The sequence below is a fragment of the Euwallacea similis genome, chromosome 13 (genome assembly GCF_039881205.1).
Source record: "Euwallacea similis isolate ESF13 chromosome 13, ESF131.1, whole genome shotgun sequence".
NCBI lineage: Eukaryota > Metazoa > Arthropoda > Insecta > Coleoptera > Curculionidae > Euwallacea > Euwallacea similis.
Genome location: NC_089621.1, coordinates 1,896,394 through 2,438,964, shown reverse-complemented (window position 1 = coordinate 2,438,964; position 542,571 = coordinate 1,896,394). Strand labels below are relative to the sequence as shown.

Sequence of the window (542,571 nt, the reverse complement as noted above, 5' to 3'; positions counted from 1 at the left end):
TTGTTTTACGTTTTTGAAATTATATATTTATGGTTTTGTGCATGCTCAGATCCAAAGGGCAATGAAACCAAAAACTACTGAGGCATATAAAAAGCAAGACGAGGGCTGTCCGTTCTAGCTACACGACCATACATAATGGAGAAATATTCAAAAAGTTTCGTTCCGGATAAGACTCCGGGACCGGAGTCTCATATTTCCGGGTTTCCGCAATCCGACGTTGCCCGAAAGCGGGTTGAGAGAAACTTGGGGGAGGAAATGCACATAGAACAGAGATGATTTAATATGGAATCATTATTATGGAAACCAAGATGGGCTTGATAAAAAAAAAGTCATGCGATGTTACACGTGTATGAAGGCAACAAAGGGACATCGGCACGTGCCTTTAATTGATATTCCTCGATACGAAGTGACTAAAGTCAATTAGCGTATAGAATTACTTGAAAGACCAGGAAATCGTCCAGAAAGGGTTGCGGCGCTTTGTTTAGAGGGAGGCGAGCTGAAAGAGCATTACTACAAAAACTTTTTTTAATACTGGGTTGCTCATTAGCGCGTTAAAATGCGATAGCTCGGTAAAAATGAGTTTTAGAAGGAAATGTTTCATATCAAAGTTTTTGGTCATTAAAACGTGCGTTTTTTAAAACCATTTTCAAATGTATAGGGCCCTTTATAAAAGTGAGGTAGTACCAAATTATGTTTTTTTTTTAAATAGAACTTTCTATTTTTTTTCCATTTTCAGATTTATCGTCAAATTGTAAGGTCAGTTTAAGTAATGGGTCTTATGTCCAAAAATTTACCATTTCCGAGTTATTCGGGAAAATTTCAAAATTTACAATTTTTGTTAATATTATCTTTTTAATTAATAAGTAAATAGATATTTTCTGTCAAGGCTGCAATTGTGTTCTGATCGAAATGGAGGACAATTTGAGAATTTCTTGTGAATACTCATTTGCATAAAAATAAAATAATTTCCCGTAATTTTACGCATTTTTAGATTCTAAACACGATACCGTCCAGAAAATTGAGGCATTCCGTTTGAAACAGATAAGTTATTGAGGTTTGAAGTCATCCAACTTCGGAGGCCTATTTCGAGGGTTATGGAAAACTTCTTTTCTAAATAAAATACTTCAAAACGTAGCTTATTAGGTCCTCTTGGAGTCCTATAAGAAGGATTCCGAAATTCGCAGCGGCTATGATACAGCACCGATTTGTGATGTGGGATGTGAGATGTGTGGTGAGACCTTGCAGTTTTCAAAAACTCGCGAACGGTAAATTTTTAACATAAAACCCTTTACACAAATTAACCTTCAAATTTGACGATAAATCTGAAAATGTAAAAAAATTGGGGGTTCCATTTAAAAAAATATAATTTGGTCCTACCACGCTTTTATGACGGACCTTGTACATTTAAAAATAATTTTAAAACTTGCACTTCTTAATAACGAACTTTGATACGAAACATTTCCTTCTAAAACTCATATTTAGTGACATGTCGCATTTTACCTCACTAATGAGTAACCCTGTACAATAAATGCGCGGTAAAGAGTGGGGCTGGAGCAGGTCGCTGCCGCAGCGCTGAAGCTAGAAATCTTCCTAGGCAGCTATCCATGCGTACCCCTAATTAATAGTTTCAGGAAATTGTTCTGCTTTCTAGGATCCCCCTTTAATTTCACAAAAATTGTAGTTGGGTAACTCTATTCTGCGCTTTCCTACTAGGCGTCTGCAAATCAACATATGCTAAAACAAGTGTAAAAACATCCACATTACCAACTGATTTTCCTCCATTGTCCAATCCCAATTTGCCTGCCCAAGATTGAAAAGAAGCGTTCTTGAGTGGAATCAGTCTCTCCTAGATTTGATTTGCCTTTATCATGTCTGCGACTTAGTTATTGGTTCAAAACATTCACATTACTAACCGACATTCCTCTATAATCCAACCCCAATTGGCTTCGCCGAGACTGAGACGGAGCGTCCTCGGTTTCCGGTCAGGTTCAATAATGGACAATAAGAAATAAAGTTTTAAAATAACGCACCAACGCAGGTAAATATCGGACGATTCGTTCGATTTAGAGATAATGCATGATCAGCTCAAAATTGCTCACCGCAAGAAACGAGCTGGGCGTTGCGACGCACTTTACTACGACGTCGGCCCAAATTTCCGGTTTCCGGTTGAACACCCGCCGGAACAAGACTTTACACTCCACGGGCATATAAAGCATTATCAGGGCATCTTCTCATTCACCACTCATTCTCTGTATTATTGAGTCACCCTATTATAAGCTTCAATTAAAAGAAAGTCATAAATTAGGGGAATTTTGAAGTAATAAGGCGGGAAACTGGTTCATTTGAAAGGTTTCCTCTAGGTTCTTACTGGCGCCATCTATGATTGGTTTGTATCTTTTGTGTCTATTGACTTGATTCACAAGGGAACATTTGGGGCAATATGAACTATTAAGGAGTGTCTACTTTCGGGACGTTGTCACTTGTCCATTGACTTATTGTCCTCGACGGCAATTGACAGTTACGTTAATTTCAGATTTTTTTGATTATCGAATATCGTATTTCTTGGGTGATTGCTTTTTTTCAATAATTAATGCTCGTTCTACTGCATTTTAAAAGTTTGCCACACATCTAAACGCAGTTTATCGCACTCAATTATCATACCCGTTTATTCCAGTAAAAAATCCTGTAGGAGACCCTTCTGTGGCGTCACGGGTCTTGTTTACGTCGGAGTGTTTTGTTCAGTTTTACGTCCCGGATGTGAAACCAGTGATTATATTTCCTGATTAGAACATTCGCATAAATATTTGTTCAAATTAGTCAAACCGCTTTCCAGAAAATTAATATGCTCTCGATTGCCCAATAAATTCCACAGTTTTGAATGGAAAATGGTAATTGATATCAGGCTAAAACTGTAGAAAATGAATGATACGTCTGGGGAAATGGGCCCCCTCCTGGGAGCTCCTAAAGCAAATATCGTTAAAGAGGGTTGGCTTTATAAGAGAGGGGAACATATTAAAAACTGGAGGCCGAGGTGAGAATTTAAGTACCTCAAAAAAAAAAAATTAAAACTCAATTTTAGATATTTTGTGTTGTTTGATAATGGGGCCCTAACGGGGTTTAAAGTTAAACCGGACGATTACTACAGTGAGCCACTTAACAATTTCACAGTCAAAGGGTGTCAGATCATGTCTACAGATAGACCCAAACCTTTTACTTTTATTATACGGGGGCTTCAGTGGACTACTGTCATTGAACGCATGTTTCATGTGGAAACTGCAGAAGACAGGTAGGAAATATGTTTCTTTAAATGAGGGACAAAAATGGCAATCATCTATCTAGACATATACCTGTTGTAAGAGACCCAAAAGTATCAAAAGTCAAAAAGCATGTAGGTTGAATCCATAGTATTGGAGCTACAACCTTTTTTGGCACATATTTTTAACTGGTTAAAACCGAATAGGCTAAAAAGATTGTGAAAAAGAAAGTATAACAAGATTTATGATAGCTTTTTTGATTTATATTATACAGGGTTTCTTATTTACTATACAGGGAAGTCAATGATAATTCAATTAATCTAACTAATTTTAATCTAATATAATCTTCTAAGATCTTTCTCATTTTTTTTTCAGAGAAAAATGGGTTCAAGTCATAAAATCAGTGTCTGAAAAATTGGCAAATGACTGTGAAGATGTAGAAATGAATGTGGCTAATGCAGAGACCAATCCTGAAATGATGGTCGATTTGTGGGAAAAATGTTCTCTTCAAGGTATGTAGAGTCAAAGCACTCTTGATAAAAATTCAATGTTCACTTTAAGGAACCTCCATATCGAAATCAACTGGTAAACGGAAAGTTACCCTTGAATGTTTTGAATTCTTGAAAGTGCTTGGAAAGGGGACGTTTGGAAAAGTAATTTTGTGCAGGGAAAAAGCCACCAGCAAATTATATGCCATTAAAATTTTGAAAAAGGAGGTTATAATAAAAAAAGATGAGGTGGCCCATACAGAGACGGAAAATCGTGTGCTGAAAACCACAAATCATCCGTTTTTAACTGTGAGTTAATTGTGTCAAACAAGCTATTAAAATTACGAGTTAATTGTGTCAAACAAGCTATTAAAATTACGGGTATATAAAAGAAATTCCTGGTTAAAAAGGTTTTGAAATAAATTTTCTTTATTGTATACATGTCATAGCTGTTTAAGTCGATCAGAAATTTTTTGGTACATCCTTTTCATATGTAATAACTAATATTTATATTATAGTCATTGAAATACTCTTTCCAAACAAACGACCGATTGTGTTTTGTCATGGAATATGTCAATGGAGGTGAACTGTTTTTCCATTTATCCCGAGAGAAAGTGTTTTCTGAGGACAGGACTCGTTTCTATGGGGCAGAAATAATTTCTGCTTTAGCCTACTTGCACTCGCAGGGCATAATCTACAGGTTTTCTATTCATAGTGTTGCAAATTTTTTCAAAGTTTAACTCTCATTTTTGCAGAGATTTAAAACTAGAAAATCTGCTACTGGACAAAGATGGACACATCAAAATTACCGATTTTGGACTGTGTAAAGAAGATATTACTTATGGGAGAACAACTAAGACATTTTGTGGTTAGTTTTCGATCCAATTTTGTCTCAATTTGTGCTTACAATTCTCAACAGGTACGCCTGAGTATCTTGCCCCAGAAGTGTTGGAAGACAATGATTATGGTCGGGCGGTAGATTGGTGGGGAATCGGTGTAGTTATGTACGAAATGGTAACTTTTCTTGATTGTTTTTTTTGGGGAGGGGTTTTAGTACGATTGTTTTTAGATGTGTGGTCGATTGCCCTTTTACAATAGAGATCATGACATACTTTTCACTTTGATTCTAATGTCAGAAGTAAAGTTTCCTAGAACGTTAAGCGCAGAAGCTAAAAGCTTGCTGACAGGATTACTAATTAAAAACCCCAATTTGCGGTAATACCTTATTGACATTGGCATTTGAACCAGAATATGATGTCTACTTTCATATTACAGCTTAGGAGGAGGCCCAGACGATGCCAAGCAAATCATGTCCCACCCGTTTTTTGCTTGTATAAATTGGCGAGACTTGGAATTAAAAAAGGTAGGTATTATATTTGTGATCAGTTCATTTTGGGACTAATATTTGTTTCTGAAAAAATTAGATTCCCCCTCCATTTAAACCTCACGTGACATCAGACACAGACACTCGATATTTTGACCAGGAATTCACAGGAGAAAGCGTGCAGCTAACGCCGCCGGAGAGCTCTTCTGCGCTGGGTTCCATTCAAGAGGAGCCACAGTATTTTCCACAATTCAGTTTTCAGGATTTGTCTTCAACTTTAGGCAGTTCAGTACATTGTGCCGGCAGTATGGCCAGTGTTGGTAACATGCAGTGATTATTTTCGTGTTCATTTTGAGTGGAGAAATGCCGAGGTTATTGTAATAGTTCACGGCATGTAATATGCCTATAATAGGTAGTAATAAGCGCTAATGTTTTTTCTGATTATGGTTGAATCAATCAGTCACATTTCGGTTATGGAAATAATAGTACTGAGGGTTATTAAATTGCGATTTAAAAAGTAACAACAGGCGGTGAAAGAAAGTTATCAAAAATTCTAAAAGACTGCGTACAAAACTACTAAAGTGAATTTCCAGCTTGTGGAATGCATTAAAATCTTTGGCCATTCATAAATGAACGATTTGCCTTTATCTATGAAATTCCTTTGTTTTACACGCTCTATTCAACTCGCAATTTTGCTTTTTCAAGAATTATTCTTGATTATTACGGCCTCATCATTAACAACTCGCTCAGTTTTCTGACGAGACGCATTTCTTCTAAATGACGTTTAGACCTCAGTACAGTTTAAACTTGAGCCTAGATAAAGCATGCTAATGTGAGTTGATGTGTATAATAGTGATACATTTGTTATTTTTAAGGTGGTAATATTTAATAAAAAAAAACATTTAGGGTATATTTATGTTTATTATCATTGTGACCTACAATAGTACGTTGAACTTTAATGTTTTTTTCTAGCTTCAATTTAAACTTCATTATTCGTGCATACGAAAAGGTTAACGTTCGCTTCGGAAATTGGCGTCGAATTCAAAGGTCTCAAAGATTTAAACTGACCTTAGGAATATTATTACAAACAGTTAAAATATCCAAACTTAATAGGTTTCTTCTTTATTGCCACACTTCTTGTACTATATTGTACTTGTTGTACTGGATCAAGCTCCATCTCAAATTTGACATAATTTAAAACATTCTCTGTTGCAATGTGCCCAAATTTTGGACAATTATGTCGCCCTAGGTTTTGTGATAGGACAGCCTGAAAATATTACCCAGAATGTATAAAGAGTGCTTTATTTTGTTATCCATTAGCTATGAATTTCCCTAAATTTGAACTGGTAAATTCACATGAACTTAAAGCATTTATGTCTGACACTGAAATCCATGAGACCATGACAATTATCCACTGCAATATTTGCTCAAAAATCAAACTTATGATTTCTTGTTACTATATTGAACAATCATTGGTTTACCGTCCACTAAAACACCATTTAAAATATCCAAACCTTCGTGTGCTTGAGATTCCTCTATAAGAGATGCATTTAAAAAAATTTTAAATTGAAGAAGTAAAACTCACCTTGAAATTCAATAAAAGCTTGACCCCTCAAGGCATTTATTGCATATGTTCCTTCTAAATTTGTGCCTTTTAGGAATTTCTCTAATACTTCCTTGTTAACTTTTTTTGACAGATTTTTTATGAACAATGTCTTGCTTTGACTACCACTATCATAATTAGAAAACTTTGGAATATTTTGAATTTCCTCTGCTGATAATTTAGTCTTTTTTTCAATATCTTCTAGGGCCACAATTTTCCCATCTTTAATTGTATACTGTTTTTGTCTCTCACACCCATAAGTTTTCTTTAAAATTATTTTCTTAGCAGATGTAGGCTGCTCTAATACATCCCACAAAGTCTTCCTGTTTAATTTTTCTGTAGACTCTCTAACAGTAATTAAGGTTGCTTTTTCAGTATTTAAAGCTTCAATATCTTGCCCTAACAGCCGAGCCTTCTTTTTAATTTTTTTTAAATTGCTTTTAGAGCAGCTCTCTATAGTGCTCATAAAGTTTTTCTCTAACTCAGGTAATATATCTAAAGGTGATTCCTCTTCTTGTGTTTGTTTAGGCTTGTTAAATTCAGCTTTAAGTTTTTTTGCAGTATTCAATATTCTATTTAGTTGTTTTTCCAAAATATCTCTATTCACATCTTTATATTTTAACCAAAAATTCCGGTTGGAAAATGTGGAATAGTCCTTGTAAATTTCAAGGTCCCTCTCACTAAGGCCAAAACTCCTGAGTTTATTGTCTTCATTGAATTGTTCTGTGACCAGTGTGAAGTCTTCCAGGCTAGTTTTACCCCTTACACATTCTCCAATATCTTTTACACACTCATGGTTAGTGGAGAATGATTTTGGTTTATTTAGGTGTCTGGAGAATTGCTTGTTATTAATAATCTCCAAATAGGTGAATAATTAAACTTACTCAGTAAGAGTTGTGTTGGTTAATCTTTGTTTTTTTGCCAGTTCTTTAACCAATAGATCTTTGTCACAGAAAGCCTTCTTTGGAGGAGGTTCTCCTTCTTGAAGATGTGTCCGCTTCCTGGACTTAGTACTAAAGATATTGTACATTATCCGAAATAATAATTAATTGGAGATATATCTAAATTTTGTTGCAAAAATGCAAATTGTAGCTATTTTGAAGAGAAAATTTTATTCGTGAAAGTTGTTTATATTTAGATCCAAATTTAAGGTTAAGTTTTAAAAGTCAGCTTTCCTTAACGTCACCCTTAACACCAGCCCCCAAGAGAAACGTCACCCAAAATGCTTCTAACAATAATCCTGGAAATAAGGTAGTACTAGTAAATTTGAGATAATGAATTCCTTTAATTGGTTATACGAGAAATACTGCAAATTTCGGGTGGATTGTCTATATTTCTGTCGAAACGGTTATAACTATATAACCACACCGCTAGCAGGTTGATTATGATCTATATTGCTGTACTATGATTCGTTTTTCTGTGGCGTAGGATGCTGGTAGTGTGGAATTTTGGATCAAACCACATCACGATTAAAAAATTATACTATTTTTTAAAAATATTAATATCACTACTTCCAATGACACAAATTTCGGTTCAAATCTTTATTTCACATTAAAACAATAATAAAATTGCACCCCAGTGGAACTTTCCCTCCGAGAAACAGATTAATCTATATCATGTAAATAAACACCTTAAAATAGGTAATGTAGAAAAAAGAAAGACACCCTTATGAGGAAACAATAGTGCGGTGTTGGGGAATTGAAAACCTCTTAAATTGCGTCGATATCGACGTCTTCTACACCGTCTTCATCGGGTTTTGACGCCTTGGGAGTAACGACGGCCGCCGGTTTTAAAGGCGTTACTTGAGCGCGATCGTTGTACTCGATCTCGACCTAAAAATTACTTTTTGTAAAAACAGCAGATTAGATGCAAAGAGCTCTTCTTACATCATCATCAGACTCCTCAGATTCGGAAGATTCTTCATCGGCTTCCTTCAACCATTTAATAAATGGCGCTGCTTTATCATGAATTTCTTGACTCATCTCCTTGGAAACATACTTCTTCGATATCTAAGGAAAATTGTGTTTAATCTCATCATCACAATTTACAAAAACGTTACCTTCTCCGCCCATTCCAGAATAGAGGCTTCCTGCAAAATATCTAGGTCGTAGAGCAATTTCAACAGCGCAGGGACTCTGGGTAGTAACACATCTTTATGGAGTACTACCACTTGTTCCAGACCCCCAATTAGGTAACGCTGAGCCTTTTTGTCGTTCAAAGTAAAACGCAAAAGCAGCAGGCGGTACTTCTTGGCCTGCGGAAGAGCGTTTTGATCGAAGAGCAGCTCCATCAAAACCAAGGGTGCTTTCGTTTTGATCTCCAAACGTTCAGCTTCCGCCAACAATTCCTTCTGGTCATCTGTTTTTTCCAAGACGCCTATCTCGAGTTTCCTCTTTACTAACGCATAAAAGATATCCATGCGCTCCTTCTCGGTCTTTTCCAAGTCATCACTGATGGTCATGTTTTTGGCGCCATCGGTGAGATCTTGCATACGAGCACGTACAGCTTCTTCTGACACATCCACAGTCCAACCTTCGTCATTCCCTTCTTCAGCAGCTCCTGTGTTGTTCTCCTGAGAGGTTTCCATTAAGGAATTATCGACGCTATCATCAACGTTTTCTTGACCACCCTCGCCATTGGTCTTTTTGCTGCGTTTATTACGCTTCCCCTCTGTGAGTGAGGAGCCTTGAGTGGCAGGATTGAGATTAGGGGGGTTTTTCAAGATGAACGTCATTAGCTTATGGTTGCTGATCAGGACGCCATGGTAGCCGCAAGCCTTACACCCCTATTGTAATCCCAATAGTAAGAAAAATCTCGTGAGGTCCTTATTACCGTACCTGGGTCACTTGGTTCTTCTTGGTGCTGACAATAAGGTCAGTCTCAGGGTTCTCACACTCAGGACAAAGTACAAATTTACGGATGAAACCATCGAGCAAGTCTTGCAGCTTCACTGCGTCGTGAGACCCGTTGACGATAAAACGCTCATTCTGTTTAGTAAAAGAAAGTTATAATTGGTAAAAGGGAGTAAATGCTAATACTAACTTTGAAATCAAACAATGTTTGGGCACCCAATTCGCAGCCGAAATATTTGGTAGGGTAGGTTGGAGGTCTCCCCAGAGCTTTAGCAACTTCGGCCATGTTGACGATTACGGTCTTAATCCCATTGCCTTTGCCTTCCACCTATATAACCCCTTTAATCTGTCTCAACATAACTCAGATACCAATCAACATACCTTTGCCTGCAACCTCGGCATTTTGTAGCGGTAGAACACATCGCTGACGCTGCGATTAACGTTCAAACTCATCTTTAGATGTTTCTTGGCTGAATTAAAAGGAAGAGTTTATTGAAAATGATAACTGGAACGGGGCAGGAAGGGTGGGTTTAATTGCCTGTCCTGATTTAATGATGGGGGCTGGAGGTTGGATAATCGTGGACACAAAAACAAAACGTGATGGTCGGTGATATTGTGTGAACCAACGTAAAGAAGTCACGTTTCTCTGAAAGGCTGAAGTTTCCGGTGCCTATTGGAAGAAAATTTTGTAGTCCTGAAAGGGTGAAACAAAATTCATAAACGATTTTGTCAAAAACTTTAGGATTTAAAATACCTATAAGAGGGGAGCTTTCGACGCTGCGAAGTCATACACCTCGCTGGCTCGGGCCCTGAACTCCCAACTATATTTTTGGTTAATGATGTCTCTGCAAAAAAGAATGATTGTTTATTAGAAGACGTTCAGTGACACTCTTTGACCTAGAACAACAAAACAAACATGAAATTACATTAAGGAGTGATAATGGACAGATTGCTTGTCTGTGTATACGGTTTGAGTACGTGGAAATATAATGGCGACCTTTAACTATTTTCAATAACTTCTTATTGGTATTTATTGGTCTTTTCACGAGATTTTTATAACTAATCATTTACCGGTCTAAGTATATGTCCACAGTAATACAATTTCTGGTGGGAAACGATGGAATATTCGGTATGCTCATCGACACTGACAACCTGACTAATTAAGTGACAGTCAGCAACGGTAGATGACTGCGATGTTAAAAGGACTTAAGGACTTTTCAAGACTTTCATACCAAAATCATGATTTATTGTTACATAAAAAAATATAGTCCCGATTTTGTGACTCCCTTCCTCAAGAACAGCATTACATTGCTTTTAGCCATTGGTCAACTTACTGTTTGAAGGGTGTTCTTCTTTCTCACTTTATTCCATGATAAGAAGTAGGTGGATGTTCGTTAGGGGAGGCGACACAAATTAACGCATAAATGAGGCATTGTAGAGTATTGTGAGCAATTTTTTATGGTAGATAGAAAAGAGCTATGGCAACACTTCAATTGCATAATAAGGACGAATTTTAGGTAGCATTCGCGGAAAAAACATTAAAATTTTGAAACCAGGCATAAATGCTCTTTAGAGCAATCAAATCGTGTACCATATTTCCTAATTGCGGACAAAGACTTAGTGGCAGCCTTTAAACACCTGCTCAAAGAAAAGTGCAAACAGATTGATAATATTTCAGAAATGCAAAAGAAATGGAGGACAATGGGAGAGAACTCCGCGATCAAACGTCACCTACCATATACAAAATATAGGGCTGCGCCTTCTGTGGGTAAGAACGGGGGGCGCATCGGGCGCCCCACTTCTGCCGTTCGCTGGGGGTCTGCAATGGTGGCTCCTTGACCAGGGGGTTCTTTTGCACATAGGATAAACTCGCCGCACTCGGAAACGGAAAATAATGGCAAATCTCGATAGGGAAAGACCGCGTCGAGGGCGCAGGCCCGGAACATTGATCGCTGACGATCTGGAAATTTTGGACAGAGTCTCGTCTACTGTCGCGCATTGGGGGTGGAAAATATGCGTGGGGAAAATTACGAGTTTGTGTGAGCACCACTGCGTTAGAGGTGGCCATAAATATTAGATGTACACTCAGTTAAGGCAGCGCTGTTGTTGTCACCTTTGACCTTCCTTATTGTTTTGCAAGTTTTGAGAGAAAGTCGAAACTTGCAGGATACTCTCACTTTTTGACTGCAGAAAGTTTACATAATTCTCAGTCAGCACTTTTTTATAAAAATCATCTTTTAAATGAAATCACTTGGAACAGAGAAATGAGGTCTTTTTGGCTGAAATTTCATTTTGAAAATCAAATGAATAAGGAGCCTTTAGGAAAACACTATTTAATACTACTATTATATACAAGGTGACAAAAAGTTTGTGCCAAACTTAAGCAGGTTATAGGGGACATTGCGGCGACCCTCCTTAAATATGGCACAAACTTTTTATCACCCTGTATATAAATCTTTTTTCCTACAAATGTGTTACTGTAAAGATTTTAAATAATCAATTATTGACCCCTCCTTAATATTATACTACATACTCTGAGTGAAGCGAATCTTTGGATGGTCAAATGCACAGGAGGGGCATGTGGGTAAGATGAGTTTATGATTAAATTAAGGGATTTAATAATAAAAAAGGTACTGCCAGATTTTAGTTTTTGTCTCTTTGTAACTTTAATTTTTTTTGTCAAATTTTCATATATATATGGGAATACTAAGATTTAGAAAGGCTAATCCTCATCAGGTTTCCTAAATCCTCTCAAACCCATCAGAAGCTGTTTGCTTTATGGTGTGCAATCAAGTTAAAAAAATGTAGTAATAAATCCAACATATTGGAAAAGTTTGTTGATAAGGTATTTTTTAATATGAATGACTGTGCTTATATACATATAAAATAACAAGGTATTGTGAATAATAACTTACCGTTGTATCGTTCTAAAGTCATATAAAACGATAGCGCCCAAGTGGACGAACTCCTTTTGGTGAGCAAAGTTTGAATTGTGTATTCTGGGCCCCCAAGTCCAGAAACTGAGATCTCTGCAAGGAAAATTACAGTTCTAAAGTTTCCCTGTCACTGTGTTGCTATGTGGCACATAAGTAATGAGTTTTACTGCTAATGATAAGGCTAAAATACAATTATGTGCTAAAAACTGTATCTAGTACAATGCAAAACGTTCAGGATATACTCAATATCTAATAAGGATATGAGTGTGGCTAGAACTGACTATTTCTGGACTTACGCACATAATTTTACTTTTCATTAAGCTGAACGAACATATTGCGGTACTATACAACGTTCGAAAACGACGAAATTGCCGACTTCCTTACGTTGATTATGTAAAATATAATCTGAACAAACACGGCATGCACAAACCACACCATTAGGTTCAACTTGATGCAATATCACGTTCCATTTCGTACTTACCACCCCGTCGCTTACGTATAGCGACAAATACGAACGAAACCGGGTTCACCAATTATTGAATCTGAACAATATGGAATATATCGCTATAAAACTCGATTTTAGTTAATAAAAAAACACAAAATTATCTAAAATGAGATATTAACTTCCAAACGATCCACGTTCACAATCGCCATATGCACCATAGCAATAGCAACAGCACAATAGCAACCTAAAGCAGCGAAGAAGAAAGGCAACAACGCGCCGTCCTGGTCTTCTTAACGCATAAATAATAAGCTCGCTCTTCTTAACATATAAATAAATAAAGTACGATAAGAAATCTTAATGTTTTTAATGTGAATTCTCGTATTTACATAAGTTTTAAAGTAATATACAGGGTGTCTCCTAAACATAACTTTCTGGTATGCCATGCGTTTTTTTATTATCTTTACGAATACTTTATTTTATGTTTTTGGAGCAAACGCTTTGCTCCAATTCTTTTCGGCATTTTCTCATGTAACATTTTGTTTATCTAAATTTCTTAATTCGAGTCCGAATTTTAATTCACAACCGCCATTTTGTATTTGTTGTGCTTTTGGAACAAGTTGTCATGAACGTAGCGACGTTGACTGATCAAAAAATTTCATTGGCCAATTGCATTAGATGCAGTTTTCGTTCTTACTCTTCTATCTTCCTATAGAATTTGGCCCTCGACCCTAATTTCGTAAGACCATGTGAGAGTGAGAACGAAATTTTTTGATGAGTCAACGTCGCCAATTGAATTGTTTAATCAATTCACGTCCCCAAAGATGTAATTATCATTCTCACATGTTCCCATAGAATCAATGCCAAGGAGCTTAATTCTACAGTAACATGCGAGAGCAAGAATGGGTCCAATGACATTTCTTTCAAATTTCAGGGGAATCAGGGGCCCCGAGTCCTGACAATGAGAAAAAGCGTGTAAAACATTGTACCATGGTTGCCATAGCTTTGACTCGTTGCAATATAACTCTTTAAATTCGTGTTAATCCATTACAATGAAAATAAAAATGTATAAGATTTAAAGAATTCAATAATATGTTATGCAAAAATAACCAATTCTATGATAAACTGAATTAAGAAGTTAAATTAATTAAATAAATTTTTCCAGATTCATCACAGCGGCGTCGCTGCAAGAAATTTCTAAATCGCGTATGCGTGTAACTGCTCTACCGGTTGGGCCTGCGCACTTTTTTAGGAATTTGTTGATTTTATTTTAGCCCGTCGTTTGTGTTATAAACTTTTTAAGGCCGAAGTGCCGTATTCCCTGAATTCCTTTCTAGTGAAGTGATCTCCAAAGGGTCACAGGTCGGATTTGTTGCCTAAAAGAGTATTCGCGCCGTCCGGGTGCCATGGAGAGCGATAAAAGCTCGGACATGGAGAAGGAGTTAACCTCAACCAGCAGTTCGGTAATGGACAATCTCCAGTTAAAAAGCGACGATGAAAAAGCCGGGGATAAAAGCGATTCAAACGATACGCTGCCCACCTCGTCTACGGACGCGAACACATCCAGCAAATGCACCAATTTAGGTAAGAATTGTGGTTAAATGAGTGCCCATTTTTTCATTAATAGCTTGGCGTCAGGTCCTTTGAACTTGAATGACCCTATACAGTAAACAAGAAATCACCCTGAGTATCTTTAAAGAACATTGCAATTGGTACCCTTAACTTTCAAGTGCTACCTTGCAAAATATTCCATTCAAACTTAGTGATCTTTCTGATGCTAGCAAAATAATGGTGGAGGTGCCAAAAACAGTAATTACAGTCTTTAAAGTCCTAGTTAATGCCTCTAACTGGAGGTTGCTGGTTCTCATAAATGAGAATAATGAATAACTTACAACATAATATATATTCCAACTTGTAGCATTTTTTTTTGCAAATACTGGTGCAAAAATAATTAGTTTTGATTCATATTAATTGAATGTCAATTAAATAGTAAGCAGGAAATAAATAGATGCAGGATTTCTGGAATGTTATTTCTTTCTTACATGCAATAAACCATCTGATGCATATGGATGACGTGTTATGGAATGTTATGGATCAACTAAGGTGCAATTACTAAAACTGTTGTAAACAGTAGGTAAATCATCAAAGATATTAATTGAATTTTAAAGAGATGAATGTCAGACTATTCATGTCCAAAAAGTCAAGAAAGAACTACCAAATACCAAAAATAGCTTATCAAATGCTAAATACAATAGACATATGTGAGACATATTAATATTTAGAAAAAACCTGGGAAAATGATTATACCTCTGTTTCATCAGAGATCTATAGTGTACCAGTTTGATTCTATTTTTTTGTGTATTTATTTTTGTAGATAGAACAATATTTTTATATTTTTATTAAGCATCAGGGATTAAATGCTAGACAAAGATACTCATTATTATATTTACATACCCATTATTATTAGCTATCCACTATCTAAACCACTATTTTTTATCAATGGACTAATAAAAAAATGTTTGTACTATATATAAATTAAGATGACTAATTCAAAATCCTGAGGTAAACATAGATGAACTAAAAAAGCCTTTTGGGCTCATAAAATATTCTAAACCTCTCCATATAAGAACTATGAGGAATAAATTATAACAAGGTCTGTGCCGAGAGATAGAGCATGGGATATAAGAAGGAGAAATACTACCCTAAAATAATGTTTTTTTATATTGTTATTTATAGTAGTTAATATTCTGATGAAAATCAAGTTAAATGTTTAGTTTTTTTGTCCTTGAAAGTTATACAGACCTTTAAGTACTGTGGGTAAAGATCTTTTGAAATATCAGCTATTAAATTTTCATAGTGGTAGATAACAATTGAAGATAAATAAACTTCAAACTGCAAGCAACTTGATTTTTAGTCTCAGAAGACTCAATCAGTAGCACTTCATGTGACATGGATCCCTCAAAGTTAAATACCAGTATAACTGAGACATCAGACAAGAGCTCATCCACTTTTGACACAGATGCTGAGCTTTTAGGAATGTCTATGATGGCAGGATCACATGAGAAGATTGAAGAAAATGTTGATGACTTAGTTAATGACCTTGAGACTTTATTGGGAGAATCTACAGATTCATTTAATGTCCCTGTTAAATCTCCTGTTACAAATGAGCCAAAGACTGAGGGTAAGAATACTGTAAAATAATAGACTTTTTTTATAATTTTCTTTAGTTTCTTCAGCCATTGAAAATGTGATACCCACTGAAAACATTGAGAGTGAAGTGTCAAGTAATACAGTTAATGTAACAGAAAAATCTGTGGTTTTAGTGATAAAGGATACTGATAGTGAAGTTAAAGAAGATTCAGTGCATTCAGTGAATGCTGAGGTTACAGGTGAATCTGAAACTATAGTAGAAAATTCTAGAGCTGATTTTTCAAAATCTGAAGATGCAATTCTACCTACTGAACCTCAGGCTGGTAGTTCCAGTCCCCAAAATAAACTAGAAATATCAGCATTAGAAGACAATTCTCAGAAGGAGAAAGAAAGTCAAGAGGCACCTCAAGACTCTGCTGAACCTGTAGTAGAACAACCTGTTGAGTCAATTGAGGTTAAAACTGTACCTGCAGAATTAACTTCAAATATTCAACTTGATGTGAATACTCTCCAGGGAAATGAAGATGAAGCCAGTGACAAAGATGATCATACAACAGTTGAGCTTGCAAAAGAAATTTCAGCAGATGAAGCAGCTGAAGAGGAAATTGAAGAAGCAACTGCAAAAACTAATGTTTTGTCGCCTGAAGAATTGAGTGAGGATTTTCAGAAACAAAATGATCTTGATAAGCATATCGAGGAAGAGGCATTTCAGTTTGAAATTCCTAATTCCATTGACAGTTGTGTCAAACCTGAAATTCGAGAGGTGATCACATCTTTGGAAGAAGAGCAAAGTGAAGCTTTAGAAAGTGCAAATGAACCTATCACAGATTTGTCTTTTAAAGATGACACTCTTCTAAAAACTGCAGCTCAGGAGGAAATTCAAATTGAAACAGGTGGTTCTAAATCAGGAATTGAATCTAATGTAACAGCAGACATACAAGAAACATTTGAAGAAAGTCACACTTCTATGGAAGATATTATTCCAGAAGAATCTCTGTCAGTAATTGAAGAACCCAAAGAAGAACCCCAATCTGAAAACACAGCAGTTTCAGAAATGGAAATCACTGAGATACCTCAACAAGTAACAATTTTGGAATTAAAAAACCCTGAATTGGTTGAAGAAACCCCAACTTCAGAAGTGGAAATTACTGAATTGCCTGAAACTGCACTTGTAGGTAGAGAAGAAATTGAGGTCACTCCAGTAGTGGTGGAGCCTGAAGTTGAAAAACAAAAGGAACTTGTAGAACAAGCTCCAGAGGATGGTATTAAGGAAATTACAGAAAGTGAGATTACCAAAGAACATTTAGAAGAAATTAAAGTGGTGCCAGTAATAGAAACTGTAGAACTGGTAAATGAAGATGCTGAAATCCCTACTCTTATAAGTGAGAATTTGGTGATGGTAGATGAAGACGTTGCGGTTAAAGGTACAGAAGTTAATGTAAGTCAAACTAATAATATTGAGGATAAAATCACTGAAAGTCTTCCAAATGAATCACCCTCTGATATTGTCCAATCAGAACCTGTACAGTCAACTGAGGCATTGCCTAAAGAAATTGATGATGCTATTGAAAATCAAGCAGCAGAAGGCTTAGAAATATCATCAGAACCTAGGAAAGACAGTCCTCTAGAAATGATTGTTCGAAGGAAAACAGTAGAGCAAGACCTAGAGAAAGTGGTGTGTTTAAGTGAAGAGTCATCAGACTCAGATTCTTCTGAAGCAGTAACTGTATCTATAGTACCATCACAATCTGAAGAACATCGAGACATAATTAATATACCTGAAGAAATTAGCGAACTTCCCGACTCGGCACAAGCAGAAGATCAAAATATACCAGCAGTTATAATGGATGAAATACTCCCCATTCCACCATCAGAGCCTCCTTCAAATTTAGAAACAATGTTGGCAGTAGCATCATTACAAAATGAGACTGCACCTGTGTCGGAAGGCAGGCGCCTAAGTGAGAAGGAAATTCGAGATATGGAAGCCTTAAGAATGGCAGTAGCAAGCATAACTGACAGTTCTCAGAGCAATTATGATGATGGTTTTATGGAAGTATCCATGGAAGAGACTTCAAGTGCGGTTGTTGAGGATGTTACTGAGACAAGTGAAAATGTGCAGGTCCCTGATAATTTACCTTCTGAAGTTGAAAGCGTTCCTGTCCTAGAAAATGAAGTTGCGGCTCAAGAAATGACACTAGAGGAAAGTGACGAAAAGTCACATATTGAGAGTACTGCGAATGTGTCTGACGCCTTCGATAGTGAAAATGTCGGAGTGCCCAGCGAGGAAATTAAAGAAATCGTACCTGAAGATGGTGGAATGGCAGTTCCTGAGGTTGCACCTATATTAGAGCTCTCTGCATTTGAACCATTAAATAAAGATCAAGAAAGTGATAAAGGTTCCATAGAAATATTAGACAAAATTCCTGAAATAGTACAGGTACAAGGTCTGGTACAAAGTGCTGAAGAGGTTGAAAACAAGACATTTGAGGAAACGTTGAATAAATCTGAGCAAGAAATTGTGAAACCTGTAGCAGAACAAATAAATATGGATACAAAAGTTGTGAGTGATGTTCGAGAGACTGTAGAAACATATGAATTTAAAGCTACAAATGAAGTCATTTCTGTTGAGGATCAAACTTGTGAAAAAGAGAAAATGAAGCCTGAATTACAGAAGAGCGACGACGTGATTGTAGCGGTTGAAAATGTTGGAAATCCTGAACCAATACAGCCAGAAAGAAATTGTGTGTCGCCAGTAGAGGAAATTCAAGTAGCTGAAGAAAAACCATTGCGAGGCAGAACAAGGTAAACATTTGAATCTTAATTTTGTAATTTTAAATAATATGATTTTTAGAAGGGGAAATAATAAAGTCAGTGAACCTCTGACTATAAATGTTGAAGAGACTGAGAGGAGAGAGAGGATATATAGCCCAAAATTACCAATAAAAGCATTGAAAAATCCTGATGAAGATATAGGTAGTAATACTGGTTCTGAGGCTGAGGTAAGTTTGAATTTTCTCTAGTAAATAAGTTACAGAACCTAGTTTTTGTTCATTACAGCTCAACAAAGGTAGCTTAAAAATGACAATTACAAAACAAGCTGACAAAATGCATTCCATCCTGAAAGTATATAACCCTGATGAGGAATCTGAACAATTGGATATACCAGAGGAGCCAATTCGAAAACTGATAATCAAACCGAAAATGCAACAAATTGAGCAACAGCACAGCCCTAAAATTGGAACCCGCAGCTCCAAAACTTACTCTCCTACAAGTCCCAGATGTAGCAGTCCTAGAGTGACAATAAAACCTGTTACAAAACCTGTTGAAACAAAGGCAGAGACTCTTGGTTCATTAAAAATCACTTTCAAGCCTGTAGTAAAACCGGAGGAAAGTGTGAAGAAGCATAGCCCAAAGGTAAGTTATTTGTTTATGCGTAAAATTGAGCTTTGATTGATTAATTTTGTATGTTTTATAGTTATCTAGAGATGCTGAGAAGAATCACAATCCTAAAATTATTATTAAACCGATTCCAAAGCCTATAGAAATGGAGAGGGAAGAATCGGTCACCCCGAAAGTCACCATTAAACCGATAAAACGACATCCTGAAGAGGCGGAAGAATCTGAACAAGAGAAATCTAGTCCCAAAATTACTATTAAGCCTGTTGTGAGTTTCTTTATATGCAAATTTATTTCTTTTACCATAATGTTTACTTAGGTCAAACCTCCGGAAAATGACGCTGAGCCAACAGCACCAAAACTGAAAATTAAACCTTTGAAGAAACATGAAGAGGACCTAGCAATGCAGTTAGAAAGAGAGCAAAACAGTACCAAGATACATATAAAGCCGGTTGTTAAACCTACTGATCCGGAGCAGGAGAATTTAGAGGAAGTGAAGGAAAGAATTGTGCTAAAAATAAACAAAGGTTGTCATTGAGGAAAAACCTTTAAAAGGTGTTTCAATGCTTTGATTGTAGGAAGCCTTCCTTCTCCAATTAAAGAGTCAAAGAAGAGAGAGTATCCAGAGGAGGAGAAGGTGGAAAAAGTGGCTATAAAGCTGAAATTTTCCACCACTGGAGGCCAAACTCATATAGTGCAAGAAGGGGAGGAGAGTAATAAAAGACAGAGGAAGGATAGCGGCCACTTTAGTGGAGCAGGTGAGTGATTTGTATGTTTTTTAGACTACTAAAACTGTTATGCAGTCAAAAAAGACATGGAGGAGGCGTCTTTGAAGAGGCCACTTGAGGACAAAATTCCGGAAAAAAACAAGAGGTTACGAAATGCTGCCAGTCCAGACAAAATCAACGCAGACTTGAATAAGCCCGATAGTGTTGAAATAAACGTGAAGTAAGCAAAAATAAATTTGAAATTTAGAAGGAAATTAAACAAACTCTCTTATGTTTTGCAGATCTCATCAAGAACCTCCTCAGGCTATCTCCAAGATTGTAGATCTAGCCTCGGAAACAACCCATATCGTCTCTTCTCCAGTGTTAACAGTAGGCGTAGCCACACCAGTTAGTACTATCCCCAAGAGACGGGGACGCCCGCCAAAAGGGAAAACTCCCAATAAGCTTACCCCCTTACCGCCCTCACCACAAACTACCCCTTCAAGGGTGGAACTAACTCCCACAGTCCCAGAAGCTACACCTGCAACATCGGCCAGTGGACGACCGAAGAGAAGTTGCAGAGGTAATTTTATGATTTTAAGAATTTCTTTATAAGAATATTTCATTTTTCTATTTGTTTCAGGCTTAAATGTGATGGCAACGCTGGGTATCAAGCCCAGGAAGCCAAGGGCTCGTGGTAGAGGTAGCAGAGTGAATATGGGCGACCGGGGACCACCGCCAATGCATGTACCTCCACCTGAGGAACTCGCAGATATTCATGTTGAAGAGATCGTCAGACCCGAAAAGGTGAGTGTTTGTTTATTAATTCGTTGTTGTTACGTTAATTCGGGAGCGGTAGAGAGGTTCCTTGGGGTCTGGTGTTTGATGGTTACAGAAATTTGGGACAAAGATTTCATGTGGTTTGGGATTTTAAGGGCAACGTAACATGTTTTATGTTCGAATGGATGATAAAGAAACTTTTGTGATATTATTTTGCGACCATTTCGTTATAATTCTAGTATAATATATCAGATTAATTTATAATTCTAGTAAAATAGAGCCAGTAACATATGTGTTTACTGTGGAGCTGACAAATCAACACGTGATAGGCATTTCAAATTTAAAAAGAGTTAAATTATTAGAAAATTACCATGAAATTTGGCAAAAATGTTGTATGTAATGCGTACATAATTTTTATTCGATTCAACTATTTAGGGAGTCGCTCGCAAGTTCGCTCTATCTATCTCGCTAGAGTTTCGTTTTATGTGTGAATTTGCCGTATAACCGTGTAAAGGGCATATCATTCATTTGTACAAGACACAACAAAGGTCCCAATACTGAGCCCTAGGAAATTCCCCATATTTAAATTTTTTACTTAGTGGCTCAGAGTGAGAAATTGATGGGGAGATCTGCCCATTTTAAAATCAACAACTTGCTGGATACATTCCCCCCCAATTCCCTTGTAGGTAATTCCTCATCTGGATAATCCATTTTATACATGACTCTCTATGGTACGGTGGCAAAATCAAACTTTGATAGATCTGATTTAATTTTTATCAAAGGAAGGATTGTGTACAAGTGACCTTGATTAATCTAGGAGGACAGGGTGTGTTTTGTTCGCATTATTATGGATTTTTAGCACTCTTTCTGAGACATAAAAATGAAATCAGGCGCCGAGAGACCTGATTTGTTTTTGAGAAGAAAGTGCATTTTATTCAGAGTTGTCTTCAGAGTCTTGATTATTTTTTCAGAGAAATGAAGAAAGCATCAAGTTTCAAAGGATAGGAGAAAAAGGGTATGTTTTTTACATACATTTTGTTCTAGACTTTTATCACTTTTTCTGAGAAAGGAGCGACGTTCATACCACTTATTGTTTGGAAGGAAAAAATAAATTTAGTGTCTGTGAAAAAATTGGGGAAAACATTGGGAGGTTTAGCAAATCGATGCTTCGGTTCACATCTCGTCCAAACTATTCTTTTAAAATCTTTAAGTAAAACACCATACCCCTGCCTCGGCAACTCACCAATGAATTTGGCGACTTATCGGGTGTTTTTTATTTTCTCCGCAGGCCAAAAAGAAAAAAAGAAAAAGTAGCAAGAGATCGAAATAGTCGTGAATTTGACGCGATTTATTTTCCATCATTTTGGTACTTCCTTCCCAACCGAGAACTTTTTGTTGATGTTTTATAGTGATTTACGCTAAAAGAGTATAACTGTTATTTTATATTCGGTTAGTTTTTCTAAATAATGCTGTTCAAAGTAAGTTTATGAGGTTTCTGTTATCCTCGATTTCTTACGATTTGTGAATATATATTTAATCCGAGAGGCATAACAGAAGACCGGTATTGACTTAGATTTTTTATGTATTACTCTTAGGTTCTTAAGTTGTATATGAGATGTTCAAGGGAAAAGTGGTGGAAGTGAATTTTTGGACATTTTGGAGTTTCGAGTGGATAAAATTGATCGAGAGCAATAAAGTGTAATTCTCAAAAGAATATAGTAAAATTGTACATGTTGTAGTTTTGCTTAACATTGTTCCCTCATAAAAGCCAACATGCTGACAACCTTTACCACTTTTCCTCCGAACGGTCATTATAATGTTGGAATGCGTGTGTTGTCGGCTAAGGTTTACACAGTATCTGTTTTTTTTATTATAAATTGTCATTTTTTATTGTCACAGATTGTTTGGTTTTAGCCTGCCAAATTGTTAAAAATGTGAAAAGTACTGGAAAAAAATTATGAGAAACACTTTCTAAGAATCTCATTTTAGCTTTTTAACCCCCCGTAGTTTGTATTATATATGTATATGGACATTCCGCGAGTTTAAAGCAAACATTTACATAACATTTTACAAAATATTTTAAAGACAACCAGAAACTTGAGTTTTAATATTTGTAGGCACTGATGAACCAAATGTATTCTACATTTCGTTTCAAAACAGACGCACGACGAGATTTTTCATTCTGTGTTGCAAATTCGTATTTTTCTACTTCTAATAAATGTTCTTAATGCAGAAGACGAATTTTTATTGGGAATCTCCGTTTTGTAATATCGACGCAGCAGAGAACTTGAAACGTTCGGCGCAACACATTCGGAATATACATGCATACACTCATTCCATATCTAAGCTAAAAATAACGACTAATAATTCACCTGCCTGTGCCTTCAGAAAGAATATTTTCGTTCTATTTTGGCCGGTTCTCTGTGAGTAGAAGTTTCGATATCATGGGTACATAAAACTCCTCTTTACCAGTTCTCGCTAAGGCAAAGTAGTAAGCAACGTGGTTCTTGCATCGGCCCTAAATGGACCCAGCTATTGCGTGATGTACCCAAATATATTTACTCAAATTAAATAAACTGATCGCAGGAATTATTAGTAATAGTCGTCAGGCAGTTGAAAATAATATGAATTTGAAGCGTGCACCGCACCGACAAGCCACACATTTGAGCAACATTTCCTGATAATCATAAAAAATACATATTCAGTTTGATACCATTTCGGTCGTCTCTGTTCGTTCGATGTAGCTTTCGCATTAATTCTTTAAACTTCTCTAAGCACGAGCGTACGCTTTGAATCAGTAACCTTGTACCGTATGTAAGTATTGTTTGTACAACGTTTTCGTGGGATTTAATTGTCAGACTAACGTAAATTTAAATATGTATCTGATTAAACGTATCGACGAGATTAAACTAAATTGTTTTCTGCGTTGAAATGTTTATCACTGCAGTAATTGTTGCGTCATCAATTGGCGACTTAGTCATGTTTGTCGCTGTATGTAAACACCTCGCATTTTGAACTCTAAATATATTCACGACGAATTACAAAAATTGGTACTGACGATATGTAAGTAAGAGACATAGCATAGATGCAGAATCTATGCTATGCTCAAAATTAAGCTCCAAGAACAGCTCTAAAGAGTTGGCCACAAATATGAGCGGACCATCTCCTTGCAACTTCAAGACCTCTGTATTCGCTCCCGCGCAGTAAATCGTTGTTAGCAATAATCCACTCATGTTTGTGAACAGCTCTTTAACTAATAAAACTCATTTCTGTTGTAGGAGGACAAGGGGAAGACTAAGCAACCACTGAAAACCGATGAGGATGTCGTGCAGCAGCTGTCGCCTCACGTAGAAAAATTACCGGTAAGTAAGATTATTTGAAGGATAAAAAGGGGATCGATGAGGGTTGGATTGCTCTCAGGAGGACGCTTCAGCGCCGCAGCAGAAGTTGGCAGAAGAAGAAGCGATAAAACTTGCACCGCAAATTGCTGCCAAGGACGAGTCGTCTGCAGAGCTTACGAAGAGAACTCCTCCCAGGAAACTTGAGGTCACGACGAGGAGGCAAAAGGCGCAACTGCAGAAAGAGGTAGAGCGGATCGTTGAGAAATCCCCGGAAAAGTTTGCCGAAGAGGTGAAAAAACCGGCCCAAATTAAGAGTAACCCCAAACGGGCCAGTCAAGCCAGCGACAATGAGCCTGCGTCCCCTGCGTCAAGCACCGCTTCCAGTGTTACTATCGTTGAAGTAACTGGGCCTAGTCCGAAGAAAACTAGTCCTGGAAAAAAAGTCCTTGAAAAGGCTGATGAAAGTGGTGTTGAGGCCAAGAAGTCTAAGGTAAAATTTTCAGTGAGTAAAGCGGGAGTAGAAGAAGTTTTGTTGTAGGTAGAGAAAACTGATAGCTTGCAAACCCAACCAAAAGAAACTGATTCTGCGTCAAAATTGTCCTCAAGCAAAACCGTAGATCCCGAAATAATAATAATCGACGACGACGATAAAGAATCTGACGAAGAGGAAGAGGAAGAGGAGGAAGAGGAGGAGTCGGACGGAGACAGCGAATCGGAAAAAAGGAGAGAATACGTCTTGCAGAGGAAACAAGAGGCAATTAAAAAGTGCCGTGCAAAACGCATGGAAAAGCTGGCGCGAGCGGCTGAAGTAAAGAAAAGACGACAAGAACAGGCGGCTCAGCAGAGGGAAGCGAGAAAAGCTGCAGAGGAAGCTGAGAAGGCCGCTTCAGAGAAATCTAGAGCTACAAGGAGGTTCGCAATGTGCCATTATTTTTATCCATTTCAAAATTTTAATTTAGGTATGGACGATATGGAGTACCGAAACCTCAGATATCTCTAATCGATGCGCCGGTGCAAGAATTAGAGGGCACAGTAAAAGGCTTGACAGGGCTGTTTAGTCCCGGAAAAGTGGAAGTAAATATTAGCCAGCCAATTGTAGTAGAAGATGATAATTCCGAGAAAGATAAATCAGAGGTAAGTGTTGATAAAATTTTAGGTTTCGCGGATATTAGGTGTGAATTGCAGCAGCTCACGCCGGTAAAATCATCTGGTCAGTCGTCGGAATCAATGGTGGTGGATCCACTAGAAGAAACGGCGGTGAAATCGGTGGGAAGCGAGGATGTGGTGATGCTAGACGAGGACACGAGGATGAGTGCTGATTTCCGAAGTAAGTAAGAATCGGAAGATGTAGTTCCGATTTCTTGAGTCTAATATATTTGTTTAATCCAAAACCCCATATTTCTGCGGTTTTTATTCCATTTTAAAAATACCTCTACAGTTTAGAAATTTGGGCCTTGCAGGTTCAAGATCTCACACGCCTGCCAAACAAACAATACCTGCCCCAGACATCCTAGTAGAAGACTCACAGGGTAGCATAGGCACAGAGGGAGGCAAATCCCGCACCAAAACCCCCAAAATGGAGGTTTTCCAAGACCTCGAATCACTATTTACCGCGGACCAACTGGCCGAGTACTCGTGGAACGGTCAGGGTCCCTTCATGCTCCAAGAACAGGTCACCCACTTTCTGGGCATCAAATCGTTCAAGAGAAAATACCCCAATGTAACAAGACGCACGGTGGACATGCAGGAACGCGATTTTCTAAAGGAAAACAACCAGGTGACGGAGCGTCAGTGCGACTTGGGCTTGACCGCAGTCCTGGCTCAGGATATCTTAGATATAATGTATACAGACTTTCAAGATAAGTACGAAGAATACTGCAGGGCGCAAAGGGAGCGCCAGGCTCGCGAAATGGCGAGCAAACAGCGAGCTTTGAATCAAGTTTCTCAAAAACCCGGCTTTGATAAGATGGACCTTATGGAGCAGGCGGTACAATCAGTGTCCTCTTGGAATCAACAGTTCAATAAAGTGAGTTTACGTCAGTTTTTGTAGTTTTCAAAGCTTATATTGCTCACTTTCCAGACAAGAAAAGAACAAAGAAGAGCCTACATGGACCTACAAACCTTCACTATTCACTACCCACGTATGAAAAGAAAAATCTTGGCTACACCCAAAACAGGCCATTACCCTGTGACTCTTGTTCCTGGTCAGTTCATCGATCACTACAGAGAATTTACGCCAACCGAACTGAATAATCTGCCATTGAATACCATGTGTTACGACGAAATTAAAATCCCCAGTTTTTATGCCGAGTTCAACGAATCCAGCAGTGGATCGGATTCAGATTCAGACTCAGGTTCAAGCGAATCCAGTACCGGAACCGAGTGCGACGACTCGAATTGCAAGGAATGCACTTCAAAGGGATTAAAAAACGGAGTTCGGGATACGGATTCGGATGTGATGATTATTGAAAATGACGCGAGTAGTAGCGATTCAGTGGTTTTGGTGAGCGTTAGTGAGGGGCCGGTGAAAGCATAAAATTAAGAGATCATTTTGTTGTGGGTGAAAAAGATATTGTACCGTTGAGTGTAGTTTTCAAGGCTTTTAAACCTGGCTTTCTGGTATGAGAAACAAATCCAAGTCATCAGTTTTGAGCCGTTGAAATAGCGGGTTCTACTAAAGTGCTTGTGACGCAAAGGTTGTTGGATTCTTTTTAATAAGAACACGTGTTGAATCTAATATTTAAACACAAAACAATGCAACATTAAAAAAGTATTGTAAATCACCCTATATGAATCGATGGAATCTACTCAATTCTGAAATTTTTATACAAAATATTTATTATTTAAATACATTGTTGGTGTAAACTAAAATATTACTGAAGACAAAATCATAATATTTAGCAACAAGGCGTAATTCATTTGTTGTTGAACATAACCCGCAAACCTAAAAGAAATGGACAAAACTATAAAGTAATGCTGCGTCCACTTTTTCTATGAGGTTAATAATTGCGCCAGAAATGTTTTTAAATTTATTAACGTTAACGTAACTCCTGTACATGTTATTCCAGTTGCCTTGAAGTATCCCATTAACACAAAAGTAACTCTTAAATTATTATATTTCAATTTAAAAAATCACAAGTCTAATGGGAATATCCTACTACTTCTTCAAAACATCAATAAAAGTGTCCTTCGGTACTGAAATGTTGGCAATCATCCTCATTTTCTTCTTCCCAGCAGCCTGTTGGGCCAAAAGCTTCTTCCTCCTTGTTACATCTCCTCCGTACTAAATAAGACCAATCAACACTATAACATCCCTTCAGTGTCAGTACAACTTACCAGCCACTGAGTGACATCCTTCCTAAACGCCTTAATGTCCTGCCGGGCTAGAATTTTCCCCCCAATAGCGGCCTGAACGGCTATATTAATCATTTGCCTAGGAATCATTTCCTTCAGTTTAAGCACTAGTTGTTTCCCTAGTGTCTGAGCTTTGGACAAATGCACAATAGTACTTAATTCCTCCACTGCGCTTCCATTGAGCAAAATGTTCATCTTATAATTAAACCTATTACGGCTGTTCTGTGATAAAATTAATGGAACAAACCTTCACTAAAGGACTGCTTTGGTATCCGTTATCTTCATAATCAAAGCTAGCATAGCCAGAGCTGATGGACTTTAGTACGTCGTGGAAATCAATGATGATTTCCGCGAGCGGCAGCTCATATTGCAGCATTATACGATCATTGTCGATATTAGTAGCGTTTTTCTGCACTCCCCTGCGATCCAGACACAACGTCATTATTGCTCCCAAATATTGAACAGGCGATATTATAGTACCTAACAACATCATAGAAAAACAACAAGAAAATACTTATGTATTACTCACCCAATATCATGGGTTCGAAGCAATCCTCAATCAGCTGCGTATCCGGCCACAACGCGGGATTATTAACTGACACAACATCTTTCCCATCTTTTTTAGTTTGTTTGGTTTCTTTTAGCTTTACCTTATAAATGACTGAAGGGGCTGTTAAGATGGCTTCAGCACCATGTTCTTGTTGCAACCTTTGGGAAAACACCTCCAGGTGGAGGAGCCCTAGAAAGCCCAAACGCCACCCTTGACCTAAAGCTGGACTAAATCTCTTTCAATTAATTTCAAAGAGGTTATTTGAACATTAGTTTTCACCTTGAATCAATGGATACAGTGACTGCAGAGTCATTCAAAGTGAGTTTGTCTATGGCGTTTCTTAGGTTAACATGTTGAGATTGATCTATTGGATAAACTCCTGCAAATACCATTGGTTGCATTGGTTTAAAACCAGGCAGAGGATCAATATTTTGCCCAGATATATGAATAGTGTCACCTATATGCGCTTCAACGCTTGAACGCATGTTGCAACCAACAAGTCCTATTTGGCCTGCTACTCTAAATAACAATTATTTAGTATAGATGATGTAGGAAGTAACAAAATCGACCTACAGTCTGTCAACTTCCACCTCTTGAGGCCTTAACAAAGAGAGCGTTTTTACTTCATATTCCTTCTTTGTGTGGCATGACTGAATGTTATCTCCCACCTTTAAACAACCATCTTTAACAAAAATCAGAGACAAAACCCCTCGGTATTTGTCAAAAGAGCTATCAAAGAGCAGAGCTCTAAAAGGTCCATTTCTATCTACTTTTGGGGAGGGTAAACGGGTCACTATAGCCTCCAAGACTGAATCTATTCCCTTGCCCAATTTCGCTGATATCTGAGTATTTATGATACAATATAAAAATCTGGACAAGTTTATGCTATACAGACCCTCAATATTTCTGTTGGGTCCATGTCAAACAAGGTTTCCAATTGTTTTGAGACTCTTTCTGGGTCAGCATTTTTGAGGTCTATTTTGTTTAATACAGGAATTGTAACTAAATCATTACCAAAGGCCAAATAAAAATTTGCTACAGTTTGTGCTTGGACTCCATCATTAGAGTCTACAAGAAGAATGACTCCTTGGCATGCTGAGAGAGACCGTGATACCTGGATAACAGAGTTGAAAGTTAATTATACCAAATAAAAATTAGACACCATTTTAATCATTCAGCAACTATGAGAAAATTTGTAATCCTCTTCCGATCAATCACAAGGTCTTTATCTTACACTCTTCTGTTTTAAATGAAAAGTCTACACAAAGCTTTCTCCATTAATAAAGTTGTCCAATTTACTACAAATAAATTCAGTTATATTTTGTCCATTTAGAACACACCTCATTTGAAAAGTCAACATGTCCAGGAGTATCAATTAAATTCAATAAATACTGATCACCCTCATGTTTAAACAGCAGTGATGCTGTTTGAGCTTTAACTGTAATACCCCTTTCTCGTTCTACTTGGAGCTTATCAAGTATCTGGTTTTGTCCACTGTTGGGTTTAACAGCTCCAGTGATCTCTAAAAGCCTATCAGCTAAGGTGCTCTTACCATGATCTACATGAGCAATTATACTAAAATTTCTTATTCTTTCTACTGGTATGCTTGTAAAATCCACTTCTGTTTTTGCTTCGCTGTACAATCTACTTGGAAATGTAGGCAAGGGTCTATAAAATGATTTTTAGGACTAGAAATTAGGGTGTAATGTCGAGTACCTTCTTCCGAGTTTTAGTTTTCTGTGGTGATTTCTAGAGACAATTATAGTGAACAGGCGATTAAACATTGTGGGAATGGGCACTTATATATGTGAAAATTGATTGGAGTATGGGTTTCATGCAGGAAATCGTATTTATTGTTTAATTCCTGATTTTTTAAAGTTTGAAATAATTTTTTTTTTCTAAAAATCCTAGAACATCCTAACTCCACTTTTTCTAACTGCCGATTTTTGACTTTTGCCATCTGTCAAGCAGTGTAATAAGCACACTTTTCCTTCTTCCTCTGATTGCCCAGGATTGAAAGTGATAGAGATGTACTGATATGTTGGAGTGTCTCGTATAGCTCTAACTTCAGCCATTTTGAATCCATTCCAGATCAAACATCTACAAACCGATTAACTGCAAAATCGACTTAGAAAGGATCCATTCTCAAAGAAAACGATATTTGTATTGGTTTACTTTTGGGAAAGCAACATCGAGTTTAACGATATCTACAAAACAACTTTTGGTTTTAAGAAATATTTTTAATAAAGTAAGCGATCTTCACATAACATCGATCTATGTTGTCAATTTCTAGTTGTTCCTCCTAACCTCAATTCTTAATGTTATAAAATTTGTTTACAAAACTGTTCAAGAAATTCCCAAACTATGGATGATAACGAATCTGATTCAGGTAGTAATCGCGAAAGTGAAGAAGAAGATAATTCTGATTTTGATCATGATACCCCTTACTCATCAGACCAAAGCCCCACTAAACCACTAAATGTAAGCGTTAATGACAAACCTACAATCCCCAGTCTTATGGAGCACCTAAACTTTCTTATAGACATCCCCAGGAGCTACAAAACTACGCTCTTGGCTCAACAAGACTTTAAAAGTTTTAATGACTGATGGTCGCACTCTTATAGGTGTGTTTCTGTGTACTGATCGAGATGCCAATGTAATACTTGGGTCCTGTTCTGAATACTTACCAGCAGATACTCCTAGTTCAAATGAGGATCCTCGCATGCTGGGACTGGTAATGATTCCTGGGAAACATATTGTGACTGTGCACATTGATATGGGCAATTTTCCTAATGATGGGCACATTAATAATAGTACTGGGGAGGTTGTAAACTATGTTTAAAAGCTGTATTATACTTTTTTATTTATGTTTATTGATTCTTAAGGTAAGTCCTGAATAAAGCAGTTGAGTAAGTATGTTTTTCTCAATGTCAATAGACTGTCACAATTTTGTGATAAATACGCCTTGGTTCAAACACAGCAGATTTAGGCTTTATTTTAGATGGAATTCTGAAAGAACAAGAAGTGTTACTTGATAATATGTTATATTTTGTTAGACTCTATAACATAATCTACTTACTACTAGATTGAGGCATATTTTAGGTCAAGTCCCCATTTAACTTAGCAATAGAGTAAAATTCTAATATTGAGCTAAATTATGCCATGAAAATTGCCTAAGTTTTTAGTTTTTCATTTTCTAAAGGTTCATACCCATGTTTCTCAATCTGCTCCTTATAAATCAAATAGTTCCTCTTCCGATCAAAATGCTTTACCCATTGAGCAGAACAACTCTTTTCATACAACCGCCTAAATTCTTTACACTGAGCTTCTTCCCCTTTCCCATCAAGACACTCCCAATATTTGTCTCTAGCACCCCAGCACTGCGCCCTTTCTTCTTTAGTAGGAAAAGACATTATTAATAACAATAGCAAAGTTTGCAATAATACACATCCGCAGAATTTGATGGAATCAATGTGAGAAACACTTAAAATAACTCGAGATCTTGTATTTCCTGTGATCAACTAAAAATAAACATAATAAATTGTCTTTTAATCCAATGAAATAAAAATAATTTTGTCATTGGATAGGACAGAGGATATAAATACCTACTGATACTCCTTGTTTCTATGTAAATGTGCAAATTAGTTGCTGAGTTACATAGATTACTGCTGTGATTTTTATTTCTAAAATCACTTATGGACAATTTGAAAGTTTCTTCTAATCATTTAATATGCCCCTGAGGTAGACTCTTAATAAAATTTCTGGCAAAATTGGAAAATTGAATTTGAAAATATTCCAATGGGGTGTCATAACCTCAATCGTCCGCGGTTTGGTAGATCGATATTGTAATAAGGTGTTGAAGCTAATAATAATTTTACATTCCATTGCTATATTTCTAGGACTACGCAATTTTCCTTTTTTATCTTATCTATGTATTCGATACTCAGTATCGAATTTCCGGCATTTTAAGTAACATTATGGATTCTTGAACAGATTTCTATCATTTTAAGACAGAAAATGCACATATATAGATTGATAAAAGTCAAAATTAGAAAGCACAAGCGCATACGATTAATAGTTGACTTAGTACTTATATGGTTTATAGTATGGCGTAAGTATACTTTTATTCATTGTTTAAGTTTAAACTTTAATAGAAACAAAATGCTTCATATTCATTATTAATAATAATTTTGGAGGTTATTTATTTGTACCCTTGTATTTTCTACATTGTCTACATAGCTTTCCAAATTGACCAATGGTATGCTTTTTTAAAAACGATTTGTATCGATTATTCCATAACGGTTGATCCGTAACAGTTTCGTCGGGTTCTACCCTGATAATAGTCAGCCAATTCGATTGGTTGAAAATTCGTTGATATCGATCAGTTCGATCTTGATCATTGTTTTCGAAAGCCTTTATATTCTTGATATTGATGATATAGCTATGATGCCAAGTTTCTAATTTAAAAAGTGGAGTGAAGTTTTTAAACGTCAAATAATTCCCCTAACCTTAGATTTTATTTGAAAAATTTTCTGTATCTGGATTCAGATATTTTGCAGCTTAGTAGTTAATTAATGTAGAATTAAGTGTGTTATGGATCGAAATCCCAGTTTTAACCATAAAATGAAATCAAAGAAACTCGGATTTTACCTTCTCCTTTTTCTAGGTATAATAGTTTTGTGGAAACTCTCTGTTATTGAATCAGGTAAATACCACCCCATTATCATTTGCAACCATCTTTGCAATATCTCTTTCAACTCAGGTATCGATAAATTGCAAATATTCAAAGAAGCCCTAGATCTGCATAAAGACAAGCTACATTTAACAGAACAACAAGTCCTTTTACTTCAACAGTTAGAGGCTGACAAACACAAGCAGCTGCCGATTATCTACTGTATCACTCCCACTTATTGGAGGTATGTACAGAAAGCCGAATTGACTCGCATATCGCAAACCCTAAAGCTGGTTCCCAATATCCATTGGATCATCATTGAAGATGCTACTGAAAAAAGTGATTTGGTTCGGAATTTGATATCAGAATCCAAGGTTATTACCACCCACTTGGTAGCCCAGACTGCCCTCTTTGAGAAACTTAAAGATAAGGTGAGATGAAGTATAAATGGAAGTAAAAGAAATGTTGTATGGTGTTGATTTTAGAACCCAAAAGTGAGGAGACACAGAGGGGTGGAGCAAAGGAATACAGCATTAAAGTGGCTCAGAGATAATTTGGTTTTGGGGAAAGATAAGGGAGTGGTATATTTTATGGATGATGATAATACCTACAGTATAAAAGTGTTTGAGGAAGTAAGTTTAGATGGCAGGAAGATGAAGTCTGGGGGTGTTAATAATGGTTTTGCAGATTGCAAAAGTTAAGAGAGTAGGAGTATGGCCAGTAGGGCTTGTTGGGGGTTTAAATGCAGAAGTCCCTCTTGTAGATCAAAATACAGGTGAGTACTCATTAAATTTTTTTAAAGTCATTTGCTATTTTTCATTAAAGCCAGACTGAGGATTCATTAATATATTCATTCATTACATGACTGATATTTCAACCTCCTCTTGAGTGTTTTTTAATGATCACCACACAATTCGAAGATTTTGAGAGACAAATTTTTGATGATTTTTCACTATCCAAACAGTACGTGTATAATCATTTTCTGGTTGGAATATTCTTAATAACATGCAATTGGCGACCTTGTGCTACTCTTCAATCTAATGTGACCTTTAAAATAAAAAGCACATGTTGTGTTTCATATAATTGAATAATCGCAATCAAGGTGTTTTTCTCAGGGAAAATAACAGGTTATAAAAGTGGTTGGCTTCCCAACCGACCGTTCGCCATCGATATGGCAGGTTTTGCCATCAATTTGGATCTCATCTTGGCAAAGAAAGATGCCAATTTCTCCTATCAAATGGCCAAAGGTATGCAAGAAAGCGAGTTTCTATCGTATTTTACAACTAAGGACGAACTGGAACCACTGGCTGATTTATGTACCAAGGTATATGTATGGCACACTAGAACTGAGACACCAAAAATTTCGGGTACAATTCCTAATATTGAAGTTTAAAGTATACATCAGACAATTGATGGTGTGTGATTGCAAAGTACTTATTAGCCAATAATGCAATGAGAGGCCGGTTTGGTATGTTTACCTATTTCAATAAGTACAATAGATGACTATAGTGAACCCCAGACAATATTAAACGTGTTTGTCCTCTAGTTTACTAAACAGTATTAGTGTCTCAGTGCCTGCGCTTCAGAGGCGAAGTAGAAAGTCAATTTTAACACGATTCAATTTTCGGACAAACATTTTCGACAAAACTCTTTAGATCTGATATTGATCTTTTAGCTAAATCATAAATAAACATATCAGAGTCGATTTGTGTCTGGAAAAATCTTTCATATTACATTAGATTATGTAATGTTGATTGTTCCTTGGAGTTTACCGCAGATTCATTTAGCGGTAGGTAAATATTTAGTTCATAATGCTACAAAATTTGTATTTTAAGGGCCATTTTATGTAATTCAGGTTGTTGCACTAAATTATGAAGTTACGTAGGCCAGGGTACTCAAATTAGCTGGCTTGTAGGCTGTGCCCAATCTTGAATATTCTTACTCAATAAAAATTATAGATTTAGTGACTTTTTATACTGTGATATTACATCTGATTAGGGGCATATTTTCTCACATTATGGTCTACAGGGTGTCCCACACTCGATAGAACATTAGATGTTTTTCGAGAGCCGTTGGGGGGGGCGCTGTGAAGGATTGCTGTTTCAATGGTAAAGTGTATAGTATTGAATTCATCAAATTCTCCTCGTAATTCTAAGAATATTTACACAACAGTGCAGGACTAAATTTTTACCCCGGGTCTCTCAACGATTCTCGGAAAAACATGTAACGTTTCATCCTATAACTTTCCTTTTTGTGACATTTTAGGCAAGCCATACCTTTTATTATATCTACACTAACTACCTTTATTAGCTAAGAGCATCTATTGGATAAGATCTAATTTGCTGAGGCGTTTGTTGTTTATTAGTGTTTAAACAAGTTGTATTTTTAACAGGTTAAATAGTTTTAAAGGTGAAACTTTTATATTGAGTGTTGGTTTATGAAAAATACAATTTTTACAGATCACACTTTTGTATATTAATTATTCCCATCTTAGTCTACGGATTTTTCAATGAAACGAGCAGATACAAAACTTATCACAATTTATTACATTCTCAACATATTAAGAAGCTACATCTAACAACCTGTTCAAAGAAGTGGGTATCCACGTGGACCCATTTTGACTAAAAAATATAACATTCCTGTCTATGTAGCACTGAACCCCATTAGTGCCTATTCGATAGACTTGTTTTGCTTCATGGTATTTATTAGGAATGGGCACAAAAAGTATTCCACGCTCTTCGCATCGCTTTGTTACCAGATCTTTGAAACCTTGAGGAATTGCAGCTGCTGCACGTACGACTTCTGCGAAATTCTGTAAAAGAAATTCTCATGTTTTAACGTAAAAATTCCCAAATGTTTACACGAATCTTACCTCAATCTTCGGAGGAGGTGGAGGAAGTGTTGAAGTACCTTCGGAATTTGATAAGTAAGAAATAGACTCTTTGGCTCCAGGTTGTTGAATGATTCCCGCAGCTCTGCTCATCATTTCTAAAGCCTTGTGGAAGCTATCTGAAATCAGATTTTTTATTTTAAAAAATTTAACTACTGCAAAAAAATACCTTTGATTGTTGGTTGACTTAATAAATCATCAGAAAGCATCCTTTTCCAGCCGGAATACCACTCGGTCACCTGATTATAGTTTGGGTTATGGTTGAGCCACATGGCCAGAGTTTGCAACCATCGCGGAAAGAAACATTTTTCTAATATAAGCGTCATATTCGGCATAGAGAGCATGTCTTTCCAATCCATCACCCAATGCCAAGGATCTGAAATTAAGATTGGAATTTCAAAAGAAACATTTCCGAAATTAAAACTTACCAAGTAACTGTTGGTGGGGATTAATAACCATCGTTTGCATGCAATGCTGCAGCTTTGGAACAATGTGCTTAACAAGAAAAGCCAGGAAAGTACCCTGAGACAAAGCTCTCTGCCACGGTTCTAACATTAGTTTAGCTGACCTATCTGAAGGGTGCCAGCCGCTCAAAGCCGAACCCAATATATCTTGGATTATTGGGTAGATTCTTTCGTGTAGATGTTCATCTAAAATTGCAAAAAAAAAAATGCTATTAATTCACTTAATACTTACTTACCAAGTAATGGGATCCAAGGATGGATCCATAAGTGTATGGGAATGATGTCTGTAAGAGGATTCCAGCTTTTGACTTCTTCCAACATGCGTGGCATTATCATCTGGTCGAAGGTATTATTCAATATCCATAAAGGAAGTATTGGTTTCCAGGCTTCAATAAGACTGATCATCGGGTCACAGTCACGCGGACTCCAAGACCTAGATACAACAGGAGAAATGCATATGTTAATATAAGATATTTTTCCGTCCACAAGGCATCTATTAATATATTGACTTGAGATCAGACTGTTATAGATAACATTTATCTAGAAAAAATTGAACAAAATCCTAAATTTTTGTACACAAATCACGTAACTTACCTAATGCAAGTTCTCATAACAGGCACCCAAGTGTGCCATATGAGACTATCGTATGGCTGAATTCCAACTTTATTACCTTCTATTGTCCCAATTCGGTGTTTTGGCTCTTCCAAAATCGCTTTCCAATGGCTGTAGAAGTCTACGTAGTAGGTCGGCTGTTGCAGTGGGTTCCAACTGGCTAAAGCAGATGTCAAAAGGGGGCCCACTAGACCTGGGGCCAGTTCGCCTAGTTCATATCGCAAGTACTCTTCTGGGAAATCTTTCTGTTGGGGAGATAATTTATTGATTTATATTTTTGACGTGGTTCAAAAGGGAGTTTGAGTGACAGTGACTGAAAAACACTTTTTACCAAAAGTCCTCTGAAGATTTCGCCTATCTGGCCTAAGGAATAATCCTGAACTGGATCCATTAATTTGTCAACAATGGTTACTATGTATTTGAGATTATCAACCATTTTCTCTTCTTGCACAATGGTTTCTTTTACATTGATTTCTTCTTGTTTTAAAGCAATCATCCGGTCTTGGACTTGTCTGGTGTCATGATCGGTCCTTATAATATCCTTTAAAATAATAATTGTAATGAAAGTTACTTTAAAGATGCTCCTATAAACATAACATACTTGCTCACACATAGCCACCAAGAGGTCTAATTTGTGTTGAATTTCTGGCAGGATAAAATTTTTGCACTTTTTATGAATTACATCTTCAAAATGTTCAACACCAGGAGGGCCTTTTAGCCCACTTAGTGCATGATATCCACTTAAAACCCTTTGTTGAGGTCCTGTCATATCAATAACTTTAACTTTTGTCAGCTCACTAAAACAAGAATAATTTTTTATGGATTTTGATAAACCTTTTAATTGATGCTCTATGTAAAATTATACAAAATAAAACTACCTGGATAGGCCTAAATTTCTAAAACTTCCAGGTCTTTTCCCTTGCTCTATCACATCATCCACACTTCTATAATAGTAACGAGTTTTTTTAGCAGACACATCCGTTCTTTTCCATTTTGATGGTCCTTTTAATTCTTTTTGATCCTCATTTTTAACCTTAATTTCCTCCTTAAACCATAACATAAATTTCATCACTAGGTATATTACTTATAACTGAATACTTACTTTGGGCTTTGCTAGGGAGGCAGCCTTTTCAGGGCCATAAGCCCCAATAGCACCCCTTCCCTTCCTTAAATGTGCTTCAACTGGGGTGGAAATACCTTGCAAATCTTTGCCTAGACCTCTGCCTGGCTCATATCCCATTTGAAGAAGCAACTTGGCACCAATTCCTTTGGTGTGTTTTTCCCAGTTTCCCATTCCTTGGTTTATTAATGCAGGATCAACTTTGTTTTTGGTCCTAAATCCTGCAATTTCTCCTGTGGTTTCTGTTACTGTGGATTGTTGGGAGACGTTTTTATTTTTATTTCGTGACGCACCAAAGCCTGGAAAATGTTTTGTCTTGGACAATATTCAATGTACTGAAAAATGGGTTTCCAGGAAAACTAATAAAGAAGCTTTTCATTGAAACTGTTTTTGTTTCATAGATGTGTTGACAGCATTAGGGCATTTTTACCTAATCTTGGGGCCATTTCTTCATCAGAGTCGGAGCTGTCCCTGGACTTAAAAGATGTTCCAGGTTGATCTTCATCAGATGCCTCTTTCTCTGCCTTCAATTCTCCATCTGGCTTCACCTTCTTCCCTGCTTGTTGCACTCCTCCAGTAACAAACCCAATAGGAGCAGAATAGTTTTTTGGAGGTGCTTTGCCTGCTTTAAATGCCTTCTGCTTTTTTTCATCTTCCTCATCACTGTCATCAGCCCATATGCCTGTGAAATGATCATCAAAATGTTTTTTTGAGTAGAGTTATTTTCTTTAGATGGAATTTCAAGTTTTTCCTATGATATTCAGTGATCTATGAGTTTGCTTTAGTGATTGTGCTTAGTATAGCCCTGAATGTTAAAATGACTGGAATTAGAAGGGAATTTAAAGGGCTTACCATAGATTTGTTGGTGTTTGCTTAAACCGTGTTTGGGTCTGTTGATGTTGAACTCATTTTCTAGGTCGAAATCTGTGATTTCAAATTTTTCCATTTCGTCCTCCATGTCTGTTTTAAGTTTTTGTCCGTCACTAACGTTTAAATGTGAAATTGGAGCTTAACTTATTTAAAAGAGGGAATAGAAAAAGCATAGACAATTTTCTGATTTTTGAGGAACTTCGTCGCCAGGGCTGCCAAATTGCTTGGAGAAAAAATCGTAAAACAAGTGGCGAAAAATCTTGAGATTTCAGTAAATCTACAATAAAATGATTAACTGAGTTGATGCTCCTCAATAATGATTATTTTAATTTAATTAAAACCGCCGCAAAGCATTTTAATTTCCACTTGGGCTCAGTTGTTTATACATCCACCTTAATCTCTATCTCTTGCCGTTACGCTGAAAATTTTGACAGATAAACAATAGATCAAATGTCAAAAATGAGACTTAAACTCCCGACCGGCTTCAAAACTGGAGAGTACAACTGGTCCTTAGAAAATTGTAGTTCTAGTTAGGCCCTATGTTGAGTTATAGGGAATATCTGGGGCTTTAGGGCCTTAAGGTATTTTTTGTCGTAAAATTGTGAGTAATTGTATGCGACCATGAAAACAGTCCAGAACCTATATGTCGCTCCTTTTAGTTTTTATTGAAGAGGGCGGTGTTAGTTAAGACTTCACGAACTCCGTAACAATTTGCGCGCATCTTATCACTCGACTTCGATCTCATTCTGTCGCTGTTTACCGATTTGGTCTCGGCATGTTACCGAGAGAAAAAGAGTTAATCTGTCACAAGCTAATAAGTCATTATCGATTAGATTTCGAGGCAGGACATTGGGGTATATAGCATTCTTTTACTCTAAAATTCGTTCCGAAGAAACCGAAAAAACCGGAATTATTTTAACTTTTGTTAATGAAGTTGTATTTCATTACATTAACTCAAGAAATGCATGAGAATCTTCACGGAATTCCGAAATTCGGATTGAAATCGGGAGATCTGGCAGCGCTGTAAGGCGCCATTTTTATTTTTGTTTTCTGGGTATTATCAATCAATCTTAATGTTAAAGAATATTCTAAAACTCAGTTATGTTTCATCTCTTTTTACTGTAATTGATATATATACATAAAAAAAGAGACAGCCTAATCTTGAATCATTCAGAGCATTGGGAGTGATTAGAACAGGTTCGTTTTTGTCATTGTACCCGATTCCTAATTTGAGGTTAGAGCCCAAAGCAGTCATTATTCTATTTTCAATTTCGTTCCGAGATTCTAGTTCTTAAAATTGTTGATAATAACGAAACGAAATAATGTTGCCAAGAAGTTCTTCCACAGTGAAGAAGTTGTTCGTTATATATTTCTCAAAAAGCAGAAATGGCAAATCTGGTGAGCGTCAAAAAAATCCATTTTGTAAACGTCCAAATACAATAAATTTGTGATCACTTTCTTGCAGAAATTACTTTTCGTCACCTTTGCCATTTAAGCAAGTTTCCCCATCAAAACATATTTCATCACCTCAAAACGGCCCTACCTAAAGTCCATCATAGATGCCGATTTAGTTCAAAAGACACGAAATCCTCAACCCCGGCCTTAACTCCCAAATCTGCAGTTGATGAACCATCAAAAGAAATTGTAGATAAACCCACGCCTATCTTAAAAGTCATAGCCCCCAATATAAAAGATCAGGATGTCCAAGCTTTGGCCTCAAGTGTTGCTGCAAATTTGTCTGACAAGAATGTGAAAGAGCAGAGCTTAGATGACATAAAACCTTCTGAGAAGACTAATATTACTACAAAACTGAAAGAGAAACTAATTGGTACTGTGGTAGCAGATAAAAAGGATGACTTGAAGGAACAGGCAAAAGCTCAGCCTAAAAAGAGGAAAAAAGTAGACTTAACAGCACAATCATTGGAGAGGAATTTTATTACTCCTGTTCGAGCCATGGCAGACTTTTTGCTGAAGCCCTCAGATCTGGAGTCCCTACCTAAAACAAAAAGAAGGTCTCCTTATGAAGCTGAGCCACCTATTACTGTGTATTGGAGAAGGGATGTTGAGGCTAAGGCATTGGAAGTTTGGGGCTCAAAAGAAAATTTACTGAAGGAGTTAATTAAGAGGGATATTGAGAAGAAGAAATATCAGCAGAGTAAGACATTACATACCACCAAAAAACAAAATCATCTTAATGGTAAAAATTTTAGACATTTTTACTGTAAAAAGAAGACTAAGAGATTATAGAAGAGAATTAGGGAAATCTGCAGATATAATTGAAGATGAATCAGGCCTAATGGGGAGGTCTGGAAGGGTTGTATTGACAGCTGTTGCAATGTAGGTGTAGCTCCATTATAAATTAGGGGTTTCTGATAAGGGGATGGCCTTTTAGCAATGGTACCAATTGTCTATTTAAACTTTTTGCTTGGCTGTACACAGGATCTCATAGCATGTTTTCTGAATGTATACATTCCTTAGCAGACACTATAAATCAGTTAATTTTGGCTTATGGAATTCATAAATCAATTCAGGTAACCATTCTCATTGACAGAGCACTTAAATAACTTGTTAAGATACAAATTGAATATAGATTGCAGACTCCTATCATCCCTATGGATACTCCAATATGAAGTATGTGGCTTCTCTGATTTCAGGAGTGGGTATATTTTGTGTCGGAACTGGTCTCTCTTTTTATCATGGGATTTCAGGGTTATTACATCCCCAACCAATGGAGGATTTCTTTTGGGTACAAACCCCTCAAATAAAATCCAAAAATTCTTTAAAGAGATGTTTTTAGGCATATTTTATACTAGGTGGATCTCTGGTGTCTGAGGGGGCCACTTGGTTGGTGGCTTTCAATTCTATAAGAAAGGGTGCTAGGGAAGTTAATATGTCAGTCAAGGACTATAGTAAGTGCTTTTTGAAGTTAAAAAAATGTATATGAAAATATGAAATTTGCAGTATTTCGTGGGCAAGACCCTAGTGTTAATGTAGTGCTCTTAGAAGACTTTGCAGCAGTTGTAGGAGTAATTGTAGCAGCAGGTTGTATGGGAATTTCTTCAGCTACAAACAGTCCAGTTCCTGACGCCTTGGGTTCTCTTTTAGTAGGGTGCATTTTAGGGTCTGTGGCTTCATTTATAATTTATACTAATGTCGCCGCACTGGTAGGCAGGTAAGTAAATTAGTTTTTGCGAAATCCACAATATCTTTTAAATACGATATTTTAACATAAAGATCTATCCCAGAGGAAAATCTGGAAAAGATCAATGCAGAGTTGGAAAAAGATGTGATGATTCGGGCCATACATGATGTAAAAGGTATTGATATGGGGAATTATTTGGTGAGATATAAGGCAGAGCTTGATTTTGATGGTAGAGAACTGGCTAGGTCATACCTAGATAAGCAGGATTTAAATGAGTTATTAGAGGTTTGTATTGTCTTTTGTAATTTAATTTTAGGTCATATTGTGTTGATATGATTTAGGAAGCAAGGAAACTTGAGAATATTGACCAGTTAGAGGAATTTATGTTGAAACATGGGGAAAATATTGTTGATTTAATGGGAGGGGAAATTGATAGAATTGAAATGAAATTAAGGGTAAGTTAAGGAGTTTGCAAGTTTTTGAAGTTAAAAATGAATGGTATTTCAGAAAAAACATCCTGAAATTCGACACTGTGATTTGGAAATACTGTAATTATATTAACAGTTTAATATATTAACTAAGTTGTAGGTATAGTCACATTTAACCACCAATTTAAGGGTTAAATTCAGTATTTCGCTTTTATTTATTTTCTTGTTAAGATTTTGAAGACAGCAGATTGTTTTTATTTAAGCAGTGCATATAGTTTACCTTAATGAAGTTATTTTTTTATACATAAAGCTTATTAAATTTACATAGATGTTTTATTTGCAAAAAACATAACTTAATCCTAATTTGTAAGGTACTTTTTGCCATACAATTGAGCCTTTTTCTCAAACACAGCACTCTTAATTGGAGTATTCTCTTCATAAAAAGGATTCATGGAATGCTTAATATAAGCCTCATAAATTTCATTGAAAAAGTTCTTAATACCATCGTCATTTTTGTTATCATGCACTATTACGAATCTAATCAGGCTGGCGGTAACAAAGGCAGAAACAAACCACTGATTAAACTTATCTACAGACTTCAAGTACATGTTTTGTGTTTTCCATTTGTGTTCATCTATGAGGTCCAAGGCTGAGTGGGCAATAAATTGGTTTAAATGTCGATGGTCTTCTTTCTGAAATCGGGCCTGATAATTAGCATTTGAAACTAAATCTAAATACTGGCAAGTTTATCCAGACGATGTGTTGCATGAAAATCAAGAGTTAGTAAATTGTCTGGCTTAATTTTACTGTTTTTCTGGAAATTATCTTTTTAACAAATTTGCTTAAACTTGATTTGTGGAAGTAAAATAAGTATGGATAGTTGGTCATTAGAAATTGGTACCTTGGGGTCCTTGGCGTTGGTGAACTCTATTTCAAATAGGGGCTTGTCTTTGTGTCCTATTATAACAAAGTAGTATGTGCCAATCATACTGAATTCTAAAACTTATAAATTTGCTTTTGTTTCCTTTCTATCTCAGTTATTATGAATTTTTTCTACATAACTTGAAAAATATTGTATTTTATTATAAGCTATTTAAAATCATGAAATCAACAAACAGTAATCACCTGATTGTCACTGTCAATCGTCTTATGTATTTTTTTTACTGCGATATAATCGAATATCTTTATCTCTTTTTAATATGACTTAAGCAAAAAGGATAAACTATTTTCCTTGATATTTTTAATACTGATATATTTAGCAACATTGCACTAATCAGCTGACGTTGAAGCAGCATTTAAATTTTAAAGGTAGCTTGTGTCGTGTTTAAGCATTTAATTTATTTAACACATTAAAACAGAACTTCTAAACGTGCTTTAATGGTCGATAAATGCGATTTACAGTTTCTGTACCAAAAGTGTCATAAACCATATTTCATTAACTCGTTAATTGAAGAGATACAAACATGTGAAGAGGACCTACAAAAAGCGCAAGAATCATTCACTGGGTTATTCTTTAATACCACTGCTTCTATCAACTCATTGGCTTTACAATTAAGGAAGCTCAAGAAGTCTATAAATACACCAGATCCCAGTGAGGTTGAATGGTTGGTCCCTTTCAAGGAAAACTCCGAAATACAACAGCTTCAAACCAAATTTTCTGAAAGTCTTCACAAAAGCAAACATTCAATAAAGAGATCTCTTTTAAAATGCAGTAATCTGGTTGCTCAACATACTTTAATGAATATGCCATACTGTGAGTTGAAATACTATAACAAGCAACTTAGAGATCTTTATACCGAGGAGGGTGATGAATCCTGTGCATTGGAGAAATTGACTTATTCTGAGGCTTTACTAGATTTGCAAGAATTGTCTGCTATGGAGGATAATGTGGAGACTCAAATAAAAAGCTTTATAAATTCTAATAGTTATGGGGATATTGTTGAAAGGGTTTTTAGTAGTGAAGTGGAAACTATTGAGGATTTTTGTGGAGACTATAAAGATGTTTTGAGGTCTTGTGATATAAATAATACCAAAACTAGTTGTTAAATTTTTTTTGGTTATTACATAGTAGTATATATAGTTACATATAGTACATAAGTAATATATTCCTCGTTTTTTCTTATTTAAGTGTAGCACTTTATATTAGTTAATAAATAGAATTAAGATAAACTTTGGATAACTGATGCGATGTGACAACGTTACAAATTGCAGGAATTTGTCTAATAAAAATAAATGCACGTCATCCGCTCTCATTGTCCTTCTCTAAATGTATGATATAAAGAAAGATAGCTAGAGCGGTGCTATGAAAAAAAAAATTAAAGAATTAAAACTGAGACGCCATTTCTCAAAAGATAAGATGTTTTATTTCAACACAAAGCTTCTTTAAAGGTGCAGTAAGTCCCGTATACTTAAGTAACTAAAAGCCTCAATAATACGGTAGGAAAGTTTCGCTTGTTTAGAACCAATCCAATCCCAATTTGAAGAAAACCGCGCAGATTCCATTAGTCAACCTCGCCCCCACCCCTACCCTTTCCTTCATTTTTGTCAAGAGCACCAAACACGAGGATGGCATCAATTTTGAGATCTTCGAAATTCGTAAGATATATCGCCGGTTTTGCAAGAAATGTGGTCGTGAACACTCCCAGAGAGCTCGACGGGAATCTCGTCAACTCCGCCAATGCACAATGTTACTGTGGAGCTATTCCCAGGTACTCAAATGGCATTACTTTGTAGTATAGGTTATAAACAGCTCTGTAAAAAGCCTTTATTACGCAATAAACCGGGAATATCATAAGAATCTCTTGGTTATACTAGGACCTTAGCCACTCAGACCAACACTCAACATGACCAGAGCCTTGAACGAAGATTCAAATCCTTAGATCAGGATGTGAGAAAATCTGGGCGAATATCTCGGAGGGATATTGAAGATGTCTTGGAGGAGATAAGGAATGCTCGATCTGCTACAAGTTCACAGTCACTTTTAGGTACTTCTATTACATTTTAAAAATCCATGTAGCTTAAGTATTGAATTTCAGTCATTCGATGTTGTGGAACCTTAGTTCCTGATGAACTACCAGAAGTGAGGACTAAACTAGTACAAGAAATATGGAACACTCTAATCAAACTGAACCTTCCAATGGATGTTTCTCATTACAATGCCCTTTTAAGAGTTTATTTAGAAAACGAGCATCCCTTCTCTCCTACTGAATTTCTCAAAGAAATGGAGAGTAGGGGAATAGAGCCTAACAGAGTCACTTACCAGAGATTAATATCCAGGTATTGTCAGGATGGAGATATCGAAGGGGCCACTAAAATCTTGGAGTACATGAGAGAGAAGCAGATGCCAGTTAATGAGAATGTATTCAATGCACTTATTTTTGGGCATTCACAAGCAGGGTAAGTAAAATTTTTCTGCTACTCTACTAAAAGCTCTCATTAGGGACATGTCAATAAAAAAAACCTCAGTTTGTAAAAGTCATTCCAACAAGCAAAACCTATAAGACAAATCTAGACAGCATAATTTTTACTTAAATGTCTGATAAACTCTGATAAGCAGAACTAACATTTGGAAAACTAGATCAATGTAAATATAGTAATAACAACTGTGATGAGTCCACCAAGTGATTTTTGGACTTCTTGTACAGAGACGTTTCTTAGAAACAGAAAAATATATCAGCACCATTGATGTCTGCTTGTGAGAGCTTTCACTATATTCACCTCTTAAAATATATTATTAATTAGGGATATGAATTCAGCCCATGGAATCTTGACTGTTATGGCCCAAGCAGGTTTGGAGCCTAGTGCAGATACTTACACCACACTACTATGTGGCTATGCCCGAAGTGGGGATATGGAGAAAATTAAAATTTTAATTAATGAATGTGAACAAAAGGAGATCTATCTATTGGACAAGGATTATTTAGACATTGTGTACTCCTTAGCAACTAATGGGCATGAGCAGTATGTTCCTGAAATTTTGTCTAAAGTGAAGAGAACTATTGGATACAATCAAGACGCCATAAATTTCATTTTGCGATTGATAAATAAAGGAAAAGACGAGACTGCATTTGCAATACTTCATACCATGCTGAGGTCCACAAGACCTGATGGTAGTATCATGCCTGTAGGGAATTTCTTCATTCGCCAGTTAGTCAAAATTGACAGAGATGTAAACACTGTGGTATCTTACACTAAGAGACTAGAAGAGCATGGCATGTATGAAAAGGGGATACTTTTAGCCACAGAAATAAGTTTAGAGCTTGGTAGGGAAGAGCTGGCATATGCATTGATGGAGCACCTCAAGCAGCAGGGCTATGAAATTAAACAACACTTTTTTTGGCCCTTGATTATTGCCAATGCCTCAGACAAATCAGGAAAAGGTATAGTCAATGTTTTGCAGAGAATGCAAAGCTTTGATCTTATACCGAGTCAGGAAACTTTAAGGGATTGGGTGTTGCCCAATCTGAATGGCAACAGTAGCGAAGTGCTTTCAATACTCAGGGATGCAAATGTGTCTCTGGGAGCTTCAGCTTGTGGGTTAGTCACTAATTTATTATTGAAAAACGAGATTTCTGAGGCGGCTACTATAGCTTCCAGTGTAAACGCTTATTATGTGCCCGAACTCATAAAGAGACCCTTAACCAATGCGCTTTACGCCACAAAAGACGTGAACTCTTACATTACCATTCTTCGACAAGTGTATGAAAGTTTGAAGAAGAAAACTCCTCACTTAGATAACCAGGATTCCGTTGATGGGCCTTCTGTCATAGGGGCATTTTTAGTTGATATATGTCTAGCTCGTCGCAATTACGTCGAATTAATCCCTAAAGTTTTGGAGCAACTTGTGGAGCAAGGCCTGAGCATCAACACAACTAACGCAGAAATCTTAGAAAATAAGCTGGGAGAACAAATGACTGATCATATATCTGATATGTTAGGCAGGTTAACTTCAGGAGAATTAACACCCGCACCATTGTCAAAGAGGCCCACTTATACTCCCTATTATCAAATGAACGTGGATCAACTGGAGAAGTTGGTGCAAAATTTGGGGTCCAAAGGAGTGGAGACTTTGGGGTACAAAAGGCGTTTGTTAACTTTGTATCACAGGTAAGTTTGAATCTGTGATTTAGATTTCTTGATCATGATTTCACAAGTGTCAAAAGAAGGTGATGCAAGTCATTCTTTCATATTTTCTTGTGTATACACTTTTGTGTTTTGTTGGAAATCAATAACACAACAACATTATTATGTAACTTTCCTAGGGAAACAAACTTGGAGAAAATGGTGGAACTCTTGGAGCAAATAAAACAAATTCCAAACTTTGTAGTAACGTCCGGTATTCACGCAATCCTTATGGACACTTATGCAGCTCACGACCAATTGGATAAGGCATTGGAACACCTAAATATGATTAAAGAGATTGAAAAGGACCAATTTCAAATTGATGAAAGTAAAATTGTTAGATTGGCCGGTTTGTTTGTCAAAAATGGAAAGATTGAGGAAGCAATTAAGTTCTTGGAAGGTCAGTTGAGTCCCTTCGTTGAATATTTGGTAATAACTTTTTTATGTGTTTTTTCAGAAACTCCTAGAGAGAAAAGCACTAGAGGCTACAGTTATACTTCCTTAGTGTGGCGAGTATTAAACTCACTTGCTGAGAAAGGACAAGCGGAAGATTTGGACCAGTTATTCGATACTTTGATTAAGAATGAATATGCTGATGTTACAACGGTTACTTTAGGACCTTTGATTAAAGTTCACCTCAAAAACAATGATTTGGACGCTGCATTGAAGAAATTTGAATGGTAAGGCAATTGTGATTAATTTTGCGTATATTCTGTTTCTTCTGTTCTATCCTGATTGTTTTCGGTATAATTATAATTTTTAAGTCTGTCTGAGTATCAGAATGATTTTTTAAAAATTAGTCTAAAACTCCCTTCAGGTGTGTGGAACAATACCAAGCAACCCCATGGAAAAACGAGTTGGTCTGTAAACTAATCGAAATTGAAGACGCCGACAAACTCCAAAAACTCACCGATCTCAGTACTTTGGTACATGGAGAAATAAATAGCCTTTACGACTTGGTTTTCGCCTTCGTGGAATGTGGCAGAATTAGACAAGCACGCAAAATCCTTGAAACTCCTGGTCTTCAGAGCAGACCTCAGCGAATCAACAACGCTTGTGAAAGATTTCAACAAGAAGGATTGGTCAAGCCATTGGAAGGATTGAAAGATGCAACTAGGGACCTGAATCATATCGATCGAAGTGATATTTATTATCAGCTGCTGCTCAGTTATATCAAGCAAGATGACCCAGAAAAGAGCTTGGGATTGTGGACTCAAATGCAGGAAGAAGATTTGGCCCCCACCGATCAATTCTTGTTGAAACTCGGCAGTTTCTTACAGGAGAAAGGTGAGTGTAGACAAGCATTTTCGGAACTTCCCTAAAACTGCTTTGTAGGTCACCAAGTCCCTTTCGCGATACCTCAACCTAAACTGAAGATAAAACAGCGGCCTACTCCTAAAGAATCAGTACCGCAAGCTACTCTATCTCTGCCACGTCCCAGACAGACCGTTTTTAGGCAAAAATTAGCTGAAAATAATCTGAATGATTGCCTGCAGATCTTTAATAATAATCAGGACAGAGTTTCTGTGGCTGAAGCATCACAGTTCATTGAGAAGCTTATACATCAGGACATGCTAGATGACGCTGTTGGGGTCACTTTGGGATTAATCAATAAGGGCTCCTTCCCTATCCAGAAGATTTTCAGGTTAAATTTTGTTGTTGTCTTTTTTTGGGAATTTTAGAAGGAAAAGTTCTTTAGGTTTTTACTAAATAAGGTTGCAGCGGCTGGTAGAGTGGACGATTTAAACGAAATTGGAAGCAAACTTAATACTGAAGTTAAGCGAATGGTGTCCTTTGATAACAGGTTATGCCACGCTAATATCGTTGCTGGCAAAGTGGAAGATTATCTGAACAAACTGGAGCAAGATATTGATAACGCATCCAGTGATAATTTGGAAAATATCAGCAGCCAGTTCCCAAGAGGGGGCGCCTATGGAATATTGGAGAAATATCCGGAATATTCCGATAAATGTAAGTGAGAAATTGATTATTGAAACGTTACAAATTTTTTCCTCATTGATGTCTTATTCAGTTGAGGAAATCGCCATAAAATACGCCGCCAAGGGAATAGTGGGCCCACTAAACGTTCTATGGACTAAGTATTTCATTGACAACGTTCCTGAAAAAACCTCACATTTGTGGCAAACTTACTTAAAAGACGCGCCCAGAATCATGTTCCAAAAAATAATTCACACAGCTAGAGAAACCCAAGATCAAGAACTCATAAAGCGACTTACGGACCATTTGAAAATCAGCAATGTCACGCCGGGAGCCGTTGGCAACGCCTACAGTTGCTATTTGGACGTTTTAGTGGCCAAAAACATGACAGATGAGGTTGTCGAGGTGTTTGAGAGGGCTTTGACTCAAGTACCTGTAGATAACATCAACAGAACGGCAGTGCTGCGGGTCAAGGAAGTCTATGAAAAGATAGGAAAGCCTTTTGAACATCCCATTCCTAGTAAAAACAAGAGTACTGTGCAAGAAAATGAGGAATTTTAGGGTTAAAGCACGTGATTGTGAATTTTTCTAGTTTAAGACATATGTTAATAAAGTATTGTTTTGTTTTTTTACAACCTTTTTGTTTTTTATTCGATATTAATCCTTGCAGTAATGTAACTAGTAGAAGATAATAGATAATTATTAAAAAAAGCATCGCAATAGACAGTCAGCTATAAACATTGACTAAGTCATTTACTATTTGCCATCAACTAGACATCTGATTAATTATTGAAAAGCTGATGAATTTATCCAAGACACATCTCCAATATTTTAAATTCTACTTAAGGTTAATTCACCAGATTGTCAAGAATAATTTATTAAGAAGTTGAAAAAGCCGGTGTTAAGGATCTTAACTTGACTTAAATATAATATTTAGTGCTGGCTTGTATGGATTAGATAAATATCATATAATATAATATTTTTCGTGATTTTAACTAAAGTCCTAGCAAAATAAAAAAGGCTTAATTTAAATATTAAATTCAGTTAGCTTTTCAAAATCACAAAAAACATCATTTTTGGAAAGGTCCATGAACTTATCTCATGTAGGAAAAGAGAATTCACCTTCTCCACCTTCACTTCTTCACTTCACCACTCAAAATAAATACTTTTACCATTAGACGCTAAACCTGCCGAAAATGCGTATGTTTCAAGAAAACACCCATTGCATTAACTTCTAATTTATTCTATTTTATTTAAATAGAGGAACCACCTGTAAGTTTTACGATTTTCTAAGTTCTTTTACTACATTTTAATACAAAACTGATACTAAAGAAACAATACATTTCATTTATTAAAAAATGTATAAAAAGATTTTAAATCTGCACAAAATTCCTTCACCATATTGTCGTGGATCGCATCTTCTTTAAGAATTGTTAAACTATTTGCGACATTCACGGGCAAATTACAATTGTTTAAAAGTATCTAGATGCGTAGTTCACCTGTCTATGCGCAATAATTGTAGTCTGTATCTTTGAGTACCTACCGACGCTCATAAATTGCGGTGGTACCGACGCGCCGTCGACCTTTCGGCTACTTTTACTTATGGCGCGCTGCCTGTGTTGATCGCTATATTGACGATTAGTCGAGTTTGTTGTACTTTATGTATGTATGTGTCTTATCGTGTCAGTGGGTTCTTCATCTGCTGTCGTGAAACCGTCAATCGGTGCGAATGATATCGCGGAATTTTTCACCCTCGTTTCGTAACCGCGTTTTCATTCACCTTCGAACAGCAAAAGAAAAAGTAAAAGGTTAGTTGGGGTTGTATTTTAAAAAAAAATCTGGAGCGATATGCAGCAAAAAGAATTATAACGAGGAAATTTTTTTAATGGAATTTCAGGCGCTTATGTGCTCTTAAGTCGTGAAAGGTAAATGAGCTTTATTAACACACCAAGAAAATTTACGGCTTTTCCTTAAAGAATGTTAAAGTGACTGGTTCATCTGGTGCGTTTATGGTGATAACATGAAAAAGCGCTTTTCTGATATTTATGGGAGTAATTGTGCACTTATTCATAGTTTTTCTTCTGAGAACAATTTCGTTGATGCGAAATTCTTATTAATTATCACATCTCCCTCTAAATTTAGCGTATTGAAATATTTCTCACAATTCCTACAAATGAAATAAGCAGTACAATTATTTGCTGAAAGAATTCTCAACCTTGTAGGTCCGAAATATGGCATTGGAAAAAAAGGAGAAATACCCATCTACCTTCACTATCGACAACTTTAGTTCTACGTAAGTCTACAGCTCTGCCCGTTGTTTTTCGGTAATTCAGGTTTTTGTTAATTTTCAGAGCGACCTTAGCTAACAACGACCAAATAAAAGTCTCCATCGGACATGGCCTTCAGGAAAAAGGAGAAGAGCCAGTTTACGACCCCTACGAGCACCGAAGTCTTGAACACCCCAACAGGTAACTAATGGCCACCAAACAAATTAAATTTAGACTACGGTTAACAAGACGTCTCTAACTTATCTCTGTTTAGATATAATAATCCTGAATTTTTCTTTGCAGTTTTTCAGGTGCTCTAATCCACCTCCTGAAAAGCTCCCTGGGCACGGGGATTCTTGCCATTCCCAGGGCGTTCAAGAGCGCTGGATTACTGGTGGGACTTCTCGGGACCGTTATCATAGGAATTTTGTGCACGCACACCATTCATATTCTGGTAAGTATTTTTTAAATAAAACTGGAATTTACATAAGTGCCAAACATAGTTTACGAGCTTGCGGTCATTATGGGAATCCTCGTTATTATTACCTGGTAAAATGCCTAGATGGCCTTCAACCTTCACTTAAACCGCAATAAAGGTTACGCAAGCTTATGTGCTATTATCCGGGACTGCGTATGTTCTACGTTAAAATGGAAAATGGGTAATGGACACTGGAAAATGGATAATGGAAAATGGATCATGGAAGTAAATATTGAAATTGAACACAGTGCTCAGTGCTGTTCGAACGATTATTCAATTATTCTAATTTATTTATTATTTGTCTTGGAAGAAGAATATTTTATGCAGAATGCCCCCTCCCATTACACGTTTAAATAATCGAGACTGAAAAATCTCTTTTCTCGCCCGGTTCCTTCTTAATCAATATACTTTCATTGATCCATTTCACGCATTATACGAAAATCTTTACATACCTGATATGAATTATGTACTAATGATTATTGGCGTCAAATGCAGCCAATCAATTTCTCCTACAGGCACGTTTTCGGCTTATCTAAGCAGCATGCACATGCAAAAAAGGACAGTTATCTCAGGCGTGTTCTCATTTTTCATTGTTTGAAAAACGATTTGTTCAAATTCCGGTAAGATTCAATTTGTATGTTTCAATGGCATCATAAAGATTAATAATTTTAGTCTCATTGTCCTCGGAGCAATAAAAGAAAACGTGTTTACCTTTGTCTGTTATTATAATGTTACCAAGGCTTCTTGTGTTGACCAATATATGGATACACAAGAAATGGAACATTAGTTTTTGTCTTGTAAGTATCTGCCCGAAAGTCACGAGTCAGTGCTTAACGTGGGTGGATTTTAGTGTTTAGCAAACTCGAAATTTGACGAGGGTATAATCAAAGCAAGAAGACTGCATTGTTGCATCACCAAATAGCATTGAGTCTGTTCTGAAATTCACCTTAATGTTACCTTGGACGAGTTTTTTGCAAATGCATCTGACATATGTTGAATCGGGACCCGAAGAATGACTCTCATTACTTTAATTAGGCACTGGATTTTCCTTAATGCGCGTTCTTTGAATTTAGGTGCGAGCGTCCCATAAGGTATGCGCAAGGTCCAAAATCCCCAGTTTAGGGTTTGCGGACACCGCTGAGGAGGTTTTCAAGCAAGGGCCTAAGCCCTTGAGGAGTTGGTCAAGATTTGCCAAGTAAGTGAAATACTCGTTGAATTCAGAATTTTGAATAATGAGAAATGATAAAACTCTACTTTTTCTATTGATCAGCCTGTAGGTCATTGACTTCTGTGAACGCACCAATCAAAAGAAACAATCCTTTAAAACAGTTGTTGAGCTATTTGAACCTTCACCAGCTCATGCAAAGCTTTTGTTTCTTGCCGCAACGCCTGGTATGCGAAAACTCCACTTTTCATAGAACACCGTGTATATCATGCGACGTCATAATTTTAAAAATACTTCAATTTATGCAAACGCTAATAATCGTCGCAGTTTTCTTGAAAAACACTAATTTTTTTAAACTCGCATTGCACAGTTCCTGCCTTACTTATAACGTAACTTAACTGATGCTGATAATTGCCGGGTAAGTACTTGAATTTAGGCGTTGTGGAACCTTACAATAATTGCAGTGAAAGGCACACAGAGTGACGCAAAAGGTTTCAAAGCTAATGCAATGTTTCCTTATAGCCATGTAAACACTTTGGCAACAAAATTGCTCATTGTTTGAAGCAGGCTTCTAAGAGCGAAAACGACGGCATTTCTATAGCAATTTCACAATGGAAGTTGCAGTTAATTATAATTCCTGCAAAGCTTCATTGCAAAATATCGTCCTGATGATGGCGATTTCCATTAAAATGTTCCTCTTTCAGAGATATTTTTTGTGCTCCAGTAAGGGAAAGGTGCCACATGTGGGCATTATACAGGTATTATACAGGCGTATCAAACGAGGTCTTTTTTGAGTTGCAATCGCCTGTTTATTAGGAATTTAGGCTTGCCAAATAACGTATTAAAGTTTATGTAAGACTTATTAAAAATTGATTGTGTATCAGCCTTGAACAGGTCTCTGAATGAAGTCCATTACCTTCACCGGATCCGACAGTGATGTCAACATTTAGCAATTTGTTCTCATTAGCTACCTGTATAGTACGTATTTCAAATACAAATCTGCGTTTTCAATAAGCAGATAATCTATCGCTGATTACTTGTTTTGTATCTATATCTGATACACACGTTCAGCTTTGTCTAGCACCAATTGCTTCTCAGAATCATCTATGCTGTCCTGCAACCCACAATAATCACGGCCTTCTACGGTGATTTCCAGTATCGACCTTCGGATATTGTATTGTTTTTTCGATCTAACACTTTTTGAATAAATACTGAATAAATATTGAATAAATTTGAAATTCTTAACTAACAACTCTAATAAATATAAACAAACACCATTATAAACATAACTGCAAGGATATAACAGGTTGTGTGCCATTGATGTTCAGAACACGTATTTAATGTCCGAAATTAATTCCCCGAGCCATTTTCTAGTTGAATTTTAATCAGTTTAACCGCTAAACAAATGGACAACTGAAATGCGTGATATGGACCTTGAATGACCACTATTGGTTAGTTTGATAGGCCTGACCTCATCGTAAGGTTCCGGATTTTAGAGCTGCCTATTTATTATACGAATGGAAATATCACCGAGAATTAAAGGCAAAGAACCTTGCGTTTTGTCATTGGTATTTTACAAGAACCTTGCAGCAACAACAGCAATTCGCTATCTTGATTGGTAGTCTTTGGATCAAATCTTTTTATTGAATTTCTTAAGTTAAGTAATAAAGATTAATTATGTTTATTAGTTTCGCTTGACTTAACGAGGATTTGATGGAATAATGCGTGTTATAATGCGGAGTTTTAACGTAATTTTAATTACACGCATTACAACTGGGGCGTTGTTATGAAATATGTTATGGAAAATTAAAACTGCAGTAGTAATTAAGCGAGTAATTATTTAAATAATTCGCCGCAAACGTCTAGCGATCTATATTCAATTATATACTGATGGGGCGCACATAATAGAAAATGTCCCTTTTCCAAGGCTTAAAGGCAATTTTGTCAAAAACTGCGTCAAAAGCACTGAGACGTTGTTTTATGTATTAATCAATTTAATTTGAAAATCACCAGAGATGGAAACAGATATTTCTATAAAAAATAAACCTCAATGCATCACATAATATACAGGATGTTTAGCTGTAGGAAAGGTAATTAGTAATTATCTCTTGCGATTGACAGGTCCTTAATATCCAATAATATACAGGGTGTACCTTGGCAAAAACCGAGACATTAAAACTTGGCAAACACTCTTTTCAAACATTTTTGGAGAATGTCTCCATGAAGGTTCAAATAACTTGAAAACTATATTAAGAGATCGTCTCGTTTGATTGATACAGTGACAAAATTCAATAATATATTATGTGATTAAATGAAAAGAATCGAGTTTCCAGGATTTAAAGAAAATCATGATGAAATTCCCTTAAAAAGAATTGAAAAGATCATTTTATTGGTCCTTGAATTATTCGGAACCAAAAGAGATGAGTGGCTGTAGGTATTTCTATAGGTAAATTAACCTTGATGAGTTGCATGTTCAAAAAGTGGCGTAACTTACAGGGTATTGTACAGAAAAAAGTAGAGTTTTAGCATCTGTAATTTCCAGGATTTATAGCGAATCACGTTAAAACATATGGGTGCCTACACTTCACCAATTTTCCTTGATCAAAGAATATTCGTTTCATTTAATTTCAGAAACTTCGTAGAAATAGCTCTGATACTGACCTACTACTGTGGAAATGCGGTTTACATCGTTTTCATCACAGTTTCAATGACAAAGGTAATTAATACTAAAATTAATTTCAATAATAATTAGAATCGCAACCTTTAGATACTTTTCGCAATATGCATCAAACTTGAGCAATAATTCCATGGAATTTTCAGCTTTTCTCCTACTATTTCCCCGAAACGGCCTCATGGGATCAATATTTCAAGCTTATGATCCTGGTGCCGTTGATTTTGTGTTGTCAAGTAAGGGAACTGAAGCATTTGGTCCCATTTTCCTTCCTCGCCAATACTATGATGGTCATAGCTTTCGGAATCACGCTCTATTACATATTTTCAGGGATTACTGAAGTAAAGTTCGCCGATAGGAAAATATTTGCGGGATTTGAAGGTAAAATACCAATCAATGGGTTCAGTTTCTCATCTTGGGTTTTCACAGGAATTCCCTCCTTCTTTAGCACGGTGCTCTTCGCAATGGAGGGCATTGGTACCATAATGCCAGTGGAGAATTCCATGGCGGAGCGCAGATTCCTGGGCTGTTCAGGGGTTTTAAATTCCGCAATGACTGCTGTGGTGTGTCTATATACAGCTATCGGGTTTTTTGGCTATTATCGATATGGGGACGCTACTGATGCTACCATTACGAAGAATTTGCCTTCAGATGAGATGTAAGTCATACAACAACGTGCGCTAAATTGCTATGCGACATAGATAATATTTTGGCTTCGCAACAACACTCCAAAGCAACAATTATTAGGTTTTTTCGCATAATAGCTGTCTGTGGCACATTCCTTAACGCCAAGTTTCATCAAAATCTAGACTGCTGCTTGTACTTTCTTTGTTTAAACCACAGAGAAAGAGAAACAATGGAGATTTTTTTGCAGTGTTGACTTTAGTTTGAACACAAACATATTACTTAACTGCGTCTTGTAGACCGGAGATCGCTTGTAAACCAATATTTCAATGCTGGAAAGATCATAAATAAAACATGTTGTAACGCTATAGAAGTGGTTTTTTCACTTTTGATTAGTTAGAGCTTTGTAAATTAGTTTTTAAAAGTTAAATCCTTGTAGTCAGATCTTTTCACCATATTGCCAAGAAAAGCGTATTTGTGGTATTTGCCTTTACAGATTTGCTCTGCGGCTGGGTTAAAACTTATTTATGTTCCTTATATAAGCAGGTAATTGTTAAAAGATTTGCCTTTTCATGCTCTTTCAAGTAGTGTAAAGCAGTAGTTTCTACCGTTTTCGAGATATTGTTGTTTCAGTGAAAGGAGTGGTTTCATGTGCGTTCCGGCTAACGAATAAATGAGAAGTTTTTAAGCGAATTCATAATGATTTAGTACTATTATTTGACGATAAAATATTCTTATGTGTTAATTTAAAGAAGTGACTTATAAAGGTGAAAATACAAGAATTTTTTTGCAATCAGTGTCTTTATCGGCTAAGGGGCTAGGTACTTTGATAAACTTTTCGATTAATCAATTTTTGAAATTGTTTATTAGCGAGCAGGCATTATAGAAAAAGGTCTTTATAGAATGTTGTGAAACGACTTATAGAGATGGGGGTGGCAATTTTAATTATTTTACATTTACGTAATATTCACCATATTGTTAAGATTTATTTATAAATAAATTTAATTAGCATATATTTTCAGACCTGCTCAGGTGGTCCAGGCCAGCATATCAATCGCAGTCTTTTTCACTTTCATGCTCCAGTTCTACGTCCCTCTGGAAATCACTTGGAATAGAATCAAACACCGAATTCCAGAGAACCGGCACAACATCTCCCAAATACTGCTCCGAACCGGCCTGGTAATATTCGTGACAGGTAATGATCAATTTGCTCCTTATCACTTGATAAATTTTCATAATAACCTTGATCATCAGGTATCGCCGCTGCTGGTGGCGAGCACCTTGGAGGTTTAATCGACCTGGTAGGAGCAATCTTCTTCTCCACTTTAGGCCTCTTCGTACCAGCTTTAATTGAGATAATCGTGGATTGGGACGAGGGTTGGGGAAAGTACAACTGGAAGCTCATAAAAGACGTTTTGATCATGATCCTGGCTTTATTCGGCCTAGTTTCGGGCAGCTACTATGCGGTATTAGAGATGAAGTGATATTAAAATTGCTAAGTTGTTTCAATGCTGTGATATTTTTTACATGTTAAAATAGATTGTATTGTTTATGACAAAAGGATTTTGCCATGTTAAGATTTTTTCCTAGAGAGGTGTTTGTAGCGCCATGCAAGTAAGATGATTATTGTTTTAGAACTAATATAGAGATTAACTAATAAAGCTTAAGTATTTTATGTTAATTTCCGTGCGTTTCTGGAGATTTGTTATATTTCAAGTGCAATACAGAGCAAGTAAAGCGAAAAATTTTAACTGAGAATATAAGGAAGTTTCAATTTTAATGAGAAATTTGGGGAAATATGATTTGCAATATTTTGGTTCCACTTCAGATAAGCCTAGTGCTAAGTGGACGGAGATATCTAGGAAATTTCTAGTGTGTCTTGATTTTAATCATCAATTATAATCGTTTGCGTCAACATGCATTTACTAATCCTCATTGATTCTTCAATTTATGGAAACCGCAAAACCCACAGTTCCAATTTTGGACTAACAAATTCCCCCTCAAAGCACTGAGGATAGCGCGAATGCCTTTCATTATATGCAGGAAAGGATCCATGTGTTACACATGGTCCCATCTTTGGTCATGGTATAACACTATGAGATAAGGATCAATTGGTAGTAATTGGATTGCTTGTAGATTTCTCACTCTATGGCTGACCTAAACCTTGATGCTAATTGGAAAAAACAATACGTACTTACAATAGACCGAATTACCTCAACTCCTTTATGAGTCTATTGAATTCATTATCGCAGCTAAGATAAGCATGCTTTTGTAGTCTGTTTGCCGAAGATTTACAGTTATGATTTACTTACCATGGAAGTCGCGGAGAAAACCAAAGATCCAGGCTTAGCTACTGACCTGAACAATTTCAACTCAACGTAAGTTCCTAAATTGGGCTAAAAAAGCCTTTATTATTATATGTTTAGGTGGACTTTAATTAAACACCAAGACGGTCACTTCTCAGTAGCATCTAGTAGAGAAGAAATCACGTCTGACATCACTTACAACCCCTATGAGCACAGACAAGTGGCACATCCCAATGGGTAAATAAATCAATTTTCTTTTCCCTAATAAAATTGGATTTTTTTAGCTTTTTGGGGGCTTTCTTACACATAGTGAAAACTTCCCTGGGCACTGGCATTCTCGCCATTCCCAGGGCTTTTAAGAGCGCAGGGCTGCTGGTAGGCTTGATAGGGACTCTATTGGTGGGCCTTACGTGCACACACGCCATCCACATTTTAGTAAGTAAAATTTGCGAATTTTAGAGATTCTCATTAAAGTTTTGTTTTACTTGGAAAGGTAAAAGCTTCGCAGAAAGTTTGTCGACAAACCAGGACCCCTAGTTTAGGTTTTGCGGACACTGCTGAAGGGGTGTTCAAACTGGGACCTAAAGGGTTGAGGAAATATTCTAGATTTGCTAAGTAAGTGATCAATTTTTGTCTTCAAAGTACTAAAAAATCTTTTTTTCATACAGAATATTTGTAGAAGCCAGTTTATTTTTAGTACACTTCCTCGCAGATGCAGTATATTTGGTCTTTATCTCAATTAGTCTCATCAAGGTGAAACATCCATAACTGGCCTTTAATCTATCAAAATACTATTATTACAGCTTTTCTCGGCCTATTTCCCAATAGTGAACACATGGGATTCCTATATCTTCAAACTAATCCTTCTGGTACCTCTTTTGATTTTTGGTCAAGTGAGGGAGCTCAAGCACTTAGTTCCTTTTTCTTTTATAGCCAATTTAATGCTTTTGATCACTTTCTCAACGACTGGCTATTACCTCTTTTCAGGAATTGAGCAGGTTGATATCAAAGAAAGGAATTTGGTTACCACTATTTCAGGTATTTATACCACACGCTTTTTTTCTTTTTAAATTTAATTTGTTATTCCTTTTTTTTTTCATTTTATTGCACAATAGGCATTCCCTCATTCTTCAGCACTGTCCTATTCTCTATGGAGGGCATAGGCACAATAATGCCCGTGGAGAACTCTATGGTCGCTCCTGGCTTTATAGGACGTTGCGGAGTTTTAAATTCCGCCATGACCATTATCATAACGCTCTACACTACTATTGGATTCTTCGGATACTACAGGTTCGGGGAAGCTACTGAGGCTACGATTACTGCCAATTTGCCAACAGATGAGATGTAAATTACCATAACATATTTGTGCGTTTAGTCAATTTCATGTGATAATAGACCTGCAGAAGTGGCTCAGGGGGCCATTGCCATAGCCGTCTTCTTTTCGTTTATGCTCGTCTTCTATGTGCCTGTAGACATCGTCTGGAGTAACATTAAGGATAAAATTCCCAAATCTAAATGGAATATTAGTCAAATTATCTTAAGATGTACGATGATTTCAATTGCCACAGGTAAACACTCAGGAAATCTGCCTTCTAGCCATAAAAATAGATTTATTTTTTACAGGAATTGCCATTGCTGGAGGGCAAAACTTGGGTCAATTAATCGACTTAGTAGGGGCAATATTTCTATCCACCCTCGGTCTCTTCATTCCAGCTTTCCTAGATGTGATCGTGGATTGGCACGATGGTTGGGGAGTTTACAACTGGAGACTGTTCAAGGATTTTGCCATGATGGCTCTAGCCCTATTTGGCTTGGTTTCTGGGGTGTTTTATGCGATTAAAGACATTATTGGATAGGCAGTGATGACGACTTGTTTTCCGTTCTCGAATGACTTATTCCAGTGTTTATACTACTTCAGATTTACGTCATACATCATTCGAGAATACGTATTTTTGAGTTAAAATTAGACCAGAGCCAGTTTTCTTAATCATTGTTGTGGATGTAGTACTGACTGTGATATTTTTGCTATTGGAATGGTTTTGGTTATTGAAATAAATCGATTGCTGAGCTATGGGGTATTTCTGTTTTTGTTTAGGACCACTGGTTTTGTAGTCCTCAAGAAAGATGCTGCCCTTTTTAGTGCCTTCCTGCAGAAGCTTACTGAGTCTTCGTGTTTTTCCAGATATTTTTGAGAACGATCTGAAATATGCACTAATCTCGATAATTGAAACTATATAGATTTGAAGTTATTCAAATACTTTCTTATTTAAACAATATCCATCATTAAAAGCATTCTGGGACTTGAATGAATTTGAGGATTATATGTATTTCGAGTTTCTCTAACACATGTACTATACGTTGTAATACATCAGTATCCTGTATATCTTTAATATATTCCATGTATCTTTAATGCACCCTATATATCTTTAATCTATTTATTATATACAGTACGTCTCCATATGGGATTACCAATAAAAGAAAATTACTTATTTTTCATTTTACGGGAAAAATGCATTCTTCATGAAAATTTTGCTTGTTCCCAAAATCATTGAATCAGTTCTCAGCGTTTTAATGTTTCTTTTTCGTTACAAAGAAATTCATCGAAAAATTGGTCCATTTAGCTAAAAATGTTTATAAGTCCCAAAATGAATTCTTGTTTTTATGGCAATGGTAAACATGATTGAAATTAAATGACAATATTATCCAAAGATCAACGTGTGTACCTATTACAGTGCTTTGACATTATCAGGGAATTTAATCAAAACTTTCCATATATTTACATCTCAAAATGAGGTGCAGAAAAATTGATCAAGAAATTCTTAACTACTGGTTCCGTATTAATGCAGAGAAAACTAAGATAATGCCAGAGGAAGATGACGTTGCAACTTTTATTGTAATTGATTCGGTTCAAAATAATCTAAAACTTTCTTTGCGGTTAAATAAAAAAAAAAAAGATCGGTTAAATTAAGAATAAGTAAAACGCATATTCAAATAACATTGAAACAATTAAAAATTCATCTTTTCAAACCAATTTTTAATCACTCGTTAGAGCGAGGAGGTCAAGCAAAATGTTTTAATTTCTGCTTGTGCATTTCTGCAACACTTTTATCGAGACGTATTCTCTGATGAAGCCACGTTTTCCACCAATGGTAATGTCTCATCTCGGCATGGAAGGTACTAGAGCCATTACAAATCCTATTTTCGAACCCCCTTGTAATCGGCAATATTCAGCTAAATGAACGTATGGCGTGCTATTTCTTATCATGGTACAATTGGACCATATTTTTTGAAAATTCGGTTAATCACCACACGTATTTAAAAATGTTAGAACATATTTTAAAAGAAAAGTTGGGAGATCTACCGATTAATTATCGCGGGAGGTGTTACTTTTAATTAAATGGTTGTCCTGCTTATTATGTTTGAGTAATTGTGAAACTATTGAATCAGCAATTTAGAGAAAATTGTATCAGTCGAAATGGTCCTCTCTTAGGCTGTCGAGGAACCCAGATTTAACTATAGCAGATTTTTACCTTTGGGACCGTTTAAAATAAATAGTTTATGTCAATGACCTTTCTCCGAATGCAGGATATTTGAAGGGGAGGGTCAGAAATGTTGTGACGTCTTTATTGCCCGAAAAGATTCGAAGAAGTTATAATGAACTGTGCCAAAGACTTGAGCTGTGCGTTCACGACTGTGGTGACTGAATCGAGTGAAATTTTAATTTGTAGTTTCTTCTTTTTTGTTGAGTTATTGTAATAAAAAGTAAATAAACAAAAGTATTCGTTACGGTGACCATGAAAATGATAATTAATTTTTGACACTGGCAACCTCATTTGGGAACATACTGTATATCTTTAATGAATTTCGAGTAATTTGAGTCTGAATTAGGTGATTTCTTTAAATTTTCGGTACTTCTTTCTGCTATATTTGAGTAGAAGTATTTCGTCAGATTATATCCATCCGTCCATATTCTATTCAGTGGATGAATTCTCAAGTTACACATGTGACTACGCTTTCATATATTTGAATGTGTAATTTGAATATGTAATTCTACTTTGTCCTCTAATCTAGCTGATCTGATGCATAAAATACCTGATGAATATACATCTTTTTAGTGATAATCAGGTTAATGTAATAAGCTTATCAATTGCAAAAGAATTTTCTTTAACTTTCTTATCTAGCGCACCTTAGTATATTATGAGATTTTTGAATTAACTACTCATTACTTATGAAAATCACTACACTTAAGTCTTGTTATTTTAATGTAATTTGAAGATTAATAAAAATACATGTATTTCATGGAAAAGTTTTTGATGTGATTCACTTTAAGTCCTAGAATTGCGATAGCGTTCTAATTGAGAGAACGGTTTCTTAAGACACATTCCTATAGAAAGTTTTATGGATTTTCTAGCAAATCGAGTCTTCATGACGCCACGTTTCCAAAGCTTGGAAAAACCAATTTTGCTAGCTTCGGAGCGCTAAAGTTTCACTTTTTCGAATAGATTGGCCTATATATTTTAAAAAATTTTTTTCTAAGGTTAATTTACCTGTACTATATCCACCCAATAAGTTTAAATAAGGGCTTTACGCAGTTCTCCATTTAATCTAATGCGTAAAACCAAATGATGCATCCACACGCCCATTCAAACGTAGTAATACTCAAAATCGTGCACAATTTTGGCGAAGATTTTTAAATATCTGTTATTTTTAGTGTCGTTAATAATAAACTGACAAAAATTAAATGCCCACATTCTGATGCCGTGCCACAAAAATGTATTATTTATTGCGCTCTACCGTGAACTATCAACATTCTAATCCGGACTGCTTCCAGTTTCTCAGTATTATTAACTGAGGCGGTGTGGGGAAACATGGACAAATCCTCGTATCCATGAAATGAGACCGTACTTTTGAGTAGGAGAAATGGAATTGTTCCATGTGTTATACCCCAACAAAACTGATCCGTGTGCTTTTGATCGCGCCATGTAATTACATAAACTCCAAAACACCTCCAGTTTGTGGCAGGACATCAAAATGTGATGGTCTCTCTCCCGAAACACAAATGAGAAGGTTTTCCACGATTTCGTGTCAAGCTTATTTCGTTTTCGTGGGAAAAAGTGTTCTATAATCGGTGCAGTTGGAGCGTGAATGAGGAAGCCTGTTGCATTTAAACCAATTCAGTCCAGGTAAGTCCTGCATTTTCAACTACAAAAGCAAAGACTTTCCCGTCAAACACGTCTCCATAAGGGTGATTTATAACGTTATAAGCTCAAAACAAGTAGAGTGCAAATATTGGGAAAATCTGTCTGAAAATCCTCCAGTGATTAGACGTATATTGGATGTTTCGATGAGAAACAATAATAGCAAATTTCTACTTAACAGACGATTCGATTTAATGGGATTTTCAAGTGGGATTTACTAATAAGCGCTGATGGATGCCTCATTAAGTGGCGTTCCTTGGCTCAGTAGCAGCAACATTTTCACGAAAACTGCGTATTTTCGACTTATGCAACTTTTCTGGATTTAAAGGTCGCACTATGACGAATTGGATCCGGACTCGTGTGTTTGGATCAAATTGTACTATACAGTTAATTACTCAATAACATATTGTTCATAATAAAGTAATGCCATGTCCGTGACTTACCTCAAGAGATTATAATTGTCATAATTCATAAATTTTCTTCGTTACTTTAACTTTCTAATTACTTAATTTCTTAATTACTACCGCTATTCCTTAAATCTTTCACCATAAGAAACAATTTTTAACGCCCAAATGACAAATCACTGATCAATTTGGCAACGTTGCTTACCTAATACAATGCATTGTGAGCACACATCAATTTTAGAAATTAATTTTCTTCACTGTTTTTATTCTTCACACTCCATTTCTTCTTTCTGGCACCATTGCTTGTCGTCTAAATTGCTGATATGTACTTCCGTCAACTTCTAATTCAAGGGAATTTGAATATCTTGTTTTGCCCTTAGAACCGAGGAGACTTCAAGAAGCAACTTACTGTCAGGTTTGAAAACAAATGACACGCGCTGCGTTGCCATGTTCTTAGTTCAGCCAAAATCTGTTCATTTGGGGAGTTTTTAGAATTCTAATGATTTAATTTGATGGCAAATTTTCTGAATTGTCGAAATGAGCATTTTGCTCTTGGATGCTGGAAATTATAGAGGAATCCGATTAAAAAAACTATAAAGTAATAATGAAGCAATGATTTGCCAATAAACTGTTCGGTCTAAGTCGCTTCGAATCAGTGTTTTGGAACTGGGATGGCAAATTTTAGGTGTTTAAATGAAAATATCTGAGGTCGTTCAAAACATCGGCAGATGAATCTCATTATTTTTGTCAGAATTAGCTAATTTTCAAGGTATTTTCGACATTTTTTATTTACGCGCCGCTCCAAGCCGGCTTCAGAATTTATCGCCTGACCACTAAATTTGCCTGAAGTTTATAGCTGTATTTTCATATGCTTTAATATCAAAAAGGGGCCCTCTACGTGAATTATGGCTTAATCTGAATAAATAATTTGAGGGATCCATTTTTTAATTAAGTGGACGTGAGTGATTTTCCGCGTTATTTGGTTTTTAAGCGATTTGAGGCGATGCCAAGCTTTTAAAAGTTAATTTTTTTATGAAAAAAAAATGGGAATAATATGTGTCTGTGTATATAGTGCAATTATCTCGATTTAAGTAGGTTATTAAACATTTGGAGAAACCTCTCGTACCTACCACTCAAAGATAATTCCACGCCAAGTTCAAACTTACTAGAAACTAGTGTTCTTAGTGTGGGTAACGTAGCAGCTCCTAATAAACTGCATTTTCTTCAGGTTTCTCGCAGTATGAGCGAGGACAGTAAGAACCATAACCTGTCCATACCCAACTTAGAAACCTACAACTCCAAGTACGTATATTCAACCCACCTCATTTCACTTAACCAGTTAATTTGAGCAGGTAATAGAGACGAAATCCTGTGATGTCATGCTCATTGCTCATGTCCTAGACTTCAGCTTATTTCCTAAACTCTCAAATTTCAGAACAAAACTTGTGATGACCGACAACTTCAAATTAGACGTGGAAAATGGAGTGGTTGCAGAGAAGCTCTATAAGCCCCACGAGCACCGCGTTTTGAGCCACCCAAACAAGTAAGTCTATTCACACACAGCAGTTTAATCAATTAATCATCCATTGTTTGCTAATAAAATTTTAGTTATTTAGGAGCATTTTTACACTTAGTGAAATCGTCTTTGGGGACTGGAATCTTAGCGGTGCCTCGCGCCTTCAAGAGCGCGGGACTTTTAGTTGGTCTAGTAGGGAACATCCTCATTGGAATCTTGTGTACTCACACCGTCTACATATTAGTAAATTCCTTCTATATTATATGATAATAACAGCGTTATATGGTGGTCCGTATGTAGGTGGCGGCCTCAGAGAAAGTATGTGCTAGAGGGAAAATTCCCAGTCTGGGATTTGCGGACACTGCTGAAGAGGTTTTCAAGCAGGGACCTAAGCCCTTGAGAAAATGGTCTGGCTTTGCCAGGTGAGTTTTTGTATGTAAAATCTAATCAAAATTAGCGAAACAATTCTAGAGGATTTGTGGAGTTTGCACTTATTTCCACTTACTACCTTGGAGTGGCAGTGTACATGGTCTTCATATCAGTTTCCCTGACTAAGGTGCTACCTAGCAACGAATGCGATGATAACATAAGCAATTGCGGTTACTTTTAGCTCATAACTTACTACTATCCGGACGTAAATCCTTTGCTGGACCGGTACATCCTCAAGATCATAATAATGGCCCTCTTGATGGGACTTTGCCAAATCAGAGAAATCAAACATATGGTTCCTTTTTCTTTCGTTGCTAATCTCTTTTTGGGCGTGGCTTTCGGCATTACTGGGTATTACATATTTTCAGGACTTAAGAATGTGGATCCAAAAACCTTGAAGATGGGAAATGGATTCGCTGGTACTAAAAGCAAAGAACAATCCAAGTAAAAGTGTTAATAACGTGTGTCTTAGGAATTCCATCCTTCTTCAGCACAGTTCTCTTCGCAATGGAGGGAATCGGCACTATCATGCCGGTAGAGAACTCCATGCCAGAACCAAAGTTCCTAGGCACTTGCGGGGTGCTCAATTCCGCCATGGTGGTCATAGTGTTCCTTTTTACCTCCATAGGATTTTTAGGGTACTACATGTACGGTGATGACACTGAGGTCACCATCACCACGAACCTGCCTGATAACGAGATGTGAGTGAAGTTTGAGGGCAAGAATCGAGGGTAATTTAGGTACTTACAGACCTGCTCAAATAGTCCAAGCGGCCATAGCAATTTCCGTCTTTTTCTCGTTTATGCTGCAGTTCTACATACCAACAGATATACTGTGGAAGAGGATGAAGAAGAGGATTCCAGAGGAGAAGCATAACAGTTATCAGATATGGCTGAGGATCATTATGGTTGCTGTTGTGACTGGTAAAAAATGATTTCTACAAGATTTTCGGAAAGTGTGGAACATTAGTTTTTTTTTGCATGGGACACCCTGTATATTAGTGAATGCTATGAACTTAATAATTCCAGGCAACAATTCCTCAACATACTTTCCGATAGCTAACTTTACCGGTTTTCGAGTTATTGAGTCATCACGAGGTTCCGCGTGCAAAATTTTGAAAAAGTGTTTTAGGCTACACTAAAAGCCTATCTCAGAAAAATCAAAAAAATATCTCAAATTCATCGCCTCGATGCGCTCTATGACCCTACTCAAACCGCTTTGCGAAATCCCTTTTGGTCTCTGAGGTACGGGATCACTTTGGTCAGAATCAAAATGATAATTTGATATCCTGTATCTCAAGACCTTAGCCGCTGCAAACCATCGCGGATTAACCTGAACTAACCTGAACTGTCGATCTTAAAATTCTTCATAGATTCACCCCTCAAACTTTGCTTACATATTTAATTAGCTCCGTGCATGAGAACATGATGCGCTACATGTTACTTAAGTATTTCACGCTGCAGTGGGAAGACGCAATAGGTACAAGTAAAAGTGTTCAAAATAGCTCAAGGCGTTGTTAAGTAATTCACGCTTTATCAGTTGTTGTGTTTGCGTTTAAATGGAATTTATGAGTCTCGCAAAGTTTGAGTAGTCTCGTTTATCGCGAACCGACGAGACACTATAATTGTTTCCCTCAATGCTGCAATTGTAGCCCTTTTAATCTAATCAATAAATCTTCTTTAAATCTGCGCTTATCTCTTCTATTATAGTTTTTCCCTGTCTAAAAATTTGCCTGAAACATGTTATTTTTGGCTTCTCTTCATTTAAAATCTATAGAGGGAGGAGCTACCTCCCGAAACTCAATTGCTTGATTAGTCAATTACTTAATTAGTTACTTAATTAGTCCTTTGTTACAACAAAATTTTCTCATTAGGTGTTGCCATTGTCGGTGGGGAAGATTTGGACTCCCTCATCGACCTCGTCGGTGCCATTTTCTTCTCCTCGCTGGGTTTTTTGGTCCCTGCGATCTTGGACATCATTATCAACTACGAAGAAGGATGGGGAAAGTACCACTGGAAGCTGATAAAAAACATTTGCATCGTTCTCATTGCCTTATTCGCTCTTGTTGCTGGGAGTTACTATGCCATATTAGATATGATAAAATGATTAAAAGGAAGTTTAGTTATTAATTAATCCTTCGGTGATTTAAGACCATTACTGCTAAGAGTGTATGTTCTGAAATGCGAAGAATACTGGTGATCAGATATGCATCTATCTATGAAAGCATCAAACTGTTTATGACTTTCTAAAATGCAAAATTTTGGGGTTCCCTGTAGTGGAATTTTGTGTGTTGATGATTGATGCTGTTACCTTCTCCTTAATCCATTGTTTTTCCTTCATATACACAAAACAAACTCTTTCTCAAAAAATCAAACAACTTTTGCGGTATACAGGATGTCCCAAAAATCAACACATCAACACAAACTTTTTTTTAATAAACATATGCACGCAAATAAACTGTTTGAGCAGATAAAAGGCAATATGGTTTTGGTCATTATAATCACTTTTTGTTCGCGTTAAACGTTCTTTTATTGATTGATGGTTTACAGTAATTGTGCAAAATATTGACCATTTGCTGGAATATAAAGATTTACACAATCGGTTCATTGACCACGGACCCTATGGAATATTTCGGGAATAGCTTCTAGATGAGCGCAACTGGCCATTATTCTTACTAAGAAATCTTCTTCATTATGAATAGGCGTTTTGTAGACTAGATATTTGAGATAACCCCAAAAAAATTTATGGTAATGAGATCAGGAGAACGCACGGGCTAGACTACAAGATCTCCTCTTCCAATCTATCGGTGCATATCGGTAAGTTCTTCAAATGAGAAATTAACATCCATTTTCAATACAAATTTTGATTTAAAAATCAACAAAATGAATGTTACTATGTCAACCGAATAATCATAATGTACAAATAATACCTACCACGGTCTTCAAATTGGTACCTTTGGAATGTTTTTGTCTCTAATAACAAATGTAGTTGAAATTGAAAATGTTCAACGAAAGACAGTGGTGTACAATTAAATAAAAAATTAATTAGTTATTTGGTACAATTTAAAACATTTTATTTGCTCTACAACCCTAATAGCGCCTTTACGGACACATGTTTATTAAATTTTAAAAAATTGTATTGATATCCCCCCCTTCACCACCCCTTAAAGTTTGTTGGTATATTTTTGGGACACTGTATAGAACAACCATTCCGTCAGCTTGCACGGGTGTCACCCATTGCCTCTTTTGTTTGAAGACTTTCTTAGAATTGAGATTTGGTGAAAGTAAACTGTTTTTGAACAGATCCACTCATTGACGATATAGAATTAGCATAAGTAATGCGATACGGATTGGACAAGGTAATTAATCGGACGAGCGATTGTGAATACTACGAGGGAATGTCAGAAGGATTCATTGAATTCAAAAACGTCATAATACAAAAATCATTACGTAACGTGTTATGAAGAAGTTCTATTCAGGGAAGCATTTATTGAATTAAAATCTGAAAGTGGAAAATGGTTACTTTTGAAGCTACTTCTAGTTAGATTGCTGCTAATTAAGGTGCCTCATTAAGCCCATCAGGAATTCCTAGAGCTGAATTAAAAAACCAGCAATTTTCCACATTGTTGAAGTTTAAAAACCGGTGAAATTCTTAGTCACTCTTAAAATTAATCGCCTATAGGAAGCCGAATGACCAAAGCCACGCATTTTAAATGAATCGATCAAAAAAGCCTTTCATTAAAATAATGTGATCTAGTTTTGATTTGTGTAATAGTATTTTTTTACTATTGAGAGAAAGTTAAAGTATTATAAACCCGAATACTGAAAGTATTTGTTTATTACCTTTCCACCAACATCTAAAGGTTAGCCACTATACAAACAAGATGTGTATCTGGGCCCAATGTGGATTTAGACGTAACAACATTATGTAGACCCTGTGTAATTTGAGAAAGAGGCGAGATTTACTCTTTTTACTTTCTGTTTTTTATTTATTGTTTTTTAATTCGATAATACCCGATGAATTTCTCCCTTTAACCCGCTCTGGTTTTTGTAGCGAAAAAGGAGAAATTCTGAGGTTTCAATTTAGGCTCCGAAATGCCAAAAATACGCAAAAACTCGATTTACTTCCGTTCCGTGGTTTTACTTGGAAGTCCACGAAGGACTAACACCAATATCTGAAATAGCAATTATAATAAAATTTTATATGCAACACATTCAAGTGCAACTGAGTTTTTGCAAGTTTCGAACGTAGTTGGCAATATTTTTCCATATTGGGGATACGCAGACAGTTTATTGTTTTGCACAACTGTGTCCGAAAACGCCACTTTTGAAACCACTATTTGTGGTGTCGGAAAATTTGCGATTCATTTGAATCTGCAAATTCGAATTCTACGAATATTTCACTAATAATCAAATTGCTCGAATAATCGAATATAAAATTAAAATTTCTTTAGCTATTTGAATGATTATTGATTAATCTTTGAGAGCTTTAGTACATTCAAAGACATCCGGAAGTCGGACTTGGTTCCCCTAGAACCGATCAATAACTTTCTAAGAAAATGAAATGCCTACGGATGCATTTTTTGCAGAGGCATATTTGGAAATTTGTAGAAACTTTTGGGTATATGGGTCCAATTTTGATGTAGACTTAATGACAGTATATGGACTCAGAGATTTCCTGTTCGGTAATACTCGAGAAATTTCCTCTTAACTGACTTGATTCTCAACGAAAAGCTTCTTCTCCATTATTCTGCATCATAATGCACAAATCCGATATCTCGCCGTAGAAATCGTCATGAAATGAGCGAATTACATGCAACTTCTACATTATGGAGCCAGGTTAACGACTTATGATGACAATAATAATTAAAAAACATTAATTGCCCAGTTTCTTAGAGTAATAACGATTTCCCCTCTTTATCGTTAATTTATGTCGGGTTCTTGGGAATTGTTCAGTGGACCGGCAATAACCGGGACAAAACTGGCTGTGTTGGTGGAAGAATAATGGTGAAATTTAAATGAATAGTACTAAACATCGGAGAGGAAAAGTGGCTGCGATAATTCAAAGGGCTGAAGCTTCGCGCCCTTTACTTCGTCTCAATTAATATCTTTGAATTTGGAAATTAATTTTTTCCTAGTCCATTTCGGGTATAGATTAATTCCCGTTAACTTGGACGATCCTTTTTTGAGCTCCGTGAGTCGCAAAGAACGCAGGAAAGTGCCCATAACCGAAAAAACCGGCACTCATGCGGTTTTGAATTTTCTCATAAATATTATAATTTGGAGGCGGCAATCAATCGGGAAATGCCGCCTTTTAATTAAAACTTAACAAAACCATCAATTAAAAATAACAATCCCATAAGCACCGGACAAAAAGTGCAGTAAGTTAAACAACAAACTTGACCCATGTCAAGGCTGCGACTGGCGATAATGCAATTCTGAAGAAAGCCATTGACTTGCCATCACGAGGGCCTGTGCGGTAAGAGCCCACCGAAAACAAAGTTCTTCATGTTATGGTAGTGGATGGTAGCAAAAGACCTTTCGAATGAAAGAAAAAAATGTAAGTATGTATATCACTATAAATAAGAGAGGGGTTTTAAGCTTGGCTGCATTTCGTTCTTTGCAGTGATAGCGTTTTGATATATCCGTTCACCTCTTGCGTGCTGAAATATGAAAGGGATCGTGCCGCTGAGTGTAAGTGCCGAAGACACCCACATATTTGGACCCTCAAACAATTTATTCTACAGCTAATCCTGTCCTTGTGCATTGGTCTCGCGAGGTCTGAGGCAGGCTCTAAAGATGAGCAACCGAAACAGCCGTTCAGCAACGCGAACGCTATCGGATCCACCATGAAGCCTGATTTGTTGAGTTTTCAGCAATTTTATGGCAACAAGGTCCAGACGCAGCAAGTGCTCTTTCCCGATAATTTCCAGAGCAGGACTCAGCTTCAACAGGCCCTGCCGTACAATCATCAGCCAGAGGTTCGTTTGTGGGTAAATCTTTGAAGGTAGTTTTGATGGACGAGGATTTTAGCCCCCAAAGAAGCACTATGGGATACGTCAGTCGCCAGCCCCAGTTGCCATGGTCATCATAGCTCAGCCCGCGTACATTCCTGCAAGCATGCTTCAGCAGGGCAATATTGCTCAGCAGTTGTTGCAGTATTTCCAGGGAATGGGCAGTTCCGGGTCCAAGTAAGTATTTGTGTGATTTCTAATTAGATATTGTGTCAGTTATGGTTTTCTATGGCGTTATGCAAGAGAACAATTCCCAAGCGCAGAAATGGTTTTTTAATGGGAATTTTTACCGAGATCACTTAATGACCCTCATTATTTATGCTAAAACCCGCATTATGTTGATGGTTATTCAAAAAACTTTCTTTTCAGATATTAATTTTTAGATAGTCGCAGTGTGGGGACACTTTTCAATGAATTTATTTTGAACTCGTGCGTGTTTCAGGGACTATTGGGCCGTGTTTTTCCACTTTGCTGCGTTTGCGATTTGCTCACGAGCCATAATTAATTATGCCTCAGGAGAGTTCGTGATGTGTTTTCAATGTTCATAGGAAGTAAATCGTTTTACGCGCCAACTGGTCTTTTTCTGTTTCGCTTTCATCATAAATAACGTCGTTAACATAACGGTTCTCGTTTAATAAAAACTGGTTTGATATAAGAGAAAATAAGACAAAATTGACTAATTTGCGATTTTTTTGTTCTTGTTAACTATGAGCGTAATGTCCAGTTTTGCCCCACGGGGTTTACGAGCTTTACCGGTTTGAGTGAAAGGGCTCGTCGTGATATATCGCGACTAAAACACAAACGTTTATTTAATAGTAAATCGTCTGATAAATATGTTCATCTCTGGGGGTGGTATTAGCCCTAAGTGCCAGCAGCCGCTAAGAATCCTTAATGGCCGCGTTCGTTAAGAAGCGTTTATCGTGCCCATTTTGAGGCATGTTAAACGCGACCTACAGTGTGGAGCAACGAAAAACTGATTTTCGCGTCTTTGGCAAATCTCAATTTATCAATTTTTTAGGATTTTAAAGTTGCGGTAACTGAGCATTTTGAATGTAATTGTGAATATATTGAGACTCACAAGAACTGATCACTGTGTGTCGTAATTTCAACGTCTTTGGGTGGCACTAATTTGAATACATTTGAAACTCTCTTTTTGGCCAACACTGCAATTATTAATTTATAAGTCGATACATATCTATGCAAATGCGAGGAAATACCTATTCATCTGTACTTTCCGCGAACTCATATGATTACATACAAGCGCCACTTTCATCCAATATTTACACTTTCGATCTTGCATCAAGAACGTGCAGTAATAACCATTATTGTGCTAAAAAGGTACTGCCAAGCTGGGCGCAATAGCACCTTCTATTACGATTAATTAATCAATGACTGTCACGAAATTTCAGGTACCAATTCGTGCCAGCAAACCACCAGCCTTTCTACCAGCCAGCACTCCAACCCCAGACCATAGCCCAGTACGTGGACTATCCACCCAAACCATCCCCCACGCAATACCCCACGACTACCCCGGCCCCGTCTACCACGCAGCAACAACCCTTGCAAGCCCACTTTTACGCCCATGAGGCCCTTCCTGCGCCGCAGGCCCTGATTTCCGCGCCTCTGCAGAACACCCCTGAAACGCGCTCCTTGGGGTACGAGCAGCAAGTCGACATTCAGCCTCAAGAGTTGCAAGAAGTTGAAGCTGAACCTCAAAGCCCGGACTTCGAAAAGTTGGCCCAGCAAGCCGCGCAGCATTTCGTATTAAATGGAGGGTTGAATTCTGGGTCCAGGACCGCTCCCGCTATTATTACGGGATTGGAGCATTTTTCTCCGGAACAGCAGGAGAAGATTAAAGCGCAGTTGAGTGATCATTTCGGGTCGCCCTTGAAGCCTTTGGAGTTTAATGCACAGCAGCAGGAGGGTCAGCAGGCTGGGGGTAGAAAGCACTATCATGAGTTCAGGCAAAGGATTAGGACCGACAAATTTGTTCCTAGTCTCCAGGTTAAGGATGGGGAGATTACACAAACTAATGCAAAAATGTAGTTTACGGTGTATTTATTGTTGACTAGTTTAAGAGGTTCGGCCCAAAATCCAGAGTCCATGGACAAACTTGCTGTAAGCTCCTTTTCTCCTTTCTGTGATCCCTTTTGTACATAGTTTTCTATCTAAGTATTATTTATCACATTTTATTGTTTTTTTATAAAATAAATTGTTGTTTATTTGTTCGATGTTTTATTTTCAAGCCAAGAAAGGTTAATAATCCCTTCAATCACAATGGTAAGTCCCTCATTAGCCCCTATAATGAAGAAGTAAAAGTTCGAAGAGCAGTGTAATTAAAAATGCCAAATACCCACACTACTCGCAATTTGCTCCCTTTCACTCAATTCATTAGATGGTCAAGTGGTCCGATGACTGGAAGAAAGAACAAATAGTATAAAAACGCCGAGCAAAACACTTTTGCTCTTTCTCCTTCTGATTGACCACTTTCTTGCAAGATGTTTTCCGGCATTCGCAATTAGTCCCAGTGCTTTGGCGAATTTTAATTTACGTTTTTCGGCGTGGCGGATTAAGTTTCTCCAATTAAATCCTTAGAATGTCTAAGATGTGTCATACTGTAATGTATTGTACCCTAAACACTTTCCAGTGGGTAGCGTTGAAAGGGAATGAAAGGAAAAAAGTTATTTTTTCCCACAAAAATACCATATCTAACATACTACTTTGATTCGCCATATTATCAGGAAAATGATGTTTGTTATTTTTTTAATTAACTATGGCTAATTGTGTATTTGTCATGCGTCCAATTTGAAAAATGTATGTCAATGCTTCTATCTATTTAATTATTTTACCTCCTCACTAAAGAATTGATTACTCAAAGAAAATATGTACATACGTGTAACCTAAGGATGGAAATTCCTTCGGGTTATTGCCGTAAGTGCCTTATCATTTTTTGGAGTAACGCAAACATTACACATTAAATATGACATAGAACAGTGAGGCAAACATTATAGTAAGTAAAACATAATAAACAAAACTGTTTACCAGGTGCAATAGCGATATTTTTCGTTCGCCATACGATCAAGAAACCCGCTCCTGCGTGTCTTAATTCAAAATGAAGCTATATTAATTCAACGCAAAATTAAGGAAATGCGTACACTTCCTTTTTCCAGTTGCATTCAAAAATACATTCCAATTCATCAATAATATTTATGTGCAAACCACATATAAATTATTTCACATCTAGTACTTTCGTTCCGCAATCCTCCCGTATCAAATGCGGCTGCTCTCGTTCCACGGTACCAATTTATCATTTTTGATGTTATAATCGAGGAGCGGCCTGGCGACTTTCCACTGCATATTTAGATGAAAGTGAAAATATGTATCTCTAATGCTCACTTCCTGCTCATAATCCTGTTATATATATTTGACCGCAAGTGATGAACATCAGATTATCTGCATAGTTATCTAATATGTGGATCATGTTTCAATGCTGGGATGATGACGATCAATCATGGTATTGGTCAATAATGCGTGACTAAAAGTGATTTGTGTCATTGTTTAATCGGATTATGAGCCTTTGTGTCTGTTTCTTGTTGCGTTATCAATCATCGTCAGCTTAGAGCTTCTGTGCATATGAGAGGAATTCTTGAAAGTAGGAAAAGAAGTCTCACTTTCAAATCAAATCCTACGTGCAGCATCCACCTAAATCTCATTTGCAATGGGAGATTTATGAGCCTAATGATAATCTATAAATACAGCTCATGAAAATCCATAAATTCGCCAATCTCTTGTATTGCACAAATAGTAGAAAGTAAGCTCATACTGCGGTACGCACCCAAGAAGGCATTTTTAATGTGATATAACTTCTTGGAATGATTCAGATGAATTTTGGTTTTTCAATAATTCAATAAAGAATCAGAATAAAAGCAAATGCAATTAATTCAATGGAGATCTACCGATCTTACAGACTTGCTGAAGCATTGATGATTATTATCACCGTTCAGACAATGGCCATTTTAGATTTTAGTATATTGGACTTTTAGTATATAACAATGACGGCAATAACTGCGAGTTCGGTAAATGTTTTCAGTTCAGCACGAGCGAGCTAACCGCCTGGCTTAATTAACTATCGCTTTAAGCCATTTTTTAACAATGGGTTGTAGAAAATTAGATTAGCAGTGTTGAATAGTTAAGAAAGTTTTCGATTGAGTTAGGCAGGTGGCAATTACCTGAGCTCCTGTAAGGTTGAATGGAGAACCGTGATTAGGGATTTTTGTAAAAATTAAGGAAAAATAGGTAGTCGCTGAGATTTTGGGATATTGCGGACTTCCGAAAGTTCCTTCCAGAAATTTTGGAAAATCTGAGCTGTTTTCGAAATGTTATGATGGGAACTGATGGGCATAATCGGGTTGTAAAAACTCCATGATGTCCAGAATTAGGGTTCTAGAAACCCAAGTTTTTGGTACCACCATTTTAGGTCCGGTTAATTCAGGAAGCTTACGAGATATAGCTACAAATCTCAGAACTAGAAACTCACCCTCCATCCTATCCTGGGTGGTTACAGGGGTGAGAAGAGAAGGGGTTTGACTAGGTTATTTCAGGTTAGTTCAAGATTCACGTAAGGAAAAAACTTGCCACCGTCTGAAGAAATGCCTAACGATGGTTCCGGATGGACCCATGACAAAGAGGAAAGGTTTTAGTAGGTCCCTTAGGGATCAATTCCACATAACTCGGCAGACAGAGCAACAGGCCAGATTTCCTTCTCTATAAAAAAAGGTTAATTCAGGTTAAGGACTTCACCAGAACACGCATTATTTACATGTAGCAACTGGACAAAAGAGACGAAATTAGATGAGGAAAAGATAGATTGCAATGTAGATCATAAAACTGCTTCTACATTCTGAGGACCGCTGGAATGCTATCACAACAGTGGAAAGGGACAATAATGCAAATAAAACAAAAAGACAAAACGAATACATAAAGGGAGAAGTCATTGGACCGAAGCAATACCTCACGGTAGTGCCGAGAGCAAAGAAAGGGGGTTTAGTCGGGCGGTGATTCCTCGGTGGGAACACACAAAAAGGGCAAATAAGGTCGCATTACGTCACGTCTTCAAAGTCTGTAGGAAGCTCCCCTTATCCTCGGGGAAAAAGGGTTCAGGTTGTATGGGGGATACATGTATGGCGATGCCCGTCACCTTATCTTCTATTGCGAGTCGACTATCTATTATGGCAGCCGATCACCTCGTTAGTTGAATAATCCTCCATATGCAAGCAGTTATTAATCTCTTATTCCATTGTTACTTTGCGCCCACTTTGCATCTCCAGCAAAGTCAGTGGAGAAAGAAAAGTTATATTTTTTCTCTCAGTAATAATAATTGCATTTTGAAAGGGCTAGAGGCGGCATTGTGTCAATTTGCACAGGGACGATGCTTAGCGTCGTCCCTGTACATAGGTCAGAACACTGAAATAATATAAAATTCCTGCAACGTTTCCTCGAATTTTTATTAAATTCTGGATAATTTTGAGGCCTGCAGAAATCTTCCAGAGACTTGTATTAAGAAGTCAATTCATGCCACGTAAATCCCTAATTTTAATGCTTCCTTTAGCAGATTTGCAACACATTTCTCTATACACTTTTACCGTTTCATTAAGGAGACTTTTCAAAGTCATTCAAGCCGCTGCTTTCTTCGTTCACCAAAACCGAAATGGATTTCTTCAAGAGCAGCCCATTGACAAACGGTAATTGGGCCCTGCGGGATCCCGAGCAGGTAATGAAAGCAGGATGCTCAAGAATAATAGTCAATAATAACTTTGTCCATCCCCTTGTGGGAAAAAAAAACTCCAAAAGAGAAGGGCTCGTAAATAGAAGCTAATAAAATACTTTCAGATCCTCATTCTACGTATCAGCCCAATCCGTAGGTTGAAACGAACGCGAGTAAATAGCCATTAAGAGGTTCGCTTAAGAACCATCTACATACGCCTAAGCCAATCCATTTCATTAGGAATAAAACATTCACTTGACCATGTTACTTTTAATCGAGATATTTGTAAATTATGTGCTCATAAAGACCATCATGACAGAGAAAGTTCATATCGATTGCGAGATTCATCAATATTATTAGGAATAATTTATTCGAGCATGTATGTGAATGATCTGGTCCATGTGCGAAATTTATGTCCGCATTTGAATTGCTAATAGAGAAACCATCCCATGAGGCATCATCTATCATTGAAGCTGGTTGTCACTGTTTTATCTCTGTTAAATAAAAAAATGTAAATTAAATAATAGAAGTTTTTATTGAGGGGGGGGGGGGGGGTCTTGCACGATAACTCTTCCCTAATGGAATCATTACACTTAATGGAAATACTTCTTAGGCATGCATGGCAAATTTCTCACCGCTGTAAAGCATTAATCAGACCAATTAACATTTTGTTAAGCTCCATTGTAGTGCGTGTGTAAGTGGACGTTGGCCATCGACGCTTTAACAGCCATTCGAACATTAGCAGAAACAATACAGGAAAAGAGAAAAAACTAACCCACTTCTTAACAACTTTTTTCCGGCACTTTAATTCGTGCCTCATGGAGGTGTAAGTGTAGCATGACATCACCATCACCATTACCATCACACCTGTTTATACCACCCGAGTTCTTGGCAAGGTAGGGCAAACGATGACTTCGGCAAAGCTCACACCGTCCACCTTCACCTTGCGAAAGTTCTTAAATTGGGCGCTGGACATTTCGTTCACCAATTCATTTGCTACACTCACTCTTCTTGTTTCGAGGTTTACTCCTAATGCCGATGGTGGTAAGTTTAGTGGATTAGGAAGTGTTTTTCGCCGGTTTTTTGTGTGGGTGATGTGAAATTGAATGTAGTAACGGCCCTTCGGCGCAAGTGGAAGCAGATTGGTGATGTTCAGATAATATTGTTTGCTGATGCATTAAAGGGCATTTTGGGATTTGGTTTTGTAAAGGGAAAACACAGTTAAATGTTGCAACATACAGTGGCGTGGACCACTTCTTTAAAGTGATAGAATTTATTGTTTAGGCGAGGAATAGCGGCCAGCGCGCCACTGGTCTTATTCCAATTGGCCTGAATCGTTTATAGTTTATCGATTAGATTTAAAGTTGTCATGACATTCAAAATTGAAAAATATCATCTGGGAATTTGAGAAAAAATGTTTTGAAACACACTTCCTTCGCCATTTTGTCAAAAAAGTACTGTCGCAAGAAATCTTTTTAAAGTTTTAAAACAGATTTATTGTTTTGTTGAAAAATAATGTCACAAATCTCTCCGATTATTTGTTAGCTTAAATTTGGAGGTTTCGCCGAACGTTTTAAGAGGCTCATCGTCAGTCCCCAATTTTTAATAAAAAGCAGAGCTCAACCAATATTTGGAATAGATATTTGTAATTATGAAATTCTTAAGTTCAGAACCGTAATTTTAGACCATTTAAGGTACCAGTTTGTGCCCAATATCGGATGAAAATATAACTCCATGTCGCTAGTTCTTTTGAAAATTCCGGGAATAGGTTGCATGCACTTACGTGCAAGTATGCTTATGAATTTTTGAAAATTTGTAATTTCTAAACACCTGATGCTAGTACCATAGTTTTTGCTTATTTTAAGTAAATATGTGTGGTTTACTTGGGCTACAAATATGAACTCAATTCCATAGGTTGTTTCAAAGTTTTCAACATACGATGTCGAAATTTCCTAAAGACAATTTAAGCTTTGAAAACTTGTAAATTACTGACTTTGGGGCTTTGATTCTTGGCTATCTGAGGCATCTGTCTGTTCTCAACACTGGTTAAAAATCTGAGATAAATTCCATTTTTTATCCAGAAGTTCTAAGAAACATTTCTAGATGAGCGCCAAAACATCATAGATCTATTCAGAGTTTAGCGAATTTTTGAAAATTTTTAATGTGCAAATTCACGGCTATAGAGCAGTGATTTTTAGTAATTGAAACTACCTATCTGTGGCTTAGATTTGGTGAGAGTAGAGTTGTAAGGTACTCAGTAGACCATCGCATGATGGAAATTCGACGTAGAAACGACTAAATTTTGAGGTGAAGGGAATTTCTCATAAAAGTTAAACTTAGTAGATTTCTACTTAAAGGTTAAAAACCGGAAAATGTACCTAAAAATAATCCGGATTCAGTGGCTAAAAATGATCCGGATAATTCGCATATTACATGTACATTCCCGTCGAAAGCTCCTTGATTGCTTCTTCCTATTGACTTCAATCAGTATAATTCCTTACATAATCAGGTAGTAGTCACGATCGCATTATCGGACCAGTCCAATTGAGAAAGTCGAATAATTGCAGTGATTAAGCATTTATTTAGATAAAAATCCAAAATCTCATCGGATGTTCCATTAAGGCCAATTTCTGGCTCTAATAGGCTTTCTGTCGATCTAGTGTTGAAAAAGTAAAAGTCCTTTTAAATTCATCGCATAAAGGACGATAGTTCACATGAATTAATAAAAGAAAGGTGCGATGTTTTGCTAAATGCCGGAAACATAACGTTTTGTTCCAGCCCACTGGGCAACGCTTCTCTGAACAAAACGTTTCAATGATTCATAATTATGATGTCCGTGTGTGTTTGGATTTTTGTGCAATATGTAACAGTTTTGCAACACAAGAGCTTTTACTTCCGCACCGCCTTCAGAGGTGTTTTTGTTTCCATGAGAATCCGCATAACTTTGTAAACAGAAAACTCTCCGTGTCGCTAATTATAAAAGAAAAACCTCACAGAGAAAGCTAACTTATATTCATAACAATAATAATTGTACCAAACACTGCCTATGGGTCGTTTTATTGCACACTTGGGCGTGCTCACTCGATATGTCGTAACGAATGCCGCCAAAGAATAGCGCAGCCAATTTGTCACACCCGCTGATTTCTTAAACGCACACAAACATTCTTCAGCAATTTGTTTTGCCTGCAGAGCAATCTGTAAATATAACTTTGTCCATGTAGATGATGAATTTGGCCCTGGTCGTTTGTCTTGTGGCCACAGTCAGTGCAGCCAGTTACGGGAGCCAGAAAACTAGTCTTGAAGACATCGAGAGGGACTATAACCCCTCAAAAGTGAGTTCAAAAACTATCTTTGAGGAGAAACATTAAAATACTCTTATTAGACTAACAGCGCTTCAGTGGGGTCGCCCACGAAGTTTGGGTTTGTGCCTCAAAGAACTGCCCCTTCCTACGCAGCTTCTAAGCCCAAGTACCACTACACTCAAACCAACTATCAGGTTAACAAGAAAACAACTGCAAAGGCTCCAAAGTACATAAGTTACCAACTTCAGTATCCGGTTCAAAGTTCTGCTCAGCCAGAATATCAAGTGCAATACCAGCAGCCTTCACAACAATACCAACAGCCTTCACAGCAATATCAACAATCTTCACAGCAATACCAGCAGACCACACAGCTGTACCAGCAGCCTGCCCAGCAGTATGATCAATATGAGAACGTTCAGTATGTGACTGATAACTCTATAAGTCAGCTTGAAAGTCAGCAGCCTCAGTACTATTACGTGCAGCAGTATCCAGCTTCTAGCACTGCCGTGGAGTCTGTCGTTGACCCTAAAGGTACTTTATTCTTGTTGTTTATTTAAGGTGATAGAGACGAGTTTTTCAGGAGTGCAATACGTGTACCTCCCCTCCTACTCCTCAGCCAACTCAATAACCACTGACCAGAAGTATCTTCAGCAGTACTTAAGCGGGGGAGATGAAGAGCAGCCTCAATTGCCTCCAGTGAGGACTACTGTCAAGTACACCAGTGCATCTACTGGTAAAAGCAGCGCCAAACACTACTTCGGCCAAGGTAAAGGAGTTCCATATGAAGTACCTAAGGCTCAGTACCAGCCTCAGAAGGATATTATAATAAAGAGAGAGCCTAAGAGCCTGTTGGACTCTTACGTACCATCGATTGTGCAGCTGCAGTACCTGAAGCAACAGGGAAAATTAATGAGCTACACCAAATTTTAATTGCAGGAAATTATCAGTTTAGTGGCCAGTCGGCTCATTTTTGTCGCCATTTTGTTGCAGAAGCACAGTATTTAGTTGTAAGCGTGCTTAAAGAGATTTATTTATTGTTTTTGTTATATTAAAAGCACCAATAACGTGTAAATGTGTGATTTTATGTGAAATAAACGTCCTGCAAGAATTACCTTAGATTATGTAGACGTAGTTAATGTGGTAGAGGAGATGTGTGAGTGTAGGCAACACACCATGCACGTCGCCTTGGAGGGAGGCAGCTCAGGGTCGAAATAATGAATGGCAAGGTTTGTTTCGCAGATTTTGTATATTTCATCATTTTATTTCGTTTAAGGTGAAGATATGAATGTCGTGGCAGTTTTATCAAGGGGACGCCCATGGAAACGAAGGAATTGGCCAATGCACTACTCACGTATAATTATTTTTATGGAAATTGTGTTGTAGGGAAATTTATTAAAAGATGTGGAATATTGGCCCTTCGTGTCAAAAGATCAATATCCAGCGTGTTTGCCTTTACCGGGGATATAATTTACACACAAAATAATTATGAAATATTGGCAGAGTATTGGTAATTTTGTTGTTTTCCGTGTAAATTATCGGATGTAATATAACAAGTGCTTTGAAAATTATCTATGAATTTTAGGTCAATATGCGTGAATGCAATTTGCGACGAAAACATTTTTCTGATCCTAATTGCATGAATGTATATCGTGCTAAAATTGATCGATTATGTCGGATACACGAGTCATATTCGGAGGAGAATTTCACGAACCAGATGTGACGTATTCGCGATTCTTCAGTAGAATTTCTGAATGAGTAGATATTGTTAGAAATTTATCGCTATAAAATCGGCGTGTCAGCACCGGAAGTTGCATTGTTACTTAATAATGAAATTCCACGTTTTCAGCGCAAAACAGATGGTACATGTCACATAACCTTTGATCTGTCGGCCCTAAAGGTTCCTTTCCTGAAGGTTATTAATTTTGCTTGAGGGGAGTTCAATCGATTTCCAAAGTTTTGCTCTAGAATTGAGGGGATGAAACATAGAGGTCTCTTGTGGTTGAAAAGGAATGCTCTAAAGAAATTAATAACTGAAGTTTGCTAGTTGCTCTGTAATATGTTGGGAGCCTCTATATTTCTTTTTTATTTGAAGAAGCAGAGGCTTTATTTGGGGGCTTTTTTCAATTAAATATTTCAGGAATTTTGCTGACTTGTCTCTGAAATCCAGCTAGAGGTATATGAAAGAAGTTTTGGCTGCTGCAAATTTATCATCGCTTTGGTCATCATAGAACTTTCGACAGATTTGCGAGTTTTTGGAAGTTCGTTGTTCTCGAACTGATAATTTAAGGCCTGTAATTTTTTAAATTTTAAAATGTTGAATTTATAGGGGATTTTTATCAAAAATGAGGAGGTCATAGAGCGCTCAGAATTTGAAGCGGTCAACTACAGAATTCTCTTGTAGCTGGCAATGCTTATGTTAATTAATATCAAACCTTTTTCACAGGGTTTTCGCTGATGAAATCCTTCCTCAATTTTAGCAAGGAATATCTCGACCATTAAGGCAAATTCGCCTCCAAAAATGCATTTTCTGTTTATCTAAAGAGCGTTGTGTGCGCATATCTCTCAGACCGAATAATTAATTAACTCAGCTACCCGTCATAACGAATTTTATCCCTGTACATTAAAGCACACTCAAAAAACTTATCTTAATAACTAGACAGCTGGATTTTCATGCATGCCTAACGAGAACTTGCTAATTGATATTTAGTGCATGCACAGGGGCACACATGTAGGCGACACGGCAACTGTATCCCCTTTTTTCCCTTTTTTCCGCCAGCTCGGTCTTCTCTGGATAGGTGCGCATATTATAGTTTACATAATAATTACTATTTTATTTGGAAATAGGGGTTGTCACGGCTACCAGCAACACATCTGAAACGGCTCAAAGTTGTCCATGTTTCCTCGGTTTTACCCAAAACAGCGGTTAAACAGATATACCCCCGTGATTTATACGACTATGCCGTGCGGCTTTTGTGAATCACACAATATATCACACTCCACTAACTCAGTCCTATAGCTAGATTTATCAGCAGATGAAATTTTGGTTTCATTGCGGCTGATATTACCAAGGTTTCAATTATGATGGAAATAGGACGATGCAGCTATCACTATGGGGATAGTTTATGGGAGGGAGGGTATGGATTTTTATAATATACAAGGTGTCCCTAAATGTCATGTACATACGGAAGCGGACAATTCCTTAGCTTATTCCACGATTAAAAATTTTAAAATTCATATAAACATAAGTCCGCGAACGCTTCGTTATCTATTTATGGGATGTTTAACAAATTTTAAATTTTTTTATAGTTCCCGCAATTTTTAAATTATTTAGCTAAAATTTGGAATATAGTACATTATGTGGAACTTACATCATTGGGAATGTCAAATGGCTTTGATAATCTACAGGATGATATTTTTCCAGGGGTCAAGCCCCCCCTTTTTGTCCCCATAAATTTTCTCCCGATGCGCCACTGGTCGAATATAAAATGCAAAAGGACTTTTTTATTTTGTTTAGAAACTTTTTGGTTTTTTGTTCTTTTTTCGTATTTATGTCGGTTATCGAGAAAAAATAAAAAGTGATTTTCTGTAATTCGCCACATGAAATTAAAATTTGGATGACTCTAAATAATAATAATAATAATCACCTTAACATGGAAACTATGTTATGGCAACTGCTGAAAGTGATCTCGTACAACCCCTATACATGCACCTGCTCTATTTTTCATTGATGTTATTGAATACCCTGAAGTATTTCTTATGGTTTCAAATGCATCTAATATTCGATTTCGTAACTCAACAACGGTATTCATTGCTATTACGTATATTAGACTTTAGTTGCCCCATAGGAAAAAATCTAGGCTATTTAAATCAGGAGATCTAGGAGGCCATGGCTTAAATATGAGATATGCAGAGACATGTTATGATTTTAAATGTGAACTGTCAGAATTAATAAAAACAAAAGATTGGCTAAATAAAGCTGGAGCCTACTACACTTTTTTCACACTCATTTTAATTTCATCTGGCAAATTGCAGACAATCGTTTTTTTATTTTTTTCTTGATAACCGATGCAGATACGAAAAAACTACAAGGCACTAAAAAGTTTGTAAACAAAATGAAAAAGTAATTTTGTATTTTAGATTCGACCAGCGGCGCACCGCGAAAAAATTAAGGGGGGAAAGAGGGAGTTTGACCCCTGAAAAAATATCACCCTGTAGATTATCAAAACTATTTGATATGCCCATTGATATAAGTTCTACGGTGTAAATTATATTCCAAATTTTAGCCAAATATCTCAAAAAACTGCGGGAGATATAAAGAAAAAACTGAAACATTTTTGAAATTTTACTAACCTGAACACCCTATATATAGGTAATTAAGCGCTTGCGGACTTATGTTTATATCATCTTTTGGTCCTAAAAGAAACTAAAAAATTACCCCCTTCCGTATGTACATAATTTTTAGGAACACTCTGTGTAATAGTCTTTGAGGCTACGGAAAGGATAATGGAAAGGATAATATCAGCACAGGGATTTGTATACTACGTGGAATAATCCCCATAAATTCTGATTTTGAAGATCTGAAAACATACAGGGTATTGCGTTTAAAAATCACACTCTTGGATCTTTGAAGTACGACATGATTTCAATGACAATGCCTAACAAATTCCCTCAAAATAATCGCTTTTGAGGCTCCAAATTTCCAAAACGGCGAGAGATTTCTACAGAAATATGAAGATTTAATATTCGATGTTTCATGGATTGAAATTATACAGGGTGTTGCGTATAAAAAGAAGTTGGAATAGAAACATATTGAACACATTGAAATACTGATCGAAAATTGCTAATTTTAAAAATCCGATGTTATACAGGGCGCTGTATTAAAAAAATCACTTTTTTATGTCATTGAGAGGCGAAAACATTGAAATTGGCAATTCCTAATGAACTCTCTCAGAACGATCGCATTTGCGGCTCTAGAACTCCAGAACAGTGATCGATCGGTAGAAGGACATGAAGAACTAAAATAATCTCTGCGATATTCCCGCCAATTCGAAAAATATACAGGGTGACGCATTTCAAAAATCCGTCCTTTGGACCGTGAAGAAGGACGAAAAGCAATAGCAAGCAGATCTCTGGTTTAATGATCGGTTATAAATTTGTTTGCTTTCTTAAATTTGAATTATGAACCACCCCCTAAGAATTGTTATTGGGGTACTAAAATAACGGTAACCGTTGAACGAAATAGGCTTAAAGGTTATTGATTTACCCTTCGTAAGCAGATATTGGTCGTCGCTTAAATATCGCTGACAAAGAGAGTTCGAAAGGGAGTCTGTTACGGTTCTCCTCTAAATTATATTCACCGAGATTTGGGCATAATGCACCATTAGAAATCGATTTATTACATTTGGAGTTTTACTGATTCGTAAAATAGGGTCTTCTGGTTAAAGGTACGTGGAAATAAAATTCCCGGGGCGGTGAATTATTTACCTTCGAGGACGTAATCGAGGATAATTTGATGGAGCTGGGTGTCTGAAGTGGAAGTTGAGGTCTTCAGCTCCTCTCTTTATATCACAATTTATGCCTTGAGACCTACATCAATTCGCACAACTCTTAAGAAGAGACTTGCGAGTTGTAAGCCCTGAGGATATGGGATTTGCTGAGCTGACCGTGAAAAAGACAATATTTGCCATCCTTTGGGCTAAGTAAATAATTCACTTTTTAAAGAAGAAAGACCGTTCGCAGCACAGCTTTCGGATAATTGCAAAAGAACAAACGGGAAATGAGTTTAAATTTCAGGCAAACCTACGGCCTTTATTTGCAGTAAATAAGTCTCAATAGGTGTCATAAGGTCTGTGTCCGAATTTTTCATACAAGCTGTCCCAAAATGCCATTCTATCTGTTTTAGGTTTTCCGGAAGTGATCTTCAAGTCAGTGTCTTCATAGTTCCCAATATTGATATGCTGAAAGCTGTCCGGAGTCACTTTAGGCCACGTAAGGTTTTGAAGAATTTCCTCAGGTTCTGGCGTGGGGTTCCTGAAGACGCCAGGTTTAACTAAATATGAGAAGGAAAGGGAAGGTCACCTGTATTTCACGAAATTGGTCCATATCTTGACCAGTCTTTTGCTCATCAATTGATCCCCCAGAGAATACTGAGCTAGACTATTGCCTCCATAGATATAAGGACTTTCAGATACATGAGAAACATTGCCAGATCCTAATTAAACGAAGAAAATTTGAGTAGAAATGCACAAATATCGCTCATAAAGGAGAGCAGAGCCAAAATCTGGAGTGTCCGGAATTTGGTTAAATTTTCTGGATTTTGATATATCTGATAAGGTGTCTCTGAAGATAGTGCCATCAAGGCAATCGCATATTCTAGGCCAGAAAATATGACGAAACTTTTATATGAACATATGAAATATCAAACATATGTATATCGCAAGTCGCTTCATTTTACATATACAGGGTGTGAACGGTTTTTTTTCCTTCCGCCCCTGTATAAGGAAAACGAAATGCCTTTGGATATATGTTTATATGAAGTTTTCTTCATATTTTGGGATTTAGAATATGTAGTTGAATTTATGGCATTATGTTCAGAGACATCTTGTGCAACATATTTGGCTCAAACCTGGATATCCCGTATTACCCCCATCCAAGTCCCCAGTAAAGGAAAATTGATAATAGAACACATCAGTAAATTTAGCTTGAAGTTCTGCATACTTGGTGGATCCCCTCACATACTCTTGGTCTGTATAGTACTAAAATTTTTAGGGTCACCATCACTAAGCCCATTAAAGTATAGTAATACCTGCAAAACTGCTAAGGGATTTTGAATGTAATCGCTTGAAGGAGAATATTGTTTTTTAATAAACTCCCCAACTTCTGCCCATTCCCCCTCATTTGCCACATTCATGTCCTGAGGGTTTAGAAGAGAGGTAGTGGCATCATAAGCTAAGAGATATTTATCATCCTTAAATGTTTTATCAAGCAATCCTTCTTCAGAGCAGACGCCTATGAAAATTGGGACCTGATTGAAGCTTCCATTAATAAGCTTCTCGTACATTTTCTCTGGAACTATTGAATTTTGGCTATTATCATCGATCACTGGCGCAAAGTAGTAGCCCTGCAGCACGGGGTTCCGTTCCAGAAAGTCGGGCTGTGCTGAGGCCTATCATAGAAATTTTTCAGTTAGCTGTGGGGTGACGAAGGGGTTAGAAGTACCCATGAAGAGTAGTGAGAGGCTGCCGCGTTTAGGGCCTTAGCCTCAACTCCTTGCAGCACCTCCAGAAGTTTCTTTGAGTCAGTGGAGTTCTCGAATTGAGGATCAATGAAACTGCCCACTCTAAAGGCGATGTGGGTGTGGTTTCTCTGGAATCCTCCCACGCAAAGAGGAGCTCCAGACTCCATTATACCAGCAGAGAACAAACCTAGTAACCATTAAGGGGAATTTTGTTGCTCAGGGGCAATATTGACTGTATTTTTTTTGTGGAAATAAACGTGTTTGGAAGCATTAATTAAGCTCTAGAAGCAAACCTTTCGCCTGCGGGCTCAGCACCAAATACCCGACGCTTTTGGCTCCTGCAGATTGCCCTGAGATGGTCACTTTCTCCGGGTCTCCCCCGAAAGCCGCAATGTTCCTCTGCACCCACTTTAGAGCCAAGATCTGATCGCTTAGCCCAGCATTTCCTGGGATCACTCCATCATCAGTGGCCAAAAATCCTTGATAATCACCAAGAATGTTAATGAGCAATTTCAGGAAATTTCCCTGTACCAAAAGCTCCTAGACGGTAGTTGAAGTAAACAACTAGAATATCTTCATCTATGATATAATTTGGGGGAGGTCCACCATTGAGCTTTCCTGAACCGCCATAAAAACCTCCCCCGTAGATGTTAACCAGCACGGGGTAGTTTTTGCTGGTCTCAGAAGGGTCCTAATACAGAGTCTTCTGGTTTTTGCACTCTTCGCGTGAAATTACCTACCTGAGGGGTAAATACGCTTAAATAGAGACAGTCCTCAGTTTCTATGCTACTGTCGCTGTACAGCTGATGACAGACGTTGGTCCTCTCAGTAGTTGCATCGTAGACTTCAGTCCAAGAATCCGCAGGTTCTGAAGCCTAATGAGCACTCATTAAAGTTATGCGTTGAAGGTCAGCGAATTACTGACCAAAAATCTCTGGTTCCCAATAGGGGCCTTGCCGAAAGGAATAGAAAAATAGGTGTAAAAGGTCTTGCCTGTGAGGGTTTGCTTCGCTGTTCCTCTGACTGGCCCTTCGGCAGTGATTACTTCCTGACCCTAGAGAAATCATTAAAGGGCTGTTAATGAAAATTGTTTTTTTGGCTTACCGAAACAAAGGCTATTGGTAAAAGCACCAGTATGGAAATATTGACCAGCATTCTTTCGCTTTTAGTCTCCTTGTACGCGATATTTACCATAAGTATGTTATTTATTAGGTGTACTTTAGTGTTATCAGGGGGTATCGAAATATGATAACTGATGATGCTTCTAACAAATGAATTTCAAGCATGAAAACAATGATACTTTATTGCTTATTTTCCATTAACATAGAGTTAGACCCCCCACTCGGGCGTCACTGATTTTTGAACGATAAAACATGGAATTTCGGATTTTGAACACAATTGTTTTTTCCAGATTCGAGTATTGTGATTTTAAATATTTACTGAGTAATTGGGACAACAAACCACTCGAGCTGTAAAGACTGATTGCGTTTACAAGTAGATGCTATTTCATCATAGATTACATTTCATCACATTAACGTTATTCTGATCATGAGGACAATTACCTTCGTCTCCTTACTAACCGCCTTATTAGCTGCCGAGTCTTTGGTATTCAACTCTCAATAATTTCCTTCGACATTTTCATATGCCGAACTCTTCCAGGCTCAGCAAGTCACCACCCCAGATGGGCCCATCAAAGGTACCACTGAGACCACTAGTATTGGAAAAACTTATTATTGATTTTACTCTATTCCGTATGCCAAACCGCCAATCGGATCCACACGTCTTCAGGCAGCACTTTAGATTTTTCTTGTTTTAATTTGTGTTTGACGATAACTGTATGTAGAATCCAGAGCCGTCAGATCCTTGGACAGAAGTCCATGACGGTTCCGTAGAGAATCCTATCATTTGCTACCAAGCTAATGTGGATTATCCCCAGGAAAATGAGGATTGCTTGCATATGAACATATTTACCCCTCAGGTGAGATTTGCTCATTAGTCATCGCAATAGTCATTAGTCATAACACATTAGTGTTACAGGATATTTTTTTCCATTAGGATCCCTCCGAAGGGGGAGAGAGTCTTCCAGTCATGGTACATATTCACGGAGGAGGGTTTAATTCGGGTTCAGGGCTCGTTAGCTTGGATACCACTGGAGGAATTTCTCCCACCTATTTCATGGACGAGGGCGTCGTTTTTGTGTCATTTAATTACAGACTGGGGCCTTTCGGTACGTTTTTAAAAAACTCTCTAGCGAACTAGCGGAATGCAAATTCTTTATTTTTAACTAGACCCGAATCAGGTATCGATTCCGGCAATTAAAAATCAGATTTCCGACTATTCGACAGTGAAGTGTGAGAATTTAACAGATTGCCAATTGAGTTTTCAATTTTTTTAAATTCCCTGGAGAGCTGCTGCCTGGCTAGTTAATTAAATATATGTGTCACTGGCAAATTTCATTGTTAATTACAATTTTATTTCACTTAATAGGGTTTCTCTCAACTGGAGATGACATTATCCCCTCAAATCTAGGCCTGAAAGACCAAATCTTGGTTCTCAAATGGGTGCAAAGGAATATTGCACCGTTCGGCGGAGACCCTTCAAGGGTTACCATAAGTGGACAATCTGCAGGGGGAGCCTCTGTTGGCTATCTGATTCTAAGCCCTGCTGCTACAGGCTTATTTTCTGCTGCTATTATAGAGTCAGGCACTCCTTTGAGCTCATGGGCGTATCAGAAGAATGAAACTGAAATCACTTTTAAGATGGCCAGTTTTATTGACTCGCAATTCAACCAATCGACTGATTCGCAGAAATTGCTTGAGGTGTTGCAAAGTGTTGATGCCAAAGCTATTGATAAAGCTGGTACTGACTATCTTAATAGGGTGGGTATTCAAGGGTCAATTACGTTGCAGGCTAGTATTTTCGGAAATCGAATTAATCATCGTTCTCTTGCCTATATAATTTCATCTGTATGCACTTTCTCTGTAATAGTTCCAATTCACTTGCCTTTTGTTGGTTCAAAAATTAGCTCAAAAATGGAAACAAATGTCACTTTCAGTGAAAATTTGCGAAAACATTAATATTATCAACAAAATCACTTGATATCGAACTCTACAAATTAAAAGAAAATTTCTAATCTTGTCTATCTAAACCCTCATTTGCCTCCATAATTTGTATCGACTCATGACTCAAATTAAAACTCAAAAATATTAATTGCTGCATAGCATATAGTGATCCTATTCTAATACATGTTCTTAGATAAGGACAGAAGATATGACATATGTGTCAACTACATCCAGAGCCTTCTTCACTTGTTATTTTAGCAGAATCAGCACCATAGCTTTTGTCTTCGTCTAATTCTTATTAGAGTAAAGGCGCCTCTATGATGCGGGGCAAATGGCGCTGAGCATATGAGCGAAAGTTGATAACATTCGTACAGTGGTGGCAAATGAGAATTTTAATAATCAAAGTTGCAATTTTCTTTATCGAAATTCGTGCCGGTAGTATTGAGTATGGAGCATTTTAGGTATGTTCTTGGTATACGCCGATTATTTGATGCATCAAAATACTTTTTCTAATTCTTTTCCTAATTAAAATGATTTAATACATAGACAAGAATTAAAAAGAAAGTAATAATAATAATACTAAGCATTACTTACTGCAGAAAAAGCTACAATAACATATCACGAAGTAACGCCACAAGACTGTCCAACGAGACAGCCAATCAATATCATTACATTATTTAATTTGTCGAGCCATTATAATGTTTATTCAAATTACATGGCTCAAGATTCACTAAATACTTGTAGACAGCTGTTTTTATATTTTTTATGTTCGTCCACGTATTGATGGTTCTAGGTAGGTTATTATATAATTTTAAACATCTGTGTACTGGCACGTGCTTATATAGAGACAATCGATATTTAGGGGCAGCATAATTTAACGTCCTTTGTCCATATATCAACGTCCTTATATTAGGCAGTAGTAGACCCTCAATGTCGTTAATGTAAATTACAAAGAGTAGTGAGCTTAATGTGCTGCCTGGGGAACCCCCGGTTCACACTAAATGATTCTGACGCAGCGTTTCATACAACCTGTCCGTCAACTACAAACTGATTTTTATCAAAAAAATATTATTTCAGCCAATTCAATGAGTATTTAATTATGCCGAGGTCTTTCAGATTCTTGTATAAAATTTTGTGACTTAGATCACAAGCCTCTGTTAGGTCAAGAAACACACTCATGGGCAAATTTCGATTTGCTATTGAATCCATTGAGGAAATTAAATATTGCTTTTCGAGTGGATCTCCAATAAGTTGTTTAAGTATAAGAATTCTTATATAGGATGCGACACTGCCTGATTCGGTCTACAGACTCCCACCACAACAAGGTTTCCAATATGCTCCAGTAATCGACACTTTCTCTAGTGATCTAATACTACTAGATAATTAGTATGAACTGGCCTTAAATGGGAGTGTAAACAAAGTGCCAATCCTAGTTGGAACGTGTTCTGAAGAGGGGTTGATCAATTTAAACGGTACTAACTTAACCCATGAAAACCATATTTCCATTGGCAAAAAAATTACAGAAAATTTGGATTATTACCTGAGCACTTATGACTCCATTCCCGGCTTCTTAGTGCCGCAAGACCTGCATAGTGCTGACGAGCAAAGCTGGAACGAAGTCGGAAATTTAATTAAGCAGGAATATTCCCCATCGAGTACTTTTGCCAATAACAAACTCGCAGGAATTCAGGTAAATTAGTCCGCCCTAGAAAACCAAGATTAGCACTTAGCAGGTGGAATTCCATAGTACTTCACAGATCAGGACTTCGTGAGGGGCTCAACTAAATTTGCAGAACTGCATTCTAGCCATTCGGACGTTTACTATTACCAGTTTTCTTATACTGGAACTTTGGGCTTTAATACTGATCATAAATATCCTGGCAGGTATAATAGAAATCGGTATATTTTGAGTTATTATTATTTTTAAAGGGTCTGGCAATGTGACCCACGTGGAAGAGTGGGGATACCTGTACTCTGGATGGTCAGTGGCCAAATATCCTGCTGATGACCAGCTTGTGCACAATCGGTTGGTCAGGCTCTGGACCAATTTTGTGAAATATCAGTAAATTTAATTTCACTCTCTATATTCTCCTTTGTAATTGGTTAAAATTGCGGCAATCCTACATCCACAGAAGATGAATTTCTTCAGGAAGTTATATGGCCTAAAGTGACTTCAAGCAATTTCCAATATTTGAATATAGGCAATTACGAAAAAACAGACTTAAATTCGGAGCAAGGCAAGCCGAAACTGGAAAAAATGGCCTTTTGGGAGAGTATTTACGCCAATTATGGGGTCAGGCCGTTTGATACTTACTAAACATGTCTTATGAAGGAATTATGATATTTGAAATTGAAATATATTACTTTTTTCAAATTAAAAAACAGAATTAAATGTGATTTCATTTCATTGCTTTATGGGACATAAATGGGCCCAATGAAACATTGCTGCCTGTGGGGGTGTTTCTCAAGGGGCATAACTAGTCAGTCTGTTGGAGCTGCTTCTCCTGGACCTCTCATTCTCAGCCCTGGAGACAAAGCTAAATGGTACTATTTCATCCTGCAATTTGTCTTTGGTTTGAGCTTTGCTTTAGCGGGATTTAATGATGTAACTCATACCCAAGAGGCCTGATATCTTCCCATGGTAGGTTCACAGTAAACCTCTATACACCCATAAACCTACTCGTACATCATCGGCTCGTTAGGCTTTACAGCAACTTTGCAAAGTATCAGTAAGTTTCAAAATTAACTCAAACGTATTATAATAGCTGCATGAAAACTCCCATTAAATTTCAGTAATCCTACACCCACTGCAGAGGAGCTCCTTCGGGGGATCGTGGGGCCTAAAGTGGCCAGATGCAACTTTCAATATTTAAATATCGGCAACTTTACGAGAATGAACTTGATTGCTTGCATTGGCAATCCAAAAGCTGAAAGAATGGCTTTCTGCAAGGATCTTTATTGTATATACAGACCCAGGCCCTTTGATTCTTCTTAGATGTGAATTAAGCTCAATGGGGGGTCTTAATTGGGGGGTTGCCAGGGCTGGATATGATGGAAGTGATTATCTAAAGTTTATTTGAAGTATTTATTTATTTAGTTATCATGAGCGCATTCAATTGAGAGTTTAAAAAGATTTAGCACATATTTCAGCTTTTTGAGCTACAAAGTTTTCAATCTCAGTGGATGAGCGTAGAAAAAAAGTTTTTCCAAGTTTTAAAATTTTTTCCCAGATCTCAGAGTTACTTTCCGCACATTACTAACAAGGCTGGAGTTCTGCAACAGATCTGAAATCTGAGAACCTTCTTCAGAGTGTTTTGGTGTAACTTCAAGACTTTTAATGCATACATGGTTCCTTATCATCCCCCAGTATTTAATTGAAAGCACACTCCTCCAAAAATATTAAAATACTCTAAAACACTTTAACTTATTTGGAAAGTGTTGATTTGGATTATAAAGGCGTCATTTCTTATTAGATTTCATAATACTTACGTTACTCTCATCATGGGCAGCAGAAGCAGGCTTATCCTCTTGGCAACTCTCTTTCTTGCAGAATCTTTAGTATTTATTCACAATTTTAAAGTATTACATTATTTAACAGTATCTTTTCAGGCTCTACAGGTTATTACTCCAGATGGACCCATCAAAGGCGTCATACAGACCACTAACAGTGGGAAGATTTATTATGCCTATTACTCGATTCCCTATGCAAAAGCACCAGTAGGAACCAGAAGGCTACAGGTACTCTTCCAAATAATTGTTCTTTTGTATTGCAACGTCATCATTAGCCCACCGAGGCTATTGATCCATGGACAGAAGTGCATGATGGTACTATGGAGAAGCCCAACATTTGCTACTAAAGCTGGGCAGACTATCCGCAAAAAAATCAGGACTGTTTGTATATGAATGTCTTCACAACTAAGGTAAAAACCAATATAGATAATAGGGGTTTTGTGGATTCTTATGTGGATCTAAAACATAGGACCCTACAAAAACTGGAAATACGTTGCCAGTGCTGGTGAACATGCATGGAGGAGGTTTTATGGTTGGTTCTGGTCTGGTCAGTACCAAGGCCCCTGGAGGAACTTCTCTTGAATACTTAATAGAAGAAGAGTTGATCTTTGTGTCTTTCAACTACCGACTAGGATCCTTCGGTAAGCATGAGAATTGAACGCGCTACTGGACAGGCATAACAGAATTTCTAGGAATACTTGGTCTGAATGATTTCTCACGGAGGGCTCGATTCTACTAAAACTGTCTTTAATCAAATCATTCAAGTACTTATGATGACACACACATTCCTTGATGATTTCACTTGATTTAGCTTCATTTGTTTTAAAAACCCCGTATTATTAAGAAAACTCATTATCTAATCAGCAAAGAAACGTGTCCTAAAGTACCTTCTTGGCTTGGTTTGGAACTGGAAATTTGAACTTCTGCAGGATTCCTCTCAGCTGGTGATAGTGTCGTTCCGGAAACAACGGCTTCAGAGACCAAATTATGGCCCTCGAGTAGGTTTAACGCAACATCGCCTCCTTTGGAGACGATCTAGAGAAGGTGATCATAAGCGGTCAGTCCACTGGAGCTGCTTCTGTCGGGTATCTGATCCTTAGTCCTGCAGCCAAAGGTAGCGTTCTACAGGAGAACTCCCTTGTTACTTACCAATTTTTAAGCCTGTTCAGTGGTGTTATCTTAAAATCGGGTTTCGCATTGGAATCATGGGCATATCAACGAAACGAAACAGAAATAACCTTCAAGACTGCCAGCTATGTAGATTGTGAGTTTGCTGAGTCGAGGGACTCGAAAAAGTTGCTTGAAGTGTTGCAGGGTATGGACGCTAGTGTTCTGGATAAAGCTGGATATGACTTTTTAGTATAGGTAAGAACAGCTTAAAAGTATACTTTCCTTGACTTTTCTTCCATTACTCAAATGGAAGGGTCAATTTTCTCTTATGTAGGATTCGAGTCAAGCTGATGATATCAACATGCTTTCCCTGCAGCAATACTTTCAGTACGCTTCTGTGGCGAAGGAGATTTCTGCGAAAGATTCAGTTCTTTCTCAATATCAGTACGAGGTGGCTACAAGTGGAAATGTTAAGAAAGTCTAGATATTCATTGGCACGTGTGCGGAGAAGGGATTGATGAATTTTAATGGTAAATAAAAGATTTAATATTTACTAAATAACAAGCAAAGCATCGCATAATACACGGATTACTACTTAATTGGCTATGACAACAACTATGGTGGATACATGGTGCCTCAGGACATGCATAAATTTGATTCAGCCATCTGGAAGGAAGTTGGAGATTTGATTAAGCAGGAATATTGCTCTGACGATATTTTCTTAAATTATAAACTTGGGGGTATTCAGGTAAGTTATCGGCAGATGCACTGCAGGACTAATCACTGGTAGGATTATGCAGTTCTTCACAGATCAAGGCTTCGTGAAACCCTCAACTAAATTTGCCTCCTTATATTCCAGCCACTCTGACATGTTCTATTACGAATTTTTCTATACTGGAACATTAGGATTCAATGCTGATCATAAGTACCCTGGTCGCTACTCCCGTATTTCTTCATATAACTTGGATTTTAGCCTCATTTTTCATTTGCAGGCTCTCGCAACGTAACTCACACCGAAGAGATGTCCTACTTATTTTGGGGAGGGAAAGTTGATTATTTTCCCGATGATGACCAATTGGTGTACAACCGAGGCTTTGGAGCAATTTCGTGAAATATCAGTAAGTCTCAACATTGCCCAAAAACAACAATTAAATTTCAATTAAATTCAGCCACCCAACGCCTAATGCCGAAGAACTTTTTGGAGGGATAATATGGCCCGAAGTGTCCGAAGACAGCTTTCATTATTTCGAAATCGGCAACTTTACTGACGCGAGCTTAACTTTGGGCGAAAGCAAACTGAAAGCGGAAAGAATAGTTTTCTGGGAGAATCTTTACGAAACGTATGGAAACAGGCCCTTTGATACTTATTAAACATGTTAGTGCTGAGGCATTGCGGCTGAAAGTTGAAATAAATTAGCTGACCAGGCAAGAGTTTTGTATTTCTGTTTCCTTGACTGAAGTTCGTGTTTAAATTATATTCGAGTTATGTACGAGTTGACCATTTGAAAGTGCTCATTTATGATAAAACATAGATTTGAAATTGGATAAGGTTTGTTAATTTTCATACAATGGGACTGGGGTTGCTATGAACAGTAGGAAAAATTGTTTTAAGTTACACTAGTCGCGGATGCATAGAAAGCACTATATGCAAGTCGAGAAGTAATGTTTTCTCGATCGGCGCATTAACTGATCGATCTATTATTGTAGCAAATTTGGTCGAACTAATGAATAATTAAATCTGAAATATCTAGGTCTCTCCACTTTTTAATGTACATGTACTTTATGTCATAACGAATAATCCCTTGCACATATCAAGAACTGAATCATAAACATTTATTTATATATTGTATTGATGATTATCTTGACATAATGGCGGATGCCTTTACTGCTTACTTTACGTTCTGATGCCGTGACAGGGATGGAGTCGACTTTTTGTCCCTTACAATATTAATTCATTTAGTAGTACTGTATGGTTGCCTCATCTTCAAGAAACAATCTTTAATTAACATCTCACTTCTTTAACATGTTTCAATGTTCAATGAAATTTACTACCAATGTCTAGACATAATGACGAACGTACTTCATCTCTTAATTATTTAGCTCTTCACTGTACAATTTTGTAGTTGATAATTTAGTTCCAGTTTGAATTCAGCGAAATTGTAAATGTACAAAAAAGATATTGGGGAAAAAAGTGGAATATTTGAATTTTCCACTTGCTTGCATTGAATGCACAAACCTTTAGTTTCAGAGCAAACATTTTAAATCTTTTCTCCCTATTAAGCGCCCTTTTGCAAAGTAAACGAACCCTTTCCCTCCTGGTCGCATTTATCCCGAAACGTTCTGTGCGGATTTTTGCCACATTTTTGTGAAATTCTAAGCCACTAGATAAAGTTGTTTCGAGCAGAGTGGACATTATCAGCTTTATTGCGGCCTGTTCGTGTAACTTTTTGACCATTTACATAATGGCGCTGTAAATTCTGTGTAATTTGAATAAACGGTCGGATTATAGGAATTAAGCGACTCTCATTGAATATAAGACTTTTTTCCCTTCTTTTTGGAAAAGTGTTTTCATCTGGTTTTAATGTCTATGTATGGATGGTGATACTCTCCATGAATAATTAATACTCGATAACTGGATTTCCGTGTATGGAATGGAAAAATCTGAAAGGCTATAAATAAGGGCACCATTAGAGTTAAACTGTAAGCGGGTTTTAAATCTGCTGATCCAGTAGTTTCTAAACTGGAGTAAAATTTATCCTCAAATTCAAAGTAAAATGCTATATTTGCATCCTACTTCGCTCGTATGCATATGCAGGCTTTAGAGGATTCTTGCAAATTTAATGGAAAATATCCCAACTGGAATGGAGATATTAGAGCTTTGCTCTTTCCTAAATTTTTTCTTTATATGGGAGCAAGCTCTCTATTGCCCGGTATTAGTGGGTCCTTGACCACTCCTATCACCTACTTCAACTTGTCACTTTTTTCGGGGCCATTTTCGCAGGAGGATCACTTTATTTATCAGAATTAGTAGGCATTATGCGGAGCTATCTTGTTACGTAACGCTCATTTACGCTAATGACGCTTCTGGCAATTTTTCCGCTTCTTCCTCTTTCTTTTATCCACAAAAGACGACGACAATCAACGCTTTTGGTGGCAGTAATACCTTGCTCAATTAGTGTCTCTTTTTAGGCTCAAAGATGACGTTCTCGAAACGATCTTGGTTTTTATTTGACTACGTGGGTTGTGTTTTTTTGATATTTGATTGACCTCATTTGGAGCAGTCTAATTCGAAAAAGCACCATTAAAACTGATCTGGCTGGCCTGGGATACAACGTCATTATTTTCGGCGACGAAAAAGCTCCAGACTGACGACCGGCATCTTTCCTCAGTAATTTTTCAATTACTCGCTTATTACTTCGTGTTTGTCTTCCAATTTTAATTAGTTACTTTTAATCCTCTTTTAAAATCCCCCTTATGTGCAATTACTTGGCTTAGGTTATATTCGGTCGGACTTATTTGAGGAATTAAAAGAATGAACGAGGTTTTGTTCCCACTTAAACGCAATCGATAGAAATTTCACGTTGTGGTCAGGAAGTTAAGAAGAAAAGAGTCACGATCTGGACTTTGAGAGCTCTTATAATTGTCGTAAAGATCTCCTATATCTAAAGACCTTCGGTTGGTCTTTTTCGAAATTATATCTAGTCAAAGTCCTTTGTTTGAGCACTGAAGTAAAAGGTTTCTGCATTTCTTCGGTCTTATTTCAGGACCATTCTTAGATGTCTTCATGGCCTAGTTAGGGATTCACCAAATTGGGGTCCACCTTTGCCCAGGTCTCTCTTCATCATCATCTTCATTCATCGTCTTATGAAACTGCACCAATGACTTTTCTTTGCACTTTTCCCTTTATACCTTCATCGACAAATGTTGTCTTCGTTATTGACTCGCATCCAGTTTGCAAATCTTCAATGCCTATGGCTGTATAGTCATGCGCCTTAAGAGTCTGATGTTCAGAGTTCGGTCTTCAGGAGACTTTCGCTTCCTTGCTGACATTAAAGCAACCGATTCAGTATTTTTAATGGAGAGTCCGAGGTATCGCGCTTTTTTTTTTAAGTTCGGAATTACTTAAAATTATGGAAACTTATAAAAAATAGTTTGAGAGTTAAGATTTTCTCTTCAGGAAATTTCCATTAGGAATTCTAGGGATTCTTGACCCAACAAGAACAGAACCACTGACTTTAAAGGAGGGTAGGGAATATTTCGGAAGTTCTAGAATTGCATAATGAGGAGCCTGGATTTCGTAAAATTTCTATTTTTCATCGAATTAGGGCCAGTATTTCGGTGTAATACGCTTCAATAATAAAGATTCTTAAAAATGTAACTTGGAGCGAGACATGGCTGCGACTCTGTAAAGAACCGTTAAAGCGGTGTTGAATTTTTGCTGAGATAAGTAATTCATCTCATCGAAAATTCAATGAATCCACAAAAGAAGTATTAATTTAGCTGAATATTCGTCGTCCATTCGGATATCAGCGGCCGGGATCCCCCGGCCGGGCCTCGACGACAGGATTTGCCGATTAGATTTTGACGGCTGGGATTCCCCCGTCGGACTTCGACGACAGGATTCCATGGTTAGATTTTAATGGCCGGGATCCCCCGGCGGGAGCTCGACGTATTAAACCGTCTTCAATCGTAATACAATTTTCTATTTAAAAAAAAAATCCATTGTTCGGTTAGGAGGAGCTGGTTGAACGCAGAATAAAACTACGTACATGCTCAACATTTAAGGATATTAAAGATTTTTATTAATAAAATTTTCTTTATCTGCTTTGCAGTGATGCATGCAGCGTATCATGATATCTGCAATATTTATTAATATAAATATATGTAAGATTTCGGTATCGTTATTGAAAGAAAAAAAATAAAACAAAAACAAATTTTGAGGTACTTCTTTACTTGTCAAGAATCCAAAACCGAGTCCCCGATACACATGCCTTATCCACCCCCGAGAGCACCCCTCTCCTTTTTTTAAGAGCATTGATAAGCCACATTCCAGGCCTTTTCCCACGATTCCCTGACCCATCATCAATTTTTCTCTCGCCTATGTTAAGGAATTCATAAACAACCCTCTATCGTTTTCTCACGCTTATCTTAGAAGTAATTTACGGCTAACCCCCATGTCATTCTCACATGGTATTACTTGATGGTCTTAACATAAGCGAGGAATGCTCACATATACAAATAGGAGGTATTTGTAAACGGCCCTGTATAAAAAAATTGCAGTATATGGAAAAGCAACATTAAGTTTGGCATGTGAAACGATTTTGCTGAGTGCTGATCGATTATTGTTCTTCAATCGTTTTAGTTTTCATTATTTTAAAGATGCCTAAACGACATTTAAGCGAAAGTGAAATGTTACGAGCTGTAGGAATGCTTGAAGGTGGACTCTTGCAAGTTACTATTGCCGATGCCGTGGGAACCACCCAGAGTGTTATCTTTCGCCTCTGGACCCATTATCGAGAAACTGGCAGCGTACGCGAGAGACATTTGGGTCGGCCAAGGATGACAACTCTTCGTATGGATCGTTATGTCCAATTAGAAGCTCGAAGAAATGACACCGTGACTGCAGTCGAGTTAATTAATCGTCCACACGGGGCTCGTAATGTAGCTGTTTTAAAACATACCACCTGCAGGAGATTGAGGGAAGGTAATTTAATCTCCAGAAGGCTTTAGAGATGCCAACCTCTAAACCGTGGAAATCGCGCTACTAGCATGGACTCAAGAACATGTGATGTGGGAACCGGATCAGTGGAAAAACATTTTGTTTAGAGATGAATCTCGATTCGGCTTGCATCCAGATTCTCGAAGAGTACGTGTTTGGAGAGCACCTGGTACACGGAGTCGCATTCAACGCACACTGCAAGTTTGCAGCTACAGAGGAGGCACAATCCTGGTGTAGGCAGGAATTTCACTTAGCCATAGAACCAATCTCGTTTTCCTAAATCGTTTTTTATCAACACACAATTGTGTTAGGAATGTTCTAGAACCTGTTCTTCCATACAGATACTTCATCGGTTCAAATTTTATCTTGGTGCATGGCAATGCCCCTCCACATACTGCCAGAGTAACTAAAAATTTTCTGGAAGACCAAAATATTACAGTTTTAGACTGGCCTGCGCAATCTCCCGATCTGAACCCGATTGAGCATGCTTGGGATATGCTTCAGAGAAGGGTTCTTCGAAATTAGAATTAATTTCAAGATCGAAATTAGTTATTTTAAGTTCTCCAACAGATCTGGAATGATATTAATCAGCAAGATTTAGATGACCTTATCCTGAGTATGGAGAGGCATAGTAAGACCATCATAAATGCACGGGGAAGACACACTCTATATTAAACTTTAAATTCATATGTTTTTTTGAAGAATTTTCAATAATTCTTTCTACTACAATTTATTTTTTGCGTACCTTTAAATCGTTTTTTATGCAGGTCCCTTAGTTTGGCATTTGACGAATTGAGATAAAAATAACTGTCTTAAGTAAATTTAAGGCTCGGTTCAACGTAAAAAAACCATTTATTAATAAAATCTGGAATATTCTTAGATTTTGAGCATATGCGTATTTACTTGGTAATTGATCTGGGCTCTTACTAATAAGTTCGAGTTAACGGGGAAACGGCTTTGAGGAGACACTTGTCCGTGCTTATCTCGATTAGAATTTTTCATAAAATTTTCAGTCGTTGCATGTACGAATTTCTCCATGAAACTTTCCTTTTTTCAGCGGAACGAACTCTCCACATGGACCCATTCCACTCGGAATCCTCCCCGGTAGTAAGACCCGGGGGCAGCTATTTAAAGTCGAAGCCAAAAAGGCTGTATTAAGAATAAAACTTTAACCGAAACTTTAATTAATACGTAGATAAATATTCGGCAAAGAGGTAGGAAATTCCGGAGCCAGGAAAACAAAACTCGGCTCAGACGATGAAATTAGGTATTTTACGATTTAATCTCGCCAGTAATGTAACAAAGTTTTATAATAAATCTCTAACACACTTGTAGTTCCATCGTCGTTACAAGAGAGCACGTGCCCACTGCTTGTAATTGCCATCAAAGAACATGACTCTAATTCTAATTACTTTGAAATTCGGATTTTGGCTTATATTATGCAGTCAGCTGGCGAAAATGCCAGTCGTTATTACTTAATCTTCTTTAAGCAGAAGTTTTTCATTGATTTAGCTGTGGAAATTTCCTAGTAAACACTCACCAATTTGAATTAATTACACTCCAGATCCTAGTCGCATGATTAAACTTCGTTTTCTGATCAACCTATAATACAAGTCTATCAGAGCAATTAATAAAGTCCGGCTTTCATTATACATGGTGAGTCAACGAAATTACAAAGCAACCTAACGAATTCCATTTAAAATTTACTCTCAAACTGAATATGTTAGGTAATGTGGCTAAGAAATATGCGTATTTTAAAAATATTTAGAGACCTATTGGGTCGCTCAAAAGAGTGTGGCTTTCAAAAGTCATTATACATTTTTTTAAATGGCGCACTCTGCATTTGGATGGCCTAGAGGCTTTTAATCACAATTATAAAACTTTTTTGTACATAGGGCGTTTCAAAAGTACGGGCCGCTACTTCAGGGGCGTATTCTACACACTAATATAAAAGTTCAAATACTTTTTTTTCTAAATCGTTTCCTAAGAATGTTATGACGATTTAAAGATGGTGCTGGTAAAGTGGTTTTTTGACCGTAATTGGTGAACGGGAAGTCACAAAGTGTTGAAATTTGGTAGGTAGCCATAAAATTGGGTTTTAAAAACGAGTATAAAAAAAATAAAATAAAAAAAGAGAAAAAAAGAAAGAAAAGGAAAGAGTATTATTTTAATGACTTAATTAACAAAATTAATGAAAAATTAGAAAGGTAAAAAATCACAGAAAATGGTCAAAATGGTTTCTTCCTGCCTCAATACACTTTTCTAAGCGTTTTTTAAGAGACCTTATTCGTTCGTAACTACCTGCTGTGTTGCGAATCTCATTAAATCCATTTTCAATTTGTACGCGAAACTCGTTAATATCGTGAATAGATGCAGAGTAGACAATTTGTTTTATATGACCCCATAGGTAAAAATCCAAAGGATTATGGTCCGGTGATTTGGCTGGCCAAGGTATCAGACCTTCTCGACCTATCCATCGATAATCGGTACAGCATACTTTACCGGCATCGTCTTTAAATCGTCACAATATTCTTAGGAAACGATTTAGAAAAAAAAAGTATTTGAACTTTTATATTAGTGTATAGAATACGCCCCTGAAGTAGCGGCCTGCACTTTTGAAACACCCTGTATAGTTAAATATATCCATATTTTATGCTTTAGGAGATATCGAGTTTTTTCTCTCGAAAAATTGTCATTTTTAAGAATGTATGTAGCGTTTTTAATTTTTTTTGGGATAGCATTCATATTAGGAATCATGAAACTAAAGGCTGGGTCAATGTTTCGCCAACTAATTATTAAAAATTAAACCCACAGGGCGTCTACTGTATGATGGGTCAGCTAATTTATTTTACTGCCTGGCCACGTGTCCCCCTTGCGAAATGTAAATACCTTTTTTTGGCATGGGGATAACTCTGGCATTACTCACTTTCGCCCCTATTATATCTGTGTTTATCAGTTGTTTGTGATCCAAATTCAAAAGGGGGCAGATGGCAGACACCCCTGATACCACGGGCATATTAGTTTCGTTGAGGAAATCAGAAGAAAATTGACTTTGTACCTTATCGGATTTTGGCGGCTAGCGACCCCCCTTATCTATGTTGGTTGTTCCTTGTATGGATGGCTTTAGCCATTAAAATAGGGCAGCTGGTAGACACCTCTTTCGATCATAAAAAACAAACTTGATACCGTTCGAGCCGTTTTAATTCAAAGAGACGCCGATGCAGGATGGGGAAAGGTTATTGTCTTTACTTCCCTAATATCGAATTACATGGCTAGAACGATATTGATGTAGATGTGCAGGGTTATCCTACTAAAGACACGGAAAAAGAAGTAAGAAAACAGGATAGTTGAACGTTTTGCAAGGACGAGAAGCTTATATTTTAGCCTAATGTTTCACGAAACTTTCCAACATTTCAGTTCCAGGATCGATACGTGCTCCACATTAGTCGATTTTCAGGATTTTTCCCTCATATTTGGATATAGAATCTTCCCTAGAACTTTCTGAATAACACTTTGCAATACCCTGTAGGGTACTCACTTTGAGGAATTCTTATTAAAGCAAAGCAATTTCGAATTTAGTAGAAGAGCGATTTCCATGTCTCACACGAGACACTCAATTTATACAGGGTGTCTAAAATTTGCCAAGATGATTAAATTGATATATTTTTCAAAACCAATTGATCGACCAACTCTGGGGATATTGCTAGCCAAAATTTGAAAAATAACGAAAGACCGGTGAATTTTCCAACTGGAATGGAATGTTTCATGAATTTATTAGGAAAATTATTGATATACAGTGGCGTGCAAAAAAAGCAGCGCTAAGAGAGTTTTCCAGAGGGGTGATTATTAACTTATGTAATGCTTTTTGGGAATCGTAGATGTCAGGCCTTCTCACAATACTGTATCAGGTCTTGAGTGAGTACTACAGACACCTGATGTTGAAACCTGTTTGGGATTCCCCTATTTATGTGAATCTCGTACTTACAGACCTGTGGAAAAAAAAGAAGTGTTAACTGTTGTACGTATTAAAATACTACTATATATTTCCATTATATAGTTAATTAAACGTTTTTAAATTTTTATTGAAAGGTAAATATAATTTAAATAGCAAAGTTGAACCGTACATTGATAATTTTTAGCCGAAATACTATGGGAAGAAAAGATCATTGTACGACAAAAATGCTAAACAGGATTTTAGCACTTAGAAATGGAAGGAAAAGTTATAAATTTATTCAAAGTGCATTAAAATGTTCCGCCAAAATGATCAGTGATGCCATAAAATTTGTAGAAAAGCCGGAAATGCTTGGTAGAAAAAGAAAAACCACATCAATAGATGATAGACAAATTCAGAGGGCGGTAAAGGTATTTCCTTTTTTAACATCTAAACAAATAAAAACACAAATTGAATTTAACGTGAGCACTTCTACGGTACAGAGGCAATTGCCTGAAGTAAATTTACATGGGAGAAGCCCAAGGAAAGTTCCTAAATTAACTCACAGACAGATCTCCAACCGTCTAAAATTTGCGAGAAAGCGTGCCTTTTGGCCTCCGTCTAGATGGAGAAATATTCTTTGGTCAGACAAATCAAGAATTGTTCTTTTTAGTCCTTCTAGACAGAGGCAATATGTTGAAAGACCGCCACAATCTAAATATAACCTAAAGTATGCCCTAAAAATTATAATAAATAATATAATAAATAATAAAAAATATATGGTGCGTCCTCCATAACGGTATAGGGTTGTTTCTCGTATTACAGTACAGGTCCGATATATCCTATAAAGGGGATCATGGACCAAATTGTCTATGTTGATGTCCTGGAAAATTTAATGTTTCCTTATGCCGACGACAATATGCCCATCAAATGGATCTTTGTGCAGGGTAATCATCCTAAACACATGAGCAGAAGAGTAGGGCATGGTTTGCCGACAATAGGGTTGAGGTTTTGAAATGGCCTGCTCGATCCTCGGATCTCAACCCTATTGAGCATTTATGAACAGATGTTAAAAAAAGGAGTTTCTGTAGTAAAACCAATCAATAATTAAGATCTGTGGAAAATCGTCCAGGATACCTAGAATGCAATTTCAGTTAAGAGGTGTCAACGCTGAGTCGACTCAATGCCGAGGAGATATTTAGCTATTACGGCAAAATACAAAGTATTAATGTTAGTTTATTTAAATAATTTTTTTAAATTTTAATACTTTCCTTTTTATTTTTTCCAAATTTTAAAAAATACTGCTATTTTTTTGAAACATTTATTTTTGAAAAAAGAATGTAAATATTTTTTTTCTATTTCAATAAGGTTGTTTTTAGAGGCTGTTTTGCTTTTCCTTGCATAATTAGTGAAGTTTTATGTTTCTTAGAAAAAAACAATGGTTTATTGAAATTTGTAAAAAAATAAAGGATTTTCTTAAAGAGTATCTGCATACTACTATTATTTTGCACTTTTTCGTTCTATTGGACTAATTTGAGAGTCATCCCTCGTTAGGGGCTAAAAGGCTTGAAAATGTAGTTTCATGGGTATGTAACTCCTTTAATGGTAGTCCTTTAATGGTAGTTTCGCATTTGCGATTAATCCAATTCCGAATATCTTGGAAATTAATGGAAATCGGGAGATATACCGAACCTATGTAGCCGAGATGGTTATAGTTACATGGATAGTGCATCCTCCCCTTTCTCGAAACGATTAATCTTAGTTTCTTTTAATCGCAACAATATATGTATATGATATTCATTTGTTGTATTTATTTTTCTCAACTGTGTATCCTGAGATCTCTCCCGTTCTTGTCTGAGCCGCTTCTTTCCTTACTACTTTACTATCCCTTACATACCTTACTATTCCTGGTGTCCCTTTTTCTTCTTTCTCACGAGTCGATCCTCGCTTTTCTTCTCTGATTAGGTCGAGCTTTTCTTTCTGCTCTTGCAGAGGGGCAGTTAAATCTTCATTGCTTCATGCTGGCGTCTAGACACTAGCCAGCTCGATGTAAGCAAATCTTGAACTACCCCACTGGAATCCCATTTTTGACACTAATTGTTACTATTTCACTCCTAACGCCTTCATATCACTTACGATTATCATCTCTAACAACGAAGTGATGACAATTTTAACAATACGAATACTACAATAAGGGCAGTTGCGGGTGGTTACTTGCATGGGTAACACTTGTTCCAAAAGAACGTCATTATTGTCACTCCAAGAAGAAACCTCCACTAATAAAGTTTTTACCCTTCATTAACACAGATCAGGAAAATTTGCGCAGGAAATGAGACGCAGAGAGAGATATGGACTTCTCATGTCACTGTAACGAACCTCTATAATTTATACCTCAGGCATCTTAGCTTCTAGATTCATCCAAAAGATGAAATTGAAGAAGTGAATGAAAGAAACATCTCAGCTGAGATGATACACCTCCAGCAGCTGGATCTTCTATTCCTGAGCTTCATTTCTATCCTCAACATCGTCAACAGTATGAAGCCTTAATCAATTACTACAATTCGTTCTCGATGTCTCAAAACACCACTTTCAGTATATTGGAGGTGCTGGACCAGGTAACCCTTACCATCAAGTATAAAGCTTATGATTGTGTTAATTGATATTAATAAAATAACAGACAAGCGAGCAAGCGATGGGCTTTAGGCGGGAGGGAAACGTTATCCACACTTTCTCATTCATTACACTTCTCTTACCAGATGTTATATCCTCGAGCGCAGATCCTCTTTTACCTCGTTTGCATAAGGAACGCTTCCTAGAAAAGCTGATAAAAAAGGAGAAATACCGAAAAATCAAAAAAGACAGACGGGAATTCCTGATGCAATGGTTTGATATGAACCTTTGTATTTGTATGCTTTTTGCTTGAATGGTTCTATTTTAGGTTCGAGAGATCTGTTGAGTACGAGCTGAAGAAGCATGGAAAAATCTCGTCAGACCTCAATGTAATCTTTAAGTAATAGATTATTGTATATTTAAGTAAGATACTTAACTAAGATATTTAAGTAAGATTGCGCTTATATTATTCTACAATTGTTATCGTTTGAACGTGAGTATATTTACTGACTAAAAAGCTTCTTAAAGGACGAACACTCAGTCAAAGACACTTTAGCTGTAGCATAAACGTAGGCCCGGAAATGGTTCCTTACCGATTTACATGGTGTTTCACACATATTATATATATATAGTGTGGAAGTTTTGGATGGAACAGTCCATATAACTAAGATGCCGAACATATGCGGCCAAAATCCTAGGACGCATCGATTTTTATTTTTTCTTGCGGTTGCTGGGGTAATTGTTCTTATTTCTTTTAACTCTTTCTTTTAAGGGTTCGATAGTTGCTGGTTGGTTAAAGTATACTTTACTCTTCATAGAATACTTTACTCTCTCATAGAAAGTAATCTAAAGGCATGAGGTTAGGTGATCGTGCCGGCCATTCAATTATATCCAGCTTTCAGGAAAAATGTCATTTATATAAGCCCTAACATCAGCGTGGTAATGAGGAGGTACTCCATCATGTCGAAACCATAAAGTATCACAGGGAACATCAGGATGATTCTCATTTGGATATAGCTCAACAAGAGCAGCAACAAGATCTATGAGCAATTCTAAATACTTTTCACCCGTTAATGTTCCGTCAATGAAATAATGGTCCTAAAATTCTTTTGCCAACTATTCCGGCCCAAACATTTACCTTTTTTGGAAATCGAGTGTGGGCCTCCATCATCCAATGAAGATTCTGGGGCGTCCAATAGAGACAGTTTTGTCTATTGACTGTACCGTTAAGTGTAAAGGTAACTTCACTAGAAAAGATAATACGGTTGACAAAAGTAGCATCAGTGTTGCACCTCTCCATCATGTTAGTACAGAATTCAACTGTGCGATCAGGATCATCTGCATTTAACTCGTAGACTAACTGTAATTTGTATGGATGCCATTTATAAGTTTTCAAATATTTCAGAACAGAAGTGTGGCTGATGTCATTATTAACAGCCACTGCTCGCGAGGTATTATGCGGATTTTCTTGTAGCTGCAATAAAACGTTTAATTGCACTTCTTCGTGTACTTTAGACTGGTGCTGTAAATTGTCTCTAACATGTCCCAGTTCAGAAAACTTATTTAAAATTTTAGAAACTGTGGAGTGCACTAAAGGACCATTATCTGGATGTTTATTGTTAAATAAAATACCTACTTTTTGGTGTGTACGTTGTCTATTTCCACATCCTTTCATAATCAGAATTTCGATTCTCTGTTTTTCTGTCAAATGCAGTGATCAAAATGCTGCAAATTTTGCAATAAATCAGAAACAACGAAGAACACTAGTTGACATAAACAGAAACTGAACAAAAATAAATAATAAAAAAAAGACATGCGGGTTCGCGCTTAAATAATTCCATCGTTTAATTGATCAGAAATTTTTTAGGACACACGGTAAATTAACAACGTCATCAATGTTCAACCGTAAATTTCTCGAGACCTGTTGCGTTTAGCTATAGGACATGGTACATGGAACACACTTAGAATTTTGCGTAGAATTCAAAAACGAAATAAAAAATAGGTGTTTCCATTTGAAAAAATAAAGTTGGTGGTCGTACCTGATTGTTGGACTACCCTGTATACATGAATATATCATTAAAAAAACCGCAAGAAAAAATAAAAATCGACATGTCCGAAGATTTAGGTTGCATATGTTAGGCATCTTAGTTATATGGACTGTTCCATTTAAAATTTCCACATTGTATATACTATACAGAGTGTTAAAATTAGAAAATGGTTCGCCGTCAACAACTTCATCAACATGTTATCAATTCTGCCATAAACGATAATAGTTTATTTTAATCAGTGTATGTGTTTTTGCGTTGAGAAATACCAACCGCCTACCACCTATTTCGATAAAATTCTGCTAAGACGTACCCGTACGCACGTCACTGGTAAAACTAAAATGATTGGTTATACATGAAAAAAATCGTCATAGTTAACTGTTAAAAAGTGCAAAATGTCATCTAAATATCTTAATTGTTTTTGGAGGTATTAATAAATTTGAAATTTTTAAATGAATCTTTAACACCTTGTATTTTCGTAAGGGGGAATTTCCGGACTACGGTTTCAATAACAAACTAACACTGTTTTCGAAAAAAGAATCCAGTTCTGAAGTTTGGTCCACTAATTATGACTCACCTTGTATAATATCTTGATGTGAATTGACAATTTACAGAGTGATAATTCATTTTGGGGCAAGAGTTTCAGCGGATGCATTTTGTTTAATGGTACGTGGGTACACGGTGGACCAAAAAAATTTCACGTTTAATTTTTGTACAGAGTGTTCAAGCTTTACTTCAAGTATTTCGCAAAGAAACTGTAAATTTCCGAAAAATAAAACATCAAAATGTCTGAGCTGTTGCGAATAAAATTTGATTAAATCAAATCAACTAAACAAATTTTTGATAGTTTTGTTACTTAATTGCCAAAGTAGTGCAATAATGGGAAAAATTAGTGTATTTCGGCGGGCCGCTTGGTCAACGAACGAAATTGGGGAGGCATTTCAGACAGCAATTTTTGGCGAAGCTCTAACTTCAGTTTGAGAGCTTATCTGCCGGTTAGCCGCCCTAGCTGGACATTGAACAACCGGCCTTAAGGCAAGAAAATCAACTCACGAAATTTCAAAACTTTTCAAACTTCGGTCATCAAGATCGCGATGATTTATGGGGCAGAACACCACCTCAAAATAAAGGCACAGGATTGTTGAAGAAAGTCGAGCGAGCTCCGTGTATGTAAAATAGAGAAAATTAGTGAGTTTTCCTTTTATTTGCCAAGCCCTCGCGCTCCCTGGGAAAATGACTTTCTTAGGGGCATTAATCTGCCATCACAATTGACTAACCCCGGACCCGCCAACTACTCCAATTTGGGTGAAACCAACCGTAACCCAGTCGATGGGTCTGAAAAACATTATCCCCTACCAACCCCGACTTATCGGCATAAAAAAGGCAGATGGTAGACGCTTTTAAGTTTCCATAAGTCCAATAATGAAACAGACGCCTTTATCGCGTGTTTTTAGTTGTTCGGGATCAGTCCAAGTGAGTCACTGAACCTACCCTAACATCGGCTTCTCCGTCTCTAATTAAAATGCTTAATGATAATTTATTAATTGCAAAACATGCAGTGCAGGGTGCAGAGTTGCGGCATTAACCGAAACGCTCCGATACGGGACGATCGAGCGTCGCGAGTGGGAGTAAAGTTCTTCCGACGCCAGTGTATGTTGTGACGTCGTGACGCTTCTTCTTTCGGACGGCTAAAGAGTTGCGGCGTCGGCGAGCGTCGAATGTTTTCGCGCGCGTTTCACGCACCTCTCTTTTGATTGATGAATCAAAGGATATTGATGGTAATTTGCCCCGATGGATGTACGGCCCTGATGGATTTATATCCCCAGTTTTCAGTATTTTTCTCATAAGGCACAGTTTGAGGAGACTTTCTTTCAGTTTTCAGCCGCGGTTCGTGAGGGACAGAATGCGGCTCACTTGAGTCGACCAAGTCGCGGATTGTGGTGCATTTGACCAGAGAATAGTGGATTATTCGTGTTCTTGATTGATTGAAGAGACAATGAGGCGTGATCAATTATTGGTGTTACTTAGTGCAGTAATAATTCAAGGTAGGAATCAATTATTTGCGTTTGGTAAAAGCGTGTTTTTGGACCATTTTAATAATTCACTTCGAACAAAAATAGAGCAGCCTTATGGGGCTGTTTGGGGCCGGAGTCTCGGTAGAATTTAAAACGTACATAAATGCCTGGCAAGATGCGGAAAGGCCAAATTTGCTCGGGATTGCGAGGGGTGAAATGAAGTTGGCGACCGCGTTCTGGATGGGCCTAATGTTTTGTCCAGAAATCCGGATTTAGAGCACACGACCGGGAACCTAATCCGATGCTCTGCCTAGGTTTCTAAGACAACTTGATCTGCAGTCGCTTCCCTCAGTTCTAATTGTGATATAATCATTTTCCCTTTTCTGGCTGGTATTTTCGATTTCATAGCCCTCATTTTGGGGGAGTAAATGAAACAATTTAATCACATTTAAAGTAGGTCGAATAAACACCATTTTATGAATAATTAAATAACCCGGACTAACATATAAACAAAATAGTAATTACATGCTAGTTGGGAGAGAACAAATTTATCCAAAATTGCTATGAAATAACAAAAAATAATGAAGTGTGTAAATGCATCCATTCAAAGCCACAAATGAATGCCCTGTGTAATTGTTCCCGTAGCTACATATTCCATTAATGTTGCTTTCACCACAGAACCACATAATAACACAATAAGAGTCAAGCGATGGTCCTTGGAAAAAATTCCAAGACCTCCCCCCCTCAGATCTCCTCTTCCTAAACCTCCCCTTCTAAAGCTTCTCCTTCCAAGACCTCCGTCGTCATAAGCTTTCCTTTCAAGGTCCCCCTTCAAAGACCTCCCTCTCCAAGGCCTTTTCATCCAAGACTTCCCCTTCCAGGATCTCCAAAACATTAGCGAAATTCCGCAATAATCCTTGGGTAATATCATCTTGCAAATTTGTGGCGGAGCGCCTATGTCGATAAACATGCCGCTATATCAGCCTATGAAATCGATCTCAGCCGGTTATCGGTGTCGACAAAAAGGCATATCACTGTCTGAAACATTTAAAACGACTTGGTCTAACCTGGATTAACCCAGGGGAACTCAGCCAGTAAAAGACATATATGCGGATCTGATTCCCTTATGTATTTCCTTCATCAAAGTCGCAGAGGTAGTTACTCTTATTTTTAGTTCTAAACGATTTCATTGGAGAACAGATCTTTATCTGGCTCAAGATTCTATGGGACTTTAAAGTTCCTTTATGTTAAGTTCGGGTTAGTTCAGGCTCATTTGTTTAAGTTTAGCGAGTCTCCTTTTCCACCTTTGATCCTTCAAACTCAACACAGTTAAAGAGTTCCCTAAACAGCATGCTCTAAATTCGGCTCTAAAACTTCCTAATCACATGTGAGATATATAATTTTCTAGCTATTCCATGGGAGGTCTCACGCAGTAGTTTGCGTATGTAATGCTAATGGGTTAGAAAGTGTGTTTATCTACACTCAGCTGGACTCTGAATCATCTCCCGAAACCTTTAAGACACTTTCTTTATCTCCTTGTTTCATATTTTTGCTCCGAAATGAAAGGGAGAAATGAAGAAAAATCTCATATGATTCCACGGAAGTTTAATCAAGATCAGGCTCATTGAGCTGAGCTCAGTTTTTTCTTCTAAATTTTGATTCATCAAGATTCCAAGTCCATTTCCTTCGTCGAATTTCCGAATTTTCCTGGATATTTCAGTTATGAAACCTTCTTTTCGAACAAGAAATCAAAAATAAATTAAATGTGATAGGGGCTCTACTGACTCTTGTTCGGACTCTGGGTTTGGGAGGAACATGGAATAGTTCACGGAATTCAAGTTAATTCGCTTACATACATGTTATTTTTCATATTTGATTTATGAATCCCTCAAAGGGTTTTGAGAAAGATTCTCAATATGTACATAAATGTTTTTTTCAGCATGATTGATTGAGGGTTGTGTCCCGTTTCTGTTCGTTTTCAGATTCTGCATGTTTCTCTTTGTTTTTGTAGGGTGTGTGTCAGTATTAATTAGTCCCTTAAAACCTTGATTAGTACTCAAAAAACTTTCCGGCCTACAGGGGGTGTCAAAAAATATTTAAATCCGGTGAAATTGAGTTATAAATTTTTAGTGGGTAGCAGTTTAATACAAACCAGAATTGAATAGTCCAATTAGTGCGCACTGAATGATTCTGAACTGCCCTTAAGCTCTTTGAGATTTTTTAACTCGTTGTACGTTGGTAATTTCAATTCTTCTCAAGTACACAAGTAAATTGCATTGTTCACCTCTCACACAAAAACTTGGTTAACTAATTTTTTATTTTTAGCAAGTACATATATTCATAAACAAATTAAAATTAATTGTGTTTGTTTGATAATAGTTCAAAGATCACAAACGTATTGTTAGGGCTAGCGGGCGGTTTTCGCGCGTAAAAATAAAGGAGAAAAACGGGACTTATTTTATATTTATATATTTTATGTACGTCGAATATCCTGGTATGTTTGCTTATGTTAACGTGCCTATGTTTGTAAGAAAATTGTGGATCTTCTAACAAAGGAAAACAGTAACAGTGGTTAATAAAAGACGTTCCTTGACAAAAGGGTTTAACAATGTTTACCAACGAAGAATATGCTGATAGAGTCTTTATTTATGGCTTTGCTAACGGTAATGCGTTTGAAGCTGTTAGAGAATATGAACGTCGTTTTCCAGAATTGCACATTGCCGATAACAGAACATTTGTCAGAGTTTTCCTCGCCGAGCAGTTGGTGCCCGAGATCTTATTGAAAATGAGAATCTTGAGAAAACTATCAGAGTTTTCGAAGAAGACCCTTCAAATAGCCCATGTAGGTCAAATGGTCAAAATCCTTTCCATGAACAAAAATTTCAAGATTTATTAAAGGGCGATAAGAGCGTACGCGTCAATTTCTGTCAGTAGTATTTAGGGTTGGGCTTTATTGACTTTTAGATGGCCTCCGCAGGGTGCATACCTAACACCTTGGAATTTTTATGTTCGATTGATTTAATTGAATTGATAATGAAAATACCACAACCTTGTCAAACTAATTCTTATCTATTAATGTGATATTTGATTGATTTGATTATTTTATTGATTGATGAACTAAATACTTTTCAAACCGTTAAGAATCGTATTCTTCCTTTATGATTCTTTTGGTTCAAAATGAACTTGTTGTATTTTCGCCTCCTAAAGTATTTTCCTCTCGTTATGGAACCCCCTGTATAAAGTCACTAATTTTAGCATAAGAGTCTGCTATATGGAAATAAGGAGATCTACAGAAGATTGAATTGTAAATATTCGGACTATTACTATTTCCCTTGGTCAAAATAAAAGAGAAATGTTTGGCAGCAAAAGCATACGCATTCATGATATTCCTTTCAGATTCAGACAGACTCTAGGATGAAGCCATTTTAATGAAATTCTTCTTACCTCTTTTAATTCTAAAAGGGCCCTCCTGGTATTTTTCCTCGAGGGCCCCTAAGCTTACAAAAACAACCTCCTCCTTCGCTTCATTTCTAAGCGAAATCCGATTGCCGAAACGGCTGTGAAACTCTATGTATAGCTAATACGGCCTTTATGTTTTACTTGTGAATATTAATGTCCCAACTTACCGACAACTCTGTAGCCAAATCTGTATGCGAACATGAAATATGAAACACTCTGTTATGCTACTCTATAAGGCACAAGAAGTGTGTGGAGGACGTGTTAATCTCTTCCGGTTAAACTTCCTTAAAATCACCTTCCACGGGGCATTTTATCTTTTTTGATAATTGTTCTGTACACGAATTTACTTTCAGAAAATTTAATGGGCTTGTTGTGTCGTTGTACAGGTTTACATTATCTTTGCCGGTACGGTTTTAAATGGCAGACAAAGCTCCATATAAAAATAAAAACGTAGAAATGCTTTATAGTTTGAAAGAAAACAATTCAGTTAAAAGCCTTGTTTTCGTTTAGAAACATTCCATCTATGAAGCTTTGCTCGGGAATAAAGTTTTAAAATTAAGGACTCCATTAGATTTATTGTCTGACTTGAAATGAGTGGCTTGGCTCGTCTGGTAAACTATAATCTAATTCCCGAACTATTGATTGTTCCATTAAAAACTGACAATATTTCGTGAAGGACTTTTATTAGCTGTTCCAGGAACGAGGTCAGTCTGCTCCACATCGGCACGAATTTTCAGGAAAACCGCGTTATCGAACACCATCATTTTGCCCCCATTTCTAAGGAAAGTCGCATCAATCTTGTATCAAAACTGGGTACCTACTAAAGGTACAGGGGGCTCATGTAAAACGGTCCACTGTCTTATATCAAAAATCGCAAGGTTTAGAAAAAAGTTTAATATAAAAGTTATTTAGTTTTTAATTTTTTTTTTCAATATTTTCGAAGTTGTACTGGCCCAGAAAACTGGCGTGACAAAAATATATATTTTTTTAATGGAATACCTTATATTTTGTTACGGATGCTAATTCTGGTTGTAACTAAGTATTTTTGTTATTGCAACATATGAAAAATTTCCAGCGGTTTTTGAGTTAATTTAAAATAAAATTGCGGGAAAAATAAGCTTTTTAAAGGTCTCCATAAATGCACATAGTATTAATTGTTTGAAAATTTGTCCAGTTAAAAATAATGGCTTGTTCTACTGGAGTATATCTCACACCTTTGTGAATTTTTCGAAAATTCAAAATATACTCTAGTAGAACGAGCCATTATTTTTAATCGGACAAGTTTTCAAATGATTCAATGAATACTATGTGCATTTATTAAACATTTCCAAAAACTTATTTTTTCTTCGATCTTTACCTAAATTGAATTAAGTCTAAAACTGCTAGGAATTTTTCATATTTTCCAATATCAAAAAATATATATAGTTACAAGCAGAATTAGTATCTGTCACAAAATATAGGCTATTCCATTTAAAAAAATGTATTTTTGTCACGACTGTTGTCTAGACCACTGTCTAACTTCGAAAATATCGAAAAATAAAAATTCATAAAAAAACTGAGTAACTTTTACATTAAACTTTTTTCTTAAACTTTACGGTTTTTGAGGTAAGATAGTGGACCGTCTTACGTGGACCACCCTGTGCCTAGAAAGCAGTGTTATCAGTCAAACCAATACCCTCCGTAAAGCGCCTTACGCCCACATATATTTTTTCACCTGCCACTGCACGTGCCCCTTATATAGGGATTCATTTATCGGACACGGGGCATTGAGCCTGTCCGGCCTGAATTCGACTGTACAGCTGCTCAAGTGTTTATTTAGTCGCGTCAGAGTTCTTTCCATATCAGGTCAGGATCTCTCCAACGCCTCTCGGAATGGCAGTTGCTATATAGGACAACACAAAACTATAGAACGAGCCAATTGGGAGGACATTCAAGTTTTAGGGGCACACGCCCTGAAAGCTTCGCGTTGCAGTCATATCAGGGCTTCCTTGCTGTTAGTCACGTATGATGGTGTATGGTTTCCCATGCGGGGAGGATGAGGGGGGGGGGGGGGGGGGGTGAAAACGCCCTCTGCGAGTAAAGGGAAAGAAACTCAAAATCCCCTTTCTGATGAAATGTATATCAATAGTGGGAACTAAATGGAAAAATAGAAACGAGAAGATTTGAGGTTTACCAACGATCCGAAAACGCCAACCCTTGCGTAAACCTCCTTTCGGTTTCCCTATGATAAGTTTACATCTTGTATTACCAGTTGTTGGTTTTCAATTTTAAACTGGATCGAAAACACAAAGGAGACAAAAGGATTTCGGAGAGATATTGTTTTTATTGATGGAAACAGTTGCCAGGAAAAGTATTAGGAGGTGATGTGTGTTTTCCGAGAGGGAATAAAAGAGCACTTTTTTGTAAATGGATATTTTATAAAGGCTCCATCGGCAGGAGTGGAAGAAGTGTTTGAGGCTCTTTTCGGATTAACCGCGGGGACACAGGAACTTAAGAAGCTGCCAGTGATTATAAACTGCTACCCTCGCAGTCATCGAGTTTCCCCCCGATATTTTACCCCTTGTTCACGGTTCGAGTTACCAGAGATAATGACACAAGTTTTTCACGGAGTTCGCACGAGGGCATTAGCATTAAAATATTCATTATGGCATAATGGGAAAAATGTCAATTCGGGTTTAGCCGTGTTAACTGTCGGCGGTGAAGTGCATTAAAATGCACCCTTAAATCATTAAAAACCGGCGACATTTACTTATTTGTTTTAATGGGCAGGGTGGTCTGTTCGAGGGGAAACTTTAGGCGTAAAATAAATATTTTGGCATGCGGCTTTTTACAACCCTCGTCGCCTTTATATGTTGTGCAAATTGTCAAAATACGTTGGATGGGGAATTTATTTCCTTAAAAGGGAGGGTCTTTGAGCCCTTAAGAAACTTGGAGATATTTGAAAAATTCCAAAATTCCACCAAATCGTCTCCAAAAAATGTCCAAAAATTTCTGGAAAATTTGCCATATTGAAAATTCTTTGCTACTGACAAGACCTCTAACCTCAAATTAAAGGAAATTGCGTCCTCTTGAGGATAAGAAGATTCTTAGAAATACCTAGAAAATCCTCTAAAACTGCCTAAAAAAAGAGTCAGTCTTCTTATTGGTGCTTCTTCGTACGTTGTGAGGATTCAAATTAGAGCAAATTTAACTATCTCCAGGACAAGTCTGGCATCATAAAAATTCAACCCGCATTCTGGACACAGCAGCTGTCTCAGACACAGGAGCAAAATTTCAAGAAATCTCACTCCCTCAACAATAAGAACATCTCATAAATAAATATAAAATTTATGCCCTTCAGTAACTTCTTCGTAAGGGGAATTTTATCGTGTATGGGATAGGAATAGTTCCAGAAGCTTCTAGAAAATTCTTTTAATTTTACATATTATTTTTAATTAAATCCTGTTGAGAAGGGCAGGTGTAAATGCTCTTAAGCGAAGGTTTCAGTATGGTTATTTTGAGCACGTTAGTTCAGTCTGAAAATTCGTTTAAGATTCTAAAAAGGTCTCGAAAACTGGAAAACTTTCCATTGTGTTCCGGCCTTGTTAACTACAAGACTTTTAGAGTATGGTGTCATTGAAATGGGTCAATTTTAAGACGTTACTTGCACATACATGCAGACAACAATCCTCTCTTGGTTACATTTCTCCTTGCATATACAGAAGATCGTTGGTAAGTGGTCAGAAGTGGAAGATGATGTACATGACAAAATGTAGCGGTTGTAAAAAGTATTGCAGCACTTTTATAACTTTCAAAAACTGAATATATTTTTTTAAATGCTTAAACACATATAATTTTATTTAAAAAAGGCATTTAATGTATTATTTTTGATGTTAAAACTTTTCATCCCTATCCAACTATCCCTACTAACTTTTTATTTTCAGATGAAAAAATACTCATTGTAGTATATCAAATGAAAAATAATTCAATAAGGGATACAACGGTATCCTCAGAATTAAAATTGGATCAACAGTTTCCTTAAAAATAAAATTATTAAATACAAAATAAAGTAACTCACTATTACATCAAATAAAATTGAAGTTTTTACAATAAATGCTCAAATTGGGTTTCAGTAACAATTTGGCAATGACTCAGTTATTCTTCGAGTTCTTTTATGCAATTATCCAGTGTTGCTTTTGTTATTAATTCTAATTCCGTTCGACTTCTAAGACGTAAATCATCTAATTTCTTTTATCTATTTTTATAAAAGAAATTTTTTAAGTGACCACACAAAAAAAATCTAGGGGCTCAAGATCTGGAGATCGTGGCGGCCATTTTATTGCGCCTCTTTTACCGATCCATCTTCTAGAGAGAATCTCATCAAGATATTCTCTTATAGCCATAGCGTAATGTGATGATGTACCATGTTGTTGGAACCAAATATTTTTCGCTACTTGCTCCCCATTTTCTCCAAGAAAATTGCGGCGATTGATGGAACTATTTCGTTTTGCAATAAGTGCAAGTATGATGGATTGTTTAAGTTCCCCTCTATGAAAAATTGACAGATGAACTGGTAGACGATTACACCCATCCATACATTGAATTTTTGCAGATGTTGTGAATGCAGAGTCTGCATCCAATGAAAATTGTCTGTAGACCGGTAGCGACAATATGGTAATGAATAGATTCATTTAAACAAAACGTTGCATTATCAGAAAATAAAATTCTAGAAAAAATCTATTGTCCTTGTTGAGGTATTTTGAGTCTCCGTAGAGAACAAGAAATATACACTTCTACAGAGTAGTGAGAATTTTATTGAGTAGGTCCTTATGATACGAGTGAAAAAAATGAACTGACTCAAAAACAAAAAACCAGGCCGATGCAATTGACCTACCAACTAAGTTTCTTAAAATTAGACAAAAAAACACATGTGCAAGCAACAAGAAAGAACTTTCATTAAGGACTACCTCAGTCTGACATCATAAATAAAGGATTGCCAGATGAGTTCGCGTATGGCCCTTCTTAGAAAGAACCCAGAAAATCTCTAAATTCTTGCAACATGAACAAAAGGCAAGTAGAAACAAAACATTTAAAGTACAAGCAGTGTCGCATCATAATTTCAACAGTCCTGAACACCTTTTTATTGCATCAATTCACAAAATTCCATCCTGCGATCAAAATCTTGAGGCCTCAACTCTTGAGTAAGAGAAATTTTGTATTGACGAAATCTTTCTCGTTTTGAAAGATTACTTACTGATTTTGCAGATACATCAAATTCATCTGCAAGTTTGCTAGTAGACTGTATGGGGGTTTCACCGATAGATAAAAGAATGTCTAGTGCTTTAATGCCACCAGTTGTTGTTCGAGGTCTTCTACACTTTGGAGCTTTCACACTTTCAATTTGTTAAAGTTTTTTATTCATCCGACAAACTACACTTCAATCAATAGGTCGGTTTGGACATTTCTTATTAAATATGAGACGCATCTCTTCGTAATTTTTTTTGCGATCTCCATACCCCAAAAAGATTAAAATTACTTTTCAGATAAACGATCCATTTTTTTGATATTCTACCTGTGGTAAATGCTTAGCAATTGAATTCAACTACTAATGAATTCTATGAAAACCAAAATATTTTGTATCTAAAAAATTATTTACATTGAAGACGATTAGGAATCTGTACGTCTTGTTGTCATTTTTTCACTGTTTTTTAAAGTGAAATAAGTGTGGATTATTTACCTAGAAAGCAAAGATTAAAACTTTTAATCCTATTAGGATATGAACTTTGTTGTATTTTTTTAAGGAAACTGTAGATCCAATTTTTGTTCTGACTATACCTCTGTTCCCTTATTGAATTACCTTTCATTTGATATGCTATAAGAAGAACCTTTCCGTTTGAAAATAAAAAATTAGTGAGATAGAAATGAATACGAGTGAAAAACTTGAAAATTGGAAATAATGCATTAAATGCCTTGTTTTTAAATAAAATTACACGTGCTTAAGCATTTTTTTTTAAATTACGGATTAAGGTAGGTTCCAAACGTGTTGCAATACTTTTTACGAGCGTTGTATATAGCAAAAGAGTTAATTTCTGTTTTTTCCTTTTTGGGTCATCACTCAGTGTATTTACAAGTATTGTTCAATAGTCAACCCTCAAATACTTGATTACAGAGTTTATCTCGCTTCAAAAATAGAAATATTAGGAAAGAGCTAAATTCTCATGATCCCATGCTGTCCTGACCTTATGATCTCATGAGCCAATCAGAAGATACCATCATGGGTGAATATCTCCGGATTTTCATTTCAAGCAGAATTTGAATAAGGAAAGTATAGTTCCTTTCTACCTGCTTGGGAACAGTTTCCTTCAATAATATTTAAATTTTAACACAAGGCTCTATGTTAATGGATTTTGATATAACTCCCAAGTTGCTTATAATTTCGAAGCCCCTCCACTTACTGATGTTGTTTCAAAGTGTAAACACGCTAATTAGTTTACCACAAGTACGGGATTTGGAACATTGAAATTTAGATGTTCTATACGATAAGATTGAGGGATTGGGTTCGGGCCATTGTCAAACTGGGCCAAGAAATTGGGCATATGAGGCACCGCTGAGAATCGATAATTAAAAAATTAAAATTTCGTATCTCATAAGCTGAAGGAGGCGGACGAATTTTTTTTTTCTGTAAGCCCGATTCGGGCGGTGTTTTCGGTAACAAAAGTCTTTGCCAGGGCTGAAATATTACATCCGAAAGTTATTCACTACTTGATACATAAAGCTGAATCCGTGGGCCGCATAAAACGCCGCTCAAAGGGAATTACTGAATGCGATTTACTTATTTAGATTAAGTCTGCTACTTTAACAACCTTTCAACTTTTTCATTCGAAACTCGACCCAAAATGGGACGAGTCGAGCTAGAGCTATTCACACACCCGCCCTTGTATTCATTAGTCGACAATAATTTGTCACTTTCTGCCGACATGGTTTGAAAAAATTTCCTAGTTTCCTTGACACGCCATAATATTTCCTTAATTTGAATTGGGGTAATTTATCCAGAATGATTTACTGCTATTTTTATTTATGAACCCGTGTTATATGCCGTTTAACTTCTTTTGATAAATGTAGAATTTTTTGACGTGAACTTTGGCCCGGCAAGGATCACGGATTTGTTGGACTATTATTAGGCAGTAAGTGTTGTTTCCTTTGAAAGCTTATTCCCTTGTGTGACTACTGAATATTTGGATTTTAATCATGGCGGTATTGATGCCGAAAAAAAGTCGAGTTTTTTCAAGGCTTAATGTGGCTCATCTGGCTTCTGGATGACTGAAATAGAGCCGTGGAGATGTGTGTGTTTTTCATGCACACCAGGCCTACGCAAAGCAATTTGTTTGGTAGCAAATTTCCTGTTGGGCTTGCCTTCGTAAATTTATGGTTGATGTAAGTTAGTAACGCAGTTACTTTCCGGAGCAGAGAAATTTTCCAAAATAGTCTCAAAAAGTAGTTTTTTTCAAAGTAGTTTCTTCAAATTACACTAAGTACTGCCCTGTCTTTTCATAAATCTCTGAGGAGATTTCAGAACAGGACTCATTAACGATAATCCCAAAAATGAATCGGTGACGTAGCTGGTTTCTAAAGACTAGTTAACGGGCTTTAAATAAATATTCAAATGAAGATTATTGTTAAAACCTTCTTTTCCATTCACCTTAAGCCCTTCCCGGAATCAGCCCTCAAATTTCTAGGTTAATACAGGATATTTTGGGCCTCGTTAGGGACATAATTGAAATATGTATCGGTGGCGTTTTTAAAGCAGTTCTGACTTCGGAAATCCTGGTCTGACCGCAGATACATAAATTTCAGATTCGTCGGAACTTATGGTAATCTTTTTGGATTCTCCTGAACCTTCAAAAGTGGCCCTTTCTCTAGGTTTAACCATCAGTCCAGGGTTCTTTCTGAGTGCCCAACTTAAAGATTTTTTTTTTACTTTGTAGAGGTTTTTTGAATCTTGGAGGAGGTTTCTAAAGTTCTAGTGATCTTCAAAATAGTTATATTTATCGGTTATTTTTGAGGAAAAACTTCTTATTTTGAGAAGTTTATGGTGAATTGACAGTCTGAGGATTTTCGAAAAATTAAAATTTTTGGAAAATTAGAAACTGATAGCGGACACTTTGACTTTAAGTTGGGTCAAAATTTTGATTTAGCCCTTGACTCCCTTTTTCCTTAGGTCAAATCTCAAGCCAAGAATGCCCAGTTAGACCTTTTTATTGGGCATAATGGTCAAATGGGCATCAACATTTGGTCAGCCATGTTCTTCAGACTATGGATTTGCTCGAAGTGGATTAGGGATCCCAAGGGCATCTTTCAAGAAATAAAGAAATTCGTAGTGATATTTTTATGGCCTTTTCATTAACCTTCTGAGAGATTACCGAGCGTTCGCAAATGTTAACTAATGAAAGAACGTGGTAATTAATGCAGGGATTTTTAACAGTTCCCCCTAGAGATTTTTCCTAAATTTCCAGAATCGGAAAGTTGGCGAAGTCTTCCTCTCGGAGCAGTTGCACATGCTTTTACTACTTCCTCGTCTAAATTCTCTCCCCTATGAATTCATGACCTGCGGTTTTTAAATTAAAACGTTAACAGCAAACAAATGCAGACACACGGAACAAATCGTAAGGGGTATATCGAATCGAGGTAATAAACTTTGTGTCAATAAATTGACTGAACAAGCAGTCAAGTAACCATATAAATTAAACAGGCAATTGTGCAAGCAATTTGATCTATAAAAGAGACTTTGACCTGGCTGTGACCATCTGCCAAAGGAAGATAACTTGGAAATTGATAATTTTCGTTGTGGCACAAATTCAACTGGGGCGATAAGACAGTATTTGCAGATGGATTTACAGAAATATGTTTTAATTGTGTATGTTTGTGACCAGATAATAATTATGTGATCGACAGGCTTTTAGCGTGGCCTAATAACCATTGAACCGCATATTTTCCTTGCATTTAGCTTTCCGGGCTCGACTCTTCGAGATAACGTGTAGTAGATTACGTCATGAATAAATCCAATACTGTCGAAAATCCCTTTGTGGTTTGTATATCTTCAATCTCGTTTAAAATTGAAAAACAACCATGGAAGCCGTGTAATAAGCGATCCGATCAAATGTGAAGGGCAATATGAGGGCTTCTTTGTAAGCCAATATAAGAGTTTTTACGAGGTATAATAAGCGTTCTCTTTGTTTTCGTTAGCTCTAAGATTTAATAACTGCCGCACGTCCGTAAAATTTAGAATCTAATTTTACAGTCGAGACGTTAACCCATTTCAGATACTAAAACGTGTAATAGTTATTACTAAGGAATGTTTCTTAATGAACGAAAATATATTTCCAAGACGGGCCTTTAGAAACTGAAATTAACGTGTATCTTCAGAAATCCTTTTTCGATAATAAAGCGTGTCACTCCTCGTTGACACGTCTCTAATGGAAAACTGAATCCAGGTTAGTTAGATCGCATTTTAAGCTATTTAGCTCTCGCTTCCATTCTTCCATATCGGGACAGATCTGACGTTTCCAACATTATTCAATTTTTTCCCGCCTCGAATGATGTCCTGAAAAAGATTTAATTAAACAGCAATTACACTGTTGCGCTGCCCCGATGACCCTAATTTATTTATATCGTCTGCACTGCAGCAGCTTCGTCATGGGTTTAATTGCTTCGCCAAAAATGATTGGCCGTCCCTACAATATATTGGGCAAGTTTAAGCAGGGAGGTGCAGACATATGCCCTCCGAATTTAAAAAATTGCAAGGTATTTCCCAGTTCGAATTTCCCGAGGAGCGTGAAATATCTGATTGTCGGGATTTTCGGCAAATACGAACGACAGCTCTTAGTTTCCTACCCCTAATTTTTATCGGTTTGGTTTCCAATTTCACCAAACAGTGTACAGATATCGCACATACGTCAAGGGAAATGTAAACAACCGCAGAATCAACCCGAGTGAAGGGAGAAATAATCGGTTTTGGATGCCAAAGCAAACGATGTCGGCCATGAGACAGGGATGGTTTCAGTCGGTTAAAATTCGATTTAAATTACCTAGTTTATTAGTTTCCATCTTTGGACCGTGGAGATTAATTAGGATTTGTTACACAACCACAAAATTACAGCCCCATTACGCTACTTCCGGTGCGAAGTCAAGGTTTTGAACACATAATAAAAAACAAGCTTCAGGAGTGGATCAGGAAACATGTAGCAATTTGGCTTTAAACCGGAACACTCGACTAGTCGCCCACTCTTTGTTTTGAGGAACAACATGGAAACAGCACATCTTAGCGATAGTAGATCAGCAAGTCTGTTTACGGACATTAATAGGGCATTTGGCTGGATCTGGCACAGCAGTATACTTAACGTATTATACCTCCATCTTGTCATCAACAACCTATTGAACATATTAAACAAGCAACTAAAAGCTCGAGGCGGTGACACTTTTTCTTTCGCTTCTTTTCCTGAACAGGGGGTTCTCTCAGGGATCGCCGCTTCCACCCTTCCTTTAGAATGTATACTGCCACGATGCCGCATGGCTTAAAGGATGAAAAACACGTGGACAAAACTGCCTATATTTGCAATTCCCTGACGATATTGCACTTATTGTATGGAGTTGGTCTGTATATTTAGACAGCGCCTACTATTTTTATTATAGAAAAAAATGAAATAAAAAAGTTGTAGGGTTTATCCTAAATCGCCAGAAAATGTTGCGCAACACAACAGATGAACATTGCAAAGTTAAAGGACACAAAGAGGATAAATTTACAATGGAACGCCTTGTATATTTTATAAAAAAATAATACACCTTTATTTTCTGATTTCAAAAATATATAACATGTTGATATTTCCTTTAGCCGTTTTCGCGATATTTGTATTTAAAAATCGGGATTACATTGTTTTTTTCAAATCGCAGTTGCCATGAATAAACAAATGGATCGAATGTCATTACCAATTATTATTTATTCGGTTGCTGCATTTTCTTCATTTCGTCCATGTAAAATGGAAGAAGGAAAGTTAGGAATAATTCGCCTGTATTACAAAAATAACAATAACGTTGTTCCAGCGCAAGCAGAGTATCAGCGCATTCATGCCCATATGCGAGTTGCTACCAGGCCCACTTTTTACATTTTATGGATGGAATGAAGGAAATGTGACAGCCGAATAAATAATAATTTCTAATGACGTTTGGTCTATTTGTTTATTCATAGCAACTGTGATTTTGAAAAACAATGTAATCCCGATTTTTAAATACAAATATCGCGAAAGCGGCTAAATCAAATGTCAACATGTTATATATTTTTGAAATCAGGCAATAAAAGTCTCTTCAATTTTTATAAAATATACAGGGCGGTCCATTATAAATTTACCGGCTTTGTGTCCGACATTCATTTGTTGTGTTACGTAACATTTTCTGACGATTTAAGATTAACCCTACAACTTTTCTTTTTTTATATAATAAAAGTAGTAGGCTTTGTCTAAATATACGTACCAATCCTGTACAATAAGTGCGGTACCGTCCTGTACATAACAACACAACGTCAACAATGACCTATAACGACTGAGAGGGATAGATACACGCGCTACTGGACAACACAATGACGTGGTGCCGTGAATGGGGAGTAACATCCAAAGATCAACTTTTACTCTTAAATCACCAGATTCAAGCAGACTCCCCGACATTAATAGCAGATGGTCACGTCACTGACCCAAAAAACGACGTTAAATATTTGGATGAAAGGAAACCGGGGAAAAATTGAAATTTTTGAAAACATTTTAACGTTTCTTCAGCTTGTTTGGTAATTTGTATTCTTAAGATCCACAAAAATACCATTCCCCAGGCCGCCCATTCGTAATATAAACTCACCCATACATCCACTCTCCAGATTTTTGTCAGTAGGAAACACGTCTTTACGCATTAGGCTATTTAGGCGTTTTTGCCGAAGGTGACTCTGGAACATCATGAAACAATTACGCATGCGCAAGCCTCCAAAACAGTATGACGTATGGTTGAGAACAATTGAATATTTGTTTTTGCGTTTACGACACAGCGAAAGTCTTCGAGTCCCGTCAAAATGATGCTCCAGCTGCGATGTCCGAAGTGAACGTGAAAAATATAGTGGCCCCAATCCTAGTCAGTAATGCCGGTAAGAAATTGAATTTTAAATGATCTTGTGAACCGCTCTCGATTCTGTGCGTAAAGGAAATAATATTAAAATCTTTCAAGTAGATAAAGGTAACGGTACAGTCACCATGGACTTTGTTACCTATACAAACACATAGTTTATGGTGTTGATTCATATTCAGGGTCGAGAGACTTGACTTGCTGTAATACCAGGGGCATTTGATTCGTGGCGAGCATGTAAAACATTTCATTTTCCTCTTCCTCGTTTAAAATGCCGTTACAGGATCAGGAACTGTGGTTACGTTAGCCTTCAACTAACTTGAACTAACTTCGCGGTTTTGATGTCTACAGGAATCATTCTGAAACGCACTTTCTAATGCAGTGCCTCAAGCGAGAGTTATTTGTCTCTTTTTGTGTACTCCCGTTTGTTTCACTTTCCGGTTTGTTTCCACTTTAATATTCGTCTCAGTGATGTTGAGTGGTCCACTCACGTGCCCGTTTCCAGCAACTCTGCACCGGACTTGTGAAACTATGTTAATTAAATTTAATACGCTTCTATGATGGCTAAATTTCTATGAAGGAATAGAAAATAATTTTGAGTTGGTTGTTTTCTTTCTGATAAAGCCTGAGATGTGTTTCCGAACCAATTTGCGCATTTCGACGCGAACGCAATAAATTTCTGGCATATCTGGTTTTTCTTCACTTGAAAAGATAAACCTTAAGATGCGATATTTCATCGTACTCAGGAAAAAAGATGAATTGAAAAGTGTGGAAATTCAATATGGAAACCATAAGGAAAAACGAACTTGATGATGGTTGCCCCACATTATCTTCAAATCTAGCGTCGCCGCGTTGTTAACGAAGAAAAGTTGCAATGATGAAATGTCGATAAAACATGATTATGATTTGAATTGTATTGTCCAATACGCTGAGGAATAAATAAAAACGGTTTCCCAAAATTGATTTTTTTTCGAATATCTCCGAAAGTAATCGGGATTTAAAACAACGGCATATTCTTGAATATTGAATTCCAAGTTGCGCAACTTTGCCGGACACACTGTATGCAGGGTGTAGCATATCGTCAGGAGATATTTCATAGAGCGATGGTACTCTGCAAAAATAATAAAAAAATTCTAATAGTTAGCTAGAAACGCACCATTTGGGATATATAAATATATAGGGTATAATTCTCTCTGTTTCTGGCAATTCCCCAAGTAGTTGCGTTGATGCAAATACAAAGTACTTAGCTTGAACGCAAACGTCTAAATTCATCAAGTAACAAGTTAGCATAAAACCTAGCAGCCTGGAAAATAAATTATCTCTTGTGGGATATTTGGGAATGAAAGTGGCGTAAACTAATTGCCGTTCCATTAACAACCAAATATGAACTCCGAAATAAGTATTTCCGTACGTATAAACACCATTAATCGCGTGTTATTTTAAAACCCAAATTAATGGGCTTAACTGATACAATTTAGTAAAATTAAAGAACAAAACGATGATGGCGGTAACGGGGTCATCAAATTAAATGACAGACACATATTTTCGCGGTGGAAAAAGACTTCCTTAGTGCTTGCCTGCTCGTAAAATAGCTGTTAAATACGACTTTTCTCTTCTGGCTGGTACGGTTCGTATAAGTTGATATAGGACGACAGCCGTCTAAAGTAATATTCAAAAATATATTTCTTTTGATCCTCGCTAAAATTACAGGATGGCTCTGGCAGACACCCCAGGAAAATGTTAACGATTTTATTTGGCTTTTTGTAAAATATAGTCCTATACATGTTACATCTAAGAGTCTCACTCTGGAAAACTAATTTCCATTGCCAGGGTTGGATGGAAATCCAATATTCAAAAGGGGTTTACGATTTCCTTGCTGGGCGTGAGAGTTAATTGCAGAATATTCCGAAGTGATATATTAGCTTCTGCTGTCTGGCGTTCGTTCAGTATTGCTTTAAATAACCTCCCAGAATGGGTAATTTTTTAATGAAACAACGCCACAACCGGGAATAAATTTTTACGGGGTAACTTCCCCCACGGATCGCGGGGATGTTTTTGTCCACCCTCCAATATAAATGATAATTAGATGGCGCAATAGGGTGGCAATGGAAAACTAGTTTTTTTCTGCAGCACAAATCAAAAGATTGCGAGTCGAAATCTTCTATTTTAATATCTGAGTTTAATCAGCGTGAAACTTTCCACTTTTCGGTAAAAGACGCCAAATTTGCCTACGATTTTTTTTACTTCGGCTTTAGTCCATTTTCTGTTATTCCAATAGCCATTTTTTTCCTTCCTTAAAATTTTCCCTTCTCCCCAATTTAATCTGTCTGGCCTTTCCATTGCCCTCACCAATACGCTTTTGGCCTTATATCCCTCTTGACGTTGCTTTCGTCTTGTTGCACTCCCAGTAGATCCTATCTGTCTTTTTAGGACACCCTGCATATTTAAAATACAAATTGCATATGAAGTGTACTATTGTGTTGTGTCCCTATTATGACCTGGCGTTTTACTTAAGATGCTTAATGATCAATACTCTGAAACAAATAGCAGAGGACAATGCTGGACAAAGTAATTAGTATGTATAATAAATAAGCGAAAATACATATTGATTATAAATTTGAATTAAATAAAAAATTAATGAGCTCGATGTTGCAGGCTATAATTCTCTATCGCTCCATTTGGAGAGAAATTGCAGGAAAATTTTGCAATAATTATTGTGTCTTTACATCTCTTCATTCTCTGGAAGATTTCTTTCAGCATTTTATCTTACTCAGAGGTTCAGAAAGGGGTTGAAAACTTTTTTATGAATGAGCTGAAGTTGACGAAGACACCCATTTAAGTGCTATTGGTCTTCATTGTCTCCATCGTCCTAGTCCTGCTTGGCGAAATTCCTTTCAACTGATGAAACGTGAACAAAACTGCCAAAAGAAAATCTCTACTGACAACCCTTTTTTACGCTATTTGTTTTACTATTTCGTTATTGCTAGGAAGGGATTATCCAGGTAATTCTAAAGCGTTCCTGTTGCGACTATTAGCAAATTCCATACATTATGTTTCCTCCTGTATTCCGCCCCTCTATCGACTGATGTGAGTGATAATAAGCTGACACGAGGAGGGCCATCCATACGGAAAATTAATAGCCTTTTCCAGCCGAGAGCGCGTTCAAATCATAATTTAAGAGGGTTATTTAAAATACGACATTTATTTATGCCACAAAGACACCCGAACCTTACTTATACACAATGTGGCGAAGTAACATATTCCCTGGGGCAATTAATTTTCCGGCAGACATCCTTCATAAAGTAACTGGATTGACGACCCATTACGGAAGAGCGAAAACTATACTCGTAAGGTCGGAGTTGGCGACGTCGCATCGTCGTCGCTAACCTCGTTTTCGGGTTTTCCAGTTAACCTACAGTTATGTTCAATTTCTAGAAGTTACAAAGGCTTGATGTTTTCCCATGCCTCGTCCCGAGCTAACTTCGTTAGCGTAGCTCAGGCCGCCAAAATGGAACTGAAGAGACAGTTTACTTGCTGGTACATCTAGACATTTCCAACATCTTTTAGTATTCCATTAAAGGTCAAATTATTAATGTGCTGCTAACTTTAACTTTAAGTTAAAGATCCGAAAATTATCTCGGTATAGAGAGACTTAGCGTTAGTTTTGATAGAGCCCTCCTAAAACGTTACAGTTTTTATTTTTGGCTAAGTGAAACTTTTCCAGTCTGCAAAGTTACGCATGGAGTCGAGTCAAAATAAGCCATTTCGAAAAGGTTAAGAAACGGATTTCTAATACGAAATTTAATCATTTCTATAAGTCGACATTCAGCTATCATCCCGTGGGAACTCGACTTACCAGTATTTAACGGAGAACGAAAAGGAGGTTGCTATCGAAAGAATCGCGATTTTAATGGAGAGTACATGGGAATGTGAGATAATCAGTTGCGTAGGATCTGCAGGTACGATCTAGGGGGTACTCACCTTCTCGTTTAAGAAATAATTTTGTGAAGGCTTTATTTAAAAACCCTTGCTCGCTCTAAATTCTTTTTAGTGGAGAATATAAAGTTGTCATTCAAAAATTTGCGCTTTTAACTTCACTGAAAGGAGTTTAAAATAATGTTTCACCTTTACAAAGCAATATCATCTTACTTTTTAATTAAGCATTATCAATAAGAAGGCGGAAAATTAATTTGAATTAATTTAGGACCAGCAAGACTCAATACAATTCCGTTTACTCCTCTTCCGAGTAAAATTCCGAGAAGTATTTTTTAATTACCTAAAATACGACGTTTTAACCCTTATTTTACGATAATTTCACTGTAGAGGAAAGCTCCCATAAAAACGCCGATTTTTAATGGGGAACAATTAGTACTACGCTCTATATTTTCAGCTTGCTTCCCTAGTTAAATAATAAATTATTAAGGTTCTCCTTTCGGCATCTGCAGATATAAAACATATCCCTTGGCCCCTGACAATCTCCCATTGCTCATTTAAAGGCCTTCCTTTTTTACAACCCTTTGTGTGAGCCTCAGAGCTCCAATAAAATGTTTTATCTGCACTTAGCTTTTAATTGCCCATTATCATCTAGCCTTGAAATTTTATGATTACTGGTCTATAATGCTGAATTTCCACACTGTTGCAGTCTTACCGACCATATTAGTATTTGAAAGCATGCAAGTCTCAGGGGCAGGGAATGCAATCGTTCGCATCCCCAATGAGTGGGGGGTAAAGGGGAGACATTTAGAAGTTTTGCGCATTTAAAGCGGAGTTAAGCGCAGAAGTTAAGCAAAGAGAAACTTTCACGTATAAGTACCGGAAACTTTTTTACCGCATTATATTCCGACGTTTTTGCGAGTGGAAATTCTTGTAGGTGGGCTAAATTGGTCGTGGCGGGATGTTATTTTTAGGGATGGAGCAGCCATACCGGAAAAAATTCTGGGTACTAAAATAAACTATGAATGGGGATTGATGCGGGTTGAAGGTTCATTTTTGGTGGTTGGAAGGATTCAATTAAGCGTATAAATGGAAAGAAATCACTTCCTTAGAGTTGTGAAAATTACATTTTTAATTACAAAGTTCTGAAGACTTTAGCACTTAAATTCTGATTAAGACAACTTGGCGAAAGCGTAAGTGTCTTGCAATTTTTTATAATTGTGCACTCCTATGCCCAACCAACCTGCATAACATAATAGTAACAGCGAGGATGTGAGTCTATCACAGCATGCGGCATCCAAGCCTGCCTAATGAAAATTGCCCTTTGAGCAGATTTTGATAAGCAACTTCTATGCACAACAAAGCCCAAGTTAAATTATTGATAAAAGTCTTCCATCGTTCCAAGTTCCACTCAGAAACCTAAGATAGGTATTTGGTGGGAGGGGGGGGGGGGCTCTCTCTCAAAAAGGATGCACCTCAATCAGCTTCTCCTAACAAATTATCCAATGCGCATCTTCAAATAGTGCTCCTGTCCTGTTATTGGAGGCTCTTCTGGATGCGACCACAATTTTATTAGGAAACTGCATTTGTAGAGCCCAAGGTCATTTCCCAGCTCTCAGTTTACTCTCTTAGTTAGTTCTCTGATAATCCTGAATGTATGATTGATGAGCTGAGTAATCAGTCAGAGTGCGTGTAGTTGGTACCAATTAGTACGTGAGGAGTTATTTAACATGAGGCTTCATTTAAAAAAATTAAAGGAAGGGATGAATAATCCATCTGAAGGCATAAAGAAATATTCCCTATTCCATGGTGAAGGGTCCCAATTTCAATAATTCAAATGTGTTTGATATAGAGTGTAAGTTAACATTTCTGGATTCTCCTTAACATATGATTGAGTGTGTGGACTTGGACACTTACACTCTCGATCGGATGTTTGCAATATCCGCTAATCTCATCAAGGACTTTTCCGACAAACACTTCTGGAGCAATTCGAGTCCCTAACCATCCAATTCTGAGCTTAAAGCACGATATCAAAGAAAAAATTAATGGTTTCGAGACGCAAAGAAAGCAGCTTCACGAGTTCGATCTTTACTGAAAGCGGCAACTTCGAATTGGAGGCCTCATAACGAGGAATGTTGAAAGAAAAACACGTCAATCTGGAAAGGAGGAATTAAAATGAAGTGTTTTATTTGCGCCTCGAAAGTAAACAAGCAATTTGTTTTGGGAAGTGCATCATGAAAGCTCTTCATTAAGTCACATTTCCATCGCTGGAGGTTTCAAATGCGGCTGTGTTTTCGTTTCATACAAAAATGTGTTTACTGACAACCGGATGAACGCTATTGGTGACGAAAACAAGTAAATTGATTCCTGCGGTGGGAGGTTTTTACATTTGGTCCGGAATTAAATTTGATTCACAATGGCGTAGTAAAACAACCATTAAGAAGATGGGGTCGGCATTTAAATACTTAATTTCGGCCAGTTTCGGAGAGAATAAGTGCCTCTACGTATACTGCATACATACGGCCATATGCGCAGTTACTTCTAACTTATTCAAAACATACGCTTAACCCTCTGACCCTCTATGACTATGGGCGGTTTTTATGGAGCAATTTTGCCATGAAATATCAGCTCATGGCCCACTCTTTATGCCCATATACTCTGTAGTTTTATTATTTTAAGGTTTTTGCCCAACAGGGTTTCTGTTATCATTTCGCCGGCCGCGTATTGTCTATTCATGGATTTAATGTCTATTTCGACGCGATTTATGGCTTTCCTACATGTACAACGCTATTGTTTGGGTCTGAGTATATTACAGTTTTGTCCCTTTCATGCCAGATGGAGGGGGCTCAATTTAGTGTTAAGCCTCCTAAAATTCGGCGAGAAAACTCGCGCGATACGTGATTTTGTCTCGACACACGAGAAACGTGACGGAAAGCTACTCATGAAAGTTCAAGTGGAAGGCTTTTAACAAAAACTGACAAAAGCGGCCACATAGTAAAAGCCGGGGGACGTTGATATTAAAAAGAACGTAAACCCTTACAACGTATCCTCATGTGGAGGGACGACCCTTCAGCATTGTCTTTTCGATGACATACTTGATACTTGTTACGCAGCAATTCCATAAGGGCGCTGAAAAATTGATTTCATAAGTTCCAGAACGGAGTTCACTGACACTTTAAATGTACGGAAAAGTTGTCATTCAGCGTGATCTTGATTGGATTTCCTGTTTCGGCTCATAATAGCGTATGCAGGAGCTTATTCTAAAGGCCTAGGACGCTAGAATTGAATTATTTCACCCCATCAGACAACCACAAAACAGGGAACTTAATTGATTAATTGCTGTTTCTTCCCTTATTGCAACAGGCGCTGGTAATGTCAGAATGTTGCTTAACGTCTCCTCATCCCCCAGTTTTCCTATTGTGGTAATTGAATTGCCACTATTTAAGTCCGCTCATAAAGAAAATTTATGACCGATAAAGTTTCAGCTTTTAATTACGCATCTGTTTCCCGCAAACTTGAGGCCCGAAAAAAGTTGGTGACAATTACCAAACCAACATGATATTGCACCAGTCCCGGAGGTCCAAATTCCCTTGAATGTTCTGTAGAGACTCTCCCCCCATCCTTAAGGGAAACTAACTCATCATTTAATTGGACACTGAGTTTGGGGACCCTAATAGAGATAAAACATCTTAGTTTATAAAGTGTTTCACTTTATTTGCCTTTAATTCCTAGAGGATCGAGGCTAGAAGAACGTTTCGATTTCGAGCTTATCTCAAGGTTCTTCAGGATTTACGACTGCATTGCGGTCTATTATAAGAGTAACCGAATAATGTGTGGGAAATCAACTTTCAAGGCATCTTAGCATTGCTTCCGGAACCGGGGAAATATGGGCCTATGGATTCGTTATCACCCCATTTCACGCAGCCAAGGTTTAAAGGAAATTACCTGGAAAGCGTTGCTGGTAATTCCAAAACGGAGGCTCGTATATCATTTTCCGAATTAAGGAAATAATTAATAGGGTACCCTATCGAAGCGTCGGTAATTCATTGACACGTTTAACTGTATTAACAGAGACAAAGGTTCTTATGTTTACAATAGGCTGTCGAGGACGCTTCAGTCGTAATTAATTGCGCAAATTGTGACGAAAAGCAAGAGTGACCACAGGCCATTGTGTCCTGCAAGTTTGGAGCATTAGTGCTTGTGTTCATTTACTTGGTGTGCGGCCTTTAGGCGAGCATTTATTGACCAAGAGGAAACGTGATTTAGATTAGCTTAAAAAACTGCTCAGGCCTCTTCAAGTTACTGGGAGGATTTGGATAGAAACTGGGTTAGTGCAAACTATCGAAGAATCGTCAGGTTGATATAAGTTCTGGTCAAGGAAACTTTCAATTTCCTTGGTTAGAGTGATCCAAACTGGAAATTTCTTGAAGTTTCTGCGAGCTGGAAAGACAAGAAAAAAATGAGAAGTTGCTTGACGTTGAAAATGCCAAAAAGATACCTCTGAAGATGTGAGAGTTCCTATTCCGTTCCGGTTCAAACAACCACAAGTAATGTAGTAATTTTGTCATCTGAAGTGTCAAAAGATATGTGAAATTTACGGAAGTTCCATCGAATTCGAGCTGAAAAATCCAAAAGTTGTGGAAATATTGCGTCATGTAAAACTCAAAAAGCTTAAAAAGGCCAAGGGTAACTAAATAGATGCGAAATAAGATCAAGACTTCGCAGGAAAGTAAGAAAACATCCCAGTTACTCTGGATTATGCTAATAAGTAGGAAATTAATGGTTAAAACATGTTTGCGTTAACCTTTTGAAAAACGTTAATTCCCCATAATCGAATTAATCGACCAAATCTAAAGTTCGAATTGGTCTTGGTCTGGGTTTTGTGATTATCTCCCACTGAACAAAACAAATGTAAGAAAAGCGACGAACAATTGGGTGCAATAAGGCAGAATGGGCAATTAAATAGAATAATAAGTTCCATTCATTTGCAGAAAATTATTTTTCAAAAGTTTTTGATGCATCATGGCAACATCAAAAGAAGACTCAAAGCTAGAGAAAGGCCGAACAAAACACGGCAAATCTTCAATTCAAAAAATTGTGAAGTTTTCGATTGCAAATTATCCTACAGTTACCATCAAAAATTGTTTATGAAATGTTTTTGGAATCTATCAGAATTTCAATAAGGTTTTGGTGAAATGACAGAGAGAGTGAGAGAGAGTGAGAGAGATGGAGAGAGGGCGAGAGAGATAGAGAGAGAGAGAGAGAAAGATAGGGAGAGTTAATTTAATTACTCAAATCTGCAATGAAATAACAGGAACATGAGGGGTTGCCCCTAGCTATTGTTTGTTCCTGCTTTATGTTGACCAATTACATATTGCGTATAGGATTTTGTGTTAGATCCATATTTATACTCCTAATGCAGATATATGATAACGCTTGGCATGTATACTTTCAGATTATAGATGAAAATTTCAGAGATCCTGTTGACTATGGCAGGAATATCCGATTTTGGATTTGATGCTAGGCAGGTGCTCTTTTCATGAGCTTAGCACGCCTTAAAGAAATCCTTCCTTTATGGACCCTTTAAGTAGATCCGTCAGCCAATCCAATTCTCCGAAGACATCACTTTCTAATCTCAGTTACTCATCAGCAGTTTAAGATTATTCTCGAACGAAGCCTGACTAGACGCGTTGCAAAGATCCTCTTAGAGTTGCCACACCACCCAGACAAATCAATTTCCTTCTTGTACCTAAATTTCGAAATTTCTCATAGACAAAAAAACCAACTTGACCTACTGGTGTAGCGAGCCCCAATGGTGGTCCAGTGGCAAGACGTGTCAAATTTCTAAAACGACTAAAAATCGCAACTAGGTAAGTATAACGGATTGCATAAACCTTAAACGCCAAATCTGCACCAAAAAATGATTGCGCGGTGAAACCAGTGATGCAAATAATGGTTTTCAAAGAAGTAGTCGTAATATAAATAGGTTTCCTGGTTCGATAAACAGCAGAGATTTGTAAACAAGTGATCCGACATCATGAAGGTACTCCTGCTCTGCCTTGGGGTGGCCCTAGCTGCCGCACTTGTGAGTTCAAAGTCTTTAAAGGGAGACTATGACCTGGAGATCGCAGCCTCTCATCACGGCCATGCCAGTCATCACGAGGAAGGTGGCGGTCACAAACACGATGCTGGACACCATGGCAGCCACGGCAAGGAGGAAAAGAAAGGCTATGACGGTCATCACCACCACCATGAAGCTCACCATGGCAAACACGGAAAGCATGGAGATTCGGGTCATCACGAAGAAAAAGGCGGGCATCATAAGAAGCATCATGACGAGGGCCATCACCACCATCATCATCACGCTCAGGGTCACGAGCACAAAGGAGGTCACTTCGGCGAGAAGAAGAGCCATAAAAAGGGACAGGGAACCAAGGGGCACCATCTCAAGGAGCATAAGGACGAGTTCCACAAACACCACAAATTTTACGATGACGCCCACAAGGAGGGTCACCACAGCAAGCACGGAGCTCACCACCAACATCACAAATCCGGAGAGGGACATCACAAGAAAGGGGGCCACCATCATAGCGGGCATCACGAGCACCATCACGGCAAGAAAGGCCATGGGCATAAGGGACACCACCAGCACCATCACGAGGGCCATAAAGGTCATGCCGGGCACGAGCATCACCACCATCATAATCACAAGCACGGAAAGAAGGGAGGCCATTCTGAGGGTGGTGCCTGGGGACACGCACATAAGCATTAATATATTCAAGTTAGATGACCTAAGGTTTGTAACTATGTATTTATATTTGTTGATTTTCACCGTTTTGTAATATATTATTTATTGAAATGTTATTAACTGCGTTGTGAGCTTTCGTTCCAGTGAACCAGTGAAAGCGTAAATGGCAAATTGCGTAATTCGGCTCTTATCTAACATGGTTAGCCCATGTCATCTGGGCATTGTGACGATTTCCTAAAAAGAAAAATAAAACCACGGCGAGCATTAGTGGCTTACCAATCCTCTGCGAGAGTCTCTTTAACTAAATTATGATCTTATTGTGTGAAATGCTCTGAAAACAATGGAAGTACCGATATTGTTTCAGCGATTTATATTTGAAAGAGAATTTAGGAAAGTCCAAGAGTTCGCGAAGTGGGGATTACTTAAGTACAAAAGGAAAAATGTCCCAAGAGGAGGCGGTTGCTAACAAGACGATTTTTATGGAGATTTCATAAATGTTTAAACCACGAAAAGCAATAAAAGCAATAAGTCTTGCTTGCAATAAGACTCAGTTTTTGTCCTCTGCGGCTTTATGTAACTTTAGGTGTAGGCAGGAAGGTATTGCTGATAAATTCTGGGAGATAGGACCAAGAGAATCTATTTGGAATGCATATCCACCGATAATTTGCTCAGAAACGAGAGTTACCGTATTAAATTTTTCCCCTTTTTTCGCAGTTCCTGCGTCAAATAACAATTGAAATCCTGTGCAAACTTGCATGTATTTGCCATGAAATTGCAATGTGCGTAATTCCCAAATCATGCCAAGCTTGACCATATAATTTAGTGTTTTTTTATAATACCTTATACATTATGGTTGCGAATCAATATTACTTATGCAGCGAGCAATTGACAGTAATTAAATTAACAATGGAAAATTTTATTTGTAGAAATTTAATATTAAATTTTTAATTATTATGGGTTTGTTCGAATTTATTGGAGATATCATCGACGGATCAATGCGGATATTCAGTGTATGTAAAATAGAAATTTTATTAAGTACACTCAGATCAATCGAAAACACTTCACCAGATTTTCAGATTTCCTCTCAATGCATTCTATCAAGTTCGGTTCATGTATTTTTTAATGAAGCTTTTGGGGCAATAGATTAATTGATTGATTTAAGAAAGTTTCCATATAAAACAATCCACATCAAATTCGAGGAGTTTTATTTGTGCATCTACTTAAATGAGATTTAGATAACTCGTTCTATTTCCGAGATACAGTGGTTCTGATGGTACTGATTTGGTAATTTTGAAAGTGGTTTAAACTGCGATGTCAAAGCCTATGTACTAAAGTATATTCACAAGAGATTCAGGGCCAATGTTGAATCGTAATCAATCGACATAATCGAAGAACAGTATTTCATAAAATTTCTGATCTTGATGGTTGGAAAACAGAGGAGTACGGAGGGAGGTATCTTTCCGTCTTCTATAGTTTCTTTCGTTCTGCATGCTTTATTCATTGTGTTATCTGGAGAATTTTTGGACGAATTTGCATCAATAAATACAATTTCATCTTGATAGGCTTGGAGTAAGTTTCAGGTTCTGATGTCTCTGTTATATTATACTATACGGAGTAAATTTGAAATAGTTTTTGGGGAATTTAAAAATACAGCATAACATAAACTTATCTTTAATTGCATTTACAGTGCTTCTGACACCTCAAACTAGGTATTTATCCAGTAAGTATAATGAGTGTAATGTATTTTTAATACTGCAATTGTCGGTATCTTGAGAACGTAGGAATCAACTTTCAACTCTCCAATAGCTCTATATACCAAAAATGGCTGATATTTCCTTCGGGATTTCAGACAAGAACATTTTTTTGGTAGTTTTTCAAAAATAAATTATTTTCAAAAAATTAATTTTTGTCCAAATTCATTTGATAGTTTTGCAGCAACAAGTTTAATCATTAAAAATGTCTTATCAGACTTCATGTTTCTTATGCCAATAACTTGAAATCATTTTAATGAAACTGCACAAAAACTGCGTACTTGCTCTGTGGTTTTACTCATTAAGAGCCCTAAAATCTAATCTAACGGTATAATTAGTATTCACCATCAATATTTAATGTCTTGTGCGTTATTGAAGCTTGCCCAGATCACTTCTTTTTGGGCTTGCAATTCTAAATTGTGTGATAAACCGTGGATTTCTGCATATTAGGGCATAATTGTATAAAATGGCCTATTGAAGACGTAAAATACCTCGAAATAATCTTTGCTGTTTATGTGCTTAGATAATTCAGGTTTTCCCTTTAGTAATTACATAAAAACAGAACCATCTAGATTTCGAAAAGCCAGGAATTTTTTAAAGATTACCTGTAATTCCGATTTGGCCTGGTGTGTATGTAATCGAAATGGCACATTACCCCAGTGTATCCTTTAGTAATGGTTAGGTTAAATTAACAGGGTATCTGTTACCGAAAACGAGACTCATTTATTTGGTTTATTTTCGAAATGTTTGACGCCGAATTAACGACAGATATCAACACTAAGGATTTCAGAACAGTAGAAATTAACAGTAAAAGAATTGTATAAAGAAAAACTATTGCACTTTGCAATCAGTTGTGCAAATAGTTCGTTCTTAAGAAATGATTTAATATAAATAGGCTTGTCGGCCATTTCGAAGGCACACAACCAACAGTGATGTCCTTCTAAGAACTAGTACTATAGCGGTAAAATAGTGCTAAAATGAGGGCCATTACCCTTTGCTTGAGTGTTCTGCTTGTATCGGCGTTTGTGTGGGCTAAGGATGACACCGCGCTGAAGGGAGAGACCGAAGTCGGTGCTCAGGTCCCTGCAGCCTCTGAGACCAAAACTGCAGTTGTAGCTGACCTGGAAACTGCAGCTTCTAAACACGGACACCACAGTGAACATGAGCATGGCGGTGGCCATCATCACCACAAGCACCATCACCATCACCATGGAGGCGGCCACAAGAAAGGGCATGGTGGACACCACCATCATCACCATCACCACCACGGCAAGCATGGCAAGCACCACCATGCTGGGCACCACCATCACCATGGAGGACACCACCACCATCATCACGACCATCATGGCCACCACCACCATCATCATGCTCATGGTCATCACCACAAAGGGGGCAAACACGGGCATAAGCATCACCACAAGAAGGGACACCATCTCCATGGCCACCATGTCAAGAAGCATAAGGATGAACATCACAAACATCACAAACATTACGATGATCATCACAAGGAAGGACATCACCACAAACACGGACACCATCACGGACATCATGGGCATCATCACGGACATCACAAGAAGGGCGGCCATCATCACAGCGGCCATCACCATCATGGGCACCACAAGAAGGGACATGGACACAAAGGACACCACCACCATGGACACCACGGACACCATGGACATCATGGGCACCATCACCACCATCACCACCATCATCATCATGGAAAGAAGGGTGGAGATCATCACCATCACGAACATGGTCACCATCATCATGGCAAACACTAAACTTCAAGGACAGAACCAAGGAGGGCTGTGGTTTATTGGCTTGTTGTTTCTTTTGTTTGAACTTGTTGTTGAGCTTGATGGTTTTAAATAAAATAAATAAATAAAAATAACTAAACTCAGTTTATTTTTTCTCTGCGAAATCATGTGGTCAAAATAATCATATGGTTAAATTAATGGTCTTGTCCAAACACCGGAACATTCCTGATATGGTTCACATTGACATTGGTTTTTGATTGAAATCGAAACTGCCTAAGAAGTTTATTAATAATATTGCCTGCCCTACTAAGAATCGTGCCGCAATGCATCTAATCGTGTTACCGAGTGTCCAACGAGAACCAATTTAATTGAACGTATTTTCGACATTTTTGACGCTAAATTAACAGTATCACACAACGATTGGCGTTTCAGAACAGTAGAAATCGGCCAGCGGAGAATCTTATGGATAAAAAACTACTGCACTTTGTAATCCGTTGTGCAAATAATTACATCTTAAGAAACAAATTTGATATAAATAGTCTGCCCAAGCAATTCGACGGCACACCTCAGTGATGTCTTCTTAAGAACTAGTGTTATATAATAATAATTTCTTGAGACCTTTATAGGGTTAGTGCTTAAACCAAAGAACAATGAAGCATCTCGCCCTTTATTTCGGCGTGTTATTCGCTTGTGCGTTAGTTTCTGGTAGAAATTTGAAAGGTGATAATGAGCAGCAGCTCTTAGTGCCATCCTCAGATTTAATTGAAGCCGCTTCGGATTTGGCAGTAGCCGAATCCAAACACGGAGGTTCGGAAAAGCACGAGGATGGCGGTGGTAAGGAACATCATCACCATCACCATCACGAGCATGGCCACAAAGACGAGAAAGGCCATGACGGCCATCACCATCATCACCATGAAGATCATGGCAAACATGGAAAGCACCATCATGCGGGCCATCACCACCACCATGGAGGTCACCACCACCATCACCATGATGGGCATCACCACCATCATCATCACCACGAACATGGGGATCATCACAAGGGGGGTAAACACGGACATAAGCACCACCACAAGAAGGGTCAGAAAACCCATGGGCATCACATTAAGAAGCACTATGATGAGCACCACAAACACCACAAATTCTATGATGATCACCATCACGATGGGCACCATCACAAGCATGGACATCACCATGGACATCACGGACATCACCACGGACACCACAAGAAGGGCCACCATGGACATGAAGGGCATCACGAGCATCATCACGGAAAGAAAGGACATGGACATAAGGGACATCATGATCATCATGGGCATCACCACAAGCATCATGGAGGGCACGAGCATCATCATCATCATCACCACGATCACGGGGAGAAAGGAGGACACGATAAGGGACACAAATGGGGACATGAGCATAAACATTAGGACTGGGGTTGGATTTAGGTGGAAAACTGTTGCATCATGTTTGGTATTTTTGCTTTTTGTCCCGCTTTTTGTTGTTGAGTTGGGATGTAATGTTATGAATAATAATATAAAATTAAACTAAAAGTTTTGATTTTATTTCACCATAAGCTTTAAGAAAGTCGTCTAAGTTACATCGCTGGTCAGCAGGGCCTCAATTGAAGTGCACTAGGGAATTCATGTGAGTGGATCAGAGCGGAAAACGGTACCTTAAAAATACCGAAATTTTTCTATAAATTCTTGGAAAGGGTACTTACCTATTTTTAGACTTTCGTTTACAGCATTTCGGGAATCTCTGGAGCAATTTTCCTAAAAATGCAACTAAAATGCCATGAGTTGTTTCTTGACGTGCATAAACTATGCTCCAATATCTCTTTCAGTTTCTTAGATACGAAGATACTTTAGCCTTTTTTTGATGGACCTAAAAGTGGCTCTAAAACACAGATGCCACAAAGTGTATTTCTAATAAGGAAAAAAAATCTGTAAAATTTACATTTTGCATGTTGGGAAAAATTCTGCAACGTATTTAGATTTTCCATCAAACAGGATTTCAACAATGTCCGAGTCTTATTTTTTTAAAAAGAGTTGTTGTTCTTGTAATATTTAAGGAAATAAAAATTCGAAGTTTTTCGTGAACATCTCCAGAAACATTTGGACTTTCTTCCGATTTTTAACCATATTCTGAAGCAGTATTGCATTACACAACTTGATCAAGCACGGGTATCTCTTTCAGTTACAGAGATCTCCATGTGCCACCTCCAAAAACGGAAGCTGCGCGTAAAGGTTGAAATGAAATAAATCACATGACCTAAAAGATTTCGGAAAGTTGTGAAATTATCGGAAAAAACCCAAATCATTTAAATCTTTAAAATTTTTCCTGAGTTTATTTTGAGAAATATTTGACTATAGATTTTCCTTCGTTGTAGCTTCTTTTATTTGTAAGAGTTTTCGACTTTATGCCGCTAAGAAAAAAGAAGAAACAATGCAAATTCTAATTCCAAAACTCTAAAATATGAAATATTTTTTCCAAAAGGGGGCAGCCCCACAGGCATATTGCCCAAATAAAACGTTACCATTTTATATCCAAAAACATATTTATTGCTCTTAATGACCACCATGTATTGCTTAACTTACCAACATCTATTTTGTTAGGATTACATGCAGAAATTACATTGCTAAATACGTAGTTTGGAACATAACCAAAACTAAATAATGTTCATGTGGTTTATTATTCAAAGTAAAACTGTTTCATACACTATTGTTTGCTTGTTTGTTTGTTTAACTCGCCGAACATTTTTCTTTTTATTTATCAGAGGGAAATATCGAAAATGGCAGGCAAATTTTGTAAATGGAAGATAAATGCAAACGTTCATTCAATTAAAACTAAAGGATATTCATTTATTTTGCATATAGATAGAACGTTGTATTATTTTAAGCTGCAAATACATAGAGGTATCATGCATTATGATGTTATGTGTAGTGCACGGGCATTCTACGGAAGTTATACAATTCAATAGCGGATCTGCCCACGCACTTACTCCAAATTAGACTTTCTTAAATCATTAGTGACGCTCTCCAATTCAATTTCAGATTCAGTGGTGTTCTGTTGCTCCCCTTGCGGTTCTGGTGCCGCTCCCTCCTTAGCTTCCTCCGCTGGTGTAGTTTTTCGACTTACCTCTTCATTGCCACAACATAGGAATCTTCCGCGATTGCCCCACCTTCGGCAAGGCATCCCTCGCCGACGAATCTTCTTGCTCTCCTCCTTGCTGGTAGACGGGTCTTCATTGTCGGACCTACCTTCCTCCTGACCTCTCGCAAATTGGCATGCTGCAGGGTTGTAGTGCCAGCCGTATTGGGCTTCACCACTTTCGTCGGTCCTACCTTGTTGTGCATGGCACTTCCCATAAGTCCAACCTGTGCAGCCAAATCTGCCTTTCTTTCCGTGACGTTTCCAGCGATGCTCCTCATTTTCGGTTGCGGTCCCTTCGCTGGTCTTACCTTGATCATCTTCACTCGACTCGCTGACATGGCACCGTCCTCTTCTTCCATGACGATGACGTCCTTGCTCGAAAAACATTTTCATGATTTGACGCATTTCCTCCTCCGGGGTTTGCGGGAGGTCGCTTTCGCTACCACGATGTCTTTCCCAACCCCTTGCCGTCCACATGGGGATTCCAAAGAACCTGAGTGGATGATGATGTCTGTCGAACTTTCCCCCATGTCCATGCCGGTCTTTGTGGTGATGGTGACGGTGATGCCTGGGAACGCCACGGTGGTGATGATGCATCATTACAATAACCTTGAAGCTTCGAACAGACGTGAAAGCGAACGCACTACTGAGTGAAGTTGGCATTACAACGGGTTTTAATAGCAAATAATACTGGTCGATCAACATTAGTAAGCGCTCAAATGATTTCTCCATTAACAGTTTTCTGGAGCTTTAAAAGCTTTTAATTTCCAATTAACTATGGCTTACAGAAGCTGAATTATACACAAAATTTAATGTTTTTATTATTGTTAAAGTTGTATAGGAGCTGAAACCCTGGAAGCAGGTTCAGTTGGACATTTAAGCTCGGGCTCCACTAGACTAATAATGACTTGATAGAATTTTTTCGTCAGGTTTTCATGTTAAGATCGATACATAAACGCTCTGCGATTTCAAATTGAGGCTGAACTAAAATAGAAGTGATGAAATTCTGATAATTCCTGGAAAAAATGACGCAGAACCTAATTGCGTCATATTGTTGCATGTTGCGAATACGGTTCAAGGTTATAGCATTTTTCAGTACCATTGTTCTAGTCGGCCATTGAATTTTTATTCTACGTATTTAAGGCGCATTTCTGATGAATAAAACAAGAAATAATAGTATAAAATAAGAAGCATGAGCAGTCACGGAAAAGGGTGAAATTTTGACTCGCCCTAATGAACAAAATTAGAGAGATTAGAGAGATATGAAGGGAGAAAGGTGTCAAAGGGAAAACACGGATAATTCTCTTTGTTGATAAGTATGCCGGATTGCTGTTGGGTTGTTGATGCATTTTAACGATAGCAGCATTTCCACCATTTGGCTTTTAAACAAAGATGCAACATGGTACACACATAATTAAAAATGTGCTCTAGGAACTTGTGAGCGACCAAAACACTATTTTCATTTAATTTTGCTGATGATTTGATGACTGTCGCCCAAACTTGCTGCAAGTCCTTTTATAGATGGGTCCAATCAACTTGGTTATTAACCCAAGAAAATTAGGTATACTTGGTAAGAAGCAGAGGGGCATGATTTGCTCTTGGAATCTCTAACAATGCTGATACTAGATTTGGAATAAATTATGAAAGAGTCAAGCGAATAAATGGGCAATTAGAGGGATAACAAAGGAGAATGACGATTTCTTGAGAGTGGTCTGTTCTAATTGCTCATATTTGAATATCAACCGTTAGAAGAGATGATGTATTGATTGAACCATGATCATGGATGAGGGCGCCACCTACAAGCACGTCCAGAAAAGGCAGTTTTGCTAATTAAATTTTCAAATTACACCAAGATATACTCTATTAGAGACAAACAACATATAATCATTATCTTCCTTGTTATTTGAGCGTTATTGAAAATAATACACTGGAATATGTTTTTTACTTCATCTCCCTAATTGATTATCGCGATGTGGCGATTAATTTGCAATATGCTATATTAGTTTTTTGTGACATTCGCCTGGCATCAGTTATGTGATTAAATAATTAAACAAATCTAAAGCAAACATCGAGCTTTGTTGAACTGATCGTTATTTATGAATTAGACCCCTCAATATATAAAATCAAAACGCCGAGAGATACACGTAAATAAATAAAATATATTCATTTTAAACACGACTACATTCTAAAAATCACAATCGTAATAACAGCAACAACAATGACAACAAGAAATCAAAATAATAAACGAGATTTTGATTTAATCGTTTCTCCTAGAATCGTCACTGGCAAGATCAGCAGGAACTGAAGGCCCAATAAATTACTTAAAATAATTGAATATTTGGCAAAGAAGGCAGACTTTTTATTGTTTCTTTCCGTGGCTGTAACCGTATTCTTTTCCTCCGGCATGACCTCCTTTCTTTCCGTAATCCGAGTGATGGGCGTGGTGCTCCTCGTGTCCTTCGTGTCCCTTGTGCCCTTTGTGATGCTCGTCGTGGTGTCCCTTTTCAGATTCTCCCTTCTTTCCGTGGTGCTCCGCATGGTGCCCGCTCTTGTGAGAGCCTCCCTTCTTGTGGTGTCCCTCTTTACCTCCGTGATGTCCATGGTGCTCTCCGTGTTTGCTATGGTGGCCTCCTTTGTGGTAGTCATCATAGAATTTGTGCTCCTTATGGTACTCATCTTTGTGCGACTTGTGATGATATCCGCTAGTTTTTTGACCCTTCTTGTGCCCCTTCTTTTCCCCGAATTTCCCCTCTTTATGTTGCTTCCCTCCAGCATGGTGTTCGTGATGGTGTCCACCTTCATCGTGGTGGTCCTTGTGGTGGCCCCCTTTCTCCGCATGGTGTCCTGCCTCATCGTGCTTGTGATGTTTGCCATGATGTTCTTTTTCATGGTGATGGTGGCCTTTGTGCCCTTTCTCTCCTTTTTCGCCGTGCTCGGAGTGGTGGTGAGCGTCATGTTTATGCCCTCCACCTTCTTCATGGTGGCTGGATTGGTCATGTCCTTCTTTTTTCTTATGACCACTGGCTGCAGGAATGAGATCCGACGGGGCCGCCGCTAACACCACAGCTTGTGCCAGGTGACTCGGCGCCGCCACCGGAGTGATGGCCTGCAACCCAGATTTTGGTACCGCAGGTGTAGAAGCAGAAGTGACTACTGCAGGAATGACTTTTGTCTCTGCAGGTGCTGGTGTTATAGAAGCTGTAGCTGCTTTGGATTCTCCATTGCTCTCCACGATCACCCTGGCAGAACCGAGTGCCGCCAGGAGACAAACACTGAGGCCAGCGAGAGCAACTCTCATGGTAGCACTACGAGCACTTTAACGTAAATAATGTCACTGCAGTCTAAAATTTGCTATTTATATTAGGCGGTTTTGCTACAGTCAATTTTCTGCTCCGATGGATCATTAGCGAGGCCTTTTTTGCCAAACTTGTTGAAAAATGTGGTCCAGTGCAATATCTACAGTTTTTTTGGTTGCATATTTTGGTCGGTGGTTACTTTTGATTTCATCCTTACGTAAAGAAACTTTCACCATTATTCTATTTAGCAGGTTGAGTGAACCCACAAAATACACTTTATCTAGGCCAGTTGGAACCAAGTGGAATTTGTTCGGTCTGCCGTGTTGAGAAAAACCGAGAGAAAAAACATTGAAATAAAGAATGTTTGTAGATATGCTTGTTTAAATAGACTTGACCCTGAACTGTAATGTAGAATTTTCTCTGACCGACTATGGAGTGCATTGCGATCAGCTGTTTTGCTTGGGACATGCACTGAATGGTTCGCTGTTTGAGCTGAACATGGGAGAAAACCTGTTGGGTTTATATGGTTACTTAGCAGAGTTGTTTTGTCCTGCTTGTCCCCTTTTGAAAAATCATCGGTTTTTCCATAATCTCCTGAAATAAATTCATAAGTTGTCTACTATAAAACTCACGGTGAGTCCCATCCAGATTAGTTCCGACTAGCGCAAAATATTTAAATTCAGCATGACATTCTAGCAATATCAAAGACAGAATCTCCGTTGTTTTGAATAAAATTCAGGGCGCGCTTGAGGAAATTTAGGTCACAAACTGTCACAAATCCAATAACAAAATATTGGTTGATTTGCACGGCATCGGTCTTGGAGGAAGAGTGACCCGAATTGGGAGTTGGTTTCGAATGATACAATTGCTCATCTATTCCAATTTTTCTTCTGTCTGCTTCGTCCAGGTTTTGGCTTTTTTGCAGGCCAACAAAAGGCCTTCAGAGACATGTTCAATGTTAGGAGACATAACGTCAAGAGTTTGCCTCAGCTTCGTTCACATGCAGCGAATTCAAGCAGTATCTATGCTGTCTTCGCAGAATTCTCGATCCAGATTGCCTGATATGTACATATAAATAAGTTCAATCTTCTCCTTTATATTTCGAGCTTCTATGTCGTATCTCCTAGAATATTCGAACGTTGTGGGTTTGAAATTTCTGCTAATACACTTCTAGAAAAATGTGAATTTCCTACTTCATGGGTTATTACGAGTATTATGGCCGCGGAAGTTCAATATCCAATTTTGCGGCAGCCACCGCATCGAATGGCCATTATAGTTTTGTGCTTGAACGGATTTAAAATATCTAATAAAGAACATTGGAAATTTTACTATTATGCCCGATAAGAGAGATCCCCGTTCTCCTGTGCATGTAATGTTGTTAAGCATTACATTGTTGTGCGGGTAAATTTTTTTCACCATGCTGAACAAAACCAACCGTCGTTTAAACGCACGTTTCTCGCCAGATTAGCGTGGGCTGCTGAAAATTTCAGCCCTGAATTTTTCGAGATAAATCCCGACGTCATTTAAAAACCTAACACTACAACATTACATAACTGTTGGGAAATAAAATTCGCAGGGCTAGTTAGAGTCCCAGGGATTACCCATGGACAAAATTGGCCGAACTAAGCTGCAGTGTGGCCAAGTAATTTGCATATGTAAACAACAGTCGACGTAAATGAATATGTTATGAAAATTCGGGTGGATTTTTGTCCCCTGGAGTCCTAATTAATTTACAAACATTAACTAGTTTTCTGCAGCTCTATAATACGGATAAAAATCCGTTCTAAGAGAGGGCTCACTAGGACCAAATTTGTTTGACTTTGAGATGGAAATATACATATTAAATGCCACGAATAAATATAACGTTTTACTGAATTATTCCACTACTTTACTGCTGCATTGCGAACAAGTTTTGAGTGGCAAAGCAAGCAAGGGATTTAGTTCTAGTTGCCACGTTTGAAAAGCGGAGCTTGCTGGATCTAGTTTCGTATTCAAAACAGTGTCTGGAATGAAAGCCTCAAGCAAATGTATGGAAGCGATTCTTTAAACCGTTCCTCTTTATATGGGTGAGCCGCTGATCGACCGAAAAAATAAATGATGACAAATTCGCACCAAAGTGTCGAGATTCGTGTTTTATTGGACCGTCGATACGAGGAAATAGGAAAATTTAGAGATTTTCCTTTGGTTGCAAATACGTGCTTAGAATAACCTGCCTCACCCTCCGCACCTAAACAATAAACTCTTATATGAGCAGTCCAAGGATTTTCACCACTAAAACTTGAAAATTTTACGGCCCGAACGAATTGGGTCGGCATCGAAATGAAACACGTTCGTTAAGTTGGTAGTTCGAGTGTTACAAATTGGCCGCAAAACTAAAACAACATGTAGAGACGTCTAAATATAACTCTTCTGGCATTGGAGTGTAACCAGAACGGGCAATCATCGAACTATGTCAATTTGTCTGTAATGCCTAATTGAGTTTTCCAGTTTTAACGAACCCACAAACCAATGAAGCTCGTTTAAGAGCTCAGCCCACACATGATGGAAAAAATGAGCTGTATCCTGTATCGGTTCGTTTTGAAATTTTTACTACTGGTGAATTTCACGAGACAGAGAACGTGTATTTATTCTGCCCTTTGTCTCTGTTTTGTGTACGAGTTTATTTTCCTCGATGTATACAATTTCTCATAGGATTTTCTAGCTTATCTTGTAACTCCAGACTTCTAGTTCCAATTACTTCTTCAGGCGTTTACCAGAAAATTTAAAACAAGCTAGTTATATGCCAAGCAAGAAGAGAAAGAGAAAGAGCGAGGAAGAGAGAGAAAGAGAGAGAAAGAGAGAGAAAGAGCGAGAAAGGGAGAGAAAGAATGAAAGAGAGAAAGAGAGAGATAGAAAGAATTATCACTTCATTTTTGTCTTAATTTTGTTATTTTTTTTACGAATTGTCTCTTTGGATATTATTAAAAAATTCAAAAAATATTAGTTATTGACCATTGAAAAGACCGAAAGAACTGCAATTTTCTGCTATTTGTGTATTTATTTTGTTCACTAGTTCATTGTTCCTGCTGCCTATATTTTTTCCCAGTCTTCCCTACTACCGTGGTCCAAGATTTTCGCTGAATCTGTTCGACTTTACTGTAGCTACACAATTTTTTACGCTTCTCAATTTGCTTTTTATGCAGAGAACCAAGTCGAAACTATTGTCCTTCCTCCTGTCCTCAGGTTTCATTTACACTTAGGCGAAAGCTTGTTCTATATTGATTAAAGAAAATGAATGAGATTCCATTTGAAGAAATTTTCAAAAGCTCAGGTAATTATCTAATTAAATTAAATAAAAGTTCCGACTTGGACGGAAAGCAAACTTCACGAAATTGGACAAATTTTAAGGACCAAAATTAAATTCCCTCTCTACGAGTCCCCCACTCAAAGTTTAATAGATTTGAATATGTTTTTTGCTGAAATTCCAGAAACGGACTTACTTGCAAGGGCCACATTTCTTGAGTACAGTAGAGTGGAAAAAATTGATTGTCTCTAAATCCTATGCATGACCAAGCTCGAAAAAGATGCCCTAATGTCGTTTATCACGAAAGAACTAAATTTTTCCATTGCTTGGAATAATCATTAACTTTAATGACAGATAATAAATAACGATTGGAGACTTTGAGCTTAGTCAGGCACTGCAGTCGACCTTAATCCATTAGGAAGCCGGTCGCTTTAATTAATTTTTGTGCACTGGCAACGTCGCAACAGACTGTCGCCTTTTCCCGAGGGAACTTCTTCGTCATTAATTAATCAACCACACCTTTGAGGAGCAAGCAGGAATTCTTAGTAGTTAAAATTGCACTGTGAAAAGCGTTCCAGTTCAAATCGTCTGGAGTGACTCGTTAAGGAAACCGGAAAAGTTCCCAAAGCGCCGCCCCTGGTTTATGCCGCTAATAAGCCCCATTAAAAGGCAAGTATCGCTAAATAGATGTAAATGAACGTCCTTCAGTTGGAAGTTATTTTGCGGAAAATATCTTAATCCGTGTTTTCGAAAGGCAGCCGTAGTCGTTCTGTGAACGAAATGGTTACAATTTCGAGGCAAGACAAGCGACCGAGGGAAAACTGGCACAAGTGCAAGATCTAAGATAATTTAATAGTATAAAGTGAGCGACATTATCAAGTCGCTTAAATGCTTCTTCACTCACGCAATTTTATATTTCAAAGACGGCGAATGAGGGGAGGGTGGTACATAAAGTGATATTTCTGGAACTAGACCATAAAAGGTATTGCCTGGTTTGATCGGGATAACTCAACGTTGATAGATCATACAAAGGAGTCAAAGAAGATTTATTTCCATCATTTCTATTCTACATGATTTTATGACAATGATGAGATTCCGATATCCCGTGTGAGCTGTGACTTCGAACAGTCCCTTGGGATGTTCGTTTCATCAAAGCTTTGCCTGTCAATATCTTGGGAATTTATGCGCTGATTGACATAAAAAATTCATGAAATTAATTGCATCGATATGCTCTCTAGGCCGGAATAAACTAGATTGAAATGCCTTAAGGGAATCAACTTAAAATTGCTGCTAAAATCTATAACGTGATTCTTTTTCTGAGGTCAACCACCATTTTTCCACCCTAGATTTTTTTTTGATACACCACTGGTCACTCAGTTTCTGAAAATCTAATTCTTTGTTCAATTTAGAAACTTTTTGTCTCTCAAATTCTTTTGTATCTGTAACTGTTTCCGACCTATTTGTGAAAATAACGTAGAAAACACCCCAATTTTAACCTAATTTGCCCATATTCGGAGACTTACCCGAAAAACGTCTGGACTTGGATCTAATCAGTAGAAAAAAATCGTGCACTGTTTAAAAATAAGGAAAAAAAGCGAGAGGCTAAAAAGTTTCAGCGCTGAACAAGGAATTCGAATTTCAGGAAGTGAGTTACCAGCGGCGCAGCCCAAAGCAGTTTTGGATGGCAAAAGGGAGCCTGATCCCACAGAAATACCACCCTGCAGATTAAAATTTTTCTGTTTGGTCTAGCTATGTGGTCCTTAACTTACCGCATGCCATAGGCAGTGGTCCAGCGATGCAAGAACACGCGTTTAATCATTGCAGGGTGAGATGTAGGAATGTAGGTGGAATGCGACGTGTTGAATCCCCTCTATTTTGCGGTGTGAGGAGGTCGTTAGAAGCGGCCTCCCCGGTTTACAAGAACGCTGGAGGGCCCCTCAGAGAAGTCCGCATGCTGAATGGGTCAGGAGGGTGCTACCAAGTTGGAACCCTCCAAAGGCAGGTTGCGTGTGAAATTTAACCTTCCCTGGGGCCTTTAGAGCTATAGGATTTCATGCGGAGTTTGTGGGTCATTATAGAGAACGAGCCGCCGTAATGTGTGTATTATGGGGCTTATCACTTGGGGAGGCGATAGGTTAGAAGAAGCTATTTGATTAAGTATCCTTTAGAGCCCCGGTTTCTGATTGCTTTGCGACTTAATGGATTTTTCTGAAGAATACTGAATAGCCCCCGTGGTCCTTTTTTATTTAAGATTGTTTTTTCCGAGGCTGCTTTCTTCCCAAAATTACTCTGCCATCCAAAATCTTACGCTGATTTATAGCATTTTTGATACTTAATTTCAGAAGCTCCAACATTGCATAAACAATTTTTTCTGTTACTAAGACAAATGATGACCTGGGCGCATTTTTCCGTAAAAAAAGTAAAATCTGATTAAAAATTCGACAGAGGCAACAAAAACTCATGGGTTTTATTAAGGCATAAATCCGGAAACAGATGGTACAAGACTATAAAAAGTAGATTTAAACGGCTGTTAGTATTTCAGAAATTAATTTTTGATTGCACAGTTTTTAGCTTGGTGGTTTTATTAAAGAGAGTATTTCATACGGGAAAGAAATTTATTCCCTGCGATAAGATTTTTATGCTAATTCCAAGGTGCAGGTAAAATATATGTCGGGCAATTTATTTTATGTATCGCCGTTGTTGCTGTTGTAAGTACAGAGCTTATTATGTTTTATGTCTCTAAATGAAGACATTTATGGTTCGAGAAAAAGCCGCATTCCTAGTCAAATAACGACAATCTCTAGGTGTTTAAAGTTAACGCAGAAAAGTCCGTTTCCCTGCAAAATAAGAACTGAAGGGCCTCGTCGAGGCCACTTCAGGACTGAATGTCAACTGGATCGTAAAGGCGGAATTTTACATGAAAATAAAGTAATGAAACGCTTCATTAAAATAGTAAATGGGGCCCCAACGGGAAGGCAGAATGATGAGGATAAGCCTCGAAATAAAACCTAGAGAACGGCGGTAATTTTCTGCAAAGCAGAATTTCAAAAGTGGTTGTTATACATTTTGCCTTTGTGTACTTTAAATTAACCGTCGGATTAAAAATTGCCAGCCCTAAGGCTGAGTCGGAAAGAAGTATCGGTCTCCAGTTTAATAAATTTGCTGCTTGAGCCTATAGAATAAAGAAACCTTAACCCAGAGCTGAACTAGACATTAATCATCCACCTCTGGAAAGAGTATAAAAGTTCCCACATGCACCCACCGTGAAGTAAACAAAAAACTCATTTAAAAATCCATATTTGTGCGATTTACCAATAAGTAAACAAACGATTTATTGCCGATCTATTTCATTCGGATAAATGCGGATGACATCTGGATAGTTAATCATGCTTATTGGGGGCAATTTGTTACGTTCGCTAAATAGTTTTCAATTTTTCTGGCAGGTCTGCTTTGATAATTCGGGCTGTATTGATGGACCATTACAAGATCACTGTTATGGCAAACGTTGCATTAACAACGCCGTTGTGGAAAAGCGAATTAAAGGCTTAAATAACACGCATTTATTCGTCCGAACTAATTATTGTTATTGTCCATTGTTTCGGAAGCAGTCGAAGGTAAAATTTATGTGTTTGAACTAGACTCATTTCGCTGAAAATTATAGGAATTCCGGTTTGCCATACATATTGTCGATATGGTCTGGCATGATAATAATTATTATTATTAGGTGCTCTATCTGTGGCGATTTATGGTCGTTTTTGGGCCGCAAGACCGTGACTAGTCTAGAAAGGAAAGAACAAAGCGTTACCGTGGGGATAGGGTATATTATTATTAATGACGCAATTGCTTTCCGAACATTGGAAACTAGGTAACCAAGGCCGACCAGGGGCTCAAATCAATAGATTGAAGCGTAAAACAGCACCTTAAAAATTTAGATTAGTTTGGAATTCTCCTGAAAACTTCCCCACTTTTAAATTTTGATCTCCGACGCCGCGCGAATTTGTGGGTAAATCGCCCTCGGAGAGTACCTTAAATGAGTCCTGTCGTCGAGCTCGGGGGTAGCGACATCTCATTTGATTTCCGAAACATAAGGCCTTTGAAAGTTATTTTCGCGGTCTCGAAAGGTCTCCTGTAAAGCCCTTTCAAATCTGAAGATGAGGCCTTGAATTGCACGTCTAGCATGGCTCTGCGAAAAAATTCCCCAAGTGAATTTTCAAAGTTTTCAGTAGCGATTTCTTCAGGCTTTAACCCAAGCGGCTTAAGTGTAGTTAAAAAAATATATCTATTTTTAATTCAGGGTTGTACTCGAATATTTTCCCCTTCACCTACCCCAATGTAGGTCTCTAAAAGTCGCATGAAGTAAAGGGAATTTGCCAACAAAAGTGACTTTTAGGGTCTATAAGCATGAAAGCTGCTTATAAAATGGAATCGGTTCATTCGGAGCATTTATTAAAGCCATTAATTTAATTGGAAGTCCTCTTCTGGCTTATTGTTAAACTCGTTTTCAACTGGAACCAAACGGAGGGGAAATGTAAAAACGTCTAATTTTATTTTCGACTTGATTGAATAACGTCGTTTAATATATTTAGTCCCTATTTAATTACAATTTACGGCGGCAATAAAACTCCTGGGTAAACCCTTCGGAAAACCCTTTTCGGTTTTTTTGACGGCTGAATTATTTCCAGGCCGAATATAAAAATCGTCGCGCTCTAATTCGAGTCGACAATTTCTAGACAAACGAAAATGTCTCTGTAGATTGTTTTCGAGTCTTTATCCGGAAAGTTTCAACATAAATTTAAATGTACCCTGAGTGCTCGAAAAGTGAAAACTCTTCGCTAATCCTTGGCATTTTTGGGGCGGTTTCGCCTTCAATCCTCAGCCTGTAGAATTTTATTTAGCTCAAAGTTAGTTACATCCAATAAAGAAACTTTCGCCGAGCAGAACGGCGTATAAATACGGCCCTATTGTTCCTGTTTCTAAAATGTGTATCATAGCGTTGTAACTGCAGTGTTTATCTAGGGAAAAGTTTACTGAAGTAGTTCTGTCCTATGAATAAAACATAAATCTCTGCTCGTTCTTTCACTTGCAAATCTCGCTTTTTTTAGTCGAATTATCTGGAACTTGTATAAGCAATGAGAACTCCTAATAGCAACGGGGCTCTGATGGATTTTTAAAATATTCGATGCGGCCCTCTTCTCGTTGCTGCTATTAACCGCACACATGTCAAGCCGAATAACTCAATGAAAGGACTTTTATGGATTAATTTCCTACGGTGTATCAGCCGATAATTCCCAGCACTTCTGCAGAAATTTGGCGCCGCTTTCCTTGGGGTTTGGCGTTCTTTGACGTGCATTTATCGGCCTCGGTGCAAATAATACGGACCATTTTCACTAGAATTCCCACTTTGTTTAGCGTAATAGAAACTGCACTTTCGAACGTGTCAACAGACGAACAATTATTCATAAACCGGGACAATTCTGGTTCCGCAAATGCACATGGCATCTCCCACAGTTAATTATGGCCGCGATTTATTGAAGGCAATTTGTCGCAACAGCTAACATGTTTTTAATTTTTGGCCGCAACCAAATATTGTTTTTAGCAAAACTGCTTTGGCCCGGTCAATATTTTGAAAAATGGCCACTGTCCTAGTCCTGGTGATTGATGGGCTCCATTGTTAATCTCATTTGCCTAATGGATTCGACAACTTACTCGGATTGAATTACATTAATTGGTATCACATGCGAAACGCACGTAGAGAATTATATAAAATCTTTTGTTCCAGGTAAGAAAGCGTCGCCATTATGTGGTAAGTTGATTTACACTAATTCCCAGATCAGGAATGCCCGTAATACGAACAGGAACAATGCGACAGTATTAGAGAACGGCCTTATTGAACACGTACATATGTCAGACAATTTGAATCCAATTTAGTCTAGATTGGATACAAGAGATTCAGAGGTTTGGCCATTATGCAGTTGCCATGGCTGAAATCGGGCTAGTTTAGTGGGTTTCAACGTTTTAAAATATGGTGCCCTGTGGGTGAGAATGGGGGGGACATGGCCACCCTATTAGAGGGTTTTTGTCAATTTAATGTGCTGTTAATACTGCCCTTTAAATCGTTTTGACACCTGTCGATTCCAGCGTGTCTGCACACACTCGTTTCACAGGCAGTAATCGATTGCGATGTAATATCATGATGGGATTAAGAACGTAGAAAGGTAAGCCTCATGGCAGATTTGATACTTTGGCGGTCTAAAGATACTTTTCGAAAATCTTTCCGAATTCTCCATTTTTCTCAATGGAGTAGATATTTTCTTCTTAGGAAACACAATCCCTTAGGCTGTAAATTCTTGAAAGCAAACAATTTCGTTTAAAATGACGCCAAGAATGACTTGAGCTGCACGAAGGAGGTATTAAGAATCCGACAAAATGAGAATTGGTCATCTTCAAATTGGAAACATTCGTATTTTTGATCATCGATTTATTTACTGTCGAATATTAGTATTTCTGAGTTTTTCAAATCTTGTCTGAAAACATTGGCGAGTCGCCTTTTTTAGCCTAGAGGCAGCTTTTATGGGTTGAAAAGTGCTCTTTTCTAATTATTAGAGATCAACTGAAAGTATGCAGAATCAAATAATAGAAACAAAATAAGCTCTTTAATTAAAATCCTTTTCCGTCTGGAATATTTATCTTTCCAACTTCGTAGCTTTAGACATTAATTTATTAATTGACTCGTCTAAGACGTTCTACTTTTTTAAGTTTTTCATCAGGTAAAAGCAGTTGAAGTTTTTTCCAGTTAAATTGATTAAAACAGGACTTCAAATAGAAATGCTTAGAGGCATCATTTTTCAAACTGAAGACTCATAATTTGAACTAAAGAATCTCCCATTATCCCTATAAGCCGAAACCATTACTACTCCTCTTTTATATTGCTAGTAGTTAAGGATCATATTCAGTTCAAATCATGTCTAGTGCAACAAGGTCTGATAATTTCCTGGTTTTACTCCATTTTATTTGTAAAGAAATTCTTTTTTTTTTCAATTTATATTGCACTACAGACTGTTCTATAATCTCTCCATCGCCTTCTTTGTTTAGTTCCTTTTTATTGATTTATTTGTGTTTTATATTTTTTGATTTCCATTTTAATGTGATTGTCAATATTCTTTTAAATTAATAGACAGTTCAAGTAAGATCAGAAACGTAGCCCTATCTGTCCAAACTGCGTTTACAATGAATCTAGAGTTCGAATCCGTATCTGCCCAAAATGCTTTTACGATGGTCGAAGAAATCGAATCATATCATATCTTTGAAAGCTCCGTTTACGATAGACGAAGAGTTCAAATACGTATCTGTCCAAACTGCAATTACGATAAATCTAGAGTTCGAATCCGTATCTGTTCAAGCTCCGTTTACGATAGATGAAGAGTTCAAATACGTATCTGTCCAAACTGCAATTACGATAAGTCTAGAGGTCGAATCTTCACCTGTTCAAGCTCCGTTTATGATAGACGAAGAGTTCAAATACGTATCTGTCCAAACTGCGATTACGATAAATCGAGATTTCGAATCCGTATCTGCCCAAAATGAAGTTTCCTAGACAAGAACCCGATTTTGCTTTTACGAATGATGTAGACTTTGAGTTTGAGAACTGAGTTGTTCAGCTGGAAACTGACTTTGCAAGAAACTACACCATTATCAAAATCGGTTTAAATTTGGGATTTAAAATAAGATCAGTGGCAACTAACGAACTGCAACACATCAAAATTTAATTACACATTTACTGACCAAACGATATCGTAGTCGTATAACTAAAAATGCCAATAAAATGCTTCGACGAAAAAAAATATTTTATTGCCACGAAAATTGAATTTAAAGGGGTGAACGGCGCTATTCTCTGGACAAATAAAATACATAAAATCTAAGTTATATAAAGCCAGAGATTTCGTAATATTGGATATCTCTGGGTGGTATGATAAAAGAAAATGGACCTTTGAGGATATGTTTCGGGCGGAAAGGCGAGCCGTCAGTCAATTGTGACCGTAAGGATTTCATTTATTTCTAATATGGTGAAAGTTCCGATAACGGAACTATTGACTTAGCCCTTCCGGGCTCAGACAAGAAGTAAAGGGTCTTTCAATAAGGGTCCTATTTCTCGGGTTGTTGGCAGGCTACACACGTGCTTTCTTTAAACTATTTTACAATCACGTGTTCAACAGTCAGGAAATGAGTTAATCTAAGTCAAAGTTTAATTTCCGAAACTTTTATCTGAATTTTCTGCCATTTCAGGGCTCAAAAATCAATTCTTATTCTGCATATTAGAAATCAGGATACATGGGGGAATTGCCGTACGAGAATGTGCCCGAACGCAGTCTTGTTGCATGTTTAGGTGGAAAAGAAAATTACACTTGTATCAGATCGGTTATGCTCTGCATGACAGGCTATTACACACCATTATATTGTCAAATATAAGTCTAAAGCAGGGAAATTTTAATGCAGAAATGCCAGTTAAATAGCCGGCATGTGAAGAGATTATGGGATTAAGAATGATTGCGAAGGTTTTTCTATTTGTGGATAGAGCAAATTGGACCACGTACTCGGGAAATCCAATACGAGTAAAATTTGCAAATCTGTTTTTTTGCAGTAACTTGGAAGTTTCAATTTGTGGCCCTCTGCAATTTTATGGAGCCCCATGTTCTTTCATTCTTGCCGTGGCAGTGGTGGCGTCATGACGAAATACGCGACACAAATGAGCTTTGGTGTCAGAGTCTCGGCAACAAGGGAATGTAAAATCCCAGTCGGTTTTTAGTGCCATTTTATAGCGTGTGTAATCGTAACTCCTGACCTATAAAAGTGTACGTTTCTATTTCAAACGAAAACATGTTTTTCCGTTTCGTATAAAACCATACTTAGAATGAATTTCCTACGCTACACTTTAATTAAATTTTATTTTATTTATCTCGCCCGCTTTGTCTGAATATGATGGTGGTTCGAGCATCGCAGCTCTCCAGAAAACATTAAAGCTTTATTATTGCCTTTTTTCCCTTTTTTTGCCACTAAATGCGCTATAAACAACAAAACTTTCCATCCCAATGCAGCTTCCAATCACAAGTTTCAGTTAAACTTTATGGACTGGAATTAATTCATTATATATAGCTTTTGTAGTTTTGCGCAATGTTTCCTTATCAAAAGCTCCACTCTTTCCGCAAAACTGTCTTATACGAGGAGGGTGATTAGCTCTGTCATATCGCTCAATGGCTCAATACATTACTCCTGGATGCTTAATTAATATTAACCATTCGATTAGGGAAACAGGGTTTCAAGGCAATTAGTAATGTTTCATTTAATAATGTCACTGTACTATCGGCGTTCAGGAACAGGTGTCTTTATAATGCAACGAATAAGCTACTTGGAGTCACTAGGAATTTTTTAAATGGGACTGGGCGTTTTTCTAATTTTGCCTAATCAAGTGACTCTTTTCCCGATTGAAATCGGCAGCTTAACGCGAGTTTCATTTCGTAACTAGTCATGAAACGAAATCAAGTACTTTCATATCATAACTCGGCAATTGTGATTGGTAACAAGAATTGTTGGCGTAGTTATGCAGATACAGGAAATAATTTAAATTCGGACCATTTTCTTGTGAAGAAATCATTCATGAAAATCATTAAGAAATGCTATTTTGTGTAACTCGTGTCATGTCGCGCGATCTTGTTTCGTGCCATGTGTTAGTGTCCCCATCACCTCAGTCTGTTGTCAGAGATGAGTCATGTGTTGGCACAAGCGATGTTGAGGATCACTATGACGTCACTTCATTCGGTCTCGTCGCCATGGATTAGTGTCTGATTTGCCAAAACGGGACTGAAAACTGCCATAAACTATGCTATTACCAGTTCTTCTACAAGATTGGGATTGGCTTTTCTAAAAAAATGTTTTGGCACGGTGCACTCTTTCCTGAAGTACAAGTGGCCCTTCTTAAATAATTCTTTATTGATACAGAATCCAAGCGCCAATTGGAGCAGTCGATTCAGATTTTATCTGAGTTTCCTTTTAACTTGAGCGGGTTCAAAAAATCTCTATAATGGAATCTCGAAAGCAAATCATGCAATCTCGTTTTACGTCGAAGCTTTTTTTCTTGTCGAAAGAAAAAAATGACAGAAGTACAGGGTGAGTTCGCTTATATCCGTTGACGGGCAATTGATCATAGAAAACCCTATTTGACATGTAAATCTGCGATATAACTATGTCGGGAAACGGTTTGTTTCTGACGCACTTTGAAGCTCTAGCATTCTTTGTGAACTTCCCTCATAAATCCTGCAGTTTGAGATTTGAATCTCAACCGTAAAATCCTTTTTAGGGGCTGCGCAAGTCGATAAAGATTCCTTGTTTGGTTTAACAGAATTTCTTGTCTCTCACATTTTCTTCGCATCCCTCACCGCTTTTGAATTATTTGCATAATTACCCCAAAAAACGCAACGTTTTTAGTTTCCCTTCCAATACAAAAATTTCATATTTGATGTGAAAAACCCTCTAAAATGGCTTAATTTCGGCACATTTAGATAAACTGCTCAGCAGAGAACTGGAAAGAAGTCGGGGAGGCAAAAGGGGGTGCACCCTAGAAAAATTTCCCTAAAGCTAACCATTTTGATGTATCGGCGTGTGTAGTGCATAAAGCATGCCTCACAGGCCAAATTTGTCGCGTGAAAAATCGACTTTAAGCTCAGAGGTAAGCACTGCAGCGTCGTGTACAAGAACATAGATTTATGTAATATGTTTAGATAATAATTCATGTCGATGTAGAAATACCAACCCAGCAAAACTTCCCTTTGCGCACCAATTTGGACGCAAATGCCTTCTTAATTAATAGCCATTAGCAGCAGACAGACGATCTGGGATTTTAATGTATGTAACACAGTGCACTTCGTGGTGAAGGTAATATGCCATTAGTGCTTTTGATATCCGTATGATCCTGAGTACATGAGAATATTGATTTATGAATGTTGGTTCTAGATAGAATAACAATCAGAATCTTCCCTCTTTGTTGCTGTATGGATGATCCTATTCACGGCTTAATTTAGCAATTTAAGCATAAATCCCCCCCTGACATATAAATCATGCTAATGCTAATTTTCCCCATTGATTCTGTCGCATGCTGGGTCATATGTCAATAATCGATATCTTTGCAATAATTGATACTGGAACGTGCATGGCTTCTTGACTCGGATATAAAGTCAATTACACCCGATATGTGCGCCGTTACTGCAAGGTTTCCTGGATTATACGGATTATACCGTCGCTTTGTATCCAGCAAAAATGCCTTCACTTAGGGTAATTAATCCAGGTGTTTTGAGTTCAATAAACAGAATACTAATTAATTTCCCCTCAATACTCAAACACTTGTTCGAAGTGGGGATCCATCATAATAAAACTCACTCGTGCCCTTTGCAGCAAGACGCCGCTGTCGCGAAGACGCAACATGATCGATGTTTTTCGGCAGTCATACACAACCTGTCGGCGCCCTTAAATGTTTTGCCCTTCGGGGCTTTGAAATCAATCACGAATTTGTCATTCAGATAACCGAAATTTGCCTCGAGATTATATTAAATTAACATCCCGTTTTTGGGGGCCGAAATCTGTGCGGTTGATTAGGGCAAGGGCTTTGAATGACGATGGGTCCTTGCGACGGATTAAATCCCGGTCCCTTTCCCATGTGAAGCTGAGTGTTAAAAACAGATTGACATGGATGGCTGTTTAGGAAACAGACTTTTTCGAAACAATTTGTATTGCATGCTTCGCAAGGAAACAACTTCGTACCTACCGGAAAACAACGGGGAACTATGCAAGCGGCGTACAAAACGAGTTAAAATTAAATTTACATTTTTGTTTACAGAAAGTAAGAGAATAGTTCTGGAAGTTTTTGTTGGGAACTGCTACGGGACCGAAATATAAATTCTACGGCAATAATAATACTTCATTATGGCGTTGTTTCCCCTTCCAAGGGAGCCGCCTATTCGGGCAGATAGAGCTGACGAACAGAAGTAATTAATGCATTTTATGTAGGCATATTTTGGGCCATGTTTACGAAGTTCAGACATGTTAGTTTCATAAACAATAATAATCGGTGTTTAATTAAATACTCAATATTATGTGTATTCAGTTTCCGACCTCATTAAATGGCGGACTATTCCGCAGTTCTACACCAATAGAGCATAAATTGAGTCGGCAGCGGAGCGCGAAACTGTCATGGAGTATCCCGGGGCTTTTAGGCCGTTTTAATTGATTTACCTTAAATAATTCAAAAGTACGTTGTTTCCGGGCTCGGGTCAGGAAACGTTATGAAAGACCTCAGTTATTTCAGTCTAATCTCGCTGCATTGAGCCACTGGAACGTGCAAACTAATCCCTTGTAACTCTCCCAAAAATCCCCCATTTTTTGGATTAAAAACTGAAGCAATTGATGGTAATTTGCGATTTAAAACGAACTCTATGGCCCAGAAAGATAATTTTCTCACATAACGACGAGGCTTAGAAAACGGTAATTGAAAGGGGGTTGCTTTAAATTAGAGCCGCAAGTACGAACTTCGACTGTAAACACTCAGCTTGATGTAATTTCTCCGATATTTATTTAATCTTGAAATTGGTACGTGCTCTATTTAGTCATGTCGAGGACGCGTTTGAGTAATTAAAGATGGGTAATTGATTTGGTAGTCATAGGAAAATTTTGGAAATTCATTAGAATTGTTTTATAACCGCTCTCGTAGCCCACACTAAACGGAGGAATCTTTTCATCTGTTGAAGAGCTCGGCGATATTGGAAGATTTCCTGCAGAGAAAATTGGATGGCACGTACAAGCAGAGTTTCCAGAAGAATAAAGAATCAATATTGCAGTAGTTTTGCAGAGAAATTTAGAGATGCTCCTTACCCTGCTTTAAGTTTAATCGGCTTCTTTTCAGATGATCAGTCACCTCTCAAAAATAAAATCACAACTCTTCAGACGTCCTGCACAATGTAGGTAAATCAAGGATGGTGGTCGGTGATATTCCATAAAATTCCTTTAGCGTCTCCTGAATTAGCGTAGAAATGCTGAGAAGTTCGTTTAATTCTTTGGGACCGTAAACTGCAACTCCAGGATTATTAGACCTGAGATAAACTTCTCCCATATTTGACCCTGGATATCTCTTGAAGCTATAGAGCACTCTGGCACATAAATTGCATCCAATGATTCGTCAAGACAAACTTTATGAGACTAGATGAACGAGGCAGTAATTTCCTCTCGAGTTTTCGAGATATAGCGGCACTTTGCTAATTTGTTTATTCGAACTTGGAAGCGTGCACTTGTTTGTCTGTGTTGCTAAACCTTGTAAGGGATTTTTATATTGGATCGCTACGGGATATCAATGTGATTCGAAAGGAAAAAGCAACATTGAATACATTTTGAAAAAAGGGAAACTCTCATGAGATGGCTACAGTTTTGACATTTTCCAATTCCAAAACATATCTCAGAAACATTTAAAGCAGTCTGGCAAAAAATATATAAAATTAATCGCCTCGAAGAGCTTTAGGAGCTCATAGGAACCAGCTGCAATATCGCTTAAACTCTCCCAGATGTAGGAGCATTCTTATATTGGCCCATTAATTTATTTTTTGAAATTTAGAAGTAGGAGCTTTAGAGAGAAGAAGGAGGAGCATTTTCAAAGTTGCCAGTTTTAATCTGAGATTTCCAGTATGCCTAAAATGCACATCGAACTGTTAGATCCGAGTTTTCCAAAGAGGCCGAACTTTGTATCCATTTGTGACAGTCAACATATCCAGAACCTATAGAATACACTGTCAAATGATTCATCTCTAGACGAGCTCTATAACGTATACGAAGTTGTAATATTTCCTCAAGTTTTCGAGTTAAAAATGGGAAACTTTGCGAATTTCTTAATTAGATTTTGAAAGCGGAAACTTCACCGCGAAGCAAGCTGCAAACTGCATTTCCAGGGTTGCTGGTCTCCATCTGAGACTTCCAGATGAATATAGAATCCAAATAAAAGGGTTAAAGTGAAAAAGAGTTCTGACATGAAAGTTGCTAAAGATGGAAAATTTTGTATCATTTGTATCGCTACTCGTTTATTTTACATTTTTGGTCGTTAACATCTCCAAAATTTATAGAGGAATCTGCCACAAGAGTTACATCAAAGGAATCACCTCGACTAGAATTTCTCTTTTGGGTGGTGCGAAACCTTGAACTTCGAAACCATAATAAACCTGTACCGACCGCAATTCGCAAGGAAATTTTGGCCTGAACTAACCTGAACTATTATGAACTTATCAGGAGTAAGTTAAAAGTCCCTTTGAACGGTCCGTTGAAAATTCCGAACCTACGAACTGAATTTAAACCGGTTAATTCAGGAGTAACCTGCAGGTTTTTACTGTTTATCCTGTAAACCTAAATTAACGTAAACTATCCAGGAGTAACAACCTCTTTGGCCTTAATGACGTAAATTCATCGGAACTGAGGAAGTATCCCATTTCAAGGATAAGTTCTTGAGGCTTGCTGCGTGTTTTCTTTAGTTTTCAAACACAGGTCTATGCTGAGCTATTTTTGCTGTACGTTCCATTAATTTGAAACAATGTCTAAGATTGGGCCACTTCCTGCCCAAGTGTTTTAACGGTTTAGTGCTCCTCGGCCACTTAAATTCTCCACTGTCCTAATAATATATTAATGCCCGTCTATAAACTCATACTCTCAAGAAGTTATGGGCGTCATACTTCAACATTTGTTAGGATCCCCTATCTTTGCTCTAAATTTACAGAGCAATAAAACGAAGCGCGATAAGTCAGAAATACGATGTTATATCCAGGTATATTCCCGAAAGGTGATATTTTATTTCTAAAATCCCAATAGCTGCTGGTGAATTACTTTCAGCTTAACCAGGTGTCGCGACTAATAAAAGTTGCCTATCCAGGATTGACTTTTTGCCGGAAATTCAGTTAATCGAGGGAGGGCCGGGTTGAATTAATTTACACATTCCAACGAAGTTCCCTTTGAACCCTTTCTTACTGCATTCACAGGATATTCCTTTGTCGTTCCATATTAGCTAACCGCCGACCTCAGTGTAATAACGTGATTTACTTTAGAGCTGAACTGAATAAATCTCTTCTGGGAACATGCCTCGAAAATACACAAGAAACCAGCTCCCGCTAAGGACAACAAAGGTGTTCCTTCTCTCTCAGTAGTGCTGACTCCGTAATGTCTTTGTGCTTATGTAGCTTAATAAGAGCAGTTTCAATATATTCTTCAGTTAAGAATCTTACTCCTGTGTTACGGGTAAACTGGAAATTAACGGTAGAGAAAATCAGCTTGGGTATTTACTATGGAAATGTTCGAGTTTACCGAGAGTCTGCGAGAGAAAGGGAGAAAGAGGAGTATTTAGAATAAGTAATTAGAATTCCCATGTTCTTATTATGTTAGGAAATTATCTAGCTGGCGCGATATTAGGAGCGTAGTTTCTTTAAGGCAAAATCGATGCTAATTAACCTTTGGAGTATTCCACGTTCTCGGCTGAATTCATAAGCACATACGTCACTATGCTTTCACATTAGTTGGTTACTTGCATACGTAACCCAAACGTTTCTTCTGCCAGTTGGGGGGCGATATTCCCCCTCAACGGGCGCTAATTACTAAGGAGTCTATTAAATTATCATTTCCACTAGGAACTTTCTATGGTAAACACCGAAGTTGACACATTTCCTTTTCCGCTTAAACCATGTCAAAATGCGTCCCATTATGATTATCATAATGGTTATTGTAGCAGTTTCCACGATTGTTATTGGAGTTTATGAAGGCAACTTATGCACTAATTATATGGACGTAATCGTACAGAAACTCTTTGTTTGGTGGCGAAATTGGAGGAAGCCACATTATCCCACAGATCCTTTGTCATACATCATTACTTGTGTAGGTTCGTGAAGGTTTCATTAAATATAACGGCTTCGTCGTTTAATTTTGAGGCAAATAATGAGGCACTGTATGACACGCATTGTTTGTGCCTCGTCGAGGTATTTTCCATACGTCTACTTTGTCGATATCATTTTCCGATACAAAGGTTCTTTGTTGGCTTGCCATATACCTATTCTGACGGGCTAATTTGTATTCGAAGCGTCTGCGAGGGCTTTTGCATGCTTTAAAATTTCAAATTTTCCATAATAAAAATTTAAATTTCGACGAAGAGAATGTGTTACGTTAAGTGGGGCCTTGAGTAGAAATTGAAAACTAGACGTAAAGTGCCTACTTTGTTGAGGGAATTGAATTCTTCTTTATGTGTATCAATGAATTATTTGGGGTCGGGGGGGTTCGAAAAACGCGTTATCGGTTAGAATTGCTGAGACTTCTCTCTCTTTCTCCTCGTGTATAACAGCGAACCGAATTTCGAAGGTGAATTCCAATTTTATTTGTTAATTTCACACAGGTGAAAACCGTCATAAAGCTTTTCGCGGAGAGCCGTTCCCGTTCCCATGATTCTCAATTCCATAAAATAAAAAATAAGAAATCCTTCAGGAAGTGTCCTTGACACAAGACGTGCGTGAGATGTTCCTAGAGGTGGATAAAGGCCTTGAAGTAGGAAAGCGTGAACGTGCAAGATGAGCCCCTAACAAAGCATCCACATTCTCCTATTAATGATGCACTACGTGATATTCGACCTTAGTAAGAGATTTCCTCGATTTATCCCTTCTCAATAAACCGGAAATATTGTTGGGTAATTTTGAGTGTGAGGAGCATTTTTATGATTATCGGTGAAAATCACCGGATTGAGGTGGAACACGAGACAGAGCAAATGATTTCTGGAAACAATGAGGAAGCGATTGGTCATGAGGCTATTACAGAGAGTTTAACTTGGGACCACCCATTGCGGGAGAAAATCAGCCTGCTGTGGTAAATGACGTAGGACCAAAAGCCCTAAGATTTAGTCACACATCACACTAAAGCTCTTAGAGGCGCTAAATTGGGAAAATCTTTTGATCATATCAAATATCTTGCAGTACATCACGAAAAGTGGGAGCATGTGGATGCTTTGTCAGGGGCTCATCTTGCAAGTTCGTCTCAGGCTTTATCCGCCTCTAGGAGCGTCTTACGCACATCGTTTATCAAGGAGCCGGACAAGATTGAAAACTCAATCGCCGATAAAGTAATCCCTGAAGATGATGTTTATCATAAGAGATTTGCCAGGAACAAGGACCCTTGCCACAAAGTTTCACAACTTCTCGAACTTTTTTCGATTAAGCCCATTGTAGGGAGGAGTAAGGAGGAGAACGTTGTTCAGGAAGTGACTGTTTCTCTAGGGGGAGTTGTGGAGAGAGCTGCTGTTGTTGAACTATCCAACTTCGAAGAGGCTACCAACGCAAATAAGATTTTAAACAAGAAAAATCTTATTATAACTTATAAAGGTTGTTGAGACGATTCTCATGATGAATTTCGTGTGGTTTTTGGAGCCAAGCGGAGTACAATGGGTGATACACAATAGCTGGTATTAATTCGCTAGCAGGAAGATGTTTTGGCGAAGCGCGAATAAATTTAGAACTGAGAAAATCATGAAACAAAATTGAAGCAAACCAAGGATAATGGTTTAATTTCCCTGATTGTAAAAAATTGCGGGTTCCAAGGTCCGCTGTATGTAACTGAGGTATCGTGTAACGACCCTCTTTACGGATGTAGGGCATGTAATGAAACAAGCATTATTTTATTTCCATGATAGTCCAAACAGTGTTTTCTTCTCCAGTCGCCACTAATTTAAGTAATAAAAGGGTGACACAGCCCCTGTCCTGAGTTTCATGGGACAGCAGGATGTTTTCCTGGGGCCATTTGTCAACGCCGCCGAGGAATTTATTACTCCAAGTCAGCCAAACAAGACGTGAACTAGAAATATTCTTACGTCCATTTGATCTTCGAAAATCCTTCATCGACCTTGTTGCAATATCAGGGAACACGTATAGCGACCGAACTAGTCACGTAAAACTAATATTTCCAATATTATCGAGCCTTCTGGGGTATTTAATTTTATATCCACTACTCAAAGTAGCAGGGTCTCTATAAATTCTCCTTTTAACAACCGTCGGAACGGCTCTTCGATCCCGGCGAATGAGCCCGATATTGGAAAGACGATACTGTTCTTGTAATTGTTTGGATTTCGCAATTCGTTTCAATAAAAGTCCACCCAAATGTAAATATAATTAGAAAAGGAAATAAAAAGCTTCACCCTAAAGGAAAAAGGAATAAAATTGGATATCGCTTAAACCCGTTTTATTTTAGCCGAGGCTGATGTTTTAAATAGCCGAGGGCTCATTCGATTACACCATTTCCTTGGATGATGTTAACAAAGCTGGATACCGAACGACAACCGACTTTTATAATTTAACCTCATGAAGGGAAACACTTATCTTCATATTGGCCTTGTCGCGGGTATGAACACAAAAGGCTGTTTAAAATTCGCCGCTAGTTGCGGCTTGTTTGTCTGAATTTTCTTGGCCGACCCGCAGAAATAAATTCCTGCTCGGCGTTGACAAATGGCTACGGGGCAACAATCAGGGAACGAATAGTCCCGCAAAATGTAAATCCGACTGTCCCGATTCCCAAAATTTCTTTGCCACTAGGACCGCCTTTAATTTACATACTACAATCCGCCGATATAAATTGATTTTTCCTTTCCAGGTTTTGTAGGAAAACAACTTTATGATTTCCACAAAAGTACTCATTTTTTTGGCGACTGAAAAACGTCCTAGTCGAAATTCTCCCGGGGAATACTGACAGAATTCAGTCCTTTTTGTCGCTTCGATGCGATCGTCCTAGGACGAAATATTGGCACCGATACCATGGAATTAACATAATCACAGAACGTTGACTCAGCCGCGGCACTATTCAGATCAAAGCAGTGCCGATAGAACCCGCACTCACAATTCCGTCGCTCATTTTGGCCCGTTCTTATCATCCAACAGCACGTTGACGTAAATGACGTTGCTGCTTTTGCTGCTCCAGTGCGCGCGCGGAGTAAGAAATAGGAGCAGCTGATGTGGCAAGGACCTACTCGGATGCTTAGCCAAGTGATATTTTCATGATAAATATATGTTTTTTGCTGCTATGCTCGTGGTAGAAAGTGATCGTGCTGCTTGTTAGATCAGATGGTGAGAAGATGGATTTAAGATCGCGCGGTTCGGATGTCATATGTGATATAAATTCGGAAGGTTGACAACTCCATAAGGAGGTGAAAGTTGTGCGGATCAAAGAGAGTCTGGAAGGAATGCTCTGTCAAAGGAAACTGCAGGGTTGTGCACTCCCTGGGAATTGGAGCTCTACTTAAAATTCAAGGGCGTCTCGCAGTCTTGGTTAGCTTCTGTCGAGGAGAAAGGGCATCCTCTCATCGGTTACTCTTCCTGCATATTTGAGGCAAAATAACCACAGGTCCTACACATAGAAATTGGTCCAATTAACTATTGAACTTGCGGTTCCTCCCATGAAACAAATGCTAAATACCACAAAGGAATCACAGCGTGTGATGGTGCTCTCACGCCACGTAATTCTTGAAACACAGTCATTTCTCATGCACGGCCCTTTGCATTCCCTTTGATCTACCCCAAAACAATCGAATGCTAATGTAATTAGTCCAACCACACAATCAGAAAACCTCTTTTTACAACATCTTTTCAGGGCAAACGGGGGATTAATTACACAAACACACCCTCGCACAGCGGGACATTACTTCGGGCCAGGTGGTTTGATATTGCAGACACAATGCCCTATGGGGCCCTAAACTGATACATGTACGACTGGTCTTGTCACGTGTCATTGGAGGCGTAATTGAACCGAGAACTGAAGAAAGCTCAAGAATTATGCTAATTTAGGCCTAATGTGGGGTAGTGACACTCATAACTTATCAGATTTAACTAGGCACAAATTAATTAATTAATTCCAATATGCCTGGCATGTAGATCGTAGATCTAGCATACTGGTCGCATAGCTCCTCGGGGTAATTTAAAGGGTTTTATTTATGAAACGTATTTTAGCGCACGCGATCTTCTATATTGGCCTAAATTTGAGTTTTAAATTTTTGTCAAGATTAGCTGAAAATAGCTCGCCGGTGGATTCGGTCCCTCCTACCTTTACCCACAGCTAATTAATTACATCAATATTAATGCTAAGTCAACATTCCAATATGCTGATTAAAAGGGATTCTGTCAATATACAGCTTCAAAACTTCTCAAATATTTAAGTGCTCAATTCCATCTAGGTAATGAAATATTGCCATACACAAACTTAATCCAGCTTCGATTTATTGGTTAAACGTCGAAGATTTAGCGCTGCGGCTACTTCGCGTTACGTTCATATTTCTGCGCGGCTTAAGTTCGGATTAAAAGGCCCTCTGGCTTCATAGAAAATCTACATTTCAAAGTATGTGAGTTTAAAATGTAAGTGCAAATTGAAAAACTACGAACAAACTTTTGAAGGATCTCGCCATGGAATATTTATTTGGGTTATTCGGAAGATGCGAATTTTTTCAATGAATATCGATGCTTCTGAAATGGAACGAGAATATTTTATCGAGGAAAAAGTTATCCGAGATATTTTTGTATTATTCCTCTGAAATGGAAACGTATGCGTTGCAGAGCGATTTTTACGTGCCCGAGTAAAACCAAATGGGAAAAGAATCACTTGTATGTTTTCGATTGCAGTTTTCGCTCTAAGCCTCAAGGTGAATCCACTGATTCCACGAAGGAACTTTTTCCCCATCTCCATTTCAAATCGATACTTCTGTCGATACGGAAAGTTTCGTTATAAGGAGAGTTAGTGGTGTTTTTCAGTACGTGAACTCCACTCTCCAAAACGCAACTTTTTTATCTGAATTGAAAAGATCCTCCTCTGTGTGAAACCTAAATCCTACGTATAGCATCTTAGAAGCCTCTGTTTGAGTCGTATCCGGTGAACTTTCTGAAATCTAATAAAAAAGTTCCTAGTGGAAGTTTCGCGAAGATGTACGATAACCGGTAACGATGTTCTTCGTATTTCCTGGCCTTTTGAGAGGGTCCAAACCTTAGTGTTGTGAATTTTAAACAAAACTTTTCCATTCTTCACCAGAAAAACTCGAAATTTTTAAATTGCCGGCGGAATTGGGGTGTATTATAGTGCCTCATCGGCACAGCAGCCGATGGACAATATGGCAATAACACAATTTTGCAGGGCAGACATGCAGAGGAGGAGCAAACAAACTTTTAGGATTTTGCTTTCGGCTTGTGAATGTGGTTCAACTCGGAAAACCCTTTCAACAAATTACATTTCTTTCTTGTCTCCGTCGTCAAAACGACACAGGCCGAGGGCAGAATTGCTGTGGTTATTTTACTTTCCCATAGACTTGGAGGAATTTCGTATTTGTCCCTTCATTCCTACATTAGACGTAGTGTTTGCTCTCCCAAAAACCTTTTGAAATTTATCGCTCCCTGGCAAAATGCAATTCAAACAACTTTCAGTCCAGTTTCTCCATTTACAACCTCAATTAAACTCGAATCGGAATTTATGAATTGTTAACCTCCATGTTTCGGCGTATTCCGCACTTGTTTGGAAACCTGGAAACCCCTCGCCGGCACGTAACTCAGCTCTCTACACGCAATCAAAACTTCGTAATTGATAAGTATGGAAACTTTGAGGCGAAGTTTGGTTTGTCAAGCCTTATCTGAAGTTTCTTTGGGCGAAATGTGTGCCTACGGAATTTGTTTTGCGAACTTTCTGGAACGCATCCAGTTTGCGATGCATTAGTCTTTCAATCAGGTTTCAATTGCACAAGGTAAAACAGCATTTGTGTAGATGATTTATTATTCTAACAAATCACAGAATATGGTAGATCACGAGGGAATTTTCTCTTTCAGCGAGTTCCACTAGTGGAGTTGTCTCTTCCATGGGGAATTGCGGAAAAACTTCTATAAAGAAGTTAGCTCAGGTTAACTTATCCTACATGACAACCCCTCTCTTCTTTGACAGGAGTTATTCCAGAAAGAACTGCTTTTCGGTCCCCTCCTATAGTCATCTCTCGAGTTCTATTGATGGGACATGTCTGTTTTATGGGGAGATGCCAAAAGAGTCTATAGCTGACTATTTCAGGGTAGCTTTTGCAATGATTTTGGTGCGCAATTTAAAGAGGAATCTGAGGCCAGCAATTTTGTTGCCCAAAAATAACGTCATATCGAATTCTGGAAAAATGTTCTTCTCAAACTGCCCGTTCTTCCTTTACATGGGTACCTCCCTCCTCCCCCTCAGGACTTAGTTTAGAAAGAACTGCTTGTCTGTCTTCTTCTGTGGCCTTTTCTCAAAATCAGCTGATGTAATTTGTTTCTTCAGTTTCCGTAATCAGTTAATTTTCTTTTTGCTCTGCATTGGTAGATTTTCTAACCTACAACTGGGATAAAGCAGATTCATTAGACTTCGCCTTGATCTATCGTAGACCACAACTCCTCTTTGTGATTTGAAGAAGTGAGTGAAGATTCACTCCTATTGCGCAGGCTTCTGCAAAAATTTACTTTGATTTTTTTCCTATGTATATAGCTTTTCCTTACTGGAATTTTTGACACAATAAGGTTCAACTCATTTGAATCTCTATCAAGAATTTTTAGAAGTTTTTCCTCACATTCTTTCAAAAACATCTTTATACTGGGTGTTGCATCGCCGGATCGACCATGGGAAAACTCATGTAAATTTCAATACTATCTAATATTATCTTCCTTGTTCGTTCAAGGGCAAAATTGTATTAGACTGTTTTGAAGGTTCTTTTATGAGGGACTTGCATGTAAAATATGAAAAATAAAATGAATTTCAAAAACCGTAAATTTTCTGAAAAACTGAAAATTTTCTTCTTTAAGTATGCCTTGATGATAATAATGTTTTTTTTGACCTGTGATGCGCATAAGCAGCTTTAAGATACGAGACGATCATGTGCATTTCTAGATATTTTTTCAGATAGTCGGAAAACAGGTACGCAAAAATGCGAAAACTTCCATACTGAAGAAGGGCTTTAAGCGATTCGGAAATAAGTGGTGAATAGCGTGCGAAAAGAGAATTCTGGGCGGTAAAAGGATCCTGATCCCCGAAATCAGATTATGGTGACACATTGTAGGCGCAACATTTTAAGTTGAGATCTCAAAAACTGAAGGCGCTGTGAGATAAAACTAAAATAGAAGTATGAAACTTTAATACCCTGTATTTCGGAGCGATGAATCTTTAGAATGTAGTTTATGCAGCAAAATAGTACGATGTTCGACTGAAGGTTCCGCTGTGCGGCTTTGGCCGCCTAATTTCGGGACAGTCTGTGCAATAATTATGTTGTTCCGGCACCATTCCCAAGCAGTTCCTGCGTGCCTTATCAGTAATTTACAACAAAAACATTAAACCTCAAACTTCCCCGCTTAGTTAGAATAATATTTTATTCAAAAGGGTTCGGCGAAAGGGCTTTATTTCATTTCCTAATTATATTTACATTGCGTCGAAGTTTTATTTGAAGAAGTAGAAAAGCTATACAATTATTCCCCGGTATTCGATTCTCTCGGGCAGCGAGTTGAAATCAAAATTCTTCTGGAGAGCTGACGCAAAGCTTTGGGAAAATTCTAAATACGTACATGGTTCCGGTAATATCACCGTATGTCATACACAATCCGGGGATTTTTGATTAATCGCCCAAGTGCGTGCCGCCTATATAACGATCCGAAACGGGCCTAATACGAATATACAACGCTCAGTTGTTTAATCGATAAGGCACTTAAATTATCCCAAATTGCATCGTCTTGAAATTGCCGCACTTAATCATCAACGATCTAGATAGCAATCGTGATTTCGGAATTGTTGCACCCTCATAAGCATATTCCGGTGGCGAGATTATCGTAAATTAGAAAATTGCCGTCGTAGCCACTAGAGTTGTGTGCCTTCATCAATTTTCACCATGAGACTTTCTTGAATTTGCGAAGCGAGGCGGACACAATTCTAATTCGCAGCTCTGAAAGCTGTTCCCTAAACACCTTTAATATCACCGTGATCCCTGGGTAGTTTGCTAACAATACAAATTACAAATTCCATATTTTGCAAATACCTAAAGCTTTGTTTAGTTGTAGGTAGGTACAGTCAAATAGCTTGGCTTTCTGCCATCTCGCTCGACGTTTTAAGACGAGGGGGTCCGGGGGCGCGGTGCTAAAACGAGAGTATTAGTTCTGCACTATTTCTGAAAGCATACACAAAGGGGAGCATAAATAGTGGTTATACTTAATGAACTTCTCGACGTTATTACTAAAGATGTTAGATAAAGTAATTAGGTGGCGGCCGCAACTGTTTCGTGATAGAATGACATTTATAACCAGTATCGATTTTACTCAACGCCTTTTACTCGAAGTCTATACAGGAGATCTTTTATTAACTCCACGTTTATAACTTCATTTGATTAAATACAGGCCATTTTTTATGTCGCGAGTTAAATACCTGAATAATGTTGACATCGGCCATGCTGCATTGTTTTTAGCATTGGGGAAACTAGGTCTTTCCAGCTGGAACACGAATGCCCACTATTGTGCGCACTAATTTAAGTGCCCTTTTCATTTATCATAATTCAGCATTGTTTAAATTAAAAATTCCTTATGCAACCCCTGGGAAATGTGTAATGAAAATATTTATAATATAGAAACTTCAAGATGGAACGTTATTAGCTACATGAAACTATATTCAAATATTTCAGGTATTTAATTTAACTGGGGCATCCAGCTCATCGTTTTATCAGCGATAAAGCCTTGTTTAAACGACTGGAAAGATATTACCTGGATGGTGAACACGCGAAAGTGTTGTTAAAATTAATTTATGGGGTAAAAAAACAAAACTGACTCTTCTATCAGAAATTGGATTTTTTTTAGGAAAGAGGCGCTGATGTAGATTACCGGCTTGTGCCGGTTTGCTTTTGCGGGCTGCCAGATTTGCGTTAAAAAAAAATTAAAATTCATCACTTGCTGCTGCTCCTCGCAAGACAATAAATTTAATTAGACAGATGAAAGCGCCTAATTGAAGATATGAAATAAAACACTTGGAAGGTTTTTCCTTTCGCAAATGTAACCATTTCAGTCCTCGCTAATTTAAAAGCATTTCGAAAAGTTTCACCAATTTGAATAATAAAAACTTTAGAGTCAATTTTTCGTGGCTGTCTTGTGATGTCTTTAACTTTCTGATTGTGAAAACTTTCGGGATGTAAAGAATTTATAAAAGTACCTTTGCGGAATTTCGAAAACTTTTCACCACTTCTCGGGATAAAAGGCCGGTTTCTTTACATTACTATGTCGAGATTTATTCCTTTCTTTAGACTTTTCTCAGACGTTACTATCTTTATAGAGAGCAGTTCTTTTATTATAATTTATTAATAACATTGTAGGTCTGGCTTAAACCCAGAAATTTTGCGGCAGAGGAAAATGCATCTGGGTTTCCAACAAAAACTTCAGGAAACTGCTTACAAACTTTTGATTTACCACATGTGGCAAACGTGGGAAGAGACAGCCTTAGTTTTTCATATTTTTGTCCAGAATTTTCCGGCAAGTTTCGGAATATATCCCAAAGTCCCTCTGCTACCTCAGGGTATATTAATGGAATGCAGGACAATTTTACTCGCTGTTATTAGATTCCTGTTGTTTCAGTTTTATTATTTCTACTTTTATAGTTTCATTATTCGTGTACTTTTCGTAACGTATACCTTTCTCGTTATTTTTAAGAGAACTCTTTTTTTGTGTCAAGAAGAACATCTTAAAAAGACACCCGGCCTGGAGTTCTGGATATTGGGTGGTGTGGGATTTCCCGATACGCCTCTTCTACTTTTCTCGATTTCGGAAGCGTGTCTGAGGGATATATTGTCAGGGCCGGAGAGGATTGCGACTCCATTCCTCCTGCTAGTTGATTTCGTACTTTCGTCATGTGTTGTATTTTTAAAACATCTACTGTCTCTTTGGATCATTTCGGAACTGTTGTCCTTCTTTTCGCCCTTTGTATAATTGAAAGGGCCTTCGTGGCGACTTCATGCTTCCCCATGCTCGATTTGTGTTCTTTCAAGCCGCAGGGCAACGCCACTCTTCTTCCTTCCGCTTTGCCATCATCCACCATCACTTTGCCTAGTGCCCTTCACGTCCCGTATCGTGTTATTGTTAATCTTGATGCCTATCTGTGACGGAAATTTTTGCCTCTTTCTGCAGCAATGGAAATTATTTCTTGCTGTTTTTTCCTGAGATGCTTCTCTTTACGTTGTGGTATCCATACGTGTGTTATCGCCCTTGAGTGTTTGGTCCTTTCGTCTTGATTTTCTATAGCTTTTCCCGTCGTATTTACCCCAAGGACTGATCTTTGCTGATGCAGTAGGTCGTTCTTTCGGCAAGCCCGCGTCCGGGCACTCCCTGCTTTTATCCATTAAATATCCATCCTTTTGCCTTCCGCGTCTGTTACCTGTCTCTCCCTCCTCCAGGGTTGGCCACCCTGACTCGGGGGAGGACGCATCCAGAGGTCACCACGTAGAGGTGCAGGTCAGTCTGCGGCCCTCATTTTTACGAGAACTGAAAAATGTTAAATTCAAAAGTGTCCATTCCTCATCAGTTTTCAAATTATTTTATTTGAATTATATATATATATTTGAATATAATAGTCGAATAGAATGTTAAACATTGTTTTCTAATTTTGGAAAATTAAGTGCCAATTTTCCTTGTCAAAACCAGTGATTATGTAACTAGTTACGGAATAAAAGCATGTACTTATCTTCATTTCATAGCTCATGCAAAATCAATCACATTGTATATATTTTTTTAATATCTACTTGCTAATACTAACAACCTTTCCTTTCAGGTAAGCTCTTCCTGTAGTTCACCTCTGTAAGTGAACACACTCCTTCTGCAGGGGTGCAACTGATAGAAATTGTAAGTACAAATTTATATATCTTGCTACTTAATTGCCTCAAAATTCCTTACTCTAATTACGCCAACCTCCTTCTCCTGTGTCTAACTGAAGCACAATAGCCCCATAAATCTAGGGCTATAATAGTCTTTAAACCTGGCGTCAATGAGTAACGAAAAGACGCTAAACTGTGACATGTTTATAGCCCTAAAAGTAAACACCGTCGAAAGTAATTATCACCTTCTTTCATCTTCGACAAATAGCAACGACTTTATGGTTTTATTCAAGTTACAAGACTTGAGACAAAGATTTCATATAATATTTTTCATTATTTACTTCCGGCACCTGAATTTTAAGTTATTCGAGTTTATGCTTGTATGTGTTTCCTTGATCTGCATTGTTTCGTTATGTTCAGTTCACTTACTACGGATACGGAATAAGAAAGTAACAGTCTAGTAAGAAGGTCAAGCATCCCTTACTGTGGACTAACTTACTGACAGACTAAAAATGGTGCATGCACCAAGTTTCCTGAGGCGATAGAACAACGGGAGGAAAGCGATGGAACACCGAGAGGGACAGGCCAGAGTTTCCCAATCGAAGCAGAGAATTCAGTTCAATAATTTGATTTTTTACTTTGGGATTAAAGATATTGAGGAGTTTTGAGAAATACGAAGAGGGCCGATTGGGACGAGGAAAATTAGATAAGATATACTGACGGGAGGAATGCGATGGGACAGCAAGAGGAGATGTCGGAGTTACCTAGATTAAAGATTGGGACAGAGAAAGAGCCATGGCCATTTTGTCTAGTCTTAGACACTATTCTCTTGCAAATCGAAAATAAATTCTTTTAGAATAGGCCATCCTAACTATCAACAAATTGGCTTCAGTACGAATACCAAATCCGTCTCAGATAAGGTGTGATATCCGTTTTTTTGGAAGTTTAGTCATAGTCATGTCAATCTGGAGGTCAATCGTCTTGTCGTGGCACCTGGTCGACCATTACCTCTAGGTGATCTGGCGATTGCCACCAAATAATCTCGTGGTAATAGATGCGGATACCAACCGAGAGTATACTTCAATTTTGAGAATATTCACCGTGGTTTATTCGCGCAAAACTGTCTTGTCTTTGTTTGAGCTTCTTTCAATACACGTTGAAAGGTGGTATTGCTGGAATCCTCGGTGAAAGATCTTTTTTGTCTCTCTCCCCAATTTTTTTGTAAAAAAGTGGGTGCTACAAGCCCGCATAAAATTCTGCGGATTTCTTATCGCATTTTATCATAGAACTTGTCGAACTTGTCAATACATTTCGTTCTTAGGGAATTCTATTTTTGAGACCAGTTTTGACGAAAGACAATATAATTCTTACGCTTTTGCACTTTTAACTGTGACATCCATTAGTTCCGGTTACGGAGTTGGTGCCTGCAATTTATTTGGCATTTCCCCGCAAAACGTAGGTATAGCACATTCCCGAAGAGAATTCCAATAAAGATATTAAAAATGAATAATGCATTAGATAGAAAGAATTATTAGCGAAGAAAACCACGCCAAAAGCGAACCCCGAAGATTATAAAATTTTAATTAGATAATCCTCCCCTGTATCATAAAATTACTAATCCTATGGAGGTTTACGATGGGTATTTTGTCTGCTGCCAGTGTCGGGTTGCGGAATGCGAGATTAAATTATGATTTGGCAAAATTATCTTTTATTACGTATTAATAATTCCCCCCTGTGATGGTTTATTCTTGAAATAGGGTGTTAGGTGTCCTTAAATTAGCATCGCTCGCTTTATGGCGTAAAAATCTGAAACCTCTTTAGGAATATAAATGGCAGTTATTTTAATCATCGGGTAGAAATATTGGAAATATTCACTCATTCCGTCGTCGGTAAGAGGGAACATAAAATTTGCATTGAAAGGACCGAATCTATATTACAAAAATCCCTAATCCAGCAGTGGCAAGAACGGCATTAATTCCTAAAACGCTCTTGGTTTCATTATAAAATCCATTTTCGGAATGAAGTCGAGGGTAGGGATAATATGATTATAGGACCGGACAAGGGACAGGCAAAGTGCTGAGTCTAGTCCTCTGAGATGAAATTATATTTATTTAAAACCGAACCCAGACAAGGACATTTTCATAAATCCGAAATTACGATTCAGCAAGTATCTATATAACTTCCTATTACTTTCTTAGGAGATTTGCATATAATCACCGAAAGCGGGGCTTAATGGAGGGTCAAGCGTTTATCGGGGGTCTTGTTTGCTTCAAGATTGTCCGGACAGATCCTTGCAAAGTGTTATTAAATTAATAAGGTTAAACTACGGAATTGGTCACCTCAAAGGCTAATCCTCAGATCGCCAAGTACAGATTAGCTCCGAATCAATTGCACGATTTGGCGAATGTATTACACATCTTTAATGAATATTCCTCTTGAGACATAAATTTGTAAACTCCTTCGACTTTGAAGTGGACGATACAACGGACGTTTACCCAAAGCTTGGGGATATTGTCCGAGGAAGGCCCTTCCAACTTTATTATATTAATAACAGCTCGACCCCAACATTGTCCAGTTTCATGTTGGCTTTATTACTTAACAGATTGCTGTCTATCGGATCAATTCGTAATTTCAAGCTCGATTAGACCTTTCTCTCCTATGTCTAGTGCTCCATTCATTCATCTCCATTGGAAACTATACGCATCGAAGTAATTTGACTAGAGAAAAGTTCATTCAGGTCCAAATGGACATCAAAGAAATAATCGTTAACGTTGGTATTGCGTGAGGGATTGTTTAATGACTTTTTAATGTAGCTCTATTGCACAATAAATATGTAGGATGCAGTGAGTTGGGGCATAGAATGTGGAATACAATAGTGGTAGAAATTTCTTCAATTGCTAAACACAAAGACTTGTAAGGTAGCGCTCAACGCCGTCCAAGTTTACCTATTCTTTGGATAAGGCAAATTCCTTACGGGTATTAGCCTTTCGTGCATGAAGAGCAGCAACTTCGTATTATCCATTAAGAAGCTTGTGGATCAATTCTTTCCAAAAATATCCATCAAACTTGTGCTCTCCATACATAAGTTTTACGAGCATGCGAAAACGGGGTTGCTTCTTCCTGTTTGTGAGATACGTAATTACCTTGCTACGTATCTTCCCGATTTAAGAGACTCTATCAAACAATTTGCCAGCGTATGCAAATTTATCTTTTTTATCTTAAAACGTACACAAACTGGGTGGTAACATTTCTTTTAGTTTCTGAAACAATACGCCCTAAATTGTGGTGGGTAAATATCTCTTTCGCGCTGATATTTCTTTTGAATAATCCCTTTAAATGACTGGTGTTTTACGAAGCTTAAAAATCTCCAGGAATTAATTATTCAATAAAGAGGAGATTACAGGATGAATCTGGAGCCAGATTGACTATGGGGGAGAACCCTCCCGGAGAATGATGTCAAAATGACGTTTATTTGCTGGCATTGCACATGGCTGGATTGCGTGGATTGAACGATAGTGACGTCATTTTCAGGTTAGTTTTAGTTTACTCTCTAGATTCAAAAATCTGGCTCCTTATCGTCTTTTCTAACATGTATACAGGATGTTTCATAATAGTATGTCAAAAATTCAGGAGGTGAACATGGGTCCGTTTTTGCTTCCTGTTCGAAATACTGGGTAATAAATTTTTTTTTTAAGTTCTTTCCTAATAGGCCTGTTCTGGCATTAAATATGTTTATGAAAATTGGGGATCGTAAAGTAAATGTAGAGATACATCTGTTAAGGGGAAAATTATTTCTTTAATTTCACCAGATGCGTCCCCATTGATGTGACCCTGAACATTTTAAACGAAAACTATGATACGTTACTAGTGTTTTTAAATAAAAATAATTTTCCGAACGCTCCATATTTCTGTGAAAAAAAAACATTTTCTAGCTAATCTTAAAACTACAAAACTAAATTAAGTACATTACGTTACTTATAAAAAAACAATTAATAAATAACGTGTTCAAAATGCTCTCCACGTGCAAGAATACAGGCCTTGGCCCTTTTTCACATATTATCGTGCACTCTTTGAAAAATCCCTGGTGTATTTTTTATTGTGTTAAACGAATGAATTATGCGATTTCTGAGTTGCAAATTGTTGCGTTTAATTTTTTTCCATGAAAACAGTTAGCGTTATGAAAAATATTTAAGAGATCTTTTTTGCAGAAATATAGAGTATTGTGTATCATATCTTTCGTATAAAATGGTTACATCAATGGGGACACTACTGGCGAAATTAAAAACATCGTTTTCTCTTTAAAAGATGTGTCTCTACACGTATTTTGCGGTTTCCAATTTGCATAAAAATATTTAATGCCGAAATGGGCCCATTAGGAAAAAACTTTTAAAAAAATTTATCACCCTTTATTTCAGAGAGGAAGCGATAACGCATCCATGTTTACAAGACCTTTTTTTTTAATCATCCAAAGCTTCACCCTCTGAATTTTTGATTTACTTTTATGAAACACCTTGTATGTCAGCAAATATTTTCTCAGTGGGGTAATTTCCGGTTATTGTATTGGTTGCTTTAGTTTCTCCCTCCCGTGTACGATCAATTTGATCACATTAATTGTACATAATTATTATTCTCGTAATTACATTTAAATTGAAGTAAATAAACATGCCCGATTGACTTTGACATGATTTTTAATTAGTGTTGCTACAAATTTTGTACTAATTTACTATTGTTCGTTAGAGCAGAGAATGATGATTATGAAAGGGAATTTCATTTTTACCTTGGTAAAATATTACTCGCAAGCAAATTAAATAACATTATCGGCAGCAAACCCATACAAAAATAATTATTTCATCATAAAATAGACCCCACCGAAATTTTAAGCTCGCCATTGTCGCTTTATTTTTAGACCCCGGAGGGGGGAACAAAACGTCGAATTAGTGTAAAACCCTAAAGTTACATCGAATTTGGGTTTGAATATAAAGGGCCCGACTAACAAGAGTTCCCGTACAAAGTCGCTTTTGGCGTAAATAACTTCCACCCGATAATCAATCACCGCTGCAAATTATTCGATTCAAAACAAAATTAAGAAAATAATTATGCGCCCCTTTTTTCTTAATTCAGGATCGTTTCGAGGGCTTGTTCAAGTTCTTCCGGTTTTTTACTTGTTTGTTTCGCTATTTTTAAACCTCACCAATTCCATTAATTGATCGCTTAACAAGACCACAATACGCAGTACATAGCAAAAATAAAACGGGGAAGCTCAGCACTCAGGGAGGACCGCAACAAGCTGAAATAAATAAAGCTTCAGGGCTCCATTAAAAAGAAGATAAATCCGAGTTAGAGCGAGTGACCAACCCAATTAGGATCTACATATATACGGGGCAAACTGCGGCGAAATCCTAATAAGCTTCGCAATTTGTAATGGCATGAAAAATTTACCTCAGGAAATGAAGGCCTTAAATCAAGTTAGAGAAATCCCAGACTGCCCTAACCAAGCGAGCCGATTGTTGTAGTTTATGGACCCTGGTTTCAGGTGGTTCCTGTTCTAAGTGTTGCTGAGAATGAAGCTCGTTTTGTGATGGAACTATGTCGCAGATGAGAAAAGTAGCCCTGTTACTTCTAGAGTATCAAGAAGAATAGAAGATTCTGAAGCCTGGAAAAAAGCATATAGAGCCGCTCCGGCAAGAGCATCATTTAGGGTTAGCCAGTCGAACTGAAGACCGGGCGTCAGATGGATTTTCTAGTCTCCATAGTCAAGGTTAATTTCTCACAGACTTATCAAGTCTTAACTCTCAGTTAAGGCACGATGCTTTGTAGTTACCACACACAGAACATTGTAGCCGGGTTGCCCAATATTCCCAATTGTTTCTTAAGGCGCGTCCAAACTATGTAACAAAACAGGTAACAAACTTGTACATTTTTCAAGTTAACCTGTTATATGTTATATAAAACCAACAAGGTCGGTAAAATCAAAGAGAGTTGTTAAACTGTTTAATAACCGGAGCGGGCTCATCCATGCTTTATAACTTGTCATAAAAGTTGCATGTTTTGCTACTGAATTTTGATTAAATATATGTTATTGCTATATGTTTTGTAATATACTCTGGACGCTGCCGCGTCAAAAAGCAGATCGTTGCGCAACAATGTTGAATAATACATCTGTTTTACAACATGGTTATAAAACTTAATTTGTTACACAGTCTGGATCGGGTTGTTAAACCCACGACCAATGAAGGGAGCTGAAAATGTACATCTTCATGAATACGTAAATAATTGTCCCAGTCTTTTAGACCCAATTTTAAGTCACTTAACACATTTCCATGCGAGTTTATTTTCCGTTTTTTCGCCACAGTTGTTACACCACAGTTTACATTCATTATTATTAAAAAAAATGTAACAACCTTTTAGTATTTAAAAAATAAAGTGCATCAAGCCTCTCAATCGCATTACTGCACTATATGAAATTTCCAGGTTCCAATAATTTTGCTTAATTCATACTAGATACTTTTAGGTATAGACCGATGAAGGGGAAGAATTTTCCAAAAACCAATACTCGGCTTATTTCGTTACCGAGTTCGGGTGTTTCGATGTTGATACATGAATATATGGTGTTGATTTGAAATAATCCATTGTTGCCGTAATTTGCCGAGGATTATGTATTCTCAAGTGTCGAAAATGCTTGCCCTACTGCGATCTTGACTGCACAAATAGATCAAAACAATTTCTAGAAACTTTTAAAAAAGATTTACCAACCTAATTCAAAGTTGCATACCAAGTTGCGGAACTTAATTTTGAAACTATAACTGGATTCGGGCTTGTTGCATTTGGGAGATTGCAATATGCCTGTTCGTCTTTGCTGCCTTAAAATAAATCTCAACTTTTCCAGACCCATTCCGTGGAATTACGTTCCTTAGTCTTGATTTCGGTAAAGGCCACAAAACTGTCGAAATCCACACAGTACTGAAACTCATACCTCATTTGACGATAATGAAACAGTTGTCTCATGAAATTATAAGTAGTTGGTGTTGTTTACTTCCCATTAGTGCGAGGTTTCAGCACCGAGGGTATTTCAATTAAAAGTTGTGCAGATCCTCCGTTGCGGAGTCTGAGTTGATGTCAAATCTAAATTTAATATTTCAGCACCTTTGTTTAAAGTGTTCACCTGCATTAAAAAGTTTAAATTGCCGTCACCCTTTCCAGGGCTATTTCCGGCTTCTAATAAAAATACAGAATATTCCCAAATTAAATTTTTACGCTTCACTAATCTCTCGGAAAGCCGATACTTAAACTTTTTAATAAAATCCTTCGTGTGATTAAATATTTAGATGCTGTGTAGGATGTGGGATGAGAGGGTATTAAAAATCTGCCCGTCTTCAGTTCCTTGAGGAGTGTCGTTGATTACTGGGCGTTTCAGCATAAAAATGATGTTATTTTGCACAACAAAAAGTTGGAATCGTAATTTTCCTTCAGCTAAAATAAGCCAAACAAAAGGTAGTAAATTTTGTCGAGGAATGAAGAAAAATGATGGCTATTTAGAAAGGCAATATTTCTTAGAAAATATACCTGGCCGAGATTACTAAAAGCATTTTTTTAACGGAATGCTTTGCTTTTTCAGGTCGACGAGTCTTTTTGACTTTTCAATCTTGCCGTCAAGAATATCGCGTTTCAAGGCGAAAGCCATTTTTCACGGGAAATAACGCACTTTTTTACTTTTTTTACCGCTTGTGGCTAAAGTAAACTTATAGTTGAAATTTCAACAAAACAACATTCATCCCAGTGTCTGCGAAAGGAATATCGCCCTCCTCCGGATAACAGCGAAGGCTTCACGGCGTTAAAACTTCGTATAGTGGTAAACAAAAACAAGGGAGTTTCGCATAGTTTATATCTGTTTATATGGTATTACACGCAACGTAATGTAAACTTAGTCTTCCATGAATACACAGACCCTGCAGCAGACGGGGTGATGAAAATTTCATTTTGCGAATTATAATCTCGGCAACAACTTTGTCACAGCCACGAAATGGCTTTAAAATGGGTTTAAGGTGCGCTTCCGTTATAAAGTTTTATTATATGAATCTAGGACTTGCGACTTGTACGAGTGCTAGTTTTGAGAGGGGAGGAGGGCGATTATAGTTTTAGTGGAGTGTTGGCACCGATATTTTTCAATCGGGAAACTACGCTAGAAACATGAAAAAGAGCTCCTCCCACAACCTTCTGTCCCATACACACTAGTGAAATGAACTTCGCCAATGTACACTGATGGACGACAGGAATTTTTCATTTCCATCTCTCGGGATTCCAAGATTAGAAAGTTGACAATTCATGCACTCCAAGGAGGTCTTGCAGGATCCAGGATTTTTGCTCCCCAATTGATTTTAACTTTTAGGGCTTCCAGAAGATTATTTCCTAAAGTTTCTTCGATACCTTCATGAAGCCGTCTCTCAGTTTTAATTAAAGGGTCGAATCAATAGCCCTTTTTGTAGCTTTAACTGCAGCTTCTCCTGCAGTCTAATTCTGTTACAATTATGGTTTATCTCAGATTGACCGTCTGTATATCATTCCGAATGAATTATATATTAAATTTGGGCCCTGCGTTTATGAGGCAACGTTTAGAGGTTGCATAAACCTCTGAAAACTTCTTCTAGTGCATAAAGCTTCTTGTCTGGATTAGAGACCGAGGCGAAAAACATGACATATATTTATTTACTCCCGTTTTACATGTTTTGCAAATAAACTGCTGTTGTCTGCAACTCATGTTGCTGTTGGCCATGTGTGTCCTACCAACTGGACGCGCTATGGGAAGACTTATTTCACGTATGACTTTTTATGTAACACAGAAGTGTTAGTCTCTATTATTTTTTGGGCATAAAACTTCACAGTGAAATACTTTATTTTTATGGTGCTAAGATTCACAACCATAAAATGTCCTTCAAATCTGTCCTTACTAGCTTAAACTCATCCACTCCATTCCCTCACTCATCCAAAGATCAACATTTCTTTTTAAAATCTTTTTGTTATGACACTGTTTCTCGCGAAATCGACCTAAATTTTGAAATTCCTTGAAATATTCTTTAAACTCCGTGGACGTCGGACCTCAGTGGCGTCACTTGAATCTCACTAGGAATTTTGGGTGGGAACTAAAAACTCCATCTGAAGGACAAAATTATATTATTATTGATCTCATCTCAAAGCTTTACTTAAATTGGTTTCAGACCCTCAGATCCGTTGCTGCTTGAGAGTCAATGTTTTTCTGAAGTTTTATTTTGTTTTCACTGTTGTGGCACCTAACACCAAGTTACTTCCCACAGAAACCGCGATCCTAAGCAACACCCATCAGGCTCATTCAGTGTTTCTATATAAAATAATTTGCAGTTAAAATTAACAGCACAAGCAGAGGTGAAAACAAATTCTAAAGCCTTGAATGAGAAGGGCCCTTGAGGAATTTTTTCATTCACTTTTAACAGAGTGGGCTACTTAAAGAATTTAATGAAATTGAGTTTTTCCAGTTTTGCGTGGTGTTGAAATATTAATATGCAAATCTAATCTCAATGGCCAACCGAAAACGTTGTCTTCCGGTATTATTTATAATCCAAAAGGGATCAGGGTAATATTAGTAATACAACCCCAGATATTAGGGATAATAGGCATGATAATTGCACCAAATAACTGCGTATTCTACTAAAGGTGATTGTTCTTACATAAACGAGTACCTACTTTGGAATTGTTAACGTACAAATTGCTAATGCCCGGATATTCTGGCAATCCACCAAGGAAAGTCGATAGCTGTGCCCTTCGGTATCTTCTTGGAAAAAACCGAGTATGCTCATAATGTGGCCTCAAGGAATATAAATTCGTTAATGCATCTATTCGAATAAAAATTTTAAAAATGGCTGGAAATGGAAAGAAATTGATTGCCTTAATGTGTGTTTGACTCTTAATGTTTCCTTTCCGAAGGTTTCTTTCTTGTCCTCGTTCTTTTTTTGCAGCATGATATTTTTCACTTTTTCACATAGTTCCTTCGCGGTTTTTAAAATTTCCTCTAAAAACTCTGCCAGAAGGCTCATTTCAATTAAGTTTCGACGTCTTACAATCATCGAAAGCAAATTCGGCCGTGTTATTAAGAATTTTGAAAACGGCCGGAAAACAACATGTTTTCTACGTGGTCCATGAGGGTTTCGCAAGGAAGCAGAGTGCAGGAAAAAGAAAAATCAATTGTGCATTTAAAAATGTAAAAAATTTGCCAAGTTAAAGTTTGGAGTGGTCTAAAACGAAAATGAACCTTTCCATGAAAATGGCTTCCACTAATGCATTTCTATGAGAACACCAAAGAACCCTAAACTTTGACGCCTTATTGACGCAGATGTTCCTCACGCGTCTGCTTTTATCGGAAGTATTTTCTAGGCAGATATTAGTTTTCAGCTTAGGAACACTTGAGACTTTTATTACTTTCCCGTCTTCGGACCCTTCGACCTCTTAAAGTGGTTGAGAAATCGTTCGTTAAACGTAGTTAGCTCAGGTTAGGCTCGGGTTAGTGACTCTAACACGGAGGCCAGGTCTTCAGATAAAAGAACATTTTTGGAGACTAATAAATAAACAAAATGCGCTGCGTGGTATTTTCCTTCAGGACCCAATCAAGAATTGCGGAGATAGTTGAAAATTTATTTTCCAGCTCTGCTTTCCAGTAAATGCCAAATAAGCGAATCCCCGAACGAGCATCCGAATGAAATACTAGCCGGGCAATAATTTAATTATTCAAAATTACCTTGTGCAGTTTCTCATTCGAGGTTAACCTCATTGTGGAGCTTTGATCCTTGACCACTATTCAGAATTCCTGCTAAAACACCTGGAGATTACGCATGCACTGCAGTACGTCCTATCACTGCAATCGATATCGATTTCTATTAGGAACTTTTGAAGACTGCCAATTAATCAGAAATTTGTTAATTATGCATACTTCCCGGGAAGTTTCCAGAGTAAGTAACTTTTTCGAAGTTTGCACGTACTTCAGACGAAACATTTCAGCTCCACTCGGGCTTTAAAACGAAACAAATAATAGAAAATTAACCCTCAAACTTGCCGGAACTAACCGAATTAGGGATTTCGGGTTTTAAATAATTAAGCTTCCGTTCTAGATTTTGCTACAGGTAATTAATGCTTTTAACTAGGGATTGATTGTTGTAAGTCTCAGTGCAGATTTCCCTACATCCTCCAAACTCGTGTATCTTTCGACAGATTTTTCACCGCCTTGCAAATGATCTTGCCCCATATACGCATATGCCCTAATTGGTTCATCCACCGGCGCTAAATAGAATTTATATACTCCCTAACAGCCCTGGTTATTCCGACTCATTAAAGGGGTACGAATTGGGGAAATGGCTCTGAAACAAAGCCGGGTCGGGGAGATTTTTATTTTGGAGAAAATGTAATTGATTGAAAAATTGGAGTTGAATGTGTTTCGTTACAGTGAAGTTCCTCGTTTGGCTGTGAACAAATTAGCCGTTCTTTAAAGCTATAACAGAGAAATACGGGGTGTCTGTTTCTGGAGCTCGACCGTGGGGATCTCGGTAACCGTAAAAGATACGAGGTCGGTTAAATTGGGGTAGAGTTGTGCAATTTGGAGTTCAAGGATGTGTCGCTCTTAAACTTGAAAAATTCTGATGGATTTCCGAGGCGTCCCGAAAAAACTAAAAAATATTTTAATTTTTTCCTCAGTTTATTTGGAGCGACAATTCCAAGACGATTGATGCAACAACTTTTCCTCTTGGAGAACGTGGCGATGTCGTAATTTAAATCCGATATTTCGATTTTCGACAACCGTCATCAACTTAATTTTTTATTATGGGCGCCATTTTGGATTTTCACATTTTTCAATTCAGCCCTTTTTATGATTGCGATAATGATCACAGGTTAAGGCTCTAAAAGATCCAATTATCCACAACTTGTGGAGTTACCGTCACCATTTTGTCCGGGTTCACAGAAATCTCTTTTGTAGGTCCGGTAACAGGATGGCTACCATTCTGCTGGTAACAACTCCGAGTGTTCAATCCTGTATCGTTCACTTCATTTCTCTTGCACCAAGTGTTCTGCATATGAGATCAAGAAGGGCGCTGCTAGTCATATTCCTTTGAAGAGAATTCTGTTTGAACTTTCACTATTCGCAGTTTTTGGGATATACTCCATTATCCCATCGCTCTTCTCTTTATGGGTTTAATGAATGCTAATTTGCAATCAACAGCGATAATGTATTAAATCCTTTGTCTAAAGCCTTTCTTTACCTCTAAATTAAAGCAACCTTTGGTGCCGTTATAATTATTATATTTTCATCAAATACATGAAAGGAAGATAGTTGAAATACCCGAATAAACCAGTGCGAACCAGGTACGATATAAACAGAGAACAATTTAGGCCCCAACCCGTCTGGTGGATTTACGCCTCTTTCAGTGTTTTCGGCACAGATCGTGTAATTTTAATAACAGCTTTTCGTAACAACGTTTTTTCGACCTCGTATCTTTTATGGTTATCCAGATCATTATGGCTGAGCTCCTGAAACGGGCTCCCTGTATACCACTCATAGGATTTATGTTATGCTATCCAGGTCATTAATTTTGCTTGTTTTCATCAGAGACTTGCAAAATTTAGTGCAGCAAAGATCAAGCATCAAACCCAATTGGGAAATTCTCTCACTTTTGCAGCTGCAAAATTGCGCTGCTTTTATGTCCCGAAGCTCAATAATGCATGGACTTGGATTGCTATAAAAAAATACATACCCATACCTCGGTTCTTTCATTTCAATTAACATTTAGGGCCTCTCGAGGTGGAAAGCTCTCTCGTGTTGATCTCACGTAAAGTGGCAGTTAAGGAAATAAATGTGTGTAACAAAATGCCTGGCAAAAATTCTAAATATGCCTATTCAGACATAGCCCTGCTTCTGGAGGATTACGGCGGAACAATTTAGGTGACGTGGAGATTCCTTTCCCCTTGGATAAAATAATGTTGAGAGGTGTTAATAGAAGTTGTTAGACACGCATTAGCTGGTAATAGAGAACTCTAATCCCTTCATGTTAACATGGTTATCATGTTTTTGATCAAACAGTTTTTTATCGAGGAATATTGGCCACAAGCTGTAGCCGAAATAAACACCTCTGGGCGATTTGGTAACGATAACAATCAGAAACAAGTTTAGCAGAATTTGCCTTGTTTAAGGCGCATTACACGAACGACGGTGCATAAAGTTCATCCTTACGAAACGGAGATGAAACTTTAATGTCGGAAATTATAATTTTCCCTGCACTTTGACGAAAGCATGGATTAGTTTCAGAGCAAAGATAATATGGAAATATGTTTCACAATAGGGTGAATGCTGCAGGCAAAATCAGGGTAAGTTCTCGCTTGAAATGAAAGTGTTAATGGTATTTTACTCCCTGCAGGCTTTCCGACGTATTTTACTAAAAAAATTGTAATGCATTTCAATTTGGAAGCAACGACTGCAATTTCGGAAAGTAAATCCACGTGGGTCCTGATGGGAATCGGGATTTATTCGAGTATCAGGAAAATAAAAATTTTACAGACCTTATGCAATCAGTTTTATTCTTCCATGGAAGCGTGCATCAGGCGGAACTGGATTGCCGCAATTAAATGCCAGATTTGACTTCATATCCCGATTCGTTAGAGGATCCGGATTTTAATCTTGGATAGATTCGTTTTTGTTCCATAGAATGGCCAATGTTCAAAGTGAACAATCGTATTAGTTTGCGATATTGCGAACCGTTTGAAATTTTCCTGTTTGTTCTTTCATAGTCAAGGTATGCCGAATATACTAAATTTCGTTTTCAATGTGGATGCTGTGCACAACTCAAATTAATTGTTTGAATGGGATTTGTGTGTCTATTTGGATCGAGTTTCAATATCTCTTTCGGTTCCTGAAATACTGACTCACTTTGATTTCTGTATTAAACTTTTTGGAAGTGCCGTAAAATGAAAGTATCTTGTTTGGTCCAAATTTGGCGGGTGTACGTGGTTGGGTCGATTCACCCCTTTCTATACGATAACCGTGAACTACGAAGATCGTGGACTGGATTTATCGATTATGAAGGACCACCGTGAGTTCGCAGTCTCAGAGACACTGTTTTCGCGTATAAGAGAAACCAAACCTTCTTAACTTAACAAAGGTTTATTGGTAACATTAACAACTATACAATATCGAGAAATACGTTATTTAACATATGTTGACGAGAAGAATCTAACGCGCACGAGTCCGTGATGAAGTAGCGAGAAAAGAGAGCCTCTTCAGTTTCGCACCCTCCTTAAGTACTGATACGGAGGTGTAACACCCATAGACGTACTCACGATAAGGCCTCATTAGCGGCTTCTAGGCTACCTTGTCGCGTTAAAGCGTAGCACTTAGAGGCATGGTCGCTGGGCTTTTATTAGAGCCCAGCCATGGTATTCGTTTGGCGGTACCTTTAATTTAGATTCGCAATTTTAGTCCGACAAAGAATAGTGCTGGAAATCCCATAATAAAATAACTTTCCTCAGCCGAAGATGGGTGTTAAGCGCTAAGAATTCCAACAGTATTATCCAATGGCTGGGGTTGTCCATGGGCGTAACATCAGTTTCTTAAACTCACTTTGGACATTTAAATTAATAAATAACATAACTATAATCTATGATATAACAATACGTAGCAAGTCTTAACATATCTCAAACTGCGTTTTCAAGGCATCAACTGAGACAGATCTCCCGGTTCAAGAAGGGTTTCGCATCAGCCTGTTAAGTAGAAAGAGCTGCTCAAAAGTATCAGAGATTTATTCCCGTTATCTCAGCCAGGTTATCTTTAATATTTTTTATGTAAATGGTGACACAAAAGCAGTAGAAAAACTTCAAAATTGTATTATAAATCTCCTAACCCACATCGATCTATATCTGGACTGTTAGCATAAATTTTGACCCTTTCGGGGCATTGAGCAAATAGCTGCAGTACTCCCTGCTCCGTTATTTGTCATTGTTTATATCATCCAATATAAAATGTGCAAAAAGATGGCCCTAACCCTTTTAGCAGGACCCCTAAAAAGGTAGGTTAAATAAATGGATGCAAATGTAGAGTAATTAAATACGCAGTGGTTTGCCCTTATTAGTCGAATGGCAAGGGTAGGTAGACTAGAGATCGAGGGTCAACGTGTTAGCCCTTTTAAATTACATCCATCCCTTTTTAGAGTGCTGCGTATTTCACTCAGCCGGTACATAATTCAACTTGTAACAACCAGTTGACGGGTATTTTTACTCTTTTATTCCGCCAAAGGGCGAAATCCACCCAGAAAGTATATGGTAACTTTTATTTTAAAACTTTTTGGGTGAAGTTAAAGAGATGAGGCCCTCAAGCCGCTTAATATTCTGTACCAAATTGGATCTAAAATACTATTTTGGTGTCTGTATCCAAGAAAGGGCGAAGTTTCCCAAGTTTTATCTTAAATAAAAGTCAATAGGATGGGGATGTTGGAATTTACATACTATTTACATTTTCCCTATAAGGAATTAATTTATCTCAATGGGAATTTATGGGATTAATTTCCTATGTGAATTGCGGATTTGTTTGAGAACGCATTTTTAAACAATTTTGATTCTGGTTATTAAGGAAGCGGGACATCCCTCTTATTACAAATGCAGACCAGCGAATAGAAATTGTCCCGTTTTGCCTCTGCTTTATTAAAAGTAGTTATACGCAAACATTCCACAGAGGAAATTAATCCTATAAATTCTGGAAATAAATTAATTCTTATGTTCGGAAAATGTAAATAGTATGTAAATGAAAGCTATCCGGGTCCTGTTGACTTTTATTTAAGATAAAACTTGGGGAAAACTTCCCCGTTGCCCCCGACTGAGACACCAAAATACTATTTTAGATCCAATTTAGCGGAAGAATATTCAACCTCAGGAAAGACGCTGATGCCTCTCTGTTTCTTTAAATAACGTTGCTATGAAATGAAATCTCTTATGCGAGGGTGTAATCTTGGGGAATGAGATTACGGGTTAGCCAGGTGATGATGGGGCTAAAAAACCTTTAAGCGAGCAGGCATTCAAGACGAATTGATTTCTAACCTTTGGCGGTAGCAGACATTAAAAAAAACACTGAAATGCCACTGAATTTTTGGAATTAACGACGTCAATATGAGCAAAATCGTTCTGACGAAGCATCGACACGCCTCAATAAAGTAAAAAACTATGCAGACGAATTCGGGCTGATTTAAGGGTGTCTGGATGGGTATCGATCCAATTGAACTGCCATGAAGAATTCTACTTGCAAAAACTGTTGAATTTTTCATGAGAAAACTGAACTATAATTAACGTGAAATTACGTGATTTTTGACGATAAAATTCTGGTCAGTGGTATTTCATCGAACAACCTTGATCCAATTTTAAATTTATACTTCAAAAATAGCGATGCCAGATAAAATTATCTGAAAAATATGGATTTTCTGTCTGGAATTCTTTATCCCGCCTAACGTCTCAAAAATCGTCTGGGGCGTATGCTTCATTGAAAATTCATTGCGCAGTCAAAATTGGAAAAAATCTAATATTGCCATGCAATAAACATTTCCTCGAGCATTTCCTTGATATCTCCTATAGGAAAGTCTAAATAATTAAGTCGAGAAATTAGATTTTCATCACCCAATCAAACCTGAATTATCGCGGTAGTTGTACGTAGTTTTAATGAAGTTGTCTTGAAGAAACTTCAACGAGAAACTCCGATTACAGGCTGGATGGGTGATGACTATGCTATCCATGCAAACCAAAAAGTTTCTAAATCAAAATATCGAGTTTAGGGATTCTTTGAAATTTTCGAGAAGATAATTTTGCATGTACAGAGGAAATTCGCCAAACAAACTACGGCGAGATGCATGCTTAAGATGGATCATTTAAGTTCTATACGGGGAAAGTTCCAAAAAAATAAAAAATTGTGGGTCCTCAAACTTTCAATTCGACACAACTCTCATCAGTCCTCCCTTTCATTTGAGGGTAGGAAAAACCCCAAACTTTTCTGTTTTTAAATAGGTTTTTACGTTCAGGGTTGCTGCTGAGGAGCCAAAGCTTCTCAAGGGGAGTACCGCCCCAAAAAATGTTCCGTATTTTGATGCTTTGTAGATTTTCCAAAATTCACCCGTGACGCTGCATTTCCTGGTCTTTCATCTTTCAAGCCAGGCAGATGATCTAAGACATAAATCAGCACCCAAAAAACTAGTTCAAACTTTCCCGATAGCTGCAGTTCCAGACAACTTCCCTCGTTAAGTTTACTAAAAACCAAATTTAAAGGTTTCTTAGCCTCAGATGCACTCATCAAACCTCATATATATACTGCGAAAGTTTGGAAAATTTAAATTATTCATTTGGGACATTTGTCAACACGAAGTAAACCAATGTTTGTAAGGATTGTAGCCGGCCCTACAATGGGACAAAAAGAGACAGGTAAAAGCTGTTTTATTAGATAACGCCGCATCTAAATGTGTGCATAACCGGCAAACCCGTATATCAAACATCACTATAAATTCCAATTTCTAGGGGCAAGTTTAAACTGAGGTTTTCATATTCGGTGGCGTTTGCCCTATTTACATATCTCATAAAACGTCGCACGGAAGACGTACACTTACGTCGAGATGAGTTCCGATATTTTTTACAATGCCTCGGCGAAATAAGGCAGGTGTCTGGAAAAATGAGGCGGAAATATCCACACTTGAAGACTTCGTCCTTTGTTCAGAGAAAAAATTGAATTTAGGACGCTAATAAACGGGATATTTCAAACGTTAATGCTTAATCCTACTAAAGCTTACCTGCTTTATTCTACACGGAGCCTATAAATCTCACAATTAAGTCCTGGCTGGCGAAAATTATGGATATCCTAATTTAGATCTTCCAGGAATAAAATCTCATCCAGATAAAGCAATAAACAAGAATTCCCCTTCGTAATCTCTCGGCGTAATCTAATAAAACCCCCGTAAAATATACGTTACTCCAAATTAATTCATGAGATTAATACAGCTATGGCTCACGGGATCATTGTTATATCCTCTGGAAGAACTGCAACAGCTAATTTTTCAAGCGGCAAGATTCGGGCTATCGAAAGCTGCTGGCGTTTAAACCGTCGCAAAAAGCCATTAACACGAAATGAGTCATGTGAGCCCTACTTTAAGAAATTAAACATTCATGTGGCAAAATGCAATTTGGCCATATAGTACCGAATTTATTGGCAGGGTGTTTTGAATAATTTCGCCATTATTCGCGACCCTCGAGCAGCGAAAACGTTTCGAATGGGCCGCGTAATTTGCTATGTAACGTTAGAGTTCAATAAAAACACAATACGGAAAAATTACGGCCACAATTTTCAATATATTCTGTTAATACATTTCGGTGAAAATTATTTCTGTCGCGAATTTAGTTGGCGATGGAAATACGGGCGATTCAATTAAAATTGGTCCTCTCTCCGGTTGCATGTTGATATGCTGAGCCCGGTGTTTGTCCGGCCGAAACACGTACTAAAGAATTAGAAATTAGTGAAACGTTTCAAAACTCGGAGAACATGAAAATGCGTCTGTGGTGGCAAAACCAGACAATACAGCCGGAAGGGTGGCAGCTTCAGTAGTCACCCAGCGCAGTTCCAAGAGATCCTTAAGAAAACCTCAGAGATGTCTGGTTATTCTCTCAGTATCTGAAGGGAATTCAGGTTCAAGAAAATATTTGGGGACCGTAGAAATTCCAGTATAAACATTAAATAACTGAGATTTAAACGTAGTCGACGCTATTTCTGATTAATAATTAAGTCTAGACCAACCTGAATTATTCAGGTTTGTCTAGACGCGCAGCATAGACTCCACAAAATTGAGAACGTCCGTTCAGGTGGAATTCGTCAGCCTCAGACGGTTTTTATACAGGTTGTCTTTAGCCGAGTGCTCATTAGAAATATGTGGAGAATCGCGAAAGCTGGAAAATCACAATTTGATGAGCGGTCATTTGAGCCCAAGATCTGTTGATTGAAGATATTTTCAAAATTGCGGAAATTACTCAAAAAAATCCTATGCAAGAATGAGAGTGTTACACAATTAAATGTAGAATGAAATGGCCTTTTAAGCTATGCAATAAGATATGGGTGTCCCAATTGAAGAAGATGCCTTTTAGGCATTTTTCTATTAGCCTGCTCGGTTTATTTTGCACCTTGTAGATGATTACCAAAATTGAAAACAATGAAATGCAGCATTTAAACTTTTTACTGGCAAAATTTTGTTGTTCTACCTTCGTTAGTTTCATTATAACAAATTTTTATTACACAGAAGATTTTTGCCAATTTCGATATAAAACAATTGTTGTTATTTATATTATTTATATTAGCAGCAGTTTATTATATAAAGTTGAGCCGAAATTGAACATAGAATCATAAAAAAACATTCCATTTAAAATAACAAAGTTGTTATCAATTTGCGATACTTCCGGAAGTGCTGCCATGTTGAAAATATTTTAAATCAATAGATCTTGGGCTCAAATGGCTGCATATGGTTTTCTAGCTTTCGAAAATTTCTAAATACTTTTAACGGGTACTTAGCTAAAGACATCCTGTAGAATATCATCAGTGAACCTCGACAAAATGGTGAACGTCCTTTCACAACATGGAGATATTTTTATCTTTAGAGCCACCGTCACTTCTGGCGAAGACAATTTCCGTGGCAACAAAGGCGGAACATTTAGGAAATAACCTTGTATAAGCGGCCAAATTTTTGAAGCAGGTTTGGAAAAAGGGATCAGCAAGACGATGCTGTCCCTATGGACATGTTACTGTGGTAAAAATTGAGCTTCAAGCTTATATATTGTCACTACAAGTTCACCGATACATACCATGATATTACAAAGGCAAGAAAAGCATTTCAAAGGATCAGACCGAGCATCTTGCAAAACCACAAAAATGTATTTTTTAATCATCATTTCTTGGGTGAAAACGGAGCGTGGGCGCATCCACAGAATGTCCGTTTTTGAAACTCAACTACGAGAAGCTCGGTGGTCATAAATGATTTGAGGTTGGTTAAACTGGGGCAAAGTTGCTCAATTCGGAGTTCAAGAATATGCCGTTTTCAAATTTCCCGTTTATTTGGGAGGTTGGAATGGCGGGAATTTTTATATTTCGGTGCATTTTGACCTAAATATTTTTATATGAATTTGCTGCATTTTTCTGAAGTTTTGAAAATTCCGACATGAAGTTTTGAAAATTGGCTGCATGGTGCTTTTCCGTCTTGCCGTAACTGTTTCTCAAACTGGTAATTAGTTCAAATTCGGAATGCTGCATGATATTAATCTTAATGATAGAAATTGTTTAGGGAGAAGAAGCTGGGCAAATAGTTGGAGTTAGAGTATACATTTAATGCAAAATTCATAAATATTACAAAGAGAGCAAAAATGTGTCATGCGAAGTTTGGGAAGTAGGTAATTATGGGCTAAAATTTAGTTCGGAATTTCCAGATTTGGACCTAAGATAAAAGAGTTATCGTGTTGTACGAGGCTAAACGAGTGCAACTTTTATGTGTTAGAGTGGCTTTACCCTCAAATACATGTATTTATCTTTTAATAGTCAGGCTACACATGGGAACATTGGCGCAAAGCAATTAACAGTTTCCAGCCATAACGACGCGAATGTATGATAAAATTCTTGCTTTTGGTCGTTGTTTTATCTTGCAGATTATTAGCTCTTTTGCCCCTCGGGAGGACGTGTCATCCCTCCGTGAAACCAAATATTAAAATCAGCCAAATTATAAATGACATCATTAAATCATCTCTCCATTTTTCGCCTGCTTTTTTCGCACCTCCCGGCGTCTCTCCTCCGATATTACTTTCTCGAACAGCTTCGTAACGCTGCTGGAACTATGATTTGTGTTCACCTGTATGCATGTTTAATATGGCAAAATGAAAAAGTGAATCAAGATTTCACGTGACTTAACATTCATCATCGCCGATTCCGAGAAGAATAAAATCCACTTCGGAGGCAATCTGGGAAATTTATGGTTAAAGTGAAGTTTTTATATTGGCTACGGCTGTCAGGGTTTTATTAGAAGATCGTTTGTTTTAAGTGCGGGCTATGAGAGGTGCGATGAAGAACCAAAAGGTGTTGAGGGATTTTTTTTACCTATTTATTTAAGAGTCAATCAAGCGCTCAGATTGCTCGGCCTTGCCCTGCAGCTTTGGACCATAAAAGATGCTCCATTTTAGTGACGAAAATGAGCCCGTGCTGTGCCGGTTGATATGGGACACATTACAGCAATTGTCATTTTGCGTTATTGTGCTCGATTCCATCAAAAACGTGTTTTACCAACTTTCATGCAGCCCAGAGCATCACCGGGGACATGTTTACTTTCCGGTTTTTAACCCGCATTCCATGCGATTAGTTCCTTTTTTCTCTATTAAAATCGCGTTAATGCTGTTGCCCGTGGAATTGGCAACAATAGTGCTTCCGACCGTCGAACAAAAGCACCTGTCATTAAAAAGAAAAATGCAAAGTGGAATAAAATAGCCCTCTCTTTCCGAGACATAACTAAGTATTGCACATAAAGAAATAAAGGAGACTCGACAGTAATTGCTCAACCGAGCATAACAGAAGATAAAGATTAAATAGAGAAAAAATAACAACGTTAAGGCGAACTGGCATGACATTCTGACAAAAGGGTTTTGATTCGCTTTCCGGCGAAATAGGAGCGAAACAAACATAAAGGGGAATTCTTTATGATGCTCTTTTTGAAAAGGACATCTCGTACAATTCGTTTTTTCGTATTTTTAATGCAAAAAATTGGTCTAATTCGCACAAAATATCGCTTCCCTTTTAATATAAGAGACTCCCCTGCATATGTCCCGTATTTATAGTAATTGTGCAGTGAAGCGCAAGGCGCAGATAAAGCAAAAATAAATAAAAAGCACTAGGCCGAAAGAAATACAAGACAGTCCGTCGAAATGAGTTTTCGCCGTTTTATGGAGTTTTTCCTTGCTAAAAGAGCTTAGGAAAACAATTGGGGACGTTTCGCGACAAATCTAACGAAAATAATGCGCAATATTCGCTTCGCAGCAACAGCTGAAGCTTCTGATTGAGATAAAGCATCCGGTTAATGGAAAAGTTGCACGAAGGTCCAGAAACATCCTGTTTGCGTATCTTCGACAAATGGTTCAGGAAGCGCACTTTTAGTTGAGGAACTAGTTGCGAAAGTTTATTCATTTGGACTCCCGCAGACTACACGCTGCAGTCGGCCGACGGTTTAGCGGAACGGGGTGCATCACTCGAAAAAGTGTCGGCCGACCAAAAGTCTGTCGTCTGCGGTGGCCCTTGGCGTGACAATAATTAATTCGTTGGCTTCAAAATGTTCATAACCGTGGCTTCCAATTATGTTGCGAAATTTCCACCAACCTTTCTCACCGGAGCTAAATCTACCGCTCATAAATTTCTTTCCTCTAAATTCAAACTGACTGATTTCCTTCTACCTGGTTTCCCATACAGGGTGTGTCCAGATAAGTGTGAAAAATTTTAAGGGGTGATTGCTGAGGTATTTTAGTAAAAAAAGTTCATATAAACATAGGTCCGAAGGCGCATCGTTTCTAAGATGCAGAGTGTTCAATTTCTTCTTTTTTTTTAATATTTTCTTAAATACTAATACTTCAAAAATGTTTTGATGTATGTGTGTAAATATCCATTTTCTGGAGTAGGAAGAATATTAAAAAAAATTTATTGGTATAAGAAAAAATCAGTGGCGTACCGTTTTTTCCATTAAAAATAGGTCAGTGGATGGGCGCACGGACGTCACTGGTGTAAGCGAAAATGTTCTTCTTACGCCAGAAAATGCACATTTATCCTGTTATAAAGTGTTGCAAATTTCGTGTCGATATTTCAAAACGTTTTTGAAACATTTAAGAAAATATAAAAAAAAACAAATTGAACACTCTGTATCTTGGAAACGAAGCGTGTTCGGACCTATGTTCACAAGAACTTTTTTTTACAAAAATACCTCACTAATCACCCCTTAAAATCTTTCGCACTCATTTGGAAGCATCCTGTATGTTCCTGCACATATTTTACCATGATAATGGTACTGCGTCAGCCTCAATTAATACCAAACTCATGCAATACAATTCCAGCAGTCCGTAACTAAGTGATCCCTCTTTTATGTGATGTCAGTTTATTTGTTGTTCGTGTTTTTGTAGTTTTAGCTGTATGAGGGGAATAAATTTAATCCGGAAAGAGCTAAAACATGTCAACGAGGTAATTCGATGCGCAATCCGGGATGAAGATGGTACTCAGGGGAATATGATGCACTATCGAATATTGGTTACAGTAATGCCCGGCTTTCAATGGAAGGCATCTGATTTTGAGCAAACAATAACCTGATTTGGACTGGAATTAAATACCTTTCTCATGTAGAAAGATTTTAATTAAAAATGTTGAATAATAGGCCCTTCTGTGGGAGATGTTTGGAACAGAAAAAGGGGTTAAATTTGAGGATATTGAATTAACAAAAAAAATTCAATTTCATGATAAATTCTTCTTTTGTGCTGTCTTTTTGAGCTAAAGTTCCACTAAAAATAGGGTTACACAGTAATTTTAATATAATATAATATAATCGCTTGTTGACGTCTCATATTAAGGATTTTTATTTTTTTGCAGAGATTAAAGAATCAACATTTTGCTGAAATATTACCAAATTTTATAACCTTTTTCTCAGAAAGCAGGAAAGTATTAAGTTCTAAAGGGGTGCTAACAGGGGCGTATGATCATCTCAAAATTGGAAATTTCGTTGCTATAGCAAGGATTTCTGATCTTAAGACTTTAAATTCGATCAATTTGGGCGATTTCGGTGAATTTGAGGTTAATTGTGTGTATCTAAAATAAGTTACTGGCTTGTGTAATCGTAAAGTGGATGATTGAAATTTTACACATTGAAATAGCATAAGTTGTTTTTTGGAGCCCATATTTTGGACTGTAATTTTCAATGCTAATACTGCTGGACTGTGGAGCTTTTCCTAGACATTGATTTCATCTCTTCAACATCTCAAAAACTGACCCTTTCCTGCTCTCAACATAATTATACATTTTTGGGCCTGGGACTCTCCCTATATCTTTTTTGTTTCTGACTCTCTGTTTATGTATTTTTTGTCTTTGTTATATCATTTATTATTTACACTTCCCTTTCCAGCACCATTTTTTACTCTATACTGAGCCTCTGTTGGTCTAAAAATCAGCAAACATTTCTGAATCTGGGAACTTCGCTATCTATTCCATGCATTTTACTCTCTTTTTACGCATTTTACAAATTTGGCACATCATTTACTACTTGTAGCTCCCATTCCAGGACACTCTTCTGCTCTGAACTGGGCCTTGTCTGCACTAAAAATCATTACACATTTCTGGGTCTGGGAACTTCCCTATGTCTTCCCTGCCTTTGACTCTCCTTTCACGCTTTCTTCAAACACAGCACATCGCTTACTAGTTATCCTCATCCTTCCAGGATTTCTCATTATCGAGGATCCTCGGATTTATATCCACATTTCATCCCTTGATATCAAGCTAAATGCAGGCGTGAAAAATGCCCTTATAAGGCCGAGTGACGTGTGATGGATGGGGAAATTCCCCGAAGTGACCACTTTAAAGGCATCTCCACAGCCATTTTTAAAAAATAATATAAATTTATTGAGTGCCATAAATCAAACTCCCCCGTGACGTAACACGGGATTGCAGGGACAATGTAATGGATATAGGTTTCAAAATGATTGCGTATTACCTTGGAAATTCAATTCCGAAACTAACTTGTTTGTTGTTTACGTAATGCGAGTATAATTTCTGATACCTACCCATCAATATAGAAGGTAGGTGTTTTCGTCCATTTCTATTAATCGAAAAACAAAAAGTGGTTTTGATCGAGCTTTTTCCTTTTATGTTTGCCTGGCATAAAGCACGTCTAATGGAACTTGTCCCTCCTCTCCTTCCTCCCGGGAGTTCATAATGAATATTAATTTCGGTCTTGTAGAGAGGTGACAGAAAGCGGGACTGTTTGCTCTGGCAATATCGCCATGTGTATAATATGCAAAACTGAACATAACCGATATTCAAATAAGGCTGGTTCTTGTCGGAGAACGCAGGCATTACGCCACGAACTCTGTATTACCTTCAAGACGTTCCCAGTTTTTGTCCCACTCCTCAAAGAGATGTTTGGCCTCTGAGCAAAGCTTTTTAGCGGTTTTTTCTTAATAAGCAAAATTATCAAACCGAATCTCCCTATAAGATATAAACTTCAAAGCATCGATAAGACATGGGACGTTGTATCATTTCCTGACATCATGGGGTTTCGGCGAAATGAGTCTTTCCGAGCTTAGAAGCTCCTAATCGTCTCTAGGGCCTATAGGGGGAATCGGAATTTGATGGAAGATACAAGACACAAGCATATCATCTCTTGCGTACTTTGTTCTATCTTTTGCTGGTTAATTTTCGGATATTGGATATTAGATAACTTGGTCCTTATTTTTTATAGTATTTCAAAAATGGCCCGCCTCAGGCTTCACGCCAACGTTTATTCAGGTTTTTGCATCCGGGGTTTTATTAAATTGCCTAGCAATAAATACAAAAGTACTATTATAAACCGTTGTTTATCCTATGGGTGTGAGCAGAATTGAACGGCGCCATGATAAATTGAAAGCAATAAAATGTTTTACACAATATGAAATTTCTCTTTTTTAATTACATTATATTTCATGACCCGATGTTTTCAATTGAAATTGTTTATTCCAATCACAAATAGTTGTTAGTGGGCTTTGTGGTCTTTAGTAAGCCTAAGACATGTTTTCCATGTAACCTCGAGGAGGAGCGCAATTGAGCATAAATTTGCCAGCCAAAGGCGTTTCCTCAAGTCACTTCGTGAACGCTGTTGAAAAATATAATATTCAATTCCATGGAACATCTAGGCAAAATAAATAATATATTCAATTGGAAACAAATTGATTTGGTTAGTTCAAGCCCTAAGCCAGAAGAAACAAGAAATCTCCTTTAGATGAATGCAGCGATTACTTTCAGTTCCTCAATCCAGGTTCTCTCAGGCTGAATACTTCGTCGTCTCACCGATTGGAACACAAAAGCAATTTATTTGTAAAGAGATTCTCCACAACCTGCAAGAAGATGTGTTGACCACCAAAATGCAATCAGCGATGTGAGCAATTGTGTCAAGGTTCATAAAACTGGAAACTTGAATCTGAAACCCTCGATCTATAATCATAAGCTTGAAGTCCATTCGTTCCAGTTGTTCCATCGCCGTGTCCATTTATTCATTAATTTTACCCAGATTTTATGGTGGCTTTCAGTCTCCTGCAAGAAAATGTATTGACCACCAAAGTGGATGATGTGTGAATAAACTGCATCAAGGACAGAAACATGAAAACTTGAATATGGAACTCTCGATCTATAATCATAAGCTCTAAGTCCATCTATTCCAGCTGTTTCATCGCCCTGTCCGATAATTAATTATACCCAGATTTCGTGGTTGCCTCCAGCTTGGTTTCAATAAACTTGTGTTCATTGAGTATATTCAGAAGATCTATTGACAGGATCAAGGAAATTGTTTAATACTGCGACTTGTACAGGGTGACCAAAATTAAATGATTTTTGGGGTTCCATCAACATCCAGACTAGTTGCAAGAAAACCAGATGATAACTAACTAACTCAACAAAGCGTTGTTGATTACAGAAAATCAAAGATTTCAAGCAGAAGACGTCTCCGACCTTCAAGGTGCAGATAATATTAAATCAATCATTAGAAAATTCACCCCGACTGCCCAAGCCAGATTTAAGTAGAAGAGTTCCTGCACGAATGCATCAGATTTGCGAGCTCCTTAAAGCACAAATTGATTGCTTTTGTGTATTCTATAGACATTTTCCCCAGATTGACCGTCTTTTTGGAGTCAAAATGGAGCTTTCTCGGGCAAACGTTGTAACTCACCCAGACGTGGGGGATGCGGAGAGCGCTCGCTACTGATGCCACTGAGAAATGAAGTTTCTCTGAGAATTGAGATTATTTATATCAATGACAAAGAGCTTTTTGTAGGCTTTGTGTTCGTAGTGAGCCCCTAAGACATGTTTTCGTTGCAACCTCGAGCAAAAGCACAATTGAGCATAAATTTGCCAGCCACCGGCGTATTCTCAATTCACGTCGTGAACACTATTGAGAAATATAATATTCAATTTGTTGGAATATCTACACAAAATAAATTTTACTTAAAGTCTGTATTGAAGACAGCCGAGCGAGGAAATTTAAACTCCCTCAGGAGCTCTGCTGCGTATAAATATTTCAATCTCTTCTGGCTTGAAATCACGGGCAATATTTGACGTGACTCGAACGTCATGCTGAGCTAATAAAACGCTTTAATTCTGCTCTAATTTTATATCGAATTTATCGGAAGTCGAAAAGTGTGACGAAAAGGACAACTTTTATCACAGTCTCAAACGTCTAAGCGACACCGCAACATAGCGGTCGCTATCGATGTTTTTTACATCGATTCGGTTTTTTAGGTAGCGAAGGGCAAGACAGTGCTGGCCCCATTAGGACCATGTCCTTGCTCTTGGTGCGCACTTCCTTCGAATTTCCTGTTAGATTTAACAGCCAAGAAAACTCAGTAATCTAATTCTCCACGTATGCTGAGAGTTAAATACAAAATAAAACGATATGTGAGGGATCGGGGAGAGAATAAAAATCAGCTAAATTCACCATTCAACTCAGGAACTATATCGAAAAATATATTATTCAATTTACTCGTATATCCACCGCAAAAATGTTACATTTTAGTTGAGGTCTGCACTGAAAGGAGCCAAGGGGGTTAATTTCAACTTCCACTGCGGCTCCTGCGTCTTGGAAATTCTTCAAGCTCTCTTGCCTCCAAATCTCGAGCGACATTTGACGTGACCTGAACATCGTATCGCGTAAACGAAATGCTTCTTCGCCAGTCAAGATAAAGCACTATTAAACCATCATTTATCAAGAGTCGCTGATGCAGACCCCTTTTTTAATTACAAAAAAGAATTTTAATTCAATGAGGAGAATATTTTAATTAATTCAGTAAACAAAAGCCCCAATCAGGAGTCTAAACAAGTCTCGCTAAATTAAAACTAAGGGCAAAAAAAACTGCTAAATCTCAGAAGTTTCCCCTGAGGTAATGAGCTTAAGTGTTGTTAGGATGGTCAAGTAATCTTCTCGCAGTCTCCAGCGACGTGAAAAGTGTAATAAAACTTCTTTTAATTAAACTCCGTAGTCGTGTTTAGAGAGGAATCGATAGCTTTACCGCATGATCAACAAAATAACCCTCGGAAAACAGAGAACGTTAAGGTATAAAACTTTGGACGATTGGACCGAGGCGAAGACGTGCCAACTGTTGTGGTTATTGCCCGGTTTGTACAACGTACATGTTTGGGAGAAGAAGGCTGGATGCTCTTATTTTAGAGCTGGAATTCGCTTTGTTTGAAAATGCTTGCGAAACATTAACAAACAGAGGTCTTCCGGTGCTAGTAGCAGCGGGAAAGCAGATGCTCCGAATGCAAGACATAGCATCGCTAATCATCGCAGAGGACTGGAGAGGATCTCAGATTCAGTAAATTTCACTGGCGTCAGGGCAAAAAAGGTTATTTCTTGATAAGTTATGGGAACGTGAAAATTAATTAAGTTTTTTTTGGGAACTATGCCTTCCACACTAATTGGGGTTGTGGAAGGGTGGAATTGCACCCCGCTCTCAGTTAAAACTCACTGAAAATAACATTTATTATTTACTAAGGGCTGAGACGAAAACCCCCGTTAACCCCTCTGTAAAATTAGAAAACTGCGCCCCTCATCAATTTGAATGTCGGTGCAAGCTTTGCTGTGATTAATTTCTATTGGGAAATTGGCTGTATATGTATCTATGAAAAGACTGTATTGGGCTATCGGACATCAATTAGCAATCATTTAGCCCCTCTCCCCAACGTGACCCAAGCCAGCTTTCAGTAGAAAAGTTCTTTATGCTGATGACAGTGATTAATAATCATCATATGTTACAGGTGTGACGATCTGTCTTCCGGAGAATGCATCAGTTTTGCGAGCTCCTTAAAGCATAATTTGCTTTTGTGTATACTGTCGATATTTCCTCCAGATTAATCGTCTTCTTTAAGTCAAAATGCAACTTTCTCGGGCAAACATTTTAACTTACACAGACGTGGAAGATGTTGAGAGTGCCAGTCTCATCGACTAGACTCTAATTGAGTCGTCGCCCTAAGTAAACAAAAGCGGACATTCCGGATGCATTGCACTTTCGAAATTCATTCCAAGAACAATGTGGGCTCCATTTATTTCGAGCATTCCTTATATCGAGTTATTCACAAAGGAAACCGCAGCAATCTCGTGCGGGGTGAATCAGCCAGATAGGGTGGATTGTGTAATCGTCTCCGACGATGCCAACTGGTCCGGCACTAAAAAGTTGAACGACTTTTAGAGTCGGAGATGTTGGTTATGAACTAATTTTACACATCAACAATAAAAACTACAAAGCTGAGATTGGACGAAACGATCCATGAAAATAAAATAAAGTTTTATTGGTCTCTCTATTATCAGCAGACCCGATTTCCTTACAACACTTTCCACTCAATCCTCGCATAAATATCGATTTTCGTTTACCGAGATCAGGCCGTAAAAATCATTAAATTATTTTCATCTCGATACGTTCAGAGGGTGCATATTACTGAAACTTGTTTCAGTTAATGCACTTTGATCTACTGAAAATATTTTCGGTCCGAAAGCGCGTCCCCTCGGCACCGGAAACATTAATACGACTTTAATCTTACCAGTCGCAGATTTATCGCATCCTCTCTGACAAAGAGGGCATTGTTACATTCATATTGATGCTTCTCCGCTTTATCCAATTGAAAATTTAATAAGCCTCGACATTTCATTTGAAATTTTTTGTAGGATTCCTGTAGCTCCCTTATTTTCTGGTAATTTGAATTCCGGGCCCATAAAACGGAGTTTAAATGATAAAATAATTTAGCATTCCACAGAAAAACAACATCTTCTTCTCTCGCACTGATTTCTTGTTTGTTGTTTCTTGATTGTTATCTGCAATTCCCTAGAGGGCCCAATTGGGGCATCGGCAATGCGCTACACGTCCGGAATTCTTTCCACGTTTAGAAACACTCGCCATTTCCACTTAATCCTGCTAAATTATTTAGCTTATGAACGACCCAGGAAAAACACGCTCCCTATTAAGTAAACAGGGATTTATTCGCTTTTGCCGATGATGCAATCGTGGAAAACGAAAAATCTTATTCCGAGAACTTGACTATAGGAAGTGGCTTATTACCTTGAATGGGGAAGCGTTTTTATCGGCCAGAAAGAAGTTGACTTTCAAGGAGAAATATTCTACGGAAAAAGATGAATACGTAAATCCATTTTCAGATTTCCTTTGGTTTTTTTAAAGATGCCACGTGCAGCCTCGAATGAGCTCGAAGGTGTAATTTAAATTTGGAAAAGAAATTGGGTTTTTTGCTTTATTGACGACATGAAACATTGACTAAAGTCACTTCAAGATAAGCTCAAATAAGTTCTCCCAAGTTCAATTTGCCCTTTATTGCCACGGAACCCTTTATTGATTAAGAGAGAATGAAGAATGTTTTGAGACAGCGAACAGGATCACAGCGTTTTTATGTCTCTGGGATGTGAAGAGAATGAAGAAGAGGTGTAAATTCGACAACTAGGGACCATCGATCATCTTGAGCTCGAGTGCTACCACCACGTCTGTACAGGGTGTTGTACCGAATTAAAGAAACCACTTCTCGACCCTGCTGCCCAAAGTAGACTATATTTTACCTTATCGAAACAGTCTCGCTAGCACTAGGAGAAATGAGAGATAAATTTCGAAATTTGCTGGTTTAAACTCTCGTTAGTTACCGGCATTCTTAGCAACCTATGACATAAATCTAGCGCTAACTGCGACGTAGCTTATAACTACACTTTTTTGACCTTCGCTCTTAAACGAAACAAGATGTAACGTACGTGTCAACGACATTCTAAGCCTACTTAACATTTAGGGTAGCAGGATCAACGCTATAGATTTTCCTTCGTCTAAATCTCATACAAGAGACAAAGACCGCTACATGATGCCGCGTAGGTAGCTTTGAACGTGATTTAATGACATTGGCACAGTGGTGGCAAATGATAATTTTCCCAGCCAATTCGTGACGTCTAAATATGGGACTTCCGGAAAGAGGTATAGTACTATTTCAATTCGAATTTTGGTATCTCAGCTATAGGCGTCAAGTAGGTTTTGTATTCGAACTCACTGCATGCCTTGGAATAATCACAGTTGGTGGTTTTCCAATGCGCTCTTCATTGTGCTGCATATCTGCACAGCCAGTGGGTCAAACTGTCAAAACAAATGTCCTAGGTACGAACTTCGAACTTGTAGTTTCGGAGAAACCAAAGGAGTAGTATTTTATACATTCTTTTGATTGATTATCCCGGATGATGTTGTCCAAACAATATTTCAAAATAGCTAGAAAAGAATTGGGTTTTCCTTTATATAGGCTCAAATTGACAAAGACTGGCGAAATACGAGACTCCTGAAATATACATAAGAACCCGGAATTTAGGAAGGCCTGTGTATACCGATTTAAGGCGAAAGGAGATTAAAGTTGAGACGATCGAGGGCCCTCCAACCTTGTTATTTAGCCTGCCATTTTCGTCGATCGTTGTTTTCTTAACCGGTCTAGTTCGAGCAGGAATTTAAGCTTCGGGAGTCTTAGAGGTAGTTCGTTGTAGTACTTTTTTGCTGCTTACCTTTGACGATGTTTCTGCCCGTAATTTGTCTCAGATCAATACATTTTCACCTCTAAAAGGGGATGGAAAAAGAGCGTTCTCCAGAGAATTCTCCTCTCTTCGGTGGCATATTACTCGGTTTAACTCCGATTACGGTTGACACAATAAACCTTTTGTAGGGAAATTTGTCAAGTTTAAAAAGTTTCGAGTTTCAGTCCCCGAAGGGCGCTGATAAGTAAAAAAGTGCCGGCAATCAAGACGAAACGTTGCGGCCCTATTCAAATGTCAACGACAATATCGGGATCGCGTGTCTTCGCCTAATTCGAAAGTTATTTCCTGTTTTGAGCCATTGAGGTTACAGTTCTGGCTTTTTAAAGGCGTTTTAATTAAGCTTTGCGTGCGGGCATCCACGATTTAGGGATGTCGCCAGTTTTTCCTGATCGAAAAATCCGAGATGTGTAGCATCCTGATTCCCCAGGGGAAGAACGAGGCCCCCGCAGAAATCCCTAGGATTTTACGAGTGTGGAAAACAGCAGGATGCCCGGAAACGATAAATCGCCAATTCTGCGGAGTTTTTATGGCGAATTGTAACAGCCATAAGGCATGAAAGAGTGGGGGCACGTGCTCATTCAGTTGTATCGTAAATTCGGAAGATCATCCTTTACCGAGATGTAATAAGATTTATCTTCTTCGGCTTGTTTCTATTCTAGTCACCTTCGACATGTTTTAAAACCGACTGAAAAAAATCACCACTCTCGGGAACTTATTCCAATTCCTTTTTCTTCCCTCACATATCGCTAACTTAACTTCCGTTACGGCTGGCATAAACCTTTTGTCGGGATATTTGTCGTCAACTTTGGGAATAGTAAAAAATTGATCTCTATATAGTCAAGATAGTTTCCAAGTAACTTTTCCATTTAAATGTCATGGGCGACTGATTCGGTCGTAAAATCATTCTTTCCCTAAAGACGGAGAAATGGCTTTCTTAAAAAGTTTCGACGAGGTTACATATCTTCCAATAGGCTTTATTTAAGTTATATTTAGTTTATCCTTAGCAAGAGGGACTTAGTGCAACAGAGAGAATTGGGAAGGAAAAAGTTCTTGATTTAGAGCAAATAGCGAAAACAATCCTGAAATTCAGAATTAATCCTAAAGATAAGAAAAAGGGCCCCAATGTTCCCTTGCGCACCTCAGAGCTCCAGGGACCTAACCCGCCGCAATCCAGAACAGACTCTTCTAGATCCGACCTGTAGGCGATAAAGCCACTTTTTGTTCCTCCTTCATTCATTCATTGATTTATTCATTCAGTCATCCATTCATTCATTTTGGGTCGAATTTCTTTTCCTACTGCAGTTGACAAGATTTCTAGATAATTTTCGGACCGTTTCTATTAAATACTGTCTTCGACTTACTACTCTCGGGCATTTTATATCACCTAACAGGCGCGCAAAAGTATATTTCAGGGAAGTTTTTCGGAACGTCGAACACGCATCTCGAATTGCGAGCGACTAACGCTCTAAGTTCGAATGCGTAGATCACTCTTCGATTGATCTCGGACTGCACGAGACCAGTACGTCGAAATTCCATTACGATTTTTGACAGCTCGGATATGGAGCTCTCGCTCGATTCTTGATCCATCGCTGATCGCTCGAAGGTCGAGTGTAGTCGTTCGCAGTCATATCTTTGATGTCACAGATCATTTATGACGCGCTCGTAGACGAAACTCGTAGTGCAGTGAGACGTTAAAAATCTTGAAAAATCAATCGCGACTTTGCCGTCCCGTGAGATTTATTCCATGGACATGGAGCATTGATGGATGCCGATGACGACAACGTTACCCCATTTGCACATTTTCTTCAAATGCAATTTGAATACGAAATCAAAGTGTCAAAACTGCGCATTTCAAATTTTCTCACGCATTTTCTTTCTTTCATGTAAAATTGATTGACGAGTAAGCAGACTGGATTTGGGAACTCTATCCCTGGCTCAATAAAAAATCAGCACAAAAACTTTTACATCCCAATGAGAGCTGAAAATTCCAAGAGCGCCCGTCCGCGCGGGGATTAAACTGGAAAGTTTGTTACCTCTTCTTCGATTTTTCTGGCACGGGACTAGAGATTTTGACCAATCGAGATTTGTAATGCGTTAATTTGCGAATTATTCATAATGTTGTTGGTAAACCCATTTATTTCCCCCCAGCGTCTGAAGTAAATTCAATGTGTGAAGCGATGCGAGGAACGATAAAACTCCAGAGCAAAAACTTTTATGTTAACATAAATCCCGGAAATTTTAAAAGCTTCATTCTTGACAGGGGTCTGATTGAATCAAAAACTTTGTGGCCCGTTTAATAGTTGATTAAGATTTCTCATTACTCAGGCCTATGATAAAGCACTGCTATTTTCAATTTTGCGTTATTAAAGGCTTGAGACTGTTAATGTCCAATTTACAGCAAACTACAAGCCGAGAATTGATTGGAAAATTACAGGGAAAATGCGGCAATATTTCCTCGTTTAATGCTTAGTGCTGATCATTAATTTACCTTTCTTCCTGAGGGTCTCTTTATGAGCTAATCATTTGAGTATTCTCCATTGTTGCCGGGATAAATTTGCTTCAGTTCTTATTGGGATTAATATTTTATTTATTTTAAAAGGCAAACAACATTCAGAGTGAGCACTTTTTGTGTAAAGAACGACATTAAGAATTTATCTGAGGCTTCGCGTAGTAGATTTTATTTTCAGGTGGAATTAAGCATCAAAGCAGGGCCTCAGGGAAAAGGTAGAGAGTATAGAGGAAATTTATGAGCCGCATCGACGACTTAAAATACTACCCCCATGGATATAGAAAGATGAAGCCTGATCTATGTATATACACTTGCAGTTTGTAATCTGAAATATTCCACTTTTCTCGGTTGATGCATTAACCGCTGATAAGCTGGAATGCATTATGCATGTGCAGAGTCGATATCGACCTAAAATCGAGTCAGAATTATATATTACCTCCTGATTGCATTAGACGCCAGTTTATTAATTAATACCTGTATCATTACTGTGTTACAGGTGAAATAATGATGTCATTGCACAAATTCTCGCACATTCGAGAAATGCAATATGCCTACGGAGGTATCCAGCTGTGTTTTTATTGTGACGAGCTCTTTTTCGATTTTGTGACATTTTATCATATATGAGCAGAACTCAATTTTCAGATAAACAACTTAAATGGGGTCTCTGCGAACGGTTTCGTTCTTTTTAGAAGCAAGAAAACGAATTCCGTTTATTACTTATTTAAACGACAGGAACAAAATACTCCCGAGGGAAAGGCGACCTTTATCGTCTGCATTAAAATTGTCTTTTCAGAGTTTATTGTTTATCTCTGCATTTAAAATATTTAGTATTCCAAAAGTTTGAAGATTCCTGATCTGAGCGGGATGTTTCCAAGTGCCTGATTCACTTATGGAGACGTGATATCTTGGTTTAGTTAGTTAGATGTGGGGAGTTGAAGCTTTGGAATGATACATCCGGGTTGGAAAAAATTCACCAATTGAAACTGATTTCTCAGGTCTCAGGGTAGCTGCTCTTTGAGATTTTTAAGCCTTTCAGCGCGGAGACTTGAGGACCAATCGGTCTAACAAGGCAAGAAATTGATCGTCAATGGGCCTGCAAGCTCAGAGCCGGCTTTTAATTTTTGCTATGGGATTTTTAAATGTGCCTCCGATTCCGTTTGGAGGTCTTTAGGGCTTCAGTTTAAACAGCCAGGTTCGATAGAAAAAAGGGCCCAATATGAAAATTTGGAAATTGGGGGACGCACCTACACTTCGTCGATTTTAGAAATTTTTGCGGGAACTCCAAAAGTTTTTTATAAGACTTTTTTACCGATGTTAAATTGTCGCATGCTGGAAAGCGACTTTAATGAAGTGCAGTCAAGTACTACTTAGTACTTCCCTGCTTTCGTTTTTCGACGCATTTCTTACTTTCAACATAGATCACATAGCCCCTTGAGATCCTCGAATGTGAAATTGTTCGTCTTAATTTTCACATCACAGAAAAATACTTGAAAAAATTTTTAATTCATCCGGATTAGATTTACGTGAGTGAGCGAAGCAACGTGTTAAAGAAAGTTTTCTGTTCGAAACTGAGATTTCCGAGGATCTGGATTTATTGCCCTGGTGCCAGTTTTGGCTTTGCACACCAAGATCGAGGAAGTCCAGGACTCGATCTCCAAGTAGAAATTAAAGTCTTGGTCTTACCATCTCGGACTGATACAGACCGAGACCATTCTCGCAGTTCCTTGAAATTTTTCAAATTTCTGATGTTAAATGACTAATTTTATGGCAGACCTAACGGTAAAATCGGTTTACGACACTGAAAATGTATCGTGCACATACATGTCAAGTCAATTGTATCATGATGCCAACCCTGCATACAATCCCACTTTTAAGGGGATGTAATTCTCTTTGTATTTAAGCTTTCACGTGCGGGAAGTCATGCACAATCGACACCCATATACGTAACAAAATTCATTCAAAGCGGCTCACCACCTTTTATGGCATATTTGAGTGAATTGCACAAATCGAACAGGAACTGCAGGGGGAGGAAATAACCTTAAAATCGTCAAGGGGGTGGAGAATCGAGCGACGTGCCGGAGGAATTGGCTAAACAGAAATTGTCCTTTGGGAACAATATCAGTTATAACTTTATTCGAGGCCCATAGATTTTGTCCTCAAAAGATTGGCGCTTGCGGCTACAATTATGTAATCTGCAAGCCGCAAACTGCTATTTATGACTCCCATCCGCCAATGGACAAACCAATGGAAAAAAGACCTTTATTGCAACGTTCCGGATCCTTTTTCGACAGCTGAAAAACGAGCTCTCCTACATTTATCTACGCAAAATAAAAACTAATAAAGCAAGGAAAAAATGAAGTCGACTTCGATAAGAAACGTCGTCAGGCGTATTTAGGAGATTAGTTAGCAACGAGGGAGAGTGTACATGAAAGAAACATGGCTGTTTTTGTCCGGTCATTTTATGGCGTTGATTAATGATTTACCGAAGTCAGGAGTGGGATACGTGTTTTTAAATCCGGTTGACGGATCTGGCGAAATGACGTGGAAAATCAGACAAAAAAATAACGAAGCATTTTTTGTTCCGTCTGCTGAAAGGCAGAGATTTGTGGAAGCCATTTTAACTCGGCTAATATGTTTCATGAACAATTTTTTCCGATAATGCAGGAGAGGTAGATCCTCTGAATAGCAACTGCAGGATTAAGTGATTTTGTAAAATGAAAATTTAGCTGTGTGAGTATTGCCGAGCACCGTTTGATTGATGATTTCCGGAAGTCACAAGTGGGATTTGTGCTTTAAATCCTGTTGACGACTCCAGGAAAATGAGAAAGAAAATCGAAATAAAAACGCTTTGTCATGTCATTGTTATTTTTCAACACAATCATCTTTCCGGGATAACTAATGGTGGCACGTAAGCGATACACGAACAGTTGTCTTAATTTTATGGATTTTTCTAGTCTTATTGAAAATACTATAACGCGGCCCTTTTGCCTGCACATTATCCCCCCGGCTGATGGTTATATGTGCACGTGCAGCATTACAGATCGTTTTCATGCTAAGAATGGGTATTTGCTCGAGCACTTCCCCAACATCCCAGAGGGAATATAATCCATTTAAGTTTCTAATGCTCCGATAACTACTCTTTAAACAACCGAGATGGTTTATACCGATATGGAATTCTTCGTGTCGGCTGCAAACAAACTTTGACAGCGAACAAAGGGCTGCACTTCCATAATCTTCTATTAAAGCCCTCGATAGTTGCCCTGTTGTCAGGAAATCTTTCCCCTCGAAAAATAAAACCACACCCGAGTCGAGCTAATTTGCCTCGCCATAAATTGTGGTCGGCTACACTTTTAACGGGAATTGCCTTAAAAGCCTCGGAAAACTCGACTCTCGCAATATATCTCAATCTTGTAATAAGTAAAATTGTGTGCGGAATATGAAGCATTTTCATATTTAAAGTTTTACACAACCGCTATTTATCAGCAGATTAGCTTACCAAAGAAACCTTAATTTAAACTCGAAACTTTCGGTATTAAACTGAATCAATCCGGGGATATATCTCTGTTAAAATAAGGCAGAATCACGTGCTATGGGGAGAAGTTTTGCGAGAACTTTTGTGATCTAAAATGCTATGCTTTGTTGAGCGCATAAGTCGCACACCACACTCGGCCGCACACCAAAGACACATTTACAAATGTGGTAGAACATTGGTGGCACTACCATTATTTCTTCAAACAAACCAGCACAATCGAATACGGACTAAAGATACAGTTGTCAGTAGTCAAATTCGTATTCTTAATGTCCATGCGACCACATGTATTACTAGCCACATCCGCGTTCCTGGTGTGCATGTGCTCTTTGGATTATATGGGGTGCTTCATTTAAAGTGACGCAAGCGATTATCTCTTAAACCAAATTTAAAATTAAAAAAAAGTTTCAACTAACCATTGTTTGTTATAAATTGAACTTCCAACGCGTACAAGCAAATTTTTACTCAAGATCATTCGAAGGACATTTCAAGGCCAACTTTGTGTTTTTAGATGGTACCCCCATTTGTTTGGTAAATTTGCAAAGAGCTTAAAAAAATTAAGCACTTTTTGCTGGAAAAGTTTTTTCTAAAACTTCTCATTTTTCAAATATCAACAAAAATTGAAGTGGCACGTTTAAAATAACACGTAATTTAAATTACGAAAAAAACTTTATTAATGGAGAATAAAAATTCATAGATCCTAAAAATTAATCCAAAATCATAGAAAAATTATTTTTAAACGTTTATCAGTCGAACAAATGTTCAAAATGTTGACTTTCCGCATCAAGACGTTTTTCAATTTCCATGGTAAACGGTCTCGAAACATTTCCAATCATTTCTTCAGTGATAGCTTCACAAGCTGCTCTTATACGGTTTTTCATATCATCCGGAATTGTTGGGACGTGAATGTACACTTTTTCTTTAAAATAAACCCAAAGATAAAATTCTATTGAGGTCAACTCAGGTGATCTGGGTGGTCAATTCATTGGACCATTACGTTCTATTCATTTTTCACCAAACATTTCATGTAAAACATCTCATGTTACAAAAGCAAAATGGGCTGGACATCCATCATGCTGATACAACGAAGTAACTCGTCGGCCAAGAGTAAGGTTTTCCAACAAACCCGGTAGATCATTCAACAAAAAACTACGATGTTTCTCTCCATTTAAAGTGCCTTCAATAAAAAATGGTCCGATTATTTTGTTGCGGACAATGCCGCAACAAACATTAATTTAGCAAGGTCTTTGATGTTCTATTTGCCTTAGCCAGTGAGTATTTTCAAGGAGCTAATAGTGCAGAGTGCAGATTGTGACGATTTACTTCACCATGGTTCGTGAAAGTGGATTCATCGAAAAAAAGTACATTGAAGAAAAACTTTTTATTCAAATCTAATTTTTCCCTTATCCAAGTACAAAATTGCACCTGCTGTCCAATATCGCTGCCATGTAATTCTTGGTGGAGGGAAACATAATACAGATGCAACATGTTCAATTTTAAAATGCGATGCCCACTGGCCAACGAAATGTCCGAATCTGTTAATAACTGACGACAACTTACATGGGGATCAACAGTTACAGCCGCTAAAATAGCTGTTTGGTTATTTCCATTGGTGGCAGTTTTTTCATGTTTTTTTTTTACTTGTCTCCACGTTGCCACTTTCAAAATATTTTTTGATTATTCGATAAAAAGTTCAATGCGTAAGTGTTCTTTCTTCAGGGAATTTTTACACATAAATCCGATAAACTTCAGCGCGGTTTTGAACACTTTTTCCATAAGCTAATATCATTTGAATTTTGTTTTCTTTAGAAAAGTTCTCCATATTTCACTTTTAAATTAACAATTTTAGTTGAAAAACAAATAATTAGTTTCGTCTTAAAGGTTCCTTTGAAATTTATAAATAAATTCGATATTCCCAAAAGAAATTTAGGAGTAAATTCTAGTGAAAAAATGGCTTTTATGTTCGACTGATAAATGTTTAAAAATAATAATTTTCTTTGATTTTGGGTTAATTTTTAGAATCTGTGAATTTTTATTTTCCATTAATAAAGTTTTTTTCGCAATTTAAGTCATGTATTATTTTAAACGTGTCAGTTTAAATTTTGTTGAATTCTGAAAAATGAGAAGTTTTAGAAAAAAACTTTTTCAGCAAAAAATGTTTAATTTTTTTAAGCTCTTTGCAAAGTTACCAAAAAAATGGGGGTACTATCTAAAAAAACAAAGTTGGCCTTGAAATGTCCTTTGAATGACCTTAAGTAAAAATTTTCTTATACACATTAGAAGTCATCTTATAAGGAGCAATAGTTGTTCAAAATTTTTTAAAATTTTAAATTTGGTTTCGGGGATAATAAATTGTGTCACTTTAAATGAAACCTACTGTACTGTTTTTTTGATGATAGATGAAAAGTTTCCGGTGTGAGTCTAACCTGAACTACCTCAAGATGGGACTTGACTCTGCCATCTAAATGGTTTAGTATAACTCCATCTGGAGGCATAATTATAATGTTACGTTTGATCTCACTCGATATTGGAAACCATTAAAGCGAACTCATCTTTCCGGCCCTTATTAGTCTTTTACCGATAACCCTATAGAGCAAATATCTTTCAATACAACTTTGTTATATTTCCTGCCTCGGAGATGGGCTATAGACGTTCTAAAGAAGGCATCAGAGGTCCTTTCAAGATTCGAGGTTGATTGATTATTTCGTATATTTGAAAATTGCAATTCGATGTATTTTCCATGGAATTTTGAGTATGTTTCCCCGAGTAAAAGAAGAAATATGTTTGAGAGTGCTGGAAAATGCCACACAGACTGATAGAGGACTCTGGAAATAAAGTGGAAATAACACCAATGTCGGGTTAAATTGTGGGAAGTGTTTAAAGGGCCTGGCCAACGTCATAAATATATTAATTTTCGTTTTCATTAACTAAGATGTTGTTGACTCCATCGAGCTTTTAACACCAAACAAAAAGCGGCAGGAAATTTGAATTTATGGAACTCAGCGGTCAGGCGCGCACCGCAAAAAAGTTCGAGGGTTCAAAATCTCAAAAACCGCAAAAAAAACTAAAACTTTAACACCCTAAATCTGGTAAACGGAGCTTTTGAGAACCTATAATACATGCATTTCCCTTCATGAAATAATTCAAGCGATCACCCTTTGAAGTTTGGCAAAGAAATCTCTGGACACCCTGTATTCTGATAATTCTATTTGATCGCTCTTTGTGAGTTTCGTGTGAGTTTTGCATTCAAAAGAATTTTTAGTACTCTTTATAGGCGCATTCCTATCCTTTTTCTAACGTCAACACTTTGGCCTGGCTAATCTCGAAAAAACTTGAAGCAAAGTTACTTAGATCGCAGTCATGCGTTCCAAAATCGAGACACTCGAAACCGTTCAGGCTTGTCTGGAACAGCTCTCTCTTATCCAGATTTAAATTTCCAATAAGCTCTTATGCACAAATCCGGATCGGCAGGAACTTCGAGCTCTAGGATTCATACGGAGTTATAATCAAATTTGTTAAGCGGCTAAAATGGATTAAATCGTTCAATCCCACCGCCTCGCGTCGGGAATTTTCGGGATATATTATGATTTGCTCGCGATCGTTTTTAGCTAATCAACACCGAGGTTTCGGTCTGAATGTTGAGGATTTTAGGGGGCAAACGTTGCCCCTATGGAATTCTAGCTAGAGAAAGGCATTTTAGGTCAAACAAGGAGCACGTTTTTAGCTCTTAAGGCGACAAATTCACTGCAATTTCTTCAGAGACACCTTCATGTTAATTCTCGTAAAACCGCAATTTTGATAATGTAATATTTCGCCGAGCACCTTGGCTCCTAATAAGGCTCTGTTTATAAGGCGAACACGCGTTTCTCGACTCCATCTATATGAGAAACGATATTGTCTAATACATAATTGGGAAACTCCTGAAGTATCATTGGAGAGAAGTTTAACTGGATCGAGTTTCGGGGCGAATTGTTGCTCAACGTGAACTAATTATAGTCTGGCATTAAGAGAGGCAGTAAGAGCATGTGGACTAATGTTTAAGTTTACATAATTCATATGAAAATTGTTATCCGGGTTATTTGAGGGAGTTCGCTGATAATTGATATCGGTGTCGTGTTTAAGAATTTGCATCTGTAAACAAACACGTGAATGTTTGTTTATAGCTTATGACGGTAATTCTTTAAACGAGGCTTTTTAAAGAATGAATTTTAAAAATTACACAATTCATGCCCCACATCAGTCTACATACCATATTCAATCAGTCACAGATTCGAAGTTTCAAACGCTTGAAAAACTGAATGACTTCTTCGAGATCTACTGGAAAATCCACCTGCATCCACCTGGCAAAACTTTTATTCATCCACCGGAAAGATCTTTTACTAACCACCACATTCATACCGAGGACACTAGTTTGTGAGATTATGAGAGACCTCAAGAAGAGTTTCACAAACCACAACAATTCCAAAGCAAAAGTTCTAAAAGAAATTTCCAAGAATAGAAGTATTAGCTCAGAAACTTCAGAAAGGTCTCGCTGGAACTGCGATGTTTTTGACAAGATTTCACGAGGGCTCCAAAAAATCTTCCTTAGCCATGAAATTTTCCAGACTACGAGCGCTTGCGAAACTACTTCTCAGAATAGAGAAAAGCGTATTCAAACATCGCTAGGAAAACTCGGTTGAATCCCAAAAATATTCGTTAAATAATTCCCATTGGGGCCTTAAAAAATCGTCATAAATCAAAGACTGTAGAGAGATTAAAAGTGAGTGTAGAATTGCTCGGGACAGGAAACATGCTGGATAAGGGCATTAATCTGCATCATTAGCAAGAATTGTTTAATGGTTTCCCTCCACAAGGGTTCCAAAATTGAGACCATTTACTACCTGTAAACTAGCTATAAATCCAGCGCCAATTCACTTTGAACACAAATTTAAAAAGGTCCTGAGACATCCCTCTTCATGCCGAATAAATTTGCTTTACTGGCGAGTTACACGGAAAGAATGACTCCCTTATCGGCAATCCAACAACAAGAATCGATTAAAAGACGTTATATAACCCTCCGGGGATCCAGCCGCCGTATCATCTGTTGATTATATTTGGAGCACCCTCCAAAGGGAAAGTTCATCTTAACGGAGGGTGGAGTCATTATTTGGACGTGCACCTACAGTTTCTTTTAATTCTCTTAAATGCGAATTTGACTGTCCAAATATCTCCACCAAAACAGAGAAAAAGTAGAACTTTAATGTTACGCTGGGTAATTTATCATTCCTCGGTCTCTATTTTATTCGAAGTTATAATTCTCCCGATTGTGTTTAGCAGATGCTCTAGAAAATGAAATAAATCACATCCAATTACCCAATAGAAATCCATTGTCATACATTTTGCCGGTAATATATGGATATACCTCTTACAAATTAAAACCGGCAATATCCATAAAGTACGGGAAGCAGTTTTACGCATTTATCAAATTCGGGTTCACCAGCGGGATATTAATTTGCTGTTGATTTGATCAGATCGGATAAATTAGTTCGGCGCTAATTTACAAGGGAAAATTTGATAATTATTGTTTGGATTGGGGGCGAGTTTGTTCTTTAAATGCGATAGTTTTCAGGTGTGATATCGCTACAACTGGAGAAGCTGCTAGTTCCCAGCCACTCCATCCGACACACAGACGTCACTCTTGAATGCCACTACAAGCTGGACGAGGAAACCCTGTATTCGGTGAAATGGTACAAGGATGGGCACGAGTTCTATCGATACGTCCCCCGAAACCAGCCCCCAGCCCAAGTGTTCAATCTCCAAGGAGTCACGGTGGATGTAAGTTGGTTTTTAACTTATTTTGACATAAACAAACTGGAGTGTAAAGGCAGCCACACATCCAAAGTTATACGATCAAAGTTTGAGTAAGTTTCGGGTCGGGATGGGGTATCGTGTTTTTGGAAGTCAATTGTCTGCACGGCTACTATCTTTATTTAGGCAAATCGAATTAACTCCAAACAACTTAAACTATCCAACAGTTCAGCTTAGTGTGATTTCTGCCGGAAGGAATCCTCTGAAGTGTACTTGTACGGGTTTTAATGTGGCAGCGTTAATTTATTTTCTCGAATGAAGTAGGGTATTACGACCTAAATAACTAAAAGTTATTTAATTGAAGTTGGGAACTCAGCATACATTGTTGCTGAAGTAAGTGTAATTTAATAATGCTCACTATGTGTCCGCACATGTGCGAACGCGACTCCACCATTACCTGGAGCTCCGTTTTGGAAGATTCCTGCGAGAATTTATAAGCGCCACTCTGGAAGCTTTCGGGCTAATCTTAGGAGATACAATATTATGGGGTTTTAACAAACTTGCGAAATGCACGTTCCTCAAGATGTAGCAACATTAACATTAGTTCTTAATAGCGGGCAATATCAATGGAACGCGGCCATTACCGTCGAGTTTACAGCATGCTCCCGCCGGCTAGATGGTCGTTATGAATATGATGAATTGCTTATTCACAGCCAAGAATCCTGCTTTCGGTCTAATGGTAAGCCGGATCTTTGGAGAGAGGTTTTGGGAACGGTTTTAGTTCAATAGAGAAATACTCGGAATTGAGCGATCTATAAATTTGCGATGGAGTGGCTGTTTTTTGATTCTGATCAAATTCACCAAATCTGCAACATTGGAGTGAAACTTGTAAGTAATTTGGGTGAAATGTCCGTATGAAATACTCGCAGATGCACGTGCGTGACTGATGAGGCAAGTTTCTAAGTTTTCTCAGTTTTTCAGAGGTCGTTTGGTGCTCTGACCATTTGCTCATCTGTTGCACTTTGCTTCGAAGTACTTATAACCCCTCCTGCGAAATTAGAAAATTCACGCCCTTCATCGACTTATATGTTGGTGCAAAGTAGGCAATTTCTATTCTTCTGACTGTCCAATAATAGTAATTGCTTTAAAGTGATGATAACTGAAGACTGTAAAAGAGCTTTTCAGCTCAAGAATCCAAAATCATAAATTTTCAAGTGTCAAGATGAAGAAAACCAATGGAAAAATCAAACATTGGAAAATACTGGTTTTGAAACTTGACACCAACAGTACAAGGAAATATAACAGCAATAGCTATATTTTTCCGTGTGTAGAATTTTGATGAAGAAGTAAAATTTTTGCGAGTTCTCCTCCATGTTTGCTGCATATCTGACTGTGTGGCCTGAACGATTCTTTGTCATTTTAACTTGAGAGAGACGTTCCTAATGAGCTTTAACATCAGAAGGAAAGTCAACTGGCTTTCTTTTAAGTTTATTTTTTAACGCTTTGTTAAACAATTTTTAATTGAAATAGATACATGTGGCATACCCATAAAAGGATTTTTTATTGATGATTCTTCTGGGTTTTGCATATATTAGAAATGGAAAGTTACAAATTCCCATTTGGGCATAAACTTGACTAAAATCTGAACTAATCAAATCAACTCCGGTGTTCTTAAAAACACAAATAGAAGGCATTGTATATCATTTCGTTTTCAGCCTCAATTGGAACATTTTAAATAAGACATTCCTACATACAATTCTCTTAATTTTTGAGATATTTGAAGCCTCGAAATTGCATAGAATATTCCTATGTAATCCCTACAATGTTTTAAAGCTCGCAAGTTTTATTCTAAGGCACATCGTTTTCCACCGACCCTTCAAATTACCCCCCAAAGATACCAAGCGATTGTTGAGAGTCACGGAATTACTTCGAAATTTTCCTGCATTCTCTAGAGATCTTGGGAACTTTTAAGTATTTCGATGATTATGGAGCACTAGACATTTCGGACGTTGTCTCTAAATAAACACCTGAAGAAGAGAAAGTTTTTGGAGACGCCTACGAATTTTTCTTCATCTAACTGAAGTTTTCGGGTTTGATTCAGTTATGCAAGGGTCAGGACGGAGGGTTTTTCGTTTATTTGAGATGTAATTCGAGTTCGTTTGGTATCTGAAGATGTTCCTGCAGCATTTTTGGGCTTTCTTGCAATTTTCCCTTTCCCAATCGCAGACGGATCCTCCGATTGTCCCTTAGTCATTAATGCCTCACTATAATTACGAAGCGCATTGCGGTAAACTAACGCGTAAATATTTTGGCAAAATGCAAAATGACACACAAATGAATTGTTCTGCTCAACTTCATATCGGATATTTTGAGTAATTTCTGATGTTGTCCAACCAACGTAATATTTAATAATGTCCAATAACCCCTGAGCAAATTTTATATTAAAGGGTCCATTAATAATATTTGACAAATTTAGTCTGGCTTCATATTCCATACTAGATTTGGTAATTCAATAACGGATGGCATATTTGTATTGGACACAGAACAATTCCTGCCATTATTGGTTAATTTTGCACTATTAATTAGCGATTGAATCGCATTCAAATGCACGTTGTTTGCAACAATTGAATTGAAAAGCAATATAGTTTTTTTAAATGAGCAATAGAATTAAATTCTAATTCGCTATTTAGGCTTAGAACAAACACAGTTTCGAGGTTTGGAAATCTTTTCGCAAGTTCAGAACTATATGCTAATTGCTAGCATAAGTTTGTCCAAACTCTAACTAAGGGATTCCGAGTCCGTCACTTCATCCAAACTTGGAAGTTCGGTTGAGGTGAAGTTAATGCCTGGTAGTGACCCAAAACTTGAAACAATACGTTGCCAAATCTCGCCATATGACTTGCGAACAACAATACCGTCAGTAAGTGTCAGTGTTTAAAGAGCTTAGACAAAGAGCTTTCCATTCGTGCATGATTTTGTTCCACATGCAAGTACACATTAAGTGTAAATAGAATTTATGAGCCCAGTTCGGGTGTCGCATAAAGTGCATTTGTATTTAATTAAAGTTTTTCCGTGGAAAATAAAGCACAATAAAAAAGACATAAAGCTAATTTAATTAGGAGTTTAATTTAGGGAAAAACGCGAATTTATTTGAGCGACGTGCAGACAAAGGACCTAATTTAGGACTCGGAAAAATGTCAGTGGAGAGTCTAAGCTGGATGCTTTCACAAGTTAGTAGTTCATCTAGTTGCAGCGGAAAAATTTACGTCGGAGATGAAAAGATTAATTTAGTCACGAACCGCCCATTTTCGCCTGAAAAAATATATTTTTAAGTACGGAACTAGCGCTAACTGCAAACCTATTTATGCGCAAAGCATTTCGTCTATCAGATCCATTAAAAATTTTTAGAGGAAAGTTTGTCATCTTCAATTTTCCTTCCTCCATTGTTTCGTTTCCGGGCACGTAGGCCCGGCTGGGCCAGCGGCCAATAACGGTCGCAATATCAGTTAAAAGCGATTATTAGAGCACTGAAAATGTCTATTCGAGAAATTAATTTTAAACTATTCGATTCAATTTTTGGTCAGTTTATTTGTTTAGCTTGTGGAGTGTGTTATTAACTACGGAACTTCCTTCAAAAAGCGTAATTGAGTAAGTTAATGAACACGCTTGTCGTCCTCAATAGTTCTGTTCCATACAATCAGTCTGGAAATTGAATGTAATACGTCATTGGAAAGGAAAATATACTCTTTGTAAATTGATCACCAGATTAATTATGTCGCCTCAGAATCGAAAGGGAACAAATAATGGAATTCGTATAGAGAGCACAATAAGCTGCCCCAAATTGGGAATTTCAGTACTTTTTCACAAACGCGCGTTTTGGGTTTTTGAAAAGTATCTCAAAAGCGAAAAAACCTAAAATCGCTTTCAAACCAACTGGTTAGTATTTTCAACTTCTTCTATTCAACCACTTTTCTAGCTCTTATTTTTCTCAAGATGTACAGGCCAATTTACTCCATATCATATACGCATGTTTCAGTTAAGTTCACCCTTCCTAAAATTCCACTCTGCCACAATTCACCTGTAAAAAACGACTTAGGTCACCACGAGTTATTTTTGCAAATCTCTCCAAGACCTTACGATCAGATTTTTTGAATCCTCCTTGACAGTACACATGTCTAATTAGGGCCACCCTGTATATGCATGATTTCTCTGAACGCTCTCTCAAGAATTTGTCGATGCAACAAATTTACCCTGTCTTTACCGCTCTTCTTCATGCCTGTTCAACTGCAACTTTTCGATCCCTGCACTAGAAAATATCCCTTTGTTTTACCGTTCGCATATCGCTGGTGACATAAATTGGTCACGAGAAAGATATATTTCAGGAACGTTGGTTTCATCATGATATTTTTTCAGGGTCCGACCAGACCACTCATCCATCTCAATTTAATTTGAAATAGAGACAGATTACGCTGTTCTGTTAATTAAAAGGACACTAAGAGATTATTTCATTGTACGTGTTGTCAACAGCGTTTGGCCTATGGATACAAACAGTCCTCGATAAATGTCAAACGCATAATATTACAACATTTATTTAGGGTTTTATTTCCACATAGCACAATCGATTTCGCATTGTTCACCAAAATTTCACATTCTGCAATCGTTTACATGAGGCCTTTTTTTATTATATACGAATTTTTTGTGGGAATTCACATATTTCAATTTGCCTGCGTCCCCAATGCAGCGTGCAACACGGAGTTAAGCTTTCCATCAACGTGACGAAATATACCTTTTGCCCTGGAGATACGAGAGTAAAACGTTTCGCATTCGGTCCGTATTTCTAACTGCGAATTTCGAATATGTCACTGTCAATAATGCATCGGGGCTATGAATAAAACGGCGCCATTTCACCCAAGTATCTATTGTATCGCATATTTCGCATTGCCGCCATGACTACTACAGGAAATGCGAATATTTTTAAGTCTGAGCCTTGGGAACATTCTGACGTTTTATTATCATCATTTGACACACAAATACTGATCTGATGTGATCTTTTCCAGTTACACAGCTCGACAGATTATTCTGTGGTCCTGTCAGCGGTTCAGCTCTCGACGAGCGGACGTTATAGATGCGAGGTCTCCGGGGAAGCTCCTTATTTCGAAACTGTCACCGATCACGCTAACATGATGGTTGTGGGTAAGTTTCTTTTCTAAATTATACCCGAGGGGAAAACTATATTACGAGATTCGAATTGAGGTTTTGTATTATCTCAGGATTTCATTGAGCGAGCTAAACTGGCGTAGTTGCAGGAATGAGTAATGCGACCGTGAAGTCCTTTATTCGACTCGACGACAAAGAAAATTCGATTAAAAACATTGTGCTGTAAGCGAAAATTTATAAGATTCTCATAGATTAGCCACGCCCCTTTTTGGTATCTCAACCCGCCCACTGAAGTACCTGATTCGTGGCAGATTAGAATTTTTAACTCCGCCCTGTTTGTAATTTTGTAAAGTCATATTGGTATAAGTTTTGTCCTTCTCACTTTTAATCAGAAGAGTTGCGGTGCAAATACTCCTATTCAAGTCAATTTTAAAAAGGCTTAAACATAGGTTTGCGTAATGAAAAGAATTCATCTAGAGTGCTCATTAAAAGTTAACAAAAATAGAGCTCCTCTGTTAATAATACTGCGAATAATAAGGAAACTTCCGCCTTTAGTCTGAAACATTCTTCTTAAAGTCGTCCTCTATTAGCTTCAAGATAGAGTAATCAGCTTTGGGCCAAATCATTGAAATGTTGATAAGTTTATGGCGAGCTAAATTTCCATAGAAATGGAGCAATAATAATTTGCCTCTGTTTCCAACTTAATATGAAACTTGTGCTCTTGACAAACTTACCAGCACTTCAATTGTTTTAATTTTAGACCTGGACTGAAAACTAGGAAGAAACTATTTCTCTTTTGGACTGGTTGATACCATCATAGTCCTGAACATTTAAATTTTATGCTTAATAAAAAAAACGCTCCTTCCCCCTGTTTTCCACAAATCTTCTTACTTAAGTCTAATAGTTGGTAGGTTTACTCATTCCATAACTGCTGGGGGTGGAGTTTGGTTTGTTATTTAATAAGGACGTAGGGATGGCATTAAGTAGTACTAATTTTCAGTTCATTTTTTTCCATGGAATCTTGAATGCAATTATCTTAGTTTAAAAAAAAACCGACAGGACAATTTTTTACAGGAAAAACTCCAATGTTAAGGTAACTCCTTCTGGATTATTTTCTTCGATGCGATTACAAAACGTATTGTTTAACCATAGGGAGGTAATGCCCCTCCCACATTTTGCGTGGAATTAGCGAATAAGGGGCGGGACTTGGCTTGTGGGCGTACTTTATTTATTAATCAATTAATGGTCGGAGTTTTTCTTTTAGTAAACTTTTTTTAAATTTTGGTCCTAATGTTATTATAATATAAAAGAAAACAAGTTCCGGTTAATGCAGCAGGCTGAAACGGAATGTCAGCTAATGGAGTTAACAAACTATTAAAACGCATTTAATACACATTAATTCAATGGTCAAAATTATTATAATCGACGTTCCGATATTACAATTCATATTAAAATTGCAAGTTAATCCGTTCAGGCAGGTAAATAGTATTTTATGCACCCGCCATACTTTTGTCCTGCCGCAATATTGCCTGATTATAATCCCTACGTTGTTAATCTAGAAATAATTATTGCAATATCGATTGCAAAGTAAAACATTTTCAAGGTATTACAGAAGTTCTCTGGGAAAAATATCAATATTACCTTATTACTGCGATCAGAAAATTTTGAATAACCCTCGAAGTCAGGAACAGTTCAATAACCGCCCACTTTTTGTTCTGAAACTAAACTTTCTTAGTCTTATTCAATTAAATTAAAAGCAGATTCTTGTTCACAGTCTGTGACGTTTTACCTGGATAGGACTGGCCCTTTCATATTTTTGCTATGGGGCGTCACTTTCCTGGAAGTTTATATTAAGTGACTTTCTTAAAAAGTTTATTTCTACCAATATATCGCAGTAAAATTACAACCACGTCAGGAAGTTGACTTTGGCCTAACTGTTTCGAAATTCTATAATTTATCGAATTAAATTTCTACTTCAGAATAAACATGAAATAAGGCTATAACGTCGTTTTGCCTTCCAGTGACGAGCAAATGAAATAACTGCGGAGATAATGGGAGAGCACATGAACGCACAGGCTTTTCCATTAAATCTCCAACATTCATTTTTCACCTACATAGTTCGCGCAAAAAACTAATGGCGATGTAATCCGGGCAGCCATATTACTTTCCACATGCCCTTGCGCCGGAATTTTAATTAATCTAATTTAAATTTATTATTTAGGTTTCAATTAATTGTAATTTTAAATTATGGGCAAATATAAAAGCCCATAGCAGGAGCTTATAATTAGATTTATGCAGCTTAATTACGAGAATTTACCTGGTGGTAATTCCTACATTGTTCCTCAATTTCTGGTAGAAAGATTTAACTTCTAATGGAATCGAGACTGGATAACAGCAAACAATGAATCATAGTTTCAGGAGTAAATTTTACCCAATTAGCGGTACAATAAATTCTATAAGTAAAGCGCAGCTTTTAATGAATGATTAAATAAATCCTTCGCGTTTGTCCAGTTTCACTGTGGATTGGTAGAGTTGTTAATGAGATTATTGAGTTTAAGTTTAAGAGGTACGAAATTAAAGCCTTTTTGGGGGATTTATATGCAGGCTTAAAAATGTAATTCGCGTTCAATTAAAAACTCGATTTCTTCGGGTTGCTGTTGCGATGAGAGCTGCACTCCACCCAGTGAGAGGTAGCGAAATTTCTGCTACGTTTTAATAATATATATGTACGTGAACCTCACAACTCTCTAAGGTACTTTTAGTGCCTGTAATACTCTCCAAAAGCGATTGCCTACAAAAGTTGCAGACTACAGATTAAAATCGCGGGGTGTCAGATCGGCTGACTAAGGAGGCCATGGAATGGAACCAATCTACTGACTTCCAAAAGCACTATTCAAATGTTGGAAAATTAAACGATTTAAGTGAGAGCGTTTTCTCGTAAAAGAGTCCTTGAAAATTATTTTTTAAAACTGTTTAGAAAATAAAATCTCTTTTATCCTATAACTTTAATATGCTGTTTTTGGTTTAGTTGAATTTTTGTGAGGTCGCTAATTATCTCTTATAAATAAAATCACGAGACTTCAAACAACCTGTATAACTTGGAAATTTTGGAAATCCCTGCTGCTATAACAATCCCCAAAAATAATCGCCTACCAAAGAACCAAGATGTCCATCGAGGTATATAAACTAATCCCAAGTTTCCTGAATCCTGTTATTTATTGTCTCATAAAATTGTTACGGTTAAGATGGGCATCTTTAGGACAAAATGAAAAACGGAAACAAAGAACCGAACTTCATGTCCTAAATGACATCCTCGCTGGGCTTTGTTCAATTATTTTAAAAGCAAAGCCTCATCTTAATTCAATTTTACTTGCTCTATGGTTTACCTTTATATCTCGGGGGGTACGAGTTTCACAACTCTTACTTCTCCATGGATGAGACCTCGTAGTGAGATGAAAAATCTTCCCTATTTAAGGCTAAAAGGAAAATTTTCTGCTTTGACAAAACGAGGACGAAAATGGTCCTTCTGCGGTTACTGAATATGCCGGAGTTTTTGTTTTGTTCGGACAAGTTTATTTTTGTTCAATAAATTATGTTTGTCATTATGAATTGAGGAGGGCAGTTGGAAACTTCGTATAGGGCGTGTTTAGCTTGTCAGCTAGTTAGGAAACTAGGGCATGTTCTATAGGCGGATTGTTGATTATTTTTTTACCTTTTTAGGAGTAATGCCTCATACACTAGTAGGGGCGGAGTTGCTCACTGTTTTCAGTTAAAAGTAGCTGAGAATCACATTTACTTTTTATTAACGGTTCAGACGAACACCCTGTCTTTTCTACACTTTTCTTAGCTTCTGAAGAAGGCAACTGATTTGCTATGAAAGCGGGAACGAGGTGTTCGCCCAAGCCCTTAGTAAAGCTCAAAGTAAGTGTTATTCTCAGTTAGTTTTAACTAAGAATAGTGGGCAATTCTATCGCTCAACAGCCCCATGTTGGCGGTATTCCAAAAATGAAAAAAAGAATAATTGAGCCTTACACATAAGTTTTTGAGAAAGCTTAGAAAGAAATGAGCATTTAAAGGTTTATGTTTCATTCCATTAAAAAGTTGCAGTTGATTACTTAAAAAGAAGGCAAACTGGAGCCTTAAAAGTTTATAGTCTGTGAATCAATATGGGAGTACCAACGGGTAAACATAAAACTGGTAATGGCAGGCAAGGCATTGAACTCTGTACGCTGTTGCTTTTAGGAAAATTGAGTAAGATGGATAAATAGAACGATTTGTCTCTCCAAGGAAATTTACATAATTTCCGATAAAACAACTTATTTTTCAGAGTGTCTTTTGAACGGTGAGAAGGGTTTGAAGGCAGTTGCGGTCCGGCTGCGTTCACTCTAGCCACCGGGAGAAGGATTAAGACGTTCAAAAGTTAAGGCCCTAATTTGGGCGCTTTTTCGCGATAAATAATGCATAGGTTAAGAGGATTAAGACGGACGAGAGAAAAAGGAGAAAATTATCGTCGGCTGAAGGCAACGGAGACATTTAAATAGATCAGGCCGAAGGATAAACCCGTTAAGCTTAACACTTAAAATAAACGACGACAAAGATTGCGATTTAAAAAATCCGGCGATGTGAATGAAAAAGCCGGCCGTAATTACTCAATGCCAGGGCAACGCTAAGCCGCGCTGTGTCTTATGTTAATCCGGGCATAATCCTGTCGAGCCGGCTCCTGCTTTCCTGCTGCCAAAATCTGCGCCATTATTCACACGTCTCGTCCTGCGAGCCGGGATTCGCTGCGACAACGCGCCATTCGGACCGGTTATTACCGACTGAGACGCTTCGGTTGTTTCGTCATCTGTCACGATAAACGGACGCTTTTAACTGGAAAAATTAAAATTGGCTCAAGGATTATTCTTCCAGGCTTTCCGAGCCCTGAAATATCGCTGGAAAAATCCTGAATTTCAAGCAGGAGAAAGAGGGGGGTGGGAGTCGCAAGATCTTTCAGTTATGAACGAAGGGACGGAGCATTATTGTACCGAAACGTAATGTTACAATTAACAACGATTTTTTTCCTTGTGCCGTTGCTTTTGGAGAGGTAGCCGTTAAATGCACCCTCTAAATTGCAACTAAAGGAAATATCGTCATTGAACTTCATGTGTTATCTACGCCCCTGGCCGGGGTTCGAGCCACTGCGATTTTCGGGAAAAATTCGTGGTTCGTTCCAAAACAATCTCCAAAATTTCCGCTTCTTGTTAATTTAAGTCGCGTGCGAACAGAGGATTTATCCGGGAAAAATTTTGAACATAAATTAAAGAACATTTGGATCCAAAGAATGGTATCAAGGTTTCTGGGCCGCTCCGTACAGCAAGCCTGCCGAGTCCCTTCCAAATCAGATTGTGCTGAGGATGATGAATCACATGGCAAGTCCACACATACAGCTTTTCCAATAAATAACAATACCTGCAGTCTGCAGAATGCTCTGATTCGTGTGAACAGAGCTGAGCCTCTCAGGAAAGGGTCCTCATAGTTGGTTCTATGGACGTGCTTCTCGGGGCGCTAACACACAGGAAGGCGGGAAACGTGGATATCTCTTCTTCATACTTTTTATTCGTAAATTTCTTCATAAATTTGAGCAAATCTGCGACAAAACTTTCATCTTATTGCCGATCTTGTATCAGTGCAGCAAGAAAATCCCCAGAACTTATTGGCGATCGAGTTCCGGAATAGTAACTCCGAGGGATTGTCAAAGTTCTGGATACATGGAGGTCCTTTTTTCCGTATTTCAATTTCAAACTCGGCACTAAAGGCCGTTTGGCAGGTTCCCTTCGGCGGCTTAATTAACGCTGCTTAAAGGCTGAAATGTATGTTAAGAATGGGCGTATTACGCCACTGCAAAACAAAATTTCTTAACGGTTTGACTAATAAGTCCCGAAAGACCGCAATGCATTATTCTCCGCTTCTCTGCTGTTTAAACTTGCCTTCATCTTAGCTTAATGGAGTTGGGTTGGAACCGAGCTCTGCATTCTAAAGTTGAATTTATTTATATTTAAATACGCGTGCTGTAAGAAGGAACAAGGTTCTGCCGTTGTACAATAGTAAATCAAGAATGTTCCTCCCATTCGGTGTTTTTAAGTTTCCGCAGAGAGGTAGTTGAAGCAGCTAAATCAGCGTAACCACTGCTGATGCAAATATTCGGGTGGTGGATAATAACGGTTAACGCACAAAAGGTCCATTAATCTGATTACAGTCTGCATCATTTTAGCAAACATGGCCTCAAATTTCAATGCGTTCCGCAAACAGGCTTTTTTTTCAATTTGCTCCGTTAAATCGATTTGCCTGATTATCATTCTAACTGAGGATCAGTTGATTCTCCATATTCTTGCAAAATTAAACCACCCGTTTTTCTAGCGGCTAATTCGGTTAATATAAAAGTTCAGCAATTCACAAAAATTACATTACTTTTGCATTAAAATGCAAAGTAGTACTCTGGCCCCGAAACCTATTAATGCGGCGCCTTTCCCATTTCGCACTTTCGGATGTCTAGTAGTTATTATTACGCTTTCCGCCTTGTTTCCTACTGTTTTAGTCGGTGCAGGCTGTGTCGCCATATTTCATGCTTAGTTAAATTTTTATGTTTGGATTAGGTGACTTTAATGAGCTTTCTCGCACCAAATGAGATTGAGTTTTGTTTTTGAGCGCCATTGCCATTATAACGGCCTGATCATCGAAATTCCAGTGGAACCGTGTAAGCCTCATATGCATTCGTTGTAAGCTCGAAACGATCAATATTCGATGTACTTTTCAGTCTTATTGGGAAACAACTCCTTTGTGTCACCAGAAGAGCTGCAGCTCAAATTTCCTCAAGAAAATTGCTGACTGAGCAATTGCTCACTGAGCTCTAACCGGTCTTAGACCGGTCTTAGACCGGTTAGAGCTCAGTGAGCAGTGTGTTAAAATTTGCAGTAGACGTGTGCACTTTGATAATTCATTGGTTTCTGAAGGACGCTTAAAAACCTATTGCTTGCAAAAATCGGTAAACTCGTCCTGCTGGTGTGATTATTTGGGGCCCAAAATATTACAGTGACACCCTTAGTCCTGTGATATCGGCTTTCGCAGAGTAAAAAAGGACTTTCCCGTTGACCGACCTTTCTCGGTACGGTCTCGTTTCATAGGAAATTTCATGCTTGTTTGGATGGTGAAAAGGAGAAAAACAATTAGGAAAAAGTCCATATTTTTTTCAGTTTGCAGGGGACATGGCTTTGAAGGTAAAGGGCCACGCATACCCTTTTATGAAGAAGGAGAGATACTCTCACATAGTTACTTAAACATTGGTTAAAAAATGTTGAATTTCAGCAGAACTTGCCAAAACAACACGCCAAATCATTACAGTTGAAGCATTTTTCTCTGGATATTTCAGGAAGGTGAAACGTACAGCGTCGCGAAATGCAAATTTTGATAATCGACTCGTTACTAAAAACTTGAAATAAGCAAATTAAGGACAAACGAACGCTGTCTCGGTCCACGAACGTAACAAGAAAAAAATCGCTTTTCCCTTCCAGCTGAAATTGGGTTTTGTTTTTGAGCCCCACTGCCACCAGACGGAATCCCTAAACGATCAATATTCGATGTAAATTTTAAAAAGTTATTGGGAAATAGATCCTTTACGTCACTAGGAGAGCTGCAGCTCAAATTTCCTCGAGAAAATTGCTGAGTGAGCAATTGTTCACTAAGCTCTATTCCAAGCTAGACCGGTTAGAACTCAGTGAATTAAAAGAACGAGCAGTGCGGTAAAATTTGCAGAGGACACGTGTACCGAATTGAATTCATTGGTTTCTGAATAACCTTCAAAATTGTGCCCCAAAAATCACATTGACGCTTATACTCCTGTGACATATATTTTTCCTAAGTAAAAAAGCATTTTTTCGTTGACCAAGTTTCCTCAATCAGCATGAACCATTTATCAAAAATTAAAAATTAGCGAGTTAAGGAAGCACAAAGGCTGTCTCAGCCCGAATTTGCATTGTCCTAATCCCTGCAGTCATTATTTGCGTGCAAATTATTGCGTGCAAATAATGACTGCAGGGAAATGACGGAGAATCCTCCATAAAATCAGAAACTCATATGAACAAATTGAAACGCAGAATCTTTGAATAAAGTTGATTTCAAAGTCAAATCAACAAAAATTTTACAAGTATTCTTTGATCTATTTCCTGACGTGATATACTCTGGAGAAAGCGAAAGAGGCCTCGGATTCGCATGATTCACTCCCGAAGGAGACAATACACACTTGGGTACCGTTAACAGTCAATGACCAGAGGCTAGAGTCAAGACCAGAGTTACCAGTGCATTCACCCACAATTCCTTGACCAGAGGTGCAAATGTGCTGAAATTAGAAACTGTTTCTGAAGGTCCTTCTGCACACGTCGTTTATGATCACTTGCAAGTCTACGCGTTTTAGTTCGGAAGCAATATTATTGCTGGCATCTCTGGTCCTTCCTAAATTAAGTCACATAATATTTTATGAGTAGATTTGGAAAAGTAAAACTTCATCTCATCCACAGAGAACAGCTGTAGATCCGATGTGGCTGGAAGCGTCAGTTGTGGCCAAAAGCAGCACCTGAATTTCCTTGGTCAGGACGATTTTTCAGAGCCTCATCAAAGCGATGTCGTTTTGGACAACCGAGCTAACACCTGGGGTGCACAATGTGCCTGTTAGTTGTTTCAACGCGTTGGGTGGCGTCAGTGATCAATGGGCTGTGCGCACCCATGATCACTTGAGTTCGAGTGGCGCTGAAATTAAATCGTCAATCCTGCTCCTTCACAAACACACGAGCAAACCTATCAACACAATGAGCAGCAGTGACGACAACGGTGATGCTGATGAAGGAACCTCCGAAGAATTCAGAGTTGTTGATGATCCAAGCGGCCTGGTAGGGGATGGAATTACGCTCAGCAGCAGTTCCACCAATGATCCTGTTTCCAGTGACCAAAGAGATCTCCTCGTAAATCGAGACGTGGAGGATGCCGATTGGTTTGATGTTGAAGGAGTCGATCTTCATGCATAAAAGAATATCAAAATTCTAACTGATTTTCTGAGCTTAAGCTACTTACGGTCTCTATTGGGGTTGCCATGGAGGTGGCCAAAATCGCTAAGATGCAAACTGCTACCCTCATTGTGGTACAATTTAAAACTTAATCAGCACTGCGATGCTACCTTGAACACTTACGTTTTTATAATTAAACAAACTTACGTAGCAGGCTCATCAATCATTCAAATTTGATCAAATAATGCAGCCCCATGAATTGAAACGATGTTTAGGATTAAAGAGAGCTGTGTAAATATGAAAATCTTGCTTATTTGCCCATTTATTGAGACAAGGCATAATATCTTTAACGGCACCAATCCCAATATTTTTCTCAGAAAGTGACTAAAGGGGCGATTCAAGTTCAATAACGGTAATACGGTAAGAGTAATTCTAGGAACGTAATTCTTTACGTAAATATCTTTTTCCTTCGAGCCTGCAGTAAATGTGCTTCATCGCATGCCCGTGCAAACTGAAAGTTGCACTGTGCCACGTACGGTAAAAGATTATATGGCACGTAAATCAAAGTGACATGTGTCAGTGTAAAAAATATTTGTGGAGATTGACATTGACATGCGTGCGGCAAATTTTTTTTATGACATTAGCGTGCGGTTTTATATTGCACTTCTGAAGGGATTTATCGGAGGAATATACGGGGGATTCACATCTTAGCCATTGATATTTGAAAAAACTGATAATTTCAAAGTTTCCCATGAGTAGCAAGGAATGAAAATTACTGGCGAATTTCAATCTTGAAAGTTATGTACTACTTGACACGCTTGGCATAAAAATCAAACAGAGGGATTGAAATTGTGTTTGTTTTATTGAATGGATGGATGTTTACCAGATGGTAAGAAAACAGCGTTATCAATATTAAGTTTGGAGCTGCTCCATTTAATCTGAAATGCGCCCTTAAAATAGAGCTTTCACGCTCAGATTTATTCGGTTACAACTGCAGAGCTCTATTCGAAACGGACCCAAAATCGAAATGAGAAATGCTAGACTCGCTTCATCCAGATTACATATTTCCTTTTCAGGTCTGACAGTAAATTCGTATTTGGTGGTTCGGAACAATCCATGAATAACGGATTATCTCACCTCCTTTCATATTCGCCAGAGAATCCTATAAACAACCATATTTAAGCTGTGGCGTATGATAATAAATATACAAACCGGAACTCGCAATCCCTATGGGGCAATTGTAAAGAAGTTACGATACTTTTTCATTTTTTTTTGAATCATTAATGGTCCAAAACGATATTCTGGATGTGAATATCGGCCGACATCTGGCGCCTTTTTTGCGGCCTCCGCTTCATTCTGGTTTCGCCGTGTTTTTGCCAGATTTATCTCCGTATCCTCTTTATGAATATCACTTCTAATGTTCGCCCTAATAAAAAATGCTATTTGTTTCAGCACCGCCCAAGGGAGGTCCAGAAATTACTGGTGGTCAGCCCAGGTACCATGTGGGAGATTTGGTTAATGTGACGTGTTCCAGTAAAGAGTCCAAGCCTGCTGCCCAGCTCAACTGGATGATCAATGGAGAACCTGCAGATCCGAGATATATTAAAGGGCCGTTCGTGCAATCGGTGGGCAGGGAAGGACTGAAAACTGCGAGTTTAGGTATGTATGAGGCTTTGAATTTGAGAATGTATTTGTGTTTTAAGTCTGGATAAGGATTATAAGGCGGTTGAGAAATCACATAGAAAAGCCTGGATATTCTTCTGGGTTTAAAAGAACCGCCAATCTGGATCAGGATTCGTACAAAATTGTTATACCCAATGTACACAATGCGATGCTAAAAAGTCAATTTTTCCTTATGAGACATCCTGTGTTTTTGTGGGTCACATTTCTGTTCTGTTTTCGTTTTGAGGGTAAATTTGCTATCTATGTTTCTTCAGGGTTTTGAATAAATCGGGGATTTATGAAAATTTGCATACGGTATCCTCTACATCCTTCAGTGGGAGAAGACTGAAATTAAAAATCAACAGAATTTTCATCTGCTCCAATAAAAATAATGACCTGGATGAGATTTATCCCTTACCTGAGTTTCTTATCTCTAATTCACAATTTCAGGAAATTGAGGTCCTAAATTTCTTAATAGAGGTATTTCTGATACATGATTAGAGAACATGAATCCACTAGTAAATTTTTCATTTTACGTTGCATGAGTTTCTGCGGCCAGCAGAGAAATTATCGGGGTTAACAGCATAAGTCCATCAAAGTCCATCCAATCATTCTGCACGAATGGTATTTTCTAAAAAGCAATATTTGCAAAACTGCAAACTATCGCGGTTTTTAGTGATAGGTTCAGCGTAACAATGAGAGATCAGTATTGTTGAGATCCGACAAATGAATGAAATTCTCAAACTAATTATTTGTTGCAGTGCTGGAATTTGTGGCCAAACCTAAACATTTCAAGAGAGGCAACATGAAGCTCAAGTGTCTGGCCACCATAGAAACAGTCTACACGAATAACAACGAAAAGAGCTATGAGGGAGAGCGGCCTCAAAAAGGGCTGGTTTTGGAGAGTCGAGGGACTGTAGCACCCTCAGGTTCCAGGGCTGATAGGGTGCACACCGCAGGTAACCACTTTGTCTTCAAACACATTTTGGTGTTAAATAGATTGGGGGTTGGAGTGATGTTAATTCGCCGATTTGTTCTTAATTACTGTTAATTTATTAATATGTACACAGAATTAGTGTTTTTCAGACACGTGCAGGATTGAGTGATGGGGCACATTCCACTATCGATCGATTAATTAAGAAAGCTTTTGCTGTAGTTCCATCATGTCTAGAGTGATTAGCTTAATATTTCGATTACAGAATGATAATTGGCATGTACCCATTCATATTCTGTTATCGGCACAGAGGCACGCAACCATAAAATTTTAATACCCAACGTATCATTCTGTTTGCTCTCGTCCTGTCCGTTTGTTACCTCTGGAATAAAAAGCCGAGCAGTATTTTTCAAAACTGGATTTGGGATAGAAAATGAAAGAGGACAGTCGTTTTTTCGCTCAAGTCCTATAGGGCGTTTTATATAACCTTAAAACTTATTCGCCTCTGGTTTTGTGTGTGTATGTGTGTGTTGGCGGCGAAACGTTCCTGGTCCCATGCAGACCATAAATTTTTTAGTGGGTGGGATGGTGCAATGCAGGAAATTTATTTATGTATGTCTAAGCACACTTAAGAAAGATGTATTTCTTGGAGGTCAAAGCGGAAGAGTACATATGCTCCAGATTGCATGTAAAATGATGCCGTGTTTTAACACATAAAGGCGTAAAATCAGTGCGTCTCTTAGAAAATCACGCTGAATTCCAAGCTAGGCTTATCGGGTGTTGTTGGTTTATATAGACCTTATAGCTGTGGTCCAGGATGGGTAATATCTATGAGCTTATCCAGCCACTGTATGCATTGCTACACCTACCTGGCATTACAAGGTCATTAGGAAATCACATGGGAAGGCCTGAAAATTCTTCTATCAAAATTGAATTTTTGAAAAAGATGGATTTTTTTCGGTTATTTTCGAGAGATGAATTTCAATTATTTTTTCAAAAAAACACAATTTCCTAAGCCCGCAAGGAACCAAGACCAGGAAATTTTTTTTAAAAACTTCAGTTACGTTATCGTCGCATTGGAGGTCATCCAAAGATCCATCAACCCGGTTGTGGACGTCCAGTCACAGGTGATGTTGTATGAGTCGCAACCGAATTCGTCTCCGGCTCCGTAAATTTGCCGTAAAAAGTCCGTAAAAAAAAATTGCTTGGCAACCCCAGCAATCAAATCTTTGGCAGATTTGATTGAATGCGGATAGCGGAGAGTTGAATAAAACCTGAACTCAAATGACCCCATCAAAGAGTCTGAAACTTCTCCATGTTTCAAAAACCTTGCTTTACACTGCTTGAAATATAGAACAGACCACCCAGCAGTTATGGTTTTACTTAACTTTCAGAGAGCTCCCGTCTTCCCTCCTCACACACACACAAAACTGATCCTTTTGTAACTCCCTGTATGAAGTAACTCACACGAGGGTGGATAAACAAGTTCGGTTTTGCTAAGCTGCTAAAAGCAAAATAGCAAAGTTGGAAATTTGTGGCAGTGCTAAGCGTGTCTTGCTCGCTATGCGAATGAAAATGAGTTTTAATTTCCAACAAAAGTTTTTGAGTCACGAAGCTGCATCGCCGAATTAAGTTAGGAATAAATCCGTTCTTTGATTTACAAACTTCTTGGTTGCAGGATCAGCAGCGACTCCCTCCAGGTTAACCTCATCTGCGATAAAAATGGTCATAATTTCCTGGTTGTGCTTAAGAGGGCTCTTGCTGATGTAAGCCGTGGAGGCAAGCCAGTGTAAGTGACCCCAACGAAAGCCAAAGACTCTGACATGTATCTATATTTTACTATAAAATCTAGCTAGGTTAATTTAGATTAAAGTGAAAAAATGTACATTCCTTGCTCACACTGTATATTACTACAACCATGTTTCTACGAGTGTTTGGACAAAAGAGACAATGTGTTAATTTACCTACGCCCTTAGGCTACCTGAGGGCAATCTCCATCATGTATTGAAGCATAATCCCTTTGCCGTACCTAATTTCTGTTTATCTGGTTCGAGTGCAGTTCGCGGCAAAGTTGGGTCCATAAGGAGCTGAGAATATTGAATTTATCGGTGCTGCAGTTTCGAACGGCACTAAATCATACACAATCTCACCGGTTAAATCGAACTTTGGGATTAATTATTTAGTGGTTAAATTATCATTTGTAGGCGGGTTGAATGGTCACTGGAATTGCTTCCGGATTTTCGGTTTTTGTTCTTAAGTCTACTAAATTTGATCCAGTGTTAGCCGAGCTAATGCGGGGGTTCCTGTCCTAAACTGGAAACGATCCATTACACATAATAATACCAACCTGACGCCCCTCTATGTGCCACAAACCGATTTTTATTAATGTATCAATAACCCAGGAGGCTCTATTTCTGCGTAACGTGCTATTACACCATTGCTTACCCACATATACGATGTATTTTATTGATTGAATCTGTCAGTTTCGGTAAAAAATGAGCTTCTCTAACGCTTTTTACGAGTTATTCAATTTTTATGAGCCGATATATTTTTATGCATAGCTTCGTCTCGTGCCGAGCCCAGCTACGGAAAGGAAATGTTGACGGTAAGCAATAAATCTTAGTCGTTTCTTCATTAATTTGTTTGCTGACATCAGATTTTTTGGGGTGGAGGTGGAGGGTGCTGTTTGAGGTGTTCATTTCCACAGAGGTTTTAAAATTATCGTAAATTTGCAGCCCCCGAAGCTGCCTCAAGCCACAGCAATATTCTAAATAACACAACACTTTGACGCCATCCTCAAAGAATTCTTTTCAATTCCACATCTACATTGCGGTATATTCATGCTGCTTTTGCCCGAAGCTTGCTTTCCCAGGCAAAAACTCGTTTATGAATTCATGCAATTTTCTATGATTGGGATATATGGCGGAATTGACGTCGTTTTCACGGCCTGGTTGTATGCAAATTTTATCTGCAGTTATAGTAGATAAACAATAGGGTTTCATCCATAACTGAGGAGCTTTCGTAATTCAGGAGTCCTATGTTAGAATCGCATCAAGAGCCTTATAACTTCTGAACCAATCTTGATACCTCTATGAAGTTGGTCTGTGAAATTTCGTCAATAAAATTTCAAAACTGCAACTTTGGGGTTTTGCAATTTACGTTTTTTTTAATTGGAATTTTCCAATAATTGGAAAGCTTCCTGGCACGCTTTTTTTAATGACAGAGCGTTTTTTGAACGCTTCATTATCGCATCTCGGTAAGCTTCTAATCCACAAATATTCAATTTAAAAATTTCAGAATTTCAGTGAATTTGGTATTTCCATTTAGTTTATCTTAAGAAACCTGAAATTCTAGTTTTACTAGTGAAATTTTCTGATTTACAATTTTTTTCACTTAGAAATGGCCATAATTTAGAAAACATCTATAAAAATTTGCATGATAAGACCAATAACTTCTGAGGCGCCATCCACACATTAATGGCACATCCTTTAGGTGAAAGAGGGTATTTTTTCACGTATCTCTCTGACAGTTTTATTCACTTTTTTTAACTAGAAATATTTATAATTCGAGAGGAACAAACAAAGTAAACAGAGAGTCTACTCGTATCTCATGGCATTCCAATTTCCTTCCGTATCTGTGATCCGATCTTCGATCGAAAAATGCAATGCAGAAATTCGTTTCTATTAGCTCTCATTCCATTCTGGACATTTACGACTCGGGATTCAACAGTTTTTACTTGAATTTCTCCATTGAATTTCCATAATACCATCCTCGTAACCAACTAAACATAAATTCCACTTAAACGTATTGTGTAGAAAAATGAACGGCTTTTCCATGATCGCTCACTAAATCAAAACTTACCCACTTCGACTGAGTAAAATATTCTGTATACCGTAACGGCTTTTTTTTCAATTTCCTCATGATTGAGTCTTGTCCTTATCTTCTATCACTTTGTCTTCCCATGTGTCTTTAATTCCCTCCATTTCCCACTTCCAACTGATCTAACTGATGATAGTGATCAGTGAGTCTGCTGAATTCTAACTGAAGACTGTTATACTTTAAGCTGTATCCATAGAGAAATTCATTTTTCAATATGGATTTTCACAAATAGATTGTGCTATTTAATCATATATGTGCAGGACATCACCTCCTTTTGCCTCTGCCTAAATTCTGAATTTAATTCTACAGTTTTTTCGGAGATTTAGCTTTCTACTTTATGAGTCCCACTATCACACACTTACGCGTATGCAAGACAGTAAGAGGTTAGAAGGAGGCAGAGCAAGTTCCTCAATCAGAAGCAAGGATCTTGAGGAAAGTACCACTAGACTGAAGGACCGATATAGTGTCTCAACTCGTTCTTAACTTGTCTTGGTTAAGACATTGAGATATTATGCACTGAAATTAACTACCGTTTTAGCAGTTTTTTTTTCTTTTGAATGAGCATACATTTTTCGTTTCATCACGACATATAACAGTTTCGAAGCGTTCGGCAAATAAGCCCAATAAAATATTAAAATAACAAGAAACCCTCTCGGTGATTAGAGTAGTTATTCCAGTTATGTCCAATCTTCTAATCATTTTTAATTCAGCTGCTTTTATACCGAATAACGGTTCCATATATCTATCGAAATAGGAGGATTGGGATTGCAATTTTACAAACGTGTTGAGACTTCCTTTTTAATTAAAAATTTTTTGAATTTTCAAGTAACATGTGAATTTGAAACGGTTCTTGGTTCCTCAACGGTTCTTTTTCTGGAAACCAACAAGAGACCTAAGCTAACTATTCCTCAAATAGAATAGTTATTTCCAATCTTTTTAATCTACTAATTGAACTAATTAGAACTATTTTTTTCCGAATTACCGTTACATAGATCGATTAAAAAGATGTTTTATGCTGGAACACTTAATTAGTAATTAAACATGGAACTGCCACCTCATCAGGGAAGGAATTCACTGTTATTTCTAGGTCGTGATCGCTCTCAAGACTGTCGCTTTTTGGTTAGTCAAAACCAGGATTTTCCTCTCTGAAGCGAACGAATTCCTGCATCGTAATCACGTTTGGAGTCTTTCTCTAACCGTTTTTGATTGTGATAGATCAAAAATCATTATACTTTTATAACAGTGATTTTAACTAAACCTCCGAGTTTCAAAACATCCGAAATGCCTTTGTTTCTTCTCAGTCTTTCAGAGAGGCTTTCCTCCCCTCCTGGAGACACCTCTTTTTTGCGCCCATGCACAGTGAAATCCACCCCCAATGTTGCATCCCCTTTCGGAATCTCGTTCTCAGCAGTATTATTTTTTGAATCTCCTTGGCTAGCGCAAACCAAGAACTCCTTCTCTCAATGGAACGGATTCCCATGCGGTGACCACGTTTGGACCCCTTCTTTAGCTGTTTCCGGGCCTGATAGATTAAGAGTAACGTTATTTTTCAAAACTAACCTGACACTGTAAACACACTCAAAATGCCTCAGGTTCTTCTCAGTTCTCTAGAGAGATTTTCCTCCATCCTGAAAACACCCCTTTTCGCGCTCAGTCACAGTGAAATCCACCCCTATATTGCGTCCCCTTTAGGCCACAAATTTACCGCATATTCCTTTGGTGCGTTTCAGTTGTGAATCTTATCGCCATCTCAAAAGTTCGAGCAGCTCTAATGGTGCGAATTTTTTATGTTTTTGAATTTTGTGAGAAGCCTCAGTTGGTTTAAATTAGGGTAAACCTGTATATATTTAGATAGACCTTAAAGTTCTAGCATAAACTTTGGAGTGGAATTAACAAGATTTTTTAAATTTTTCGAAATCTAAGTGAAGAAATGTTATTTTCGAAGCGGCTGTGTATAGATTTGTTATTTTACTATGTCTAGTCAAAATTTGGTAATATCAGCGCCTATAGGAATTCTGTTAACATGATATAGGATAATGTACCGACAGAGGATGATTTAAACAATGTTAAAAATGTCAATTAGTGCTGTAGTATTTAGCCTAAAAAATCTTGCTAATTATCAAAGATAAGAAACTTATTTTTGTGTATAAGGAAATTAAAAACCCTGTGATCGAAGTATGACATATTTACACTTTGGCAGTCGTATCATGTCAAAGCGGATGTTAACGTTCTTCTTGCGGAATTTAGTGTCTCGTAAAGTGAAAATTTGAGAACAGAGTGAAAAGATGTAAAATATTTCTATACTTATATGAAGACACGCCCTGAAGTTGACCTTTTTGATTGGATTAATTTATAAACAGGTAAAATGTCTGCATTCACCCATGTTAATGTTAATGTTTTACCTTTGGACATATTTCATATTAATAGATGTAAATTAATATAAAATAGGATGTACATTTCGCTGTAACGGTAATCAACTATTAATGTTAATACTTAATAAATTGACTCCAAATTTATCCTCTCTGATGATGATATTCAAACTTTTATTCGTTTTTTGATGATAATAATTATTAATGTATTTTATTTAATGAAATAAAATGTTTTGATTGTATGTATTTTATTATGTATGGGTCCTCAAGGAAATGACCCGGGAGGCAGGATGACTGGCGTCGTCTGTATTTGGCAGGATTCCAATCTGCTTCAAACACACCCTATTTTGTGTATTTGTGCCAGGTTACGTTTTGATATCTTTTATTGAGAGTTTATTGCGAAATCGTGCCGATTCCCCATCAATCATTTATTCTCCCGTCAGTTACATGTTATTTTAAAAATTTAAGCTGATTGACGTCGTTAATTTATTTCGTTCGAATTCCTATTTAGAAATACCTAGTGAACAAAAATTTTATCACAGAAGAGAAATCACAATGCGATCCAGACCTAAGCCCGGCAAAATATCGAATGACATTGAGGAATATGGGGACGATTATTTGATGTCAGGGTAAAGCCCTTTTAAGTTAAGATGATCGATGATGGGGACCTGAAGTCTATATTTGCTTCGATTCCGCAGAGATGAAACAAAGTGACTATGACAATCGGAAAATGAATTTGACCACAATCTATTACTCAAACAATAATTGATCTTCCCCGATTTATGTCTCCAGTAATAGACAGTGAAAAAGCGAATGGGATGTTGCTTGTCATCACTTGATCAAGGATAACATCATTAGGTTGTTTCCTGCTGCATCTGCATGGAAATAAACTGTAAATGGAGAAATTCTGTGCTTAAGGAAAAAGCTCGTTCTTGATAAAATCTCTCGCAACATTCCTGTTTCGGTCAAATTTTGAAAGCGTACTAACACCGCAAAGAGATCCTTTGAAAGCTGATGAAGGCAGCTATGGCAAAGTGAGTTAAGCGAATATTTTCCTGTATTGGCAGAATCCAAATATTCAATAACGTACAGGGTGTTTCGGTGGAATGCTTCGTGCATTTGAGAGTTAATAAAAATAAGTAAATAGTATAATAAGTAATCGTTGCCGGGCTCTTGATTAACTGCAAATGACAAGAAAAAAAAATCAGTTGGGCCGGAAAAAGTAGGCGACCCCCTTTAGTGATAGATTTCAGAAAATTATTATTCTACAGGGTGTTTAAGAAAGGTTTCGCGAAGCTCCAAAGTAATTATAAATATTCGGAATACATTCAAAATTTAATTAAAAAGTTTTGATAAATGCTGGGTTTTCCGTGGGAAAATCGTGAGTTCCTGGGATTTACAGAAAATTATTTAAATAAACAACCTTTCTTTAAAGGCGTACTTACATATGTAGGGTCAGGAGCGTGCCTTAGAGAGAGTGAAAGTGGCCAAAAAGAAAAATCTATGATTAAATTTTTTTTAAATATTTTATATGTATACTTCAAAATCAACGCATATTTTTTGCCTCGAATGTGAGAGTGAAACATTTTCTTACTTAGTTGAAATGAAATTTTACGATCCTTGAAAGAATTTTAAAGGTTCTCCGGGTTAGGATTTTAAAATCTTTACTGTTCAGTGCCTTCTGGGATTTTTGCAACTTTTCAAGTTATTTTTGGAACTTTTCAAGTATTTTACGAGTCTTGGTATAGTTTAATGGGATTTTAGGAAATATTTAGGGCCCTGAAGAATTAATAATAGCTATGTCTAGTTTATACCTCTGAATTAATAATTAATGAACCGAAACATTAAACTTCACTGTCATTAAATTTTTAACTTCTGTCATCATCATTATTACTCCCCATCATAAGTCATCATCATAAGTCACCGTCATCATTTATCAGCATAATTTACCATCATAGCTTATCATCATAATTTGCTTGATTGGCATTGAATTGTGCTTTTTCCAACGATCAAAGGACTTTCATCAATCCTGAATGCAGATTTTTATAAAGTACCTAGCACGTTTGCGGCATGATTTTCATTGGGAAGTTTTTTCGTTGAATTGAGTTGTGTTGGCACTAGGATAAATTCGCACGTGGATCCTGCAGAGAATTAAACGGTGAGTATGGGGGACTCCTAGTACAGAGTTTCGGTGTAATAGACAATATATTTACCCGAATGCGAAAAGTATTTCTTACCACCAATCGAGATGGGGAGAATCGGTAATTTAAAAAAACGAAATTCAAAGCCGCATTTACCAGAATTGGCTTGCAAATTGTGGGGAAAATTCTTTATCCAGATGAACAGGTCAATGAACAGGGCAATATCTTGCTTCAACGCTACGAATGGCAGGCAGGATTCGGCAGTCAAATACCATGCAGATTACGACATTATTTTAACTCAACTTTGAACGCAATAGCGGAAATCCCTCTTTTGGGTTTGGTATGGGCTTTCATCCATCCAATTTACTTTTAATTTCGAATTTTCTCGCCTGACACAAAAAATTTTACGGCTTACCGCTGCGGAGGTAACGAAATTATAAACTAATCCCGTTTCCATTATCAAAGAAGGCTTTATAGCCGCTTCGTTATCCTTTCGCGCGAAACAGAGGAGCCCTGCACCGGCTCCCGTTTCTAATGAGTGGGGCCCTGGCGCTACCCACGGAGAATACCTAAACACTACTTGAAAATCCACAAACACGCGAGTTTCTAGATTAAATTCGCTCTTCCATCTGAAGTTTTGTGTCGATTCGTCTTTTAGTTTTCCTTCCACTTGGAACGTCGTTATCTTAGAACTAGTTGCCTTATTTCGCTCCTCGGAGGGCTAAGGAGGGACCTGTCTATAGGTCAAGTAACCGTTTAATCTCGTTCCATTTGGATGACCTCTAGCTGAAGTTTGAAAAATCCTCGTGTTGGATCAATGGAATTTCCTGGAACGGCCCGCTCCAGTCGTCGATCCAAGAAAATTTTTCTGGGAACATGCCGCTGCCAATGTTTAGCTAAAACGTTTGGAGCAAATTTACAGGCCTATAAATATTTGCTTCCCAAGTAAGCCGGTAATTGACTCCTCTTAAGCTTCTTTGAAATTCAAAGTAGACCACCTTGTATACGACGAAGATAGCGAAAGATATGAAAAGGGAATTGCAGCATAAAAGGAAACAAAGGCGGCTGACTTGGCCCCAAGAGAGCGGGACGTGAACCTAGAAATAATATATTAGATGGCTGAGAGAAAGAGAGAGACTCGGCCTTTGTAAAGAAATTTTCCGAACAAAAGATTTAAAAACCCTTAAATTTTAGTAGCAAACGTGCCAGTTTTTTCGCTCTGGTCTGCTCCAGTTTTCGGGGCAATTTACCCCTGCAAACTAATACACCGATAAAGAAAATTCAGTCCAACAAGGTGAATTCCCAACAAGTTTTTCAGGAATGGTCTGAAAATTGCCAAGATTGGATTTTCCCTAATAGACGCTGTTCCTGTTAGATTGTTAGGCAATCTACTTTTTAGCCTCAATCCCTTTAATTGTTTAAGTTTTTCTGAACTTTTCTCGCATTCGGAATCAAATTAAATTAGCTTTCTTTAGAAAGCAATTAGGAAATTGTTCTACGGCCGGTACCCTGGCAAATTAAAAACCCCCGTTCAGCTCGTCTTCCCTTAGGCTTTTTTAAACATCCCTTCGACGTGGCTACTTATAAGAACCTGCGTTTATAGTGCGAGAATAAATTATTTAAATATCATCCGATACGGGTTTATTATTCAAACCTTCTGTGGGTTACCTGATATATGATGTCCCGAGGAACGTATTTTTCATACTTTCTTATCACTAATACATATTGCCGCTCTTCTTATCTCAATGGCTTCCTTTGGGAACATTTTGTTTCACTATTTGACTTGGCGTTTCGAATTTTACGCAATTCACTGTCTTGGAAATAAATCTGACTTATTTTACTAGCGTTTACGTCTATCCCAATCATCGATTTCAGTTTAAAATCTGTGCTTCGAGCGCGCAAAGTAAGTGCATCTCAGCATCGTCAGGAGCCCAATAATAACAGGCTTAACACAGTTTTATTGCTGGAAAAGGCCTATTTGGCAGTTGTGCGAAACCAATGGAATTGCTCGATTTCATTTTCAGTTTAGTTGCCGATTTCAGTAGCACCGCAGTACCTCACGCTTCTTCGAAATATCAATAGAGGCTCATCACCTGAGGCGATGAGCGCCAAAAGTAATTTAATCGTTTTATTTATGAAATAATTGAAATTTTGCATGTTAAAGTATTTCGGTGTTTTATATTTTCAATTGCCTATTTAAAAAAATCAATATACCTGCTTTCACCCTAAAACAACCACTGAATTCTAATCTGAACTGCACTGATACTTTTTTCAGCAAAATTTTTTGGGAGAATAAAGGTACCTGAAATTAATCTCAACTCAACTAACTTAATATAACCCATTTTTGCCTGTTTGCTTATTCCCTTTTTAAGTGCGAGAAGTGAAGTCGTAAACCTTTACAAAAGCTATAGCTGGTGGTGTAAAAAAGGGACTCTAAAGCCGATTTGCAAATTTCCTCCCTCGAGATACTTTTTGTTAGTTTTATCTTCCCGACCTCGTAGGAAATGTTATGCAAAATTAATTTCCGTTTCATAGTGCAGAAAATTAACTAGGAGGTAAATGCGAAGTGAAAAATAACAGAAAAATGAATAATCATTTCCGGTGTTGCCTGTTGACTTTCATGCTAATGCTAATGCCTTTCCTTCTCAGTATCCACCTGTATTCATCATTAAGCGCTCCATATTCGTTGGTATTTTTTTTTAAATTTAAAACCATATGTGTAATGATATTGCTTCTTAGGCTTTGTTCTGTTGGAATCTGTTCTCTTTTTCGACTGCTACATTTTTCTCGTATGGACAGCGACATGATGATGTGCTTGATTTTGGCACAAAGTTGAATTAGGGCTCATTAGTGTTTTAGAGCTTTTTAGCTGATATGAAAAACACCTTTTCCTAAATGAAGCGAGCGCAACAGCTCTGTGCAAGTTATAGTTTTCTCTTAAACACAGCAGCCAGGACACAATAGTAAATTTGAGTATTAATAAATTAACCAGTTCCCCAGTAATCCTTTAATTCTACGAAGTCACACTTAGCTATTTAAATTTTTACAAACTCTTCAGCTTCAAATATACCAGCTGCAGCTTTTGTGAAGCGTCTCAAAGTTCAGAGAACCTACAAGAACTAGACTCAGGCTTTTAGCTGTGTCAGCAGTTGGTAATATATTCCTATGTTTGTGTAAAGATGTAAAATTATACAAATTTTGTATATACTTCAATGTCTTTACAATTGTTAACAAGTGGATACTTCTTTTGACATTGAGCTCAAGACCATGGCTACTGAAGCATTCACCAAATAGCCTAAGATTCTCTTTAGGGGTCCAAATGCCTTATTTGGAACTTCTGACAAGAAACAGAGGAAAAAAATCTACATACGGTGTCCCAGAAGGCAATATTTTTGGTTCATGCAAGATGGTGCTGGTGCTGATTGTTCTATGCTCGCAAGGGAAGATTGGTTGAGATAGTTAACCTCTCTGGCCACCATGAAGGCCCGACTTAAATCTATTGGATTTTCTTTGCAGGGTCATTGGCATACAAATCCGTAATCACAAGCAAAAAAGAGTTAAAGGATAATATCCAGAAAGGTGCATATCGACCGACAATTTATTTGGCACATGTCAAACAAAAAAACATTATTACGAAATTTTGGATTATAGAATTGTTTGTAAATAAAATAGAATGCGAGCAATGATGAAGGTTTCCTTAGTGTCTGGAGATTATAACTAACTTCGGCACTGAGCGTCTCGGTAAACTATCAAATCTCTCGACAGTAATGAAACATTTTCCGCTTTGGCATGTAATAACATATCATTATCCGCCACTAGTAGTTTTCGCAATATCAGGTAAAAATTAATTTTACGTTGCATTTCCGGGCATTTCAAGAAAAATGCAAAGGTACAAGAAAGTACGGCAATAAATAGGGTGAAATAAAGAAGCTTTCTCACTTTGTCGGGGCTTTCTTAACGAGACTTTAGAACCAGCGCACCGTAGGTCCGGACTGTGCCTTTTTATACGTTTTTCGAAATTTCTCCATACTTTGCTGGAAACCGGCTCCTGAATCGGTTTCAGGAGGCAATTAAAGTGCACTCGAGATAGGGAAATTTCAGTTTTCCAATGGAAATAATTCCATTATTTTAAGTCGACGCGGCTTGGAGGCAACAATTCGTTCCCCCTTTCAGAGCGTTTAGAAAAACGCCATTAATTTTTCCGAGTTGTCGCCGAAATGCGTGGCATTTTCCCTAAATAAATGGTACGGAATGTAAGTGGGGAAACCGACACGATTAGAGGTTCAATGATAACAAGGTTGGTCGTCGAATAAAGGGGAACAAAGGCTGCCTCTGAGGAGATAGAGCAGTCCTTGTTATAGCTCAGCATTGTTTTGTTGATAAATGAATCTCGTGCTGCAGATCCAGATTAAGTTGCCGAGAAGGAACTAAAAACTTACTTTCAACCTTAATTTTTTTCAGGAAAAAAATCGCACATCGCTTAACAGAACAATGTTACATGAAGCTCATAACGGCCCATTTCCCATCATCGATTGTTCCTCGGGGAAGTTCCCTCTATATTCAATTAGCTAATTACAAAGTTTTAACAAGTTCTAAAAGTAATTTTAAAGGTTTTAAAAAGATATTATTCAATTAGGGAACTTGTGGAGTGACTAGGGGCTTCAGCGTCAAGATTCATTAATTACGACCTATATAGAAGAGGCAGCTTATTACAACACTTTTAATACATTCATATTAAGCTTTCGATTTTTTGTCATGTATCTGCAGTTTCATCTTAGGGAACGTTCTACGTAGATAAATCGAAGTTGCCCATATAACTCAGACAGATTTCATTAATTTCCGACTGACGACGTAACATACATTATTGGCAGAGACCGAATTTAAACGTTTCTTTAACGTTGGTCAGCCAATATTTCGACTTTATAGGGAGTTTTTCCATTTTGGGAGCGAGCGGGTCTTTTAATAGCCCGTAACTGTCCAGGTCGCAGATTTATAAATCTGAGGGTATGGAAAAGTTGGTTTGACCGGAGGATATATTAACTCATCATCACAATATTGTCGGACCTTGAACAATATTGAATTAGCACTTACGAGGTTGTTAGTTTAAACAGAAATTACCTGAAATCGACTGTTTGATTTGGAGATTCTAGGGGTGGACTAAGGGTGTTTTAATATGTGGCTTTTTGGTTATTATACCAGGAATCGATTTGTGCTATAATAGATAGTGCTATATATAATATAATCGTTAGTTCCTCAATCCATACACAATTAAAGGCACTTTTGGGCTTTTTTTCGACCAGCGATGGCACTGAGTGCTGCGCTAGATAAATCTGGAAAGATAGAGCTTCAAATAAGAGAGCAAAAGTGGTTCATAATATTGTCTTATATTTATATATGGTTCTACCTGAGGAAACTATTTCCATAGCAGGTAGCTATAGAGCGTTCTAGCCCCGACGATACTTTGGAAAGAGACAAAAGTCAGTAGTAGTCAATACAATCAGCGTCACTAACACCGGACATAATTTGGAAAATAATTCTGAACCAGGGGACGCCTGAGGTGCTTTTTAACTGGAATCGTTCGATCCAGAGCCCCAAATTTTAATTCTTGACGAACCAGGCTTCTCGCGGGAGTTCTGGATGTGTGATTTTATTTTCCGTTCTGTTATTTAATTGCACTTGATTTCCCCAAATGTGATATTTTCCTGGTCCATTTGCAAGGCAATTTTTCGCCACAGCTGATATTTTCTCCAAAATTTCAACATAAAGACGCTTCGCATATGAACCTCAGATCCTTCAGAAATTCGCCAAATTCCATGCTTTATCCGTGACATTCAACGCAAAAAAAGTTCTGTAAGTAATTTACTATTAACCGTTTCTCCTTGAAGTCTGCCGCATCCTGCCTAATTATTGTTAATTCTAGTTTGTGATTCAGATATATAATTTATTCTTAGTATTATGTGCTGATTACGTCTCTGCATTATATGCAAACAATGTTAGATCCATAGACATTTAAATAATTTAAAAACCCATCGGTCGTCAATAGACCACGTAACAGTCCTTGAAGAAGCCAGCATGAAAATTTCAATAGGTCTCACCGGTTTTGCCTGTGTGATATTGGTAGTACAAGTTGCATTGTGCTCCCCAATTGGGGATGAAATCCGCCCCCCTGTGACAGTTGCCAATCCAGTACCATCAACTAATAATTCCGGAGGAAATCGAACTGGTAAGTCAATTCCACTCTAATTGCAATTAAGTGTAATAAACCAACTTCTGAATGAGTTTTGATGCATTTTGGTTTTGCCGAGTGGTTTGTATGTTTTTAGTTATTTTTTCTGCTTTCATTTTGAATTTTGTTTCTCCAGGTTCTGTTCCATTCAAAACAACCAGCATCATCCTGGTGAAAAACAACGAATGCTCCAATGGACAAGCCCGAGATCGCAGTGGACAGTGCAGGAAATACGCAGACTAGTCGCTTGAATACCGCAATAAACGAGTTTTAAAATAATAGTCTAAACTTGATCACCGAATGTGCAACATGGAAAAACCCAATTTGCTAAACTAAACAGAAATGGTAATTGAGCCAATTCCATCTGGACGACCTGTCTAACCGCGAATTCACCTTAGGCTAACATTCGGAATAGAGACAAAGCTGTTCTGCAGCTGAATTCAGCTATTCTAGCTACCCATGCCCGCTTTAATTACTTAACGGGATGGACTTTATCCGGAGTGTCTCTTTATTACTCGGGTTTACTCTTAACGATGCCATGGTCTTTGTGTAAAGGGTGGATATTTATGAATTGGAGACTTCCTGCCTGCTAAACGGGTTCATTTTAATCCGCCCTGTCAAAGCAAGTTCGTGCTTTTTGCTGAGAGAAAGTCACAGATAAAATTACTGTTTTTTCTAGCACCACTGAGGCCCTAATACTGCTTCTACCTGGTTAATTAACAATTTTGCCTCAGGATTCGATGTCGAAACCTATTAAAAACCTAGCGGCTAACAAAATATTTTGCCTTTTAAACCTCTTCAAAGTGAAAACAAACTTCATCTGAGCCGGGTTCCAGAGCAAAAATCTCGGTTATTTTTTTAAGCAAATTAGTCCATCCGACAGTTCTTGCTTCAGCAAAATAAAAAATTACGAGGACATGAAACGCAAGCTTATTTGCGTACTAAAGCGGAAAGGTCAATTTAAATATAAATGGAAATGGCGGATAAATTCGTATTGACTTTGGGAACTTATTTATTTAGTTTGTTTTTAATGAATTCCGAATCGGTTTTATTAAGTTTAGACTTTCATTTCGATAAGTAGGAGATATTATTTTTGATTTATAATCATAGAAAATGCACTTTATCACTGTTGCCGAAACGCAGAGAAGACAAAATAAGAATAAGCGAAGATGAAAATTTCAACAATGAAAAGGCTCTAGAAACAGAAACTAACTTTTTTTTATATAGGAGAGGGAATAATGCATTTGCCTATCCCAGGTTGGTCTCATGTAGAGGGGTTTGAGCATCGGAAATGGAGGGTTTCGGATTACTCTCTTCACCTAGAGACCGCACTCTCAGAACTGCAAAGAAGCGTTAATTAGAAGGGGAGAGATGGCCTATTCGTCATCTTTGATGTGCCTTCGCGACAAGTGTTCTCTACGTGTTTCGTTCTCTCTCTTCCATCTCCGTCATTCTCGCGGTTTCCCTAAACATCCACATCCGATCATTCTCACTCTTCAGCAGTAGACAAGCGACATTCGCTGTAATCGCTCTAGAGAGTGTTGTAACCCCATTAACTTCCGATATTCAAAACGTCAGGAATATCCCAATAAATCAAACAGTAAAAAATATCCAGATTTCTTCTTTTAAATCTCCGCTGTCCCGACTTGAACTAACCCGATCCAACCGCTACTGGGGTCTGAGACGTTATTCCCAAAAAATAATAAAAATAATAAAGTATTTGAGAATTCGCGTCCCTAGTCGCTCTATAGGTTGTTGCACCCCCTGATTTATTCCCGATATTCTAAACCTCAGGAAAGCAGTAGGAAATCCTCAGATTCTCTCTAGTAAATTTTTTTGTGCAAATTTGACTAGAAGTGTGAGGTACTACTTCCAAAAATAAGTGAGAGCAGTCAAGAATTATCGATGAATTTATTCTATTTTGAGGGTGGTTTAGAGATTGTTCTGTATTTTTAGTGCCATCATTCTTGCTAATTTAGCCCTAGTGACTGCACTATACAAGCCTGAAATTGCTGAATCTTTGATTATCGAATTTTCTCGTAAAACAAATTTCTCCACAATCAGAGAAAACGTGCTCAAAATAAAGCAAATAAAGCAATTTTTTCTTGCAATAACCGCACTTATTCATCGATAACTTCAATTGATAAGGACCGAGAACGAATGCCATTAGTTTTATGACACGCTACTAAAATAGATGACGGTACTCTGCGGAATTGTCCTTTGTCTCTAATGTAGAAAAAGGCACTTTATTTTTTACTCGGGGTCAATTTCTCACGTTCCCTCAAGGAGAAAGTTTTTACTGCAGTTGGAGAAGTCGTCGAGGATGGAGAACTTTTAAAATTCAACTTTAGATCCTCTGAATTTGTCTTAATTGGGAAAAGTAGATACTTGGGGTGTTAGGTTCGTGCATTAAATAGTGAAAATGTTGGCACATCAAATGCGTTTTTTGAATAGCAAAGACAACGAGAAGATTAATATTTGTCATCGTGCGGTGAACTTTTCTTAAGTTTTTGCTGCAGCTCGAAAGAAATCTCCGCGGCAACAAAAAAGGCAAAAGAAATCCACAAAAGGAATAACAATGAAATGAGCTAGAATAATACGTCGAAATTCAGCATGGCGTCAACTTTGGCAATTACGGGAATAAATTACAGCAATGCCTCTCATATAAATCAGGCTTTATTTTCAATTCTGATTCCTCGAAATATTCTTTTATAAGAAGCGAACCTTAATGAATAAAGTTTATTTTTTTGCTTTTTTCCCGCGGATTCAACACTTCATTGCCGTTTTTTATGCTAATTTCTCGTTAAGGAGCTTCGAGCAGACAGAACCAATGAAATGGGGTAACGACAATCTATCGCATCAGAACGTTTCCAAGTAATGAAGTGGAGTTTTAGCTTGATTTCAGATTGGAAGGTTTGGGTCTTATGATGGGTTTCGTTAAATAACACGCCAAGAAAGTTGAAGACAATATACCATCCTTTATACTATTTTAATTGTGGAACTTGAACCGTTTTAGTCATCTTGTTAAATGTGACCTTCTGAAGTAAAAAGACGCCTGCACAAGTAATCCTTTGTAAATCAATACGTTCCTTTTTCACTCCGCAAATAAATCCGCACATCCCGAACATATCGAGCCTGTTAAAAATGGCAAAGAGGCGATTTTCGAGGCTATAAACACGATAGTTTCCTAAAAGGTGAATCCTCGTTATCAGATGGCGTAAAGCCTCTAAAAGTGCTTCGCTAAAAAGAAACAAAAGAAATAAAAGTGATATATCAATCAACATGGGTGAAAGGGATTTTAGTTTTTATTTGATAACGTTCTACGTGCGTGTATAAATTTCATTCTTATCATGAGACCTGACAGTTACTACGTAGCCCGAGTAAAAGAATATGACCAGAAAGTCGAAAGGCCTCCTAAACCTGCACTGATCTCTTAACCCCGATGGGCGATGAGTTTCGACCGATTCAACGGAAAGTGGATTTTTTGTACCTTGTAGTACTTCGCTTCACAGCTATAATAAAAAAGTCAAAACTTTTTACCCGATTAAAAGAAACTTCCTAAGCTAATACCGGGGGCAGGGAAAAATCCACATTATTTAATACAGTTTAGTTCCATAAAAGCGAGATATGTATTTTGTGGTAATATTTCATACGGGTCTTATTCCAGAAACCGAAACTCGCTTCAACTGTGACCGCTTCCAAACTTTTTCCACTTTTCTGCCGATTTATTGCTATTAAAAACAGTATTTTTTGCTTTGGACCGAAATAAGCCTATAGCTAGATTATGCGAAAGAACCATGTACTTGAAAAACCCGAACTAACCTGAGCACACAACCGGGGGATTACACAGTAAAAACTTTTTTCAAGCGGACACACTATTGAGGCAATTGAAGGTGGCTTAGTTGGAATTTTGAAGTTGTAATAAAGTTACAATAAAACTAACTTGAACTAACCTAAACAGGCAATCAGAGAATTGCACGGTAAAAAGTCTCCTTAGGGAGAGAGGATATTTAGGAATTTGAAGATGTTTGATTCGGGCTGGAATTTTGACCTTGCAAGACCGTTGTAATAAAATTAACCTGAACTAACCGTTTCTCTCTCTCTTGTGGGATGAAACTTTTAGAAGTCGTGTGGCAACCGGGTAGTGCAGGATTTACCCCAGGCTCTTTAAATGTGATTGGTTTTTGAGATTCCCAGGTTAAAAAAGTAAAATTTGAGATACCCTCTATATAAATATCTGTTTTACATTATCCCGGTAGACTTCGTAAAATAATACATCAGCAGGACAGTAAACTATTTGTGCCTGAAAATACGCTAAATACCGTAAATTGCCTGTTCGCATGCTAAAGGAAAGTGATTATTTTTTAATTACTTTCCCGACAAATGACAGAACCGAGAGGTCGATTCGGTTGCGCGAAATGTAATGTCGCAAATTAGCTTTTTTCCGAAAACTTTTTTTCAACGGATGTTTATTCAATAACCCGTTTTACCTTATGCCACGCTACACACGCCAGACGCTACTTAGCTTTATCCGAGCATAACATGCGGTATAATTAGAATAGAAATGCCAAAGTTAAAAAAAACCTTTTTGCAGCGTGGAAATCATTCGACCTTTACAGGTCTTACAGTGTAGTTCGGAGCTTACACTCTTAGAGTTTTCGGCCATTAGACCCATCGGCCAGCATTGGCCGAGTTAAATTGTCCAAAACCGAGTAAATAGGAAACTGGGTTTCTGATATACATATAATTCAAGTCGCGAAAGCCCTCATCCATAAACTGATGAAAGACTGTTTAATTTGTCTCCAAATTAATAGGCGAGGCGTTTCGGCGCCCTGTTTGCCTAGCGACGTGAAACGACGTCCTCAAACGACAGTAATAAATATGGATAAATGCATATTTTAAGTATAAATGGGGGAACATCAGAACACATAAATGCAAACAGCTTAATTGTTGTGTCAATCGACGAAATACAAATTTCTGAGCCGGAATAATTTGGGCTTCTCGGGGTTTTGTTCCAGTCGTTCATTAGCGAAAATACTGAAATATGCATTAGGGGATGCTATCGTCGTCAGGCGGCTGAATTAGGGCTGGTAATTTGCCGAAATTTACTCTTCAGCTAGGGTGCAAGGGAATATTGTTTTGTGTTTTAATAACCGAGAAATGAGAGAAATGCAATTGCCACAAAAATGTCTAACAATGTATTGATTCTCAGCATAGAGCGAGTCCAAGATGAATTATGCATCGCATCTCGTGAACAAAAAGAGACGCGTGACTGATTAAATTATTTAAAGTTTAACGCCCATCAGCAAAAACATGTTTTCTTCTATAAAATTTAGGTATTGGGGAAAATTTTGCGACATCTTTTGATTCCGTATAACAAAGTGGCTTAACGGCGTCATATTTTTTGCTTTCTGCAACGAGAGCAGCGACGAAATTCCTCAATAATTCCACAAAATTCCCAGAAATCCGGAAGCATTGCGAATTTTTCCAATCTTAAAGCAAATTCTAAATGAGCATTAAATTGCGCATATTTGCCTGAATTTAGCCGATGCTGTATCTCTTATAGTTTAGAAGGTCTCCCTGCTTTCGTGCCAATTTTTTATCCATTTATCCCACATAGTGCCTTTCACTCACACTACAAAACCAAATATAATTTTTTGCTTAGTTTCTTTAATTATATGATTTATTTTGTGTCTATTTATGCCCAATTTCATTCTCTATCTATCTGTAATAATCAATTCCAACCAGTGGAATGGTCACAAAGCAGATTTGGTTGCAAATTTCCATTTTATGATTTTATTATTTATTTCGCACTCATTGTGCCTACCTCTGTGTAAACGCTAAAATTCCAAACTTAAACTATTCCGGACGTCGGACGAAGCAAAATCTTTGTCTGCATGTAACCGACACTGTAGCTCTAATGGTTCCCACGTTGACGGTTGGACTTGGCACACCCTGTATTCCCATACAAGGACGCGTCATAATTTTCTCCACCAATCTCCGAGCCGAAGTAAATCTTGCTAATCATAATCTTAAGGATCACTTGACTGGGTAAACACTCAAAGGCATAAAACCCAAAAGCATTTGTTAAGTTTCGCAAGGGAAACAACGAGTTTTATTATCCCTAGAAAGTTAATTTCGGACCAAGTTTTAAATTAATTAACATTCTTCTTATCTATTCACTAACCCGAAAGGGAAAATTATCGCGGCAAGAAGGATTAAACTTTGTCGGGACTCGAAAACTCCAACAACAAACGTTATTATTTGAGAAAACTGTAGTGGCACATTTAACACTCATTTTCGACTTTTGGATGGAAACTGGATATTTTCCGGGGATTTATAACGAGACCCCCAATCTACAGAGTGACGAGCGGCTGATTAATTCTCGCCAATATCTGATGTACAGGCAATGAGAAAGCGAACGGCTCAACCCCTGTGACACAGGCGAGAATTATTTGTAGTAAAATACGGCAGTCGTTTCGCATGCAAAACATGCTACAGATGTACCAATCAATCATACGAAAAGCGTTTCTCCGGCACGTTTTCCAAGAGAAATATGTACGGACAGTTTTAGGGGGCCTCGTAGATAATTGGCTGTGCTTTAAAATCACTCTGAAATATCAGAATTTGAGGAAACTCTCGTAAGATTACGCTGTCTAACCCCCGATATTGGCTGTCGAAATAAATTTGATTTGCGTGGATATAATAGGGAATGCGAAGGAAAATCCCCAGTTTTCCAGATTATTCAAAGACACGTTTCCCTGATCCAAATTTCGTTAGTTCCGACACTGTTCAAGCGAGTTTTATTTGGTTAAATCAGGCAAAAAGTTGTTGGAATTCGCTCACATTCACATTCGGAACTTTACAAATTTCATTAGACCTTTACTCATCTCTATGCCAGTTCGAGGAAGAGATGTCAATATTCGTTGGCCCAGTTCGCATATACCTTGTCTAGTGTTTTATGGCTAATAAATCCTTCAAAACTTTTTTTTTGGTTACCCAATATTAAGATGGAAAAAGCTCCTCGGGATTGAGTAGCAGAACGTAACCCGGGGCAAGTATGTATTTTGGGGCAATATTTCAAAAATACCTTAGCCGAAAAACTGAAACTTACTTGAAACGTCGGCGTCCGCAAAGTTTTGCCCACCTTAGGGAAGATTTATTGCAATTTAAAACACTGTTTTTCTGACTAAAGGAAAACTTGCCAAAATCAATCTCCGTTACATATTGCATCGTGGAAGTTTTTAAACTTTCAGGTTCGCGTTTTATAAAGCGGTTTTAGGTTAGTTTTAGGGGTCAAATTAATTCGGATTTCGCTGCTCATGAATTACCCTTCAGCCTTTGAGCAATGTTACCTCTTTTTAGCGGCTCTAGATTGGTCCCTGAGAATCAGCAGATTTTGAAATTTGTAAGTAAAATTGCTGAAAAAATCGCCGCTAGGCCTCAATTGAGGTATCAAAACACTTTTGCTTAAACTTAATGTTTTCATTCTTCTGCCCTCAATATCTAGAGAACACATGAAGCAGGCTTTTCGGCCACTTTCTGCATTAAAGAATTCAGTCAAAAAGTGAATTTGGAATAGCTAGAATTACCACTAATTTCACTGGCAATAAAATTAGCTAAAGGAACCTACGCACGTTGGGCTTTTATAGCCGGCTCCAGGTGCATCTTTAATATTTAAGGTGGTTTTTAGTGTAAATTTTAAAGGGAAAATGTGTTACCGTCTGCCTCGGACATAAGATAAATAGCCAAAGAGGCGTAATAATGATATATAAGACGGCTCACGCCCCAGGGATATTTTAGCCCTAACGCGTCAGATTCATCCTGATTTGCCTGCCGGATTGCGTTTGACATCTGATTTAGTCGCGCGATTGCACCGGATTTATAATGACGATAAATCCGGGTTGCGAGGCATTTTTGCATAGAACTCTCGACTACAATGTCGGCCGCTGAAAATCGTAAAATTACACGGAGCGGAACCGAGCTCTCTTCAGTTTGCCATAAATTCTACTCGTGAAAGTGAATTCTCCGGTTAAGATCGAACTAAATTCTTCGAATATTTCACGGTCGATAAGAGTTCCGACGGTCTACCGATTTAACCCACATAAACAAGAAGGTTCCGCGCCGTGATGGCTTTTATTAATGTGCTAAATAGCGAACTTTCGCCCAAAGTTTCCAAAACTTCATAAACACGCCCAATTTTGGACATTATTGCAAAACTCTTGGCCTAAATCGCTCTATATGCGGATCATTTTTAGAACGGAACGAGATAAAGGAGAGTCGACAAAATCCGGCAGAGGAAACAAATCAGTGTCATCTCTCTAAAAGGCCGCTGTTATTAGCTCTTAGATTTGTCTTCTACTCGCTATGGAGCTGAGAGCCACATTTGTTAGCAATTTGTTCGGAAAATGTGCAGGAAATCATTCATTGATCTTTCCTCATAATCTACAGTGTTTCACCGGTTTTCAGCGATCGATAATTTTGTAGATATCTCTACAAATGCCCCTGAAGGTGAGCGTTCTGCTTTCTAAATAATGTCGCTTTCACAGGAGCACTTCATATTGGCCAAATTCTACCTGATCACACTTTTACAGCAACCTTCACCATTTTGTCATTTTGGTAAAAATTCACGAGATCTAGCTTGCCGTTTTTATTTTATATTTCTTCTTTTTCAACGAAAGCTCAAATATTTCTTTATATTTTTATTGCCGAAAAATACATAAAAATAGCAAAACAACGTTATAGTTTTTGACAATGATAATAATTTGGTAGTGTTGCAACGCAATGGGAATCGACGCAATTAAACAGGCAATTGGATATTTTTGCATTTAAACGGTCGCAACAGCCCGTTTGAAAAGGTGTTGCCGTTATTTATCCCCAATCTAAATTTTCCAAACAATAAATTCATCAGCCAAATTGCATTTGAATTTGGCCTATTGAAATAAATTTGCGAAACCAGAACACTATGCGCCGGAAACGAATTAATAAATTCCATTAAAATTGTTGTTTCTACTTCGAAAGTGTCCCAGTTATTATTTTTACGATTTGTTTACAAATTATCGAACATGGGAAAAAATTGGAGGTTTAATTAAGACAAAGCGGTCATAACGAACCTACTTAACCGGAGTCGGTTTCAGCGACCGCATTAGGGGGAATGTGGAATTGTCCTCAGTTAATCCGCATAATAAGGCCCTTTTTCAATGCCAGTGACTCTCTAAGAGCAAAATTAGTCTTGATTATAGATGCAAGTACCGTGCTTTATACACTGCTATGAATAAGAATGATAGGTTTACTGGCTGTGATAAATAAAAGCGAAGAGATCCTTTTTTATTTTTTTTTTACGAGAGTTCGCCCAAATGTTAGGAGGCAAGTTCTGACTAACAAAGAAGTTTTTCACACTCTGGCAACAGCGACTTCATCGTGACAGCTGTCATCCAGCTGTAACAGCCACGCAGCATCTGAGACAAATGAGAGTTGCTGCGTTGCCATGCAATGCATAACCGAAAGAAAAGGGCACTGTATATCTTTTTTATCGACCCTAAGGAAGTTTAATCCCATTTAATAAAGTGCGGTAACTTATCGAGCGAATGATTTATAAAATGATCCCATTTATTATGCGGAGATATTCATGAGTTGAAAATGGAAGAAATATTTCCGTCGGATGTAATTGATTGTATGGAGAAGACGGCGTTTGATCCAGACCGAATTATAAAGATTTATGCTTAGTTAGTTCCCTCTGTTCTTTGTTCTGCCCTGCTGAGATATTTCTCGTCGAAATCCTAGAAACTTTGACACTGGGGAATTTTCAAAGTCGATTTAATTTTATTCGGAAACCTCTCTTCCTAACCAAAGTCGGAAAGGTATCTTTTAACAAGCAAAACATTTCCAATTCCAACGATGTATGAGATACGGCACTCCTCAATCTACTCCGTCGAAGTTTCAAAGAAAGGAATTCTTTGATCTCCTTCATTTGTTCCCTTATGCTTTGACTTCTATGGAGTTTTAAGCGGCGGATGTTCTTTTCTCGCATTTTTAGGCGTCGCTCGGCTATCACCTGACATAAAGGTTTCGGATTTTCACTCGATGTCTTCTTTTGGGACTATATGTATTTAAATTGTCAGAGAACAAAAGCCTTGTTTATGTAACCGCATCCGTCGGGTCCCCAGGTAGGCACTTCATTTAAATATCCCAAAGCGCATTATATCTTTGGTTTGTCGAGTATATTAATTAGTTAAGTGAATTCATCCCGAAGACCCTCATAATATAATTACGAAAACAGACGCTTTCAAGCCAGGAACACATAGAGGAATTTTAAATACACACATACAACTTTTTAGAAACCGCCGGTGTTGCAGTTACTGCTATCAAACTTGGGCGATAACGAAACTTTGTTGAATTTACTTTACACAATGGGTACCGGTGGACAATTCCACTAGAAATAATCTGTTCCCCTTCTTGGATGGCCGCTGTTAATATTATAGGGGTTAAATTCCGTCCCTTAGGTATTCCAATTAAACACCCCGGGCATATTGTATCCTTTACCTCATGTCGGGCAGATTCGCTTATTAATTAACGGACTAAATTTATTCGAAAGACTACTCTTGTCGTATTAGCAGCTTCAGGCGATTAAATTAGGTTAAGTCAATTTTCGGTTTCCTTTAACTGTATGATAAGTTTGACTGGCTTAACAATTTGTATTTGTGTGTGAATTTGCTGAGAGATGAAACTTGGGAGGAAATTGGAAATTTGGGAAATGTCAAAGAGCGAGATAAATCCTAAAATCCCAACAGCCCAAATGAAACTACTTGAAAAGTACATGACGTTGTGGAATACTTAAAGGGAGTGAGGTTTTCTCAGCACCCAACTGAACCGGGGAATTTCCTCGTAAGAGCAGGGGTATGATAAACAAAGTAAACCCGCAGGAAATGATTTTAAAAACTCATAAAATTATGTGATTAATGAGCTGAAATGGGGAGCAAATATCAGGAAAATCGTTCTCGAAACGTAGGCAGACGGGAATATGAAGCGTATAAATGTAATAGAGAATAAATTCCTGGGAACCTAATGGAGAAACTGAGAATGTTTTATAATGAAGGAAAACAGAAAAAATTGAGAAGTTAGGAAGTAATATTACCTATTATAGATTGATGAGGGCTGAGAATTCTGAAATTTTAGTCCGATGTAACTGAACTCCCCTAATTTAATCTGAATAAATTGGGAGAATATTGTGACTATTCCTACAAAGTTAACCACAAAATCATCTTTCTGAATCTCTCATATATGAGCTAAACATTCCAATCCGAAACGAAATACATATCATACGCCTCGTGCTCCCTTGAGGAGTAAAGTAAAATTTTGCCCGGGTATCGTCGGCTTTAATTTGAATAATTTTCAATAAAAGGTGTGTATACAGGAGAAACGGCAGTTGTTATCATATTTGGCCGAGGGTGTTCCCTTTTGAAAAGGTTTTATGGCGAAATAAAGCGATCCCTACACAACTATAGAGAAGGGGCGAATCTGGAAAGAGGAATATTTCTGTAATACATCATAAAGGCTCTTTTAGCATATTTCCCAGACCTTGTTTTCAAAAGATTTAAATACAAGGAACGTTGTTAATTTGCTCTCGGAAATTGCAACAAAAAATCTTAATGGAGGGTACGCGATTGGGGGTAGTTTCAATGTTTTTGGTAAAGCAGTAAAGGAATTGCCGGAATTTTTTTTAAACAATTTTTAATCTGTGGTACAAATTGAAAATTCTCAATTATTATTTCTCTACATAGAAATGAACTGAAAAAGAAATTTTTTTAGGAATTTTAATTTTCCGCCAGTTTTTCAAGGCGAATTGAAGTGCTTAGGAGAGGTTTGCAGTGGCAATTTAGAAACATTAGATTTCTTAGCTTTATGGCTCACGAACTTCGCTCAACAACTATAATTTCAATCAATAAAATGACCAAAATTTTAGGTTAGGTGTAGATGAAATTCCTCTGTAATTTCAGTCTGGTGTTTCCGATATTCCTTCACGGATTGTTACTTGCTTCAGATATGCCACCTCGCTGTATTAAGAGATCCGGATCTACGTCGTTATTAGAGAAATTTTGGGAATTTCACAAATTTACAGTTCTGTGGAGAAGCTGTTGATATTAGGAAATACAAACTTTGTTGAGTTCAGATTTTATAGGAAACTGGTGATTTTTGGAAATTTTGAAAATTGCACGGAAAATTTTTCAAACACGTAGAACTTGCCGGACATAATTCAGAAATTTCTGAAAATATAAGTTTCGCGTGTATTAATTGTTTCGTTATTAAGAAATCTTCTAAGTGTAAAAATTTTCAAGTCCAAAGTTTCAAGAAAATTCTGAGAGTTTCTACAGGGTGAACTTTAACACTAACTGCCCTCCTTCCTATGCAGGTGACGTAAACAAATCATTACCACCATCCCCTCGTATATCAAAGAGGCGCGTCTGCGATCGACATCTTTGGTAAGTCTGAGGTTTCCGGACGACATAAATTCACCTTCTTGGCATCAAAGTAATTTACCTCCTCCTAATAATTTCCCCGAATGCCCTCCGATAAAGTATTAAATTTGAATTTAAAATTTAATCCTGCTCTGTAATGTTGCATTAAGCCGGCAAGGTTCCTCTTGTATTTTCGGTCCGAAAACGAAATGCAAAGCAAACTGAAACATTGTCTGGTTATTAACAGGAATAATATTTAAAGGGAACGATTCTAACAGGCACGCGATCTCATGTGTTTAAACAATTCGTTAGTTTTCATGTTTCTTTTTTGGGAATTATTAATCTGATGTTATGTAGAATGGGGCGTTTTAATAAATTTTGTTTCCCATATAAAACACAGGTAAAGTGATTAGGTGGGTGTAACATGTATTTCATCAGAAATCGTACTGACTGCACATGGATTTCAAATCGCCAAGCAACATGATGAATAGTTAAAGAATAGCGTCTCGTTTAAGCATTCAGTTGGGATTTTAATAATTTATTAAGAGCTGTTACAAGGGAGTGGTGCAATGTGGGCGAAAATAAAAGGCAAAAGGGGGACCGAAACGAAAAACATTTCATTACGTCGTAATTCTTTTTTTTTTATTTGGGAATGACCCGAATCCAACAAGATAAATTAACACATCAAACCTGTTCTTTTGTCGCTTCTCCCTTGTAAACTTTCTCTGGTGCACTTCCTCGAAGAGTGCAAAACATTTTGAAATATTGTTTAGGAGACGTTTCATCGGGAATATAGACAACATCTCCAGCTAAAAATGATAATTTATCTTCCTCGGGATAGTGCATATATCTTGGGCTGTCTCATTGTACAGACAAAACGATTAATTTCACAGTCCCTTCCACACCATGAAAACTGTTAATAGAGCACTAAGAAGACGAAAATGAACTCCAATTAGCAAATATCGTCATAATTACTTCATCGTCGTCAGCCCACAGAATGGTCCATATGTATGGATAATCCACGATGTAATCCCAGGGGATATTAGGGCTGCTAGATAAGACGCGAGGGTTATGGGCGATAACTATGTTTATCTCCCTGGAATGTGTAGTCTATTTTACTGCCTCACGAGGTCTTAGTTGGCTTGCTGACAATAAATTACGTACTAAGTAAACGTCTCTCTAAATTACCTCACTTATAATAGGCTTTCTAATCGCGATTATCCTATTCCGAGCTGGTCTGGTGATCAAACATGAAGATTGGAAGTTAATTTGATCTGCTTTGGAGGATGATCTCAGCTTGTTTATATGGAAAATATCATAAAGCGAATACCACTAGCACAATCAACGAAAGTGGACGAGAACGTTACACGGACTAAGATGAAGCTCAAAAAACCTTGGAATAACAAAATAAGAAACAAGTAAATAAGCAAAATTATAAGAGGTGCTCGAAGATTCGCCCTCCATTTTCGAGCGCATCCCTCTGCGCCTTCTTAAATTCCGCATTGACCTTAAAACGTCCCTTCTTCTTATTTTGGCCCTCATAATTGTGGTGGTCCTATGCAGCTCATTAATATCGCAGGGTCCAGACTTTCGAAAAACAATAATCTAACGGATAAATCTGGTAAGCGTGCCGGTCAACGTATGTCTTCATACTTCGAAACGATTCTAGCGGGAAAATATTTCAGACTTGGCTGATATGAGCCGACCTCGTATCCTTAACTATTCTAAACCCCCTTTGCCTTACAAGACAAGACAGTTCCGCTTGCTTTTTCCTTCAACTACTCGATCGAGAGTCTTTTTCTCTGGAAATAGAGATTTTTATACAACCATATATATCATAAACCAGATTTTGTGCAAAAGTAATATATCTGCTACTGAAATTGGAAATGAATCTGGCGAATGCTTGTCAGTGCTAATGCGCCTCAATTAAAAAACCGATCGCAATTCCGAATTTTTTGCAAAAGTGACTGTGGCTTTCCGATTTGGGTCAATGGAATAAATCCCGAAATCATCGAAACTAAATTGTGTGCTTTATTGTTTTAAACGATTAAATTTCGTCCCTAATTTCTCTCATAAGCACCTGGAATCCGCCTTTTTGTGCCTGAGATTGCTTCCAGAATCACGTATTTCCTCATCTTGAAGTTAGTTATTGTTGTGTCAATGTAACCAATCAAAGTGTTTGTAACAGCCGTCTAGAATACCAATGCGACTGGCATAACCGAGTTTCGTCTCTATGTGGCAATTGAGGCGCAATTGTGGTCAAGGAACTCCCTCTAAATTTATCAAACACATAGACGTAGATTTTAACGAGTTGGGCAAACATAATCTAAAACTCTGTCAATAAAATTCTATTAGTGCATATAATGTTTTCAGTCATAGATATAAACGGTTTGATATCAAACGCAAACAAAATGCTGTACCAGGTTTATGTGCGTGTATTTTGTTTGGATATTTATTTTATTACCGAATATATTCGTGCTTATTGAGGTCGTGTTTGTTAAATCGATCAGTGAAATATTTGGAATTACAAACTGTAAATTCGAGGATCGAACTTGTCAGAAATTTTCTTTTCTGGAATTAGTGGAATTAGTTATAGGCGAAGGAGACAGTAGGCTCGAAAAGTTGCAGTAATTTATCCTGGTTCTTGAGGTAATCACATTATGTCGAGCAATGGCATGCGATTGTGAAATCAAGCCATTAATTAAGTTCTCGTGTAATATAAACTTGGGGTCAAATTAGCTTATCTAAATCAGGCAGCCGCGAGCAGCACATGAATTTCTTCGTTACGTTTTGTAGAATGGCCAACTTCCAGTTCATGGAAGCGTATAAGAATGTCAGTGCAAACGGCATTGCGACAGTCGAGCCGTTTTGCATGCAATGGGCCCGACTACATTAATGTCCCTCCGGTTATTATATTGAGATTTACTATGCAAATTTGACGGGAACTAGAAAACTCTTATCCGCCATCGCTTTATAGGTTTGGTTGGCAAGCAGTCAAGTCACATGAAACAAATACCAAGAAAATGTGAGTAGGAAGCTGCTAGACCTCACACAAACAATATCTGAAACAAATCTTCAAAATTGTTTGTGATTTTTCAATTATTTTAAAAAATTCCAGATTTCTGAATTCCTTTTTCCATCAACAACAGAAAGCGCGCCCCCTAACTTTAATCGTCTAGTTCACCAGCATTTGAATGGTGACTTTGAAAGTCAGTGGCCACGGTGGTCCCACTCCAGGGCCTCTTCGACCAGCCGATCTAACACCTCTCGATTTATGCAGGCTTATTTAGAACATTGTTTCAACCGCGTTGAATCATAGAGCTTCAAACACCCCTCATGAAGTGTGCCCAAGATAAGGATGTCCAGCATAAGAATTTGGTAAAGGTCAATACATACGACCCTGAGTAATAAAAACCTTAAATATATTATGTAAAGATGCGGATTTCCTGGTGTGCCTCGCGCACCCACTGGAAACTGCAAGAACGGTAATTGATTTTATTAGATCAAAGAAGTGCGGCCGAGTGAGCTTTCTGCGACAAATAAATGTTCTGTGATAAAACCTTTAACAACTCAACAATCAAGCAGCGTTGCAGCATCGGCTCTAGAAATAAACGATTGCTTATATATTTTTCAAGGTAAATTACCCTGAAGGATTGAACCTAATCCGTGAAAATAATACCTGGAAATTTCAAGAATATCTGAATGTTTTGATAAAACTCCCCCAACATACGAAATCCTTTCGCCTGACGACGAAGACGACGAGCCATCGAGATACACAAAACCACATTTTTCCGGGAAATATACGAAGCACTTAAGCCAAGATTTTATGCCCTAAAACCGTTTATAAAAGCTGTTATTCCAATAAAGCAAGTAGTGTAAAGATATCAGCCGCATATCACTTTCAGTTGACGACGAAATTTATTCCGGGTAGAGAAAGCATTACTCAGGGACGAATGGAGATGACAGCGTTAACCTGACACCTCATCAATTTTTTTTACTCTTTTAGTGCATATCCCGTTAAACTTGATAAGTTCGACTCAGACGGGGGGAAAGCTTTTCTATCGATTTTCAACCGATGCATATTTTCATTAAAAGGGGATATTTAATGACTAGCAGCAAGTGGCAAACAACGGCTCTTTTGGGAGAATTACCGGGGTCATTCACCGAACCAACTTCTGATAACCTCAGGTTAGATACTCAGCTTCATACATGTTAAATTTGAGCTCACGAGCCTAATGAAGCGAAAACAAACCTAGAGAGATGTGACAGTCAAAGAGGCAATTCTTCCTTTTTTATATTGCGGCATGGAGATTTTGCGTTTTATTAGAGGGCGTTTGAGGCGGAAGGCGGAAGGCGTCGTGACGCCATAACGTAACATTATGAATCACGCCAGCAATGGCGTCAGAACTCCGTTGGCAGGTTATTAGAACATCACCTGATGCCCGGCGTCAGCAGGAACTTCCAGGTTGTCTTGCATTCCATTTAGACTTAACTTATTGATTCTTAAGTGAAATTGATAGAACGTCTTCCCATATACGAATGAGAATTAATGGTCAGAGCGTAAATAATAACTGAAACTAGCCCCGGAGTCTGGACATTCAATTTTTACACGTTATGAATATTTAACAAAGCCTTCGTGCTGATCTCCCTCAACGTCTAATTTTTGGATGGAATTGAAGATTAAAGGGAAATGTTTAGCCAATTTTACACGCCTTTCTGGCTGTCCAGCCAACATTACACACACAGGCCGTTTAAATAACTTGCATCCCGTATTCGAGGCAGCTCTTTCATTATTAAATTGCTGTTAATAAAGTGAGTTGTGTGGTCAGAAAAACCGAAAGAGAAGCCTTCAGGGGATTAAGTGATTAGATTATCCTTATTTCGAGATGGTCTCTTTGGCTGCCACGAATTTGCGTCACTGTAACGTAATAGACAAGCCAAGTTCCCGTCGAAGTGAAATTTCAATATTCTGGATAAACTATGTTACGTAACGTGCAAACTTTTTCAAATTGAACTGCCTGAAGGCTGTAAACAAAACCGAACTTTCCGATAGGAATCAACAGTAGAGAATGGTAATATGATTGCGCCAGTTTGTGAACTTGATAGTACAGGTCCATGCGGGCATAAAAACGAGCAAAAGAAAGTTTGGGGCAATAAGGAAAAGCAAATATTTACATCCATTTTCGATTCAACTAGATGTAGGATTAACGCGATGGAAATAATCCTTAAACTCTCTACATGATAAAACCTGAAATAGTGGCGTTTAAGACATGAAATTTACGGGGAGCTCTTTTAGCTAAAGGTAAATTGAAATACTTAAGACTCTTTTCTTTGCGGAACGAAAACAAGGAATTTTAATTAAATTTTTATTGTTTCTCAGGGAAAAATAGGTTATCTGCAGACATGTTTATAGCAAAAGAACGATGGAAATAAGCAAGATAATAACTTGCTCATAAACGGGTAGTTTCGGAGACTTCAAAACGTCATGTTAAGCTTTCGATGTAGGCGAAAGGTTTCACGATTAAAAGTCGTCTTTTCTTCTTTTCTCCGTGAAAGCAAAATGTTTTGGCAACAGCTTAAAATCGAAACACTTTCGACTTTGCGCCCTTAAATCAACTCTCATTCCGAGCTAGAAAGAAGTATTTATGCAAATTTTTAAGTACGAGAGTTTACGTGGCAAGAACACAGAGCAGGATCGAGTCCATATTTTCTAGTATTAATCCAAATTCCCACAGTAGGAAAATCGCCTGGAGCTTTGAAGTTCAGAACGAGCAGTCTTTTGAGATATTATTAACTTTTCAAGAATTTTTCTTTCAGAAACTTGGCTGAAACCGTCCAGTTCGGGAAGTTTCTTGAGGTCTAACCCTGAAGTAATTTTTCCCGGAGATTCCAAGGCATGAATGTGGAAAACGCACCAAGCAGCTGCAATATGAGGGTAAGAATCTTCTGGAGATTTCTTTTTCCAAAATATTCCAGTGCTGGCGACAGCTTAAAATTGAATCCCTTACGACTTTGCGCCCTTAAATCACCCTTCATTTCGAGCTAAAAAGAAGTGTTTATGCAAATTTTTAAGTGCGGGGGTTTACGTGGCAACAGCCCTGACCAGGACTGATTTCAAATTTCTCAGTTTTGTCCCAAAATTCCCTAGTGGAGGAATCTGCTGGAGCTGTGAATTTCAGAACGAGGAGCCGGGAGACCCAGGAGAGATCCAGGAATTTCCTGAGTTCGCACCTTTCTGTAATTTTTCGGGGAGATTTCGAGGCATCATTTCAGAAAACCAGCCAAGAATATTTTGAGGCAAAAAATCCAGTGGTGAGAGTAGTCGGAGCTTCTTGGATACTTGTCGGAGTCGTCTTGTCTTTCGTCCTTTAGGATATTCCTTGAGGATAAAAACAACAATACTCGACAGTTTTTTCGTGAGCAATCCCATGTACGACCACTAAATTTAGTCTAAACCATAATGAACGAAAGAAGAATTTAAATTTGCTCTAATCGCAGTCTTAACTTCTATAGTTTGAGGGAACTAGAAAACTTTCTTTGGGCTCTCGCGGCCTTCGCCTGAGGTTTATTCCAGGATTTGGCGGAATTATAGTGACGAAGGGTAATAGTCCTGTTTTTCCTGCAAAGGGAAAACATTCCAGAAACTCTCAAAGCCCTTAAGTCAAATGAAAGTTTGGGTCGGGTCAGGATAGTGAAAGTATCGTAATTGCCATTGTGCGAGGCGCGGAAGGCAAGAAATATTTGTTAGCATAGACGAAAGAGGTTAAATGGGCTTAGATCCGCTCACTTCATTCACGCTACGCTAAATCTTTGGTTTTGTATATACGCGTGAAACACCCCGCAAATTTGTGGGGGGCAAATCTCCCCTAATTAAACTAATTTCAAGGATTTCCCCTGCGAAGTTCGGAAGGGAGGATTTTGTGATTAATTTAAGACACGAATTGTACTTGCAAGCAGCACCTATACAACGCTTAGACGTTAGACTACCAAGGCAATCGGTCCATCTTTAACCGATTTAAAGCCCAAGATAAATGGTTGAGACTGGAACAAGGCAAATGTCTTTAGCAGATGGCGTTTATTTCCATTGGTCGACCGCCTAAGCTCGCAGGGACTCGATCATACCGCCCTCACCTAATCCCTGGATTTATTTCTCCAGGTTTTCTGGATCGTATATCTTGTCCGGCAGGGCCTGTGGTATGCCGGCATACTAATGCGAACCCCACTGATTTTCTCTGGTAAATAATTATTATCGTCGCTTTAAATGGCCGCTTTAGTTGTCCAAGAATTGGAGGATTTGTTTCGGAGTAGTGTTTGATGTATGGGAAACTGATTCACTGCAGCTGCTCTGAAATATCGCCTCAAACCCACAATATTTCTAATTCTTCAACAACCTCGAACACGGTCGATCGGAAAAACCATCACGAACTTTGAATCCGATAACAAATAAAATATAGTAAGAACGTGGCGACCCGGAACATAACTCATACATATGCAGGGATCCTTGCGAAATATAGGTACTTAAGGCATCTCCGCCGAAACTCCCATTCTGATTTTTACGTTTCCCTTATTTTCCGGGGCATTCGTCATTCGACATGCATTATTCTATGCCCCCAATGGACGACGGCTTCGGTATTTTTTTATGTCTCAAAACCGCAAAAAATCCTTGAAATTTAATCTCAGCACTTGTTTGCCTGCTTGCAGTGCCCTGCGGGTCATATCGAAGCAAGGGGTCAGGGACTGAATTATTTAGGAGTGTCAGACTGACAAATGGACTAAGCTGCCGTTGGCCTGTGCAAATTTTATTAAAACTTTTTCTGGATCTCTCCCAGGAACATAAAGTTGAATTAAGACAAAACGACTATTCGGGATTTCTTGTAAAGTTCCAGTTTATTATCTCACGTGTTTATCTTGGATGCCTAAGGCTCATAAAATAATTAACTCTAAACTGAACCGAAGCAAAGTTATTGTCATACTTCTCTCTTATTGCTTGTTATTCATGAGTATTCCTGATGGAATTATTTCTAATTAAGAATGTTTAAAGGCTGCAATGATATAGTGGCGACATCTCAGTACCGGGGGCTAATCTACGGAAGCCTGGATCAAAGGAAACTGCAGGATCAATATTTTGCTAAGTTAAATGCAAATCCGTAGCCAATAGATGTCGCCCATAACAGTAGATGAAGTATTCTGTGCTGCAGGACAAGCTAGAACTGCTATTGCTTTGAGACGCTGAGAAAGCCACAGAGTCTTCGATACATCATTACTTAGATCGATTGAGGGTCGGAGTTTTCGAATATAGAAATCTGCAGGATTCATTAGGAATGTTTCATAGTTTCGGGGTTGTCATAATGGATGGTGGTAGAACTCTCCTCAGTCCGGTCAAATCGCCGTAAAAGATTTCATATGATATTCAAATATCTTTCATAGCTTACGAAATATTTAACTTCAAATATGGACAAAAATGTTCTCCAACAGTTCCACCACTCATACTGGATATTCCAAGTTCTCTATTGGTGAATAAAAATGTATTAACAATTTACAGCAAAACCGTTCGTCGAGGGAATCCATCTTAATATTCTCAACATCTCTCTAAAAAAACTTTTTAACTTATCCTCCAATGTTGCATTAGAACAGGTTATAAGTGATTTTGATTGATTGAAAGAGGTGGGAGCCATCGGAATGGGCGCTTCTAGGTGGAGTTACACTCGTCTCGTCGACTAGATGATGCTGACGATTCTATTGGGGTGTGACTTCTTGATTTTCCTGAAAAATAGGATTGGTGGCCCGAAGAACTCCTTTGGGGGATGCATGAAACAAGGACATTCCTTCAGCACGTGTCGAAATATCTCCTCCTCTCCACCGCAATCAGAGTCCTGGACAGTGTCCATCATATGTGGACAGCAATGCACGTGACCCGCCATAATTCTGGCTGAACTCGAATGACTTTTTTCCTGATGAGAGTACCTTAGAAACCCTAGCTGATTATCAACGGCCCTAGACAACCTATACGAACCTCTATGCCAAGTCAGACTGATTTCATGAATATATTTTAGTAAAAACAGCCCTAAAGAGGATATTGTAGACCAGTAACCCATCAGGGACTCATAAACCAACCCAGATTAGTAATAAAGGGGCTGTAAATTGCCAAAACGGGTATGTCAGTTCTGATATTGCTGAGATATGTAAATCCCCAAATGTTTGACCCACATTGCCGAAATGAGCCTCTATTTGGCTTTTTCCATAGAAATGATTCCTGTAGAAATTACGCGTCGCTTGGTGTCTGACCCTCGATATGTGGTTGAAAAGTGTCGGCAACTCCTAAGGTATGTAGAATATGCTAATTCTGGCCCTATTCAGCCACTAGTCTCGTTTCTGCATTTGCTGAGGCAATCGAGCGTCGCTCCCTTAGGGACTGTATATAAGGTTATTATCGTCTGCCATTCCCTTCCTACATCCCTTTGTCGACAATTATGTTTATTGGAATTAACCTTAAAGTTTATTAGAAATGTTTGTGCTAGGTGAAGCTGATTTAATGCTAAAATTTCCTCGGGGAAATCTAGTTAGAGCTCTCCTTTTGATCGCGTGCAGCTATACGGAATATAAAATCAAAACAACTTCTAAGCCCCATCCAAACTAGCAAATCCCTTAAATATATTTTGAAGGGCATAAAGTTTTCAAACAAGATCCAAACTAACAGAGAACTGAGATAAAGTTCCAGATTTCAGCGGGCTTGTTTACATTAAGAATTGTGCACTTCATAAAACTCGGAAAAGTTTCCATGTTCCAAGGAAAGAAGTATGTGGAGTTTCGCCACATTCGGGCGGTTGCCCTGGATTAAAGTGTAAATAGTGCTCTCTCCTTCGACAAAGATAGTTTTATTGACAGCAAAATACGATCCACTGGGGGCTGGAAAACGTCACTAATTCGGTTTTTCGCTAAACTTCGTGGTCGGAATAGCTTAGTTAATGGGGCACGCTTCCCTTTAGGGCCGTATGTGATGTTATTTTCAGTCACTATTACCTTCATTTCCTTTAGTCGGCAGTTTCATTATCTTTAAACTTTGTTCGGATCGGTTCAAGAATGTAAACGATCCCCGATTTTCTCCGTTTCGCAATTGGACAAATTATTTTGCATTGATCAAATTCTCCTCGAGTATGGGAAGGTTCTCCGCGAAAATTCAATTTTTAAATTGAAAACCCGACGGGGGGGGGGGGGGGGCTCGGTTTTATGTCTGGTGGATGTATATAAAACAGCCGTATTTGAAGTAGCGATCGTTTCACGCCCTCGAATGTACCGGTAACAGGCGTCAATGGGGCGAATGTAGCCCCTTTGATGTAAAAATTCCGCGAGTGTATTTCCAAGGGACACAAATCTCGAACAAACACTAAAACCCCTTAAAAAGGGTTATTCGGGGTAACTTAATTTCCTAGGCAAACGCCTCGCGAATAAATCAATTTAGATTTAGTCGAAATACGGTAAGACCTTCTTCGAGGGATCTGGCATAAGAGCTAGTTTACCAAATAAAGATCCTATTAATTAAAGATTAAATCTGTTCGGAAAGTGGGTTAATACGTTCTCTGCTTTCACCAGCAGTTAATTTTTCTCATGTTTCGATGATGAGAGACACGAAAGCCTGCAATCTAAGCCCGGAAGGGCAAATATTTCTCCTTCCAATTAAGATTTATCTACTAAATATGCAAAATTTTTAAGTAAATTGCTGAGGCTTGATTATTCGGCTTGTTTGACAATTATTATAGAAGATTTATTCGATTTGCCTAACGTCAAAACGTTTCGTGTGTTGACTCTGTGCTGTTTGTTTAGGTCCGGATATCAATCGGTTTACGTAAACCTTTTAATTTGGTAAAAATCGCCGGAATATCAATCGAATTTAGCTACGCATATGCACGGGGCTGAGAAGTTCATATTTCATTGTCGATATAATTTCAACGCGAAAACATAAACAGGAAGACAACTTTGTGCTTCAGCCCAGCTATCCTCCCCTGCTTGCTTTCGTATTCCCTTCGCAAATAATAAGCTTTTCCAAATGTATTTCTCAAGTTAATTAAGCAAAAGTTACGAACAATGACGATCGGAACTGGAAAGATTACGCTCGTTGGAAAAAGTTGTTTTCGCAACAAAAACCGTCATGCACAACTATTTTAAGAAATATCGGTGGGAAGTATGCAATGGAATTTGAATGACGTGGGTAATGGCATTCCACTTCGTGCTGGAATTTAATAATACTGATAAATTTTAATGAAATAGTTTCTTAGGTGGAATTTGCAACTACTTATTGAAGTCGAAATACCTACTTTGTATCACATTTTGGAGATTTTCGTCGCGGTAGCATGCAAATTCAATAAGTCCAAAAACGATCATTTTACAGGGGAGACCAAAAAAGCTGTCACTGAGGAACTAGCTACTAGAGCGGAAAGTTGTGTTCTGCGAGGCGAGCCCAGCAGAACCCAGGACAAGCCGAAGGCGCCTACTGTACATGCCAGTCGATTAAACTGAAAAACAAGATCCTATTTATCGCCAGTTTCCAAGTCTCGAGCCCACAGTATCTCGCGAACTCGTAGAGAAATTGCCGTAAATAATATTTTCTCGAGCTAGCGGAATGGATGAGCCTCGTCAGAGCATCGAAACTTCCGAAAATTTCAAAAAAATTCCCAAATCGCGGACCTTTTCACCTCTTCGCCACTTTTTCACTTTTGAGCGACGATACTTCTCGAACGAGTGAATCGTTCTTTTACAATATAACTCAATTTAATCGCCTCGATGAGTGCTATAAGCTCGTACACCCTTGAAGTATCTCTAATGATTTTTAAGATATGAAGTCACTTTGATTCCTATTTTCGCGGTTAAAAATGTCCTCCTCAAAATAAGTTATACATACTTCAAATTGAAGAATTCATTTTCACTGTATAAGTAATGTCAAAGTACTCAAATGGGGTTAAAATTATTATTAGGGATGAAACTTTTGAGGGTGTTTTGGAGGAAGCGAAACTAGAAAGAGTTTTTTCGATGTTTTTTTCTTCCGGTAATAATTACGAAATAGATTTCTTGGGGGATGATCGAAGAGGCGCCGATTTTGTTGAAAAATTTGATGACCCTTCTTTTTTGGAAAAAAAAATTTACTTTGGGGCCTATTCCCAAATAAAAAAATACAAAAATTGTAAAAAATACAACGAAGACCTGCTAGCTTCGTTACTACACTACAGATGGATATTTTCCCGCGACTTAGGTTTGCAGCTAATTTATTTCATTATATTTATATAACGAAATACTCATTTATGCTTTTTGGTACCTGCAAATTAACTCTGTGTTTCAGACATCCTTTCAACTAATCTCGCTTTTTATTTTTTTATTCTCCCATTCTCCGCTCGCATCAACCCCTCCCCCTCTAAAAAAAATTTATTGATGAATTTCCATCCATGTACCTCGATAATTCCGCAAACTTTTTACCACCCCGGTAGGATGATTCGGAATAAAAATCCGCCCTTATGTAGGGCAGCCACATAAATTGGTTTTTGTTTACGAGGCCATCTATTGAGGTCGTGTAAATGAGATGTCTCAACCCTTGGATCAATTTTATGTGTTATGACTTTCTGCTGGATGAAATTGAAATAGGGCCTTATTTGTGGACGGAATCTTTTCGCTAGGGAGGGTACTGCATTATTTCCAAACGAAGGTGGATATATCGAGAGTCCAATATTGGTTTTATTCTCCTCGAAAAAAGGGAAACAAGGCTTTGACCCGAGCTGCAATTTACCGCTTTAATTTGCTTGCCAAAAACGCAGTTAATTCGAATGCCCATGGATGTCGGGCATTTAATTCGACAACACATGGCACTTTAGTGTTTCATTAACATTAAACTTTTTCGATTTTTGTTGGCTCAAGCAAGTAAATTTAGCCAGTTCGTCAACGTCATTTAGTATGCAATTAGTCCCACGCTGGCGTCTCAATCTTGCGGTTTCAAATCCATCCCCAAAATTTAATTAGTTCTTCCCTTATAGACATCATATTTCAAGAGCTGGGACGCGACGATCTGGTTTATTTAGGGCATACTCAAGTCAGACAAGACCAAGTTCATTAACTCTGCAGCAGGATACCCCAAGAAAGAGCCTCCAAAATCCACGTATATTACTTGCAATTGAATATTTCAAGACCGGTTAAGCTAGAGTTTTGCGTAGCAGGAAACTTACGGTCTGTTTATTAAACGGAGTTTGCTCTGGCATGCAAGATTTAACTCGCCTTATACGCAATAACACGCCTTGTTACAGGATCTAATATATTATTCAATATTTCTCACTGTGGCTCATTCGTAAACTCATGGGAGCGGCGCAATTACGACGAGATTTGATTAAGGCAAACTAGGAGAGGAGAGTCGGCTCTATACACGTTTGTTTAGGTTTATACATAGGGTTTGCTCTGTGAATACTGTGAGAAATTTACTAAAGAGAGGCTTAAAGGCGCTCTACACATAATGATCTATGAGCAAATCCGGTGGTATAGAAATGCCTTAAGAAGCACAAGAGAAAAGCTAAGCCTCGAAGACCCTTAAAACTCAATTCCCTAACCAAATAACGGGCCCTCTATATAGATTGATTCTGGAAATTTGATATTCCTACCAAATTTTCCAAATTTACACGTTTTATCATTTTAATTCTCCTCACTCAGAGTTGTTTACAAAATTATTTAATTTCAGTGGTATCAACATTTTGTCCCTCTGACAGTCCGTACACGTGGCAATCCAGAGCATTCTCAGAACCCTCTTTCCCTGGCATTTTCTAAAAAAAATTCTAAATTGTTAGAAATGTAAACTGACCTAAAAAGCTGGAAATTTTATTATGTCCCCTGCATATTTTGAGTTCCACTGGACGGCAATTTTTTTCATAATTTTAATGATTTTTTCATGGAAAGTTTGTAGCAATGAGGAATCTAATAAATTTCTACAAAAACAACAACTAACCCTCATGAAAAGGCAATTCAACACTTCCGACCTGTCTCGCTTTCCAGAGGTCTGGCATGATCGATAAGATGGTAACCCCCCTCGGGGCGGCAACCCCTCGGCCCATTCCTAGATTGCCGTAACTCAGTCAAATCCCCAATAAAACATCTCTAATGCACATAAGTCAAAACACAACTGGTAACGCCTTTGTGACGGCCTGCTTTTTTTATGTATCTGAGCGCAGTAGCTCAAAGGATTAAGGTCATAGTGGAAATGGAAAAGTCGTCGCCATCCTCCATCCTGCGGTCCTTACTATTGGCACTGTTTTCTCATTTCTGAAAATAGGCGACAGGGATAAGAAGGGCTCGAAGATGCTTAGAAATTATTGTTATTACTTGGAGGTCGTCCCGAAAATAAAGAAGGATTTTCATTTTCTCGAAACGGACTATTGACAATAAGGGCCTGATAAAAAAACTCCTTGGGGGTCGAACTGGATTAAATTATTGCTAAGTAGGTGTGCGGAAGGAATTAAATGTTTCCGGAGATTTACATTAAAAGTCGCTCAGGGGAACAGACAACAGAGAACTGTCCTGGGGACATCCACGAGTCACAGCAGTACAAACAGAAATAAGATTTCAGCGTTTATTGAGGACCTGGAGCATTTTCTTTGGAAATAGATTTTCCTATGGCAAACATATTTGCCAGAACTCAATTTAGGTCGAGAGCGAAGAGAATGGATTGTCCTGGTACCTCGGATGTTTGATTTTTATATTAAATCTTAAGGACACACAAGGGCATAAAATTGGACGGTGCTGGGTTATTTTCCAGGTGGCTTCAAATTATAGGGTGAACCTGCTAAAGGTGGAAAGCTTCCTCTTTTATCCAGCCGAATTCCAGAAACTTCTTCTGATTGAAAGCTAGGCGGATTAAAACCCTGTTGGAGATTCCGCGAATACCCCTCTTTCCACTTTATTACAAATCCAAAGCCGTTCTTTAAACAATTCCGACAACTTTCATCGGCAAAAATCTCAAAACATGCCGGTCCCATAAATTCCTCTCGTCAGAATCATGGGAAAGGTCTCGCATAACGAGAATTTCTGGATCAGCTCTCTCCGGCGGCGTCGGACGAGATTCTGCGCGATTTCCAGGAGTCAAACCGTCTCCAACGCCGCGAATTTGAAATCCATCCAGTTTACGTGTGGAGTCCTAGTGACGCCGCTCCTGTTCCGGCGTCGTTTTCCAGACCCGATCCAGAAGTTTGACATTTGGCACTCGGTTAGGCCAAATTGGTCTGCGGTCACGTCGCGATAAGTCACGTGGAGGGCTTAGAGTGCTATCCAGACTTTAACGGTGTTAAACTGAGTGGACTTCTTCCAAATTTGTGTTGAGGGTGGTTTCGCCGGTTTGAGGTGAGCGAAATGGTGGTTGTCTATATGGGGAGGTGATTAATTCATGGCTTTGATACCAAAAAAGAAGCAGCTGTGAAGTTCAGTGGAAATTCTGGATGAAATGTGTGAATAGATGCTGATCGATATTGGTAGCCTCTAATCGATTATTCGTTAGGATCGGAGGGATGATCGATCATTGGGGATTGGAAAGATGAAATTTGGAAAATTCTTTTCGTTGGTTAATAGTGCTAAACTAATTAAAAGTTTTTTTTGTCCCGATTTAGCATTATGCGCTTGGCGGATTGTGTCCGGATTGGGGTCCACTGGAACTCCAGGTTTTTTTCCCAGTTTTTCTCGTTTGGATATAATGTAAAATTTGTTTGAATTCGTAAATATTTTTAATTATTTTTATGGTTTGAGTCGTTTCAGTGGTAAAGCCGTGTTGGTAATCACATGAGCTTCCAAATATTTCGCTGTGAAATATGCGCTCCTGACACATCAAGAAATTCAACTAAATCCAATATGGAATAGAAAAAAATCTGTGAAAACTTTTGCCCTTCGGTCCTAAAACTATATATCAATGCCAATACAGCCGGGAAATTTATATTTTTTCTTCTGTAGCCAGGAAAATGAAATGTCTTTGATTCGTAACTCGATTTTTAGACTAACCTTGCTTTTAGAGCACGAGAGCGTAATGTGATTTATCGTTCAGCAGACATCTAGAAAATAGAGCAAAATTGTTCTTACCATTTATTTCAGTGTAAAAGTTCAGGAAAATCTGAAATCTAACGTTAGAGGCAATTAAAACTCGGGTAAAAATTGTTTATGGATAAGATTGATAAACCAAAATTTTTTGACGTTTTTGAGCGCCTGTATCTCGGAAACGGCCGAACTGACATTCATAAATTAAAGAGATTCTGGAAGGTCCTTTCTTTTAGAATCAGGATAGGAAATTGGTCTTGAAAAACAGCTATTTCTTTTAGAATATACAGGGTAAGGAAAAATACCCTACAAAATAGAGACATTTCAACTGACTGCATCCGGTAGCTGGATAACTTTAGAACCTTCACTCTTATGGCACTTGATCAGTCTGGTTGATACCTCGGGACATGTTTGATGATTTTCATTTTTCGATATGTAAAAAAAATTACAGGGCGTTCCCTAAAAGTGCGCACTTCCTTACGAGTGCCCTCGTTTCGCGGAAATTCCCCGGTTGATTTTTATTAGTTAATTGGACTCTGAAAGCCCCTTAATTGTGAAAGCAGTGACAAAGGCTGGTGGTTGATCAATCACACGGTAATATGCGACTTAGTTACAATATGTATATCGGTTGACTGTATGGTCGAAAAATCAAAAACAAATTAATTTATTATTTATAACATTTTCACTTTCGGAATTAATTCGTTTTAGAAATTGAAAATTTCTATATCAAAATTTAATTTTAATGTTCCCACTAATAAGCTCCATTTAAAATTCATTTATTTGATACCCGCGCAAAAGGCAACAACAAAATAACTCTGGATGCGTAATAAACAAATAATAACGTGTGGGGCAGACTGCAAATGCAATTAAATCAGATAGAGCAAGAATTTCACAATTTGGTTAAATTGACAATTACAGTTCGGAAATATGCGAGATCGTTTTTTGAGAAATTTGCTGCTGTATCTACCAAATGGACTGAACTGTAGCTCCACCAGGAAAACAAGAGTTGCCAGAAAGTGCCAAAACCTTGGTGCTTCTAGTAAGTAATCACTGTCTAGAAGACATTTGTTGCCTCGTTTACATGTAAGCAGCCCCATCCGGTGGTGCTTCACTCAATCTTCAATCTAGGGGACCTTCATTAGTTCACGTAAAAGAAGTCACAGAGGTACTTCATGTAAACAACCTCCTAGGAAGATATCAGTTGCTGCGCCTACAGGATGTCCCCTGTCAGGAGTTTTCTACAAGACGGCGAAAACTTGGACGAATCCAAACTGGATTTGGAAGCCCAATGACATCTGTATTATGATCAGTACGATGATCTGTTGGAAGATCCAGATGAACTGACGTTTCAAAGGGCTGGTTCAGGTTTAAAAAGAAATTTAATTCCGTTATGTATCTTCGTAAACGACGGATGTGGGATAAACACGGTAAATAAGGCCGGAGCACTGAAACGAGTTGAACAAATTTAACAATTAACCAAAAAAGACTTGAATTTGGGAGAACGTGAAAGATAAAAATCTAAATTTGCTCTGCAAAATGCATCCACTCGTGCCAGGAACACATAAATCAAAGGGCACAGTGTTGTGGAAAGCTTGCTAAAATTACAAACTACATATTTTTAATGCAGTTTTTATTCCGAACTTTTAATTCTACTGGTGCACGTGGACGTCGAGGGCTTACAAAACAAATTGCAGCCCTTTTACCTTGATGGGTGTTTTCAGTTTTTGACCGCTTTGTTAGTGTTTGCCCTCTGTTTTCGGACAATCATGGAATAATTAATTGGTCTGTTTGTCAGAGAGAAAAGGAATGAAAACAGTTTACGTTTTGATGGAAAAGCCAGCGTTTGTGAAGCTCTTCTTCAGTGCTTGCCTAATGGGATAATTACATACACTCAATGTATCACAGAAGCTGCACCTTTGGGTCAGGCGGTCAATTGCGATATTCTAAATTTTTGTGGGTCCAAAGCACCTTCATCCACCCTCCATAATATATACATTCGAAATCCAGAAATTGCGTTTCCACGACGCAAAGCCCTTTAATCTTTTTATTCTTATTGACCGAAACTTTTCGTTTTTCGCACTCTCGTTCTCTTCCCTTTTCGCTCCCTCATTGTTGTCCAAAGTATTGTTGACAAACACAGGGTTTTCCTATCTTTGTTCGTTGTTTGCCCAAATCTAAACAGACGTGTAGGTATATAGTAAAGTACCATTCGTCCTACATACGGCACAAGGGCCCTAAATCCCCCTTTCCAGGATGTTTGTTCTAGTCATGGGACGCTGAGACGGGCCTGTGCCATTTTAGAAATAGTTGAGTACCGGTGCTGTGGAGGGTACTCGATGAGAACGCGTCCATTCGACCTCATCAAAATTTAAATTATAGGCTCATAATTAAAACATTCGCAATTTGGGCTGCATTTATTAAATTGAACATTTAACTCCCTGCAGTGCCTTGTAATATACTTTATGGAAATTTTGGATCCCCATTGTAACGTAAATTCGATTAATCTATTGAACGGGCATTAATATTCTCCATACTGTTTGGCTGGCGATTGGCTAATATTGGGGAGGATTAATTAAAGCTTTCAGACACGTAAAAATGGCAAAGAAAACGTTATAATCGATCTCCAACTGAAATCAAATAAGATTATCCGGGTCCTTTAGGAGTGTATTAAGGGCGCCCTTTGCTTTGCATGATTAATATCTTTTTTTGCCTGGAAAACATTGTGGAAAGAATTCCTACCTACAAACTCTGGAGGAAAAGTATATTGACGAATTCCTTTTTGGAATGTTTCCTACGGAAGGTTATTGATAAAATATGTTATATCTTCGTGCCAGATTTCAGCGACGAATCCCGGGAACAACAGCTATGTAAATTACCTCCTATGGAACAATAACAATAATTATTTCCTGCCGGATATGAAAATTCGTTTTTTATAATGCCCCAATAAAACGCAATTTCGCATTTGAATGGATTAAATTAATTTCTAAATCCCCTATTTGATTAAATGCAAATTGCCGAAAATTCAGGATTTGTTCGGCGTAATTTAGGTTTTAGCTCATGTTCTAAACCATATTAAAACAAATATTAGCTAATGAAGAGGGATTTCGAATACTGGTCATATCAGCAACCGCATCTGGGGAGCCGCGAGGCACCCAGAACTCTCAGTTTCTCAGACCATTTCTATTACGCAATATTCACTTCGGTAATAAATGAATTAGCTAAGAACAGCCGGGACTCATTCCAGATTAATACTGACACTTTATCAGGCTGTTGCGAATAAAATGGTTGGACAATGATAAATAATGGGCCGTCAGTTTATTCGGATCCGCGGAGATAAGAGACAATTTAATTAAATCCGACAACAGTTCATGTACTACAAACTACAACTTTCTTTGAGTAGTGCGGACCGCCCCAATGTCTCTAATGTGGAATAATGGGATTCCGATCTCGATAATAAGAATTCCTGATTAAAAGGAAAGGGAATTACATAAATCAACCGGGCAGAGGGGGATGTTGTTTGTCGGGCCAATATGCCAAAAACAGGGAGTCGCCCTGAGAGATGTTGCGGCTTAGTTGGTTGCACTAATTTATGTGTTCTTCGCTTTCTCCCTTGTTTCGACGTTTTGGGAAAAGCTATTTTCCAGAAAATAGTGTGTAACTAAGGGGTTTTAATAAAGGAGTTGATAAAATGGAGCTGGCTTACCTAGCGGAAAATGTGGAAGATATAGTGGAATTGTGCAAGAAAAGATAAAACAATCAGGTCGCATTACCTTCCATTGCGGAGGGTCAGAAATCTATATCTCAAATCTGAAAGTGATATTTATTTTGAGGTATTCCTTTTTTAACAAATCAGTGAACTCGGTTATTATACATTTTTACCACTGAAGCTCGCCCTAATATTCAGGTAAAGTCCTGGTGACGTGCCACGCTGCTGAAATTTTAGCGATTCCCGGAATGAGATCGGTTATCGTATGGGGGGATGTTCCGCTACCACCACTTTACCAGTTTTTGCTCTCCTCCTGTTTTCCCCTCATATTGCTACTCAGCATGCCCATTATAGCATTGAAGCACTCCACCTCAACCAACAATTCCCCTATGTTGTTTATTGTTATTGCCCTTTTACCCACGATACTTGCCTCAGATCTGCTGTTCTCTTAATTACCGCACTCAAAGAGCGTGTGTTGTACCTTGTAATATATTATAATAAAATATAATAATCTAATCAAATCGAATCACAGCCAGGTGTATGCTCAGTCTCGTCGCTTGTTTTGCTCTGATAGCACTTCGAACATGTATGTATCATAGAAAGTTTACTCAGCTAAAACACTCGATTGACTCCTCTCTTTGATGGCTCGACTGCCTCTCCCCCTGGCCTCGCGCGGCCGCTGGAAGCAGCGAAAGTAGCAACTTCGTTTACAGTCTAAAATAAGTGATGGAATTTTAAATTCACCTGGCCATGTCTGGTTCTATAGCAGTTGCGCTTTGATCTAGCTAGATTTAAGTTCTGAGGTCGACTGAATTTTCTATGATAAATACGTATGTTCGGGGACCACACTAAAGTAAATAGAGTTTCTGCTTTGGCTGCATGCAGCGGGTGCGCGAGGCAAGAGGCCAGTTAAGTCATCAAGAATGTATTTGACGGTTTAGAAAAGTGAACACTCCATGATAAATATGTATATGTTTGTTGGTAAAAATGGCAACATTGAAACAGTCTTTTGTTGAATTGCGATCAATGAAGTGTCACATATGACTGACGTCAGGGCACCAATAAGTTGTAAAACTATGTTGCCAGATTTAACAAAAAAGTTCATTTTGCTAAGTTATTGTTACAATTCATGTTTTCACGATTTCAGTATTCAGGTTCGTAAAAACGCTATTTGCTCGAACACAAACTACTATTCATGCAGCTGCAGGGTTATTTTATATAGTGACTAAATCCAATACATTTGGAATTTAGAAACTTTACATGAATAATGCAGAGCTTTTAGCTTTAACTCGAATTATGAACAATTTGAGTATTATTTAACAGACGTAGATTATTAATTTGCATGAATGGAATTTTGGGTATAATATGTGTATTAGGGCTTCACCAGGACGTGATTTAGACAATCATGACCGAAGCATCTTTTCGATGTCTGGAAAGAAGCATGATAGGGAATTTTTCACAAAGGAAACGTGTGTAAATATTTTTCTCCAAAGTTCGTTTTTTTTTTCATTTTTCTCTTTTTCAGGTTTAAAAAAAAATTTCCTGTTTTAGGGACGTGGGTGAATGGGAAAATAAATTCACATGCTCTTTTGTTACTCCCTTGTTTATGTCCTTTATAGATCTCGTGAAAAACTAAGTAATGAACCTGAAAGTGATGGATAATCCTCGGGGCAATATTTAGGAACAGAAAAAGCAGGCTGCCTGCTTATCAGTTCGGAAACGTCCGATTTACACTTTTGTTACAGCCTGGTTCGCTCAGTTTTTGTTCAGTTTTAATTAAGGTTAGTGGGTTGGGAAACCGGGAACGAGGAGATTTTGTCGACGAAACCTGATCGATCACGTTTTTACCTCCCCTTTCCCCTCCTGAAAAATCCCGCCACGATTAATGTTGTTTCTTCGGCTAATTTGCATTAGAAACTAGATCCTTATTGGAGCATTAAACATTCATAAGGTTGTTCCCTTATCCGGGCACCTATTACATCCACGCGATCCAATTTAAAACGTCGTTAACTGCCCTTTGTTCTTTTACATTTTCACGGAACATATAATTAAGTTTTAGAGGAAAAAAGGCGCGATCATTAGCAATTTGGACCGTTATGCTAAGCCTCAAGAGCCTTTTCGCTGGTTCTTTTCCTTGAGTAATGTTGTCGAAAGGTCCTAAATGGAAATTAAATCGCTTGTTTTAAGTTGGGCAACGATGTCATTCGTACGTCTGGTTTCCTGGGAATAATGGGAGAACAACGGCAAAGCCATCCAGAGTATATACTTCTGATCGTTGTTAAGAATAGAGGCAAAAGCGCTAAAGGATTTGAGCAAACGCTGAAAAAGTGCAGAATCCTTCAGAAACTGATTGCAATAGAGCAATTGCAGTTATTTATTTTAAATTGGAAATATTCGGGCGTGCGATAAAAGTCTGAAAATTTAATGAAAATTGCAAACTGCAAGCTGACCTTGTGGCTTCGTGGAAAAAACTGCCGTTGCTGATTTCTGAGAAGGATTCCAGGATCCCTTTTCAGGGCTCCTCTCCACAATTTCCCAAAATCCCCAGAGATCCTGTCCAGAAGCCTTTCCACGAATTTTGGAATGGAGGATGAGTTTGGGCTCTAACATAGACAGAGGCGTATCTAAATTTATCTTCTGAGATAAACCTTGCCCGGGGAATTTATAGGAAATACTGAGGTTCTACAACTAAATTTTGTGGAGGGTTGTTATTTATGTTATATTGGCAATCTGCTGAACCAGCTCGGCATTAAATTATGTTAAATTACCCATGAAATATCGCGGCCTGGAATGTGTTGGCATGACGAAGACATAAATCATTTCACGCTACCCGGAACAGTTTTCCCAAGTGGTTTGGGAATGGGCTAAAAAACAACACGCGGGCATTGTTATGCATGTGCTCGAATTCCATAATGTCGGCCCTGGAACGAATTAAAAGGGCCCAATGTTTTGGGCGCAATTTTGCGCGATTTAACTAAAGTTAAATAAAGAAAATTGAGGCACGTACTACAGCGATATTCAGGACAAAGTCGTTTCCAGATTCCAGCGTCAGGACGGAAATTTGCCTGAAAACCTAAGAGTGAGAGTCGGCGTAAACAAATTTAAGAATTATTGGCCGGAACTGACACCAAGAGAATAAAGAGAAAGATAAATCTGCGCTTGGGGGACTATAGAGCAAGCGGCTCGCATTTTTAAAGCACTACGTTAAGAGTTAAAAACGATTTTAATGGCGTATTTTACATACTTTACGGACCGAGGACTCGCATAAATCATAAAGAATATTCGGCTTGGCTTCGTGTCTTTTAAGCTCTTCCCTTACTTTATCTCGTTTTTTACCGATTTAAGCTTACGTAGCCAGATAAGGGCGGTTTTAGAAAACGTGCAACTCAGCTATTCAAATTACCCCCAAAGCATCGAGTCATCAAGGAAAATCTCAATCGCAGCAGCAGAGCTATTGCAAAAATAAATATATTTTTCAGTCCTCATCAGAAGAGTAAAATATTTCCAGTTAAAGCAATTTAAAGTAGACGTAGAAATACAATGAACCAGAATTCTTGTAACATAAAGATTATTCTCGTTTTTTTTGCTTCATTAACATTTTCTGGTCGCTCTTCGCTCCTTAGAAATTCTGCTTCGGGCCTTAATTAAAGAATAAGACCTTAGAAATCCTGCTAACAACTGGCGAAACGATCCACGACTCAGACGTTTTTAATTAAATGGGTTTGGCGGAATAATTTTTGCACCATCCCCGTTTGAGGTAACAGTTTTTAGTGTCGCAGGCAAGAGGGATTCTGTCAATTTCGCAGGCTCATTTTTCATCCTCGTTTTCATCATAATCAACAATTCAGAGAAAAGAAATTCAACTTACGAGTGTGTTTTTTCCTTACCAGTGTGCGGCATTGCCGCACGTATTTAGCCAACTGACAGTTGCACTTCACCGCACGTATGCGGTAAAAAATAGCGCACGCAAGGCCAAGTGGTATGTGTCAGCATCCAGAATCTTTGGCAGTGACACATGCAACTTTGCGCACATTAATATTGCATTGAACTGGCAAAGCGTTTTCGATTTACTACAAACGGTTTTGAATTTGGTTCGGTCACACGATTGAGAGAAAAGTGAACTAATGTTTCACTTTTGCGGTTATTAGCGGTACTGTATGGTCCCGTGTAAGGACATACTGAAGCCGCCTTAAATCGAAAGGAGTTTTGCTAAAAAGTCACATAACACACTAAAGTATTTATTAGTGTTTTCTAGTAATCTACAATATATACAGGGTTATTCACGTGTTGCTACACGGAATATTGCGGCTAAAGTATTTAATATTTTGATTGCTGCTGTTATCGAAAAAATAGCCAGGTTGCTTGATTGCTGTTTAAAGTTCATTTTAGTATTTAGTTATTTCAAATAATTTTGATAGCAAACTTTAAACAACAATTAAGCAACCTGGCTGTTTAAAAGCAAGCTGGCAACATTGCAGAGCTCATGCAGTACGACGGCAGTTGTTCACTATGTTTATTTTGTTTTTTATATACTATAAAAGGAGATACGCGGAAGCATACACTCCTTCATATCACTAATGTTGTGAAATGTATCGTATATGCTACAGCATGTAAATCATCAGGAAATATGTAATGACCAGTGCGTTTCGACCTTTGAGCAATTTTTCGTGCAAACTTTCAATGAATTTGTAATCGCATTACATTTCTAAAGGTTTTGAGATATCTGCAAGTTTTTTCTTCAAGTCCCTTTGAGGATTTTCTTTGGGGCAAACCTAAACTGAATGAAATAATACACCAAACTATCTTAAACGATGCTTAAATCGAATTGAAACGCACAAAACTTTACACTCGCCATAGCGAAATAAAATTCAGCTAGAAAACCATGAATCACCTTTGAAGGTAAACAGATTAAATGCGAATAAATTGAACGCTAACACGTCGGCTCATTAGCTTAGTGGTCAGAGCGCCGAACTGAAAAGTTATTCATCGGAGGTCGTAGGTTCGATCCCTACATGAGCCCGCAGCTTTTTTTATTGGGAAATTATAAATTTATTTTCCCAACAAATGTTTACTGTATGTCGGATTCTTAGTACTGGGGAGTATACCGCTGACGTCAAAATGACGTGCTTTGTTAACCTTCTATATGCCTCTGCAGTTTTGATACGTAAATTTGACGTCATTCCTCAAGGAGGGCTTTATCCCTAAAGGACAGAATTGAGCCCTTTGACGAAACATTTAAATTTCGAAAATGGTGGAATTAGAGACACATGTTCCCTCTTTTCCAGAGATTCTTCTTGGAATTTTTGCACTAAGGCACGTACAGGGTGTTTCAAACCTCACGTTCTGTATAAAAGAAAGAGGTGAAATTGAATATTTATGCAGGAATGGTACTTCATTTTATTCCCGCACTTTATTCAATTTGAAGGTATTTTTAGGGCACCGATAAATTTATGAGGATTCTGTTTTATCAAGTTCGCCACTAAATTTTTATGGACTTTAGGCCGCGAATGGCAATTGAAAGTTTTATCTATAATCTGAAAATACCCCTGCTTCGGGGATTATCAAGCAACTTCTCGCACTTTTTATTAAAAAACTTCCCAGTGTGGCTTACAAAGATAAACTTAGTTCTGGATAGTCTGCAATTAAAACTCAAGTGCTTTTGAGCACAATTTTTAATAGGGGGAATAAAATTCAAATTGCTATTATTATTTGTTTAGCTATATTACAGAGCCTTTCAGGGAAGTTTACGCTAAATACAAAGCGATGCCATTTTTCCCCAAATATTTGGACATCTGTGCGAATATTTACACTTTCCCACACCTCCTTTGAGATGATACTGTCGAAAAACATGCCAACCCCGATGGCGAAAAATGATTTGTGGCATTACATGACATAAATTCCAAATTCACATTAACGACATGATATATTATTTGCAACTCGGAATTTATGCCCTCGATTTTTTTCAGTTGGGACTGATGGAGCAATCGCTCATTTAGGGTTCTTCTCGGGAAACAGAACTCATTTATTTGCAAGAAAAATACGACTTTTTAAAGCTCTAAGCTGGAGTTTTACCTACAAATAAATACCAAAAAAGTTTACTTAAAGATCATAATAGCCAAATCGTAATGTCGCTCGTAGCTCTAAAATAAAAAGCAATCGAGTGCTCAATTTTCTCTACTTTATCTCGTGCAGTTACCGAAATCATGGAGCATTTAAATCAAACCAACACCGAAAACTTCTTATATTGAAAATCGTTGATGTGAACGAGCTTACCACCTCAAATAATGCAAGTTTTCGATCTTCCCTTGATTTAAATGCTTCATGATGGAATAGATCTTTTTTCGATAAAAAAAAAATATTTATCAGATTGACGCATTTCAGGATATCGATTGAAGTATATATGGGACGCAATTCCTGATTCGACACTAATTAAACTTTAATTAAAACGTGTAAATTAATCAAAATTAATTTTAATCAGAATGGCTAAGTTCATTAAAATCATTAATTAAAACGTATAAAGAGGGAAAATTTTTAATGTTTTTTGTCAATATTTTACTTGATCGTATCCAAAAAAGCCTTATTCGTCTTTTATTTAATCCGTATTAGAAATGCTCTATTTGTCTTTCTCGATCTCCGATAGTTTCCGAAATTTCCATCATAAAAATAAAAATTTGCAAGCACTGCGCATGCGGTCCAACCGGATGGTGTCCTGGTGCAGATTATTTTGGACTTTACTTGTAACTGTTATTAACTTGTAACGCCAAAACATCCTTTAACTAAGGACAAAACAGCCTTGATAAACATCCAATTAAAAAGTAGGAAATTCGGCATTTTGCAATTAGTTTTAATTAATGCTTCCATTCCTACCGCACCACAACATGATTTAGTAGAATGTATAAAGTTGTTTTGGTTCCTATAGGTATTTCAGATTTAGGCTAAGGGCTGCGCTGAAGCCATTTAATCTGAAGTTGCCCAGGAAACTCCCTTTAGCCTTTTAAACTTCAGGTTAAAGGGCTTAAACTTAGCCCTTTAACGTGAAGGTGCCCAGAAAACTCCCCTAAAGTCAACACTTAACTAAATTATGAAGATTTCCCGCAATGGCCCATTATAAAGTTGTTGGTAACATGCTGCCAAAACATGGCGGTGTTATCGCGGTTGCCTAAATCATGCACGGGAGGGGTGAAACTTCTATAAACATGCATAAACATGACGAAGCTCCGAACTATTTCCAGTGAGGTACGATGTGTAAAACCGCCTGCCTAATATACAAACTGGCTCAGATGCACCCATGGCCCTCTCGTGTTATGACGAGAAATTGCGCACTTTACTTGGGAAATTGAGTGGACAGAATTTGCTCTGGTTTGTTGTGGTAAATTTAGCTTAAGTGAGACGTCTGGCAGAAAATGAAAAACATGTTCTGTATGTCCTGCAGTTCGAGGCACCCTGCGAAGGTTGAGGTCGCTCACATAATTCTATTAGAGGTAATTCCATTAGGAGAGCTATTAGACTAAAGCAATTTGAGTTGCGTAGGTTTTGAGGTTGCGTTCGGAATGTTAAATTATTCCTTTGGCCCTTGCTCCTCCTGGTTTCAATAGGAAAGATAAGCTTTATCTCCATTATAAAACAATGGATTTGGGAGCAATAGCCAGGCTTTAAAAACTAACTCTACCTTCCAATTTCCCATTTAAGTTTTTGGCAGTCCAGGAGCTCGGTATGCCCAGAACGGCTCTTAAATTTTTGACTAATTTATCTGTGCAACGTACGAATCCAGTGTTTCAAATTCCCACCCTCATCAGCTTGGAAAGAATTTCTATTTTGCACGTCGTTCTCAGGTAAAACTAACTAAGAATAATATTTACCCTTTGCTAAGGGCTCGGACGAAAACCCTTGTTAACGTTCCGTGTAGAAACGAAAGAAAAGCGAAAATATCCAGTTAGCTAAAATGTACGTATAAAAATGTAGAAATGGCTGCGATGCTCTAAATGCGACACCCTGTGTATTATTTAATTTGGTTTCGGAAGGTTCTACGCGTTTGCGCCATATAGAAAAAGTGGGCCTAACTTGTACATGGTGGCCCAAGATTAATGTTTGAGCTTAAATACTGGAGCTGGCTATAGTGCGGTTTTTAAGTATTATAGATCACCCTGCGTATTAATAAATGCGTTGAAAAACAATTAAAGTTCGTTCAAAAAGAAGCATTGTGTTTATACCCTTAGTAAATCATCATATTTCGTTAATACATGCTGCTTTGAGAATAATCTCTAAATCTCGAAATATTTGAGTATGTTTGTCGAAATTGGACGAAGAATCTGTGATCGTTGTAAACAAACCCCCATTGTCGGATTGCTCATAGGGCTGAATGACGCATCAAATAGCTTAAGGCCAAGCTCAAATTTATGCGACTTTCGTATGGAAGGAAAAAGTACAGTGGCTCGAATCCTGGTCAGGCGTGTAGATAACAAATTGAATTTTGTGACGATATAATATATGTAAATGTGTTATTCAATACTGTTATGCCACAATCTGTTTTGCCATTCTATTCTATATGGGAATAAGGCCTCACACAGAAGTAGATGGAGTTATACAATTTTTTCAATTGAAATTACATAATACAATAGAATTCGTTCTATAAAAGGGACTTAGACGAACAATCATAGTCACACGAAAATCCATAAAAAAGCAGATATTATGGAGATTGTTTCCGAAAGGTCCGCGGATTTACCCCATGTAGAAAGAGTGGATCTACTCTCTGCAGGGTAGCTCAAGACTAATGCTTTTAAGATGAGATAGTAAATCTGCCTAAAATGCCTTTTTTAATAGAACGCAAATTCTCTGAAATACAACAAAATTTCCTTCAAAACGATGTATGTATCACGTTCCAACACTTAAACCGTCATATTCCACTAGTAAATGCTGTTTTACGTATCGACTCCAACCATGTATGCGATCCTGTTCAAATATCTCAAACACTTAGAATAACCACCAACACAGTAATTACCATACTTAATTGCCATTTTTTTAAATTTTCGTCATTAGATTTAATTTTAATTTAATTTTCCTTTTTTAACTTTCGTCATTAGATTTAATTTTAATTTAATTTTACTTTTTTAACTTTCGTCATTATGTTTAATATTAATTTAATCCTACTTTCTCAATAATGTATTCATTATTTTTAATCCTTCGTTCAAGCTCTTAGCAAGTATGATTCTCAGTTACTTTCCACTGAAAATAGAGCCCCGCTCCCCGACTCTAACCACCCCTCGTAGCGTGTGGGACGCCATTGACAAAATAATAAAAGAAATAACGAACAATCGGCCTCAAATCTATAGAACATAGTTTCAACAATAGAATTTCTAATTGCACAGCGGGACTTCTAAGGCCTAAACTATTCTTTAAGAAAACCGAAAGAAAACCCAAACCAACCAATAAATTTCCGTGTCCCTTGAAGATAATTATCTGGAACAGGGAAATCCTTTTAGCCAGACAAATAAAACATTAAAGGAAAACAATGAAACGTTCCGGGTAGAACTAAAAATATATTATTCCCAAGACTCGATGGTCCTGCGACTGAATCCGTTTCTAAGTAAGGAAAACCCTTTTCTAAATTTCGCTTAGGGCCGTGTAACTTCTTGGGGAAGCGTTTTCGGATATAAGGGGGCGAGATTGGCATCTTCTAGCCGCAGATTGCACCGTTCGGGATTCGGAGTGGAAAATCCTATAGACACGCCAGAAATAAGTGATAATATATTCTGTTAGGGGCCCCAGGGAGATGGAACGCTCTGGTTACGAAACTGGATTACATATGTGCATGCAGATGCCGAAGAAGCTCGGTAAATAGACCCTTCAGACATCCATGCTCCTTTTACGGACATGTTTTGCCTTCAGTTGTGTGGGAAAGCGCCACCAACATGGTCGTATAAGGAGAAAAAATATTCAAAATTATATTTCAAATAGTGTCATTTTTGTAAATGTGTCTAAACGGGACCCCTTGTATAATATTATTTTATTCAATAGCTCTCATTTAGCTAATTCCCATGATTAAATGTTTGAAACATTAGACCCACTTTTCCCATAAGAACAAATATATTTGAGAAGGGATTTGAGAAAGGGGAATATAAATTGGTACCACTAATATACAGAATGTCCCATATAAATGTTATCATTTTCCTCAATCACTCTGAGGGTTTGTTTTTTTTTAATATTAGACCTTCTTTCTTATTTCGATACAGAAAATATCCCCTTCAATTTGCGCCGCGTGTCTAAGAAACAATCCATGTGATAGAAATTATTTTTTCAGTCACAATTTTCTTTGAGTTGCGGAAAAATCTAATTAAACTAGGGATAGAACTGACTGAATAACTCTCATATTTGTATTAGAGTTAAGGCAAAAAATCTCCTTCAATTAGGAAGAAAAATTGACTGAATAACTCTTGGAAAATATCTAAAGATGAAAAAAGTTATTATAACAATTAAGACTTGGGATTCTCATGGAACTCCAAAACTCCACATGAAGCAGTTTGCCAAAGTTCTGCCTGAAATTGGGAATGTTTCAAATACCTGTATTCCAAGTTTCTGAAACTTGCCTAAACCAAGTTGAAAGCGAGAGTTTCCACGAGACCAGAAGTTTTGTCTGACCCGTTATTTGACTAATCAATAAATATGACCGAACGATTTTGTTAGGAATGGAAGAAGATGTTTTTGAACCAGACGTTCCCTCGAAAATCCACAAAAGGAAGTGGATATTTGTTTTGAATATCAAAGTAAATGCGTCTACATTGAGGATATTTGTGATGGATACAAAATAAAGTATTTTCTCCCCATGCAACCTTATGTGATGAAATGAGAATTTGACATTCTCAAGTCAGTAAACGAATTACTTGATGCAAGTTGAAGCTTTATGCCAATACCATATTTACTTAACAGAAATGTAGGAAAAGGTAATGGGGAAATTGACTTTTTCAATATAAAAAAATATATCATCTTGGGGATGTATAACCTTGGGACGCTCAGTTTCAATATGTGGTTTGTTTTGTGTCCCTTTACATAAATATTTAATTCATGAATTTTCTTTATATTCTATAGGAAAAACACAGATTGATGTCGAACGAAAAAAATCTTCAAAAACATCTGAAATTAGGCATCTCAAAGGGCTCTTATAGCCTGCTGAAACCGGGCTGTAATATCTCACCTACTTTCTGAGATACTGGATCACTCGGATAGGTGTCTCAAATTGTATTTCCTCAGTTCCATTAGCTCATGTATTCAATTATATAGAAGAATAAAATAGAATCAATATTAGTTGACCTAGCTAAAAAAAAAATTTATTAATAAAAATTAATAAAAATAAAAAATTAAAATTGGGAAATTTTCCTCCGGGGGACGGAAATATCTCGAGAACTCGAAGAGGTATTGCGACAAAAAAAATAAAACATATCGTCACGATGAGCCAATTCAACAAAAATAAGATTGTATAATACTTCATTTAGTTTCTGAGATGCAAGATCAAGCTTATAATGGTTATTTTCGACTGAAAGTGCCTCTAAAATGCACGTCCGCAAATTGCACTTCCAAGGCTCTACTCTTTCAACTAAGGAATTCATCGTCAAAATTGGCTCAATATTAGTTAATTAAATCGTTAAACTGCAATGCAAAACTTTGAACGCCCATATCCTTTTATTAACTCATGAAGCAATTACCTTCAAATATAACTCAAAGTAATGACCTCAATAAGCTCTATAAGCTCACTTAAACCGAGATGTTATACCTCTTTTAGTTTCTGAGATACGAGCTCAAATTGATTAACTACTGATTCATGCTTTAGAAAGTGCTTCATAAATTTTGGTGCCTTCAAGCTGCATTTCAAATACTTTTGAGGGCGTTTCCGATTTCTGGTGAAGCGATATTTCGTGTGATTTTAAATAGTGCGTTTAATGCAGACCTGGCAGGCTTCATTGTACCGCCATAAATTGTTTGACTAGACTATTTGGGCGCTGATATCTCGAGAATCCGTGGAGAAATTGCTTTTAGAAACGGCTCAATTAGTCGTTCTCGTTTTCTGGAAAAGTTTTAAGTTTCACATTTTTTTAAATACAAAATTTCTCGCTTGTTTGGATCGTTTGCAGGAAAATCTTTGCAAACCTTCTAAGTCCATTAATGGAGAAACAATTTAAAGCTTCCAGTAGTAAAAATATACTGCTGCTGCTCTAAACTAGATCTCCCAAGGAAACCTGGAAATTCCTTCTTAGATTGCTTGCTAGAGCGCTCATAAAACAAACTGGAGTGGAAGACTCGTATTAAAAACACCTGAAATGTTTCAGACAGTAAAATTTCTCAATTAGTTCTTCAAACACATGTTTGCTGTATGGAGCAACAAAGCGAACTTACTGAGTTTTATATTATATATCAAGTTGCTTTTCATAGACGTTTCCGGATACGTTTCCATTACCCATTTTTACGTAGGTTTACATACAAAGGAGTATCAAGTTTACAGTCCAAGAGGCAGCTTTCCTATGAATTTCCAATAAATCCCGCCGCTCTGAGGGAATTTGATGTTTATTTCTTTTCTCAGTGTGGAACGTAAAAATAGACACGTAATATAAAATTATTATCTAAAGCATTTGCATAGAGGAAAATCACCTTATTTGAGCTTCTTTCTTCCTCTTGCATAGAGCTTTCAGCTCGGCAATTACAGGCATGTGCAGAGTTTTAAATGGCCCTCAAGCCATAAAGCTCGTCGGGCAAGCTCCTGTAAAATATGCCTCTCTAGGACGTAATGGCCTCATTTACTCGGGTTTAATTTATTACGTGTTTTGGTTTTCCGTTAGAAATGATTCACTGCTAAGTTTTACCTGGAATGCTTCTAGATAGTTGTTTAGAGCATTGACAGAATACTCCCACCAGGGTTTTTCTCTTAGGGATAAAAGTCTGGACAGAGACGTGGAGGGAAACTTCGCGGAAGCCAGACGAATTCCTCAAGTTTCTGCATTAAGACCCCCTCAGTTCTGCTTTAGATAAACACGTGGCATGGATGGGTTAAAAAAGGTATTAATATTGTAGTATCGACCGCTGACAAATGCCGGAATATTTACTGGCAGGCAACTTCAACTTTCCCTATTAGGCCAACATTTCGTTTTAATAGTCGGTGAGATTGCATTTCCTCGTCGAAACTTTACCAAACAGGTTAAAGTTAACTATGATGGCCAAGTTTATATATGCCAAAACGATCGTTAACATAATCATTAAACTTTCTAGCTGCGCTTGTGCCAGCTAAATTGAGAGCTATTGTTCTATGAGTAACAACTTCAGAAATGGCAACTTTCTCGGTCACACATTATGAGTACATACATAAACAGTACTCGAATAGCGAATCTAATCATTATTACCTCGAAAGAGACATGGTTGTAATGAATCCAGACGTTTCACTGCCTAACTTTCTAATGTCATTAAAGCAGATTATGCAGCCGAAGTTTATGTGGCTCAAAATAATTGTTAACTGGATCAGAACTTTGCCGAAAGTAAAACAGAGATAGGAGGGTTTAATACTGGTGTAACCCAGTACAAAGAAGGATTCAGTAATGGAATAATTTTCTGTTGGGTATGTATTTCCCATCAGGGTAAGTCATAACGAATGTTTGCTGCAAAGAGAAATGGACCATTAATCTTCCATGTCCGACGTTGACTGCTCACAAATAAATGATACAAGTTTGACTTAAATGGTGCTTGTCAGCATAGTTTTTTGTTTCTGAAAATATGCGTGGATCCCTATTAATTTCGGTCTAGCAGATTTTACAATACGGCAACTGAGAAGCCATTAATATTGTTGTTAAAATACAGAGTGTCCCGAAAATACACTGGCAACCTTTAATGGGTGGTGGGAGGCGCCATCACAAAGTTTTTTCCTTAAATAAACATATGTCCGCAAATGAGCCGTTTAACCACGAAAAAATCAATATGGTTTTGGTCGTTATAACCACTTTCTGTTCGTATTAAACGTTGTTTTGTTGATAAATAAACAATGGCTTACAGTAATTTTTCAAAATGTTAACCATTTGCTTCAATACAAAGATTGCACCGTCAGTCCATTGACTCGCAGATCCTATGGAATATTCCGGGAATAGCTTCTAGATGCATGCGACTGGCCGTTATTCTTACTAAGAGATCTTCCTCATTACGAATTGGCGTTTCGTAGACCAGAGATTTGAAATAATCCTGAAGGCAAAAATCTATGGTGTTGAGATCAGGAAAACGCGCGGGCCAGGCTATAGAATCTCCTCTTGTGAACCATCGGTACATATCGGTAAGTTCTTCAAATGAGAAATTCACGACCATTTTCAAAATAAATTTTGATTTAAAAATCAACAAAATGAATGTCGCTAGGCCAACTGAATAATCATAAGGTACAAATAATAGCTACTACGGTGGTAAAATCCATATCTTTGGAATGTCTAATTGTAATAAAGAAATGTTTATGTCCCCAGCAACAACCGTAGTTAAAACTGAAAATATTCAAAAAAGGAGAGTGGTGTCCAACTAAATCAAGAATTAATTTAGTTATTTGATATAACTTAAAATAATTTATTTGCTCTACAGTCCTTACAGCGCTCTTGCGGGCATATGTTTATTAAAGAAAAAAGTTTGTATTGATGTCCTCCACCATTCCTTAAAGTTTATCGGTATATTTTTGGAACACCGCGTATATGTCCAAATTTAGAATTGATTTCTCTTTTTCTACAACTCAAACCATGGTTAAACTCTGCTATCAAACCATGGTTAAACTCTGCTATAAAATATAGGTGTACAACTTTGCTTCCGCCGTTTTTTTTCCGAATTTCGCGATTTTATTGTAAAAAACTAATTATACCTTTAGGATCCAAAGTATTGTCCATCGCTGGCCACTACTTTCTCCCATCTTTCGGGCAGCATACGAATCCCGTGTTGAAAAAATTGGACATCTTTTGAAGCGATCCACGATTCTATCCAATTTCTTACTTCTTCATAAGACCGGAAGTGTTGGTCAGCTAGCCCATGTGCCATGGATCGAAACAAGTGATAATCAGAAGGAGCTAGGTCAGGAGAATATGGCGGGTGGGGTAGGACTTCCCATTTCAATGTTTCCAAGTATTTCTTGACCACTTGCGCAACATGGGGTCGAGCATTATCGTGCTGCAAAATCACTTTATCATGTCTCTCGTTGTATTGCAGCCGTTTCTTTTTCAATGCTCGGCTCAAACGCATTAATTGGGTTCGATAAAGAGCACCTGTGATTGTTTCAGTTGGTTGTAACAGCTCATAATATATTACGCCGAGTTGATCCCACCAAATACAGAGCATGATTTTGGAACCATGAATAGACGGTTTGGGATATTCCCAAGTCTTTTTGCGTTTGGGATTATCGTAATGAACCCATTTCTCGTCCCCAGTCACAATACGATGCAGAAATCCCTTCCGTCTTTGCCTTGCAAGCAACTGTTCACAAGCGAACAGACGCCTGTCAATATCTCTTGGTTTCAACTCGTACGGCACCCAATATCCTTGCTTCTGAATCATTCCCATGTCTTTGAGGCGTTTTGAGATTGTTTGTTGAGTCACTCCCAATGATTGTGCCAATTCTTGTTGACTTTGACACGAGTCTTCGTCAAGTAATGCTTCCAAGTTCGCATCTTGGAAAACCTTCTTTCTTCCACCGCTATGTTGGTCTTCGACGTGAAAATCACCGTTCTTGAAGCGCTGAAACCACTCACGACATGTCCTTTCACTAATAGTGGCTTCCCCATAAGTATCTGAGAGCATTCGATGAGCCTCAGCAGCAGATTTCTTCATATTGAAGCAGAAAAGTAAAACCTCCCGCAAATGACGAGAATTTGGCTCGTACACTGACATTTTCAATTGCGAATAACTTTATGATGAAGACACAAATAGACTAATATTTTTATGAGGTTATGTTAACAGGTGCCCAAGGCTCCTGCATGCCCACATGGGGTTATTTATTTCGATCATTACTTACCGCTACATACATCTATTCAAAAACGGCGGAAGCAAAGTTGTACACCTAATATAATATAAGTTTTGTAACATTCAACCAAAACCATGCATTTGATGAGAAACTGTATAGGGAACGTTTCGTGGCATGTTCGAAAATACAATCGAACGCTCTTGAGCTACACCAGTTTTTAATTAATGATCTCATCAGACATAAGTCCAAGATAGATACACTCACATTATGCTGTACATGGCCCAAGGTATATGTAAGCACACGCAATATTCGATTCCCAGCATGAGACCCGAGTCAACCATGCTTGTGAGTATGGACTGGTATCCGTGGAAGCATTTAGTCTGGTTTCGACGGTAAACTTATATGGTTAACTACATTAAAAATAATTGAATAAAACTTGGCAATAAAATTAACGTTCTCCATACTTGAAAACTTTTTCAAAATGGCCCCCTTGTGCAATTCCAAATTTGGACACTGTCCAACATAGTAAAATATTGGAATTTTAGTAGCTGAATAATCATAATTTTGTAATCCTGTTACCGTAATGAGTTACTGGTTAGTACGTAATACCCTTATTTTTGCCATTGGAGAACTCATTGGCGAACATTGGTACTCACATTCCATGTATTTTAATTCCGTCATTTTTTTAACAATTTTTTTCTTCAAGAGTCAGTACCAGTTCCAGTAGGCTTTAATTGAGAATAGTGTGCAATTTCATCCTTTCTTGTATGAACAAACCGTGTCAAAGGCGGAAGACCTCTTCACAATAAGATGAACAGTCGTAAATCATTTACATTTTTTTACTGATTTAACTGATTTTCCAAGTTCAAAGGCAGTAATTTCAAATTTCATCCCCATTATTGCAGCAAAATAGAGCAGGAAAAACACCGAGACACAATTTGCGAGCATAATTCCTTAAACTCTAACTGTTCTCAGAATATGAATTAGGGCCCGCTGCAGAGCGCTCGCAACAGGTGTAACTAATAGGAATCTAAATTAATTCCCTGCAGGATTTCTTTGTGCAGCGCCTAATTCCACCCCTTCATCTTAACCCTTGTGCCAACAGGTTAGTTCTGCGATCAATAGGAAATATACATAAGTGGAATATAAGTTATGAAATGTGAGCAGACTTAGCTTTGGACCACTTCCAATGAGGAAAGAATTTTTCGCTTTTTTGTGCATGTACTTAAGTCAATTTTAGCTTTTGTGATTTATCATCGTTACCGGAATATGTAGTTTTCTTTGATGAAAAATGGATGACGACTATCGGGAAAGTTTGCTGGAAAGTATTTATTTTGCACTGCAGAGATATAAATTCCCCAATGCAGGGATTGTGGTTAGTTGCTTTGTCGGGTCTGCTTTCCATCTCCCGTCGAAGTAAAACTTTTAAGCAGGAGATATTATAAATTAGCCCCATTTTCCACTGATAGTAACTTCCTTTAACATTGAACAATAACTTACTTCAACTCAGTCCAACTCTCCAAATGCCATCGCATTATTAAATTTGAGATTCTGTTCAGGAGACAGTTCTTAGTCTTAAAATATTTGTAGTGACGGTAAGTATTTCAGAGGAGTTCCAACTTTCGGAAAACTTCCCCGGAATTGAAAATTGACATAAGTTTTAATTAAAAACGTCTGCAATTAGCGATGGAAAGTTTGGATTGTTTGCGCCCACCTCCGACGCCTGAAGGAACTCTAAATCCTTTGGATTTAAAAAAATACTGATGGAATAAACCGATTGAGGAGGCCCCCAGGAAGGAGTCTATTAAACTCAATATCTGCCTCAAATCAACCGGAATTAGATGAGAAATGGAGCAAAAAATGGCTTAATGGATTGGATTGAGATGCCGGCCTGACCGCAAATTTCACGGGTAACATTATGGTAATGCAACAATCCTTTTTTGCATGGGGAGAAAGCCGGGGCAGGGAATTACAGTTATTAGGCAAGATATTGTAAATTTGAGATTTTTTCCTGTTTTTAAAAGATCTCCAAAATTCGTCAAGGGATTTTTGGAGGTCTATTTTATGGAATTTTTCTAATTTACAATTCAAGAGACGGAGGAATTCGCGCGTATTTGGGTATATTTACAGCTAATTTGGGAATTCCTCTCTATAAATTTACAGTGCGTTAAATCGTCAAATATAATGAAAAAACGAAACTTTATATTAAATTTTATACGAATATTCTAAATTAATTAAACCTGAATGCAAAAATTAAAGGACACTTCGAACTGTTTTCATTTTTAGATTGATGAGGAATGAGAGTTTTGCTATTTTATCAGGATTAAATGTATCTGTTTGAACACGAATAAAGAGACTTTTCAGTTGAGTGATTTCATCAATCACTCGAAAAGGCTCATTGCACTTAACAGATTTGCCTCAGCGCGATCTCATTTAATAGAAAATTAATATGCTGTTTGAAGAGTCAAAAGCCTCATTTGTCACCCATATTTGTGTTGTCGAAATGTTAAAAAAGTTTTGTTTGCATGTCGAAGGCCTGTTGCTTAGATTATATAGAAAAAAAGCAGTTTTCTTTGCACTGAAATATTACATTATACTGAGATATACATTGACTAATAGATCACATCTTGTTCCTTCATTATGACTTTTTTTTATTCCGGAAAAAACCTCATATTTCATGCCTAAAGGTCTAGAAAAAGGAATTATTCAGTAGACTAAGAGAGCCAGAATTTTTTTAGTAACTTGTCAGTTGTTTTGAAAAAGTCAAAAATATTTTTCAAAAAGCGCTAGAGCACTTACCGATATTTTTTGCGAGCTATGTCCAGTTCTACATTGAATTTTTAATTTCTACGTTTCGATTGTGAGATATCGATATAAATTTGCTTTTTGAACTGGTTACGCCGCCGCAATTACTGCACGTAAAGTTCGGAATACTCTGAATTGATGCGAAATCTATTCCTACTGACCAAAAACACATTTCCCCATTAATATTGTCCAGTTTATAGGAAAAATCACGCTTTTTTCTATGGCAATGTTCTTCTTAATTGGACTTGGCATCGTTGAATTTTTAATGTGTCTGGGCGAAGGACAAATAATCTCGAATTTCGCTGATGCATGCTGCGAATTTTTCAAAAAAAAACGTAAGAGATTGGCGTAGGAATTGCTGAAGAAACATGTGTAGAATGACCAGGAGGAACCTACATACACGAAAGAGTTAAAAATTAAAATATGTGTCAGTTTGCACAGAGTCGAATCATTCCCTCAACTCAAAGAGCAATTCCAGACATTGACAAACCTCAGAGATGTTCCCCTAATGAACTGCTCTTACTCTTTCTTGCTAACAAGGGAATGTAATAATTCCCGGGGTGATAGAAAGACCGCCCGAGTAGTGACTGAAACATGAGAAATTAGTGGAGCCTCTGTAACGAATGCCGCTATTCCCAACTTTGTCCGTGAGATAAATTTGTCAGATAAAGTTGTCGGAAATCCAGGCCTTTCGCAAAGTCATAATAATTAATGGTAGGCTGAAATATTCGAAAATAAACAGTTAATGTGTTGTATGGCGGAATGCAAATGGTTGCGAATTGAAATCGTAAACAAAAGGGCATTGTTTCGGCCCATCTACTTCGTTTTATGGATTGCGGCAGGGTTTTGTTGTTTACGCGCGTAGAAGATTTTTCACTAAAATATCACCAACAGCGGAACAAGAATGAACAGGCCGTTTCATCTTTATTTAGTGCTCCATTACTGGGGTGAATTATTTTCTGGAGCCGGTGCATATAAATAAATCTTCCTGCCTCAGGACAAGGAAAATCCAGTTAAATTTAGGGCCGGACAATGACATTACTTGAACACGGGAACGGCGTTTAGTCTAAGTGTTAAATTATTGCCTCAGACAGCAACCTTTATTGCTTGTCCCATCTGTTCGTTGAACTCGGATTTATTTAATGGTTTGCTGATATTAGGAAATTTAGGGCCCGCTCATTCTCTGCGGATATTGAATCTGGACACGTGTAGAAATCGGAAAATAAAACCGTTAAAACACCATCTTATATTGAGACGAAATTGAGTCCATAAATAAGGGATACCGTTTAAAAATTCGACACTGTTTGAAAACCCATTTCCAGCAGGTAATTTATTTGCAAATTTTAAACTCCTTATTCCATAACTAGGGTATAATATAGCTATATACATTCGCATCGTGAACCCCACTATCGATTTTGCAATTTTCTCCAACCTTTTGGGTATAAGGGCCCGCTAATACCTGCCGTCGTAGAGAATGCTCAATCATCCCTTATTGAAGTTTAATAAACAATGAATGTACGCATCTATTGGGTTTTCAATAGGGGCTCCCAGCCCCCGTTGAGCGCGGTTACATTAATAAATAGTTGTTATCAGGCCCGACTATACTCGTATAACTAACCTCGTTTCGGAGTTGCAGATAAGAGTCAAACGAAAAGTTTAATTTTAGCATTGATCTTAATTAATCCAGTTAGGAAGTTTCCGCCTTAAGCTCATGGGTTAATAGAAAATATTATTTAAGCTAGAAGTTTCCGGAGTTTGCTTTTGTTCGCACAACTTTTAATGTCCCGGGAAATATTGCAAAATATGAATACTCTTTAATCTGTATTTATCGTCGCTTTTATCTGGGAAGTGAAACCTTCCTCAAAGTTTTCACAGTCTCGAGCTTCGGAAACTATTTCTCACTGATAAAAATACTCATAAAACCAAAATAAATAAACGAATTTCCTCTCGCCGAACATTCATGTTTCGATCATCAATTCATTTGCTTTTTTACACAGGACCAAAACAGTTCCTGCAGGAAACACGTTCCATTGTTGTTTCTCCATTTTTGTCGTTGCAGCAGACAAAAGCACTTCTTAACTGGATGAAATATATTATCCGAGATAAGGGCCAGCGGGTTTTTCCGTCTTAGCCAGAAAGGAAATAAGATCAAACAAATGAGGGATGTTATCAGGGTGTCTAGCAGTGCAGGGGATATGGTACATAGGCAATTTGAGCGGCCAGTTTGGAAGGCATGGACATAAATTTGCTACCAACTTTTGCAATTTTGGAAGTGTCTGAAGATGACCGATACCTCAAATAACATTTCGTAGAAAGTATTGAAATTTTCCAATAAAATTTCTCTTGGTGTCCACATTTTGGCGCAACATTGTGGCTTGTTTTTAATGAAATTTCTTCTGATGTTTCAAGATTACTCAGCGTCAAACTGAGGTATCCCGGGTAGATATAGAACGAAAACTTTCAGATTGAGCAAAGAATTGGTATACAGTACGTCACAATTTCAAAGCTTTGAATTGCCTATATTTCTGAAGATTTAAATTTTTTTTAGAACATTCAAAAACCACTTCGACAGAGTAGAGAGGAGCCGGTTTAATAGTGGTTGCAAGTTTCTACATGTACTCCTAAGGGGGGGTAGCTACCTCAAGTCTCAAATTTTAAATTACAACACCTGTCATATATCTCATTTTAAAGGTTTTTGTCAACTACTACATAAGAAATCTAGTTTCAATTTTTTAAAAATCAGTTTTTGAGAAGTTGCAGCATTTTTAATGCAGAAATATCGTATAAAAAAAACGCCAAAACAGTTCAAAATGTTCACTGGTTTTTCTAAACAAAAAAATAGTCAGAATTTAATGTCTCTCACTTTTTCAGATGTTTCAGGGATAATGGATTGACATACTTCGGTACTTCGAAGCTGCAAATCTTGCAAATTGGTGGGCTTGATTTTATAAATAACTTATTTAGTGTGACCTTAAAAAGAATCGAGGGGTATTAACTCCGGTGAGCGCGGTGGCCACTCTATTTATTTTCTGCGACCAATCCATCTTCCTGGATAATTGGTCTTGTTTGTAGGGTGTAATGTGGTTGAGCACCATCCAATCGAAGATGTAAAAAATTTTCATCTAACTACAGGTCGTTATCGATAGAGTTGGGTTACCTATTCTTCTTGCGAGTATACGTCGAAACTTTCAACCCCTATTATACTCCCTTCCATTCTGCCGAAACACGTTTTCAATGTTCTGAAAAAATGCTAACTTTTGGAGTTATAAGCAATCCGAAGTTTTGAAATTTACACATTGTATAGCTTGAGCTCTGAGACAATCAAAGTTAACACAATCAGAAGTTTCTAATTTTTAGTAGAATTCTAACTTACAAAATATTCAAGAAGATGTGAGAAAATAATTATAAAATTTACTATTAATTAAAACGCATTTCTTCCTGAAAAACTCTTCTTAGGAGCACTGACATCCTTTCAGAGATCTGGAAGAACAAATTAAAAGAATTTTCTTTAAATTCCGTCTGACCTTTCAGTTGAAAATCTGACTAAATGAGAAAGAAAGCGTAGGATTGGCCTGATTTTTATACAAATGAGATGGAAGTTGTTTAATTTTTTATCGATAGTTCGGAAGAATCTGCACGCTGCAGGATGCATTCAAAAGCAGTTTCTTTCCCTCACTTCTCTGAAGAAATCGGACTTTTTCATTGAAGGAACGTACATTGACGCTTCTAAAATTTTCCCTTTGAGCCATAAAAGAGCTCAATATGGAGGCGTCACATTCGCAAAAATCACCTCCCTTCGAGAGATGCATCCGAGACGTGTATTTGTTAACAAGTTGGATATTAAAGTCGGAGCTCGTCTTGCATTCTTCCTGTTCACACTTTTTCCAGGTTATTCTTTTCTTTCACTGCAGGCCCTAACTTTAATTAACTTTCTGGAAACTTCAAAACTTGAGCCCCCTGCTAACGTTTGTTATCCGTTCTTGCTCCATTAGCTGTTTGACGCCTCGAGACGAGACTCGTCCAGTGTTTAGACACTTAATTTCCTGTTATTCTTAGAAGGTGTTTTATTCTTATAAATAAATACCTTTGGATTTTTGGCCTGAAAAATAGATTCTTTGCAGGAAATAACGTCTTCCCCCACACCCTTGTGTCGCATGCGGAGGAAATGAGGCTTTCTGCGCTGTAAGAAAATTCTGTATTCCGGAATATTTTCCCTTTTGTTCAACGAATTGTCAGTAATTTAATTTCTATGCTCTTTGAATTTCGGTTGTGTCATTCGAATATCAAGACCATTGAAGTGCTTTCCGTTGCAAATGAGGAAAGTTTCAAGGTATCGAATGAACCTCAAGTTTTATTTGAAGTCCGACGTTATTTAGAGGCCTGGAAATCCCAGGCATGAAACTTAAATGTATTTTATTGCGGGCAGTCACGGAAATTTATCGCGCAATAAATAATACCTAAAAGATATATCTTCAAGTATAATTTGAACAAACAATATCAAAACGTAAAATGCGGCCTTTTCCTCTTCCTTTTCGGCTTTTGGCGCTGCTTATTTATTTTTATTTCACCATCTAAGCCGGAGATATAAAAAGTATCATTGTTTGTGAGCCTCTGAATATATGGAATTGTTCTGTTTGGGGTAATAACTTACTTCTAGGACTAATGGTAAAGAATTTACACGAGAATTTTCAAATTTTACTAATCGGGGGATAAATCCGCAAGTGCTTTCCCTACTTACCTCCGAGGCTGAACATCCAGGAAAGGCATCTCAATTCAGAATGTACGACGAGCTGGAAGTAAAAGAGGAATTATTTGAAAAAGAAGACCAATTGAAGTAATGCCCATCAAGTATTTCCTTACCGTATACAGGTAAGAATGTACTATTGTATACGTATGTACTATTCTTCTGTTTACTCAACTTGGGAATGTGGAGTCCCCAAGTCAATTAAAGGATTACATGGTGCGAGGTGAAGCTCTAGTTTAATGCCATATTTGCTTAATAGAAATGTAGACAAATCTACAAGAAGTATACTTTCTCAATACGTGAAACTCTATCATCCTGCGAATGCATGAGCCTCGGGACACTCAGTCTAAATGCGTGTTATGCTCTTGCATAAAACGAACGATTGAAAATGTCCTTTATTTTTGTTAAAAACTTAATATTCCATAATATCCGCCGTGTTTCATGTTGTATAGCAGAAAAGTCTCTTAACAGATATTTGCATACAAAAGGAGCAGAATTTCATTAGCCAGCCCTGGTATTGTCTTTGCCGGCATTCATGCCTGCGTTTCGTTCTGAAAAACAAAAGCTTTTCGAGCTTAAAGCTTTTTCGCGGCATTTTCTTCGAGGACTAATAGTATCGTTAAAATTATAAATTTCGGTAAACACACATATTTTCCCCTAATTTTCGTAGAGACATCCATCTGCAAATTCCCAGGGAAAAACCCTTGAGGGAGTCGAATGGGACTAGAGGCTTTTACGGATTATCACTTTAGATTCCTGTCACGTATCTCCGTCAAGGAATTCTATGATGCCGTAATATGAACAACTAAAGCATCGGCTCCGGTAACTTTAACCGAGGGTGCCATTTTATACAACTCCAGTGAAAGAGGGCTGAAAAGATCTTATTTACCTAATTTACTTATATGTATATACAAGCCCCATCGGGTAGAAAGGGAAAGGGGGAGTTTTATTTGCCTGACTGATTTCCATAAAAGTTCTCCCCATTTCCAATTTTTATTTTTACGTAAGTTTTCGTATAAAGGCGTATCAAGTTTACGGTCCAAAGAGCAACTTTTCAATGCATTTTCGATAAATCCATATGAATATGCATGTTGTTGTCTGCATGCGATAAGATGGGGACATAAATGCTTTGTCGACACATTGATGGGCTGGATAAAAAAAAACTCGTTTGAACTCAATATTTATAAGACATCATGAAATACCTACATGCAGCTACGTGCCTGGAATTCAGGAAACCATTAAGCCCTCTTGTTAGTTGCGATCCGGCGGGGCAACTAAAGGCTTTCGGGGCAATCATGTGGAATTATGATGTAGAGGAATTCCTCTAAAGGTCAGTTGAATGGGCGATGAATTAACGTGGAAGTTTCTGGTAGGGTTAATTGATCTACGACAAAAGTTACACCCGGAAATATTTCATAACTTCCGGTAATTCCAGGAGATCCAAGTCTGAATGACAAAACAGATTTTCGGAAGAAAATTATCAGAACATCTGGGATAAAGGATTAACGGTTCCATCCGCAAAACACAATCAATTACGAACATTCCCAAGAATTTTTCGAGTATGTTTTGTTGACGCATACAGACTTGCTCCATTCCTTGCAGTCTTGCAACTGAGCATCTCCTCAATCTGCGCTCAAATTTTGTTTGTGAAAATAATTAGGGAAAGAAAGTTTGTCTACTGCAAGCTTTACTCTGCTTCTTGCCTTTATCAATCCTACAACGTGTCAGTGCTTCGAGGTGAACAATCAGTGCCAGTTAGTTAGGTGTTAGTCTGCTGCCGCTTATACAGGATGTCCCTCAAACAATAGTCGGGGAAATAGAAGAAATCGTCAACATTTTGAAAGAGCTCCTATAGAAATTTGAAAACAAAAATTTCGATGAAGGGCATCTAAGGATTCAAGCTCTGAAGAAACTCTTCTTGGCATTAGATCTATGATGATAATCAATGAACGGGCCCGCTTTTTATTAGCATCAGTGACATTGTTTAAAGTTCACAATTTGGCTTCCCCTACAGATTATCTGCGACAAAGTTCAATTCGAAAATATTTCATAACGTCCAGCATTCATTTCAATAATTCCAATCGATCTCTAGCCACTCTAGAGAGATAATAAAACGTTTAAAGTTGGTGGAAGTTTTTAGCTTCTTGGGAGCCCATAAAACAACAGCTATAGTCGAAACTTCGGCCATCTGAATAGGGCAGATACGACGAAACACGAATCTAGTTAAAAGTTTTTCTGTAGTTTCTGAGAAATATTTAGTATAGTAGTGTTAGTTTGGAGTAATTCCCTTCAATTCAGTATTACTTGAAATGAATGGGAATTTGAGGGGTTTGCAGGTGTAATTTACCACAATTTTTTCTTGTAAACGTCAAACTGCCCCATGCAAATGTTCTCATCCTATTCAGATCAGCTTTGGTCCATCTTAAATTAAGCTTACGATTGGAGGAATGGAACAGCTACAATAGGAGTAATGAAAGATTCATCCCATAGGACCAGTATACGATTCTTCTGGAACACTAAAACAAAGCAAAATAGGAAATAACACCCCCATTAAATTCGTCTATATTTGGGCGATTGTCCTTTATACCGTTGTTGGGGCTGTATTACCTTAATGAGAATCTATAGAAAACAGGGCTTGATTTATAGCTAACCGGGTCAAACAAAGAGGGCCATAGGCTGTCTGGATCCTATTGTTTCAGCAATTTTTGGCTTATTTTAGTGAGCTGAAATTTACCAGAAAGCGGCTTCAATTTGTACTTAAAATAGCGGAATTTATAAAATTGGCCCCAATTAGTTTAGTACAGCCCACATCAAGCGAAACGGCGCTTAGTTGTAGAAACCGCTGTGGTTCGCAATTCCACCGAAACTTTTACGTCGGTAATGAAACTCAGCTTTGGAACTGCCGTTCCAGGCCATTATGGGCTACCCCTGCTCTTTATGATCCCTGATTTAAGCTTAATAAAACAAATATAAATTTACTTGCCTCTTCGTGCGCAAAGTAGTTCTTATGCAAACTACTCCATAATTAAACGCACCTATGCCAATAATGGGCGTAAGCCGAGAGTGGACATTGGTTTCCATAGAATTTGCTTTAGGGTATTTGCCCTAGCATCCCATTAAAACCTGAACCTTTAGAGGGTCTATTTTAGATTATTTTTACTCGGATATGAAGTTTATAACTGAATCCAAACAGAAAGGAGGGGATAAAGACTTAAGTCACTGGAAAATTGATTCCGCAGGAAGTTTGCCGTAAACAGCAATTCTCACTTCTTTTTTGAAAGTCAACATAACTCATCTCTCTGGGTAAGCTAATTGCCAATTAGAGACATCGTTTGGAGTTATCGTCAATTATTGACAAGGGGCCGAATTCAGAGTGTGCAATGCCATAGAGGGCATATTGGAAATGTTGCCTGAAAATTCATGGACCGTGTCTGATCATCTATATGTAAATAGGTGGCGACATTTCCTAGTAATAATCCAGAGGATTGTTTGCGTGCTAGGGGTGAGACGAAAAACGATGCATATTGGACAGTCCTCAAAACTCAACTATGGTTTGGTCAATTCTATGTTTGTAATAGTAGAACATCCATTTGATTTACATGTAGACAAAATTACAAGTCCGGGTACACCGCCCTTCCCTCTATTTGGAGCTCATTGCAACCCGATTGTAATTAATTATTATTTATAGCATTAAATGATGCATTAAACGAAATGATATTAATAATGAACTGAATTTGTAATTACAGCAAGTGTTACTAATGAAGTTTTATTTTGGTGTGCCTGATTTGAAAACAGGCCTAAAAAGCTTCGAGCGCAGATACGGACTCAGCGGCATTTTCAAAATCAACAATGTTCTCAGTTGGATCAGATATTTTTGATCAAACTTCCAGATTCCTGGATTGGAGTAATATTCAACTCAATTTCCGCAGTGGTTAATGTGCTTTCAAATTTGGACCTACAGCTCGAAAATCCTGTTCACACGAGGCTGCAACTTCTCTTTGCCTTTCTGAGATGCAATGTTTCTGTGATACCTATTTTTTCGCTTTGAAAGCGCTCCGGAAAATCCTTAAAAATGCAGAAGCAATCCATATAAATGGATTAGAACGAATAACAACAACTTAAGAGTTAAAATTTCTCCTGAAAATTTCCGAAGAAGGACGACAGCAATTTCTCTCAAGAAAAGCTCGAATTAATCGTTTCAATGAGTCCTAAAAGCTTGCACAAACCGAGTCGGAATATCTGTTTTAATTTCTGAAAAACTGGGTAAATTCAATACCTTTTTAAGTTTAGCGTTTACATAAAAGTGGATGGAACGAATATGAAGTGATAAAATTACAAAATGGAAATTTGCAAGCAGATTTGCTTTGCAACCATTCCACTGGTCGCAATTGATTATTACAGGCAGATAGAGAAACAAATTGAGCATGAATGGTAACAAAATGAAGTAGATAATTGAAGAAATGTCGCAAAAATTTGATTTGATGTTGAAATGTGAGTTAAAATCAACATATCCGGCAAACATATTAGCATCTGTGAGCTAAATCAGCGCATTTAACCGAAGCGATGCTTGAACAAATCCCAGAACTTTCATCTAATTTTCTTCCGAATACCTTTTTAAAATCGAAATGCACTGAATGATGAAAAACGCAAGTCTACCAGGGATATAACCCGTTTAAAACACAGGAACTCCTGGTCTGAATCATCGATTTTACTAATTCCCTACTCCGCAGCACCTCCTTATTAGGCCAATTAAACGCTTTTTGCTGCAAACTCTTAAAGACCGGAGCGATTGCAACTACAATGCCCTAAATCGTCTTTTTTGGTTGGTCTTTTATCTTACTGCCATTTGGAGCTAAGTTGCGACATCTCCATTATGTGTACTATGACTATTTTATGTGCGAGTGCGACGATTACAACAAAAAGCGATCTCGAAAAAGAGAAAAACAAATAATTTTAAATTTCCTAGCACTAAAATTACAGCTCGGAACGGCACTGCTGTAATTTTGTCTTCGCCTTGTCTTTTAGTTCTGCTTCATTTGCTACGAAGGTTTTTATTTTACTTTCTTCGCCATCAGGAATTTCAATTGAAAGTTTCAATTTTTATTTGGATTCAACTTTACGGCCCTGATTAAGCTCGGGGGCAAAAGAGCACCCACAAACATCTTCTCTCTTATAGTTTCTGTTTTCTTTCGCGCTCTCCTGTCGATACTGGATATACATAAATCTCCCCTTTTCGGGGTTTCCATTAGACCTAATAAAAGCCAGAACAGCAATAGACGTGAAAGGCCGAGAAATCCGACTCAACCGCAACCTTTCAGCCTTCGCATTATGTCAATATAAATTATTTAAGACCGTGATTGGAAATTAAGAGATGCATTTCCAGGCTTAAGTATAATGTGTGCAAAGGGATTTGCCGGCATCAGAACCAATTTCTAAACTCTCTGGGAAAGCCATAACTTTCCCGAAACTGCATGTTACAAGCGAGGCAACTAGGGAATAATATTTGCGATATTTTTGCCTGGAAATAATATCAGCTTTAAATTACACATAACGTTTCCGTATCCGTTTCTGGGAACTCACTTTATATCTCCCCTTATAAATCAGATAAATGGTCTAAAGCTACAACTACGGCAATGTGACATAATGGTATTCAATTTTCCTTCCGTGCCACGTTATGGTTATGTCTGTCTCGTTTTCCCTTGGCGGATTATCCTTTCTGCGTCTCAGTTGACAAAAGAATCACTTCCCAAGCCCGGATTTACATAAATGGAAACTCTTAAAACGGGTACCCGTCGGCAGGGTTGTTTCAGATAATATTATTCCTCCGAATTAAGTGTTGTTTCGTCTCTTGTCGGTTTGCTCTTACCTGTATAATACATCTGGTAAGTCCCGAAATGAGCCTTCCCAGCACCTAATGGGATTACATCTACTTCCCCGATTTGTTGCGCTGCTATAAAACTACCCCCAATTCGTTCCTCCTTGTTATGGCCGAAAAGATAACATTTAATTTGATATACTATGCAGTCATCCACGAACTTCCCCGAAAGAAAGCCTAGAAGAACGTAAGTTTCAGGAAACTGTCTGCAATTGAAACTTCCCAGTTTTCTTTTATGGGACTGTTCTTTCGGCACTGAATTGATGGAGTACAACAGTTCATAACTTTTGATTAACAAAGCTGATAATTCTACAACAATGGATCTGAATTAACTAGAAACTAATTGCAGTTGCTGTTTGGATAAGTAGGCAAATAAGTACATAATATGCGAGCCAGATTGTATTTGCCCACTGCACTCAAACGTCCAAACAAGAATTTCAAATGTCAGCCAGTGGTTAATTAATCCTGTTTAAGTCGAACCGGAATTTGCCATTCAAATATGTATAGAAGGCTCAACTTATGGTATTTGAATGCGAGCTTAGTGTTTAAAGCTCATTTCGGATTATTTCTTGTACAATATATTAACCAATGGCAGTCAGAATATTCAGATCAGAGGATAAACACGGCTTGAATGGTGCAGATTCGTACGATATCGTGCAAAAAAGTGGAATAAAATTGTTGGAGAATAAAAAACGAGTTTTACACTGAAAGTTTGGTAAAATTTCTCACGCGTTGGAATTTATTACACACATTCACCATTTCATGAAGAAACTCGGTCTTAAACTTCGTCAATATCTCGGGAACTAAAAGAGGCGGAGCACCTAGTGCGCGCTGATAGAGCTCATTGAGGGGCTTAATTGAATTTGTATTCTGAATGCAATTTCTCTTCAGGTTCCCACAGTGTCACTGTCTTCCCGTCGTTGTTTATATCAAAACATTAATTGTAGGCGCACTTTGCAGATTTTCAACCGCAAGTGCAAACATTTTTCTAACGTTGGCAGCGCCTCACAATTTACCTATTCGATCGATTTCGGAGATCTCTGAAGGCCCCGGAAATGTCTCGATCCTCTGAGCTTCGTGACGATTAATCGATAATTTGCGACCTGTAGAGTTCCAGAACCGAAACGAGATTTACAAGCTTCGAATTTCCCCTGCATCACTGCTCCGGAAATACGAGAATCAAGTATTTTCAAAAATTTGGTAGGAAATTTAATAAACTATTTATGACCACATTAGCATCTATAGGGGCAATTCCACATATCAATAATGTGCAGGCATGTTAATTACGTAATATGAAAATTTTATTGGTTGGTATGTTGTGACCATAAACGTATTGCACCAATGCTGGATGAAAATAGTCCAAATCTGGATTTTATATTTTAGTATTCTAACTCCATATTTCAATTTTTCCCACCTCAAAGATGAAATTAGAAATATCATTTGCTTTACTGGTTAAGGCACATTTTTCGTAGTGCACGAAAAAAACAATTTGGCAGAATAAATTCACATAAAAAGAATTACTTTTCTGCCTTTGAAAATTGGCAAAGTGATCCATTAAATGTTAAGAGAATTAAACTTTACATTAATGAAAATCTATACTCAATTCAATTTAAGTCTCAGGGAGAGGTAATTTTATATATTTTTAAGAAGTTCTTGATTTTCTCGTACTTATTGAAAATCGTGAGATAATTTTAGTTTTCCATCCTGGAAAATCGACAGCGTGCGCTACAGAGTTTTAAGTAAATTAAATGTACATAGAGGAAAATCTGTAGCTTGGTTCAAGTTGGAGTACAAAGCCAGGCAGGCAGGTCGATTTTCTCGTATTTGGAATATGGAAATTTGAATTTCCTAAACATCGCAATCGACAACAGACCCTACTGGAATTTAAGTAAACTTCATCTTTAGAATAACATCACGGTAGAGGAAGATCTATGCTCAGCTCGAGCTATGTGAGAACAGAAGTTTTAATCTCGAGATCACTTGAGTTTCCCAACCTTGGAAGCTCCCAGCGGACACTACTAACTTTCAAGCAAATTAAATCTTGAAGTTGACGTTACAGACGAGCTTTAGATAGCTGTTCAATCAAAAAAATGATTTTGACTCGAGCTTCAACTAAACTACAAAGTTTCCTAGCAATCCATCAAGACATAATGAAGAAGATCCACCCTGTAGTGACCCCAAAGAACATGTTTCAGGCGGGAATCTTTCTATTTTGAAGATGGCGATGACAAGGGTCATGAAAAACGGAGAGAAAACCTTTCCAGAGGGCTGCTCGAGGGAACTAATTACTGGAGTGATTTAAAGGAATAACACCCGCAAAAAGATGATATTCTAAAGCCTGGAATACAAGCATTTAATTCCTGGAAAAGGTGCGTTGTGGTGTTGACGAGTGAGTGTAATTCCATCCGGAATTAAAACGGGCTTAGGCTGTCAAAAACTGGGTTCGCAATTAAGTTGGCATCAAGGTTTCCGTAATCCCTCGGGAATATTATTTTCCTTGTCCCTTGGGTTGGACCATTAAACCGAGACAAAAGAAAGCGCTCTTGAATTATTTCTTTCGTGTTAATTGAAACCGCTATCTTATCATCACGCTAAAATTGCCGCCTTGAAATTAATTGTGCGAATCCTTGCCGATATAGAGAGAAATCATTTTTCCTCCATCTTTTCTAACAAGCTACATAAGGACATTAAGAACTTTGCAGCAAAATGGCAAAGAAACCAATTTTATTCGCGTTAAAATGCAAATGAAAATATTCAGTCGAGAATTCCTTTTAAAAGATTTTCGCTTTGAAGCAGAAAACTTACTATCATGGAATGGATATCCCATTAGGAAGTTATTAGAGGACAACTCAGTGCAGATTTGCATGTCTAAAACGAGAAAACGCTTCATAAACGGCGCATTAAAACACTTTCTCCAGACTGCACCAAATTCTGGAAGATCGCTGAAACAAAAGAGTGGACGAAAGCCTGCTTGAACATGAAATCAAATCAGCGCTACATAAAAGGAAATCGCTAAGTAAGCACTTCCTTTAAAATGAGCTGTTAAAATGCAAACGGAAAAACTCTACTTTCCAATTGAAGTTTTTCTTCGGGGGATTGCCTTTGTAGTGAATAACGAAGACCCATAAAAGCGGAGCGGATCTAGGATGTTTGTCATTGACAGGTTTATTTGCCAGAAGTTTTGTTTATTGTTATTTTTATTGCTTTTGTTACTGTTGAGGTAATCGAGAGGATCCTTGAAAGCGATTAGAGCCGCAATATACCAGAAATATTGGCTCGTGATAGAAAATGACATGTTTCCTGATTATGGGAAGTCTGGTTTTATCCAGCCTCCGTACGCTTCAGAATCGCATTGTGCACGTTGCTAAGTTTCTATTTCGAAATTTATTCGGTTGAATTGAGGCATTCTTCAGTTGAACAGAGGAAATCCGAATTTTCGAACTTAACCGAGAAATTTTCGGGATTAATGATCAAAACAAGAATTTCAGATTAAACCGAGGACTCCGGATCGTTCCGGATTTCGGCTTAAATCGAGAAGTCGGTATAATTCGAAGGATTTTGGCGTAATCTGAGGACATTCAAATTTTCAGATTAAACCCAAAAATTCGAATTTTGGGATGAAGTGAGAAAACTCGAATTAAATCGAAGAAGCAAGAAATCTTCGGATTAAACCGAGGAAATAAGAAATCTTTGGGTTAAACTGCGGACGGCCGATTTCTAGATTAGATTGAAAAACCGGAAAAACGAATTTTCGGACTGAGTTTCTGGTTGACCCAAGCGAAACCAAATTTTCCGGGTAAGAGCAAGTAAAAAAAATGGAAATCTTCCAGATTGAAAAGCCGATTTGTCATTGAGGTACTCCTGTAAACATTTCTGTAGACACAATCCTGTTGAGATAATTTCCACAGCAATCAAATCTTCCATAGCTTTCATCCGAAGACTCAGCACTTAAAACAAATAATTTAATTTCCATTCCATCCAGCCTAACCCCAACTTATTTCGTCGCCAGCTTGGGAAAATGGCACAATTTCCATATTTTATTCTCCCGAGCAGGTCGAATGAAGATCTCATGAAACGATGAAACTCATTCGGTGTTTGGGCTGACTTAAACAGGAAATTACAGGTATAAATCTTGAATGTAAACGGGAAAGTTTAACCCATTAAGTGTCAAGAGCACTTACAGGGAATATTTAATTTTCTGAGTAATTAAACCTATTACGGCTTCTTCCGACGAGGATAAAAAAGTGGGTCCACTGTGTGTCCTACGCTTTCACTAATTTCACTTTGTGTGCTAACACCTTATACGCAAGGGAAAGGGGAAGCTTAATTTGGGTGTCAGTGTTAACGAGAAAAACAACGAGATTAATCTGGTCTTCTCACCAATCTCAAGGGGGATTTTCGATAGCTTAGCACCAACCCCTGACAAAGAACGCCGCGAAAGAGGACCGATTCACTTTGGATGTTTTGGGACAAAAAAAAAATGGCATAGTCGCGAACAAAAGGTCACACAAAAACGACATGAAAAATGGTTGCGGCTGCTTTAAGTGACTTTAAATGTAAAAAATATCTCGACATAAATTTAGAGCCATCTCTCAAGAAGAGGGACCAACGAAAAAACCTGCGATTTATATAACGCACTTTTATATATAGAGCTGTTCCTGGGATAGGGAAAAGACGGTAATTTTTTGCTCGTAGGGGCAAACAAAAGTTTCTTGGCAATAATTCAGCTCAGATATAACCGCGTCCAAAGCCATTTCATATTTTCCGATCTCATCGAATCCATATTATCTCCACAATGGCACCATTATCCCAATAATATCCCGAAAACAAGGCCGAATTTAGAAGTGAAAAATGTAGATAAGGAAGGCGTGATTTATGAGAGCCGGTGTCATTATTCATGCGAGTTTTGCCTTCGGTTAAACCGGAACAAGAATGATAGTCCCTGGAAATTATTAATAACGATTTTATTTCGGCAATTTGTCTTTTAAGGCCGCTAAATGATCTTCTTTAATTCGATTTTGCGTTCAGAATTAACCATTAATCGTCAAGTTAAAGAGAATTTTTGTTCTAGATTCAAACGGAGCCTCAAAGGGACTTTTCATCAGAGATTTTCATGGGTAAGTTACCAATTCAGCCATTAGATTATAACGCGAAATTAAAGCCTATTTCGGGGTCATAATTCACACTCCATGGACCGAGAGTAATTCCTCCGACAAAGGTGGATTACATTTGCATGGCCATAATTTCATTGGCCTGAAACGACTTCCGTATAATGTGAAATATTAAAAATTTAAATTATGGAAGTTTAGAGGCTCTTCGCGACCTACTCTCCGCTCCGAACGTTTAAAAACGTTAGCGTTTTTCAGATGAAATGCGTTCTCATTTGGGAGTAAAAATATTCCCTGTCTGTACTGAAAGGGTGCTTTTTCGGAAACGTCTTATAGGAATGAAAGAAAATGCCCTGCCAACCTCTATTTAATGCACTCAATTAAACGCTCTCTTAGCTCCATCAAGAATATTTCCTGCGCTCGCTAATACTGGCACTGAAATTTTCCAATTTCACTTTATTTCCAATTTAAAGACGTAAAAATTTCCCGAACGAGCACTGCAAATCATACCCCGGGAATCAAACATCGCGAATCTACTCAAGTGAAACCTAATTACTCCAATAAATATGCAGATTCAGTTGAGCAAAGAAGCCTCCCATATTTCAATGCTTAAAGGACCCATAGTGGCTGTAATAGCACGTCATTAATATTGCTACTAATTACTTTTGCCAGCTGATGTTGCACTGCCACATTTGATTGATTCTCACCGGATTGATTCGGCCCTAATCTGAAAGCTTTAAAGGTAAATTCTGATTGGAAATTTATTACTCCAAGCCACGGACAATTTAAATCTGCAGGAAAAGACGAGTCTTAAATCAAAATCTCTGCCATCGGCAGGAAGGGAAATGTGGAATTACTTTTAGCGAGCATCTGCAGGAATTTGTTTCAGTTTACGACCTCTGGTATAAATCTATATCGGACATTCCTGCTGCGATTTGCAAGTAAAACTCGCAGATTGCCTTTGACAGTTTTAATTAAAACTGCAAGGCTTTTTTGTAATTATTACTGAACGCATGGATCGCCTAATGAAGATATGGAGGAAATGTGTGTAGTTCCATTAAAAGCCTACAATTTCGCTATTGACTGGAGCTCAATCACGTTCCATGAGTCCGGGATCGTCACTCATTCCAAGCAAATCATGATGTGACGCGCAACCCAAATTTAAAACTCTGCATATTTTATGATCTTTTGAAAGCTTCCCTCTTCAATGCTCAAAATGTCGGTTTTATATTTCATTTTAGGAAGGGACCCTGCCCGATTATTAGACCCTTGCCATTTTTCCACTGAAATATTCAGACCCGGTTTAATTCGACTTTAAGCTCACAATCCGCCAAGTTCAGATGAAAGTAATATTTAATTGTTCATGAAAGTTTGCAACAGCCTTAATTTAATAACGCGTCCTTCTCGGACTACTTTTAGCGAGGTCAGAAATTAGATTGCAAATGCTCCTACACGTTCTTATTGGCCTCGCTTCAGACAGAGACCGCTCTTTTTTCCACCTAGAGCATTGCATTTAATTGATATTATCCGGTAGAATCCTAGTTTGCACACTTAATTAAGCAGTCCCTCGCCAAATATCCCGGTTATTTGCTCTGAAAATTCCACAGTCACTTAGCCAAACATTTTGGCGGCTTCCAACCCTCTATTAGTAGCCAATCTCACGTTCCTATAACTTCCCCACTTCCCAGAGTTGCCCATTACAGACGAAGACAAACATCGGTGTTTTACAAATGACGTAATATACGGATCCGAAAAGGGCAATACCGATAATAAAAACCAACATTTTTCCAGGGATCCAGGCGGGATTGCTTAATATTCTGGATGCAAACACTACTCCTTAGAGAAATCATATAGTTCCACGAAAGATACATCTTTGTATTGATTTCATGGGTAACAATATTGTGCTCACGTTCGCCATTTTTGAATATCCGCGTAATTTTTATTGTTATTTATTGGTGCATTTATCTTCCTCGAACCCTCGAATAAAATTTAAGTAAACAAATTGCTCCTGGCTGAAGTTGGCAAGCTTGTTTAAGAAGTCTCAACTTACAAATGTCCCGCAAATTGGACATGGTCCCAATAGGGAACCCCTACATAAATTATATGTTTTGTGACAGCCAGGGTATTATACCTCGGGGAAATTTTGCGATCGGGTTTTTGAAAAGTTTCATGGATAAGTGCATTAAAAGCATTTGCATGACAAGAGAAGTCTGGGAAATGCAAGCATTTCTTAATAGATCTGAGATTTGTTCTTTCAAGTTTTCTGGTCAGGACAGCTTAACAGAGCGGAATTTATCCCAGAACTGAGGATCTCCCTCGTTTAAATATGGGCGCACGTTCGGGTCAGATATAATACAACTGCGGAAATACTTACAGTCAAACAGAGGAACATTAAACAAGCCATTTATAAGTTCATTATTTTCGAAACTTGGGAAACTCTGGGAAAAGTAGAAAATGCTCTAGAAAAATCAACCCATAATTGTGGTCACGACAACTACTCCTAAAGGTCTTTGAAAACCAAGTTGTTCCTGGATTTATCGGAACTTAACGGGCTCAAAGTGAAGTCAAAAGAAATTAACCCTCTAAATGGATTCATCTCAAATTTGAATCCCTAGACAGTTTAACCCCGAATTATCCTCTCGAAGTTAGGCTAGAAAGTTCGTAAAGACGTTTGAACCGGTGCTCCAAAATGCTTTTTTGGAACAGCTTTGTCATAGATTTGGTGAGACTCAGTTGCTTTCAAAGAATAGCTGAATAACTCTTTCAAACAAATATTTTGAAAATCTATTTCGAAAATCAATCATATCCTCGGCCAGGTAAGGTTAAACTGCTCTGAAATGACTTTCAATCGCTACTACATTCTGGATATGCCGATGCTGTACAAATTTGAATCGACAAAGGTACAGGTTCTCATGCTAATCCAAGCCAAACTCATAATGAAACCCATTAGAAGTCCCTTGAAGAATTTACTCTGAATTATATTGTCTAATTTATAACGTGATTGATTTAAAAACAGTTTAAATATTGATTCGTTGACGTGATGTTAAGCCGTTAAATCCGGTGCTTTTAGAAGCTGGAAACCCTCGAAGAATGCGAGAATACATGTTTGTCCCTAAGGATACCGCAGTCAAATTTAATTGACTTAAATGAAAAGTAATCCGAATACTTAAATTCGATTAATTCTGAGTTGTGCTTAATTAGACTTGTATGCATCGTAAACCGTCTCCAATAATTTAATTAGTGAGCTTTAATATCCTGCCCTGGCTAGCCAAATTACTCCAATTTCCTTGTTTCACCGAAGATCATCTTCGATCTAATTTCACAGATTAACTCGGAGCAAATCGAGACGGAATCGCAAAGGAAATGTAGGAAAACAGTAATTGCTTCTCAATTTATTTGACCTAAATGGTCGTATGACGTCGATAGATAATGTTGAAAGTTGGGGAAAAATTTTCAGTTTACTCACTGATGTTTTTCTCCGAGAAATTATCGTTAATTTTAAATATCAATCAAAACGAAGCTCCCTTCTGTTAAACCCATTTAGCAGCCAAATTTGCGCTTGTGTAAACAAATTTACAACGTTAGAATCCAGAAATGGATTTCGAATTCCGAACGCACATTCTCAGTTAATGCTCGGATTGATTTAATTATTCTAAATTAAAAGGCCGGGCTTGTTGACCAATGGTGAATCAAGCAATCCGAATTCCCCGCTTGCCTTCGTAACAGTTAATAACCGGAATTAGATTAAAGGTCGTCCGAGCCGAGGAAATTTCGATAATCACCCCCTAACCCGATTAATGACCTATCCATACCTGGACCGGCTATGTAATTAATGGTCGTAAACCAGGGGCGAAAATATAAACCCCGAATTTGTGGAAGTATTGGGTTAGTTATCACTCAATGGAATGAGGAGAGGGTATTCGAATTATTCTGTCATTTGGCCTTCCAACACCTGCTGTGCTAAATATATTATTTCGGAAGGCAATAAGCTTCAACGTCGATTGATGGAAAATCCTTTGATTCCTGGTTTATAATAACAGTGCTGTCGATGCCAGGAATACTGCGGTGGAAACTGAGAGCAGCAGGCTCCCATTTCAAATGCATTTCTAGTATTGATCGGCATACTCCACAAACCTTTGAGGCTCTTTCTAACCATAATTGGGAATAATTCTACCATTGTCTGTTCCTGTGTATGCCAACATAAATAAAATAGTAGCTCCAGCGAAAGAACGCGAGTTAAAACAAACAGCCCTTCGGCATTGTAGCCCTTTCGAGAAAGAATGATTGATTGATGGATGGTCCTGGCCCCTAGCCCTCGACCCATTATTCAGAATTTTTGCATTATTTGAGTCGGCTTTGTCGGATATAAAGTTTGGGGGTGACGCCGATGGGCAGAATATTTAGAGGTTCCGTGGGAGAAGGGCACGGTGTTTGATGCTGCCCTGTCGCAATATGTCATGACCGTTTTCGAGGTCTAAAAAGGGGATTTATGAACTTTGTGCATTTGAAGTGGGCAGTTGGGGTCAACGGAAATTTCTCACCTGTTTAGTTAAAATTCCAAACAGGGCAAACAGTGCACAAACGGTGCAGTGTTGGAGTTCCCAATATTTATCCATTTAAAGTTCTCAAATTGTCTCCCTCTATATGATTACAGCTTTTCCACTAATGGATGTTTATTTCAGCTGATTACTAATGACTCTTTTAATGGTGATTAACGTGTTGGAAAAATATGCAGTTTCTAGGCACACCGCCCTCTAGCGCATAACCTGAAGTAAACTCGACTACATCGTAGACTTTCAGAAACGCAAAATACCCAGAACAATAAATATTCATGAGTTTCTTTCATGCATTATTCGTTAAATTCCCATATTTGGACCGACGAGGGACACGAGTTTTCTAATCCGTATTAACGCTGTTATTTCATCTCTAGATATCCAAAGAACACAAAATCGAAACCCCTTTTAGCACTAACTCCCGACCTTATTAGCATTTTGAGTACAAATTTGACACATCCATCTCCTCGAATTCGCGAGTAGTCTGAAGATTTGTGAAAATTTGCATTTTCAGTAATTTAAAATGATCGAGATTCGGTTTGAACATTCAAAACAATTTTTTTTTAGTGGGAGGCTCCGCATACATTACTTAATGGTTCGCTGTGAGGAGAGCGGATTTTCCATTTTTATCACCTCATTTAATACGGATGACGCCATCTGTATACAAGATTATTCAAATTCCCTGTTCACCATTGAGATCTTGAAAACCACGAGAGATACGAAGTCGGTTGAGTTAGGGCATACTTTTATTGTTCCCAACAATAAAACTAGAACACTCGGACTGATTCCGGGAATATTTTTAAAAATTTGGTAAAATAGTTTTGATATTTTCCTGACTTTATTTGATGTTGTGCGCGCAAAAAACCCCGATTTTTCAAAGAGCTTTTATTTGCGCGAGCAGTACCGTGAACTCCGACATGATTCGGCCTGCAAACAACCTTTTTTGCAGGTTTCAATAAACGCCTTCCTTTATTACGAATCAGAGTTTATTCCACTGGAATTAAAATTTGTGAAATACTTTTTCGAAGAAATACAAAATTCCGACTATTTTTGCTGTTTTAACTGCAGGACCGAAATTCTCCATGCTCAATTGATTTTCGTACGTCTACAAATATGTATTTAACTTAAAAAAGAAAGTACCCCCAGAATTTTACCAAAATTTCTGAACACTGAAGTCGGTCAGCCGTTCTTGTCTTTTTTGGCAATTTTGAACTGAATCTCCATCAACATTTAATCTGTCTGATGTCTAGTGGCTTAATCAGCTTTTCTGCCAGCAGAGTGCCATTTAAATGAACAGGAGTTTAAACTTGAATGTGGTTTCGTCCCACAATTTAATTCCGAAACACTGTAATTTTTCCTTCCGTCTCGAAATTTAAATACCTTCCTGAAACTAAATATATTTTTTAGTCTACAGAATTCTTCAATTATTATAATTAAACATCATACCAGTATTCAGAATAAATGAAAGACTTTCAAATATAAATTATCTTTGTAGAGAGATGTTTATATATTAACGTTTAGTTCGATTATTTCCGTTTTTCATTATTTCAATTGCAGTGCAAGGTGTTGATATATATATTTACTTTCTTGTTCAGTGTTAAGACTTGGGTCCTATAAGATCGATATATTAATTGTTAGTTGTTTAGTTTATAGGTTTAAGCATAAACCCTATGTTATGCCCATGCATATCTGTTTTAGTAATATTCCCAGCATGGCTAGATTGCAGTACCATTATGCTCCAATAAGGGGGTTTTTGGGCAGTGGAATTTCCGCCACTTTTCTTTGGCGGAACTTGCAATTTGGGTGTAAGCACGTTTCGTAAAGTCAGTGTGACTGCAATAAACCGGTAAAGGGCCAACCTAGCTGTTGACCTAAATGTAACGTTTTAAAGCGATAGATAGTAAGTTAGCCGACAATGAGTTCCGAGTAGGAGTACGCCTATGCCTGGAGCCCTCAGTTTTTGGTACTTAAGAACTGAGTGAAGCGGTCAGGGGGTCTTTTTCTCATTACTCGTGAATCGATCCCATTTTAGTTTATCGCATTTCCCGATTTTGTCATTTTGTTTAAATCGCCTTTTTCTTGTATTGTTTGTCACGAAAACTTAGTTGAACCACTAATATCGTTTAGTGGCTCGATGTCAACTTTATCTTAATTATACTCGTGCATATAGATATTGTTTCAAGTTAGCTAGTGGTGTAATCAATAAACCTTTGTTTTGTTAAACGAGTTATTGATTAATTTTGGTCAAAAAACAGTGTCCTTGAGACTGCGACTTTGTGGTAGTGCGAACGTTAGTATCCAGTCCACAATTATCTTGAGCCCATCGCACAACCCGGATTAACGCGTTTACATGCCGGCGATATACAGTGTGTACTACCAGCGACGAAAAGCCGGTGGTACACACCGCGTGCCACTGATTCTTTATCGCAAATTACGGAATATCAGTAATACACGTATGCAAAATACCGAAATGCCAAAAATACCATTAATCTTGATGGATACCATGAATACTGAAACTCAATCCAGCAGTGAAAGTGTTAAACAAACCACTTTTAAGTCTTTGTTTTAAACCGAACATTCAGTACGTGGCATATAATATTATGGAGATCATATACTTTGCCAAGAAAATGGCTTCGATGGCAGGCGAAATATTTATGCTGACGCCCAATTGTTTCTCCAGAGGATCGGCCAAAGGGGGAAAGAGGTTGTTACCTCATCCTCACTTAAAATTAATACCCATAAGGACAGCAGGAGCGAAACTCATTTGCAAGACCTGGCTAGACCCCAGCTATATCTACGCCACGTATGGTCCATTATGAGTATTTTCAGCGCAAATTTATTATATTTAGCTCCTATAATTTGCATTTTTTTAGAGACTCTTCCTCACTAACTCGGGTTTAAACTCCCAAAAGCCAACAAATCTCTTAATTTTGGCAAATATGGGGACTCCGTTGTACCTTCTAACACTTAATAACCTTCAGATATTATTGGGATTTCAGGTCACAAAGAACTAGACTTTTGTATCCTTTAAGTCAAGAAATTTAATAGAACTCAAATAAAGACATCGCAAAGCATTCTTGCTGCTGTTTGAAACCCGAAATTCAGAAACCAAATAAGGGTTGATACACCCTTAAAATAATTGAATAAAGCACCATCAAAGCTGACCCTTGTTAAAAGGCGGCCTTTCGAATAAACATCGGGGCTCGAAATTTCGAGATATATCCAGGCCCAATGCGAGAATATTTCAATAGAATCAATTCACAATCGGCACATTATTTCGCCTGTGTTCTATGCTGACACAATTAGGTCAAACAAAACAGGGCTTTCAACATGAATTGGAGCTAAAGCCGTTCTTGAATTAATTATACGAGTTATCCAGAAGTGCCACAGTGGGCGGAAATTATATACTGCGATGCTCCTACTCGAACTAGTGACAAATGAACTTCTTCGGATTTAATTCTCTTTGGCTGCATTGAGAAAATTGCAAGTGATTTGTAAAAACAGGGGTGATTAGAAAGAGAAAAAGTAGAAGTAAGAGGTTTTGGAACTAGGGAGAACACGGGCCATTTGGCTTGCAGCAAAAAATTATCCAACCACTTTTGTGCTTCTGAGGGAGGTATTGGTATTTGCTCGTTTCCAATGTTTTTTTCCAAGCTCAAGCATGCCAGGGAGAATTAACAAAATGGACTGAGCGGTTTTTGCATCCGCCTGCTTTGGTTAATGAGACGATACTTTTTACGGCGCAACCCTTTTAAAGCCCTTTCGGGCCAGAAGCAAATAATTCGTTTCGGTGCCACAAATACAAACATCACGTATATATTCTCTGTCAAAGGCTTATACGTTTAAACTTTTTCGCTAACTCTTCGGCAGTACATAAAATGAGAGAGGGGCAATTTGTAAAAGCCCCGCTTTTCGACGTTAAAAATGGCCAAAGAGTTTGGGTAAAAATTTGGGAAGGATCATGTCAGCTGGAAAAAAATCGTTTGAAGCCTCGGAGGGCGATTCGATCTCTCAGTCTTAGTTATTAGCGTTTCAAGATTAATATTTTCTTGAACAAAAGTGAGGGCAAACTTTCCAGCCCCTTGGCGAAAATATTTGGAATTCCACTCAGCAACGGACAGTTGGAGTTTTATCGCGCAAGAAGCCGAAGCTTTGTTGTCGGGAATATAGAGTTGAAGGGTGTTCTAAAATTTTACAAAGCAATTTCCCATAGGAGCCGACAAAAGTAGTGAATACTCTCTGAGAACCATCAGATTGTTTTTGTTCAAGCACTCGTTCAAATGCTCGATTTCCTATAGAGCGAAATTAATGCAATTAGGCATCCAGGGCTTCAAATTTCCCGGAAACATCGTTAATTTAACAATACTAAATCTTTAAAACTTTAAGCAAAATTGCTCAATTTTAGATAAACGTTAATTCCCGAACAACACAACAATATCAACTAGAGCTGGAAGCAATAACTCGCTCAAATCCTACTCAATTAAACACTGCTAAAACTAGCACTATGCAGGGAATTATAGATATCTGGCCGGCGATTTTAAACTGACCAGTGCATTTAGCCCGTGTAATTGGATAATACTGTTAAACAGGAATTATATTATGGGGCACAGAATGTGTTAAATGCCTCTTGATTGGGGAGGCTGAATGTTGCGTTGCAAAATGGGGGAAACTTCGGATCGAAGTTTGCTCAGTTTTGTGTTTCGGACATTTTAGAGTATTTTTCAATCGTGTAAATCCCTTGTGGTTTGGCGAGTTGGGCATAATAGTTCTGTTGGGTTTGTAAATATGTACATATTTCAGTCCATTTCATTCTCTTTCTACCTCAGTTTTTGATCATAATGAAGCTCAATTCATGGATATTCTACAGTTTCCACCAGAGACTCTGAGAGCTTGTTTGATTGATTGTTTGTTGGGAACAAAAGGAAAAAACGAGTGCATCATTTGATGGCCTCGAACACACATAGGCTTCAGAGCATGCCCAAATTTGTGTGGGATCCGCTTGTCAGACCGCTTAGTGTTCATAGTTTGTAAATATTATGCTATAAGTTAGGATTAAGGATTAGAGCATGAGGGCGATTTACCCTTAAGGTACGCCCATGGTTGGCATTACCCGGTACCCTGGGTTTTTTCCACGATGCTCTGTTGGCATGGGAAGTACAATGCTAGTTCCCTTTGGCGAGGTCTTCGCCAAGGGCTGGGTGCCAGATGTGGACGCAGCGGCTCCATGCAGAAGGCTGTCCCAATGCCTTTAAGTATTGTTTAGATGGTACGCCCATGGTTTACGACCATGGATGTTCATACTTAAGGCTAGGCAGAAAGCGGATCGCTCTCTTTTTCCTGGCTTCCTGGTGGACTGAAGACTCAGGGGTCGTGCCCGCGCTTTTTTACTCAGTTTTTTATCTAATATATTCATATCGTTATGTTAACGTGGCTATCATTGAAAGATCCCTAACTATCCCTAAAACACAATTGCCGAAGCTCCAATTAATAAACCCCTAGACAACGGAGAAAAACCTACATTTGTTTGGAGTTTTTCGCATGGTTTTTTGGCTTAATGGAGTGGTTTGGATCCTATATACATAGGTTGATCTTGTTTACTCTTAGGACCTGTGTAGGAGACACATGAGATCTGAGTCGATAGAAAACATTCGTCGTAGAGCGTGTTTTGGTTGTATTTTCTTTTATGTTGAGGTTCGATTTTAAGGATGCGAACAAACACCGTTTTTTGGCACTTTGCTGGCACCACTCGCATCGAAAGTGGCTCTCTCGCTTCGGCTCGTTATTCAAGTAAACTACTTGTTTTTCTCAATACCATTTTTTACCTTACATATCATTATTCCATGCCAATGAAACTTGGCTGTAGTAGAAAGGTTGTTGGTTATTCTTTTGTAAGAAACAGTGTCCCTGAGACTTCGAAATCAGGGTGATCCAAACGTGAGTATGCAGCCAGTAGTTAGTTTGACAGGTCACGTTATAAATTTGGGAATTCCGATAACATCTTCCAAACACTTCATTTTTTGGTCATCTCGAGCCGGAATCACACCAGAGATTCTTGGACGATCAGGACGAACGTGAACGGCCGAGGTTTCCCGGTTAGAGCTGAACGACCGGGTATCCAACCAATCCCGTTTTTTGCTCAATTTCTTTAGTTATCTGCTTTGCTTTGTGGCGATTCATGCTCAATTTCATATTCTATCTAATCGCCGTAATCAATTGCAATCAATGGAGGGCCGCAAACTAAATTTTCTTGCAAATTCCTCGATTCGTAATTTTATTACTTACTTCATATTCATTGCGCCTACTTTTGCGTAAGCGCTAAAATTCCGAACTTTTATCGCAGAAAATAAATTTTCTATTCCATTATTCAGCAGTGGTCCGAATTACCCTCACCCCTCTTATCAAGCTTAAAATTTACTCAGGTAGCCAAAATTAACAGCAATACTAACCCACACAATGTCGTTTGTCAACAGTTCCCATCACGATTATAACAATCTGTACAAATGGCCTTCAATTATTTGTATTTGTTTATTGTTGAGGTTAAATCAGGGTCTCTCATCCCTGAGACTGAGGGGTGTGCTTCTAAATTACAGCAGTGTCCCTCCTATTACTCTTTGTTTTCTCCACCATTAATCCCCTATTATTAGAGATTGTTTCGCAATTGTCCTTTGTAGGAAACAACTATTCTCCATCCATCTTTGTAGTAAGCATTTTAGGGGTGTTAATTTTAGGACCCGGCGGCTTCCCCCAATTACTTTTATTACTTATGTTACAACTAATGAGCTTTCCTAATTCTAGAATTATCTCCCATGAAAGATGAGCCTAAAATTCCGATATCGATCGTGTTTAACATCCAAGACGGCTAATTCGCTTTCGGTTGGTTTGTTTGTGAAATTAACACTCCATTGGAGATCGGGCTCCCCCGGGTAATTACTTTAATTAACGCTTTTTTATAGCTCAGCTAAACTTATCTGAAAGAGGCAAATTGATCACCTGATGCTAATTAATCGCGCTTTTTGGATTCTTATTGTTGTGTAGTGCATCGAGACGTAAACTAAAACAATAGGCAAAATAAGTCCAATTATTTGCTTCACAGGGGAAGGACAAAATTATAATCAGAATTTCTTAAATAAGCAAAGGGGAGGAAAAGGTACACCCCAGAAATAACGGTGCTCCACGGGAGACTTAGAAAATTACTGTTTGTGAAGAAGGAATAAAAAGATTTACGACTCGACCTTAAACTGTTTGAAGATGCAAACAAGTCTTGGGGCCGTATATTTCGTATTACTTCCAATTTTCTCTTTCGATTCTCCGGGGCCTACTTGAGTTGACGAGAGGCCTTTAGGCGTGAAATAGGGTATCGCACGTACAGGGTTTATGTCAAATCTTTACCGGGGATGTTTTTTGGCGATTTGAGGTTTGTTAAATTGCCTCGGGAATTTTCAGGTCACGCCATCAAACGCGCACCTATTTGTGAGTAATGATGCAGGTGGATGAAATGCCATCGAAAAGATTAATGTGGCTCATTTATTTTATAGCTCTGATATCAATCACTTCAATCTTTTGTTATAATATTTAGTCCGAAACACTATTTAGCGAAATGTCCTTATTTATCTGCATCTTATACTCTACCATGTGGAACTATGGCGATTCAAATTGGTCCTGCATGTATGGGAATCTCTGCTGCCAGAAGAGGTGCGGATTCGGTTATGCGAGGAATGATTTGGAGAATTTCATAAGAAATATATCTGTTTTAAAAATTGCTTTAGATTCTACAGTTTTCCACGAAAAACGGAAAAAGGTGAAACACTGCATTTTTGCCCTGCAGTGTATAAACCAAACCGAATGTCAGGTTGAGGCTAAACCTTTATTAAGGGTATTTTGACGTGGAATGCCATGACGCGTCAAAAATAATTCGATCGTCATTTGTTTCCGAGTTCTCTATGGCAACGTTGCAAATTCTTATGGACGTCGCCTTGAACTTTTGCATTTTCGTAAAGCGCTTAAAAAACATTTTCAGCGACGTACCTGTTGACACCATTACCTCCCTTCTAAAACGCAAAATGGAGCTTTTCAAGTTTTTGTCATAGTAGGCCGCAGCAGGTTTTGCCTTCCACTGTGCAAAACAAAAGAAAATTACTGCTGCAAGTGTCAAACTTGATTTGCAAGTGAAAGGCAACATACGGGACGTGGTAGAATTCCATTTTAAATGAAATAGAAACGTAACTGCAGCTGTATTGAGCGTATGCGCGCGTAGAAAATAACGAAATAGTTAAACATCTTAAATTTTAAATAACTGATTATTTGTAAACAATTCCTAATTCCTCCAGTTTTAGTTATGTACGTAAGCTGTCTTTCGTGCGGTTGATCCCGTTGGGGGAACTGTTGGCATTGTCGCATATGGCGCGACTGCTGCCGTTACGTCTCTGTTTAATTCAAAACAGATTTCTACCATGTCCACTCTGCCTTCATTTGAATGATTTGCTGCCATTTTGATAGAGCGATTTTACACAGAAATTTCACTTGCAAATTATCTTTAGCACTTAGAGCAGTAATTGTCTTTTGTTTTGCATGATGAGAGGCAAAACCGTCCAAAGCCTACTAGGAGAAAAATTTAAAAGCTCCATTTAGCGCTTTAGAAATTAAATAATGTTGTTAACAAGAATATCGTTGTAAAGCTTTTTCTAAGCGCGTTTCGAAAATGTATAAATTCAAGATGGCGTTTACAACAATTTCCAAACTTATCACACAGAACTCGGGAATAAATGACGATAACATTATCTTCGATATATCGTGGTGCTCCAAAAACAAAAAGAAAACGGCAATAAGAAGTGCTCTTGGATGAACTTCCGGCTGTTGACTCAAGAATCATGAAACTAAACGCAGCAGGATTTCTTCGATAGAGACAATTCCACTTTCGTTTCATTCCTATACATATTTAACTATATTGTCTCAAACTACAGCTCCGAAATAAGCTAAATTGCTCTCGATTTCTCGTTCTCCATAAGTTATCCAGAAATTCTCGTGCCAGGAAATCCAATAAACTAGCGCAATAATACACTTTTCGGTGAAAATATAGTAAACGGCTCCATAATATTACGTGAAAATGTGGCTGATATAAGCCAGATTCATATATTTAAGCTCTAGCGCCATGGCGGCGCTTTTACGCTTAATTACGTAAACGCCCCTGGAAGTGTTTCCACTTCTCGGGTTTTAAGAAATATAAAGCGTTGTAATGAATTTTAAGTCTGAATATAACTTAACTGAAATATTGTCCTCAGAACTTTGCGAGATGGCCCGGAGGTGTTTGAGGGAAATGGAATGATTTTTTTAGGAAGGTAACGAAGAGGCTTTCCAGGTAAACCCTTCACATGCCAAAGTGAAATTGGGGTACCTACCTTAACGCTCAAGAGGAAAAAAATTGGATCATAAATATTTTCCAACTTCTTGAAAAGTTCCCGCTTGAACAGTTATCCTAAAACGTTAACAACCTTTCTGCTCGCACTATCAGAAGAATAAATCTGATTACATTCGTATGCTTTTGAGGTAGTCCTCTGCTCGAATAAAATTAAAACAATTAGATTTCCCCCCGTTTTATTCCTGTTAATAATGGTCGAACAATCTTCCCCAAGTCAAAAAAGTTTTTAGGTACAACGAACGCCCAAAACAAGTAGCGCGAGGGCGGAAGTATAAACAGCAACTGATTGGCACTTTGCTTCGCAAAAACTTCAAGCAGGAATGTATCGAGAAAGTTTCCAGAGTAATTGCTAGCGATTCAACTTGGAAATTGCCATAAGATATAAATAAAGACTGGAATCAGTGTACTGGAAAAATACTGGATAAAGTAGATAAAGTTTCATCTGATCATGCCAGTTGTCAGTTTTGATTCCAAAACTTAACAGCTTGCGTCCCTTAAGAGACAGCAGTCGATTAATTTCCTGCTGAAATAATTAGATTCTTAGCGGACGGGCACTTTTCTCTGGAGTATTTGTGTTTATCAGTTTAATTAAGGAATAAGTTGCCTGCTCCTTTCAATAAGAGAGTGTAGGCTTCAGTGTCTAGACTATTTACTCCCTCGTAAACTGGTTCGTTGAAAAAGCAGAGAAATTGTTTTAACAGTCTCCGACAGTTTTTTTGCTTAGAAACAGAATCAACGGGAAGACCCTCAAAAGGTTCTTGAAGACACTAAAACCTCCTACAGAAATAAAATTCTCTGAAAGTTTAATAAATTAAAGTGCAAATCCATAGCTTCAACCCCTGCTAAGTTGGACTCATTAAGTTTGGGCCTGAAAACTTTCACAAGACGCGCGGTATAAAAACTTATTTTTCGGTTCAATGGAAGCCCTTGAAGCTTTCCAGGCCGTTGGGGAGCGGAAGAGAGCAATTAGAGCAGGGCGAGCTATTATCGCGCCCTTAAATCTCTCGTCGTGGCTTGCACCGACTTTTTTAAGGCCCTTCATATTTGAAAAGGCGATAATGAGACCTGTAGGCCTCGGTACTTCTTCGCGATGATTTTGGCCTAGATTCAAAACAGCCCTTTAAACTAGATCTTATTGCGAAACATAAATATAACAATAGACTCAAAGCACATCATAGAGAGAGCTTACCTGACTGTCATAGATGCGGAAGGATCGTTGTTACGTCCGAATTGGACTGTTGCATGAGAGTTCCTTACGTAGAAGCTGAAAGATTACGCTTGCGAATGAAGTTGGAGGGCACGAGCGTAATCTATTCACTTTTGAGCGGCCAAGGGCGTAATCTTTCCTTCTGTCGGTACGTATAATGTTTTACCTGTAAACGATATTTTTTAATCTTTTACCTGCAAGCAGATAATACTATAGCTAGTTATTTGATTAAAGGCGGCCCTTTGCCTGTGCCAAGTTAATGAATCATTGCTAAGGGCAACGGGCAGTAAAATAAAACAGCGACTGCTGGTCGTGAACTTATTGTTTTCGCCATGGAAGCTAAGATGTAAACAAACACTTTCGATCCATTTGTGCGTGAAAGCGTGAAATAGAGCTAAAGCTCGGCTACACCGATCACGGAACTGATACTTGACATCTGATATATTTCGGCATTGGCCCCGTTCAGGGGAGTCAACAGTTGCGCAACTATTGGAATTTCTACTGAATGACACTCCACCCTTCATATACATTTAAGTGAGTGAAGACGCCATTTTTGGCTCCGCTGAACAGGGCCATTGTTATTTCATGCAGATATTCCTATAAGCGACTTCTTCATACTTTCTTAGGTACTCAGGATAAAATTTTCAATAGCGTCTGACACTGGCGTTGACTTGATAAGCAATCACCGTTTCTAGTCAGAAGTTTCCGAATATCAGATCGTTATGATCCGTGTTATATATAGCTCTGCTTAAGTTACACGGATCGTTAATTCCATCGTAAACTCTAAACTGGGTTTACGCCTGAGATTTACGTCATATTAACTAGATACGGATACGTTCGTGGTCTGGTTCTAAGAGTCTAATTTTGGATGCAGAAACGTATTATTGTGCGTTTATTAAATTACCTGCTACAAGAATTTCTACATTACTTGGGGGAAAATAGCTTGAGATAAAGTTATTAAATAAGTGCAAATAGTAAAAACGATGAAAACAAAGGTGGAATTGTCGATATCGAAAAATCCTGCAGCGTTTAGCTTGATGTTCCTGACATGAGTCTGGTGGGCTATAACTAAAAGCTGATCAACCTGCATTTCTCCTTGCTTTGTTGTCACAATTTTCTCAGACGTTGCAAAGCAAATTTCAATGGTATTTTTTGCCACCACGGACAAAGTATCAGAGAGCAAAATCACAGCAGAAAGATGAATCTGTAAAACCACACTTAAAAAACTCAATAATCATTTCATTAACTCACCAGAAAATAAATGAAATCTATGTAAATGTAGCTGATGAGGCTGTTGAACTTATATTCCGTTAAAAACATTTGATCTGCGAGGAACTTGAGAAAGATGCAGATCAAGATAAAAATAGAGAAGAAAATGATGAAGCCCATAATGCAGTTCAAATCATCGATTATTACGAAAAATTGCCTTTGCAGGGATTGCATTAGATCCAAATGTGAAACAGGTCTTGCTTCAACTTTCTTCAGCTCTTCATTGTACATTTTGTACTGCCTGACAGTCTCATAAAGCATCAGCACCATGAAGAAAAAGGAGATTCTGAGCCTCAGGAAAATTGATAATAGAAAATATACCATGTCAGTTTTATACAAAGAGCTGGTAATTCCAATGAATAAGACATGGCTTAGTATATACCAAAAGGTAATGGCTTTTAGGTGACTCTTCGATGGCTTTTTTGCAAGGTTTAATAGCCTGGCCTCGAGCTGGATGAGGGCTTTAATTACATTTAGAATCCTTTCTCCTTCCTTGAAGACTACAGCAGAAATGCAAACATGTACCAAGAATTCGAATATAATGCATAAGATTCCGACGATGCTCAGTGGTACCTGGTCAAAGTTGACGTTCTGCATACAATGCAGTACGGTGTGCAGCAAATTGCAGCTCCAAACTGCGCAGTATAAAATGTAAAAAAATTTAACAGCTTTGTTCTTGTAGAATTCTACTGGACAAATGGCTACAGCTGTAGACAAACATACCAGGAAATCCGGAAAAGTCACTTTCAATCTCCTTGGAAACATTTTACTAAATGTTGTCATATTGGAAACCGAATAAAGTAATTGGTATTGGAGCTATAAGGTAAATGAGCCACATTAATCTTACTTCTGGCATGTTTTCCCATGCATGATATCAAAAACGGCTGTACTTGAGGCCTCGGAGCGTTTTCACACGACATCATTACCATATCATTTATAGTGTACGATAAATGGTCGTAATATCGTAAACAACGAAACTATGTATTTTTAAGTCGGCTGTTTTCACACACAGGCAATTCACAATGCAAACCTATTCATGTTTTCTATGTATCATCATAAACAGATGCGATTCATTTAGTATTATTGAAGCAGTGTTGTAGTAAAGCAAAAATATCCAAAAAATCTGGATAGTTTCTCTATGAGCCTTTAACTCTTATAGAATTAACTGAGCAAAGGCCTTGCACCTGAAACAAAACAATGAATAATTATAAAGGCAAACAGAAAAAAAGAATACTTGGACGGAGGTGTATAAAGTTGTTGAATGAGGAAAAACTGGAAGCAGGTAAGTTTTATGTCTTTAAATTAAATTAAATATGATAATAATGAAATAAAAAATGCTTAAATAATCGAAACTTACAATTATTATTATTTAAGATTTTATTATTATTTATTATTTTAGTATTTAAGAAGGTAGGTACTAAATAATTTTTATAGAAAAATAAACAAAGAAGAAATCAAATTTTGTTCATTTGCCAAGGTAAAGAGTCTGCTCGACTTACAAAATGGTTAGCAAATTCGTCCCTTATGTCATCTGCATACCTACCACCTGTTACAGCCCTGACTTGAGTAACAGACCCTTCTACACTTGCAGTAACATTGATGTCAATTGAAAAATTACTGCAGCTATTATTATGTCTTTTACAAAATCTTTAGATACATTTAAAGGCGTATGGAAAATTCGCCACTTGTTGCTCATTATTCTAAACGTACATTCCACATATCTTCGTGCCTCTTCTAAACGATAATTGAAAATTCTTTTGAGAACAGTAAGATTGTGACCTTCAAATGGTTTTAACAAATTTTCACCTTAAGGAAACACTTCATCTCCAACTAAAACGAATGGTAAAAACTTATATTTGTTTCTCTTACTACAATTTGATTAGGCACATTCAGAGATCCACTTTTCATTATTTTACAATATACAGTTTCTTGGAAATGTGATGAATCACAATCCTTTCCATAGGCCCCTATGTCTACGTACATAAATTTATAATCAGAATCCACCACTGCCGTTAAAGCTATAGAACAGCAATGTTTGTAATTCAAGTTCATTGAGCTACTCTAGCGAAATTTTTGCACCCGAATAGATTTACCATCCACAGCACCAATACAATGTGGAAAATGTAACGTTCTCTGAAAATTTACTGAAATATTGAGCCAATCTTGCTCGGAAGGTGTGGGTAGATATTCTTCTCTAAAATGAATCCATAACTTTTGGTAGATCGTTCAAACAATTTTGCTTGTAGTTGAAATATCTAATCCATAAACATGGTGGAAATCTGTAAATGTTTTCATAGATATCGACGCCCATGTAATCGTACATCGGTTCATAAAAACCCATTTTTCTGAAACACGTTCTGTGCTAACGAGATGAAATAAGAGGATCTTTTTTACTGAAAAATGTTTGCGATTCAGTAATTTAATCTCAAATATTAAGAAATGTCACAAACCAAAAAGTCAGGGCAACCTTTACGTAGGAGATCCCCTCTATATGACGTCCGTGACAAAAATCTGCAATTATTAACACAAAAAAGTTTTCCCTTTCCAACTTATTACAGTATACCGAATTTGATAATTTTAGCACAAATCGTTTTGAAAATATTGCGAGAAAACCATCTTCAGAGTTCCTACTTTAAGGGGTTCTAACTCCTTCAAGAAGCAATTTTTGGATTATGTTTGTAAAACCTTTTTTTATTATTTTAATCTCTAAAATCCCCTCCTAAAATATTTCAACGTTATTTCCGGACACTATTATTTTCAGGAAAAGTCATTAACGACGAAGGGAAACATATCCGAGTTGCTTTTACAATTTCCTTAAAAAAGAAAAGTGGGAACAAACGAGTAAAGAAGTACTTCGATCAACTTTAGTTTTTGTTAAAATTTAAAAAAAAGATGATACTGAATCTAGTATTCCTGAATGTGAACAAAATGATGAGGAAAAAGAATTTAGAGAGTGAATGCCAGAATGTTTGCAAAATTTAAAACCATCACCTAGATCTTCTTGTGCTCGAAAGTGAAGCAAAATTTCACATGAAATAGACAAGGCGATCTTGAAAGCTCTAAAAGTCACTCACTAACCTACATCAGAAATATCTGAGGACACTGCATTTTTTAACTCAGTAACATTTACCGTAGAAAATTTTTCAGAAGATGAGAAAATAGAATTTAGCATGGGAAAATTGTCACAAGTAAAGCAAATTACAGACAAAAGATGAAAGAGAACGCCGATATCTGAATATCAAGAAGGTTATACTCCTACGTACCAAAACATTTAGTATCTGCACATATGTATGTATTATATTACACATTATTTTTCGTATTACATACGATTTTTATTTTTTTATATAATATATGATTTGAGTGTTCACATTGTTTAGCCATTCATATATATTTTTAATAATATATAAAAAGGGAAAACTTACCACAAAGTAACTGCTAGCATTTCTTAAGAAGGAATCCTTCATCTCACAGTTGTGTCTTCTTTCTGGATAAATGCGGAAATACGCTCTACTCAACATACTGGAGGTATTGTAACTCATACGAAAGTAGTTGAAAAATGTTTCTTCATATTGAACTAATTTGTCAAATAGTGTATAAAAGACACTTTCCAAGTATCTAGCTTATAACAAAGGATAAACCCAGAAACGCCGATTTTTCCATCCTCCCTTTCCTTCTTTGCTTTTCTGCGGTTAAGAAGCAGCGACAACAACACAGTTCCACGTCTTCTATCTATCACACTTTATAACATACTAAAGTTGACAATACAGAATATTCACTTTAGTTCGTAAAATCTTATGGCAACTAATTATGGTGTTTGAAAAAATGAAGTACCATATTGCTACCATTTATTGCGCGCTATAAATGGTAATGATGTCGTGTGAAAACGCTCAGTACTTTTCGCAATGCTTCTGCCCTGGATTGAAAACAGCTCTTTAACCCAGAGCTTATTGCAAAACGTAAATGAAACAATCCTGTACGTAGTAACGCTCTTTTGTGGATATTTCCAGTTTACAGAGCGAATTTTGTTTGCAGTGCATGATGGAATTCTATATTTATAGATTTTGCTTTGTTTGATCTGGGTCTTTCCGAGAGCGAGGCGAACAGACGTTCGAACAAAAACCGGATCGTTTCATTGCTTGAATTTAAATGTCACTGGCTCTATTTTATCCATTTCCACATGGAACGTACGTTTATGGGAGTCTTTGTTCATAAAACAATTTTTCAAATGGGACAATGCCGCAAATTTTCAAAGAGTAAAGTACCTAAGATTGAGAATTCACGGATTCACTTGATTTTTCAATCTATTCAACTTGGTTCCATTGGTCAACTCATGCTAAAGTCCAGCTTCACATGCTAAATAGCAAGTCAAACCAAGTAGTGCCATGGGCAAGTAATTGAAACATCAAATACCGTTAATTGCGTGTGAAATTCATCAGCAGCAACGAGATAAACAACCAATTCGATTTCGGAAAATTCGAATGGCTACTGTGAATTGTAATGGAAGGGGATTAATGAAGTTTTTTTTCACTTCATTTTTTAACATGTTTTAATTTTTTTGTTAATATTTGCACAAACAGTTCATTATTTCTGACCTCTCTATGTCTTGTAATCGAAACGCAGCATTCGATTTTTACAGGGGAATTTAATCAGTTCTGAGCTAAACAAGAACCACGTTGAGACTGACGACAATGATTCAAATTTGAATGACACGCAAGAGACGGCGATGAAACTAATCATTTCCAACCCATGAATGATGAAGTCTGACCTCGATCCTTGCGGACGCTCTGAGCTAAATGTCACAAAGGGCAATAAAATATTCATTCTACTATGGATGCACGGACATCTAGGTCCCCGTATTTTATCTCTATTAATTAGTCGCATTGCTCTTGGTTGTCGAGACGCAAACTTCAGTTCACCCTTTGTCCCCATCATTTCTAGAATAAATTGAATATTCCATATTTCAAACGCAGCATCCATTTAACTGAATGCCCATTGGTGCTCGTTACAAAGCTGGCTACAACCTCCGTGTTTTCCCAATAAATCGGAAACTTTGCCTGGTTCTATTGTATGTTTACCTGGAAAACGTGCACTACGCTTAAACATCTCTACGCGTAATTCAAAGGTCGTTATAATAATTGTAATAGGTTCTCTGAGAATGGCTATCTCCATTTGTAATGAAATATGAGACGGTTTCGGATGCCATGCAAATTGGAAGCGATTTCCCTGTCTGAACCTGCACATGTGGGTTGGTGGTCAGAATTGAAAGTCGGGTGCACACGCACCGGCGAAGAGGTGCTGAATTATTTATGCGTATGACCACATCCTAGGAGAAATTCCGTGATGAATGCCTGTTGAGTTAATATAAGTTAATGCCACGGAAAACGCTTATTTTGCCCTTTTCTTGTATGCAAAGCCAATATTCGAACTTTTGATATATTAGACAGTTTTATTTTCTGGCCGGACGATGAAAACATTTTCAGCTGATTTATTCTTAAAATTGAAGTTCCGTGTCTCTCGCCATAGGAAAATATGTCGGTGCTGCGTTTGCCTCCTGGAATTTATTGCCGGAATTTTTCGGAAATATTGCCGATCTGACAAACAAAGGAACTCCCATTAGCACCACCTCACCGTTTAAGAGGTAATCCCTGTCGAAACTTCATTCATCCCGAATCCATCCAAAACTCATATGAGTTGAAAACTAATTAAATTTCCAGGGCCTCGAATTGGCATCATCACTTTTTGCCCCTCCAGGTCCCAAAATTAGAATACGGGTCTTCATAGCTAATTGAAATTGGTCTCCATACTAATCAGTTATTCTGATTGTGATCGCTGTCGGGTCCTAGCTATATCGCTCACCAGCAACGTAGTTTTCATCAATCTTGTCTAATACCCCACTCCATTTGTGTGTATTATTCCCGAAGGGAAATAATGAACGGTTATTATCCGTCTGGCTCTGGAGTTCACCTAAAATTGCAACTTTGTATTAGTCGTTGTTAAGACGTTGTTAAAACTTTTGTACACGCCAACTTTTCTAATTATGCACTTAACATCCGCATCGTACTATCAACATTCGTTCTTTAATGGCATTTAAAGTTTCTCCAAGGCTGTTTAAAGTTTGGGAGCTAAAAGTTACGTCCGAAGTGGCTCTAGATTAGAATATTCCTGCCAGGCAGTTTGCATGTTTATGTATTTGCTCCGAAAGATCAGTCGTCAGGAGCACAATTTCTGACTTTGAGGGATCATGGTCGTTGAGGACACTCATTCTGTCTCTATTTTTTCCCTCGATTTTACTCTAAAAAGATTATTTAATTATTTTTCCCACGATAATCTCGAAAAGTATCGGCAACACGTACTGAGTGGGAGCTAGAGAATTAGCAACAGCCTGCAGCTGTGCGTTAGAATTCTAATGTGAGACAGGTCGGCCAATTAGGACAGGAGAAAACCATGACATGAAGCCTCTAATAATAAACATAACATTTTAATGAAATTTTATGAAAAATATATTTGTATTATTCAATCAGGCAAAATACATCCTAACAAACTTAGACCCAGTAAAACTAAAGATATAGGGTTACTTGAACTATGCATTCTGATGCTCAGAAGACCATTCGAAGACCCATCATAAAAAATATCCGAAACCCAAGTTTGATCAAAATCGGATCGGCAGTGTTTCTAATTTAATTTTTTTTAATTTGCGTTTTTTAGTTTTTTTAGATATTTCAGGAACTCGGGCGATAAATCGCCTGTCGAAAGCTATCCGCAGTGCGCATTTCGACGAACCCTATAATTCTTGCCATTTCAGTTACCCCCATAGTTTGAATTATACTAGTGACCACCCTGCATAAATATAATAATAAATACTCCTGAAAAAGCACTATGTTAATGGACTTGACTTCGAACCAGTTAAGTCGCTGAGTCATGGATTAACCAAAACCCGCCTCTCCTCAATTTTTACCTCCATAAGAAACGCATTACTGCCACAAAAACACTAATCCACCATAACAAATTCCTCATACGTATTCGTATACCTGGTGTCCCAGATAAATTTTAATCAGATGCTAGGATGCATTTCAACGTATTTATTATATATACATTACCAAATGCTTTAACATGACCTCGCAAGATAGAATCGACCAAATCAAAATCAAATTAAAGTTACCCTGAATCAAGCCCTCCTTTCTAAGCAAACAAAATCAAATGCATATCTGAGAGTCGCATTCTTACATGAATCCTCCTTTCATTTGAAAGGACTTCGTATCTCTGTACAGGTGGGTTTGTCGTATATACTATATAGATTCACCTTTCATAGCCCAAAGGAAAAGCATTTATATTCTAATCGAAGCCTTGGGATAGATTCGTGATAAATCCAAAGAGATGTATTTGAATCCGCTTACACGCTCAAGGGGGCAGAGATTTTCGCTTCCAACGGCCGCACTTGGGAAATATCTACGATGGGATATAATAGAAAACGTGTTAGGGTGCTCACTGTGTGTTAAGCGATAAAATATTAAAGTTAACATTCCAGGACTTTAGAATAGAAGAAAATCTTAGCTGAAAGCCCCATAGTGACATTCGTTAAACCCCCAAGAACTGTTCAAGTTCAAACGCAGCCATTCCTCGGGTGATAAATTAGCCATAGGATCGAAAATTTATTGACGAGTCATTGACCCTCTCTATGCCCACCCCGTAAATTAACCCCCCATTATTCGGGTAATTAATGGTTGTCGATAAGTCTAATAACGCATTGTTTATTCGAATCATCTCTATTAGAGCGAATTGATCGCAACGAGGGGAGGAGAGAGTCTCCATCTCATGAAAACGGTGGGCAGTACTCGTTCATAATTTATATGTGTAAAGAAATGGAAAGAAACCGCAATAAATCCCTGAAGGCAGCGCGTTTATCCTTCCCGTCCAAGATGCAGAACTCCAAATTTGAGGATAAATCAAAGGGGCGAGTTTTCAACATTTGGCAGGAAAATAAACCTTCACAATATATTAGGGCCTGGATATTGGTCATGCAGCAGCCCTTTCAGGACCAGACATTATCGGTAATGGTGCTGCAATTCGGATCCTTTGTTAGGGGTGACGTTTCGAGGGGGCTAATGCGGCGCAATGGAGTCGAACCTTTACGGAGAGGTTCAACCGCATTGAACTGTGGCTTGATTACAAAACATCCGCGTAAATTATGTAAATTTCCTTCTCTTAACCTGTTTTTGATGCGTGTTGACCCAAAAATCTCATGGCAGCATCGATTCTCGATTACACCAAATTACCAGGTGTAATGAAAATTCCGCGCCAATAATCTACAGGGATTCTTACAAAATTCGCACCTACACACTACAAATTGATTTTTAATGGTCCCTAAATAGCCGTAATAAATTTCCCTTTGCCACAGTGATTTGGTAATAGCTAGTGGCTTTAAACTCGGCCAGAAAATCAGCAATCCCATTCGGAAACTATTAAACGTAGGCGATTTCAGGTTTTGTGGTTTTGGTTTAATTATTATTTAAACCCTGTGCTTGATTGCGTAATTGTACATCTCTTCAGGCAGAAATATTAAAATACTTTTGTTGTTGACTGCGGCTAACCGATTGAATTACATTTGACCAATAAACATGTGGAGCTCAGCCAACCAATCGCGTGGTACCTTTCCGGCAAATCGTTTGCACATTAACCGACAAAGGGCCGACAAAGGGCCTACAAAGGGAAACGCCAATCCAATTCCGCAAGGGCTAACTCAATTTAATTGGAATTCTTGCGACTAGGAACTATTAAAATAAACGATCGCAGTTTCTGTGTTTGGATCGAATTTATTCTAGGACCTTAATTCAAGTTCACCCCATTATATATAATGCTGACAAACAAACAATAATTCAGAAAAGTTTCCAATTTGTAGGGCCATTCACGAACAATTAAGCCCCTAATCCCGCATGGTTTCAAGGTTTTAGTGCATTTATCCTCGAGTTTACTTCCATTGTTCCATATACGGCTTCGAATTCCCATTGACTTGAATAAATCACTGAAATTACGAAATCTTTTAGTTGAACTACAAGTCCTAAGACACTTAAATCTGTTTGCGTGTGCCATTTCCCTACCAGTTTCCCTGACGTTTAACACATTTCTGTTTATTTATAGGCCTATGTTTGAAATTCATTATAAAGGCTTTATTAGCTTAATGTGTTATTAATCATGGAAACCGTAATTTAAGTTAGAAAACCGCTCTCTTGGCGAAGCCTGAGTTGGGGTGGCATTTTCTTACACTGAAGACGTTCCCACTCTATTAATTGCATTGTGTTGTGTCTCTAGGAAAACTGGTTCGAGAGTTGCTGCCGCAGGCATGGAAATTCCCCCATCACAGATTGTTTTCAGCCATTTTTTCCGCCTCATGCATTTTCCCAACCGGATTCAAACGATTTAGAATTTATCGATGCTTCTAACTGCAATCCCCATATCGAGTTTGATATAAACGCGAAATTGCCCCGGCCTGTTTGGTTGTTGTTTTACGGATAAATTGTATATATCAAGCGTATTTTCGAATAAAATTCGCAACATTGTAGCCCTTATAAAACGTATAACAAAGCAGCACTAATAAAACCATAAAGCTGTAAAATACCAAGAGTGTTTTTACGATTTGGCGATCACTATTCGGCTCATATGGCCCGTTTAGGTATTATAATACAGCAGAAATGCATTAGCAAGTTGCTAGGATTATGGGAAAAAGTTGGGTGGAAATTTGGATTATGAGGCTGTAAAGTGATAAGTGGCAAGAGTTTAGTAATAAGTGGTTTTCACCAATCAAGCTGAAGTTCCAAAAGACGTTCAACTGAGTCGTGCCAAGACGTTCAGCCCAATGTCGACGGATGAACTACAGTTGACCATGACTTCTGTCACGTTAAAAAAAAGTTTCATTATGGCGTTTAGCTCCTGTCAAAATAAAAAAAAAATTATACAAAACTCGACACAGAACAGGAGAGGACCTTTGACAGGGTATCCATTAAGCATTTCAATATCAACAAAATCACCCTATAATAATTTTATATGCCTTAAGTAAAGTTACTCAAATGTGCCAGCTTTGAATTAGGGAGAATGGCAACCATTTTGAACAATATCTTTGAAAAATATTTATAGGCTATTGGTTTTGGGTTTTTAATATAAATTTAATAAAGATAGATCTGTTTGGCTTCTAATCTCTAAAGATAGGGGATTGTGCTGTTCGCAAATCTATGTCAAAATACTGTCACTTCTTACTGGCAATCTAAAGCCTGTTTAAAAATATGTGAATTAGAACCTTCGATTGGAAAGAATGTGTCGAGTATTATATATTTCTAGAAAGTAGTGAGTGAAGTGAGTGAGTAAACTGTAACTAACAATTGACATACAGGGTGTCCAGTTAAGAAATCTCAACTTTGGTAATTTTCTCAAAAATAGGGAAAAACTGAGTGCGCCATTGGATTCTGCATAAGAAAATGTGTAAGACTTCATTTTTACCTAGTCGATAACTTATAAGATGACTGAATTACAATAGGTGTCTGAAAATGCCCAATTTTCAATTTCGCCCTGTATTTCAAAAACCTAGAGGGCCATGATAAATCTGTTTGCGGCATCGATTGTTTTCCAAAAAAGTGATAAAGGTTTGCGAAAACTCCAACCCTCGAATTGTAACAATAACGAAGATACCCTACAAAAGTGTCGAAAAATAGATACCCTGTACATATCATGCTCCCATACCTAAATCGTCATATTTCGCAAATAAATTCAGTTTTGTGCATAATTTCTTGGCACAGGAATATTTTGGCGTATTTGCCAAAAGCGATCATGGATTCTCACGGTAGTGGAAAAAAATTCAGAATTTATGCTGTTTTAAGAAAGTATGACGCATCAAATATTTTATTATAAGTGACATAGAAAAAGGAACACCTAGTATATGAATTCTAATCACAACAATTTTTTGTGTAGGCATTCTTTAGAACTCCCAAAAAGGAATGGCGAAAATTTGATCCTTATCGGAGCAGCTTTTCTTACAGGCATTATTTTGTTGCAAAAATAAGTTAGTCGACATTAGTATAAATTTAGTTTTTGATTAAAACTCATTTAACATTATTTGGTGATTTGTAGTGCTTTATTTTTTAACTTTTATTGAAACATTATTATGCCTTTTGACAAAGACATGCTAATTTTCATCAAGTTTCTGAATTTGAAAGTGATCTAATAGTCAGTATGAGAAAGGCTAGATTGGCGATTTGGGAAATAGCCCAAAGACTGCACAGATCGGTGCATAAAATAGCAAGATGTTATCATGTATGGTTCGTAGAATGGCGCCAACGGCGAACTAGGGCTACAGAATGCTGTACAAGAACGACAGAACGTCAAGATTGTTATTTACAGTTGCTAGCAATAAGAAACCGTTTTGTCACCACAAGCGTCGTTGCTAATCAGTGATTTCACGTGTATGGAAGGGTGATTTACATGCGAACAGTTTATCGCAGAATAAAATCCTTTGGACTTTTTTCCTTTACACTACATCTAGCCCTACCTTTGACGGGACATCATCGTGGATTCCGCCTAGAATAATGCAGAAAACAGCTGCATTGGGATGTTCAGTGGAATAATGTAGTGTTTAGTGACGAATCCCGATTTTGTGTAGGTGGTCATGATGGTCGCGCTAGGGTTAGAAGATATCATGGAGAAAGGCACAATCCTGAGTTTTTTGCCGACGTTCACCGCACTGTGGGAATTATGGTTTGGGGTGCTTTTTCTTATGAAAGCAGGTCACTTCTAGTCTTCATAAGAGGTGGTATGACAGCCCAACGCTCTATTAGAAAAGTCGTAGATCCTTATTTACCACCCTATCTAAGAACTCTTGAAGCCTCTGTTTTCCAACAACACAATACACATCCACATGTCGCCAGGGTTTCCTTACATCACTTGGAGGAGCGTCAAGTTCGTTTGTTGCCATGGCCTCCAAGGTCCCCCGACTTATAGCCCATTGAACATGTGTGAGATATGATAAGCCGAAGATTAAGATTATTGTCAGTGCAGCCATTGACTATGGAGACAGTAATGCATCAGATCCAGGTAGCATGGAGTGAATTGCCTCTTACGAGGCAATCGATCACTTGATAAAATCGATGCCGAGACGACTAAATTAATGCGTACAAAATCGAGGTGCATCCACATATTATTAGCTATAGCAACCAAGATCCTGCATAAAACTTTCTGATTTTTTCGTTAATCCTATAAATTAGCAGCAACAATAAAACTATGCAACAGGAAGATAATCTGATCATTAAATCTCGGCGTTCCTTTTCTATGTCACTTGGCATGGTTATGGACCAACCTGAAAATGTTGGCTGCGCTGCGATGGGTGATTTGAAGGTAAAACTAAAAAAAAAACTTTAAATCTATAATATATACCAAATGTAGGATCACAGTTGTCTGTTGGTGTATTCTTGTAGATAGGTGTTACTTTTAAGTTTAATAGATGTTAGATAGTAGGTATTATTTTTTAGATTGACATACCTCTGAGGTGCGACCTTGGTAGGCATTAGTTGAAGCATAGGAATTTCCCATACTATGCCTGATCGATATTGAAAATCCCCGCCATAAACTTGATCAATATTGGAATTTCCCGCAATAGACTTCATCGGTCCTATAATTGCGGTTCCAATTCCCAGCTAAGACACCACGGTTTAATGCGGCGGGTAGTGTAGATGGCACCCTACCCAGGGACGCCCATGGTTTATCATCATGAGTTTTAATATTTAAGGATTTGCAGGGCATGTACAAGCTCTCTTTTCTTCTGGGTTCAGTTGGTCGTCGGCAACTCAGAAGTCGCGTCCGCGCTCGCAAATTCATAAGTTACACTGTCCTCCGCTTTGTCCACTTTGTGTTAATAAACGGACATTTATAATCCTTTTTCTGACCTGTGATTTCATTATAAGATATAAAGACCATTCTGTATCTACAGTAGTATCAAACCCGATACAACACAAATAAATTCAGTTCTGTGTATTTTGGCATTTTTGCCGAAGGTGGCTGTGGATCGTCCTAACGACAGTAAACGAACAATTATGAATCATTTATGTGTCGTATCAAAGGTGGCCGGGCCAAGATAAAAATGGTGGTCGAGGTGCAGTTTCTTAACTCGGCTTGAAAATCCCTGGGGCTCGCCAGGTCAGTGGCGCAGCCAACGATTTAAGTTTTATAACGATGTGGTAGAATAAATGTGTTATATAACATTATTATACAACAACCTGGTCCCCTCTTTTATTCTATTTGGGAACAAAGAAATATCTATAAAGAAATGCATGAAAACTTGAGGCATCACTTCATTAAAAATATCTCGTAAAGAGTTAAGAGGTACATACGAGTGCTGTTCCAGGACTCTTTTTGATGTAAAATCGCTGAGAGTATTCATAAAAATATTCAAGTTATTGGTGGTGCGATTCCAATTCGGAGTGACTAGAAATGTTGCAGATTCCGGTCGAAAGATGAAAAGATGATGACTTTCCACGATGTTGCGGGAGTTCGAGCATTTATAAAGTGGCTGCATAATCACGTTCGGACTACCCCGAGTTCGCAGGCTCAGAGACACTGGCACTGTCGACAAGATTTCATCAATAATACAGTGCAATAATATAAGTGGTAAAAAGCAATTGTAGTTAATATATAATGAATAATATCGAGAAAAGTGAGTCGTTTAGGTGAACGACGAGACAAAGCGAGCAATGATCCACTTTCGAGGCGAGAGGTGCTAGCTAAGTCCTTTGCGACTCCTGAAGGGTCTCTTTCAAGGCGATTCTTAATGTGTTGATGTGGCGAATAAATAAAAATAGCAACTATAGGCTATAATTAGGTGATTATCCATTCCAAAAACCATTGCTGCATAAAACCAATTTTTGCTGGTTAAAATTTGTCATCTGCGTTTTTTCCCTAAATCTACTATTTGTGATTTGTGAATCTGGCAACCTTGCTATATTACATTATACCTCTCATATTATACGGTCTCTGTCGCTCTCGTGTGACAGCCAATCACGATGTTTGAAAAATGAATGACGCCTTGTCGCCATTTACTAGAGTAGTACTTTGAAAATTCATCAACTTGCAATAAAATAAAAACAACAAAAAGACGTTTCTAAGGAAAATACACTGTACATGTCTATTGGGTTGACGTGCAAACCGAATTCGAACAAAGGCCACCGTTGGCGTCTCAAGGGTCTCTTAAAGGCGATCTTTGGTGCATTTAAATGAGACCCTCTTGCATCGTTCTTTTGAAACAAAGTAAGCTACAAACTTTAGCAATTATAGAATATGCTTTCACGATCATATATTGTAAAAAAAACAGTGGCGCAACAGTTCTATTTTACTGGTAAGATTCTTTTAAATGTGTCATTACTGAACGATCAATTAACGGCGATTGTTGGTTTATCAATAATACTGATAGATTTTTTTTTAATTCCAAAATCGACATTCAAAACGTGACCGGTTTGGGTGGAAAAACACCGAAACCTGATAAGTCTAAAACATACAGAATTTTTATCAATCTGGCAACCTCGCTGCCATTTACAGATTGCCAATTCATATTGTCGTATTGTATCGTCTCTGTCGCTCTCGTATAACAACCAATCACGATATTTGACAAATGAATGACGCTGGGTTGCCATTTACCAAAGTATTACTTTAAAAATTCATTAACTTGCAATAAGATGAGAATAACAAATACATTGCTAAGGAAAATGCATCGAACATGTCTATTGGGTTGACGTGAAAACGGAATTCGAACAAAATATGCAGAAAGTGTTCCGGATGGGATATTTGATATTCAAAATTCAAAAGGAGCAAATCCGTAATGGCAAATATGAAAGTCGAATTCCATTTCCTCAATATGCATCTGCTTTTGATACAAGCAGACAACACTTTCCATGTTTTCATAAAGTATACAGCGAATTACGGATACGAGGCAAAAGTGCGGCTTTTCTGCCACGGTTCATCTTTTATGCAACAGGGTAGCGGTGCCACATTTAAGGCTAAATATATTATAAATAAAGGAGTAAATAATAGCTAAACCTCCTATACGAGATGTCCTAAACCGATATTTATTCATCCAAAGGCGAATTTTACGTCTGTATTTGTAAACTTTTTCCTTTTATCTTTATATGCCAGGTCTGCAAATAAATGCCCTATCTCCCCTATGCATTGAACGGTCATTCTTGGCAGCCATTCAACTGGCTGTTCGATAAGCTATAATGGGGACAGATCAAGCTATTATATCGAAAATGAATCTGCAGATCAGAAAAGAAAGAAGCACAACATGAGTAGGATTACATGGCAGAAAAGCTTTGTCCTTTGGATTAGTGCAGTCGAGAGGAAATGCAGCCTTGAGAGTTAAGATTTTAAATTAAATATAAGATCTGCTTTGATGGAGAAAGATGGGGGAACGAAAATTTTAAAAACTTTAGCGTACAGTAATATTCGATGTATTTTCACAGCGGTGTGTTGCTATAACTTTCATTGCTTTAGGTCAAAGTGTATGTATATCGTTAGCATCGGATATACATAAATATACAAGGTTTTCCATTAAACATGCCGCAAAAATTCAAAGAGTTATTCCCTGGACTACTTTAAGAATATTTTATCCTTTGATGATTTTTGAAAAGTCTGTCTGTCCCGAAGATACAGGGTGAGAAATATTTTTGAGAATAGCAACGTTTTATTACTAAATATTATAAGTAATATTTAACAATAAAATGTTGTTATTGTTGAACATTTTTTCTCGCCCTGTATCTTCGGAACAAAGAGGCCATTAAAAAATTATCAAAAGGTAAAATATTCTTTGAATAGTCTAAGGAACAACGACCTAAATGTTTGCCGTTTGTTTAATGGACACCGTGTATTACTTATAAAAATTACAAGATCTATATAGAAATTATGCGCATATCTTAAACTTTGTAAATATGTTGATAACATTATACAAAATAAATTATGTAACTTGGGAGTGAAACATAGTCCAGAATGTCTTTAAAATTCGAATATTGTGTATAACCACCTTATAAATTTACACGCTCAGAAACTTATCTCGGCATGCTTCTAAGCACATCGTCGATTTCCTCTTGAGGTAGTGTATTCCGAGCAACTTGAATTGCATTTCGTAAGTCTACTAAATGGTCATGGATTCTCTAGTGCAGTAACTCTTCTTCCTGTCATGTCTCATACGTTTTCTATGGAGGAAAGGTCGGGAGAGCGTGGAGGCCAAGGAAGCACATTAACATTGTAACGTTACAGATGAGCCATAGTTATACGAATAATATGTGGCCATGCATTGTCTTGCTGGAAAAGTACGTTTCCAATACATTGAATGTATAGAATAGCTATTAGTTCTAATACTTCCTGTATGTAATGTACGGCGTTATATGTAGAATCCGATCAATTGTATTACTACTACAACTAAATACGTATACTAATTTTGATTGAATTTGATGCAGTAATTCTATGTGATGCAATTTTTATGATAAGTAGTATATTTAGATGCTGGATTTAGAGCTCAGGATTGCAGAATTTTGAGAGCAAACCCGTAGCAGTTTTGAAGAGAAAATCCCTTATGTAACAAAACGCAGCACCAATCCATGATTCAAAAACCTCAGTCTCCAAACTTGCAATATCCGGCCTCAGAGATTGGGGAATCCGGCCCTTTATTTACACCATATTGTTTCCAGACCGCATGAAAATGAAGTTACAGGAACCGGATCGCAAGATCACATCAAAATACAATTTCTGCTTATCTCCTCGGTGGGCTTATTGGCTTAAATTCAGAGATATTCGATATAGAAAACACGGTTTCCTTCCTGCGCCCCAATTTGATTCGGAAGAATTTAAAATGGAATTCATAAAGTGGAAGATATTAATAACTGTTTTTCAGGGCTTCGTGCTCAGGTTCAATTATACATTTTTTAAGGAGGAGCTGCGTGGAATTCTTTATTAGGATACAGGAAGAAACTTTGCCAATTAAACATGAAATCCTTTATTGGAAAAAGTTTGTTGGCCCTTTTTACCTGCCGAATTCTGTCCTGGGGAGGAATTTCCCGAAACACGTTTTTTTTCTTAATGCCAGTTTCGAGGGATTTAGAGCGTGCTGACATTCCGAGCACAGACTTTAGGGCGTGAAAATATCAGTTTGACGTTGCCCTTTTAATGGTTTTCTCACATCTGACTTCGCTCAAGAAAACTCCGCCAGATGATAATTAACTACAGTTCCTAAGTGTCCATATATCAGACACATCATTCTGGTACAAGCCAAGCGCCTTTAAGGTAAAATGGGAAAGAATTCAGGCATGGTAATTAATCGCTAGCAGATCGAAAGTTTCTTAGGGGGAAACCACGTTATGCCCGGAACCGAATGCAGTGATTAAGGAGAGAATCTATCTTGGAACTAGGACGGCACCACGAGTTAAATCATTTATCAATCCCTCGTGAAAGCTTGCCCTAGACTTCTTTTGAGGGATGTGCTTTCTGTTAGTTTCCAGCAAATTTATTTACTCTCAAAAACCGTTAGAAGCTAAATTGAATACTGCTCCTTCGGTTAATATAGTATAGAGTTTCACGTGGCTTTCCTTTTTTTCTAAATTGTATTAGTTTCCCAAAAATTAATGGAAATCGATTTAGGGAGCTGTCGCTGTATCCTATTTTACATAGTCCCACTTTCGATTTGGAGGAAGAGTTTCCCCAGCAAGAGCGATTGCTCCGACCTAAGTTTTTCACATGGAACATTTATTTCTGGTTTGTTCCTTTTGCGTTGCTCCGAAATTTTGGTTTGGGCGATTTATGCCCTGTCGACACGAACTAGCACGGTATAAATTGGTCTCCTCACTTTTATTTATAGATGCTGTACATCCAATAACGTGGGCAATATATTAATGCGTTGCTTCTGACTGGTGTAATTAGCTACTTAATCAGCCAAACCAATAATAATCCTAGTCGAGTGTGATTTCACGCGCAGCAGAAGGGTTCATTTCATTTGTACTAATTTCACTGAAAATACTACCGTCAATTCATTAATAATTTCATTTTAATCAGTGTCCCCTGCACTACGCCTGCTGCAACCAGCACAAACATATCAATATGAACTGTTTACGCTTTTAAGGCAGTTTGGAATAATATCCCTGTCGCATTCCTTTTATAAATCCCATACGACGGAGCTTTGATTACGCGAAAGTTGAGCTGGATGTGAACGAAACAGAGAAACAGTGGCAAGAACAGATGACTTTAGCTAGACGTAAATCTAAACAATATAAAATGCGCTTTAAATCAATTTAGGTGCTTTTGTGATTCAAAAGAGTGAGAAAAATAGTTCAATTCCATCTAGTGAGCACGATTTTCTGTCCATTTCCACATTGCCCAAATTTTAAAGCTCGAACCTGAAGGATTAATTTTGGAAGAATAGGTGTGTTAGTGAATCAAATTTTCCAATAAACCAATCGACAAATAAACCGCTTTTGAAGGGTTGATTGAATTTCTTTTTTCCCTGGCATTATGCTGCAATTTTGAATTAAAAGAGTGAAGAAACCAATTCTACACGTTTTAGTCAGTTCCAGTTTCTGTTAGCTTTCATTTGGATTCAATTTTTGGCCCTTAGACCTTCGAGAAATAATCGGAATTTAATGAGTTAATTCAACTTTCTTTTTCACTAATTTAGCGGTAATTTTGAATTAGAGGAAGGAGGAACACAATTATGTTCGGTCTAGTGAGTTCAATTTTCCATCAGCTCACATTTCGCTCAAAGTTTGAGTGTAAAACGCGAAGAAAAGGCCCCTCATTTACCGAGTAAGTTTTTTCATTATTTCACATTTCCCTCCTCGCTAAAATGAATCACAACTGGTAGTTTTGAATAAAAAAAGTGACGAATCATATTTTGTTCATGTTCTGTTGCAGTCGATCAAATTTTGTCTGGCGATTTCAATTTTATGTTAACTCAATTAACTAACGATGACCTCGTCAGAATGAATTACCGATTAGGTGATTTGAAGCAGAAATCTGATGAAACAAAATGCGGTCGAGATGTGGAGAAATTCCCACTCGGTGGTTAAAAATCAAGTACGGAATTGCTCATAAAATTCTTGAAAAAGTCCAAAAATATGTGGATTTTTTCGACGAAGCACAAGGGAATCATGCTCCAAGAGCGAAATTATGAATGAATTGGTAGGTTTATGAGGTGCATAATTAAAAATATTTTAGACCAGTTTTCGAAGATTTAAAAATCCTTACATCCAAAAGCCCGGCACAACTTCTTTACGCGAAGAGATTCAGAGACTGAGCAAAAGGCCCCTTGCAACCAAAATGGAAAAACGTATATCTGCTTTTATTATTTGTGATGAATATTTATAGCACAAAAATAGCATTTCCTTGCTTGGTCTTAAGTGAAAAGTGCCAGATTTTAGGAAAGCCCCAGAACATAGCAAGGTCAATTTGCGAACTCTCGTCAGCAGAATATAAATCGCCAGACTCATGTCAAGGCAAAATAAATGTTTTATGGGAAAAAGTGCTGTCGAAGGAAACGTTCCCTTTTTATACAATATGTCTGACCGTCACTGAAGTCTGAGAATCCGCCATTGTGCGGATATTTGAATAATAGACTGAATCCCCTTTGAAACTTACACAATGTTTTACGTATTTATACGAACTTAAAGGAGATGTTTCGCTGTTATACCCTGAATATAACCCTGTAAAACCAAAACTCAGGCCTGCGAGGATTCGATTGACAAATGTAGGCAGTAAGGCCAATTTGTATCTGGCAAGTCCCTAAGGCGGAGAATAAATCGTCGAGACCAAAACTTTACATCTAAGTAAAAGGAGCAAGCGGAGGATAAATCTTGCATGCAAAAAGTAAGGCCTAAGTTCGTGGATAGTGACAAAGTGCACGACCTTTATTTGACCTTTTTGGCCTGACGTAAAAGGAATTTGTTCTGTTTCAGGTAACTTCGAAGCGACATGAAACAGGCATCTGCTTAGGCCATTCCTCCACCCACCAAGATGCAGATCTCGTTTTGGCATCTGTGCTCCATTATGGTCCTACATGTCGTCAACGAAGTTTCAACATGTTCCCAGTCGTGCACATGCAAGTGGAAAAACGGGAAACGGACTGCGGAATGTTCTGGCAGAACTTTAACCGAAATCCCCGACACTATTGATCCAGAGACGCAAGTTCTGGACTTTTCCGATAACAACTTAGCGAAACTTACTAAGGAGCTATTTGTTAAGAAACAACTGGTGAACCTGCAGAGACTCTATTTATCAAAGTGTCGGATTAAAACCGTGCACAAGGACACGTTCAAAGGATTGACGAATTTGGTGGAAATGGATCTATCGGGCAATTTTCTGGATACCGTTCCCACAGTGGCGTTTTCCAATTGCCAGTCTTTGATGAAACTCACTCTCAGTTCGAATCCCATTAAAGACGTGAAGAGGTTGGCTTTCAATCATCTGTCCTATCTTAACACACTAGAGCTTAGTGGCTGCGAGATTTCCGAGGTCCAAGAAGGAGCTTTCCAGGGTAAGTTTTTGCGATGCATATGATATTTCCGAATTTGAACAATTTAGAATTCAGAGCAAACCAATCGGAGTAATTCCCAAGAGGCGCGAGGTGCCTGTCTAAAGTGGGAAATTCGCTTTAAACTCGGATCCCATTAAAGATGTAAAGAGGTTGGCTTTCAATCATTTGTCGTATCTTAGCACGCCCGGCCTTAGTGGCGGCGAGATTGCGGATATTCACTATAAGGTGCTCTCGTAGATAAGGACGAATTTAATAATGTCAGTTTGAGCTTAGTCGTTTTCTTGCAGCCAAATAGTAAGTCTTTTCATTTAAGGTATTAATTTGAATCCGGGAAATAGAGCTTTACATCACTAGTGGCTTAAAGATACTTTTCCGGGCATCAGACAAGCCGAAAATTATCGTTTCAAATTGCTCATTAGTGCATCATCGTGTTAAAGCGGTAAAATCCAGGAGTTTTCACTAAGCTAACCCAAATTAACCTACTTCCAAATCAGATAAAAATGAATCAAAGGAATTATGAAAGCAATCCCATACACTCTACGCATTTCAAGTCTCTGCTAACTTTCACTTAAATTCAATTTCTAGCATTTAAAGCTCCGGAAAATAGTCGCAATCCAATGAATTCATTCAACTTCCTTTCTCGATAATTTAGCCGTAATTTTAATTCAAAGAAATGAGGAAAATGTTCTGTCTAGTGAGTTCAGTTTTCTGTCAGCTCACGTTTCACACCAACTTTGAGCTTTTAACGCGAAGAAAATGTCCCTTACTTAGCAAGTTAATATCACTTTTTTGGCAAATTCGGTTCAACTTTGAAAGAGACGTGTTTTAGCGGTATATCCACGCAATTAGCTTAAATTCTGTGTCTGAAACATGAAATATTAACCCCTGAAACATAAATGTTCGCGCTGAAATAATCATTTTGTCAGAAATTTCTTCATATATGTGCAGGTCTCCACCGCCTAGAATGGCTTTATCTCTCCTCCAACCACCTGAAAACAATAGATGGCCCTTACACCTTCCCTAAGACCCTCAAGGGAGTAGAGCTGCATAAGAACCCTTGGACTTGCGATTGCCACATCCAGGATTTTCGCAACTGGCTTTCCAGCTTTCACATCCCCCTCTCCAGCGACCCTGAGTGCAAGGAACCATCCCGTCTGAGGAACATTTTGGTGAAGAATGTCCCCAAGGAGGAACTGGCCTGCTTGCCGGATGTTGAACCGACTACTTTTTATCTGGAGCTAACGGAAGGAAAAAATGTGTCTCTTCGCTGTCAGATTCGAGCGATTCCAGAAGCGACGGTAAGTCCCAGCAGATAAATCAAAGTGATTTTTTTCGCAATAAACCGACAGCTTGAGAGTTTTGATTCTAATTGGGATGAGTAAGAAAATGCAATTTCTGGAATGATATTTTCTTTTCGAAGAAACATCAAGGGGAAAAGAAGTCAAAAAGGCTCATAAATATGCAGCCCTGGAACTGGCAAGTTCGTATAAATGTAAAAATATGGAATAACTAATTGCTGGAAATCATGCATTATTTATTCCTCTGCCTTGTTATTAGGTTAAGTTTAACATCGTTGGGGGATTCGAATAGTACAAACGAGCCAAACAAGAACTTCATTAATTTTTACAACTTCGGGCAGCATAAGAATCTGATTGTAATTACTCGTCTATTCTTTTTCAAGGTCTCCTGGTGGTTCGATGGACAACTCCTACAAAACAACACCAGCGTCGCACCAGGTATGCGCTTGATGTATTACATAGAAGAAGGGACTGAAAGCAAGAAAAGCGAACTCTTCATCTATAATGCCAACGCTGAAGACAATGGTACCTATGTCTGCCATGCAGAAAACGCCGCCGGAAGCTCCCAATCGAATTTTACCATCAAAATTGTCCTCAAAGAAGAACCCATAGTAATAATAGTGTCCTTTCCCCTGGAGTACCTCATGTTTGCAGTGATCGGAGTGTCTGTTTTCGCGCTTCTGGTGATCATCATAGTGATTGCATGTGTAGTGAAGTGCCATCGAAGGAAGAAGAGACAGCAGAAGAGGGACCAAACCAAGGAGGTTTCCTTACATCTGCAGCAAGCTCAAAATGGGGGTGCCAGCGAGAAAACATGGAGTAAGCGTCGCTTTAAAGCAAACGTTTTTTTGTTATACCAGGGCGAAGAGACGTATTTCAGACGTTGATCTTTTATTAATATAGATCGTAAATTCGAAACTCACAACTCATTACCCTGGAATCATAAAATTTATCACTTTATGAGGCGAAACGTAATGGCTTCACAGCATTTATGTGGCCGTAGTTGGCTCGAGTAACTTTTATGGGAAAATAAGAGTTGATACTCGCATTTCATGTGATGGAAGATGTTTGGTACATTTTTACATTTACTTAAGTCTTTTAAGGAGGACAAGTCAGGCAATAATCTTCAAAATGCGGAAAAGTCTTTTTGAGTAAGTGAAACCTGAATATGCAAATGCGACTGATAAATGATCTAGAGCTTTTCGGGCTAGATTGCGAGGGGATTAGGTATAACTGAGAGCGAAGAGTTTTGTTAACAAAATCAAGCAAAATTGCATTTAGTTCGCGAAGTGGTAAATCAAATTATCAGAGACTTGAACACTAATTCTAATAAAAGTGAAGAGTAAACTTGAGAAGTCTTTGAGTATGAATTTCACGGTTAGAGCATTCTTAGACACTTAGTGAATAGACTTGGTTTTGCGTTTGAAAGAAACTCCCCACTTTAGTACCTCCATTATATAGCCTAACTTAGAAAAATATTTGAAATATGTGATTTTGAACTTCTCTCACCAGCGAAATCAATCAGCTCCTCCCCTTTGGACCAGCAACTGAAGCACAACCTAACCCCCACCACCCAAACCACCACTTGCGCCTCAGAACCGGAAGAAATGGTACTTTTCGGCATGAGAACCTGCGACGATCAGTTTGCCAACAATCTATCTCCATTACGAAACGTAAACAGAACTGTAAGTCCTCTCTCCCTAAGGAGGTAAGTTTCCACTTCTCATGTATATTTTATTTAAAAGATAAACAACTTTGTGCTCGTGAAGCTTTCGCTGCACTAGTGTTTGCTCAATTTTAGTGCAAACACAAAGCACTATCTTCTCCTTGACGAACTTTCAACCTGTTTGTTCTATAAGGACCCATTTCATTTGCAGATATCAAATTGAACAAAATCCGGACTTGATTAATGGGACCGAAAGCATAGGTTGCAGAAGGGCAGGAGATGGAGAGGATGTTAGGCAAGGAGGTGAAGAAGAAAACAACATAATCGCACCTGGGGTTGCTTGCATCAGAAGTGGGGCGGAATTTTACACCACCGACCCTAGCAGTTTAGGCAAGTTTTTAAATGTAATTTTTAGAGGACTGCATTAGAGCCATTATTAAATTCCGAGGCGTAGAGTCTGAAGTAATCCCATTACCACTGTAATGATATTTTAACCCCTTATAGCGTTGTAAATTCGGGGAAATGAAAGGCACTATGATATTATGCGGCCGACATAATAGAGCAAAGGTTTTGCGACTCGTGTCTGATGTGCTCTTAAATCATTTAGGGGCGAAAATTGTTTCAGTGTTTAAAACAGCTTTGACTATTAAACCGACGACATTGTTTTGTGGTAACGTGCATTATCAATTAAATTCATCCCTATATGAACCTGTAAAAATCTTTATTATCTCATTAATTAAAACATAGATCTATATGTAAATGCGAACAATCAAAATACTCACAATATTAAATTAAAATTTGAATTTGCTGGATTTATTTATCGATATAAATTAATAGCGAAACATTCTATTCATTAGCAAAATAATGCGGCGTTATAAAGGTCGATCCCATTAGGGTTGTTTATTTGATCCCCTATTTAGTTTAGGAATTTATTTATTTTGTTGTTTGGTGGACGTATTGATGCATAATTGTACTTAGACATTTGAATACTTCGTCAATTCGTTTTTTGATTGACTATTTAATAAAAGGGCTTTGTTTTGCATCAGTTTTCGAGGTTCTTCTGGTGTAGTGTTAAAAAAGACTTGAGAGAAACCAGGGGCGTGCCTAACAAAACATGGCTTGTCTGAAGAAAGGAAAGCTTTGCAGGCAACTGAACAAGGCTGTAAAACTATGTATTTGGAAGGCATACTATACGCTGACGATTTTTATGCTTTTCTGTACCACTAAATTTTCTATGAAAATATAGAAGTTTTATTCAGATATAAACAGACACGTGTCCTGCAGGTATCTGAAGAGACACAATATATGGAAGAAATTATATGTTTTAATTTAATTTAAAACTGAAATTTCTCTGTAGAAAATAATTGTTCATGAATTTCTGACTTCTCACATGCGCTGAACAGAGGCGATAAAACTGCTTTCAGTCAGTGAAGAAATTCTTTTTAATAAAAATTTTCAGATGCATTGAATACGCAAACCCAAAAACGAACAAGAGATTCTATTACAAATCCACCTCTACCAGCTACTTGAAACCGTTTAAAATCTCGCTCTTTCCCACTGGTATTTCATTAAAACAGCACACGCTCCATTTCGGTAAATCTCCATTGTTCCCAGGTGCTGTTTTAGCCCAGTTTGCACATGCAGGTAAGGGCCCGTTTTAGCAGCTCGTTAGAAGGTTTAAAGCACATGCACGAATCCTGGAGGAGGCCCACTTGTGTTGGTTTGGCCTCAATTCGCTCTTAAAGTAAATATTTAGCAAACAGGGAACACAATTCGCATTCCTGCAAATATTAAAATATTCGTACTGATTTTCAGCCATCAGTATTGATGCGTGAAAAACAATGATTTCAAGCTTCGAAAGTGGACTGTTGATTTTCATAATCCTCACAACCAAAATCAAAGGTGTAAATCTGAACATAGACATTTGCTACACATTGTGCGGCCTAAACGAAATCGATCCTCAGAAGGAAAAAATATAAGGAAAAATTACATGAAATATAAGCAACTTTAGTGGTTTGAGACGACGAAGGTTAATAAAAATAACTGCGACGAACAAGGAAAGCAATTTCATCCAAGAGCAACACAAACCTGGGGAATGAGGGTCGGTTCTTTATATTAAACTTCTGCTTTGAGGGTAAACAATTCGGTTAATATGTTTGCCTAATTGCGCCTTAACAAGGAACAACCCTAGAAAGGTCTACTTCTTGAGATTACTCTCGCAGTGGTGTACAAGGTGTTGTTTGTAGACACTTGAGAGGGTAATAAATGTAACAGAACTAAAACTACTCTTAATAATTCTCCAGTTTTGGACAGAACTATTTAGATTGACCCTATTGTTTCTTTTGCAGCGGTGCGTCACATGGTGGATGCTCAAAACTACCCCATGGATTATGGATTGCCCAAAATAGCCTGCAGATCTGCCTGTACTAATGATGCGTACTACAGAACCCTGCCCTGCAATAGAATGAAGAGGCACTCAGCAGCCAACCCCCTCAAGAGGTATTCTAGAGAGGTTGAATTTCTGTCCCGCAGTGTGGACACACCTTATGATCATTATCACACCACAGACGTAAGGTGAGACTCTAGTCGAATTCCTTTGCCGAGATTTCTGGCATGTGATGTTCAAAAATATTGTTTTAATTTTTTTTTAAATTTAATTAAGTATTACATTTAAATTAATGGTTTAATTAAATTTAATATGATTTTAATTAAAAAATTAAGATTTCTTGCACTACAGGGAAAATATTTAACGTTAAAATCAACTATCATATAGATGTGTTTTTTTAGGACATCGGACGCCAGAAATCAGATGCACGAGACTCCGCCTTTTATCTATCACTGAATAAATATTCAAAATGTGTACTTAAATTAAATCCAGGATTTTCCACGAGGAAAAAATCAAAGTGAGGTTCGCAGCAATAAAAATACACCGACGAAAACCAATTTAAACCGAAATGGAAAAATATTTTATTAAATTATTCTTTTCATGGTGCAACCAAGTTGCACTCAGCTTTACTGCTTTTATACACACATTTCATTCGGAATATTGCGTGTGCAATTCCGCATTACAATCTGCGAAATTTCATTACAACACCCGGGGGGTTTGATTTGAAGAATTTTATCACACCACTCTTCTATTGGATAATGAATTAGCTTTTTTTTATCTGAAGTTTGCAGTATAAACTACGAATAGTATATCTACAGACGAGAACTGTTAAAGAAAGACGAGTCGAAAGAGAAATCTACCAATTAGTTTAGGTTAGTTTACTCTGGTACCTCGGGTCATATTGTTCTATGCTCATCACATACGGTTCGTTTTGCTGAGAAGGAAGTGGAGTGAAAAGGGCTAGCTCTTAGAGCTTCTAACGGCCCAAGCGCAGGGCTTAGCTCCTCACCCCTTCACTCTACTACTACTTTTACAACAATTACTATTACTAAAAAATTTCGAAACAAAACCTCATACACAAGATCAATTTACGCTCAATTCCAGGTACACAGCAGATGGATACCCGGTACCACGTCAACTACCACCACCCACCATCCAACCAGCCGGCACACCACCCTCGTCAATGCCATGCTGTTCAGTGAATTGGCCGCCATGTTTGCCTGCCAATCCTCATAGCCTTCCGGGGGTATCCAAGAAGTGCGCAAGTGCCCAAACAGACACTGAAGACGAATGTGATAGTATTAGTGTTAGTGTGAGTGTAGTAAAAAGTGAGGACGCGGCTGTGAACATTGCCATCGACAACGCGAATGAAGTGTTAACGGAGAGTCCTGATGAGGGCTATGAGGGAGAGCCCTCAGTAGTGTAGTGAGGGATTTTTTTAATGTGAGGAATTAAAGGCAATTAAGGAACTTGCCAATTGGATATTGCGGGAGGCAAGAAAGTTGCCAGCACTCTAATCCCGTATGGATTTCGCGGCGATGCTTTGTTAAATTGTGTCCTCGGGGAGGGGGTTTAGTTCTCTTGTTTCAGTCTGTTGCCCAAACTTTGCGTCTTTATCTCAAAACAGCAGCTAAAAGCATTGCAATATCATCCAGTATATTTCCTTCTATTTTTAATGTTAGAGACGAGCAATCATATTATATTAAGCATGACTTCATTCACTGCCTTGAATTGATGCTAAAGAAAATAAAGCAGAGTAGCAGTAGGGATTTTTTTAGCCATTTTTAACATGTAAATTCTCAGTGATGTATAAAATACATATAAACAGGGTCTTGTACGTACTTGGATATGGTGTCTAATAGATATGTGGAAATAGCAGTGGTAGCGAATTCTTCCATCTTGGAAGTGACGTCTTTTTTACCCGTTGTATATAATCCTAGGTTAACACAAGTTTTGGTCTGTAGGTATTAAATCCACCACAAAATTGACAAAATCATTAAACTATTCCAACAAACTAAATTATTAAATAATAACAAGAGCAATAATTTATATACGAGGAAGGATCTCACATGAACAACAGAGTAAGCTATTGTAATCGGTAGATTAACCATAAGGTAAATTGTATATCGCACATAAATGTTAGAAAAAGATAATCGATGTAGGTACTTGTTATACAAAATATCAGTACTGTAGCGATATTGTTAGCGAAGATTTATTTACGTTTATTTTTCAGTGTTGAATAGGTTTTACAATATAAAGTATTTTCCAATTTTTGCGTTTTATTTGATTCAAAATTATCTAGTGGATTTAAACAATTCAGAATTGACTAAGTGAAATTGAAGATCACAAAACCTTTTTTGAAAGGAAACGAAAATTTTTCACGATTGTGAACTTGACTATCTCTACTCCTTTCATCGCACCCCTGCTGCAGCTAGCAAAAGCAGTAACGTTAGGCTTGTTTTTACCGAGCAATAAACCGATTCTGAACCATCAGAAATATGCACAGTATGCCACTGATAACTGCACATATTTCCGAAGCTTTCTGATGATTCAGAGCTGATTTTCTACTGCGATGAAGGGCCTTCCATGAAAAATAAATATTACTGTAAATTGCAAATAATTTAAATATTTACAATCTTTAAGTGCTGGAAACTAAAAACTTCCTTAAGGTATGGAAAATTAATTTACCTATGCTAATAAATTTCCGCTTTTAAATCCGGAAATAATTCCAATTTCCCTTCAGATAAAGTAATAAAATTTTGCAAAGTCGAACTTTTGCCTCCGGCAGAAACAGTGCGAATAATCATTAACATCGAAGTTTGTTTAAGAAACTTTTAAATTTGCTCCAACTTCGTTAAATGGTTATTAATCAATCTGCCTCGCAGCTCCCTGTGATATAACAGATTCGAATGTTACATTATACCCGGACGCCAGCGCCAGATTTTTCAGAACTTCCAAGGAGTTAAGGGCTCGGAAAGTCGTTTTTTTTAACAATTATTATTTTCTCGCCGAGCATGTTTCAGATAACTAAAACTTAAATTCTCACGTGCTTTTCCAAAGGAAAATTCATTACTGAGATACTTCCTGGCAGTTTTATTGCCCACTGTTATTTATATACTTAAAACGGGGTTTCAATTCGGAATGGATTTATTTGTCAGAATCTCTTCTTTAGTTTTTTTCGACGGCCAACTGAGGCCATTCCCCTCATTTTCCCCATTCAACTTCTCTTCGCATTTAAATCTTTGAGAGTTGCTGAAGCTCAGAGTTTCGCCAAAGCCCAAGTTTTTACAAGGAAAAAGCATATCTCTAAGGAATTAAATACCATTTTCTGATTAATGTACTTTACTAAACGGGCGGAATTTTCAAACCCACTGCAATAATTAAGAGGATTTCCGGGCGAAATCAGGGAAATTTATACTGCGGACGAGCGACAAGATTTTGGATTTATATATCGAAAAACCTTAAATTTGAATATCTCGTATATTTGCTCGAGCACGTAATTAGTTTGCTTCTAAGCTAGGAAAGTTTTTCTTTGACACGCTCAATAAGGGCCCTGCTGGCACTCCCTTCAGGGTCCCTTGACGTTAAATTACAGGAATTTACTTAAAAGAAAATAATGCCTTGTGTAAATCTGCAAATTAATTTTTTCGCAAAAAGTTAAAAGAATTTAATGAAATAAAAGCTTTATCGCACATTATTAAATGTCCATAAGAGGGACTCGCAATAATTCAAATATCTGGGATCATTCATACCTAATTTGCTAATAGTTCAGGAAACTGAGATAACTATACAGCTCTGATCAAAACTTTAGATTACTTGGTTATTTGATGGGCATGAACGCGTACTGAAATAACTAAAGGCGATTGTATTATGAACAAAACTTTCCGACGATTCCTTGAAGTTTTTAACCCATCCGCTGTTCTAACTAAATTTTTCGAATCGTTGTTATTTCAAAGGCTCAGTAAACAACAAAGTTTTAATCAAGAATTTCCATATTTAAATTGGTAAACTTTTGCGGGCACTGGTACAAAGTGGGTCACGAAATTTTTAGTCAGCCCGTTTACAATATTAGCCCCTTTTATTATTTGTGTTTAAGATGCAGAGACTGAGGTTTTTTTCTTGGAGAAAATGAAAGGATTGTTTTGTTTCGTGTTTTAAAAAATAAATATGAGTTAACAGATCAAACAAGATACGTGACCAAAAGACATATTCATCCCGCAGGTATTCAAGTAGATATTTAATTTGACTTCTCTGAGAGATTTAGAGGGAAATTTGCTCTTTCAGAGCTCTGGTTTTGAGGCTTTCGATATTTATAAATTCAAACGAAGTAAATTTCCCATTCGCCGATACAAAATCCTAAATATTACGAAAATAAACAAAAACCGGATTGGGAATTAAAATGTTGCCTTTTGCAGATAATATACAAGGTCAGGTAAAAATTGATTCGAAACTTTTAAGGGTTGATTCTAGCAGTTAAAGCGTTAAAAAAGTTGCTATTAACTTTGACGGAATAACGTTCCCTCTTGGAGTTACCGCCGTTTAAACATAGCCGCCAAAAACTGATTTACGCTATATCAAGTTGAAGCTAACCCATTTATCAGCATTAACCATTTCATAAGCTTTATTTAATTAAAACAGATGATAAAAAATCAAGCTAGGGGTCTACGTTCGAGGAACGTACTCTGAATAATTTGGTCTTATTTCCTAATTGATTTCATCAGCAAATTATAGAATATTGAAGTTTTTCATATAAAAAGAGCATTTTGTCGAACCTCACTAGATGTAACATTTTTCGAGAAAACTGCGCCCAAATAAATTCAAGTCATGACGAATTATGGCCTAATACATTTAGTCCGGCAGCTGACGACAGATTTTGGATGCGATTTTACTGAGACGCCCTTCGGGGGGCTTAATAGTGCGTAAATTTAAATTACGAAAAGAGACGTTTCAGAGAATAAAAGCGTGTTTATTAGAATGCGATTGGCGTACCATTAACCCCCGAAGGGCTCTTATAGCATCATAAACTTTTATTTTCATAAATCAATTTTGTGCGCATGTGAACCGGCTGCCCAAAAACCATATAAAAGTTTTTGTTACGAAACTGAGGAAAAGTGAAAGGCACATTGTTCGCGTTTGTTAAAATATGGTTTACAGCAAACGAAAAATGAAATACCTTTTCAGTTTGAAGACACGTCTTTATTCTCTAAAAAATCTCTTTTCGTAATTAGAATTGACGCACTATTAAATCCCATGAAAGGAATATTGAGTAACATCACAGGAAAATCTGTCGTCATCTGTCAAGATAATAAACAGCCGTACAGACACGGGACACAATAGGCCCTAAATTCTTGAGATGCGATTCCTATTTTTATTCCCTATTTTTATCAAGGATTCTTCAAACTGACATCATGCGAATACGGAATCACTCGAATCTCAAAAACAGATCGCTAGCGGATATTTGAGCAAAATACTTTAGGCCGAGGAATCGACCCTTAAGAACTCTGGCTCTAATTATTACTCACCCTGTAGACAAAAAGCTTAATACAGAGTATCCCGAGATTACTATTGAGTAATTCAATAGTGTATTTTACGGAAAGATATATGAGAAAGAATTTATATTATGAACTGGAAATAGTGAAGATTTTCAAGAAAAAGGTGTCGTTGGAAAATCGCTAACCTCAAATTCGACACTTGAAAAGCGAGGGAAAAGCAGCAGGCGGTATAAAATCATACAAATTTGGTTTCAGTTTGATAAAACTAACGTGGTATTGTTCCCGAGTAGTAATAGAAAGATTGTTATTACCTTCAAACACAATTTCCAACTAGTTTAATCACATTTCACTATAAATAACGCAATAACAACGAACTTCTGTTTTAAAACCGAACAAACATTTTTGAGGTTATATAAAACAAACGAAAACGACATCTGGATGAATATTCGGTATCATTATTATCCTGTCTCTCTCTGAGTCGCACAACCTGGGAATCCGAGAAAAGGATAGATATATGATTTGCGCACGTTGGCTCCAAAGAGTCACGCTATACTGCACATATTGGCATCCTTATTTACCCTTCGCCTCGATTTTTTCGTACTCTGTTTTATCGGGTGGTGACCGACTGACACACATTGCTTCCGAGAAAGAAGACTAATAAAACAATGGAATCTCTGGAATGTACACCAGTTTTAGGCAACCGGATATAACCGGTTCGGCGGAAAAAATGTAGGTCAGTGGGTGAGCGACTGACACACATTTCTTCCGAGAAATATTTTTAAAAGAGGAATAAGTTAGTAGAATACCTGGAATACTGGTATGATTATCGGTCCTGGAATGCAGGAGATACCCGATTTGGAGAAAACAATGTGTATAAACAGGTGAGCTATTAACACATATTCTTTCCAGGAAATAATTTTTTAAGGAAAAATAATAAGTGTGTGGAATCTCTGATATGTGTATCAGTTTTAGAAAAGATATAATCAGTTTGGAGGAATAAATAAGTGTTTGCAGATGAGCAATTGACTCACATTTCTGCCGGGAAATTTGTTTTCAAGGAGGAATGATAAGTTAGTAGAATTTCGAATTTGTATATCGGTTCTGAGAAGCCGGATATAACCAGTTCGGAGAAATGAATGTGTGTTAGCAGGTGTGCGACTGACACGTTTCTGCCGAGAATTGTTTTTTTCAAGGATTAATAATAAATCAGTAGAATATCTGATATGTGTGTCGATTCTGGGAAACCAGATATATATTCTTGGGAACGCTATTATTATTATTATTAAATAGATCTAAAAGAGAACTGGAACCATATTTTCCCCTTTTGCAAAATAACAGTTAGGGATACAATGGGCCACATAAAATGGAGATTCCCTCAAGACTTGCTTTGACATGGCCTTACCACAACGTATTATTTTTAATGACGGGATGGTTTCTATGAATAAACAGACAGCGTGACAATGGAAAGCTTAATCTGATAGTGGCAATTACTTTATAGAAATCTATAAGGAGAATGCTTTGGCAAACAAGCCAAAGTGCTGTTCTCGATGTATGCGTGGCACTTTCGTCATTTAGAACCATGGAAAAATCGAACTTGGAGAATCCTTAGCATGTCACAATTTTATAAGTCAGAGACGGTAATCGAAACGGGAAAAGCTGGTCGGGAGCCTTTCATAGATGTTCTCGTATCCAGAAGATGAAATAGAAAACTGAGACACAGGGGGTACTGAAAATCAACGCACCTGAGCAAAGGCTCAAATCAGTATCCGAAGTGAAGATATGCAAATCATCGGATCTGGAAAAGGAATTTAATCGCTTCGAAAGAGCTTTTGACTGGAATAATTGCTGTAATTAAGAGTTCTTGAAAGCAATTGGCTCAAATAATTATGAATTCCTGGACAGAATGTGGGACCCATTCAGAATGGATTGATTCGCCTGTCACCCTTCCGTCCATAAAGTTATAAAGTCGGACGGATACGAACACCAAGCAAACACTGTGTAAAAAATATATATCCATCAAAGCCCCATAGAGGAACTTTTATGTCTCTGTTTCAAGTTTATTGAAATATTCCTGCAGGTTCCAATATGCTTCTTTTCGTTACTGCATCAAAAACGAAATCTTGCGTGATTACATTCCAAAACACAGAATCCGTATTTATCCCTTGTCTATTCCGCATGCATTGTATAGGACTTAATAGTAATTTAATATTGTTAGGACTGGTAGTATACATATAAACGGAATGGAGAAATGTGCAGACACCTGCAATTGGATGCTATATGTACAGGACCATATAGGTGAATTTGTCTATACAATAATCTTCGGAAGGTTTACCGAATGGATATGGAATGGAAGAGGAATGTTTAGTGAGAATCCACCTTATACTGGATCTTAAAGAAAACAAATATACAATTCATTCCTAAATTTCCAATTCAACAGCAACATATGACGACATAAAGTCCGTTATTATTTTTTCGATTGCTAGGCACCTTTAGAACTTCGCTTAAACTAACTCGTCCAATGCAGCAGAGCTAGGGACAAAAGAGATCGCTTATCGACACTACGAGTATACCGGATTTTATGCAGCTGTGCCTCTGTATATGAATGTCCTATAAATTTCGTAATACCTACTCAAGTATCGTGGTAAAAATGGAACATTTCTCCGGATACTTTTGCAAACTGCTGGAAAACAGGTGACAGATATGAAAAAATACAAGAAGCAAAACAATTTCTAAATTGAACGGGCTACAAGAATTTTCCTGGTGAACATCAGTGGCGTATCACACAAAAGTTTAGGGAAATTTTAAGAGGGCTGACCCCTCAATAAATATCCCTCTGTAGATTTTCTAATGAGCTTTCGGGACTAGTTGATATGGGCTTGTGTGAGAAATTATGAACGAACGGTAAATAATTACGATTACGAGTAAACGATTTTCTGCCACCTCGTGAAAGGACGCAGGTTAAAATAGAAACACCCTGTATAGGCCTATGGAACGAAGTGTTAACACGAGAATAAGGGAGCTTGAAATGTGTTGCAGACTGGGGCATACAAGGATATCTGTTGCAGCTGAGCATGCGTCCTCGGACGGCTATACAGAGGCTATAGAGAGATTACAACAAGTTTAACAGGAAGGAAGACTAACCTGAACTAACTCTCCCTACCATAAATGCGAGCTTCGTAACTTTTTCCAAACTTGCATCATTACCACAGTCATTACCTTCTCGAATTTTGGAAGCCTTAAAATGTATCGACTTTAAAACTTAGCCTATCGAGTGAAACGAGTTGAGTCACATCTTTAATCATCCCGGCTCATCTCCCCCAGGTAACTAACCGATATTTGGCTTGAGGAAAGAAATGCGAGGGAAGTGGAAGCCAAAAACCTCGAAACCCATCATTCTTACTCTAAAACTTTAATTTAAGGTCGGTGTAAAGTGTATTAGCAAGTTCGGAAAACGCGCCTCGATATCGATCTTCGAATTCTAAAGTTGATTGTTTCGAAACTAATTTATTTCTTCAGCCGTTAAATTTTGTTCCGCTGACGGGCCGTGGGAAGAAGTTGTAATTTACTTCAAGAACGTCTGGTAATAGTGGTAATGTGCTGTATTCTGGCTGCTGAAAGACGGCTCAAGGTATAAGAGAATCGTCTTATCCGCATCAACATCTTCCCCTTGTTCGGAATCGATGGCCCATTAGATCCCAACATTTTTTTATATTTCGCAAAAGAACGAACATAATGTTTACCCGGAGTCGTAACTAAAATATATGAGGGTTGTTTAGCTTAAACGTTCTTTTGTATTTCCTTTTCGGGTCATTTGTTGCAGCCTTAGAAAAAGAGCGGACGGTACAATGTTTAAATCTGTTTGTAGAAAAAGACGGTCTGCCAGGTGACTAATGATAAGCGCTTAGTCATTTCACCTCCATTTCATGTCATGTTTATTAAAATTGCTCGCAAGAGACATCTCCATAATCCCCCAAAATTAGGCCTATTATAAAACCTCGAGTTTTTATTGCGAGCACAAAGCAATAATCCCTATGACCCACTTATTTCCGTATTTCATCTCTTGGTGAACCCACGCCCGGATGTAATAATAGAAAATCAAGAAAATTTCTTTCCTTCTTCGAAAGCAGCTTATCGTCTCTTTATTATACGGGCCATTAAGCCGTCTTTTGAAAGTTAAAGTCTCCATTTAATCGGACCCTACCATAATTTTCCTTCGTGGCGATTATCATTTCATGAAAATCTATTTCTAATAAATCACACAAGTTTACAGAACACCTGAATCAAATGGAAAGAAAATATATTTTTGAAAGCAATTTTGCTCATGAAAATTTGATTTATAGCCGAAGTGAAATAAATGCTCAGATCGAATTTTCTAGTTATACATAAAATTTAAATTTATCTAGATAAGTTGACTTATGCTTTCTTTTAAACTTTTCTAAGGGATTTACGGCACGTCTTTGTTGTTGCTTCTCAAATAGAGCATTGGCATTTTGAATACAGCAAGCCCCAAGGCGCTAAATTTCAGTGGGTCCATGGGAGTGCGACTCTGAGACTGCTTCAAATTTACAACATGCGCCTAAGAAAATTGCGATTTGATATTACACTAATGTGTTACCAAAATTCATGGGATAATCCCCGAAAGAGCAGTTGAAACCACATTCAAGATTTGCCATTGACCTGAACACTTAACGCTGAATGACACCTTAAAAATTGCAAAATTTTCCTGAAAATTTCCAAATTAAACGCCGATATCCTGCAGGCCCATGGAGCAATTTCCTTAAAAATATAGCTCAAATTTATCGTGGCGTTGTGTTAAGAGTCTACATAATCCCAGTCGCAAGATCTCTTCTGGTTTCTCAGATACGGCATCGTGTTAGTGCCTCTTTTCTTGCTTACTAAAATCTAAACTTTTCAGCGAAATAAAATATCGGTTTTCCAATGTACGGAAAGGCGAATACAAAAAATGTTTACTTATTAATTTTGTTCAGACAACAGAAATTTTAGGGAATTTTTTGGATTCCAATGGTAAGCAACCAAGAATCAAGTTTTTGAGTAGCTCAAGAATGTAGATTTCTCTATTTTTAGAAGCTTTATTTATTTCTAATCAGCCGAAATATTACAAAATCGAGACAATCTCATGAGAGTACAACTCAAAAACTCATATTAACTAGTTTTTTTCCGCACAAAGCTGCAAAATTTACGATGCCCTGAAAGAGTAGTTCCTAGTCGCGAATACATTATTTTGCTTTCCAGCGCCATTGATAATTCCCGCTTGTAATAAACTTTCCAGATATTACAAGAATTTCATTCCGTAACGACCCCATAACTTCCCCAGGCGGGTAGACTCTTTCCGACCAACATTTTTCCGATTTCTTTGGATGCAAAACATTTAACGAGGACAAATGCGCCACCAATGCAATATTTCTAGTATAATCCAGACTCCTATTCCCCGAAGAATTGTTACCACGCTCCTCTGAAACTGGAACTTGGGATATTTGTCACGATTTCCGGAATTGTGTTCTGTAAGGGAAGTTTTAAGTTTCAGGGTGATAAGTATTGCGGCGAAACTGATACTGAGAACACAAGTATATTTAATGTTTTTTGAGCCAAAAAAGAGGAATTTCATTGTTGTGGGGAGACAAATGCATTAAACTAATGAAAGAAAAGGAAAAAGGGGAACGAGACGTGGAGGCGTTCCTTGCAACTGAAACTACGTTTCCTGCGAACTAAAGCTCCATTATAAAAACTTCCCTCCTTTTGAAATTACAGCCGCAGAATTAAGATGTACGATTCTAAAAAATGCAGTCATTTCAATGCAAGCTGAAAATAGAGAAGCGGGAAGGTAAATTAGATGATGAATGTGTCTACTGGAAATATCAATTAATCCTATGATCTTTCCAGTGGTAGTCTAATGTTGACCTCACCGGTTTATTTACAGTTTAATCCAGCCTTTCTCCTCGTAGTGAAAACCTCAAAAAACTCGAAGGTTTGTGCATAAAACATTTACCTAAAAGCGTAGAACCGTTAAAAGCCCAGTTAGTCCCGGAAACCTTGGTTAAACTTGAGCTTTAATGTTTGATGTTAAACACAAAGCGCACATTCTATCGCAAATTGGATTTAAACGCAACACCTAACAGTTTTAGCACCGCCAACTTTCCGACAAAATACCTCTTCGACTAAAGGGCTTTTAAAATAATTAAATAGAGAAGAGATACTTTTTGAAGAAACGCAGGCATTTTTCCTTGAGTTGATAAATCCAGAACGACCTCCATTCAAATCTTCCCTCGAGGTGGCATCCAAAATAGCTTAGGAGCATTTAAATATGAATTTAGTACGTTTGCTCGATCACGTCGCACGAGATGTATAAATTTTAGATAAACCTTACGTGTGACAAGATTGCCCGAAAGATATTTCCTACTGGTGCGCACATACAAAGAAGGGTTCGAACCTTTCGCACCCTTTTCTCATCCGAAGGCCGGAATTTATGAATGTTTTAACCCTAAGCAGTGTTTAGAACTATTTTAGAACTTTAAATGTAATATATTTGCATGGCAAAAGTGACACAATATTTTGAATTATTGAATAACAAGAAAAAGGACTTTTTCTTCAAGGGTGTGTCAACGAGGAGGATACTGTATTTGAGAGGGGTTTTATTGACTTAATTAACGATGATAATAATAATCATCTTGATATTTTCATCTTGAATGCTCAACTTCAAAATTTTCCTGAACTTCACTGAGACATTTTAGATGATCCCAACTTCTTCAATTTCAGAGCTTCAGGATTCCACTACATAAACTCGAATTGTGTTTGAGTGTGCCTGTGTATCAAATACCCTCAAAATGTGACTCCCATAAACAATCCCTTCAGCGATAGGATGATATATTCGTTTTGCCGGAACGGTTCGGTGCAAACACGAGCGGCAACGGCAATTTCGGCGTTGGAAAGTTAAATAATGACCACAATTTTACTTCCGGATGTACGAGATTTCTGCCATTCATCTTCCTCGTTTAAACTGGCTAAGCTTTTAATAAAATACATGCTTTAGTAAATAGGATAACAAGATAAACTTGCGCGCCCATTGCAATTCGCATGGCCGGAGGCACGGTCGACGTGTTCGTTCGGACATTTTGTTCTGGTCAAGGTTAATCGCTTGATTTGGACAAGCGTTGTCGGAGCTTTGAAAACACTCAATTTCTTTTCTTTTGGTTTGAGGAAGAAGATCATTTTTCGAGAGGAGCACATGTTTTAGAATCAATGATTTTTAAGGAACGGGAATAAAAGATCTTTCCATATTTTCCTTCGTTCACTTCGTTCTCCTTCAATGTCCGAACATAAAATTGTAGTCGGAAATACGTCAAATTTCCTCTGATACCTATATATTTATTTTGATACGTTTTTTCCTACATCTTTTTTTCCTACCCATTTTTTCGCACTTTTTTTCGTACACTTTTTACCACCCTTGTTTTTCCACTCTTTTTATATCAACACTTTTTTGTCTAAATTTTTCCCTACATTCCTTTTCTTACATTTTTTCCTCACTTTTAGCCGTACACTTTTTTCCTACACACATTTTTACAATATTGTTTTAAAATTGTCAAATTTTATGTGAAGCTTTAAGTGAAGTATGAGTAAGAGTGGCATACCGCAATGCTCAAATCTGTCACGAATTTTTTTCCTCAAATCACATGTCAAGGCGCATTCTGAGTAAGCCCTAAGGATTATCTTTCAAAACCTGATGTAACTTGAATACCTGAACTTATCCAGCCCTCCTTATTTTCTTACATTTCAAAACAGGATATTAAAAATTGTGCTGTAAAAGGTATTACTATTCGGAATCCGAAGCAATTCCATGAATAATGGAAACGGGCCTCCGTAAAAACAATTTGGCGCAAACAAACCCGCCCTTTAAGGGTCTCAAATATTTATTAGTTGTGCCGCTTGACGCCAAATTCCGGAGACCTTGGCCATAAAGAAGTTAATTAAGTACCAAATAAAAGCCCTCGATTAGATCGGCTCAGTTTCCTGTGTTTTTTCAAAATGAAAACTGGTCTGCAAATGGGGAAACGAAGTCAAGAAAATGAATTTTCGTTAAAGGGTTTGCGTTTGAAGACCTTTTTAAAATTATCCGAATAACTGAGGGTAATCTGAGATCTTAATGACTGAAGTTTTGGATCGAGGTCCAAACAAGCCAATCTCGATAGCCATCTATAGGACATTTTTGGGAGCCGGGAAGCGTTTAGAAGTTTTTCCTTGCCTCCACGTCATTTATCATATTTTTATCGCTTTTGCTGTTTTATTTCGGTCTTGCGACGATTCAGCATGACCTCAGGCAAGTTCAGGATTAATGGATATCTCAATTCTCAAATGTTCCCCAGCTCAATGTCGTCCTTCATTGGTAATCGAAAATCATTTTGGCGTTATATGTCCCCACAATACATTAACATTATGCCGAGCCCCTCATATAAGTGAGATATGACATAAAACCGAAACCATGTTCTGCCCTTTAAAAAGGGAGCACATTTCATATCACGTTTCCCACATAAAACTAATCCGATCGTCCCGTGCCCATTGTTCTTTCATTTTCACCTATTCTAAGATCCCACTTGAGTTAGGTATATTCTATATATATTTCCAAGAGGATTTCCACATTCACTGGGAGTTGTCTGGATAACGTTCTATATCTGGGGACTTTTCGTAGCTGCAAAAGGTTTTTAAATTATGTATTCCGGCAGTTTAATTTAACGCATTACTGAGAACGCCTTCCTTCTCTCCTTATACGATCGTTTATCACATCCTTATCACCCTGGTTGTTTTATTTCATCGTTATCACTGCTATCCCTGCTCGTAAGCGGCAGATAATTGATGATACTTGGACCCCGTGACATTTTCATCTGCCTGGCGAATTTATACGTAAAGGTGAATTAACTGAATTTATTAGCATGCTGCAGGATTTCATTTACATATCCCCTAAATCTAACTAGGCCTCAACGACAAATCAAAAATCGGGAGCAGACCCGGAATGAAATTTCAGCACTTCTTTGTCGCGTGGGATTTTGCTCTCTTTTGTACCTCTTTAGTTAGTAATTGTGACTGTTTGCAGTTGCTCGTGTAACTCAGAAATGGGCTCAGTTATTAAGCTGCATCAGCAAATATGCAATTTTAAATCGGGAATTGCAGTGCTACATAAGAGAGGCATCTTATTGGAGCTCGAAAGTCTTGTGTGTGCTCATTTACGTTATTTGCTAGGTGATGAAATTCTGTGCCAAAATCTGGAAATTCAATAGTTTCATTTAAGTTGTGAAGAAACTTTTAATGCCCTCGAAATACTCGAAATTCCTCTGGATTGAAATCACAGTGGGCATTTTAAGAGTGCCCTTAGGGTGAGGCTGTGCTGCATTCCCCGTCATATCGAAATTTCCCTGAACTCATTTATCAAAATTTAATTATTCTGCTCTTTGCCTATCATTTCAGTCCAGATCATTCGAATTTCCAGGTTTGGGCTGATCTGCAACAATGCGATTTGAGAGTTCTGAAAACATTTAGCCATGCATACATATATTTTGATTCAATTAGCAGTCGACTCTTCAGTCCAACACAAATATGTACAAATGCGACGAGGAGGAGAAAATGTGTCACGATTTTCAATGGAATAACAATGTTTGCACATCCCTATTTATTTAGCATTTGGATGTTTCCGGTGGAAATGTTTTCCCTAAGGACTTTCTACAATCCTGGAAATCACATATAGAATAAAATGACGTTAGAATGCAAGCTTATTCCCTGGTACGCGGCGCTTTGGGTGCAATTCACATAAAACGAGTAGTTAGGCAAGAAAAGGCATTTGTCACACTTAAAAAAATAGAGTCGCATGCATTTGCCTTAATAAAGATTTATTTTGCTTTCATACACATACATGAAAGGAAATTCTTTCCTGCTGAGCTTAAAATTTTCCTTGACAATGAGAGAATATATGAAGCTTTTTTCCCTTACATTATACGTGCGCCGTCAGAAAATGTGGCGGATCATATTTCCTCAGGCTTTTCTTTGTTTTTCAGCTTGAAATATCTTAGGTATGCGAATGAGGTGTGTAGTAATTCCCCTCTTTTTGTCGTCTTCGGCAAACAGAAAATTAAGCAACCGCACGTCATAATCGAAGATATCTTGTGGAAGCGAAACAAACCATAAACGTAGCGAAAGCAGGGAATAAAATTAATTGAAGAGAGATTAAAACTGAAGGCTTTTACACGACGACAAAATTCCCCTTTCTTCGCTTAATTAACTCCATATACGAAATTTCATCTGGAGAGATTAATATTGCCTAGCCCGCAAATGAAAAATATGTTGCGGTGGGAAAATGTGTTTTTGCCTGAACCATCCTCATGACGGAGCCTCACCAGGCCATTTAAAACAGATTTAGAATTTACTAGAATAATAATTTCTTTATAATCTAGCTAAATACCATCCACGTGTGTGGTATATTCCGAACATGCCAGACTGAAAAGGGAATTTGTCAGATTAAAAGATTAAATTCAATGCCAAATTGGTTTAATTTTATTAATTGACGGATACGAGGGTTGAATTAATTGGTAGAGAATTTAAACAAATATCATTAGAGGTTTTAAAACAATAATGGGTTCATCCAGTTTAAGCAAATTGAATAAATCTGAATGATTAAAGTATGCTCAATAAACAGGCTGAATATGACAGTCACACCACTGCACTCTATTGAATCTGAAAGCGGAAAGAATTTTTCATAAAATTGTCAGTCTCAGTTACCGGATGAACAAAAATTTTTATCTCTATCTCAATGTTTTTAGAATCTACTGCATATACAGGATGCTACAAATCCACGTGAACGTATGAGAATCTTCTAATTGCTAAAAGATACAGAACCTGGAGCTAATTTAACGTCCTTTCCTAAATTAGTGCCTGTGCTGGAGCTAGCCAAGATTCCGCCATCAGGCTGCGAGTTGATGAAAGAGGACTCATGTGGAAAAATGATAAAGAGAATAAGATGCATGTCAGAGAGGTAATGTTGCAGCACTGGGAGAAAATATGAGAGCAATGCGATGAACGGGCAAAACTTTTAGTGCCAATCATAAATGAATGATGCAAGGCAAAATGGTCGCTGTGTAATTATACACTGAGACTTGCAGGACATAGAGTATTCGGTAAATATCTGCGCAATAGAAAGTGAGAGACGAAGCTGGTTTTGAAAAGAGAAAGTTGGAGCCCTTCCAAAGCATCCCTTGCAGGTGTATTATAAATGGGAAATGGATCGGAACAAAATGATAGCAAATGAATTTAGACAGCAGTGTGAAACAATAGAAAAAGAACTCGTGAAGTGTACGATAAAGTAGGTGACGTTCAAACAGATGATGGAGGAGACTATGGGGAGGAAAGTAATGGTGGAAAGAAGAAGATAGGTGAAGGTGCGTGTGTGGTTCCTCGAAATAATGCTGAAAAGGCAGTTCCGGAGTCACAGAGAAGAGAGGGAGTGTTTGGGTAGAATTATATCAAATTTCAGAGTGCCCGGCTGTTACCACCGAGCCATCTACGGAAGACACCCAACGATCGGGTGTCTTTTCACAAGTTCCACGTCCCCGCATAAAAAAAAAGTTAACTCATGTTATGTTTTTTCAGGTTTATTTAAAAGTCAAACAGGCGTGTTTTCCACCTAAGTAATCCAGTATGAAAACAAAAGTATTCAAGCCCAACTTCGACCTTGTCAGTTCTCACATCAGGCCTTCTACAAGACCTTAATAATATACTCTCTACATGCCAACATCAAATTTCCATATGAGGAGCATGCAAAACGGTTTAAATGCCTTTTAGTCATTATACAGTAAATGACAAAAATAGGTTTAAACTGGGTTATTGAATTTAACATGGTTTATGGCCTTTAATAAAAATAGCTTAATTTTATGTTTACCAATTGATCCGATTTAACACGGTTTGATCATTTGCTAGTTTTCAAGAAATATTTTACATGGGATTTAATGCAAATAGCTTCATTGCGAGCTCACCAATGGATTTAGCGAATGCCGAAAATGCGAAATCCGCAAAAATATCGATTTTGGCAAAAATAGTGTTAACCCGTTTTGTATTGCTGTCGATTTTATTAAAGCTCACTTCAGTCCTGATTTTGATAATACACCCCTACATCTTAACATCGAATTGCCACATAATAACCTATTACTTCTGGTATGTATTGATCCTTCTATAAGAAAATTCACGTTTGCTGTTTTCTTCTCTCTATCAACAGGAGGAATTGAAACAAAGTGCAAAATTTCAGGGATTTAAGTAAATTTGTATGAAATTTGACGTTGCCAACTTAAGCAGAAACTCGCGAATTCCAGTCAAGTGTCTAAATTAAATATGCTTCGGAGCGAACTTCGCAGGGAGTGTTATATTAGATTTCGTCAGGAGAGGAATTTGACGAGATGAATAAGTTTGTCAAGTGTAAGAAATCTCAACTTGTTAAATATTGTTAATTTTTCACGCCTATTGACTTTTATTGAAGTTCTTGGATTGGCCCGGATTAATTAATGTTTGAGTAATCTTAATGATTGTAAAAAAATCCCGTAGCCCGCGTATGTAAACCTGAATGACAACAAAATTCATCCCGGCAACCATACTTGAAAAACTAATTTAAAAACAAATTAATTCCACTTCTGTCCGCTGTCACGTCGGAATTAAGTGTAATCGCATTAGCGGGACGTTCCGTGACCTGGAATAATTTACTTAGTATTATTTTCCAGACTTAGCGGAACGTTTTGTTTCTAAATTCCCTTTCCTGATATTTCCACCGTTAGAAAAATCGTGAACAACCCCCCATTTCTGCCCGCAATATATTTATCCCTATTCGGAAGCAACTTGCTATCTATAGTTCAAGTTAATTACCAAAGCGTGTATGTCATAGGTTACATATTGATTTAGCCGGCCTTTGCCAGCTTACACACTAAAACCATTAACCCCTTTCTTGAGAAATATTGTGGCGAGAGCGTCTATCTAATTTTGAAGACAAGTTTCGATTTTCCTCTGAAAGATGAGCCTGTTTATCCTTGAAATTTAATCACTGACAGCGTTAATATATTGCCTATCTTTCATGCATTGCATGAGTAATCGAATGTGTGTTCGATAAAGGTCCTACTTGGGCGGACACAATTATTACTACGATCCTTCAGAGACGCGAACTGGGATCTCATTATCTCAGAAAATTGAAAGCGTATGGGAAGCTCATCAAAACCGCGAAATTAGGACGAGGAGCCGCCGTCTGCGTTTGTGATTTATGGAAGATGGAGCAAGGCGAATGGGCTGGTGCCAACTTTTCTTGCCTTCGATCAGGTCAGCTTTGACGATACGATTTTTACGAAATCATTTTACAAAATGGGGAGGAGCATAAAGATGTGCGAAAGTGGGAATAGTGCATCCAAGTGAGGAGGAAAAGGGATAAATGCACAATTGGAATTGAATTTTACTGGTATACAGGGTGTTCCAGAAATAAGTGCCATAATTTGAATCAATAATGGAACTCGTAAAAAGCAACATTTTTTTCAAGTACATTTTTTGCGTAAGAGGTATAGTTTTCCAGTTCAATTCATTAAAAGATTTATTACAATTCCGTTACCCGCCTATGGCATCTAAAATTGTTTATCCTATTTCGGTTCCTTCGCATTGGTATCTACCGAATTTTTTGCCTGCTTTCTGATGTGCATGTCTTTTTTTGCGAATAGTCAATAAACGCATATAACTAAGTCGGAGGAGTTACTGGTTATTGGGGTTTTACGTTATTTACTGTTAAAATAATTTAAATTTTTGACTTACCTACAAAATCCCCCGATAAATCCTACGAGCCCGATTAGAATTTCCACGGGCTTCCCCATAAGCTAACACCATATCAGTGTATTCATTATTTGTAAAACGCGGCATTTCACACGAAAATGTCTTAATACTTTCAAACGCTAACAGAAACGACACGTATCAATCATAAACAATTCAGGCTTTGCGGTGCATCGAGCTTGATTCACGGTTAGTAAAAAAACTTTACGATAAGAAAACGTCAACAAAATATCCAGTATGTATTTGGATTTTTTTTAAAATCTATAAGCGATGCCATAAAGTGGTTTTAATAGGTGAAAATACCGGAAGTAAATGTGACTTAAAAAAAAACTTCTTTGACAAAAGTTGTTACTATTGATGAGTTCTGTTACTTGTTGAAATTATGGCACTTATTTCTGGGACACCTTGTATATGTAAGTAACATGTAATCCATGAGCTACATGTCAATCATAACCCTAGTGAAAATAAGGGTTATTTATACTAAAATACCTACCATTCATTGTTGACGTCAGGAGGATTTTTCCATGCATAAAAGGAAGGTTTGGTGGGTTTTTTCCTTTCTTTTGAATGCATTACTACGCTTCGTACAGACCTGAACATTTGGCCGCACAACGGACAATATAACGAACCGAATGCCGAACAAAACACCAATTTGGACGGAGCGAAATACACGTTAAAACGGGATTGCAAATCCGATGGGTTTGTTGCACCGTCTAAATTACTTACCGCCATTCGCACCGGCATATTCTTACTGTCTCAACCGGGGTTAACGTGACAACTTTGACATTGTCTTTTGTGTTACTTTTCTGTTATATTAAGCGCGGCTCAGCTAAGCGCAACTTATGCTGACATGATGCAGATGGTCCTTAGTCTTGTGTTAGGCATTCAGATCGTTCTGGTGCTAAGAGAGAGTGAACAAGCATTACGTCATGGCTCACACGTTTTTTCTTAATCAACAGGGTAGTTAAGACAGAAAGAAGACGAAAATTATTAAAGATTCCCCAGAGTAATGTAGAAAGAAGTGTTCACTTGAACGTGGCTACGGAAATGTGAAGATTTTGAACTACAGAATAATAAATTTTAACATATATTTTTCCTCCATAGCTCCCACAGTTTTTGAGATATTTTAAGTGTAATATAACCGGAAAGCCGCCGAGAAAACCTTTGACCACTTTTAAGTTTCTGTTGCACCTTTTCCAAAATGTTTCCAAAACATCTAAAATACTTCTAGAACTTTCTCATTGTTCAAGAAATAAATGTGGAAGGCTTGCTTTTCACTGAAGCAATATTGGGCAAGTTTTGTACGTCTGTTGCTTGATTCCTAAATGTTTCCAAAAAGTGTCTCGAAGTTTTTCGATGTTTCGGAAATAAATGTCGATTGTTCCTACTTGTCGCCGGTTTCCATTCCGAGCGGAATCTAAAGAAAATCGTCAACACAATGGAACAGAAACTCGTCTGCATGTACTGCATATCACCGACGTAGTGGGAACAAAAAACCGAGAAATAATAAACTGCTGGAACTTCGAAAAGTTTAAAGAAAAACAACTGTCGGGTTTTTAAATAAAAGCCATAGTTTTCCAGAAATAACATACAATGCTTTATAACAGACAATTCTGTTATTAAAGTTAAGAGTAAAATTAACAATTGCGGATCCCTCTTTAACTTGAAATAGCACGTGTTCGCGAAAAAAACTGTCTCTAGTTGATTTTAATTTTGATGGCAACTATTTAAGCTGGGTGTTTTTAACGGTTTCAAGATGTAGGCAGAATAAATGTGAAATTAATAAAAAATAATGAGAATAATATTTAAAAATAAAAATTTTCAATTCTGCCTTGCGGTCGTTTCACTGCAATTGATTATTGCAGATACATAAAGAATGAAATTGAGCATAGTCGCACAATTAACAATTGTTTAAAAATGGACGAGTTTGTTGTCCATTTATTCTATATGTAAAATTAATTATTTGCTCATTTCAATGAACTGTAGCCAGATATCCCTTTCCTGCTTTCGCTTTTGAGAAGGAAAATTAAATATATCACAATTTTTTTTCTCTTCTTCATTACTTTGATGGATGGACACTTGAGGGGATGTATGACAAATGTATATTACTACCTATAAAATTTACGTGAAGAAAAGAAATATAGTTCAGGATGAAATGGCATTTGGAAATATTCGCTTTATATTCAACGGTTTCAGGTAATGGAACTACTCGGGCCTAAAGTGGACCATGCGCAAACACAATTATTGTTCATCAAATTTTATTAAAAATTGATAGTATTAGGTGTACAACTTTGCTTCCGCCGTTTTTTTTCCGAATTTCGCGATTTTATTGTAAAAAACTAATTATACCTTTAGGATTCAAAGTATTGTCCATCGCTGGCCACTACTTTCTCCCATCTTTCGGGCAGCATACGAATCCCGTGTTGAAAAAATTGGACATCTTTTGAAGCGATCCACGATTCTATCCAATTTCTTACTTCTTCATAAGACCGGAAGTGTTGGTCAGCTAGCCCATGTGCCATGGATCGAAACAAGTGATAATCAGAAGGAGCTAGGTCAGGAGAATATGGCGGGTGGGGTAGGACTTCCCATTTCAATGTTTCCAAGTATTTCTTGACCACTTGCGCAACATGGGGTCGAGCATTATCGTGCTGCAAAATCACTTTATCATGTCTCTCGTTGTATTGCAGCCGTTTCTTTTTCAATGCTCGGCTCAAACGCATTAATTGGGTTCGATAAAGAGCACCTGTGATTGTTTCAGTTGGTTGTAACAGCTCATAATATATTACGCCGAGTTGATCCCACCAAATACAGAGCATGATTTTGGAACCATGAATAGACGGTTTGGCCGTCGACGTGGAAGCATGGCCGGGATATCCCCAAGTCTTTTTGCGTTTGGGATTATCGTAATGAACCCATTTCTCGTCCCCAGTCACAATACGATGCAGAAATCCCTTCCGTCTTTGCCTTGCAAGCAACTGTTCACAAGCGAACAGACGCCTGTCAATATCTCTTGGTTTCAACTCGTACGGCACCCAATATCCTTGCTTCTGAATCATTCCCATGTCTTTGAGGCGTTTTGAGATTGTTTGTTGAGTCACTCCCAATGATTGTGCCAATTCTTGTTGACTTTGACACGAGTCTTCGTCAAGTAATGCTTCCAAGTTCGCATCTTGGAAAACCTTCTTTCTTCCACCGCTATGTTGGTCTTCGACGTGAAAATCACCGTTCTTGAAGCGCTGAAACCACTCACGACATGTCCTTTCACTAATAGTGGCTTCCCCATAAGTATCTGAGAGCATTCGATGAGCCTCAGCAGCAGATTTCTTCATATTGAAGCAGAAAAGTAAAACCTCCCGCAAATGACGAGAATTTGGCTCGTACACTGACATTTTCAATTGCGAATAACTTTATGATGAAGACACAAATAGACTAATATTTTTATGAGGTCATGTTAACAGGTGCCCAAGGCTCCTGCATGCCCACATGGGGTTATTTATTTCGATCATTACTTACCGCTACATACATCTATTCAAAAACGGCGGAAGCAAAGTTGTACACCTAATAATATTTGATAGTCTTCGACATGGCTCTCCGCTGCCCGGTCGGTCACACGTCCGCCTCTGTCTTTTTGCGGCGTTGTAACAATCCAAATCCACTGCTCAATGATCGTGCGACTACGGAGACCCGAACGTAAACGATAGAATATTCCCGGTCCTGTCAATGCATATCGAATTTTAAAACTGCAAGTTTTACCTGTTTTCAGCATGGTACAAAGTCGTACCAACACCCATTACATTTTTATGAAAATCACCTTTGACTCAGCACAAAGTTTTCCAAATTTCTTCTACATTTTCATTCGAAATTTGATCATTTTCACGAGCGAAGTGAGAGGAACGCGGGGACGCCACTAATACTGACAACCAAAGCGTTATTGTTTTGTTTCCAAAGCCTTCTTGACAAGAAGCGCCGCTCCCGTGTGACGGATTTTCATAAAACCACGTGTCGATTTATTTGTAATGCAGAATTGAGTCCAGTTTTATTCACATCTTCTCACTCCAATAGAGATATGAGATTCGAAAATAACACCAAAAAAAGACTCTCTACAACTTGTCAAATTTATTTACAGCAAAAATCAATTTACATTACACAAATTTATTATTTACAAAAAATTACAAAAACATATAAAAAAATATAAAAAAGACTACAAAAAATTTTTAAAAAACTCAATGGAAAAAATTTCCTAATTTCGAAGCACTGTCTCGGGACCCCGCTCGGACAACATTATATTTTCCCAAAACTTTTCAATGTAAATCCAATTTTAAAAGCGCAATTTTTGCCTCTCTTTATCCAGACACTAAATGGGTATTAAATCCTCAATCAAAAGTGCAAAACCCAAAAATCAATGATTCAAACCATAACAAACGATTGTGAAATTGTCAAGTAGGTAATTTATTTCCAACCCTCCGCTATGTGGTTTACGACGGCCGGCTAATGAAGTCTGTCATAACGAGCTCAAATATAACTTTAATTAAAACACATTATGGCAGATTACGAACTGTCCTGCTGGCTAAATTGACGAGGACATTAAAACACGAATGAATCAGTTATTAACATCGCGTCGAGAGCATTGTGCGATCCGAAACTGTACATGGGACTCTTTCACAAATTCGCCAATAATATGCCGAGAATCTGTTTGATGTAGGCAACATAGAGCAATATAGAGCGATGGAGATTTCGCGATAAGTCACTCTACAATTTTAAGGATTTAATTAACGGTTAAATTTTCAATTACTTTTTCTTCCGTCACTAATGAACTCATGTACCTCCCGAATTCATCTTCCACAGTCCCAAAGCACCATTTAGAGTCTCGAACTGGCAATACCTCTTAATAAACTAGTGGAGCAATAAAACGAATTTGTTTGCCAGCTGCAAGCACTCTTGAGCACTTTCTGGAGGCACACTTGGAATGAGTAGTAAAGCTTTGAGGTTCCATAAATTTTAAAACTTTCCAAACTTTTGTTCCGTTTCGCCATTAATTTTTAATATTCCTCATTCCCTAAAATCCGAAAACTTTGCTCGAAATTGGCTACCTGAGTCGCCTGCGATGCCTGATTGAATAAAAGCAATTAATTCATTTAGTTTTGCTATTGTTGTTATTAGGAAAATTGGTTGAAGCCATGAAAAGTAATTTAGAATTTCTATTCGAGTAGGTTTAGAGGCAAAAAGGTCTCTTCCAAGTGAAAAGACTTAGTTATTTAATAACTGCCAACTGAGGGAGTCGACGTTTTATCCCCATTGAAATAGTTTTTGTTTCAGGCATCTGTGCCTGACATTGAGATTTCGGCGATTAATTATGTTTATCACGGGAAAATTCAGGCTGCTTAAATCGGGAGCTAAAATTGCTCCAATATTGAAGGATTAAATTGCACGTGCCAAAACTGGCTCTAAAAGTTGCCATTGCATTGCAATTAGTTTCCCCCAATTAATTAATGCTTTGCTCTGCAAATGCTAATAGAACTGTGGCAAATCCCTCTACAGAACTTTGGCATGGCAAAAATAAATGTTCTACATCAATGAAAATTACCCCGATGAGTTTGAATCGGAAAATATTGACCTCCGATAATTCTGGAAAAAAGGACATATTTGGAATTAGCTTGCTTAAATGGTAGAAGCATAGAGAGACCCCATATGACGACACGTAACGAATGAATAACGGGCTAATAAGTCCGACAATACAAAAACCATCAAAAACAGAATATGAAGGTCCTTTCAGAAAATTAAGAAACGTTGTACGTCTACGAATTTCTAGAACCGCAATGGCCCAACAACTCTGATTAAATAACGAACAAAATCATGACTTTGGATTAATTGATGACCCCATTCGATTCAAGAATCAAACGGGGTCATCAGTGATTTATATACCTTACAGGCGAATTGTTCATTTACTCTGTTATTTTGTTTGGACAAAAAAACCTGACGTATAAATAGGGTTTGTTTGATAATGATGATGATGATGATGATGATGATGATGAAGATCTTTATTTCAAAAATTATATCATCACGGAAAAATCCAACTTGCTTAAACAAAGGGAAACATTATCCAAATATTAAGGGATTAAATTGCCCGTGCCAAAACTGGACCTAAAAGTTGCGATTGCATTGCAATTAGTTTCCCCAATTAATGAATGCTTTGCCCTGCAGATGCTAATTGAGCTGTAGCAAATCCCTGTATAGAACTTTTCGGATGGAAAAATTTCCTCCAAAAATGATGATAAATCTGTTGTACAAATTGGGCATAAACATGCTAGTCAGGCTTTATCTGACCATAGAGGAAAGTTTTTATTGCGCTTCTTGGAAACTATACATCCCCCAACGTAAATCCCAACTTGTCTCACTCCTACGTGTAATTACAGCTGCATGTACCAGTCTCACGTGTACAACACAACCCCATTCCGGTTTACATAATTCCCATTTAGACTGCAATATAAGCAGTAATAAGCAAAGATCAGAGCGATTATCTCCAGGGGCTCACATATCTAACTTTCTATTACGGCCAGCTCCCAGGGCTCTAGCTAGAGAAGTTTACTGCGATATTTGGGACACTAAAACCAAGCAACAATCATCAAAACTTGTTTTTTTACTAAAGATTAACATCCCCACAAAAAGTCGGATTATCTAAAGACTGGCAATAACTGACCAATTTGTGATTGACTTCACGTTGCTGTCTTGGAGATGACCGCTCAGAATAGGAAACTTGCCGCCCCATGAAATGGCCCCCAGGTCTGCGTTGGGGATACCCGCCAATGGTATAATGCAAATCTTGACGTTCCACGAATCGCTCGAAAGTTGGGGCTGAAACGGGTCGGTTTTTGCCGGTGAGAGTTGGTTTCAGGTAGGGCTGAGATTGGTCTCTGGGTTGGCGAACCGGGATGGCTGGAGCTACTATTATGGGTGGGGGCTATAGGGAAAAATTTAGTGTTTGGGTGTTGCTTGAATAAATTCAACGCTATAGAGGAAGTTTAAAATATTTGTATTGTAATCGGCTTTCCACGGTTTTGCCTTAAAGCCATATTTGTGTAGTATACAATGTATGGACTTAAGAGCTTATGTTGATAGGAGTTAAAGCTTTTCAGCAAACGTTCATTCTATGAAGGATCTGAGCTCTTTATATTTTTAAAGCTAAAAGACCTGATAAAAAAAAAATTGTTGCCAAATTTCCCGAAATATTTTCACGTCTACCTAATTGCTGCCAGTTTCGATAATAAACGACTGAAAGTGTACATTGAGTGCATGAAACGGCAACCGTGCAACAGTTTTTTTTGCTGCGCTATCATTTTGGTGCGATACATGATTATATCATCAGCATCGAGCTATCATAGGTGGCAAAACATGTTGCCAGACTGCTCTGAATACATTGACAGTTAGGGAAAATTTTTAAATAAAATCGAAAATGTTCTATGAAATACAACTGATCGAATGGACACTTTAATCAGTACTTACTCTTCTCATATTTCTCTGACTTAGACTGTAACCTGCCAGGTTCCTCGCCTCCACCTCACTCCTGCAGCCCAAACCATTGGTCATCCCTCTGATAATATCTGGATTCCTTCGCGAATCTTCATGCCCATTGTTTACGCCATCCGCAACCATACCATTGTTGTAACCAGCCCCATTAGTCGCCTTTAGAATGGATTTTCCAGGTACTTTTGAAGCATTTTCTTTGCTCTGTTCTAGAATTTTACTTTTTCTTTTTTTAATTTTTGCCTCATGCTCGCAAATAGCCATAATAATAGCTGCCAAACATAAACAGGTTAAGACTAAAACCCCTGCTAAAATAAGAGCTAAAACTCGAGTGTCTATAGGAAAAAACTTAAATCCCTGATGATCTTCTTCAAATCTCAGTGCCGGTGGCTGTCGGGGAATAACCGCAATCGTGTAATTTGCAATGGCCACGCCCGCAGGATTTTCCGCCAAGCAATAAAACGTGCCGTTACATGCCGTATTTACATTGTAAAGGTTCAGGTTGCTTCCTTGACCTTCCGGCAGTTCGTCAATAAAATACTCTGCAGCATTGCCCTGCAATATCTCTCCATTAAACATCCATGAAACTTTTGCCTCGGGGGTAGCTTTGACCTGCAATAAAAACACGCTTGTTGGGGGGCGGCAGAGCCAGGTGGCTGATAAATCTAAACTGTAAACCCCCTTAAAATACTTTCTAAAAAGGGATTTAATAATGCGATCGCAGCAGGGCCCAATTTACGTTAAATCCGCTCCAATTGGCAAAACGAATATTGAATTATGAACTCCGTGGCCAAATATGTTTCCATTTCAGACTCGTAAAAGCTTTCATTCAATTCGAAGAGAAAACAAAAACAATACCTGCTTTTGCACGGTATTTGTTTAAGGGAAGTTTACGCTGGTTTTAGAGGGATGATGGAGAAAATGGATTAAAATGAGGTACCTATTCAAAAGGAAATTATTCCTTTTCCGTTTTGAGGAAATTGCTTATGCATTCAAGATTCCAGACAGACGTTCTGAATCGGAAAAACACACATTCGACACACATCAATAGTGCATTTTCCGTATATCTTGGCCAACGTTATCATGGCATCAACACCTTTGAAATTCATAATAGCAAAAATAAGAGCTCTCCGACTATGGAATATAGGGTCACAAGACAGTGGCTTAGAGCAGCGTAAATTCTATCTCAACAGTCAGGGGCGCACCTACTGAAAAGGAATAAAAAAATTTGGAGTGGTAACATTGAAATCACTTTAATACCTGTATTCGTGATTAAGTGCTCTGAAATTAAGGTGCTTTGAACTAAACTTCTAAAGTTAGAGGAGTTCAATAATGAAGATATCGGAGTTCGATTTAGATTCAATATCAGCTGATTAGACTAACTAATGAGGCTCAATCGCCTAGGGGGAGGTACCTCGTTTTTTCCACTTTTCGAACTTGAAGCGCGGATATCTCGGGAACCTGTAGAGACATTTTTATTTGCTATATAAAAGGCGCTCAAAAATGAAGTTGCCTCAAACTGCATTTCCAGGACTCCCAAGAGAGATCCGGATCCAATATTGCATATCAACAGATTAAAAAATAGAGAAAAAACACATTGAGGGAAAAAATAGCTTCCACGATTGATGGATGAAATTTCAATTATTGAAAATAATCCATAAAATAGAGGGCAGCCCTAGTACTTCATTCCATCAGCTAACTTCATTTAGTTGAGTTATTCGAAGGAAGTACTGATTGAGACCCCCAAAAAAGTTAGTTAGGGTTGTTAGTCATAACTCAATTAAGATATTGTTGAAATGGACGAATTTTGATCGCACCTCCAAAATAGAGGTGTCTCAAAGCGGTGTTCAAACAACTGTTTGGTGACTTAATAGAACAGTATTTTTTTTACATTTTAGTCGTTTTCAGAAGTTTACCTTGCAAACAAGGGTAACATTCCTCCCTTTCTCAGCCTCGAAATAAAAATTCGAATCCGTAACTTCCGGACTGCAAGCCAAATCCCCTTCATCCAGTTTCCTAACAGGGACCCCTCTAAACTTCTCAGGTTCCAGACACAGGGGCGGCAGTAAAACCGGCAATACATCCAGTTTCAGCCAGCGACTGAACGTCCTTATGTTGCAGTCGCAAGTCCAGGGATTGTCATGGAGCTGCAGCCCTTTCAGCCGATTAGGGAACGAGCGAATATCCGGGAATGCCTTAATTTTATTCCCTGATAAGTCCATCCACTCCAGACTGTACAAGCTCCTAAAAGCGGCCTCGTCCACTTGATTTATGTCGCATCCGCTCAAGTCGAGAGTAGTTAGGAAGCTTAAATGGTTAAAAGCCAATTTTTCCAAAGAAGCGATGGGATTTTTGTTTAAGCTCAGTTTCATTAAGGAGGGGCAGTTCAATAGCGACGCAGTCGGCACTGTGCTGAGCATATTTTCCGAGAGATCCAGTTCCACTAAGTTGGACAAACCTTTGAGGGCCTCGTCGTGAACAGTTTTAATTCTGCACCGACTTAAAAACAACTTCTGGAGGTTGATCAGGCCCATTTTGAGGAAATTGTCACTGGGAATATGCAGAATATTGTTGCCTGAGGCGTCGAGAACTTGAGTGGAGCTGTCGATTCCTTCGGGAATAATCAAGAGGCTCCTGCTGAGGCATTCTACCGTTTGCTTGCCATTGCGCCACTTGCAGATGCACGGAGGTGGACATCCTTTAACGGAGGACATTGTCAGCAGCAGCAGGACTAGAAGAAGCAGTGATATGGTCATTTTACGGCATTATGAGGTCTGAAACAAATGGGAAAAATTTGGATCGTCGCACAATCATTCTAAAGCTGATGGTGTTCAGGGTGTCGGCTAAAATAGAGGAATTCTCCTTGGAGTAATGAGATGTAATTGAGAGTAATGGAATATTTATACGAGATACAACATTATTTCGTATGAGGAAGTACGTGTGGAAAAGAAACAAATATCCAAGAGGCGAGAATCGAGAGCAGAAATTAGAAAACCCGGGGAAACTTTTACCATTTACTGGAAAATGATTGAGACGTGCCTCGGTTGCAAACGAGGTCGTCGACTTACCATTTTCTCTGGAGAACCTATGCTCAGTCAGGTATAACTTTTAAACATGGAGCTGATAATGCTAAGGAACAAAGAGCCATAGCCGAACTTTCTTCTTTTTGCAGGTCGCAATTCGATTTACGTTCGAGCTCGATTTGGAAGTTTAGACGACAAGTTATAATTACATTCCGGTTCCAATTATGATCAATAGCGCCATTAACGCTTGCAGACTAGCTGCTCTGTTAAAGACCCGACTATGGCTGTTGTAGCAACATTACCCGATTCGGCACTAAATCTCAAATGATAGTATGCACAAATACGATTGCATTTGAAAGCCGGTTGCCTTATATGGATTAACAGAGAGCACTATAACAAGCATTTCAATAATTAATTCCCGTGTAGTTATGGGAAGGTGAATCACTTTGGAGTTAAGTCTGGGCCACTTAACCGGATTTGAGTTGAGCGGCTTTAGCAGTAAAGTTAACCAGACTGACTTGATTGATTTTCAACACAAAATCAATCTCATCATAATGAATAAGCCAGATATTAGAATATCAGAAAGAAAATTTTCTTTGGAAGGTATGGAGCGAGTGTCTTATGAAACTGGGGAAACTGCAATATATTTCCACCATTGGTAGGATTGGTGGGCTGGATCCTACGTATCTTCCCCTCTGTTTTGAGGAAAATTCCGAATCTTTTAAGGTTGTTTCATTGCTTAAGTTTTGAGTCCTAGCTAAGAATTGAAAAAGACAGAGCAACCCACCCAGGACTGGCTCATCAACTAGTGATAGTTTGTTCTACAGGATGATTATTAACAATGAGACAATCAAAAGCTGGGGATAGCATACAGATATCACATGGTGATGATTGGAGAAAATATACTCATTCGAAAGTTGATAGTTTTGGATATACAGAGTATTGAAAATTAACATTTTAATTAATTTTTTTGCCATTATTCTGAAATCATCTAGATTAAACACTTAAAAATGTGTAAAGTAATGTTTCTTTTAGGTGACAAATTATGTGTTCTAGAAAGTGAAAATACACTTGTTTGTTTCTCTTTTAATTTATCGAATTATCAGATTTAAACATAATGTTCTTTAAATAGATTTTTCTCGAAAACGGATTATAATATCGAAATGAAACAAGAATTCATAATTAATGTAAAAATTATTGCTCGTTGAGATTTTGAATCAAATTTCATGTTATACGTACAGGGTAGAAAGTTATTAACTATAAATTCTGTAAAACTAATCGTGATTGGCTTTATTAGCAACGCGGAAATTCCAAACGTATCTTATTCGTCACGTAAAAAACATAACTTTACAAATTTTCAAGTGTTTAACCTAGATATTTTCAAAATAATCGTAAAACATGAATTAAAATTTTAACTTTCAATACCCTGTATATCCGAAACTATCATCTTCCGGAAAAGGCATATTTTCTTCAATGTCATTATTTGACGTATGGTATTTCCACCATTCGGTTGTCCCATTGTTAATAAATCATCCTGTATATCAAGGTGGTTAATTTGACCTATTCTTTCAAGAAATTGCTCCATGGGTTCCCGAGATATCGTCTTTAAGAAGTTAAGAATATACGCACATGTAGCATAGAAAAATTACCAAAATTCATCGGTAATTTTCCAGGAAACTTTTTTCAAGCCATTGAGAAGAACTTTTGCAATTTCAACCGTTGTTTAGAGTTAAAAAAGCTTCCGATTTTTCCTTCCAGGGAGTTAAGTCGAAGCACTTAACTGCGTTTGGGTTAAGAGGTTTTGGCGGTAAAGTTAAATAGACTGATTGAATTGATTTTCGGGGTGAGATTAATCCCAACGTAATGAATGAGTCAAGTATTGGGACATTGGGAGGGAATTTTTCTTTGGACAGCCTAGAGTGGGTGTCATATGAGACTGGAAAAATTGCAATACATTTCCACCTCTCGTAGGGTGTTGATCCAAATTTCCAATTTTGATTGCGTTCTTGTCTCAAAAATTCTCACTTCCAATCGGTTTTTCATTTCGCATTAGACATGATACGTTACTTTTTCCCTGCCCATAGAATATACCACTTATGATTCTCCCCTACGCGTTTCCTTGATTCCTCATTTCACACTAATTAAATTCTGTTTCATCAAACACGGAAAAATGTTCAAACATCCTTCGTACTTGCCCCTCACAAACGCCCATTCCCTCGAGATTTAAGGGACAATTTCCTCCAAAACCCTCACATCTCTTTTCCATAAGTACCTGAGAGTTAATTATGTTATGCATTATACACCTTAATCTCCAGGCAAATTCCCCACTATACTTAATCCCAATTGCCATAAACCTGACGTACTTAGCATCGTAGCTAATTTGCCAATCTTGTTTCCATTCCACATGTCGTAGATTAATTAGCTTTTAGAATATTAAGCCGGTTGATTGCCCTCGGCATAATTAGTAGAGGGCTTAACAACGCATCTTAACGTTAATGCGAATAACTCATGATGCCTCACATATACAACTTAAGTGGATTTAGCATTGGAGGTATCTCAACGTATTTCGGGATGATGTGTGAAACCTCAATGTTCTCTCAGTGTGTTACAATCCATTACTGACCTATCAAGGCTCTCTTGCCGTAACTCGAAATTCGAATATTGCTTCCTCCAATCAAATAGTAAATCACCAAATGGAGCATCAGGGGTCCATCAGAGGGCTCAATATCCTGCTAGAACATTACTATTGCATGTTACCAAAGGATCCTTGTGTTCTACTAACTAAACAAGGACAGCTTTCAACATTAATTCCCCTGATAGATTAACTTTTATGGCTAAATTTATACGAAAAGCAATTTGAACATTTAAATCAAATTTTTTCAGGACAAAAACTGTCAATATAAATGTGGGCAATTCGAACACGTTATGGTCAATCCAGGCAACGAACTGTTTGAGAAATTTATCACACATAAACCCATTTGTATGGAGCCGAATTTAAATGCAAATACCCAGCACGTGCAGTGATTTTATTGGACCGCGTAGGGCTAAAAGAGGTTAAACCACTTTATTAAGCTTAAACGGTTATTTTGCTTTGTTGTTTATATGACCTAAACCGACTTATTTGGGGTGTAGATAATTTATGCCTGATATAGGGTGTGAAACCCCACCTTGGAGGGTGCAAATTTATGTCCAGTCCTTTTACTCGTCGGCGTAAATCCTAGAAGAAACCTGAGATGACGAAGTTTATGGGATTTTGCGGCGTTGGGGCAAAAACTTCCTTAGTTATGACCCTAGTAATAAACTGAAAGTTCTTCGCATTCTAGTTTATGTTCTTCTTTCTCTCTTTTGATAGTATGGTGAACGCAAATAATTTAGTTTTTATAGCTTCACAATCCCGCTAATCTTCCTTGATAATATGATGAATGCAGGCCATCAAATTCTCATGGTTTCATAATTCCTTTAATCTTTCTTGATAGTATGGTGAATGCAAATAATTTCGTTTTTATGGTTTCAAGCCTTATTCGCCGATATTGCAGGAAACAAATCAAATTTTTCCTAGCCCTTTAAGGACCTATTGTGACGAAGGCGACTTTATTTTGGCCAAGCAATTTTTTAAGCTCAAGTAGAGAAATAAATTAATCAGACATAGAATAATATTATAGCCTTGAGTGACTAAAGTGGAGTTGCCACATTATATTAAGGCTATATTGCCTAGAACCCGCAGCAGACCCTTTGTGGCTCTCTGCTCTGCTGCCTGGAAATAATAAACCTTGCCCAAAGTGACAAGCTTAACACAACCTTACTACGTCGAATTTAGTTTCGACATATTTTGAAACCTCCCCGTCCTCTATAGGGAATTTCAGGCGTTGCTTAAGCATGACACCTATTTGATATCAAAAATTTATTTAAAAATCAGCTGTAATGGATTGTATTAATTAGTTCCAGCTTCGTTACGGCTCTATCCACTTCTGACACTCGGCTTACACCAAGTTTATACACCCATAAAGCCGGATAAAGCCTTTGTAGTTATTCGCTCTGTCGCCTCAGAATAGTATCTTGTTTCAAAGTTGGGATCGGGTTAGTGCCTATTTGCCTTAGAGTTAATCCTGTTATGCCAGAAGGAGTAGGTGATATTGGTGTGGAATTTAGTTGAAGACGGAAGTTTTGACAAAAAATTTCTGTGGTAATAGTCTGAGAAAGGGGCTCTAAAAGAAGTGCTCTGGATAATCCCGAGAAGCAACCCTTTGAGAGTCGTAAAAAAGACCAAAAAAGTGATTCAAGTTGTAAACGTTGATGAGTTTAATAAGCCTGCACTTTTCCTGATTCTAGGAAACTTAAAAATTCCTAAACTTGTTGCTCTGCCTTCAATATACCTCTAAATGCTTGTACAGCCTGTTGAAGGAAGTAACTTCGTCGAAACGCTGCTTAAAACAATAACGGGGCCGTACTTGTTGCAAGTATTGAATTTTTCAGAAGATCATAAATTTTATTAAGAAATATCCTATTTCCAATTATTTTTGAATAAATATCACATTTAATCGCCTTTAAAAATTCTAGAATTTGACCATATTTCAAGGAGAAAACGGTGGCAACAAAAATGGGATTGTCTAGCGGAGCTTATCAAAACAACCGACTCACTTCCCCATGCCTTTGTTGGGAAATATTGGCAACTACGTTCCGAAATTTAATTTTATTTGGGATCGATTTTGGAAGTTTGCGTTTATAAATTGCTAATCGAGATAAACAGTGACGAAGAAGCACTTTAAGATTAGTGGCGGTTGCAGTACAATTTTGAAAAACTCATTATTACAAAATTAATTTTAAAGGGACTTAGTCTCTTTAAGATTCCAGCTGCTGCACTCCTGAATTTTGATGGTTTCAAGATTAAAATTTAAAGAGACCTTTGTGTGTTAAACATGCTTAGATCAGGGATGTAGAGGGATTTTGCAAGATTAGTGAAAGCTGGAACAGAATAATTAGGGGCTCATTAACAGTACTGAAATTACGTCTTTGCCCTGAGGGTACAGGTAAATACATCTTTCTTGTAAGCTCATGGAAAAATGTTATTTTCCGGACTCGTAATGAAATTCCGAATATAATAATGAAAAGTATGATTCATTAAGCCTAGTCCTCATAACCGCGTATCGCGAAAAAGCGAACATGCCACGTGATCAGAATCCGCACTGAAAACAGAATTTGTACTCATTAAAGTGAATATTCGCAATAAACAGTGATATGTCTTACATTAGTGTAGGATCGCGTCCCTTGTAAATAGGCGTTACTTTTAAGCTGGATACATGTTAGATAGTAGGAATTAACTTTAAGATTGTCATACCCCTGGGGTACGACCCTGGTGGGCATTAGTTGGGACATGGGAACTTCCCATGCCATGCCTCGTCGGTGTTGGAAATCCCCGCAATAAACCGGATCGGCATTGGAACTGCCTGTAATATACTTTGTCGGCATTTGAATTGCCCTTGATAAATTTCGTTGGCCCTATAGTGGCAGTTCCAATTCCCAGCTTAAGACGTAACGGTTTGATGCGGCGGGTGGTGCAGATGGCACCCTAGCCAGGGTACGCCCATGGTTTATCACCATGGGTTTTAGTACTTAAGATTTTGTAGGGCATGTACAAGCGCTCTTTTCTTCTGGGTTCGGTTGTCGTTGGTAACTCAGAAGTCGCGTCCGCGCTCGCTAAACTCACAAGTTACTTTATACTCTCTTTTGTTCACTTTACATACAAACGCATACTTATAGTCCTTTCCTATCTGTGATTTCATTATAAGATATAAACACCATCCTATATCTACAGAAGTATCAAAACCCGATACTACATTAGGGTTATTTTTATGTTAAAGAAAACACCCTTGCTCGTCGTTTTTTAGATTTTAGTCAAAAAATGGGGAAATAAATTTGGGGTCTGTAAAAAAGACGTTAGTGGGTAAGAAGGAGTATTTTAAAATGCAAAGATTGTTCTTTAAGTAAATATGGAACAATCACTTCTTGGGTAGCGTCAAATTTTACATATATAAGAAATTAGATTTCAGTATACCGAAAAATATGGAAAATTCAGTTTTCATTGCAGAAATATGCGAAATTTTCCCAAAAAAATCACGAATTTATTTAGAATATCATGGAACTTTAGGAATCCGAGGAGATTTTCAGATATACCATAAGAAACTGTTTGCAACTCAAAAAGATCAACTTCTTTGTCTAGCAATGAAGATTATCCTTCATTATAAGACCGAAATGCATTTTTCCGGGCTTACATGACTTCCTGCGCTTAGCTGCGTCTCACAAGGAAACCGCTTTCGGTTGCGCTTCACGCGCGCACCGGAAAATACCATTTCCCGGCCTCGTAAGGAACTGTATTATTCCTAGGTCTCTAATATATGACGCGAAGAAACATACAATAAAAGTTATTACTTTTTGACTTGCCCCTGAAGGTGTACCACAAAGTGCTATTGCGATGTGTCTTTTAATATAATTTGCCTCAACAATAAAAACCATTCTGAAACCACCCAATCCTAAAGGTTACGCTTAGCCTTAATCCTAAAGGAAGTTGGGAAAGATAATCCCGATATAATTGCGAATTGTGTGCAGGTTTACGTGGTGGTGTAGGGTTGAGTTCGCCCTGGAACTATTTACCGAGTTTAGCTTTAATTTAAACTTTAGATTAGAACTCACCTAGTTATGAAGAAAGGCGGATGTTTGGAAACTTTTTGCTAGTGTCTTTAATTCAGAAACTCCGATCTGTGCAATTTAAACTTCGATTTGGCCGGAATTCGCTTAGCTATGCACGAGAGACGTTTACGAGCTCTGAAGGATTCCTCCGAGGTAATTTGCTTTTGAGCACGGGCTTAGCCTGGAACTATCGAAAAATTTCCTTGGAAAACTATAATATTCTTATGCACAAAAACACAATAAGGCCCACTTGACCTAATTATCAAATAAGGGCCCTATTGTTCGCCTGAAGTGTTGGTGAAAATTTTGCAAACTCATTAAACTATTAAGCCTGGTTTCCAAGACACTGAACAGTCACTTATTGCCTTTCATTTCTGGAAAATTGATTGCTTGGGCGTAATACCAATAAGCCTTATGGGGTACTAAATTTCAGTGTTTACTGCCTGAATATTAACTTTTCCAGATTCGTTACAACGACAGCCACGCATTTGTCCCGATATTATACTTTCTCCCGTCCAAAAGGCAATATCGGATGGAAAAGGCAGTTAACATAAATTTTGCACAAGTCCCGATTCCAAAACTTCGGGTTTCTGCTTAATTTCGACGCAGAAAACGAAGCCTGTAACTACCCAGGCTTTATGTTTTATGTATTTAAAGTCGAAATTAAGTTTTGGGGCCTAAACAATAAATTTTCTCGCTAATTCTTCTCCCCCTTATCAGGGTAAGATTCTTTTAACTGTACAAATCCTACTGAAGCGTTACATAAAAGCAGAAATGTGTGTCTAAGTAATATAAAGAGCCATAAGTGGAGCTTCTCTACTTATACATATAGCCTTTCGTCGTTATCCCTTTTTATCCCTCCATGGAAAATATGCCTTCAGGAAAAGTGTGTGTATGTGCACGAAAACTTGGTAACGAGGGTGATGAATATATGTTGTCACATCAACTGATTTTACATAAATTCTGAATATTTTGTACGGGTGTATACGTATTCCTTCGCAACGTGACACATTAGAATATGTTTCGCTTTCGATGACGTCTTTTATAGGAGGTATAAAGCCTGTTTGTGCACATTTCGTATTCAACATCTGAAACTCTGAAGTCAGACGTTTTAGGCTACATCAGGTTAGTTCCAGCTAATCCAGGTCCGCCAACTAATTAAATTATCGAGGGCGATCTGCCGCAAATGCACTGCCAATGCACCACCCTTAAGGGTCAATTTGTTTCAGCGACCGCGGCAAAACAGTTTTTAACCGTAATTTTGACCTAAAAAATGCATAATTTGCAAAAATCTGTATTCTTTGAACTCTGCTTCCGGTTAAAAAAGCGCCAGAGCTAAATTAAGCCACTCGAGATCCAATCACTGATGGAAATTGAAATGCAATTTCGGATAAAGTAATTATAAGGATAATGGGCCTTTTGTTCGAATATAACGAATTTCCGTATGAAGGGCTTTCGGGGAATTTTGTGTCACATTCCTATAGTTCTCCATTATTCCGGGGTCATGCATGATGTGCGAGGATTGCAACTCTATTGTTGTCGATGTGCGGAGGAGTTCATACGGCTCTAATTAAGCCATGTTAAGTATTAATTATGAAATTCTGGTTAGCGAGAATATTGAATTTGCTAGCTTAAGCATGTTAGAGTAAAAACGTTTTAAAGTGGCTTTGGAACAAAGCGAGATGCCGAAGGTATCTTGCAGCCTCGGCGGCCTATGCCTTCGCCAGAAAGGTGATTAAAATTTAAAATCTGCATTCTCCAAATTTGCTTATACATCTTAATTTAGGGGATTTTAAGGCCAAAAGCTAAGACAGCCCTGAAAAAAATTCTCCTCGTTAACACTGACCTGCAAAACTCTGAAATTGGAGAAACTTTGCGCGTTCTGACACCTGCAGCTTTTGGCATAGAATCTCTACTACAATACTTACAAAAACCAAACACACCCAACATCAATTTTCAAAGAAAGGGCCTTCTTCGTCTGGCAAATTTCCGAGAGATTCGCATATTATTTCTAAGAGCGGTTTCGCGTCGCCGGATATAAAAGACTGGATTTCATGTTGGGTACGACGACGCCCCTCGACGTCGACGTCGGCCCTTCGGAAGGCGTCACTACGCCGGTCCACCCGGATTATTATCTTAAGTGGCCCTTGTTTTGGCCTTTTCAAAAGAAATTTTGACAGCGAGAGCCCTCTTTATGATGATATATTATAGAAAACAGGCCCTGTAAAAAGCTGTCTAGCGTCGTTACGGTGCGAATTTCGGCACTTTATGAATTTCGTTGCCAAGAGATTTTAGAAATTAGCATGCAATTTTAGGTTTTGGACAAATATTCGATGACGTTTAGAGTGCAAAATGGGCTTTTTGAGGGCAGGACAGGGACTGTTTTCCGCCGAGATGGGCCACACATTCACGCCTCCAATTTGTATAGCGTCATGTTTGGGATCCATCCAGGAGTTTTTTTACGCTCTACTTAAAACCAGAAAAATTCTCTCCTAAATTTATTGACTCAGTAACGCACTAATGAGTATAAATTTAGGCTGATGTGAAGCAAAGCTTTAACAGAAAGAGGAATTTAATCCTCAATGCGAATCTTAAAAATCGAAGGTAGAAGGGAAATGAACCTGATTTGTGAGGCAAGCAGTTGTGGAGAAATAAATACCCTCGGCTTCTGAGCTGGTTAAACACTGGTAATTTAGGGCCTTAAAGTAAGTAGCATAAGAGAAAGGAAGGACTTGAATTTTTGAAGCGAAAGGGTTGGAAATGCATTACTGCGAACCTCAACGTACTTTTTTCTGGGTGAAAAAGCTTCTGGATGAAAGTCCTGGAGAAGTTGGTGCAAGAGAGTAAAATAATATCAGAACACTGGTCCAAGTTTTTAAGTAATTAAATACAGTTTGTTCTTTTAAATGAAATAAGCTTTTGAGGGGAAAGAAAATGCTTGATTTAAATCTGGACAAAGAGGTAAAGAAATCACTTCTTCACCAAGCCGAAATCCCATTTTCCCCTTTAAACCTCTTAGAATTCAAAGACTCGACCTTTTCCTGTAGCTGTTGACTAATTTCTGTTTATCTTATATTTATCTGGGATCACCGCTTAGGGACCCCAATTGCAGATCAACGGTTTACTCTTTCAGTTCCAGTTCTGAAGCAATTTTTCAGTGCATGTCGAGGGAAAAATTATGCATAAAACTCCTTGATGAATAGCGTGGAAAACCAAGGGCCCTTTCCCTATTTTCGCACCCAGGGCCGGTTAATTCCAGTTCGGATTTTACGAGATCCCGGGAGCGGGATTAGCCGCGGAATGAAATACATGTCGTCGAAATTGCCCAACTTAAAAATGTTGACTCGAAACGAAACAACGCGTTGTCCCTGGCTTTTAATTAAATTATGCAAATACACTTTCATATTTCAAAACGGCTAAATTACTTGTAATAACAGAAGGACCGAGTCGGCAAACACGCTCGAACATGCTCTCTTTTTCTCTCTGTTCTTTTGCTCTTTTGAACAAATGGCAAGTCGGCCTCTCTGCGGCCCGCAATCCAGCTAATTATTTCATACCTCTTATAGTTTTATTGTATTTAAAACTTTATTTGTTATTACGCTGGAAATTTTGCAGTAAATTACAGGCAGCTAAGCGCCCCTTTTACTGGGAAATGCCTTTGGCATGTTATAATTAGCTGAACAAGTGGGAAAGTCGAGGGTTTTCAGTGGAGCAACTTGGAGCTACCTGCACTGCGATTAAGGACAAATATCCTGAAGCTGTATATTTATTACGTGCTTCTGGAAAAAATTTAAAGCAGAGAAAAATCGCTGATTCGCGCTTTGAACCGACCTGGACGACGTCCATCAGGTAACCTTGTTAAGGAGGCAGTTTCCAAGACAGAGGAAGCAATTTCTATGGGAACTATCCTTCAGGCACAGTTATCAGTATTTAGCGCTGCTAGCCACCAACACCCCGATTTTTGTTGAAAAACTTTGCACCCATGGCGCGAGAATGAATCATCCGATGGAGAAAATAAGCGGTACTGTTTATGACGCCTAGATTAATGCTACTATTCTCGCTAGCACATCTTAAAAATTCTAATTATATTACGATAAGAATGTAGATATTATTATATAAATAAAAAGTCTGAACACACAAGTTCTCGACAATCTCAACAGATTATTTGGTCTAAACGAGTCATTTTCCATAACCCAAACATGACAAAAGAAGACGATGCGGTGGCTTTGGAACCCGGCCTCAGAGATGGAATTTTCTACACTGGAGATAAAGGTTAGTGGAAAAAAGTTAGTGAAAAAAGCTATAATAATTTTATGAAAGTAGTTCCTGAACGAATCAAATGCATTAACTCTAAAAATCGTCATATTTTGATAAACTTCCAATTTTAATTTATAACAATAATATATTGTCATCTCTTATTTTATCAAGGTCCAAAAGTAGGAGTAAGATACCTTCAAGTCTTCCTTTTGGCCGTATGTTACGGCAATGCCTACGCCACGAAGGGCTCCTTCTCTGTGGCCCTAGTCGCCATGACTGACAACTCTACATCTCCCAATCCAAATGTGCCTGTGAGTCCCCCCACTAACCACCATCTAAATCCAAAAATCACCAATTCTTTTATAGACCTACGATTGGAAAAACACAAATGTGATCATATCTTCAATCCTCTGGAGCGGCATTCCTTTCACCTTCTTTGCTGGTTATCTGGGCAAACAATATGGCCCCAAATGGATCCTAGTGGTGGGTACCACCATTAACAGTATTTTTTTTTTGCTCATCCCTGCTGCAGCCCAGCTCCTCGGCTCCACTGGCGTGATTATTTGCAGAATTATTCAAGGGGTTGCATTGAGTTTTGTCAACATTCAAAGCTCGGTGGTGATGGGAAGATGGGCGCCACCTGAAGAGCGATCGAGAATGGGGTATATTGTTGGGGGAAGTAAGTTACTTTACTATCAAACTAGAGTCGGGGGCAAATGAAATGCGCTAAGTGAAGTTTATGGTAGCTAAATTCAATCAATCTATTTTAACTAACTGGTTTGGGTCTGTTTAACCAACCTATTTCAACCAACTCGAAAATCAATTGGAATCTCTAAAGTCGATGTTTTTTCTATATTCATCTACTGGAAGTGAACTTTCCGCACCTCAGAATATTCAAAAATTAATTATCAGGGTCCCTTTTTGGTCTCCAAAACTCCTTGTGCATTTCATTTGGCAACAATTCAGATCTTCTCCTAAAATTCTTAATCTTAAACCTTGTTTCAGTTGTTACAATCATCGCAATGGGTTCTTCCGTTGCAAATGGACAGCTAGCCGAAACTTATTGGGGATGGCCCTCAATTTTCTATATTATTGGCAGTATTGGAATTGTAATTGCAGGAGTGATTGCCATATTTGGGGCCCAGAGCGCTCAAACTCACCCTAGGATCACTCTTGAGGAACGACAGTATTTGGAAACAACTCTCTTCAATACGAATATTGTAAGTTTTGTCAATTTCAGCGGGTAGCGGGGTAAATATGACTTTGATGATTGCAGGAATACAAAACTCCTTGGATGAAGATTTTCAAATCCGTCCATTGCTGGGCTATAATTATAGGGGTTTCTGGGTATTCCTGGTTTGTGACCCTAATGTCTACGGAATTTTCCGTATTTTTGGCTAAAGTTTTTAATTTTGATCTTTCATCGGTAATTCCCAACAGCTCTGATAATACGACAAAGTAATAATGATTGAATTGCAGACTGGAACTATTGCGGCGCTTCCGAGTTTGATAGGAGCTGCGGCGGGTTTACCGCTATCATATTTCTCAGATTATTTACCCAGAAAGGGTTTTATATCCGTAATTAACTCTAGAAGATCATTTCATCTCTTGGGTAAACGAATCACATAAATTCAGTATGCCTTATCATTTTCAGTTTTCATTTAGGTGTCACGGGCATATCTATTGCCATGTTCTGCATGACCTTCGTCCCAATAGAACACCGAAATTGGACTGTGGGCATTATCTGTATCGCTGAACCCTTCATCATGATGGCAGGAGTGGGGGGGGCCGGTGTGAATACGTTGGATATTTCTCCTAAATATGCCGGGATCATTTCAGGGATCGAGTCCACCTTCTCCAGCACTTTGGCCATTTTTGCTCCATTGGTCGTAGATTGGGTCTGTGGGGAGTATATAGTAAGGAAAGGCGTTACAGATGGACGAGCTGCTATTATATAAAAATATTGCAGAATGACATTTCCCGATGGAGGATCGTTTTCGTTATTGCGGGTGCATTCGCAATAGGAACAGCGATATTCTTTGCGCTGTTTGCGACTGATCAGAGGCAAAATTGGGATGATGAGAATGAGGAAGAGGAAGGGAAAGAGAGGAGGAAGAGTCCTGTTATTGATACAGAGAAAAGTATAGGGGCTTAGGAAATAAGGAATAAACCCGGCTATGGTTGAGGATCTTTTATGACGAAATATATAAGCAGTGAATTGCAGCAATAAAAAATTAGCTCATCTTGAAGTTTTTTTGGATTTATTTATTCCTTGATATTCGCCATTTTATTTATTTATTATTTCAAAAGTTATGGTAAAATAAAAATTGCCTCAACCTGCTTATAGATTGAGAAATGTCCCAAATGAGAATTTTATTTATTTTATTTTCAGCACATGTCGCTCTCACGTTATATTCCCAATATTCTTAAGTCATAAAGTGCATTGTTTACAATGGAATATCTCCGATATGATACTAATTTTGTAAACTAAATTGGTAAACACTCCATTTTATCTACACCTACACACAATCCAGTTCCTTACTAGTCATTCTTGCAGATGTCAAGCACCATGATGCGGAACCCAAAACTTCTTGCAAAAACTTGTATTCTGGTCTATCGGGGCCCCGCTGATGCCTTCACAGTAGATTTCTGGTCAGTTCTTCTAATTATAACGATGTTGAAACTGCCGCTCGAAACTGCGATACCCTGGTTATTAAAAATTTAATAATACTCGAGAAAACCACCCTGAAGATCCCCCTTACAGATGGAACCACGATGATTTTTGACCGGCATTTGACTCATGAAATTGCAGACTGGAATGGAGATTTGGTGCAGATTGTTGGAAAGAATGTGGAGGTGTGTGGAACTGATAGTGAGTATTGAGAAAATTCGGTAGCCTCTCGAATATTAGTACGTTTCAGACCACTTGCTGGATGGTTTGCGTTCTCAGCACTGGAAAAGAGCGACTGAACCAACAATCGCCAGGTCCAAATTTTTGAGGATTTCCCTAAAAGACTCCATAGTTCGAGATATGAAGCTGAAACACTGCCCGAAAAATTGTGTGTTGATATCTCAATCCTCTAACCTGTTGGTGTCCAATGTTAACATCGACAACTTCGATGGTTACTCAGTGAGTTGAGGACTTTTCATGTACTTCTCATAAGGGATTTCTCAAGGGAGTGAGAGGTTATAAATTTGCCAAAATCATCGATGGGTTTGATGTGAGAGGCAACAATAACGTGAGAATGGAGAATTCCAATCAAGATGACTGTGTAGCAATAAATGGAGGCTTAAGCTTGGTGTTTGAGAACTTGTTTTGCAATGGCTCTCATGGACTCAGTTTTCCTGTAAGCGACAGCTGAGATATAAAATGAAACGTGAGTTTCATTCTTTAAACTGAAAGATGGGGATGTCTCGGATGTTCAGTTCCTGAATACAAAAATCGAGCACTCCAGCAATACAATCCACATCAAGACTTACAACGCCGGGACCACCGGGTCTATTCGAGATATTTTATACATAAATATAGAATTTACCAGTCAGTGCCTCAGATGACTTGCAGCGGAGGCAGTAAAGCGGTTTTCTAGGTTCGATAGATATGCAGTTTCAGTGCAGGAAAACTACCCTAAAGGAGAAGCCAAGGCCAACATCCCGATTACGAACTTAACCCTGGAAAACCTAAAGGGCTCGATGACTGGCAGTAAGAGTATGGCTTTCCAGATTGTTTGCGCTAAAGGAGGATGCTCTGATTGGCATTTCAATGGCGTGGAAGTGACTGGAGCCAACTTATCTAACGAATGTCAAGAAGTGCCTGAAGGAATATCTTGTTAAATTTTCCAACAGTAAAAAACATTGATTAGATGGGTCATTCTACGTAATTTATTATCTCGCTTTTAAACCCACGCAGAGATAAAGGCATTAATGACCCATACAGGTTTTTGTGTATTCATAATCCGATATGAGCCCTCGCCGCTGAAAAATGAGCAATTTTGCCAATATGCACGAACGTAAAGAGGAATTCTTTGTAAAATCCAATTTACAGACAAATTTACTTTGTTTACTATAAATTCGCAATCGAAACCGATAAATAAATGGAGGCGGATTTGAATTTTAAATCAGCTCGTTAGTCAGTTGAAAATTATTTACCCGAATTTAAAACAATGGCCATATAAAAGCTCGTAGCTCTTCCAGAGAATGAGCATCCAGGAATTTCTGTTAAATATTTAAATTAATTTCATTTGGTAAACGTGTTTGCGTACAAAAATACTAAATCAATGTTTGATGGCAAAAATGAGGCAATCACTGCAATCAACTTAATGTTATATATTATTACATGAATAGGGATTGGAGTTGTTTGCCTGCGGAGGCAGAGACGGAGGCAGAGGTCTTACAGGGTTATTGAAAGGTTCGATAACTTCGTTTCCTCTAATTAACACTTTAATTATTATTTTAATTAGGTTTTACGGATAAAGGATCTTGACAAATCAGAAAAGACTTATTTTCTCTTGGTTCTCACTTTCAAATCCCTACAGTGCAATCGTCCTTCAATCTTCTAACGTATATCAAGAATACTGTACCTCCCCGAGTGAGTTTTTATATGACAAATTTCAATTTAATTCCGAAGGCAAAATGTGTTTCGCTAAGGTCTATGACATGCTACAGCAGACGAAAAGTTTCCAGAAAAGTGCATGTAAGGGCATTTTAGGGGAAAGTTGGGTTGGTACCATTTAAACCGAAGTTTCATATTATCCAGAGCTGAAACAATTCTATTCAGATAATTGAAAAATTGTATATTGTGTACATATAACTATATACAGGGTCATCCAATGAACACTTGTTCCGCTTTTGGTTGATTTTTATATAAAAATTCCTGCCCTTTAAAAACTGTTTTACGTATTTTGGGAACTTTCCAAAAAGTCCTTAATTTTTCAAAATTAAAGGAGTCAAGTTTACGTTGGAAGATTCTATATATATATATTCTTGTATATGTGTATGTAATTGGCTCTCCGCCAATGCATTCAGGATCGATAATGTAAGGTCTTTATTAGTGGATTTAAACACAAAAGAGCACCTCAAACACCGTCTATTTTCTACATTCAAACTTCGATCAACAACATTTTGGGATTTTGAGGCTTATGCCTCCTCCCTATTGGGAATTTAAAATCTTGAACATTTTTGGTGTTTTTGTGGTACCTCTTACCTTTAAAGGAGTATTGTAGTGATGAATGGCTCTGAAAATTGTATGATGAATTAAAATATATATATAAAATCCAAACATAACTCTTTAAAAATTTCCACATAACTTCTTCCAGTTTCTTTCATTTCAGACTGTGGTGTCATCTATGATTTGCTAAAAAAACTATTAAATATATAATCGATTCTGCGAGAAGTCTTGATCAATATCACCGCACTAATATGCATAAATTAGTTCTGCAGAGACCTGTGTTCCTTCCAGCTATCGATTTTCCATAATAAAAAAAACTGCCATTCCATAAGCTCTGAGCTTTCTGGTAATTTAACAACCCATGCATAGATGGCCTCACAAATTTCAAATCCTGAATGTCATATTAATTTAACAATTCGTACAAAGATGGCCCTTCAATAAATCTACTAGGGGAATAAATCAAAATACAGGGTGAGCTTACGATACCAAAAACAGCATTGTATTACCGTTGCGAAACCTAAACTCCTCTCGAAAAACTTTTACACTCTGATAAAGTCCCTCCCTTGGGGATAAAATGTGAGAGGGTAGATATAACATCCCTGATAACAGCCCTATTAGGTCTGAAAGGGCAGTTTTTCCCTACTACCATAGACTGGAAGGTTATCTGAAAACAATCCAAGTGGGGCTCATACTTTCCGTGTGGATGTAGAGGATACTAGTCGTCTGTAGCCAAATTTCTGAACTAAGAAGGTTGGCAGAATGGTTATAAGCAACATTAATTACCAACATGGCCCAGACATGGATAGACCTGAAAATAAATTCAAAGCAAATCGCTCCATGAATCATCAATTTTTTTCGTGTTTGCAGACTGAGTGCCTTTATCAAAATTTGATTCCAAGAAAATTTGCAAGTAACTTATCTATAATAATAGTTATTGAAAATATACAATAAACTGATAAAATTTAGAATGTACAAATCAATTGATTAAATCGCTATTCGATCTTATCTGAATCCTGCAGATACCTACAGAAAGAATCCATTTCAGTGTCATCGATTCTAGACCCGACTTCGCTTACAGGGATGATCTTAGGACCCTTAATCGATTACTGTTGTGTTTTGAGTTTAAGTGGAAAGGGGGCTCTGCTACGGCCGTTCGGGATCAAAATAAACAACAAAGTAATCTTTTAATTGATATTAAAAATGCTAATAAAAATATCGATAATATAACTTTTTTAATGGTTTAATTCTCATTCAAGGGAAGGTCAGATAAGGAGATACTTAGCGATTACAACTACTGGCAATCATCGATTCATTAAAAATTAAATTAATTAATGCAGAAGATATATTAATGATCCTTTTCCTTACTTCAACCGTTTAAGGTAACCATTTCATTGGTTTGAAAATTCGAAATGTGTGTGGTATAGCGTGGATTGTCCCGGATGCTGATCCTTAGATACTTGTTCTCGTATGGGCATCTGCCTACAGAAGATCCATCTGCTTACAAAAGATCACGCAGTCGGCATCACTATTACTGCATGATTCCTTAGAAAAGGGCTTCCGAATAATTTTTTCAGTATTCACTATCTCCCTGAATTCCTCAATGCTGTAAGTTGATTCCTGTTGCTAATTTTTTTCATGTTTGTATTTATATCCCTCTGCTCGAAAAAATTATGATGTTTTGGCCCTATTGCTGATATAAACCTTTTCATTAATTTCATGAAGTCTATAAAATTGTCGAGCAGGGGATCTGACTTTTAGTAGCTCTAAAAGAGGCATTTAACTCTACCTTCTGCATGACCTCCTTCTTCAAGTCACCCACCGTCATGAAGAGATTTTCTTATGATGCATTTTCTTTTAACTTTCCAGGTTTTGTGCTTTCGTCAATCCTGCTTTAAATGGCTTTCGCAGACAAAAGAGCTTCCGTTTTCTGTGTAATCCTTCCTCTTATTTTATTCACCTTTCGTCACTGTTATCCTGAGCCACGTCTCTTATGCCCTCTATACCTTGGGGCTTTTACATTCACCGATTAGTTTACCTTTGATAAATTGCGTCGTCCGTTTCGAGCTTGTTCTGAAGTGCCGTAATAAGAGCGTCATAAGATTTTGCACTACTTCATCATCAAGAATCATGAAACTTTCGGTCAGATCCTGACCACGAGTTGATTAATGTGGCCTGAAGAACTTCACATATAGGCTTCCATTCTGATTAGAAACTCGCCTGAATGTGCCTAACGTTATTGTTTTTGCGTTTTTGGTGTGGAGCAATTGGTCATCTTCAACCAGCAACCGCTCAAAGAATTCTTCGAATATTTAAATTAAATTTGAGTTTTCCCGGAGTGGTTCGTCGTTTTGATCATAAGTGACTATATCCTTTGAACATTGGCATGCGTCGAAGGAAAGTGGTCCTCTCATGGGCCACATTGGGGCTATTAACACATCACTGGCTTGCTAGTAAACATCTAGAGGAACTTTTCAAAAGTTTAAATAAAACATCAATCTTTCCAATAAGTTCTTAATACATATTTCATTAAGGAAACTCAAATCTTATTCTGCAATCTCTGGAGGATAAAGTTTCTGCCTGGGTTGAAGTGGCTCGATACAGGCAAGTTCGATAACTGCGTTTCCAATATCTGACGAATTATTCCTGGTAAATAAGTCCATCAAGGTTTCTTCAACTAACTTCTGAGAAACTGACCAACCAATTTTTTAAAAATTATTAACTTTCCAACTGAGAAGTGGGTTTAGAGTGGTCAATAATTCACCCTTGAAACATCCCTTAGGATTTCACTTTAAGGTATTTTTAACTTCTCGCAGGGACGTGCCTGCAGCACTCATATTCGCCGGGCAATAACTTAGCGGTTGTATGCCCCTCAAGTGTCTTATATAGCGAATTTCCTATTGAAGGTTTTCAAGGTATGAAATACGCATCAGGCAGTCTAAAAAAGGCTCGTTTTTAATGGATATTGTAGAAGCTCTAACAATCGCAGGGCTTAGAGACAAATTGGCCCTATTGTGTTTTGAGCACCGATGTGAGTACCTTCAACTAGCACCTCATTATCAAGGAGCTTTCAGAGCATTCATTTTCTGGGACTGGAAACTAATTTATCTTCCTCTTTACTCCCATATGTGACATCATAGAGGGGATAAAAGCAAACTTCGGGATAAAGGCGAGTTGCACCGCCTAACAAAACAACTGCGTGTTTTATCAGTGTCTTCTGTCACTCGACCAAGGTGTTTCTGGCTTCTGTTGTGCAAATTTACTTTTCGAGATGGCAATCTTGAAAAACGCCTCAAGTAAAAAGGACTTGGAAGCTCTTTTATCGATCAAAAGATAGCGGGAACAAAGTTTGTTTGCCAGACTCTCCAAAACGCTGAACCGGAATAAATTGACTTTAAATATTTGAGTACGCAATAACACTTATGTGCTTTTTTCCCGTAACTACCGCCTAAATGGGAGTGAGGGAGATTGCGGCTCAATTCTTGCTCTCGTTGTTTATACTTGAAAAAGATGCCGCAAATTCATGGAAAAATTCTTCCTTTGACATGACTTACATGGATTTAAATCCAAACGCGATACAAAAAAGGAAATCCCAGTGAAGTCTGCTTTCTCTTCCGTGTTATTTATCGGGCATATACATGTCAAACGAGGAACTAGTTCAGCGCAGCCCCAAAGTGAACTTGTCACATGCTCTCCGCTTTTATTTTACTGGGGGGAAATAAAAACGTTGGCTCGATGAAAATTATGTGAAAACGCTCCGGATTTTTTCCGCTCATATTTCCCTTTTCGTATCAAACCACGCCCTTTGCGTAAATGAATCCTTTTTTGTTCGAAAGCAGCAATAAATCCTTCGGGAGCTGCCTCTTAGTAGACAAACATACCATACCGAAAATCCATTATCGCGGGGATTTATTCTCAAAACCCCACTGAGCCATTCACTTAGGAAAGCGGTCAGTTCAGTTATTTACCGATCTTATTGGCTCTCAATTTTCTCTCCTTGTTACGACGAAAGGGCCAAATCTATTTTACGCCGTTTGAACGGTCCCATTGTTCCCGAAAAGGTGGGGAATTTTTCTTAGATATATAAATGGAAAATTGTTAGAAATTGGGGCATTCTGTATTAATAATTTCACGGCAGAAGCTTGGATCATGCTGGTCTTTAATAAAATTCAATACCAAGATAGAACCTGAGCTGCACATATTGCGCGAAAATAAGCATGATCATGCCAGTTTTTCAGGAGAACTAAAATCAAATCCTTGGCCACGATCGATTTAATTTTGCAATATCTATCGTGACTGTAAGCTCCAGGCCAAAATCGAGATTTTCATTGCTCTTAGTCTCATGCATTGCTTATCCCTGCCACAGGATTTCCAATCAATCATTCTCATTTTGAATGGAAATTAAAGACCCATATCCACTGCTTTGAGATAAAAGCCAAAAAATTCACGGTTCATTCCCAAAGAGGCGAATAGGAAGGTTCTGAAGGTTTGCTCGGGTTAGGTCGGAGCATATTGCGCGAAGGCGGACTACTCAAAAATATCGACGAATATCCCCAGCAGGAAATACAGAATTGAGAAAATTGAAATCGTGGCGCTGAACCACCACTCTAATTTAAAGTCAATTGAATCACGAAGAATAGAGAAAAAAACCTCATGGGAAGTGGTACAACTGGAAGCTGAAAAATTGGTTTTCGGACAATTCCAAGGACGGGCAATTATTAATAGGAGGGCTTAAAAAAAAAACTTAAATCTGATTTATGAGCTGAACGCCTCAAAAATTCCTCTAAAAATTCCATAAATAAGGTAGAAGTTGTGGGAGTTTTAAGTCCAAACTGACTGATCCGTATTGGGATTTGCAAGATCGGCCATTTCCAGGGCTCTATGGGCTCTCTTGGAAGAACCAAAAATCAATCTAATAGTAAAATAATTAATGAGATTACTAAAAGATGACAGATTCAACTTGTCAAAGAGTGGCCCAAATGCAACTCCTAAAAATCCAAACATCATGTTTGAACTTGCAGGAGACGTGAAGGGCAGGGTTTAAAATACAAATGAAGGTGTACTTGATGCGGTAAAATCTTAAAAAAATATTTAAAAACTCCCGCAAATGAAAAGGAAATTGGAAGAAATTCAAGTTAAAAAATCAGTTCTATGGGGTTCTGCTGGACGCCTCAGCAACATTTAATCTTATTTAAAATCAAATGGTACACGATGAGACGATAAATCTAACCTCCTAAAGTGTGGTCGAAATTGCTTTCTAAATGTTCGATTTCCCAAAAAATTAGATCCCCCCCCCCTCCCCCCCTAACACTCACAAGGACATCAGCTGAGGGGTTTAACATTAATTTTACTTCGAATTGTTCGAATTAAAATCTCAAAGTTCCTGGTTATAATGCTACAAGGAAAGTAGAGATTGGCAGAACTCTTCGGCGCTCTCTTAGAAGTCGCTGTAATATTTAATCTAATTTTAAAATCAAATGAGCCACTATAAGACGACAAAGCCAACCTCCTAAAATGTAGCCGAAATTACAACCCTCAGAAGCCATAAACTCGACTTCCAATTTGAATTATTTGAATGAAAACCTCAAAAGTCGCGCGAAGAAAGCAGAGATTGAAGGAAATTTAAGCCGAAATTGAGTAGGGTTTTCTAGATTGGATGCAGATCACTTAGAGTATTTTGTACAAAAACAAAACTCCTGGGGCTTTCTAGGAAGCCTCGGTAGCATTCACTCCAATTTTAAAATCATTCAGACAACTAAGAGACGACAAATGCAAACTCCTAAGGGTGCATTTATCGGTGGGAAGGTGGTAAAATTGTCACAGTTAGGGACCAAAAAATCGATTTACGTACAGGGTGTCTCAAAGTCGATGCTCGTATACCTATTTTGTGGAAACGGAAAGCAATATGAAAAATTTTAACTATGAGCATTCAATAGGGTTGGATGACTTCCATTTCGACCTGAAGAAGTTCATTTCTAAAATGTCGAAGTAATGAGTTATGACGTTATCAATGATATTTTTCGCAGAAACATATCCAAATTCTGCCAAAATTATATTCATCCTATTTACCACACCACTTTTGTTGAAGAAATTTTTTCTTACGTGTTATCATTTGAAAGTTATAAGTAAAAACGTTTTACGAATTATCGTAAAGATATATCCAGAAATACCAGACTAACCTCGATTTATTCCTATATCTAGTTTGTTAGACCTCGCAGTGCAGCAATATCTAAATAACACGTTCGGACAAAACTAAATTGGTATTAACGGGCCTGTGCAGTGGCCAGAAAACTCCCCTGACATAAGTCCCATTGACTTTTTCTTGTCAGGATTTCTTAAAAATAAAATTTATAACAGCTCTGTAAGAAATTTGAATCTCGTAAAGGAGAAGATAAGAACTGCTTGGAATGAGTTGATGCAAGAAATATTAAAAAAAGCTACTCCGGCGGAAGTTTAGCGAAAACTTTAAATGTGCCTTGCAGAAGGGGGAAGCCATATTAAAAATTTGTTAAATTAAATATAATATTTATTTTGTTCCTTTTTATTATTGAGTTTTACAAAAACTAAATTATTGTTGTTTGTTTAATTCTTGTTGTAAAATTAAATATTTTTTCAATAATTCAAAAGACGTTTTCGCTTATAACTTTTAAACGATAACACATAAGAAAACAATTCTTTAACAAAAGTTAGTTGGAAAAATAGGATTAATGTAATTTTGCCAGAATTTCATGTTTCGGGGAACAATGTCATTGATGACGTCATAAATCCTTAGCCCTATATTTTAGAAATGAGCTCCTTCAGGTTAGTTCCCCCCATTGAAGGCCTACAATTTAAATTTGTATTATTACTTTCCGCTTTCATAAAACAGGTATAGGGGCGTCGATTTTGAGACACCTTGTACATATGTCCTTTAAAAAAGAAACAAATCATTTTCTAAATTCCTACATCGTCGCTCCAGCTAATTCCATGTAGATGATGTTAAAAAAAACCCACTGAGCTAGAAACAGTTGAGTTCCCTGGCAAATATGTGCCCCCCGATAACAATGCATATATTCTCCGGGACCAGAAGATGAATAGGCACTTTCTGGAATAATTACTGACCATCGTGTTTTAGAGCTTAAATTGTTATGCGGACCTGGCCGTAGAGAGCTTTTCCCCAAAGAACCACTCCATTAATTGCTCTCCGATTATTCATAGCTCTAATCTGTGCTCCGATTGCGACACTTTGCTCTCATTGTGCTCAGCTATGTGAATGGAATTATTCATCAAATTATTGCTTAGGATGCAGTTTTAATATTGGAATAGATTGCGTCTTTTCGCGTTGGCCTTCGGTTTAACGGACAAACATAATGGAGACATTAGGGAACCCTCTGCTCTGTTGATAATAATGACGTTCATCCATCACGGCGTTAAGATGGGGTGACAAAATGTTGCCATTCCTCGGATAAGAGCTTAAAGGGGATAAGACGCACTGACGGGGAAATGTCACATTGTATTGATCCTCAAGCAGCAACAAGGAAGTTTTAAGTTAATATCAGTCAACCACCACGTGCAAATACATTTTTATACACTTAGTAATCGGCGAGAGCATCCATCAAAGCCGAAAACGGTATTTTGACAAATTACCCTCATCCTTCCGGCTTATCAAGTAGCTCATCCTTCATCGGCCAGTATTTTACTATAAATCCCTTTTTCCATGGGTTCTAATAGACAAATGGCCACGTGGAACCGATTAATCAATCACAAAATTATCGGCTTCTAATTAGCCCTCTATCACTCGCGGGTGTTAAAAATATTCCTCGGGAAGGTCAGAGCTGATAGAGCAGTTAGAGCAGCATCTGCAATGCTCCCAAATGCGGTCATCCATCAAAGCGTAAACACCGAGTGACAAAGTGCTTTCATCCGAGAATTTGTAGCCTTAACCAGCCTTAAGGTCCCACTATCTATCGGCTTATCATCTAACCTGCGAGGGTGCAAAATGAGAGGTTTTTTTCTCTATATTATGCAAACAGCAGTGGCAATTTTCACAAGAGGGCACCCTTATCTATTATACAAATTAGCCTTTTGAGTACAAATGTGGCGTCGTCTGCAACAAGACTAATTTTCCGCCTCGTTGTTTTGCAGACTGATGTTGGCTGCCGTTACGCAGATGGTTCAAACCACACTTTCGTTTAAAATAGTTGCGCCCTTTGTAGATTTTGGTTTAATTGTAAGAAAAATTTCAAAGGGAGATCTGCTGAGATTCGGGGAGCTTTTCTGAGCATAAAGCAACACCTTTATCCATGCCTCTTTGATACAATCTATGCTTCGTACATAGAACTAGCAACGTACTCTTCTTTAAGACTGCAAAGGAAGTATGTACGACCATCAGCCTCCGTTCCGCCATTAGGGATTAAATGAAAAGCGACTTTGTTGTATGAAGCCTTAGAGGCTTGGCTCAATATTAGAAGAGCGTTTCCGAGATATTTACGCATTGGCGATGCGGGCATGAATAACTGAAGCAGCATTTGGGGCCTTTGAAAGTAATTAAAATTACATTGCTCATGGTCTTAGTTTCAAAACTACTGTCTTTGTAATATACCTACAAGTGCGAATGGTAAGGTACAGGGTGTACTCATAAAGATCATATAGCTTCTTAAAAAACAAGTTTGGGAGGGAAATATTGGGTGTGAGCCAAACTAGCGAATTCTCAGGTTTTCGGTTCAGGTTGGTTCAGGATAGAGATCACCAAAAGATCACCTAGAAATTGGCAACTTTTGCATATCAGAAAGATGGTAACATTTTTGTTAAAATTCCTCCTGCTCATGCCCTTTCTGACCTTTCAGTTCTTGCATCGGCTTCCGAGGCGTACATGTAGATGACACAATCTGCACGTTCATTTGAATTAATCATAGTTTGGATTAAACGAGCTCCTCACACACTCTCTTCTTGATTCATCTGTGATGAGTCTCTCCAAATCAACAATATGCTAAGACAAGGATAAACATACAATTTATCCAACAATGCCTCATAAGGCATCCAGCCTCCTTTCCGCCATTAGAGAATAAATAGAGAGCGACCTTGTTATGTGCAGTTTGCTTTAAGCCTTAGAAGTTTAGCTTCCTCGGCGAAATTAAGGTGTTACCTTTCCTCATAGGATAAGGCTTAAGTTAAAGCGGCAGACTGCGGCAGACGTGCCATAAATTTCCTACGTTCCTTAAACAGTTACATCACTTCTGATCAGCAGTTCATCTCGCCTTTATGGCTCAATGTGTTTCCAGGATATTTACGCATTCACGATGCGGATATGAATAATTGAAAAGTTGCGCCTTTTCAAATACATGGCAGCTTCTGGAAAGAATTTCTGGCCATTAAGCTCTGGGGCGTAAATTGTCCAGAGGCTTGAAGAGCGGAGCGCTTTAGAGCTCCATTAATTGCTCGGGAATTATTCATGGCCGTAATATGTGGACTGATGGAATCTTTATTTTCAGATAGTTTTCAGCTTCATGTTTACTCCCGAGAACATAAAGGTCTTGATTTAAGCTCGAGTTTTTTCATTAAATTGACACAAAGCGAATTCTACCTAAGCAAAACGGGACCGGAAAATTGTCTAAATCGTTTTATTATAATGAAGGGTGAACGTTCCCTGGGAATTTCGAAGCCGCTCTCCAAAATTTCATTATTAATTAACTCTCACATCTCATTAAAACGTCGCCAAGTGAAGGGATAACATTCCTTTGTATCTCTGACGTCAATGTATTTTTTCAACTGTTGCTAATGGCGATTTAGTCTCCAAAGAGACTCGGGAGACGCCCATCAAATAAACCTCCTTAACAAATATCGCGAGTGGAATCCGAATTCGTTTCTTCTAAAGTGAAATGAGAGTCTTGTTCAATTCCAAAGTTAAATCCCTCGAATTCCGTTAGGATCGAAGCTGCTGCGTTGGGAAATCCCGCCTGGTAAACGGATCATCTTGCGCTGCAAACACGGAAATTGCGAAAATTTGTAAATGTATATGATTTAATTTTCTTTTTTCCCGCCCCCGTTGAGGTTTATATTTAAATTCGTGCCTTAAATTCGCGCCGCTTTGCGCTCGGAAAATCGTCTGCATATCGAAAAGTTGCTAAAAACGAAAACAAACAAACTCCGAAGGTCGAGGCAAAATCCATTTGTAAATTTTTGGGAAACTACCTTCATAAATGCTGCGAAAAGAGGGTTGTTTACGATATTTGTTTTTTGCTCTCGTCGCAGAGGTTTATCCAAATATTAGCTCCATGACGAGGGGCAATCAAATACACTTAAAACTTTTCTAACAAATATCTCGAGCGGATCCCCTTGCCGATTCCAGGACAAGGCTCCTTCAGTTCTATTTGAAGATTCCTTGGAAACATTGAACATAAGAGCTTTTTAAATTTAAAGTAGCTCATACACGTGTCGAACTACAGCATTCCATATGCTCGCAACAAATTTCGTTGGTAATCTCATCTTAATCAGTTGGATGAACTCTACGACATTACGCAATGCGAACTCCTTCAGTTTATGAGATACAGGGGTTGTCGAGCGCTTTGTTAGAAGGAACGTGGAGTTTCAGCCCCTAAATTGGAGCTTCTTAAAACGACCTTTTCAGGTATTGAGCACCTCAACTAAGTGATAATAGTGGTCAAAACGGTGTCCAAATCGGCTGATGTGAACATCACAATTTTCTTGGAAAAACTCAAATGGGCGCGGCTAGGTTTTCAAGCTGCTTGACTTGGGTTTACGTTCAGGCCACGTCAAGTCGACCAGTTTTTCTGGAAAATACCTCTGATGTTTCCATAAAAAAATAACTAATTTAGCACACTTTGCTTTTGGGACACCCTGTATAAATTAATATATTACATTCAAAATATGCGGCGCTAAGAATTAAAATTGAACAATATCTGACTTTTAAATTAATTTATTCAAACCTTTTTGTCCTTTCTGTATAAATAGGCATAATTAGGGTGGAAATATATCGAATAAATTCGGGAATATTTTTGAAACTGCTTCTTAATTAATTTATTCGGACCTTTTCGACCTCACTGAATGAGCGCTCATAATTAGATATTTTTAAACTGCTTGTTAAGCTAGAGACGTATGCGTTTCCGAGAGCTTCAACTCAGGTCTTCAGGACCTCCAGAGGGACCGTCGGTTGATATAAATGAAAATTTGCTCCATAAATTTAAAAGATACTGAAAGTTGCTGTAGGGGGACATTTTTCGCCAGTTTTTGAATTTTGAGCACTGATCTATGACTTCTATAGTCGACAAAACTCTACAACACCTCTAAATCAAACCCGGTCATTTTCTGCTGAATAATTGAACTGGACTGAATCGAATTCATCACGAGAGCCTCAACAACTGTTATCTTAAAACTGGACCACACGACAGGGAAAACTGAACATCAAAATTTGGATTCGGACGCAATCGTTGCAGTTCCAAATTTATGGCATAACTGTCACTGGAAACAATGCAACGTTTGATGAAGCTGATTGCCGGAGTTTGAAATTTATGGGCCCCTTGTTTGCGGTTATGAGCCACGATTAATCAGTAGCAATTACAATCCATGACGAAATCGGCCGTTGAGGTACAAACAATAAAGAATTTGTCTTGATTGAGGTGGAACCTCGGAAATTAAATCCGGGCTGCGTCGTGGAGATAAGGAAGCAAATTCGTAAGTTGCAGCTGCATATTTCATTCCGCGAACTCAGAGGAACTTTTCCTGGCTGCCGGTAAATTATGACAGCATATTTCAATCAAGCCAGGGAACAATCCTCGCCAATTTTAAAGTAAAAACCGCGTTTTCTCGAGTTTCAGAAATGTAAATTCAAAGTTACAAATTTCCCTCATCCAGACGGGCGTATAAATACGCGAGAGCAACTTTTTAATTCGATTATTTTAACGCCTGCATTAAGTTATAGAGGAGTTAGTCTTTGCTGAAACCGTACGTAATTTTACAATTAGGCTGCAACTTTAAATGAAGCTTAAACTTTGTGAGATGAAATATGGGTGAAGGCAAAACCTCGACTAGAAGCCTTCTCCGTTACCTTTGAAGTTAATAAAGTCTTAGTCGCCAAGCGACATCTTAGTTTATTACAGCACTTCAATCAAGGACAAAGCCAACTTCTTGCAAAGGCTCAAATATTGTTTTACATCGGAGCACTAATTACTGGGGCAATTATTCTACAGATCATCTTTGCCTGCAAATTTCTTGCCTTTTTTCGGAGTTATCAAGTCCAAGATAATTAAAAACACAGAGACGAAGGCTTTTTATTGTTCAAACGCAGGAAAATAAATCTGCTTTCACTTAAGAACGTATTTCATCTCGCCAAATAACTTTAGGTAAAACTTTAGTCGGAATTACAAGCGCCCTAATTGGGAGTTTGTTAGCAAGTTAAGCGAGACAAACAGCTGCCGGAAGATGTATGAAGACAACAAGCACTTCGTTTAAGGGATTTTAATTATTACATAAGTCATTCGATTCATATAACTTTCGGGTGTTTCGAATGACAATCACGCACCCTCAACTTTCTCAAGAACCGATTGGAGTAGTTTGAGGGACCACTACATTCCCGTTGCGAGTAATCTACGGTCGGCATACTAATAAATTTATGAAGATAACTATCACTTCATCTGAGGACAAGCTTTAATTATTGTACAAGTCCCTCGATTCATAAAACTTTCGTATTTCGAATGTCAATCATGCACCCTTAGCTTTCCCACGAAGCCATTAGACGAGCTTGAGGTTCCAATACTTTCCCATTGTGAGTCATCTACAGTCACAATTAATTTACAGAGTGATTTTAATTATTGCATAAATCATTCAATTCGTGAAAGTTTTAAGTATTTCGAATAACAATCACGTACCCTCACCCTTTTCAAAAATCGATTGGAGGAATTTGAATGGCCAATACATTTCCATTATGAGTAATGGACAGTCGGCATACTGGTAGATGTATGAAGACAACAAACCGTTCATTTCATAGAAGATCTTAACTGTTGCTTAAGTAATTTGATTCGTGAAACTTTCAGGTATTTGAAATGACAGGCACGTACCCTCAGCTTTCTCAAGAAGCGATTAGGGCAGTTTAAAGGGCCAATACATTCCCATTGTAAGTAATCCACGGTCGGCATGCTAGTAGATATATGAAGACAACAAACACTTCATTTAAAGACGGATTTTAAGTATTGGACATCCTTCGATTCGTAAAACTTTCGGGTATTTCGAATGACAATCACGTTCCCTCAACTTTCCCAAGAAGCGATTAGAGGAGTTTGAGGGGCCAATACATTCCCATTGTGAGTAATCTACGGTCGGCATGCTAATAATACCTTCGGAATAATGAGCGGGATTCAATAAGGGCATCGAATAGTTTGGCGGCTGCGAAAGACCAATTTCCTGCCGGATAAGGGATGGTTTTGTTAGGGTTAACAATATGATGTTGTTGCTTTGATTGGGTGATATTTTCGGAGTCTGAGGGATTTGATCAAAAAAACATGAAAAATGTGTGGTTTTTATCAGGACGCCAAGGACCTTTAATGCATCCTGTCGCGCAGTTGATTCAGGGTAGAGCAAAGCTCTACAGGGTGTTTGATAAGTTGTGATTTTATTATAGAAAGAGCTAAGACCATATTAGAAAGCTTATAGAGTGTGGTGAGTTGAGTTTGAAAAGGTCTTATTTTAGTTCTTCCTTTAATGGGGAATATTGTAAAAATTTCAAAACTCTTAACCCACATCGCTCTAATAATCGAACACTCTCAACGTTAAACCCTATTCCATCAGTTGCAGGTTAGGTTTTAAATATGATTGAAAAGGCGGATATTTTAATACGAAATTTTTGTGTCGTTTTCGACATGCCTTGTAGAAATCGTACTCATCGCTCCTATTTGTTAAGTCCCTAAAGCCAATAAGCATCGTTTCGTCAGGCCTCGTTAGGTCTGAAAATCTGTTAAGCACTTTCCTGAAAGAACTATGGCTTGGCGCAGGGTGATAAGACTCCGGATAATCTGAAAGAGCTTTTCCTGTTGACTGCTTGTTTGCCTTTTATTTCACAAGGAGAGCGTTTCATTGTTTCTACAGATCAGATAAACCGGATTCCGAAAACGTCTGCGAATACAACTTCGTCCTTAGTATTAGAGTCGGCTAATAAATTGTACCTCGTCCAAGTCTCAGGAATATTGCGTATTATAAAACTACTACTAGCGAAACACAATAACTTCAATTCGAGTCGAGAAAATCTGCTATTCTTCCTGAAAGCTTACAGAAAGAGTGTTCTATCTGAATTCCGCTGGATTCCACGCAAATGGTATTCGTAATTTATGTTCTACAGATCTTATGTTATATTTCATAGCACCGCATAAGGTGGAAATAGCGGGAGTGATATTGATTTTACGCGTTATATTTTACTCGAATCCAGCGATGTATTGAGAGAGCTGATATATTACGCCCTAAAATTTTATTCGATGTTCTTGGTGTTGAATGGCTTCGTACGATTTATGCTCATGCGGAAAATAAACCGACCCATAAACAAAGGTGTTTTCTTTAAACTAGGAATAAATTTCACCACGCTTTCGAGGGTAAATAGAGTTTACCCGTCTGCCACCCAAACTCGAAATACATTTGTTACAGTCTCACATCTAGGAGATTTCGCAATAAAACTTCAAATTGATAAATCACGTAAGGAACGACTATATTTTCAACGTCCGACTTAGCCTGTGATTGATCGAGAGCATTTTTTATGGGCCACGAAAGACGACGGGAAGCGTAAGAGCCCATTTAAAATCTCATAAATTTAGACCTACTCACTCGCCTTATTTCGAATGCCATGCCTTATGCCGCTGTGCGAACTTTTATCATACAGGCACTTCCAGGGAAGCTGTTGTAACATGGCACTCACTCGCTGTTGATAATAAGATGTCCCCTCACCTAAAAACCAGAGTTTTAATAAAAAAATCTAATTATGCAATGGGGAGGGCAAATTTAGTTGGGAGAGAGGAAGGTGTCAAATTTGTATTCTGTGTTCCCATTCAAGATTTTTTAGGGGAATATTAAGCATTTAAAAGGAGATTTTTGTTTGTTGCAGTGGCACCTCAAATTTTTTGGGGTTACCAAAGGAGAATTCTATTTTTCGTGGTATTTGATTGTAGGATCCATACGAAAATCTCATATCTGTATGCCCCTGAAAATTCAATTTTTCGGTTATTCAGAACCACAGTTGAATAGCAAAGTGTAATAATCCTTGAGGTTCGATGTTCAGTTGCTCATAAAAGCTTCAAAATTATTTTTTCGGAGAATTAAATTTGGAAGAAAATGAGAAGGAAAGAGAAGTATTTTTGTTCTGCTGGTGGGTACAATCTACTACATCCCTTATAATTTTTTCCCCTAAATTTCCTTCTTTAGAATTCATAAATTCCGAGTTTTAGTGGGTTCATACCCAGATAACAATTTAAGTGTTATAACGATCTGCTCGAGATTCCGACTTAAATCTCCTCGCATTAGGTCGGTCTCTTCAGACAATTACATTTGGGATTATATTAACTTCTGATCCACGTACAATAGGCCCCTGGTGTATTCTTTATCCATAATAGCGTAAATCTCTCTGGACTCTCTATGCTTTTTGTCGCTCTAAATCTGCACTTCCGCACTTCGGCTCAGCACGACTTCCGCCACGATATGCCCGTGCCGTATTTTTTATTTATTGCTGCGTATATTTCTCGATATTCTCTATAAATTTCGTTACTGTCACTGTCTTTCTAACTGTCCTTGTAGCTCGATAAATGATGCTTCAATATGAAACCTAACTCCTTGAGTGAAATCTTGCTTCTTAATACCCCTACAGCCTTATTCCACAAATAATAGAGCCCTAAAAACCTCCAATATTTATTACCCTCAAATAATGGCATTTTATCCCTCCATATATATAAAACCTATGCTAGATTTATGTATGACACCCGCTGCCTAAACACGTAAGCAATTTGTCATTGAGGGGTGTCCATGTTAAAGGCCTTTATAGGGGATATCCCTTCGAACTATTAAGAAGAACAACACAATGCCGGTGATATTTTTGTCCTTCGTGTGGCCCTGAACGTAATTTGCCCACAATATCCTGCTGAGACTAATTTGGGCATCAAGATACCATCTCGACGCAATTTAGCTTGAACCGAGATTACTCGCGCTATAATATCTCGTAAACTGTTTCGATTAGGGGAGTTCCAGCGAAGCTGCAAATCTCCGATGATGAAATGTTGTCCTAAGGTCTATATTTGTGAAATATCGAATTCAGGGCACGTCGTGACTGCCAAAGTGGTCCATTCAGCATTTCCGCTTTGCTCTCTTTCCTAGAAGTGAATGATTACTGAGACAGAATCATTGTTAGACTTCCGTCAGGTAAGGTAATTTGACCGCAGCATAAAGGTATTCATCGCAACTGACAAATCTTCAAAGGATTGCAACTTTTCCTCAAGGAAAATCTTTGTGTTTGGTATTACGAGACGTGTCTGAAATGCAAATTTGGAGAAGCTTTTGCATATTAAATATATTGGTTTGTTATTTTGCCGGATAATATGTGGAAAGGAACCGATTGGACTCGTAGGGGTAGTAAATAAAAGGACAATAACCATAGGGAATGCCGTAAAACAAAATGGCCAACTGAAACGCTGTGTTGGTGAGTGGAAATAACTGCTCCGGGGACCAATACAGACGTTTAATAGTCTTTGTCTTGTTTGATGTAGATCGGGGGTTTAAAATATGGTACTCTGGTGGAATACTGATGCTTTGAAAGTAGTGGCAAATCATCAACCTTAGAGACGAATTCCCGTGAGGAGAGAGAATCCCGCTGCTATTTATAGCGAATAAAACTGGATTATTATGGAGTTTTCAGTGCTTAAAAAAAGTTCCTTAAGCACGTTAAAACTTCAAGTCTTAAGAAGTAGAACTTGGTAAAACGAAGTTCCTCAACTGGAAAAAATGATAATTGCACGTAATAGGATGTCTAAGAAATATTGGTAAAAATTAGGGCGGCCAATATAAAGTCCTGACTTAAACCCATTAGATTTTTTCCCCACTAGGTTAAATATAAATACATTTTTTATGACGAAGTTTTTAGCTACTAATACCCATTTGTATCATTGTGTGTGGAACACCCTGTATAATATTGAAGGAGCCACTGAGCAAGAATTTCACAATAAGCGAAATTAGTCTTTTTTTAAACAGTTTCAGACCCATCCCCTCCAACCTTTTCAATACAAAAAATGATTAAATCTACCCCCAACCCTTGCTATAACGATTTTTGCTTAAAATGTTTTATATCCGAATTGTCGAGTATGCAAATGTCCTATTTTGCAATTTAAAGACTGCGTTTCCACTGTTACGTCGTCTGCATATTTAGAGAGAATCAAGTGCAGCTTTAAAAACTCCACTTTTTCCTAATGGAAGAAGAGGACATGCCTTTATCCTCTTGTATTTGTGTAGGCCGGTCACGTAGAGTTCCCTCTAAGGGTGATGGTCATTTATGGTCAATTTAAGCGCCAGGCCGTAAATTAATTCTGCTGTTATGAAAGAATGGTTTAAGGGGAAACGCTGGAAAACTGAAGGTGAGAAAATTCATATGTAACGCCATGAAATTCCACCGATTAAATAGAGAAAATTCTGCAAAGAGGCTGGAATTTCCAGGTATTTATCATTGTTTTTAAACCGAAAACACGGGATTTTAATACACTAAACATATTTGTCCAAAACTAAATGATTGAATGCGCTGATTTGTTTGAAAAGCTTTTCTGTGTCGCCACTTCTGAAACAAAACCTGGGTCGGTGGTCTATTGCACCATTTTAATGGGAAATAATTATGCAAATAAATAGGTTTTTAGGACCTTTTTGCTATTTTGCATTACCAGGACCAATACACATTTGCAAAATAATAATAAAAACAAAAAGCCGAGAGTTTGGCAACAGTCACTCTGACTCGTATAATAGTAAATCCAAAGTCCAATTTACTTCCATCCACATGGTACAAATTACTCAGGGAACTTGTCGGCCTTGTGAGGTCTGACTATTTACGAAACAACACAAATGTGTATGGTTCAGTGATACTTCAAAGTCGAAATTTTACATAAATCGTGAAAATTCTCATTTCGAAAATTTTCAATTTCAGAGACACTACTGAGTGTTTGGTCGAGGGCGTCCATTAATTTATAAAATGGGAAATCCTAGACAGGGTTGAGGGTGTGAGAGGGAAAAGTTTTCGTTTATAGGAAAGCGCCAACTTTGGCGTAGTTGAACGTAAATAATTCCCAAAGTTCTGCAATTGCCAGCCAAAGTTCGAACGGCAGTTAAACGCCTTTTGAGAGCCCATAGAATTGAAGCCTCCCTTTCGGGCCAAGTGTTTGTAAAACGTTATTTCGAGTGTGAAAGGTGCGCCCAAATTAAATAAAGTTTACGAAGGGTTTCGATTTTCTGTCAGATACCATACGGGTTATGTTGCAGCTTTCATATGCCAAATCTGCCCCTTTATCGTCGAGGAAGTGCATTATTTCTATATTCGGATGAGTGAACGTTGCATGGGGAAATTGAGCTTCCTACAAACTCCCATTTCTTATCCACACCTCTCAGGAAATAAGAAGATTCGCTCGCTTATAGCCAATATCCAAGGCGAGATAAAAGTCATCCAGGTAATTGATGTGTCGAACGTGAAATGTTAAATTCCGATCTGATGATCGTGACTATTAGGTTATTTCGCAAAAACTCCCCATCAAATTCTCAAACTAAAACTTCCTCAGTTTAAAAAGCTAATTGACCAAGAAACATCTTTCTCACCCGTAATAAAAACTCTTTTAAAATATTCCTTATGCCGCATAAAAGTTTCTCGGCCCGAAGTTGGAGAAATTATGTCTGCAAATGAGTTAGTTAAGGAATTATTAATTTGCCTAAACGAAATTTCGCAATTAGCAGCTGAAAAGGCTGTTGTGAACGAGCTAAAAGTTTTTATGATGAAAGAGCAACCATTATTGTATTTAATTAACAGTGCTCATAAGGAGTATTTAAGGCTTTTATAAGTGATAAAAATTGGTAAATCATACGCAGAATGGCTTTCAAATGGGGTGGGAGATGCCAAGAAAGCGTCCAGATTCAACGCAGGACCCACGTCAGCTGAGAAGATACCTTAATAAATCTTCTTTCTTTTTTAGTTCTTTAGTGGGTCATATTTCTCTAAATCTCTAAACATTCCAAAGTTCCTAAAGGTTTCAGAAATTTTCAAAATTATATAGCGAAAAAAAAATGCTTTTTCCATTATTTTTTTAAATTTTGTCCAATTTCCTCAAGCCGCGTGCCTAATTCTACAAAGGCACATTTAAGCCTCTAACACTAAGCGCATTCAGCAATTTGCAGCGATGCAGCGCTTGAAGCTTGAATCCACGAACTGCTGGACGGGCGGTTGCAGCGAAACGCGATCGCTCCGATTAAACGCTGCGGCGCTGCTGTTCCCTCAATGCACCCGCCACAAGCAATCCTATGAGCTCTCAAATGTACCGAATTAAAAATGAGTGATACTCATCAGCTCTAGCTTGTTCCTTCAATTTTAATTTTTTTAGGTTCCAGCTCATGGCACGATAACGCTCAAATTAGGCGTCCCAATAACTTCTACGAGTAGATTATTATCATCCAATTAGGCATGCCACAAGCTCTTAGAGCAATGCTGCAGAACCCTTATGGGACCCCAATTTATGTTTATTCGCTTAAAAGCAATCAGTATTCAATAAATATCCTTCATGGATTTATCACGTTTTCGTTCGGTGGACCGTTCTGTAAAAGAAACCAATTCGTCTCTGACGAGAAGTTCAAATAGATTCGCTAAACCTCAAAGTTGAAAAAGTCCTTAATGTAGTTCATAAGCTTAAAATAGGCTGATTCGAGTCGATTAAGGGGGCAATTGATTTAAATAATTAATACAGGAATCGACTCTGTGATTGGAACATTCATCACTGAGATCCGAATTTTATCGATTTTCAAAATCAAAAGCGAAAGTTCCCCAACGTGCATTGCCAAGACTATATTTCTCTGGAAATCGATGTATTATGCTCCAGATCAATTGATTGGAGTGGAAGATCTATGGCTCCATGAGATTGTATAGATCCTTTCAATAAATGGCAATTTCCGACATTAAATTAATTGCTCCCTTGTTTGAAAGTTTAAGTCTCCACTGCTTCGTTTTTTAGGGCCCTAATGAGACCTAAATAGTTACCTGCACTAATGATAAATTGAACTGTGTCTTGTATAGGCATTTCGGGTTAGGAGGAACCATCCGAACGAAGCCCCAGCCTAACATGAGCTAATACAGACAAATAGAGGCATTAGTAGCGCTAATCATTATTGATTTCAGTTATTTCTGTGTATCGAGAGGGATTGTTTAGGGCACGGATTTATCTTCGAGTAGGGCGGATTATTAGAATTGCTCTATTATCTGTACGTTCCACGTGAAAGCCATTGTAAATTACTAATTGCTACATTCGTTAGCAGCAATTGGAGCAGCACTTCAATGTATAAGACAAGACTCGAGTAAGACGGAAGAGAGTTCGAACTGGAGACTCTTGTTCGGGGTCCTTTATATGCAAAACTAGGCTTTAGAGGGCTTAATTGAGGCTTTTGAAAATTAGAGAAAGAAACGGCCGGATCACTTTGGTCGCATATTGCCGCTTTGCCGGTCCAATTTCACGCGGTTTTAACCGTTTGCCATCCTAATTTATTGCCTACTTAACTACGTCATAGTGGCGTATACCACTAGACCCGAAACTTCCTAACAATTCTAACTTTAAAACTTTATTATGTTCCGGCTAAAGACGGATTTAATTTTAATTTTACGGACTTTGTTAAGAAATAAGCTTTTAGGCTTAAGACTCTTAAGAAATTGCCGGAATTAGGGCAGTTTTTGGTATTTTTCTTTTCGATTACTTGCACAAAATGGTCGCTGAATCGCGAAATTGCGTCGAATAATAAATACTGAGGGAAAACAACCCGACCAAAAATATAATTTCATTTGATAAGGGATGGCAATCATTAATAACACCCGTACACAATAAAATATCGGCCCATTGACATCTAGCTTGAAAGGCAGGAAAAATTATCATCGAACGGAATATTTCGCTTGAAAAGGTGCTGTAGGCGGGATCGGGAGGCTTTTATTAAATTTTGACCCCAAAGTTGTTTTCCGACCACTAATTTTAACGAACTTAAACAGCAAACAGAATAAAGCTTTCCCAAAGAGCGTCGGTCGTTTCATTATTCGGAGCCACTGATTGGCCCCGGCCCAAACTTTTCAATCGTCCCGTAGTCGAGTTTTCGATTTGAATAATGAGTCTTGGATATATTAGCTTTTATTCTTGCGCGAACTTTTTCATTAAAACCATCACAAACCAATGTTCCCTTTTTAGGGTGCTGCGAGCAAATATTTGTGCAGACTGCGAATGGCCTGAAAGCGAATTGAAAGGCATCAGCCCCCACGTTGATAAAATGTTCACGTTGATTATCAATGCTGAGGATGAGCAGCAAGTCTCTATCAATCCAGCATCGAAAGCACAGGGCCTTTGCCCACTTCACGCAGTTTCGGCACTCGCAGTTCGGACGCAATTTTTGAGATTTCGGAAACCATCCGCTCCCCTCCCCCACAATTTTAAACTCCACTTCGGACACAATTTTGGGAAATTTCTGACGATTTTAACGGGAATTTCAGAAACTTCGTCAAATATCAAGAGATTTTCCACGTCCTGATGACAAGAATTTCAAAAATTTTAAAGACACTTGGGAATTGCTTTCTTGTAATTAATATTAATGTTCCCTTTTTGCTGCGCGCAAATATTTTTACAGACTGCGAATGATTCGAAAGAGACTTAAAAGGCACCTGCCCCCCACGTTAAAAAAAACTTAATTTTGATTACCAATGGGGAAAATTAACAATAAAAAATGTTAATTTAGAGACATTTTCAGTCTCCGGGCTTCCTCGGGATACACAAAGAGAATTTCGCAGGCTTTATTTCCAAGGAAGGTTCTATGCTCGAGTATTCCTTCTGATGGAATTTTTGTACCAACGTTCCTAGGACACCCTATAAAAAATATATATATCCACGTTTTTTATAGGACATTTTTTACCTTCACCGGGAAAATTCAGTGAACAGGAAAAACGAAAAGGGCCATAGAACAAAGCGTAATATGAATATATTCTTCAAACTGGCACATTTGACTAAACGTCCTATTTACTTTAAGGCGTAGGTACACAGCTTATTTTGATCTTAAGGAGGCTCGTACAAGTAAAGATAACAGAAATTTAGTTAAAATGTTGATACAAATTCCAATAGCTAATGCACGTGTTCACAATATTTGCAGAAAGATGGCGGCTCGGTGCTCCTTCCGTCGCTCTCCTGAAAGGGTACACAATCTTAGACCTAAATATACACTGCGATGTACAAACAGCAAATTGTGATTTAAGTCAGCTTGAAACGGGCAAAATACTTTCAGGGTTCTGGCCACAGGACGAAGTGCTCCTTGTCCCTTCATCACCTTTCCTGGACACGAGTGGCGGCTTTTCCATTGCAGATTTCCTTAAAACTAAATTTTCCTCGAATCTGTTACAGGCAATAACTTGCACATCACCACAGAACAAACAATGCAAATTGAGTTTACAGAATTGCGGCGCAATCAGGCCCGAAATGGCCCGAATCCCATCGTGGTGCATGCTCACAACGTGGAATTATGCCCTGCAACATACCGAAATTGTGCAACACCGATGCTTTTCATAAAAGCAATTTATTCAGCCGGCTTGAATTTATTTGTTTGTCGAGTTTCACTTTCAGAATAAAATATATACAATCCGTATCCGTAGACGAAAACTGAAATTTATTTGATTCCAGTAGGGCAGACGGTGTTTTAGAGTCTTGTTTGAGATGCATATTGCTTTCTATGTAGGGAAGATGGAAACGGATTTGAGGAGGTATGCAAATGAGCTCTCTGCTTTTGTTGTCTTGAGACTTTTGAACTAAGGGAGGACGCGAACTTGTCTCATATCCGTTGAAAGAAAATCCTTAATTTGTATGCACAAGCTGCAGGAGGAGGGCTTCAGGTTTCATAAGATGGTTTAGGAGTTTCCTGTCAGTGAGGGTCTCCGTCATGATGCTCATCTATCAGTTTGAGCATGTGAAACCTGCTTTTTCTCATAAAGGGCCACGTTAATTGAGAAATCTAATTTGCCCTCCCTCCGTAGCGGGACCAATTGGGTTTGGCCAACATTAGGAAAATTATAAAGCAACAAAAGCAGAGAGTGAACAATTCCGCCGGAAGGAATCCAGTTTTATTAAATTTCGTCGTCAAAGTTATTTGCACGCCTCTAATTCCATCGACATCAAGAGGCAAACAGAATTAAAACTTTTCCGAAAGCTCTGCCTGTGGTGTGCGAGTTTCGACTATTGGCCTACAGCGGAAAGCTCTCAGCTCTGCCGTAGCTGAGTTTTTAATTAAAATGCATAACTTCGCCATTGATTATCGATTTCCGGCTGTTGTACTTCGGGTCTAACCAAGTTAAATTCCTCGTTTTTAACTAGAGGTTTTATTCCCCTGTTTCAGCAGTGGGATACGGAGATATGTACATGCGATATTACCTCACAATCGTGTTTAAAATGACAAGCGATATAGGAACAGAATATCAATTAATATTCATTTGAAACTTGTCTGAGTTCGAAGCATAATTTATGGCTCCTAATGGAGTTTCGATGTCGGCTGCGTTATGAGCGCCATTTATAACTTTTGCCAGTTGGATTAATTTGAGTATTTAGCGATTTTCTTTATAATCAAATATCTACTTGTGCAGCGTCATTGCAACCTCGGAGTTCCTGCGGTTGTTTCATATTCAAACCGGAATTCAATTTGCATATTTTCCTAATTAAGTCGACCTAAAAAGTGAAATACTACCAAACCCTGTCTGGAATTAACATATTTACAAAAACAGCTAGGCCGGGTCGCTCTTCCAAGACTTTATTTATTGACTGTGATAAGTCAGGAATTTATTGCTTTCGCTGGTCGCAACTTACCTAAATTACCAAGAAAATTCTGAATCCTCAACTGTAATATAACAATACATGTCGTATATGAGATCCTGAAATGTTTCCGCTGTTATTGTCTCCGTATACATATCAATACAAAGGAAATTTGAGCGATCCACGCAGGAGCCGCTGATAAAATGGGATTTTAATGGAAATACAAGTATAGAGTTGATCCCTTATTATAATTTATATATTCCGCCACAGGGTTACTTTACAAAAGCAAAGGGTCCGTTCTGAAGTAACATATTACGTAGAGGGATTTCGTTACAAGGATATTATGAATTTAATAACTGGTTTTGTTGCCTGCAGTATCTACGAGTAGTAATCAGTCAGGAACATATGAGACAAAGGGCCTAATTTCCAGCCTTCTCTTGCATTGTTTGAAACGCGAAAATTCTGAGTGTGGTAAAAAGGATTTATTAGTTCGTGGTTTTTCCAATGTGGAGTGTCTCCCTTGGTATTGCCTTTTCCACATGGATGTCGACAATAATTCTAAAATATGCTCCATTGAAGAGAGATTCCATTTTGAAGAGAGGTACTAAATTTTCCCACTGCCTTCCAGTATTTTCCAGGTTTTACGCTTTGCCCCAATACCGTTTTTGAAATTCCAACACAGGTTCTGTTGGGGGCACATCGCTCCAACTTTTTAAAGGGAGATTTTGTGCTAAAACGTACGCCACTGAATTCTCATTCCACGTACAAGAAGTAAATGTGAGCCGTTCAATCAAGTATATAGTAACTGTTTTACTTTAATGTGAGTTAATCTGGCAGATGAAGTCCTGTGGAAAACGACAAACATTTTTCTTGTAATTTTCAGTAAAAAATCCATTTATTGAACCGAGAACAACAACACTACGCCATTTCCTTAAATTGGAAAATCTCTTAGTTTGATCTGGAGCGAGTCAGTGATGTGTTAAATTGAGGACAGGCAAATTAGAGCTATGACGACCCGAAAAAGTGCGATTTACGCTTCTGTACTCTTGAAGTAAAATTTCTGATCAATTTCACCTAAATTGAAAAATCTCTTAGTTTGATCTGGAGCGAGTCAGGAACGTGGTAAATGGAGGGAAAGAGGATTACAGTTTAATAACGCATTAATTCAAGTGTAACATTAAAAAAAGTGTTTGTGTCAAAAATACGAGTTGCACGGCTGGATTTTCAGAGCAAACCCTCTGAAGGATTTCAGTGGAATTATAAAGATCGGGCGGACTACTAATTTGAAACGCGGTTACTCCGATGTCATTTGTGTTTGATTGCTCTGGGCGATTAGGAAAAACAGAGATTTGCATATTTTCCAAAATTGTATGCTTGTTCGCCACGAATCGCAGTTTTACCCCAAATTTCCACAATGCCGCATATTGCCTACCGAATTGCCTTTATGAATATCGAATTTTTCAAATATTTTGCATCAGCAAATGCAGCTTTGTCGTTCTTCTGGCTCATGATGACGCATTTTAGGCGCGTTTGCGAAGCATCCTTTGCAGTATCTAATTTTCAGTTTTGATTCAAAACGTGTAACTTCCAAGAACGCCGTTTCTTGCAAATAAAAACTACAACTGTTGCCTTAAAAAACCTTCGCAATTCACTCTTTTAAAGTTCCAACTGAATTCCAATCAAACTTTCCATGCATTGTTTGCAATTTTTCAGCAGCACATTTTGCAGGAATAAAATTGAAACGTCATCTGGCTCGTACTGCCGAAGCAAATAAATAGGGCAACATTTTTCGTACAGTCCAGCATTTTGTTGCCTCAGGCGTTTTATCCGGAGAACGAAATCTGCATGCATCTTGATGAGCAAAGTTCAAATTTGTCCCACTCTTAATGCCTTTCCAATAAATAAATAAAGATCGATAAAGGGTCACATAAAATTCTCGAAGTCCACGTTTCTCGATCTATAACCAACTTTTCTCTCCCAAATACATTATTATGAAGTGCTTTATTTCGGAAAACCCCACTTGATGATTCACTTAGGGAAACGGTCGGTTCGGTAATTTACCGATATTCTCGGCTTCCATTCTTAATGGAGCGAAATTCTTCCCTTCGCCATAGGGCGGATTCTGTTTCGATAGGTTCGCGATGTGCCATTATTTGCGGCCCATTGATCCACGTTGGGTTTTCTATGTCCATTCCCATCTGATCATTAAGGGCTATTGTGTTAAAAGAAAAATAATGTTCAAGTGCAGCCATCAAGTTTGAAAAGACAATTTTGTCTCTTTCTCTGAGAAACCCGGAACTTAATTGAAATTTCAATGGAATCTTCGTCACTTACTCTAATATGCCCGTTGATGGAGTACGTCTTAGATTCCGTTAAAAAGAACTCTACTCTGCCACATTCAATAATAGTTTTCCAGCTGGAAACAAATAGTCTATTCAAGCTGTAACGTCTCGCTTTCTATAGGAGCCGTTTGCAGCACCCAACTATCTCCTTCCCTTAGCTGAGGCAATGTGGAGCCACTAACTCTGAATAGGGCTTTGTGCATTTGTTTGTCGACTCCAACTTTGAATCACTCGAAAGTGGGAATATTAAAGGAGATATCGCCGCTAATGGCACGCCTAATTCCAGCTTCATTTCCACTCATTTTCTCCGATAAAAAAAATCTTTCCCTATTCAAATCGTATGGAGCTTCGTTTTGAGAACAAATTGCTTTTCGCTTTTAACGTATTAAATAACTCCTGGAAATGAAACACAAGGAGGAAGCTTCGCTCTGTTTTAATGTGGCTTTGTTCCTCCACTTCAGGGTCGCTTTTGAATAACTAAAATTGGGAATATTAGAGGAGACGTGGGGATCAGTTCGTACATCCTCGGTGCATTTTCCTTAATTTTAGTTGCCATGGCTGCAACGCTTTGTTAATTATAGGCCGACCAACTAAGAAGATTAGAGAAGAGAAGAATGCTCATTAGCATTGCATGGAATTTCATTACTGAATGATATAAAATCAATATACAGCGCGCATCGAACGAACTGAAACAATTAAAGCGCTGAAATTGAATTGGTTTGTCATTACCTGTAGAGCAATAACACACGTGCATGTAAAGGGAAATTAACTCATATTACATTAAATAAACAGGCCATCGAATATGGGTATTACTGTCCGGCAAAACTTCGTAAAGTGACATAAAACATTTAATTAAAAGTTAACAAGGTACGAGTTAATTGTTAACAGTGAAAATCCTTAAATCGCTCTATAGGAGCATTTCCAAACGTTTCTTTTCTTTTCTTAGAATTCTTGAATAGTCTCCCATAACTTCTCTGTGCTGTTGTTAACACGAAGATTTATATCAATGACTTAAACAAACCAAAAAGGAAAATATCCGATCGATCTAAGTCAGGACGTCTCAATGGCCATGCAAGATTATTGGCCTGGACAATCCATCGATTAGTAATGCCACAGATGCGTCCTCTTGCGTCAACCAAAACCGTTGTCTTGAGGCTAGAGCAAGATCCTTCAAAACTAGAGATATGTCGTTGCTCAAAAAGCTCAAACACCGTTCCTCATTGAGTTTCGTTAGAAATTCAATTGGTTTAAAATTGCACGCCACACATTGATTAAAAATCCTTGTTCAAAGTGCGGTTTTCTCATTAAAAGAGGATTTTCTCTGTTATACGAAGGGCTGTTTCTGCAATTAAATATACCTCTCCTTATAAATGTTGGCTTGTCGGTGCACAATATTTAATTAAAGAACAAAGGGTCATGATGTTGCTTTTGTAGTAACGAATTGCAGAAATTAATTCTGGGTTTGAAAATTCTTTGAAAATGAATTTTGATTAGGCGTAAACTGAAATGGAAGCAGTTTCTCGTTCCGTAGAAGTCTAGAAAATGATGATTTACTGAACGTCGTCGCGTGGGAGATACGTCTGGTGCCAGTCCCTGGATCCTCTAGTATTCAGACAAATATTTTCCATTACCAGATTTCGAGCAAAATTAACCAGTCTCGCTCAGCTTGTCCTAAAGTCGTTTGGGATATTTTTAGAATTCATGTCTAGCTATCTTTATGGTTCACCAGGTAATTGCTGCGAAAATATCTAGAAAACAGTTAGAGATACGAGTTCTTCTGCCGAATACATTTTTAATGTATAAGGGTTCCGAGCATGAGAATTCGTAAAAATATTGGGGTTATCGGTACTGATAAAGAAATCGCTAAGGCACAAACCACTTATCAACTAGCTTAGAACAGGGATTTTAAATGGATTTACGAGACCCAAAAGTCCCCCTCAGCGCACGCTATACTCGTTTAGTACCAATATTTCTGGAACATCCTATGTGTATACATAAATATATCGCAATTTTAGTCAACGATTTGTTTCACTTTCATATTTTTTACTCTAATAACTCAATGTTTCCTACACGTTTCCCGTTATCCTGCTCATTGTGAAGTTTCATAAAACAATTGGGCAAAAGCTTAAGAGATAATCCACTATAGTAATCAATTAAATAAAGGTACAGTTTCACACTTTAATCCCCGGAGAGTAGAGGCATTTGCCAACTATCTGGGGAAGCGTTCGAGCGCAATGAAGCACCACTCAGCTACGACCAACTAGCTTTATCTTTACAATTCTATTCGCGCTTTAGTTACTCCTCCTTGTCGGTTTGAATTAAACAATAGACCTTTCTTCGGAAGGTTAATCAAAGGAATAATAGAAGACTCAAAGAAGCAATCGAAGGCTGTTAAGACGCCGTGAGATAGAATTAATAAAAAGAATTCAGCAGGTCTTCGTATTAAAAATTCTATATATTTTGATGCTGTAAAAGCGTTCAGGGGTTAAAAGAAATTGTAGCAGCAGTGGAGGGGAGGAGAAATGTAGAGGAGCTTTAACGCGGCAAATGCTCAAAAGGAATTAGCTCTGTGGAATTCTCAGCTGTAGAAGGAATAAAGAGGATTTACTTCGATACCAGAAATTTAACATATTTTTCCAAAAACTTGTTCGCCCAAAAAATGTTCAAAATTTTCTCAAAATTTTAAGCCACGAACTCTTCCAAATATTCACAACTAAATTTCGACACCAATAGCCTCATGTAGCCAGAAATATTGGTTAAACAACAAAATAGTTGGTTTGCGTTCATGTTGGGGAAATTCTAGGACGTGCCTCAATTTGATGATAGAATCAATGTTTGCTGGAACAGATAATAACAATACAATTCTATCAGCAAGTTGATGGTAAGGCTGATATACCAAGTAGGTCGTTAAACAGATTAATGGAAAAGTGGAAACGAATTACTCTGGCCGATTTTATCTAGTATCGGCCGTCGAATGTGTCGTTAGTGAACTTTTTCCCGACAAACACTCAAACGAATTGTTTGCTCCTCTAATTTTTTTATAAACACATTTTTTGTGAGGTATTTGAGGCGAAATTTTTCAACGAATGCATCAAACCAAAACGACATTCCTACAGAATCACTGCGAATACTTCATCGAGGTAAAACGTACCAATATCGCATCTGCCTCCCTGGAAATTTCTCCGGAAACGGCGCATTCTGCACATTGTTCGCAAGTTCACAACTCAAAGAGTTTTTCACGCTCAATTATTCACTAAAATGCCGTTTTGGGAAGGAAAGTGAGTGGTCTGTTTTGAATTGCTTCGCGACTTTAGCCGGGCTTATTTAATCAATAAAATGGGGATTCGAGGAGTTTATTTGCTGATGTAGTTTCTTTTTAGGATTTACTTAAAATAATAATCCAATTCTCCGCAATTTAAATACGCTGCAGCAGTACGTATTTCACAAACTTAGACATGGCTTATTATCATGTCAGCCATGGGTTTAGCAAGATTTTACAAACGATATTATGCCAGGAATGTTTCGGTGCCTGAATGCGTCCAAACTGAAATAGTTTTTAAAGCGAAGACTTCATGAAACCACAGACACACAGACAGGCAAAAGTGAAACATTGATGTGACGAATTGGGGTGAACTCGTGCCTACGGACATCGCGTGACTAACCATAAAGCACTCACCCCAAACTTAACATAGAACACGCTGCTTATACGTACGACACCACAACACTTAAAAGTCAATTAAAACTATCTGGGGATTAAAAATGAGCCCTGCAAGCTCTTTAAATTGCAAAATTCCCAAAGCTTTTTGGTTTTTATTGTAGTTTAGCGTGAAATAAATTTGATATCGTGCATTATTCATTGGTGGAGTTTAAGTGATTGAACTCTCATTGGTAAACAGGAAATTTGAAATTCAAATGCCCTAAAACGTCGGGTTTGGAGTTGCTTACGTAACGACCTTTTTTATATTTGTCATGCCAAACGCGGTTTTGTGAATATTTGTTATTGGAAATACACACAACGAGGCTTCTAAACGTAGTAAATCACGAATTTTAACTTGAAAAATAGCGATATGTCCAGGGACGTTGCACCAAATATTATTGCCAATCGGGCTTTATGAAAATGAAATATTGCGCCCCTTTTTCTACAGTCAATAACTCACTATTTCCCGAGTTATTTTTCCGGGGCAGGCAAGAAAAATGTTATTAAAAGCGTGAGACAATCAATTTTAACTGCCCGAACGTCACCTATATCCATCGATTATTTCATATCTTGCCCGCTGACCTGCTTTTTGCCAAAATGTGAAAAATAGCCCCTATAATTCTTAGTTTTTTTCCTGAGACACGTCAGGAGCCTTGTTGGCTCTCCAGACTCAATATTTATCTTGCTTAAGGAACAAAAAGTTAAAACTCGTAAATAACTTCACAGTTTCGAGATTATTTCGCAGCCTCAAGCTCTACTTTAAGGAGGTCTGATTTCTGAAGTAAATCAAGTGCAGGTTCTATGGACCTTGATTTCATATATGGATCTCTGGAAATTGATTCTCAAAGCGACGCTGGAAAACCAGGGACTTGCCCAATTTTCGGGTTGTGTTCCAAAGGAAAATTGGGCCACTATGTTGTCCTTGCGTTATTGAAAAAAAAATCTCAAAAATTAATTTCCTGCAAATAAAAACTGTTTTTGGCGGGTTTATTTTGTAAATTTACCGCTGGAAAACTCCCTCTAGTTCATGGTTTCGTGTAAAATTTTAGATTTACCTAGGTTTTTAGGTTCCTGAATTATGTTCGTCCAAGAGGGCTGTAGAACAAAGTTGTATCGATGAACCACCGTGTGCCTTCAGTAGACAGTAAAGGCTTCCTGTAGATATAAAATTTTTGATGAAAAAATGATTTTTCTTGCTCGTTCGCGCTCGTTTTATTAGCTCGCTGCGAACCTACAAAAATTTCATTGACGTCAGAATATACGGCCAACAATAGCAAATGAGAAGGGCTTGGCCAATTTTTCACTTTTCCCGCTTTTCTTCCGACCGGCGCTGATTGAAATTTAGAAAATGGCCCATGTTCGAGGAAAACTTTTCTTATCTCGGCTCCGAGTTTCCTTTTAAATGGCAGTCAAAGATCCATAAATCGAGAATTACAAGAATAAAAGTTCGAAAGTTGGAAGTTAAGAGAATCCTTACACTCAAAGTTTTAAGTTTATTTTCCACGGTACATGAGGGCGATTTTTTTGAGCTACGGCCCCTTTTCCCGGGGCATTGTTGTGTTTTATGACTCAATTAGGCAAATATTTTACATCTGAAGCCCCTTAAGTTATTGAAGCTTTAGGCACTCAAGCTAGGTCATAATTTTTTCCTTAATTTAGAACGAGGTTAAGTAACTTCTTTGTCGTTGCCGGGAATAATTCAAATTTACCGTGAATAACGCAAATTTACCGTGAATAACGCCAATAACTCTGATAATTTATGTCTTCAAATAGACGCAATTACTTGCAAAAAAACTTCCTCGTTGACAGAGGTAACCGCCCAGTTAAATTTGTTTAGGGAGACAGCCACTACTGCCCATTTCGTTTCGCGGACCATAAAATTTCCCTTTTCTCCGCAAGCCCTTTGCCCTGTGTCATAGACCCCGTATAAATTTGGGCCTGGCTCTGGCAACCGCACAGCGGGCCTCCCTCTTTTCTCTCCTCGTTATCATTTGAAAGTTTGATGGGAGGCCCATAAATAAACGAACGTTGGACCTCGAAGCGAAAGGGCGGCTTTAAGGGATTCATCGAGGTTTAGGATTTTAATTGTGCTTTTTTAAAAATCCGCTCTATTGCACTGACGCTAGGCAATGTTAAGCCAAACTAATTGAAACTAGGATAGAGGCGGCTCTATAATAATATTTCGGGCTGAGGCTAAAATATCCAGACTTCAGACTATATGAGAAATTGCTGAAACATAAAAATTACGGCTCTTTTACTTGGGTTTTATTTTACGGGTGATAAAGTGATATCTCCAGATGTTCCTACTTGAGACTCTAAAAATCGTAAATGGAATCCGCCGGCCGTTTTGCCGGCACCTGCTTTTAGTTCCTTCTTGCTAAATTAAAGTTGTGGGAGTTTAGGTCGAAATAAGTTAGGGAATAATGGGTTCCGAAGTTGGGAAATAAAGAGCAAATTCGGAACTTTGCCGGTTCGTATGCCATTGATCAATACAGAGCTTATTTTTTGATGCAAATGACCCTTGGGTAGTTTTCCAACAACCGCTGGTTTAAAACTACTTAGTTCATGGAGACCCGGCTAATGATATTGAACTAGGATGAACACACAAGGTCGCTTTAAAAATTCAATACTATTTCGTGAACTAAAATTATCCTTAATCCCTCTTTTATCTTTTTTCTACTTAGGTAATGACCGAGGTAAATATGTATAGTAAGTACATACGAAAACAATTTTGATCAGAGTTTAAATATTCGTATTTTCATGGTGATTTCTCATCTCTCTCAAGCATATGTGTACCGAAAGTATTAAGAGCTTTGGGAAACATCGATCTAGACCGGATCAGTCCCCATCAGTCGATTTTCAACCCATCGCATTCGCTGGCTATCACATCGCGATAGGCCTATTAGGTCCTTATCAACTTACCACTGACAACGCGTCCAATTTAGGGCCGAGTTATTAACGTGTAGTTAACTTTAACATAAAGCCGGTTTAGGATATAAACCAGGAATCTAACCGATATTCCGGCTGTGTTTTAACGTTTCCATGGCGGCTGATCCTTACTGGTGTGCACGGCGTGGTCCCCAGAAAAAAGAAACGGGGATATCTCTATCGCAAGAGTTGTTTTTACCTCTTGCAGTTCTCCGAGATTTGTCGACTGATTGTTTGCAAGGATCGAATGGTAAATGAAGAAAATTGGTTCGTATTGATTCATTAATCTGCTGTAAAACCGTTGTAAGCGTATCCTATCAGGGAGAGATGCCCTTTTTTCCTCTGTGAAACTTTCCGTTATTTATAGGCCACCCATCAAAGTGGCACGCGGTTTGGGTGACAGTTTGAGGCCGGCATTTATGTCGGCAACCGACGGCAGCAAAAAAGAAATATGACTGGGATTTGGGGTTGGAAACCCGTTAAAAGTAATAATTGGAAATTTGTTACTGCGAACTTGGGGCTTTTCTAATTACTCGATGGGTTATACTGTAAATTGGGGAGTAATGAGCCGACTTTTTGGCTTCCGATTTACTGATGACAAGTTTGCCACAAGTTTCCAATTAAAAAGATTAAATTCTCCTTTCCGTAACTTCTAACGCTTCATTTCAATTTCCGAGCTGTCACGGAGCGTATTTTTATTTTCCGGGCGGAATGGGAGTTCCCGCAAATACCAGTATAAGTACTCAAGCCAACAAAAGAGAAACCGTCATGGCATAATAGCCGAACCTGGCTCACGTGATGAATCGTCGCATTAAGTTGTAGAAAACTTGAGTTCGGGCTATCAGTTTTGTACGCTACATTGCGCCCTCGCTTGATGAAATATCCCCTAACCCTTCGTAATGGGGTGTATTTTGCGCCCTTCGTTCGGCTGCTTTTTATATTTTCAGTTTAAATAAACGACGCCTGAGCGAATCATTCCTTCGGCAATTTGAGGCCTTCGCAGAAATACACGAATAAGCAAAAACGCTTAGCTTGGAACGATGTTAATTAATTATCCTCTGATGGCAGCGATTCACATGGCTCTTGCTCCTAAATTGTTTCAGATGAAGAAATCCCCTTAGATGGTGAAAAAATGCCACTACAGTTCTACTGCGAAGAAACATTCTCGATACACAATTCCTAGTTTAAAAGGGAATTAATGATACATCCAGAATGTTTTATTTCGGCTTTTATTGAGCCCGTCGGGACTCTTCCATCAGTCTTTCCAAGTATCAAGTGGGAGATCGATTAATGTAATGAGGATTTGTGCAGTGCAATAACGCCGAAGTATTCGGGTCAGTCCGGGAAAACATTGCGAAATCCAGATATTTAATTAGGCGGCTATATTTCAGGGAAGCCCGGATAAAGGAGCAACCGCTTCCTGCTTTGTTTCAGCGGACCTAACTCGGCAATAATATATAATGGAAGTTGGAAAAGAAATAAAACAAATATGTAGTTATCAAAAGTGGCACGAAACTATAGGGAACACAGATGGCCCTTCCGACAAGTTTTCTCGCTGAAAGAAGGTATGTTTTATGACTTAGTTTCCGAGCTTCTTACGACTGACGCTAGAAGAATGGCCCGATCGATCAACTCAGACCGTCCCCGTAATCCTGCTAAAAACAAAAAGGGTTTTTGTTTCAATTAACAAACAAATCCGCTTCCATTTAAGTTGAAATCTGGCCCGCAGATATCATTTTCCCTAATATATCTTCCTTTCCAGCAATATTTCAAAGACTGAAGTGAACAACACTTGGGTTTCGTTTGAGCATGAAAAATGTTGCCCCAGATATTTGCTGTGTGCATATTGGATTTTCTATTTCCTTGGGGCCATTTGTAAGTGCCAACCTTTAAGAAAGTGTCCTGATTAATTATATACACCATTACACCATTTTTGCCAGGGTTCGCAACCGGCGCTCTTTTAAACTGCGCTCAAATGAATGGAAATTTCAGTAAAATTCAACAATAGTTCTATACGTTTGAGGCAGATTATTCATCCTCTATTTGATATTTAGGGAGTAACAGCTCACAAACCAGCAGGGGTTGTTGTAGTCCTCAGCTGGAATTTCCCAAATTTTAGGAATAGAACGTTCCAGAGGACAGCCCGTTTGGTATTCCAAATTCCGGAAAATAGCTTCTGAAGTCTTCTATATTTAAATCCAGTGAATAAATAAGGATTCTTTATTTTATTTCTTGAGACGCCTCACACCCCAATAGGGATTGTTGAAGCAGTGGAACTAAACAGTGTTCTGAGTGAAAAACTAACTAAAACTGAACTAACTTTCGACTCTTTTTCCCTAAGTTCTGAAGACAGTGACAGATTTGTCTCCGAAACTTTAACAGGGGCATTCTCCCGAGCCCTTAGTAGAGGGCAAATATTATTCTCAGTTAGTTCTAACTGAAAATAGTGGGCACTTCCACCCCAATTGGTGTGAAGAGCGTAATTGGCAAAAAATAAAAGAAAAACTAGGTAATACTAGTTGATTATGCCCATTAATATCCTTTTTGCCAGCCTAAGTTGACCCTTCCATTTTGCTGTTAATTTCCGGTAGGGATTTAGTATAAGAAACTACGTCATTTGTCTTGGAACTTCAGAGAGCATTAGGCTAATCTTTAGAAAGTTATGAAGGGCTTCATTTGTAGACCGGCAAGGGATGGGGTTTTTCCGAATTGTTTTGTTTAAATATTTTGGCTTCTGTTCCATTTCCCGTTCAATTTTTAATTAGTTGATTGCACCCAAAAATAATCCGTAAACGTGGAATTTTTGGTATAATTGCCAGGGAAATGGTCCATTTTCCAGATAAATTTTACGATTATTTTTACGACTTAGAAAAGTTAAATGTTTTGAATGCAAATGTGGGTACCCCGCAAATTTTCTGCAGTTTAATTCGATCGTTAGCCCGATGCTATAGGTATCAAGCACTTTCGAGGGGATTTAACCCGCGTTTACCTCTGGGCAAATTCTACTTAATGTTGAAATTTCGGTTTTTTTGGCAGTGTTCGGTCCGTGGCGTGTCGTTGAATTTACACGCAAACTAAAGCCAACTGTAATTTATTCAAAATATTCGAGAATAAACGAGCTATTACTTTTTACGTGGCTTCAATAACAGCCCGAAGCTATTTATACTATAGCAGTAATGTCCCAGTTTTCGGGGTATTTTAGCTTGGGAAACTATTTATAGACACTACTGCATGACATTGAAATTATTCCCGTTATTGAGTCTGATCTCTTTTCTTCATAATGTGTTCATATACGAAGAAATTTTCAGGAAGTTTCTCAGTAAATTGGATGTTCGACAGAAATGGTTCTCCATTCGGCAGTGCTCTGAATGGAGAGGGAATATTTAGGCCGGAGGGTGATGTTAGCACTTTTCTTTAAAATAAAAACAGCGTATAACATTAGGACCCGAGGCACAAGGACCGAGGTCTCTTTCAGACGCTTGACCGAGGGACTTAGTGCGCAATCGTACGGACTGGGGACGGTACTGCGCACGTCCGTAGACAGTGCCTGCGATCGAATGCAAGTGAATTGTTTGCAGCACTTGCAGGCCTTAGGACTTGAAGAAACTTGCAATAAGATAATAGCACTAACATGGCAAGTTCCTAGAAATATGCAATAGTTGGGTCAGGCTTAGGGTTATCGAGCTGTCTTTCTCCTCGTGGAAGAATTTCCGACTATTACATGAGATAGGACACCTACTCTCCTTCATAAAAGGGACGGATCGTTTTGCGGCGGAGAGAGAGAGGGCCAACGTGGAGCGAAATCTGATGGATTGGGGAGCGATAAGGGCTCTTCAGTACTCAGGACTTACGATATATTTGAAAACCATCGAGGGAACGAACCGCTGTGACAGTTTTCTTGAAAAAATGCGCTAGATTTGTAAAAATCTTTTTTAAAGATGCTGCTCCTACGGAAAAGCCTCCCCATCTCCAAAATAAGGCATAATATATCAGAATTCCATTTAGAGAAACGATAAGGAATACATGAAGAAATCGGTGCCCCTAATTTGCTACCCATAAAAAATGAAGCCGCAATTTAAATTTTTCCATTCCTTCTCGCAATCTTTCTCCGCAGTGGATACATAAAAGTACTCCAAATGCCGATCATGATCTTATTTTCATCTAACCAGCAATATCGGAGTGATATTTATGGATTTTATTGAGGTAATTCTAACCTCCATCGCCTTTTTACTATGTGCGTTCAGCTGGAGTTATTGCCATTTACGACTCGATGCGCCAAATCGAATTTACTTTTGATAGAATATTAGGAAGCCTCAGGCGCAGTGAGGAGTGAGATATCATTTTCAGCTTTAGCTTGGAGCCTCTAATAATTAGAGCCGGTGTATCTGAAACAGGAAGGGCTGCTCGTAAATAATGCAGGGCTTATCGAGGCTAAAAAGTGCATTTCGAAGAACAAGGCGTGGGACGCTTTAAAAACACGACACGACCAGGAAAACGGGTTTCATAAATCTGGTCCTGTAACATTGCAGAGCAGGAACAAATCTGGTTTCGTTGTGTATACGAAATAAATCGTTTCCGTGTGGAAATTTTATTGCCATTCTAAGCGCCATTTACTTAACATCGATTATGTAGATTTCAACTCAAAACGTTTGAAGAAAAATCCGACTGACCGGGCATTGAAAAAATTATCATGACTCCCGCTCGACGAATTCCGGCAAATCCCATTCATTAGCCCCGGCAAAAATAAAATTCGATTTAGCCTAAATCTTTTTTAACCCATCTCAATCTCTATTGAGGGTTTGAGCGAGGAAATGTTCCATTTTTTGCGGTATTGATCCCCGTGGCAAGTAAATGGACATTTTACAAAAGGGCGGAAATAAATCTCACCGTGGTATGCCGCCAGCATGGGAAAAGGTTCTGCCGTTAAACCATACACCAATTTTAATGCCGGAATATTAAATTAGTTCCGAAAGTTATCAATAGTTGCTGTCCAAAGCAAAAGGCGATTGGATTCGACCTGTCAAATAACTGAGCTCAAACAAGCCAGTGTCCGAGAGGAATTAATCTTAAGGAAAGCCATCCACATGCTTTGGCCTCCCGATGGAGATTTTCCAATAAAGCTATTTCCATATTGACAAGGCACGTCGTGGGGCTTTTAGACGTGTCTACACAGATACCCGTTATTAGACTTTTACAACAATAACCACCGCTGAATTATGGATGGACGAAGGTTGCATGGCATACATTTATTGGACCTGAAATATTACAAAAGATGCAATTATTTATTTACCTCTGTGATAGGAGGCGTTACACGAACTACATAGTAAGGAGAGCGTGAGAGGAGACCGAGGGAAGACCTGAATAGTGGAGATTACAAGAGCCCTCATGAGCCGTGAGCTTTTAAGCTCCTATATTATTATTAATTGTTCCAGAGGTTTGAGCAAAAACTCCCAACTACCCTGGACAACACGGACACAACTTCGAATTATTTCGCTGCAAAAAAGCGGAGTGGACGGAAGTTTTCCAGAGCCAGGCTAAAAACCTGGAGGCGCACAAGTTAATAATTATTATCCAAGCATTGTGTGCACAAAAACCGTTTGAGCAGTTAGTGTTGTTGGCAAATGGAAACGATTTCCATTTAAAACTTCAATCCCGGCTTGTGATTGATTGTTGCCATATCAGTAAATAAAGATCGGGACAATTTGCATCTGCAATGGACATCTCTAATTACAAACGCAGCTGTCAATGTTTGCGCGTGTATTGACTATCACACGCGCCCAATTTCCTGGTGGTGTGGATACAAACAATGCTTATCAAATTCTCCAAAGGGAAAATTCAATCCCCATCCCTTATTATTTCGTTCCAACAAGAGAAGTCAGACGTTAAGTACGTTTAGTACGTTTTAGAGCGCTGGCACAGTAATATCGTTCACGTATTATCCAAGTCGGAGGATCATGAATATGGCTCAGCATACACGTTCCTAATTTAATAAGCTGAGCTCATCAAGACGAAAACGACGGTTCTTTTCATCAAACACGGAATTACGACGCTTGAAAGGCCCCGACGTCCCCTTGATGCGCCCTTTAATTCAATGGAACCTGTGCCAGTTTGCCGGCGAGGCGTTTATAATAACGACCACATTTGCGGGTTTTAATATCGGAAGGAAACGTGGGATTTCTTTCCCGCTGTTAGCACTTGAACTATCGGGTTTGTTTTTAATTTTGGACATCAAGGGGAGTTTACGGTGTCCGGGCTGGCGTTCGGGATGGTTCGGGTCGGCTCGGAGGGGCCGGGCCAATTGCATGAAAGGCAAAGTAGGAGAAATTAAATTATAAATTTAAAATGTTCAGCTTGCCGTTAAGAAAAGTTTTCGCCAGGTACATCCTGCAAATATAGAAGTTGTATCAAACCAGTTTAGTTCTGTTTACGTTACTCAAAAGTGTTCTTCCAGTTCAATTGGATCCTATAAGCCCCCTTACGTAGCTAAAAAAAGTTCCTTACAGGACAGTTCTGGTCTTTCAATTCCCTTTACATTACAGAAAAGTTATCTTTAGATTATTAAATTTTTCCTTAAGCCTCTACGCACAGCTAAACAAAATTCTTTCAGGTCACCTCCTTAATGCGCCCTTTAATTCATTAGAACCTGTGCTAGTTTGCCAGCGAGGCGTTTATAATAACGACCACATTTGCGGAATTTAATATCGGAAAGAAACGTCAGACTATATCGAGATAGATATATATCGATATAAGTATATATCGACATAGACACATTTAGAGTTTGTTTTTAATTTTTAACTTCATGCTAGTTTAGGATTCTTTACGTTACAGAAAACGTTTCCTTTAATTCAATTTGGTTTTATAAAATTCCTTTAAAAAGTTTCGTTCGGATGCGTCCGGTCTGTTATCTCTCTTGACGTCACCAAAAAGTATTCCTCATGGTCAATTATATTCTATAAGTCCCTTTACATAGCTAAAAAAAATCCTTACAGGTCTGTTTTGCTTTCTCTTAGTTTTCTTTACATTAGCGAAAACCTTTTATTTAGGTCACTAAATTTTTCCTTAAGTTCCTACGTATAGCAAAAAAAATCCCTTTACATCATCCGTTTGATGCGCCTCTCAATTTAATGAAACCTGTGCCAATTTGCCAGCGAGGCGTTTATAACAACGACCACGTTTGCAGGCTTTAATATCGGAAGGAAACGTGGGATTTCTTACCCGCTGTTAACACTTGCCCTATCCAGTTTGTTTTTAATTTTAAAGATCAAGGGGAGTTCGCGGTGTCCCGGCTAGAATGTGGCGTCCACGGAGGTTTGGACCAATCGCAGGGATCGTCGAACACTTGAAATTGAACGGTAATATGAAATCTTTTAAATTTGAAGTACTCAATTTCTGGTTAAAAAGACTTTTTACATGGAACATCCTGCAAATATCGGAGTCTCGGTTTCGTGACATGGGGACTAAGGGCAGTTCACCCTTATGAACTTAGAATAGTTATTCACATCCGCCTCATCCCTTAGGACAGGAAAGATTCATAATGCAGCAGTAAGGACGTCCAGACACGTGCCAAAACTAGAATATCGTTATTAGAAAAACTGGTATTTTCAGCGGTGTAAACAGGAACGGGCGTTATAGGAGATGGTCAGTCCAAATGACCCTTCCTCGGACCGGAGGGACGTTTAATGGTCCCGCTTCCACGCGATACATCGCAAAAGATATAAAATATGTTACGGGGCCGGAATACTGATGCTTTTTAAGTTTCCAGACAATCCAGTTTCGGCCTTATAACCTGAAAATCTCACCGGAGCGGAAGATTCGGGCTAATTTTATCGCCCCTCGGAGACAGAGAGTCGTATATTTCTGTGCCTGTCATAGAGGCGATACAATTTAAGGAGACGTTTCATATATGGAGAAAGAAAGACTGCTTGAGGGGATGAGAAATGACGATAATATGAGAAATAAATAAATGAGAACAGAATTGCAGGTTTTGTGGCAAGCCCCTGATGCTTCCGAATTGCCGGCGATTCGAGGAAGAAGAATAATAATTTTGATTGAACTGGTAGTAAAAATCAATAGCAAGCTCCAAATCGGATTAGAAATTAGGGAAGGGTAATTGGACCGATAAAATTAGATCCGGATAAATCTACGAAATCATGTTAGTTCCGACTGAGCGGTCTAACGGGCGAATGGAGCTGTATGTGCTACCTTAGCATTAAAGGGTCTGTTTGCTTATGATATGTCGCTATTCTATTCACGATGCCCAATCCAATTATGGAATTTATAGATCCTTTTTTTCCATCAATCGATGACGGGAAATTTATAAACCGAACCAGAAAAAAATCAATTAATGTCGACAAACTCGCTAGTAAATAAATTGATTTGCCGATAAACATTGCTGCGTTTTATGACATTTAATTTGAAAATAGATTACGTCGCACTGTAATTGACGTTTATACACTGCACACATCAGTGTCCAACTGTTTGCCAAATATTTGCGAATTTCCAGCTGGGAAAGTTTGGGGTTAGTTTTGGGTTTAGTCTAGAAAGGAAATTTTGCATTGCACATGTCAGTAACCGCAACTCCTGGAAAAGTCCAGAATTTTAGTTTTAAGGGACGATTAGCCATCTCAAAACGAACCGATTAAGCCAAAAACGTCATAATAATTTTACATATACGTAACATATTTTAAATAGAATAAAAATCGAAGGGCGTCAAATCGGGTGACCAAGGAGGCCATGGAACAGCACGACCAAATGTCGCAGATGACCCTCAAATTGGAAGGCATCGTTTCGGGCATTTGAGGGTCTTCTTTCTGATATCCCCTCTAGCTGAGATCTTAATTCCCCATGTGACACTGTTCAAAATTGAACTAGCAGTAACGGAATCGTTCCGTGCTTTTGAGGGTCCCTTTTTTGATATAGCCTCTTCTCCTCAATCGCTTTTCTAGGTACAAAGGCACGTCGATAGTAAATAAAGACAGGTCTCAACTAAAACGAACTAAATCCTAAATAACACTGAAGTTGAGTCGTAAAGTTGGACAATCACGGCATTCGGACATGGTTTTCGAGCGGCGCGACAACAGCGCCCTGGGACTGGAAGTTAACGGGAACGTAGTTTTACACCTCAATCCCTCAGGACTCCAGACGGAAGCAAATTGTCTCTGTACACGTTCGAAAGCAATAAAGCACGACTCTACAATAGCCAACTCGCCTTATCTCCACCGTTCCTCTTTCGCAAGAGCTGTTTGCTCTTGTAATTTGTTTTTCGTGCCTTTTCATTACTAATGGCTTCATCAAAGGCACAAACGACGAGTACGTCATGCAACTTTCTTTATGGTTTTATTACCATTACCCACCATGGGTTAGCGTTAATAGGTAGAGTCAGTGTAGAAACAGACACTCATAGAAACGCTTGGAAAGGCTTTTGTAATATTTGTCTTTTGTATAGGAGGGCAATACTTTATAAGCACTCAAGTAACTTCAAAAGCTCGAAGGGACCCTAATTTTGTCCAGGCCAAACCAACCGTTTTGCATATAAATAAGGGCAAATTGAAACTCGGAAGCTTCATTTTCGGTATATATGAATACAAAGTGGGACCATGATAAAAGGGTTTAATATTATATAAGGACTTCATTATTATTAGCATACGTAGCCAAACTGCTTACAAAACGCCTAATCTACTGGGAAAAATTGCGACAATTTTAAATTCGACCAATGAAAACTGGCATTAGGATTAAAGAGGCAATTTGAAGGGCCGTTACCCGAAAATGAGGAAGAAAGTGTTGTAGGAGTTATTCTCGGTTTTATTGCGACATTCTATCGGGTTAGTTAAAATTTTATTCCGAGTGATCTGGAAAATCTGTCGACTTTAACCTTGAAGATTTTGAGGCCATTGCGCGTAATATGACCAACAACGAACCATATTTTCGGCTCATTACTCTCCATCCTTCCAGGACTTAGACTCCATTACCTCTATCGCGGTATATTTCCATTCCCAACAACGTTTTAAACCTCCAGACAGCTCCTTTCTTAGTTCATTCATTATTTTTTGCTTTTATTTCCGAGTTGCTACATTATTGAATACCCGTCTGATGCCTTTAAATAACGAAAAGAAATAAATTCCATTCTCATCGATCAGCCTTAAATAAATATCCATTCCCCTTCATCTTTTTTCCTGCAACATTGATGAAGCACGTGCGGAATATCTGACGTGAGCCTAATTTCAGCTTCTGTGCACACCTGCTCAAGAACCTCCCAAAGAGCAATTTGAACTCTGCAAATTAAAAACTGTGAGATTCATTACGAATTTGCAGAGTTAAAAAAATTGATTTGGCACCTTGTAGAGTGAACGCCAGCAACTTTTGTATAAGGCAAGTTTGGCGGAATCGCTCGAAGTGTTTTCGGGACACCCTGTGTATCTGCGCCACTGCGCTTCACGGTGGTAACCACTCTAAAGAGCAGAAATTCCTTTTTTGAAAAATCCATACCGATTGATGTTTTAAAGTCGCAGTAGAGCCACCTACACGCATCATGTAATACAATCCAGAAAGGAGATTTTATGCTTTGATATCTGAAAAATTCTTATGAGTCAGTGGCGGTCCGCACGAGATCCATATTGGGGAAAAATGGAACTGAAACGTTTTTTGGCAAGTTGAAAGATTTCGACAACTACAAATCATAAGCCGTGAGGAAGGAAAATTGATGAAAGTTGCGATGCCGTAAAAGGGCTTCCATTAGCCTTCGTTCTCCTCCAGATGAAGTCTTCAGTCCTTCCTCAATTTTAAAGCTCCAGGCCATCCTCTACGATTTTAGGGTCTCTTAAATTTGGCAAATAGGAGAGCCGCAAATGACTTGATTTTTTTTTTAATTTGAAAGATTACCGTGCTTAAGATGGCACTTTTGGAGGTGATTGACACGAAACCATATTTTCTGTTCGTTACCCTTTCCATCAAGGGGCTGCATTACCTCCCTCGTCAGACATTTCCATTCTCAACGTTTTAAACCTCAAGACGGCTCCTTTCTTAGTTCATTCATTATTTTTTGCTTTCATTTCCGATTTGTTACATTATTGAAAACCCGTCTGAGGCTTTTCAATAACGGAAGGAAATAAATTCCATTTTCTTTGATCGGCCTTTATGAATATACATTCCACTTAATTTTTTGCTATAATCTTGACAAAGCACGTGCGAAATATCTGCCATGAGCCTAATTTTAGATCTTCGGAATCGCATCATCGGAAAAGAGACGAAAACATTAAAAAGTTTTTAATGAGGTAGTTTCCTTCACACGCCCGATTTTAATCAAAGCCGAATCCGAACTAACAGGATCTGTCAGAGGCGCGAGCAGGAAGACAAAAATGCCTTTTAAATATGATAAAACTTCTGCGAATTATAACTTCTAAATAGAAAAAGTTTTTCAATTAAATTCTCTCGCTGTAAGAAACAACATTACGCTTAATGCCATTTAAAATATCATATTTTAGTAGATTGTTGAGAGGAGCTTCAGATCTCGACGTTTAAGGGACTCATTTCAGTTGGCTGAAGGAAGTTTGCGAGGGAAAAATTGAGTTTATCTGCCGGATGGAAATTACTAAATATCTCATGAATAAAGCATATGCAAATTCGCTTCCCAGAAAACCAATCAAACTAATTTTAAATTGCACTTTCTAATTGACACGGGTTCGAGTGGCGAAACCAGGACTGATGCTTTTTTAATCCTCCAAATTCCGACATCCACAAAGAGTTGAACAACTATTCGGAAAGTTTTAATTAAAGGCCTTTTATTGGAAACCTCTTTTGGGTTTTCCCGGAATAAAGTTTCAGATACTATCGATCAGGTTAATAAAATCTCACCTGAGTCTTACTCGGCTGTGGAGGAAGTAGTGCCGAAACGTCCTCGCTTTGATGCTAATTATTGAAGTCTGATTCTCATAAGTCCCCAGCAAAGTAGCTAAAACAGACTTTCGTAGAATGACAATCAGCGTTTGTTAAAAGTATGAAAACTCCCAAGTTCGTGCAGTTGAGGAAAGTTTGTTCTTCTGAGAGAATTTTGCAAAGTACCAGGAGTTTATTTTGCTGCGCGAATTTACACTAATGAAGACAAAATAGTCAACTTTCCTTTTAAAAAAGGCATTAGAGTATCTTGACGTTATAATCTCGCAAATTGTCAAAGTTGCTTCTGTTAGCCTGCTTTCAAAGAATATACCTGTCTCGCAGATCCTGCAGAGCAAGTTATGGATGGTAATGAGATAAAAAAGTTTAAATAAGAAAAAGTTACCTTTATAAAGTGGTTTTTGAGAATTGTTATATTTGGCAGAGAAGGGGGGTGTAACGTTAACTGATGTATATTAAAGGATTGAATTTCGTCCACGTGCAAAAGCTCCAGAACCTAAAATCCAAGAGAAACTCAGCCTCGCTAGGGAAAGAAGTTAACCCTTAATCAAACTTGTGCCAAGTCTAGACGCCGAGATATGGGGCACAATAATGTTAATATAAAGCTTAATATTGACCCTTTAAACGCAATCCCTAGTCCGCAAACTGAATAATCTCTACTTTAGAAGGCACAACGATATTTATTTATCCAATAAAGGAGAAAGCTCTCCATGTGGAGATACTTAAAGTGATTAGTGTAGTATCAGCTAATAGGGCGGAAAATAAAACATGGATTGAGTGAAACATGGAGATAGGTTTGCTCTTTTACCAGGTGCCTGATAAATCACTGTCAGGCCTTCTCAAGGGTTTATTGTTATGGGATTTATCAGGTATTGTAACATTGACCCAAACACATTTTTTATCGGCACAGGCAAATCCGCACAACACTAAAGATAAGAGCTTGAAGGTCCCTGATTATCCCACGTACAAACGGAATATTTTTCGGCCATATTTGGTCTATTTTCAGTTTTTCTATCTAAATCCCTTCGGATTTCCAGGTAAAATTTTTTTTAATTTTAATCTCGACGGTAAATCCACTGGATGAATTTAAAATAAGCAGCGTTTGAGGATACAGCAGCATAGAAGTTGCAATTTTTAGCGTTAGAAGTTTTTTCCTTGGCCACAAAAAAGGGCAATAGCTCACACTCAAAGCTACATGGGCTCTTTTCCCTTTGAAACTAAACAACTCGCATTTAATAAATGCATAATAAGGCAATTTAAGAGAGATAGTTGAGGCTGCATAACGACGCTTTGTCGAATTTTCCATCTCTAATAACCACGAAGAGACAAGTCTCTAAAAATCCTCACAAACTCACTGTTTTTTGCTTTTTTTTAACCATAAAACACCACACATTTCCAGAATCTCTGGATCGGAGGGTACTTCCAAAAGTTCCCCCCAGGTATGACTTTATTCATTTAGCTTCCGCATGACTGAGTCAAGACTAGATGAAGATAAAGATCCGGTTAGATGGGAAAACAGAAATTCAAAATATTTCTGTTAAAAAATCAATAATACAAAGTCCTACTCTAATCATTTGCCGTTGAAATATTGTGGGGAGTGTGTTCCTCGAGCGAACAAAGCTATTGTCCTATAATTGGATTAAACCTCGGGGAATGCGATAGATGGCTATAGAACTCGAGCCATTTATGACATTTTTCTTATAAAATGTAACAAGACCTCATGTCTTATCGGATAAAATTTGTTTGCAGGTACGAAGTCATTGTTATCTAACAAAAGCATGATGTCCCCACGGAGCAACAAAAATCACGAGCGCTTTAGTGTGAGGGATTTTTTCTGGCGTTGAGTGCTTTTGCTTAAGGAAACAATGATCAAGTTGAAATACAGACAAAATTTATCAGAGAAAACATGAGGTCGAGTTATATTCGGCTGGACAAATGCCCCAGAAAGCTTCTCGCCCGCTTCCCCATAACTTTTTTGTTGAACACTTACTGTGTTGCCGGAGTTCTTCGCCAGTCTGAATTGACCAGAAGATGAACGTGTCTACGATGGATATGGGAGGAATTTTGCCAGATTCACCATCAAGACGTAATATTCGACAACAAATAAGCCATTGCCAGGTTAAAGTGGATGTTGGAGAATACTCCGACTGGCCATATTACCTTGACGACATTGATAAAATTCTGCCTTTTTATCGCGATGAAATCATGCTTTTATCGATGCCAGGAACACTTATTCGGCAGTAAATTGATGTGACTGGCTGAAAACCGAACGTTCCTAAAGATTATTTCTCTCATATATCCTAAAAGTTTAAGTAATTTTGATGTTACGGACCGAAAACGAGAATTAGACAGTTTTTAGCAATTTTTCTTAGCTGTTATTGGAGGCCATGAAGGAGATACATAATTCCGTCCTTTAGCGATGTTTCATTCTTCGAATTACTTAGGAATTTGTAGACTTTCTGTTGCGGCAGAAGATGGAAATGGCTTCAGACAATTTTTTAAGAGAAAGAAGAAGAGTATTCCTTTCACATGAATGGGGCTACTTTGGGGCTAATGATAATTTGCTTGGCAGCACCGAGTTGTAAAACGTCCTCGATTCAATTATCTGGCACCCACCCTTTTTGTAGAGGAGCTTTACAAACTTTAAAAGCTCTAATATTTGCGGGAAAAAATTATGCAAAATTAGGGCCGCTTGAATGTTTATTTTTCAATTAAAACGCCACCGGCTTAATTGAGGTAGGGCTTACTGGATATTTACTGGAAAAGCTTAAAACTGCTCCGTTGGTTTATTATTCCCCGGAGGGCGTCATGGCATTTCCTTGCATTAGGACGTATACCCGCCAACAAGCTTTAGTTTAATATACAGAAGTATCGGGAGCTAATAAAAAAAATGCCGACGGAATTTCAATCTTGAAATAACAAGCCTCACGGAGTTCCTTTTCCCTCGATTTCCATTTTACAGGGATAATGGCGTCTTAAAAAGCATAACAATAAAACATTCAGGCAGTCAGCCCGATTATCGCGAGCTCACAAATTTCAAGTTTTACGCCTTGGAAATCGTATCGACTGGATCGCCTGTAAAGTGGGAAAGAGCCAGTTTATCTCCAGTTTATTTTTCCTCTGTTTGTGTCAGCCAAACTAGCTTTGCGCATATTAGCATCTTGCATCCGGAATGAGTCCTTTGCTTTATAGTCGGAAAACCGACGCGTTTGTTTGAAGAAGCTAATGGAGATATAGGGCCATGAATGTAGCTTTAATGAGGGTTAACAATGCAGGAAAAATCAACCATAGCTGCCGCTAATATAAATTTTAATTAAACCGCCATGATGATAAATTAAATTGAAAAACTTGTGCACGTGAGAGTTCTGTGTATTTCCCCGGCAAACAGATTTTTTTTAAAAATTAATTCCAGCCACATTTCGAATTTTGAATTATTCGTAAACGTTTTAATAAAAGCCCTAAATGTATTGTCCCTTTGAAAAGACACAATGGTAAATGCGCAAATATGAATCTACTGACCTACACTGAATTGAGTATTTCAAATTAGTTTTTCCTCTGGAGGTTCAGCTTTAGGCAAATCGCGCAAAACAAGAAAAAATGAACGGAAACTTCAATCCCACAAGAACTGAGAACAACACTAAAACAATAAACTTTGCGGCTGTTTGGCAACTTTGCTGGCAATCAAGCGACCCTCGAGGGGCAGATAAAGCAAAACACAGTTTAGAATGGATTTAATCCGGACAGCATGATGGCGGGTTGCTCCAGGATATTGCATATCCTAAAGATATTTGCTACAAATGGTCCTAGTACTGCGATTACGCAGACGTGATTAATTAGCGAGGAAAAGTTAATTGGAAAATGGAGGCTTAGAGCAATTAAATTAGCTTCAATTACGAGCCTTTGCAGGAACTCTCCGATGGAGTTTTTACCTGGAAGGTACATGCGATCGAATCAAAGAGAAGGATAATAAACTTTTGATTGTAAAATTGAAAATTTAACAGCCAATAGCTTTTAATGTAATTTATTTTTGATATATGTGGCGTTTATCGAGTTTCCTGCATACTATGGCCTATTTTAAATTTGAAATCAATACAGATATTAATTCGTCGGTTAAAAGCGTATAATGCTAATCAACATTATTGATAGTTTGCCTGATAATGTTGCTTGAAAACTGCGTGAAATTTAATATCGAAATACACATAGAGGTAGGCTAGACCCAACATGGCAATTGCAATTTCTCGGTACAAGGAAAACATTACGCTCGACATTAGAACCACAAAATAACTAGAAAGTGTTATTTTAACCACAGGAAAAAGACATTTGAGACAAAACAAAAATATTTCACTCGCGGGAAACTAGAATTTTCCAAAACAAACTTTCCTCTGGAAACCTGGAAGAATTGATCGGCAAAGTAAATTTCGAAGGCTCCCTGCATTAACCTCAAACTCCTTTGTTGGTAATTTATGTACAAGAGCAAACTTTCACTTCGAAAGGTGTCTTGCCCTCAAGAAGTTCCAAATTATGGGAGATTTAAAACTTAAGATTCAAATCTAAATTCTCCTGAGAGTGACAGTGAATTGATTTATATTTTATACAAGGAGCCTTATGCAACCTTAAACGGAAAAGTTTCACTACAATTTGGAGGCGCAAAGGGAGAAAGTTTTTCAAATTTACTAATTATTAAAATTTCTAAAGAAAATTAGTTCAGGTTGTAGTTAAATTTTTGGAATGACTAATCTGGTCACTGTCATTAAATGCATCATTAATAGTTAATATTGCTGTAAAATTCAGAGCGATGGTGGACGCGAGTTTTTTAATTATTCATTAAGAACAGTAGGGGCCAAACCGAAATTGAGTTTTCATTCAAAGACATTTTAATCATGAAATACTGGGTACCTAGCCCTAGTATTGTGCTCCCCAACAGTTATTCTCATATAAATGCACAATATAGGCCTTAAAAATCGAGGCAATGATAGGATGAACTGTGTAAGAACTCTGCATAAATAGAGATCAGACTGATATTAAATTTTTACGGAAATATACGTGTATCACGTATTTGATCAAAAGATGCACCGTTTGGAATTAATAGGGAATATTGTTTTACACTTTATATTGATCAAGAGCAGATAATGATAATTCTCGATATTTTACTTTTTACTAAAATGGAGTTCAGAGTGGAATTTAATGGAAAAAAAAAACTTTTACTGTCTCGACCATTAAAAAGAGATCTATTAAAATTTTCATGCACGAACTTGTATTTTTAAAAAAACTTTCCCCAGTGGAAACATGCATCCACTTCGGGATTACGTATTCGTCTATTGATTAGAAAACATGTATAATTGCAGGCTACTATTGATTTTGCAAATGCGTTACTGTGACTTGTGGATCAGGGTGTAGGAAGTCTGTGTAGCAACTGCTTAAACGTAATATAAATCTGGAAATTTGAGCGATTACGCAGAAGCAGATACTTAAAAATGAAAATTCAACGGAGTAACTACGAAACAAATTTGCTTGCAAATTTTCACTTCTTAATTGAAAAAAATAGGATGTTAAACAACCCGGCGACACGTGTTTCTACTTACTGGTTTCATCAGGCATGTACTCATACAAAGTAGGTGCATACACATTATATTGCGCGTGCCTGAAGACCCACGCGCATGCGCGTGTAACCTAGAAAGAATGGGAGGTGTAAAAGACGGTACCGCAAGCAGGCGCCAGCTCACCATAAGTTTTCCCAATTTCGCAGACGGACTCAAGACCGGGGATGTCCTGACGCCATCCCGTAATTTAGGGAGACTTTAGTCTAGCATCCTTGCCTGAATGTGTATCAGTTGAAATGTGAAATGTTCTTTAACATGAGAGTGTAATCCCCTGTTGTAATCTTTGGGGTTAGCCGAGTTTTTTTTTTTAATTTTCATTGTGTGTCCTAAGAAAAGAAAACAAACGGTTGTAATCGCCTTTGGAACACAATTATTTATTTTCTAAGTGAGAATTGTACTTTCTCGCGCGTACTGATTAAATTAATGCAACTTGTCTTCATACGCAGACATTTAGGTTTAGGTTTCCTGGTACCCTTTACATAGTTTCAAAAATTTTGCATCACCTGATTTTTCTGTTTCAAAATAATTTCACCTTCACATTTATGACTAATCATTAACAACAGTATTTTTTTGAATCGATAAATAATCGTTTACATATTTTTTACTTAAATAAAGAATTCGAGGTTGATTTTTATGATGTGGACTAGTACCATTTCAGAATTCAAAGCAAAACCATGAATCGCTAGGTAACACTACAAATTGATCGTGCAAGAATAGTGACTTTAGTAAAGAAAGGGCATTCGCAGAGGTGTGTACCTGAATTAATGGGTATTTCTCAAAACGACGTCTCCGACATATGGAATCGTTATTTATAAACTATAATAACTCTATGCAAAATAGACCCAAATGTGGCCGTAGGTGTGTTACCAATCAAAGATAAAATTGCTATATACATTTAACAATTCGGCAAAATCCTGCTATGTCAATAACAGAGCTTCGAACTAAAGTTAGACATTCATTTAGAGTGGCTATTTCTTGTGCAACGCTAAGAAGACGAATCATCGAGTCTGGTTTGCGATGTCGTCAATCAATAAAAGTTCCTCGGCTACAGTATCAATACAGATTTCGTCGATTTCAGTGGGCTGAATAACACATACTCTTACCCGAAGGATTTTAGAATTTTGTTCTTTTTTCTGATGACACCATAACTTGTCTGGTAAGTGATAGCCGCCGAATTCGAGATTGAAGAGAGTCAGCAAGAGCTGCTCAACTTGCCCAGACCATTTTTTACGGAAGGAAGTGCCACGTTTTGGGCTGGTATAATGTTCGACGAGTGCACCGACTTAGTTCTCGTTCAAGCGACGATGATAGGCGATGGATACATTAGGGACATTGTGAATCCATGTGTTAGACAATAACGAGGGACTGTTGGGGACTGATTTGTTTTCATGAACTACAATGTCTGATCTCATCGTACTATGTAGCAAATCACTATCTTGAAAGTGAAGGAATCAGCCGTTTGGATTGGCCTGCTTTGTCACCTGACATGAACCCTATGGAACATGCTTGGGATATGCTTATAGCTAACCTTATTTAAAGCATGCAGCGCTACTTTCAAGCTTGTATTGATGTCAGGGATTGAAATACACATTATTAATTTCTTTTTTACTTTAAAAGTTTTAAATAAACATTTTCGTTTTTTGTCTTCAAGAATTGTTTTTATTTATGTATTTATATATTTATGAATTTAAATTTACAGTACAGTACAGTAATTACGGACAAACTAATTGATTTTTAATCAAAATTCATTATTAAATAAATGTTTCATGTGTTTTTTGCACCACATAATAAAATTTCCAAGAATCAAGGTGACGCAAAACTTTCGAAGCTATGTGTATTTGTAGGCATACCCGCTCTGGGACTAACGTGGCAGGAATGCAAATGCAAGCCTAAGCTCTATCGCCGCTGGTAAAGGTCTGTGACGACATTTCTGTGGTGCCCTTGGGTATGAATTAACTTGCCGGCCCTTCGGCAAGCCGATTCATCAAACGCGGGGTTACTACTTAATTTATAGGTAACTTTATGTTACACTCAGATCGTCTTCCAGGTTTCCTAGGGACGCGATGCTGTAACTATAGCGGAAGCTAAACCGCCCAATTGCAGCCGCTATGTTACGGCAGCGCTTTCCTAGAAATCCCTCGATTTGCATCCTCTCTTTGATCCCATTTAATATGTGCTTTTCTCTTCTTTAATTTATTGTCCGATTGGTTTCATTCCAGTCCAATTCTGAGCTAAAGTGCAGGTACAGATTTTTGAAAAATAGACGGACGAATCTGCTGTTTTAAGTGCGACTCTCTCTTCAAGCCCACGCTCTAATTCTTTCCCGCAAATTTTCCTTGTGTTTCCTTATTACTGAAATAATATACACAAATAACTAAAGCAAGACCGTCAAATTCACTCAGTATTAGCGTGCTCACAATGTGGATTTTGTGCTGGTGGATACGTGCTGATACACGTTTAGAAGAACAATAGATTTACTAAACAAAAACACTATTGCGAGGGACAGTAACTAACGACTTGCTTTCAGGATTATATTACTCGACTATGACATATCCAGTTTTGAATTGTCGTATGGTTTAATTAATGGTAACATGGAGATGTGGAATGCGAATTTCCACTCTGTGGAAGCCGCTGTCGGTGCTCAATTGCTTGAGGATCGTGAATAGAAAAGCGTCTACTTGATAAATTATGTCATTTACTCTTAACTAAATTTAATTCAGTCGGTTAAAGCGAGTTGGTTTTTAAATTTCAGCCATTATTGACCAGCTGAAGTGATACAGGTAGCTGCTACCGTCATTAACAATTTAAGCGAATTCCTTGTTATTCAATTCAGCCCAAGCGTGGGAGCTAAATCTGGCTTGATTGATATGAAATGTTGTTCCGTTAACTATTGAAGGGTGCTGTAGTTTAAATTCATATTTCTTCATAGAGGGATGACGGGTGCGAGATTGTATTAAACGAAAATAGATACACCGCACACGTTCCAATTAAATGGATTTTAATTAACGTCAGCTTATTGAAATAGATCCAAAGGACTAGAGATAATCCTCCGAAGCCCGTTCCGGAGGATAGCGTGCTTTAGTCGGTATTCAGGTAAAATTAAGGTATTACCTCTGAAATTTATAATTTCCTCGGAAAGAAGTGCCCGATTATGCCCGGGTTCTTAGAAATAAATTTATTGCTCAAGAGGCTGTTTTAGCGCGAAATATTCATAGTGCCATGAAATACGCCAAAAGATTTTATGCATTCTATCCAATCGATCTCACCTCAACTATCCTTGAAGCCCGAAATGAATTGGAAGCTCTGGATTTCCGCCCGCATAATCGGTGGCTCCAAAATTCCATTTTTGCGGTTTTCGAGATATAAACGAAATTTGCCCTCGGTGAGGGCGTATTTCGAGTTTTTACCCGTTTTCCCATTGTGTGACAAAGCCACAAAATAAATGAAATTCACCCACAAGTCCCATAGATATTAATTTGGGGACAAAAATAGATCGGCCGTACCTACATATTTATATTCAGAACGGGGCCGGCCATTGTTCGAGTGTTCAACATGCTTACCGCTCAATTGAACCAGTTATGGGGCCTGTGAAATTATGTCGTAATGTGTACAGCTGTATAATGGAGTCCATAGATCATGTGATTGGCCCTAGAGCCTGAACATGTAGATTGTTCCGGTTTACCTATGTAGCCCATTTTTCCAGGTTTTTGGATATTTCTGGAACGGCTCTGTCTAATTCCTTGAGAGAACTTCGATCCTAAACACGCTAGGAATTCCCAAATTAATAGATTTTCCACTAAGAAGTGCTCAGTTAATTTGGCATTCGTTCAATATCACCTCCAAGTTTTAATTGGAAAACTTTTGGGGTCATTATAGGTATAGGCCTAGGCGGACAAACAGCATGTGTTCGAAATATAAGGAGAGCATTTATTATTTGTACGATCGGCATGCTATAGGGGCCGGCAATACAAGACAGGGGATGTAGTAAATTGTTATAAATAATTATGAACTGGATATAGAGCCAGGGCAGCGTAATGTGATCCGAGCGCTAAATGAGGTTTATAAATCCGACTAAAGGCGCCGTAAAAACGAGCATTAAAATAATAAATGTAACCCCACGGCAAAAATGATGTAAAGAGACAAAGAAAGACGTAAAATATAATAAATGATCATCGCAGCGTAAGTATTTAGGAAGTTTTTATTAAGCTTCACCGAAATGACAAATTAGTCATTTGTCTTTACCTTTAGCGAGCCGGGTCTCCATGAAGAGATAAAAATTTACTCTGGGGGCGTGATAAATTTACTTTCTTTTCAGGTGGGGCTTTATTTTTAACCCTCGATTCCTTTTTTTCCCACCACAGACCGGCCTTCTCGTATTCTTTCATAAAAGAGACCCAGGAAATCAATCTAACTGCCCGGATAGCTACTTCCTTAAAAAACCTCATCATGTTTGGAACAATATTACCGCTTTATTAATACGTTTTCCAGAACAGCCTTCGGGCCTTCTGGAAAATATAGTCGACTCACGACGATATTCGACTTTAATATACTCGAGTCATTATTCATTTCCATAATAATCCGCATTTGTATGCAACGGGCCTGTCGATAAATAGGGCTTCCGAAATTCTTAATAAGGCCGATTTAACCCTGTCTCCCTTTAATCGGTCGCTTAAGGGAGGTCCCGCCGATTTCCATGGCAATGGCGTCACGCAAATGCCCCAAACCGAACGAATTTCCTGCGAGCTTTATTTAAATTTCAGGCATTTTTTTAAGTTCGTGGAAGAGGATTTCTCAGAGATGATCCTTTTAGATAAGGAAATACATAACAAGACTTGAAAAAGGTTGCTCATAAATGAAAAAATGTTTCTTAAACAAAAATTAACAAAAGAGTCTTCTGGGTGGGCCCTTTTTCCGGTTGCGTAACTCTCAGCATGGAAACCGTGAGCTTTTCTTCCTCCCAAAAACTAAAGAATTTCATCCATTTTTGTTATGCAGGTTAATCTGGAAATCCATATTAAAGTGCTAAGGAGAATCTAAAGAGAAATCTAAAGTTCAAAAAGTTTATCATATTTAAACCGTACGATCTTCTTTAAGTCTCGAGATTTTTAAATTTCCAAGTAATTCTAGAAACGTGCTTGTTTATACATACAGAAAGCTTCAAATTGAGGAGGCTCCCTCTCTCAGAGCTCTGTAATTACAATCCAGGGTTTCCTTTAACCTGGAAGAATTCGTTTAATGCAAGTAGCTGCAAACAGCGTTTATACCTAATAGTATGTGTATCCACATTTCTGGCGCTGCCAGAAACATTTTCTAGTCGAAAAGTTCCCAATTTGAGAGAGTGAGGAATTATTTTAAGGAAGAAGTTGGAAAAAATACTCACAAAATTGTAGTCAAATTTAAAAATTTTTAAATTTGGAATCGAGGAATTACAACTTTTCTCCGTGAAATTCTTAAGATTCTTAACAATCTGAGTGTCATCGAAGAAAAAATAATAATTTGGTTTATTTAGCCTCTCAAAAGCTCCATGGTAAGGGGAATGAATCTCTGCAGGTAATCTCTGAGGTTTTTCCTGGATATCGGCATGTCCACATCTGCATGTTTTGATTCCTAAGCTCCCTTTAAGATTTCCCCTTATTTGCATGGAAAACAACAGAATTTCCTCTAACTTCCATGAAGTGAAACACGCTGTTGAACCATTATTAATGTGAGTGAGTAGCCACTATTTATCGTCATGCAAAATTATTATTTTGCGCATATTAATTCAACAATTAGCTGCATAATTACAGTTCGCAACGTTTAACTAACGCTAATATTAGGACCGAAATTTAAAATCAATGGAGGTATGCATGCACGGCCCATTTCCATATCTTGGTCGCACTAATCAAGCCATTTGTATTAACGCAACGTTTGGGTCTATCTCTAAAATTGCACATTTTGGGCTGTTCGTCTCTGTCAAAGTAGGTCCTTATAGGTTTGAAAAAGATCGCTCAAAGAAATTGGATAATCAGTTCGAGTCGAATAAGAAACGTTCTCGGAATAAATTTCGGCGGAATTCTGACCTCAGCAAATTGAAGGACATGGAAAAAAATTAGTTTCTGGGCCTAGATTTGATTCGGCATATGGCACAAATGGATGCTAATATCCGGTCTGATCTCACCCATTTCAATGCTTAAAGTTATGGGACAAAGGAATTTCATTCTCGAACGCAGCTGGGATCACCGACGTCAAGATGACGAAATTTGACGTGTCTGCAGGACTTCTTTCTATCGAAGAATCATCGTTGTGAGATCATTCTCTTTGTGTCGCACTGCGTTCGATATTTATCAGAGGAAAACACCAAAATTCAAGTTTTCTTTTCCGAGGAAATAAGAGACGTTCTGAGAATAAATTTCTTGCCGATGAATCCAGGAGAGAGAACTTCATCAGTTAAGCGTGGAAAAGGGCAAACCCCTGAGAAAACATTTATTTACGCAAAAAGGAGAATCAATTTTTCGGTGTATCAATTCCAACCTTTGTGGATGCAAAAGACATTTTACACCAAAAAAAGTCTTCTTAAAATCAATATTAACCATGCTATCTATGTTCTAATAATTGCAGACTCAGCCCAATTGCAAATATTGAGTGTTGTATGACTGGAGCCAATTCAGAGCTGGTATGCAGCCATTGTAACAATAAAGAGCGCATTTTGGATGCCAAATTCTCTATGAGGCTTGGATTGCTAATAAACACCGTTTGTTATTAACTGGCCTTTGAATGGGGTTTATAAATCGGACGTTTAAAGCGACATTTTGGACTAAAAGAAATTGTTTTGTGCTGTTCTTTTTAAAATCTCTTTCAAATCTAACAGCTTTGTTTCTTCCATGCAAACTTGCAAGTGGAACAAAGCGAAATTGTGTCCTTTTTATGCCCAACCACATCCTAGCTTTAAAAGTTTCCTTTATTTCCGAGCTTTCGAGACCGTTTTCGCATTCCAAATGGCTGGTGGCGAAGCGAACAATTCCCCCTCAAAATATGCTTATTACTGTCCACCGAAACCCTTAAAAGAGGGTCAAGATTGGGTTCATTAAAATCTGGCAGTTTCGTTAATAATTGATGGTGTTGTCAAGTATTGAGGTTTTTTCTCAAAGGCCCGGTAATCTATGATTTTCCTAACAACCTTTCCATCTAATTTGAGGCATACCCGAAGGCCAGTTCTCAAGATATCGGGGGGAAAAATATTATTATTGTTTCTTACACTGTTATATTACACGGACTGAATTTATACGAATACAAAGCCTTTGGCAGGAATATTAAAAGAATAAATAAATTAAAGGTCCAAATCCCAGGGATACCTTTGGAAATCCCGGTAATTGAAAAGGATCGGATCGGCCTTGGTTGTAACGACTTTTGCGGCTTTGTGTATCGGTCCGCCGTGGGGTTATAAACGGAATTAATTTGGTTGTAACCAAAAGAGAAAATGTTGTAAGTGCTACAAGACAGTGTCCATTAAACTCAACCGCTGCACTGCTTAAGAGATAATCCTGATGGAACATGGTATTGTATTTCCCAAAGTCCCACAAATTTTCCGAACCGTTCCCGGCAGTGGGCAATTTGTCACAATTTTCCGGCGCTACTTCGGGCGCTTTTCCAAAACGATATCAAGAGGTACTTGTCGTGGTATTTAGAGGAATTAATGTTCGGGAAACACTCCGGCCAAAAGGCCGTTTAAAATAAATTTCGCCGGTATTTCCCGCCAGGAACTGTATTATCAAAAATTGCCCCTCCATCTCCAAGAGTATCGATAAGCAAGAATCTCTTAGAAAGTACTCTCTTATTGTGCATTTGTATGTCAATGCATGAACTCTCCGCTTTAATGGGCCGCAATGTACCGACATTATCGGATCAATACTTTATACACACGACTTGCATTAACATGCCCTTATTTCAGGGTAGGAAGGGTACGTTTTCTCGTGCTGTGCCTAAACCACCCGAATTTAATGGAAAATTAAAATTCAACGTTCATAAATCAATTCCTTTCAGGTAATACGTGTAATGAAGTGGAAAGGTTTTAATAAGAGCGAACATCGTAATAGCAGGAGAATTTTCGGGGCAGGTTTTGTTTTACAGACTTTTGAGTTATTAAACCACCTGAGGTGAGTTTTTTATTGGGTTTCTACAGAAGAATTTGGCTAACTGACCCGGAAAATGCTAATTAATTTCAAGCTTATGAAAGCAAAAAACAAAAGCTTCATATTATGTACGCCGACCAACGTAAAATCCCCCTGAAATCAAATGAATTTCAACTTTATATAGGAATATCGAAAAAACAATTCAAATTTAATTCCGTAAACGTAATTGAATGAATTCAGTTTCGGTTGCGAAGGCGAATAGCTCTTTGATGTACACTCTATTCGTTGTTAAATATGGAGAAACAAAACAAAGAATAAAGGCGGATCTGTAATTAATCCTAACCAGAAAAAAGTCGGAATTAAATTATTTTCAGGAGGCGGCTGAGAACAATGTCGATTATAAACCAATTAACTCAGAGTAGGGAGTAACCGCCAACAAACATGTAGATATAGCACTTTTCCTCCTCGCGTGCACGAAAGCTTACTTTTCCACCCGCATGTGAGTGCAGAAAGTTGTACTTTTTCACCAAAAAATTATTGGTCCTGTTTTTTTTCGCAGCGAGGTCCTGAAAAAACCTCCGTTAGAATGCGATTCGAGTTCACAGAAAACAGAAATTCCGGGGTTTTTTTCGGAAAAGTTCGCGAATTTGTCCCGTGCACGAAAAGTGGATCAAAATTAATGCTTCTGCGGTTAGGCGTTAAACCAGCCTACAGTGCGTTTGTTTAAAAAGGACAGCCTGTATATGAACCGCCACGATAAAAGGCAATTAAGTTTCCTTTAAAACGATGTATCATGTCCCTATATCTACGTCGTCGTTTCGCAAATAAATGCAGTTGTCGGAATATTTTGGCATTATTTGCCCAAGGCGGCCGAGGATCGCCATAATGGAACAAAATGCAATCGTTCGAGAAATCGTCCATGTTCGTGTGATGTCGTATCGAAGGGCTCTCGGCCTTCTAGATTTCCGTATGCTTTGCATAACGGTAGGAAAACAAGCTTTAGGCGTAGCCTTTCACTTCTTTTAAAAACGTCCTGTACATTTTTCGACCTCTAGTAATGGCTCTATCAAAAAGAACAAGAACATGAGAAGTACCGCAAAAATGTAGTTACGACTTTGATCACGAACGCAGCAGTATATCCCTATTCTCTATTAAAACAAAGAGTTAATGCATTATATGAGAATCTGCTCGTTCCTCTTTATTATCCTCCCGCAGCTGAATATTCTAGAGGTATTGCATTACCTGACTGAAACGAAACTCGATACAAAAATAGAGTAACCCATATTTCAGAGGGCTCTTACCGTCGGCAGATCCTCTATCTTGCTTAGAGGCGTTTCCTTTCCATCTAAGCCACGAGATTACCTATACGGCACCGACTATCATGCTTTTAGTTGCCTAAGCACCTGTTACGAAGCTAAGCAAACTTTTTGCCACAAGCCCTTTTAAGGTCACACTCTTCTAGTACCTCAACTATTGAGTGCTCCAGGGGCAATATTAATTTCCATAAATACGGCCGATTCCAATCGACGAATTAAATTCACGCAATCCGTTCATTTCCAGATAATTTAGCACATGACCGTGCCCGATTTCCAGGCTGAAAAGTCATTAGACTTGAGCCTTTTTCCTGTCTTCATGAAAAATGCAAAGTAAATATTATGTTTAGCTAAAATTGTACATAAATATCGGTCTGCTCTACTGAACACAATAAGGGCGACTTATAATACCTCGAGTAGATAATATCGCATTTAAACGTACTTACGATAAAAGGAATAATAATTATACGTAAATAGGTCTAGGCACTCCATGGAAAAATTAATAAAATATGAAGGGTATTTCCTCACCCGCTATCTTTTTATGGTGGCTTTTATCCACATTTGAAGTTTAAAAAGGCGGAAAATGAAAAGGCAGCTTACGTTTCCATAATAAACTGGATGAAAAACGGCAAAATTCTGCAACAAAGTCTTCAATGTGTGCACGTAAATTTAAATGGTACATCTGCGGCTACACATATCCGAGGTAATTAGTCAATATGCTCCGGCGGTTAACTTTATCGGGCAGAGATAACCTGAGCCAGGTAATTAAGGAAAAGGTCGAAATTGCGAGGGTATTATTAGCTTTCGACCTACTTTCTGGCCCTTTGAGACACTCTCTGGGTCCCCTCTTATTTAATATTTTTATGGGACCTTCTGGAGAGATTTCGCTAATGTACACGGATTATTTTATTTCGTATTTTTTAGCTGAAAAATTGAGTCGCTTATTGGTGAACATAAAATTAAATTAATATTAACAAATCCAGGACTATTGGAGAGCAGAAATTTGATACGACAAGGTGCATTGATCAATTGAATTCTGGTGAATTGCTAGGAAGGTGTCAAATTTTACTCCAAGATACAAAGAAATGGTGCGATAGCACTTTTTGGCGCCTCGGAATTGGAGTTTCTCTTAAAAAGTTCGGTAAATGTGACGCTTTGGAACCACAACTATCCTGAAAAATATGTCAGTAGCTCTGACAACAGGGCCAAACCAACAGCCCACTTGTGTATCTAGGGTTGCCTAAACTCAAGGCGTTGCAGATTTACGCGAGGTTGTCAATTCGACCGTTTGTCCCTGTTCAGTCCTAGTACTCTTTTCTATGAAATTGTTTTAAGAGTAACACGTTACCAAGCTCTACATCACTGATTGAAAATAATAGCACAGAGATCAGATTGACTCCAAACAAGTGGAGTCGTGTTTACTTGATCTAACCAGAATTTCATTTCCAATAGAAAACTTCTTTGTGCCTTTGTAACCAGTTAAACTCCACCGATCTCAAAAGCTTAATGGATCTAAAACTCGATCCTCTTTTGCATAAAACGAGCCTCATTACGATGCGTGGGCAGGTGCCCGAATGTGCCAAAGAATCGTAACTAAGTTGATGACCGTGTTTCCTCGAAAGTTCGGCAAGTTTGTTGTATGTCGACAGTTTTGAAAACCGTTAATCTTAGTCGTTTCAAGTTATAAATTTCCCGGCACGGCTGCTTACTTAGAACTTATATTTTGTAGTAATTCGAATGCTTGAACTGTTCCAGCGCGAACGTTTAATTTATTAGAAATGTTCCGCTATTTTTAACCCTCTATTCGCTGGAGTTATGTAATAGGAAAGCGGCGAGTCACCTTCGTTTTCCCGGATTTTCCTCGCGGTTTATATAAACGGATCTCTATCAAATTACGAAGGGAATGCAGCTTTAATTAAGGCAGCATGAAAATTAAACGTGTGGCCTCGCTCCTTGGAAAAAAAGCACCTGAATCAACTTCAAAAACTTCAAGATTAATATTTCGAAAGAGTATCGACAGCAAAGTGAGTATACGTGTACTCGAGTTTAAAGGGCAATTTTAAGCAATAAATCACTTACCTCAGACAGCTACAAGAAAATTTGCGTCTCGCAGAGTTACGACTCATTCGCAGTAATACAAAAGGCATCCGGCTCGTTAAACACTCACGAAAAACGCGAAGCGAATAAATCAAGTTACAGTCGATAGACTATGGAACTGGATTTGAGCAATATTGCTTAATCAACTGATATTTCGCGTCCTTGTTTTATTGTTTTCGGCCCAAGAAGCCGGATTTTCAGCCTTCAAGCCATGACGGAAATCGGCCCCAATAACATAAATTCGTTTCTTGCTCAAATTTGTCAGCTAAATTATCCCATCGCTCCACATTAATCGTTGTTTACACTGATAAGCTTAAACCCTCGTAAAGTGCCAAGTGCTATTGTTCGATTTAATTAAGTCTGGAATTACTATTGTCTTCGAACGAACGGCGCCTGGGAAACAATTGAGTCATTGGAGATAAACTCTGGAGAGAATGGGAAAGATTTACCTTGTTTCTGTAATAGATAGTAATTTAAAACTCGCCCCGTGACAATGTACGTTATTAATGTTAGTTTTGCTAATCAACAGTGTCCAGCATATTCAAAAACTCTCTTCCTCAATCGCTCACCTTATTACATGAATGCCAAATAAATTTTCTATAGAGGCCAAAAATCCTCGCTGATTTTCTGACGTTTAACTAGCCACAGGAAGTTGGAGGCCGAAACTAATCTCGAACATGTCAAGATATTTACTGGCGATCGTATCTTGAGTTCTCCGGAAACGTCGAGTCGTACATATTCAGGACCAACATGACAGAAACAAGCATTAACTTTACTGACACCGGAACGAAGCTGATTTTCACTAAGAGTTGCTTAACACCGAGCGTTTTTCCATGTGGAACAGCTCTAGAAGGAATGAGAGGAAGCAATTTGCGGATTGCACAAAAAAGGACTTGATTAATAAATGGTAAATTATTTTAAGTATATTCTCTACGGTCAAAGACGTACGGTCATTCTTTATTTAATATTTCGACAATAACACCTCCCACACCAGCCGAGGTTAGTTCAGGTGAAAAGGGAGATGAACGCCGTGGAATACACTTTAGTCAAATGTCCAGAATTCGCCAGACCGAGAAACACGTCCCGCTCCCAATTTGGAGAGATTGGAAAAGAAAATACTGAAGAATTACTGCTGAAGGGTGGGAATGAATGGAGGAAAGTATCAGATATAATTATAACTATCATGGAAAACAAAATTAAAGACAGAAATCACATATTTGCGCAACACAATGCTCGATAAAAGAGCAACGCCTCGCGCCAATCCGAAGTAATGCCTACGGAGGTTCCTGATGGAAATAAATGGGAAATGCCAAGAGCAACTCTTACCTAGAACACATTTGGTCACCACAAGACCGGAGACAGCTAAGGATAAGGGGCCCGCGGTAAATTAGAAACTGTCCGACTGCCAGAAGCCCAGTCTTGTTGAAATACCTTTGAAGTGTGGTTTGGTAGGGGCATGAGTTTTACTAAAACACATACATAAGACCACAGAAAAAGAGGGTAAAGTACAAGGCAGAATGCACGAAGTGCAATTATGCACTGCCACTAATGTTCATAGGAGATAGGAATTTATAGGAGTCTTTACTGTATATCGGCGTAGAATAGGGGTGAAGAGCTAGAGCCATCGCTGGTTCCACCGAGGGAAGGTTGAAAATATCCCCGTCAATACCTGCTGGAGTATTCCGAATAAAAAATGGAGCGAGAGTGAGCCAAAGCGAGACGATTGAGATTAGAGCAAAACACAATAAGGAGAGAACTCATGAAGTGTGTGATAAACTAGATGGCCTCCATAAAGATGGTAGAAAGATTTCGGAAAGGAAAGCGGTGGAGAAAAGAAAGAGGTAAGGTAGTAGGAAAAGAAGATAAGTGAGTATGCATTACTTGTACCTCGAATCAAATAAAAAAGGAGAACAATGAAAAAAACGCTAAAGTAAAATGTGAAGGCGTTATTCCCAAAAAATAACAGAATTAACAAATTGTTCGAAAACTTGTATCCCTGATCGCTCTATAGATTGTTTCAACCCTATTAACTTCCGATATTCAAAACCTAGGGATATCCAAATAAACCAAACACTAAAAAATCCCCAGGCTCGCTCTATTAAATCTTCTCTGTCCTATAAATACAGAATAGAAATTGAATCGGAAACCAGCTGGGGACCCGATCATTCAATCAATCGCCCATTCCCCATGCTTTAATGGGTTTCTCTCTTTGACGACGACGTGTTAGTCCTTGTTTAGCAGGTCATTTTGGACGGGTCAGTTGGCGAAAACTGCTTCCCGATAGACGACGGGACCCTTTGCTTCCCTTTAATAAATTATGGGCCCTTCGCGTTCCTACCTCTACCACCCTTTTACGGGGCTGACGTCTCGGCATCCGTGCCGTAGATTAAAAAAATATAAATTTAATTAGCAGAAAGTGGGTGGAAGAGACAGTGTTGATTGATAATTTAACGAAGTAAAATTTTAAAAGCTTTGGGGCAAGATAGGTCGGATAACACAGACGTTGGAAGGTAAATCAAGTTCTGATAGATCAAGCGCCGACTTGCAAATAAATAATTCCGTTTAAAAAATTAGGTATCTGATAACGATCGATACTGTAATGAATTTAAAATGCAGTATAATATTACACCAATTTCTTCATTAATTAGAGTTTGTTCAATTTATTTGAAAATTCTTGACTTTGTATTATAAATTTTTATTTGATTTATAAAATAATGAGGCAAACCTTTCGTTGGGTCTAGCCATTCGAACTTCAAGAGTTTTACTCTTTTTATGAGAATATAATTAGAGTTTCTGCATCGACTTTACCAGTTTACCAATTTTTAAAGTACTTTGGGTTTTGGTTTATTCTTAAAAGCTTCTACTATGGTCGCCATAATAACACTTGCATTTTCACCCAAAACACACGATAACTTAAGGGCAATTCAGCTTCTCGTTGAATAAACGTTCAATTTCGATGAAATCGAGTAAGACGTTGTTCATATGGTAATTTGCAATTCTGGGTCTAACGGGACAAAAATAAATTATAGTCGGAAGGAGACGGGGCCTTAAAAGGCACCGAGGTTCTCGAGTAATAAATCACCTCTTAGAAATCACCTACAAGCAAATTCGCTTTTAAGAAGAGAAACTTGATTGGAGTAATACAAAGGCTTCGCAGTTCGCTGAACAGCTACTGAATATGTATTAGAAAGTAAATCAAGACTCCTGAATAGAATATAAGTTGCCCACTGCCACAGGCCCTTTAATTGCAGATATTTGCAAGCCTTTTCAATAACTCTTTCAGTGATCTGTATGTGCCGAAATGAAATAATTTCGCTTTCCAATAATAGCTTATTATCAGACAATTAGCAAAACTATGAAGCAGAACACTGTTCAATTGCCGTTAAATTAATATGTTAACACCGTTAATGAAAATATTCCGGATGGTTCTAGTTTGCCAGATAAAATATGGGCGGTCTCTTCAATAATCCACTTATCCATCAACAATCTGCTCCAGCTGAAAATAAATTCAAAGACGAAATAAAAACAAGAAGAAGGAACTACACGCAAGGCGATGGGCGGAAATAGGTCCGTCCTTTTCCGACTAAAAGAACACGCTGAAATATGTCGTACGATTCTAATAAATCATCTCAGACAAATATGTTACATCGCCTGCAATGACAGCCACTATTAATCTTGAACTCTTTTTAAAACACAGCATAGGAGGACTGCTACATTACTGAAATCTCATGATGCAGATGGCAATGCCCTCCATGAGAAGAACAGGCAATTTAGTGGCTGTTTAGATTGTGAAATGAAGTCCGCGTTTTGGTGTGTCTGATAACCAAGAATGGATAAATGTTTAAGCTGATGGAGGACGGGAGTTTTCAAATAATTTGTTATTCTAAACAGAAGCCTTACGTAGAGCGCTGATTAAGTCACTTGCTGTTACTATATATTTATCCAACACATACTTCTAGTATTTAAATTCCTTTTAAGTTTTCTTAACAGATTATTTTCCAAAGCTTCTGATACAAGTAGGAATACAATAATATTTAAATTGATGGCGGGTGAGAATTTTCAAATAATGAGTTAACATCACTCTCAACGCTGAGACATAAGGCATTGCCTCTGATATTTCAACGCCTATTTAAAGTTATCTTAATAATCGCTCTTTACATAACATTGCAATATTTGAACACCTGTTTGAGAAATATGAGGGAAACTAAATAGAACATTTATGTTTACCTTTAATGACCGGAAAAGCAGTAGAATTTGCAATTTCCCTTCTATTTTGTCGAATAGAATCATCCATTAGTTTGGATTATTTATTTGGATTTGGCACATGTTTGGTTTATTTGGAAAGCTGCCTGAAATAGTTTATTAATGAGAATTCGTGCATTTGGTAGATGTGAATGGTAGACGTCATTAATTATTATCGATTTGGTATAAGTAAACAGATGTGTGTACAGACAGTGGGTGGAAATAATTAGTGCCGTTAATTGTTATTTAACGAACGAGTGCATTAATGAGGACAATTAATGATTATAATAAAACGGGGAAAGTATTTTAATGTTGCCTACCTTTCTCCAACTCGGCCAAGTTTTTTGGGTCCCATTCATGTTATTTAGGAGATATGCAATCTCTTTCCATAAGTTCTGTCCCTGTTTAACTGTAAACTAGGATGTAAATTTCCCACTTTTTAGTTTCGAATGAGAGGAGAGAAAATTTATTAAAGTTTGTTTTTGTTCCTTTGTGATTGCACTCTCTCCTTTTTCCCTTGTTTTCTCGCTTTTCCATTGTATTATTTCCTGATAAACGTGCTTACAAGTTTTAGATAAGTGCTTGTAATCAAATCTAATAAATAAATGAAAGACCCTAAACGCAAAGGAACTACACTAGGAAAAAGAAATGAGTAGGAAATGCTGGTAATAATGACGGTCAAAATATCGTAACTGGACATTAGCCAAAACCACAAAATACTGTTTCTTCGAAAATTGCCAAGTGTGGCTAATCGAGCACGCAAATGGAATTTGAGAATTTCTCCATTACAACTCCTGAATAAAAATACCTTTTCACAGTCGATGGTCCGTAATGGAAACAAATATATCGCCCACTAATCAATTTCAAGTGGTTTTCAGAATTAGACCATAGACCACCTGATCCATACGATAAACTAGGCTTCCAGTAGCGAAAGATTTGCCCAGTTGAGGCTAGAAATTCACGTCAAGTCATACATTTAATGGTACCTTCTCTCTTTACCACCTTCTTTAATTGTCCTTAGAGGAATACTTATCGACAACATTAACCAACGTTTTCATAAGGAAAAGAATTCAACTCTAAAAGTTTGAGGAACTTCGCAGAACTATAATCATTCCTTCTCACCCTGTTCAATTGTTGGAGCATAGTGCCCCGGTAAATCATTTTACCTATTGCTCACCTAATGGATTCAATGGTCATTTCAGGCCCTTACTTTATAGAGGGGAGATTTTCTTCAAATTTCCGTTAGTAAATTTTGTCTCCTGATTGGAAGAATTTATCTCTAATTCCCATAAACTCTTTCTCTCCTTAGATTCTCAATGCCATAGAGAAATCGATAATGGCGTGTGCCAAATTGTTTTCGCCTGCCGACTAGCGCAAGTGGGTAGACTATATTATCTGGAAAGTGTCTACATAGGCACCATATTTCATGGAGGTTTTGACCTGACAGCTGCAAATTAGCAAACTAGAGCCCATATTTCGCTAAATTCGCCTTTCGCCGAGGAGTAGAATCGATTCCGCATACGGCTTTTCCACTTTTAATGAGGGATTCGAAGGGCTTTTTTGTTGGCTCAGGTTTTTCCCATCAGGGTGTATAGGTGAAATTGGTCGGAGCTTAGACCCGTGACTTTCAAGAAACTGAGCCATTTAACATATTAATTAGATGTCGCTGGGGGCCCATTTGGGAAAGACAGCAAGGAAAAATTGAAATATGGAGGATCGTATTTACGTAAAGAATTCCGCGTTTTCAAGAAAATTCCATTTGCGAATCATATTGCCCTAGATTTCCGATGTGTGACTGACTGATTGTTACATAAAGCGTCAGTTTTTTATTGGGCTTTTATTGATTGTGAGCCACATTTTGTGTTTACAACGGTTCGAATTTCCATTCTACTAAACAGTTAGGTAAGAATCCAGACGTGTCGTAATAAATTGGCAATATTTCGCACAGATTAGCGTATTCTTTTATGCTCTAACAACCAAGCGTTGGCCAAACTCCATTCTCCCTTCCGGTTCTGTGGCATCTCCCGAATGTTTTAATTTTCTACATTTCCACTCCGTTAAGATAAAAGACTCTGATATGACTAAAGGTCACCGATGTCACACTGAAGATAAACTGTAAAAAGCGCCAGCCCGCAAAATAGTTATCTACGAAACAAGACCGGAAAATAGTGTTTTGCGAAGGGAGTCATAGGCGAGTCATGGAGGCTTGGACAGCCCTGCTAAACACATTTTCGGTCGCGTGACGCTCAACGTAATTGTTCCGAAAAGCGTCAGGTTCTTATTGGGCTCTTATTGATTGTGAGCCGCATTTTGGGTTTACAACGCTTCGAATTTCCATTCGACTAAGCGATTATGTAAAAACTGATCGGAGCCGTAATAAACCAGCAATATTTCCCGAGGAATTGGTGTGTCCTTTTATGTTATAGCAAATTCTATTCTTCCTTCCGGCGCTGTGGCATCTCTCAAATGTTTTAATTTCGCTGCAATTTTCATATCCAAATTGAAACCCACAATTTTCCAGAAGTTCTGAAGCTGACAGGCGAAAAACAAACAAACACGTACTTGTAAAGTGCATATTTGCGTCTCCACCTCTTCAGCCACCCTTGACGCCTACCCCGAATAATGAAAGGGGAATATGTCGCAATGTGTATGAAGCTTAAGATAACAAGGGTCGGAATTAAACATAGATGTAGATGCTGCTGCAGTCAACGGCACATGACTTTCATAAATGGAATTGCGGTTTCGGTTTTTAACTGTAAGGGGCCATATTCAATCTTCTTTTATAAAATTTGCAGTACGGCAGCATGAGTAAGTGGAAACGTCTAGTGTAATTTCAGGGACATCCATTTACTTGTAATAAACATTTAACTTAGATAAGCGCTATTACTGAAAATGAGAAACGACAATAACACCATTAGCCAGCAAATGGATTTAAACAAAAACTTTCAGATCTTTCGGGAAAATTACTTATTCCAAAACGAGAAAAGTACCTAACTTGGGGTTAAACAAGAATGGCGGAATTATTGGGTGTATTTAAATCCATCTTTGTTTATCTTGGCAAAGTTGCTGAACAGGAAGTTTTCCTTATATTTCCGCCCTGTATTGTTTAGTTGCCGGGGAGGGAAAAGACGACTTGTGTTGGAAAGGGGGAGAGATACTATTAGTACCTGTATGTGGGCATACCGCAATACGACAGCCGGATAATGGTGTAATAAGGACCATTACCAACACGTGTAGAGCACTATTGCGAAACATCGAAATGCAGCTGCATTTAGAGTGGCGTGTCGGTTAAATATACGCATTTGTTTTCTGCCTCTGCAGCCTACACGCCAGAAAAATCCAGTCATAGTTTAATTCGCTCTGATATTGCAGCCGAACTAAAAGTAATAATTCTGGATTCAAGACTCTTCGTGAAGTCAGGCCTTTCCAGGAGCATTTATCTTAATGGCGTGAATGAGCTCTATAAACCTGCATAAACCGGGCTGTAATATCTCTTTTAGCTTGCGAGGTACAGGGTCACTCTGATAAGTGCATTTGGGGTTTTCAGAGGGCTCTAAAAAGAAGGCTCCTCAAAGAGCATTTCCACTACGTCAAGGTAAAAGACTCTGATATGACTAAATGTCCCACATACACACTGGAGATAAACTGTAAAAAGCGTCAGCCCGTAAAAGAGTCATTTGCGGTACAAGACCGGAAAGTGGAGTTTTGCAAGGCGAGTCCTAGGCGAGTCCCGGCAGTCTGGACAGCCCTGCTAAATCCTTTTTCGTTCATTGATTCGTCACGATAATATCTCTGATAGTGGCCCTGTGATTTGATACAATTCGGTTGGTGAAGCTTATACTGTTGTCTTATTTGTAAAATCCCTTGTATGCAGTAAGACCTTCGGCGTGAGTCACACGTGTGACTCTTATGAACTTTGCAAAATAAAATTAAAAGGAACTGAGGATTTCCGCAAAATAGCATTTTCAATTTTGCAATTAGTAGGCCTAAGGGAAGCGACATGTTTTTTCGTGCCATTTAAAATTTGAGAGTTCGTCTCAAGTTCCATCCCTTCTAGGCACCAACTCCCTTTAACGAATATAAGGGGGTTGCTGTGACGCGCACAAGAGCGAAGTTGGGGAAAGTGTTTTATATCAAATCTGTTTCCCATCAAAACAACTGTTGATGTATGCCTTACAGAGTAATTATTTTCGAAGATTATGATGGGGTGAAGTTATAGAGTATAGTAGCACTCAAAAACCTCCATGTTCTCTGAGATGGAAAATTTGCCATCTTAGAAATTTTAGAGTGTTGTTGAGCGGAATAACAGTCAACTTTTTTATCTAATGCTTTTTGTTCTAAGACGAAAAGCCTCGGCTGGAAAATTTCTAGAAGTTTCTGACGATTGGAAAACTAGAAGCATTGCAAAAGAAAGCCTGCGGTTATGCATTGAAGGGAAATATTAGAAAGCTTTAAAGGATCTGTAAATACGTTGCAAAGAAAGAGGAAACTTTCCCCTTTAGTCTGATGAAATTGTTTGCATTGGGATGCGCTGCAATGGGGTGGTTGATGGAAAAATCCCGTGTTCCTGATTCATCAGAAATTTCTCGATCAATTTTTCTTATTTTTACATTTCTGCACAAAAGAACTTTACGAAAATGGAATATGGAAAATTGTAGAAAATGGGGCCCTTTAATAACTAGAGATTGTACTAGCGCCAATCAGTCTGCACGTTCGCCCACAAAGCTGCAGTACAAAATGCCCATGCATAAGTACCCATAAATTTAGTGCTCCACAAGCAAGCTAATCTGGAAACATAACAGACATATATCTTTCGGCTTCACGGGGAATCTCTAGGACAAACGGTGGATTGAATCAGATCTTCATGCGGCTTGCAGTGTTCTGCAGCAATTCCTGCAGTATTAACGCAAAAAATTTTCTGAGGCAGTAACAATTGTAGAAGTTCAAAATTGACGATACTCATTGAAGCCCTAGAGCATTGAGTGAAATCTACGTCCAAGTTTTTTGTTGTTATAAATCCCATCGAAATTCCATTCGATCTGGAGGAGATCTGTACAGGGTTTAGGAAAAGTCTACACAAACGCGCTAAAGTTTTACCGATAAATTAAACTCACCGTAGACGTGCCGTTTCCTCCGACTTTTTTGATAAGTTCCGTTTTATCAAAGTGTAGAAAGTTTTGCCCTCAACCAGTTCCTTGTGGCCCGAATTCCGATACGAGTATACCCCAGACGCAATTTTCTTCTTTTTTTTTTTGTTTTGTTGGCGAAAAAAGGGATTCGAACTTCTGAGTGGCTAATTTTAAGTTCTAAAATCGATGTATTTCTGCAACGAGGGAGTTTTCAACAGGCAGTGAAATGTTACTTTTGCCAATAACTAACCAGCCTGGAAAACAAGTTGCCACATGCAAGACGCGGCTTTAAATGAATAATTTATTATTGTCCAATTCGTGTTGGTGCTTTGCATTTTAAGCAACCCAATTATTTATAGCAGCCTCCATATAGAGTTGATTATTTAGGCATTTAAAGGGCAATCTATTACCGTTTGACGGGGAGGCCGACCTTATGTAACATTGCTTGTCTTATTTACCGAGCTATAAGTGACAAAACAAATTAATTTAATGAGCCCTGCTAAGTAGGTTGAGAGATACGCCTCATTATTAAATTAGAAAAAAGTGCGAGTTGCTCTATTTTTTCTCAATTTCCCTTGCAAGGAGGTTGAAATTTTAAACTTTTAAGCAGATTATGTATATGGAAACTCGCTATTGGAGCCTCACCATCTAAATTAGTAGCTCTATCATAGACTCAGCTGACTAATCTCAAAATTAGCCAGCTCCTCCTAGAGTTTCCAGGTTTATCGTCAAAATGACTAATTGCAGACCATTTACTTTGGCTTTGTTCTGTTCTACAAAATTAATTAGTATTGGCTGGATGTATTAACGTAGTTACAGCGAAGTTTTGGCATCGCACAGGGGTTAAGGGGAACGGGGAAGATTAACTTGTATGTGTGTTCGTTGCACCAGTAAACTCTGCAAATGCAACGAAACTAACACGACCGCTCTTTAATTTCGTCAAGTGGTTTCCCCTCACACACTCGGAAGTCTTAATCCTCTTTCTGAGATTAGAAAATTTTGTGTGCAATCTTATAAATTATATCCCCACAGACAAGCAAACAAACTTTCCAAAGCAAAAGTGCAGGTTAGGCCATTCCTCGTTCTCTCTTATTGTCTATTTCCCCTTGTTTGGAGGTTTATTGTTAGTGGCTTTCTGCTTAAATAAGACAAAGGATACGCGAGGATGTAGAGCCATTTTGGCGCGGATAAAGAATGACCCTGGCAACATTCGTTAGTTTGCTGTGGTCCCTCACAAACAATTAACAAGAGGGTTTAGAGCTATTTTCAATTTAAATGTAGATGAGATAGTGGCTTTTTTTCTGGTCAGAATGGGCCATTTATTTCATTAAGGGCAGCTACAGAGAGAAAGTGCAACGAAAGAGCGAAAGCAGAGAAAAAGTGCGTGTCAACCAGCGGAATCTATTTTGAGAAAACCCTAAAGGAATCCCAGAAAAAATTAATTCCGGCAAATATCCGATTTTTTTACTATTTTCCTATCGAGCAAAACTGCGCGACATTGCCCGAATTTAAGCAACTTCGCACCTTTTCCACTTTTCGAGATTCCAACGCTGAACAGCGAATTTAAATAACCCCGTATATTTGCGACTATGAAAACCCATTTAACTGAATGATCTCCAAATGGGATTTCCAAGACTCAATTAGGTAGTCAGGATTGCTATAGAATGGAAATCAATTGACCTAAAAGAAGAAATAGTTCGTTACAAATTTATACGTTTGAAACCCTGAAACCCCAATACAAGGAGCAAAAGTGCGTTTAATTCAATTTATCGGAGGTTTTAGCTACACCTCTGGTTTTTGATACATCAAGCAAATGGATGTTTGTACAAGTTTAAGGCTTGAGTGAATTGAGATTTTAGAGAAAAATTTCACCCAACTACAACGTCTAGCACAGGGGCGTAAATAAGCTTAAGAAAATGAAAAAAGAAACATGAAACCCTCAAAACAAGGATAAAGACGTTTAAATTCAACTGTCCAGGAATGCGGACAGGTCCGAGATATGGGACCTCGTAGACCCAGTGAGGAATTCAGGGCTTGGCACATGATCCATATTAGCGTATTTAAGCGAGAGGCAACACATGAAACAATATATCCCGAGTACTCCTGCACCTACACTTTTGCCACCCTTGGCATTTCGGTTGTTGAAATCTCGAGAACGTGTTTCTCATTTGGCTTCAAGAAGCCGAAATTTGATTGAAAACTTCTATGCTGATAAGCGGGGAAACGGTGCGTTAATTTGAAACAGAGCAGCAACATGAGGCAATACAACATCATTGATTTCAGCACATACCATCAATAGGCATTAAGTGCTGATTTAAAGCCCTTCGACAGTTATTGAATTTCGTGTCCTATTATTCGGGACTAATAAACATCGAAGCTTCCTTATCGATGATGTTAATTACAGTGAACCCTTTAAAAGGGCAATTTTTCACTACATCTCTTCCAGCTTTCCTGAATCTCTCAAAGCATATTATTCATCCAATCTGCGTCGTGTCCTTCATCTTATCTCAGACTTTCCGTTAATAATTAATATGGAATTTGACCCTGGCAAATTCCTTAATGCTTATTAATTATGCGAACAAAACACACCTGAAAGAAACGTTTGGACTTTGAGCTGACAGTGAAACAACTCGTCGCCCTGGGATTTAGTGTCCCAGACTCTGGACGCTCCTCTAATGCCCATCTAAAATAATTATCACTCAACAGCCATCTTGCAGGATTTTGACTAAATGCGGCAATCGGAATACAAATATTTGCGAGAATTGAAATGATAATGGAAGCCTCGACACAAAGAAGATATCTACGAAGGCTGAAATTAGTAGCATTGTAAAAGATGAACTGTCGAGTGCTTATTACACTAATCGCGTGTTTTCTGTGGGTTTGCAGCGATGGGGCCAAAATCCTGGTTTTTTGTCCCATCCCCGCGCAAAGCCACCACAAAGTGTACAAAGAAGTGTGGAAGGAGCTTGCCCTCAGGGGACATGAAGTGCACGTGGTTACCCCTAATCCTGACTTCAATTCCTCCATGAAAAACATAGTGGAGTATGACATAAACGCCATGCACGACTTTGAAAAGAACCAGATTAAACCTGAATGGAAAGCCGCTTTCTTCAGAAAGCCCACATTTATCGGAACAATCATCAGGCAAGTCATTATGCAGCGAATCGCAGGAAATGGTATGGAACTTTTGTACAACCACCCAAAGATCAAGGCCCTGGTCAAAGGTAGTATGAGCCTGGAAGTCCATAAGTCGCAATGAAGAAACAATTTCAGAACATCGGCACTTTGACGCGTGTGTTCTGGAATGGTACCACCCAGCTATAGCGGTCTACGGACACCTATTCAATTGCCCGATCATTGGACTGGGTTCCAATACTGTGCCTATACAAATGCTGGACACCGTGGGCAATCCTTCAGACCCAATCTTAGCTCCGGAACAAGATCTTCCCTTTGTAAGGGATAATCTGCCTTTGCCGCATAGAATGTGGTCTGCCTTTTGGGCGGTCTTCGTCCGCATTCACCAGCACTTTTTTCTAATCCCGGCAGAAGATTCTAGAATAAAGAGGCACTATGGAAAAGATGTGCCATATTTGGGAGAGCTGCAGAATAACGTTAGTCTAATTCTCTTAAATAGAAATCCCGCGTTTCATAGACCCATCCCAAAGTTGCCTGCAATAGTAGAGCTGGGGACTATTAATTATAGACGTCCTAATCTTACTGTTGATCCGGTAAGCACTAGAAAGAGCTCGAGTAGTAAGAACAAAACGGAGTTTTATAGGTCCTAAAAAAATTCTTGGATGAAGCGTCTGAGGGAGTTATATATTTCAGCCTGGGCATTAGCATGGATGGTAGTTCGATGCCTGTAGAGTACGTCCAAAAGCTACAAAGGACTTTTAAAAAATTGCCCTATAAAGTTGTGTGGAAGTGGGAGGTTCTAACAATGCCTAACAAACCTGCCAATGTCTTTATCAGTAAACATTTGCCTCAAGTTCATGTATTGGGTAAGACATACTGCTTTTATCTTTATCCTTTCCTGATAATTGCCACTTAAAACTCCAGATAAGATAGCAAAACCCAATTTAAACAAGCTCCGATGCTTAATTAATAATTAAATCTCCTACAGTGATTTGTAATAATGAATCCTAAACATTTGTGTTTAATATTCACCGTGATGTCAGTGAACTTAGTGTTATCTTCCCAGGCCGCCAAAATCTTGTTTCTCAGCTGCACTCCAGCGCCCAGTCACCAGAAGCCATTTCAGGCAATTTGGAAGGCTCTCTCCCTCAGGGACCATGAGGTGCATGTATTAACTCCCAACCCCCTGAACGACTCTAGTTTGGTCAATCTAACAGAGTATGATCTCAGTGGTTATTACCAATATATCACTCAAGGGATGGATAATTTTTCGTACCTCTTAGAGAAACCCAACTTCTTCACTGCCTTCATCAAAGATATGAGAGCCACCAAGTTATTTTCCTCGCTCTACAACATCACATTAAACCACCCAGAAATGAGAAGACTGTTGAATAATAACAAGCACTTTGATGTGGTAATAGTAGAGTGGTTGTTCCCCACTTTGGCCTCATTAGGGGCCTATTATGAGGCCCCTATTATAGGTGTAACTTCTTTGGGGGCTCCTCTTGTAGCCCTGGATACCCTTGGAAATCCCTCACAGCCTATTGCAGCTCCTGACATGAATTTGCCCTTGAAACTGGATTTGTCCTTCGAAGAAAGATTACTGTCAGTGTTCTATTCCATCTATGTGCGGCTCCATTACTGGCTGGTGGTTCTGCCTAGAGAAGACGCAAACGTCAAGAAGTCCCTAAGCAGTGATTTGCCTTATCTAGGGGACATAGAACGAAATATAAGTTTACTGCTTCTGAACAGAAATCCAGCTTTTCATAGGGCAATCCCCTTATATCCCAACACAATTGATTTAGGAGGAATTGAATTGGTCACTTCCAAGCCTCCACTGGATGCTGTAAGTTAGGAAAACTTCTTTGATGGAGTTAATAACTCACTCGTTTGAAGCGATTAGAATCTTTCGTCAATAACGCCCCTGAAGGGGTGATTTACTTCAGTCTGGGCAGCACCATTAGGTCTATGTTTCTCAGCAACGACACCATTAAAACGTTGCAAAAGGTGTTTAAGAGTATACCTTATAAGGTGGTGTGGAAGTGGGAAGTTGACGAGATGGTGGGGAAGCCTCAGAACGTCCTTATCGTCAAATGGGTGCCCCAGATTTCCCTTCTAGGTTGTGTGACCCTGCCACTACTAACAGAAATAAAAAGGTTTCTTTTTCAGAGCATCCTAATGTCAAGCTCTTTATCACCCAAGGAGGATTGCAGTCAATAGAAGAAACCATAGCTGCCCATAAACCTATCATAGGAATCCCATTTCACTCTGACCAAACCACCAATGTGGATACCTGCGTCAAACATGGCATAGGAAAGATGCTGGATTTGGAGGATATTACTGAAGAAAATTTGAGGAGCTACATCTTGGAAATTGTCAACAACGCTAGGTAAGATCTTAAGGGGCACTCAAAAACATTTCAACATGGTAATTGTTGCAGTTACGTAGAAAATGCCAGAAAGCTAGATCAACTCATGAAGGACCAGCCTCAGGATGGACTGCAGAAGGCCGTTTGGTGGATTGAGTACGTTATAAGACATAAAGGGGCTAAGCATCTGAGGAGTGTGGCTGTAGACTTGCCCTTATGGGAGTACTTGATGTTGGACGTTATAGGGTTTATTTTGGGGGTTGTTTCGGCTGTAGTGATAAGTTTTTATCTCGCACTGAAAGGTTTGATGAATTTGGTCGCTTTGGGTCAGAGAAGGAGGAAAGAAAAGAAAAAGAAGGATTGAGGTATTGAGATATCTCCACATATTAAGTGACTGTCGTAATCCTTGAAATTTTTGAGCATGTTTAGTAAGTCAAATGAGACATTCAAGGCTGACGAAATATATTTACTTCGTAGTTCGGGGCGTCAAATGGGTCTGAAAAAGCCGGAATATTGTCCAAATGAAACACAGAAGATTCGGAATTCTTTATAATAATAATCGTCAATTTTTGTACGGAATTTGGGTGGTTTCGGACTTTATTGACGCCCTGTATCTCATTAATGAACGCTTTGCCACTGAATTAGCCTATTTTATGTAATATAAGACTGTTGAGTACCACCGTGTTTTGCATTGAAATTTCTCCTCTTCCCACATTTAATTCAGCCATGAGTCTGGTGCAGACCTCACAAGCATCAGAAGGTTTCCAAGCATTTGATCATTCACAAGTACGGCAATTCCACGTGTAAGTGATCCAATCAATAGGTTTATTATCTGACTTTGTCGTCATTTTTTACCGGGTTATTTAACGTAACGAGTTGTTATTTCCGTCATTTACGAGCTATAATTGGCCATTGAATCTTGCACCCAAAAAATTGTTTAAAACTATTTACGCTTTCGGTTAAGTATTGTTGATTGATTAGATGTCGATAGGCTCTATTATTGCCTCGAACCAGTAAGCAGGTGTATCCAAAATAACTACCTATTTCCCATATTACAAATTTCAGCTGTACCAGCTGTGAGAGATCCACTTAAAGATATTTTGTAAACTACTTCACCCTTTAACAATTGATTTCTCATTTTCCTTATCTACAATTGAGGATTTAAACATAATTTAAATGTAATATTCCATCAGGTGGGCAAGTTGAATCGATCAGTTAGCATGTTGTTTTTTTCCCTCTTTTGTGCGAGTGTTTTGTGTGGTGTTTCAAATGGTGCCAGAATTCTGGGGGTGTTCCTCACCCCCAGCTACAGCCACCAAATAATGTTTCAGCCCATATGGAAAGAGCTTTCCTTACGGGGCCACCAGGTAACCGTTTACACTCCCTTCCCCTTAAAAGACCCTTCGCTAACCAACTTGACCGAGCACGACTTGAGCTTCAGCTGTGATGCGTTATCCTCAATTGAGAGAGAAGGCTACGACTTTGCCAAGTTATTTGAGACTTACATGAATGTCTCCGAAGTGCAATTGAACCATCACCACCTCAAAAATTTAATAAATAATGCTAATGATGGGACTTATGATATTCTATTGGTCGAGTACTTGTGGCAGACTTACTATGCCTTCAAGGAAATATACAATGTACCCATGGTGGGAATCGTTTCTCTGCCATTGACCACAGGGCATTTAAGAGCTATTGGTATGGACAGGCACCCAGCGCTAGAACCAGAGTTCATTATAGGTGCAGACACTCCCAAAAGCTTAAAAGAAAGAATTTCGAGTTATGTATATTATTGGCTGTTTCGGACTATTGGAGGCCTCAAAATAGGTGCAGCTTTTGATGAACAGATCACCAAGCATTTTGGCAAGTTGAATAAAACTTCAGGACAGCTGGCCAAAGAGGTCAGCTTGGTTTTGGCCAACTATAATTTTGCCAATCAGAAACCCAAACTTGCCAGCCCTAAGTTCGTGCCCATCAGCGCAATTCATGTACACCCTCAGAAAGCCCTACCGCAAGTAAGCTTCTCTAGTATGCAAATTAAAAATAGTATGGAAACTAATAATGTAAACGATAATGGAAAAAAATCGATAAATAGTAGTGAATAAACATTATAGCAATTAATAAATAAATATATAAAAAAATCTTTTGCAGGACTTAGCTGACGTGCTAGATGAAATCCCCAATGACGCCATTTACTTCAGTTTGGGAACAAACATAGATCCCTCAGAGGTTGCCAGAGATAGCTTGCATAAGTGTTTCAGAGTATTAGGGCGATTGCCCTACACCATTCTTTTCAAGTGGAACATCGAGGAAGTTCCTGAAATTTTGCCTGCAAATTTCGTGGTCAGAAAGTGGTTCCCCCAGCAGGACCTTTTGGGACATCCTAAAGTCAAACTCTTCATAAATCAAGCAGGTATACATTTGGAATGATTTAGAGGATGTATGTTGGGGAAATGGGAGTTTTCAGGTATACAATCGGTCGACGAGGCCATCTCCAAGAAAGTGCCAATGCTGATGATTCCATTCTTCGCAGACCAGAAAGCAAACACAGAACGATGTCTCCATTTGGGTATTGGTGAGACCGTGCAGTTTACTTCATTTACCGAAGAGGAATTGGAAGAGAAACTCCTTAGTTTGTTGTCTAATTCTTCGTACGTATATTGCACGCTTAAATTGCTCACAAGAAATTAAAAACTAGTGAAATAGGTATCAGCAAAACATCGAAAAGCAGTTCAAAATTCTTAACGATCAACCGATGAGTTCCCTGGACACCGCGATATACTGGATAGAATACGTCCTGCGTCACAATGGAGCAGCTCACTTGAACTACGAAGGAGCAGATCTACCCTTCTACCAGTTCTACCATTTGGACGTCTACGCATTTTTCGCTGTCGTGGGTTTTGGGCTGGTTTACATTTGCAGAAAGATGTTTATGTTAGCAACTTTAAGTTTTAAGGCGCTGAAGAATTTAGTTCTGTGCAGGAAAAGTAAAGTTAAGACTTTGTAGTGATTATGAATTGTCGAGTGGTGCTTCAATGTGCCTAGAAAAGACAGAAAAATTATTTATTTAGAAAAATTCGAGAGTTTGCATTGTAACACGGACGAAGAGCTCTAACGGTGCAATATACGAAAAACACTTTGATATAATAATAGCTTTTTGTGTAACTAGTTAGGAAATGCATATCTTTTTACAATGAGTGGGAGTTTCTTCAGTTGCCTTCCAAACAGCTGAAAGGACATAATCCATTTCGAATGAACGTTATTACTTAAAAAAAGCTTCAACAGTCTGTTCAGGGAACGAAACTGAGCCGGCTTCACCATTGAGGTTCACCAAGAGATCTGCCACCAAGCGAAGAACGGAAACCAAACCAGATACTGGAGACGTTAGAAATTCAATTTGGTAAAACATCGAGGGAATTGAGTTTTTATACGAGCACTGGAATTTATTTACTTCTGATAAGGATATATCATGGATAAAAGGCGTCAAGCTTCTCTTTGTTAGGAAGCCAATCCCAACAACTGTCCCTTTGGAACGAAAATGGTCTCTTGGCGAAAAGCTGAAAGTTCCTAATGCATTTCAACAGTTGCTAGAAATTGGTGCTATCTGAGAGACACAACCTTCTAAGGGAGAACTTCTTTCTCGAATTCTTTCAATTCCCAAGCCAAATGGCACCCACGCCTTGTTATTAACTTAAAGAAGCTTAATGTATACAGGATGTCCCAGAAGCAATGGCGCGAATTAGTATTTGAAGGATAAAAAAGAAGACTAATGAAAAACTCGTATCTTCAACGATTTTCGAGATATTTTCAGTTAAGTGGTTTCGTGCATTTTCTTCTTTTCTTAATGTGATTTTCTTGATGCCTTCCTTTTCTTAATTTTAAGGACTTTAACTGAAATTAGTCTTGATCTAATTCTGAACTCTTTGTGTTGTTTCTTTGGGATCGTTCTAGCTGTTTCTTCGACAAGATAAAATGAAAGCAAGCCTAGGGAGGAGCAAATATTCTACGAGTTCTACCATTTGGATGTTTACGCATTCTTAGCTGTTGTGAACTATGTGCTGGTTTGTATTTTTAAAAAGGCTTTTATGGCTGCAGTTTTAAGCCTTAAGGTCCTGAAGAATTCAGTTTTTTTATAGGAAAAGTTAAATTAAGAATTTGTAGTGCTGAGACCCTAAGAAGTTTAGTTGTTCTCAGAACTTGAAGTATGGGATGAAGTATATACTTCATATACAGCGTGTTCCTAAAGTCATGGAAAAATTAATTTTTTCTGAAGAAGGAAATTTTTCAAAAAAATCCTCAAACGCGTAAATTTTGTTTTAACAAGGTATTTTCTGGGACATACCATTTTTGTCAGTGACGCCAGTCATATAAAAAATATGGCGTCATCCATAATTTTTTAAATGACGACCCCCGATTTATTTCACGGAATTTGAATCTATATCATTTCTACTTTATGACTAGCAAAAGTATTTGTATGTTACATAACAAAAACTTCGAGAAAAAAAACTTCAAAATTTGAAAATAAACTGCTTAATTTAAAGTATGGAATGTTCAAATTGAAAACTATTTTGAATTTAACAGTATCTTAAAGGATCAGTAAATTCCTATCGAACTTTCTATAATATCTCCAGTGCTATATTATTGCACTAGATTCTTATCCTATCTTTCTGATTTTCAATGTTGTCCTGTTTACTTTTGCACACTACATTTTTGAGACGACTCCAAAGAAAAGAATCCAACGAATTCATATCTGAAGACCTCGGCAGCTACTCGATGGTACCATGTCTTCCAATCCATCCACTCAAAAAGAAATATATACAAAAAATTTAAAAAAAACTAAAAATATATAATAAATATGTACAAACAATAAAATTTAATCAACCCATATAATTAAGGCATGCAATGATAACACCTTTCCTTTTTTACTCTGAAACCGTGCGTCAGTCGAAAAAAACACAAGAGAACTTTTGTCTCCCAAATTGAACAGCCTTTTCAAAAACAAATTTTAATTTTAAAAAAGACAGTGGCGTAACATTTTTTATCAAAAATATCTAGGTGTACATCGGTGCACACATCAAAGTCAAATTTTTTGCTTCATTGAAGATGATTTAGATGAGAAATAATGTCACAAAAATGTCATTACAATATCTCAAACGATGTTCGAGAAATTCCAAAATATGCATTTTTTTTTATTTAACTGTATTTTGTAAACGAAGCACTACTGATTATGGGACTATATCGCAAACTGACATTATTTTTTGACGTAGTATACGTCGTTAAAGTTTAGGCACTTAAAACTGAGACACCCTATATAATACCTTTGACATCCAGTACGCACATTCCTAACCAGAATCAAATACATGTTTGCGCTTTTATTACATAATTTGCTTTATTTTGTGTTGTCAGCGGTAACCTAAAGAAATCATTTTTGTCTGAGATCGCCGTCGTAATAATCATGTACTACCAATTTTTTTTAAACTAATTTACCTTTTATCTTTTTATGTACTTTAAAAAAATCATGCTTAAATATTGGATATAATTATATTCTGACTTTGTGGTTCGGCAAAAAATCTCCGCTTTCGACTGGAATTTACCCTCATGAAATACTAAAGCTGATCGCGCAAGAAATAAGCGTGTTAACACCTAAAAGGGCCCAAATGGCAATTAAATAGTATTAGGAGTTAATTCGGGATTGCATAAATTCCCCGTGGAGTAATAATCTACTCAGTCATGCAGAATTAGCGCTAATGCTTGTATGTGTTCTTCGGATTAGACGTAATGGGTTATATTGTAAGTAGGTACGCACTTTCAGACAGTGGTTTTGACTCCCTAACATTAAGTTTATTTAAAACGGCGACGCCTGTATACAGGGTGTCCGTTTCTGGAGATCCGAGGTCCGTTGAGTCGCACACCAAATTTATTAGTCTCGAAATATTGCTTCGCAAACTTGACTACAGCGGTATTCGGAGAGACAACAGCCACCTCACAACTATTTTCTGTCTTTTTATAGAAATTTAGCAGTATTTGCTGCATTTTCTAAGCCAAAAAGACATGTTTATAGACCAAATGGGAACAAATTGGTAGTTCTAAGAGGCAGTAAAAAAAAGTCCTTTACATATTCCCAAGATATCGGCACCTAAAGTTGGCAAACAGTCATTTCAAATAATGAAGATGTACGTTGGCCTGCACGTTCACCTGATCTATCCCCATTAGATTATTATTTATGGTTCGTGCACGTCTTATAATTTTTATTTATAGTTTCGAATACCTCCGAACGTAATCGGATCAAACTGCTCAACTTTGCCTGAATTTAACCAAGCTCATATCTTTTATAATTACTGAAATCCCCATGATTGAGCTCCGGAAACAGACAGCCTGTATACTTGGCCGAGAACAGCGTCAAAGTTCAGCTTTTGGGTAGAACTATTTAAGACTTAATGGCCTATGAAGGTGGAATTAATGCCCCCAATGAAATGACTTGACCCATAAATTCCGGTTGTCATTATTTTCACGTTTAGGTACATTTCAGTGACAAAGTTTCCATAACCAACTTCGACTTTTGCCAGGGCCTCTCGAAACTAAATTTGCCACCAAGCACGTGCTGCCACACCGAATATAGCAAAACAGCTGGGTTTCACCCGTGTTACGCCAAACTTTTCGACGGCAAATTTATGACCCCTTTGCCAAACCTGAAAACAATTAAAATGTGTTAAAACGGGATTTCGTTTGGAATTTCGGGGTGTTTTAGCCAAAACACACAGGAAGCAACACGGAGACATTTCCAGACAAATTCAGAGAGAAGTTGCAACGTAGATAATGAAATTCGCATGCGGACATATTTACATGGAATGAGACAAAACGTAGGCAAAGAACGGTATCAGTTCTAACGTACTGAATTGCGCGGTTGGGTTGGAAATGCTAATTTCAGCTTTGAGGTTTAGTTTTGTGTTTTAATATGGCCAACGCTTGAAGCGAAATATCCGGAAGTCGGAAAGCAGATATGGTGTGTCCACGATAAGGATGTCCAGCATGAGGACTTCGTAAATGGCGAGAGACTGAGAGCGGGAGCTTTCAAAGGAAGGAGTTCCATGACGCAATTATTTCCCGTTTTTCAGTTATTTGGAAAAAAGCGAAATTCGCACTTTTTCTTCCGTATAATCCACTTTGTCGTGATTTTGGACACACTGTACGCTGTTTCGCCAGAATCATCATTCCCTACACGCAAAATAAATCGGACTTTTGAGATCCGTAATGACCGCTTTTCATTACGTTTAGTTGAGGGACATGGAACAAATGTAAATTCGAACCGACTTCCCAACTTTTGCGAACGAAGGTAAATTGGGTATTCGAATTTTTGTGGCTCATGACAGCCGCGCTCATGCTCACAAATTGAATAACACTGTGACTGGACACGGACGACTACGGAGATATGACGAAAATTTTATAGTTGGATTATGCCAAAAGGGGAACGTATATGTATAGAAATTAAATAGGGAGCTCATAGGGCGCTTTTATATTATACTTTTTCGAAGGGAATTAAATCAGGATGTTGCATAATGATCGTTCAAAGTCACAATATTTAATTAATTTAATGGCGCAAATTACCAAAGCAGGGCTTATTAACGACAAAGCTGCGATGTGTTGTCGCTCTATCGCAAGAGAGAGAAAAATTCGAAAAAATCCTCTCTAAGCTTTTTCAAATACCTTTATGATAGTCCCAGACATTTGTTCTATGGACGAGGGGCCCTTAGGCCTATACACTTAGAATCATGACTAACCTGAACTCTCTATTTTTCCTCTATTTATTGAGTTACCAAATTTCTTGCCATGCATACACCTTTGGTGTATGGCCCTCCTTGGGCGTTTGGTCCCTTCAGCTTTTTTCACCTCCTATGCTCTTCCCTATCCTACTTGCCCCAAAGGGCTGATTTCTGTTGTTTCGGTAAGTCGTCCCTTGAGCAGGCTTTTGTCCAGGCACTCCGCGGCTTTGCCCATTGCCCATCCATACCTCTGTCTTCGGCGTCTATTACCTCTCTCTCTCTCTCTCTCTCTCTCTCCTCCGAATTTGGTTCCCTGGCCTCAGGGGAGGGAACATCCAGGGATTACCAGGTACAGATGCTGATAGGTCTTCCCATCTAGGCTGAACTGACGTGAACTAAACTATTTCATCCAGAAAGTCGCCATTTCGGCGAGAATTTTCAAGTTCTTCTTTTAAAATGAGTAATAATTGGTTACGTACGACCGTTACTTTATAATACTTTAAACCGCCGTTTTAATGGACGGTCACAGAAACCGTGCATTTCGGGCTGAAGCACTTTTTTGGCTATCCATATTTATGAAACATTTATTAAATTAGCAATTTTCTTGCCGCTTAAAAATTGTCCACTAAAAGTGCATTTGCAAGAATAATGTCCGCCATTTTAACTGGGTTAAACGAAGGGGGTAAAAGCTTTGAAAGGGCGGATAAAAAACTTTGATCCTGATGCTTTTGCGGCAACACTAAAGCATAATTTAGCCGGAGCGAGACAAAAAGAGAAATTCCGCCCTTTTATGGCTGTAGCGCCAGTCTTTATAGGTCGCAAATGGACTAAGTGAGCATTTAACAATCAAAGACTCTATAGAAATTATTTTAATCACCAGTTACACATTTAGAAACTGGTACGAATCGATTTTCCTTTCGACATTAAACCATTAACTCCTCTACTTACTATTTACACCTCCTGCTAAGGCAACATGCAAATAAACATTTAAGTAGCTCGCGCTAGCCCCCTTTAATTAATGTTTCATTCATGGGGCTTTGGTTCACGTTTTTCGGACCGAGATTGATAATAAAACGCATATGTTCTCGGGCAATAACTAATTAATTGTTACGGTCCCAAAAGTGCAATGATAGGGCAATCGCAACGATCTGAAACTGGCACCTAAACGCGAATAAAAAGAAAATTACATTGGACTGTGTGCGTTGTTCAATATTTAAACCCGGTTGTTAACGGGACGTATTTCGAATAGGACACCCTGGGGGCAGAATTCAGCAGCCATAACGGCCTAATTAGGATCCCACCGGGATAATATTCGATTACTGCCCCCTTTACCCCCCCCCCCCCCGCCCCCCTTAAAACGCCGGATTTCGGCCCTGTTAAACGCTCACCTGGAAATCATGTTAGCTTGTTATTATAATTCCCCTCGACAATGAAAAGGACGTTGATTTGAGCATTGAAACTAAATTTGTAAATAGGAGTAAAAGTGTGTGGAATAACGTAATCGATCAAACATGTTCAGACAACTTCTAAATGTAATAGCTAGAGGTTATAATTTGACTATTTTCGAACCTTCCCTTCATTTCCAGCGCTAAATAACTCAAAGTTTCAACTTCCTAGGCAATTACCTAGTCATTATGGTTTAATAATTCCGAAATTCTCCCATGAATAGTAAATTGTTCGTACATTTAGGTGCTCCGAACGTATTTACCCTTTGCAACTTCATAATTGTCATAATGCAATTATTGGATTCAAAGAAATGTTGTAAACGAGAAATATTTTTTTGGGTCATCTCTACCGGGTCAGTCCTGATTCTTCAAGGATTCTCTGAAATATTAATTGCAGGATTTGTCCCCTTTTTTGTTCGTTGGTTTGGATGCTTCGATTCACCCTTTACACCTCCATAATTGTCATAACGCAATTACTGCTTTCGTAACCGAGAAATATTTTTCTGGGTCTCCTCAATTGGGTCGACAAGGAGTCTTCGTAGATTGCCCGAAATATAAATTTCAGGATTTGTCCCCTTTTTTGTTCGTTGATTTGGGTGCTCGGACAGCGCTAATTCGCCCTTTACACCTTCACAATTGTCATAATGCAATTACTGTTTTCGTAACCGAGAAATGTCTTTCTGGGTCACTTCTATTGGGTCAGCCATGATCCTTCGTAGAGTCTCCGAAATATTAATTGCAGGATTTGTCCCTTTTTTTGTTCAATGATTTGGATACTCCGAAGGCGGCAATTCGCCCTTTACACGTCTATAATTGTCATAACTCAATTATTGTTTTCTTAATCAAGAAATATTTTTCTTGGTCTCCTCTATTGGGTCATCAAGGATTCTTTGTAGATTCTCCGAAATATTAATTGTAAGATTCGTTTTTCGTCCAATGTAAGTGGCTAATCCTGATTTATTCGCTTACACAGACGAAAATTTGTGCCCCTTGTACTTCGTGCTTAAGAACCATTAATAAATCAGCAACGGGGATGTTCGATTCAACCCTCTTTCCAGCAATTGCATTTGCCACGCTTAAATGATTTAACGACAGTGGCGCACTGCATCAATTTTTAATGTAATGTTAAATTTTGTTCGCCTCCAGTCTACATTCGCAGAAGACTGGGTGATTCAGCCCGTCGTAAACTCAAGTTTATCCGATGTTTTCTGTTCAAATCGGGTAAAATCTCGCTTATTTTCCTTGTATTTTTACGACGATTTTTCAACCACGCCTTTGGTTAGTGACTCACTCCAAGCGTCATCCTCAATTGTCTCCACTATTGCGGTTTAGGGGTCGCAGGATTTAAGAGAAATGCGGACCGTTGCTCCTTATGACCGGCAATCATAATTACTCATCGTTTTTCAACTCGGGGGTAGTTTTTCCCCTTCGGGGTGACGAATGGGGCGCCTCGGGGGGAGCGAAAATCCATTAGTTAGTTTGTATGTAAAAAACAGCTCAAGGGGTGCGAGAACATGCAAAAAATTAATAGATTTTTTGCTTGCACAAAATAAACAGAAATCTTAAACTCGGCTAATCCACATGTAGCCCAGGAGGAGGATATATGGGCCACTTTAAGAGAATTGGGAGACATTTCGTGCTGATAAATTGTAGCTTCTTGACGTTTACAACAGAAGGAGGAGAAACGCTGCTCTTTGGCCGACGAGGGGGTACATAAAATTACACCTCAGGGCTTTTACCAACTGATTTGATAAGAGATCTCTCATGTTGCTTGTACACTTCCTTCAGGATTTTTCCTTGAACCGTCAATTTATCCCTTTAGAAAATAAAGGATTTTCTCAAGGATTATCTCATATACTCAGCTGAACCACCCTTCTGGAAAGCCATGCATAGAATTCTGTTAAGCCTCGAAGATTTCTTATCAAATCAGTTAGGGGTAAACCTCAATGGTTATTTTATGCACCCTCTGTTTGGTGGCGGTGCCCCTAAAGTGTGCTTTACATAAAAAGAATCTAAGGACATTATTTAGCCCGAAAGCAGGAAGTTTCTATGAAAGCGTTTTATTTCCCGCAATGTGTGTCAACAATGGCGATGTTTTAGGAAACCCTGTGTTTTAGCACCTTCGATACCACTGAATTTCGCAGTTGTAGTCGCCTAAGTTTCTCATAGAGACGGAATCTACACCAATGAATTCCCTGGAAAATAATCATATAAGTGTTGTGCACAGATAACTAAGCTTGTCCTGCATGTGATGATTCAAGAAATCACACTTCAGCCAAATTTTATGATAAAACAAATTTGAAAAATTGTTTGAACCCAAATTGACTTTCTGCATCTACAAATTTCCCACTAAGTAATCATACAAGCGCTACGCATATATAGGGTAATTTAGAACTACGTGATCAAGCTTCTAGAAATGATACAGTGCAATAATAGAAGACATTTGAGTATAAGAACTCATGTCCGGAAATATCTCCCTAAGGCCTTACGACCAAATGATGCTTTGAGACAGTTATGTACAAAAATGTGTTTTATCGCGTATCAGTACGTTTTATTTTAATATTTTTGTACGAAACAACACTACGGTAATTCTCTCACTACAGTAAAAAGTCTGACAAAATTTTGATTGTCAGTTCAGACAATGTTGGATCGACAGAGATGGTCCAGTTCAGTGGCCCCCTAGATCATCCGATCTAACACCTTTAGATTTTTTTCTGTGAGGACATGGAAAGTTTCTGGTTTATGAAACGCCAGTGGAAACAGAGCAAGACCTGATTGCATGAATTACTTGATAAAACATATTTTTACGTATAACTTTCTTAAAGTATCATAAGACCGTAGCGCCTCAGGGAGACATTTCCGGACATGGGTTCTTGCACTCAAATGCTTTTTATTTTTGCACTGAATAATCTCTAAAAATTTAATCCTGTAGTTCTGAATCCCCTTATATACTAAAATTCTCCGCTGCATTATACGTATAGCACTCATACGAGTAGTAGACCCAAATTTAGTGTTCCAAAAATCACACTTACGAAAAAGAGAAATTTGACAAATATCAAGAATCGAAAGATTCCTCCTGCACCAATAAACCTCCTAGGAAATAATCATCTGAGTATCGTGAGAGTGTGAAGCACCTGCATGCCTGCACGACCCGTTGTTGCTGGCAGGCTGCAAGCTGCGACCTTCAGATTATGTGATTTAGTGTGTTTTGGTTTATTATCAAAACATGCCCTGTGCAGACGCGTGTGCCTGATGTTCGAGAGCAATTTAGCATTGCGGAAAAACTTTTTACGGCCCATTGACCGGTAAATGACAACTCATCACCGACGTGTAATAGTCTGAAAGCAACTCCAAGTAGTTTTATCCCCTATTCACATGGGATAAAACTTTCGTACGCACATCAACGTCAAGTGCCTAAGTGGCCACCAAGATTTTAGGCGCATGCCAGTTCGTCTTCGGTGCGGTAAAATTTGCGCGATGCGGCAAAGTGCTGCTTTACCGCACGTCCGGGGGAAAATAAATTAACTTGCGTTATTTGATTTTTTACTCAGAATTAAATTAAACTTTGCTCCAGAGCTTACACATATATTGAGCGATTTCCTGCTGGCAAATTCGTCAGTTGCACCAAGAATTTGCATATCAAGTAAACACTGTTACATTGTTCGTTACAGATTAACTAGAGTATAAATCAATAACATCTGATTGTCTATTATAAGCCAAACAATTTCAGTCTATGAATATTCAGTTGTTGCTGAGGCAGCTAACGAACTATTCGTTAGCTATAGGTTTTTTAAGCGTTTGGACCCGTACTGTAAAATGGACAATTTGTGTGCAGTTAAACTGAAGCGCTATAACTTATATTTTGTGAACGTAATTTGTGATTTTATGGAGTATCTATAGAGAGACCATCTAGTGCCGGCAAAGTAATTAAAAGTTCCTGCAGTAGTAATAGTCATACTTCACGTTTAACCAACTATTAAAATATTTTCCGTTTTCTCTGGAACGTTGTATGAGGAAATTTCATATTTAGTCGAAGCAGTAAGTGTTTTAGTTTTTGTTCAAGGACCTACTTGGCAAATAGCTATATCATTAATTTTCCTGCATCCTCAACTTCCATCCAAAGAAAACTTGGCATTTCCAGCTTTATGGCTAAGCAATTCCAGCAGAGAGTGTGAGTGGTATTTAGTTGCAATCCTAACGGTTAAATTAGGTTAATACCTTGACGTTAATTGCGTAGAATGATATCTAGGGCCTTTCCGAGAGTTCGGCAAGACGGTGCTCCCCGAATAATTATTATTATAATTATATCTGCAGAGAACAGGGTTGCTGAATTTGATGTGGGTTTGAGAACACAGCTCCTACAGAGTAGTAACTAAGCGACGGACAAAATTTCATTATTACTAATTTTGCTTTCGCTCAGTTTGGCAATAATTTAATCCTTCTTGTTGACTTCGCGGTGAAAAATTAGTTTTTAATTGCGTCTTTGTCAAGAAGTCAAGATTGATTTTCGTCGGGATTCTCTGCGGCTTGCCATTAGCAGACAGAACTTCAATTCATCACTATCATATATGCGCAAACACAGCTCTCTGATGCAGCAGAACAGCTACCGTAATCAGGCTTTCCATTTATATGGTAATTCCGTTTAATAAGGGCCTATTTATATTAAACCAGTTAGGAGATGACAATGCGTCTAGTACGAAGAACAATTTTTCAAATTCGTGTCTGATCGACCCTAAAATGCGCTTCCCGTTCACATCGAAATAAGTTTGTTATGTTCCAGACTTCCATATCATAAGGGAGCCTTAGGCACGCAAGCTGGCTAGTTTCCAGAGATTGCAATCAGCGAATTTCCAAGTGCGTGTCGGTTGAACCTTTTTCTTCGTTTCGCGTTTCTGGGTTTTATCTGCGAAGAAATCGTTTCAGTTTTTTAAACTTTTGAGACAACGGCCGCTTATGGAAAAGGAACTGTTTCTATTCCCGACAAAATGCGAATATTAAAATGGCTCGAGGTTGCGAATGTCGAGAGTTGTTACTACTCCGATAGCACGTAAAGTAACTAATTATGATGGATCAGCTTTTCCTCGGCCCTCAACGGGTTGCAACGGCATTGCGCTCTTCGCCACCACGCAGCTCAGTGACTGGCTACAAAAATGCTTTTTTTGCATAATTCATCAAAAAATCCCGATGGAATCTACAGCTATCTAAATCTACAAGTTCTTTCATATCGTTTGAACAGGAAACTTGCAAAAACTTTGTATGATATCCAGGGAATCCAACCCACCGAAATTGGTGCTGGTTAGAGTTCAACGCTGAAGCTTATAACCCAAAAGTGTCAGCTTTGGGCGTCTCCCAAGTCTCAACATTATCACCTTTAAACTGCACAACCCGTGAATTTCTGGTCAGTTTATTTTGAAAAAAACTTATGTATACAAGGTGTTCCAAAAAGGTTATGCCAAACTTAAGAAAGCTGGTGAGGGTAAATACGGGACTATGCGGTGAACAATTTTTGCCTAGAAACCCGTAGTCAAAAATGAGCCGTTTTAGCTCCACAGTCATTTTTGTTCAAAAACGTAACTTTAGCTCGTTGACACCAAAAGACTTGGATATTTAATTCATGTTTATCAAAGATAACGCAAAAAAAATATAATAAAAGTAACCCCAACCCGGTTACATAAAAAATTTTTTTATGAATAATTGAATCGCGCACCCGTTGTAAAATGGGCGGATCTTGCTGCACGAAAAGAGAGGCTGCCACCTCTCTTCCCAACAATTCTTGTTCTATAACTATAGGAGTTTCATACGCCAACGACTTGATGTAACTCCAGAAGAAAAAATCCAACGGGTTTAAATCGGGACTTCATACTGGCCACCCGATAAATTCGTTTTTTTCGATCCATCGTCTATAAAAATGTTGAAATGATCCTACACAGTATAGGCAAAATGTGCCAGTGCGTCGTCATGTTGAGCCACATTCTATCTTATATATCTACATAGGAACGTTTTAATAAACGTCCTTAATAAAACAGAGAAAACAAAAAAGTGTTTATTTTGTTTGTTTCTATTCTATTTACGTAAGTCGAATATCGAAGGCTCTTAAAATAACTCCGGAGCCAAAAAACTAATTTTTGACTAGGATTTTTTATGCAAAAATTGTTCGCCACAATGTCCACTATAACCTTCTGAAGTTTAACACAACCTTTGTTGTACACCCTGCTAAAACTCACACTTTCGATTTCACAAAACTTGCATTAGGGACTTTCTTAAAATCAGAAACAAAGACATTTTTCAGAGTTTTTCATCACATTGATATTCCAAAAAAGCTGCAAAACCGCCATTTCTGAGCTCCAGGAAGATTTTCAATTCGCCTGTTGTTGTCGCCCCGTTATCTGAAGGCCTTAAGGCATTAACGCATTATCGAGCATCCGCTCGTCTGTAACACTTTGTTTTAAGTACAGCAACAAAGTCATCTACCGTTGAAGGAAACCATAACTAAATAAACTCAAACAAAAACCGCAAAACTCGGTTAAATTCAACAAGTTCAATAGAAGTCACATCTAAAGCGAGCTTTGGTCATTGCCCTAAATATGCTTGATTTTTATGTAGCTCGCGCATTGTCCCGAAAGTTATTCATTTTAGCTCCTCTACCCTCAATCCAGCTAATTTCCATAGGGCTTTCACGTTTCGGACTCACCACTCATTTAATTGCCAAACGAGCTTTTACCAGGATAGAGTTATAATACCAGGTGTAATGAAAGCAATTTACTAATTACATATTCTTCTACTGGAAACGCGATATTCAGAGAGGAAATTTGTTGTTTTAAAATGCAGGCAAAAACGCAGTTGTCCACTCTTTCGGGGACAATGATTGCTCGGACAAACACCGCATGATTTATTGTTTCACTTGAATGCAAATATTTCTTTTGTGTAACCAGCGTAAGGGTAATTCGTTTACATTAGCACGCCAGGGGAAATGTGTTTTCATTACTGATGATGAAATGGTTTCCAAATCCGTGATGTCCCCATAATTCGACCAGCGCAGCGGGGTGGAAATCCACGTAGCCGCGGGGGGGAAACAGGGGAAAACTTTATCATATAACAATTCAGTTCCTAATCTTTGCACTCGCATGGTAGAAGTACATTAAAATCAACTTTATTGGTGTAGTTGGTGCTCCAATGTTTACCACTTTAGAACATGGAAACATGCTTACCCACCTTTACGTCAGATAAAGCGGGAACGTATGGGATCCGGATCCAGCACAAAGTGCTTGAAATAAGCGGCTTAAGGGCAGGAGAAAAGTGGAAATTGGGTTCGAAGTGAAACTGCAAACTGTGTGTTTCCATAGGACATTTAATAAAAGACATTATTATCTTTTGTTCAAATATTTACATACGTATCGGGTAACATTACGAATACTGAGTTCTTATTATAAATTTATTTCCTGCAACTCTGTTGCTGTATATAACGTTCTTGCAACTCAAGGCATCTTCATATACAGCACTTTATCTATAATGATCAACAACAAATATTTTTAACACACCCATATTCTAGCTACACTGCCGCAGATTTGCTTAAACTCTACCTACTTATATAAGTCTCATTTACAACGATACAAAAATAAATTAGATAATTTACATTATATTATTATCGTTTTATAAATGTAGGAGAAAACAAGGTCTATACACACATGTCACGTTCTTGAGTCGAGAGCGCGATGGGCTCGAAAGCTCAGATTCCTGGGCTTCTGCCGTTGCAATGACCATTTAAACTTTTGTTATATACGTCAGGAAATTCGTATTTAAATGCTTTTATGGGGGTGCAGGCCTTATAAATGCACAGATCCCTTTGGAGCTCTTGTTTTGAAAAAAAACATATCCGTTATTCTCATTTATCCATTATTCATTATAGCGGTCATTTTATTCGTCCCGCAAGCATTTATTATTAAAATATTGAAATCAAATCGCTTCGTTTCTGTCTCGAAAAATCAACGACAATTAAACTTGAGCATTTACTTATAAGGCCCGTTTTCGCGGTTTTTAAATAGGACAATTAGGTTTAGAACGGAGCATAAATGCTGGCCCCTGGAAGTGCTAAAAACGAAGCGATCGCTCTGTTCTGCTTCAAGTTTTTCCGGCCAAGGCCATGGCAAGCAAATACCCCAATTAGAGCTTTTTTCCATTTGCTGTTTACAGAGACTCTGCAGTTGCTCTAATATTGGGCTACTTTTTCGGGCTAAAGAGGAGCAAATATTGGGGGGTGATTTGTTGCGAATTTCAAATTTTACTTCGGTTCCAATATTATTCGATTTCAAATTTAAATTCAAGTATTGGGGAATGATTGGGGGAAATGTTTCGTTAGGATCGCCTCATTTGATCGATAAATGTGGAGAGACTTAGGGGCACGGTTCCTTTAGAAGTTCGAATGTTTCCTTTTGAATACAGGATGATCCATCAGAATGGTAATCTCTTCTATGCTTTTTATTGCCCATCAATTTCGAGGAAAAATATCAGATGCCAAAATCGATGGTCGCTTCATCACTGTTTCGCACTTTTTAACAGACAATTTTTATGTGATACAGACCAAGATACTGCATTTTCCAGAAATCTAGAGCTCTTCAATATCGAACGTACATTGACTTTTAAGTCACCCTGCATACTCAAAAGTGCATCCCTGCGATATCGATTAAAATTCAAACTAACTTGCAACCACGTATGGTCACCCTGTGTATGAGAATATAAACGTGCATCAAAATTGAATCGTTTTCGATCTTGTACCAGCACCAATTTGGTCTATATTTACCTTGAAATCCACTTTCTAAATTGATTCAAATTTCAATTTTGTCGCTATTTTTAGAGCGAGCTTCAACGAGCTTTACCACTATCAGTACTTGCCTTAACAATGCGCAGACTGGCTCTAAAAGCCAAATTGTCAGTTATTAATTACAAATTCCCTTTAAAATACCCAAGAAAATATGTATTTCCCAAAGAAAATAAATCTCCTAATTGCTCTGTCATCCTCAGACTGATCTGAAGTGGGATGACTTGGAAGCAAAGGAAAGATCCAGCTTGGAATTTTTTTACATTTAACATTGAGGAAAACTTTTTAATTTTGCTTAAAGATGTTGGCATCCAGGAGCAAACTAGAGGAGAAAAGTTCAACTAAAGAGAGTTTTCGTTAATAGAATGCGCTAGAGTTACAGGGTGTTCCACATAAGCTGGATGTCCGAACATATCTCACTCCCTATCGCAGATGAGACTAATTTAACTTAGGAAGCCGCAGAGAGTAATGCGAAGCAGAATACACAGGGTGGCTCAAAAAACTCACTTTGGTGATCGTAATTTAAACTAAAACAAGTTTCAATTCCCTGCTTGTTCAAGCTTTGAGAATGCGAAATAATATCTTTTTTGTAAATTTCAATTTCTCCAATGGATCATTCAAGACTAAAATAGGGAAGCACAAAGTTCTGACAATTCTATAGGAAATAAATAAATACTAAGCCTTAAAAGGAAGGCAAAATGTAGAGTTTTAGATAGGAATAGTGGAATGTAGGAATTTCTAATAATGTTCGCTAGAATGCAGAGAAATGGAACTATTCAGGGTGCTCCGTGAAAAAAAATTAGGTTAGAATTGCCATACGTTTTCGAGACATCCTGTACAATTTGCTATAATGCTCCATTACTTTCTATGACTCCCAAATTTGACCTTCTTCTCTACCTTTAATTCTAATCAAGATATTGAGCCATTAGGTGGAACACCCTGTATAATTGCAAATTACCAACCAAATGCAGTTTCGACAGCTAAATTTAGCGATTCTTGCACCATTTATCAAGATACTGCGAAATCACTTTTCAATAAATTTCCATATACAATTCATATGAAATAGGGGATTAATCAGTTCGCTGGGAGATTTGCTTGATGATTTAATTGGACATCAAAGTCTTATTAAATTTGCCATATAGAGGAGAAATGCGAAATTGATTTTGGCCTAATATCTGAGCAAACAGAACGATAAAAAGACGTAGAAAAAGCAACTTTTTTGGACACACTGTGCTATATAAATTCATATACAGAGTGTAGCTTTTAAATACGACCATCTTTCAAAATAAATTCAGTTTCAATGGCGGCGAAATTGAAAAGGTCATTTTTCATTGAGCTTAATACGTTCCACGCGATTGAGGCGGATTGTTCATTTTTTCTTTTATTTTTTTGGAAACACACCGACCGAGAGATTGAGGGGAGGGAGTAGGCGTTTTTCCCAAAAAATAAAAGACGTAATTATTGAGCTTTTTTGCCGACCCCACGGGGGTACTCCACATCCTGGAATGCCCATTAGCATGAGTTGAACATTAAAATGGAAATTTGACATGAAATTAAAAGTCTCCTGTGCGCGCTCCCTGGGCCTGTTCACCCATCTCTGGCCTCACGAACCAACAAATTGCGTCAAGGACCAACATTTATTTCCTAAATAAACTCAAACAAAAAACCTCCAGAAGAAAAATACGACACAATGAGGGGATGTAATGAATGACATACAAAAAGCTCCTGCTATACGCACCTGACGTTATTACTCCCATTAATAATACAAAATACCGCCATTACCTAAAGTTAAGTATTCAGTCTTCTCAATGTATACTTCAACAATGAATAATATCCGCGTACACAATAAATAAACCTCACTAAACATCGTTATATCACAAAGAATAATTTCTATATCAATCCTCGGTCTTCACAGCACTCACCATTGCTTAAAATCCTTTCAAGATCCAACAAAACAGGTGCCTAGCACCCTCAGTCACTCAGCAACAATTAGGAACCTAGTCTTTGGTATGGAGTTTTGCGTAGCGAAACTTAAACATCAGTGCCGCACCCTTCTTGGTACCCTTCATCCGGGGAGTTTCTACTACTGCTCAAAGCCCTTTTGAGGGCCGTGACTGGAGGCAGCACTGGTACTCCGCCCTTTTGCCACACTCTCAAGGTTTTCGTGGAAGCCGGAAGGCTTACTTGCGTAGCTGAGGAAGCCATTTCGGACATGGGCAGTGGAAGACCATAGTCTGGTGGGTAACCCAGAGCTTTGTTCCTGTAGCTCGATGATTCATCTAGCTGGTTGGCACAATTCCCTTCAATGATGGGAGTCTTGTCGTCGTAACTGAAGCCCGAATTGCTGCCCACTCTTTGGATGTTGTAGGAATCACTGTCCCATAAACTGGAAGGGTATAAGGAATCCACATTCCTGCTATACTCGCCGCTTGCGGGGCGCTCTTTGTATTGCTCAGGAGCCGTTGAAGGCACCTCGGTGGCCTCCTGCTGCCTCATATCGTTTATTAAATCCGGGTTGTTGCCAGAGTTCGAGGAAGGTGAGATGAATCCGCTTGGAGGGGGGTCGTTGACCCTTGGAGGCTTTTGAATGGGATTGCATAGATTCAGTTCACTAGGCTGTTTTCTTTCGGTGGGTTGAATTCCGCTAATAGGGGAAATCGCCGCTTTTCCATTAGGCAATGCTGATCCATTGACGACAGTCACCACTTCCAGCTGGCGAGGGGTTTTTGTCTCCACGTAAGGGCTGCGCCTCACTCGCATCAGCAACACTGAGATAATCACCAAAACCAGCAAAATTAGCACTGCCAATGCTGCACTTAAGCCTGCGATCTGTCCATTTCCCAGGGAAGTAATCCCTAAGGGCCTGGAGATCACCCTCAAAGTGAAGTTGGTTTCTGAGCTTCCGGCACGATTTTCTGCAGCACAGAAGAACTCTACAGCATCGACCTCTTGAACGTTGCTAATCACCAAAATGCCCTTCTTTTCATGCTCTCCCAGGGACAATTCTAAGATAGTGATCTTCTGGTGGTTAGAAAAAAATGAGTTGTTCGCCAATAGTTTCCCATTCCAATACCACTTGATCTGGGGAGCTGGTTGTGCGCTTGCGCGACATATAATAGTAGCATTCTCCCCAGCAGCAGTTTCAATATAGCGATTAGCTGGTAGTATGTCAGGTTTGCAAGCCAGATCATCGATGTGGATCTCAGCAAATGACTTTTTCATTAATCTCTCTGGACCGCCATTGCATCTAGGAGCAATCGGGTAAGGGATGTTATGGCCCTTCAACCACTTCTTAACCTCCCTTAAACGACAGTCGCAGAACCAGGGGTTGTTGTGCAGCTCTACTCCGTGCAACTTTGATAAGTTTTGCACAGTGTTAGATAGCAGCTCTGTTAAATAGTTGTCATTGATCTTCAGAGATTCCAAACCATCGATTCCCTTGAAAGCTCCAGGCACTACAGTTTTGATCTCGCAGTTGGAGATGTCCAGTTTGATGAGGCTTGGTATGTTGCTGAAAGCCCCAGAATCTATCTTTTGAATGGGATTATTGGAGATTATCAACTCGCGAAGGAAGGGTGTGTCTCGGAACGTGTGGGAGGGAATCGCAGTGAGGAGGTTACTGGACAAGTCCAGCTCGATGAGGTTAGTAACTCCCTTGAAAGCTCGGTCGTCTATTTGACCCAAACGGCAGCTCTTCAAGAACAATCGCTGTAGGTTTAGAAGCCCGGACCGATAGAACGTTTCCTTCGGCAAGATCTGGATGTTGTTAACAGAAAGATCCAAGACTTGCGTTTCCGGATCGGCACTCTCGGGGATTTTTATCAGCCCCCGCTCCATACACTCCACAGTCCTTTTGCCGTTCTTCCACTTGCACGTGCATATCGAGGGACACGATTCCGAACTTGCCGAAACTGCGAATACTGCTATGACCCCTAAAAGAGCAAGAAAACGCATTGCTCTAGTTGAGAGCCTCAGGACATTTACGTAGCGAAAGCTCCGATTTGGCCGTTTGACGAGAGAGCGAGCGCTCGCGCATATACACAACGAACAAACCGGCGTGTGCTATTACACTGAAAGCTCTCTAAGCTGATTTTGAGCGGCACGGCACTGCTATGCCCGCACCCTCTCTCTATCTATACACGAAAAGCGTTGCGCACTGGTTCATAAGTAACCACCGCATAAACGTTCTGATTTTTACATTGGTGCTTTTATTGTTGCTGCATTTCGTGATTTTTTAAGTCATTCATTCTTGCATATTTTGCATAAATATTCCACCACAAAAAACCCTTCCACTAGAACTAGAAAAATATATGTGTGCCAAATAAATGTCTCTAATCAGATTGCCTGGAGGCACTCGTTGAGAACCAATAGTACCCGTTCCGTGTATAAATAGTGCAGGCTTCACAGTCGGAAGATTATCCCTTGCGTTCGGTAGTGCTATGTTGTGGCCTCCTCGGCCACCCGATCTGACACCACCGGATTTTTATCTGTCATTTACGATGTAAACAGGTCTACACAATGAATGTTGGTTTTTCACGTTCGAACATGGTGAGTACGCTTCCGCCAAGGAACTTCGACCATGAATTTTGGCACACTCGATGACGAGTTGGCCCATTGGCTGATTGTTCAAACCCGAAAAACTGGTAATCAAGACACAAACCGTAAATGTTCCATTTCCATCGGCCCTTAACCCAAATCTGAGCCCATTTCCGATTAAATCGGATAACCGCAAATAATGCGATATTCATAAAAACCACCGTCGATGTCATTTCACATCAAGATAGTCGATAATTAATTTAGGTGACCAATGGTCACGCAAGCTCGAGTCCTGTATTGTATTTTGGGGATTGCCCTTGTGATTATTATGGTCAGTTTTGATAAACACTTCGAGTTATTTTTTTTTTTTATCTCAAGTGCGTCGCCTAATTAATTTGAAGGACCGTAGGTAATGCGTGCTTCTGACAGCGGCAGGACTATGGTAATTAAGAGGCAGGCCGAAACAATAAAGCACGTGGAGAGAGTTTCAATATGCAATCAATCATCGGAAAATTTATCAAAACGCCCAATAGAAATGGAAAATCCATTATATGTATACGAATACGGAATAAATTGATACCTTTTGTTAGCACACGAAAAAAATGGTGCGCCATATGGAGGGCCTAATCACAAAATTACCCTTTACCCCTCGAGGCAAATTTGGTTAATCAAAGTTTATGGAAGATTAAGCTGTTTAGAATTATTATTCATTTTCGTCACGCTTCTGGTTTCACTAAAAGTAATTTAAGTTTGTTGTTCGTTCTCAAACTCGGGCACGATTTACGTTATAGGAAAGTGTAGTAGCGTTGCTTAGACGAATTTCTCAAGTTGCTATTCGGAGAACCCAAAACATCGGGCTTTCTTCACGTTCGTGCGGAATTTCAATGGGACCGAAATTAATGTGCTTCAATTTACTAAAATAACCCAGGTTTTCGTGGTTATGATCGAGTACACATGCCAGCATTTTTCCCTTACAATAACATCCGCCGAATGGCTTATAAACAGAAACCACCCATGGAACTCTAATCCCGTAAATACGTGCCAAGCTGTGTGTATTTAAAGCACAATAGTTACCTAGAAGAATGAGTTTTAACCTACCCTCTTTACAATACCCTCAAGGTTACTACGGACAAACCTGCCATTCTTGACGAGGTGTTTTACTAGGAATTTGCCTTATTCAGAAGATGAATTGGAGGTGTAGCTTGAGAATAAGGAAAATATTGCGGAGCCACAGGTAGAAGGAATTAAGCACTAATGATTCGATCCGATTAGTCGAATGTTTTTTTTTAGGTATAGGCAGGACCAAAGGATAAAGCAACTCTGCTGCACATTTCTTGGGCACCCGGACAGGCGATTTTGGCCATTCTCACAGCCACTTTGTCGTCAGATTAGCAATGAAATTATTACAAAATCAATTCGGGATTTTGACGGTCTCTGAGCCGTCAGCGGACATTTCAGAACTGGGGAAAGATTGAGCGAATCGCATTTCGCACATTAACCGAGCTAGTTAGTTTAATAAGCTCAGGTTACCATTCAAATTAAGAGAAAAACGAAAGTCTCGTATGTAATTCCTGTAGATTTCCTTAAACTGACAGAACTCAAGTTACATCCTTGTCCTGCGGCATCTCATCCACTGTAATTTAATGCCTGATTATCCGCTTACAGAACGGATGTTATTAAGATATGCTAAAACAAATTATTTATTAATTCTCTTGTAGTCTTTAATTAATGGTTCATTAGTGGGAATCTGTGGGAAATTGTGAAGCATCCACTTTAGGGCTGACGTATTGGAAGGTCAATGACTAGTGAGGAGCCTGTATTGAGTTCTAATTAGAGCGCCAAAGAAATGGAAAATCTAGAAAGTATCTAGAAATCTTCAATTTATCGTGTTCACTCTGAAACCTTCTATTCGTCGAGATTGGACCACCAGTACCAGATAATTCGCATAAGCCACCAATTCGACGTCTTCTTTCAGGTTTTCTTCAAGAGCCCTCAACCTTGCGAAACCCCCTTGTGACGTCCGCTAGTTCATATAAAGTGAGTTCCATTGGGATAATTGTCTCAAAATCCAAAAGCTCTGGAAAAAATCTGTCGATATTAAGGCCACTCAGGTCATCTCCCAAGGTTATTTTTGGATTTTCTTAACCTCTGCTAACCGGACTCAGACTCACCACTCACAATTCACCTCCAGGCAGCTCTCCAAGTTCGCTAGTTCATTCCTGGTGGATTATGGCATTTAAGCTCTTTATGTCTTGTGTGTATTTGGTTCTTTATGATGTTGCCAAGGAATTTTGCACCTCTATTAGAAATTTCCTTTATGCGCAATATGACCCTCATAATAGACACATTCGATTTTGTTTATTTTTAAATGCATTTTTAAAGATTCCGGGAAACGTGTGTAGCTCTAGGCCAATAAATTCAAATTTAACAGTAATTACCGTATACGATATCGAATAAATTGCGTTGAAAATACCCCTGGGGGGTGCTGCGTTTTTGAAATTTGCACAAAAAGATAGAATAAATATCACAATAGGTAATAATGTATCGCTCAGAGTACATGCTCGCTAACCTCAAATGCTATAAACAGCATTTGGGGGTTTTCAGGGATTTTTCTGGTTCGGCCCTTAGGCGAACAACCCCTAAAAATATCCAATCGTATTCAACACCTTCCGATCTAATTCAAAAGCGCATGCAGTGAATCTGTGAGTGAGAATAAACGTTAAGGGTTGTTTACGGATTCCCAAGATTGGTCTATCATTATTGAGTTTCTTAGTTTCTCTGACATGTTTTAAACCTATTTTATAAAGGTAAGGCGGATATTACCTTCGGTAAATATATGCTCATTACAGATCAAAAGCCAGAAATTGCTTTTAATATCGAATAAATCGCCCCCAGAGGGTTGTTTCGTGATTCCGCGTGGCAAAAACATGAAAAATTTCGACGTAACCCCGCATATTTTAGAACGGTCCGTTAAGCTTGTTGTTTTATTGCAAATGACATTTTCAGCAACAGGGGCCACAATTCCAAATGTGAGCGGAATTTTTGTCAAAGAGTAACGATTTCTGCTCCCGCGATTTTCTTCGGTATTTTCGCCATCTGTTGGAAAATGTGAGCAGAAAAGAATAGCACAAATTTCAAGGTAAAAAAGTTTTAACATGTGCCCCCTAAAGTTTAGTTATACAGGGTGTCCCAAAAAGGAGGTCCATCCAGCACTTGCCACAGACTCCTTAAGCATGAAAGTATCTAAGGGTGACAACTTGGACTCCTCTATCTTAAAATTTTAAAATACACAGGGTGGAAAAGTTCCATTTCAATTACAATTTTTCCTTACAGCTCCTACAGTTGTTGAGATATTAAGTTTTAGAAATTGACTCAACAAACTATATATTTTTTTCCCAATGAGCCCCACAGTATCTGAGGCATTGGGTTTTCGAAATTGGGACTGTTTTAACTTTATATTTTCTCTTAGCTCCTACAGTTTATTGGATATCGAGTTTTGGAAATTTTGGTATGGCAAAATGGGACCTGATCCCAGAAAAATACCGCCCTGTAGATTTCGGCAACCAAATGAGAGGTCCATATACGTAGATTCCAATGAGTTGCATCTTCTTCAGATGTCATCTTAATATCGCAAAAAGCGTAGGAGCCATGAGGACTAAACTGGAATTTAACAACTTATACATCTGGAAGCTTTGAGAAATACCTTTATGTCTCTTTTAGCTCAAAGCTGCTCAAAAGTCTGCGGTAATCGGCCTCTTTCCTCGGACAGCCTATATAAAACGCGAGCTTTCCCCTAATTAATATTCCTTAACTCCTGCTTTCCAACACAATTGCCTCCAATCATCAAATTCCTGTTTAGCCAAAAAAACGGGCTGCTTTAGGAAACTCATCCCGCCACCGTAACTCGAACACGAAAGTCATAAAAAGGAAAACTGAGAATGATTTTGCACTTATCTTCCTCACTTCGCCTAATTTATGACAATCATTAGGTAATTTAAGGAGAATAAAAGTAAATCAAGTCTTAATTAAAGAGAGGGTTAGGACTGCTTAGCATATTTTCGAGGGGCTGTTGCAGGAAAATGTTTTAGATGAGCGGGTTTCCAGCGAATTTGAATTACTAAACAAAAATCCTCTGCGAGGTATTCGACATCTGGTTCAATATTTGTCTTAATATTATGTACATCCATATTCCGCTAATGGAAGTTGCTAAAATGGGTTGTGGATTATTTGATTTAAAGCCAACATGCACGAATTCCATTTCCTTTATTTTATTTACCCACACTTGCCTTTAGGCAACAAATAAACTATCGACTCAACTGACTACCTTCCTGACATCAACGATTTCAAATGAGTTTCTGTATGTTTTGTATATAATCAAATCCAATTTGCTTAACGCCTGAGCAAATATTAATTTTCCTAAAACAACATGTGTAAACCAATAATTTTATCAAGTTTTGTTTGTCTTTGCTAAGCTGCAGATAATATCGATACTGTTTCTCACGTTAATTTATTTATTTGTCCTTCTGCTTGTCCTTTCTGTTGTTTTACGAAGGGATGACGAACAGTCGTCCCAATGACGTCCACTGCAAACTTACAGGTATTAAGAGAGAATATGAATATTAGAGGTTTCCAAGGTATGGTGGTGGCATCCATTTCCTCAAACCGGAAATTCGTAATGGATAAATTCTTGGAATTTGCACCCAACTTGGAATGCGATGGTGGGTCATTTAAGGCCACGATGCTCATTTTATTTCTTGCAATTTATTCAGACGGAATGGGGCAAAGCTGAAATCGCAAAGTGCCCTCTACACAATCATTAATTCAAATTTAATCCGATTCGATGATTATTCTCAAAACGATGTCGTTAAGGCGCAAAACCCATTCCAAGAGGGTCATAAATTATATTTAAAATATTTTCCAACACGAGCCATTCATTACGCCCTTATCCTCTATCGAAAACCTCATTAATACGTTCAAAAGGTGATTAATTTTTCGTTAATTTCCGTTTTCCTTTTATCTAAGCTCCCCAAAAAGACCCCTGAAAAAAACGGGAAAGTAATTCCCTTCTTCCATTCCGTCTTATTTGAGAGCCGCAATCTCATCGGATGTTTTATACAGGAAGTTTGATTAATTTGTCCATTTTTACCCGCTGCAGAGTATAGGGGCTTTGTTCTTATCTGCAAACCATTTAAGTATTTATCAGAATTCTACTAGTTCTGGCGACCTGTAAGCGAAGTTCGTAAGTTGCGGACGTTCAATCTTATCACGGAAAAACTGCTGGAAATTTAATTTTCTTATTCCAGCTCCGCGGACAAGACAGGTTGTCGATTTTAAATTAAATAGAATCTTGCACAAGTTTGATTAAATATTTCTTTCGAGATCGTCTACTGGAAAATTGATTCGATAAACGAGAGGAAGATACAAATATATCAGCCAAAAGTAATTTTGGTTCTTTGCGACTGCGGTGCAGCGACAGTTTAAACGATATGTCTGTGACTATTAGAATTTCGTTAATGAAAGGGCTTTCCTCTTGAAAAGCAGCTTTATTTTATCTCAACTTAAGCATAGCCATAGGGTCGATTCCTTATAAACCAGCTTAAGGCGTTCGACAGGATTCGGAAAAAAGGTATTTTAGGGAAGATGAAATATGGAAGATTGGGGACTAAGCACTTCAAAATGGAGATTAGAAATATCGTCATCAGGGGGAAATACTACACTGAGATCCACGAGTTGAGACTTTGTTAAGAAGAGGAACTGTTTGTCAAAACTGATAGAGCAAATAATTTCTTACAGTCTCTAGTCTTGACAGTTTGGTTCGTTCATGGGCAACTTTCACACATAAAATGGGGCCTATGGTCAGTTCAGAGCAGTTCTGGGTCCTCCTCTCTCGAGTTCCTACTTCTGCCTATCAGAACATAAAAAATCTGTGATTTCCACTAGAACTGAATTCATAAGTAGAGAGCTCAAACCACCTCTTGGCGCTACTTCTCCTATCAAGTCCATCATACCTTGTGTAGTAGAATGACCCAACCTCCAAATCAACCAGGGGAAAAATCATTTTTCTCCTAGAGCAGAAATATCATGTTCATAATGCTCACCAGCTGGTTGAAGTAGTTAATGCGGAATTTCACAATGGCAACGCCGCAACGTTCATTTGTCAACTTTGCCCTATCGCTTAGTAAAGGCGTGACGTCAAGGAAACCTGTCAAACAACAAATCCATGTTGCCAAAAGTTTCTTCTTTCAGCAACTGGTTTCCCTGCAATTGCGTGACGAAAAAGTTTTCCGACTTCATGTTTTTCCCGCGGTTCCTGTAGACAAAGTGATTTTTTCTTACTTACTATCACCACAATACAATCCAACGATTCCGGGCAAAAGAAAGTAATTTTATTAATGAGAGTCCCATGTAAATGCATCCCCCGACGACGGTCTCTCCACCACGAAACTTTAAGATGGAGTCAAACACTCGTGGAGGATGATTAATGTTCCGGAGTTAGACTTACAAATTTACATTTCCCTACTTCGTGTTTCCGCCTGAATGTGCCTCGTCTCTTTAGAAACCTATTCAGTTATAAATAAGATAAGAAAGTGAGGGATAATGCACTGTGTTGTAAAATCAGGAAAGTAAATATCAGCTCCCTCTCGGTTCTTGTATGGGGAGAGTAGACGTCGGGCGAGTTTGTTAAACTTTTTGCCAGCCGTCATCGCTCTGGAATGGATTCACGGCCTAATGGGATGAACATGTACGTAAAAAGGGAAATTCGGGAATATATACATGCACTTTTATCGCTGATTTTATTTCTGAGTTTGTGTGGGCAAATGACATGGAAGTAATCCGGGGTTGAGGTTAGCACGGGTAATTTTTCAATTAACCGTTAAAGCAGGAGAACAGGGACAAAGCAAACGACACGAAAATTATAATACCTTAATATTTCGAGTTCTGGCAAAATATGTGTTTTATATCCCTTACGTCTGTCGAAACCGAATAAGGACACGCAAAAGAAACGCAAAAGCTTTGGCAAATTGAAAACGAGGAGATAACGAAATAGGTTATTTCATGTCCCCCGAATTTTGTTATTAGAGATTCATGGCTCTTGCCAGTATTCCATGTTTTCAGCGCCTCTAAATTTGCGTAGAATTCCAATTAGAATTTTCGAAAGTGGCCGAACTTTATGAGGATCTTCAAAGGGATTAAAATACCGGATCGCATGACATAAGGCCTTCAAGAAACTTGAGGAATTTTACAACTACGATATTAAAACCCTACATTAAGAGTCGTTGGAAACATACTGTAACTCTTCAGATGCGAGCAGAGTTTCTTACTGATTTAAATTTTCCAAGTTGCATAGCCATATCGGGTTGCATGTCAGGCATGTGGAGAAAGATTTTCTTGATCGAAACGAGCAAGGGTTTTGGAGAAAAGGGGACTCTGTTCCTTGGATAATCTGATGATGTGAAAATTAAAAAGGTAAAAATGTTCAAATAAAAATGTAAAATAAATGAAAAATAATAATAAAAATTAAAAATAAAATAAAAATGTAAATTAAATGAAAAATAATAATAAAAATTAAAAATAAAATAAAAATTTAAAATTAAATAAAAATTTAAAATTAAATAAAAATTTAAAATTAAATAAAAATTAAAAATAATAAAAATTAAAAATCTTAAAATAAAAATATAAAATAAATTTAAAAAGAATAAAATTTTCAAAAAATTCAAAAATTTGAAAGGCATGCATATTTTCCAATGTAATTGTAAATGTAATGTAAAGTCTCATCAAATATTTATGAAATGGTTACAACGCTGAACTATTGAATTGATTGATCCCTTTAGTTTAAAGAGCATTTTTCGCTCCTCCAAAGCTCAGCTTGTTAAACCTGTTTATCAAATTAGCTCATTTAGGCTATTTCGGACACCACTGGAAACTGAAGTTGACACCCTAAAGTGGTATACAATGTAACTGCAATGGCACTGTGAAATATTACAACACCTCTGCACTGAGATTTAACTTTTAACATGGACGCTGCTGGAATTAATGAATTTTAAAATAATAATTAAACATGCAACGTTATTTTAATATAAACCCCCATTTCAGGCCGGTACTAGATAAGTGAATTGTTTATTTTGTACGAGATTTTTATATTTACGACCACTAGACAGTTCATATCGGGTCGCAAAATAAAAAGGGCCTAAACTAAATTAAACCGAGAGATAAACCCGAAACTTGGCTGCTTTTAAATTGCCAAATTAGTGTTAGGCAACCTTTTTTAAAAATCCCTTAAGGGACAAGTCGAAATCTGGCAAATAAATCGTAGGTTTTTCTTTTCAAGAACCTGAAACAATCGTTTGATGTATGGATCGATCGGCCTCTGGAAATTGGGGCTGAAATTAAGGGGTCAAAGGCGAAGTCCTTTGATTCTATTTACCGATTTAACCGCCAGCGTTCGGTCCTTGAAACCGCCAGGAAGTTCCAATGTTTTTTTAATTATAAAATTGCAGAAAATGTACATTAACGAAACTTATTAAGAGCACGCTATAAAGCCGCCATTAACGAAGCAAGGAAATGCTTTTAAGGGTATGAAATCTTCTGGCAAAAAAGGCTTGTTCTAGTCACGTATGCATAAACCATACAATGGCAAAGCAGCAAATCCCTGCCATCGAACACGCAGTATAATGTGCGGATCAGATAAGTGTCGAAACCATCGACGAAACGAAGAAGGACAAGGTGTAAGTGGCCTGAAGGAGGTAAGGCCCGAAACCATTGAAGAGATTAACATACCTGCCCGGACCTGACTTAAATACCCGATGAATGGCAACTGTGGTATGGTGTGTGGGATATAATACGACCCATCAGCTATTAAACGTCTGGTACGCGTGGTGGAAACGGGTTTGGGCCGAACAACATTTGCAGGTTGCGGCATGTTAAATTTTTCTATACACTCTACAACCTTACCGCGATCCGAAAATAGCTTCAAAAAGTAAAACCAGGCCAAAACCGAGGCGCTTTGTTACTGTATGCTTATTGATTTTTGCTGGTAGCCTATCGAAACCCTTATTAATGCTTTCAAGGGGTGATTAATTTCTTTTATTACCATAAAAGGGCTCCTTTAGCCCCAAAAACGCCACCGTGAGTCGAAATTTATGGAGATAGAGGGCAGTAATTCTTGTTTCTGTGCACTCTGCTATAATTAGTTTGCGAAGATTTGGGTTGGGACAATATTTTCAAGGGTCGATTATGGGGCGCTTTTTGCGCCACTTTATTTCGCAACAACTGTCGACATTCAGATGTAGCAAAATTTCAAATCTGTCTTATCGATTTCGTGGATCTAAAGTGGAATTCAGCCACCGTCCACTGTCATACGGCCGAAGCGAAACTGCGAGTTTTTCCGGTAACCATTTTTCTAACCTGTCATCCCCGTTCGACGTAAACAAATTGATTTATTTTGAAATATTTTTATTTCTTCAGGCGTCTACAGTTTGAATTTTTATTGAACTGTCACTAACTTTTAGAGTTATCGCTTCTGCTTTAATTTATTTGCTAAAAAGTCCTCGCCCTTTTTGTGCGCCAGCTCCTCGATCAATGGCAAGAACTTGTTTCCTTTTTACTCACATTTCACGAACAGAATCATTTCAGTTTCTTGTAAACTGGGGATGTTAAAAGTTGCTGAAAACCCGGAAAACTTCCACCCTGCCTGAGCCATTGAATGCCTAAAGTAGTTCGGATTCTGGATAGTCCAGGGGCTACCTGCTTGCCCCGGCGCCTCCTCCATAATTAGTTGAGGAATGCTGCTGAAGTACTCGGCAGTTCAGGGACGCACACATTCCCAATTTTATTTTATCCTTTATTCCTGTCCCAGCTGTTACTGAGGTTTTCTCCCAAATTCATTTTTCTACAAAATAAAGCACCTCAATTTTTTCATATTCCCCCTGTATTATTGGATTCTCGAATGCATTTCAAATGAAAAATCTTCAATCTGCGCCCGTGTACAAGGGCTGCCTTTTAAGTTTTGCATATAAAGCTGGAATAAAATAGTGGATAGCTTTTAAAAAATTATCGTTTCCCGAAATATAACATTATCCACGACGATCAACGCATTTTTGCTCGCGCTGGAGTCATTTCTAGAAGCAGTTATTCCACTCGTTTACGTTACAGTCAAAATAACGCTTTTGAAGGCGTGGACTGTTTCTTCTGGCGACTAAAACCTTCGACCACGCAGTCCGTTCTTGATTTTCAGAAGGATACAAAAATCGCTTGGACTTAGATCGGGATTGTACGGAGGATGGTCTAACAATTCGATGTTTTGTTGCGTTAAAAATTCTATTGTCTTACGGACTGTGTGCGAATTAGCATTGTCTTGATGGAGGATGATTTGGCGTATGAGGTTGGTTTTTCTAAGCTCAGTGATGACTTGCAGCAGAAAAATGTTTGTATACTAATGGGCAGTAACTGTTCTTTAATTTTGCAGAGGAATTGTTGCTACATAGCATGCTTTTGAGTCAAATGTCGGGACCATCTTTTTGAACACACTTTGTGAACTGATAACTTTTGTTGATTTTTTTCACTTTGGAACACCTGAACAGACGACTGGCGTTTATTTTTGGAATGATATGAGTAAATCCACGATCCATTACCACTGACGATACTGTATACGTTTTTAGAGTTTTCTACATTGAAACGATCTAGAGTTTTTTGACACCCATTGACCGTAGCTTCTTTCTATTTTTCAGTCAACAGGTGCAGTATTCGACGGGACACTAATTTTTTTTTCAGCCAATTCTTCATGCAACATTTTTTGAATTGAAGCCTTTTGAAGTGAATCCCTATAACGTCTCAATTTCGCGATATGTCATATATCGACCTTCCTTGATGCGCTTGCACACAGCATGGACGTTTTCCTGAGTGACTGCCTTTTTTGGTGCCCCGGCTCTTGGATCGTCGCTAAGACTCATCCATCCACGTTTCAATTCTCCATCTAACGAGAAATTGTCGACAGATGTGACGCTTCAATGCCGAAAACAGAAACCAACTCAGCGAGGCATTCTTGTTGAAGTAATTGTCTTCGAAAGTTGTAAAAAATTATTGCACGAAAACTTTCTCGATTTAATCCCATTGTTCGAATAAACTGTCAACTTTGACAATTGACTGTATCTACAACACTATACGTATCGTACTGAAACTATAGATTTAGGTTAAATAAAGATTGAAGTTAAGTTTTATTAGTGACATTTGACTAGCGCCGCCATCTATGTCCCTGTGTGCAAAATATGAAAGACAGCCGTCTTAGCCCTTTCTTTCTATTTTCAAGGAACCCCAAGCTAGAAAAAAGAAACTTATTAAGTCTTTGAAAAAATATTTTCCGACCAAGCGTGGACTAAGTAGGTATTATTTCGTAACTGGTTACACAGTAAAAGCGAATACCTTCATTTCATAACTCAATTCGGAAATCGCACCGGCATTAACAATAGTTACCGTTGTCCTGCTGGAACAAAGCACCTCTTGAATTATATCCAGTTCGGTGCCGGAAGCGCTTTTGTGTCATATTGCAATTAATGAAACTCACTAATTTTCGTGATAATTTGCTCTCATTAAAACCACTCAAAAAACATTATTCGGTGAGTTACTTTTCTATACGTTTGAGGCGGACTTCTTTTATTTTGTTTGAGAATAACACTTCGCACCCAACCAGAGATTGGTGTGGCGGAGTTACACCCTATTCTCTATTAAAACTAACTGAGAATAGCATTCAGCCTTTACTAAGAGCTCGGATGAACACTCCTGTTAACGCGTTAGCGATAAATCGACCTTCAGAATTTAAGAAAACATCTTTTAGATGTCTGATGACTGGAAAATATAGTAATTTATGGAATTATTTTCCAGGAATGCTGATAGAGATGAGCTATTGATTACCTAAAGTAGTGCTGGTCTATAAAGGTCATGGACCCATTCGATTTCCTTGATTCGTTACAACTTTTCTCTCCTTTTCTCCTCCTCCTCCTTGCTCTTTATTATTTCTTTAAGCAACTTCGTTGCCCATATCCAGCATTTTTCGTCCTTTATCAAAAACGCACCCTAAATCCTCCAGTTTCCCTCACAATACAACTTAATTCATAACCTTTTTTTCCGAGGTTGAGAGGAATCTGCTCTCCAGGCATTTTAGGTTTGGCTAAGAGCGATCTGGTGTGCCCACTCTATGTCAGGTTGGCAACCCTATCCAGGAACCTACCGACTAAATTCTTTTTCCTCGCATAGAAGCATTTCTTCGGACCAAGTTCCAGTTTAACAGTCCTCACAGCGTTAGTTCGCATATTTGTTTTACCTTCACGACCCTTCTGATTAGCTGTGCGATGCTGTTCCAATATTTTTCACATCAGTAACTTCCTTTCTTCTTCCCATTGTTTACATTTGAATATCGCGTATTCGGGTTGTCGTTGTTGCCGTCATGAAACCAGCATGCTGCTTCTTTTCAATTCAGCATAAATAACTCCCAGATGTCTCCTGTCCTGTAACCGCCTGAATTCAAAAAATACTCACTGTCTCCCCATTTTCTATAAGTTCGCGCCTCAACGTCTCTGATGAAAGTTTTTATCCTTGCCTCGTAGATGTCCCACTGCGCCTGCTTTATATTAATTAATAACATTTTCTTGTGGAAGAGGAAACCTTCATAGGCACCCGGCTGTTATTCTGGAAACCGGCTGACGTGAGATTCATCCCGTGAGGGGACACCTACCCATTAAAACCTCCCTTCTTTGACATGGACACGTTTGGAACCGTCGTTTTCAGACATTCCTTCAAACGGTGACAAGTCCTTCCCGTCCGTGGACACCTTTAGCTGTTTTTTTTTTTAATAAGAAGATTCAACATACAGCTTGGTCTTCCCTTCGCTCCTCACTCTCCTTGCTCCTTATAACTCCCTTCAGCATCCGCGTCATAGCTGCCCAACACCTCTCGTCTTTTATCATAAGTTCAGATTAGTTCAGGTTAGTTCAGTTTCACGTGTATTCGACCTGTCTCCTTTCCACTTGAAATCTTGTAAAACTGTGTGCTCAGGACCGTGCACGCCGCCAAAAAACCAACACAGACTGTCCCTCGCATCCCAGTTTATTTCCTAAAGTTGACCGTTCGAAACTCCCTGTTCGTCCACCTCCGTATGTCCCTTATAAAGCACTTCGCCAAACTCTCGCACGTGTCCCACCTTTCCTGCCACTTTAAGGACAACGATTCCCGGGCCACATGCTTTGCCGATTAACTCATAACCTGAACGAGCCTAACTAACCCAATTGACCTTTTAGAGTTATCTCTGCGGCTCTAATGTACCTGCTAAAAAGTCATCCCCCTGTTTGTGCACCAGGAGGTTTTCGATCGGTGGCAAAAACCGGTTTCTTTTACCTCACATTTCAGGGCCAGAATGACTTCAGTTTCCAGTAAACTCGCGATCTTAAACGTTGCTGAAGACCTGAAAAATTCCCCGGATGGTAACAACACAAACCTCACCTGCCACCTGACTAAACTCCTTTTAAAACCCCGCAAAATGAACGTTGAGGGTAAATTAGACTAACATCTTGCATGTAGGATTCAGAAACTCTGCAACGGTCCCTGCAAAGCACCTCGCAAATTTCCAAAGTAGGCCGATTGGAGTGCGGATAAATATCTCTTTTAGTTTCTAAGATATGGAATCACTTTTGATAGCCGCATTCGCGATTTTGAAAGCGCCCCTAGGAGAACATAAGGTATGCCGGGCCGTTGATGGGTGCACATTAGTGGATTAGACCGAAAAACTGCAAAAATATCAGTTGCTTGCGAATTCTGTGATAAGCTCGTGCATGGCGGGAAGCTGCGGCACGAACAGAAGAGGATTCTTCGTCAATACATCGTGGAATGGATTTGAAAAGCACAAAAAAGGTGCAGCATTTGCTATTTAGAAAAGTCCGCTTTCATTTCGCTAAATGGGAAGTTCGTCTACATCCAATTTCTTGTGGGGGCCGCATTCAAACACTCATCCGATCTGATCAAATAAGACGTTAGAGCAGAAAAAACATCACTCTTTTAAAGGACTTCGCCGTGGAATTAAGGCTTTGCCATGACACCTCTCTCAATTACTCAATTACTTAAAAAGATCTATAGATCCCAGGTAATTTAACATATACGAGCATCCGGTCGATTAATATGTCTGGGCCGGTTTCGAGGTGAAGAAACCGAGTACCATGCTTCGTTATCTTCGTTACCATCACATAATATGGTCATTGCCGTGCAATGGCCGGAAATCGACGCTAATTTACATTCAACCTGTGAAGCTATAAGTAAACGAAGATGGGAATTTATTAATCCTCTCTGAAATATAAAAATGTTCCATGAGGAGTGCTTAGGCAAATCGCTGAAAGATGGGAGTAATTGGCTCGAATCGGAGACCTAACAAGTTCGATTGGTTAAACTTTCCTACTTAGCCACCCTCCGAGAGCTTCCTAATCTGTTTTGGGCACCATTTACCGAAAACAGGATCAATTTTACTTTATGTTAGTGTAGTTAAACTTCCTGAAGAGCGAAGCTGCTCCTATTGATAGCAGGGAATTAAAGGGTCCTCCATAAGGGGTCGTAATAACTCGCTGTCATGCCATATGAATTTTTTAAGCCCACTTTTCTCCTAGAACGGGGGTAACAATACCCCCTGAGAAACGTGTTTTATGCTATTATATGACCCGTTAAATTGAAAAACTTAATACCCTAAAACTTCGATATCAAAGAGAGGTGTATTAAAGCCAAGTCCTCTTGGGCGCCAGTTGTAAAACGAATTACCGATCGAAGATATGGGAACTCTGAGATTTAACGAGGTGGAAGTCTGGATTTTAGATCTCTAATATAGCCTCCAAAGGGAGAAATTAGTTGCAAATGTAGACCAATTATTCTGCCTTATTAATTTCAATTTGTGCATGTCTCCAGACCGGTTTCGTCTGTCTTTATGGTTTTACTGTGGAAATTTCGTGACAAAGAGGATTAATCCCGGATGTTAAATTTTGCTGTGTTCATTCCTAGAACACAGACGGTTGTTTTCCTAGAGAAAACAAGCAAAGAAAACTATCGCAAGTTAATCGATTTAAAGTTGGAATTGTGAAATTATTAATGAGCCATAAATTCAGCAGGAATACAGGTGCCATGGGAGCTCTGTGGAGAAACATCAACGTGCGGGTTAGGTTTAACGTGGATGGCATAATTTGGTCTTAAGATACCATACAATTACGGCTTGAAAGGTCTCCGTATGGATTTTGTGCCATTTCTAGGGTGTTTCATCACGTGGAGTTGCCGTAGTTATGTCAGTGTCTAAAATGCGGAAAATTTATCGTTTTCAGAAAAATTGTATTTTAGCACAAAGGCTTAGATCAGATCATTCGCCCGATATGAGGTGTATTTCCGAAGGAACCAATTTCTAAAAAAAATTCTTCTCAGCTCTTTTTGCTTAATGGTATCGGTGGCCTACCACCTCGGCACAGCCTTCGAATTCATTCCAGGATTGTTTTCACACTAAAAACCCATATTCAAAGGACCCAATCCACCTAATCATTTCTTGTTGCAAGTTGTGAATATCCGAAGATAAAATTCCATGTTTCTTTCTTCAATTTTGTTATGATAGAGCAATCGCCCTGCTACCACGACTCAGACCCCCGTGGCAATTTTTTCGGAAACTAATAATTTTTGCTCAATAGCACACACTCTGTATAATGATTACGTTCTCAGACACGAATTCTTGAAAATTGGGTAAAAATCGTAAATATAAAGAAACTAATTACTTTCTTCCTCGAGTCAGTCCGACCCTGGTATTTTTCTCAAGAAGACTATTATTTTCGCACTAAAAACACATACTCAAAGCTTTCCTTTAACCCACAATTTACTGCCGCAAGTTAAATATATTCAAAAAAAACATTCTTCATTTACCTTACAATGCAGAAGTTGACTCGTTACCAATTGGGCCCAGTACGCTCATGATAATGTTTTTAGGGAAATGGTAATTTTTACTCTAATAGCACACAATTTGACCTACTATTAAACTAACGGGTTCTCAATGAAGATAAGTACAGATTCACAAATATAAATGATCTAAAAAGGGCTTCTAGAAATGCGTAGATACAGTGAAAATCATGACTTGCTATTTCAAACCAGTGCGGCCCTGACATTTTTCCCAGGAAAATTTTTATTTTTGCACTGAAAGCACATACTTAGAGCTTACTTTTAACCGACAACTTACTGCTGCGAGTTAAATATATTTAAAAAAAACATTATTCAATTTCCTTATAATGGATAAGTTGATCTGCTACCAACTCGACCCAGTACGTCCATGATGATTTTTTAGGGAAACGGTAATTTTGGTTCCAATAGCGCACAATTTGACCTACTAGTAAGCTAACGGGTCCTTTCTGTAAGATGAATACATTCACAGATAATATAGTAACTCACGAAATTGATCGAATCGCATGTGACTAGCGATAAATCAACATGTTTTTCACATGTTATACCAGTTAAATTGCAACACTATTGTTGCAAAAATATTATTTAAGAGTAAAATTAACAACAACAACAAAAAACGAACAGAAAAATTTTTTTACTCAAAAAAGAACCAAACACTTTCTTTTTTTACACGTGATCAATATTATGAATTTACAAGTACTAAATATTAACATGTGGTATACCCTCCTTTTGCGTCAATTACAACGTCTTGACATACTTTCTACTAACTTCCTACATTGTTGTGGTGTAATTTGACTCCACTTGGTCACGACATTTTCCCACAATTCCTGCGTGTTATATGCTGAATCATTAACATCAGCGACCGATTTCTTTAACTTAGCCCAGAAATTCTCTATGGGGTTTAAGTCAGGAGATTGTGGCGGCCATTCCAAGATATTAAACCTACTTCTGTAAAGCTACATTTTTGTCACACGAGCGATATATTTAGGATCATTATCCTGCAGGAAAAAAATGTCCCTTTTACGTCTATTGAGATTTTCAAGGCTCCCTATCAAACTATGCTTTAAAATCTGAACGTAGTCGACTACAGTCATTCTTCTTTATATCTTCTGAATTGAACCAATTCCTTTTGAGATGATGCATCCTACTAGTACCACCCCCAAATTTTATTGTTGGTTTAACATGTCTTGCCTGTAACTGTTCATTTCGCCTTTTCCACATCCACTCTTTGCCATCCGGCCCAAATCTATTGATTTTGGTTTCGTCAGGCCCTACATTTGACCAATCATTTTCTATGTAGTGGGCATATTTTGTGGCGAAGACTAATCTCAATTTTTTACGCCTTTCAGTAGTGTATTTTTTTAACCTTTGCCCTTCCTCTCAAGCCAGCTTCTCTTAAGACATGGCGAACTCCTTCGGCGCTGATGTCGACATTATCAAACCTCCTAAGCCTCCGTTGTATTTGAACGGCATTATCAAATTCGCCTGAACGGATAATACCACGTTCGTAGGCATTCGAAAGTTTTGGTTTACGACCAGCTTTATTCTTTTCAATCCCTTTCAGATGGGCTGCATTCATTTTTTGAATGTTACTTATAGTCCCTATTGAGCATACATATTTGTCACTGAAAGAACGGTGGGAAGCTCCTTTTTGAAGCTCATTTAGGATGGCTTTCCTAATATTTTTCAAAAAGGACTTCAAGAAACTCATGAAAATGGCGGAAGTAATGACTTCCTATTTCGCCCCAGTGCGGCCCTGATATTTTTTCCAGAAAGGTTCTTACTTTCACACTAAAAGTACATACTTAGAGCTTTCCTTTAACCGACAATTTCCCTCTGTAAGTTAAATGTGTTCGAAGATTTAAAAATTGCTTTTTGAGCATCGCGATGTAGTGGAATTCACAACTTTCTACCTCGCTCTCGCTCAACCTTTTCCCAAGGCAGAAGATTGTTTCTGCAGTAACTGCACATCCATAAAGCTGACATCCGACAAGGAAACGCTCTCTTTGGATTGGATAAATTGGGAAATTTTCCAAACGCTACATTGAGCTACAGATACTCCCCCTTTAGGGGGCAATGACCATTTGAACTCTCCCATTCAAACGGCCTCCTTGTTTTCACTTATTCGGCCCGGCGAATAATTCCGAAATTTAGCCACACTAATCTAAGCCATTTATCCTTATTAATTAGACAAAGGGTGTGTGACTTAATGCCCAACTAACGACGTAAGACGATCTTTCCATGGGACGGAGTTTCTTGACGCAAACACGCCGCCCCAACGTGGAGGACTTGCCGCCATTCGGCGAAAGAAGTGGTGCGGCACCTCCAGGTGTCGATTCCAATGTGGATTTCCTAGGCCAAATAGAGGAGGTATCGTGGAAGATCGAGACAATTTATCCCTATTAATTAGGCAGAGGATTTAGGCAGCAATTTTCTGGCCATTTGGGGCTGTTGTATTAGAATGTTATTCCGGTTGAGTTACCAATTGGGGATTAGGAAATGTTAAATCCCATTCGAGGTGGAGCGCATCGGAAATTTTTAATTGATAAAAGAGATAAAAAATATCTTTCATGGGAGCTTCGTTAGTATCGGGAAAGTAACTTCCTACATCCGGGTTTAATAACATTAATCTCGGCAAAACCCTAGGTATAACAAAGGATGCCACGAACATACACAAAATGAAATCAACGTACTCTATCGATTCCAATTTATTTTCAAGTGGATACCTCTTTATCCCATTATATCCCGTGTTTGATCTACGATTTCTGGCCTAACGAATAACCAGGTTTCATTATTTCTGCCCGTGATGGGAATCCTCGAAATCGAATTACGATGCAGTATAATATTTTATATCCCAAGTCTTTTCAATCCAGTTTCGAGTTTCGGCTTCATTCAGACGCAGCTATCGATTCCCGCCTTAAATTATATGAAATATTTTACTGCGATTTAATGCCTCGAGTCCGAGAAACACTCACATGTGAGGCCGATCTAAATCACACAGCGTGAGGGCGGCAGGAAACCTCCTTAATTAAAAAAGTTTCAAGATTTTTATTGGAGGTTTGCGTTGTCTGTTCAGAACAAGCTCTTAAGGATTTCATTAGTTTTCCCTCAAGGAAGCACTAAGCGGGAGGAATGCTGCGTTTAAAGGTTTTCGTTTACACACTTGACCCAATTAGGATCAGACGTTAGGTGAAGACGATCTCGGGCATTAGAAAGTGGCTTTTTCGCGGCATAAATTAGGCGCGGATTAATAGATCATAAAAAAAATTTCTCGAATGCTCGTTGCCAATTAACTGTTGCGATATCGGAGGGTTCCGCACTGATTCGTCGTAATAACTAACTTGCGGTCTCGTTACCAAAAAGTCTAACATGCCCAATAATACAGGTATTTCCTGGGGTTGTTAACCGCCGCCGGATGCGTCCTTTATTCGAGAAACGCGACAAAAGGGCCCTGGCAGACAGGTACGGCACTGGCTTATAGTCAACCGTAGGCGAAATGACATGAAAGAACGGAAAATCATTCATTCAGAACCGAGAACTTCTTGCGGGATTTCGAGGAAGCACGGTCTGATAAATTCCTAAGCATCTGTCGCGTAAAAGACACGATTTTGCCTACCTGGCTGCAATTATTAGTGCTATCTCTCTACCTGGGCGATTTCCCTCTGGTTAGCAACACCTAATTAAATTTTCAAGAGCGACGAGGCACCCGTACTGTAGCAGGAATGCAAGAAAAATCTTTTGAATATTTGATAATTGCACTGAAGGGGAGAAAAAGTGCTCCTACAAGGTGTCCCAAATTCGGAATTTTTGCGATTCCTGATACCCAGACCTCTTCCACACTAAAAAGGACGTTTTGCAAAAAACTCGTGTGTCTAACCGTTTCCGAGGTATTTTCAATTAATTTTATCGACGCAGGGATTTGCCGAGGATTTACGAATACCATCAATTCTCTTATGCAGGGTGTTATTTAAGTACGTGGCCGAACCTCAAGGGGTGATTCTTCGAATGATTCTAAGACGAAAAGTTTGTACAGGATGCCCCAAAAATGCATGTCAAAAATGGTATCATGACATTATTTGGGTCAGTACATTAAGATTTCGTTCAAAAATTATTTGAAAAAAGTGTCTCGTTGGACGCTATTGACGGTCAAAATTCTTGAAAAAAAACATGTATTTTGCTATATCTAGAAAATGCTCTAATGGATTTCAAGAGAACCCACTGTGTATTTTAGTACAGGGGTTATTTTTATGTAAAATTCATATCTATCCGCAATGTGTAAGTGGTAAAATCTTATCCATCTTCGTACAAAAATGACCAGAACTTTTCACCAAGAAAGCTGCACGGTATTGATTTTTTTCTAATGATGCATTAGCTCTTTCTCCATCTTTTCTACCTTTTGGAAATTTCTCGTATGGCTAATATTTCACGATGAAAAAAATTATTTTCTCTTCTCATACAGAACACCAATTTGCCATCACTTCGATAATTATCGATACTTGTGAACGCTGATATAGTTTATGGCATTCCCTGTTTATGGAATTCCATGTACTAATAAATAAATGTAAAATGAGTTTCACTGAAATTTATTGAAGCATTTTCCAGATATATCAAAAAATATGTTTTTTTTCAAGAACTTTGACCGTCAATAGCGTCTAAACGAGATACCTTTTTTAAATGATTTTTGACCTAAATCTCAATGTATTAACCCAAATAAACTTATAATATCATTTTTAACATGCATTTTCGAGACACTCTGTATTAACATTGGTGCGGCAATATCTAATTCCGAAGATACAAGATGTCAAACTTTTTTTAAAAAACCGTTCTCTTGTAAAAATTTTAATAATTCCTCAGCCGATTTTATTAAAATTTGGCAGTGTTACTTATGGTTATTATTGTTATTTATGCGCCACTGACTTTTTTAAAACTTTTATAATTTTTCGTATTAAAAAACCAAAAATACGACTTTTTTGTCTTTTAAATTTATTTCGTATCAAGTTGTATTTTTCGTCGCTTAATGCGAAAAATATTAAAATTGTTTTTAAAAAAGTCAGCGGTGCATAACTAACAAAAATAACTATAAATAACACTCAAATTTAAAACAAAATCGACTAAAGGACTATTAAGATTTTTAAGAAAAAACGATTAAAAAAATGTTTGGACCTTGTATCTTAAAAACGAAGCATTACCGGACCTATCTTTATACAGGCTGTCCGTTGATAACTTTAGCTGTAATATATACCATTTTTTATAATAAACTGCTATTTTATTAGATTTCAAATTGTAGGCACGTATGGTGCATGTTGATAATAAAATGCGATTTTCTCACAAACGGTACAAAATATCAATTAAAGCAAATTATAGCTTTTTGGTAGCAAAATTATGCAGAAACCAAGCTATGAAAAAAATACTGATTCGTCAACTCATTAAAAAAATAAATGAGTCTAAATGAGAAATTTTGACTTCCCCTGTATAAGGAAGACATATGAACCATTTGTTTACATATGAAAATACACACGACTACGAGTTATTTAAACCACCCGCAACTTTTATTGTTACCATGATCATTTTTTGAAAGTTACAGCAAAAATTATTTTTTTAACTTCTTTGAAGCGAATAACTTGGTAATGAAGGTCGCTAGGATTTTTTTTAATATGAAATACTAGCATTATTTTGGTTTTAACCCCTAGAATTTATGACGTAACCTTTCCGGACACCCTGTATAAACTTTTCATTTTAGAATCACTCAAAAAATCACCCCTCGAAGTTTGGCCACGCACTTAAATAACACCCTGTATACTTCTGGGACCCTCTATACAACCATTTACCATAGCTTTTCCATGCTTTAGGAAATAAGTCAATACTAAAGACGGAGAAGCCACAGATGCATTGTAGGGGTGAGAGACCAACAGGCGTAGGGGGTAAGAAAAGCAAACGCACTAAGAAGCAACATAAAAGACATAAACAGCAGTTTTGATTAAAACTCTCCTCTTCCAAGTAAAGACTTGCTAAGAGTCCCTGCGTTCCGCTCAACTGGACCCTTGGGACTGTTGAGAACCGCAGCCCCTGTTGGAATGTTCTTTTCTAAGATTAGAGAGGCACAGCAGATGGCGCTACTGGCAATATTTTGCTGCAGGCCCAACACCCTTCCCGTTGACATTCCCGATTTCTGCCTGGATTTAATTGACCCGAGGGGAACCGAACTGTTGCGATCGAATGGGATCGAAACCGGCCTTTGGGGTGTTCAAGTTAATTGGACGCAGGGCTGGAATGAGGCATAAAATCGCAATGGGCTCGTAATCGTCTGAGATTTTTCCCACAACTATTTGCATTGAGTGATGTGCCTTAGAAGTGTTTAACGCGAAATTATCTCGCCATAATCCTGAGTTCTCCCATAAAAGAAGTTGCCCCGTTTTCAGGTTTATAGCGGCAGAGGAATAAAAAATTTCTAAGTTTGAGTTGTTTCAGGAATGGGTGGATTAACCTCACTATCATGCGTGACACGCAAAAGGAAATGCCTCACTTTCGCGCCCCTCCTGGACGAAAAAGTAGTTATTATAATCTGGAGTTTCATCAAGTGTGCAGTTGGGCAGCTATTGCCTAAGGGCATGAGCTAATTCCCCCAGTTAAGAAAATGCGAATTTTAATCCGAAATAGCAAAACTCCAAGAAAGGTTCGGCTGGGAAAGTATTCCATAGAATTCAGCTGAGACTTCTTCCTTCCTAGTCTTTTTCCGGGCCACTGATAACTCAATTCCAACTTCGAGCCGCTTGGAATTCATAGAGTATCGCATCAAATAGCCCTAATCTCGGGTCCTTTGTTTGCTGTACAACTTAACTGTTGCCTAATTCGAGTTGGAAACTACCTAAAACTGGCTTTTGTTAGTGTGTGAGCACAACGAGCACCTACCTAAAATTATCTGGCGAAATGTTCCACACCATCATTATTGTAAAGCAGATCGTTCCCAGCCCAACATTCAATTTGCATCGGCCAAATTACAGCTTACAGGTTGCTGCAATATTGCTGAGGTGTTGTATAATCAATGCATTAGCAAAAACAGATTTCGGTCGATTTAACGATAAAGTAATAAATCACAGCTCGAAGACAGCGATGGAATATTAACAATCAGAAATAGGGATTTCCAGGAAGTGTTTCGCTCAAATTCATCCTGGTGGACACCCCCATGCTTCTGACCTTTTCAATCCTCCTCTCGTACCGTCTGATGGCTTCATTGAGTTTTCTAATTCCACTCAGAATCTTCGCGCCGGCATTTTCCCATTTCCTAATGGATTCGTCGTGAATTTCCTTGATGATATCGTTCTGTTCTGCCACATTGTTTATTTGCTCGGCCAGGAATTTGCCCCTAGCGTCCTCTTCTTCCACCAGTTTTTGAGCATCCAAAGCTGTAGCCCTAAGCTCTGCGTACAGGAGAGTGTGGTCACTTCCCATGAGATTTTGATGGTTTCTGTTGTGCTCCTCAGCAGCCTGGGTCTTCCTCCAATGCTCCGTAACAGCCCTGTATATTTGCTCAGTTTCAATGCAAGTAGCCTCCATTTTCTCCACCTCATTCTTTTTTTTCGTGGTCTCGTTCCTGAGGTCCTTCTTCATTTGCGTGGCGATTCTCTGGTGTCTTCTATGCATGCGCTCAGCAATTTCTTCCTTAAAAGACGCTAAGTAAGCTAGGAATTTTTCTACCACATTGATCGGGTATTTTTGCTTCAAAGCCTCCATATGGCGCCTGTGGGGCATTTTTTCGATCGCCTGTTGCCACATGACTGCAGGAAGTTGGTACTCGTCATCAGGTTTAATTTGAGGCAGTTCAAAGAACTGTCCCACTACTTTCTGCTCGATGTCGTCCAGGATTTCCTCTCGTGCAGCCAACTTATCTCTCCTAATTTTTATTCGATCATAGAGAGTCGTCAGTAGTTCCGTTCTCTTTTCGTAATCGTCCATGTTCGCGCAGAGGCTGTTGTATTGCCCTTTGGCCCTTAGATCTGCCACGAGCTGTTCTAGGAGGCCTTCCACGGTTTCGTTGAATTCTGGGGCTTCGACACTCAGCTCATTAGCGAGCAATTGCAATAATGTGTCATAGAAGGTCAAGACTTTTTCTCTTTCTTTAGGGTTTCTTCTCTTAGACAAGATCTTCTTCATCTCGGATTCAGGGGCACGTTCGCAGTGTTTTTGTCCTAGTTGATGCTCCATGGTGGCTGGCCCATGAAGGGCCGCATCCCCTGCGGCCATTGAGGGGCTCATCCAGTCGTTGCCTGAAAACGCGATACATCTCGCTGACATAGAAGCCACGAACATGGCGTTTTACCTGTGAGGCTCACGCCGATATATGCGAAAGCTCCCTGTTCATTTGGAAGAGTTTTTGTGGCAAAATAGGTCCTGCCACTCTTATCTGGATGACCAGCAACGCTACTTAGGTCTAAGTCTGTGTCATCCAGCCACGCAGGCTTTTCCAGCGAGTCAGGAATGCTCCAAAATACCTTTAAAAGGATTACTGCAAGCTTCAGGAAGGATACAAAAGGAGTGTTTTACCTCCATGGCATCAGATATATCCACAGAAAAAGGGGGTCGCAGAAAAGGTTCTTCCAGCTTGCCGTTCTGCATGTACATCAGAAGATTGGACAAATACATATTCCTGCATCGTTTTCTGTCCACCCCCTCGCAAGGCTCGGTGCAAAGCTTCAAAATCCAGTTCATGCACTTCGTGAAGACATCGCGATCGTTGATGCGTTTGAGGTAGGTACTGGTGAAGTTCGTGAAGAAGAGGAAGTCCTCGTCTAGTTTGTCCTCAACGTCCATATTGAGAGGCTGTACAAGGAATTTTGTATAGTGACGTTTGCGATGGTGATGCTGACTTTTGAGGGTTAACACCTGACTCGAGGATGAGGTCAAGGCAGGTTAATTAGGTACTGTTTGAGTTCAGGTGAATTATGTGACGATCCATATCTATCGGTTAAATCGATTCTAAGTCTACAGGGTGGTCCCCGTGAGATAGCCTACTACGTTATTTATGGTAGAAAGGTGCTTTTAGCCCTAACTTGATTCAAATTATTAAGTCCAGTGGCGTCCCGGGGGGTACCTCAACCAACTCTATGGCCAAAAAAATGTGCGCCACTGACTTTTTTTAAACCTTTGTATTTTTTCTGCATTAAGCAACTAAAAATCCAACTTATTTGTTCAAGTGTAGTTTTAATAAAACGTTTTTCGTGTTTGATTTTTCTTAAATTAATTTTTTTCAAAGCAAGATACGAAAAAAATTCAAGAGACAAAAAAGTTGTATTGATGATGTAGATGAGGTAGTGGACTATCCTGTACACTGCCCGACCAAATCCCCCTTCCCTCATTATATTCTGAATGGTACAACTAAAGTCCATTAACGTAAACCGCAAGACGTAAGAAAAATACATGTATCAATTGTGCCTGGATCTGTGTTCCTCATGGATCATCACATCATAAACCCAAAACAATAGTGTGTGTTACGTAAGTGCGCGCACTGGTAATTACCTGCTCGTTTTGGCCATTGAAGGCTCTAGTCAAAACAAGAATGACTCGATTATATCCTGTGCATTGTTTCATTGGGAGGATGGAGTAATTGCAAACAACAGGAAATGACTTTATGCGGTACAAGCCAACTAATTCTCAAGACGAAATGATGAGGCTATCCGCCGGCAGGACCGGACTAAGGAGCCATGGTGGGTCAAAACGCCTAGAAATTTAACAGGTAATTTTACCTTCCTGATGAAGCCTTCCTCGCTTTTGCTGATGAGATTAGCGCGGCCCCTCTAATTTCCGTCATGTCTTGGAAGCTCTGCAGAGATTGGTCGAATTTCTGAATGTTCTTGCAGGCACCTTGAGCTGAATGGGTACCTGTACCGTCAACCCCAGGTGATTGCACTTCGGAGGAGTCGGTCTCGTCACACCCAGTGAATACCTATATCGTTTTTCATTGCTATTGTATAGTTTGTGATTTTTGGGGTGTAGGAATTAGTCATGCAGAAATAAAAAACAAGGAAACAGGTCGGAGACAGTAGCGTAAATAAAACCACACTTGGGAAATGATGGTCGATTGTGTTATTATAGAGGATGTTGCACGTTCAAATTAGATCGTTACCGTATCGCTAGAAACGAAGAAACGATTTCGCAAGACTTCATCAGAAGGGGACACCAAGCAAACAATCGGAACAAACAAAGAAATCCCGTATCATCCGGACACAATTCAAATACATCCCGATTTGTTTTTATTTACTCTGGTCCCTAGCAAAATAACGATCATTGATATTCGCCTGGAACATAGATCCCCTGAATCAACCTTCCCGTACAAGAGCCCGAAACCCCGAGCTTTCTAATCCTCTTTAAGGGAGGGTTTTATGTTTTAGGGTGCCCGGATAGGAATATATCAGCTCCCCGAATAAAACTCCGTTGCTTTATGCCGAAAAGTATCTCGTTTAGGGTACTTTTCATTCAGATTTCACATCAAACCGACGCCGTCGTCATTATTTGACGTTACAAACAGCTGTTACGTGTCTCGTGTTCAAAATTCGCACCAAATATTCTATTGACATTATGAAATGCCCTCCCGGAATTTGAATGGGTGCCCTAAAGTGCCTTAACGTGAGACCTTTAAGAAAATTTCTATGGGAATGTAGTTTGTTTGGAAATTGAGAAATCATTTTGCACTTCGCTTCTAAACAAAAAAGGCCAAAACTTAGACCAAACTTAGCAACATGGTGGTCATAATGTAACATCTTGGTTGTTTTTTAACAACAGCGCACTGCTCTGTTCTCATTTATTGCGAAAATTCTCCAGAATATGAGGAATAACTTGAATCCGGAAACGACTTAAGTTTAGCCGAATCGCTAATTTTCGCCCTTCAGCACGTAAGCTGGAGGATAAAAGCATCATTTGTAGCATCGTTTCTGGGACACCCAGTATATATAATCTAGCTACAATTGGTTGGTGCAACTTGGACATACATCTAAGACAGGTCTAGAATATAAATTTTCCACATCGATGCATTAGTCGGGACAGTGAGCATCTGTGGCCCCCACGAAATCCCAATTTAAACCCATAAGATTTCTTGTTTTTTTGGTTATATGAAAAAAAAAACACAAAATCGTTACTCCAAACCTCCCAACATGGATGATAATGGAAGATTATGTTTTTCCATCCAAAGCTAATTGCTCTATTGTCATTTATGGTTGAAATTCTTCAGAGTATGATGAATAACGCGAATCAAGAAATGACTTGAGATTAACTGAATCGCTCATTTTTACCCTCCAGCACCAACATTCGTTTGTAGCATTGTTTCTGGGACACCCAATACATACATACAACCCAGCTACAATTGATTGATGCAATATGGCATCATTATCCCATACTATATATATCTAAAGCAATTCTATAATGTGAATTTTCCACATCGATGCATTAGTCGGGATAGTGAGCATCTGTGGCCCCCACGAAATCCCGATTTAGATCCATTAGATTTATTTTTTGGGCTAAATTAAAAAACACAAAATCGTTAGTCCGAACCTGGCCACATGGGTGATAGTGTGAGATTATGATTTTTTTACACAAAAGCGAATTGCTCTATTGCCATTTATTGTGGAAATTTTGCACAGTATGATGAATAATTTTAATCCGGAAACAGGGTTAAAAATTACAGTTTTAAAGCGAATTGCCGGGACGTTTATCCTGAGAAACAAGTCCTAATTTTAGCCCACGCTGACAAGGATAACACTCCAGCTCAGCTATTTATCATTATTAATTAGACAAAGGGTGGCAAGAGCAACTTTCCTTGTCACATTGTTTAATGCTGATGAAAGGATAACTTTACACATATGATCTGGTTATGGGGGTTCAAACGTAATTAACATTCGCAACGAAAAGAGTTGAACTCACAGTGATGCAATCGGAACTCAATGGTTCACAGGAGATATTCTACTTCAGCTATGGGAGTTTCAAATGACCTTGAATTGACTGACTAGCGGCTGTTTCGCACTTTCTCGTGGGAGTACGTATGCACTCCATCTCGCTCACCGTTAGGGCTGAATTCTGAATTTAAATTTCAAAGTGCACAACAAATACTTTAGCGCAAGAGGTGGGCATTAGTGCTACTCATTAGACTCAACTAACCCCCTAAGACCGCTAGTTAACTTTAGGTATTATGCCGAGTATCCCATGTCCCCCATTCTCCAAAAAATTCCACTGCTGAGCGCATATTCATTTCGATTAAATTCTCGAATCTCCTGTACCTTCCCAGTCAAGTTCCATTTTCCTTGGAAACTTTCCGATGACTTTGAAAGCAAAACAAAGGCGAAATATGTCTTAAGTGCTCCTTTGGTCTCCGCCAGGAACTTCGCCAGGCGTGAAGCAAAGTGGATTCTAAAAAACGACTGGTGCTATCTGGGGCATTAAAAATTACATTACGCTGTCTCTCTGTGTTAATAAATGTAATTGTGAACTCAAAGCAATTTAAAGGGACGAAGACGGAATTATTCCTTCTATAACGGCCGCCATACTTCATCTCCAGCTGCATCAGTGACAAAAGCACCCCCTCAATATTGCCTAAATCAAATTTTACTTGGAAAGTTTCCAAGCAGTTTCAAAAGCAAAACAAAAGCGTAATAAGTCTTAAGTGGCCGTTTTGGCCCCTTGTATGGATCCTGCGGGGCGTGAAGTTGAAGTAAAGTGGTCTCTTAAGCAGGAGACATACTATATTCGGCGTCGGAAACGATACTCCACTTTCCATTAAATGCAGACGATAAAGAATACGAGAGGTCGTCTTATAAATTTAACTCAGAGTACACGATTTCCGTGAAACCTTTCTTTTTTTAGTCGTTTCTGTGAGATCAAAACACAATTTCCTAAATCTGAGAAAATCTGACCAAACGTGGCAACATGGGGGTGTCTTACCCGGAGTTATATGGACCATCTTCCTTAGCTGCGTAACATCTCTTGGCGTACGTACCATACAATGTTTCTTACGCTCGTACAACCTCTATCTCTTGTACAACCGCGATCCCAAGGATGTATAGTTAGTTAACAAGTTGCTGTGCCGTAATCGTATTATATTAACGTAATAAAGTTCTTTTTAAGTCAAAATTGCCTTAATAAAGATAAAATTCCGGTACCGATACGAGCTTAAGCTGGTTTGTCGACGCATGGCATTCGTTGCTGCTCGCGCTGTTCGCCGAACGGAAACGAATCCTGTTGCAAGGAAGTTGAAGAATTCCGTTTCATGAATTCCAAATTCAAAACCGGGGACCTCTTTTGAAGGGATTAGGTGTTACAGATCCATGCACAGTGGGGTTAATCATTCATCTAGACACGAGAGATCAAACAGAAATGGATTTAATAGGATAAAGAGATATCCACTTTGGAAATAAATTGGAATCGATAGAGTATATCGTTGCCATTCGGTGTATGTCTGTGGCGCCCTTTGTTAATGCCCAGCTTTGACTGAGATTAATGTTGTTTCATTTTGGGCCCAGCAGACCAGAAACAAAGAATTAAATTTTAACTCAGGATAAACAATAAGGGCGCGTCAAGAAAGGGCCGTTTTCTATTAGTTTACATTTATCACTGAAAACGTTTCCCAGAAATCGCTACATAAAAGTGTTAATTAGCCTAATTTAGGGGCTTTGCATACAGCGTGTCCCAAGTTGGGGGGAAATCTCTGGGGATAGACAGACGATTTTTCCATGATAGAGAATCGATGCAGCTTTTGAGAAAACTAGCGAGAATAAAGACTTCATCCTGGCGGTTTTGCGAGCGCTCAAACGCTAAGGACCAACCGACCTGAGTCAAATCCGAATGATTAAACGCGGCTCCTTTTCTTGAATCAATGGCGAATGCATACCCGAACTAGAAGAGCTAACTCGCGGCTATCAATTTCTTCCTAGTTATAGTAACAAACACATTTTGTCGTCTTAAACGGTTTAAATCGGGGAAACTTCGCAGTTCGCAACGTCAGTTATACGATAACGAACGGGTCATTACAATTACGAGCCCCGGAGTTTGACTTTTCCAATTCTAAGACTTCTGCCGCCCGGAAATGGAGTTTATGGTTCAATAAATTTCGGTCATTATGTTGCTTCCAGTCTTTGTCTGTGATTTAGGACCCTCTTAGAATATGTATATTATTAGCATCACGTCCCGGTTCAGCTCTATTTCGTTAGGGCTCTGCATTCTTGCTTTGTCGAATGGCAAAAATTGGAGCAGGATTGTTGTAAATTGGATTCGAAAGTTTTGCCAGAGAAATCTGGAATTGCAAACAAGGTTAAACTTCAAAAACATGATGAAGCACTACTTGACATACCAATTCATCACTTCGCCTTTAACTCCCATGAATACGTCTTCCTTCCAAACAATAATCTGATATCTAAGACAGGTTCTGTTCTGCTTGAAATACGCTCCGTAGTATTAAAGACAAACTTCCCAAGAAGTTTCGAGGAAATTAGCAAAATCTCCCAACAACTTTCATCATATTCATTACTTGTTTCGATACAACTATCCGCACGCTTGGAATAATTTACCAGAAAGTAATGCACTTGCAAATTAGATATGGAAGTTTTGCGGTGTGGAAATTCGAGTTCACAGTTACTTTAACAACTTTAATCGTTTAATCTGCGAGTAAATGGTTAAGCACTAACGACGTTTAAACTAAATTGCGGGATACACAGAATAAGTAAACTTAAAAAGTCCTCTTTTGCGTTAGGTAATCACTTGCTGGTAAAAGCTGCTCACCCCGACAAACGTTATGTGAAATATATAGGAAATATACAAAGGCACGATACCTCACAAAAGCACTTTACTTTGTGCTTACGCTTCACAGCTTCCTGACAAAGACTAAAGCTAGACTTTAGCACGCTCGTTATCTTCCTGGTTTTGTCTTTGAACAAGTTCAGATTCCCCCTAATAAAGCCATTATTGGGTTTAGTTTGCTCTAAATTTACTTTTACGCCGATTCTTTTACGAAAAAAGTTGCAATAATAGAATCGAATAAATAAGACCAGTTGACTTATGCACGCTTTAGCCTTTCAGCTTCCGGCTGTGATTGGCCCGCTAGCCTTTGGCACTTTTTGGATTGCGGCCGCTACGTGTCAACTGCCCTTGTCGATCTATTTTTAGTTCGGCGTACCCCAATTGATGGTAGATTTTTGAAACAATAAGAGTTACGAAGTCTTTTAAATAAGAAACTGCATACAAAGAAACAAAGAAAATCAAACTTCACGTGCATTTTAGGTCCCACTCTCCCAATGGGCAGTAATACAAAGAAATGAGCATAGTCGGCACATTTAGGCGTATTAATAATTTATCTGCAGCACCGGATGTGTCAGAAAATTCAACTCGCCGTCTGCCTAGTGAAGAAAATATACATCATCTTGAAAATCCTTTCAACATATGTATTTTCCGAGATACGCATGAAAAATTCATATACAGATTATTTGTCATTGCAAAATGTGCTCCATATTCGGTTTAATGCATGAGTTGACGAGACGTGTATATTCAGGTTTGAGACGAAGAAAATCGAATTATTTTGTCTCTGATGACGTGTTAATTCCAACTCTATTAGACTCCAAGAGATGCGATCGGAGAATAAGATCGGAGGTTTTCTCTAGGACTAAGGCCACAATGCGCCATCATCAGTCATCTTCCTGGGATATGGCTGACATTATTTGCCATAAACCCATATTGTTTGCGATATATGTGTCTGTTCAGTGATTGTTTGACCTAGGGCTATTTAGATAACGTATATCTGCTGGATGTCCAAAGTCCAGGGGCAATAGCGTCGTATTTTGTTTAGACACATATCCTATTAGTCTGCACATATATCTCAGAAAGGCGAAATGTTAAGTGCCTCTTGCGGAGATCAAAGGACAATATTGAAAGTACACTTCCTTGTCCTTTTAGCATTTACCCTTATCAGCTCTTGCTTATCGAGTTAATGATTTAAGTAAGTTCCTCTTCAGCATAAAAGCTTCTGCCAATTAAGTTACTTGCCAATTTAATCAAGCACTGAAAGCAACAGAGGCTCAATAACCTACTGAGCGATCTCGGTTAGGACTTATTGCAAAATGGAAAATTCACAGACGTTAATAATAATTCCAGGTAGTGTGTGCTTCAACTTAATCCGATTTTATCAGCAAATTTCCACCTCTTGAGCCTTGCCGAGTTTTACTTCGTTTAACTACAGAGTAGGCCCGCTTACACGGAACTCCATCAAAATGCAATTGGCCTTTCTGTGGCAAATTTGAAGGGAAATTTTCAGCGGTCATTCCTTTGAGCGTGTTTTGCCGAGTGGACGGTCATTAACAGTCTCGAAAATTTGATAATGACGTTTCGCTTTCGCCCTTTTGTAGGTCAACCCTGTAAGTCCCTGAAGGTTCAAATGCAAAGTTCAAACGCTCCGCGGCAATATACTGCAACGAAACTTCCTGCAGAACTTGTTTTGTGTTCTATGAACATTTAATTAGAGAACGTTATAGATGACATGCCGAGTAATAGAATCCACTCGCAACGTCGCATGCAACTTCGCTCTGTAATATCCCTGCGAGACCTAAAATTCCAGTAACTACATATACATTGTTAAGGACCGTTGCTCCGTGTGTGTTCGTACTCTAATGTTGTTGGGCCGGCTCATTTCTTATCGTAGAATTATATTTCATATTAAAAAGCACGAAAAGCTAACTAAAATTAAAGCTCGAAGAGCTAAAAAGGAAAACTCCACAGAACCTTCGAAAGATTCGTGAAAACCGTCCCCCTACTCATATGCATTATTTACCATTTTTTTAAATTTTGAGCTCTGATATTTTGGGTCTTTGACTGTTAATTTGCGTATAAAAATCAAATTAGTCGTCTCGTGACTTTGCTCAAAATGGGACTAAAACCTTCTGAGATCTAAATATTTCGGGTTGTGGTTACGGTAGGTTGCATTCACCACTATTTCAAGATTTCCTGGCGTCAGCAGTTGTCATCTACCAGATTGTCAAGAAAACTATTGAAAATCTTTCTAATTTCTAAAAATCATAATAAATATTTCAGTAGCTTTAGATTAAAATTTTAGCACATGGTTGTCTAGATAATATTTTCCAGAAAATTAAAATTTCTCCAATCATCCTTAACAGAAAAATTCCACCTTTTTGGCTTCTCCCCTAATGAAACAAAGAACAACATTCCTATAATTTTCCCTGAATTTCCACCTACAAAGCATCGAATTTCCAGAGCGGTCTCTCGTTCTCCAAGTAACAAACCTTTTAAAAAAGAGGGAGAGTGAGCGGAAAAAAAAAGGTAAAAGGTTTGGAGCGAAAAACTTGGGAAATTTAACACTTTCATGGCCCACCACTCTGATTATAGAGTAAACTGCTTAGTGCTTTTGGGTCTTAATTGACCCGGTCGGAGAGTTTCGAGTTAACTTTTTAAATGTGTACCTACGAGGTAAATTTACCAAACAGTTCTAGTTAATTCGGAAGTGCCCTTTGGCAAGTTCCGTGCTATAGACTTATTAAAGCCACTCACAAGTATATTGACTAATTTATCATATAGAAGAGGCTGCTCGGTTAAAACCCTCTACGGACCTAATTAATTATTGGAACATTTAACAAGCTGTTGATATTAGCACACATTTTATTTACCATACAATTAGCTTTTCTTCTTGAAAAAAGCTTTTATATGAAACAAAAGTTTCACCAGACCCCAGACCGTCATGATTCGCAATTATATTTCAGCTTTTTTTTATTAAATCCTCTTTTTTATGGCGTAAATGAGGCCTTTTAATTAGGAGTCTAAATATTATACTCGAAATTTGTTTGCTTGGGAAGTTGCAGACGTATGCGATTTCAGACT

At 38.0% G+C, this 542,571-nt stretch overlaps 29 protein-coding genes, 2 long non-coding RNA genes, 1 other non-coding gene and 3 pseudogenes across 43 annotated transcripts; 23 read left to right on the top strand and 12 right to left on the bottom strand.

Moving 5' to 3' along the window:
- Positions 1-2,453: 2,453 nt before the first annotated feature.
- Positions 2,454-5,978, top strand: Akt (Akt kinase). Its single transcript, XM_066395971.1, has 10 exons — positions 2,454-3,031; positions 3,080-3,286; positions 3,630-3,766; positions 3,816-4,051; positions 4,261-4,442; positions 4,498-4,610; positions 4,662-4,756; positions 4,812-4,957; positions 5,018-5,105; positions 5,167-5,978. The coding sequence occupies exons 1-10, from the start codon at positions 2,919-2,921 to the stop codon at positions 5,398-5,400; spliced, it is 1,551 nt and encodes a 516-aa protein (XP_066252068.1). The 5' UTR covers positions 2,454-2,918; the 3' UTR covers positions 5,401-5,978.
- Positions 5,979-6,003: 25 nt separating this feature from the next.
- On the bottom strand, positions 6,004-7,777 carry LOC136412812 (RNA-binding protein 41-like). The gene is made up of 3 exons (XM_066395972.1): positions 7,554-7,777; positions 6,652-7,499; positions 6,004-6,601 (listed from the first exon to the last, which is right to left on the bottom strand). The coding sequence occupies exons 1-3, from the start codon at positions 7,697-7,699 to the stop codon at positions 6,507-6,509; spliced, it is 1,089 nt and encodes a 362-aa protein (XP_066252069.1). The 5' UTR covers positions 7,700-7,777; the 3' UTR covers positions 6,004-6,506.
- Positions 7,778-8,195: 418 nt separating this feature from the next.
- eIF5 (eukaryotic translation initiation factor 5) lies at positions 8,196-13,132 on the bottom strand. 3 transcript variants are annotated; one of them, XM_066396009.1, is made up of 10 exons: positions 12,939-13,132; positions 12,437-12,550; positions 11,257-11,481; positions 10,276-10,366; positions 9,903-10,215; positions 9,712-9,849; positions 9,507-9,656; positions 8,729-9,454; positions 8,556-8,678; positions 8,196-8,501 (listed from the first exon to the last, which is right to left on the bottom strand). In XM_066396009.1, the coding sequence occupies exons 5-10, from the start codon at positions 9,972-9,974 to the stop codon at positions 8,379-8,381; spliced, it is 1,332 nt and encodes a 443-aa protein (XP_066252106.1). In that variant the 5' UTR covers positions 9,975-10,215; positions 10,276-10,366; positions 11,257-11,481; positions 12,437-12,550; positions 12,939-13,132; the 3' UTR covers positions 8,196-8,378. The 3 variants fall into 3 exon arrangements, with proteins under 3 accessions (XP_066252106.1, XP_066252104.1, XP_066252105.1); XM_066396007.1 differs by lacking the exon at positions 11,257-11,481; XM_066396008.1 differs by lacking the exons at positions 11,257-11,481; positions 12,939-13,132 and adding an exon at positions 12,758-12,902.
- A 1,003-nt stretch (positions 13,133-14,135) lies between these two features.
- LOC136413215 (putative leucine-rich repeat-containing protein DDB_G0290503) lies at positions 14,136-26,968 on the top strand. 4 transcript variants are annotated; one of them, XM_066396619.1, is made up of 18 exons: positions 14,136-14,483; positions 15,814-16,080; positions 16,127-18,851; positions 18,901-19,048; positions 19,107-19,463; positions 19,525-19,713; positions 19,765-19,972; positions 20,024-20,203; positions 20,249-20,393; positions 20,455-20,735; positions 20,796-20,959; positions 24,211-24,294; positions 24,353-24,763; positions 24,812-25,185; positions 25,233-25,407; positions 25,459-25,600; positions 25,734-26,299; positions 26,354-26,968. In XM_066396619.1, exons 1-18 carry the CDS (start codon positions 14,306-14,308, stop codon positions 26,807-26,809), a joined length of 7,050 nt encoding a protein of 2,349 aa, XP_066252716.1. In that variant the 5' UTR covers positions 14,136-14,305; the 3' UTR covers positions 26,810-26,968. The 4 variants fall into 4 exon arrangements, with proteins under 4 accessions (XP_066252716.1, XP_066252715.1, XP_066252714.1 ...); XM_066396620.1 differs by having other exon boundaries at positions 14,137-14,483; positions 25,462-25,600; XM_066396618.1 differs by having other exon boundaries at positions 16,136-18,851; positions 25,233-25,600.
- A 403-nt stretch (positions 26,969-27,371) lies between these two features.
- Positions 27,372-30,068, bottom strand: waw (Translation factor waclaw). The gene is made up of 9 exons (XM_066396622.1): positions 29,894-30,068; positions 29,518-29,845; positions 29,073-29,291; positions 28,751-29,019; positions 28,457-28,696; positions 28,157-28,404; positions 27,875-28,107; positions 27,610-27,822; positions 27,372-27,556 (listed from the first exon to the last, which is right to left on the bottom strand). The coding sequence occupies exons 1-9, from the start codon at positions 29,959-29,961 to the stop codon at positions 27,431-27,433; spliced, it is 1,944 nt and encodes a 647-aa protein (XP_066252719.1). The 5' UTR covers positions 29,962-30,068; the 3' UTR covers positions 27,372-27,430.
- Positions 30,069-30,466: 398 nt separating this feature from the next.
- Sbat (LSMD1 domain-containing protein Sbat) lies at positions 30,467-31,261 on the top strand. The gene is made up of 2 exons (XM_066396831.1): positions 30,467-30,658; positions 30,720-31,261. The coding sequence occupies exons 1-2, from the start codon at positions 30,542-30,544 to the stop codon at positions 31,017-31,019; spliced, it is 417 nt and encodes a 138-aa protein (XP_066252928.1). The 5' UTR covers positions 30,467-30,541; the 3' UTR covers positions 31,020-31,261.
- LOC136413327 (cytochrome c oxidase assembly factor 6 homolog) lies at positions 31,028-31,932 on the bottom strand. 2 transcript variants are annotated; one of them, XM_066396832.1, is made up of 3 exons: positions 31,783-31,932; positions 31,388-31,698; positions 31,028-31,186 (listed from the first exon to the last, which is right to left on the bottom strand). In XM_066396832.1, exons 2-3 carry the CDS (start codon positions 31,588-31,590, stop codon positions 31,108-31,110), a joined length of 282 nt encoding a protein of 93 aa, XP_066252929.1. In that variant the 5' UTR covers positions 31,591-31,698; positions 31,783-31,932; the 3' UTR covers positions 31,028-31,107. The 2 variants fall into 2 exon arrangements, with proteins under 2 accessions (XP_066252929.1, XP_066252930.1); XM_066396833.1 differs by having other exon boundaries at positions 31,787-31,928.
- Positions 31,933-32,656: 724 nt separating this feature from the next.
- Positions 32,657-35,312, top strand: GlcAT-I (Glucuronyltransferase I). Its single transcript, XM_066396812.1, has 5 exons — positions 32,657-32,882; positions 32,940-33,280; positions 33,335-33,481; positions 33,537-33,624; positions 33,965-35,312. The coding sequence occupies exons 1-5, from the start codon at positions 32,771-32,773 to the stop codon at positions 34,240-34,242; spliced, it is 966 nt and encodes a 321-aa protein (XP_066252909.1). The 5' UTR covers positions 32,657-32,770; the 3' UTR covers positions 34,243-35,312.
- Positions 35,313-35,372: 60 nt separating this feature from the next.
- sip1 (septin interacting protein 1) lies at positions 35,373-39,160 on the bottom strand. Its single transcript, XM_066396798.1, has 12 exons — positions 38,788-39,160; positions 38,366-38,617; positions 37,918-38,234; positions 37,694-37,860; positions 37,417-37,612; positions 37,147-37,356; positions 36,798-37,060; positions 36,440-36,636; positions 36,168-36,389; positions 35,909-36,115; positions 35,722-35,858; positions 35,373-35,661 (listed from the first exon to the last, which is right to left on the bottom strand). Exons 1-12 carry the CDS (start codon positions 38,891-38,893, stop codon positions 35,410-35,412), a joined length of 2,526 nt encoding a protein of 841 aa, XP_066252895.1. The 5' UTR covers positions 38,894-39,160; the 3' UTR covers positions 35,373-35,409.
- An 886-nt stretch (positions 39,161-40,046) lies between these two features.
- Positions 40,047-42,698, top strand: ZnT49B (Zinc transporter 49B). Its single transcript, XM_066396802.1, has 10 exons — positions 40,047-40,203; positions 40,271-40,960; positions 41,016-41,142; positions 41,198-41,336; positions 41,396-41,551; positions 41,603-41,714; positions 41,767-41,977; positions 42,040-42,232; positions 42,289-42,402; positions 42,455-42,698. Exons 1-10 carry the CDS (start codon positions 40,128-40,130, stop codon positions 42,497-42,499), a joined length of 1,863 nt encoding a protein of 620 aa, XP_066252899.1. The 5' UTR covers positions 40,047-40,127; the 3' UTR covers positions 42,500-42,698.
- On the bottom strand, positions 42,687-43,479 carry Trs20 (TRAPP subunit 20). The gene is made up of 2 exons (XM_066396830.1): positions 43,277-43,479; positions 42,687-43,067 (listed from the first exon to the last, which is right to left on the bottom strand). The coding sequence occupies exons 1-2, from the start codon at positions 43,361-43,363 to the stop codon at positions 42,735-42,737; spliced, it is 420 nt and encodes a 139-aa protein (XP_066252927.1). The 5' UTR covers positions 43,364-43,479; the 3' UTR covers positions 42,687-42,734.
- Positions 43,480-44,737: 1,258 nt separating this feature from the next.
- bsf (bicoid stability factor) lies at positions 44,738-50,069 on the top strand. 2 transcript variants are annotated; one of them, XM_066396792.1, is made up of 10 exons: positions 44,738-45,083; positions 45,190-45,359; positions 45,411-45,771; positions 46,117-47,481; positions 47,637-47,896; positions 47,954-48,176; positions 48,314-48,783; positions 48,832-49,141; positions 49,196-49,467; positions 49,529-50,069. In XM_066396792.1, exons 1-10 carry the CDS (start codon positions 44,941-44,943, stop codon positions 49,993-49,995), a joined length of 4,041 nt encoding a protein of 1,346 aa, XP_066252889.1. In that variant the 5' UTR covers positions 44,738-44,940; the 3' UTR covers positions 49,996-50,069. The 2 variants fall into 2 exon arrangements, with proteins under 2 accessions (XP_066252889.1, XP_066252888.1); XM_066396791.1 differs by having other exon boundaries at positions 47,637-48,176.
- A 901-nt stretch (positions 50,070-50,970) lies between these two features.
- On the top strand, positions 50,971-58,402 carry LOC136413315 (proton-coupled amino acid transporter-like protein pathetic). The gene is made up of 10 exons (XM_066396810.1): positions 50,971-51,242; positions 51,657-51,727; positions 51,786-51,902; positions 52,005-52,155; positions 53,253-53,374; positions 55,976-56,060; positions 56,165-56,396; positions 56,445-56,673; positions 57,662-57,834; positions 57,894-58,402. The coding sequence occupies exons 2-10, from the start codon at positions 51,666-51,668 to the stop codon at positions 58,121-58,123; spliced, it is 1,401 nt and encodes a 466-aa protein (XP_066252907.1). The 5' UTR covers positions 50,971-51,242; positions 51,657-51,665; the 3' UTR covers positions 58,124-58,402.
- A 331-nt stretch (positions 58,403-58,733) lies between these two features.
- Positions 58,734-61,020, top strand: LOC136413313 (proton-coupled amino acid transporter-like protein CG1139). Its single transcript, XM_066396806.1, has 9 exons — positions 58,734-59,017; positions 59,066-59,182; positions 59,230-59,380; positions 59,439-59,560; positions 59,614-59,698; positions 59,749-59,983; positions 60,061-60,289; positions 60,341-60,513; positions 60,569-61,020. Exons 1-9 carry the CDS (start codon positions 58,953-58,955, stop codon positions 60,799-60,801), a joined length of 1,410 nt encoding a protein of 469 aa, XP_066252903.1. The 5' UTR covers positions 58,734-58,952; the 3' UTR covers positions 60,802-61,020.
- A 2,737-nt stretch (positions 61,021-63,757) lies between these two features.
- On the top strand, positions 63,758-68,621 carry LOC136413314 (proton-coupled amino acid transporter-like protein pathetic). Of its 3 annotated transcripts, none has more exons than XM_066396809.1 (10): positions 63,758-64,128; positions 65,776-65,849; positions 65,900-66,090; positions 66,182-66,306; positions 66,364-66,485; positions 66,535-66,619; positions 66,674-66,911; positions 66,965-67,193; positions 67,243-67,415; positions 68,366-68,621. In XM_066396809.1, coding segments are annotated over exons 3-10 (1,206 nt in total). In that variant the 5' UTR covers positions 63,758-64,128; positions 65,776-65,849; positions 65,900-66,089; the 3' UTR covers positions 68,599-68,621. The 3 variants fall into 3 exon arrangements, with proteins under 3 accessions (XP_066252906.1, XP_066252904.1, XP_066252905.1); XM_066396807.1 differs by having other exon boundaries at positions 63,759-64,128; positions 65,983-66,090; positions 66,156-66,306; XM_066396808.1 differs by having other exon boundaries at positions 63,759-64,128; positions 66,156-66,306.
- A 3,300-nt stretch (positions 68,622-71,921) lies between these two features.
- Positions 71,922-74,708, top strand: LOC136413136 (uncharacterized). Its single transcript, XM_066396522.1, has 5 exons — positions 71,922-72,051; positions 72,118-72,185; positions 72,239-72,472; positions 72,525-72,682; positions 73,915-74,708. The coding sequence occupies exons 2-5, from the start codon at positions 72,162-72,164 to the stop codon at positions 74,549-74,551; spliced, it is 1,053 nt and encodes a 350-aa protein (XP_066252619.1). The 5' UTR covers positions 71,922-72,051; positions 72,118-72,161; the 3' UTR covers positions 74,552-74,708.
- A 4,514-nt stretch (positions 74,709-79,222) lies between these two features.
- LOC136412939 (uncharacterized) lies at positions 79,223-82,689 on the top strand. The gene is made up of 4 exons (XM_066396207.1): positions 79,223-79,313; positions 81,491-81,601; positions 81,652-82,102; positions 82,152-82,689. Exons 1-4 carry the CDS (start codon positions 79,302-79,304, stop codon positions 82,499-82,501), a joined length of 924 nt encoding a protein of 307 aa, XP_066252304.1. The 5' UTR covers positions 79,223-79,301; the 3' UTR covers positions 82,502-82,689.
- A 4,659-nt stretch (positions 82,690-87,348) lies between these two features.
- LOC136413094 (esterase E4-like) lies at positions 87,349-90,069 on the bottom strand. The gene is made up of 10 exons (XM_066396463.1): positions 89,913-90,069; positions 89,734-89,862; positions 89,549-89,683; positions 89,340-89,499; positions 89,102-89,287; positions 88,790-88,995; positions 88,377-88,736; positions 88,197-88,326; positions 87,650-87,782; positions 87,349-87,601 (listed from the first exon to the last, which is right to left on the bottom strand). The coding sequence occupies exons 1-10, from the start codon at positions 90,000-90,002 to the stop codon at positions 87,400-87,402; spliced, it is 1,731 nt and encodes a 576-aa protein (XP_066252560.1). The 5' UTR covers positions 90,003-90,069; the 3' UTR covers positions 87,349-87,399.
- A 287-nt stretch (positions 90,070-90,356) lies between these two features.
- LOC136413172 (juvenile hormone esterase-like) lies at positions 90,357-94,244 on the top strand (annotated as a pseudogene).
- Positions 94,245-95,371: 1,127 nt separating this feature from the next.
- On the top strand, positions 95,372-97,958 carry LOC136413171 (juvenile hormone esterase-like; annotated as a pseudogene).
- A 14,413-nt stretch (positions 97,959-112,371) lies between these two features.
- Positions 112,372-246,213, top strand: LOC136413319 (uncharacterized). Its single transcript, XM_066396818.1, has 6 exons — positions 112,372-112,840; positions 222,757-222,962; positions 227,993-228,128; positions 238,580-238,786; positions 239,551-239,748; positions 241,402-246,213. The coding sequence occupies exons 1-6, from the start codon at positions 112,792-112,794 to the stop codon at positions 241,491-241,493; spliced, it is 888 nt and encodes a 295-aa protein (XP_066252915.1). The 5' UTR covers positions 112,372-112,791; the 3' UTR covers positions 241,494-246,213.
- Positions 138,333-139,196, top strand: LOC136412907 (probable zinc transporter protein DDB_G0282067). Its single transcript, XM_066396160.1, has one exon. It carries the CDS (start codon positions 138,375-138,377, stop codon positions 139,107-139,109), a length of 735 nt encoding a protein of 244 aa, XP_066252257.1. The 5' UTR covers positions 138,333-138,374; the 3' UTR covers positions 139,110-139,196.
- LOC136412914 (probable zinc transporter protein DDB_G0282067) lies at positions 141,739-142,702 on the top strand. Its single transcript, XM_066396169.1, has one exon. The coding sequence runs from the start codon at positions 141,814-141,816 to the stop codon at positions 142,615-142,617; it is 804 nt and encodes a 267-aa protein (XP_066252266.1). The 5' UTR covers positions 141,739-141,813; the 3' UTR covers positions 142,618-142,702.
- LOC136412915 (probable zinc transporter protein DDB_G0282067) lies at positions 143,143-144,105 on the top strand. Its single transcript, XM_066396170.1, has one exon. The coding sequence runs from the start codon at positions 143,244-143,246 to the stop codon at positions 144,024-144,026; it is 783 nt and encodes a 260-aa protein (XP_066252267.1). The 5' UTR covers positions 143,143-143,243; the 3' UTR covers positions 144,027-144,105.
- Positions 147,895-149,356, bottom strand: LOC136413138 (sarcoplasmic reticulum histidine-rich calcium-binding protein-like). The gene has a single exon (XM_066396524.1). It carries the CDS (start codon positions 149,048-149,050, stop codon positions 148,112-148,114), a length of 939 nt encoding a protein of 312 aa, XP_066252621.1. The 5' UTR covers positions 149,051-149,356; the 3' UTR covers positions 147,895-148,111.
- LOC136413330 (uncharacterized) lies at positions 237,971-238,585 on the bottom strand. Its single transcript, XR_010752466.1, has 2 exons — positions 238,340-238,585; positions 237,971-238,289 (listed from the first exon to the last, which is right to left on the bottom strand). It is a non-coding gene; the product is annotated as an uncharacterized lncRNA (long non-coding RNA).
- Positions 246,214-254,161: 7,948 nt separating the features above from the next.
- On the top strand, positions 254,162-255,883 carry LOC136412984 (uncharacterized). Of its 2 annotated transcripts, XR_010752445.1 has the most exons (4): positions 254,162-254,335; positions 254,475-254,683; positions 254,737-254,964; positions 255,018-255,883. It is a non-coding gene; the product is annotated as an uncharacterized lncRNA (long non-coding RNA). The 2 variants fall into 2 exon arrangements; XR_010752444.1 differs by having other exon boundaries at positions 254,737-255,883.
- A 26,065-nt stretch (positions 255,884-281,948) lies between these two features.
- On the top strand, positions 281,949-365,629 carry LOC136413328 (leucine-rich repeat-containing protein 24-like). Its single transcript, XM_066396834.1, has 9 exons — positions 281,949-282,153; positions 320,988-321,033; positions 357,433-358,010; positions 358,959-359,308; positions 359,692-360,127; positions 360,821-361,016; positions 361,186-361,364; positions 363,323-363,548; positions 364,465-365,629. Exons 3-9 carry the CDS (start codon positions 357,491-357,493, stop codon positions 364,784-364,786), a joined length of 2,229 nt encoding a protein of 742 aa, XP_066252931.1. The 5' UTR covers positions 281,949-282,153; positions 320,988-321,033; positions 357,433-357,490; the 3' UTR covers positions 364,787-365,629.
- Positions 291,481-291,560, top strand: TRNAF-GAA (transfer RNA phenylalanine (anticodon GAA)). Its single transcript is given in 2 exon segments — positions 291,481-291,517; positions 291,522-291,560. It is a non-coding gene; the product is annotated as a tRNA-Phe (tRNA).
- Positions 365,630-389,320: 23,691 nt separating the features above from the next.
- LOC136413131 (immunoglobulin superfamily containing leucine-rich repeat protein-like) lies at positions 389,321-401,962 on the bottom strand. Of its 2 annotated transcripts, none has more exons than XM_066396514.1 (4): positions 401,857-401,962; positions 392,138-392,995; positions 390,201-390,833; positions 389,321-389,658 (listed from the first exon to the last, which is right to left on the bottom strand). In XM_066396514.1, the coding sequence occupies exons 2-4, from the start codon at positions 392,975-392,977 to the stop codon at positions 389,341-389,343; spliced, it is 1,791 nt and encodes a 596-aa protein (XP_066252611.1). In that variant the 5' UTR covers positions 392,978-392,995; positions 401,857-401,962; the 3' UTR covers positions 389,321-389,340. The 2 variants fall into 2 exon arrangements, with proteins under 2 accessions (XP_066252611.1, XP_066252612.1); XM_066396515.1 differs by lacking the exon at positions 401,857-401,962 and adding an exon at positions 399,932-400,109.
- A 2,112-nt stretch (positions 401,963-404,074) lies between these two features.
- Positions 404,075-406,410, top strand: LOC136412908 (putative inorganic phosphate cotransporter). Its single transcript, XM_066396161.1, has 8 exons — positions 404,075-404,200; positions 404,357-404,496; positions 404,552-404,864; positions 405,191-405,405; positions 405,462-405,611; positions 405,665-405,797; positions 405,851-406,101; positions 406,155-406,410. The coding sequence occupies exons 1-8, from the start codon at positions 404,128-404,130 to the stop codon at positions 406,338-406,340; spliced, it is 1,461 nt and encodes a 486-aa protein (XP_066252258.1). The 5' UTR covers positions 404,075-404,127; the 3' UTR covers positions 406,341-406,410.
- Positions 406,411-406,653: 243 nt separating this feature from the next.
- LOC136413170 (uncharacterized) lies at positions 406,654-408,016 on the top strand (annotated as a pseudogene).
- A 75,495-nt stretch (positions 408,017-483,511) lies between these two features.
- On the top strand, positions 483,512-489,336 carry LOC136413169 (uncharacterized). The gene is made up of 11 exons (XM_066396567.1): positions 483,512-483,926; positions 483,976-484,430; positions 484,481-484,703; positions 485,388-485,683; positions 485,734-485,956; positions 486,007-486,226; positions 486,278-486,564; positions 487,364-488,220; positions 488,357-488,618; positions 488,673-488,856; positions 488,912-489,336. Exons 1-11 carry the CDS (start codon positions 483,536-483,538, stop codon positions 489,210-489,212), a joined length of 3,699 nt encoding a protein of 1,232 aa, XP_066252664.1. The 5' UTR covers positions 483,512-483,535; the 3' UTR covers positions 489,213-489,336.
- A 15,790-nt stretch (positions 489,337-505,126) lies between these two features.
- On the bottom strand, positions 505,127-508,299 carry kek1 (kekkon 1). The gene has a single exon (XM_066396302.1). It carries the CDS (start codon positions 508,177-508,179, stop codon positions 506,257-506,259), a length of 1,923 nt encoding a protein of 640 aa, XP_066252399.1. The 5' UTR covers positions 508,180-508,299; the 3' UTR covers positions 505,127-506,256.
- Positions 508,300-531,623: 23,324 nt separating this feature from the next.
- On the bottom strand, positions 531,624-533,576 carry LOC136413082 (uncharacterized). The gene is made up of 3 exons (XM_066396447.1): positions 533,257-533,576; positions 533,033-533,204; positions 531,624-532,979 (listed from the first exon to the last, which is right to left on the bottom strand). The coding sequence occupies exons 1-3, from the start codon at positions 533,521-533,523 to the stop codon at positions 531,841-531,843; spliced, it is 1,578 nt and encodes a 525-aa protein (XP_066252544.1). The 5' UTR covers positions 533,524-533,576; the 3' UTR covers positions 531,624-531,840.
- Between the last annotated feature and the right edge of the window lie 8,995 nt (positions 533,577-542,571).

What these genes read in the sequence shown, in the direction of transcription:
- Akt (XM_066395971.1), top strand. Translation starts at nt 2,919, where the DNA reads ATGAATGATACGTCTGGGGAAATGGGCCCCCTCCTGGGAGCTCCTAAA. An exon ending in AACAACTAAGACATTTTGTG is followed by an intron (nt 4,611 to 4,661) that starts GTTAGTTTTCGA and finishes AATTCTCAACAG; the next exon opens with GTACGCCTGAGTATCTTGCC. An exon ending in GTGTAGTTATGTACGAAATG is followed by an intron (nt 4,757 to 4,811) that starts GTAACTTTTCTT and finishes GATTGTTTTTAG; the next exon opens with ATGTGTGGTCGATTGCCCTT.
- LOC136412812 (XM_066395972.1), bottom strand. Translation starts at nt 7,699, where the DNA reads ATGTACAATATCTTTAGTACTAAGTCCAGGAAGCGGACACATCTTCAA. An exon ending in ACCAACACAACTCTTACTGA is followed by an intron (nt 7,500 to 7,553) that starts GTAAGTTTAATT and finishes GCAATTCTCCAG; the next exon opens with ACACCTAAATAAACCAAAAT. An exon ending in AGCTTTTATTGAATTTCAAG is followed by an intron (nt 6,602 to 6,651) that starts GTGAGTTTTACT and finishes CATCTCTTATAG; the next exon opens with AGGAATCTCAAGCACACGAA.
- eIF5 (XM_066396009.1), bottom strand. Translation starts at nt 9,974, where the DNA reads ATGAGTTTGAACGTTAATCGCAGCGTCAGCGATGTGTTCTACCGCTAC. An exon ending in AAACATTGTTTGATTTCAAA is followed by an intron (nt 9,657 to 9,711) that starts GTTAGTATTAGC and finishes TTTACTAAACAG; the next exon opens with AATGAGCGTTTTATCGTCAA. An exon ending in CTGAGGAGTCTGATGATGAT is followed by an intron (nt 8,502 to 8,555) that starts GTAAGAAGAGCT and finishes AGTAATTTTTAG; the next exon opens with GTCGAGATCGAGTACAACGA.
- LOC136413215 (XM_066396617.1), top strand. Translation starts at nt 14,306, where the DNA reads ATGGAGAGCGATAAAAGCTCGGACATGGAGAAGGAGTTAACCTCAACC. An exon ending in ATACTGGTTCTGAGGCTGAG is followed by an intron (nt 19,049 to 19,106) that starts GTAAGTTTGAAT and finishes TGTTCATTACAG; the next exon opens with CTCAACAAAGGTAGCTTAAA. An exon ending in TGTGCTAAAAATAAACAAAG is followed by an intron (nt 19,973 to 20,023) that starts GTTGTCATTGAG and finishes CTTTGATTGTAG; the next exon opens with GAAGCCTTCCTTCTCCAATT.
- waw (XM_066396622.1), bottom strand. Translation starts at nt 29,961, where the DNA reads ATGTTTAATCGCCTGTTCACTATAATTGTCTCTAGAAATCACCACAGA. An exon ending in ACCCAACAGAAATATTGAGG is followed by an intron (nt 29,020 to 29,072) that starts GTCTGTATAGCA and finishes ATAAATACTCAG; the next exon opens with ATATCAGCGAAATTGGGCAA. An exon ending in AGGATGTCACTCAGTGGCTG is followed by an intron (nt 27,557 to 27,609) that starts GTAAGTTGTACT and finishes GGTCTTATTTAG; the next exon opens with TACGGAGGAGATGTAACAAG.
- Sbat (XM_066396831.1), top strand. Translation starts at nt 30,542, where the DNA reads ATGGATGATAACGAATCTGATTCAGGTAGTAATCGCGAAAGTGAAGAA. An exon ending in GCCCCACTAAACCACTAAAT is followed by an intron (nt 30,659 to 30,719) that starts GTAAGCGTTAAT and finishes ACTTTCTTATAG; the next exon opens with ACATCCCCAGGAGCTACAAA.
- LOC136413327 (XM_066396832.1), bottom strand. Translation starts at nt 31,590, where the DNA reads ATGTCTTTTCCTACTAAAGAAGAAAGGGCGCAGTGCTGGGGTGCTAGA. An exon ending in GAGCAGATTGAGAAACATGG is followed by an intron (nt 31,187 to 31,387) that starts GTATGAACCTTT and finishes TTGTTCTTTCAG; the next exon opens with AATTCCATCTAAAATAAAGC.
- GlcAT-I (XM_066396812.1), top strand. Translation starts at nt 32,771, where the DNA reads ATGGATCGAAATCCCAGTTTTAACCATAAAATGAAATCAAAGAAACTC. An exon ending in ACTCTCTGTTATTGAATCAG is followed by an intron (nt 32,883 to 32,939) that starts GTAAATACCACC and finishes CTTTCAACTCAG; the next exon opens with GTATCGATAAATTGCAAATA. An exon ending in GTATAAAAGTGTTTGAGGAA is followed by an intron (nt 33,482 to 33,536) that starts GTAAGTTTAGAT and finishes ATGGTTTTGCAG; the next exon opens with ATTGCAAAAGTTAAGAGAGT.
- sip1 (XM_066396798.1), bottom strand. Translation starts at nt 38,893, where the DNA reads ATGGAGGACGAAATGGAAAAATTTGAAATCACAGATTTCGACCTAGAA. An exon ending in CAAACACCAACAAATCTATG is followed by an intron (nt 38,618 to 38,787) that starts GTAAGCCCTTTA and finishes ATCATTTCACAG; the next exon opens with GCATATGGGCTGATGACAGT. An exon ending in AGAAATTTAGGCCTATCCAG is followed by an intron (nt 37,613 to 37,693) that starts GTAGTTTTATTT and finishes TTCTTGTTTTAG; the next exon opens with TGAGCTGACAAAAGTTAAAG.
- ZnT49B (XM_066396802.1), top strand. Translation starts at nt 40,128, where the DNA reads ATGTTGCCAAGAAGTTCTTCCACAGTGAAGAAGTTGTTCGTTATATAT. An exon ending in GAATTCATAAATCAATTCAG is followed by an intron (nt 41,337 to 41,395) that starts GTAACCATTCTC and finishes AATTGAATATAG; the next exon opens with ATTGCAGACTCCTATCATCC. An exon ending in CAATGGAGGATTTCTTTTGG is followed by an intron (nt 41,552 to 41,602) that starts GTACAAACCCCT and finishes AGATGTTTTTAG; the next exon opens with GCATATTTTATACTAGGTGG.
- Trs20 (XM_066396830.1), bottom strand. Translation starts at nt 43,363, where the DNA reads ATGATTGGCACATACTACTTTGTTATAATAGGACACAAAGACAAGCCC. An exon ending in CCAACGCCAAGGACCCCAAG is followed by an intron (nt 43,068 to 43,276) that starts GTACCAATTTCT and finishes GCCCGATTTCAG; the next exon opens with AAAGAAGACCATCGACATTT.
- bsf (XM_066396791.1), top strand. Translation starts at nt 44,941, where the DNA reads ATGGCATCAATTTTGAGATCTTCGAAATTCGTAAGATATATCGCCGGT. An exon ending in AAGTTCACAGTCACTTTTAG is followed by an intron (nt 45,360 to 45,410) that starts GTACTTCTATTA and finishes ATTGAATTTCAG; the next exon opens with TCATTCGATGTTGTGGAACC. An exon ending in TCCGGAATATTCCGATAAAT is followed by an intron (nt 49,468 to 49,528) that starts GTAAGTGAGAAA and finishes TGTCTTATTCAG; the next exon opens with TTGAGGAAATCGCCATAAAA.
- LOC136413315 (XM_066396810.1), top strand. Translation starts at nt 51,666, where the DNA reads ATGGCATTGGAAAAAAAGGAGAAATACCCATCTACCTTCACTATCGAC. An exon ending in AGTCTTGAACACCCCAACAG is followed by an intron (nt 51,903 to 52,004) that starts GTAACTAATGGC and finishes TTTTCTTTGCAG; the next exon opens with TTTTTCAGGTGCTCTAATCC. An exon ending in CGCACACCATTCATATTCTG is followed by an intron (nt 52,156 to 53,252) that starts GTAAGTATTTTT and finishes CTTTGAATTTAG; the next exon opens with GTGCGAGCGTCCCATAAGGT.
- LOC136413313 (XM_066396806.1), top strand. Translation starts at nt 58,953, where the DNA reads ATGGAAGTCGCGGAGAAAACCAAAGATCCAGGCTTAGCTACTGACCTG. An exon ending in TTTGGTTACCACTATTTCAG is followed by an intron (nt 59,984 to 60,060) that starts GTATTTATACCA and finishes ATTGCACAATAG; the next exon opens with GCATTCCCTCATTCTTCAGC. An exon ending in GATGATTTCAATTGCCACAG is followed by an intron (nt 60,514 to 60,568) that starts GTAAACACTCAG and finishes TATTTTTTACAG; the next exon opens with GAATTGCCATTGCTGGAGGG.
- LOC136413314 (XM_066396807.1), top strand. Translation starts at nt 65,788, where the DNA reads ATGAGCGAGGACAGTAAGAACCATAACCTGTCCATACCCAACTTAGAA. An exon ending in TTAGAAACCTACAACTCCAA is followed by an intron (nt 65,850 to 65,982) that starts GTACGTATATTC and finishes CTCAAATTTCAG; the next exon opens with AACAAAACTTGTGATGACCG. An exon ending in TATCAGTTTCCCTGACTAAG is followed by an intron (nt 66,620 to 66,673) that starts GTGCTACCTAGC and finishes GGTTACTTTTAG; the next exon opens with CTCATAACTTACTACTATCC.
- LOC136413136 (XM_066396522.1), top strand. Translation starts at nt 72,162, where the DNA reads ATGAAAGGGATCGTGCCGCTGAGT. An exon ending in AAGGGATCGTGCCGCTGAGT is followed by an intron (nt 72,186 to 72,238) that starts GTAAGTGCCGAA and finishes TTTATTCTACAG; the next exon opens with CTAATCCTGTCCTTGTGCAT. An exon ending in CGTACAATCATCAGCCAGAG is followed by an intron (nt 72,473 to 72,524) that starts GTTCGTTTGTGG and finishes CGAGGATTTTAG; the next exon opens with CCCCCAAAGAAGCACTATGG.
- LOC136412939 (XM_066396207.1), top strand. An exon ending in GGGACTATAACCCCTCAAAA is followed by an intron (nt 81,602 to 81,651) that starts GTGAGTTCAAAA and finishes TACTCTTATTAG; the next exon opens with ACTAACAGCGCTTCAGTGGG. An exon ending in GTCTGTCGTTGACCCTAAAG is followed by an intron (nt 82,103 to 82,151) that starts GTACTTTATTCT and finishes CGAGTTTTTCAG; the next exon opens with GAGTGCAATACGTGTACCTC.
- LOC136413094 (XM_066396463.1), bottom strand. Translation starts at nt 90,002, where the DNA reads ATGGTAAATATCGCGTACAAGGAGACTAAAAGCGAAAGAATGCTGGTC. An exon ending in TAAGCGTATTTACCCCTCAG is followed by an intron (nt 89,500 to 89,548) that starts GTAGGTAATTTC and finishes ACTCTGTATTAG; the next exon opens with GACCCTTCTGAGACCAGCAA. An exon ending in CTACCGTCTAGGAGCTTTTG is followed by an intron (nt 89,288 to 89,339) that starts GTACAGGGAAAT and finishes GTGATTATCAAG; the next exon opens with GATTTTTGGCCACTGATGAT.
- LOC136413319 (XM_066396818.1), top strand. Translation starts at nt 112,792, where the DNA reads ATGAGGCGTGATCAATTATTGGTGTTACTTAGTGCAGTAATAATTCAA. An exon ending in ACTGAAAACTGCGAGTTTAG is followed by an intron (nt 238,787 to 239,550) that starts GTATGTATGAGG and finishes TATTTGTTGCAG; the next exon opens with TGCTGGAATTTGTGGCCAAA. An exon ending in TGATAGGGTGCACACCGCAG is followed by an intron (nt 239,749 to 241,401) that starts GTAACCACTTTG and finishes TCTTGGTTGCAG; the next exon opens with GATCAGCAGCGACTCCCTCC.
- LOC136412907 (XM_066396160.1), top strand. Translation starts at nt 138,375, where the DNA reads ATGAAGGTACTCCTGCTCTGCCTTGGGGTGGCCCTAGCTGCCGCACTT.
- LOC136412914 (XM_066396169.1), top strand. Translation starts at nt 141,814, where the DNA reads ATGAGGGCCATTACCCTTTGCTTGAGTGTTCTGCTTGTATCGGCGTTT.
- LOC136412915 (XM_066396170.1), top strand. Translation starts at nt 143,244, where the DNA reads ATGAAGCATCTCGCCCTTTATTTCGGCGTGTTATTCGCTTGTGCGTTA.
- LOC136413138 (XM_066396524.1), bottom strand. Translation starts at nt 149,050, where the DNA reads ATGAGAGTTGCTCTCGCTGGCCTCAGTGTTTGTCTCCTGGCGGCACTC.
- LOC136413328 (XM_066396834.1), top strand. Translation starts at nt 357,491, where the DNA reads ATGCAGATCTCGTTTTGGCATCTGTGCTCCATTATGGTCCTACATGTC. An exon ending in GAGCGATTCCAGAAGCGACG is followed by an intron (nt 359,309 to 359,691) that starts GTAAGTCCCAGC and finishes TTCTTTTTCAAG; the next exon opens with GTCTCCTGGTGGTTCGATGG. An exon ending in AGTCCTCTCTCCCTAAGGAG is followed by an intron (nt 361,017 to 361,185) that starts GTAAGTTTCCAC and finishes TTTCATTTGCAG; the next exon opens with ATATCAAATTGAACAAAATC.
- LOC136413131 (XM_066396514.1), bottom strand. Translation starts at nt 392,977, where the DNA reads ATGACCATATCACTGCTTCTTCTAGTCCTGCTGCTGCTGACAATGTCC. An exon ending in ATGTTACCCTTGTTTGCAAG is followed by an intron (nt 390,834 to 392,137) that starts GTAAACTTCTGA and finishes TTTTTATTGCAG; the next exon opens with GTCAAAGCTACCCCCGAGGC. An exon ending in GTCAGAGAAATATGAGAAGA is followed by an intron (nt 389,659 to 390,200) that starts GTAAGTACTGAT and finishes TTTTCCCTATAG; the next exon opens with CCCCCACCCATAATAGTAGC.
- LOC136412908 (XM_066396161.1), top strand. Translation starts at nt 404,128, where the DNA reads ATGACAAAAGAAGACGATGCGGTGGCTTTGGAACCCGGCCTCAGAGAT. An exon ending in CTCCCAATCCAAATGTGCCT is followed by an intron (nt 404,497 to 404,551) that starts GTGAGTCCCCCC and finishes ATTCTTTTATAG; the next exon opens with ACCTACGATTGGAAAAACAC. An exon ending in TTAATTTTGATCTTTCATCG is followed by an intron (nt 405,612 to 405,664) that starts GTAATTCCCAAC and finishes ATTGAATTGCAG; the next exon opens with ACTGGAACTATTGCGGCGCT.
- LOC136413169 (XM_066396567.1), top strand. Translation starts at nt 483,536, where the DNA reads ATGAACTGTCGAGTGCTTATTACACTAATCGCGTGTTTTCTGTGGGTT. An exon ending in CTAATCTTACTGTTGATCCG is followed by an intron (nt 484,431 to 484,480) that starts GTAAGCACTAGA and finishes GGAGTTTTATAG; the next exon opens with GTCCTAAAAAAATTCTTGGA. An exon ending in GCCCCAGATTTCCCTTCTAG is followed by an intron (nt 485,957 to 486,006) that starts GTTGTGTGACCC and finishes TTTCTTTTTCAG; the next exon opens with AGCATCCTAATGTCAAGCTC.
- kek1 (XM_066396302.1), bottom strand. Translation starts at nt 508,179, where the DNA reads ATGCGTTTTCTTGCTCTTTTAGGGGTCATAGCAGTATTCGCAGTTTCG.
- LOC136413082 (XM_066396447.1), bottom strand. Translation starts at nt 533,523, where the DNA reads ATGGACGTTGAGGACAAACTAGACGAGGACTTCCTCTTCTTCACGAAC. An exon ending in ATATATCTGATGCCATGGAG is followed by an intron (nt 533,205 to 533,256) that starts GTAAAACACTCC and finishes ATCCTTTTAAAG; the next exon opens with GTATTTTGGAGCATTCCTGA. An exon ending in TATCGGCGTGAGCCTCACAG is followed by an intron (nt 532,980 to 533,032) that starts GTAAAACGCCAT and finishes TCGCGTTTTCAG; the next exon opens with GCAACGACTGGATGAGCCCC.